Raw genomic sequence first — 528,219 nt, 5'->3', positions numbered from 1 at the left:
AGACTATGCCCCCACCGTTTGCTCAATGGTACCTAGTGAGAAACGGTTGCTCTCTTGCAGCCCCAAGCTACAACACCCAAGCCCGCCTGCAGCAACTATCCGACAACCAAATCCAATTTGTTGCTGGCAGTTTTTGCTTAGGTACTATCTTAGTAAAATGTTAATGTTATGGAACCTGGCATTTAGTTATGTCTATCTAACTCCCCCTCATTCTCAAACTTGCCATGCTCTACAATTTTTCACTTCTCATCGTCGTTGATAAAGTGTAACTTTTGGTGACGTTATGTCATGTATGTCTCATACATTGGTATGCGGCATTCAAGTTGTGTTGAAACCTAAGCCCTTCTCTGTAGGGATTACCCGTAGTTTGTCTGCCCTACACTTACAACTTACGAGCGCTCACATGGCCAAATAAAATCCCCCACTCCCCTTCATCTTAACGTCTGCTCTACGTTATTCTGATTGTGGTAAGATTTGCAATCCCTGATTCTCACCTGGCATTTCGACAAGACACTAACGGGGAAACCAGCAAGTACTAAGCAAAGCTGCATGCAAAACGTTCCCCAGCTCCACTAAAAGGAGGGTAGGTCTGACCATGTTGCTTACTAATTGGAGTGTGCGCTAATTCTAGGACACTCGGAAACTCACGAACATGCCCAGTCAACTCGGCCCAACACCCATTGTTATCTGAGCTTCAGGTATTACACAGTGGTAAAGGAATCTGCTCACCCGGTATGCATGAGAAGACACTCCACGGACTTCAGGACTTGTGGCCCGCCGCCGGTTGTCAAAGTAACGCCGTGGTCCGGTCACGCCCGATTCCGGTGGAACGGTGAGCACGCCGTTTGTCTCGGGTTCCCGTGCTCGGCCGGGGAGGGGAAAGCACACTGCACTGCAGGAAGACTCGATGTCGTGATGTCTGAGTCCAGTACCTTGACCCACTCTGTCGGCGTTGCTAGCCCATGCTCGCTCGTCTAGCCCCTACGCAATATCGTTCCAGACCGGATCATCATCATGTCAAGCTTTCGGAATCGTCGCCTCGGCCAAAACGTTTCGATACGTATGGGACTCCACCTCCTCCTAGCCCTGGTGGACTCCCTTTCCTCCCTACGTTTCGTATTGCAATGAAGACTTCGTCCAACCTGGGCTACACCTCCTCCCAGTTGGGCGGTCGCCTAAGTGGGGCGATCTGCTTCAAGTCGGGCAAATTCTCGTTCCATGTTATTGCTGTTGTCATTCCGATTTCAGTTGAAGAGTAGCAATTAAATAAGTCGATTTTCTGAACACTAAAATCCTGAAAAACATAGCGTGAACGAGAGCCCCGACAATCATTGACTGTATCAAGCGAAAACCAAACCGAAAGTGAGCGGTCTTTGTGCCAGTGCTCTGGCATTGCGCGCGCTCTGACAACCTGAGCAATGAACTCATGACCGCCTGACAACCGATGCAGACCAGACATCCACTAGCTGACTCCCAGCGCGCGCTCAAGTTACTTCGCCCCTCTCGACACTCAATGTGTGACCGCGGTGTGACCTTTCACAAAGGGGCCTGCGCTCGATGAGAGCGCAAGCCGTGTTCTTTTTAATAATATATATATGTCCCTAAATCGAGTCGGAATGCGTTCCAGGGTCCCTTAGGAGTCCTTCCAGGAAGTTTGGAGCAATTTCATATTTTGACGAAAATTGACAAAAATTGAAAAGGTGAGCCTTACATTTCATAAATATTGGCTAAAATATAAATTTCTTTTTAATGATATATCTGTCCCTAAATCGAGTTGGAATGGGTTCGAGGGTTCTTTAACAGTCTTTCCAGCAAGTTCGGAGCATTTTCATTTTTGGACCAAAATAGACAAAAATTGCAAGGGGTTAGCCTTACATTTTTCATAAAATTAGGCTAAAATATGAATTTCTTTTTTAATGATATATCTGTCCCTGAATCGAGTCGGAATTTGTTCCAGGGTCCCTTAAGGAGTCCTTCCAGGAAGTTTGGAACAATTTCATTTTGGAAAAAAATTGACAAAAATTGCAAGCGGTTAGCCTTACATTTTTCATAAAAATTGGCTTAAAGATGAATTTCTTTTTAATAATATATATTTGTCCCTAAATCGAGTCGGAATGCGTTCCAGGGTCCCTTAGGAGTCCTTCCAGGAAGTTTGGAGCAATTTCATATTTTGACGAAAATTGACATAAATTGCAAGGGGTTAGCCTTACATTTTTCATAAAATTTGGCTAAAATATGAATTTCTTTTTAATGATATATCTGTCCCTAAATCGAGTGGGAATGTGTTCCAGAGGACCTTACGAGTTTTTCTAGGAGATTTGGAACATCTTCATTTTTTGACAAAAATTGAAATGGTTAGCCTTACATTTCATAAAAATTGGCTAAAATATAAATTTCTTTTTAATGATATATATTTCCCTAAATCGAGTTGGAATGGGTTCGAGGGTTCTTTAACAGTCTTTCCAGCAAGTTCGAAGCATTTTCATTTTTGAACCAAAATAGACAAAATTGCGAGGGGTTAGCCTTACATTTTTCATAAAATTAGGCTAAAATATGAATTTCTTTTTAATGATATATCTGTCCCTGAATCGAGTCGGAATTTGTTCCAGGGTCCCTTAGGAGTCCTTCCAGGAAGTTTGGAACAATTTCATTTTTGGACCAAAATTGACAAAAATTGCAAGCGGTTAGCCTTACATTTTTCATAAAAATTGGCTAAAATATGAATTTCTTTTTAATAATATATATATATGTCCCTAAATCGAGTCGGAATGCGTTCCTTGGTCCCTTAGGAGTCCTTCCAGGAAGTTTGGAGCAATTTCATATTTTGACGAAAATTGACAAAAATTGAAAAGGTTAGCCTTACATTTCATAAAAATTGGCCAAAATATATATTTCTTTTTAATGATATATATTTCCCTAAATCGAGTTGGAATGGGTTCGAGGGTTCTTTAACAGTCTTTCCAGCAAGTTCGGAGCATTTTCATTTTTGGACCAAAATAGACAAAAATTGCAAGGGGGTTAGCCTTACATTTTTCATAAAATTAGGCTAAAATATGAATTTCTTTTTCAATGATATATCTGTCCCTGAATCGAGTCGGAATTTGTTCCAGGGTCCCTTAAGGAGTCCTTCCAGGAAGTTTGGAACAATTTCATATTTGGACCAAAATTGACAAAAATTGCAAGCGGTTAGCCTTACATTTTTCATAAAAAATGGCTAAAATATGAATTTCTTTTTAATAATATATATATGTCCCTAAATCGAGTCGGAATGCGTTCCAGGGTCCTTTAGGAGTCCTTCCAGGAAGTTTGGAGCAATTTCATATTTTGACGAAAATTGACATAAATTGCAAGGGGTTAGCCTTACATTTTTCATAAAATTTGGCTAAAATATGAATTTCTTGTTAATGATATATCTGTCCCTAAATCGAGTGGGAATGTGTTCCAGACGACCTTATGAGTTTTTCCAGGAGATTTGGAACATCTTCATTTTTTGACAAAAATTGACAAAAATTGAATAGGTTAGCCTTACATTTCATAAAAATTGGCTAAAATATAAATTTCTTTTTAATGATATATATTTCCCTAAATCGAGTTCGAATGGGTTCGAGGTTTCTTTAACAGTCTTTACAGCAAGTTCGGAGCATTTTCATTTTTGGACCAAAATAGACAAAATTGCGAGGGGTTAGCCTTACATTTTTCATAAAATTAGGCTAAAATATGAATTTCTTTTTAATGATATATCTGTCCCTGAATCGAGTCGGAATTTGTTCCAGGGTCCCTTAGGAGTCCTTCCAGGAAGTTTGGAACAATTTCATTTTTGGACCAAAATTGACAAAAATTGCAAGCGGTTAGCCTTACTTTTTTCATAAAAAATAACTAAAATATGAATTTCTTTTTAATAATATATATATGTCCCTAAATCGAGTCGGAATGCGTTCCAGGGTCCCTTAGGAGTCCTTCCAGGAAGTTTGGAGCAGTTTCATATTTTGACGAAAATTGACAAAAATTGAAAAGGTGAGCCTTACATTTCATAAATATTGGCTAAAATATAAATTTCTTTTTAATGATATATCTGTCCCTAAATCGAGTTGGAATGGGTTCGAGGGTTCTTTAACAGTCTTTCCAGCAAGTTCGGAGCATTTTCATTTTTGGACCAAAATAGACAAAAATTGCAAGGGGTTAGCCTTACATTTTTCATAAAATTAGGCTAAAATATGAATTTCTTTTTTAATGATATATCTGTCCCTGAATCGAGTCGGAATTTGTTCCAGGGTCCCTTAAGGAGTCCTTCCAGGAAGTTTGGAACAATTTCATTTTTGGAAAAAAATTGACAAAAATTGCAAGCGGTTAGCCTTACATTTTTCATAAAAATTGGCTTAAAGATTAATTTCTTTTTAATAATATATATTTGTCCCTAAATCGAGTCGGAATGCGTTCCAGGGTCCCTTAGGAGTCCTTCCAGGAAGTTTGGAGCAATTTCATATTTTGACGAAAATTGACATAAATTGCAAGGGGTTAGCCTTACATTTTTCATAAAATTTGGCTAAAATATGAATTTCTTTTTAATGATATATCTGTCCCTAAATCGAGTGGGAATGTGTTCCAGACGACCTTATGAGTTTTTCCAGGAGATTTGGAACATCTTCATTTTTTGACAAAAATTGACAATTTGAATAGGTTAGCCTTACATTTCATAAAAATTGGCTAAAATATAAATTTCTTTTTAATGATATATATTTCCCTAAATCGAGTTGGAATGGGTTCGAGGGTTCTTTAACAGTCTTTTCAGCAAGTTCGGAGCATTTTCATTTTTGGACCAAAATAGACAAAATTGTGAGGGGTTAGCCTTACATTTTTCATAAAATTAGGCTAAAATATGAATTTCTTTTTAATGATATATCTGTCCCTGAATCGAGTCGGAATTTGTTCCAGGGTCCCTTAGGAGTCCTTCCAGGAAGTTTGGAACAATTTCATTTTTGGACCAAAATTGACAAAAATTGCAAGCGGTTAGCCTTACATTTTTCATAAAAAATGGCTAAAATATGAATTTCTTTTTAATAATATATATATATGTCACTAAATCGAGTCGGAATGCGTTCCAGGGTCCCTTAGGAGTCCTTCCAGGAAGTTTGGAGCAATTTCATTTTTTGACAAAAATTGACAAAAATTGAAAAGGTTAGCCTTACATTTCATAAAAATTGGCTCAAATATAAATTTCTTTTTAATGATATATATTTCCCTCAATCGAATTGGAATGGGTTCGAGGGTTCTTTAACAGTCTTTCCAGCAAGTTCGGAGCATTTTCATTTTTGGACCAAAATAGACAAAAATTGCAAGGGGTTAGCCTTACATTTTTCATAAAATTAGGCTAAAATATGAATTTCTTTTTAATGATATATCTGTCCCTGAATCGAGTTGGAATTTGTTCAAGGGTCCCTTAGGAGTCTTTCTAGGAAGTTCGGAGCAAGTTCATTTTTTGACCAAAATTGACCAAAATTGGAAGGGGTTAGCCCTGCAGGAGACGGCAGCGGAAGGCTTGTGCTGCTGCCGAAAGCTTCTGAAGAAATGCAGGGTTATCCCCAATGTCATTGCACACTACTCGATCATGTGTTGCGCAAAACGATCGAAGAGGTGCAGGTGCGGATCTGAGGGAGGGGGTTCCCCCACCTCCATTGGCGTCGCCAGGACTTTTTGTAGAGGGGGGCCAAAAAACATTTCCCCAAAAATTCTTGTATTTCTCAACAAATTCTCGATTTATCAGTTAAAGAGGGTGGCAGGGACATTTTGCACCCCCCCCCCAACTTATTAAATTTACACCACTATGACTTCGCGCCTCTTTTTTTTTTTTTTTGCTTGTCTATTTTTTGCTTTTCTTGGGGGGGGGGGGGGGGAAAGCGCCCCCCCCCCCCTCCTTGCACCCCTTGCGATGCCCATGCCCAGAGCTGTCCCCCAAAAAATCATAGAATTCCGTGAAAAAAACTGCAAAACACCCCCCCCCCCTTCTGACACGCTTAAACTGTTTACTGGTAATAATGTCCACTTTGCACAAAAATACGGACATCGGCAGCTTTGTTAGGGGGCATATTCATATTCTGTGATATAGGCCTAGTGTTAATAACCGCTGTAGAATAGGTTTACTTTTTGTGTCAGACCAGGGGAGGGGTTCAAACCCCACCCCCCCCCAAAAAAAAAAATTGCTTAGGATCCGCTCCTGCATGTTACTGACTGTAAAAAAGCAAGTCCGTAAAAGCCCCATGCAATGGATTTTTTACCAATTCAACCCTTAATGTACATTCTTGTATTCCACTTGACTTTGTTTTTCATTTTGAATTTCCAGTTTTAAGGGGGATGGACTTTGTTATCTCGCGTTTTTCCCCCCTATTTTGCAAATTAATATATTTGTTGGGAATGTTCAATGATGATTCATTGATTCATGACATAGACGTCTGCTTCGTTTTCAAAACTACCGTACATCTGCCGAGCAGATGCAAATATCAAACTAAACCAAAGTATAAAAGATAGAGGATAAAAAAAAATTCTAAAAGTTATGTGCTAGTCAAGCTTTCAGGGATCGGTCTGAGCCATAACAATGCCCCAGCCGATCCCTTAGTTCTCTTCCGGGGTCTCGGCGTCCCCGACCAATACACACTTCCTTCCCTGTCCATCCATATAACCCCGGAGGGCCAGGCACCATGTAAAAGCAAAGAGCTAAGGGAGGAACAGGGCGGCCCCTAAACCTGATCCTCCGAGTGGACCAATGCCCTGAACCTGTACGAAGGCGCCAACCTGGAACTCGCGGACAGTACCAGCAGCAGTGCTTACCGGTTAAGCTAAGGTACTGTTGGTAATTTACGACGGGAAATTAAACATCTTATATAATGACTGAACGAGTGCGATTAAAACCAAAACTACACCGACGGGATTCGAACCCGTGCCCCGCGCGATTCGTGGACGGCGAATCTAACCACTAGGCCATTCGGCTTTCTTAGAGTTCTTCTCAAAAATAATATAATTGTGATAGATGTACATTTTTTGTGTGCGTCAGAACATGGGTGGGGGGGGGGGTCAAACCTCCCTTAGGGGTTCCGCGCCTGACTTCTACTCTTTGTATTTGGACAGACACAGATTCTCAACTCCCCTACTACTATTTTAAAATCGTACGGACGTCTTTAAAAAGAAAATGATTTTTTTTTACGGATTTGTTTGTTAACACTGTTTATCAGGCCTATATGCATATTCCATTCGCTGTTCCAAACAGTCCTTCGTCAGCCTGTTATCAAACATTATTTTCGTAAAAAATAATATGAACTAGTTTTATAATCCTTAATTTCGAAAAAAAAAAAAAACACCGACTATTAAAATGTACACCAGGACATGCACCGCATTATACTAGGGGCGCTGTTCATGACAACGATGTGCATAGCGCTTCGCTCGTACCCCCGCCCTGCAGCTAGGGCCCAGGACGCTGGGCCGGGAAGGGCTGGCGAGCTTCACAGGATCTTGTAAAGGACGGTGGGGATGGTATTCTGGGTAACTTATCATGGCCTATATCTAAAGACATAATTAAAGCTTCTGTATAGCTGTTTAAAAGGGTGCAGGCTAGTCAGGATCCCCAGACCCCATTGTCCTTTGGACTTCAAAAAATATATTTAGGTGCATCATGGGCCGGGAAAGGTGCAGCAGGCCAGTAAATCGGTCCGAAATTGCTGAGTCCATCCAAATCACGATTTGCATGCCCTCAAATTGTTCAGTATTTGAGCAAATTGTAGGCCATGAAGTTGAGGGTTCGTGAACAATAAGGTTGGAAGCCGTACACAGGACAGAGAGTTTGTATTATTTTCTGTGCAACTTTTTGGATGAAATTGGGGCCCTAATAGCGCTCTTTTTTGCAATGGAATGTAGGCACCGTTTTTCCAAAATGGCGATGGACTTCAGGACTATTTCAAGGGGTGATCATATTCGGATGAAAGTTTCTCCCAAAAGTCATCAGAATACTCCCAAAAAGTGAAAAGAAAAAGGAAGGTGATAAAATAAGCTTTAGTTTTGATGTGTGTCTCGAACACCTTGGAAAGTAAATTGTGAGTATTTTCCCTAACTTTCTGAAGGGGGGGGGGGGGGGTATTTATCATTGGGGTCTATGGCAGTTTATTGCAGGCCCTATAGGGGTGCAGACCAGTAAATCGGTCCTAAATTGCCTACGCCGGTGTAGCGTGAATTTAGGTTGCTATGAAAATCGGACTCATTGGTAATACTGCGCATGCGTAAGTATGATAATTAGGAAAGTGACCGGTCACGTGAGAGGGATTAACCAATAAAAGGGAAAAGGGGTCCGATTTTCATAGGAGTCGGATTTTCATGTGACACCGGCCAAATCACGATTTGCATGCCCTCAAAATCTTCAGTATTTGAGCATGCTGTGGGCCATGAACTTGAGGGTTTGTAAAAAAATATGGGTGGAAGCCGTGCACAGGACTGGGAGCTTGCAGTTCTGTGTAATTTGGATGTAATTTGGACCCTAACAGCGATCTATTTTGCAATGGAGTGTAGGCATCGTTTTTCAAAATGGCGACGGGCTTCAGGACTATCTCAGGGGTGATCATCTTCAGATGGAAATTTCTCCTAAAAGTCATCAGTTGACCCCCCGAAAATTGAAGAGAAAATGAAAGATGATGAAATAAGCTTTAATTTGATGTGTGTCTCGAACACGTTGGAGAGTTGCGAGTATTTTTCCCGAATTTTTGAAGTGGGAGTATTTACCATTGGGGTCTATGGAAGTTTATTTACTGGTCTGCTACCCTAAACCTTTCTTTGCTGCGCCAACCAGTGGTTGGCACATTGTGGATGGTCAATGATGCAAATGTCAAGAAAGTTTGTTAATGTTCCCCAGCACATTATTGAAAATAAAACATGACCAACAAACGCTACCAATGTCATAATATAACTGCCTCTGTTTACAGTCATAAGGGGGGTGTTAATGCGCACATTTGGGCTAACTCTGTGTTGCCGTCCACGGTTTTAATTTATGCCATTGTGACAGCCCATACAAAATTTATGACGCTCAATGTTTAAAAACAAAATAAAGGTCTATAAGAGACCGTGGGGACTCATGGGAGGTGTTTTCTGTCCCCACATCTCTGCGTAGTCCGAGGATCGGACGTTCACGTGGTATGCAAAGCCACACTGCGCGAACGTCTGGCAAATAGAAATCGATAAAGATGTCGAGTAAGCAATTGTCTTGAAATTACATGTAGTTTCAACTACATTTGCCAATTCAAATTAGCGGCCGTTTATTGCATGTCTCGATTTGGACTGCCATTTAGCACATTTCAGATTTTTTTTTGTCGCAAAGGAACTCGAGCGATCTACTAGTTTATAGTATTTCTTTATTTCTTTCAAAGTGACAGTAAAAATTGGGTGGGTTTTTTTAAGGACCATAGAATAATATTAATTGTTGAAACTTCTCAAATTGATACTTTGACACATTGGTGATTTTTCTCACCCAAAGTTTTTTTTAATTAAAGTGAAAAAGAAATAATTCAAACATTACCAAAAAATAACGCGTTCTTTTTTATAAACAGCTTTATTTTTTATACATCTCTGTTTAAAAATAAATGTAACAAAGTTTGAATGTTATATATCTGTTAAAATCAATTAAAAAAAGAGTAGATTTGGCAAACAAGATTGAATGCGGAATACACGATTGCAAGAAAGGAGACAGGCCGAATATTTCAATCAAATAAAAAAAAAGATAGTAAGGCCAAAAACAAAAATAAGTCGGTCTCTGGTCAGCGCGCGCGTCGATTTTAATCATGCGCTTCAAGCTTCTTTTTTTTCCAAAATGTTCCGCGGTAGCTCCAACAGCGCCCTCTATTTCCGCACCTCCTCATTTTTTTTTTAACCAAAGAGCACCAAGGAATGGGAAATTGTACCAAGGCAAATGATCGAAAGCACCAAGGCAAATTATGGAGGACACCAATGTATATGAGGACACCAAAAAATCAAAATAGTACCCACCTGTACAATCCAAGCTTGAAGCAAAAAAAAAACGCGTGGCCGCGTCAATTCAGGAACTTTGGTCTGACCAGAGACCGAATTTTTTTTGGGGGGGGGGCCTAATGCTAGAAAAAAAAACATGTAAAAACACTGTATTCTAGCTGCATATGCGCTTCTAATTACAGCTCAACATTTTACATGCAATGATTAGTACAGACATGTCAGGTACTTAATAAACACAAGATGTGTCTGCAAGACGACTTTGAATAGAAACAAAAATTGTATGAGACATTATTATTTCATGGTCCATTTACAGGCATGTATTGTTTTATATACAGACATGATTAAGAAAAAAAAAGCAACTTTGTTCAAGGCAGTATACATAAAAATCCTTCGACATGAAGTACATGATTTTAAAAAAAATGGAAGATATTTTATTAATATCATTATGAATGAGAAAATGAACATGCCCCTCATCCTAAAAATGAAAGTGTGAGTGGAAAATTGAAATAGCGGTATACTTTTGAATTCCTGGCATTATCTTAGGTACAAATTTATCAAAAGAAACATTCTGGTCTTATTTACAGGCAGCAATCAGCGGATATTTTTACAAAGCACCTCGGACGGTTTTAGGCTTGGCATCTTCTTAAGAAAAGATACTCAGAGTTTTGGTTACAAATGTGCCAAAATATCCTTGAAGAGGTTGTGGAATGCTCGAAGACATTTCCGTCATTTTTCGGGTATATGTAGCCTAAGGTGTGATGAAATAAAAACCACTATTGTTTCTGTCATGAAATGAGTACAAAAGGTACTTTTGAGAGCTGTTTTTCAGGTCCAGTTTCGACCCGAACGTGCAACTGTGTAAAAGTCGTCGTTGCGGGCAGCAAACAAAACACAGTAAATCGTGACGTAATAAACAGGACTCGGGTATGCTACTTTGCTGCCCACAACGACGACTTTTACACAGTTGCACGTTCGGGTCGAAACTGGACCTGAAAAACAGCTCTCAAAAGTACCTTTTGTACTCATTTCATGACAGAAACAATAGTCGTTTTTATTTCATCACACCTTAGGCTACATATACCCGAAAAATGACAGAAATGTCTTCGAGCATTCCACAACCTCTTTAAAACTTAACACATACACAAGTTGCATGGAGACGCATAGGCCTATAGGATCGTTTGCATTTATCCCTACAAAAGCAATCCCCCAAATTATAATCAAAATTTTTAATCGGATCAAAGACTGTACAGCTACTAATCAACCTGTGTAATTGTTAAATCTAGCTTCCTGTGATTTAGAAGAGTCAGAAAATGGAAGTGATTTCAAACGATCTGTCAATTGACTGATTTTTGAAAAATAAAGAATGATACGGACAAAATCGTGTTTTGTGATCAAAAGGTTGTGCACGTTTTTTTATTCACTGTTTTCCCAAAAACAATTAGACAAGTTAGGTTTTTAAAGATTTCTTCTTTGGATTTGAGCGGAGTTATTATTGGAAGCGAACAAAATGAATGACATGCAAACGATCCGATATGCTTTGAAGTGCCCATCAAACCCCAAACAAAGAAAGACCTGCCGGTTATTAAGAATTTCTCAAAGCTAAAACCTTGCATTATTTCCTTTAATGACCAGATTCAAATACCAGTCAAGTTACACCACTCTGTTAGTAGTCCAAAACTTTAACTAATCACAAATGTAGAATTTTTTTTTTGTCTTTGGCATATTTCCTCAGGTGCTTTCTTTGTTTCACTGTCCCAGCGCTATATCTGCAGGTCGGATCTGTCGTTCCCCCTCCACGAGGAAGATCTGGCAAGCTTTCTTGAGGAGGAACACACCCATCTGTCTCCTCTTGCGAGCAGGCAGCGCGGTAGACGGGCCGTAGAAGTCCCCCTTCTTAATGTTTGTGAGCCGAGATAGACCTAGGAGAGGTAAACAAGTGACAAATTATATACAGTGGAACGCCGCTACAACGAACATCGTGGGATCCACAGAAAGTGTTCGTAATAACGATCGTTCGGTATAGCGATTTTGAACCGCCGGTACCCTCTTTAGACCGATAGTGAAGTCACTGAACTGGTATTTCTCACATCCCGCCGCCACACGAGGAGTTGTCACAAAACTTTAGCAATGGATGGTTTTCCCTTTTTATTCCTTGGGGAAATAATAGCCATCTATCACTCTTCAACATTCCAACATGATGTAACCATGGTTGGTTTGATGTTCGGGAATTAAAAGTGGCCCAAACAGTGTGTAATACATGCACCACCAGAAGGTATTTTTGTTAATCTGTTGACTTTTTCAACAACAACGTTTGGAAGCCGAAGACCGGGAGCCAAAGATGATGTTCGATATAGCCGAATGTTCTGTATAGCGATGTTCGGTATAGCGGCTTTCCACTGTATGAGTAATGCCCAAGTGAATGAAATTTATATTTTATTAATTTTTGCTTCATTCTTCTTGCTGACAATGAAAACCAAAGGCTTCTTCAAAAATGCAAATGCAGTTATATTCAAAACATTCAAATTCAACCTTAATAATTTAAGCCTTCCAATTTTTTTCGGGACACAACCTAAAGGAAAAAATTGGAACATCCCTCAATCTTCTCCATGGTCTCTAATTGTGACAAGATGCTTGCGTGTCTGACAGTGATACGCATCTGGAAATCTGTGTTATGGGCTCCGTGCACAAGTACGCCTTCAACGGCCAGAGAAGGAGAGTTGGAGGAGACCTAGACCGGTTCCCGGTCCATCCACTGCGTATTTTGAATGATCCAAAGTTATTGGGGACGGGGATTAGTCTCGGAGACCATCGCAAGATGAATGCGAATGCATTCGAGCGCCGACGACGCTAACACGATATTGTACAATATGCTGTGGCTAATAGCTTTTGCACATTCACGAAGTCGTGCGTACTTCGAGTGCGAACCAGTGCAGAACAGTACGCACACGCTGTGTGTACCGTCCAAGGGCCTCTCAAAAGTGGTAAAAAGTGCCCTCTTTTGTTGGTGCACTGAGCCCATAGGCAAGGCTTCAAGTCCATCACAAGACATCCAGTCCGAAGTCACAGCAACAAGCTATTCAACTGAACTGTAGCAGCTGCATTCATTTGACATGGTTCACTTTCTATTACTAGTGATTATTCTTGTGGCTGACTTATGATTGAGTTATGATTGACTTGCGATTGACATGATGGCCAACATGCTACTTATTCGTCTTTTCTGTCCAACTCTGAGGGGAGCGCACTGTAAATTTAATTTGGTTGTACCCTTTTCAATTATTTGTAATGAAAATTTGTCATAAAAAGCCTTATCCTGTCTTATAGTGATCCCTGTTGCCATATTTCCCAGGTTTGCAACATTCTTAGTGTTGATAGCATCGTGACTTTGGACTTTTGGCTTCCGACTTGTGCCCAGTGAACAAAGACACTGACAAATTGGGGAACCTCCAACATAGGGCTGGATAGCTCAGTTGGTAGAGCACCAGCGGCAACCTGATGGTCACAGGTTCAAACCCTGCTCAAGTTAATTTCTTTGTTTAACTCTTAAAAAGCTATATATGATGTGAAGCTTTGCATGGCGGATGAGATAAATTATAAAGTTTGCGGGTAACTCCATGTGGAAAGATATCTCTTCTTGGAAGTAGAGTGGTTCTGCAAAGAACCAGTTGGTTGCGTGTAGAACACGATGTTTCTTTTTAAAAAGCTACCAACTGTACATTGAATGAACTTTTTCCTTGGGTGACGGAAGATATTACATGTACCTGTGATATGAGACTTACCCATAGCGTCCACCATACAAGCTTCTCTAGTGTACGCCTCCACAGGGATGACACTCTGGAAACAGTGAAGTGATACCACACCAAGACCTGCTGCCCATATGTCTAGGATGTGACGAACCTTAGCACTCGGCTGAAAACAGGAAGTCATTTCATTTGAATTCAGTTCCATTCTATTAATGGTTTATTCATTGAAGGTACCGGAACAGTCCAACATTTGCAGCTATCCAAAAAGTGACAGACGTAATTATTGTTGAAAAGCTTACTTGTTTCAAGATACATGTAGTAATGGGACTAAACGCCCTGTGAAATTTTTCTTTCTGGCAAGCTGTCATTTTGAAGATATCAACGAAAGAGGACCTTTCCAGCGATCCCTTATAATTTTTTTTTTATTTTTTTCATTTTTTTTGGCAAAGCGCGCCAGCATTGACACGACGCATACGCACGCTATAATTCGTTGGTTCAGTGCGCGACATCGGGTAGCTGAAAAAAGTGGACCCCTAATTTATATACATGACCCAAATACGCCTCTTTTTTTCAATAAAAGGTTTCTGACTTTCTTTGTAGCAACAGCCATGGGTGGCTTATGTGGTTGGCCAATACCCTAAAAGCCACTGGCATCATGTGGCTGTGTCAAACCTACCTGTTTCTTGGCTGCTTTCCTCGGCGTTTGGCCCTTGACCTCATCAACCGGCTTCGTTGAGGACAGAGCTTCGTAAAAGTGAGCATAGGGACGACCTCGCTTCCCCTTCCCAATGTAAAATATGGCAGCCACAAACATCTGGAAACAAGACAGACAGGTGTTGGTTCATGAAATCAATTATCAGGGAGTGTCAACACTACAGGTACGAAGAGATACAGGGAAGTGCAGTTGAATTCTTGATTGGGAATTTCCCAATTTTTTTTCCCAAAAGGCTTTTTGCTCATCTCGTAATCAGCGATTCATGCCGTATAGTTTTGAATATTTAAAATGAACTTATGTATATATAGCTATATTTTGTGTAAATATCTCAAAAGTATTTGTTCGTAGTCTGTTCCACCAAGGCGCTTTTTCCTTTTGAACTTTACTTTCAAATTGCGGCAGTGTATGCAGGGCCCAACAGAAACCAGTTTAAAACTGTTTCAAGGCATATTTATAAATTAATGAATCACATGTAGCTGATTGAGAATATTCAATCTTTAAGTCCAGGTTTGGAGCATTTTAAGAAAACAGACAAACATATGCAACATTTTCAAGGCCAGTCCCGTGACTGGATTGAGGATTCCGTTGCTAACACACGTAGCAAAGTGTGTTTGCGGGCACCCTATTTTCAAACCACATTCAATGTTCGTTTTTTCCTGAATCATGCCATTTCAGGAGGAATGATTTCAAAGAATATTTCATACCATCCTCATCTTCACTTTGACCAAGGTTTCTGTCATTAAATTAGTAGATACTTTTCCTTGTCATTGCAAATGATCCTACGGGACATTAAAAAGCTTGTGACTTGACTTGGATGACTATCGATGGACTTGTGAGGACTTTGAGGGAATTTCTGAAGCCCAAAGTCATACTACAAAAGCTTCTGGCAAATTCCCAACTCCTAGATCTGTTGACAATTACCCGAAATGCCTCCAGGTGGGTGAGTTGTGTGTACCGGCCTGGCAAGTCTTTGGTGACTCGTGGGTCTAGTAACAAGTAATTGAAGGATGACTTGAGCGTTCCTTCCCGCCACTTGCGTGAGGGGTCGGGCGTCTGGAAGGGCGCCACCATCAGCTTCTCCTGCTGCGCCATCTGGTGCTCGGGTTCTGGTAGGCTGCCGGAGTTCAGATACTCCGCAAGCTCCCAACGGAATCCTTCCCAAAAATAATGAATTAATAAACAGTCACTTTATAAATATTTGTTCAGTTTGATATTCACAGTAATGTGTAGCATATTCGCTCGTACCCCCCGCCCTGCAAACAGGACGCTGGGATACTCTGATGAATTCACGCTCTGATTGGTTGGATTTTGCGTGACCAGTGACCTGCGCGTCATCAAGGTCATGACTCTGCAAGGTTTGAAACGGTCGTTTAAGACTGATTCATTACTCTTTTATTCCAGTTTAGAGATGGTTTTTTCTCGTTGAAAAGCGTAATAATGTAGGAAATTCTGTAAAACTTCTTCGTTGTAAATTTACAATTCCCGTCACTCGCTCAGGCTCCGTTTCGAATCACGAACGGTCTGATTGCAATATGCGATACTCAAAATTTTGTCCACATGGTCCGCAATGAAACAGAAAACACATCCGGTATGGAATGTGCGCAATTCTATGGGAAGTTTTCGGATAGCATTTGCGCACATTGTCTAACTACGGTCTTGAACAGCTGCAGCCAGATTCTTTAGGTCATAGGCCACTTCCTTCACAAGATTCTGTGAAGCTCATCAGAGTATCCCAGCGCCCTGTTTGCAGGGCGGGGGGTACGAGCGAATGTAGCATATTGCTTACGGGGTAAAAGAATGTACACATGTATGTGAGCAATTCCAGCGTTGTGTAATATCTGTGACGGAGCTTTTCAGAGCTCAGCGAATACACATGAAAATACCGGTACATTTCACAAATCTTATACATCCATTATTTAGCAATGGTCAAGGAGATTACAATGGTCAAGGATAATTTTCTGAAGCATTTTGATATCATGGTTAATTGGCTCTGTCACGGGTATTACACTTTCTTTCAGAATGCTGGAATTGCACAGTTGATCAAACGCTACCAAATTTTACAACTGTATACAAATGTCATGCATTATTTACATATGTACATGTTCATGCATGGGAATTGTCACTGTTGGGCTATACAGTGCACAAATGTACTTATGAAATTTCTGTCCTTTCTGTAATTTCAGTTGGTGTCTGAAGCTGAAGACATGTAAAATTTTGACAATGCTGAAAATGCAAAGATCTACTTGTTCGTGAAGGTACTGATGTTCTGTAAGACCTCTAGACAAGAACGATTTGTGTATCTCACCTTGAAATGTCTGTTGTCTACTCGCAGCCCTCCTAGCAAAATCTGGATCTTTCTGGAGTTTGTTCAAATGATGCAAGTACACCATACGTGTGGTGGCCGTGATGGGACCTGCCTCCTCCCCGTACTTTCGCATCATCTCACGGATCCCTTTGTTGGTCAATTCAAGCAGCTCCTTGGGCGGCGGTGCCGGTGGAGACGAGTCACACTCCTCATCTGTTTGGTAGTCTCGCCAGTCATACAGGACGGTATCGTCAATCGTTGAAATGTGACTGTAGTTTAGGCAAGATAGGTCCTGGCAGCTGCTGCTTGTACCCAGAGCTGATGGGCACTGCCGCTCAATTAGCATGGCTCCGGTGTTTTCGTCGTGGTACAGGTACTCAACCGAGTCATGTTCAGTGTCAGAGTCGGCCTCACTGCAATCTGTAAAGTGCGATTCATGTGTTGTGGAATGATCCTCCGTTAATCTTGAAGGTGGACGACCGGATGAGAACCGCCAAGTTGCCAAAGCCTTAGCTTCTGGTCTCTCGAACCCTTCGGCGCAAACGGTGTTATGAGCTGACTGTTTATATCCATTTAGGAGATTGCTTGTTTTTGGTCCGTTGCAAGGAGGAAAGAGGGAACTTTCATCAGATGTCAGCAGATCACTCTCAGTATTGTCTGATGTCAGTAAGTCACTCAACTCACCAGTATGGGCTAATGACTCGTCAAAGTCCGCAGTGGATTCAGTGGTTCTGCATGGATCGTGAGAGACATGTCTGGCATGAGCAAAGCCAAATTCTTCTGATGACTGTTGGAACAAGTTACTGGAATCTCCTTGCTCATCACTAAACGTGACCCTTCTAGGATTCCTCTTGGTTGTTGATGGCTGGGCGTTTACACCAGACATGTCATGACTTTGACAGGTCACATATGCTGAACTCTCCTCGCTCGCAATGGAAACTTCTGTTTGCCTAAGCACCGCAGCAGAACGCCTGATTGATCGTCGATCCGACAAGAAGGCGATTGTTTTATCAAGGGGTGGCGTATCACCATTATGGGAGCCTTTCATGAACACAGATATGTGGTCAGGAGATGTCACGTCCAAGCCAGTGCAGTTGTCACACATGAGTACCTCCTCTAAGTACGTGTTGGAGAGAGTTCTGTCATGATCATGTTCCTCATCTTGCTCACTTCCAACTCCATCTTCATCTGCTACCGAAGGGCCGTCCATTGGATCAAGATGAGTTGACCCTCTGTCATGGCATCTCTTGAAGTTGCTGCCATTACCACCCAACCCCTGCTTCTGCACCGGCGATGTTGCTTCTTCGCACTTGTGTCCATGACTGTCAAAGCTTCCCCTAGACTTCCCCTCTAAGGACAGTCGCTTCTGTCTCTCCGGTTCACTGACGCAGCTACAAGATTCCTCAGAAAGGTCCTGTCCCCGTGTTTCCGTTCGTGAGACCAAATCTGGGAAGAAAGATCTTGAAGGCCGCGGCTTGTCCTCAGTGAAACTAGAGATCGAGAAAGACGAGACATCTGGGAGGTAGGACAACAAACCGGTAGAATCTAAGGACGCGTGAGCGGAGTTGTGATTGAAGTCTGTCGAGTCATGGCTGTCCAGGCTGCATTCAGGATGCACATCACAACTGCTCCTTGTCTGGTTCAGATACCCTGACAAAACAAAATTTGTATCCAAGAAAGTTCTCAAGTTAAGCATAATTTGACCAAATGAATCAAAATAGGGAAACTGACATAATTCAAGGGAACCCTTGAGGGTTAGGATTAAAATGATTTAATGAGGAACTTGACCGGAGTAGGATTCGAACCTTCCACCTCCATAACACTATGAGCTCCATGCACAAGTACCCTCCTTAACGGTAAGAAAGGGAGAGTTGGGGTGGCGACTTAGGAGAGACATTCGAACGCATTGCCAACGACGCCAGACACTCATACAGAGATGCTATGGCACAGAGATGCTATACGGGCACAAACCAGCATGAACATGGGATTGTGTCACATCCACTTGGCTCTTCAAAGTGGTAGAAAAGCACCTTCTCTTGTTCACACACGGAGCCCATACCATGCATACCTGCACTCTACCACAAGTCCATGCATCCAGGATCCAGGAATTTTTGTGAGGGGAGGGGAGGGGGGGGGGGTGGGGTCAGGCCCGTCAGAATTTTTTTTTTTAATTGTTGCAGACAGGCAGAATGTGATTTTTTAAATTATTGCTATAATTGTTAGAATTTGGTATTTTTTTGGGGTCAGAGCGGCGGGCGGGGGGAGGGGGGGGGGTTTGACTCTCAAACCCCCCCCCCCCCCCCATTTGGATCAGGGCCTGTCTTGAAAAATTGGAAAACAACCAACATAGGGCAAACTGTACATACATGTAGCTGATCTAGTACAGCACCGTTGATGTGTTGGGAGATCTGAGGTTCGAATCCTGCTTTACCTAGTTTCTTTCTGCCTAAGGCCACGTACAAATAACTTGGCTACAGCAGGCAGTACCACACTTAATAAGTATGATTTGGGAGGCTTATCATCCTTGCTCGCAGCTGAGAAGCTGAATTGGGAAGGACGCGACTACAACGTGGTCGAGCGGCTGGCATGTAAAACCATTGGCAGCCAGCCGCACGACCTATATATGACCACGGAGCGCAGCCTGAGGTTGAAAGTGTTTGATTTTTCCAGAGGGAGGAAAACCGGTGGGCTTGGAGAAAAAAACCCTTGGGGCACAGGAGAGAACCAACGCACAATTCTACTATGGTCTGCAGCCGGGGATCGAACCAGGACCACAGTGGTGAGAGGCGAGCACCTTACGCACAAGCCACCCATGCCACCTGACAATCAGGCGCTATCATAGCGGCATGTGTAAAAGCAAGCCGCAGCCAATTGATTCAGACGTGGCCTAATATACAGCATAATGTGACAACAAATCAAGGTCAGTTTACTTGTCACAGATGTGTCCAGTTGAGAATCCTCCTCATCCTCCTCTGTCTGGTATGAAGTCAAGAGATTCAGGCAGTCCCAGTTTTCGTTCTCTTTGGCCAAGTCCGTGGCGTTGGCTCCATCTTCATCACACAACTCGGGGTCGCCTCCGTTCAGCAGGAGGAGTTGCAAAGCCAGAAAGCGTCCCCAAGTAGCAGCCACATGGACCGGTGTCATGCCATCAGCAGACCTTTGGATTACAAATGAAGACCATAACATTTTTTTTATGCATGACACAAGAGGGATATTGAAATGCGTTAGACTTGGTCAACTTTTGTGAAAATAGAGTACACTCTACAAGGGGGAAAATGTTTGAAGCAGAGACGTAATCTAGTCAATCACAAGTCAATGACAAGTATCACGGGATGAAAGGAACGTCTGCTGCAACTCATTCGTATCGCTTGTGACTGACTTGGGCTTATGACTTGTGATTTACCTGCGATGGACTTGTGATTGATTTGTGATTAACTTGTGACTGACTCGATCACAACTCTAGTTCTGAGTAGCCAGAGGTTTAACTTCGTTTTTCAGTAGGTACAGTATGTTCTAACACTCTTCAATTTGAAGTCTCAACCCTTGAGGTCACACCTAAGTCACAAAATAACCAGCTTTGTTCTGGGACTATGAACATATTCAAGCAGTTTATATCAAACACAGCACAAATTTTCACAATCCATATTTACGTATCTAAACATTTGAGTTGCCATTAAGACCTACATATTGTACGTACCAAAACATTTGGGCTGTCATTAAGACCAACAAACTTGTACGTACCTGACGTTTGGGTTGCCATCATACTGTAGTAGAAGCTTGATGAGTGGCAGAGCATTCAAGGAGTCTGTTCCTATGGCTAGATGGAAGGGACTTATGCCGGACGGTAGGACCAGGTTGGGATTGGCACCTTGCTCCAATAAAGACTTGGCCGAGCTGTAAAATAAGCAAAGTACTAGCTTGATGAGTGGCAGAGCATTCAGTGAGTCTGTTCATATGGCTAGATGGAAAGGACTTATGCCAGACTGAAGTGCTAGTTTGGAATTGGCACCTTGCTCCAGTTTGGCTGAACTGTAAAATAAGACAATTAGTAATGCTTGAGGAGTGGCAGAGCATTCAGTGAGTCTGTTCATATGGCTAGATGGAAAGGACTTATGCAAAACTGAAGTACTAGTTTGGGATTGGCACCTTGCTCCAATAAAGACTTGGCTGAGCTGTAAAATACCATAAGCATATTAGAAACTTGATGAGTGGCAGAGCATTCAGTGAGTCTGTTCCTATGGCTAGATGGAAAGGACTTATGCCGGACTGAAGTACTAGTTTGGGATTGGCACCTTGCTCCAATAAAGACTTGGCTGAGCTGTAAAATACCATAAGCATATTAGTAACTTGATGAGTGGCAGAGCATTCAGTGAGTCTGTTCCTATGGCTAGATGGAAGGGACTTATGCCAGACTGAAGTGCTAGTTTGGGATTGGCACCTTGCTCCAGTTTGGCTTAACTGTAAAATAAGACAATTAGTAATGCTTGAGGAGTGGCAGAGCATTCAGTGAGTCTGTTCCTATGGCTAGATGGAAAGGACTTACAATTATGTATGCCAGACGGTAGTACTAGCTTGGGATTGGAACCTTTCTCCAATAAAGACTTGGCTGAGCTGTAAACTAAGCCAATTAGTTGCTTGATGAGTGGCAGAGCTGCCAGAGCAATCAGTGAGTATTTTCCTATGGCTAGGTGGAAAGGACTTTAATGCACACCTGACCATAGGATTAGGTTGGGATTAGAAGCTTGCTACGTAAAGACCTGTCCGAGCTGTACGAACAGTCAAAGTTAGTACCGTAACTCGATGAGTGGCAGAGCATTCAATGAGTCTGTTCCTATTGCTAGATGGGAAGGACTTACTTCCAGACGGTAGCATCAGGTTGGATTAGCACCCAAGGGCAGATCGAGAAAGCAGAAGGTCATGGGTTCGAGTCCCACCCGAGTGATTTTTTTTCCAACTTTCCCTCAGAAGGTAACACACTGAGTATATACCGGGGTACTATACAGTGTTTATACGTCGGTGAAGGGCATTAAACCTAATATTGATTTACATCACCCTAGCAAATTCATCTTATGAATAGTGTAAAGTAGGCCTACTTTCCATTACAAAGATGCAACATATTGTGCAATGTGCATAGGTATTTATTGATGATTCTTAAAACATGAAAAACCTCAATTGCACAGGTTAGCGATCTGCACATAAAAATGTATTCAGTGATATACTGTATTCCCATCCATGTGAAAACACTGTTGAATTGTGTTTTATAGTGAAAGACAAACTGAATGCTTTGTCACGCATGTATACTCCTGTTCTGAACTATGTACCGGTGCTGTACCTAATTCTGAACATGACTCATCCATCGTTTTACTTGTCAAACGATGGCTTGTTTAGTCTGGAAGATACATTGTCTTTTGGCAGACACCCAAAGCTACAAAGGATATTTCTTTTTCTAGTTTTCCAGATAAAGGTCAGTAGAGATCTGTGAGTTATGGAAGGACCAAAGGTGGAAGTCCACTTACATTGTAATCCTCCAAAACTGTTATTTATCATGTTAACAGGGGTACTTATCGGAATAATTGATTTGGTTTATTGACATTCTAGTGTGTACCCTGCACAAACTAAACTTACATTGTAATCAGAATAGATTAAGGGAATGTACATCATTGGCTTTTGCTGTAATTTTCAGAAATGAATTATTTGAGGGGTTAGTATAATAGATCAAATATTGTTACACTGACATGTTGGAAGTTTTGTGTTCAAAAATGCTGGAAAAACCAAGAAAAACAACAAAATTAAAGTAGTTTGGTTCCCTGACTCCACTAAAGATGAAATGGATCAATTTATAGATGCTGGAAAATTGCAAGGTAAGGGAACCGGTCTAGCTGGCCTGCACCCGTTCATGATTATGTAACCAATAGCAAAAAAAATGGACTGAAAATAAAAGGTAAATTTGGAGCAGTAGTTGAAAAATAGTTAGGTTTTTCCAACGGTGGTCGGCCGACCACCGTTGGAAATGTATACAAAAATACCATTTTCTTGAAAATGACTTCACAACAGGAGCCAATATTTTACAGGATGCTTTAGACTGTCGTTTACCAACGTCCTAGTAAGGTATTTCATAAAAACTTGGTACTTTTATTTTTTGATTTTTGCAAATGTTGTATATTCCCTTTAACAGGGGTACTCATCAAAATGAATGATTTGGTTTATTGACATTCTAGTGTGTACCCTGCACAAACTAAACATAATCAGAACAGGGATTAGGACCTTATCTTTATTGGAAAACATTGCAATTGTAAATGTCAAATTACATTTGAGGACAAAAATGTACATTGTACTTTATCTTTAAGCAGCAAACTTGAAGCCTCGACTGTGATTGGTCAATTCATGGGAACAATAGTGCAATATAAGTATGGTACCATACTTATTTGCACAGTCCGCACTGCATTCCGCACACAGTAAATTAATATTCTATTGATGGGTGCGCAATTTCTGCTGCACGCACATGAATAGGATAACCCTTGAAAAATTGTGTGTACCGTGTTCTATTTTTGCTGTACGTCAAGTTTGCTGGAAGATAAATTTGTAATTATCGCACCCATCGTGCCACTCGGCCTTCCTGTGTGGCATACATATTTATATTGGACACAGTATGCACAAGAATTTATTGAGTTCCACTCACCCTCATGGGTGGAACAGCAATGTACAGCAAATGCTCCTAGAAACTAGGAATGAATTTTATGCCAACAAGAAAGCATCTTGAAAAGTGACCAAACTAATCATTGTGAGTGAGGACACAACTCCTGTCTTCTGAGCTAAGAATTTGGATAAAATACAGAAAGACAATACCGGTAATTGAGAAAACATTAAGACTAGGCAAATCTATTACAGCTGGTGGTACAAGAGCACACAAAGTTCTATTCCATTGATTACATAACTTGCTATTCACTAGAAGTCTGGTTATGCAACTGGTCTACACAGTGGGCTGGATTTAGCCCATTCATTGGCATTACAGGGTAATCCTTTATGATAGCACTGCCCGACTCACTAGGCAAATCTAGTACAGCTGGTACAAGAGCGCACAAAGTTCTATTCCATTGATTACATAACTTGCTATTCACTAGAAGTCTGGTAATGCAACTGGTCTACACAGTGGGCTGGATTTAGCCCATTCATTGGCATTAGGGTAATCCTATATGATAGCACTGCCCGACTCACTAGGCAAATCTACATGTAGTACAGCTGGTACAAGAGCGCACAAAGTTCTATTCCATTGATTACATAACTTGCTATTCACTAGAAGTCTGGTTATGTAACTGGTCTACACAGTGGGCTGGATTTAGCCCATTCATTGGCATTAGGGTAATCCAATATGATAGCACTGCCCGACTCACAAGGCAAATCTAGTACAGCTGGTGGTACAAGAGCGCACAAAGTTCTATTCCATTGATTACATACATGTAACTTGCTATTCACTAGAAGTCTGGTTAAGCAACTGGTCTACACAGTGGGCTGGATTTAGCCCATTCATTGGCATTACAGGGTAATCCTATGTGATAGCACTGCCCGACTCACTAGGCAAATCTACGTAGTACAGCTGGTACAAGAGCGCACAAAGTTCTATTCCATTGATTACATAACTTGCTATTCACTAGAAGTCTGGTTATGCAACTGGTCTACACAGTGGGCTGGATTTAGCCCATTCATTGGCATTACAGGGTAATCCTATATGATAGCACTGCCCGACTCACTAGGCAAATCTAGTACAGCTGGTGGTACAAGGGCGCACAAAGTTCTATTCCATTGATTACATAACTTGCTATTCACTAGAAGTCTGGTTATGCAACTGGTCTACACAGTGGGCTGGATTTAGCCCATTCATTGGCATTACAGGGTAATCCTATATGATAGCACTGCCCGACTCACAAGTAGCAGTCAGTGAGTCAGTCAGTGAGATACATGTAGGTAGAAAGAGGACACTAGGCTGGCTCTCTAGGACCAGCAAAAACAGCTCAATATCGTTATCATACATGTACCGGTAACTTACAAATCTATTGAGTGCCCCCTCTACATATAATGGACATATCCCCTCCCTGCCTGGTACTGCAATTTGGACCCTTGTTACTTCACTGATCAGGAAACAAATACAACTCCTCACATGAAGCTGATCTTCATCAGTGATAACAGTTGAAGTTATTAAAAATTAAAAAGATACAGGCCATGTTTGTATAATTGCCATCACCTGATCACGCACTCAATTGGAGATAACATTCTTGGCAGCTTGGCAACAATTCATCCACTGGAGTAGCAACCTAAAAATATGCATATCGTTCGATACAGGCCAGCTCTAATGCTCGCTCATTCAGCAGAGCAGCCCCTTTGCATAATGTTGAGAGTTCTGTAACTGTAACAACATTTACTAGAAAAGGGAAATGATAAATTTTGCAACTAAAGTTTCTGTCACAATGAAGGTTGTCGCCCTTGCTTTATTAGTTCTCCAACTGCCCTGGTGCATTGCAGGTAAGTTTTTGCTGGTCACAGAGGGTGTTCTACAATGTATTTGTGACCAGTTCCCACGAAATGAGTCTTAAAGTCATATTTGTTTGAATAAGTTTTTGCATGCAGTATGAAGCACATAAATTGCTTTTCGTTTAATTTTTCACTCCTTTTGACATCTTTAATAATGCAGATGTTATGTGGGTTTAGAAAGGTTGACTGTTCCAATGTTGATTTTCATTGTGTAGGATTCTGTTAATGTACGGTAGGTTCATTACTCAAAACTAGCTCTGGCGACTTGTGACTCATTTTTTTGGGTTGTATCACATATTTGTACCTACATGTACATGTACACTAACTTACGAGGTGTTTGAGTAATCACTGGAACCAGTCAGTTTACTACGCCAAGTGCGAGATAACCACTTACATGTAGGAGGTGTTTACACAGTAATCACCAGAACCACTGACTGTCACTCATGATTATAATAATAATATTATTATAATAACGGAGTCTTATATAGCGCACGTATCTACCAACAATTAGGTACTCAAGGCGCTGGAAATTATGTCTATTGTTAAAGGGAAGATACAACATTTGCAAACTTCAAAAAACGAAATAATCAAATTATCACAAAATATCTTACTGGATTGTTACGGAATGACAGTCTAAAGCATCCTGTAAAGTTGGGGCTCCTGGTGTGCTGATACATGTATATTCAAGAAAACCTGCATTTTTTCAACACTAGTCGGCCGACCAGCGTTGGAGAAAACTGGCTTTTTTTCAAAAACTGTTCCTACTTTTTCATATTTAGTTATTCTGACTTTTCCTTGCAATTGATTACACACCTGTGAAGGGGTTCAAGCTTGCTAGACTTATTCTCTGACCTTAAAATTCCCCAAAGTGTATTAATTGCTCCGTTTCATCTTAAGTGGGGTCAGGGAACCAGACTATAAGATGATAGATTTTCTTGGTTTTTCCAGCATCTACAAGCCCAAAACGTGAATTAAGTCAGTTTAACAATATTTTCTATAACATACTTATCCTCCAAATCCATTTATTTCTGAAAATTGCAGCAAAAGCAAATGTTGTACATTCCCTTTAAAGACAGGTAAATAAAGTATATGACAAATATGAGACCCATTACAGCACCTTATAAGGGTGTACAAGGTGCTGCGGCGCATATTGCAGCCACTGCCAGAAACACCGGGGCAAACCCCTTCTCTTAGAGATAAGTGTTACTGGGTTCTTTAACGTGTGCAAACACAACACACGGGATCTACGGCTTTACGTCCCATCCGACGGACGAAGCAATAATGGTAAAGTGCCTTGCTTAAGAGCACAAGCACCATGTTCCCACGGTCAGGATTCGAACTCATGTACCACGGCACACAAATCGAACACCGTAACCATTGGACCACAGCGCCCCACAATGGTACATTGCACATGTACTGTACATGTAGACTGGTGAGGAGAGCCAGGTAGTGCTGTTGTATAGGATTACCCCCAAAATCAAGCCCAGAGTGTGGGCCACATGCATGAACAGACTTCCGGTGAAAATTAGCCATCCTAAACCGAACCTCCCTCTCTCAATGACAGTCTGTAGAGAGTAATCCTACATGTACATTGTACATGTATGTAATGTCAAAATCTATGTTTTTAACAGGTCCATAAACTGGCCTCATGTTGGATAGGTTAACATGGCTGCTGCACAAGCAGTATACCAGCAGTAATGGTCAACCTACATGTATGTACTGTACATCAAACACCTTCAACAGGCTTTGCAAATAACAGAGCATTCTGTAGAGGTTTCTGATAGTTGGTGACCATCAGCCTGTACAAAAGCTATTTGCATACATGTACATTAGGGGATACATGTAGGTTTTTGGACAGTTTGTGATGGTTACGTACAGATGTATAGTAACAGTATAAGTACAATGAAGTATGGGCTCCGAGCACAAGTGCTCCTTCAACGGCCAGAAAAGGAGAGTTAGCGGAGACTGGTTCTCGGTTCATCCACTGCATATTTCGAATGATTCAAAGTTATTGGGGGAATAAGTCTGCTCTGGGATACCATCGTAAGTTAAATTTGAACGTATTTGCGCGCTGACGACGCATGACACCCACATGAAGATGCTGTGGCTAAGGCACCCTCAGGAAGTTGTTCGCTCTTCGCGCGCAAACCAGTACAGTAGCGGTACGCGCATGCGGATGTCCTGTCCACGGAGCTCTAAAGGTGGTAAAAACGCGCCCTCGTTTGTTGGCGCACAAAAGCCCAAAGGAGGGTTAAATGAAATTTTGTGATGCTGGGGTCACTCAGTTTTACAAGGCTTGCCATGTCTTATATTTTTTTAGGGGGTTCGAGTTCATCCAGAGATATTTTTTTTTCAAAACCTCGTTTTCTGACTTGAATATCAATGTTCTCTTATTCTATACAATTCTCTTGTTTTTGGTAGACGCAGAGGATAAACCCTGCAAGAAAAAGTATTTTGATGGCAACAGTTCGTTTGTATGCGAATGCTCTGCTAACTACTGTGACACGGTGGAGAGACATGCTGAATTGAAACCAGATGAGGTCATCGAGTACAGCTCCAGCAAAGATGGTGACCGCTTCACAAAGACGATCCTCGCCATGGATAACAACACAGCAGGTAAGAGTTAAAAAAAGAAGGGTTTCCACGACAGTATTAAATCATATGAGAGTCATGTTCAAGTCGCATCCCAAGTCAGTCACAATTCAAATCATAATGTACATGTACATGTACATGTAGCCATGGTAATGGGATGAACAGCGACAAAAGAATGCCTTGATCACAATTCATTTGACTGTAGCTTGTCAGTTGACTAAGACTGGATGACTTGTGATATTACATGTATTATTATTATTAATCATTTCTGGTAATGAAACCAAGGATTCCTCAAAAGCGCCCTAGGCACTGTAGCTTGAGAAAACCTGTGGAGAGGAGACAATGAGAAGAAGTTACATTGTACAGTTTTAGAGGTGGGAGGAAACGCCCAGAAGAATATTCTGCGAAACCCCACGGAATCAGGCAGGGACTGAAAACCCAATCCACATATTGGCCCAGGCGGGATTCGAACCCGGGTCACAGCGGTGGAAGGCGAGGAAAGTACCGCTGTGCCAATCTGACTCCCGATATATGACACATGGATGAGGAAGAGGGTCCAATTTTATCGCGCTGTCAGTGTCAGTCAAAATCAATCAAGTGACCGAGTAACAGTTAAGAATTCCCAGCCTATACCTGAGGATGGACTGGCTGGGACTATGTGTAAGTAACTTGATACACAGTTATGCTTTGACTCCTGGTGAGTGATAAAACAGCTGTACTAACTTGCCTGCTTTGTCTGTTGATCCAGTTTGACTAGTCACAGTGCTTGCTTGGTTTACATGATCTGACTGTGACTAGCCTTTTTTAAAAGTATACACAATGTAATATGTAAAGCAGTGAATTTGGACTGTAGTCTGTGTGACTGTTTAAAGTAGCAGGAGGGTATACAGTGGTACATCGTATAGCAGAATAGTTACTACGGTATGTTTAACAGAAAATTGTGCCAACCCGCATCACTAATTTATCATGTTTATGGCTTGGATGTGTTAATGGTTGCGCATGCATGGAGATAGTATATATAATAATAATAATAATACATGTAATATGTAGTGCTTGTATAGCACTTTATACCAAAGGTCTCAAAGTACTTCACAATTATTACCCCTGTTCATCAGGCCATGAGACCAGTTTCTGCAGCAGCTCGAGATCAGCGCATTCTGGTCTCTACCTTCACAGGTACCCATTTATACTCCTGGGTGGAGAGAGGCAATTGTAGTAAAGCGTCTTGCCCAAGAACACAAGCACCTTGTTTCCCGTCAGGGTTTGAACCCATGTACCACGGCCGCACGTGAGTCGAACACCGTAACCACTGGACCACAGTGCTCTATGTATACATGTATAAACATGTACATTGTACATGTACATACGTAACTTATTTAAGGAACTTCTTGCTTACTGTCTCAATGAAATATAAATAGACAAATGTTCTATAGCAGAAAATCATGTGTTTAGTAGCGCCATGAAATTTGGCCCAGGACTTGATCTGCAGAAATATGAGTATATAGTAATGCATTCCAAATTAAACCAAATGGTTTTAACAGTTTAAGGAATATTTCAAAAAGCCCCAACCAATTGAACAGACTTACTTACTGAAAGGGATTCGTAGAAAAACAAATTCAGTAGCTTATCTCACAATACATGTAGGCCTATGTTTTGAAATATTCTTATATTCCATTTTGCCAAATGAAATAATTAACAATCCTTTAAATTTCTTATAAGATTAAAAAACAATTATTTTTTTGTGGTAGAAGTTAATCAATGTTCTCTTGTGTTTCATTTCAGACATGTCAGAGGGTGCAGAACTGTTCACGGTGAATTCCTCTGTAGTATATCAGACCATCTTAGGGTTTGGAGGAGCCTTCACAGACTCAGCGGCTATGAACATCTTGAATGTATCAAGCAAGGTTCAGGATCACCTACTCAGGTCTTACTTCTCCATTCAAGGTACAGTACTGTGAACACATCAGTGCACAAGGCTGGGAACCGACTATCAAAAACTTAAGTAACTGATGAACCAATTTAGTTTTCAAGTGATATTCCCCTAAATCTCTAAATAGTCTATGGGCTGCGCAAACAGGAGAGGGTGCCTTTTTACAAGTTTTGACAGCGCAGTGGACAGGACAAACTGCATTCGCTTACGCACCGGTTCATGTATGTATAACACTTTTGTGATAAGAGTTCTAAATTACACAATCTTACCAAACTTTGGTGAGGACAAGAAAATTAATTTAGCCTGCAACTGTCGAGGCTTGAAGAAATTCTGTTAAGGCTTGAAAAAATGTTGCCTGCTACTGCAGAGGCTCGAAGAAATTTTAAACTAATAAATATTAAACTAAAAAAAGTAAAAAACAGAACACCACCAAACCAGTATCCGAGCCCACAATTCAACAGTAAACTAAGAAAAATACGGCTGATGGACGCCAGTGAGACCGAAGCCTTTGAGGAGAAGACCGGTGTCAAGAAGGGATGTGTCATCGCTCTTACATGTACCTGTTTCTCCATTTTCACTGCTGCTTTCACCCATCTTGTGAAGAACAAGCTCCCCAGCACAGTTGATATTGTCTACCAGACAGATGGAAAGCTGTTCAACCTCAGCCTACTAAAGTCCAAGAGAAAACGGTGACAACTTCCCTCATGGAACTCCAGTATGCAGATGACAATGCTGTTATGGCCACCTCCACGGAGAAGCTTCAGGCTATCCTGAACGTCTTTGCAGAAGGATGCCAAAGGCTTGGTCGGAGCCTCAATCTCAAGAAGACCAAGATCTTCCAGCAACCTGCTCCCAATGATGTGCCTGATGCTCCTTCCATCCAAATCAACAGAGAACTCCTTGACAACGTGGAGCATTTCTCATACCTGGGAAGCCACCTTTCATTGAAAGCAGACATGGTGGAAATCCAACACCGCCTCCAGTCTGATGGCAGTGCCTTCGGTTGGCTGAGGAAAACAGCCTTAAGTTTGATGAATGAGACCTCTGCACGAAAACTGAGATCCTTGTCTACAAGGCAGTATAGAGTCCACCCAACACTACTCTATGGCTCGGAGACCTGGACTATGTACAGACGCCATCTGAAGGTTTTGGAGAGGTACATGTGTATCATAAAATAGGAAGAGAGATGCACCAACATCAGCGTTCTGGAGGAAGCCAACAGCACGAGCATCAAAGCCATGGTTACCCGTAACCAACTGAGATGGAAGGGCCACATACTCAGGATGTTAGACTTTCGCCTCCCAAAACAAGTGCTCTTTCGTCAGCTTCGAGAGGGGCTCCGTTCAAGGAGGACAGAGGAAACGCTTCAAGGACACCATGAAAGCTAGCCTCAACAAATGTTACATTGATGTCAACACTTCGGAGATACTTGCACTGGAGCGACTTTCCTGGAGGAAGTTACTGTATGAAGGGATAGAACACTTTGAACAGGCACAACAGCAGGAGGAAAAAGCGGTCCCTCAGAAAAGAGCAAAAAGAACCCAGCTCCAAAGACATCCTGTTACCTCAGGACTTCCTGCCGTGTACATGTACATGTACAATGTACGCAGCCGCAGATGTGGTTCAAAGATAAGACTTATCAGCCACTCAAAGGTCCGCAGGGACCCAAATTGAAGCCTGCTTGGTAGATGACCATGCTCGTTCACGAGTGATCGACTTGTTCACGTAACCCAGTGTCATTGACAATTGTCCTATGTGCATCTGTCCTATGTGCAATTGTCCTATGTGTCATTGACAATTGTGCATCTGTCCTATGTCCAATTGTCCTATGTGTTATTGACAATTGTCCTATGTGCATGCGTTTGAATGTCTCTCCCACTGGTCTCCCAAACTCTTCCTAACTCTCCCTTACCGGGGTGGGGGGTGGGGGGGGGTGGGGGATGGGGGGGTGGGGGGGGGGGGGGGGGGGGGGGGGGATGGGGCTGGGGGGGGAGGGTGGGGGTGTACTTGTTCACGTAACCCATAGTGTCATTGACAATTGTCCTATGTGCATCTTGTTTCATTTGCACAGGCATTGAATACAACATGGGTCGTGTGCCCATCCACAGCTGTGATTTCTCCCTGTCCGAATACAGCTACGATGATTACGATGGTGACTTTGGTCTTGTCAACTTTACACTGGTATCTGAAGATTTTGATTTGAAGGTAATGTCTTCCCATGCACACTTCATACATGTACAGGTACAAACAGCAAGACCAATAAAGCACAGTAAATGTCACATACATGTATGGCATCAATGACTCTCTATAAATTTCAAAATCTGTAGGGCTGTTTTCAAGGGCACGGTAACCCTGAAGCAAACTTTAGTCAAACCAAATTCACAACTTGTGACAAAATTGTGTTTCCTCTATGGGTAATAACACCTCCCTAACTTGTGTGTCATGCGTAACTTGTGCACATCACACTGAACTTTGGTTGTACATTTGGTTGCAAACTCACAATGCACCAATAAATAAAAGACCAACTGTGATAGCTGTAAGTTTCTGCTGGATTCCACAGGCTTCACAAGCTTGGCTGTGATTGGTCCAAGTTTAATTCAGTATAAAAGCTGCAATGTGAGAGAAAACTTGACATACATGTGTACCTCTGTTAATAAACCACTCATGAACATAAAACTGTTGTTGAATGCTTGTTGAATGTAATAACATGAAGAATGGCCAGACACGAGAAACAAAGGATAATTGTTGAATTTCTTTGCCTTGAAGATCCCAGTGATCAAGCGAGCCAAAGCCATGAGTGAGTGGGACATCCGTCTGTTTGCCAGCCCTTGGTCTGCCCCGGCCTGGATGAAGACCAACGGCATGATGCACAATGGGTTCAATCAAGGCTTTCTTATCGGCAAACCTGGCCAAAAGTACTACAAGACATGGGCCAACTATTTCATCAGGTATGTAGGCCTATTTTGCAGATTTGTTCATGGCTGAGGGACTCCTTGCAAAGTACGCCTTACAATGTATATACAATGTACCTGGTTACAGGCCATGTCTGAATGACTCGGTTGTGGCAGGAAATTACACACGCCCCAATAGAAGCGGCTGCAGCCACTTCCCGTAGACCCGTGTGGTCTTTCCAGCCTTAGGAGGCATGGTTCAAAATTGCTGTAAGCCTATCTGGCTCCGTGCACAAATACCCCATCAACACCCAGAAAAGGAGAGTTGACCTTCCCGATCCATCCACTGCATATTTCGAATGATCCAAACTTATTGGTGCAGGGTTTAGTCCGGGAGACCATCGCAAGTTAAATTCATATATATAAATTTGAACGTACATGTATTCGCACGCTGACAATGCCTGACACTCATGCGGAGACGGGGTGCATGGCTGTAGCTTTTGCACATTCAGGAAGTTGTGCGTACTTCGTGCGCAAACCAGTACAGTACAGTACAGTGTGCACATGCTGTGTGTTCCATCCACGGAGCTCTCAAAAGAGATGTACATGTTTGTATGTAAAAACGCGCCCTCTTTTGTTGGCACACAGAGCCCATAGACCAAAACTGGATTTAGATTGTACAAAATGTATTGCCCTAATGCAGTGGCGATGAGTTTGCTATCATCAACATGAATAAAATCACATCTTGGGAACTTCGGTGTTGCAACCCAGAAAAATTCCTGGCACGCACAGATCTCATGCAAGTGCACCTGCTGGAAAACAGCGTAAGAGAGGTATGCTTGTTATCCTGGGAAGTGCTCCCGAAGTCGCGTCCTACGCCAATATGTATTTTGACACAGTTTGTGAGACAGGATTGTGTTTTACATGTAAGTTCACTTTGAGCATTTTTGTGTCTACCTTTTACGCGAAAATACTTATATTGCTCATCACTCGAGCCTGCTGGAACAATGTACCGGTATGTGAACGTACAGTATTCCATTTAATTTTCAAATGATCTTAACAGATTTCTCAAAGCTTACGACAAGCTAAATATACCGATGTGGGGCCTGACTGTACAGAACGAGCCCACGGCCGGTCTGATTCCCTTCTACAGTTGGCAGTGCATGGCCATGCAGCCACCTAGAATGAGGGACTTCATCAAGATGGATCTGGGACCTGCCCTGCATGAGAACGGCTATGGACACATCAAGCTCATGTCGCATGACGACAACCTACCTGGGATATTTGAAGACACTGAAACGGTAGGTTACAAGATGTTCCCCAGTCCCTACCGGTATCCCCCCCCCCCCAGTGCTTATGTCATGTAAGTTCCCCAGTCCTTATGTTCCCCAGTCCCTATTTCCTATGTTCCCAGTGTTCCCCTAGGGTATAGGGTTAGGGTTACATATGAATGGGGTCGCTGAACATACGGTACATGTAGGGACTGGCCCTTACAGAAAATTTAGCTTGCGGCAAGCTTTTCATGCATACACCTGGCAAAAAGGGAAAAGTGAATCAGGTTAGCTTGTAAATCAGGTTAGCTGCAGGTTAGCTTGCCGCAGGTTAGCAGGCAAGCTTGCGACAAGCATTGTACAATCATCGGTTCCTTGCAAGCTTGCAGTCACCGAAAGCCTACTGCAAGCTTGCCGCAAAGCTTGCAGACAAGCTTGCCTAATTTGCATTTTTGGTACCTTGCAAGCTTGCTGCAAGCTTGTTGGTGCAAGCTTGTCCGAAATCTTGTCGGCAATCTTGTCGGCCAGCTTGTCGGCCAGCTTGTCGGCCAGCTTGTCGGCCAGCTTGTCGGCCAGCTTGTCGGCCAGCTTGTCGGCCAGCTTGTCGGCCAGCTTGTCGGCCAGCTTGTCGGCCAGCTTGTCGGCCAGCTTGTCGGCCAGCTTGTCGGCCAGCTTGTCGGCCAGCTTGTCGGCCAGCTTGTCGGCCAGCTTGTCGGCCAGCTTGTCGGCCAGCTTGTCGGCCAGCTTGTCGGCCAGCTTGTCGGCCAGCTTGTCGGCCAGCTTGTCGGCCAGCTTGTCGGCCAGCTTGTCGGCCAGCTTGTCGGCCAGCTTGTCGGCCAGCTTGTTGGCCAGCTTGTCCGCCAGCTTGTCGGCCAGCTTGTCCGCCAGCTTGTCCGCCAGCTTGTCCGCCAGCTTGTCCGCCAGCCTGTCCGCAAGCCTGTCCGCAAGCCTGTCCGAAAGCCTGTCCGAAAGCCTGTCCGAAAGCCTGTCCGAAAGCCTGTCCGCAAGCCTGTCCACAAGCCTGTCCGCAAGCCTGTCCGCAAGCTTGTCTGTAAGCTTGTCTGCAAGCAGAAATATAGACTGAAATCTTAACTGTTACAGTGAATGAACACTCAAGCTAATACAACACGGTACATGTATCGGTACATGTACTGGTACATGTAGGTTTTAAAGATGTTTGATAGAACCCCAAACATCTTAGATGTAATTAACGAAAGGTATAACAGGACTCACAGATAGCTTTTTTACTTTACATAATTACAGGTTTTGAATGATACAGAGACTAAGGCATACACATCCGGTATAGCACTACATTGGTATCAGGATAACTGGCCAGGGGCCGACTACGACCAGCTGGATAAAATCATTGAACATTACCCAGACCAGTTTATATTGGCCACCGAGGCTTGCGAGGGATACCAGGCCAATGCTGAGCCGGTTATCCTTGGAAGCTGGGAGCGAGGAGAGGCCTACAGCTATGACATTATCCAGGTAAAGTCTTTACAACTCTAGTTTCCTTCTGACATTCACCGCATTGCAGCAACGAAATCACTTTGCACTGAATTAGTAACGCATTTGCATTTAATTTTGTAAATGCTTTAAATGGGTAAGCGTTCAGACATTCAAGAAGGCTGACCCATGATCATTATGTCTGCAGACATATTTCCTAGCACTTTTACCATGACTACATGTAGGTTAAGGAAAAGGGGCAACAAATCTGTTGATGTCATTTACTCTAATTTCAGGCTAAATTGTGGGTACATTTTGTACATGTACAATGACCATGTAGCCATATTCATTCAATTGTAAGTGAATAAACAAGACACAGGAAATGTGATTTTGACCATCAGGACTTGAACCACTTTGTATCTGGTTGGGTCGACTGGAATATAGCTCTGAACATGCAAGGTGGACCCAACTGGGCCAAGAATGAAGTGGACTGCCCCATCATAGTGGATGCTGAGAATGACGCATTCTACAAACAGCCAATGTTCTACCACATGGGCCATTTCAGGTACAACTTCAGTAGGACAAATCTCTGCTAAATCCATCAATAGAAGGCATTTTCGTGCATTTTGTTTGTTTCCAATAATAATAATTTAATAACGTTTGGATCTCTTGGTTGTTCTCATAATAATTTAATAAAGGTGGAGAACAGGAATCAGGCTTTGCACTTTTAATATGTCTCAATCTAAATTTGTATTGAAAAATGTTTGAAATAAGACTATTGTAACGTCGACCGGATCCTGGGTTGTCACATGCCAGACGAAGGAAACCACAGACACTATTCTTCAGGGTTTCGGGGCTCGAGGCCATTTATTCTTTCCACTTTCTTACACGAGGCTCTCTTTTTATGCTTCACAACCAAGACACGATACAAAAACACCACACTACTGAGTCAGCGAAGACCGCCAATGGGTCTCCCTGGCCAAGCAGCAGGGGTCCTGATGCTACAGTTGCACCGTGACTCTGCACTGGCGCCCTCTGCTGGCGGCCTGGCACCGATGTTACACCGCCCCCTCCGAGGACCTTTGTTCATCCCCGAACAGGGCGGCCCCTCTGCTGGGGTCACCTCTTGGGTTTCCTCTAGGTTCTCCTTTGGGGTCTCCTCTGGGGTCTCCTCTGGGTTCTCCTTTGGTGTCTCCTCTGGATTCTCCTCTGGGTTCTCCTTTGGAGTCTCCTCTTGGGTCTCCTCTTGAGTCTCTTTTGGGGTCCCTTCTGGAGTCTCCTCTGGGTTCTCCTTTGGGGTTTCCTCTATTCACTCGTGTGCAGAGCAACTGCGCCTACTCCACAGGTTCCCGCGCGGAGCAGCTCTGTTGGCTCCACTGACTCCACTCCATAGACTCTTGTGCAGATCAACACCATCGGCTCTGCTCCATTGACTCCATGCATGCAAAGCAACTCCATCGGCTCCACCGGATCTGTTCCATAGACTCCCGTGCTGAGCAACTGCGCCAGCTCCGCTCCATTGACTTCCATGCGGAGCAACTCCATGCAACGGCTTTGCTCCATTGACTTGTGCACTGAGGAGCCGATCCACAGGGGACCACACATCAGGCACATGCGCAGGACCACACATCAGGCACATCAGGCACATGCGCAGACGTGCGCAGAACGGAGCCGTTCCGAAAGGAAAGTGCGTCATATGAATGCTTGTGTTAAGGGGCTGTTCCCGTCGTTGGCCCTGGTACTTGTGTTGGTGCAGAAGAAGCGGGGTTTCTCCGAACGATCAAGCCCGGTAACCCCTGCTGCATCAACAGGTGCAACTCGGCAGTATTCCAAATGAAACAGAGTGTCTGTTGCGCCACTGTGCATAGTCATAGTGCGGGGCAATACCCCGTGGGACTTTGCACTGGGCTTACTGGTAAAACCATCCCGTAGCATCCCAAAACAAAGCCCCGCCCTTGCTGCATCAACATCACAGCCCGACAACATTCTGAGTGGAACGGAGTGTTTACGCCGCTGTGTACAGCGTGGGGCAATTCCCTATGGGACCTAGCATGTAGGCCTAACTGGCTCCCCAAAACTCTGGAAAATTCCAACTTCGAGTCATCCAACATGGTTCCGACGCTACCGCTGCACCATGATACTGTGCTGGTGCCCTCTGCCAACCGTCCGGCACAGGCCTTACACCGCCTCCTCCGAGGACCCATGTTCATCCCTGAACAAGGCGGCGCCTCCACCGGGGTCACCTCTGGGGTAACCTCTGGTGTCTCCTCTGGGGTCTCCTTTGGGGTTTCCTCTGGGGTAACCTCTGGGTTCTCCTCTAGGGTCTCCTTTGGGGTCTCCTCTGGGGTCACCTCTGGGTTCTCCTCTGGGGTCTCCTTTGGGGTCTCCTCTTGGGTCCCCTCTGGGGTCTCCTTTTGGGTCTCCTCTGGGGTTTCCTTTGGAGTCTCCTTTGGGGTCTCCTAGTCTGGGGTCTCCTAGTCTGGGGTCTCCTCTGGGGTCTCCTCTGGGGTCTTCTTTTGGGGTCCCCTCTGGAGTCTAGGGTTTCCTCAATGGAGGGGGCCGCCAACGGGTGATCCTGGCCAAGCAGCAGGGATCCCGACAATACGGTTGCATCGCGAGTCCGTGCTGGCACCCTCTGCCCGTGGCCCGGCATTGACGTTATACTATTACAGATCAAGGAATGCTTAAAGCAAACGTGATTGTGCTGTAACTAAAATTCTGAATTTAAAAGAAAACTTTTAAATTCAGATCTTGACCTTAATCAAAACAATGATTTTGTGTAATTTACAAAACCGACGATGAGCCGATGCTGATGACTCACATGTAGGGGTGTTTGAATACGATGACCCTCAATCAATTAATTTTGCCAAAAATAAGATTTTTACAAAAAAAAATTATTTAAATTAGTGATTAAATATAAATTCATTTGATTTACATGTAAATTGCAATTTAAATGATGTTTATCAATCAACGTCACGAACATATTTGAATCAGCCAAATCTGCATGTTTTTGCCCACAGTAAATTTGTTCCGGCAGGATCAGTGCGTATTGGGCTGCACAGCTCCGCTAATAATGCCAGCCAGCTGAACTCGATTGCATTCAAACGTCCAGATGGCACACTGGTAACTGTACTCCTCAACAGGTATGAGACACGATGTACACTTTTTTAACCCTACATGTAACCCTGCTGAATCCAACAGGATCCAACGATACCATTTACCAGATGGAGCCTGTTGGATTGAGCAGTAAACCCCTTACAAGTGTACATTCTTGATGCAAAATGTTGGATTCAGCAGGCAGCTGAACCGCATTATAATGCCAAGTTGGATACCGTTGGATTCAGCAGACAACTGAAAATAAGGCACAGTGGATTGAACCCGAAACTCTGGTACGACTCTGTTGGACTTAGCAGGGTAGTCCTGGCGCAATTCTCTAAATAGACCCTTTCGTAAAATTTGTCACTGCTCCATGTGCTCAGTCAACTGTGAATGTAAGGACATGATCAGGGTGTCATTTTAAAGAGGAGATCCAACCCTACCAGAGGATATCTCCTTGTTTTTATCCACCATGTACACCAGTATATCATGTTGTATGTACTTCGTTTTTTATCAGGGGAGATAGTGAGGTACCATTCAGCATGCATGAAGCCACCCAAGACGGCTACTTTAACTCATCGGTTCCAGCGCGCACCATCAAAACCTACTTGTGGAAGATGGCTGATCCCTCAGAATCCTTCACAGAGTCTTCTGTAACTTCAGAACACCCGAAAGTCACAAGCGACGGCAGGAGAGTGAGGAGTGGGTTGGCATGGGTGCTGGTCATGGCTTGGATCAGTGCATTCTTTTCTTTGGGTTGACTTTAAAACAAAACAGGCCTTATTCACGAGTTGGCTATATTTGTCCAGTTCCCTGAATGTATTTCATTAATTGCTAAAGTGTTGAATGGGATGACTATTTATGCAGGCACAATGCAGTCTTATTTTACTGTCATTTTTTTTTAATATATATGTGGCTTTAAACATTAGGCAATGTTTAATTATTTACAAATTTTTAATTAAAGTTACTTTCATTTCTCTTCCCAAGTTCCAAAAATTAAGATTTTACCTAACTTTCAATTCAATTTGGCCGACTCGTGAATAAGGACCATGTTGCAATCAGCACTGATCAAATTCAAGGAGGTTTTTATTTAAAGACAACTCATCTTTACAAAAGGTATACTTTTTAAGTACATAAGGAACATTTGCCCAGAAAGGTATATGCACCAGTTGGTCTCATTCAAAGAGAGAATCCTTGCTAAAAGTGAAGATAGGCCTGGTATTAAATACCCTGTGGAGTTAGTCAGCCTGCAATGGTATCATTCAGAAGAAAACACTCATTGCAGGTGGTTTAAGAAAATGTGCCCATGGGCACATTTTTTTTACGTGCATTAGCAACGGAATCTAGTTACAAGATCCAAAAAACTTTGCATACATTTTCTGAGCTCAAACTTAAACGAGTTAGAAATGCACCCTTTTCATTAATTCATTCAAACAAACATTTATTTCAATATTGCTGACAAAAAATGCCCAGTGAGTCTATTTAAAATAGGCCTAACATTAATGAGAAACTGAGAAAGGAACAGGAAATGTTTATATAACCAAAAAATAATGTAAATAATCCACAAAAACTACGACTTCTAATTCTTAAAAATTTGAGCTATTTTGTTGCTCAAAAACAAAAATTCACAAAAGCAAATGATCCTGTGTACCTTTGGTATGCATTTTCTGCAATTTTCAGAATTGGACGGATTCTGCGACTAGAATTTTAGGCGTGCGTACATTGTAGCAAAATATTGTTTAACACTGACCTGGAACTTAAAGTTTTGTGTTCATTGATGCATGAAAAACCAAGAAAAAATGCTGTTCTTGTCTGGTTTCCTGACCCCACTTCAGATAAAACGTAGCAATAATTAAACAGCGGGGAATTGTCAGGGCAGTAAACCAGACTAGCTGGTTTGCATCCGCAAACAAAATGTGTAAAGCTAACTTAATTTGGTAAATTGGAAGTAGTATTTGAAAAAAGGTAATTTTATTTTTCCAACGATACAAAATTCTACTTTGACAGCACAGCACAAAATGACAGAAATGACAGCATAGCAGGTGCCATAATTTTTCAGGATGCTTGAGACTATCATTTACTGACAGTCCAGTAAGATGTAAATATTAATTTAGTAGATGTTTGCAAATATCGTACCTTTAAATGCATAACTTGCAGTTTTGTAAATTCACTTTTAATTAATCAACTGTTTTGAAAACATTTGACGAAAATGACTGTGCACAATTAATGTTAACATACATGTAGCTGTCACAAAAATAAGACACTCACAAAACAGTTTTTTTTACTAATGTATTAATTGGTGCAGTTAATTGTCCAATATGTCCGAATGTCATTTCATCATGGACTTTTTGTTTTTTCTAATTTTTTTAAAGTTGATATAAAAAAACATAGTTAGGCCGAATAAAAAAAAAACATGTTTCTCGTCCGGGGTTTTTTAAAAAAGGGAGGAAGCGGGGCTTTTTATTTTTAATTTTTTTTCAAGATGGCCGCCATTTTAAAATTTCATGCAACCGTTGGTGTTCCACTGTTCGAAGACACTTTTAAAAATGAAAGACAAGTTGGACAAGAGAACTGAACATATTTACAGTGTCATTATAGTTGTATTGGTATTGGTATTTATTTTCCGATGAAAATTGAAAGTGTGGACTTTTTCTGTGTTTTTTACTACATTTAAAAAAAAAAATAAAAATTCAAATCCAGGCGGCCTCCAAAAAGGAAGCGGGCAGGGACGAGAAACATGTTTTTTTTTTTTACTTTGCCTTATGAAGAGGTTTTTACTACAAAAAGTGTGTATGATACATGTACATGTACATTGTGTAGGCCTACTGTTGGCAAAGAACACAATAAGAAATTTTAAAATTGTTTTTAAAAAACCCTACATTTTCATGGATCCCTTGTTTCTTTCCAAATTTCAGTAACTACTCATTGTTTCATATAAAATGTATTGTTTGTCAGTGTATCACACATGATGTATCCGGTAGGGTATGTTTTGGCATATTTAGTAGACTAACGTTTCTTAAAAACTTTCACTAGTGGTTGAGAGATCGTACCGGTACAAGAAACAGCCGTCGCATCGCAACTGGAGCGCCTGTTGAGCGACGAGATCGATTTGCATGTAAGCGCGACGTCACAGCTTTGGGGTCATCGCTTCGTACATTAAAAATGACCCTCCAGGGTTTTGTTGTTGGGGTGCCTTCAGCAAGGTGATTAAAATATAGCGCACGGCGGTGTCACAATGGCCGCCTATTTCTTCCTCCATGCTTTATGCATGCATGAAGCAATAATCATTAATATTATAATGCTGTGATTACTGGGGTAAATTTTGGTGGATTGCTTTATTGGGGAAATTGACAGTATAAAAATATGCAATTCTGCTAAAAATATTAATATAGTAATCTTTCAACTGTTTCTGAATATTTTCCAACCTTGAACTAAATTTGCATTAAACATATTAAAATTAGCTTATTTTGTTTTTGCTATTTTGCCCTAGACTTCTAGTTCCTGAATATGTCTAGTCCAGAGTCTAACCATGGTTTGAGTATAATTAAGAACAAGATTTGATGGGTTTTTTGGTATTATTTTTGAATATCCATCTCTGCATAAGGCCAAACAAAGGGGACAAAATAAAGTTAGTTCCCACTGGAACCTACATGTACATATTGGAGAAAAGTTGTCTGTCATCAAATACATGTACTTCCATACTTTAAAGATATACTTTTGCTAAAAGTTAAAAACCCTTTTTGGGGGGCCGTATAATACTTTCAACACACAGTTGGGTGAATGTTAATGCAAGGTTTCCATGCATTTCTATTTACGGTCCCTGGATTGCCATCCTGCTTCAACCTCAAATATGACAGCTCCGAGGAAATTTACACATGTATACCAGCTATTAACCCTAACCCCCTAGGCCCTTGTTGCTTACAACCATCCTTAATTAACCCTAACTCCCTAGGCCTTTTTGCTAGGATGTAGCCTCAATCCTGCAAAATTCTCCAATTGGCCTCATGGAAAAATAGCAAATAGCCTCAATCCTGCAATTTCCTCTGCTATTTCTTGAATATGGTCCATGGAGGGGTGACCACTGCCTGAATCCTGCAAAATCCTCCGGCTATGACTGTCAATAGGTTGAGGCAGAGGCAGTGACATCCTGGAGCAGTGCGGAGGATGTCAAGTATAATCAAGGGCTAAATTTATGCACGGCTGAGCATAAACAACACAAGGTCCGGCCCAAGACCTTGACACAGTGCGTACTCCGAAATCAGCAACCCACTTTTGCCATGTAACCTCAATCCTGCAAATTCCTCCAATTTGCAAAAAGGATTTTGAAGGATTCAGGGCGGTTAGGGTTAATCCTCCAAAATCCTCCAAAATTTTTCAACTTTGTCAGACAGTCCTGCCTCAAAATGCATTCATCCTCAATCCTCCAAAATCCTCCTCATCCCAAAACTTTGCACTCGTGTTTAAATGAAGGATAACCAATGCCAAATCCTTCAAAATCATCAGACAGTCCTGCCTCAAAATGCATTCATCCTCAATCCTCCAAAATCCTCTTGTGCTTCATTCACCATTCATCCTCAATCCTCCAAAATCCTCATGTGCTTCAATCACCATTCATCCTCAATCCTCCAGAATCCTCATTTGATTCAATCACCATTCATCCTCAATCCTCTAGAATCCTCCAAAACCGCCAGGAGGATTTTGGAGGAGTGAGGTGGGTTAGGGTTAATTAAAGGACTACCATAAAGGGGACCTGAGAATACTAATTTAAGAATATGATCTCATCTAAATGAACTTGAAAATGTTTTCCAAGCCTTTCTCAAATATTTTTGATCTCATCTAAATGAACTTGAAAATGTTTTCCAAGCCTTTCTCAAATATTTTGAGGTGAAGCGTAACACCCAATGACTGTTTCATGCACAATCGGTTGCGGTTCCAGTACCAAAGCTGTGATGCGAGTGGTAAACCTCATATTAGTGCATGAAACAGTCATCGGGTGTTACGCTTCCGCGTGACGTCATGCGCCAACAGCCAGCGCAGCCGGCAAAAACGAGTAGTTGACAGCGCTCTGTGCCTGATAATCGACCGCCATTCATTGTACACAATTTTTTTTGTGCACAAACCAATTGCGGTCCTGGCCATGCCAGCAAGGTTGTCAGGTTAGCGGTTATTCCTCCTGTTTTCACTGCAATTGTAGGCTGAATCTTCATCGTGGATCGTTTTTTACTTCAAGGACCTGTGTAATGGTTATTCCAGGCAAGTTTGGGGTGAGTTGCAGTTGCAATTAGTGTGTAACGGGGACAAAATTGAACATTTTCCAATTTTTTTTTCCTATACTATCGTTTACGAGAAAAACTAGCTCCAGCCCTAATAGACAACCCAATGATAAAACTCAGGGCTGGGTAACTCCAGCTAGGCCTAGATTAGACCCGTGAACGTGGCTTGTAAACTACGCCACGTTCTTATGTCATTTCGAACCTGGCGAACGTGTCCCTCTGACTCCCTCCGTTACACACACTGGACGTTATTTTGCCCATGTAATAAGTACTCACATATGAAGCTGTCTTGAATTCTATTTGTACGTCAAAACTTGCATTTGACGAAAATTGAGGAAAATTCTGGCCCCGGTTCATGAAGTCCGTCCGCTACTGCATGCTAGCTGCCATTTTCTCCCAACTGACGCATGCGCATTGCGTTTTATTTTCGTATGATTCGACGGCTGTTTACTGTCGCAGCTAAAACAGACATCGTTTTAGACAAGTTTCAAGTCCTTTCCTCTCTCACCGCACCGCACGCGGTCGCACGTGCGCCCGCGTGTGTGTGCACACACGTACTGTACACGAGATGAGCCGAGCAGCCAATCGTCTGCGGGGTTTTTTTTTTCGGGTTGCGACATGAAACAGCCGTCAATCTGTCCAAGCGACTCAGACGCGTCCGGGGTCAGGTTAAAATCTAATTTCTACACGTTCGTATGGGTCTTTACTGATGGGCAAATTTCGTCGAAATTACACAGCCGAAACAATCGGACGGGCAAATTTAGATTTCTAGGTGAGTACTCAACACCCATACGGAATTATGTATGTCGGATCGATTTCGCCAGGTTCGAAATGAAACAAGAACGTGGCGTTGTATACAACATTGTACAACGCCAGTTCACTGCTCTAGGCCGAATGTCGGTCGTTTCGTACCCAAGTCGTTTCGTACCCAGGTCGTTTCGTACCCAGGTCGTTTCGTACCCAGGTCGTTTCGTACCCAGGTCGTTTCGTACCCAGGTCGTTTCGCACCCAGGATTCATTGCACACGTGACAAAGGGTTCCAAATCCTTTCTATGGAACAACAATGCAACAGATTTCTTACAGAAGAGGCAAGGATACTTGATAGGCATCTTGAGCTTGAAAATTCTTGAATCTTGACTGGAGTGGAATCTCGTCTTGAAACAGAATGACTCGATTCTGTTCGATGATGCTTTTTATAGACTTCAGAAGGATCCTGAGTATAATTCTATCAACCAATCAGACACGCGGTTGAAGATGTTTTAACCAATGACCACCCTATCTCTTATCAAAGATACCGCTGTATCAATGAGGGGCACCGCGGTGCATGACTGGAGCGGACAGTATTGAAATTGGATCAATGGGTTACCAAGATTGTATTGGTATAGTTGGGGATTAGGGGTAATGCAGAACCCTTCCCTCACACAAAAGGTTTAGCTTCAGTTTCTATCATATCTGAATATTGGAACGCCATAACTGTAACGGAATCAAAATGACAAGCAAATTTGAAACCTTAAAAAAAAAAAACTTTTAAAAAACACAAGTCCGGGAGGTTCATACGCCAATGCACTTAGCCGTGGGGAATTGCCGGCCGACCGCGCTAATTGCCGGTCAATGTTCTGGGACTAACAGGCTCTACTTAATGAGTTTGAATTTATTCCCCCACCCCCTAAAAATGAATACTTACTTCAAACTTCATCGGAGAAAAAAAATAAAAGGGACAAAATATGTATCTATTAATGTATATATTCTCCAGTTACCCGGGTTTTCAAGGGGATACGGCTTTTCCTTTGAAATAAAAACAAAAATAATGTAGATCCCCATACGATAGATTTTAAATTGGTTTATTGTGTTATTCCAGTGTTATATTCTTTCAATATGAGTTTTAAAAATTCATAAAGGGAAAACAATCTTCATAAAAACGGGAACCAAAATGTGTTTTCCAAAGGATTTTTCGCCGCTAGAGGGCCCACATTCGATAGCTACTGTGCGTGAATATCGAATGCACGCCACCGCATTGGTCGAGACTTCATCAGCCAGTGTAGGACGCAATCTTAATCCCTAGTGGGAACTTGATACATCTCTATGATGATGCCGCGCGTCGGTCACTAACAGGAGCGGGTTTGCATGACTGGCTTAATCTCCTTTGTGCATCATAATTGACTGGGTACGAAACGACTTGGGTACGAAACGACTTGGGTACGAAACGACTTGGGTACGAAACGACTTGGGTACGAAACGACTTGGGTACGAAACGACCTGCTTCGTTTTTTGGGAGAGGCCATTTTTTTAGGGGTTCTTGCTACCACATGGAAACGAACAGGCCTTCCTCCAGCGTTACATGTTTTATTTCTCCATGATGTGAATGAATATGGAGCATGTCAGCTGGAGTTACTCAAGCTAGTCTGTGTCAATAAACTGATAAATGCATGAGAAAAGACTGTCTGTGTGACACATACGAACTTGGCCTATGCATCGTGCGGGAATTTGCACGCCTGCGCACTTGCAGTCATTTTTAGAAAAATATGTCGGTGACTTGCCTACGTCACAGACAACCCGAACGTTTGCGGGTCAATCCAGGTCAATTCCCGCGCGGACCATCTATTTTTGAACCGATCGATATTGCGGTCGGCCGATATGTAATCTGATACGTTCCCACGCCACGGCCAGGCACTATGCATACATCCTGCATACAAATACGTATACGTGTATGTACATGTATTGGATGATCCAGGGGATCGGCGAGCTTCAAGTCAATTTTTTTCAAATCGGAGTTCGACTCGAAGCTTGCTTCATTTTATTTTTGACCAAAATGCAATTTGGGATTACATGTATATTCAAAGTTACATAATAATACAGCAAATATGAAGGACCGTTTAGATCTCTACATCATTTGTTGTGAATTAGCCACTGGAAAACACAGTACAAAATAACTTTATTTAAGTTTAATAACTATTCAAAATCTGCACCTGTGGTTTTTAGTATTTTACGACGATGGAAAAAAAAACATTTTTAAAGTTCTTTATCCTTTTTTCCCCGGCATATTTTTAAAGTTATATTTCATTGTCATAGTGCTAGCCCAGGGGGGATAGGCATCGTGTCTTTTTGCTATCAGTCTTTATGTTATCATTTTAAAAATTATTGTGTTTTACAGGCATGTTTTATTCATAGGTTAATTTAAGTGTAAGTTTTACTATTGTCAGTTCTTGCATGCTGTTTTTACTGTTTTTACTCTTTGATTTACACCAGGACAAGAATGTGTTTGTTTTTAACTTAGATGACTAATACAAGTACGAATATGAATGTTCACCACTTGTCAATAATGTCGAGAAGTTATAACAACAAAGGCATGAAAATAAAAGGAAATACACTTGATGCCAACTTCACGAAAGGGGTAGATCATGGGGGCAATTCCGAAGAGTCGTCAAAGAACAGACGCAAAACAAACAATCCAGATTATAATCTCCCCCAGGCTAATACATAGTCAAAAACTCGTTCTTTAAAAATCGAATCAGAGTAAGTAAGCAGTAAGCAGTAAGCATGACAAGTCTTTTAAAAAATAGTTTTGAAATTTTTGAATCAAATTGCAAAAGGTTTTCAGCGTTTTTACGGAGGGACTAAATTATCAATCCAAAAATCATACCTTTTTTCAAAATTCTTGTTCCGGCTGAAATTGCACGCAACGAACATTTTTGGGAAAGAAGTCTGGGTCAAAATCAGATAAAATCAACGAAATCATAACAATCAAATCAATGTTGAGAAAACTTCACCTGAATGTCTTTTGATTTTTTACGAAGAGACAAATTCGTGCAAAGGGTGGGGAATGGGTATCGGCAATTTGCCAAAACAACAAGTGTGTGGGATTTAGTTTTCACGACCAGACAAACATCTATGGGGATTAGTTACGATACCGGTACCTCGCAATTGTTGTTCCATTATTCTGTAATTGGTACATCTTTGAAGTTTCATCTGTGTTTCAAAAGTTAGTCAGTAGTATGCGAAATGTTTATTCCAAATCGTGACCAACTTAAAACCTCTTTTCTGACAACCACTGCAAGTTCAACGGGTGCATTATGTTATACCTGTTCCCCAAACCTAACCCTAACCGTTAAACCCCAACACCTATTGCGGCAAATTCACCCCTTCGTGAAAACGCTGACAAATTGGAATAAGCGAAATCTGGATAAAGTCAACACTGATAACTCAAAACCTGAAAGTCAAACCATCCCTCCATGGTCAAAGAAAACTGCATAGTACTACGAAATAAAACAATATATATACCCTGATTAACCAAATTTCGAGTTGTTCCGTAGCTGCATGGGAGGCTATACTATCAAGGTTGGGGCCTTAGGCCTATATATCGCAAGTCCGACTCCTCCGATGATAAACCTGGACCCCCGCCACGCCTCGGAAGTCCGAAATTTCCAAATTATTAGGCGTCGGACTGATGAGGTGTCGGACCTAGGCGTCGGAATTTTATAACAGTTATGGGCCTTATATTAGATTTTGCCGGACTTGGGGCCTATATGCGTCTGACATAATTATATGAGGCTTAGCGGAGCCCTTAAGATTTCCCTTTAAGTCCAATGTTATTGAAAGGTCAGAAACGATGGAAAATGATGAATACTCCGAATACAAAATACTCTAAATAATTATGGAGAACTAGTGATCAAAGGCATCTTGTGAGCGAATAGTTCGACAGTACTGATTGTTATTCTCCTCTGATGTCATTGTGTATCGTCTAAACATGAGAATGCAGTTTCTATTTTCTTGGTTTCTGACAAAGGAAGGCATTTCAAATACATGTATTTTGCTCCAATTTTTAGAGAAAATATTCTGAACTTGCGGAAAAAGGACCCACCAAGTCAGAACGTCGGCCAAAGAGGCGGAAAAAATATTTTTTTTTTGCATGCGGGAGGTGCTTGGTACGCCCACGGGGGTACGGACGTGCGGATCCAGATAATCCACCCTAAGAATTAGCCATGCTAGAGTAAACTTTTAAATAATAAAACATGAATCAATGAAGTTGGAGGCTCACTCGGATGGCAGGTAAGGGAGCCGCTGGTACGTTCAAGTTTGACACCACCGAGGAGAAAGAGAAGGCTGCCGGCCAAGGCTAATGCAGCTAAGGAGAAGGAGAGAATCAAGGCCAAGAAGGAACGGGAAATGAAAGCCAAGATTGCAGAAAAGCCAAGAAAGCCAAAATGGTGAATAAAGTCAAGAAACCCGCGCCGAAGAAGTCACCCAAGAAAGCTGCCAAGAAAACGCCATCCAAGTCAAATATACATCTGTCAGCCAAGCCGGCCAAGAAGCCAGCCAAGAAGCCAGCCAGCAAGAACACATCGAGCAAGCAGAAGAAAGTGTCGGCCAAGCCTTCGAAGAAATCATCGAATCAACAAACTAAAACCAAAACGGCTCTTTTCAGAGCCACAACATTTTCACAAAATAGATATGAGATATTCGTTTCTGCAATTTGCATTTTTATTAAATTTTATATTTTTCATGATTACTGTTTTTAAGTTTTCGTATAAAGCCCCCCCCCCCCCCAAAAAAAATACCCCAAAAACATCATTGCATGAAAATAAGATATTTTCACCCCATATTCCATTCCGCGCCAGGGGACAGCGCAAAGGGTGAATAAAAAAAACCATGATATTCCAACCTCCTGATTCAGAGTACTCTAAACTCCCCCCCCCCCCCCCACACACACACACACGCACACCCACGCTTAATTGCACAGGCGTAGAAGTGGGGACGCGGCCCCATCCCCCATTTGCCCCCATCCCCCATTCGCCCCTCCCCCCGTCCCTAACGCCCCCTTCCCCGGGGTCTGGATAATGGTGCACGGAAAAAAGGAAAAATTAGGAACAAAGGAAATGTTATCCCCGCCCCGCCCCAAGGGGTCGGGATAATTGGCAAGGCCAAAAGGGTCAATAAAAAATGTGCATGGAGTGTTCCCGGTGCACCGCCCCCTATCTCCCCACCCTTCCAACCTGCACTCCAACCCGCGGGCCTCCCTCACCCCACCCACTCAACCCCGTCCCGTCGCTTTGGGATAGTAAGGGACGAAAAAAAAGGCCATCAACAAACGGAATCCTTGCTTTGTAACGCTTCTTCCATAGCTCCTGCACGGGTGCATGTCTATGTTCCCCAATTCCGATGTTCCCTAATACCGATGTTCCTCGAAATCCTTACCAATATAACCCTAACCCTAACCCTAACCCTAATCCTATGGATTTGGGGGAACATCGGTATTGGGGAACATCGGGTAGATCCCCTTGCTCTGCTGCACGTACGTACGTGTATACTGTATACAGACTAACTGATCATTCGCAATTTTTGGCATTTCCTTCGAAAAATGTCCATGCATATTGCTCGCGACCATCGCACAATCAAACCGACCACCCACATGTGGCACACCATTCGACAGCTAAAATCCTCAACTATTCGAAATAAATTCATTTGAATTTGAACCAAATACTGGAAAGAAGACAAACGGGATTGAAGGGATGGACTCCTACTCCTAGCGAGAGTGGCCGAAATTGATCGACGACGATGTCATGCGCGTATTTTAAAGCAAGAATTTGACGATTGCGTCATAAAATTCGGCGCTGTTCACCTAATTTGCATACGAAGGTTTCTGTGAATAGTTTGTCGTGGCCCCCACCCTCTGCCCCAAGGATCGGGATTATAATGCAAGGACCAAATCAAAAGAAGATTGAGAAATTCCAGGCCCTCCCAATCTGCGGCTCTCCCGGGGATATTCAACCCTCCTGGTTCGGAGTACTATAACCCCTCCACCTCTCTCTCCCCCTCTCTCTCCCAGGAATGATATTCCATCCTCTTTGTTTTGGGAAATCCAACCCGTCCCCCCCCCTCCACCCACGGGCAAGCAAGTCTGAATAAAATCACTTGAAGAATATGCAATCCTTTGTTTGGTAAATCCACCAGCCCTGCCCGCTCCCACACCCACCCACTGGGCATGCAGATTTGGAACTTAGAATCACTGGAAGAAAATCCCCCGACCCCCAACAACCCCTACCCGGCCTCAACCCCCACCCCAACCCAGTCTCGCAGTAAAAAAGAAAGTCTGGCCGGGAACGTAATTGCACCACCACCGTAAAAAGACAAAAATCACTGATGGAAAAGAAAATAATTTCAGCTTTCTTGGCATGGCTTGAACCGCACACCCCGCCCCCGCCACACCCGGGGGTCTGAATATGATATCCAGGACAGGGGAAATGAAATGAAAGGGGTAGGCCTACTCCCAATAATGTAATGAAGGTGCATCATTCATCAGAAAACAAAACATCTTGCTTTTTAGATTAATTTTGTTTTTTTATTAGAACGCAAGCGGTGATGGCGTGATCAATTATTGAAAATCATTTGCAATTTTTGGCTGTTCCATCGAAAAATGCCAATGCATATTGCTCGCGACCATCGCACTATCAAATCGACCACCCACATGTGGCACACCATTCGACAGCTGGAAACCTCAACTATTCAGAATAAATTCATTTGAATTCGAACCAAATGTTGGAAAGAAGAAAAATAGGATTGAAGAGATGGACTCCCAGTGAGATTGGCCGAAGACGATGTCATGCGCGTAATGAAACAAGAACTTGACAATGACGTCATCATGAGCGGAGCTGTTCGCCTAGTTGCATACGAAGGTTTCTGTGAATAGTTTGTCGGAGCCCCCACCCTCTGTCTCCAAGGGTCGGGATATAATGCAATGACCAAACTCCGCTGGATCGACGGCCTCACCAGATGGAGCGGTCTCAGCGTGGATAAACTAACTGCGGCGACCCTTCAGCGAAGGAAATCACCCCTTCACCAGTCACACAACCCAGAAGAAGTGGACGGTTGTTGCGTCAACGGGCAGTAGCCTACGACGTCTGATGATGATGATGATGATGATGATGATGATGAAAACAAAAGAAGATTGGGAAATTCCAGGCCCTCCCCTTCTGATGCTCCCCGGGATATTCAACCCTCCTGGTTTGGAGTACCTTAACCCCCCCCCCCCCACCCCCACCCCCGACTCATGCGGCCCCACCACCTCTCTCCCCCCAAGAGCAGCACGTCTTAAGATTAATAACTAAAAGAACATAAAGGACATTCCACCCTCTTTGTTTTGGGAAATCCCCCCCCCCCCCCGCCCCCACAACCCCTACCCGGCCTCAACGGGGTCCGCTCATAAGTCCGACGCCTCATAAATCCGACAAAATCACATCCCCTAACCAAATAAAGGCCCATAAGTCCGACGCCTCATAGGTCCGACGCCTAATAAATCTGACGCCTCATAGGTCGACGCCTCATAGCTCCGACGCCTCGTAAGTCCGACACTCGTTTTTCCGTTGTCGGACTTTTGAGGCGTTGGACTTATGAGGCGTCGGATCTATGAGGCGGAATAAATAAAGTCCGACGCCTCATAAGTCCGAAATTTCGGACTTATGAGGCGTCGGACCTATGAGGCGTCGGACTTATGATACGGTCCCGCCTCAACCCCGGCCCGGTCCATGATATCGCAGTAAAAGAAAGTCTGGTCGGGAACGTCATTGCACCAAATTAAAAGACAAACTTCACTTGTTGGAAAAAACAATTTCAGCCCTCTTGGCGTGGTTTGAACACCACGCTCCGCCCCCCCCCCCCCCCCCCCCCCCACCGCCCCATCCCCAGGGTCGGAATATGGTATCCAGGGCAGGGGAAAGGAAAAAAAGAAAGTGGTATTCCCAATAATAAAGTCACATCATTTATCAGAAAACAAAACATCTTGATTATTTGGTGACTGCTCTATGTTCCGACACCCCTATGTTCCGACAACCTAGATTGTGTTACTCCCGGTTAGGGTTAGGAATAGGAATATGTGCAGTCGGAACATAGGGGTGTCGGAACATAGAGGTGTAACCGATTATTTTATTAATCTTGGGTTTTTATTAGAACGCGCGCGGTGCCGGCGGGCCGGATATAACCGGCGTAATCATTTGAAAATCATTCGCAATTTTTGGCAGTTCCAGTGATGAATTTCCATGCATTTTGCTCGCGACCATCGCACTATTAAACCGACCACCCACTTAGGCCACACCATTCGCCAGCTAAAAAACTCAACTACTCGGAATTAATTCATTTGATCTCAAACAAAATGTTGGAAGGAAGAAAAACATGATTGAAAGATGGACTCCCTTGGACAATACGAAGTTTGAGTTACAAAAAGGAAAACGCTAAAACAATATTTTAATCGTCAAAACTCACCCTTTCATTTAACAATTTTGACTCTGTCTTCGGCAAAAGGAAGCGGACATGATTCTGTTGCTTTCAGCATGTAAATTTCTGGCAGGTGCATCCTCCGATGTAGGCCTACAGTGATATTATTCATAAAACTGAAGGAGTCTGGCCGAAAATTGGCCGAAGTAGATGGCATGCGCGTAAGCAAGAATTTCATGATGATGCTATAATGAGCGGCGCTGTTTACCTAATTTGCATATCAAGATTTCTGTGTTGGTGGGGGCCCCCACCACCCATCGCCCACTAGGGTCGGGATATGTTGCAAGGACCGAAAAAAGAAAAGGAAATATGAAATTCCACCCTCCTCCTTTTGAGCCCCCCCCCCCCCCCCCCCCGGATTTTAAGCTTCCTGGTTTTGAGTACTCTAACCCCGGCCCCCCTCTACACTCACGAGGCATCCTCCCCCACGCCCCCCCCCCCCCTCCACCGGGAACCCCTTATGTGCACTCCCCTTCCATGGGGTCCTGATATGGTGCAGGTGTAAGAAATGAAAGACAGAAATTATTCCATTATCCTGGTTCTCAGTACCCCCCTCCCGTTCCTTTCCCCCCACCCAGGGGACCCCACCCCGCCCCTCAAGGTGTTGGGATATGTGCAATGGCCATTCAACCAAAGAATGTGCATATTCCACCCACTGTGTCTTTGTTCCCCCGCCCCCCCCCCATCCCCTCCCCCTCCCCCCCATCCCCTCCCCCTCCCCCACCCCACCTGCAGGCCTCCCCCACCCAACCGCGGGCCATCCCCACCCCAACCCACCGCCCAACTCCGTTGCATCGGGATACAGGGTAAAAGGGACAGAAAAAAAAGAGACACACACACATTTCATCAAACGGGATCCCTTTAATCAAACGGGATCCCTTTAATCTTCGTAACCGCCTTTCACTGAGCTATATATATCTCCTGCACGTTGCACGTGTTTATATCACGTGATTACTTCACTATCATTCGCAATTTTGGGCAGTTTTAGCGAGCAATTTTTATGCATATTGCTCGCGGCCATCGCCGTATCAGACCGGCCACCCACATGTGCCACACCATATCAAAGCTGAAAACCTGTTCTATATGGAACTAATTCCGGTTTTCCCGAACCAAATTCGAGAAGAGAGAAATTTAGGATTAAAAAGATGGACTCCCTCGAAAAATAAGAAGTTTTGGTTCCTAAAAAAAAAACCGCTAAAAAATGTTTCAACTGTCAAAACTCAAGCAATAGGTCATCGATTTTGATGCTTTCTTCGGCAAAAGAAAGCAGATATCATGAGCTTTTCTACTGTAAATTTCTGGCATGTGCACTCTCCGATGCATAATGATTTCATTCATAAAACTGAAGCGAGTCGGGCTGAAATTGATGGCATGAGCGCAAGCACGAACTCAACGTTGACGTCATAATGAGGGGCGTGTTGACCCCAATTTGCATAGGTGAATTTCCGCGATAAGTTTGTATGTGTGTGAGTGTGTCGGACAACTTACCCGAACATGTCCTGCTGAATGGCTTGAACCAGCGTTTCCGTCAGAGCCAACTTCTTGTCCATTTTGATGTGTTAACCCAGTTTCGCAGTTTCGTACTACTGCAAAATACATTCTCGTTAAAAATTAACAGTAACACGAAGAATCTTGATATGATAAACAAGTACAGTTAAGCTTCGCACACACGCAACACATCCATTTTGACTTTTCCGCGGCCGAAGCCTAGGCAAATAGTCTGTCACCGTTCACATTTAACTATTGTAGTGTAATGAAAACGCGCAGGGGCCCACACTGTTACTCTCAAACAAAATTTTGATTGGCTGTTGCAATGAGAGTATTTCCAAATCTCGGCTCCGTCTACTTCGGCTTTATCTGTAGATCCAGAATAATTGTTGGAGTTCTTAGCGCCAAAATCAAATAAAAGTACCGTAAATTTTGACCTCACTTTATACTATTCACTGACAAGTGACATAAAGGACTTAATTTGAAATAAAGCCCCAAGATGGGGGCAAACACAAGTGAGCTCATAAGCTTGAAGAAAATCTAGTTTTCATTTACATCAAAGGACACATGACGTGCACGTGACTCACAACTGGATCACGCCACTAGACTGCTGCTGCGCCACCACACTTGCATGCACCCGTACCACATACATGACATAGCACATGTAGGTCCTAGCGCATTGTCATCGTTATTGCATACCGATCGAGTATGTCATGTTATGATCGTACGACTCGAGTACTACTAAAAGTACTATATACTGGATAAATACTAATACCGTAATACCACGGGAAGGAAGGCTCATTGTAAGTTGTAACAGATCGACAGAGGTAAGTTGCAAAAAAAGTAATAAAGCTCAAGTCAGACGTAAAAAAACCATTGTTTACACAGTTTACATAATTATCATGATTATGGAGGAAGGAACTCCATGATACAACCAGAACAGCCGACTCTGTTGATACCTTCAACATGTTCAAATCCCTCATCAGCCGCGGACCTCTCTCTCAATAAGTTACTGTACAGTGAACACCCTCTCTCTCCCAGAATTGGTTTCTTGCAACGTACAGATACAGAGATACAGAGAAATAATGGACCCCCACTCGGTATCCGCGTAGCTGGCATGGAAGTTGAATTGTTTCTTTTCCAGTGATTCCCACCGCGTAGCCAGAGATTTTAGGGGTGTATTTCCGAGTGGCGGGGTATTCTGCAATTACTCCCACAGCGATTTAGACTTGGTCAATCATCATGATCATGTCAATGTTTGGGCAATCGTGAAGTCCGGAAGTGTAGTGCCCCTGTTTTGTTTTGAGCAAATTAGAGTCAAAAATGGTTTTTTATTGCTCAAAAATCACCTTTACAATCAAAAGCAGACTTTTCTCAATTCTAATGACACCCGTTTTGCAATTTTGAACAGATTCTTGGTGTAGAAATCACGATTTTCCTGCGCGGTTTGTGCCTTGCGCTGTCATCGTCATTTTACCCCCAAATTTCCCTCAAAAAATCAAAACCCTGCCCTCTATCTATGACATACCTGTTTATTGAGAATGTCGCCAACTAGTTTTGGTAGGTCCAATAATTTTAAAGTGGATTTTGTTCCCTATAGGAACCGGGCCCTTAGCTACACTTCACGATCGCCAATGTTTGTGTACAGAAAAAAAAAACGCCTCTCTCCATCACGTGCACGTAATATTAAATGTGCGCTACATGATAGTACATCCATGGTACATCCAATCAATGGAAACACCTCCTAATTAATTAGGCCTAGGGCCTACTACTACTAGTATAAATCCTAACAATAACCACGCAAAAGTAGCAATCTTCAAACGATGATAATTACATTAGTATTTGAACATGTTCCAAAACAATAATTGAAAGAAAAAAGAAGTCTATCTTATCACTGTAATGTAAATATCATCTATTCACACACAATGTAATTCACAACTTACAAATTACAGTCATTACAGTGATGATTTTGAGATAAAATTCAAAAATTAATAAGTAAATATTTCTCAGAATGAAATCTGAACAAAAGGGGGTACAGAACTAGTACTAACTAAGCACTAGTAGTACTAGTAGTAGTACATTCATACATAAACCTTAAGCTTTCTTAACACACTTATCCAGCACGTTTGAAGCGCTCGCAGTCGCCCCGCTTACCTAACAGACACCGACTCCCAAGATTTACCCCTTTAAGCTAGTGGCATTACTCCGAAACAAAAGCACCTACGTACGCCTACGGAGCTAATTTTAATGCCATTAAATTTGTCTTGCAATTCTCTTTCGATTGATAGCAAAGTTATGACAGGTAACACAGTAAAACAACACCCAGAAATATACAAGAAGAAATATACGGCGAAGTAAAAAAAAAAAAAAGTTTCTCGTCCTCGCCCGCTTCCTTTTTGGAGGCCGCCTGGATTTTTTTATTATTTTTTATTTTTGAAAAATGTAGTAGAAACACACCGAAAAAGTCTACAAATTCATCGGAAAATAAATACCAATACCAATACAACTCTAATTGACACTGTAAATATGTTCAGTTCTCTTGTCCAACTTGTCTTTCATCTTTAAAAGTGTCTTTGAACAGTGGAACTACAACGGTTGCAGGAAATTTTGAAAAGGCGGTCATCTTGAAAAAAATTAAAAATAAAAAGCCACGCTTCCTCCCTTTTTTCAAAAACCCCGGACGAGAAACTATTTTTTTTTTACTCGGCCTAATAAGACTTATTTTGAAAATAGACGAACTGATCATAATTACTATATGTGTTTCATTTGCAGCATTTTTAATAGTTTGAAGAGGCAGTGAATGAATTGAGGATGGCCGGCAGGTTGATTTGGTTGACGTGGATGTCTTTTTGGACCCATCTCATATTCCAACTGACGTGTCCAGCACTCTCTCATCAAATGCAAGGTATGGCTCAGACAGGGCTCTGGAGTGCTCTGAAACATGCAAAACTAATTCAGGCCCACTTTACTCACAGTTTAGCAAGCAAATTTCTCCAAAAATTCCACTGGGGCAAAGAAAATGTCCTCAGTATTTCACCAACCAAGTCCAAATGATTTCCTTGAAAAAAATGATATCAATAACCGACCTTTTGTGCTGACATGCGTATGGCACAGAGCCCAGAGTTTACTCCATTGCCGGGCCATAGTGTAGGGCTATAACTAGCTCAACTGAGTACTCCCTTTTTAGACAACAAAACTCTCTAAAATTACACAACAACAAACAACAAGGCAACAACATTTGTCAATATTCGCAATGCTTCTTCGGCATGGATGACAAACCAACCAGGCAATTTGTGCACAAACTTATGGGGCTATGAACCAGTTAAACTTTCATTTGATTCCTCTTCATTGTATCAAGAATTCAGTGATAATACTTTGGTACATGCAGGTCTAATTTGAAATATAATTATTGTAAAAATCTCCTTTTTTTTTAGCTTATCAGAATGAAGAAAGTTTTGGGGATCTATTTTTCCAAATACAAGTTTCATGTCTAACAAATGTGAATATGATCACCCTGCCAATATTAGCCAATCGGAATCAAGATTTCAAGCTTACGCCTCCAACACTGACCAATCACAGTTGGTTGTTCCTCTGGGCCTGACAGTGTTGAAACGGAAAATCAGTAGCCTATCGAATATGAGCCGAGTTCTGCCTTCTTTAACCCTAAAACATGTAAAAGGGGCGGGTTATTTCGACCTTCTCTCAGCCTAAGAATTTTGAAACTCAGAACATGCATAGAACAACTCTTCATGAACATACCCAAGAAATGTCATGACTATAGGTCAAAGGGTTTTGGAATATGGCTAATTAATTATTCATATGCACTAATGGTGATTCTGCTCTGTGTACATTATGTATGGGAAAATTCAGTTTTCACGGCGCGTAGCCCCGGAAAACTTTTCGCTGCACAGCAGCCCATGGTCCGAATTTTATGTTTTTTGTATCAAAAGATGTGCAAGGCTCGAGGCTAAAAAGTCAGAACAGCTCGGGTCGCGACAAAAAATGTTCGAGGCTATCGCGGAAAAAGTTAAGGGGGGGGGGAGGCGGATTCTGCCCCTTTAGGGTTAATCAAAAACAAATTAACAATTGAGATGTCAAATTTTGTTGCAGCTGTGGAATGCAAAAGAAAATCCTTCCCTTTGGCGACTTCCTACGTCTGCGTGTGTAATGCTACGTATTGTGACACCGTCCAGGGAATTAGCAACACCGAATCCGGGATGTTTGTGTCCGTTACCAGTGACAAAGATCAGCACCGGTTCAGCAAGGATCAGCAAGTCATTGCAGTGCATTCCAACATCACAAGTATTATTGTCTAACCTTCCCTAATTCTCCAAAATCCTCTTTGCAAAATGGAGGATTTTGCAGGACTGAGGCTATATGGCAAAAATGTGTGGCTGATTTTGGAGGATGCACTGTGTCAAGGTCTTGGGCCGGACCTTGAGTTGTTTATGCTCAGTCGGGCATAAATTTAGGCCTAGATTATTCTTGCACACATTTTAAATTATTTGTGGCCCGACAATATTTCAGGTGAGTCCTTATTTTTTTGCGAAAAAGGCAAAACTTTATTTTTGAGGGGGGGGGGGGAGTGGTATTTTTTTTGTGACGTGAAAACATACCAATTTAATCTTTGTTTGTAGATGAAATCATGTATTAATTAACATAAGACATAGCAAAGGTTTTATTGAGGATATTTAAGAAAGAATGTACCTGTAAATTATTTAAACAAACTTGTAGGTGTTTGACAAAAAAAACTTTATGAACATTTTCTTCATTTGCAGACAAGAACATGTTGATAACTGTGAATTCCTCTGAAGTCTATCAAACCATCTTGGGGTTTGGAGGAGCCTTCACAGACTCGGCGACGATGAACATCTTGAACGTATCAAGCAAGGTTCAGGATCACCTACTCAGGTCATACTTCTCCATTGATGGTAAGAGAGAGATTTTAACTACGCAAATTGCAATGTTGGTTTTTTTGTTTGTCTAATTTTTGCATTTTTTTTTTTTTTTGGACCATCCTGTCTTGTCTTTTTATTTGTTTCCAACAAAATTATATAACTGTGTAGAAAGGGTAACCTTGGACACAATTTTGAATCACCAAAACAGCCAAGAAAATAGAAGGATCCATTCGCCATCTTGGAAACTTTGGGGCGGGGGGGCTGGCACCTTCATTTTTCAAAAAGGCCCAGTTAGTATTGTGTATTAGGCTGTGGTTCATGATCATGTGGTACGCTATTTACACTGTTATTTTAAGTTTTGCCTTAACGGTTTCCATACATTTTTTAAACGAATGTCTCTCATTTCTTTCGTTTTGTCACAGGAATTGAGTACACAACTGGTCGCATTCCTATGGCTAGTACTGATTTCTCACTTGGTGAATACTCCTATGACGATGTGCCCAACGATTTCGCTCTGCAGAACTTCTCCTTAGCAAAGGAAGACATCAAATACAAGGTAATCTATAACGTCTGTCACCCGGACCTTTGAGATTGGGCTTGTGATTGGCTTGTGACTTGACTCTTGATTGACTTGTGATTGACTTGTGATTGACTTGTGATGGACTTGGGATTGACTTGTGATCGACTTGTGATTGACATGTGATAGACTTGTATTTTGACTTGTGGTCGACTTGTGACTAACTTGTGATTTGACTTGTGATTGGCATGTCAATGGCTTGTGATTTGACTTCTGATTGACTTATGATTGACTTGTGACTGACTTATGATTTGACTTGTATCAACTTGTAATACACTTGTGACCAACTTGTGATTTGACTTGTGATTGACTTGTGATTGACTTACAATCGACTTGTGATACACTTGTGACTAACTTGTGATTTGACTTGTGATTGACCTGTCAGTGGCTTGTGTTTGACTTGTGATTGACTTGCAATTGACTTGTAATTGACTTGCAGTTGACTTGTGATTGACTTGCAATTGACTTGTGATTGACTTGCGATTGACTTACAATTGACTTGTGATTGACTTGAGATTGACATGCCATTGACTTGAGATTGACTTGCCATTGACTTGAGATTGACTTGCCATTGACTTGTGATTGACTTGCGATTGGCTTGTGATTGGCTTGTGATTGACTTGCAATTGACTTGTGATTGACTTGATCACCAGATCCCCATCATCCAACGATCCCTAGCCATGTCCAAGAAGCCGATCCGACTATTTGCTGCACCCTGGTCTGCACCAGCTTGGATGAAGACAAACGGACAGATGAGCGGTAAAGGACAGCTGAAAGGCCAAGCTGGCGACAAGTACCACAAAACATGGGCTAACTACTTTATCAAGTAAGAACATTGTAAAGTTCATTCCAAATGTCTGTCCGTCCTGAAGAAATATTTCAAAGCAAAGTTGTTTTGATGAAATGTCTTAAATTCACACAATAGTTTGTAGAAATTCAGACCTGCAAATGAATGGGCACACATTAGCAATTTGCAAGAGAAATCAGAAATTCAGGGTAAATCTGTATTGGATAATAGCAAATTTCACCATGAATCGATTGTTGACATCACAAATTTCACTTTCTTAACTTTTGCGTATATGAATCAACACTAAAGTTTAAGTCTTGATAATTTTTTTCTCTCGTAAAAACATGTGTCATGTCAGCTGTAGCTAATATAAACAGCATTTGGTCAATTTTCAAGATGGCGCTTGTTCCAAACTAATTCTCCAGAGTGTAAATTTAATTATTTGCTAAATAAATTGTGGCCAAGATTAAGATAAGTTTGAAACAATTGGGAGGGACTACAAGCGAAAGATTATCTCCAGGGTACAGTTTATTGGAAGTTATTTTTTTAAATTTCACCTGTCTGAAATGGAACTCTAGTTGGGTCAACTTGAAATGTGTGTAAAAACATATGAACTCGAAACTCAACACCGATAGCAGGCATCTCAGAAAAAAATGCGCACATGTTATTATTGTTATTATTTATTTGACTCCAACAAACAAATACAGAAACTAAAACAAAATAATTTACAAAAAAAAAATTATATTTATTTTTTTATTATTATTTTTTTATTATTATTTTTTTATTATTATTATTATTCTATGGCCTACAGTACATTATTAATCACAGCAAGAAGGGTATGTTCATGTATGTGTTCATGTAAACCATGATGTTGATAAAGCTGGTACATACACTGTTAATGTCCGCGCAGTTGAAAATGACCGCGCGGGTTGATTACTAATTTGGATTTTGAAAAGTTGGCAGCTTTGATACTTGTCTCGTACTTGAGTACATTTTGGTACTGGTACTCGTGCTCATGGAAAAAATATTGCCTTGTACTCATTTTCTCATAATCACGACAAAGTACTCGAACTCATACTTGTACTCAAGACAAAGAACTTGCACACATTGACATGCACTTTGCCTCCCTGCAATGGTACTCACTCAGCATTTTCCTCCGTGCAGGTTTCTTGATGAGTACAAGAAGAACAATCTGACCATGTGGGGCATATCGGTGGAGAACGAGCCGTCGGCCGGCGGCACCGACAACAAATGGCAGGCCCAGTACTACACCGCAGAGATGGAGGGAGATTTCGTCAAGACGGACCTAGGACCCGCCCTAAACCAGGCCGGCTACGGAGACGTCAACTTGATGATACTTGATGACCAACGACTCTTTCTTCCAGATTATGTTAAAGGGGTATGTTACCCTTGACTCGCTGTGCATGGCGAGCCTATGCACCTTTTGCATTCAGAAACTATCTTTGAGGTGTATTTTGGCATTAGAGGTGGGGTAGATCATTTGTAGCTATTGAAAAAGTAACTGACAAAATTATTGTTCTGAAACTTACTTGGGTTAAAGAAAGTATTGGCACTAAACTCCCTGTGAAATTGTTCTGTGTGACATGCTGTCATTTTGAAGAAAACAGTAAAAGAAGGCCATTTCTAACGATGCGTCAAGTGACGCATTTTTTGGAATTTGTGTTAGTACTTGCTTTGCAATTTGGCAATCCATGAATAGGTGCGCGCAAGCGTTGACACGGCGTACACACGCATGCGGTTGCTGTTATTCTTCAGTTCGGTGCGTGACATTGCGTAGCTGCAATCGGCTGAATGAGACCGTGTTCCAGATGCTGATTTCCGGTGCAATTCAAAACATTACTCGGAAATTAATAATTGAATTGAAGCAAAGATCCTAGAATACTGCTTTCTTGGAACATACAGCATTCACAGAGCTCACCCTAACCCCAAAATGCCTCGATTACCTTGTGAGGACCTGGCTTAGTCCACGGAAGGGTCACACAACCTGCATCGTGTGGACCTGCTTTGTTTTAAGGTCCACACAAAGATGGCAAGGTTGGCACGCACACATACCTGTATGCATCAATTTTCAGGCAAAAATCTCAGAGTCCGCTTACATCCCTACATATAGACAGCAAAATCATCCAAGTGATCCATTAATTTCATATTTGTGACCTACTGTGGCAAAATGAGGAATGTCCCCCGTAAACAATATTTTGAGTAATTAACGCCTGAAGTTGGATACACTCACAAAATCATGTCAAAATCAATATTTTTTATTTTTTTCTTCATGTTTTTGAGTAGCCAAGGTATCCAAGATTCACACTGTGGCTTTTTTTTAGGGAAATAACATCCCCAAATGTTGGAAACTGAAGAACGTTTTCCACTGCCTTTGGCGGCGCAACGCGTATTTCTTTCTTCAAAGCCGTTTTTCTCGAAATGAGGTTGGCGAAGTTTGGCGGGACACTGTTACAGTTCCAGCGGCATATCTTTGGAATAAATTAAGCTACAGAAATAAATTTGGTATCATTGGAAAGCTAATGATTTGCTCTTGAACACAATATACGTAACTTGAAAAGTCAAAAGGTGGGGGTTATTCCTCATTCATTCATTTCATTTCATTTCAGAAACATTTATTTCCACATGAATAAGCACTTAAGAAAACAAAACAATTGTTACATGAAAACTAAGTGGAGGCATTACACAAGAAGCCGAAGCTTATAAACGGAATGCCTTAAACACACAAAAAAAATATATATAAACGATACTGAAAAAGGAAGACTAAATTCAAAAGATAAAACACAACAAAACAAAACAATGAAACAGAAACAGACAAACAAACGGAGTGGACGTAAACTTAATAAACTTTACAGACGGACATACGAAACATACTAGTGATACAACGACACAGTTTATAAAATGGATGATGCAAGCAAAAGAAAGCACAATTAAAGCAAACGGTATGAATGTAGAAAAACCAACAAAAGACAAAGCAAACTATGCTATATACTGGGAGATAAGATGGTTCTTGAAAGTGGTTTTAAATTATTATTTAAATCATTATGATATGGCAGGTCACATTTTTCTTCTTCATTTAAAATAGGTGTTATCAGATGCGGACGCAGCCAAATACGTCTCAGGAATAGCTGTCCACTGGTACTTTGATTTCTTCTTCGACCTAGCGTCGCGTTTGACGGCAACCCACAACATGTTTCCAAACATGTTTCTGCTTGCCACTGAAGCCTGCAACGGGTACCTACCGGACTCCCCTGCGGTGGTGCTAGGCAGTTGGGAGAGAGGCGAGTCATATAGTCATGACATCATTCAGGTACCAAATTATTCATGACTGCTAAGCTAATATTTTCTAAGATAAGCACCCAAAATATGCCGGTTTTGGTATTCCAGCTGGTCGGATATTCACGCTTTTCAAGCACACCAGCACAAACCTATAGGTCCCATGGTATGACGCCTAAAGCCCGGTTCATACTCGGCGCAAAAGCGAACACGAATTTGTGACGTCCTGTCAAGTATTCGCGCTGCGAATTCGTAAGAGTTGAGCACATTTGAACTCGGCGAATTTCGCAGCGAACGTTACATGACGTCAAATTCGATTCGCATTCGCATTCGCATTTGCGTGGAGTATGAACCGGGCTTAAGTACAGCGCCACCATCCGGTTCTCCCGTGATCGGTCACCGTTGCAGTAGGCAAGCACTTTAACCCATTCAAATCAACAGAACAGCTACTTCCTAACTTCAACATTAAAAGAGATACCTGGTTGATACAATGCAGGGTGAGTAAAAAAAAAACAACGAAACCCAAATGTCGGGACTATTGTTTTATTGAAATTCTGCATTTAGCACTTTCAAAATCTAGGAAATGAAAGCCCAATTCGTAAGCTTTCTTTTAGTACAAATATCATTCAAATCACTTATGTACTTTTCAAGTTACTGAATCTTAAACACAACCACCATTATAAAGTTCAATCCACGGATCACAAAAACGGTGTGCGTTCTTTCAGCAAAGCAAAATCAAAATGCAAAATCAATTTATACACATCCGTATGTGAATTGTTTTCTTTTTTCCGAAAGAACACTGAATTTGTTGTGATCCGTGGACGGAACTTCAAAAAGGTTGTTGTGTTTAAAATTCAGTAACTTGAAAAGTACATAAGTGATTTGAATGATTCTTGTACTAAAAGAAAGCATATGAGTTGGGCTTTCATATCCTAGATTTAGAAAGTGCTACATGCAGAACTTCACTAAAACAATAGTCCCAACATTTGGGTTTCGTTTTTTTTACTCGCCCTGTAGTTTTATAATATTCCATTACTGCAGTGTTCAGTGAAGAGACTGCCAAACTTCTTCTTGTACAGGATTTGAGCAACTGGGTGGCTGGTTGGACGGACTGGAACCTAGCACTGAACATGGACGGAGGGCCCAACTGGGCTAAGAACAATGTAGACAGCCCCATCATAGTGGACGCAAAGAACGATGTCTTCTACAAACAGCCTATGTTTTATCACCTTGGTCATTTTAGGTGAGTTTAAGTTTACAGATCTTTTGTCTGTGCACGTTTCCAGTTTTCACCCCCAAAACAGTTTTGATTTAGTAAAAGGTAAAAGTAAAGTCTGTCGCGAGCCAATGTGGCTCATCAGGTCGGCGTTTATCTCCGGTTTCAGTAGCATGAAACGGCTGAAAATAATTTTACTCCCCTGGATAGGATGCTAGTCCATCGCAGGTTACTCCCCAGCTAATGCTGGTACCCATTTATACTCCTGGGTGGAGAGGGGCAAGCGGGGGTTATTTGGCTTGCCCAAGAACACAACATATGGCCAGCAGCTGGCTTCGAACCCCTGACCCTCTGATCATGAGTCACGAACCCTAACCACTAGGCCACACACTCCCCCTGAAAACAGTTTTGTTTTATCATAACCATTAATTGCTGGACAAAATTAAGTTTCCTTTTTCATTCAGCGTCCAATGAATAAAATTGTCACACAGTATTATGATTGTTCCCGTACAATAATGGGCGGTAAAACGAAAGAATTGTCTTTTATTCCTTCTATTTCAGTAAGTTCATTCTGCCAGGCTCTGTGCACATTGGACTGACCACGTCTAAGGATAATGAACTTGAGAGTATAGCCTTCAAACTCCCTGATGGTAAAACACTTGCGGTAGTTGTTTTAAACAGGTAAGTTATTCTCATAACCACACTATCCCCCCCCCCCCCCCCCCCCCCCCCCCCCCCCCCCCCCCCGCTGAAAAAAAAAAAATATTTTGTGCAGAGATTAAATGTCATTATGGAGGACACCAATGTACATGAGGACACCAAAAAAAGCAAAATAGTACCCCACCTTGTCTGTACAATCCAAGCTTGAAGAAAAAAAAAAAAGCCGTGTCGCCGCCTCAAAAACAGAACTTTGGTCTGACAAGAGACCAAAATTTTTTATTTTTTTGCCTTAATTTGAATTTTTTTCTTCCAATAAGAACTTACATGTTAATATGCCCCATCTTGTTCATGGGCCAAAAGAACATTAGTTGCTGTGTATGCATGTCAATCTAACACTTTTGAACTTCCAAGTTGTTGGGCTAACAAAAAAAAAACACAAACGTACATACATTTTTCTCATTGCAAAATTTCAACACACAATGCACTTTCTTTTGGGGCACTTACTCTCTATTATTTTTGTTATTTTACTGACTTTTTTCATCTTATGAATAATTAATGCGGTACCCACTGCTATGTACATCAGATTCGAACCAGCCAACCGATCCCGTTAGCTCGGTGGTCGAGTGGTAAGACAACTGCACTAGAAAGCAGGGGGTCGTGGGTTCGAGTCCCACCCGAGTGATTTTTTCCAACTTTCACTCGGGAGGTAACACACTGAGTGTACAGTGTTTGTACGTCGGTGAAGGGCAAAACCTAATTTGACTTACATCACCGCGACGCAAAAATTCCATCTTATGGATTACTGACTTTTGATTTTTTTTTTTTTACAAACAGGTTTGATGAAGCTAAATACCTAAGCATCCATGATCCATCCGCTGGTTACATCAATGCCAAAGTGCCTGCACGGTCCATCCAGACGTACTTATGGACATCAGGACAGTCGCAACAGTAGTTGCTCACGGTTTCATACGTGTAGTGTGGAACGTGGACAATCTGTCACTGAGGGGATTTTCAAAACTTTGGCTTTAGAAACATTGAGAAGAATTGAACCCATGTGTTTAATACTGTAGTATCCCTATTACCCTAAACATTCCCATAGACTTGTGCACAACAGTTTTCAAACTTTAATGTCACACAAATCCAACTTTAATAAAGCAAATACAGTAAACTCCAGCTAAGTCGGCACTCTCGGGACCCGAGAATTTGTGACGACTTACGTGAATGCCGACATCTGCTGTTAGACGTCATTTTGCCGACTTACATGAATGGCCTTTTGCACATGATTCATTGCACTAATTGGCTTCGATTTACCCTAGTTTATCTCCTTAATGCTTGAGTTGAATCCAGCAAATTAATCCTCGAATTGTATCATCAAGTTTGGGGTATTGATAGTGGAGACCACGATACATATGTATGTGCATAGTAACGAATTAAATGCGTGCGTGGTCCGGTATATACCACGCATGCATTGACTGCAGCACTAGTCATTCAATAAGATGACCCCCGAAATGGACAGAGCGCATGCGTACAGACGAGAGGGGGTACTGGTATTGATATGCTCACGATGCAAATGCGATGTATGCATGCAGCAAGAAATCCTTTTGCGACACCGATGCATACTGCGATCACGGGCCGTGCCAAACCACTTTTCACTCGATGCTTTTTGCCAACCGCAGTACAGGAAGTCGATGCCAATGCATGATTGTTTTAATGCCGACTTACACAAAGGATTTTGTAATGCTTTTTATGGTAAGGGGACCGAGAGTAGTATGACAACTTGAGCGAAATTGCGACTTATAAAAGCCGACTTAGAAATAAAAAATTCAATGGAAATGCATTACGGACAATGGGGACTTTAGTCAGATGGCCGACTTGAGCAATTTGACGAGTTGTACGATGTCGATTTAGCCGGAGTTTACTGTAGTCAGAAGCTGATATCAGTAGCCTAAGCTTCACTTTTTTTTTCTTTTGTTTCCCAAAACAGCATTAGAACCCTCATTCCCCAAAAATGTGGCCTATTGCCCATGAACCTTTGGCTGAAATATAGGGGCAAGTGCGATCAAGGACCATAGTTAACCATAGTTGGACTAACTCTGATCGAATGCACGCTAGTCGATGGTTGGACTAGTCTAGTCAACTATTAGGACCAGCCTACCACAGCTGGTCACGCCAGAATTTAAAGCTGGTTATCAATAGCAGTTGTTCATGGCATAGTGCAAAGGGGACCGACTTTAAACAAAAAAATAGCAGGAAAACGAAAAACTGTGAGTGCTAAATTTCATTTTCATTGCATAGTTTTTCTATGTTAGTTTACAAGTCTGTCACTTTTGTCACCATTGTACAATAATATTGATTATGTCAGGTGTCCTAAACTATACAATCGCTATTATTCGTGTAAAGAACAGAAACATCAAGTGTTGAAAAATTGTTTAGCGGATGTGCGACCGCCACTCTGTCATGGTCGTTGACATGACAATAGTTCGACAAGAGTCGTTCCCACTTCAACTACAGCGCGCATGTGCCAGGTACGTCGCGAACCAACCACTAGTAATTAATATAACCATTAGTCCTTGATCGAACTTGCCCTAGATTGTTGGTGAGAAATGGAGGATCACTTCTGATGTTTCTTTTGATAACAATGCGTAGATTTAGATAAATTGCCATTTCGGTAACAGTATTTCCTTCCACGCAAGAATATACATGTATCTTATAATTTGCAGCTGCACCCTTATAAAAATGTTATTTATCCATCCAAATTCTTTTAAAGCTACAGTCCATCATTTGCAGCTATCTGAAAAGTAACTGGCGTAATTATCGTTGAAAAGAACCACATGCACAAATTACAAATGATGGACTTACATCTTTAAATTTTGAAAATGGTGATAACCATGATGTTGCTTGTTTCGGTTTGATTAAATCAGAAACCAATGTGTGAATATGAAGGCTCCTTTTGGGGTGCTTGATCACACGACAAAGGAATTTCAATCATAAAGTCCACGGAATTTCCTCGGAAATTCCATGAATGAATTGAGCCGATCACAAAGACAGACAATACAGGGCGAGTAAAAAAAAACGAAACCCAAATATCGGGACTATTGTTTTAGTGAAGTTCTTCATGTAGCACTTTGAAAACTTTGGTTGTGTTTAAAATTCCGTAACTTAGAAAGTACATGAGTGATTTGAATGATTCTTGTACTACTATAAAGTTTATGAATTTGGGCTTTCATATCCTAGATTTTGAAAGTGCTACGTGCAGAACTTCACTAAAACAATAGTCCCGACATTTGGGTTTCGTTTTCTTTTACTCACCCTGTACTCGGTGACAAAAAATGTTTTAGGGAATCGGTTCTGAAAAGCGAGTGAATTCCATTGTCATCATCAATTGACACATATAAATCAGCTGCTCTAATGATGGAAACCGACCGGAATGGGGATGATTTATAATCAATTGAAAAAAATTCCAAGTTTTGTTCATTGTGAAACTTCTTAAGTACCATGTTAAGTGTGATGTACGATGTTACATACCGCATTAACATAGGTATTCATTCCAATGCATAACAGCCCATGTGACGAAAGGATGTAAGGTAACTTTTCAAATAAGAAAAATAAAATATTGTATTACAAGCCATTTTTCGAGTTTTGACTTGTTATGCTACTTCAGAAAAACAAGAAACTTACATGCAATTGCTGAATAGAATTATCCGTATTGGATTGCATTGTAAACTATGCAAAACAAGATTAATAAAAAATAATAATAATAATAACGCCAATGCAGTATTATATACCGGTAAATCTGATTGTTATCTCTGTGTTATTGTAATCACAGCTCTTGTGAATTAAGCTTGAAACAAATTTATATTGAACAAAATGTGAAGTGTACGTAATACTGTAGATAGAGTATGAACTAGCAAAAGGTGAACAAGTTTTTGTAAATTTTGACCAACAAAATTTAATGATGTACGTTTAACATGTTTGTGCTCTAGACATGTACATAGCTGCTTATCATTTCAGCCCGGTTTTTTTTTTTTAATTTAAGATCATTATTAATGTACAAATTGTTATCTTGGCACGTTTAATTTATGCTTATTAACCCTCCTATTTAAACAGTCACAGACAGTCAAATTGTCCATCCTCTTCCCCTGCTATACTTTGAACACAGGCTATAGACGCCAACAGTCGGATCATATGTCAAGCAAGCACTGTCCATGAACAGACAAAGCAGGCAAGTTGTGGGCACAGCTGGCTTATCAATCACCAATAGTCAAAGCATAGCTGTATCAAGTTACATAAACAGTCAAAGCCAGTCAGTCCTGCTTTAAGTAGGCCGGGAATTCTTTACTGTTAAAAATTAGGCTTGAGCGGTTCTTCCTGGAAAAGAGCCGGTTCTGAATCGGCTCCCGGAAAATGAGTGAAAACATAAGCTCTAAATTACATGTAAACAATAACTGTGTCGCCTTGTGAGGCCGTGCTGATAAAAACAGTCACTTGATTGATTTCTGAAAGGACAAGTTTGCACAAAAAGTATGTTTGTGTAGGGGGTCAGTATGGAAAGCAGAATGCTTGTGAACTGTTATTTAACTTATTTTTTTAAGTTGTTACATTTTGATCGGGCACGATTGGTGCTAAAAGTTATAGGAATATGAATTTAAATACAATTACTTTCAGGTAGCAATATCTGCTACGTTGAATTTATTTTATTTTACCATTTTTTTGTGATTTACCATAGAAACACCCCTTTACCATTGTTAAATGTTGGGTCATGGAAATTACATAATATGCATCAATTTAACAAGATGGTATGTTTTATGATGCAATTTGGGGCCTTTAAAGAAATGTAAAGTCAGTATTGGGTTTTGCTCGCATAAAATATACTGTGTAAAATTGTTGAGGTACAGTTTGTATTGGTACGAAGTATTAAGCATGTTTTGCATTTTCATAGAGTTTTGAATTGTGTACATAGTTCCAATTGAAAATGTGATAATGAAAGCATGGTGAAATATATGCATACACCCCGAATAATTTCCTTTCATCATGAACTGTGTAATATGTATACATGTATTTCAATATCCGCACAAAGTTGCAAAGATTTCACGTTCAAAGCTTTAATGAAATGGAGCTTATCGCAAATAATTGTAGAAATATTATCAACGATGTAAAAGCGGGTACATTATATATGAAAAGAAATGGAAGAATAAAGAGATTTCAGATATTTTGGGTTTATAGAATATTTTGTTCACAGCATCTGTAAGGTCCTAACCCAATTCCTGAGATTGAGTGAAGTTTTTCTTTTTCAATAAATTGCAGTTAAATTAACCCTAACTCCCTAGCATGATTGACTGGGAACCATACGTATCCTTGCAATTCCAACACCATATGGGAAACTGCATACATATATTTCTGACTTTGATTCTGGAGGTGTGCTAAACCAATGTAAAAGACTGTCAGTTTAGGGGTACTGTACCCATCCTGACAGATTCCAACAGAACATGCCGTTGGGTTTTGATGGGTCGAGTTCTGATAGGGTTAAGGTAGAGCGGGCCCGTGGGCAATTTTAACTTGACCTAAGTTAAAGTCAAGTTAAAGTCAAACTGTCAAATAGATTTTATACAAAACACGTATTTCATTTTCAACAAATTTAACACTCATCTTTCTGTTAATCTTTCCACATCAACAGATTTACAACTATTGTTTTTTTATTCGCCAGCCAACCAGATTTCAACAATAACATCAACCAAGCAAATCATCAGTCGCCACGTCCAGATGTGATTACAGTTTTACAACTGTTGAAAAGGATAACACAAGTAATTATGTAATAATTCCCTACAACTGAAGTACAACCGATTCAGAGTCTGGGGAAAGAATGTATAGTACCCAGACGCCACCTCAGCAGTTGTGTACAAAGTCTACGGATCCGGAGAGTAAACATTTTTCAAAGTATTTTCTAACAAAATTGCAAATGTTTCTCAGTCCCAGTTTCATGTCTCTCCCACATTTTTGCAATGACTAACCTAGTATACAAGAACAGCAATTTTCCTTGGTTTGTCCAGCATCTATGAACACGCAACAGGTCAGTGTAACAATATTTGCTGTAAAATACTAACCCCGAAATCCATCCATTTTTGAAACTTTCATCAAAAGCAAATTGTGTACATTGTATATTAATACATTTAACACTCCATCTCGAAATTATGCAGAGTATATCCGCTCTTTTCTACCATACAAATCCAAACACGGCCCAATTTTTGTTTTATTCAGCCCACAAAGTCCTACAGTGATTGTTAATATATCCATAGCCCTATCAATAAACCCACAATTACTACAGTGCAATCATTTTCCATTTTGAACATTTTGTGTACGATATTCTTGTCCGTTTCCGAGAGCAGTTAGAACCCTTAATTTGGACAGCCACACATATCTGTAAATACAATCACAACAATCCTACATGTACACATACAGTTCTTTTTTCCCTTTTTTTTTTTTTTTTGGCAAATTTGAATTAAGTGCAAAAACCAAGAATATTTACATTTACAAAAAAATGTACCAGGTCAAAAACATTTTGAAGCCAAAAATATACCATTTGTTTAAGAGTGAATTTTTGTTTGGCAAAAGTGGCATAAAAAAGCCGAGCGTAGAATTTATCGTGTTTCTAATCCCATTTCCCACCAAACCTCATCCTTGACTGCTTTCAAAAGCTTCCAAACTGGACTTCAAAGATCTTAGTTATCCAGCAAACATCATTGAACCTTTACCGAGGAAATGTACAGTAATATTTCTTACATTTGCAGATTTGCTTCATATCTGTTATTGCTGTTTCCTGAGGAAAACAAATCTTAATTTTGACTTCTGTGCTTTGCAGGCTATGTTTTGGTCAGGTGTAGTGAGGTTTGTGAAGAAACTACATTATAACAACAGTCAACCATTTTTGTGACAGTTACTGTACAGTGAGAGTTGTACAATATGCAACTCAAAAATACTTTTTAAAATACAATAAACCAAAATAATAAAGGTATAAGCTCTGGAACCGTTAAATATAATCAAATAATATGGAGAGCAAAATGTAAAATAAAAAAGTTGATACTATTTAACAGATATAAGGTCACAGTCTCAAAATTTGCCCAATTTGATGTCTTTTCCCAACCTAACATGTATGCGAACTTGAAAGTAACCTAGTCAGCTTCCAAACGGATCCCAGCGAACAAAATAAAAACCTGTAAAAGTTATCAAACACTGAGCACACTGAATATTGCACAGCATCAGTTTTTTGCTTTCATATTTGAGTTAAACAACTCGGCCAATATGGATGTTGTTTGGTGGTGTCTTTTTTTGTGAAGATTTTCTGACTGTTTCCAAAAATTGTTTTCGAAAATCTGAACAAGAAAATGTACTTGCCAACCAAAATTCAAGTGTTTTGGCCCAGGAGAACTAAACCTGCTGGTGGCAAGTACTTGTCCAAATTATAAAATATCAACTCAATAACAAATTCAAATGAATATTATGCTACAAAATACTGAATCATTTAAACTTGATAATTATCAGCAAAGATGGTTGGCCTAATTGAAAATTTAGTGACAAGCATTTTCTTCTCTTGAGCTAGCCCTTAGTTGTGGTACCTTGTTAGTTACTGTTTACTGCAAAACCTGGTCAGCGTGATTATACATGAAAAGTAAGACGTTTTCCTTCAAGCAATTTTCAGCTTTTAAGAGTTAACACAATCATGTGACTAGATTACTGGGAAAAACACTGTGGCACACTGACAAAAGGTCCCAACTTGAAGACTTGGTCTTGATTTTCCTAATAACAATCCTGCTCACTATATACGCAGTCACTTCTACAGCACACTGCCACTGCACACTGCCACATGTACCATCACACAATGCTCACATGAGGGCTGTTACAAATACCTATTGCATATAATTATCACTGCTTGTATAACCGTAAAGCAGATTTGGGGGGGGGGGGGTTCATTACGGTGGTTAGCAAGTTGGTAAGCACATTTAAGTTACCTTATTTATTTGGTATACCTTATTTATTTGGTAAGCACATATTTACTGTACGGTTGCCGATTTCATCACAACATGAAATTTTGACCTGTAACTGCAGTTGTGTTAATAATTTTGTTTACGGTGCTAATTTGTTATCAAGTGCTTTGCAACATTTTAATACACTAGGCTGGGCGGAATGGTTGAGGTAAACTCTCACGAGAAATGTGCATTCATATATTAGATATACTCACAATTACGTGTATGCTCACTATTAGAATGTTAAAGATCAACAAAACATGGAAAATGAATCTAGGTGAATTGTATCTGATACGATACGAAACATAAAAAGAATTGAATAAAACTAAAAAGACATTACCATTTTTACTTGCTACATGTGTACCTGTACATGTCCTGCGCTTCAAAAACTGAACTGAGAACTGATGAGTAAATTACATTAAATGGGGAAAAAGTATCAATTCCAACAATTGTGACACGGCATTTTCATTAACTATGTACAGTAGAGTCCATCTGAACATACTAAGAGCAACATCATGAATAAGTCTTCAAAAATCCTTCAAACAAACGAAGAGCAATTTTGAATAACAACTTTAATTTGTCTTCATAAACTAGGCTTGTGCGTTGTATTGTTAAATAATTCACAGTATTAATTTTAAAGATTCAATTTGCCAGTCGCGGCTAAAATGTATACCTGCTTTTAATATTGGGCGTAATCAGATTTTGGTCACATTGGAAAGCTACCATGACAAGACCCCTGTAATAATACTGTATATAACAGGCTACACTGCACATGTACTGACGTCACTAATTCACTTATTATATAGGGATGTAGGCGGATTCGAACATTTTTTTTGCAGGAAATTTGAAGGTCTCCCTGCTGTCTGCATGCAGGAATGGGCCTTTAGACTTTCAGATTCACAATTATTACAGAAGGCAAGTTTACAAGGGGCAATGCATGTAGGTTACTGCTGGGCGAGTAACTTGATTACTTAAGTACTCGCGAGTTGTTTATACTACTTATTGTTCTACTAGTGGTTTTTCATCTACTCGAGTACTCGTCCTGGCGCGAGGAGCAGGCACTCATGAGTAGCAATTTAGGGTTTAGGGTTCACGGCTTAATACATCCCCTGCAAACAGGAAATCACTCCCTCCAGCTCTCTCTCCCTAGGATTCTATTCGTCAAAACAAGTTTCAAGTACATGTACACATGTAAATGTCGCACAGTATAACTCGGGATAACTCAGTGCTGAAGAGTGTGATGCGACTTGCAGGCTATTTGCTTGTAGTTATTTCCCGTCATACTAACGTATATTTCATTTTCTGCTTTTATGGGAATTCAGTTAACTACTCACCAGTACTCGACTACTCGCAAGAAATTTCTTTGCAAGTACTCGAGTAGAAATATCCACTACTCGCCCAGGCCTAATGTATATACTACTGATACATGACCCGTCAACCCACTAAAACACAGTTAAGTATGCATAGAGTGTTTTTCTTATCCATTTATTCTACTGGGCATTCTGCTTGTTTTTTTAGTTTTTAATTTTGTGTACAAGTTGCCAAGTGCTGTAGTTGTGTTTCATTTTGCATCAATTTGTAGCACCAACACAAACTTAAGAGATATACAACTGTATTCGTTCAATTCCCCGAACATTTTATTTTTAAAGTACACTACTAATTTAATTTTGTTGGACCGAAAATCTACATCTGCATCCCCCAACAACAAAATCATTAAGTATAATAAAGTTGGTGATATATTTTTAATTAACTTTTCTTTCAGTTATAAACTGAATACTGTGGAACCTCAGAACAGTTGTATTTACAGGGTTTAAAACCAGGGCCCAATTTCATGGCTCTGCTAACCAAAGAATGCCGTGCTTATGATCACCATTTTGTGCTTACCGCGCTAGCATAAATATTCTGTGCTAACCCTGTAAGCACAGAATCCTTAGTTACGGGATGCGCGTCCAGCAACAATTCCATGCTAACCCGTGAAATACGTTTACCGTAAGCACAGAATTTTCTGAAATAGTAAGCAGGGATTTTTCGTTAACAGTAATCGGAGCCATGCATTTGGGCCCTGATCTCAATACAAACCTTTTTGTGTAAACTTGCAAGAAACTTTGATATAGGCCTACCTAATATTGCATCAACTATTCGAGCACACATCCTGTACTGGCATTCCTTTTTGTTTGTGTTGCACTATTAATATCTATTAAAGAAAATCAATATAGCTTATGTTAAAAGACTTGATAGGTTGAATAGTTGTATATATAATGGTCCTCTCTGAAGTAAAGTTACCCTGTGAGATAGGAAAACGTTAGTTTAGGCTACACTTTACTTAATACACCGGTTAGTTCTGTTAAATTGTATCCTAGCTAGCCACGGTACAGAAAATTTAGTAGCCTTACTCTCGTACGTCGCAACACGGTACCTTAGCAAACCAAGTCCATAATGTTTACTATTTTTGACCTCGTGAGATTAAGTATTCATGAGACCTCCTGGATTGACACAATTGTTACAAAAGTTATCACCAACATGAACTCATCTATGGTACGGTCGGCCATCAACCGTACCTACATGTACCTCGCGCTACATGGCTGCCACTGGGTAGGCCATGTAGCACAGCCTCTTGCCCCTACCAATCCTCACGCCAACAAAGACATCTCTGCCATTTAAGAGGCATTGAATGGAAAGTCTTTGGTGATCATGCAGGCTTACTGTAGCGAGGTCAGGGGTCGCAGCGAGACAAAAAAAAACTCAGAGATGGAATGGATATTTCATAGGCTACAAGTAAATTTCTTTATTTAGAAAAATTCGATCCGCCAACTTATTCTTATCACTTCGTTTTAAATCTGGGGGCAATGTAGGGCTACGATATAAGCTAATGAAAATAATGTATAAAGGAATTTGTTGTAAAAGTGAATGCAAGTACAACCATGCAGGAAATTACGAGGGCGGGGCTCGGTGATGGTTACAGAGAGTGTGTTAGCTTATGGTAAAAGCACCATAACTCTACTCCCAACCCGAGGGGGGGGGGGGATTTAACTAAGCTGTCCTGCACCACAACTTACTTGGTACATGACAGCAAGGCTTTCTCCGGCCACGCCCAGGCAAAACCAGCACAGCCCTCCACTGTCCACAGACAACCTATCCCTAGCACAGCACCCAGCAGACTGAAGCACACATGGCCATTCAAATCCATGCACATTGGGCTAACAATAGCAAATATGTATCTTCATGCCTGGCTGGACAGATACACACTCAGTTCAGGGGGTGTGATGGATGAGAGGGGAGGGGCTAAACCAAAAGTAGAAGGCGGGGAGGAAGGTATTGATGAGGGGCTATTTTTATTACGATATTAAGTGTGTGCAGGGAAATGTCGCCAAGTCTACGCAGACAATCGCATTGGCTGACAACGAGTTTTAAAACAGTAAATATGTGGACTTGGTTTGGCAGGGTACCGTCTTACGACATAAAAGAGTAGGACTATGCAGGCTAGTGAGAATGGTTAATGGTAGGTATCTAAAATTAAAAATCAACAAAACTGAGAAATCAACAATTTCAATCATTGCTTGAAATTTATGTGTCACATGTACTATATTGTCTTACATTATATTCATGTACTGGATATATGCTAGATTTTATCCAGAAAGTCGTAATATTTGAACCTAAAATCACTGCAGGAATTTACAAACACAACTGTAACACAGAAAATTACTTTAAGTTTCACATACAATTTGTTGATATTTGCCTACAACACAATGCACTTCAATTTACAAGCAAACAAAAATTACTAAGAATCAGATTGATTTTGTACATCTCATAGTGGCAAATCTTTTCAGATGAGTCGTAACGCTAAAAACGACTACATCAAATCGTCACCAACACCACGAACTGACACTCACGTGCTATGGTGGATGTCAGTTCGTAAAAACCGCGTAATTAACAATTTCGGTTTCACGAATTGACACCCGGGTGTGCACGCGCACATCTGACATTGAAGCGTAATAGAAATGTTCGTTTTCACGAACTGACACGCAAGCATGTTGCGGCAATACTATGCAGAGAAAAACGCTCTGAAAGGTTTGACACGAATTTAATCCATCCGCAAACTTGTGTTTAATCCATCCGTATTGTTGTGTTATCCCATTACACAAATATTTAATTAAAAACCTTTTAACTGGTGAAATTAAGTTCAGTGTCAGTTTCTGAAAACGAAAATGCACAGTGCTCACTACAAGCGTCAATGTATAAGGTGTCAGTTCGTGAAAACGCGGTTCTGTAAATATGTGCACGTGCAAGGCACCCACGCGCAACTGAGTGTCAGTTCGTGGTGTCGGTGACAAAATAATAACACTCTTAATAGAAATTCCAAATTGTCTATTCAACTTTTATTTTCAAGTCCGTTGTGCCTGATCAACATCAAATCCTGTTTCTCATGCAAACATTTTTTTCAGCCACCGCGTGAATATACGGATCCACTAAGTTCCGCCCAGGATGTTCTGATCAATCAAAGCCGCAATTTGATGTCTACCATACGCGTGCAGATGTCCAACATGTGTGCACTTGCCCAGGATGTACGCGCATGGAACGTGCAGTTTGGCATTGTAGAGGCGCACATGTTGTTGCCCATGTGTGGGGTGGGCTGGGCTTAATGGATCAGTGTACTAGGGAGTAACTTGCGATATACATTGTAGTCTATAATACCGGCAAAAACACACGGAGCGATTTTTATTCGTATATCGAGTCTATCAACTCGGCGTATTGCTTTGTGACAACTGGCCGTTTCAGCTTCAGTGTTGGACCTGGGAAAAGAAAATCGGAGAAAAAATTATGCTATTAAAAAGTGTAACCCTCCACAGCAAAGTTTTGGGTTTTTTTTCATTTAATTATTCACGCTATGAAACAAACAGCTTTTGATTTTGTCAGGATTTTTTTTTCTTTCTTTCTTTTTCACACTCTTGTCCATAACATTAGTACACGTTTTCTTTCTAATAGACACTTAGAGCATTTTTATCAATCTTTGAGTATTTTTATCAATCAATTTAAATTTGGCAGAGGCATTCATTTGTAGCTCAGCTATTGTAGATGTGTTGCAAACTTTGGCTTCATGATGATGTCATCAGGTGTCAAGTTATGTCACATTCACATTATCTTTTTGTGTGCACATTAAGAACGAAATTAGTAATGCGCACTTTGCACTATACGCACTCTAACCTGTACATGTACACAGTGTGTCCTGACACCTGGGCTCTCCAAACTGGTAAAAAAGAACCCTCTCTTTTTCACGCACGGAGCACATAGGCCGGAAACATTCCCCATACTTTCAACGGGTATCAGTCCCCAAGTACAAGTTCCTACGTCTTCCTTCCTCGATCCTGCCAAAATCCTCCCCAAATCCCCCTGGAAGTGCCTAGGATTCAACTTACCAAGCTCGCCTCCTGCGACAGTAAAGTCTTTCTCGACAACCTTAAATTTCTGCACCATCTGCGCCCGTGAGGAGGCCTGCTTGTTGTAGGCATCTATTCCTTTCTGTATGCTCTGTTGTACCTTCTCGTCTTCCATGGCTTCGCTGACCGTCTTGGCCTGGCTGCCCAGCTTGGCGCAGATGGACAGGGCCTCGGCGTTCAGTGCCTCCGTTGGCTCCTGAGTTTCTTCATCGATCATGACCTGCGAGGATCAGGAACTCTAAATGAAACTTGACTCAATTGGCAGTTTTTGTATTTTCACCTAATACATATTCATGAACCAAACACGCTCCTTTCATTGGTCGATGTTCCAATGTGCCAGCCAAGTAAGACTGGCTAACCCGACTGGCTAACGTGGTGCACCTCATACATGTACACAAACCTCATGCAATTTATTGGCCAATGTTCCAATGCATTTTTTAAGTACAAGTGTAGGGACTCAAGATCAGCTTTTACTCCCTGGGCAGTTTTTGTAATTTCACCTAATACATATTCATGAGCCAAACACGCTCCTTTCATTGGTCGATGTTCCAATGTGCCAGCCAAGTAAGACTGGCTAACCCGACTGGCTAACGTGGTGCACCTCATACATGTACACAAACCTCGTACCGGTACAATGTATTGGCCAATGTTCCAATTATGCATTTTAGAAGTATACTGTACAAGTGTAGGGACTCAAGATCAGCCTTTAGTCGATGGGCAGTTTTTTGTAATTTCACCTCATACATATTCATGAGGCAAACACGCTTCTTCATTGGTTGATGTTCCAATGCCAAGTAAGACTGGCCAACCCGACTGGCTAACGTGGTGTACCTCATGTGTACACAAAACTCGTACAATTTATTGGCCAATGTTCTAACGCATATTGGAAGTACAATTGAGTATCCTGCAGGCGTGTTGCCCAATAGACCCCTCTCATAGGCAGCCAACTACATGTACGTAGGAATATTACAACATTATTACATGACGTATGGTTAAGTAGGTTTCTTCCAATCGAAGGGGTAAATATCTAATCAAATAAGGTGCATTAAATGGACATACAGGGGTGTGTGAAGAAAAAAGTGTCCCTTAAAATGTTCATGTTGCAACACAGAATGGAACAAACTGGGGTATGATTATTCATTGTGTTCAGGTCACACTGTTATCATGATGATGCTTCAATATGGCTGCCTCCGTGATGGATCATCTGTCTGATATGTGTACTCAAAATATGGCCTAAAAAACACCTTTTCCACTGAGGATTTCAATTTCCCCAAGCATAATGGAGTTGTCTTCCATGAAAACACAAGGTGAGGTGAATTTTTAAAGTTTGGTGGCAAATGCATGATGTTCGGATATGAAATTCTTCCCATGGAGTCAAACTTCAGACCCAAAGGCCAGGGTGTACCGGTATATAAGTGAACGACCTACCTTGAATGTGACAATAATGGACAGGAATTTGCGTCGGTCCCCGATCAGCATGCAGTTATTAAGTATGGGTGTCTCATTTAGGATGGTGTCCTCAATGGGTACCGGTGGGACGTTCTCCCCGCCGGCCGTAATGATCAGCTCTGATGGAAAAAAAACCACACAATTTTTAAGTTTTAGTGGATCGAGGACTACTGGTTTATTTGTGACGAATATCTGATCCCTTCAATTTTCATTAAAAGTCCACTTCTCCGTGAAAAGAATCTTTAAGAGATGTTTCACCGACATTTACATGGGGCTCATATAGGACTAATCCTCTAAGGGTATTTTCACGGTTTTTTTAATGACCCTGGCCACTGAGGATTATCATTGGTTATACATAACGGTACACTGGGTCTATCTCCATGGGTAAACAAAGGACTTTCTTAACAGTGTTTTCACGGACTCCTAATCTGACTTAATATGTTGAAAAATCCATGAAAATTTAGTTCACTGTAATTCAAGGGAAAATGGCTCTTTAACGAATTTTTAAGGGATGAAGATGTTCATATGTGCACTAATAGAAAACTCTCTAATGATTTTCTCTAATTTGACATACGCAAATACAGATGAGATTATTAATCACAACTGGGCCGTGGACACTCATCTTTTGACATGGATAGACAGCGGGATGTGTGGCTACATTCTCCCACAAGTTTGCAGTCCCCAGACCAAATATACCTAGATATAAATACAGCAACAAAATTAAGAAAAAGCTAAGCCAAGGCCCAAAAAAAAAGTCTCCGGTTTCTGGTATGCGCGCGCGTCGCCGTAGCCATGCGCGTCGGCAAAATGAAAAAGTTTTTTTTTCAATGAAAGATGATGTCTCAAAACCGCCAAACTCACTGGTTTGACTGGAATCCTGCTGCTGCACAATTTTAACGTGTTTTTAGATGGGGTTATGATCGAGAATAAGCTTTATGTGGCATCTCTGGACTCCCATATATTTTCACTAAGTTTAGTCGGGCACCATTTGCAGTCATCAGCCGACATTTGAAGCAAAAAGTTAGGTAAAAATAAACAAAAAGCCGCGTCGCCGCACCACTTTTTGGACAAGCTCCATACCAGAAACCGGAGACTTTTTTGGGGGGGCCCAATGCGAACCGTTGTCCCAAGGCGTTCGTTCTATCCTAGCTGATTTGCATATTGCATGTAGCCACGTGCGGTCACTGTTCACGTTTCGTACAATGCATGGTGCACTGCTAGTAGTGCTAACAGTAGCGGCCAGATACCATCAAGAACACGTTCGACGTACGCCTTGACCAAGGATTCCCGACCGACTGACAGACAGCCAACAGGCCGACGGACAGACAAACAAAAATAGTTGGATCTACTCTCTGACATACCTTTAATTCTTCCAGTGATGTACAAGAATCCCTTGTCGTCCACGTACCCCAGATCACCAGAGTGAAGCCAGCCTTCTTCATCTATAGTTTCTCTAGTCTTCTCTTCCATGTTCAGGTAGCCCATGAACACATGACGTCCATTGTAGCACACCTACAGTTTAAAAGGACCATCATTTCTCGCGTAAAGGATGACTGGTAAACTAATGGTCAATTTGCAATGTACTTGAAATGGTAATAGTCATTTTGCCAAGGAATTGGGGGGGAAGCAGACTTTCAGTGCTGAACGTTAGCCAGGATTTTTTTAATCTGGTCAGCCGGCCGTCGCAAAAACCAAAACTTGGGGTAGGGGTTGAGCATCATCTGACTATAGAAGGCGCTATTCAAAGCAGATGATATTGGACACCATCGGACAATAGGTGGCGTTCTTTGTTGCAGAAAGTAAAACAAATCTGTGAAACCCTATTTATTACAAAATTACGCGCTTACAGTAACCATTCTGTGCTTTAATACAACGTTAGCTGTACGACGACGATAACCACTGTGTGCTTACCCTGAAAGCACAGAATCCTTAGATACGGGATGTGTATAAATAAAGAATTCATCACTAACCCGTGAGATATCCTTACCATAAGCTCAGAATATTTTAGCTAAGCGGGATTTTTTTGCTGACAGTAAGCTTAGCCATGAAATTGGACCCTGCATGTACAAAGCTAACAAGGTCCCACGCTTGGCAAGTTTCTTTCTTCATGTTTAGCAGTACTTACCTCTCCGATGCCCTCCTGATCAGGCTCATGTATCTTAGTCTCAGCTCCTTTCAGACACTGACCAGCACTTCCCATCTTGTAGCAGTCAGGGACGGATATCGTATGCGGCCCTAAAAAAAACATCAAATGGTAGAACAAAACCATTGGGAAGTTTGCAACCTTACCAACTATTTGTGGTGTTGGACCGAAAAGGTCAGTGAGGGCCATTATCGGCTGCCAGGCCCTAACAAGATTTTAACATCATTTTTTCCAAATTACACTGTCATCCCCGTATTTCAGAAAACTATGGGATCCGTGCACCAACAAAAGAGGGCGTTTTTTACCACTTTTGACAGCCCCTTGGATGGGACACACAGCCTGTGCAGACAGTACTGTACTGGTTCGTGCGGATAATGCACGACATCCTGAATGTGCTAAAGCTATTAGCCACAGTGTCTTCGCGTGAGCGTCAGGCGTCGTCGGCGCGCGAATACTTTCAAATTTATCTTGCGATGGTCTCCCAGACTAATCCCGGCCCCCAATAACTTTGGATCATTCGAAATATGCAGTGGATTGTTCGGGAACCGGTCTAGGTTTCCCCCAACTCTCCTGTTCTGGCTGTTGAAGGGGTACTTGTGCATGGAGCCCATACCCAATAAGGCATCAAACAAAAAGTTGAACATGACAAACAGTATACCTGAGCTTTCACTCATTCCGTAGATGTCATAGATGGGTATATTAAGACTCAGAAAGTAGTTGAGAGTGTCGGTAGCGATCGGGGCACCAGCTGAGAAGGTTAAGAAGCAACGATCCAATCCCAGAGCCTGACGAACCTACAAGTAGAGATGGACAATTAATTAATTATGATAAATGATTCAGTAAAGATAAGGACTGGAGCGGGATTCAAACTTGAGACCTCTGGAACATTGCACCGGTGCTCTACTCTTGAACTAAACAAACATGCAAGTACAGTTGGACAAATCAATTCATTTCAAGTCTGAATATTCGGTGTAGCAAAGACATTGATTGGTACTAGACTCGAATCTGGGACCGCCGGAACACTGCTCCGGTGCTCTACCAATTAAGCTAACAGACCAGCCAGTGAGTAAATGTGGACAAAGCAACTTACTTATTTCAATCATGATTCACAGTTGAAGTTGATTTCATCAAAAAAAAAATTACAAATTGCTTCACTCAACTTTACATGTACAGCACATTTATGCATGACAAGTTTCATGCACGTCCACAAATTATGCAACAAAACATGGCTTAAGTTATGGTCTACTTCAAATGCTACAAACCTTCAGAATGTCTGACACTTACTTTTTTGAAGACAATCATATTGGCCAACGTCCATCCCCACGGCACTGGTTGACTGTTACAAACATAAAGAATAAATTTTAGATCCATTTCATTGTTATGACAGTTTGAAACATGTGGTATGTCTATCACAAGTGAGTCCAAGTCGATAGCAAGACAATCGCAAGTCAATTGTAACTCAATCTCAAGTCAACCGCAAGTCAATCGCAAGTCAACTGCAAGTCAACTGCAAGTCAACTGCAAGTCAATCGCAAGTCAACTGCAAGTCAACTGCAAGTCAATCGCAAGTCAACTGCAAGTCAACTGCTAGTCAATCGCAAGTCAATCGCAAGTCAATCGCAAGTCAATCGCAAGTCAATCCCAAGTCAATCCCAAGTCAACTGCAAGTCAACTGCAAGTCAATCGCAAGTCAATCGCAAGTCAATCGCAAGTCAATCGCAAGTCAACTGCAAGTCAACTGCAAGTCAATCGCAAGTCAATCGCAAGTCAATCGCAAGTCAGGTCACAAGTAACAGTAATGAGCTATGACAAAGGAATGCAGTGATAGGTGGGCCATGCAATGATCTTCATCACAAAACAGTTGAAAACACAATTATGTTGAGCAGCAAAACCACACCCAGTGGTGCACCACTTAAATCTTTGTTCTAATGTTACTTTTATAAACATGAATTCAGCAGAACTTGAATACTTTTGTTACTCACTCAATGGGCATGCTCTCTGTTACAGTGAAAGCAGGTTGTTTCTTTTCTCAACGATAACATGTCAGATGGGCCAATTTTACACTTTCACGTGGATAGTAAAACACCGATGCATTCAAATAATACACAAGTTGAAAGATGATGAAATTACATCTCCACATGATTCAGACTAAAGAGTCGTGCCAGACCAAATAGAACCAAATAGAATACAGAACCAAACGGAACCAAACGGAACCACATAGAACCAAACAGAACCAAACGGAACCAAACAGAACCAAACAGAACCAAACAGAACCAAATGGAACCAAACAGAACCAAACAGAACCAAACGGAACAAAACGGAACAGAACGGAACCAAATGGAACCACATAGAACCAAACAGAACCAAATGGAACCAAATAGCTGGAAGGCCGACTCCTGTCAATCCAAGAAGACACTTTAAGGCCAAACTTTGAAGGCACTAATTTTCAATTATATCAACCAGACACTGAAACAATTCAGAGTGACTGCAAAAGTTGATCTTTCGTTTTGACGCACGTAGTCCCTCCAAAACTTTTTTCAAACATCAAACTAAATTCAAATCTAAGGGAATAATTTAGTTTGGCACGACTCTAAAACAGAAGTCTGAAAGAGGTGATAGACACAAAAACTCTTCAGCCAAAATGAACCCCCCCCCCCCAAAACAAAAATGAATTAAGCATTTGTATGCAATGTCAAATTCCACAATTACAATGCACTTACAGTACAACATTTAATAACTGAAAATACCATTCTTGTTCACACAAATATGATAAACAATCATAAAGGGCAAAATGTCCCAACATAAACTCATCCTCAGAAAGACTGAAAACTCTGACATGTATGTGAACATGTATACATACACACGTAGCATCATGCCAACACAAGAAAAACTTCGCCAAAAGTTCAACAAAAAATAACTGAAAATTAGGTCACAAATGAATGACTTAAAAAAAAAAACACCACAAAAAACAGAGCTTCGTTCAGACCATAAAAATGTATGTGTACAGCCTTAATAGAACACCAAATGGGAAGAAATCTACCTGATAGCACCCCAGATATATTGCCACCAGCTCATCTGATTGTACTCCAATGCGCTAATGTTTGCGTGTTTAATAAGACATCATGAGAGAAACATATCGGTAAGTAGGGATTCACATAAAAAGTATCCTGTACTTGTTGAATATGTTCATACGGTACGTTAACCCTAACTGCCTTGAATCCTTTAATATCCTCTTTGCCAAAGTGGAGGAATTTGGAGGATTGAGGTTAAATGGCAAAAGTGCATTACTGATTTTGTAGGATGCACTTTTGTCAAGGTCTTGGGCCGGACCTTGTATTGTTTTTGCTCAGCCATGCATCAATATAGGCCTGGATTATGCTTGAAATCCTCCGTACTGCTCTAGGATGTCACTGGCCAAGCCTCAACATATTGACAGTCACTGCTGCAGGATTTTGCAGGATTCAGGCAGCGATCACCCTGTACGGACCACATTCAAGTAACAATGGAGGAATTTGCAGGATTGAGGCTGCATGCTATTTTTCCATGAGGCCAATTGGAGGATTTTGCAGGATTGAGGCTACATCCTAACAAAAAGGCCTAGGGAATTTTAATGCTGAATCCAACAGGATCCAACTATATCACAAACCCGTTGGAGCCTGCAGTAAACCCCTGGTACAAATGTACATGGACATACATGTATACAGAGTCGGATTCTGATCTGTTGGGTACTGGTAACGTTAAGTTGGACTCTGTTGGATGCAGCAGACAACAAAAAATTAGGCACAGTTGGATTCTGTTGGATCGAACAGGAAGTAACCGTTGGACTCTGTTGGATTTAGCAGGGTAGCCCTGAGGAACCCTTAGGGGGTTATGGATTTCTTATTTTCTTCTGATTATTCATTGCTTTGGCAACCATCTGAAACACTTTGAGAGTTGCACAGACAAATCGGCCTTTGTAAGTTATTCAAAATGGACTTATTGACATGTTATTCAAAATGTTGGGCAGATTTTTTTGTTTGACGTCTCATTCAAAAGAACCACACAAACAAACTCTGTTTTAAATAAGGGAATAAATGTGTGCTCCGGAGGTTTTTATCACTCGTTTAATACCGCTTAGAGTCTGGGTGCTGATAATTACCCGAGCCGGAGGCGAGGGTAATTATCAGCACCCAGACTCTAAGCGGTATTAAACAGAGTGATAAATACCGACCGAGCACATATTTATTCCCATTCATAAATACCTTATCCGTAAAAAAATATCAAATAATTCGTTCAAAAAATCCCGATTTTGTTCAACAAGTTCACTTCATGCTTTCTGAAACATCCCTCTAGCAAAATAATGGAGTGTTCAGCTGGCGAGTAAGATGTAAACAACCCTTTTATGGAGATTGACGCGCGCGTAACATGTTCTGCGCGATGTCACGCAGAACGCACCTGGGGCGTTGCGTTTTGAATTTAGAACTATAAAATTCTGACTCGCTTGTAGTGTTGCGCATGCCTACGTGAGGATTGTGAACGTTCAACCAATGAAACGGTAAGAGGCACTGGATTTTTAGGAGTCCACATTTTATTGTGACACTGGAAAAGTGTTTAAGACCAGCTAGCCATGTCTTTATCATCCGTTTAAGACCGGCCACGTGACGGGCTCTCGACCAATAGGAATAGCTAAACTGTCTGAGGTATTTATGAATATATATTAAAAATGTAGCAAGGGAATAAAAAGAAAAAAAATAGTTTGTCCAGATATCTCCCCCCAAAAAACATTTTATTGTCAAAAAGTGTCGCTGATAACTTTCGTATATTGGCGACGTGACCATGCAAACCTTCCAATCTGATTATTCAGACTTCGGTGTTAATTAACCTACTGTACGGCAGTAGAATCGCGTCAACGCAGCTTGTGAAATATTGTCCAATTACATGATATACAAATGGACGCGGAATGCGCAAAATCTGAGACAAACTAAACTGAACGCACAAAATTCCACAGGGCTGTCTAAGGGGTAACTTGCCAAACGAGGATATTTTATTATCATTTCCCGTCCCCCTGCAGATGATCTTGATCCAGTGACTCACCGTTTCTCCAGAGCGATGTTTCCTCTCAGCCCTATGTCCTTGGCCCAGTCCGCGATCTTCTTCCTGAAGTTGGAATTGTTGGCGCTGACGGCTTTGAGCTTTTCCTGAATCTTCTCCCAGACTCTGGGCACACCGATGAACCCTGTGGGGCGGACTTCTTTGAGTGTGTTGACTAACGTTCCCTAGGGGTACAAAGACAAATTATGTGAAGGCTTTCTGGCAACATGAGATGGAACTTGGCACAGGTTTCAGTGGAGACAAAAATGCAAAAACTTAATTTGTTTTTCTTCAAATTTTCAGATTTAGTGATATTTGTAATCTTTGATATGTCTACTACATATTTTAAAGAAATAGCATAAAAATCATGGGATTAAAGTCTTCCCACCCAAGGGTCACTGCATCCAAGTTTCCTCAAAATCCATGAAAGCATGTAGAAGTAACACATCTTTTGCAAAAACTTAACCTTAACTTTAACATATATACGGGGCTACGGACGCTATCAGGGGAAGCTCTGTGGGGTAGGAGCATTGTAGTCCTTTTGTCCCTTTTTCGGCGATAGGTCAATTACCTTGAGTGCATCAGGCTGGGCAAAGTAGACGGCTCCGCTTGTAACCAGAGGTATGTAGATGTCAAAGAGTTGAGCCGCGACGTGGCTGAGGGGTAGATAACTGACGACAATCTCACAACCTTGCTTCAGATGGGCGGCCTTTGCACACCCCTTAGCTTGCCATAGAAACTGTATGGATAAAATTATTCAGCATCAATATGAAAGTGCTTGGATAACCTTAACCCTAACAATCCCCATCCAGTCAAACTCCAACACTAGGGTTTGTTGGAATATGTTAGAGTGAGCACTGCACTAGTAAACTGATTGTGCTTTACATGGGGTTAGGCTTGACACCAATAATCAGAGTCCAACAGTGTTTGTGCACAGTTTACCATATGGTGTTGGAATTTGCAGGAGTCAGGAAGGTTCCTAGTAAATCACTCTAGGGGGTTACAGTTAAATATATGTTGTCTCGAAGTTCAATTTTAAAGTTGAAAACAGAAATTGACTAGAGCCATGTTTAAACTAGTCTGAGTATCACCTGTTATCCACGGAGCCCAGACTCCTGTCTAACGTCTGATATATCAAAGCATGCAGACTTATGCAATCTCGTGCCTCAGCCAATCAGAGTCGATTTTACTAAATTGTGACGCCATTTCATTCCCAAACATGCCAAATCAGGACTTGATTGGTCAATTCGAATGCAGAGTTTTGTAATACAACAACAGCCGGGTGCGTATCACATAACATAATACAGAGAGCGTGAAACAGCCTTTGTTGTTGTTTTTTTATCCATGTATATGACGCGACAACAGGTTAATGACCAAAGACCTGCTATAGAAAGCGCCTGCTGATTGGTCTAAATCCAGATGCAGTTTTCTTGCATAATTAATCAGCGAATTTGCTCAATTGTAATAATACAGACTAGGTTTGAATCTGCGACCTTCGGATTGCCGTTCTGGTGCTCTACCAATGAAACGGCAGAATGGGGAACCGCAAACATAGGGCTGGATAGCTCAGTTGGTAGAGCACCGGAACACAATCCAGAGGTCAAAGGTTCAAACCCCGCTCCAGTCAATTTCTATGTTCAACTGTAAAATTATTCTAATGCACCTAGTCAGTTTCCTGTTGTGGTTAGTTTGAAAATCAGCTTTATCAGCGCGAACAGGATAAATGTGAAGGAAGTTGACATTTCACTTGAACCGAAAAAAAAATGTTTTAAATCTTTAGTTGTCCTAATTTAAATTTCTATGAATTGTCAAATTAAGCAGCCAGAAATTGCAACATGGTGAATTGCTTTGGAAAAAGAGAAGTGATATTAATTTGTCTGGAAGTAATTTTATTTGAAATTATTTCTTCTGACAGATGTACAATGAAAGGGCAAACCAGCCGCAGCAGATATTAAAAAGTGATGTTTAAATGTTTGGACCAAAAGGTTCCAAAATGTCACTAAATATGAAATGTTTTTAAAGTTTCTAAAAAAAACTGTAGTTTTCTTTAAATTAGTGGTTTGCATTTATGGGTAGTACGGTAACCCAGGTACCCTATTGAAGTAAAACGTTGGTTACGGGTACACGATCCCATAATCTGGAACCGGTACCTGACATCAGCGGTCGGGCACTCAGGTACCTGGTTCCAATGCATGACAAACTGTCAAGCTAGTCCAAAATGAGTCCAATAAGACTACCGTAAGATTGGAATACAATTCACCTAAAACGACAATTATATGTCGACCGCAAAATCCTGCAAAACAGGATTTTGAAAGGTCAAGGATCGAGGGTTAGGGTTGAGGAGTTTCAATGGCACTGACCCCGTCATGGCTAATCATAACCCCTTTAGGGTTACCGGTGGTCCCCGAGGTGTAGATGAGTGAACAGCAGTGATTGGGGGCCTGGGAGTTGATGATGTCATCCAGATCCGAGTCCGGTACATCCTTGCCGATCTCCATGAACTCTGACCACTGCAAGAAGAAATATGCAACAAGAATTGGATTCCACCAAGTCAAAAAAAAACTTTCTCATTCTGTTTTTTTTTTAAAGGAAGCGGGCACTTGTTTTTCTTCTTTTTTTTCCCGAGATGGTACATTTTTCAAGATGGCGGATGGATTCTCCCATTTTTTCAAACCTTTTGCCGACACAAAATTGTGTCCAAAGGAGCCGTAACCCTTTCTACATAGCTACCATTTTGTTGGAAACAAATAAAAAGACAACACAGTGACAATATAGTTGCAAAATATATTTCAAATGTATTAACCCTAACGTACCTGAACCCATCAAACTCCACACCCCCGTTTTGGAGGATTTCGGCAGATTCAGGATACCTTCATATTGAAAAAGTTGGGAGATTTTGATGGATTCAGGACAGCAAGCTTTTAGCGATACTGCAGGATTTTGATGGATTCAGGGATCTCCATATTCATGATATTGAGCAGTTGGGAGACTTCGATGGATTCAGGATCTCAACAGATTTACTCTCGGTTAACCATGCTAACTGGTGGAGTCTGATGGACTCACTGGCCACCACATTTTTTTTGCATGGCAAAATTGATGGATTTTGGCGGTTTCAGGATACTTTCTAGCAGAAATACCCAATGGGTAAGGGTTAAAAAAAACAAAAAGGGGGTGGGTGGACAAGAGGACAGGTACGAGAAACTGGTTATGTTTTAACTTGGCCTTACATGTATATGCTTGTCACAATGAAGTATGTAAAATGTACTATTAGAAATAACAGTACTTGATTTGTATCAAATCTTGTACATGTACATCTGGTGAACAATTTGCACAAATTGAAGTTGACAGTATCATACCTGAGCGTAGAAAAACCAAATCAAAGCAGACAATTTTTTTGTCATGCATTACAAAAAGGAAACATTTTCCATTCATGTTTAAACACTTTTCAAACGACAAAATCAATTATGTTTTGATCTTTTTTCCTCAATTAATTTTCAACAATTTCAAGTTCCTGTTTCGGCAATGAATGTTGATTCTCTGAAAGGGGCCAACTATAAAAAAAAAAATCTAGCTTCGGGGACATCAAGCAGCTGTCAGTGTCCATGTTGTGCTGGATGAAAAAGTGTTCCGTACAGCAAGGCAGGACCATTCGTCCACATTCACATTCATCCATGTTACTATATTTAGCAACATGCATGCACACAATAAATAATTTCCTCTATTTAATAAAAAAAACATAATTGTGATCATTTGAATGGCATTGTTGCATTGAGTTTTTTTTTTCATTTGAAGCAACAAAATTACTCAAAACGGGAAGAAGGGTGCCTGAAAACTAACCTGTAGAATTTTTGCTTTGGGAAAACAGAGGTACATACAATACATTGGTATGTACATCACAAGTCTAAACACTGAATTCAATTGCCAAGAATAGAGCCTTCATTTGAACTTTGCATCCATATCAATCAAAACTCAATAAACATTTTGTCGGGTGCCTGGATCGAAAGGGTCAAAAGGTCAAATTCAGGATTTGGGGTAATCGATAGAGCTTAGGAAATATCTTTCATTTGACAAAAAATGTTCCAAGCGCCCTAACGTCCCACTTAAATGGGTACGAAAAGCCAAGTTTGTTCCCGGCAAAAGGGCGTTAGGATTTAACATGCCGCTTAAACGCACGTTTAATGCAGGGCGAGTTCACGTTTAAGACAGATGGAGTTCCCGGTAAATGGTCAAAAATGTAAATAACTTCAAAATAAATACATGTATTTTGAAATAAAATGCACTACATGTATATGATTTTAAATGTTAACGACTTTCATGAGCCCAAATTTCAACCTGATGTGATTTCTTCACTGCTTACGTCCTTTTCCTTGACACACAACGATTTATAATAACCCATACAAATTTACACACTGGGATACATGTTTTAAAGCACTTACGGTGTAAACATTGTCAGTTTTCTCTTCCAGTTGGCCGGTGTACTGCACCACAGCCTTGAGGTGGGGGAGCTTGTCCCAGACTTTCAAGATCTTGTTGAGATGGGTCTTGTTCTCAACCACTATGATGTTAGCTTGGCAGTTGTCAGCTACATACTGGCATGCCTCAGCAGAATTGGTCGTGTAGATGCCGGTACCGAAGCCACTGTAAACAAGTGGGGAAAAATTATGTCTTTCTGCTACGGCAAATAAACTGATATCAAGCTACATAAACTTACCAAAAATTAAGATAATTTGGTTTCACTTGCATTCCGCCAACATAAATTGTAATCAACCAAACAATTAAAGTGTGCATATTGTTATGCACACATTTACACCTGTACACATGGGCAATTCCACAGTATTACAAATCTCAATTAAAAAAAAAAATCCAAAGGCCAAAAATGAAACGTCATTTTTGTTCAGCTTATTACACATGTACATTTAAATCTGGATTTTATTGAAATAGAGTTTATTTCTAACAATGTTCAATCCTCAGCTGTTGCTTTTTAACTGAAAAAATAATTAGCTCCGCTGTTACTTTTTAATTGAAAAAATAATTGATACTGTACACCCCAACAAAAAATTTGTCTGAGTACGTTGACAACATGTTGTTTTCGAGTTGATGTCTACTACAGTAAAAAAGTTGGATTCGTGAACAATTTCTTTTTTAAATCATTGTAGTAACTGCTAACTGATTATTTTTATCAGATTAAAAATCCACTTTTTTGATTTTTACATTTTTCATGCACACTGTTGAATTGTCCAAAATGTACATCTGACTCCGTGGTGCAATTCATTGATTAATTTTTTTAATCATGTGTCAATGAATGAGTTTTTAAGGACATACAGGTACCGGACCTGTAATTCTGTATGTCCTCAAAAACTCATCCATTGACACATCATTGATTAAAAATATTAATCAATGATTTACTCGTTTATATTACGTGTCATGGGATATTTCCGAGAAGTCGTACAAAAAAAAAGTCAAAGAATCAACAACATTCTAAAGTATTGATGATTATGCCGGATACTTCATTTTATCAGTAATCTAGTGTACATGTAGTATTACATACATATGTAGACAGCGCAATAGGTGCCGGGGCAAAACATCCATCATTTCAAACAACACGAACTCAATAAAATGTGAAATATCTTTTTGTCAAAAAGACTTTAAAGGTACAGTCCATCATTTGCAGCTATCCAAAAAGTAACCGACGTAATTATTGTTGAAAAGCATACTTGGTTTAAAGACTGAAATGAGACTAAACTCCCTTTGAAATTATTCTTCTTTCTGGTAAAGTTAAATATTTTGCAGTTCGTTTTTAATTCAGCGAAGCACGTGCAAGCGTTGACATGACGCACATGCACGCACGGTTGCTATAATTCGTCAGTTCAGTGCGCGGCATCGCATAGCTGCAATCGGCTCAGTGAGAACGTGTCTCGGACACTGAAATCAGGCCCGGTTCAAAACATGACTCAGCAACTTTTGATTTGAAATCGAGATCCCTAGAATATTGTTTTCGCGGAATATACAGCATTCACTGAGCTGAAACTTCATCAGGTTTATAAGCACCCTTCTTTAGATTCATCATCATCATCAAGTCGACTATCGTCGGACTGCAACAAAAGCACGCCACACATCACAGTCTCCCATGGCCGTCCTGATCTCGGCTGCGGAGGTTAGCCCAGTATCACGACACAGCTAGTCCACATAGCTTAGCACGTTTAGATTTTGAACACTCTTATTGCTTCAAATGAACATAATGCACAAATTGCAAATGATGGACACTACATGTACCTTTAATTTACACATCAATTGATGCCCGTTCATTGGTAGTCTTAAATTCCCCCCCCCCAAAAAAAAAAATTAATAATAATTTGCACTTGTTAGTGAGAAATTTGGGAATTGTTCTAAAATCTGGGCCAGCTTTGAGGCTGAGGTTGTTTGCAGAGTAAACTTCAAGCCACCTTGGGTTCCTTTCATGGTAAAAAGTTAAACATGCCAACTTCAATAACTCCTTTTTTCCACAGTCAAGTTTTGAGTAAATATCACTCACTCACCCTGCAAACATTGCACCAATGTCACTGATGTACCACTCTGGCGAATTGAAGCCAATGATACCAACTCCATGGTAACGCTCCAAACCAAGCTGGTGAAGAAGAAATATCAAGCGTGAAATAATCAACTTAATTCCGTCGGTATTTCTTTCAACTAGAATCCTGAATCCTCCAAAATCCTCCACAAATGGCACATTCGAAATGATTTTTAATTTCACTTGGCATTAAAGGCTTCTAGAATCGTTTGCATTTATCCCAAAAGTAACCTCCCAAAAATATTTAAAAAGCTTAGGCCAAAAAACAATAATGGTTCTGCTTCCGGTTACCCTACCGTACCTACCCTATTTGACAGCCCTTACCCTAAATTTCTTTTGGGGGGGGGGGGGACATGAGGAAAAAACCCTGAAAATCATCAATTACTACCTTTTACTCTTGACTACCGTACATGCAGACACTTCCATGTGATCGTAAATTGCCCACCAAAAAAAGAAATTCCATACCTACAGTACAATGCACCTACCCTAGTTTCAAATGCCTTGTATGTGATCAGAAGCAAAATTTTTTTTTTGCCCTTACCGGTATGTTATGTGGATTACAGATCATACTGGTAGAAAAACACCCCTGTGAAAATTATTCCTTCTGGCTTGCTGTCATTTAGAAGAAAAGAAATGCAGCTGATTCCCAACATTCAGTTAATTCGGGCAATTCACAATGCAGTGCGCCACCAAGAGTTTGCCACGGAGAGTCCATTTTTCAAGTTTACGGTCGACAAAACATGGCCCATTTGAATGAGTGTCAGTAGCCAACTTGAGCTAATATGTCATAGATTGGGGTATAGCGTTCTGCCGCCTTACAAAAAACACCATATTGATAACAAGAAAAGAAATGGGCAAACAGATCCTCGAATCATACGCTTACGAAACCACTGACTGAAAAAAACTAACACTTTCAAATGTCCCGCGCTGCGAATTTGTCGACCATCTCCCACAATGCACTGGGAAAAATGACCTCTCCGTGGCAAACTTTGGTGGCGCAAAGCATTGTGAATCGCCCGAATTGACTGATTTGACAAAATCTGTTTCGAGATCAAAAGATTGTGCATAGTTTTTAATTGTTCTCTTAAAACCTTGTACATGTAGATGTAATATTCACTGAGCTGAAACCTGAACGGGTTCAGTATACACTTTGAAAATTCTTCTCTGGATTTTGAGTGGTGTTCTATTATAGGAAATGATCCTGCCTGTAAGTACCAGTACTAACGGCAATGCTTTTTAAATTCTGCAAAATCCTTTTAACAAAAGTACCAGTACATTTTGAAGGTCTCTGGAAACTTACGTTTATTAATTTGATTTCTTATGCAATTCAATTCAATTGATTGGTTCCTCTAACAAAATAAAGTTGGCTTTTCGTGTACTTTTTCCGTACAAATACCAGTACCATTAAAAGAAATAACTCTGCCATACAATGGTCACTGCTAACGTATGCTTATTCACCCTTTCACACTATAATAAACATGATAAAAGTGAATATTTGAACTGTGTACAAAACAAACGCTCCAACTGGTTCTAGTGAAAATATACACGAAGCAAGTATCACTTCGTAATTTCAGTGAACATATCTATTAAAGCAGTTCCAGTGTTATGTGAGGAAGTGTAATGTCCGTGACAGAGCCAGTTAACCATGATATCTACATTGTAATAAACCCTAACCCCCTAGGCCCTTTTTGCTAAGAACCATCCTCAATCCTCCAAAATCCTCCAAAATTTTGGAATAGCACCTAAATTCTTCAAAATTGTCAGACAGTCCTGCCTCAAAATGCATTCATCGTCAATCCTCCAAAATCCTCCTCATCCCAAAATGTTGCACTCGTGTTTAAATGAAGGATAACCAACGCCCAAATCCTTCAAAATCTTCAAAATCATCAGACAGTCCTGCCTCAAAATGCATTCATCCTCAATCCTCCAAAATCATCCAAACACTATTCATCCTCAATCCTCCAAAATCCTCATGTGATTCAATCACCATTCATCCTCAATCCTCTAGAATCCTCCAAAACGGCCAGGAGGATTTTGGAGGAGTGAGGAGGGTTAGGTATTAGCCTATTCGAAGAAATGATCCAAAACTACTTGTCTATAATCTCCTTGACTGAGTATTACCAGATGATGGCTCTAAAACTTTTGAAAACTACATTTTCAGGTTTATTCACCATGTTCACTGAGCTCTCTAAAAGCTCTGTCACGGACATTATTTTACGGTATGTAATGCTAGAATTGCCCACTTATTAAACCCATGCAATTAGTCCCTGTACCGCCCAGAAACGCCCTGCTTGTTACACCTGTGATTGCAAACTTATACAAGATCTTGTGCTTATGGGTTCAGAAATATTTCAATCCTTTTTCATGTGTCAATGTGGTACATGTGTATCACCTTCAGCAAATGTAACACTGATATGGACATTGTACAGGTAAGGCAAAAAAAAAAATAGTCGGTCTCTGGTCAGACCGTAGTTCCGGAATTGATGCGGCGACGCGTTTTTTTTTTTTTTGGTGGCTTTTTTTTTTTTCAAGCTTGTATTGTACAGACAAGGTGGGTACTATTTTGCTTTTTTGTGTCCTCATTATACATTGGTGTCCTCCATAATTTGCCTTGATGCCCCTTATCATTTGCCTTGGTGCATTTTCCCCATTCCTTGGTGCTCCTTGGTATAAAAATTTGAGGTGTGGCAATAGAGGGCGCTGTTGTAGCTTCCGTGTTAATTTGAGGGAAAAAAAAAGGTTGACGCGCATGATTAAAATCGACACGCGCGCTGACCAGAGACCCGAGTATTATTTTTTTTGGCCTAAACATGCTTGTAGTTTTAAATAGCAAAACAAAAAAGTCAAACAATAGCTGCTTACATGTACGTGTACACCCTGCCATGCCTACCCAGTAGTTGTAGTGTATTGTGCAGCATCGTACAGAGCCCCGTAATCTCAGGTCGCGACCAGATTACTTCCAATACCTTTCATGCTATTCAGAATGTGATCTAATAGGCACTCAAAGGCCACAGATAACAATCAGTAATTCACTGATAATAAGAGGTTGTGATTAGGTGACCTTCTGCTATCAGGCAATGTACATACATGTACCAGCTAAATGTACCCTGCTAGTGCTATGGACCATCGCAGCTATGGCTATTCCCCGTTTCAAATCCTAACACTGCATATCATAAACATACCGGTATTCTACTGCAGTTTTTTTCTTGCACCATCTTCTGGTATGATCCCAGTTTGTCACAAATAATTCTCATTCACGGATATATACATGTACCGATTGCAAGCTATGAAACTAAAATCGGTCAATTTTTCTATTTGAAACAAAGTCGATGATGGTTCCGTCCTAACCATCAAGAGGAAACCATGGTCATTCCTCTTTTCTTGAAAATGACAGCAAAGTGCGCAATGATTTCACAGGATGCTTGATCCTAACCAACAATTTTCTCTTCGGATATTTCTTAATATTTTGGCAATTTTGTTTCTGAATATTTGCAAATGTTGTTCTTTACCTTTAAGAAATTACATGCAGGGAGATTTTAAAGCCAGAGTCCATCATTTGCAGCTATCCAAAAGAAGCACCGTAGGAAAATTAAAATTAGTTGTTCGTTTTGTTATTCGGCGCAGCGCGCGCAAGCATTGGAACGACGCACAGGTGCGCGCGGTTGCTATAATTCGTTGGATCAGTGTGCAACATCGCGTAAAGCTGCAATTCAAAACAATTCGAAACATGATTAAGCAACTTTTGATTTGAAATTGAGATCCTAGAATGCTGTCTAGGAATATGAAGCTGAAGCTGAGCTGAAACTTCATCAAGTAAGTTGTTCAGTATCCTTCATTAGATTTTGAACACTTTTGTTGCTTCAAACGAACAAAATGCACTAATTACAAATGATGGACTATAGCTTTAAGATAGACAGGTATATCCAAAAGTTCGTCCCATTGAAGATTGTACCTACGTTTCATATAATTTTTGATACTTTTTTTAAACTCATACAGGATCCCTCCAAAATCATCCACTCTCCTGGTACTTTCAAGGGACATCAGACACATGTACATTGTCAAGTAATAGTGGCTGATCTTTACCTTCCTGAATCCTACAAAATCGTCCACTGTGAAGGAATCCAATGGCACTCTCTGTACAGGTCTACCATGTTTCAAGGGGCATCAAACCCATGTAAAGTGATAATGCCAGAGCTCTACCTTCCTAAATCCTACAAATTCCTACAAAACCTCCTCATAGATTGTGTAGGATCTCGGCAGGTCAGAACACATGCATTTGCTAAAATGAGTGATTATTGCCTACCTTAAGAAACGACTTGGCAACACTTCGTACATCCCTGTAGTACTCAGAGTAGGACCACTTCACCCATTCCCCGTTTCGTTTGATCGCCAGCGCAGTGCAATTTGGATAGTTCTTGACAGCCCTCATCAACGCGACATGAATGGTCTCCACGGGTATGTCTTTGTTCTTGTCACTGACGCGTGTTTTGATGGCGCCATCGGCTTTACACGTCCACACATTGTCGGCCGGTGCCAGCTCACCTGCCAAAAAAACAAGGAAAAGTTAACTGACTGACTGTCACTTGTGATTCAAATTAGGTTTCGGGAGGTAACACACCGAGTATACAAAACCTAATTTGATTTACATCACCCCGACTCAAAATTCCATCTTATGAATAGTTAATGCGGTACCCGCTGCTATGTACATCAGATTCTAACCAGCTAACCGATCCCGTTAGCTCGGTGGTCGAGTGGTAAGACGTTTGCACTAGAAAGCAGGAGGTCGTGGGTTTGAGTCCCACCCGATGATTTTTTCCCAACTTTCACTCGGGAGGTAACACTCTGAGTATACAGTGTTTATACGTCGGTGAAGGGCAAAACCTACATGTAATTTGATTTACATCACCCCGACGCAAAATTCCACCTTATGAATAGTTAATGCGGTACCCGCTGCTATGTACATCAGATTCAAACCAGCTAATTGTTAGCTTGTTAGCTCGGTGGTCGAGTGGTAAGACGTCTGCACTAGAAAGCAGGAGGTCGTGGGTTCGAGTCCCACCCGAGTGATTTTTTCCCAACTTTCACTCGAGAGGTAACACTCTGAGTGTTTATGCATCGGTGAAGGGCAAAACCTAATTTGATTTACATCACCCCGACGCAAAATTCCATCTTATGAATTGTCACTTGTGAATTAGACTTGCAGTACTTAGCCTCAACTTGGCTTATAATTTGAGTTTACCGGTCCCTATCTCAATGAATCAACTGCAGGACTGTCACTTGTGTGAAATACATGCGGACTTGTTTAAGCGTCGACCTTGGACAACGAATAATTATTATTCATAAACACCTAAGACAGTTTACCCGTTCCTATTGGTTGAGAGCCCGTCACGTGGCCGGTCTCAAATGGATGATAAAGACATGGCTAGCTGGTCTTAAAAACTTTTCCAGTGTCACATGAAATTTGGACTCCTATGAAATCCGGTGCCTTTTAACGTTTCATTGGTTGAATTTCACATTCCTCACGTACATGTAGGCATGCGCAATCACCCGCCCAGCTGCGTTTTGCACGACATCGCGCAATACGTGCGACGTGCACGTCAATGTCCTTATAACTTAAGGTAAGGAATTGTAGAGGGAAATTCCATATTGTAGTCAGAGGGGTGTTTGATACAATATGAAGTAAAATTGTTGAACAAAATGGATATAGCAATGTCTAGTTTTGACTTATTTTGATTTTTGGACGGAAAAGATTTTTTTTTTTGACTGAAAACGTATGCATGGGAATAAATATGTGTTCGGTCGGTACTAACACTCTGTTTAAGACCGGTTGGAGTCAGGATGGGTGCATCACCCTCGGCTTTGCATCTGGTAATTATCACCCATCCAGACCCAAATCGGTCTTAAACAGAGTGTTATAATACCTCCCGAACACACATTTATTTCCTTAATATTGGATGGCTTTGGGGGGGGGGGGGTACAAGAATGTATTGCACATGCTATGCATATTGCACAAGTCAAAGATAAGTCCATTATAGCGAGTGCAATATATTTTTGAATTCCCCCAAAAAATATAGCCATGTGTCCTTGTTAAAGTACAGCGTAAAATACAAATGCCCAGTCATTATTAGTAGCAGATGTACATGTATCAAAACAGGAAAGGGACCAAAATTGCGCAGGGCATGTACCACTGGTGAGTCAAAAAGATCGTGATCTGGATTAGGCCCCCCCAAAAAAAGTCTCCGGTTTCTGGTATGCGCACGCGACGCCGTAGCCATGCACGTCGGCGATATGAAAAAGTGTTTTTTTCAATGAAAGATGATGTCTCAAAACCGCCAAACTCACTGGTTTGACTGGAATCCTGCTGCTGCACAATTTTAACGTGTTTTTAGATGGGGTTATGATCGAGAATAAGCTTTATGTGGCCTCTCTGGACTCCCATATACCGGTATTTGCACTAAGTTAGTCGGGCACCATTTGCAGTCATCAGCCGACATTTGAGGCCAAAAAAATCAGGTTAAAAACAAGCCGCGTCGCCGCACCACTTTTGGGGCAAGCTCCATACCAGAAACCAGAGACATTTTTGGGGGGCCTTAATGATTTTCCCCCGAAATTGAATTAAATTTGACGCACCAACAAAGCATATACATTGTAAACCAGCATGGTCTATCACTCGTTTGAAACTGAAATTGATCCATGGATGCTATGAGAATTTATGCATATTTTACTAAAAGAATCTACATCCATGTCCGTGGAATGCCATTTGAAGCCATCGACATGATTGAGCTGAGTGAGAACCAGAGATTATACACACAGGCATTCAGATATAAATGAGATTTCGATAACATTTGTCAAAACTGAAACATTGTTTTTACAGTCAGATTTTGTTACTGAATTATAAAGAAATTTATTCTGAAATAACAATGGTGATTTCTGTTTGTTTTCTGTGCAAATATCCCTTCACTTGTGAAGGCAGGAAAACGCCCTTGTTACATTGTATTTGAATGGTAAAATGATCATTTGTGGACTAATGAATTTTGTGATCTTTTCATTAAAATAAACACAACTTAGGAACATACTGGTACCGATACATAAATACATTTATGTACATGTACCGGTAGAAAGCAAATTACAATAATGTACAATTTCATACATGTACATGTACCAGTCAATAACGAGTACTTTATCCCTGTGTTATTTTTATTAAGTGGAGCGAGCCACATGTTTTTAAAAATAGTTTTTCTCAATTCTACATGTACTGGTACGTCACTTCCTTTTTGACACACCCTGTACTGGTACATGCACATGTGCATGCATGTTTGTGCATTTACATGTACACCCACACATGTGTAATGAAGCTGGTAATTACAAATGTATATACATTGTATTAACAAGTATTTACAATGTACCAATACATACTTGCACACTGTACCGTACTTACCCGTATACGAAGTCTGGCTAAATTCATCCGGCGCCACTGCTCCACCGTTACGATCATTTCGTTTTCCCTTCCGACCGTGTTTTTTGGTCATGATGCCAGTGTTTAAAACATGCAAATATAACTGATCTTTTCCAGAACCAAACTTTCCTGAAACTGTATTCAAAGCACTGATTGTTGTTCAGGTTGAACTTTTGGACAATGATATCAAACACTTACAAATGTTATCTCAGACTTTTTGGGGCAACAAATTGCAACAAACTGTTCAAGTCAAACTTTAAACACACTTCATGTATTTCTCCCAGTAGTAGCCTGGTAATTACAACTTTGTTCGCTTCACCTAAGTCATCCAATGGTCAGTGTGGCTGTAATGAAAACTATAGGTACACAACTGGGCTGCATATATAGCCCACGCTATAGGTGCAGCGAACCAACGCCCGCCCCAAATACAACAATAGGCCACAATTCAGTCAATAAAAGCACAGAGAAACTTCAGAAAGGGGAGCATCCTGAATACATGTACATGGGTGAGAGCTCAGGCCATTATGAACTTTGACAATTGGCTTCCAGGTGTCCCAAGGCCACCCAACTATGTACATTGCATGGGAAAACAAACCGTGACCTGGTCATGGGAAATGAGGCACATATGGCAACTCCAACTCAATCATTTGGTGCAGGTTTTGCTGGATCTGAATGGGTAGCCTAAGCCATTGACTGGCTCCCCTGATTGACTGACTGACTTGATTGACTAACTCACTGACTGACTGATGGAGTATATAAATATAAGGGCCAAATAACTGTCAAGCCTTATCATACATGTACAGAAGAGAACATTCAGGGGCCCCCCCCCCCTGAAAATTGATGTCAATAAGAGGAAGTTAAGAAAATTTAGGATGGCATGAAAGAGACATGTGTGATATTACTATACCTCATACATATTCATGATCGAGAGCCGAACTCTCACTGGTCAATTCAACATCACGTGCCAGATGTTATTCTTGCTGTTTACCAAACGCGCGCGCGAGGATTCACGCACATTGTAAATACGCATGCGTAGTAGACTGTCGCATGGGTTACCCGTGCGACAGTCTACTACGCATGCGCTTTACAGAGCAATCGAGGAACTGTTGCACGGGTGCAGTACGCATGCGCGAACATCGCCTAGGAGGGAGTGATGCATGGTTGCGCGGTTCGCGTAAATGTTAATTTCCAGAGCTCAATGATGCTGTACTGGAGAAAATGTATAGACCGTGTAAAGATGTCTCCTGTACTAAAGAAAGTTGTACACATTGCAACAACTGTATTTACAACTGTAGTAACTGTATTATATTGCAAACGAACCGAACTAGTAATTGAAGTTGAGCAACAATATTCTTTTGGTGAGCTGTACAAGTTTTCCCGAATTTTGTTTTAGGTGCATATATATATAGAAAAAAAATCAGCAACTGAATATGTGAGGTATAGTAAAACAAATATAACATGGTTTATTTCGGGTGGACAGTCGATATTAGCTCCCCTCGGTATTGGAAGTTGACAAACTAGTTCCTGAGGCGAACTTCCAATACCTCGGGGAGCCAATATCGACTGTCCACCCTCAAACCATGTTTTATTTGTATACTACCTTGTAAATCTGACTAATTGTCTTGACCAGATGCAGGGTTCGACCTTTACTTTTTTTTCACTGACCAGCCGGGGTACTGAATGTCTTAATTAGCCCGCTGGTATTTTAACTAGCCCACATGTTATACTTTTATATAGCGTCTCATACACAACGATGTGCATACATGTAAAACGTGTATCCTTAGGCAATCATCTTAGTGTTTTTAATAAACAGATCCAATCATTTAAGCCTTAACAGTGAATAACATTAGAAACAAATTAATACAGGTTGCTTTCTGAAGGTTGCTTTCTGCTGGAGATTGCCTTGCCTCAACTACGTTGACACTGTATGCAATGATGTGAGCCAGCACGTTGATGACAGCACCACGGCCATGGCGGACAAGAGAGTCTGGAAGAGTTTGGTTGCATCCACCTCGGCTGCGGTTGCCCAACGATGATGATGCTTTCTGATTTATTTCTTCCTAGTTTTCCATCTTTGCCGTAGCCCAATTTTTGACTTGCCGGCAGGGCTACTTAAGGAATAGTTTGACTAACCCGCTGCTGTTTTGACTAGCATTTGGCTAGCGGGCTAATTGCTAAATTTGAACCCCGAGATGTGAATTGTTTCTCTTCATCAGGTCACACACCATCATATTTGCTTGGGTAGAACCTGTGCATACATTCTCCTAATCTTGTGTATTACCAAATTAATGCATGAAGTGTACCGAAATGATTTGTCATTCCTATAGGTACAGAGAGCATGACTATATTTTCTGAGCCAATGCAGTGGTACATGCAGGCCAGAGTTTAACCACAACTCCATTGTCTGAATGGTCAATATTGACAGTCAAGGCTCTATCACCTCCTAAGAGGTCACTTTGTCAAACGAAATAATCAATTACACAAATTACAATGCATGTTGAAAAATGTGTACACATTGAACATAAAGTTAGTGTCAACAATGCAGTACAAGTACCATGCACTCAATTGTCACACAGAAACGGCTACTTCAAACACAATTACTATCTCTTCCATCAGAGGTATGTACAGTACATGAACTTGTGCGTTTGTTTATCATGTTTATGGTGTAAATTGAAGACATACACGTGCAACATCATCAACGAATCAAGAACGGGAACCAAATTGAGGACTCTTTGGTTGGAAAACGTGTACAAAACCAACGAGAGCTGTTGAAAAAAGTTAGTATAAAAAAGGAAAAGGGAAGTGGAACAGTTGAGAATTCTGGATTTACACCAAAAACAAACGTACAAGTACCCAGTTTACTCCTTGGTGGGGAGAAGCAAGAGATAAAGTGTCTTGCCCAAGGACACACTCCACAACCCCACGGACTGGAATCGAACCCACAACCTGCAGAACTACCTACAGATTTTGCATCCAAAGTTCTTGGCCACAGCACTCCACAAATAAGAACAGTGTACATGTAACTTTGTACACTACCGGTATGTACCTTCTTTGTAGATTGTTTTTGGCAGAAGTGGTTGGACGTCTTCCACATCAGCTACGTCGTTAGTTGCTGCTTCGTCACCCTGCTCTGTTTCAGATGCTTCCGCTGCTTCCTCCCCAACGGTAGACACATCACCATTGGCTAGAACACTTCAAAAATAGAATTTGAAGTGATTTACTAAAAGATTACAAACCTTAAATTAAATATTGAAGTTGCCCTTCCCTGATGCACAGTAAATTTATAAGCACTGCTGCCCCTTGCCACCCAAGGATTGCAAGAAAAGTTCCGTCAATTGTTTTTAATGTAAAGACATGAATGCTGGTAGTCCCCTTATCATGTTTTGAATAATTTCTAGGGTTTACATGTGTATGCCTAGATGTTTGTACTGCAAATGCATATCAAGCTAGCCTTAGATAGATCGACCTTGCGATGACATAGAACAGTCAGCGGCTCAGTGACCTTTCAGGATCAAGCTGGATCAATTTTTCGCGACCTGAGTGTAACTGTGGTGATACAAAGACGATCGGCATCAGTCGGTGCTAAAAAAAATAAAGTTGCAAGAGTAAACAAACTTCTACTTCTGTGCTGCAACAGAACATGTTCCTGACAGGCGGGAATCAATCGCAGTCGATCTGTGTAAAATTACATTGTGCGCGCATCCAGATCATCTAATTTAATTGTGACACGTCGTCATGTCGTGGGTGACGTGAGCATGGTTGCAATTACTCTGTGTCGAGATGCTGCATGATTCACGATAATCACACAATTTCTCAGTTTTGTGGACCAAGCTTGACTTTTGTGCTGGATGCCAATGGTTCAATCGCGGCGAAAGCAAATCGCAGGTCAACCTCAGGCCTGCCTTAACCCCTTAGCTCCTGCACTACATTGTATTACATTGTATTTATTCCCTGATAAATCTATACAAACCATACAGTACTCTGGCAATTTGGAGCGGTACAGGGAGCGACAGGTTCAGAATGATTGTCTTCAAGCAAACTTGTATCCTCCATTCTGATTGGACAATCCATGGCAACAACAGTGTGATACAAACATGTACTGTATCGCACGGTCCATATTGCACCATGTGTATTGTGCTATTCCAAGATGCGAGCGACATTCCAGCTGCATGTTGAACCGCTAAAAGGTTCCCATAAAGCGTGCTAGTCCCAATTTTACTGTGCGTCAAGTTTGCTTGAAGATAAATTAATTATCGGGCTCATGCTTATGAAAATGTAGTGTGTCTGTGTCCCACACACCACGAGGCCAAATATGTGGGATAACTACATGTATACATCTGGATAACACGTCTCACCTGTTGTCTGGGGAGAGTACCTCGCCATCATCAGGCAATGCTACATCTCCAGACACCACAGATGAATTCACCGTGTCGTTGGGATCATACGGCAACTCCCCGCTAACCTCAGTGCTTGCCATGCTGAATGGGACTCGCCTTCTGAAATAAATGACACAGTACAATATAAATCACTGACAAACATGAACAGTGGTCCCGATAAAAAAACAACAGATTATTATCCTTGATGCAAACATGATAAAAGTTAGGAAGGGGCAAGATATCGTGTTTACGGTTAGGCTTGACTAGCAAATTTACAAACATACTTGTTCCATGGTGGGACAGGCATCCCAATGCACAGCAAGGGTCTTTATTACATGTATGTGAGCAGATTCGGCAATTAATTATGCAACTAGACTGCCTCTTGATCTCCGCATTCTGACCATTCAGAATATCTATACATACATGTATGTCTATCTAGCCTTCTATATCAGGTCTTCGATAACCTGTTTTCATGGACTTCCAATAAGACCTTGACACGACATCTATTAGGCCTATGCTTTACGTTGTGATCAAGTTAACAACAACATTATTGTTAGCAACATTTAAGCCTATGTTATGCGATGCGCGAATGTCCAGTGGCTTCGAATGATCATCACATAATATTTTAAATAACACGCGTAATGCAACTGCCGTCTTGTGCATTTACTTCACGCCCACGATGAGCGTTCTCGTATTTGCGCAGCATTTTGCGAACAGTTTTGAAAGCCAATGTCAGGGTTTTATTAGGTCTCTATGCCCATTGTTGTATTGTAAAAACATGGCATCAAAATTGACCAATAACAGCTTAGAGTCAACCCTGGGTGAACCCAGTGATTTTTCAACCCTGTGTTCAACTTGTTTCACACTTGATTTTTGCAAATTTAAACCGAGCTTATTTCACGCGGTATACTACTGTTTTGAACACTGGGGAGAGTTTCAACCCAGGTTGGAAATCTCAACCCTGGTCTGGAGCAGGGTTGAGTTCAGACAGGGCTCTGGAGTGCTCTGAAACGTGCAAAACTAAATCAGGCCCACTTTTCTCACGGTTTAGCCAGCAAATTTCTCCCAAAATTCCAGTATTTCACCAACCAAGTTTGCAGACTCAATTCAATTTTTAAAGGAGACTTTTCTTCAATATTTTGCACATGAGAGGGAAGTAAAGTGATTTCATAATGGGGCTAAATACTAGACTGGTACATGTCCAACCATGGTCCAACTATTTAAAAAGACTGACCTCTTCATTCAGTGTCAATAGTCTGGTGGCTTGACTATGGACAAATGTGTGGTACATTGAGACTAGTTCCCGCTTCATGCCACATGTTTCTTAAATTCTTTTGGCATGGCTGATTGATGCAGTACTGAAGCTGTGTTGGACTGGTTGTTTTAGGTGCCAGTCTATTCTCTTGTTTTGCATGTTTTCAATACCTTAAGTTTTGGGACTCTCATACACAGTATTGAGAGTCCCAAATTTTCGGACTAGGTTGACGCAGGAGTGGCGCAGGGTTAAAAATGTTCAAGTGTGAAACGTCGCAAGTTTTCAACCCTGCATCAACCCTGTGTCAACCCCGAAATTTGTTTAGTGTGAAAAGGCCTACAGTGGATAGCAGTGTCGGTGAGCACACCACTAACGTTAGAGTCTAAGTCCCAGCCTTGCCGTTATTTTAGAAATTTTATTTTTGGTGTCCCAAAATAAACTTTCACGGTAATATGCGCCATGTTGTTCACGGGGCAAAAAGAACACACGTTGCTAAACTGGACGTAGACGCAGGCGCGCATTTTGGATTGGCGGCATGATGACTTGGAAACACCAAAGTTTTCCATTGACAATGCATATGCACCATAGCGCAGCCGCAGCGTTACAACTGCCCCGGCCCCGTCGGCAAGATGGCGCAGGTCTGATTCCCATCTTGTGAATACAAAGTCACGATGACAAAGGCAAAGCATGATTGCCATTAGCCCCATAAATGTGGCCTATTTACTGGACTGCCTCCGTAAACATAGGCCACACATCCACATGTACAAAAATCGTGTCGACGGAGCCAAATTTTGATTTTCACATTTAGGCTTAGTTTGTAGGTTTTTTTTGCTTTAGAAGCATACTCACCCTCTTTACAGGCTAATCAGAAAGTGCTGCCTTTTTCAGATGTCTAATTTTTGTGAAATTTCATGTTGAAATTTTGATACGCAAACGTGTAAAAATGAATCTGGAAATTTCACGAAAAATATACATCTGAAGAAGGCAGCACTTTCTGATTAGCCTATAAAGAGGGTGAGTATGCTTCTAAAGCAAAAAAACCCTACAAACTAAGCCTAAATGTGAAAATCAAAATTTGGCTCCGTCGACACGATTTTTGTACATGTGGATGTGTGGCCTATGTTTACGGAGGCAGTCCAGTAAATAGGCCACATTTATGGGGCTAGATTGCCATGAAAGAAGTGATAAACCAGACAAACATGGCGAGCATTTGTCACGTTAAAATTCTAATGAGTCCCAAAAACACTCACACTGTGCTGTTCAGTGTCGGTCACATCATGGAGCTATAAACACACATACACTGCCAAAATTGCAAAACTAAACATGAACTTAGAACTGAGAGTGAGAGAGACTGTACTGGGAAACATTTCCTAATTGAGTTAGAATATATTTCCTGGTTCAGGAATCCCCATAATGATATCGCATCCACATGATACACGTGTGATTGTGATGCACATCACAAGGGTCACGGCCACGGCGGGGATAATTGTATTCGTCAAATCTGTTTAGGCCTACTGTGTTCAGGTCTATGCAGTTTCGACTAGTCCGACTGCGTCTGGCCGTACAGTACTATCGCAAGCTCTGTAGTACGGCCAGACGCTGAATGCTTCCAAAAAGACTGTATTTTTTTGGCCGCTGATGTAGCGATTTTGCTACATCTTTCGATCGCGATTATCTTTTCATCCAGGACACAAATTTCCAAAGTTAAGGTTCGTAGTCGTAGAGCAACTCATACCTTTTCGAAAAAACGTTCTTTGGTCTCAATATTTTCATCCATCTGGCCACAAGACGAATTTCAGTCATCAGATTCCACAAATATCGTCCCCCATGCGATCCCCCATGCGATTTCAAAATGGCGGCCGCGCTGTAATGTATGCATTATGCAGGCGCGCCCGCGCAAATCATGAATATGCATAAACAGTCTGTGACGTATGACCTCGTGTTTTTGGACGTGCGTGCTGCATGCAGGGCCGTACGTCCAAAAACACGAGGTCATACGTCACAGACTTTTAATGCATATTCATGAGTTTGCGCGGCCGCGCCTGCATATTGCATACATTACAGCGCGGCCGCCATTTTGAAATCGCATGGGGGATCGCATGGGGACGATATTTGTGGAATCTGATGACTGAAATTCGTCATGTGGCCAGATGGATGAAAATATTGAGACCAAAGAACGTTTTTTTCGAAAAGGTATGAGTTGCTCTACGACTACGAACCTTAACTTTGGAAATTTGTGTCCTGGATGAAAAGATAATCGCGATCGAAAGATGTAGCAAAATCGCTACATCAGCGGCCAAAAAAATTCAGTCTTTTTGGAAGCATTCAGCGTCTGGCCGTACTACAGAGCTTGCGATAGTACTGTACGGCCAGACGCAGTCGGGCTAAGTTTCGACATGTTGTTACTAAATGTTAGAATAGAATTTGTAATTTCTATCTTCACAAATTCACTCCAAACTTCTCCACATCGCGGCACCGCAGTTTGTCTGCACGACTCATTTATTGGCTCATTTATTCAAATACGCATTTCGCAATATGGTTTGTGTGGGGAGGTTTTCAAAAGCGGCGCATTTCTCTGTTTTCTGGGGGAGTGTTGGGGGTGTGGACAACACGCGATGTCGATTGAACAGGAGCATGTGACATGTGAGTCATGCAATTATGGCCAAGTTGGCATTAATCCAATGTCACTCAGAAAGCACAGAATAATTCTCAACTGCAAGGTCAAAATACAACTGTTATTAATATACATATCGTATACATGTATTGTTGCCGATACAAAAGGTGGACTTACCGGCAGATTGCGACAAAAGTGTCGAGACACGTGTGGTTTACACGAGTCTACGTCGACTAGGCGTACTTTGTTGTTGTCGTTGTGCACGCGCGTAATGGCCATACAGCGCGCGCCTCACTAGTGACGTCTTTCTCTTGAAAGCACGTGACCCAAAAAAAAAATTATGAATCGCGCGCACGCACTTCACCTACGGTTATTTTGACCTTGACCTACGGTTATTTTTACTTGTGGCTAGGATACGATCACGCGACAGCTATCGACTGGTAAACTGCCCCTTGCACTTTCTTATAAGCTCCCCGTCGCCAAAATGATGGAGGGGTTTTAACTTGAAACATATTTGCTAAAAAGTAAAACAATTACCTCGCATTTTAATTAGCTCTGGCAGGACACTACTTGGTGGTCGGTTGGTCGGTCTGGGTGTCCGATGTCTGTCTGTCTGTCCCCGAAAATTGACCAAAATCAGCCCCTTAGCTAGGTTGACCAAAAATAATTGACCAAAAACAACTGACAAATTGACCAAACGCATGGGCGTCCAAGGGCGGATCCAGGGGGGGGGGGGACCAAAGGGGGCCATGCCCCCCCCCCCCCCCCCTGGGGTCAGAAATTGCCTCAGATCGCACCACAGAGCATCTAGAATCCAAAAAAATTTCGGGGCCCTTAAGCGGGCCCCGAACCCCACGCCGTAATTTTTTTTACCCACTTTTGGGGGGACCAACATTTTTGTTGGCCCCCCCCCCAAAAAAATTGTGTTCTGGATCCGCCCTTGTGGGCGTTGCGAGGGGGGGGGCAAGGGGGGCATTTGCCCCCCCCCCCTCTCCGAAAAGCAAAAAAAAAGAGGAAGAAGAAGAAAGAAAAAAAAGAGAAAAAACTTTAGAAAAGAGAAAGAGGCGCGAAGTCATAGTGGTGTAAATTTAATGGGTGGGGGGGGGGGGGCAAAATGTCCCTGCCCCCCTCTAAAACTGATAAATCGAGAATGTGTTGAGAAATACAGGAATTTTTGGGCAAAAAAATATGTTTTGCCCCCCTCTAGATAAACTCCTGGCGACGCCCACGACCAAACGCAGTGCTGTCGTCATACACAGCGCTCTTACTCACGGTTTTCAGAACACCGATTTTGTTTCAATCGATGCGCATGCTTATTGAGTGGTCGGGCACAACCCGACCACTCTTTGGATCTGTTACGATTAATCTTTCTTTCTTTCTTTCTTTCTTTCTTTCTTTCTTTTTTTTTCCGGACAATACTTCTCCGCGGGTTTTCTCTTAAACGGTATATGGTATGAACTTGTAACTTTCAATATATATCGACCCTCATCCGAAGTGGTGCATATTACTATGACGTCATGATTACGTCATCGGGTGTCAAATTACAAGTGATTTTATCTGAAAAAGTGACCAATTACTTTCACCTATAACTCTTGAACTAAACAATCAATGATGTTTGTATTCTGTAATCAGATAGACCATTAATCGCTTAACAGTTTTTGTAGTGTACGTGAACTCGCTTGACCTTTACTTCCGGGTCTACCGGAAGGTCAAAGTTAGGTGAATTCAAAATGAAGACGTTAGCCTGACATCAAAACAAAGCAGCAAAACCTTGTGTGAACTTGTACCATGTTACGAAGATGTTATAAATTTTGTTACGTCATCATGACGTAATCAGGTATCAAATTACAAGCGATTTATGGGCAAACTTTGACAAAATAGTTTGCGTTATATCTTTTGAACTAAATAGAGTATCGTGTTCGTTTTTTCGTGAGGTTGTAGACTATGCCGTGAGAAACATTTCATGTTCCCGAACGCAAAACCGCTTGACCTTTACTTCCGGTGTTACCGGAAGTGCAATAAAAACTGAATATAACTCCAAAGCGGAAGCATTTCACTACAGACATATATATTATGAAAGTGTATAGTGAGGAATGCAAGACGCAAAAAACAGTGTGATGACGTCATCATCCGAAAGGGCGCCCCCTATCGGCACATAAAATATAGTTTCCCTTCTGTAATTGTAAAACTATCTGTCCAAATTTTACCAAATCGCCCCTTGACATTCTCTGATTAATCACAGATAAGGTGACAAGGTTTCAAATTCATGACGTCACCAGACCGGAAGTTACTTTAAGGAGAATTCGAAAATGATCAAAGTTTAAATTTATTTCTATCATTTGATCCCTGTCATATCTTCGAAGTCCAAATAATGATATCCATTACAATGTTCACCTTTGGATCTCTAAAGCTGTGACGTCATCAAACCGGAAGTTAGGTGTTATAAATACGTCGTCAAACCGGAAGTTATGTGATATTAATACAAACAATTATATTTCCCATATTTTCATACGTTATTTAATTTTAAAATGACAAATTATCCTCTCCGAACTTTATCAGTATTCACTAACCATTTTTGACTGATGACGTCATCAAACTAGAAATAACTTTTTGTGCACATAGAATGTTTACTGAAGTTTATCACACCGTTAAAGATACCTTTTTGAAACATTGATTGTACTTAAAGGGATTTAATTTCGTGATCCTTTTTTCTACATATATTCCTAACTTAGCTGGGCAGTGTATAATGAGAAGGCTGTCCGCCCGACCACTCTGCGTTTGTAACTCAACAAACGCAAAACTCTAGTTTATATTATTGTCTGTCCCCGAAAATTGAGCAAAATTATCCCTTTAGTTTCCCATCATAAATAACCTTCATCTTATTATTTGTTTGTATAAAGCAAACAAAACAAATTAAATACTGAACAAAACTGTTTGTAACAATTCGGAGAGATGTTTATGAAAAGGTAGTGAAAAGGAGCCAAAATAATGTGCAGTAACGTATAGTTACGAATCGCAACATTTAACTATAAATCTTAAGTATGGTGTTCCATGAGTGCCATCGGCGTCGCATTGTTGGGCGTCGTATTTTTAAGCGCTGCAAGACGGCCAGATCTATATATTGTGCACTCGCACTTGTTTGTTTTCTTTCTTTCTTTTTTAAATCATCCAAACTGAAGATGGCTTGGTGGTGAACCCGCTCACCTTGACTTTTTGAAGGGGTTCTTGTCGTTCACTAATTAGTGTAATCAATATAAAAACAATCAGGGGGATGACGTGCATTTTTATGGGGAAAAAGGAAGAGAACTATTCCTCCGTGAAAAGTGGGCGGGGTGGGGGTGGGGGTTGCCACAAGGTGGCGCTATTCGTATAAGGGAAACCTAGTGTACTCCATATAACTGCGCTTAATGATTCCGTAAATGTGAGATTTACAGGAAATTGTAGAACAAATTTAAGTTCATTTTGGCTAATAAGGTATCTTCCTTTCTTTATTGTCAATTAATTTTGTGAATGTTTTGAGTACTCTTTACGTTGTATTGCATGAGAATACACTCTAAATTGTTAGATTTGACTGAAACCAGTTAAATTTGACTACGGCTAGTATGTTCAGGATCAACTGGGTGCAACTGAAAATCAGTCATTTTTTTTCCAGTCAGTATTATTGAAACAGGAAAAAATAGTTATGCAAATACCTAGCTACCTACCATTGGAGTTAAATCCAACTATCTTTTTTTTTCCACTCATAGTACTCAATGTTTAAATTTCTATAGTCAATACTAAACTTAGAAAAACATGTCAATATTTTGACTAAGTCGTTTTTAGTGTGATATTCGATCGGCAAATTGAGGGCGTCGCGGAGGGGAAAGCGGCCACAAAATAACCTCAAGATGTTCAAGCAATTTTTGCAACCTCGGAATTTCCGCGATAAACAAGAACAAAAAGAGGGGGTGATGGTGATGGTTAATCTACAATGAATACAGTGAGTCCAAAAATCGGAGAAAACGTTTGACGTATTATTTAATTCATACAGCCGAGTACAAAGTCTAGTACGTTTATGTTTATCATTTGGGAGGGGACAAATAAGAAACTTATATTATCCAATAATAACAGGGCTCATCCCAGATGGTAAAATGGGAGACATAATGACTGGGAATGGGAAACCTCTTATTGCCAAATTGAACTTTAAGATTCAATATATGTGGGAGATACTTCTCTATTAAATCCATGGCTTCATCATCAGCTAAGGGTGTTTAATTTAATGTCCTGGTCAAAAAAGAAGTCAGCTCCATTAGCTTTACTTTCTTCAAATAGTGGAAAATCAATGAGAATTCAATGGGTTGTTTGGGGTGTTTTTTTTTTTGGGGGGGGGGGTTGTTTTGGTTGAAGTGGTTCCATAATTTTGTAGGCCAAAAAACTAACACTTTACACACAAAAATGTTTCTGGGCCCCGGGTACCATGAAGCCAACAAAATCGGACGACGAAGCTGTCATTTGGAAAATGGATGTGTCTCTGGCAAGACAACCTAATATAAATTTGAGGTTAGAATTCATCATTATAATTATGACATCAAATAAGTCACATACATCAAATCAAATATGGAAATCAATTACGATTCAGGTGATTTCTTTCTGTGATTTAACTTGCAAGGTCATAACAGACTGTCGAACTATTGTCCCCGTATTTGCTGCTGCTGTTTAGAGACATCGTAGTCAGCATGTTGTTAACTTCGTTTGCAAACTAAACATGGTTGGAGCTGAACATTACCGGCGAAGTAATTACACTAGAAATTGTATACGCTGAAAATGTTCGGTAACCAGGCAAATATTTTAAAGAAAAAAAACAAGTAAAGGTGTAATACAGGAAATCAAATATATTAACAATTAAAAACCGTTAACCAAGACTTTGCTAATGAACTGAAACGGGTAAATATCGACTTGTAAATGCAGTGTCATTAATTTAATTCATAATATTTTGGGACAATAGGTCTATCTTTTTATAATAAACATGTTGAGGTTGAACAAATCATAAAACTAACCCGGAGGCCGGGTAAAAGGTTTGTGCTGATACTTTTTTTCAAAGTTAATGTTTGTACTGCATTTGCCTGTACAGAAAAAGTGACCTATAAAGGGTAATTCAGCTAACAAAAAGATATATTCTCTTTGGTCAACTAACCTATAACTTCTTTTGGTCAGATCCTATGAATATCTCATAATAAAAAGGCACTCAATTCAGTTTCTGTGTCACTGATTAAGAAAAGAAAGTTTCAGCACACACAGGTATATATTTGTTAAATTAAATATTCTATACACTATGCGTTTTGTACAGCTATCCACTTAAAACTATGCATACACTGCAAAAACTACAGTGTTAAATTTACACCATTGGTATCTATATAGGACCATTTGGTGTAAAATTTTACTGGTGTATATATAGATACCGAATGGTGTTAAATTAACAGTACAGTTTTTTGCAGTGTATCGTTATTTTACAAAAACAAAAATTAACTTATAACCATAATTTTAATCATTTTGTGAAGCGGTTGACTCACTCAATTATATCATTGCACAAACCAGACAGCATCCACAAAAAATCTTCCACCGCCTCACGTACTTGAATTAATTCAGTTACAATAAAATGATCTGGTACTGCAGGCCTATAACATTAAATTTTGTTGACAAAATAAAAACAAAACTATTAGGCCTAAACCTGTTTATCGCAAACTTTTAACATGCCGTATGTTTTGCACAGTGTGTCCAATTTAGAAGTAAAGCCTCAGTAACGAATTGAAAACCTGAACACTCATTTCATTGTTACAAGGTCATCCCACAAAAAAACCTAACAGTCGAATCGGGCATGTTTTCAGAAAAGTGGGGTATTATGTCTCATGTATTGCTGAGTAGAATAATTTGTCTTTCAAATGCTTTTTAGTTGGTTTCAGGATGTTTTGTTCAAAACATACAGCAATCACCATACGGGACTTGAAAAACCACTTGGGCCACTTTTTTTACATAACATCATCCTGGTCTTCCAAAAAAACTTTGTCCAAGTGATAAACAGATAAGCTGCACTACCACTTTTGACCCATGTGTATTTCTCTAACTGCGCTTTCTCACTTTCAAGGAAAGCGACCCAAGACGATTTTCAACCCTTGAGTTCGATGAAGCAGAGCGTTTGTTCCAATGCATCGATTTGAATGAAATTAAATTTGTGTGGTAGATTGGTTATCTGACTTTAAGAGGTAATTGGAAAATATTAAAAAAATCACATGCAATATTAATTGGTTTTCGACTGTTATGTTCTTTGTGGGACAAAGCTGTACATGAAACTGGTTTTAGCTTTGTCTTAGTCATAGTTTTCTTTTCGTGAGACATGGATGTATAACCTCGATTCCATGGCTATTTTTTAACTAAGGTACATACGGTATGGCTATAGGCACTAGCGGAACAAAGTCTTTGTTTGAGATTCGAAATTCGTATGTTAATTTATAGTGGAACTTCTCGCAAAAGCAAAGGTCATGAAGATGTTTAATTCAACCACCAAGAAGACAAGAATAGCAAGTTTCCAAACAAAACGTTCAACAAGGAAACGTTTCAAAATTCCTATTTCGGCAAGTTCACGGAAACTAAGAAAGCTCTTGTCTTTTGTCAATTAACACAATGTATGTGTGTTTATAACTATTCATTTAAGGCTTGACAGTATGACTTGGAATTAGAAACAAACAAACGACCCAACAGAATTTGTTTGGTGTCAAAACACTGCGACGTCAACATTGTAATTTCGAACCCCAAAACAAAGATTTTTAGGATGCTGGTGAAACTAGAACTACTATAGTGCAGCTTGCAAATGTACATATCTTTCATTAAATCGGCAACTGTCTTGAAGACTCGAAATTGATATCTTACATAAATATGGAAAAGAAACAACAAACCGTTAGTGTTCAAAAAAATTAAATAGGCCTCAGCTGTTATGGCAGTTTAAAAAAAAAACGTGGAAAGACTTTCATTGACGGCTACATCCGGGATGCAACGCGCCATGCCATAAAATCCACGTCAAAACGATAATTGGGACGCCATTTTGTTTTCAAAAGTCCTCTCCCTGTATATGCTATATACACATGACTGATTCATCCACTGTTGACCCCTTGTGCGTTGAAGCCTCGCCCTCTAAACTCTGCCGGGATCTCTTCTGCAAAGGGACAATACAAATATGTTAAATATCGAAGAATCATCTTTTTTTTATTTGAGACTTTCGAGTAAAATTTGGGTCAAGTTTGTGGTTACACAGTGTGTTGTTATCAACTCTAAAAAGGGAAGTAAGTGGTGAGTCCGAGAAGAACCATACGTGAAGAAACCGACGTTTCGGCCAATATGCTCTGACCGTCATCAGGAAGAAACAAACTCTAATGATGAGGGTCAGAGTTTACACTGATGGTTTTTTTTTCTATATCTTTGTGTATTTTTATATCCTAGTTTATTTTTAATGTTCGTGTGTTTAATGTTTGTTTTAATGAATGGGTTCGTTTTTTTTACTGTCTTGGGACTGAATGCCTGTGGACAATAGTGATTAGTTCAAGTCGTCATGTTTTGTATTGTGTTTTTCTGTTGCGATGACAAATAAAAAATAATAATAATTACCGAAAATGGGACCATAGGGAGACATTCCCATAGACTTGTGCACAAATTTTTCAAACTTAAATGTGCCCTAACCCAATATTCCCTTGTCCTTTTTCCACGTATTTCGGTATGTTTACTAATTAGACCACGAGCAACAAATATAACCCACTTGCGACTGTAACATTTTGCCTCTAAAGGGAGGCTGTGGAATTAGGGAGACATGAAAATGTCTCCCTAATGACCAGTGTCTCCCAATTGTCGAAGAAATTACGATAACGTGTCTCCCTAATGCTACATTTGTGGGAATAATAGTAATTATTATTATGAATGAGTGGAACAACATGCTCTTTTAAGATATTCTTCATTGGTGTATCATTGGGTGTACTCTGAAAACAAACAAAAAATTGTCACGCTGAAGAAAGTCAACAGAATGTCTTAAGTGACAGGCTTTAATTTGTCATCCCGATAAGTGAAAAGATGACGTCTTGTCACACTCATAAAAGACAGCATGTCTCATCTTTAAATCCTTCCACTTCAAACACCCTGTACATGTTGTCAGCATGACAAGCTCTTGTCTAATATGTATATACAGCAAAATATGATTTTATTCAATACTAAATTGTGTAATTGAGTTTTATTTGCAGTACTTACTGTTGCATTTGTATGACAATCTAGCCCATATGATGCTTTCTTGTGAGAAGCAGAACAGACCAAGTCGCCCCCCACGCAGCGTGGTATCAATCAGATAGCCCGAGTCCGCTACCATTAAGTCGCCTTCATAAAGTTGCACCCTATAAAAAAAAAAAATCAAAAAAATAAAGTAACAAGAGGATTATTTGGTGGAAGTATATAGGGAAGATGTTACCATCCTGCAGGGCAGTCAGACGTGTGATTGTTCTTATTTATTATATTAACGTGGTTGCGAAGGTACAAACAGACTGTATTTAAATTGATACGATTAAACTTACTTTTGTATTCGAACAGCTCATGCCTAAATCAAACCAATGCGCCACTTCAAAGTGGCATAGCGACGCTCCTGATGGCCACACAACCAAACTTTGTATACCAATGAAATGAATGGCAAATATCTGTACAAATAATTTACTTTATGTTGTGCACTATTTCATACCCTCCACTTGTAGTGCGAACTTCTTCTATATTTTTTTGTTTCCAGCATGAAAAGTAAAACGGGCTGCAGATTACCTTTTTTCCAATGCGTTTACATTCCTAAATGCTGCGTTTATCCCAAATTCCCAAAATAAGAAGCGTCGATTCTTCATATTCAGATGTCGTTTGGATCGTGCAGTGGCTTAACGGCAAAACGGTCTGAATAGAAGACTACAATCATACCTTATAAGGCCAATCGCGGGTCTGTGCTGCACAAACCAGCGATACGCCTGGTTGTCTTTCCAGCCGTCTTTCAGGGGATCCTGCCACAGGAGTTTTACCTGCATAATAATTATAGGGTTATTATAATCATTCTAGGCATGAATAGAAAATGAGACGACCATAGGTTAACAAATCCACGAGTCAAGACAAACATATTAGGTATTTTACATCCATCTCCTAACGTACCTGGTTGGTCGTGTTCCCTGTATGCCACAGTGCATTTCGCATCATCTCGCCAGGACCGGTCTCAGACTTGACCACCTGTAAATAATAAGATATTGTAAAATGTTAGAAACTAAGTTTATTTAGTTTTAGTCAAATCCAAATAAGGGTCCTCAACAACTAGTATGTATTAACTTTAAAATAAATTAAGTTTTCTCTAATTTTCCTGCATGATTGTAATGTTTTCTTTGTAAATATGAGAATTGAAATCATCTCTCCCCATACGAAATTAAAGCATTTTGTGGAAATTTGTTTTTTTTGGCATGGCGTCCTACGTATATGAATGCTCTTATTTTCAAATAGTAATGTCATTTCACCTAAAATACATCAGTATATCACAATTCAAATGTCCCACGGTTTTCATAGTCAAGTTGGCGCAGTGGTTGCTTTCCTCGCCTTCCACCGCTGGGAACCAGGTTCGATTCCTGCCCTGGCCACATGTGGATTAGGTTTTCAGTCCCTGCTTGATTCCATGGGCTTTACCATATCTTTCTGGGTTTTTCCTCCCACCTCTGAAACCTCTTCTCATTATCTTCTCTCTACATGTTTCTCAGACGTTCGAGCTATAGGCCTACAGTGCTTAGGGCACTTTTGAGGAATCCTTGTTTCATTACCCAAAAGAAATATAAAAAAAAAACCAACATATTGTGTAGGATATTGACGAGGAAATTTGAAAATACATGACCCCAAAACAATTTTTAATTAACAGTGAGAGTTTGTGGAATCACCATGCGCAGAATCTCTTTTGAGAAGATGTGTGAGTCTGAAAATAACCGGTTGGTTGTAAAACTCGACATTCCGATCGGATGTTCTGATCGTCTTTAGGATGCTCTGATCGTATTCAGGGTGTTCTGATCGTGTTTAGGATTTTCTGATCGTCTTCAGGATGCTCTGATCGTCTTCCGGATGCTCTGATCGTCTTCAGTGGACGAAGACGATTCTCAAAAGAGATTCTGCACATGGTGTTACCGCAACCTCTCACTAGGTTATACACTACCGCCAGGCCATGCAGAGTTTCAAATCTTATCACGACTTATCTACTGAAATAGGCATATAGCAAACCTTGAGTTGAAAGCCGGGTTCGGCTACGGCTCTGAAGGGCGTGGCCTCCCAGTACGTCTGCAGGCCTTGCTTCCACATCAGCGTGTAGAAGCTGGCCGAGTCCTGGTAGCCAAAGACGAAGCCAGCGTAATCGTCGTCGGTGTTCGTGTTGACGAAAAAGGTTCCTTCGAAGTCCACTCCGTCGAAGGCTTGGTACGAGACCGCCAGGCCCGGGTCACTGTTAATGGTCTGCATGATTTGTTTACCCTGAAAAAACAAAACAATGGCGTTTACATTGGGAGTCTGTTTAGCAAACCACGACTTTGTAAAGGATTCGGCTCCATAGGCTACAGATTGGCCAGAGGACTCGGAATTGAATGAGTCCCGTGCCAACTCTAACTCAATCTGAGGTTCTGAAAATATGTTTCAAGTTTCCACGATTATTTTCCTGAAAACTGATGCCTGTACAATAGGCCCTACATATTGGCAAAGTTAGGCTTATACCGATTGTTCATATAATATTTGGCTTAAAATAATGATTTAAAAGACCACTGTGGCTTAACTCCGTGTTAGCCGCTGCTAAGCACACTTTATGCCAACAGAGGCTCCGTCTATTTCATGGAGACCATAAGCATAAGCACAGCAAAAAGCACGCATACTTCAGAGGAAAAAAGTGCTTAACTTAAACTTGGTGATATAACAATATAAATCTCTCGCTATTCGACCGTTAGCCCATCCACGCCAAGAAATAGTTCTTAAGGTCAGCAAATGTTTCTGCTATGCTAAGCACAATTTTTCTGCTGACTGTTAAGCAGCACCTTGAAATTGGGCCCTGGTAACAGCTATCCCTTAACTGCGTCGAAATGATAAATATTTTACTTAATTTCAAACTTTCGACTCGTTCCTAATCGTCGTTCATAACTGTTCCTAATCTTCGAAATATAAATTTGCTTCGGCGCGCAGCTCTAGAACTCAAACCTGGAAGGGATGCCTGAAACGGGGTAAGGCCTTTAATATAGACTTCTCACCTCATCAAACACAACCCACTTGGGATCGACTTGCGAGTCGCCTTCGGGATCGAGCACGATGGTTTGGAAGGACCTGAAGTCCGTACGCTGAATGGCGGCGTCCTCTGGACACGAGTCCTCGTTATCAGGCACGCCATCAATGTCAAAGTCGTCGTCGCACTCGTCCCCAAAACCGTCCCCTGAAATGTCACATGTTTTATTGAATTTCAATTTTTCCAATATTGGTTTCGCCTTCTTATTGCAATACTGACACATACAAGTATATGACAGGATACAAAATGGTGGAAAAAAAACTTAAGAATACATTGTATTATAGGAATTGATTTAAATATACGATACCACTAAAGTGCAATAATAGGCCAAATAAGCGTGTAAGACAATATTTACTTTTACCAAAAAAGATGAGCAAATTGGGTTGGTATACTGAGGTAGTTTCATATAATCCTGTTTTTTAAGAAACAGCTATACCGGACCAGTGAAAATGTCATTGAGGCTAAAACCCTCCCTCTTTTGCTGGCAAATTCAGCTTTGCCATCAACTGACTGTTTTAACACAGGTACGAATTCCCTTGTTCACTGAAAAATTGCCTGGGTTAATTTTACCAAAGAAAGGGTGAAAACTGGAATTACCCAAACTTGGGTTGTTCTTTAACCAATTGTTTGGTTTAGAATTTCTGCTCAATTCAACCAAAACTTGTCGTCATTCAAGACCAAATTTAATTTGGTCTGGTATGACTACAACTTTTGGTTGAATTTAACATAAATTATAACCCAAACAATTGGTTATAGAACAACCCAAGTTTAGGTAGTTCCAGTTTTCACCCTCTCTTTGGTAAAATTAACCCGGCAGGCCATTTTTCAGTGTTGATTTGATATAGCCATGCGTTGACTGGAGGTGATTGATAGCCCAGCTGTACCTACAAGTCACCTCATTTGTCTGTTGGTGGAACTTGACTGGTCACAGTGTCTACGAGTGTGATCTGACTGTTTTATTTTATTTATCCTTTATAGTCTATATATAAATGTGTGGCAGAGCAAGTGGAAGAAATGTTTGACTGCCTGTGACTGATCAGACAATTATAGTGTCTTTTTGCTTGTAACAGGTTTTTCATAATTCGCTAAAAATGATGAATATGAATATTTTGTATTGGATGCAATTTGGTCTGGTCACCCACCATTAGAATCTGCTTGATCCGGGTTGAACACCAGACGACAATTATCTGTGTCATCGGGAACACGGTCGTTGTCATCGTCGTCATCACACTCATCCCCTTTGGGAGAAAAAAAAACCACAAAGATGAGGAACTGATATCATGTTTCCGGTTTTTTAGTTCCCTATCACAATGTGTCACCAAAAACAGTGCATGTATTCTAAAGGTATACCGTTGGTTCTTGCCAGTACAGGCATCAGAAACGTCTCGTGTGAATTTGTTGGGGAATAGCTTGTTGAAGCTGGAAGCTTGTTGGGGAATATAGGTCGTCAACACACACTCATTTAGTTGAGGACTGTACAAGGTGAGTCGAGAAAAAGAAACCCAAATGTAGGGACCACTGTTTTGGTGAAGTTCCGCATGAAGCACTTTCAAAATCTAGGATATGAAAGCCCAATTCGTAAGCTCTGTTTTAGTACAGGAATCATTCAAATCACTCATATGTACTTGGAAAGTTACGGAATTTTAAACACATCCACCGTTGTAAAGGTCTGTTCCACGGATCACAAAAAGGTAAGTGTTCTTTCAGCAAAACGAAAGCAAATCACATAGGGATGTGTGTGAATTGTTTTCGTTTTGCTGAAAGAACGCACACTTTTTTTGTGATCCGTGGACAGAACTTTAAAACGGTGGTTGTTTTTAATAAAACTCTGTAACTTAAAAAGTACATGAGTGATTTGAATGATTCTTGTACTAAAAGAAAGCTTATGAGTTGGGCTTTCATATCCTAGATGTTAAGAGTGCTACATGCAGGACTTCACTAACACAATAGACCGGACATTTGGTTTCGGTTTTTTTTCTTATTCACCCTGTACAGGATACAGGGTTATTGTAAGAAATGCAGTCAATGGGATATTTACCGAGTCCATCTTGATCCGAGTCGAGTTGCGGGTTGTTGGCCACGTATGGGCAATTATCCTCGTTATCCTGAATTCCATCGTTATCACTGTGAACAAATTATTCTCAAGTTTCAAATGTCGGCACAAATAGTTCCGTTGTAAGATTTGGTGATCATAATGACCTCCTGATACATGTACATTGTATGAGCGTAAATAAGCCAGTGACATCTTCAGACAAAATTATACTTTTTGTTTACTCTTACTCTTTCAGCTTGCTTTTTAAAACAAACTAATGTCTGAATCCATTTGTTTTTCCCCAACAATATCTAAACATGGCTCTTTTCTTCGGGACTCCAAGCTATTTTATAGCACATTATGGGAAAGCCTTGATTGCGTTACCAGAATGAATTAAAATAGCAAATAAATTCTTACGTGTCGATGTTCGTGTCGCACTCATCTCCCAGTAAATCATCGTCCTTATCACTCTGAGGTAAAAACAAAACTACAAATTGAATTTGGTTTAAATTCGGAAATGCCAATTAACCGTGTATTACTGTTTGAAGCAAAACTCTAAGAAACACAATCATTAGTCATTGTCCCAAGTCAACTCACAAGCTCTTATAATGAACAGTCACAAATTCATTCCTTGATTACGGTCATCTTATTACAGACTTGCGATTGACTTGTGATTGACTTGTGACCGAATTTTGATTGACTTGTGATTGACTTATTATTATTATTATTTATTCGACCAAAACAATACACAATGAACAAACACAGTATGAATTATGAAAAACAAAAACTAAACAAAAATGTATGAAAGATACGAAATACAAAATAAAACAAAATAAACACAAAAGACGACACTGTATAAGTGTAAGTGTAAGTGTAAGTGTAGGGGCCACAAAAACAACGCATAATATGACTTGTGACCGAATTGTGATTGACTTGTGATTTGATACGGAAATGACTTGTGGTGGACTTGTGATTGGCTTGTGGTTGACATTTGGTTGACATTTGGTTGACTTGTGATTGATTTGTGATATGACTTGTGATCGGCTTATGATTTTTCTGTGATTGGCTTTGTGAATGGCTCGTGATATGGTTTGTTTTGATTTGTGATTGATTGACTTGTGATATATTTATGATTGACTTGGACTGACTTGTGATTTGATTTGTAAAATGACTTGTGGTGGATTTGTGATTGACTTTCGGTTGACATGTTGTTGACTTGTGAGATTATTTGTAATCAGCTTGTGATTTCCTTGTGATATCCTTGTGATTCTTTGTGATTTCCTTGTGTTTTGATTGACCTGTGATTGACTTATGGTTGACATGTGGTTAACTTGTAATTGATTATGATTGACTTATGATGTACTTGTGATTGATGATGACTTGTATTTAAATGGAATATACATCATTTGCTTTGGCTGTAATTTTCAGAAATGGATGGAATTGGGGGGTTGGAAATATATAGCAAATATAGTTACACTGACTTTTTTGAAGTTTTGGGTTCGAAAAATGCTATAAAAACCAAGAAAAACAATCATTTTCCTGTAGTCTGGTTCCCTGACTCCATTTAAGAAGAAACAGAGCAGTTTACATATATTGGGGAATTGTAAGGTCAGGGAACCAGTCTAGCTGGCTTGTACCCGTTCATAGGTGTGTAATCGATTGCAAACAAGTGCGATGGTCAACTGGGGCCAGTATTTGGAAAAAAAACCAGTTTTTTTCCAACGCTGATCGGCCGATCAGCGTTGGAAATTGATACAAAAATACCACTTTTCTTGAAAATGACAGTATACCAGGTGCCATGATTTTATAGGATGCTTTACACTGTCATTCACTAACAGTCCAGCAAGGTATTTCAAAATGATTTGGTAGTTTTATTTTTTGATGTTTGCAAATGTTGTATTTTCCCTTTAAACGGACTTGTGATATGATCTGTGATTGACTTATGATAGACTTGACATCAAAACTGATATATTTTACTGCACATCCCTGTACTTACCTGGCTTGGATTGAAGATGTATCTGCAATTGTCGCATTCATCTCCCCAGCCATCATCGTCGGTATCCCACTGATAGGGATTCTGCTTGAACACACAGTTATCTGCCGCATTAGGTATACCTGTACGCAATCCAATCAAACATGTTACTACAATCATCCAAGCAAATTACCCTAAACGGAATACATTGTCATTAAATCTTCACAATACTATATTAATATAGATTTTCATTCGAACGAAATATCCGCCTACGTTTGGTCATGGCATAATTGTTTTTTACAACTTTCAAATTAGTGGAGTTTGACAATGATACAGGCGGATCTATTTTTGCGTTAATTAGAGGCAAAAAGGCAACCGCAAATAAACAGCTGTTGCGAGGGTTGAGAAAGTCCAAAACGAAAAAAGGATATTTTTTTCGCAAAAATAAAAACGTTTTTCGTTTTATATGTTTTGTTATAGAAGAGCACATTGCTGAAAAAAAGCATAAAATTTCTTTGGAGCGGTTGCTTCGTTTATTTGCATCGCCCGACGAAATTGGTTTCATGACACAAAACATTTAGGTTTTTTTTCTCATTTTGTGTTCAGCTTCCTTGAAATTCATTTAAACCTATATCCGTAGTATAGATTTACGTAAAACACAGCAAGTTTCATGACATAAATTTCGGAAGGTGACCTGCATACATCCAAGATTAGAAGTTGAATTGTTTCGAGTTCAACAAGACCAGTATTCGTAGGTAACTGGTGATTTAACCATTCAATATAATGGTATCTTGTCATGGATACACACCGTCATTGTCGATGTCGTCGTCGCAAGCGTCGCCAGTGCCATCCCTGTCCGTGTCGATCTGTTTGGGGTTGAACACCCTCGGGCAGTTGTCGCACTGAGTGCCAATCTTATCCATGTCCGTTTCCTCTTCTTGTTTCGGATTGCCGACCAACGGGCAGTTGTCCTGTCGATCAAACCACAATTTAATTCATGCATCGTGTTTTTTTTGGTACAGTAAAAAACTTCGTTCGTCTCTCACAACGTCCCATCAAGCGAGCTAGTTGCCGCTAATGCCCTTCACAACATTAAAGGAAACGGGGACACCGCAACGCATTATGGGTTAACCAAAATCCATCAGAATGAAGGCTAGTTAAGAAAAAAAGTGCCATGCAGTGCACAATAACCTCTGGAGAAAAAGGCGACGCCGATGGCACATATGGAACACCAATTTATTTGGTAAATTTTTCTTTCCTCCTTCTGGCTTCCGTCCAACCACAACAAGAAATACCACGTGACTATAACATTACTGAACATATCTGGCCTCCGTTTACATAATTTTTTATGTACGCCGCATTTTACTGTTTACTATTTTTAGTGTTTTCTGTAATTGTAATTTTTAATGAACTGTTCTGTGTAATTGCTGGCCACCTCTGGAAAACAGTGTACCACTGAGAGGTTTCCCCAGGGTAAATAATAAATAAATAATAAATAAATAAACAACTATTAACGAATTATTACAAACAATTTTTAGAGTGCATTTACTGACGACGCTGCATGGCATTTGCCCAATTTTGGTCAAATATTTTTGGTCAATTTCCGGAGACAGACAGACAGACAGACCGACCGACCACCAAGCGACATGTAGAAGCTCCTCCCAGAGCTTAAAAATAGTGGTCACCATGCAGCGCCTTTTATAATCATTACGGTGGTTGATGACGAATTAAATGATAGGTTATTTCAAACTCGTCTGTCTTCAAACGCGTTTTCAAACAACAAATTGATGCAATAGCTGTGATAGTGAAATAGCATACCCCAGAGGAAATTTATCATGGCCGTCGCAAGTTTTGAAATTTGATCATTCTGGACTGTTAACGCGGTTGTTCTGCTCGTTTTGCAGTAGCATGTAGAAAAAACTTTCCGATTTGTTTTCCTTCGTTTTGGCATACCTCACGCGCATCTATTAGTTTTAATTCACCGCGCGTGAGGCATGCTCGAAATTTCCTTGGGTAGCGCTGCCAATATTGCCAAGACTGGATTTGATTCATCTTGTTGCCAGAAGAGACCTCCACCGCCGCGGAAACTTAGCGCGTTTTTCCCGGGACTGGCTGCACATAGGTAAATGCAAATTCAAACCCTTGGACCAGGACTAGTAACTACTTGACATTGGGACTTACGGGTGTGTTGAGCACGCCATCACCGTCAGCATCCGGGTCACATATATCGCCGACACTGTCCCCATCTACGTCTTCTTGGCCGCTGTTCGGGATCCGCACGCAGTTATCCTGTTGGTGGCAAACAGACGATCATAACAGCCATTAATATGAAGCATGCACTGTCAAACTGAGTTGAGAGTTTAAATAAGATTTGAAATTTGCATGGTAAAGATAGCAATAAGGTAAAGGTTTACAGTAGTTATTAGAGCATTTTGTGGGCCATGAACATGAAGGTTTGTAAAAAAAATTAAAAAAATAAAATAAAAAACCCACCAAGATGGGTGGAGGCCGTGCACAAATATTGTGAGCTCGTATTACTGTGAAATTCGCATAAAATTAGGCCCCAAATCGCTCTATTTTGCACTGGAGCGCAGGCATCATTTTTTTCAAAATTGGCCACAGGACTACTTTGGATGGAATTTTCTTCAAAAATCCATTGGATAATTGAACAAACATTGAACGAAAAATAAAAGATTAGGAAAACAGTTTTAACATGATGGGTGTCTCAAACACCTTAGAGAGTTGTGAGTGTTTCAATTGTTTTTTTTTTAAAGTAGCGTAATTATCACTGAGCACTATTGGAGTCGATCTACAGGTCTGAAACCATAAGATGTATGACATTTCTATTGGTTGTAAGCGCCATTTTGTATGGGCTGCCGCAAGCGCATAAATTGAAGCCGTGGTTGGCACCATATTGGTCAAAAAAGTCCTCATAACGCCCGATTACATAAGAGAAAGGCATGTTTAGGAAGCATTTTGTTGCGTTTGTTGATTATTTTGTATTTTCAACATAATATTTGTGTAATCATTAATTTTTGCAGTGTTGGGCCTTCTATAGTTTAGCAACCCTCGTGTGGGCTAACGCATGGGCGTCGCCAGGATTTTTCTAGAGGGGGGCAACACATATTTTTCCCCCAAAAAATCTTGTATTTCTCAACATATCAGTTTTAGAGGGGGCACGGACATTTTGCCCCCTCCCCCCTCCTTAAATTTACACCACTATGACTTCGCGCCTCTATTTTTCTTTCTTTTTTGTCTTCCTTTTTTCTTCCCTTTTTTTTTTGCTTTTCCAGGGAGGGGGAAAGCGCCCCCCCCCCCTTGTTTCCCCCTCGCGACGCCCATGCGCGTTAGAAAGGTCTATAATTATATACCTCCAATCGAATTGAGTATGTTTGATAGATTTTAATGCATACCTTCATGCAGTGTTTATCCATGCAAGGTTGTTTGACGTCAGGGTATCCGTCCAGATCTGTGTCGAGTCCGCAGATGTATCCATTGCCAGCCCACCCTACGTCACACTGTCGTTCAGATGGTATCGAAAAGTGCAAGGAGAGAAAAACAGTATTCAATGAAAGGAGATTTTACACAATCTTGACCGACTGTAATACGAATTAGTATTCTGAAGTCGCTGACTGACAACTTTCAAAACGCGGATATTTTGACCAACGCTTAATCCACATTGTTATGTTACTGCACGATTTTGTTTTGTTTTTATGACAATTTGAGACAGTAGAACATCCTACCCAGATGAATGTAATGTATTTATAAAATTAAAATTATATCAATGCATGAGAACAATTAAGCTGCAGTAAATAGCTCCGTGGGTAGTAAAGCATAGTGTTCAAGTTGCCGTCCGATTCTCTTCACCTAAAAAAAACCATGTTTTTTTTTCATATTTGTATGTTTCATTTTGACGGAAAAACAAGCTTTGTCGCTATTTCTTCCCCAAGTTGCTTTTACGCCTTCGACGCAACCAATATTCAAAAATTGTTTTGTTATATCTCTGTTTTGGATTCTTTGGATTTTGATGTAAAAAACACGAAAACAGCAGTAAACACAACAAACATTTCAATCGAACGCCAACTCACATGCATGTCGCATGCTCGAAACAGCTGATCGTCTGCTAGTTCACTGCTCCCACTGATGTGTGAAAACATGGTGAAAATAGCGTGGCTACCAACGATAGAAGCGTTTCAAACCGTACGTACCGCACGTACAAACTCCCTTTGGGATATCACGTACGTGATATCCCACAGGGAGTGTGCCATGAGTTTTTATAAACTTAACACGTGATCGTTGTAGGCCAGTGAAAATACAGTATTCAAGACAGAGGTATAACAATCTGAAATAGCCGGGCCGCAAAAAATGTCATTCAACATTTGTGAAGGTATTACTCCATTACTAAACGAGTGTCGACTTTTGCGATCGATGTCTCATTCAGACGTGCATATAATTACAGGCATACTATTTATGTAATGATGCATATACTGTTGTATTGCTAGTGAAACTCGTAATTAGCAAGGAAAGTACATTCGTTGAAGTATATAGTCCTCTCAATAATATCATTATGTTTACCTACCTCGCAATATTTCTGGCCATTTCGTTGTATCTTGCATTCCGCGCGATCGTGACACGAGAAGGTCGTGCCATCGGGGCACAGTCGTTTCCTCGCGCATCCCACCGTCTGGTTGCCACGGAAACCATTCAAACACTCACCACAGAAATACGATCCCTAATCATGGAAGAAATGAAAGCATATCACAAAATCATTTTAAAAAATTAAAATTTTGAAAATGTACGTATAAAGTTCCCATAATCGAAATGTATTTTTGGTTCAAAATGTTAAAAACAACGATCGTGGTGGATTAAAAAATAAATAAATAAATATGCGTGCATACTTACACGAGTGTTAATGCATCGGGAATTGGCGACACACTGACCGTTATTGATGTTGCATTCATTGATATCTCGGCAAAACTAGGAGTAATACAGAAAATAACACGTAAAAGCATGGGCGTCGCCAGGATTTTTTTCTAGAGGAGTACTAAAGCACAATATTTTCTGTACTTTCTCTAGTACAATTCGCAATTCATCAATTTGTCGAGGGTGGGCGGGGGACATCTGCTCACTCCTACCCCACGGACACCACAGACACACGTGTTTACGTTACATACGTAGTGCGGACATTGCTTTGTTTACGTGTAGTAATGAAAAACCTGTGAAAAAAAAACTCATTTTACTCACACTGTGAAAGCTCTTTCAACCCAAATTGTTTTTCTATGATTCCATATAGTGTTGCTCTTCATTTTGCTTCACTGATAAACCTAACCCCAAAATGTCTCTAACCCTGTTTTCAAGAGGGGGGAAACACTGTGTGGACGTGGGCAAGTCCACACAACGTCACCTCTACCTGGTTTATGAGGACATCTTTTGTTCGGAAGTCCACACAGTGAATGTAATGCTTGTACACCCATATTGTTAATTTATGTGCATCAAATTAACAGCAATATGACTTCTTCTCTTTCTCCCCCCCCCCCCCATTTTTGTTCTTTCTGTATTCTGGGGCCCCCTTGCCCCCGCCCTTGCGTAAAAGTTCATTTAGTCTATACAGACATTACAACAGGCCTACCGTGAATAAGAAAAGTTAAGCTTAATAAAGCTGGACCCAGAGAGCACAGGATTCTATTCAATCAATTCCAGATGGTTATTCATCGGAAGTCTGTCATGTATTTTGGTCCACGTACACAATGGGCTGGATGAGTGGATTTAGGCTATTCATTGGCGTTACGGGGTATTCCTATACGATAGCACTGCCCAACTCACAAGTGACAGTGAGCCAGTCAGTCAGTCAGTGAGATAGTTACACAGAGAATACTAGGCGGGCCCTCTTGGACCAGCGAAAATGGCAGGAGTACCGAAAATCATTGTTGTAATCTAAATTGCCTGCAACTTTATACAGGTGTGGCCTAGTGGTTAGGGTTCGTGACTCATGATCAGAGGATCTGGGGTTCGAATCCAGCTATGTCCTTGGGCAAGCCACTTTACCCCCACATGCCCCTCTTCACCCAGGAGTATAAATGGGTACTGGCATTAGCTGGGGGAGTAACCTGCGATGGAGTAGCATCACATCCGGGGGGGGGGGGTAGAAATATTCTCAGTCGTTTCATGCTACATAAATTGGGGATAAACGCCGGCCTGATGGGCAACATTGGCTCGTTACAGACTTTACTTCTTTCTTTTTTATATACCACAAATACATGTTTTTCTATAATATTGCTCCTTGAAACATAGCATTTTGAGTGGAATTAAGTTGATGGTTGGGCTGGATCGAATTGCGAATTGAGTTGTTCTCATTGTACCTTGATAAGTGGCTATAAGTCACAATGGGTATTTCAATTTAGAGTCCTTCAAATATAGCGTGTCCTTCAAATACAGGTATGGTTTACATTTGTATCGATGAGGGCGTGCGTATATGCATCAAGTTTACAGTGGCTTATAGTTTGTCCTTTAATTGTACCTGTCTGGTTCGCCTAGCAGCCTCTAGGCCGACTCCTTCAACTCCTACTCCGGTGAAACCAGTCGGGCACGGTGTGCATCGAAACCCGGGAACGAGGTTGACGCACTGGGCCACCGGTGAGCAGGGACTGGCCAGCACACACTGTAAAAGGCAGTAACAAAATGTCAGGATACTGTCAATTTGTATTTATATTATTATTTTGTATATTTCCCAAGGAAACATTTCTCAAAATTTCGCACTTCTTCGAGGAAAGGCAATTATCAAGGATTATTCGCGTCACATCTCGTTCAATATGAAAGCACGGATATTTCATTTATTTATTTGTTTAGGGGTAAACATTTTAGGGTAAATATATTAAAGTTTCATTTGACTGCGTTAGATGGGTGTAATACCAAATACTAAAAATGTTTATTAAAGTCCACGTTTTCTTCAAACAGATCACACAATTACTGGGAATGTTTTTTTTTTTTTCAAACCACAAAGTATAACAACAAATAATCCAAATAAGACGTGGGAATAAATATAAATAAGTTTTAAACCATGCCACAGCTTCACCATTTGTGAAGGAAATTCAGTTTTTAATTTGGATCAAAGTGAAAATCCCGTTCATCTACTTGACGGTTTACCCCAAAGTAGTTTTTTCTACATTGTCTTTTGTTTGCCACAAGAATATATTATTTTGACAGAGTATAGCTGAGAGTACTATTTAATGAACACCGTTTGCAAATGAAATGTGTTTGGGAGCAATTCAAGGAACAACAATACAATAAATCTGAAGCAGCCTCTAAAAAAAAATAATAACCTGTCGAAATTTCAGCTCAGAAAATTATATCAAACTTTTGGAGAAAACTGGAAAAATGCATCTTCATTTTTCTCGTAGCAAAGTTCCGTTGAGAGCGCGATGGTTTCTCTCTAAATTCCAAAGAGTGAAATTAGGGATTAGACGTATTAAGAGTGAAAATCACTCTCATTTTCAATTGACATAGTCTGAAAAATGAACCATTTCAGTCGAAGCTCGAGTGAAACCTCGATCTTTACGATTGAAGAAATTTCACTCTAAAACGTCTATAGTCCCTAGTTTCCGACTGTAGGAAGTGAATCTTCACTCGAATGGAGTGAATTTTCACTCTTTGGAATTTAGAGAGTTAGTCCTAACCATGGCGATGCTAATGATGTTAATTCCTCTTTTCTCGATAATGACAGCACAACAATTAAGTATGACATTTCATGATATTTCGACACTATTTTTTTTGGGAGGGGATGTCTTCAAATGTTGTGCATTTCCTTTAAGTCCCCACAAGTCAGTCACAATTTACCCAGTCTCAGCGGAAGTCTAATAAATTGTGACAAAAGCACTCTTCATTGTTTGATCTCCCTGGCATGATCCCAATTGTGATTGACTATCCGATCTGACTTGTGATGGACTTGACAATATATCTGTATTATCCTAACCTCGTTTATGTCCGTACAGTGCGTTCCGTTCCCTTGGAAGCCGTTGGGGCATGATCCGCAGGTGTAGCCGGTGGGGGTATCGGTGCATCGCACGGTAGGGAAGCAGGGGCCAGTCCCGCAACTCTCAATTTTCTGGGGAGGACCTGTAATTTCCCCAAAACAGAAAGGTTCATTCACTGACAAGCTAGTGAGAATTAGAAACATTAATTAGGCATAGGATCATTTGTGATGCGATAAAGCTAAATGAGTCGTTTGTCGTGAACTTTCATTTGGAGATTCAGGCTAAAATAGGGCCACTTCATCACATTACTTCATCACATCTCTTAGGTGTTCTGAGTTCCATAATTTTTAAACTAAAGATGGTACCGGCATGCGGTTTTCACAGCAGTAATGCTGAGACATGTGCTCTTTTCAAATCTTTAAAACAAACAAAATGACCCCAGGGTCGTCAAACAACTCATTCAGCTTGATCGCATCACATTAATTATTTTGCTCTTCACGTATATTTCGTTTAACAATAACACCACCCGAAGTCTTTAGAAATCAATCTACCCCAAAAGGTTTGGTCATACCTATGTCGTCATTACGACACATGGCGCAGTTTTGCATTATCCCACGCAGACGAGCGATTTCCTTTGTCTGTGCAAAATAAAAACAATTACAAGTTTAAAACGTCACAAATACGATACGTTTTTGTCTATTACTAAATGTTTATTTCACCTCGTCGTTTTTAATCCCTTCGTCCATTGGACTGAGACAGTTGTCTTTTCTCTGAAACATGTTCTTGTTGCTATTAGTCTCTCGTTCAGAGGGATCAAAGTTGCTTACCTGTTCGCTGAGCTCATTTTGCAGAATGTAGATGGCGTCAACGAGGGAACTCAACGAGTCCATTAGGACCAACGTTCCTGAAGCTGAAGACGAAAATAGTCAACTGTAAGTTATACTTATCAAATCCTTATACCACTTTCACACAAAAGTAACTTACTTAATTGCTTGTTTGTAAAGTATCTCTCCGCACAGGGCATTTGTGTTATCAGGGCAGACGTTGATAACTTTTGGACGTAGGGGGCAAATGTTCCAACAACTGCACTGGAATTTGGTATTTGAAAGCTTGTAAACAAACTGTAACAAACAAATATATATGTATATAGGTTTGAGTCCCACCCGAGTGATTTTTTTTCTCACACTCACTCGGGACATCACTGAGTATACAGTGTATATATATATTTTTTAAACACCTCGGTGAAGGGCAAAAAACAAATATTGAATAAATTATACCGTTTTCACACGACTGGCGTAGATATAAAACTAGCTTATAATAAGCAAAAGATTCAAGTATCAAACTTTCCCACAAACGATACAAATGATAGAATATATACGAAAAGCTTCATACATTGTAAAAGGTTTCTGTTCTTTTTCCTCTTCCTTTTCGTTTGACCCTCTTTGGTGATGGAGCCTCATAACTTCATCACAAGTCACCCAGCCCTACTTCAAGTCAAAAGCTATTCAAATGAACTGTGACACAGGCATTCCTTTATTGGTCATCCCGTGTTACTTGTGACTGGACTTGTGTACTGACTTGTGTGATGTACTTGTAACTGGACGTCTGATAAACTCTCACTGTAAGACCACATTGTACTTACCAACGCCGTCCCGTTCACGCTCGTCCAGCGGTTGGCAGCCCATGGATCCCAACGCTTCCTCCAGACTACCACCAAACAATATCTTCAGGCCTTGCACTTTACCCTAATGACAAAAGGCAACAACTTAGGACGACTGTTTCCATAAAAGTACAACAAACGACCAAAACACACTTCTTAAAGTTGGTGATTACGTGATTTTTTAATGTGGCACCTTGAAAAATAGATTTTTAAATTCATTACATTAGTTATGAACATTCCAATGAGACATCGCACGAACAAATCGGCCCATGACAAGTAATCAATTTCAACTTTTGAATTTAGAGCGGGACGCTCGTAATTCGTTCTGAATAGTGTGCGCAATTTCTGCTTTAACATTCGTTAATTTCTGCTTTAACATGTCAGCCTTGTTTAGATTCCAATATGGCGATGTAGCGCAAGAAGGTTATGAGTCAGATATTGCAGGCTGTGTCTCATGGCTACGGCCGGGGATAACACACGAGTCATGGGAAGTGGCAGCAACCGCTAGCCAGAGGCTTCCATAGGTGCGCATGTTTGTTTTTTCCCGGCCGTAGCCATGTGATTCAGACACGGCCTAAGTTTGTTGAGGTCTTACCATAAGAGGTTTCGGTGAGGTGATGAGCCCACTTTGGCCGACCCTCATCTGCGCCAGATTCAAGGCCTTCTTGTTGAACGTCCTGCCCAGCCGGCTGGTGATGACCTGCGGTTTGCCGATGGGGTCACAGTTGACGTAAAGAGCGACCTCATTGTTGGACTCTTGAAGCTTGCCCAGGTGCAAGATGAAGGTGTGCCAATTGCCGTCCATTATTTTGACACCTGGGAACTCCATTGTGTGACTTTCGTCTGATGCCATGTAACTGAACGTCACTGAGAAAATGAACACACACAAAAATCCAGACTTATACATTGAGACAAACTTTTTCAAAGTACAAGTATATACAGACTTATGCTACAATGAACTCTATCCAAGACAACATTTTGGAAGTGCAGTGCTTTTGCTCCACAAGAATACGCATCAGTAGAATTTTGGGTACATGTATTCATGTGCTGAATTGAGAATAAAACCCCCCTCAAGGATGGGTGCTTTATGCAAAGGACAGCCGTTTTTGTTTCATGTAATGTAACAAAATTCATGTAATGTGGGCCATTGTCTCTGTGTTGAAGTCAAAGAATGTATTTCCGAAACCCGCAATCTAGCCTTTTGGAAGATTGTCAAATTTAATTTGGGGCGGAAAATGTTTGGATCCACTTTTTCCCCGCCAAACAAAAGTGTGCTCTGGATTTTTATTATGTGGGATTTTTTTTTAGACAGGGACACTTTCCGGTTCTTATTACTTGATTTTCCAAGTGTATCCAACTTCAGGCGTTGATTACTCATAACATGGTTTGAGATGAAAATTGTTTCTAGTGCATTGTGGGAGATGGTCGACAAATTCGCAGCGCGGGACTTTTGAAATTGTCAGTTTTTTTCCGGTCAGTAGTTTCGTAAGCGTATGATTCGAGTATAAATTTGCTTTTTTCTTTTCTTTGTATCAATATGGTGGGGTTTTTTTTGGTAAGGCGGCAGAACCCTATACCCAAATTCATAACCAAATTAGCTAAGGACACTTATTCAAACTGGACCTTGTTTTGTCGACCGTAAATTTGAAAAACTGACACTGCATTGTGAATCGCCCGAATTTATGATTTTGGTCATCCCTCATCCCCCCCCCCCCCCCCCCCCCCCACCCACTACTCGCCGGCACTGTGATTTACGCCACTGGCCGTCATTGCATTCGCGTGGTCACGATTTTAATCATGCCACCGGCTGACGTTACTGTGACATTGTATTACATTGGCATCATTCCCTAGACTTAGCGTAAGGACAAGAAAAGATAAATTTTCCCAAGCTACAATCCTGGCCAAATCTCGCTGGGCCTCCAACCCCCCGGCCGCCATTTCACATTTTGGAAACAAAACTCAAGAAAACAGCCCCTGAAACGGCATATCATGCACATTTGAAACTATGAAGAAATTCAGACAATCCTGGCCAAATCCCGCTGTGCCTCCAACCTCCCGGGCCCCGTTCAATGTTGTCTCTCATTGCGCAGTGTGTGCTCCATCAGCTGGAGAGAACAACATTGACCGGGGGAGCGGGGGAGTGGGTGACCGTGGAAGGCTCAGGAAGTGTCCCAACCATTTTGTCCGGAATTGTAGCTTAGGGAGCTGAATTAGAATCAGACAAACAAATTTCCCTCGTAAATATTTGTAAACGGGTCAGTAGTTTGATATAAATATAATGAGGTAAGGGGAACTTGCTAGAATTTCACTCAATCAGCGCGATATGTCCGTGCCGGCCGAAAGACGTGCGACGCGAAACAATTGATGAGACAGAATAAGGACGAGCTTGGCGAGGTTAATTGCTCGTATTGACTCCGAATAGTCAACTGCTCCGACGGTACATAAGAATGATAAGAAAAGAGTTACGTAACATCATTGTGTGTATAGCGCGATGCTGAAGCGTCTTTCGTGAAGCTATGAAACACAAAGTAACTCTCCTACTGCGGAAATAAGTATTATGCTTTTAACGCAAAGAGAAAAGCACCTACTGAAACAGCCTAGTTGTTAAGCTGTCTGACAGCGGACCCAGGGGTTAGGGGTTCGAACCCACTTGTTGTCAATTTTTGGTTTTCGATTCCCGCGGTTCTGTCATTTAAGAGTATTAAATTCCCGTCGTCATTTACCAACAGCAGTTAGCTCGGTCGGTCGGTAAGCTGACTCACAAGTTGGGACTGTCTGCGAAGTCCAGGTTGGCGTCTGCGTATAGGTACGGGGTTCTTTTGCTGACTCGGCAGCAAGGCTTAGGGTGCCACCTCGTTTCCTCCCTTTATGGTGCCTGACTTTCGAGTTACATGGATGGACAGGGAAGGAGGTGTGGTGGGCCGGGTACCGAGACCCAGAAGAGTTCTATATGGAAGTCGGTAAGGGGCTCATTGAGTTAGGGTCATAAGTCCGACTCCTGAAGACTTGGCCATCGCCACATAACTTTTTGTTTTATTTTCTTTCTTTTCTATAGGAGGGCAATTGCAAGAATGATTAATTTGTTATATTGAGAGCTTGTACTGTAATCCTTCGAAATTAATTTTTAAAATTGCTAAAAAATACAGAATTGTATCCAGCTATAAAAGAATGTTTTTATTTCATTGTCGCAAAACTGCATGTACATGCTAAGTACCTTTGCGCATACCTTGTTCGCTGTTCCCTGATCCCAGACTGCAGGGGGGGGGGGGGTCTTTAAATCCCATATAGTGGATTTTTTTTTATATGCGAGCGTGAAGCCCTTAAGGCGTGGGGTAAGGGGGCGCTTAAGAGCCCCGGGGAATTTCTGGATTGCAGATGCTCTGTGGCGCAAATATCAAAATTGTAGCTTGACTCTCTATCGAGATATACCCTCGTTATTTTAAGTAGTCACTAATAATTAAGAGTCAGCTCAAATTGTAAAACAGTGCCTGCGAGCGAGCACGTGCTTGTGTTTTGCATGGCTGTAGCTGTCAACCCCCGTATATGAAGCGACTTCGCGCGGCAGCTTGCGCCGACATGACAGAATGTACAATCTTTTGCTATGGGTTGCAGAACCTGATTTTAGCTATGCGGAGTTTTGAGCAGCGGTGTTTATTATTTTCATTCTCCACTTTGTTCTTATTCCCTCTTCCTTTCCCCTTCCTTCTCCATTCTTCGGAACACTGGTGCCTCGGGCCTTCGACACTCAATCCGAGCCTGATCTGTCACATTCATTCGAATTGGCTATTCAGTGGGCTTGTTACATGCATGCATCAGTCGACACACTGGTCGGATTTATCGCATTCATTGGCGTAACCGGGTAATCATATGCGATAGCACTGCCCGGCTCACAGGTGACAGTCAGTGAGTCAGTCGGGTACAAAGAGGATGGCCTGGCCCTCTGGGACCAGCACAAATCGCCGACGAAGGGCAAAAGCCGATACTAACAAGTACAGGGGTAGCATATTTATAGAGGCATCCGGTTCGTTAGTGTGTCGTCACTTTAGTTTAAACCACGCCCACTAGCATTGGAACCATTGTAACCTTTACCGGAAGATAGCGCAACTTGTGTGTTTATCCAATGGGCGCTAGTATAATCAGTGCTGCGCGCGCGTGTATGACTTTTTTACTAACGAACCGGATTCTGTCAATCAAAGTCATAGACCGTTTCACTTTGTGATCACGTGGTTTTCTGGGGGGCGTTTCATTCAAAAGACGTCCCATGATGCATCGGGTGCACTGGCATGATGATAAGTATTTTCAAGGAAATTTCCCCAAAGACCACCACCTGATCACAAAGATGGCGCTGTCCGTGAAACGGTTTATATATTGGGGAAAATATAATCACGACAATGTATCAACTTACCCTTGCCACCGGCCTCGCTCGTGCCGTCAAACAAGATCTCAATGCAAGGCAGTACGCTGTTGACTGAGTACACGCCGGTCAGCACGCTCTGCACGCCAGCCGTGAGCTTCACCCGAGCCACAAAGAACACATCGTCCCGGTGCCTGAGCTCTTGCGCCAGGGTCTTGAGATGCACTTCGTCCGCGATGAGCGCGCTGTATCGCAGGCGACCGTCGAACTCGTAGGTTTCGCCGAATAGGCTGGAGCCGTCTTCTTGCACCACAGCCACCCCGGGAACTCCGGTCGTCTTGATTGGGAACAGATCCAGGAGGTTTAGCTCGGATACTGAAACGAGGCAAACACAAACTATCTGTCAAGTACATCCAACAAGACTAGGATTGCCAGTCACTCTGCAAAAGTCTCCGTTTAGGTAACTATTTATACTCAGTGACTCAGTCACTCGGGGAGTTACTCAGTCACTCAGCCAGTCAGTCATTATGCACCTAACAATAATTGTTTTCCCTCAAGTCCCCAACCCTCCCTCCCCCTGCCCTAGGTCCTATGTCGGAATTTGCTCACTTTTCAATCCCCAGGGTGGGAAGTTTGGTCACTTAAAAAGTGACAATCCCTACGTCTTGGGTGGAGCAGCCCGGGCCGGGGGGGGGGGACTGAGAGGTGCATAAGTCAGTGACTCAAGCTAGTTGGTGTGTCGTTCGTCGATCGGTCGATGGTTTGGTGGGTGGGTGGGTGGGTCGGTCAGTCAGTCAGTGCCTCAGTCAGTCAGAGGACGACAGGCTTGTATTTCGGGTCCTCCAACAACTCAGGAGTTGTAATGAAGTCACTTCTACCATCACGAGTCAAGCACAATTTCATCAGCTCTCAAGTCAAGTAGGCCTATCAAGTATTTCAACGAAAACGTTACAAATTAAACGCATGTGATTGACATGCGAGTGGATTACAGCTCTGCAAGAAGTCGACAGCATAACAGACTCCCGTGTATAACACCCTTAATTTCGGTGGGTGAGCCCCAGAAATTTTGACAATAGTTCCCCTGGATAATTCGAATCACGGGGATTTCAGAGACGCCTTTCACACTAGCAAGAATCCAACACGGCTTCTACAAGGGTCCGGCGCTCTATATACACACGGGTACAATCCAACCCCCTTGTCGGGACCAGGATTGAGATTTGCATGGTGGAGATACTAAATAAATGTAGACGATTGTTCGTGTTTTCAATTATTCACTTGTTGGCAGGACTGTATGCACGGGGTGTCGCCCGACCGGTTTGTATGTGGGTGTGACAACATAACTGTCGACACAAAATACATCGACGTTAATTTGTCATAAATTAAATTTGTAAATTCTCGAACACCATTCCTTCAGCGGCGCTCCTGTTTTTGAAGGCTTACTTTTCGGGGCGGATGCAGGTTTAGCTTGGGGTGCCAAAAGGGGTTTAACCAGCGTCTCGTATTGTTTTCATGTTATTTGCCATTTTTGGGGCGGCCTAAGTGGAGGGGGGGGGGCTTAAACTCCCTAAATACTCCTCGTAGAGCAGCAATTGCTTTTGAGTTTACATATCGGCAGAATCGCTCGTATTATAACATTCTGGACCATTTTGCCCGAACAATATCAATGTGGTTTTATGACTCACTGTAATTTTGCTCAGGTAACTTAAAGGGGTCATAAAATGGGAATTTTTCACAAAATATGTTTAGTGAAAATATCATGGAGTCAATATTATGGAGTCAATTTAAAATATTGCCAATGTGCCAATGTCGGTTCCTACAACAGAGGCCGCCATTTCTGTGAAGTCATTAAGCACACACTGTGCAATTACACACGTTTCTGTAATGTTACTAAGTTCAACTCTATACAATTAAATATCTTTTATTACAGAGCCCAAAGTAACTCGTTTATTCCGACAGTCTTGAATTCTCCAGCACTCCGTAACCGCTCTTCAACAAAAATAATAGGGAGTTGCGGCTGATGCGTTTAGCTCATTGAGTAATCTAAAGGCACGTACTAGGAACATAATAACCCGGAAACGGACCTACCGAGTTAACAAAAAAAATCCTTGCTGAAAGTGAAGAGAGGACTGGTACCAAATACCCTGTGAAATTATTGCACCTTAAAGGGTATCATTCGGTGGAAAACAATCGTTGAAGGTAGTTTTCTATGTTTTCTTGAAATATACACGGTGAGTAAAAAAAACCGAAACCCAAATGTCAGGACTATTGTTTAAGTGTATTAAAGTTCTGCATGTATAAATCTGGGATATGAAAGCCCAATTCATAAGCTTTCTTTCAGCAAAAGGAAACACACATCCCTATGTGATTTGTTTTCATTTTGCTGAAAGAACGCACACCTTTTTTGTGATCCGTGGACAGAACTTTAAAACGGTGGTTGTGTTTAAAATTCCGTAACTTAAAAATTACATGAGTGATTTGAATGCTTCTTGTACTAAACAAGAGCTTATGAATTGGGCTTTCCTATTCTAGATTTTGAAAGTGCTACATGCAGAACTTCACTAAAATAATGGTTCCGACATTTGGGTTTCGTGATTTGTTTAACTCATCCTGTATAGTATTCACTGAGCTGAAACTTAAAACAAGTTTGTTGTTATGTATCCCTCTTAAGATTTTGAGCATTATTGTCACTTCAAACGACAAAAATACACACACAAAAGTAAAGTTCCCATCACCTTTAATAAAAAAGTGAAAATTTATACCACAGTAAAAGCCAAGAATTCTGGTAACGTTTGATACTGAGAAGCACAAGACCCAGAACAATCTGAACAATGATATTAATTCTAGGACTGATTCTAACAAATCGCGAACCACACTCAGGCAAACGATCAGAACGAAATTGAATCATTCTTTCTGACATATTTGTGCATAGCTTTCAATCTACGAAGGCTTCTTCTATAATAACACCAGGCAATAATGTAGAATCACATAGACTAACAAACATATTGAGATTGGAGCCTTACATCCTAGACTTATATCCGATCTATTTCAGTCGAAAGCCATCCATCCCGCCCCCAATGTTCGCAGGAATGTTTTCATCCAGCAATTCGATTATGGCCCAGCGGACGAATCATTTGCGATGCTCCCGTGTCTATGATGCTAGCTTAGAGTGAGTGAAGGAGCCAGGTTTGTCTTAGAAGACAGCAACTTACAGTGCATCCATCTAAGAAGATTGGGAGCAATTGCAAGTGATGCGCTCCGCGATCCGAGGGATGCGAGCGGCATCGACCGCTGAGTGAACAAAATGCGCCTGGAATGGCGACTAACACGGCAGAAGCTCCCGGCACCCCGCTGACATCCGATTGGTCCGACTATTTCTAGCTCTGTCGAATTCCGCAAATATCTGACCCATAAAAAACGTAATTCATGTTCCGAGCAACAATTTGATTGGAACACAGAACATATAACATTCTTTATTTTTCCAAGTACATGATTTCTGTGATTCAGCGACACGGCCTATGCACAGTTTCACAGAGTTTTCTCATTAAAACACTTTTGCAAGTTCTGAACGTGAAACAAGTAAATCTCAAGTTGAGTTCTAAGGAACACATCTTCCCTGTTTATACACCAAGGTCGTGCGTTGACGATAGTTGTAGATTGTTTTCAAATAATTTTTTTTCCGAGAACAAAAAACAAGAGCATGCTATTTGGTATAGAGCGAAAACACTAAAATCTTCCTCATTTTATACTGCATGCGGCTGTCGACTTAAAACATTACAGCAATAAAAAGGTCTTAGAAAAACTTACATCCGTTTCTTGCCTGGATTAACAGAAGGTTGCAAAGACAAGTCAACGGCAGAATCCAAACCCATCTCAACAAACGCCCCATCTGAAAGGAGAATTGGCAAAGGTAATTGTTAGTTTTAACGTTAACATTCATGTATATGGAAAACGTTAATGTATAACGTTAAACGTTTGATGTCAAAAGTTGAACGTCAAGCGTTAAACTTTTTCTACGTTAAACAAGTAATAACAGCTTTTCAGAGAGTTGGTGTTATCCCGATCCGGGTTAAATACATTCTATTTGAAGGTTTGTTTGGCTTACACAGTAAAGATTTAAACTAAAACAGGACCTAATGCCAACATCTTAAATTTAACACAAGCTATCGAGCTAAGTTCTTTAAAACAAATAGGGGCATCAGGTTGGCGTAGCGGTACCTTCCTCGCCTTCCACTGCTGTGACCGGGTTCGAATCCCACCTGGGCCAATAGGTTGATTGGGTTTTCAGTCCCTACCTGATTCCGTGGGTTTTCCCCCAGAACATCATTCTGGGGTTTTCCTCCCACCACGTAAACTGTACTGTCCACGTCTTCTATACCAAGTCTTATCCATCCTGTTCTGGCGCTTGCGCTGTTGGATGTTTTCGAAATAAAAATAAAATTAAAATTTAAAATAAATAAAACAATCAATACCTTGAAATGGATGGTGAACTACGAAGACCCTTGATGGTCACAGAAACTCTTGGAAGTCCACGCCGAAGTCGTAAAATGATGTTTTATAAGATATCCGAAGTAAAACAAAAAAAGCAAGAACGCACGTTGGTCCAAAAGAAACTAGCCAAGAAATCAGTCTCGAAACTGCAAGTGAGAGAGCTGTCAAGAAGATGTGAAGCCTTTGACGTTCCTCGACAAACTGACTGATCGGCAGTCTTCCTGCCAGCTAAATATATATCAAGTCGTCGGGGTCAGAGAGCGAGGGGCAAGCTGAGATGCTACCCACGGGGTGGATGTAATCGGGTTGGGGCTGAAGACGCAACGGGACTCGGGGCCTGCGTATCCTGGCATCCGAAGGCATACCAGCGCGGCAGGGCGCCCCTGAAGGGCTGAAGGCGAAGATAAACGATACTGCTACTTAGCATGGGTCGTCAACAACCAAAAAAAAAACTTCCAGCAAAACTATTCGGGAAAAATACTACAATTTGCCAAACAGCCAATTTAGGAGCAATTTGCGGAATGGAAAGTATTCCCCGCCACGTCTGTCTGTTTTCGGATGTCTAGTGTCTAGAGACGGTCGTGATGTGGCGAGAACAAAATATGTCTTACCTTTGCTGTGTCGCACAGCGAATCGAGACTTCATCGGAATCAATTTCAGACAGTACTCCATGCAATTTTTATTTCAAGTTTACCGGAGTGATTGGAATTTGTAATAAGAGCAACTTGAGCTTCCGCCCTGTTTGCAAAACACATCCAACAAGTGTAATGTGCAGTAATTACATAATTGCATTATGTGCAGGGGAAACAGGTTACACATTATTTCTGTATCGTTTCGGTTTGCTGTAACAGCATGCAAATAATAACTGCTCAGTAGATATTTAGTTCTGAAAAGAACTTGTCCTGCTTATTATCAACTTCGCTAAGTAGTTTTCTGATTTACAGTACGTCCTGCTTTAAGTGCTAACTTGTCTTTGGTCTCGACGTTTCGACTAGCCTGCTCTATAGTCATCGCCAGGAAATTATTTCTGATGACCCAATAAATGATGGTTTTGTTTGTTTGTGTCATTTGGTTCATCAGGTTATACCTCTAAAAGAATGTGGGCGAACTGAAATCGCAAATAGTGCAAATAAAGTGCTGACACGTAGCAACACCAGAGGGCGTAGACTTAATATAGACGGGAGGTTAGCGAGTCGAACAATTTTAACTCATCGGAATTTGCCCAACAGAAAAAGAGAAAACGGTGTGAATGCATTCACAACTGGCACGAGCACATACAGGACAGCTGTTTAATGGGTAATATATATTCCATGACCTATGGGACATACAAGAAGAGTGTCGCGGAACACAGAAACCCACATTTTAGTCACGTACACGGAATAATAGCACAGAAATGTCATGTAAAGGGGCTGACAGGTCTACGTTGTGACAATGTAAGGTAACCAGATTAGGGAAGGAATCTCTCAAACCTGTGAGAGAATATATGAAGCCCATTTCAGAACTTTCCTTATTTTTTTGGACTCGAACAACTAGTAAAGTAGAAAAAAAATGCGCTTTTAAGTGGATGGAGAATATTTGAAGAAACTTGTACAGTATAAAATCTGTCACGAGCCAATATAGCCCATCAGGCCGGCGTTTATCTCCCGTTTCGTTAATATGAAACAACTGAGAATATTTTCTGAACGACTGATCATGAGTCAAGAACTGTAATTTAATTGGCCATCCTCTCCCAGGTGACTGTATAGACCTATCTCTGAAGTAACTATATGGTTTGTTCTGCGATGCCAGACTTCCAGTGCATTGCACGTTACTCCCCAGATAACGCCGGTACCCATTAATACTCATGACTTTGTGTCGAAACAGGCAAGTGGATAAGAAATGGCTTTATAATACTATCTCTAAACGAGATTGTTGGTTCAGGGCTGCTATCGCAGGTTACTCCCAATCAGCTATTGCCGCTGCCCATTATACTCCTAGGTGGAGAGGGGCAAGTGGGGTGAAATGGTTGCCCAAGGACACAACATATGGCCAACGACAGGGTTCGAACCCCTGACTGTCCAATCATGAGTCACGACCCTACCCACTTGGCCACACTCCCCCCCCCCCCCCCCCCAATTTACTGTATAGGCCTCTCAAAACTAGAGAGTTGGTTCTGTGTCTTCAGTAAACCATGACCTCTTCCTCAGAGATTGTCAAAAGGTGAAATAGCAAGGACCCATGTGGAGGTGGGCGGGCCAGGTGTCCAGATTGAATGACAACGGATGGACAAGCAGCTGACTGAATGGCAGCCAAGCTTAGAAACAGCAAATTCAAAAGAGGACAACCAAGAGACGAGCTGGAAGACTTTAAGAAAGATTGGATGCATCAGGCCAGTGACACGAACATGTGCAAGAGTCTGGAAGAGGGATAGGCCTATGTCTTGTAGTGGCCTGCTTCAGTTGCATAAACAGAAATTTAATACTTAATTCCATTTCTACCCCAGCATAAAGGCATATTGGGTCATTTCTTTTGCATTCATCCCAAAAGTATCTATGCACCGAATTATTATCAAAAAGCTTATACTTTGATTAAAGATCGTACTGGACTACTGCATGGTACTAAATACCCCATGGAATTAATCGGTCTGGCTTGCTGTCATTAAGAAGAAATCATGCAATGTCGGTGATGTCCAACGATCAGTCAATTGACAAGAGTGCTATCGACGAAATCGTGTTTCGTCATCAAAAGGTTGTGCATGGTTTTTCACTTTGGATTGCGCATGGTTTATGAGCTGAAGCTTCTACAGGTTAGGTTTTGAACATTCTTCTTTGGATTTTGAGTGATGTCATTATTGGAAAAGAACGAAATGCACGAAAAGCAAATGATCCTCTATGCCTTTAATTTTCGTATCCTGCCCCAGCTCAAAGATAAACTGATAACTTAGACCTAGTTTGAATGGGCGCATACACGGGAATTGAATATATAATACCAAGTTCTTTGATAGCTGTCAAAACTCATTCCGAAGTAAACCTGTGGAATCCTGGTGTATTGCCGTTGGCTAGGGACGGTGCTACCTATCATTACACCATTATGCGAGGTTTATATATACTCTTACCAAATTCTTCCTAATCATTCGTAATCGATGGTGGTCGGGGGTATGTCCAGAAATAGGCCTCAGTGGGTCCGGGGTTTCAAAACTTCTGCTTCGGCCTTCACTCCTATAGCTAGTACCATGAGCCTTTAGCATGCAAATAGAATGGAAATACTCCATGCGAATTTGGCCTCGTGTCTTAGGACTTTACACGTTCCCCTAGCAGAACATGTGGACCCATGTTTAGCTGGAGTCCGAAATCGAAGCAAAAGACGGAACAAAGTTTTCGAAAACGATTTTCAAAGTTCAATATCAATTAACCCACATGTAAATGTCCCGAAGTACTGACAATACGTTACAAGTAAAAGGTATAAGCCATGTGATTTATAGGTACCAAGATCAGTGACAAGATCAGGGCAAGGAGACTAAGATTTGCAGGGCACTGTCACAGGCACCCTGAGCTTGCTGTCAGCAGCCTGTTGCTCGGGACTTCCTCCCATGGTAGACGATCCACAGGAAGACCCAATACAATCTATGTGGACAGCATTTGCCAAGATACGGGCTTCCTAAAAGAAGAACTACCGGCTGCTATGGGGGACAGGGAACAGTGGAGAGCCATTTTCCGGGAGTTATCGCCGAATAATTAAGCAGGTATCAAACACCTTGGTCCCAGCTGTCATGCTTCCATCAAGAAAAACAAATGAGCCCGATGTCCAAAAAAGCGCCGATTCGCGGCTTTTGTAAAAGGAGGGGCTGCACCAAAGAATACAATTTATTATCTTCTGGTGTAACCACTCACAAAGTTGATCACTCCCAAACGGGCGGCAAATACTTTTTCTGCAACCAAGTGTAGTCAATAACCGTAATATGCACGCGTGAAACATATCAGGTGAATGAATAAAACAAGTCACATGATTTTGACATAACTCCCTTTAGTTTATATTCCACGGCGGATTGTTTGGCTTCGCTGTGGCGTGCTTCGCTAATCCTGTGGTGTAAGTGCTGCAGGTTGCGAGCTCGAATCCCCTAATTTTACATCAGTTCATTTTCCCCCAAATTTTCATTCATAAATATTGTGTTGAATCAAGTCCAACTGATCGATACAATATAAGCAACCTTTTGTTCTCATTCATGGCTTTGAAGATTTTTTAAAGGAAAACAGTTAAGTCCGAGATCTATTCCGTTACCAATTGACGCATCAGCACATTATGGCCATTGACTATACTTGGTTGCAAAAAACTTGTGTACTTGTGTACCGCCTCTGGTTTCAGACCAGTCTCCTGTCTGTCTGGCTGGCAGGTATCCAAATTGGGAACGACTTGTTCTCTTGACTTCTACAATAATACGTAAAACGGGGTTGTGTGACGTCACATGACGTCACGATCACTAGGTGGCGTGTTATTGAGTGTGCACGTTAGGCATATACAGACGTGGTATTTGGAGCATGCGGGAGTACCAATCATAAAATAGTTGAAACTCTATAATAGACATTTTGCATTGAAGGTGGAGTCAGTGGGCAATGAATTAGTGATGAACCTTTGGTGCATTCATTGTTACTAAAGTAAAATTATAGACAGCACCCTCTGACACACCTGCAACGCAAAATGTCTATACACTAGGGTGTTTATCCTTGCGAAATTTTGTGGGCTGTGCCTCCGAAAAGCTCGATTTCAAATCTTAAAAGAAGGAAAATTGAAGTTCCAAAAAGTACATTTTGTTGCCAACTTGTATTTGCCCGTTGCGCCCGATCCCACATTGGCTGTGTGGTATGAGTAAATAGAAATTACACAAAACTCTTTATTTCCATTAAAAAAGAGGGGGTTTTTTTTGGTGAACTGGTGTCTTTGTTAATATTGGTATAACATGCGATGGGTTAAAAACGTCCCTTTGGCATCGGAAAACACATGCTGCGTGCGGGTAAGTTTCTACGAAAACTCTAAATCAAATTTTCGTTTTCACGAAAACGAAGAGAGCCGGAAACAGCAATTAATTCGGCTGAATAATTTTTTTCTGTTACTTCAAGCGATTTCTGGCTTTAAAATTAAGTTGCAGATCATTGTATAAACGCAATATCAGAGAAAAATCGAAGATAAAAGGTGTGTTTTGTCACCTCGTGAAAAAAAAAACAGTGACGACATAATGCCGGTGGAATTCCGACATTCCTTAAGTTCGTATTTGGGCGTTTTTAAATTAAGGTCCTAACCTTATACCGACAGAAATACTATCTGAATCGGAAACCAATGACATCAAGCTTTTCTTCTGATGACGTCAAGTGGTAATGCCTTGTACCCGTCATGATAATATAGAGCAACCACCTGGTCTCCAGCAATGAAAACATCCAGACACAACCACCTCGGCTGATCAAATTTACTTGTCGACGCAGCTAGCATGCCGAGGAATTTAGACGTGACCTCCGGGGCGAAACCCGAAGGCCCAGATAGCATGGAATGTGTATGCTGTTCGTGCGTACCAGGTAGTTTCACAGACTTATCATTGTAACGGTGAAAGTTTTTCATTTCAATTTTATGGGAGAGCCATAATACGGTAAGCAAAAGCAGATTGTTTAAGTCCAAATGCATGTGCCTAAATTACCAACATCGTTTGTTAGATACCAGTTAGATAAGCAAATACTTCTGGACAATTTCTATACGCCCGAGGACAATGCTTTGTATTTCCTCTTGTCCCTGTAATATAACACTCTCCCACCGTGACAGACTAAGGATATGCGACCGAGAACCGTTTCAAACAAAAGACACAATGCTCGAGGACTGAGAGGATCTTATTTGTTCTTCCTTTGTGTGTCTGTCATAAAGCCATACATCTACACGAGTTTGTTAGAGACCACTTTTAAGCACCCTTCTGGACACTTCGTGAAGTTCTATACGCCCGAGGACAATGCTTTGTGTTTCCTTTTGTCCCTGTAATATAACACTCTCCCATAGACAAAGCACACAAACTTACTACAGAGGACCGTTTCCAACAAACGACCCAACTCTGAAAGGATCATTTGTTCTTCCTTTGTGTGTCTGTCCTCTATCGTAAAGCCACCTTTTTTTTTAAACCAACAATTTAGTGAAGGCATCATACAAATAGTAATTACTTGTAAAAGTTGCTAAGCATTTAGAGTGTTTGTTAAAAATGTCCATCAAATGTGTACAAGAAATATCAGTAATTTACTTAACCCTGCCGTACAAATTTCGTTCACACCCTTTTAAAGTAAATGTCGTAAAAGTGAACTTGTGGTTGTGAAAGCGAATTTTCGACATAAGCACAGTCACCGTGTCTGACAACATAGAAAAGCTGCTGGAAAAACCTCGCAGTATCCGCAATATGTAATGGGAAACATCGACATTGAAACGTACTCTTCGAGACAAACGTTTGGTGGTACCTTGCACTGCGAATTAACACCCGCTGTTGTGTCCCCATACGTCTGCAGTAGCCTACACTTCCTAACCTCAACTTTGCGTAGGCGTATTTTGGCGCGAGCCGCGAAGTCGCACAGCGTGCATTTCGGACGATGGTTTTTGTTCCTTTCGTGGCGACGCGAAATTTCTCGAAAACGAAACGTCTGTGTCTCCGTTTCAGAATGAGTCATATTTCCTAGGAATGAGTGATGTTCTTCCAATTGTAAAACGTTACATTAGTAAAAACTACACCAATCGGCAAACAAGCATCTTGAAACAGCCTTCATCAATACAAATTATATTTTTGTAATTAAGTTTTGTTCGTGTTTCCTTTCATCTGGAAATCATTGTTATAAGAAATAGCAACTTATTGTTCAGTCATATCCATATTTTGATGTATGATTTTCTTTTGATATTTTGTTTGTACCTTAATCGACGTATTTATAGACATATCCCAGCGGTTTGTGTTTCGAAACGATCAACAACCAGTTATTCATCCAAACCGCAGAAAGAATTATCCACCGCAAAACAATGCCAAACCGCAGACATCTCGGAAATGAATTTATTTTGATACTTGATGACACGCGTATTTTGTTGATCCCCAAACGGTTCAACCTAGTACCAGGCTATGCCCTGGACGATAGAATTTGCAAACAATATGAGCAAACAATATCCCCACCCGGGGGTAAACTCTCACGGTGAGCGTTTCTTTTTTCAGTTCATGTGTCCACCAGCCGACACGGCGGAAACGCCCAATTTGGACACAAAATACACTTTCAAGAATTTGCGTGCTACGTGATATTCAAGAAATGGTATAGCGGTACCCCCAGGTCTGCGTGTCTTCGTCCAGAAGTAGGCCTACCCCACGGGCTCCAGACCTGTCGATCTGATACAGGGCCAAAATGCCAACGGGAATGCTGTCAAATTTCTAAAACTGGACTGGTATGGCTTTTGGCCGACTATCCACAGAGTGCAATTGCTACCAACATACACTTCGACGTGAGCCCTTTTCATATCGTTGCGTAGAAAGAAAGGCTTTTACGTATGGGCTAATGTTGTCCTACACGTTACAACTTAGGAGACAACAAGGTAACAGCGCGAAATATATTCTTTGCAAGCGAATGCTCGTTTTCATTCTTTATTTTAATTTCGTAGAGAGATTTAATCGGCCGGCACATAACGACTGCCTCATAACGCATAATGTTTGCGTGTGGTGATAGTCGAAGACATCCCGTTGTTCGTCCTCTTTTGTTCGTATTTATACTTTTTGTTTGCAGCACTTCTCAAATGTCTTGTACACGTTTTCCAATCGAGGACTGTCCTCAGTGGTTACAGGTCCCCAATCAGAAGAGAAGTTTCCTCGTTTATTACATCTCATTGGTTCTGCACGCCTTTTCCAATAGAGCACTGTCCTCACATGGCTCAAGGGCCTTAGTCAGGAAGGAAGTTTCCTCATGCGTCGATCACCTCTCATTGATTTTATACGCGTTTCCCAATCCAGGATTGTCCTCACATGGCCACAGGTTCTCAATTAGAAAAAAAACGAGTTTGCTCATGTGTTACATCTCATTGGCTTGTACACGTTTTCCAATTGAGGACTGTTCTCACTTGGGTGCATGACCTCAATCAGAAAAGGAGTTTTCTCATGTGTTACCCTCTCATTAGTTTTTCACACTTTTTTTCAAGAGGCCTGTCCACAATTGGGTGCATGTCCTCAATCAGAAAAGATGTTTACTAATTTGTACATCTCATTGATTTTCTACACCTTTTCCAATCAAGGACTGTCCTCACTTGGGTGCGTGTCCTCAATCAGAAAAGGAGCTTTCTCATGTGACACCGCTCATTGGTTATCTATACCTCTTCCAATAGAGGACTGTCCTCACTTGGGTACATGACATGTCCTCAATTGGAAAAGGAGTTTCCCTCACGTGTGTCTGATTTACACCATAAACGTAATGCAGCATCCCAACCAAACTTCATCACCATTAGCCCAGAAAAGTCAAACTGTCCTCTCAGGAAATTAAACCAAAGTTATAGATATAAAGTATTGGAGTAAAACGCAACCAATATGCAACATATCATTGCTTAGGACAACAAAACAAAATGCTATACTAAACGCTACCAACGACTTTGAATACCTGCCTTTTACTCCATGTAGCGCCCGAAACCACCCGAGCACTCTATGTTTTTTTGTATTAATTAATTCAGTAAATGTACATAATATAATATATTGTAGCACATGTGCTAATGGGGTTTAACAAGAACCACTTTTGCAAATCAGAAATACATTCCTGACCACCCTTTTACAAAGAAAAAAAAATATCAGCCAAATGTCACTCAAAACTTAGGACTAATCTCCTCGCATGCCAAATAGTCCATGGTGACGTTCGATAACAAAAAAAAATCTACTCAAATTTGGACGAAAAAACAATCGGTTTCCTTCAGTGAATAAACACAATGTGATTATATCACACCTAGGTGCTAATTGGTTGAACAAGATCCACTTGCTTGAAGTGCAAATCAGAAATGCATTCCTGACCACATTTTTTACAAACAAACGAAATGTCAGCCAAATGTCACTTCAATTATTCAAAATCAGGACAAATCTCCCCGCATGCCAAAGTGTCTCTGGTGACGCTGTCTGTAAAAAACAATCTACTCAAAATTTGGATCAAACATACATTGGTTTCCTTCTGTGAATAAACACAATGTAATACATTGTAGGACAGGTGCTAATGGGTTGGGTTTAAACATGAACCACTTGTTTGTAGTGCAAATCAGAAATACATTCCTGAGCTTATTTTTACAAACGAACAAAATGTCAGCCAAATGTCACTTCAAAATTAGGAATTAGGACACATCTCCTCCCATGCCAAAGAGTCTCTCTGGTGACATACGGTCTGTTAAAATGAAGTCTACACAAATTTGGACGAAATAAAAGATAGGTTTTCTTCAGTGAACAAATACAATGTAATACATTGTGTTACAGATTTGTTATTTGGTTTACTTTAGAACCACTTGCTTGAAGTGCAAATCAGAAAAACATTCCTGACCACATTTGTACAAACAAACAAAGTGTCAGCCAAATGTCACTTCACAATTAGGACAAATCTCCCCGCATGCCAAAGTGTCTCTGATGCCATACGGTCTGTTAAAATGAAGTCTACACAAATTTGGACGAAATAAAAAATAGGTTTCCTTCAGTGAATAAACACATTGTAGAACATTGTGTTACAGATTTGTTAATTGGTTCACTTGGAACCACTTGCTTGTATCAGAAATACATTCCTGACCACATTTTTACGAACAAACAAAATATCAGCCAAAATGTCACTTCAAAATTAGGACAGATCTCCCCGCATGCCAAAGTGTCTCTGGTGACGTTGTCTGTTAACCAAAACAATTCTACTCAAAAATTCGACGAAAAAAAACCTCCCAATGACGAAATGCACCTGGTACGAACAGTTGGTCCTAGCGGGATCCGATTCGATGGGAAGTATTTGGGCGAGTTCATTGAACAACAGATGTCACTTCTCATTATGTTTGATGGACTCAGATGGGCCAGTGGGCACGGTAGAGATTAATTTACCTTTAAAAAAACCTGTATTCGTGACAAAACATACAATATAGTTGTATATATACACCCAATAACGCGCAAAAACGTGTGTTCCGTCGATCGTGGACGTATTGTCCCTCTTTTGCTTGTACTCTAACTTTTTAGGAAGACTCCCATTTGGTTTTGTACACGACCCCAATCGTGGACGTATGCTTGGAATCGTGGACGATATTCTTCTCTTTTGTTTTCTGGTATTTTTCGTCCACGGTTTAAAAAGATGAACACGTATACACAAGTGTGTATTTGCCTGCAATCAGGGACCCCATACTGTCCCTCGTTCGTTTGTACACTAACTTTTTAGGAAAACCTCCCATATGTTTTGTACACGATCGCCAAATTGGGGACCTTCGGGAATTGGGGACCCTATTGTCCTCTATTGTTCAACGTCCTCTATTGAAGGCAGAACAAACTAAGGCTGTTTTGTTTTATGTAGATGTATATATGTGGGCTTCCTTACAGGTGGTAGAGTATGTCAGTAGGCAAAGTAATTGTCTTTAAATACTGACAGAGCTTTTGTCTTGCTCTTTTGTTTTGCAATCGACTCCGTTTGCAAAATTTATTGCGGGGGCGTAAACTTTATATTCTACAAAGGGCAGCTAAGACTGACGTCATGATGACGTCATCTTGCGCTTACAAAAATCATATTAGTTTTTTCTTTCAAAAGAGCAGTGAGCAAAACTGTTTTAAACGTGCAAACAGTCAATTCAAAATTACAAACTCAGCACGAAAATTGGTAAAATTACGACACAAACAACGCTGAAGATTTGTTTGCTTTATCGGTGGTTTTTAATAAATATCACCGTAAATAACAAAACTGGAAGATATAATATACGACTAAATTTGTTTAATGATCACACCAACTTTTAAAATTATTGCAAAGGTATTGAAGATTTCAGATATATTAACTACACATACATAGCCGCGTTGCCCTATATAGCCTTACTATAAAAAGCTGTGTGTAATTATCACACGAGCTTGCCACAGCTATTCGATCCGAAATTGGCTTGTCTATCTAGCGGGGCAGATAGGGGAAATATTTGGGAGGATTGTTTACTATGAAATTTGGCACACAGTCAGAGAATGTCTTAAGAAAGGTATTTGACCATAGGGCCATTACAGATTTGTCCTTTGAACAAAATAGAGGTGAAATAAACCAATCAATTTTCAAAATTTTCAAAATGGCCGCCATTGCTTGTCATTATACCTATATTATTTCAAAGGACAAATCTGCGATGGACCTATGGCCACATATCTTTCTCATGGCATTCTCATGACATGCTTTTATCATCGAATGAATAATCCCATCACCAATCTGTCGTACTAATCGCCTTGATCCGAAGTTTGGCGGTGAACACATGGGCTATCCGACGCGCATATAGGTTTTCTTGGGTAAGCGTGCTTATGTACTTCGTGCGGATTGAAGTTAACGGTCCAGACATGCTCGCGTTCAAAAGTTTTGATAAATAGCTGAACAGCGGCGAGCACTCGAATCGAAATACCCACTGATCGAGGGGGTATAGGGGTGTGTTGTAGTCTACCTCATCCTGCTTCCATCCAGAAGTTCGTGAAATATTGAACAGAAAATAGAAAGAGGAAAAGAGCGCCCCTAGAGTCAAATTGGGCTCCGTGCACGAACAAGAGAGGGCGCGTTTTGCTACTTTCGACAAGTAGTCCGGTAGATTGGACGGGACAAACCGCGGAACATGCACAGGCCGTCGAACTTGCTCGACTGAGGAATTAATACTGCTGCCGCATGAGGTCGCTATTTACCCATATGGACCGGAGACCCGAATTCTTAAACGCAGGTGTATACGAGGCCGGGCAAAGACCTTGGCAGTATGCGTCGATTGGCTGTGCCACCTCCCCTGTATTTTGAATGGCTCACTTCTCCAGCACACTCGTGCGTCGCGCTTAACGAAGCACCCTATTGGTACGCGCGTACATAATTAGGTTACGTATATTAGGTTGACCCCTAGCCCTACCGTTCGTCGTATTCTGACAATCGACGTGCTGGCCGTTATCAGACTTTAAAATGGCCCGCCCGCCATTTTGAATCTGTGATCCGAAGATTTACCCAAACGGCTAGAGGCGTGCTGCGGCTCTTTCGCTGCGAACATAAACGGCATATTTCGCTCGTTCCCTACTTAACATTCAGAGACTCTGGTCACCTCTAAATTTCTTTGAGCTCCCATTCGATAGATCTGGTTGAACTGGTGACCCGGTCAATTATTTGGCATGTGCAATGTACGTCAGTGTGGGCGGGAGCCAGTGAAAATATTTATTCATTTGCACACCAGTTTTCACCGGTTGCGACGAGTTGCCGTTCAGCACACCAGACACAAGAACCGTTGAGTTTCAAGACAATGGGTCTGGGAGCTAGATAAGCCAATGTTAAAAAACAATCCCGGATGTCCGCTCTACCCTTTACTGATCATGCGCACGGAATGGACGTGTTGTTATCGTGGTGATCTACCCACAACGCCTCGCGTTTCCTCCAAAGAAACTTCATAAGAGATTACACGTCATAAGCGAATTTTAAGGCTGGTGGGTTTGAGTGAACAAACTGTCAGACTGGTCCAAGCTCAAGGGCGGATCCAGGGGGGCCAAAGGGGGCCATGCCCCCCCCCCCAAAAAAAAAAACGAAACCAATTTTTTTTTTTTTATGTGACATCGCAATAAAGGCAGGCAATGAGTACACCACCATCTTTTCCTCAAAAAAACATTGGTTAAAGTGGTCAGAAATTGCCTCAGATCGCACCACAGAGCATCTAGAATCCAAAAAATTTGCCGTAATTTTGTTGACCCACTGTTTTGGGGGACCAAAAATTTTTTGGGCCCCCCAAAAAATTGTGTTCTGGATCCGCCCTTGTCCAAGCTAATAACCTAATGAGTATAACACAGCACCAATTAGAGGCAGAATACTGCTTAGAGACACTGGAGACTAAAGAATAAGTCCACGGTGGGCCTGGTGACTAACTTCAGGACAAAGCACAACAGTCCAACTTATCCCCTTGAAGGCCTACAAAGGTATGCGAAAACTCTACATTGCATTAATTTCGTTATATGAGTTCTCACTACAGCTAAAGAACTTCACGAGATATTACACACGGTACCCTGACCAAATGAAAGTATTTTCACGACCTTAAGCCTAGGCGCTCCGTCGGCGAGCAAAACTTTAAGGAGAGTGTGATAGTTACACTTCGCTGGTTAACACGCAGTGTATGAATAATACATTACACCAGCCACCATGGATTAAGAGAGCGCCCAAACGGACCTCAATAATATATAATCATTTTTATCTTGTCCACACTGCAATCCCTAAGAATTCAAAAATTCGGAAATTTTGTTCTTTTTTCATGAAAATACCTTCACACTTAAAAAAGTCTACTTGTTCACTTTGATCCTACAATCCCGGCCAAAACTCGCTGGGCCCGCCCCCGCCCCCGGCCAATGTTGTCTCTCATTGCGCGTTCTGTGCTCAAGCGCGAGGTGACAACATTGACCGGGGGAGCGGGGGACCTCATTGTGTGGACGTGTCCCACCCATTTTAGCCGGGATTGTAGTCCCATAATGTCGAGGAAATATCCTCGCCGACATTCTCTTATAAAACATCAGGTATTTCGCATTCAATATTGCTCCCATAAAAGACTGTAGAATTTGGATCAAATCTAAAATAGTTCGGGACAATTTACAAAAGGGCTAAATTCTATAACTAAAAAAAAGGAAGATATACGTCAAGGTGCCATCGAATTGATATTTGAATGTTTTCGAAACAAAGTTTATACGCGAATTATATTCTTTTCATTAGTCAGAAAAAAATTGCACCTGAGGAATTTTACTGAAAATGTTAATATAATTCAGATAGGTGGATAATTTCATACGTTAAATATATTTTCTAAGGGAACATAATGTACACCCCTCCCCATTTTCTACTGCATATTGTCATGTTTAGCGCTAGAGCAATGCAAACTGACTAACTGGCCCGTTCACTGAGAGTCAGACCCCTATTTGTTTTATACAGTGGTAGACTTTTCTATTGCTGACTGGTGCCCGCCTTCGACGTTATGATAGCGGTAAAACATATAAAACGGCGTGTACACCAGCTTCCCAAAGACATATTCATTGTCGTGTTCATCGCGTATCTCTCGTTGCCCGCCAATGGCCGCCTCGTACGTAGGAGGAGGACCTGGAAAAAGGTAAAGTGGTGGAATGAAAGTTGACTTCTTCGAACGGATCGGGAATGCGATTTTTCTTTTGTGGACCGAAATTGCCATTACATTGTGGGCCAGATTTCAGCCATCAATCACACGTCGTGCAGAGCGTTTCTAAGAATACCTGGCTGGAATGCCTTAGCAAAAGGACTTTATTACCCTTTTACAAATAAATCCTCCGGGGCCACGAATTAAAAAACTAAATACAAGTAGGTTGTATTTTTCCCATCAGACCACGTGCTTCTAAACTTTACAACAACCAATCATAATTGGCGGACGTCATTACACAATGCTGCTATAAAGGCCATTTTTCCCCCAGCAAAATGAGGGCGATGTTACGACGCCATTTTGAAGGAAACAAACAGACATGAATCCCATGTTATTGATGTTGGTTTATACATTGCATAATATTTAAAAAAAAAAAAAAAAAAAAAAAAATTACTATGTAAGAATCTAAGAGTACATTTTGGATGGATCAAAGGTTCTAAATTGCTTCAATAAACGCATTTCCATTGTAGCCTATCAAGATCGAAAATGGTGTCGTATACAGCGCCCTCCTACGCCCTGGAAATGTCTGATTTTTGGCACATGGCAAACGATATACTAATCGTGAATAATTTACATCAAATACTTCTTTTTTTCATACCTGAGGAAGAACCTGGCTGGTTGGCGGACAGACTTCCATAGCAGTGGCCGGCTAATGGTATCGTGCCAACCACAATCTCCAGCATTAAATCCACGTCAAATGGTGTGCTAGCAACATCGGCGGTGAACTGAAAACAGACAGTAACACATCCAATAGACTGTGTGCGTGAGTCGTGTTTAAATATACTTACATGTATATTAGTTTTAGACTCGCGTTTCGTATACGTAGTCCATATCGTAGAGTAGAACTAGTTCGATTTCTGCAACAGTGTAATGAAAACACAGTTGTGTTGCAAAATTTTAAGTACATGCAATATTGCCCATCAGGCCGGCGTTTATCTCCGGTTTTTGTGGCATAAAACAACTGAGAACATTTCTATTCCCCTGTGGATGGGATGCCAGTCCATCGCAGGTACTCCCCAGCTAAAGTTGGTACCCATTTCAATATGCCCCTGCATGGGTGGAGATCGAGAGGCAAGGGGGGGGGTCAATGGCTATCAGCTTGTCGAACCCTTGACCCTCTGATCATGTAGTTCGGTCATGTCGTTCGTTCGTTCGTTCGTTCTTTGCCGAAAATGTAAATTCTTCAGAAATGTAAATTTCTTCAGATAATACATATTTTTCAGAGCTATGTTCCTACTGTGTTATGGCTGTACCATTATCAAGGTGCTGAATCGATGTGTGCATCCTTTAACAAAGCCATACAATACAACGCACCCAACGTGGGCCTGTTTTTGCATTCCACAGGGGCCACAACACAATCCAGTATTTATCCAATTGTCAGAAATGTTTGTATTGTATAAAACATCTGGTAGGAACAAAAGAACAGTCGCCCAAACAGTAACATGCTCATACAATTATCATTGTAGTTCTGTTATTATAGTGCCGTGAATTAAAGTTGGATCGCAGAGCGAGTATTACCTTAACATAATACCGTATGTCAATGAAGTTGCAGCCTTCCAGATTACATGGTGGCAGCGGTGGGATGATCATGGGTTTTCTGTCCCAGTGTGCGGAGGCGTAGGCCCCGCAGGCCTCAGACACTACGCTGGTGACAACATGAGAGGTTGTCCGGTAACTGGGCGAGCCCACGCCATCTCGCCTTGCATAGTAATTGACAGACTGCAAAAGAATTGAATGAATCGAGAGATACATCAATTTGGGGTTTATTTTATTTACAACGTAAGGGCCAACAAATCTTTGCCAACCCTTGGTAGGCGCTTTTTGCCAAACACGGGTTGGCAAACTATGGAAAGCCAACGTCGCAAAAATATAAAGATAGCTATTCATGTTTCCGAATATAACTCCCTGCATTTTTGCTAGGATGCAACCTCAATCCTGCAAAATCCTCCAATTGCCTCCATGTAAAAATTGCTTACTTACAGCCTCAATCCCCCAAAATCCTCCGTTATTTCTTAAATGTGGCCCTTGGAGGGATGACCACTGCCTCAATCCTGCAAAATCCTCCAGAAATCACTGTCAATATGTTGAGGCAGAGCCAGTGACATCATGGAACAGTGCGGAGGATTTCAATTATAATGTACGCCTAAATGTACGCACGGTTGAACATAAACAACACAAGGTCCGGCCTACGACCTTGACAAGCACAGTACATCCTCCAAAATCAACCACACATTTTTTCCCATATAGCCTCAAAACTGAAAAGACAAAATAACCAACAAACTCTACCAAAGGCCTAATACAACTGTCTTCTTCTTACATATTGTTTGTGTTAATATGCAAATGGCAAATCAGTTGCCAACCACGTCTTAAATGGATGCCCTTGTGGCAGCCCATAGGGTTGCAGACCAGTAAATAAACTTCCATAGACCCCAATGGTAAATGCTCCCACTTCAGAAATTCGGGAAAAATACTCACAACTCTCCAAGGTGTTCGAGACAAACATCAAATTAAAGCTTATTTCATCATCTTCATTTTCTTTTCAATTTTTGGGGGGTCGACTGATGACTTTTAGGAGAAATTTCCATCCGAAGATGATCACCCCTGAAAATAGTCCTGAAGCCCATCGCCATTTTGAAAAACGATGCCTACACTCCATTGCAAAATAGAGCGCTTTAAGGGCCCCAATTTCATCCAAATTGAACGGACCTACAAGCTCACAGTCCTGTGCACGGCTTCTATCCAATTTTTTTACAAACCCTCAAGTTCATGGCCCACAGCATGCTCATATACTGAAGATTTTGAGGCCATGCAAATCGTGATTTGGCCGGCGTAGGCAATTTCGGACCGATTTACTGGTCTGCAACCTATAAAGAAGCGAGGTTTTGAAAAAAATTCCCCAGACCACTTGTACGGCACGAGCAAGGATGGCTGACTCATATTTCAACAAAAAATTGCGAGAAAAAAAATCTCTGACTGCGATTTCTGGCCTGAAAACAAGCCCCCTGTTTGCGACTGCCTTGCTGTAGGGCGCCCCCAACGGGGAGTTAATTGAGTTTTTGCTCCTTTCAACCCCAAATTACACCCCCCCCCCTTGTTCGCTCGAAATTGCTGTGATCGGACGACGGTCCATCGGCCCCATTCAGATTTGGGCGCATTTGTTGCGGAACCGCCATTGGTGACCCCTTTTGAAACGCTGCCCCCCCCCCAGGTCCCGCCCCCTGAAAAAACAACTGTCATGGAATGTAAGGCGCGGGCGCACACATTTGACAACAAACGATGGAAGGCGCCATTTTGAAATTATATATAGGTTGCAGACCAGTAAATAAACTTCCATAGACCCCAATGGTAAATGCCCCCACTTCAAAATTCGGGGAAAATACTCACAACTCTCCAAGGTAATCGAGACACACACCAAATTAAAGTTTATTTCAAAATCTTTCATTTTCTTTTCAATTTTGGGGGGTCAACTGATGACTTTTAGGAGAAATTTCCATCTGAAGATGATTACCCCTGAATACAGTCCTGAAGCCCATCGCCATTTTGAAAAACGATGGCTACACTCCATTGCAAAATAGAGCGCTTTAAGGGCCCCAATTTTATTCAAATTGAACGGAACTACAAGCTCACAGTCCTGTGCACGGCTTCCACCCATATTTTTTACAAACCCTCAAGTTCATGGCCCACAGCATGCTCATATACTGAAGATTTTGAGGCCATGCAAATCGTGATTTGGCCGGCGTAGGCAATTTCGGATCGATTTACTGGTCTGCCACCTATAAAGAAGCGAGGTTTTGAAAAATTCCCCCAAACCACTTGTACAACAAAAAATTGCGAGAAAAAAAAATCTCTGACTGCAATTTCTGGCCTAAAAACAAGCCCTCTGTTTGCGGCTGCCTTGCTGTAGGGCGCCCCCAACGGGAGTTAATTGAGTTTTTGCTCCTTTCAACCCCAAATTACACCCCCCCCCCCCCCTGTTCGCTCCAAATTGCTGTGATCGGACGACGGTCCATCGGCCCCATTCAGATTTTGGGCGCATTTGTTGCGGAACCGCCATTGGTGACCCCTTTTGAAACGCTGCCCCCCCCCCCCCAGGTCCCGCCCCCTAAAAAAACACTGTCGTGGAATGTAAAGCGCAGGCGCACACATTTGACATCAAACGATGGAAGGCGCCATTTTGAAATTATAGGTTGCAGACCAGTAAATAAACTTCCATAGACCCCAATGGTAAATGCTCCCACTTCAAAATTCGGGAAAAATACTCACAACTCTCCAAGGTGTTCGAGACACACCAAATTAAAGCTTATTTCATCATCTTTCATTTTCTTTTCAATTTTTGGGGGGTCAACTGATGACTTTTAGGAGAAATTTCCATCCGAAGATGATCACCTCTGAAAATAGTCCTGAAGCCCATCACCATTTTGAAAAACGATGCCTACACTCCATTGCAAAACAGAGCGCTTTAAGGGCCCCAATTTCATTCAAATTGAACGGAACTACAAGCTCACAGTCCTTTGCACGGCTTCCACCCATATTTTTTACAAACCCTCAAGTTCATGGCCCACAGCATGCTCGAATACTGAAGATTTTGAGGCCATGCAAATCGTGATTTGGCCGGCGTAGGCAATTTCGGACCGATTTACTGGTCTGCAACTATAGACCTTATTCATGAGGAAGCCATTTTTGATTTAGTTTCATGAATGTATTTTTTAAATTGTAAACTGTTGAATGGGATGGTGCCAGACTATTTATGCATTCCAAGCCTCACTTTCATTTGTGTAGCTTGTAAACATTATGGTATGTTTAAAACATTAGGGTATGTTTAATCACAAATTTTAAAATTATTCATCACAGCAGACTGGTATTAATAAACTTTATTTCATTGCTTTCATATCTGTTCGCAAGTTCCAAAAATGAAGAGTTTACCTCGCTTTCAATTTAATATGGCCGACTCGTGCATAAATCCTATACAAATGGCGCTGAACGTGTACAAACGAAAGTAATAGGTCTAGGGTATAAAAAGACAGCGATGACACCGTAGCCAAGACCTCATTGAAATATTCTTTTTCGTCTGCCAGTCGTTTTGGAAAAAAAAGATGTTTTCTTCGAAACTTCCAGCACATTATCGTCGAAAGCAAGTCTCAATCTAAAACGTAATTGCTTGGCCTACCTCCTCGACACAAACGCCCCCACACACACCTGTTTGAGTTAAATGCCAAGTGAAGATGTGTATCCCGTTTACGTTAATAATACCGCTCGAATATACTAAGATCAGTTTTACATTCAGACAGCCCCTAGACCCAAACCGCAAGTGTTGTGTGTTGAAGGATGCGGCCACCGCTGAATCGAATAGCAATTTGTGGATTGACGAATCCAATAATGTTTGTTTTGGTTATATAGCCGAGTACTAAAAAAGTAGTTTCTCGTCCGGCCTTTTAGAAACAATGAAAGAGGCGGGCATTTTGTCCCCTTTTATCCCCAAAATGAAGGGTTTCCACAATATGGCGGATGGACTCTTCAATTTTCTCGACTATATTTTGCTGACACAGAATTGTGTCCAAAGGAGACATAACCCTTTCTACATATTGCAATTTTGTTAAAAACAAATAAAATGACAATTATATTGACAAAATAATATTTTGCAAAATATACTGCAAATGTATGAATTTTAAAAAGAAAAGAAAAAAATAAATAGCCAACTACATATTCCTATTTAAAAGTAAGGATAGGACAAGTGCACATACACTCAAATTATTCTGTATTAGAGAGTTCTGATCGAGAGCCATGGAATTGGGGAATTGAAGAGATATGGCACTGCACCTCTGGCCTGGACTTGGGGCTTCCACTTCCGAGCATTTTGGATGCAATTGGCCGGGTCCGAAAGTGGCGCTATTTAGCCATATTGTGGAGGGATCCTTTTTCAACATGACTACTTTTCCAGTTTGGGAAACATCATCGGCTGTAGGGTTGGTCTTCTTTCGGTGATAATTTCTCGAAAAGTCGATGGTCCACCCATCAAAAAATGAAAAGAAAATGAAAGGCGACGTTTTGATCATCATTTTTCTGTACAGCCCGAACACCTGTGAGAGTTTTGAGTATTTTTAAAAAGAATTTTGAAGTATAGGAAATTATCACTGGTGTGCACCCCAGTATAAAATGTTTAATGTATAACAATTATTCATGAGCTCGGAAGACGGATGTTTGGCCTATTTACTTCGTTGCACCCATAAGGCCCATAGATTGTTTGCATTGCAGCAATGTTTTTAAACGGGCAAGCAAGCAGTAGACCTAGTATACGGTGCATTTACTGTTACTTTCTTGTTGAATTATAAATTAAAAAAAAAACCCTCATTTTGTTGGAGAGGCTGTTTGATTCTTGCGGTAAAAGTGGAAGCGCTTTTACCTGAATTAGTTCGGCTTCAAGCGAGTGGACGCTTCGATTGCTCCTGTTTTCCAACGTCGCAGAAATGTAGACGGTTTCGCCGGGGAGATAGGCGCGTTTGTCGGTACTTGCACTGACGGAGATTGGTCCAGTTGCACAACACAGGCAACATACAGTCTTTTCGTCTTCATTATATATCGGTGCCTTTAAAAGATCAATATTACAATAGTTCATCGTAGTACATTGACTTGATAAGAATTGGTTATAGTAAGGGAATAAATAATATGTGCTTGGCCGGTTTTAAACAATATTAAGTCCTTTGTTGGCTGGGGGAATGGACGCTGATTATACCCCGAGCCGAAGGCGAGGGATATTTGGCAACCTGGCCCCATCCAGTCCTAAACGGACTTGTTTAATACCGGCCTAGCACATATTTATTCCCATTCATAAATACATTTTCGGTCAAAAAGTCAAAACAAGACTCAAAAGGTACACTATTGGCAACGATTCTGTGCAACAATTTTATTTCGTGTTATTTAGAAACACCTCTCTCCCAAAAAGTCGTATAGCAACTCTTTATATGGAGATTGGCGCGCATGTGGTGCATGCAGCTGAGAAGTCACAAAAAGAGAGGAAATTCAAATAACTCCACGACTTTGTACAGTTGCTGTATTTTTCTATTTTCAATGACACACATAGGGAAGTAAAAAAAAAAAAAAAAAAAAAAAAAAAAGAGGTCGAAAACTTGCATGCCTGGAATTTAGGACTATGAAGTATGGACGCATAGGTAGTATTGCGCATGCCTATTAAGTGAGGACTGTGAACTTCAGGCAATAGAAGGGCAAAAAATACCAGATTTCATAGCAGTCCATTTCATGTGATATACTGGGAAAGGTGTTTAAGACCAGCCAGCCGGTGTTTAATCAACCTTTCAAGACCGGCCACGTGACGGGCTCAACCAATAGGAATTAACTGTCTTAGGTATTCATTAATGGTGTATATCATCATGTTTGATAAAATTTAATGTTATGTACATGTAACAAAAATGTATTACACATTTTGATCTTGTTTGATTTCTTTGTTGCATCTGATACATTCAGTCTTTCTGAGCAATTCACATTCACAGATAGTTTGGAGATTTTCGGATCGTAACAGTATTTAATAAGAATTTTAACTAACGTAATAATTTGGAAGGCAGTTCAAACCATTAAGGAAAAGAGCAATTGCCACCCAATTACAATACCAAAAACGAAACTGCCTAAAAATTTGAATAAATAGCATTAATTACTGACAAACCTGCAGAAAATGCACACATTAAGATTGTTCCATCTAATTGATTACAAAGAATTGTTGCGAGAAATTAAAATGCCCATAAAACGTTCCCTTTCAAACTTGTGCCCTCTTGAAAAAAAAAATCAGAAAGTCCTTTGACATGATGGAAAGGCCTGACAGCATATTCTTTCAACAGAGAGGCTTTTCTTGTCCTTAACTTTGTTTATAAAACGTAAGCTCCATTATTTTCCACACAATCAACTTACTACATTGAAAATTAAATATAGTTTGGCCCAATGTAAATAAAATATAGTATAGTAACTGGGTTTTTTTCTCCGAAATTATCTGGATGCATTCAAGGGCGGAACCAGAACACAATAGTGTATCCAAAAATACGTCGTGGGGTTCGGGGCCCGCTCAAGGGCCCCGACAAATTTTTGGGATTCTCGATGGTCTGTGGTGCGATCTGAGGCAATTTCCGACCACTTTAACCAAATTTTGTTGAGAAAAAGAGGCTGGTGTACGCACTGCCTGCCTTTATTGCAACGTCACTTAAAAATAAATAAATAAATTACGTTCGGGTTTTTTTTTTTTGGGGGGGGGGCAAATTCTTGTTTACTTTATATAATTATAAGCCTTACCAGAGGGTTCTGTACTTTGTTCAGGTCATAAGGTATTCCGGAGATCGTGAAAGCTCTCTTGGTCACGTGATCGAACGTCCAGGGTCGGTCGATGACAGCGCGCGTGAAGAACCGCACGTATCCCAGGGTTCCCTCGAACGAACATGGCAGCGGCCTGTTGGGTAGCTTGAACTTGAAGGGGAGACAATGCGTGCCGGCTGGTAACTCCAACCGATGGTCGTCATTATCTGTTCTGTCTGAGAAAATAAAATTGGGAATTTAAAATGGGCCTCGCGCACGAGTCGGCCATATTGAATTGAAAGCGAGGTAAACTCTTCATTTTTGGAAGAACTTGCGAAGAGAAAAGAAAGCAAGTAAATTACTAATTAATTCAAGTCTGCTTCAAATGAAGAATTTAAAATTTGTAATTAAAATGACAGTAAAACAAGGCTGCATAATTTAGTCTGGTGCCATCCCATTCAACAGTTAACAATTTATGAAATGCATTCAAGGAACTCGACAAAAATGGCTAAATGGCTAACTCGTGCACTAGGCCCATATAAAAGTATTTTATGAAATTGACAATTTTTCAGCGGATGAGGACGCAATTCTGTGAATATTTTTGACAGCTTAGGATTTTGAGATCATATTATACAGCTGATAAAATCTGCATAAGTCAAACAGAAGATAAAAATAAAAGTGCGCACTTGCCGAAGCTGCAGCAGTCTAAAAGTTTAAACCTATAATTCTCTGATTCACTCATAAACTTTAAGCATAAAGGGTGGCTTGGAAACATAAACCCGCTTAAAATTAGGCATAGTCCTCAATTTGGCGGGAACAAAAAAGCCAAATTAAAAATAGGAATTATCAAAATTACGGCATCACAAGTTACAAACAGCCAGAACACACCGTGGATACTGAATTTAAAAACAAATCTACAAGACGGCTGCTCAATACAAGTTGTATATAATTAGATAATAATTATGACCACAATAGGGCGACACTTCCATAGACATGTGCACAAAATTTACCCTAGCCCTTACCCTAGCCCTAACCCTATCCCCCATCCCTTAACACTAGCCCCTAGCCCTAACCCTTGTCAAAATGGGTCAAAATGGCGGTTTTCATAATAGGGCGACACATTATGTGTTGCCCTAATAAGGTATGTCGCCCTATTAGAGCACATTTAATAACAAACCGTCGCCCTATTAGACCTGTTAGTAATTATAACACCACAAATTTACGAACAGTGAAGTCAGGCAATTAAAGAAGCAAGTCTCTAAGAAAAACCCCTCCCCTTCTTTTTGTGTACCTTTCCCCATGATTGTGATGTACTGGTCGAAGTAATCTTCCCCTGCCACATACAGGACGGTGACTTTTGATTTGCCTCTGGACTCGATCTCAGTCCACGTCACGACGGCTCGGCCTTTCCAGTGCATGTATATCCCTGCAGGACGTCAACAAGAAATTATTATTATTATTATTTTTATCATTTATCATTTCTGGTAATGAAACCAAGGATTCCTCAAAAGCGCCCTAGGCACTGTAGCTCGCAAGCCCGAAGAAACCTGTGGAGAGGAGACAGTGAGAAGAAGTTACAGTTTTAGAGGTGGGAAGAAAAGCCCAGAAGAATATTCTGGGGAAAACCTACAGAATCAGGCAGGGATTGAAAACCTAATCCCGTCATATTGTCCCAGGCGGGATTCGAACCCGGGTCACATGCGGTGGAAGCGAGGAAAGTCACGCTACGCCAACCTGACTCCCCTATTTATATTTATTTTAGGATTACTTTATTTCCACCTTTTAGAATATTAGAGGGCAGAAACGGGGGGGGGGGGGGGAGGAGGGGCGCCTTCTGCCATTAAAAGGCCCCCCTTATTTTTCGAAACTACAACGGCCGCCAGTTGTAAATTGTAATTTAGACCTAGTTCCCTAAGAGTTTGGTTAAGGATCCGCCGTTGACTGCTGTGAACAATAACACTATCAACATTTTTTTCATATGCTAAGGTTTTTCGAAATAAAGTGATTTACGGGTGGGGTTGGATGGGTGGACGCCCTTCAATTGGACTACTTGAAAAAAGTCCTTCCCCCGGACTTTAACGCTTACGTTTTGCTGGAGTGACGTAGCTTAATATTAAAGACCATTATCATGTTGCGGCCATCTTGATTTTTTCCCCCATTCAAATCAACGTAACCAAAGCGAAGGTGGAAGGAAAGACTGAGCCTGGTTCCTTTTTGCACAAAAACATTATCATTCAGAAGTATACAGGGAACATGACTGAAATGGTGGCAGCATGAAAAAGGTCTATAGCTTCGTGGTCTGGAGCGTGGAATTAAAAATCTGTGGGTAATTGTGAAGGTATGGGCTTCGAGTCCAACATGATAGGTCGCCATGCGTGTGTCCTTACGCAAGACACTTAGTCCCTATAAAACTGGTTCTCCATATATACCCAGGAGTAAATGGTAGTCTATGGAATAGCCGCGTATGATATTCGCGCAGATTCGGCGATTAATTGTGAAAAACAAGACTGACCTCCAGATAAAAACATATAGCGGCCAAATTGACTAACCAACAGCTTAGTCCACATTTCTGATCGAACTGACGTCACAACTTCTAAAGTCGACTCCGATTGGCTGGTGCGCGGAATCGCATACAATTTGCATGCTCGGATATATCAGGCGTTCGTGGTGTGGCTCTGCACGTCAATGTCTCATCCTAAGACTAAATAAAATGGTTGCCGTTGAGGAAAGTTTACTGTGACTGAGGTTAGCTTCTTTGCGCCACAATGGCAGTCGAGCTGTAATCCATAGGGAGCTCAGATGGTTTCTGGAATATTTTATGGGCCCATTGAGCAGGGTAATAATGAGTAGCGCCTTCAGCAGCATTATTTATTTATATCTGTTACAATGTTGGTTTATATTGCAAAATTCCTTTCACTTCTCAATGCCGTTCGTCTCTGTACGTGTCGACCGCGACGCCCTTATCCCCCCGACCTTGAAAATAATGGACTTGAACATCTGGGGCCAATTTCATAGAGCTGCTTAAGCACAAAACTTGCTTAAGCACAAAAACGTCTTGCTTAATAAAATCAGGTTACCGGCCAAAACTCCATGCGATTGTTATGCTAAGTAAACAACAGCTAAATACCAGTCACAAGCAATGTACATCACATGGAGTTTTGGCCGGTAACCTAATATTACTAAGCAATGTTTTTTTCGTGCTTAAGCAAATTTTCTGCTTAAGCAGCTCTATGAAATTGGGCCCTGAGCCCATTGGGCTATTCGCAACCGTCATTTCTACAGTGTAAGTCAAAACGAAAGCGACGGGAATTACTTATGTTTCCCCTTAAAATACATTAAATTTGATACACCAATGAGGCACGTATTCAACGAGCGTGTTCTCCCACTCATCTGCTACAATACTGAAATTGATCCTTGATATCACAACTTATGCACGTTTTACTAATAGAACCAATTTTGACATTTAATTTGAGTCATGGCTGAAACACTACTATTTTTTTTACTGTCAGTTTTTGTAATTTGTATATATGAGGAATAAATTATGTCTTTTTCCTGAAATGAGTATTCTCTTTTGCGAGTTTTCGTTCATTGTATTTAAAGGGCATTCCTCAATGCGTACCGGTAAATGATCAGCGGTTGGCACCTGAATCTTATGATTTTTCTGTTAAAATAGAAACAACTTGTGAATTAGGCCGACGTGAAACCTTCACACTTTTGGTTAAAACCATGTACTTTATTCCTATGTTATTCTTACTAAATGGAGCGAGCCACAGATCATTTAACCTTAACCCTGCTGAATCCAACAGGACCCAAGTATATCATATACCCGCTGGAGCCTGTTGGATTGAGCAGTAAACCCCTGGTGTAAACATTCCCGATTGCAAAATGTTGGATTCAGCAGGCAACTGAACCGCATTATAACGCCCAGTTGGACTCCGTTGGATCCAGCAGACAACTGAAAATAAGGCACAGTGGATTGAACAGGAAACTTCGGTTGGACTCTGTTAGATTTAGCAGGGTAGTCCTGAAGAACTACCAGGGGGAATATTTTTTCTAATTTGGTCACTTTCGTTGTGACTCACACCGTATACAACTTCATGATTATACAGCAAGATGGTATATGATGTACAGCACAGAATACAGCTCCGCGTTCAACAGTCACGCCACATAATGTTTTTTTAATCTTCTGTTTGTACCACAACTCTTTGGCCCAACGAAAAAAAACCAATTATCGAACCTCCGGTTGGAAAATCACGATCATAGAATGTCAAACACGCATGCATATCATTATTCTTTCGGTCCATCTCGATTCAACAATAAAATGTAGCCAGTATACATACAGGTCAAATCAATGTTCAATCTAGTGTTTATTGTTTCTAAATTCCACTGCTAGCTGCGCCATGATAAAAGACATGATAGTGCACATCTGCAATGCCTACAAAAGCTATGTGGCAAAGCCAATGTAGCAGTATGTATAGTCTGTGAAAATGTTGCTGAAACAAATTACTTTTCCAAAATGTATCTCAAAAAAGAGAACATTTTCATAAATACAATGCTCATTTACTTCTAGGTGTGTTGTTTTATAGGGCATTCGATTATTTGTATCTTCCGATGTTTAACACATTATATCGTAGCCGAGCTATACTTGTACATGTACATTATACATAACATATATACCATGCATGCTGCATACTCAAGATGCCTGAATGAAAGGGACATGTCTACTTTCGTTTTAGGGAAGTCGCTACACGAAGAGTAGTTGCGTTTCTTATTTTCATTTCAAGCAAATATTGAGTATTATTTTGTTACTGATCTTTTTATTTTATGTCTTGGATGGAAAAGACATGTCAATTAATGACATTTATGTGTATTCTTCAACCATTTCTTTATATTGATGTCGATACTGATTTTCGAAAATACCATGTACTAAATGAGATAAAATTATGGAACTGAAAGGTCTTTTCGACTTTTCGACAACGGTCGTTTCTACTTGTGTGTGCGTCACCTGGAGACAATTACTTTTAGATATAATTTTTACAAAATTTACTCGGTAATTCCAAAGGCAATTTAGAGCGAAAATAATGTAATTTTAGATCGAAATACTTTTAAAAAAAAATCACTTCAGTGGAAACTCGAAGTGAAAACTCGATCAATTCGACGGAATAGAATAATGAATTGAATAATTGCAACTCGAAATCAGTTTTTCCACAGTTTCAGTCGGATCATAGTAAATTTTCACTCGAATCGAGTAAAGTTTATTTGAGGACTGTATAAGGCAATTACTATCAATTACACCACAAAAGTTACAAGCTTGCGATGCGGATCACGAGCTAGACGTTGACCATTTTAGCTCGGATACATTTGAAGTAAACCTTATATCAAACTCCAACGTGAAGCTTAAAAGCTTCGCAATTAATGGACCGCTATTATTATCAGTGTTGTTGCGAGTAAACGCTTTCCGTGTCACCCATAAGATGTGATGATATCATTAAAAGGTATCAGGCTGGAATGTGTACGGGGATCACCGCGTAATGCAAGATGCACTTTTGGCGTGTGTCTTCTCACTCTCGAGCAATTAAAGCCGTGACAAGTGTTGTTTTTGCCGAGGCATCATCATCCATGGCATTCCATTTGCCGTTCATAAACTAGAGATAAAACAAAATGGCATACCGACGTTAATCGCCGTTACGATACAGATCGAGATTATCGGTCACTTTTTACCCAAATAAAAAAAACCTGCTGGGATGTTTCAGTTGCCGGTGTACTTTCGGATGCTTTTTTTAATGCAGTCGAATTATAGCTGAGATGTTCAGAACAGATGTAGAACTTTTGAAAGGAATTATGGAGGATTGTTGTTCTTGTAAAAATGTCATGTACAAAGAGAAAGTGACCTGGATTCATGTTTTTTCTTCTTCAAAAGCAGTCAAATTTAATACACCAATGAAGAACAAGTATGTTCTCCTACTCACCTAAAAAACCTTACCTACTTACCTGAAATTGATCCATTCTATCAGAAGTTATGCATGTTTTACTAAATTGACCAATTTTTATAGCTGTCCTTGGAATGTCATAGGAAGCTATTAAGCTGAGTGGGAATTACAGATTACACACGGGCATTCAAATACAAATGAGATATTAATCATTTGAGCCAAGACTGAAACTTTGTTATTCTTGTCATATTTTGTGTTTTGAATATAAGGAACAAGACGGTCAACTCTTGTTTTTTGAAATACTGGTGGTGAGTGTTGTCTGCTTTCCTTTGCAAGTTCTTGTTTATTCATGGAGGTGGCAAAACGTCCATGTTTCATTGTGTAATTTATGGGTATTCATCAGTTTGTAGAACGGTAAATGATCAGTGTTGGACAGCTGAATATTGTGATCGTTTTTAGTAAAATCGACATAACTTGGGAATAGAGTATGCAAATTACGCGTAATGTTCAGAGTTACACTATTGTCAATAACATGTACGTTATAGGGCCTATGTTGTTTTTATGTAAAGGAGCGAGCCACATATTTTTTTAAGTATTATTTTTTTTATAATTCGGTCACTCACTTTTTGACTCACCCTGTGCATTTAGAAGTTGATATCGATTCCATGACAGGACTATATATCGTGGTACCAAAAAGATAACCAAGAGCTGTTTGCAGTATACGTTTCCACGATTTGTTTGCATTTCATTTCGCTTGTACGTCAATCGGTAATCTTTCGGAGCGTGTCAATATTGACATTAAAATTGTCTAAACGTGCTAATAAGAAGCTATTCAACCAATTTCACTATAGGCTCTGATTGCTGAAATAAGGAATTAAATTTTGTCTACTTTGTTTTAGTTACAGATTCGTCATGCAAGACTTTTAATGTCGTGGTGAAATTTCGTATGAAAAAACATGATGAAAATGCTCTCAAAAATAACTTCTAACGAATTTGTTTTTTTAATGTAATTTCTTCTCTTTCTAGGCCTATGTATTATTTTCTGTTACAAAGCAGTCATGATTTCATATAACTGCAAGTATTTGTTTACTACACTACCAATCTATGTCCTGCAGTCAAATCCAGTCTGCCTCAATATTTTCGAGCCGACTACGTGCATAATTTGACCATAAATTAAAAAACAGACGACGTCGTAAAATTTCAATTTAGACTGAATAACGACCATGCATATCCGTCTCGCACGCCGCATTCAATGGCTTATTTCAGCGCCGTTGACATTTCAACCTTGGACTATTTGCCTCGCTCGGATCGTTAAATAGCACAAATTGCTTTGACGTATTAGTCCGTATGTCCGTGGATACAAAACAAATGCAGGCTTTGTCTAGAATGTAAATATATACTCCGCTACACTTTATGTGTGCCGTGCAGAAATTGATGCTGCATAATTAAGAGTGTAGACACTGTACAGGGTGAGTAAAACAAAAAAGTAAACCCAAATATCAGGACCATTTTTTCTATGAAGATCTGCATGTATCACTTTTAAAATCTTGGATATGAAAGCCCAATTAATATGTTTTCTTGTAGTGCAAAGACTCATTCAAACCACTCGTGTACTTTTCAAGTTACGGAATTGTTAACACAAACACCGTTTTAAACTTCTGTCCACGGAACACAAAATAGGTAAGTGTTCTTCAGCAAAACGAGAAAAAAATTAACATAGGGATGTGTGTGAATTGTTTTCGTTTTGCTGAAAACAAAACACTTACCTTTTTGTGTTTAAGACTGATTCCGAAACTTGAAAAGTACGTGATTTGAATGATTCTTGTACTAAAAGAAAGCTTATTAATTGGGCTTTCATATCCAAGATTTCGAAAGTGATATATGCAAAACTTCATTAACTTCAATAATTGGTCCTGCCATTTGGGCTTCCTTATTTCACTCGTCCTGTAGAACGGCTTTATCCCGTGTTGCCCTTTTTAATGGTGTGCTGGCTTTTATACCTCTCTTACACTTTAACATAATTCCACCACAATCTCCACAAAATCCCCCGTCTCTTAGGACGATGGCTTAGGACCACTGAAAATAACTGACGGTGCACTGTGAAATTTGGGCATATGGAATACGAAATCTTTGGTTGTATTGCGCATGTCTAAGTTAAGATAATGAAGACATAGACATGTCATGTGTGACGGTTGGTTAGAATTCATATATAAGGTGAAAGAGACCATATTTTATGAGTCAAAATTTCATATGACAATGACAGGGCATGCGTTTCATAAAAGAACGATTGAGATGGCAACGATTAATTCGACGGATAATTTCTAAATACATGTACATGACTTTCCAAATAAAGAGAGAAATGTTGCAATCAGGGAAGTTGTCATCTGAAATCCTTTCAGCTACACCATTCACGGTATTGCTGCATCGCGAATGCAGTCAATGTGACGCATCGACCAACCCAACTTGGTCATGATTTCCAAGTCAGGTGTAAAGAGGTCTGCAGTCAATATGTCACGACCTTTTCCCGCGGTTTTTTTTTGTATTATTATTATGGCGACCGTGTCGGCACGGTCACTGGAGCATCCAAAGTCGCAGCTAACTTGTCGTTAAATTATATAGTGTATATCGACTTGCTAAAGCGAATACTCCGCCGCTTTATCTTCGTGCATTGCATATTTAAGAGCGTTGATGCTCCTAGGCTCATATAACTCTCTCGTAATCTTGGGGAAGGGGGGATTGTAGGCCTTGGACGTCTGTGACCCGTGAAGGCTTTGGATATTAAGAAGGTATTTAGTTGCTGACAATTAAAAACAAAAGAATTCGGAAATATGACAAGGACGGATCAAATAAATTAGACAAGCTTAGGGCGGACATTAAAACCGTTATGGTAGCCTAAATTTGCTCTCGCCATACATTGTTTTAACACAAATTCGAATTATTTTTCTCTCCTTACGAATGTCAAGTTGAATGTATGATCTAAACGGAAAAAAGGAACCTTTTTGCAGATTGAGCGTCTGCAACCCGTTTCCAGAGGGTCACGTGAAACCCTCTCAAAAAGGCTCGTAAAGTGTGGTTGCTTTTGAACCTCTTACGCAAAACAGATCCGACTGAATTATTTCCGGCAGTGAATTTCCTAAATTCAATATGTGTACAAGTAGTATTATTCCGTGACTGAACGTGTTTTCGTTAGATGACGTGTTGCAGTCAAAAATATCTTTCGGAATAAAGGTCGACAACTAAAACGAAGAGACAAACATCAATCAATGATCAAGCCAAGTCTGGAATTAGGGGCTAATTAATCAGGAGCTACGAAGGGCTTTCAATATCACGGTTTACCCCTCCATGGATGTATTAATTATCTTCATTTGTAGTTCTATACATAATATAGGCCTACTGCAAATAAAATATTAGTCTCTTTATTAATGTGAAGATCTTAACTTGAAAACACACGTGAAAATTTTGCTGGTCATCAATCTTCATATCAATCGCTGGCACCTAATCAAGGTCTGCGAAAACAGCGCGACATGAGTATTATTTTTGTTGTAAATTGACCGTGAAACGCGCCGTGAAGACCCACAAGGGCCTCGGGGTCAGTTGCACGTCAACCCAGGAGCCAGGGCCTCCAGTTTGTTTTAATTTAAAAAGAAGAAGAAGAGGGCTTCAGATGGACGGAAGCTTTTCAAAATATATTTACAAACGCATCACGAAAGGTCATTTCTGAATCTCTTGTACATTGTGCTGGTTGGTCTATGACAACTATTAATCGGTTTTTTTCTTTAGAATTTAGACGGTGTTGACTATAGACGAATATCATAGCTCTGTTAGACTGTTACGGACGAAGTCCAAACATTGTGATGTCCCCGTGCATAACACGGCGAAAAGCTTCCTGTCATAACATCCTGTGACCTAGATTAAATTTAGGGTGTGGTGGGGTGGGGTGCCTTATCAAGCCCCTTCAATTTGCCAGTCTTGTTTGTCTACATTATTATTTCTGTAAAAAACAAGATCAATTCCGTTCTTGGTATATTGTATTTAAAGAAATTGAACTATAGGAAATTGCCACACTTTCAAGAATATTCCTATGGTAAATGTATAACATTTTCATTGAGTTGTGTCTAAGATTCATGTTTACTCCCTTTACAAATTAACATTCAGATTATTCCTTTAATAAAATCCGAGAAATCAAATAATACTATGTCACAACACTGTATATACCGGTGTATAACAAGAAAATTGGACTCAATGAAACACGGACATGACGGACTAATTGCGCATAAATAGGTGACGATAATTATAGGACAAGTGATTAGTATTATAGCATCCATAGATGGGCAATGGACCAGACATTTGTTTGGGGGGGACATCAGAATATAGCATGGTGGGGGGCACATATCGCAAACGCATATCGATTGACATAAGAACAGAAATTGTAAACAGTTAAGCCTTTGGCTAACTGAAAATAAAGTCGAACACCTTTATAACAAGGTCCTTGGGACTTTACAAATTACTTTGTTATTAACAGTGGTGTAAAACTAACGAATACAAACACTTCGGACCTAAAATTTTGCTTGTTATAAACATGACGCTGTATTAACAGTGCTCTTCTTATCAGGGTTCGACAGTTTACAACTGATCAATATTTTGGTGGGGGCACGTGGGGGAACGGAACATTTGGGGGGGGGGGGGCATGTGCCCAAGGCCCCCCGTGGCTACGCCACTGATCTGCTTCTCCAGCAAGTAGTATAAGCCTGCCATCTGATCTGATACCCTATAGCTGGCATATAATTATATAGGCATATAATCAGATAATTATAGGCCTACATATCTCCTTATACCCGGACACACGAGTATAGAATCGCCATAGCATTAGTGCAATATTAATGTGTATGAAATTTGAAAATAGACACCCGTATAATGTTTTATGTCATTCTACCTTCATGGTCATACCCAGACCACAGAGCTGTTCCTTGCTCTATGACCAGACTATTCACTTAATCTTGAGAGGATAAAAATTAAATACCACATACCTCTAAACTGCTTGGTTGCATCCAGTTCCAGCCGCACATGTCCCTGAATGATGTCCCCGCCATTGAACACTTCCCGCTCATTATCGGCAAAGACGATCTGAAATCCGCTGATTTTCCCCATATCACAGCTGCCCAAACGCTCACATTAACAACACAACCGTTCATCCGAAACTCCTTCACTCGAAACTGCCCCCAGCTACCTCCGCAGGCTCCGGTGTGATGGTCTCAAGTCAGTTCTTGCTCTTCGGCAGTTTTCGATGCAGACAGATCGTTACGATTAGTTACCACGACGCTATTATTATTCATATATTTTTCATTTTCATCTTTTCAGCAGATACCATGTTGCGTGGTACGGTTGCTGAACAGTACACAATGTATGCGCCGCGGAGGTCTAGTTCCAATCCATTTAACACAGTGCTTGTCGCAATCCACGCGTACTCTTCGCATTATGCACACACCCTCGCACACACTGCATCTGTCCTCATCACACTACACAGCATTACCGGGTCACGGACAATCCTCAACACACGTATCATCAGTTTGCAACGTGGAGAGATACACACTTAGGCCTATGGGCCTATACATACAGTCAAGTTATTACTATTATCATGGAGCCATTATGGAGCCCTCTGTACGTGATGAGCATATGGTAATTAGACAAGGATGAGCCCAAGGCCGTATATTCACGTCGTTGAGCAGCCATCGGAATCCTGCACTCGATGTGCAAATTCCACAGGAATGCAAATGCGATGCATGAATGTATGCATGGACGTGAGGATATCACATGTCGTTAACTGAAGTACTATTGATCATGATGTGTCCATTAACGTCTCTGATGCATACGCTTAACATGTCGGGGTTGGGCAATCGTTTGCAATTAACGGCAACTATAGATAATACCTACAAAATACCTACCAAACAAGCAAAAACAAACGAAACACACCCCAAAACACCCCAAAACAACAAACAAACAAAACCAAACAAAAACAAACAAACAAACAACCCAATAAACAAAACCAACTTAACATCAACAAACACACAACCTAACTCATTTACAAAAGAAGCAAACAAACAACCCCTACACCCCCAACAAACAAACAAACACCCCCAACACCCCATAACAAACCAACAAACAATCAATAACCTGATTGACAAAAAGATCTGCTGACCACACGAAGCCTACCTTAATGAACTTTGCTCTTTTGGGGCATCTTGTACAATATTCAGAATTTTAAAAAGTGTGTCAAGAGACTTTTTCCCCTTAGTTGCACTGTCGCCGAACTTACCCAAAAATGTATGCCCAATTTAACTTAAGTACGGCACCCCTAGCCTAGCTCTGCGCGTATCTGATTTTGCTGCGACATATGGGCATACGTTTTCAATTGGGCACACTCGGCTTGTATAAGAAATAAGGACTGATTTTTAACAGAGAGAGGAATACATGGATTTTCAATGCAACTAATTGAAACGCTTCCTATGATTTTTTGTTACTTCCATATTTGTGTTGGGTCTATTTCCTGTGGTTCATAGTACAAAAAAAAAACCCATGTGCCTTAAATATATAGTCTGTAGTCGATGTCCCAAAAACAGTACGTAACTTTAACATATTGAAATACGCTTCAATAAGTATGGCCACTGGGTTTTCAGTTTCCCATCCGTCTCATTAAAGACAATCACGAAGCCAGGTAAACTATCGTGTCTCATTTCATTTAAATTACTGGTAATCAAAAAGTGATTGACGAAAACAGAGCATTCGATTTCACAGTGCTCAGTCTTATAGGCCACCTTTCTTCGGCATTATGTTTCCCTTTTCCGATCGCATTGTGCTTTTAAAGAAAATCATTATCGTAAAGGAAAAGCAGGCGCTGAAAATTAAAAGAATGTATATGTTTGTTTGCAGGTACTTGTAAACAAATAAATTGGTTTTGTACAGGATGCATTTTGTGTGCACTGAACACTGTATAGAAGCAATGGCACGACCAACTTTGAACATGTTGCACTCAATGAAATTATACCTGATGTATAGTCACGTAGGCTTACATACACGTGTACGTGTATGGGCAGTCGTAACATTATTCAGTCAACGCCCGTTACATACAGCGCCTGATCGACTGAAAAAAAAAACGCAAAAAAAAACGCAAAAGAAAAAACACTGTGGATTTTTTCCTGAAAACGTCGGTCTTTTTTTTTTTTTAATAATAATTTCCCCAAAGTGCACTCTCATGTATATTTCGCCAATTAGTCTGCGGCTACTTGCGCAATTAAACATGTATGTCATTAAATGTCACAGTGCACTGTGAAAGCGAGAAGGTTAATTAGTCAACATCAACATGCCAATTAAGTTTGACTGGCCTATCATCAGAGCTCGGCTGTACCGCGCGGCGCGGCGCTGACAGGGGTTGCTTCGGGGTTTACTTTGTGGGTACTAATACTACTACTACATGTACTGCATTTTCTTTTTCAGCATTTCATTGGGTAATTTTGTTTTAAAAAAAATTTCTGGGTGTGTGTGATGCTTTTATCTTTTTTCCTCTTTATTTTTTTCCGTTAACGTGGTTTATAATGGATTTTTAAAATCTTATTATAGTTATTTATACGGTACAATTTCTTTTGGTCTCACGTCACTGGTGACAGTTTTTTTACGAACTTTTGTCAAGACCAGGACAACTTTTTTTTTAATACCTTTTTAAATTATTGTCCAAAGATATAAAATCAAAAAAATACAATACTGCACGTAAGAGAAACCTTAGTGAACATTGACTACATCTGAAAGTTGCTCCATAACTCTTGGTCTGGAGACGCGGGACTTTTTGCTGCCCATCTATCCAGCTTTCCAACAAGCATTCCTCCTTTTCAGTTCATTAACCCTCAAGTCGGAGGTGGCTGGTGTTTGCACTGCTTCCGGCCACATTATTATATTGAATTGTTTCATCCTATTTATAAAAAAAACACTGCCTATAAAGACACATCAATTCGCTATGACCGTGTATGCATGATCTCTGGTTTCTGTTAACCCATTTGAAAACATATGTGTTGATAAATCCTCATTTTCATGAAAGATGGCATCAATGACAAATAGATGTGATTAATTATATGCTTTAGGGTCCAAATTGTGGCTTTTAAATTTCTTGTCCGTGTTACCTTTGTAATTTACCATTCAATAATTAAGAATGATTTCAAATAATTTGTATTCGTTGGGCAGGTAGTTTGCCATTCATAATCACTCTTGGAGGACGACAGCACTAAAGTATGGGAAAGAGTGTTGCAACCCGACACTAGTTCAGCGAAGTCTTTGAAGAGTCAACACAAAGTTCTGAGTATTTCCTTACAAAATTGGAAATGTTTCACAGTCCCAGCATCATGTCTTATCATTTTTGCAATGACTGACCTTCATTGAGATGATATATGAAGAAAAGTTGTATTCTACAGTCGCGTTATGAATTCAGACCACACAAACAATTTTGAGTGACCTCCATTTTCCTTGTTTTAGTATTGGCAGACTCGTCATGATGCGATTGGAATAGAAACCTGCGGGACTGTTTTGCAATGTAATATGTACAAATGTCAAGCAGTATTCACTCTTGGTTACTTATTGAATTCTGTTGTATTCAGATGGATTTGGGTAACCATGTTTTTAACCTTTTTACCATGCGCAGAGGTGCACTGTTAGAGACCGATGCTTGTCCGATGTGCCTCTTATATTCTGTTGCGCCTGCGTCTGCCCTTAAAAAGGGAAATGAACATTTTGGGTCTGAATTCACGTCATGCTGTAGAATAATTGCTAAAATCACTTCTTTATATTATTTTCGGGAAATTAATATGCGTAAAACATATGTATGTTTCTCAAAACGGCTGACATGTTCGTATACGAATATTTAAAGCGATAACAAAAATATTGCTGGTATTGCCAAAGAACTTCGATCTTCTCTTTCAAAAAGCGTGAAAGACAAAGTGGATCTGCCCAAAGCTTAAAGTAATGCAAACCGCCAAAACATTGTTTCTATATGCAAATTCTAGAAAAAGTATGATTCTTCAAATCTTCCCCTCCACCCAAAAGCAAAATGCATATGTGTGAAGGCCATGGTTTTGGTTTGGGGGTTTATTTTATCATCCACCCACTATAAACAGTACGGAAGAAATCCAGTTATTTACATGGTAAGCTGGCTTTGTGGATGATTCCCATTAATTGCTATACATTACGAACGGTGGAAAAAAAAAGTTCCATAAAATATACATGTGTGACAAATTCATTAGATCATTTAAATACTTTTTTTGCCAATCTCAGTAGAAACAGATTGGAAGCAATTAGGGTCACAACAATTACAAGATATAGTGATTGCTTTTCAACCACAAAAAGGGTCGATTCAAATACTCAGACAAAAGACTCCTTCTGCCAAATTAAGTAGCATCGCTTCCTTTCATCATCTTCTCTGCTGGCGGATCTTCATTTCTTCTCTTAGTTTTCAACTTAGTCTTCATAGTCACAACATTAAGTTGTGTCCAGTCTTGACCGTCGTTTGTAAATTGGCCTCAGTGTTCGTCTTTGTGTATTATCTGTAGGCTGTACTCCACAGTCTCTTCTTATTCAAACGGAACCATGCACATTTGGTTTAACTCCTTAATACATAAACTATAATATTATGCACATAATATTCTTTATTCAGATTTTGTGTCCAATGTAATCTTCTTGATTGTTAAATGTGCTGCAGTGCTTTCATATGAGGTATGTCAATATATGTTACATTTAACTGAATTAATAAATACCTTCGGCTCGGTCCATTAACAGCGGCCATTTTTCAAATGAAGATATGCAAATAGACGTACAAAATACATACAAAATTTCTAGTTCTCCATAGGTTTATGTACAAACATTGATGCGCCCATCAGGCATTACTTTGTACATCGAGTTAGCACTCTAGTAATTTAATATAGCTCTTATGTCTCTATAAGATGAAGATAAACACGCGTGATGTCAATCGTATTCCAAGTATCACTTAAAGACACACACGTGATGGTCTTAAAATTTATTAAGCTCAATTTTCACGCAAATCCTGATCATTGGTTCATTTAATTCCGATCAATGCTTGCAAACATTAGCAAAGGCATGCGCCTGACTGCCACAAGCAATATTTGACTGACACATGCAGTTTAGCCTGGCATGTGTGTTCCAAATATTCGAATGAAACTAAGTTTCAATAATCGAATAATACATTATTCGATTATGCACAGCCCTAATACAAACTTGATCAATCATTTAAAATTGCACGCAATTTCTGGTATTGTTTGCTTTAACATACAGTAATATACAAACATGATAATAGAACAAGTACAGTGATGTACACAAGTACTAAAACTAAAGTTGCGGGCACTTACGGTACAGATAAGGTATTTGCTCCGTGCGCTACCACATGTGGGCTTTTATTACCACTTTCGTTCATGTACTGGTTTGTGTGCATATGGTGCGAAGTATGCACGACTTAATTCCTTCGCCAAGGAGGTTTATGGGGTTGTTTTTGGTTTTGGTTAGTTTGTTGGTTGGTTGGTTTGTCTGTAAACAAGATAACTCGAAAAGTTACGGATGTTTTTCATGAAAAATATTTTAGAGGTGGTCCTTGGTACAAGTACAAATCGATTAGATTTTGGAAGTGATCTGGGTTTGGATCCAGGATTTTATTAAGGATGCTTCACCATTTATGCGAGTATTTCTTTTGCTTGTACTGACAATATGGTGGGGAATTGTTAAGCCTTGGCAGAGGTTTGCGCTCTCTGAGTACTTTCTAGTTTTAATCTGAATTCACTCAACCAATGACGTCTTCACGTGAACATCAGCTGTGCTCCATTCGTGCAGAATTATGTCGAGGAAAACCAAAATTGTGACGCCACAGGAGGGTGCTAACTTTCATTCAATGGGAAACAATGTCAGCATGTCTCTCATCCAAATGGGCTTTCCTTAAATTTCATAAATTTGTTTTTCATTATTAGGGCACGGCAGGAACCAGTTGACCAGAACTACCGACAAGATTTTTATTGTTTGATGTTTGAATGCAGTTGCGAGGCGTTCTCGGTGACACAAAATTGAAAATATGAATGCATTTTCCAAAGAATTCAGTAATGTTCAATATAACTGGGAAACTTTTTGAAAAGAATCAAGAGACATAAATACAGTTTTGTGCAAGCTAATTACGTCGGAATATGTGTTTACAAAAAGGAATATTTCCCGAATACTAATGTTGAAGAGCTTAGATTTGCAAACATCATGTTGTACCTCACGTGAAGAACTTGAAAGATTATGAGGAAGAACTGCAAACAGTTACAGCCAACTGTAGGAATTATCGCCTCCAATACTGAAAAACAAATAGAAATTTGGCTTTATCAGACTTTTTTAATAAAGCAAACGAATTGGAAATTGATTACGAGAAAACCAAATTTAATTTGTTGACGAGCGCGGGGAAAACAAGTTTAATATGGTCTGCTACAATAGCTCATCATATTTTCCCTCATGATACCGATACATACATCAAAATAAAACGCCTTTAAAGTCACCTGTGCAAATTTGTGGATCTGTTCGACAACCGCAGCAAAGACGGCCCCCACACTAACGTCGATCAGGTTCTGCATGTACTGGACTGCCTCCTCGTCGGTCAAGTCAAGCCGGAATTTATCCTGAAGCTGTGAACAAAATTTATCAAACACACTCTCTTAAGTCGCGATCGCACTGGACATCATTTTGCAGACGCTACCACAAGTGAATGCTAACATTCCGCTGTGGTTATACTGTGCATCTGCACATTCATTCATTCATTGTCTAAACTTAATCGTACCTTTATCTCTCAGAATCTTATGAGGGCACCCTAATAATGACATTTAAACATAACACTGGATGTGATTGTAGAAAAAAAAACGCACCAAATAATATCATTACTGGACCGAGCCCAGTCTAATGTGGCTTTCCTAGATGTAGGTAGCTCTAGCCTCCAGCACTTAACTGGTTTGTCACTCATCACTCAAATTCTCTTGTGGCTCTGGACAGCGAGACACATACACTGGAGATAGCCTGACTGTATGATCATGGAGCTATAAAAAAAAAGGCTCCAAGGTATGATCAAGGACAAACCATGCACTGCCGCCGTATGTGCGAACATATTTATGGTCGTTAACTGATTGAGAAGCCATTATCTCAGTAGGGTGCTCATGAATACGAACCCGGGAATCCCGGCTTGGCGAAAGCCGCATTAGACTGGGCTCGGTCCAGTAATGATTGCAGAACACAGCAGAAATATGATAGAGTGCCATGTACCGGGGTACATGTACAGTATGTCATGCAGTGAGGTAATCGAGACCATCACAAGACCAGACACAAGACCAGTTGCAAAGCAAGCACAAGACCATACACAAGGCCAGCCACAAGTAACCAGGCACTATAAATGACAAAGGGAATGCCTTTTGATGCAGTTCATTTGAATAGCTTGTATTTGAATTAAGACTGGAGGTCTTGTGTGGGTCTTGTGATGGTCTTGTGAAGGTCTTGTGACGGTCTTGCAGGGTCTCGACTACAACACTGATGTCATGTATGTAGGCTTACGCATGTGAATAACAGAGGTCAATGTAGGTGACTCACATGGAAGTCACACTATCATTAACATTACTTTTACATAGCACAGGACTTTTCAATGATGTAAAATTAATTACTTAATTCTTCTGCGACCCAGTTGGCCCTGTAAAAGTTATCGCCGCACTGTGGACCCTAAATCTTTCAGTAGACACTGAGACACTCAACACTTGACAATTTGGGTAGTTTACTGGCAGTCTGCACTGGACTGAATTGGTTACAATTTCAGTAAAGTTGAAATTAGTCTGCGTTACTTTAACCAAAAAAGTCTGATGTGAACATGGCTTTAGATAAACCACCAATGTTTCAGGCCGTGTTTGATGTGATAGGGTACTGAATACAAGATTTGTTCAAGAGAGCGTGGAAATTGGACGCCTACCTTTTTGACTGTTTTGTCAGGCTCCAGAGCAATATCTGGCACATTGGCATCGACCATCAACGAAAACAGGTTCAGTATCAAGTTGGAATGTCTGCAATTAAACATGAAATTGTCAAATTTTCACCATTTTTTCAACTTTTTAAAGATGAACAAAGAAATTTAACTGAAGCAGGGTTTGAAGCTGTGACCTCCAAATTACCGTTCTGGCACTCTAAATGGGAGACCACCAACATAGTGCTGGATAGCTCAGTTGGTAGAGCACCATCAGAACGGCAATCTGCAGACACAAAGCTTTCATCGGAGGCTGCCATTTCGGATTACTGCTTTTATTGGCAACGGATTCAGCAAGATGACTGATAACAGTTACAGATGGCAAAATGTATGCGTACGTATATCAATTTGCATGCGAGAGCACTACATAATCTCATGCCCGGCCTACATCCAGGTACTTGAAAGTCAGTGTTGCCATTGTAGTAGGCAAAGATTGCATAGCGCCGTGTGTAGCGATAGTATAGGCAAACCTTCATATGGCAAACACTAAGAAAAAACGCAGAGCCCACACCCAGTGCTGGGTTGGCACGATTATTGACAAGCATACATTACACAGGCAGTAACCATTATGCCATTTGATAAAGAAATCAGGTTTATTTAAGTGAAAATAAGCCCTACTGACCAGTTTACAACACAAACGCGTGCCTACTAACCAAACGCGTGCCTACTAACCAAACGCTTGCCTACTAACCAAATGCTTGCCTACTGCAATATCATGAGGAAACCAGATGGTCAAGTGGTACTTTGACGTTAAACGATCGCACCCTATGACTGCACACTACGATTGCACCCTAAGATCGCAACCTAAAATCGCACCCTGCACAAGAAACCAACCTGCGCAAGTGAAGGAACGCCGTGTAGCAGAGTTTCCGGAAGTCCTGATACGGTTCACTGGATGCTCCCCCCATCCCCTCAACCATCTCTTTACTCAGTTTCATTGGCGGGGGCAGGGGCTTGGGATCCCTCCCCAGGATGTAGCCAAAGTCCACGTGGAACAGCTTGCCGTTTTTGGACAGGAGAAGGTTGTCCAGATGGCGGTCGCCGACGCCCAGGAGGTAGGTGATGACGCAGTATCCGGCGCAACTCTTCACGTAGGTGTCCATGACGTCTTGGCTGATGCCGTACAAGGCGGTCTCGTTTGGGCTGTGCTTCCGGAAGAAATTCTGCACCAAATTTTTTTTTTCAAAGAAGTCGGTTACAAAGAAGAATTCAGAGGTGGAGTTTTTACGCTTGAAGGGAAACTGTATAAATTAGTATTTGTGCACGCTAATGGCAAAGCCTTGTCATTCTAATTCTATTGTGTTAACCATAATGACCATGACCTTTGATATATGGGATCCAAAACCAATAGGCTTCTGGAGGACACCAAGACCAATACACATACCAAGTTTAAAGTTGATGTGCCAAGTACTTCTTGAGTTATCCTGTTGAAACCAACACACACGTCTGAGGACAGGGCAATGTGTTTTCCTTTGTTCCTATAATATAACAATCTCCCATAGACTAAGCACACAGACTCGCGTTCGAGGACCGATCTAACGTGTACATTAAAAGGCAACAGAGAATCTAGGCGGGCCGTCACCGTGTTTTCGTAAAGTTTTTTATTGTTAGGCAAATTAAGACTGAGTTATGCGGACTTTCTGCTGTCCCCACAGCGTCTTCGGTCCCCATAGTACCATTGGACAACTCGTGTGTAGTACCCACAACTACGGAACAAGTATGCGTGTACGCACTAGTTTGTATATATGTATGATTCGAAGTACACACCACTCACTTTCATCTCAATGTGCACAACCCCACAATTATATTCACACGGGAAACCGGCGCACAGTAGCAATGGCACAGTGTTTGTCATCTTTCTCAGTCACCATTCCTGTACACCATACATGTATACGTGGCCCGCATGATCATTTTTATCTACAGACAAAAAAAATATTGAAAGAAGAAACAGACCTGTATGTTGCCCTCATTTGACAGGACATCAGCCACGGGTATTGACTCAACGAACTGGATCATGCCACTTTTGCTGCTCGTGGCCAAGACTCTGTATGGCGTCAACTTCAAGTCCAGGTTTTCTTGCCTGAGAAGCTGAAAAGGGCAACATTGAAAAAAATCAATCACACACAAATAGCTATGGTTGTGGAACTCACCGCTACATCAGATTTGGTTCTTGGTTGGTTCTTCTCCTAAATACTCCGCGTGGGAGTGAATACAGGAGACCAGAAACACCGGGGCAAACCCCTTCTCTTAGTGATAAGCATCACTGGGTTCTTTTACGTGCATTGCATTACACAACACACAGGACCTACGGCTTTACCTCCCATCCGAAGGACGAAGCAATAATGGTTAAGTGCCTTGCTTAAGGGCACAAGTGTGGTAACCGAATCTGCATTCTGTGCAATTTTTTGTGCATTAGAAAAGAGATGGAAACCTTCGTTTGCACACAAGTTTGGACACACATTACACCTAAAAACACTTCGCTGTCCGAATGTTTTTTGCAAAATGTGACTTCAAAACACGATGATCTATTCAATTTTGCTGGTACCCCGCCATGCTTTTGCACGCACACGATGAAATGTTTATCCCGAAAGAAAAATGGTTAAGTCTCAATGTGCACATGCGCAGTTGGGAGACCGAACTGGCTTATTCTACCCGATCTGCTGAAAATGACCTGGGAGTTCAACGGATGGGTCTTTTCCGCACAGAACACCTTTAGCCAGCAAGCTTTTTCATCAATATAATTAAGTTCTTTAACCTTGAGGCCAATTAATTGGTAAAAATTATCACAAAGAAACCATTTCAACCTTATCCATGAGGGTGATCATCTGCAGTATGAGCTGATCTTGCCTCAGATCGTCACCACTCTTGCAGATCATCGTATACTCCTCCGCCCCGTCGACCGTCTTGAAGGTCAGCTTGCTGGGCGTGAGGGCGCTCTTGAATATGGACGCTTTGCGCGCAACGATTCCGTTGACTTTGATCTCTGGGTGCAAAGGCAACGGCAGAGGGTCAAAGGCGACGAAGTTGAAGCTGGTGCTCTCGGGATCGCTGAGGAGAAACTGCAAACGCTCAATCTAGAGGGGGAAAATCAACATGATTATCCTGACCGTCTGTCAGTGATGTGTAGTTATTACACAGTTTCAGGATAAGCCCTTTTGGTGCCCATCAAGATTTTAACCCTAACCACCCCAATTCCATCAAAATCCATACCCCTCATTTTGGGGGACTTGGTCCAGAAGGTCTGGCATGACTAAATATTGATGGTGTATGATAGACTTGGGCCTAATGGCCTGACGCAGTGGTAGGGGTATCCGATTGATCTTGCCTAGCTTCCTGTACTGCTATTGTGATGAAAGTCCATGAATGCCAACCAGTGCGTCAGTGGTGGATTCCATTATGTCATGTACAGTTTTGTATTGGATGCACAGTGTTGAACTTGATGGATTTTGATGGACTTGGTCCAGTTACTAGGAAAAGACCCTAGGGAGTTAGGGTAATAAATAGGTGCTTGGCTGGTTTTTAAAAAAGCCATTTAAGACTGGCTTGGGGAGTGGATGCCGATAATGGCCCGAGCTGAAGGCGAGGGACATTATCGGCGACCAAGTCCCCAGCTGGTCTTAAACGGACTTGTTTAATATCAGCCAAGCACATATTTATTCCCATTCATAAATACCTTTTCGATCAAAAAGTAAAACAAGCCCAAATATATAAATCTATAAAATTCTAGCAATTTTGTTGGATTTTATTCAGTGATCAACTCAAGATATTCTCATTACAAAAACAAAATTAGAGAGAGTACGCAATTGGCATCATTTTGATATTTAAGGCATCAGTTGCAAATGTGTTTCTCAACTGACCGACCCTACTTAGAGGCAAAATCATATGAGAAAAAACAAATATAAAGGGACGCTCTTGAAACTTGAAAGAAACATCCTCATTCCTGACTAACCTTCTTCTTTCTGTTACTACTCTCTCTTGATACTTGCTTCATGAGCTTCAGTATTTGATTGGTCAATCCGTGCTGTCTGATCAGTAGTGTCCGGTACTTCAGACCGTCATTCCCTTCCTTATGGTGTCAGAGTACACAAGATTAATACTCAGGGTATCATGTGTCAAAAAAGCCCGGCACACACCTTTTCGATTTTACCGGTTCACCGGATCACCGCATCACCGATATGTTTTTTTCACCGTTACGGTTCAACGTTAACCGCACACATGCCCGATTCCCTTTTATAATCGGTCACATGATGACCAGTCACATGATGACAAAATGGCAGCCGTCAATTCCTTCATGAATCTGATTGGTTAACATAAATATGGCGTCTGTTGAAATCAGAGTGCTGCCCGCACACCTTTCCAGTGACATCGGATCCGGTGTAATCGGATGCGAAAAAAAAATCAAACATGTTTGATTTCATGCAGTCGCCCGGTGTACGGTCACATCGGTCCGCATTTTCAGCGCACACCTCTGTATGATGGCCCGATGAACCAGTAAAATCAGAAAGGTGTGTGGCGGGCTTTAGGAAGAATCACAATGCAGAAACTTGGCCATTTTGAATGGAAAAGTTGCATGCCTGATTATAATTACAAATATTAAGTACGTCAACTTGTTTTACCTTTATCAGAGACGCATTGAATCGCTTCAGCACCACCTGATACATCTGGGTAACTCTTGCATCCACAGTCTCTTGATCGTCTGACTCCACCAGCAAGTACCAGTACAGGTAGTTGGCGAGCGAGTAGTTGTGGCACGCTCGATCAATAAGAAACGTTGCGAGATCCATCTGTAAAACGAAAGAAAGTTCATTCATCTCGTACAATGCCATGGTCCAGTGGTTATGATGTTTGACTCATGTATGATGGTACGTGGGTTCGAATCCACTGGGCTCTTGAAAGAAAAGCGCCCTCTCTTGTTCAGGCATGGAGCCCATTGAGTCTTGTAACAATAATAACTTACTTCTTCCTCTTTGTTTCTAGAAGGTACGTCAGGAGACAACGTCGCCGGTTGCACGGTGACAGAGCTGGGGATGTCTGGGATTTCGGCAAGAGGATGTGGTAGCATGCTTTTCAAACTGCAAAAGAATGAAACATAATAAAATGGGTTCAACAAACGAGTTCACATCAACTGCGTGAGACATTTGTGGATATATCTTCCATCGCCTTCCATCTCTGCGACCCAGGTTCGAATGTTAATCAGGCCCACATGTGGATTGGGTTTTCAGTCCCTACACGATTCCGTTGTTTAAAACGGAACCTTTCTTTATTGCCTCATTCTCTATGTTTTTTCTGGGTGGCTTGCGTGGTACACTGCCCATCTACTTTGGACGAATCTTCGGTTTCATATAGGCTTGGATTATTTGTCAATAATACCATACAGTTTCAATGTTTGATACCAAAGAGTACCAAATGATGTTGTCAAAATACCCAACCACCAACGAGCTCGGTATTGAATTACTGCATTTTTCCTCTTACATCTAAATGTGGCCAGATGTGTGCAAAAGCCCTTTTAAAAAATGGTGACTTGGCCAGACCTTCACTATATGGATAATTGGCTAAATTCCTTGTGGTCACAGTGTCTAAGGTGAAAATTGTGCTTACAAGTCATCTAGCAGAGAGTCTTTGAAGTTCTGCCCATGCTGCCTGTTTCCAGTTTCCCTATCACCACGTGTCTTATTGTACTTTGGTAACATAATTGTTGGCCCAGAAAAGTACCCTATACTACCCAGTACAGCAATATTTTTGTGGTGGTATACCATGGACTCTCAAAATCCAATTACCAACAAGCCTAGACTCATTGCAAGAAAGAATACCATAAGAATTTGTTACAAATAACTCAAAATACATGTACCTTTCTCTTTGGACAGCTGTCTCCGTGTATCCAGTATGTGTAGTCTGGCTTGTGCTCGGTGCCTGGCTATTTTTAATGTCCTCAAAGTTCTCGTATTTCAAGGCTTGTACTAGTTGTAGAAGATACAGCAACAGCTCCTTAAGTTTTGAAAGGGCAAAAATAAGAGAAAGTTAATTTTAGGTAAACTTTTGGGGCCAAGATGAGGTTTATGTAAGCACCGTCGATATCAGAATTTTCACAAATTGATATATTGGAAATCCAATATCGAGAATATTTGATATATTGATTATACTATGTAAAAGTTAAAACCCATACAGATGACATTTTGATAAAAAACAAAAACAAAAAAATATAAAATCCCAATTTTCCACAGCTTTCTCTGGAGCATATTGCTCAAACTTTTTAAAACAAATCTCAGCACTGACAGTTTGTCCAGAACGGGCTGTTTCTTTTGAGGTTTCACATTGGGGGAGACCGCGAATTCCATTGAAGGCAGAGCACAAAGAAACCCCGCTAGGCATTTCACGATGTTTTTTTCAGTCACAAGCACATGTGCCAAGTTTTATTTCATTAGGCCGTTTTTTTTTAATTACTTGGATTACGGAATTTTTGGGTCCCCATTTCCGGCGGCGAGCGGGAAATGAAAAAAAAAAAAAAAAAAAAATGGGGGCGCCCTATCATCCAACATGGCGGCGCCCATAGAGACATGAAGAAACAAAAACGGGCACTGACAGCGCGCGGCCTGGCCATGCACAATATACCATACATGGCTGCGCGCGGCCCGCACGGCACAGTCTGTAGTCGTCGCCAGTCTAAGTCATGTCGTTCGATCAAACCAGTACTAATACTATGGTTTACAGGCCTGGACAGCGCGCAATATAGAGTTTTTTGTACAAAAGGCACATTTTTTTTTTTAATTTTTTTTTTTGGGGGTAGTCAGAATCGACAATTTCCGGCGGCGATTTTTTAAATTTTTTTCAAAATTCCGATTTTTTCCGGCGGCGATTCCGTAATCCAAGTAATTAAAAAAAAACGGCCTTATACAGCAAATGTTAAACACAAAGTAAAAGCACAAACTGGAGATTATTTTGACGATAATCTGACACATTTTTGATATTTTCGATATCATTCCTCAATATCAAAAATTTTGATATTTCTATATGATTAAAAACTGACTGTCGGCGATACCGATATCAAAATAATATCGAATAATCAAGAAATATATAGATATAGCGACAGTGCTTAGGCTTATGCAAGTCTTGTGTCAGTCAGTCAGTCAGTTAGGTACAAAGAGCATTATAGGTCGGCCCCTCTAGGAAAAGCAGAAAACAGAAAGAGATTTAGAGAGCAACATCCAAAATACCTCATCGTCAGCTTGTTTGAGTCGGCTTACGGCGTATTTCCTGACGGTTGGGTTCTTAAACTGCGGCGAGAGTAGCTCCAACGCATCAGCAACGTCGATCGGGTTCCATTTCCTCAGGAGTTCGATGGCTTGCCTGGCCTCGTGGGGAACGTCCCAGTTCACGCACTTCAGAAACTTTGTCAACGCTGGCTTCTGATTGGTCAGGTAGAATCTGAATTTCCAAACGAGGTCGGCCTCTTCGGATGACAATACCTTGGTTGGGTTGTAGGCAACTATGCTCTGATGTACCGAACAAAACCAATTTACAATCAATTTTAGTTCGTATCGTTCTGTCAAACTGGTGAACCGTACTTAGCCGCTAAGTATACATGTAGATTCCAAGAGTTGAATCATGTTAACGATTTCCTCTCTTAAGGGCATCCCTTTTTATTTCTTTGGTTCTTTCTCTGGCTCTGATTTCTGACCGACCCTATTTTGGGCTCCCAACCCCACCTGTATAGAACCCCATTAAAAAACAAAAATAAATAAAAGGCTCTGTGTTTTTTGAAAATGTATTGTAAATTAATACCAGATATTTGCGCGAAGTACAGCGTATAGCAACCAGTGGGATACCAGAAGATGAAATATTAGGTGTATACCTTCACTGGTATGTCATAGCTGCCACTACAGCCATGGTGCAGATATAATGTAAGTCAACTACATCGTTATTATTTTTCTTTGGCAAACAGGCGTAATCAAATATCATTATCCTTTTTCAACAAAACCCTTAAACACACTGATCTTTTTCGTGAATTCTTTCCGCCTCAACATACTAGAATGCTGTGGAATAAACCATTCATCCCTGAAATCCGTTGCTGAACAAAACGTTATTATACCAGTGCGCTTCCTACCTTAATCAGATTGCATAACCAATAATAATAATTTTAATTTTTCGATATGTAAATTGCAATGGACATGTTTTTAACAGTATGCTTTGTACACGTGAACTGTAAAAGTCATTGTTCGTCTTTTAATGGTTTTTTGTTTGTGTGTGTAAATTGTAATGGTGATTGTTGTCAAATAATTTGTTGATTTGGTGTTAAATAATTTATTATTTTGTTAAATCCATTGCAATTCAGTTTTTAACTGCGATAATGGATTGAAATAAACCAATATGAATAAATGAATGAATGAATGAATTCTGTGATACCTACTCATGATAAATTCATTGCAATGAGACTATATAAGAGACAGTATGCACTTGGCATCATTTAACTTAGTGTTCTATGCGGGTACAACTTTGCTCTTTCCTTCAGATTTTTATTTCCCTCCCTACTGACCCTGCTTTAGAGGCAATAAAATATGAGAACTGGAGAAATAAAAGGGACGCCTAGTTCACATCTCATGATATGATGAATATCTAGGCAAACAACATGATGTGGTCACAACTGTAATAATTATTCATAAGATGGAATTTTAATATTTAATTGTAATAATTCTCTCAAATGTAACACTTAACAGAAGAAATAAGAGGACAAGTGGGAATTTTATTTAAATAACACTGACAAACGAAAATAATTGACTCACATTAAGCTGATCTCTGGTCGAAGCATTCGGCTTGAGATCTTTGTCGGTTAAACAGCTTCTCTCGCTTCTTGCAAGAGTGTGGTGTTTGGCCTCGACAAGATTTTCCTGCAACCAAAAAGACAGGAGTTCTGAATGTTCACATGTTCTTGTGTAAAGAAACACAATTTTAAATCCTGAAAACTCAAAACGGACCCTTCCTGCATGTATATCAAATGGAGCCCACTGTCCAATTAAATCACCAGTTTTGGTCAGATGACCATGGTAGCTTGGTCGAACTCATTCATAAATACTGTGGGGGATGTTTGCAAATCAAAGGTGGGCGGGGCTTATGGCCAATAAATCAAACAGAGCTCAATGTCCAATTAAATCACCAGTTTTGGTCAGGTGACCACAGTAGCTTGGTCGTACTCATTCATAAATACTGTGAGGTATGTTCACAAGTCAAAGAAGGGCGGGCCTTACTTATGGTCAAATCCATCAATAAAGGTGCATTCAATAAAAATACAAAATGAAATAGTCTTCTTTTTTTTACAATTTTAATAATGACACAAGTTTTCTCAATTTCTTATTCACCATTAACATTTCTGGATCAGGAACCGTAACAATGTCGGCGTAATTCTTTATTGTCACCTTTTCCTCAGCATCCTACAAAAAAAAAAAGCACACATAAATAATGTTTTTTTCTTAAAGCCTGTATAAAGGTACATGCCCTTTTTGCGCATCTCTTTTTTTTTCGTTTGAAGCAACAAATTACTCGAAATCCTAAGAAGGGTTTATAACACCTAACATGTTAAAGTTTGAAGTTGATACCATATATTTTGTAAAACCAGAGTAAATGAATGCACTGGTTTCCATTGCTGACACACGTAAAAAGATGTGCCCGCGGGTACATTTTTTCAAATGATGATTTTCTTCTGAATGATACCATTTCAGGTGGAATAATTTCACAGGGTGTTTGGTACCAGTCCTATCTTCACTTTGAGCAAGGATTTTCTTGGAAAACAGTACGTACGTTTCCTGGTAATTGCGAATGTCCCTACGTGCCTTTAACTTTAAGTGACCTCAAATACAAATTTTTAACATCCTGCAAATTTTCAAAAGTTGAACACATTTCTTGTCGTTCAAATTTTCAATGCAAATGTTTTGTGACTTCAAATTTGCACTGCTTCTGCATACCAGTGAAATGTGAATTGGCGTTTGGCAAAATTATAAAAAAAAAATCATGGTGGTGATAATGAACTCTAATCAGGCATGCAACTGGGAATATGGAAAAAACGGGGAAAACTCCAAACCACACAAGATTTTCTACAGTGTTTTTCAATTTGTAATAGCATTCATGAGAAGTAAAAAACAAGGAAATCAGCAGATCCGAGGAAAAGTTGCATGCCTGTCTAATGATTCTAGAAACAATAAACTGCAAGTACAGGGTGACTAAAAAAGAAAATGAAACCCAAATGTTGTTGCATGTAGTTCTGCATGTAGCCCTTTCAAAATCTAGGACATGAAAGCTCAATTCATAAGCTTTCTTTTAGTACAAGAATCGTTCAATTTACTCATGTACTTGTCAAGTTGAGGAATTTTAAACACAACTCATGGCAAAACGAAAACCATTCACACACATCCCTATGTGATTTGTTTTGGTTTTGCTGAAAGAACACTTCCCTTTTTGTGATCGTGGACAGAACTTTAAAACGGTGGTTGCATTTAAAATTCCGTAACTTGAAAAGTACATTTTTAAGTGATTCAAATGATTCTTGTACTGAAAGAAAGCTTATGAATTGGGCTCTCGTATCTGAGATTTTGAAAGTGCTACATGCAGAACGTCACTAAAACAATAGTCCCGACATTTGAATTTTGTGGTTTTTTTAATGACCCTGTAGTGCTACATCGGAAGCAAGAACCTCACCTTATCATAGTGGACAATGGAGAAGTCATGCGTGCCATTGTAGTGCACCTTGGGGAACTCAATCATCAAGTACATGAAATTGGAGTCCCTCTTTTCTCTCTGTTTTCAAAAGAAACAAATAAACTGCTTAATAGGGGAATAAAAACTTTGGGCTCAATTGGACAAAGCATGTTGTATTTATGATTATTTATACTCCATACTTCCATCTATGAATGAATAATACAATACTGGAGTCTTATATAGCGCACGTGTCTACCAACAATTAGGTACTCAAGGCATTGAAATTATGTCTATTATTCAAGACAGGTAAATGAAGATTATGAGAAATATGAGACCCATTATGTAACACCTTATTAAGGTTTACAAGGTGCTGTGGCACATATTGCAGCCACTTCCAGTACCACCGGGGCAAGTCCCTTCTCTTAGTGACGTGTTACTGGGTTCTTTAACATGCATTACACATCACACGGGACCTACGGCTTTAAGTCCCATCCGAAGGACGAAGCAATAATGGTAAAGTGCCTTGCTCAAGAGCACAAGCACCATGTTCCCACGGTCAGGATTCGAACCCATGTACCATGGCACACGAGTTGAACAGCCTAACCTCTGGACCACAGCACGCTGTACCGGTACCAACATGTGAATTTTCCTCATACATGGTCACTGGACAACACAAGATTTTTCTGCAACCAGCTACAACAATTTGCAATTTTGCATGAATGCTAAATCCAATTTTTATGAAGTCGGTGCCAAAACATACACAGTTTATCAGTTTCCAAGATGTCATCAAACGCCCATCACAAACAAATCATGTGGCAATGATATCAGAAAAGACTTTACAGGGAGGGGTAGCTTAGCCCCCCCCCCCCCCCCCCCCCCCCCCCCCCCGCCCTTTAATAGTGCTAACCTTCCCAGATCCTCCAATTTTTTGAGGATTTTGCAGGATTGAGGACATATGGCCAAAATGTGTGGCTGGTTTTGGAGGATGCACTGTGTCAAGGTCTAGTGCCGGACCTTGTGTTGTTCATGCTTATAGCCGTGCATAAATTCAGGCCTAGATTATAAATCCTCCGCACTGCTCCAGGATATCACTGGCAGTGCCTCAACAGCTTGACAGTGATTGCTGGAGGATTTTGCAGGATGGAGGCAGTGGTCATCCCTCCAAGGACCGCATTCAAGAAATAATGGAGGATTTTGGAAGACTGAGGCTGTATGCAATTTTCACATGGAGGCAGTTGGAGGATTTTGTAGGATTGAAGTTGCATCCTAGCAAAAATGCCTAGAGAGTTACGGTAGAGTTACATGTAAGCGTAAAGTGTATTTCATGGTAGACTTCCATACATGCATATGCTTAGATGCACATTTCTCCTGTTGTGTTACGTAGGTATTTTTAGAAAATTCTGGCTCTGCAGATAGCATGCTGTTATGAATGGAACAAGGCTTAATTTGTTAATTGCAAATACATCTAGAGTGCATTCGAATACTTCCCCCAGCTTACTCGCGCCTGGCTTCTCGCGTGATGAAACACTTGTGCAGTGGACTAAATAAAAGTTTCGTGCAAGAGCTGGAAAGTTGAACTTTGACATGACACTGAGGCTGCATCCAAATCAACTGTCTAGAGCTGGGTCTAGGTACGCGCCCATTGAAAATACGCGGGGACGCGCTGACAATAGATGTAGCCATTGCTCTGGAAGCCGGCTTTGGACACGGCCTGAGGCGCCCGCCAGACGTCACGTTGGCAGCCATGTTTATTGCATGGCCTTATGGGATACTTACCCAAGTAACTGGCTCGGCGAGTCGGTTACTTGGGCCAGGCTCGGGAAGTCACGTTAGAGGTAAATCGAACGCTATCGCGCTTGCAGGAGTAAGTGCGGGGGAAGTAATCGAACGCACTCGTAGTGTGCTAGCAGCGCCATGACATGTGGCCTTGCTTCTGCTCAGCTGTTTACGCTCTCTCACCTCGTTGATCATTTCAATCTCTCTGAACGTCAAACGGTCCAGCCAGTCCACTTTCAGCATGTGGCCCTTGTGGTGTTTCTTGGTCAGCTTGCTCAGGGAGGACATCTGTTCTCGTCCGTCGTCGCTCTTTCCCGGCGTGCTGGTGCTGACGCTACCGTCCCCCTCCACGCCGGGCCAGACTTTGAGGTCGTGCATCCCTTGACGAAACGTTCTGCCCATGATTGAGAGTGAATTAACCCTAACTCCCCAGCATAATTTACAAGGAACCATACCCATCCAGGCAAATTCCAACACCCACCATGGGAATTTGTACACACACACTGTTGGACTTAGTTTCTGGAGGTATACCAAACCCAATGTAAAAGACCATCAGTTTAGGGGTACTGTACCTATCCCAACAGATTTCAACAACACCTGCTGTAGGGCTTTGATGGGTTGAGTTCGGTAAGGGTTAATGAAACCACAGCGTCGGGGTTGTGGCACTTGCGATGGATCTTAAGTCATCACAAGGCCATCACGTTCACGAGTCATCCAGTTCCATCTCAAGTCACAAGCTGTTCAAACGACTTGCAACACAGGCATTCCTTGACAATGTGCGATCTTAAATGTGTATCTTAACAAAACTAGCAAAAAAATTAACAGCAAAATTGGGGTAAGGGTCAGGGCCAGGGTTAGTGTTAGGGTTGGAGGTGAGGGTCAGGCTAGGGTCAGGGTAAGGATTAGATTGGTAGACATGTTTATGCATAAATATCTAGCCCAACATCACAGGGAAAAATCACACTCAGACAATGAACAGGTCCTGACCACGTACAGTTGTGTACCATAGGTTTCTAGATGATGGTAAAGCTCAATATTTATTGCGCTTGGTCTTGTTTTGAGCAAGCATTTTTGTGTCTGATTTCCACCTTCGTACATTTATACTGAATTCATAGAGATACAGTTTTCACATGCATACAGGCAATTCCAGCAATATGTAATGTCCATGACAGAGCCTCAGTAAATAAACCTGAAAATGCATTTTTGAACTCTTATGCAACCATCATCTAGTAATGGTCAAGGAGATTACAGATTAGGAGTTCTGGAACATTTTTCAGAGTCATTAATGAGATATATATTTATAAAACTTCCTTTCAAAACCCTGGCAGTGCCCAAACATGAATTTCAGTAAAAATTAGGAACCTCCATATACATGTACCACCTGTAAAATGGTGTTAACAGGATAAGCAACAGAAACAAATACTTACCCATGCTTTCCAAACAGTGAAACTGCAGTGCCGCCCACTTTCAAGGCTTTTCTTGGCCCATACACATCCCAAATGGTGAACACAAACTGTCATGTACAGAAAAGGGCATTGGACAAACAGTCATCAAAATGTATGCTACATGCCATCTAAAATGATGTCCTTAAACATATGCATACATTCCTTCAATGTAATGTGCGGTTCGAATAGCTCACCCGGATCGACTTGGATAAAGGCAGATGGGTTAGCCAAGAGAGCCAGGCTAACAATCGCTCAACCGTGGGCCATCACGATCCTCACGCGACGTCTGTAGCCCCGGCCTGAGCCATTGACAAAACGCCCTTTTTGGACTGAGTCTTAGTTTGAGATTTACTGCTTTTCTGTCAAAGTCGGGCTGGAATAACAGCCTCTAAGGTCACAATAAGATCAATAAAAAACTATGTTTAGATTTCAATTAAAGTGGATTTTGATCCACTTCAGTTTTTCCGCTGTCCAGCCGCCATATTTGTCCGTTTCTTGGAATGAACAGCGCATGCGTGTGACGTACTGCCATCGCTGACTCTGCACCAGGACCACGAGCAGGGTCAGTGGTGGCTGACCCCGGTGAGCCCCAAGTACGACTTCAGAGCTACATCAACCTCGTCCCCAGTGCTTACTTTATTTCCAACCGCGTTTCCAATAGTAAACCCTGGATAGGAAACTTTCTTCCTGTATCCTGATTGGATACCGCAATTGGCTAGTAATGGATTTTTATCGTGTACTTGGTGCTATTATTCACAACGTGCAGTACGTGTTTTCGCGATCATTCGTCCACACCTTCTCGAAAATACTAATTTCCTTTCCAATTTGCTCATATTAATATGAAATATGATACTGCATGTTGTCTCGATAAGATCGTAACAGTTTGATTTCAAAAATCGTGTTTTCGTAACTCACGCCGTGCTCGCGCTGCTACGAATTGACTCTGTTTTACCCCAGACACCGCATATAAAAACAAACGCTAATGTGTAACGCATATCCAGGCACCAGACTGTTCCTCATTTGCATATGTGTTCAAAAATCTTGCACATGCAAATGATCCAATACCAAGGTGAGAGAGCAGGTAGTGGTGGGCGCGTACTGCTCGACACCCTGGGGACGAGGTTGGAGCTACATGTACTCAAACAGCAAAGAGCTGACCCGAGTCAACCCAGGTGAGCTAATCGAACACACCCTAAGATTGACACTTTTATAAATGCTCACTCACCATAGCTGTTCGTGGTAAATCATTGTATTTCACTGGTAGTGTTAGCCATTCATTCCAGCTATTACAGAAATTAAAAATAGAATGAAAACAGAACAATTTTAATTGTACAAATATTTGCCAAAATGTATTATTATTTTTAATCAACATGATGAAACAAGGGTTGCAATGTTATGAAATTTGTTAGATGTTGCTGAATATGAATTCCCGGTACAGATTGAATTGTTCCCAGGACTATTTTGAACTAAATTTCTAACAAGCCTCTGAATATTTTAGGGGGTGCACCTGTTCTCTGTCTTATAAAAGCTAGAATTTGTGACTGGGAAGTCAAGCTAAAATATTAGTTTAGGACTTGAATGATCTTATTCAAAAATCTTGATGTGTTTAACTTGATAGTTACATAGTGACATACACATACCAAACTCCATGTGTTGAGGGTGCATCATGTCCTTTATTGTATGACTCGTCGGAGGGGGGGGGGGGAGAAGGGGGGAAGTTTGAAAGTGTGGGTTCAAACCATTTGCTGAACAGTGACAAAGTATGCGTTCGATGCATCATTTCCTGAAGATGGGGTATGTGTGCATTGTACATGTACATATCATAGGTTGCACCACGAACTGACGGATCGTCTATGGAATTTGAGTACAAGATATGTCACTTCGTGGTGTAACCGACGATATAGACTCCACATAAAGGAGACTTGCTATTGGACAATGATGCACCGTTTCCGGGGGTCACAAGGTCCTTCTTACCATAGACTGATGCATTAAAGGCTTCCTACCGGTACATGCTCTAGCCGCACACGCCATTTACGAGTGCACGCATGTCTGACTTTCCCACACGAATGTTGGACACAAATCACAACTTTTATTGCTCAAAACACCATGGGGCAGAGGTTAATGGGTCGGTCTATTCATTGGTACACAACATGTACATAACGTACTTCCATCTGGTACTAAAAGCTTTGTATGATGTGCTTGTAGGCAGGGTTAGGGGTTTCCCATCGGCAAATATCTGGCAGGTCACATAGAGATCCGAACACCTGTCCTCGTAGAGTCCTGAAAACCGCAGATGGGGATCATCAATCAGGGACTTGTAGGACAGCCTGTCCCGTTTGCCTTCAAGTGTTCCACTGCACAATAACAAAAAAGACGAAACAATGAGATGAAGTTGTAGAGCTGTAGGTGAATCAATCATAAGTGTCGTAGGCAACTGGGGACGAACAATGACAACAATATTGCCTTTTGTTTCACACAATGTACTTGCAATATTTGGGTCATTCTATACATTGAGGGTCCCAAGTGTGGCATTTTTCCTGTCCCTGTTACCTCTGAACTTTCTAATTTGCCATTCCAGTATCATTAAGAATGACTGCAAAACAATCAGTGTTGTAGTCAAGTACTTTTTTCCAAGTACCGAGTACTGCCGAGTTCTTAGGTTACCGAGTACAAGTACAAATACGAGTACTTGTTTAAGATTCCGAGTACAAGTTCAGGTCAACGAGTATGAGTACTTGTACTTCTGAGTACTAGTATGAGTACTTGCCAAGTACGAGTACGAGTACGAGTACGGGTACTTCTATTTCCGAATACGGCCACACGGCAAATGGTTCATTGTGCGTAATTGGCCTGCAGGCCCAGTCATACCGATATACAGACCCACTCACGGCTAGCTGTTACATGTATTGGTCCTGACGTGCACAGAGAAAAATCAGGAAACTTTGATTTCTCTGCAAACAATCAACCATTTCCAACTGAAAGTATTGATAATAAAATAAGGCCTTGGTAAGTCAAGCTATACCTTTTTTTTTTCGAGTACTGTTATTCGAGTAATCGAGTATGAGTACTTTGATGATCGAGTACAATTTTGATATGTCGAGTACGAGAACTTTGCTGTCCGAGTACGAGTACCGTCGTTTTGAGTACGAGTACTTTGACATACAAGTACGAGTATGAGTACTCTAAAAAAAAGTACTCGAGTAGTACTCGAGTACGAGTACCGAGTTTGAATACTACAACACTGAAAACAATTTTCCACACAGCAATTCATGCTAAATTTCCTGAAGAGCTGTGTTCCCGAATTTGAAAATCTAAACGACGGACTGTGTTTTTTCTTTAATTTAAGTCCTTTTTATAGCTCCACAGTCTAAATAAGCCTATGGAAGCTACGAAGTCTTACCGGGTTAATATAAAATATGTAGTGGTTATCGTTGTGACAGCCGTAACGCAATTTTCAATGTTATCTTCAAGCAAACTTGTTTCCTCCATCCTGATTGGTCAATCCATGGCAACAACAGTGTGATATGAGGCTGTATTGCACGGTCCATATTGCACCCTGTGTATTGCGCTATTCCAACATTTGTCCAAAAGATGCGAGCGACATTCCAGCTGCATGCGCTAAATCGCTGAAAGATTCGTGTATAAAATAGATGGTCCAACTTTATTGCGCGTCAAGTTTGCTTGAAGATAAATTCGTTATCACGCTTGCGCTCATGGGACTCGGAAAATGTAGTGGTGTGTGGGACACAGCCGGGACATTATTCCGTGTTCCACTCGCGCTCGCGGGATAAATAATACTATCGTTACGGCATTGTAAAAACACAATGTGAATCAGATTTACAACTGCCCATCCAACCAGAGCGCTTTGGTAGCTCAATTGGTGCAGACGCTAGCTGAATGAGCTGGGGACCTTGCTTTACCGTACTACTCAAATAAAAAAAAAAAAATTAACATAGATTTCTTAAGTTTAAGGTTTTTCAATCAAATTGTTCTTTTCATTTAAGTCAGTAGTAGATGTCATTTTCTTGCCTTTGAAATCAGTGGTTTGGGAGAATTTCTTCAAAAGGGAAATAAAGTCCGAGAACCATTTGGTTGATAGTCTGGTTCCAACAGCCAAAGATCGTGACGTTGAACCAGACAGTTGCCTCATTTGCCTGCAACTTTAAATATCCCTTCGAGGGGTATGTTGCAGTAAAAACCAGAAGCAGAAGAAACGATAGCGGTTGAAAGTCATGTTACGGCTACCGTAACAGTAGCCACGGGGTATAAAATAATAACCCGGTAGGCCCAGCCTAAAATCAATTTCCGTATCTCTCTCGAAGTCCAGTAGTTATCCTGTAATCTTCAGGGGAAATTGGGAAACAGTTTGTCCGTGTCCGAAAGCAGGAATTTTCTCTAGGTCATTTGGAAACACATATTTTCTGGAAATTTAACAAAATAGATCAATGTGGGGCTCTAAATACTCCGGATGTCCAATATTTAATCCCAAAATTAAACTAGATCATGCATCAAACTTCCTACATTATACATAATTTAATACATCATCAATAAATCATGTTTATTGTTAACAATGGTTTGGCCGAAATTCGTTGCTAATGTAATTGTCAATGCAATCAGTTAGCTCCAGCTCTAATGCTCATCAGGAATTCAACATTTAAATTTCGAATTCCTGATGAGCACTGGACTAAAATTTGGAGCTGGAGTATCAACTATCATCAAGCTAGCATTGAGCAATCAGTCATGTCAGTGGCAATTTGAGATCATGATCATAACAAAATAATGCCCAATTTCCATGGCATGCACAGCATACATGCTCAACTTACACTTTAATTTGTACACTGACACTTAAATCGCAGCTGTACACATAGTAGAATCTATCCAACTCGTCCGCCATGTCGAAAAAGTCTTAATTTTACGATAACATTTAATTTAAAGGTAGACCACCGAGTTGTGCTGCAGCCTGCAGTATTCATCAACGGACATGACGGACAGCAGCTGTTTACGCGCATATTATGGCGCCCTCTAGCGCAACTCAGTGGCGACTTGACATGGGATCGGACATCACGGGGGTCGTGAAAAGATTCCCCGTACCCCGTACCTGCGGTGCAGCCCAGCCCCACGCGGGTCCTTGACCTGCCTTCCGCGCCAGTTTCAGTTTCGTGATTGAATGTTCATAGGGCCCAGATATACTGGACTACATGACATTTGTGTGGGCCCCACAGTTGGCAAAATGCCTAAAAAAATATGCGTTTCCATCGGTGAAAAAGTCCTATACGGTGTGTCTGTTCTGTTTGGCCTTTTGGATGTACAGTGTATTGGGGGAATCTGGGCAGGCCTTGGCTATAGCGCATTCCTAGAGAAAATTTTGAGATCAAAACTTCTCAAACGTAGAAAATCTTCAAAATAGACATCCGGCTGGGAATGTCCAGATTTTCCCCTAGGTTACGCGTAAATAATGCATCCATACCAGAGTACATGTAGATGCCAGACAATTACTGTCAAGTAGGGGCATACTAGCTAGGCACTGCATGCAGGAGCGGAACTTTCGACACAGCAACTTTTCAGGCATAAATGGCCATCTCATGATGGGCCGCGGCATAAGGCAGTCTCTTTTGTCTGGGACCATTACTGCCACTGAAACTCAAGCCATGAAAGTTATTTTTTTACTTAGTCAGGAGAGGAATCCACCGCAGCAGAGGGCACGCTGCCTGATTGAGTTAGCCAGCTGACAGTGAGACTCAATCCATTCTGAACCCGATCCATTGAGGGCCGCGCCGGGCGGGGACCGGGAAACCCTTCGCCTGGGCCCCGATCTCGATTTCCATCAGCAGACACGGTTGCCGTACGTTGTAAGGGGAATGGAAGTCCAGCATTCAATCCCACTGACCTCAGGCTGAATTCAAGGGATTTGTAAAAAAAAAAAAAAGCTAAAAAAAAAAAAAAAAAAATCGCTGCAGCTTAACTTTTGCTTCAACAGATATACTTTTTCTAAAGCCCTTAAGAAGCCTGGAATTTGGGAGACAGTTTTAAAAGAACACTCCAAATTTGTCCGGCCCTCAGGGTGAACCTACTGATTTTCTACCGAATTCACAAAAAGAAGAAAATAAACTTTTCACTTGGCTTAAATATTTCCAAAAAGTGTGCGGGGGCCTTGTTGTATAAACCCGCTTAATTTAAAGCCCCCAACAATTCAAGAGATCAATGGGGCAATTATAACGTTGCCGTTCAGCCCCCATCACGGATCATACACGATGCATCACCTATGTTCCGCTTTCTGTAATCGGAGGGAAATGAAACGAAATAACAATGAAGGGTACAGCAGGCTCCGTATTCTCTTTCGAGGAATACAAAAGAAAAGATCAGTCTTTTGTCATTCAGTGACTTATTAGTAAGAGTCTCGGCTTGCCAGTTGCGGCTCCTTATAATTTGATCGTCCATGAAAGTACGTGTGTATCTTTAATTTGATTGGAAATGTGGATATCATTTCGGTTGTCTAAGTAATTAGATAAGGCCTATTGATACACGAGGACCCCATTCTAAGGTGTTTCTTGAGAACATTTCCATTTTGTTGTGTTGGTCTGGGTGCTTATAGTGGCTGTACTGTATTCTGTAAGATCTCCTGAGGGCAAATGCCGTGTAATATTATTTGTGGGGTGCGGCATTCCTCCATGGGTGGGGTATCCACACCAGGCGTCCCCTCTGTAGCTGCATGGTAGCTGCGAGGAGCATGTTTTCCGACCCCAGGATTCGTCGCGCCCATCATCATGCATGCTCTGCTGAACAGTAGGCCTACTAGTTGTAGTGTACATCCGACTCTGCTTCCCATCCGTACCGTACGGTACATGTATTTAGAGTGCAGTGTTGTCGCTGTCATCATAGAGCTAGAGTTGCGCATGCAGACCAGTAAGAGGCTTACGCCGACCAAATCACAATACATGTATTGCATATCACTGTGATCATTTCTCTCCAAATAAGCCTATGCCGACAGTTTTGTGGCCCTTACTTGAGCAATGAACTATCCAAGCTCTGAACCGAACGTTGAGCTTGTATTTCTGAGAAACGTGGATGATAGATTAGACCCAAAGGTCGCTCTATTTTGCAAGCAGTGGAAGGATCATTTTCTAAAATGGCGATGCGATGATGGGCTTCATGACTACAAAAAGGGGTGATCCTATCTATGGAGGGAAAAATCACCCAAAAAATACGTCAGCTTAATCCCCCAAAATTGGTTAGAAATTAGAAGATGGTTAATCACTGAAGCTTTGATGTGATGTATGTCTTCAGCACCTTTTGGAAGTTGTCAGTATATTTCCCAATTGTTGGAAGTGAGGGTATTCATCATTGACACAGAGAGCTTATAGCTGTGCATTATGGGAAAGATCTAGAGTGCATTCAGCACCTGCGCATGTCGAAAGAGACTATAGGCACCAAATGAATGCAGCATAGCAGGCTCCGCCTTTCTGGCTTGGCGAATCAAATACGACCTCGCGTCGCGCTAGGCACGCTCGACAGCTCCGATGCCATTTGCATCGTGTACTCTGTGCGCCATTGAGAACTGAGCTGAGGGACTCATACGGAATCAAGCTGAGCTGGCTTTGGATGTATGTACAACAAGAGCGGTCGTCTGAATGTGTGCAGCGCTAGGCGTCAGGTCTTTGTCTGTTGACCAGGGTGTGCGTGAAATTCTCCACTTTCCTTCGGCAAAGACTCGGTTGCTTTCCACCAATTTTACATCTTGATGGTGAGTAGTTTATTACTTTCGTTCATACCACCTTGGAGAAGAACAATTCGCGGTTACTTTGGTGCATTTTGGAAGGATGATTTGTAAACGTCCTTCGAATGGTTTCGTGTCATTTGGGAGGCGGTTTAAATGGAATGTGTCCCCGCAGAGGCTTCGTTTCAGAGGCTGACTCGCGCACAGCCACGAGCATGCTTTCAGCTCACGCAGACGTCTTTGTGTTGAGGCCTAGCGCTTTTCATGCGGCCTCGTGTAGCGTGTTTGCATGGTTTCTGCAGTTTCAGTGCTGGGCGTCTTGTCTTCCTGTTCATGGAGGGGTAGTCTTCTCCTGTGTGTTTTGACTCTGAAATAACATGGGCTTTCTGGTGGGTCCTGAATGAATCCTTCCCAAATGGGAAGACCTCAGATCGGACTGTTCTTAAGACATGTAAGATGAGGAAATCAAATGTTCATGGTTTGTCAATGTCCGCCTAGGTTTGTTACTTTTGGAAAGAATGTACATGTACTATGTATGTAGTATCCAAATGCTACTTCAGTGGTTGTGTATACTGTAACGTCTATAGTACTTTAGTAGGCCTACATGGAGAGTAAAGAACATTTTCAAAGTATTTCCTAACAAAATTGAGAATGTTGCTCCGTCCCAAATTAATGTTTGTTCAACATTTTGCAATGACTGACCTTCATTGATTGAGATGATACATACTATTATTAAAATTTATAATATGATAAAGGTGGTGTCAGGATGCAACATTGTTTCTGTATTATTTAGTATGAACGGAAACTCTTCAAATGGATGCCAATTTGGAAAGAATGTTGTCAAACTCAAGCATGTCAAGAGGGTAGAATGTAGTAGCCCGACGCCCCTTTTTATAGTGCATCAATTCCCCCCCCCCCCTTCCTTGGGCTGCCACACCCAAGATGTGGGGATTGTGACCTTTGAAGTGACTAAATCCCTGCCCATGTGGCAAAATTGGAAAGAATGTACATGTAGTATCCAGACGCCACGGTTGTGTATAAAGTGTACAGAGAATATCTAGAGTGCATTTTCAAATTATTTTCAAAATAACAAAATTGGAAGTGTTTCTCAGTCCCACACCCAGATTTGTATGTCTTTTCAACACTTTTGCAATGACTGACCTTCATTGAAAGTGGCGTTTGGATGCGACATTCTTTCTGCAAAATTTAAGTGACAATGTCAAACCATGGAGCTATAGCTCCATGGCCCAACATACCGGTACATGTACATTGTTTGGGGCATCTGAAATTGGTTGCCTGTCAATCTACCGCAGTACCGGAAGTGCACCAATTTTAAAAGCATTAGTGAGTGGCTGAAATCCCCACGCTGTGGCTTGAAAAACGTGACCAAACCAGACATAAGACTTCAGGCAGCACTTGGGGGTGGGGGGGGGGGGGGAATTGATACATTACATACATGTGTGCATTACTGAACAAATACATGTATCTCAGTGGTACTAGTCAGTCATACACAAGTGGATTTCTGGGAAAGAAAACATGAATTTTGGGCTACCAGGTACATAATACCGGTGTTTTGAATATTTTCATGACTTTTCCCATTGACTTTGTACTCAACCATGTCCATGGCATCCTGATACTACATTCTTTCCCCTTCCGCCATGGGTAAACTACAGTTCATTGCCAAGATGAGGAAATCAAACATATTAATTGTTTTGGATTTAGAGACTACATGTAGGCCTTCATAAATACCGACGGTAGCCTACCTAGTGTTTTCAATCCTGGCCATGACACAGCAGCCCAAGTTATCAGGAACCCATCATTTCAGAGAAAAAAATGTAATCCAATTTGGAAGGAATGTTGCATTCAGGGTAATGTGCAGTACATCCTGAGGCCACTTTTTGTCACTGTCTTGTGTTAGTCCAAGACTGGATTGGGTGCTCCCCTCAGCCCTAATACAGCCGGTCCCTAGGGCATGACAAAGCCGCCGCACTTGTGAAGTAGCACTGCTGAAGTTCCCTAAACTGGATTTGATTGAACTTGTAAATACTAGAAAAGGTAGAGCTACCGTTGCGGCTGTTTGACTGTGCTTGTAAGGGACCAGCTACATGAGGAAACTCAAATCCAAATCTAAGAACACTTTTGGGTCTGTTGAATATTTCATACAGTAATTTCTTTGAACTTGTTCATGACTCCTCATAGACTTTGTACACAAGCAGCTATTAAAGCGATGTAATTTGGGACACTGGATCATGTCCATTATGCATGCTACAGCACTGTACTGTGTCATGTGAAATTTTCTTAACTGTATTAACCATCTGGGTGCTACATGTGCATTCGGCCTTGAACTGAGATCGGGCAGTGCATTTCTATCCCGAGTTAAAATTTTCATGCAGTCCAAGTAACACACTTCACAATAATTGTAATAATAGGTCTATTGCATGGTGAAGCTGCTTGTAGTGCTCCGATGCATTGGAAGGTTGGCTATTGAAAGAAGCGCATTCATAAATGTGTTATGAGGTGTGAGACACATGTACTGTACTACATGCCTGTCCAAATTAAATACCACAACCACACTGTACAGGCGTAGCCTGGTTCCCACCACTCCTCAACAGGATGTCTGTCATGTAGGAACCAATCAAGCTCTAGGAGGAAAATGGCAAGGATGATGTCACTTGTGGTTTTCCAGGTTGTTCCCCAAGACTGCCACATGTGTGTCTTTTGCTGAACTTTAACCAGATGGCTGAATCCACTTGGCAAATATGCACTTTTGGCAGATTTGAAGGATCATGACTCATAACATGGGAATGAGAGGGAACTTAGGACCTTAGGTACACTTCAGTTGAGGATACCTACATGTATACATGCAATGTAGTAGGACAATGTAAACATACCGGTACATGTACATTCAAGTTCAACCTTGCAGTGATGGAAAAAGCTGTTAATTTGTTGCACAGTATTTTGGCATCAAACCTGCTATTTTTTAATGCTTGCACTTTATTTTTGTGGTTTGCCTAATTGCCTTGGAGAACAAAATTAATGTACCCAGTAACCTCAGGTACACGTACCGGTAGTTCACAATAAATACTGTAGTGGTGGGATTTAAATTCAGATTTTTAAAAATTCGTTTTGAATTCATTTATTCGGGTTTGAGTTAGGAAACTGGATATTCAAAACTAACCTTTAAAAATATTGAGCCTTCCTTTTTTGTGTGACACAGGCTAAAGAAAGCAACTGGAACATCCCCCAATTTGTTCATTGGTTTCAGATTGTAATTCACTTGCTACAAGTAGCACCTTCTTTGTACATGTATAGCATGTATAGTTCACATCCATTTTTTTTCAACATTACAGCTTTGGAGTGGTTTTGTAAAGGCCCAGTGGTCATTGAATCCTGCAAACTATAGTGCATTTCATGTGGCACCTCATGATCACTCATCCCTTTTTGTTGGCATGACTTTGAGCTGGATGAGAACTTCCTGTTATGGTTTAATAAAAATAGCATAATTGGATTTTGAAATCTCCCCTTTTCCCATCACAACTTGTACACTGGACAAAATACTTCCTTTTTTAATGTTATAAAAGCATATTTTGTTGCTGCATGGAGGAAGAAAATAGTGAGTGTGTCAGTGTTGTGTTAACTTGCAACAATTTAAAATGTGGAGGAATGCATTCTGGCATTTTAAAGCACCAATATGCTTCGCAGGTTAATTTACATTTCTTAATAATAGTCACATTTGAAAATCACATTTGAGTTAAGAATTCTGTGAGTAGGGTACTCTGGTTTCTGGTATGTGTCGCCGTAGCCATGCGCGTCGGCAAAATGGGAAAGAGTTTTTTTCAATGTAAGATGATGTCTCAAAACTGCCAGACTCACTGGTTTGACTGGAATCCTGCTGCTGCACAATTTTAACGTGTTTTTAAAGATGGGGTTACGATCGAGTATAAGCTTTATTTAGTCGGGCACCATTTACAGTCATCAGCCGACATTTGAAGAAGAAAAAAATTTTAAAAGAAGAAAATGCCACTTCGCCGCACCACTTTTGGGGCAAGCTCCATACCAGAAACTGGGGACTTTTTTTTTGGCCTTAGGGTAAAGTTTGTTGGGCAACTCCAAAATCTGTATGTATGTAAGTCCCATCCCAGAGAATCATGAGAATCAAACGCGACAATCAAAATCATTTGAAAACAACATAATTAAATTTCCATGAAAAAAAATTCGTAATTTAGTGGAATGCTGCAATCTTGGTGCTTTTAAACCTGTACAGTTGTGAATTCAAACATCTTAGAATACCAGTGACTGGGAATATTATCATGGATATGAAATGAATAAGAGCAGAAATACTTTTTTCCAGAAATGCATTTGTTAAATTTTTGTTAAGTAATTTTGTGTGCATCAAGTTGTACAGTAGCTCACACATAGCAACAGAAAAACACAGCATTGACCATGACCAACTATGTAAAAGGAGTAATTAAACAAAAACATAAACACCCAGAATTTCAGCATCCCAACCCCTGCATAGTTTCTGTTTTCAAGGGCTGAGCAAAAGATGATTTGACCATTGTACTCGCAGTACTAGCATGCGGTGTATGTATCTCATCTTCAACTCTCTGTGTAATTTGTGTGTACAATGTACACTGCTGGTGTAAAGTGAACAATGCATGCAGAATTATACGCTGTCCACAGCCATGTTATATTTCGGTCCAGTGTGTAAAAAAAATAATTGGTTGTCAACAATACATCACTGGACGCCTGTATGCAGGAACAAATTTGATAAATTGGTATTTTATTGAGTGGGCACTGCAATTATATGAAGTACTGTACATTGTACGTACCGGTATCTAGTGCATAGTGCATCTAGGGAAAAATAGAGGAAGATTTTCACCTTACTTTGCATTTTTTTAATTTGCATTACTTATCTACAGCAAAGATGTCTTATAGACAATTGCTGGGTTTTTTTTTAAGTGTGTGTAGTGGGCATGTTGTAACCATAAGAGGGCAGGATTAAATGTAATTTTTTTTTAAAATGCAATCCTTGAAAATGTAAATGTGTGCGTGTCCCTTATAACCTTATTTTAAATTTTTGATTTGCCATTTTCGAGGGAACAATGTTTTTGGTGCCTGTTTGGCATGTTTGGTTTTAATGCTTATAATGCAGATTTCCTTATTCATGAGCAAAAGTGTGATGACATTTTAGGCAGAAATTACAGCACCAAAAGTTGCCAGAATTTTTGATATTTTGCTGCTGTAAATTTTTTTTTTCTTTGGTAATTCGTTGTCGTGTCTGATGGCAATAAATAAATGAGCAAACTTTTCTCACAAATGTTTTCGATGAGCAAATTTTTGGTTTTGGGTGCACAATTTGAACATAAACCCCTAAACTGAATGGGATCTTCCTGAAATGACATCACAGCAACAGCGCCCTCAGTTGTACTGAAAAGTATGGACAATTCTAATTGTTTAAAGAAGTGCACTTTTCAATCAAATAAACCGAAAAGGATGTCAAATAGTTTCATACATTTACATATAGTAGGAGTAGAAAGTTGCTTAAAATGTGTTTCTTTGAACTCAGGAACCCTCAGATGTCCCGAAAAGCACGGAATTTTTGTTAATGTTTAAAGGGAAAATACAAGATTTGCAAACATCAAAAAATAAAACTACCAAGTTGTTACGAAATAATACTAGGATGTTGGTAAATGACAGTCTAAAGCATCCTGTAGAATTAGGGCACCTGGTGTGAAGTCATTTTCAAGAAAAATGGTACTTTTGTATATACATTGTATTTCCAACGGTGTTCGGCCGACCACCATTGGAAAAACTGTTTTTCAACTACTGATCCAAATGTACCGGTTTTTTTTTCAGTACAAATTTTGTTTGCTATTGGTTCCATGTTCAACGAACAGGTGCAGGCCAGCTAGACTGGTTCCCTTACCTTACAATTTTCCGGCATTTTTAATCCATCTCATCTTTAGTGGAGTCAGGGAACCAGACTACTTGAACTTTTTTGTTTTTCTTGGTTTTCCAGCATTTTCGAACACAAAACTTCAACATGTCAGTGTAACAATATTTGATCTAATAGGCCTACCCCCCAAATAGTTTATTTCTGAAAATTACAGCGAAAGCCAATAATGTACATTCCCTTTAAAGAAGTGCACTTTTCATAAAAAACAAACAAAAAAAGGGATGTCAAAACACATTTCAAAACCTGATTAGAAAGTTGCACAAATCGTGTTCCTAAGAAAAATTCAGCTGATGAACCTTTTTTTACGCAGTAGAGTTTTGCAATTTACATGCATTGTAACAATTGACATTATGGTGTTTATGTATGTTTGGCATTTGGCGATTCCGCTCTGGAATCGATTAGAATTAATTTGAAAATCTGCATCAAAATTGAGATTTCACCTTCGCAAGAATGAAAGATGACATGGTTGATGGAATCTTTTATAAAAGTTGTAAACAAAAGTTAAACGTTCTGCAATTGGAATGCTCCATGGATCACAGAGGGGAGCTATACCGGTAGTTTGCTCTACACCACAAGTTAAAGCAATCTACCCGGTATGCATCATGTTTGTAGTTGTACTGGTCTGAACACCTCACCCACAGATTCTTGCTTGATTTTGAGAGGTATCTGGTTAATTTGTGATAAATATACCGGTAGGCCTACTGTTTTCAGATTCTTTTTACCCAGTGTACATGTAGGCATATGGCAGCAAGTTGGCAAGATAATTTTAGCAAATGCCATGTGACTCACTCCTGGCCAGTCAGGAGACAGAATTTATTCATGAGTGAATGCCTTACATGTGTTTATTTATTTTTTATTCATCCTTTTTTTTCTCTCTTTGTGTTTCATTTAACAATACAGGACACTGTCGCCCTCTTGAGATCTTCATAGCTGCATACACGTGTGAGCTACATAACTCATCTGTCTTGAGTAAAATATCTACCAGTAAGTTACATTTGACTTGCAATCTGTGTGGTTCTCCTACCCCCCCACCAAAAAAAAAATTAATAGATTAAAATTCAAAACACCCCCCACCAAAACAAGGGGATGGGGGAGGAAAAAGACAATGCCCCAAATTTCTATATTATTTCAAGGCAGAGGGCCTCCCCACCCCCTCTAGAAATAAATCCTGGCAATGTCATTGCATATCACAAATGCAGCTGTGTGATCAACTCATTTTCATAAACTAACTGGGCATAATAATCCCAGCACACATGATGGCCAGGTCTCAGATCAGTTTCCACAAGGCTTGAATCTCCGCGAAGACAAGCGTCCGTTGGACCACAGGGGTTGACATGTAATACGCTCCAGACGACATCAAGCCCAGAAGGGATTTTTCAGGACCGACATACATTGAGCATGAATATTCGAATGAGGAACAATCCACCTTTTTTTTTCTCCAGTGGCCGCGTGTACATTTGGGTCTTACTCAATGTACACATTTAAAAAATGGTTTAAAAATTGAATCCAAATTGTTAGTTCATCTGATTCTTTTCAATAATTAAATAAGATGAAAAATTTGCACTTTTTTCCTTCAGTTTTGAACAAAGTATTTTTTAAATGTTTACATGAAAAGGACTCTTTGATTTTTTGCTATTGCTCTAGCAAAGTGCTAAATTTGTAAAGTTGAAATAGTTTTTTTTTTCTTATTGAAAAATTAAAGTACTCTTGTTTCTAGCAGAATTTATGTGCTAGATTTTTCAAGTTGAAAGGGGGGGGGGTGTCTTAACTGGCCCCATCAGTGTCAATGTACATGGTCCAGGGGCCAGTCTACTCACAGGGTTGCAGAGGTAAAAATTGAGAGGGGGGGGAGTCATTTCTTTTAATTGTCTTTTCTCTAAGTTGGCGAAATGTTTCCCCTGGAATGCTTTGCTGACTTTTATAATGCAGATACACATGTTGACTGTTTTGTGGTCAAAACACCACCCCTGCCAAACAAAATTGATCTGGTGACAGTTGTGACACCCACGATCCCAAGTCTGCATGCCTGAGAAGGCGAATTGTCCATAAATTATCGACAATGATCTGAATTTCTGTGGTAAATTATATGTAAGCATGCTGTTTTACGCTTTTTTTAATTATTATTATTCCCTGCAGGTGTATGAAGCCCTCTCATCAATGACAAGCCGATTTCTGCAGTGAGACCCTCACTCATTATGAGTGGAGGTGATGCTATGCTTAGTTGTCACCTTTGTGGATACTCGGCTACATCTCCTGTCTATCTCGCCCAGCACCAGAAACGCCACGGTGTAGAGTACGAAGGACCCTGGCGCACTTGTGATCACTGTAATTTTGCGACTAGATCCGTGCAAGATTTCCGGGCGCACTCTAAACAGCACCCTCGTGAACTGCCCCGGGATTTCAGGTGCAGGGATTGCGGACGGACCTACCAGACATTGAAAAACTTTGAGAAGCACTGTATTCAGGTCCACAATAAGGAGCTATCAATGATGGAAGAGGGGCGACACGTTGAAGGCAGTAGTGGTAATGAATCCACTGGAAATACATTTCAGTGCAGTGAGTGCGAATTCACTTGCAAAAGCCATGGCAGCATGTGGTACCACCAAAAGAAGGTGCACCCAACCGAGGAAGACAAGCAGAAAGAGTGGCACTGTTGCCAGCTATGTGGCCTGACGTTTGTCTATAAGCAGAGGTACTATGCCCACATGGAGCAGTACCACGCTCTTTCCATGGATGAACCTGTAGATGGTGAGGAGATGCCTGTAGATGACGGCTCCCCATCCCATGAAGGAGGTCAGTCCCCTTCCCCAGAGAAGCATGATTTGACACCGGGACAACTTATCATCAAGTCAGAGGCGTTATCAGATGGGGAACCGGAGGGGGATTTAGAGCCAGAGGAAGGCACGTGGGTGGATCATGACGATGAAAATATCATGCTGTCTCACGGCGAGATGGGATCGGGTAGTAGACCCAGCAGTGAAGGTGATGTCGACATTGAGAACAGAGGCTCTGCAAATGGCAATGACGAATCACCGCCGAGCCTGAGACAGATGCTTGAGAGAGGCCCGAGCCCTGGCAGGCTTGGGGGTGGTGACGGTTCCTATGAAGTTAGACCAGGTGGTGTTGGATTCCCTTGCGACGACTGTGACTTTGTTGGGGCCTCTTCAAGTGGACTGTGGTACCATCGCCGTAAAGTACATGAGCCAAACAAAATGGCCACTTGTCCACACTGCGATTATACGGCAGTGAGTAGTAGAGATGTTCAAAAGCACTTGCGCAAACATACCAATGAACGGCCTTTTGATTGTAAGTACTGTGAACGCAATTTCATTCAGAAAAACCATCTGTTTAATCACATCATTACAATCCACAAGGGGGAAAAGCTTCCCACAGAAGTCTCTGAAAGTAGCGGAAGTAATGCGAGAGTGAGTCCCTCCCAGTCACCGTCCCAAGAGAGTAACCGGCCTTTTACATGCAATCAGTGCGGTAGGGCCTTTGCTAGAAAAAACCTGTTGCAATTGCACAAGATGACACATGGTGTGGTTCAGGACCAAAAAGAGGAGGACGTCACTGTTGATGAGCAAGATTTAGAGGAAAGCGCTGCTGAGGGAATGGAACATGATTCAGACGTTGCCGGCCCAAGTGGTATTCAGAAACAAGTGAAGCTTGTTGCTGAGCAATGCCAGTGTACCATTTGTCAGAAATCGGGGCCCAATATGGTCGGGTACAATTATCTGAAAGAAGGCACTGCGCCCAGTGGGAAAAAAAGATTTGAGTGCTCCTTGTGCAGAAAAATATTCTCGGCCCTTTGTAAGTGCTTGGGCCACATCAAACTGCTTCATGCAAACGCCAGTGGGAACCCCTACAAGTGCAGGAATTGCGGGAAGTGTTTTCTGGCAGTGACCTCCCTCTGTGGTCACATGAGAGCCCACCGCGAACGCAAGAAGTTCAGCTTTCAGTGCGGCATCTGTGAGAAGGTGTTTCAGATCGGGGAAGCCCTCAAAAGGCACGTGGTCGCCTTTCACAGCAAGGCTATCTCCAAAGAGGCTCTGGCAGCCGCGGCTAAACAGAGTAACAGACTCAAGCTAAAAATCAGATTGCCAAAGCTTGCGGACAAACTGTTAGCGGACAAATTAGCAGGTGGTAGAGGGAAGGGACAGCAAGAAGGCCTGCAGGAGGACAAAACCACTGGACAGTCAATGGCAGCCAAGAAACGTGCACTGCCCAAAACAATGACTTGTAACAAGTGTGGCCAGAGCTTTACTCAAGGTAACTCGTACGTTCGGCACATGTGCAAGCACCTGAACATTGTTCCCTTTGACTGTAAGAAGTGCGGGAAGCTTTTCTCTTCACAAGCTGTCCTGAAGGCCCACATGCAGCATCATAACAATGCCCAGATGTACCAGTGCATCAGATGCCCATTCAGAGCCAAATACCTCACTCAACTCTACACGCACATGGAGAAGCACTTCGGTAAAGGTGTGCATGGTTGTGTGTACTGTACTACCCGGTTCACCAAGAAGTCCAACATCAAGAAGCACATCCTAACCAAGCATCGGGGGAAGCGTCTGGCTTTTGAGGACTACACTGCAACTGTACAAGCCGATGACGAAGACATCGTCAACGAGGAAGGCGATTCACAGGAGGATGTTCCCAATGAGCCAGATGTCATGGATACCACCCCTCCGCCACATCCAGTGAATGTGTATCCAGCACCAGCTGCAGCCAGTCCGAACAGACCTACTCCTTCTAAACAGCCGGTTGTTGGTAACATGCGGGTGGAAATCTCTCAGCCAGACAGCAGTCAGATTGCAGAAGACCGTCCTCCGAGCACTCTCAGCTCGGAAGGGTCCGTTCACACCAGCGTATCGGCCTCTCACAACCCAAGCAAGACCCCCACGCATCAAGCCAAAGAGGGCAAAGGGCAAACTATGCCTTCCCCGGCTTCTAAGAAAGAAATGGCATCTGACCAGAAGTGTGCTGATTGCCTGTCCAAAACCTCGAGCAATCTGAAATGCACCCATTGCGGTATAATATTCCTGGATATGGTCATGCATACTATTCACATGGGCTGGCACGGTCGTAACGATCCATTTGAATGCCATACCTGTGGTCGTAACTGTGGCGATAAGTATGGATTCATTACTCATATCTTTAGAGAACCTCACAATTGATCATGTCCAGGGGAATAAACCTGGCTGAAAAAGAATGCAATGACTTAAGTAATCATGCACTTTCTATGTTACATTGTATATCTTTTTGTAAGTGTTGTGTCAAGTAGTGTTTTTCTTATCCTGTTCAATCCTTTTAACTACATTGTAATTAATTTGTGACAGCTTTACTGTACTGGTGTTGAGGGTTGAAAAGTTGATGTGATGCATACTGTATTATAGCTGTTTGTGTCTTGAACTGTATGTTAGATATTATTGAGAATACATGTAGACCTGAGTTTGCTTCGGAGACTAATTCTGCTTGCGATCGCCATCGAAGTACTGTAAAATATTACATATATTGTATCAAAAAAGAAGAAAAAAACTTCTGCATTTTCTAGCAGTATTGCATATGCCAGAAGTAGATGTTCATTGTACGTGTTGTGAAAGACTAGATTTTTTTAATGGTTTGTTTCATGTTTGCACTTGTGTTTTTTTAGTATGTACTTTTGATTTTAGAATAACGTGTATGGTTATGTGAGCACTTGTACAGCATATGTGGACATTCCCAATGACAATTGGTTACCAGTTAGAAATCAAGCAATGGTATTGCTTTCGACTGGTTGTCCCCTGATTTTTGTTCAGCACAAAACTTTGCTAAACATTACATTTGCTTAGAAAATTCGGCAGAAAAGTAGACGAGTTGTCACATTTTTGTATTTCAGATATGTTTCAAATCTATAGTTGCAAATGTTGACGTGCGTTAACAAACATGTACATGTACAGCAGAATTTCATGTAGCAAGTAGCCTGGAAAAAAACAGGGGCAGAGTTCGTGGCACTGCTTCATGAATAATAGAAATATTTTGCAAAGTATAGCAACACTGTTTAGCTTATACTCTTTGGCTCGAGAAACAGAGACAGTTTTGGGATACATGAAGTTGAAGATGTTATGTCCGTGCTATTTTTGTTTTTGTTTTTTTAAATTGCCGATTTTTTAGTCAATACAAAAGTACGTCACTTTTGTATGAGACAACAACAAAAATAAGCCCACTTATGTGAAACACTTCTGTGTAAAATTTAGAATTATTTGTGGCCTGACAATAATTCAGTTCTCGCAGGGTAGACTGGTTCCCGACCCACTATCAGAATCGATAATGTAGGGATTGGGGGCAAGGCCTTTCACAGGGCAGATCTGCAGGGCCCTATTTTATGGCTACGCTCACCGTGTGCAAAAAATTCCTGCTTACCATGGCATAAAACTCTGTGCTTACGGTAAGCGTATACCGGGTTAGCAAGGATTTTTGGCTTATGTGCATGCGCACATTCCGTACCGAAGGATTATATGCTTACAGTTACAAGGTTAGACAGGGTTTTTTCTGCTAGCGCTGTTAGCACAAAATGGTGATCGTAAGCACTGAATTCTGTGGTTAAGCAGAGCCATGAAATTTGGCCCAGTTTTGCACAAAAGCAACCCAAACTGAGGGTTGGAGAAGCCCAAACTAGAAAAAAATGTATGTTTTCCTTTTAAAATAAGAAACACTAGTTTAAAAAAGATGTTATGCAAGAAAAATATTTATTGAAGAGCATGGACAGTACATCTTCAAAGTATCTGTGTTTTGTGCACTGCTTACAGTCTTTTTTTAAAGAAGGACTCTGTTAGTAGAATTTAGCGCAGAGACGTTTGGCTTAGCAACAAGGTGTTAGCAGCCTAAACTGCATGAGTTGCATATTGCTTATGGCTGGTCCAATCCCCACCTGATTTTTGCTTGCCACAAAAATATGCTCAGCTATATACATGTGTATTCTCCTAATTTGAAGCGCCTTGAATTTGGTCTTTAAATACGTTGTGAAGTGTTAACTGAAAAGAAAACCTTTTAATTGTGCACACAGGCAAACTATTGTAGTACTTTGTTTTTAAGGTTGAGTGAAAAATGAAAGTTTAGAAAGACTTGAGGTTTCAGAAGTTGCTCTTTTTGTAGAGTTTTGTTGTCAGGTCTTGTGATAAGTCAAGTGTCAACTGTTATACAGTTGACTGACAACATATCACTCAGCTAGTTATAGACATATTTGGTTAAACCCAGTTTGGGTATTGTGCAAACAAATTGTTTTGAATACATATACAATGTACATGTATATATTGCAGATGTAATTTGAAGAATTGTCCCCGATAATTTTACATTTTTTAGTAAAACTAGAGAGTAATTCATTGTTTTATTTATTTTTTGTACAATGTATATATATTAGGCTGGGTTGTGGTATTTCTTTGATTACTGGACTCTACATGTATAATGCCTGGGTCATTAAGCATCTTAAATGTATCAATGCACATTAATATGTCCATGTAATGGAGTTTCTTTGCTGGAGACCTTGACGTGCACTAATTTAACACATCTTCATATTGCTGCGTCAAATTTCAATAACTGTTTTACTAATTTGTTTAAGATGTTTTTCTTCTAGACTAAACGACACTGTTGCTATATCGTGATATGGACTAGATCTTGCACAGTTATTTGGAAATACGTGCAGCATGTATGCATGGTACTCATGTGCAGGTACAATGTACAATGTATATAGGAACAGTGTATTTAATCTCGATATTTAGATTTCAATTCACAGTCAGAAATATTTAAGAAAAAAAAATTGAGACATTGTTCATATTTAACTCACCAATTATTTATTTGCAATAAATTTAAATGTTGTTTATTGTAATATAAAAGAGGTAATTACGACGTAATTGTTGGCAATTCGCAAGAACAGGAAAGAGACCGATCATTAAGCCCTGCCCCATTTGTGTTGTGACCAATCACAGCTGTGATTTATGTCCCACATATTCGTGCGCTAAAGTTATTAATTGCCCACGTGCGCAGTGGGCGGGGCTTACTGGATCGGTCAGAGCCAATCACAAGTCGAATGACGGGCACGTGACAAGTCACCACAAACAGGCGGTGAACAGTGACAAAGGAATGCTACTGTCAAAGTTCATTCGAACAACTTTTCACTTGACTTGAAACTTGGATGACTTGTGATTGACTTGATAATAACTACGTACGTGGTAAAGCAACCGTCCATTGTTAACTGCAAAATAACCTTGCCTGTTTTTTTTCTCGTATTTCTCATGTGTGTTTCAACTTTCGTTGGTTGTATTTTGCCATTAAGGACTCGAGTTAAAACATGGACGAAAGGAATAGACCCTCCATGTGTCCAAAAAAATAAGGAATTCAGTTACATTTTTTTAAATCCTTGTTTGTCTTTCAAGCTGTGTTCGTAACTCCCGATATCATCCCTCTTATAACAATGCATAAATGAATACATTTGTAATTGCAAAACTTGTTGAAAAATGGCAAACATTCTGTTAAGAAATAAATCTTTAATAGTAAGAGTTACAACCGTTAAAAGTTGCGTGCTGTGCTGTGTGGTACTGTCCTTGCCATAGGCCTGAAAAAGATTCAGTTGACAGTCGGTTTCTGAAGACGTTAGTTTCACCCCATGGAAGTCCCCTTCTACTACATGTACGAGTATTGGGAAAATAACCATGTGTTAGGCGGCCCGCCCATTAAGTATTAATTTTGAAAACGGGCCGCCACCAACAGGGCCCGAACCAATTTGTAGCCTGCTAGCTGTCCATGTTGTCGTGCTCAACAAAATAATGCGCATCCTCGCTCGGATAAGTCCGGGCAGTCTATCTCAGTACTTCGAACCATGGAGCTATATAACGAGGTAGGCCTTCGCGACTACCAGGCTAGCGAGGATGCAATTTCTGTTTTTTTTTTCCTCAAAGAAGTTTTAACTTGAATGTACATGTATGTTTTTTTTTTAATGAAAAACTACATGTTCAACAGTGGAACACCTAAAAGGAACAAAAAGGATCTTGGGACCGCTTTCTTGTCGGGGTTCGACTGTTTCTTATGGGCGCCTGCTATACTCTCTGAAAGAAGGCCTTCTGGAAGAATCCTTCTGGAAGTGGGGGAGCGGAGGGATGGGGTGGGTGGGTTCTCTGCAAGTAGACTGGAGTTCTTGGTCCTGCATCATCTATCCCGATTGTTGGAGGGGAAGGAGGGTGGGGTGGAACATGGAGCTATTTTATAGCTCCATGGGTGGAAATAGTCTACCCTGGCGAACTGAACTGCTTTGTCTTGCCGCACTAGTCGAAATCATTAAAAAAAAAACACATTCGCTCACTGTGACCCCCATGTGTCCCCGCAGTCAGAATTTGGGGAAGGCAAAAATGAAGGTTTTTTTTTTTATAATTATAAAGTATATGAGGAGCTAATCAACTGGCATTATGTCCCCTCCTTAACATAAAATTAGGCCCCGGTGCCGGTGTCACATGAAAATCCGACTCCTATGAAAATCGGACCCCTATTTCCCTATAGACCGCTTGCAGACGCGTTCGATAATTGACGCGCTAAGGTGAGCGACGCCATGTTATGGGACAAAATGTGCGTGGATAGATATACGCCTGTCCCACAACATGGCGTCGCGCGCCTTCGCGCGTCGATTATCAAACGCGTCTGCAAGAGGTCTATTATTGGTTGATCCCTCGCACGTGACAGGTCACTCTCCCGAAACGATCCTAAAAATAGCATAGTATCGTACTCACGCGTGCGCAGTATACCAATGACCTGTCCGTACCAGTACCACGTACATACTACATAGGCAAACAGGTCAACTCGTACGCCAACCAACTCGTACGCGAGACAACTCGTACGCGGATTGGTCAACTCGTACGCGAGACAACTCGTACGCGAACCAACTCGTACGCATGCCAACTCGTACGCGAGCCAACTCGTACGCGAGACAACTCGTACGCGAACCAACTCGTACGCGGGACGTTTTAGGAGTGGTTTCGAGGATTGGGTTGGCATGGTTGGGAAGAATTTGGGAATAGTGTGACGGGTAGTCCGTAGTTCAATGTGTGACCGTTGTGTGTGATTGGGAGTGAACCCGTGAATGATGATAATAAAGTAACTGATTTTTGTTGTTAGACGAGTGTTGTATCGTTTTGTGCATACATGTAGCCTTGTCACGTCAAATTTAATTCCATATATTAATGCAACGATGCAATTAATTTTCGGACCCAAGAAAAAAAAATATTTTCAGGGCAACCTCGCATTTCCGGTGAAAATAAATAAAATTCTGATTTAACAATAAATAAAAATCAACTCCCCATTTTTTTTTTTTTTACAAAATATTATTTGGATATATAATAATTAGGACTAAAAAACTATCTGACCCAAGCAAAACATTAACCATTAAAAACGCTTTTAAACACGAATAAGAAACTAATGTAAAAATATTTACGGTCGATAATTCGAAAAATAATGGAAATATATGGTCGGGCACACCAGATGCACAACGCTATCAGGACGGGAAACTGGCGGACACTGTCCGTACAACTGTATAAGCATGCGTGATGCTATATTCCTTTTTATATAGTAGCTCCTTTTTATACAATAGACCTCGCAAATATCGGTGTTTTCTTGTCATTTTACTTGTCTAACCAACCAGCAATTGTACCGCGGCCATGCCCGTGCATACACAGGTTACAGCGATTCAATCATGCATTCTTTATACAGTGCGAGGTGCGGCGGGAACCAATCATACTGGTTATCGCGAAGACAACTTCCCAATCAATCAAGCGAACTTGTAAAAAAAAAAACCGCAGAATTCTTCTCTAAAAAATCGCGAATGTAAGTAGCACTGGCGGATTCAAAAATCAACTACATTTAATTTGAAAATCTCAACCTTTCAGAAAAGGTAAAATTATGCCGACCTACCGTACCGAACCTAATTTCGTCTGTCCATGTGAGCTAAACCAATAGTCTAAACTCACGCGTACGAGTTGGTCCGCGTACGAGTTGGTCCGCGTACGAGTCGGTCCGCGTACGAGTTGGTCCGCGTACGAGTCGGTTCGCGTACGAATTGTCCCGCGTACGAGTTGGTCGCGTACGAGTTGGTTCGCGTACGAGTTGACCTGTATTCCTACATAGTACATGTACATGTACATGTACTGTACGTGCACGCCGCATACACCCGGCCCCATGTGCACATCGTAAAATGAAGTAGAACTTGAACTTGAAGGAACAATCATTATCCCACGTTGGTGAGCACTTTCATCGGCAAACATATCGTTCTTGTTCTCAAACCACAGTTTCTTGGCGATGGTGTTAATATTCCCGCGTTTTGTTCTTCGGCATGGTACTTCGTGTGTGGTACTGGTAGGTTATTTTCCGGTAAATTATTAATTAAAACGTTCGTGTGCACGGTCTACATAGTACATGGTCTAGTTTCCGGACAAGCGCAGCTAGAGAAGTAGCCTATAGTAAAAAAAAATAGTAAAAACGCAATCGTCATCAGAAATTTCTTTTCCTTTGATGTGAAAATGAATACAAGCAGATTATTATGCCTAGTTTACTTGTTTGTCTTCATTTGTTTGAATTTATACTTTGTTTAAAAATTCACTCTTTGTTGTTGTAGGCCTACTTGTAACTTGTAGGACTAGGAATGTCATGAATGTAGGCCTACATTTACAATTACAATGTAGGGCCTAGGCCTAGGCCCTACGCCGGGTTTTCAGATGGTCATGATGGTTGAACTAATGTCATGAATGTGAAAAATCATTTGTTTATTTGTTTGTTTGTTAAATAAAGATAGGTCCTTTTTGAAGTTTCGGCAACCATGCCAGCAGGCTTATGGCCGTAATCAAAACTATCAACTTGGTTGGCACCACTTCATCCACAACAGTTACTAGGCAGCATTTCAAGAATTGTAATCGTTGGAGAAGAAATGACTACCGAGTAAGTATTCATCAATGTACTGTCTTGGACAGATCTTATGTTGCTTGATTTAAAATGAGTCATAGTCAAGCTTTTAATCATAAGAAGTACATGTTACTACAATTACTATGATTTTTTTTTTATCCACAAGTATAGGGGCGTGCGTCAGCCCGGGTACCCGAGTACCCGACCACTGTTGTAAGGAACCGGTTACAGATTATGGGATCGGGTACCTGTAACCAACTTTACAAATTACTTAATTACTTCTATTTCTATAAAGCCCTTTGGACAACTTCCGGGATTTGAATTTTGGGGTTTGGCTTTCTTTTTACTGGTACCCGGGTTATGCCGGGTACCCGTGTTTTGCTCGGATCCGACTGCCAAGTTTTTTTATTCATATTGTTGGTAGTGTCAAATTTACTGCCGATGTGGATTGACCGGCTGCATTATGCTGGCCTCGGGTCGACCCGCGACTTGCTTGCGCCGCGACGGAACCGACAGTATCAAGCACATTAGTCATGCTGTGGTCACAAAAATTGAGAAATCGTGATGGAACAAGAGGCACCGCGATACAGAATAATCGCAAATGTGCTCATGTCGCCCACGATGCGACGACGATTCACAATCAAATTAGGTGATTCAGATGCACCTGCACGACGTAGTAACTTGGCACAGGTCGATTGCAATTGCTTCCCACCTGTCGGAAACACGTTCCGTCACAGCGCAGAAGTTGAAATTCTACTCTTGCGACTTTTGATTTCGATTTTTTTTTTAAGAACGGACCGATGCCAATTGTCTTAACATCGTCGCAGTTGCACTCGGGTCGCCAGAAAAAAAAAAATCGGCTACTGAAAAGTTCCTGACTGAAAAGTAGCTCAGGTGCAGCTTTATCCTGAAAAGTCAGCCACTGCCTGTTCTGTGCCGTCGCAAGGTCAACCTGAGGGCGGCTTTAGAGGAACAAAATCCTAGTCCAATCTTGGATCATGACTACATCTGGTTCAGAATACATGTATAACAAAATTGTCCATACTGTACATGTATGTCCACAGAATGAAACGCAAATCCAAGTGGGACTTGCCCAAAACGGAGGAGGAAGAGCCGGGGGATCAAGGGTCCAGCCTGGAGGCTGCGTCTGCCGCAGCGGCCAAGATCAACGCCATGTTGATTGCTAAGGGAAAGCTGAAGTTGCCACCGGCTGTGGTGTCATCCGCTCAACAAGCTCCCAAACAAAAGGTACGCATCTGATTCCACTGGCGACATAAATGCAGTAAGGCCCCATGAATTAATTTCGATTTGCGTGCGCCCCCGTACACCCCCAGGCGCAAGCGTGCGCATGCGGGCAAACTCGAACAAAGGAGATTTGGAACCCACTGGCCTGCATCTGCCCGCATCGGCACGGGCTTGCACGCAGTGGCACGCAATTGGACTCATTGCCAGGCGGTATACTATTACAAAAAACCCGCAGAAATGTACAGTATGGCTGATATTCGACCAATTTTAAAGGAGATATTTGAGCCAATGTTCCTCATAGAAGCTCTCAGATCATGCGCAAAGGTTGCTTTCAATAAAAGCATGGCATTTGAAAAAACACCAAAACCAGGCAACTTATATGATTATAATTACCGGTATATTGTTGACATTTTTCCTTATCTCACCGATCACGTTTTTCTAATATTTGAATCGAAAGAAAATGTGCTATCAAGATATTTGGTTGATGATTGAATATATCCAAAATGCTTGACACAGCTCTAAATTTCTGGTCAGTAACTGCACCTTGACTGAAACGAATGCCAACAGCCTTGGTTTGCCTCATATGGACAAGGAACCTATGAATGAAATCATATTATACTGTGTCGACCCTCTTCAGGTACCAAAGACAAAAGAAGAGCCAATCATAGCGGAGGTAGAGATCAACGATGTTCCCTTGCAATGCAGGAATCTGCTGACTCGAGGCTCCACCCAAGAAGAGGCAAGTTTGTCCAAAATTCTTGGCACCAGTTGGGCCATTGTCCACAGTCCTCCCAGCACCTGATTTCACGAAACGCTGCGGCACGTCGTGTTTTTGGAATAAGTTGGTTGCAGCGACCCTTTTTTAACCATTCAGGGAGTACTTGTGCACGGAGACCATTACTTTTATTTGTGTATTTTGTGCGTTACACAGATCAGTAAAATGAGTGGTGCTGCAGTATCTACTAGAGGACGGTTCATGTCGTATGCCGACAGAGCGAAAAACAATATGGGGTGAGTAGGCACAGTATGCATTGGCATTTCTTAAAGTTTCATTCTAATAGGTGATGAAATCCAAGCACTTTTGAATTTGTGGTCTGCGGGTAATTCTGCAGGTTGTGGGTTGGAGTCCAGCTCTGGGTTATGGTGCGTGTGCCTTTGAGCAAGGCGCTCATTGCTTCTCTCCACCCAGAAGTAAATGGGTACCTGTGAGGGCAGTGTTGGTGACTGTGAGAGGTTGATTACAGCCAAGAGCGCCCAAATGGCTGCCTACCGGCCATGTATGCTCCCTAGGTAGTTGAGAAGGTTTTAAGAGTGTTTGCCCGTTGAAACAGGGAAAAGAATAATTGTAAACCGCTTTGATACCCCGTTGCAGCGTAAAAGCGCTATATAAATGCCTGCTATTATTAATTTTATTATTATTACAGTTTACCACCGATGATTTGTTTTGTGTTAAATGTAAATTTCAATATTGTGCTGTAAAATTTCAATCTTGTGTTCCAACGGTAAAGATTTGTGCCGCCTTAGAGATTCAGGGGTGTTGGTTGTCAGGATTTTTCCTGATTTTAGGATTTTTTTGTCAGGTTTGTTTTGCTGTTTTCAGGGTTTTAAGGAATCCCTTTTGATATCTGGAATTTAAAATCTGGAATCTGAAATCTGGATGTTTTGAAGGGCAAAATCCCCCCCCCCCCACAGAAGTGTGGTTGGGGTCTACGAACGAATACTTACCTGTAGAGCAATACTACTTATGCATATTCCCCCTACCGGCAGGTATTTTCCGCTAAGAGTTATATACAATAGCGCCCTCTGGCGCCCTACCCATAATACCCCGCGGCATGCGTGCCTCGTGAGCGTCCTCTTTTCTTGAGCGCTAAGTCGGAATACAAAAAGTACCCAAGGCATCGAGAAGAGTGGGGTAGGGGGGAGGGATGCTCTACAGGTACGAAGTATTCGTTCGTAGACCCCAACCACACTTCTGTGGGGGGGGGGGGGGGGGGTGAGTCTACTTCACTCTACTTACCTGTAGAGCAATACTACTTATGCATAGACTAGCACCGTCAAGGAGGTGGGTCATGCGAGATGCTATTGCTTACTCACAGGGGCACGAAACATGGAAATGTAACCCGAGATAGCTCCCACTGTTCCGTCCAAAGGCGGACAGGGGAAAACCAAGAAATCTGCATGTAAAGGATATTAATTACCCTCACATGTTAACCGAGACGTCAGCCCATGTTAGGGGGAACGCCTCATAAGACCGAATCCCACCAGCGCCTAATGTATACATGTGTCCCGGTGGCACAAAAAAACAATGACATGTAAAGTATTATGATATAATACAGTTGAATCCTGCAAAGAAGAGTACCGTTAATACAAGACACTTCTTAAAGCAAGTTCTAAAACACTTCAAACCAAGCCCATGTACAAGGTAACTGTTACAAAAAGGTAATTTGCAAAGACCAATGACCTTGATACAAAAGTGTTTGGCTATACATTTATACACAATACAATGTAATGTATAAAGGTAAATAGTCAGGATGAGGGGACTCACCTATTCTAGGGAAGTCCCGGGTAGGAGAGGATCCTTTGGACACGATGATGCTCGGCTCGCCGCCCTCAGCACCACTCTCCCGGCTCTGCTTTTCGTCTGGAGGACATCCTTCAAATAGCACTCCGTGAAGGTGTTGGGGGTCTTCCAACACGCTGCCTAAGTGATATCTTTAACAGTAACACCCTTAAAAAAGGCCCAGGAAGTAGAAGTCGCCCTGACCTCATGTGCATGGACTGACCCAACGGACTTTGTTGTTGGTGAGTCCACCGCTGATTTGATGGCCGTAACCAACCAGCGGGAAATCGTATCACGCGAGGCCGGTCGGTATGGTGGAGTCGTTGTTATACGTTGCTTGGGAGCGTTTTAGTTCTATCAACGTACCATTTCAGGGCCCTGACCGGACACCAAAGTTTGTCACGAGAGACAGTCGAAAAGGATTTGATGTCCGGCACAAAAACGTCAAGAGGTGAAAATGATTCCGACTGATTTTTAGTCAGAAAACTTGTTTTAGGAACTAGGCGTACACCCCCTGGTTCCCATCGGATATGACCTGCCTCCACCGTAAGCGAATGCAGCTTGCTACGTCTTCTAGCATGTCTAGACGTAGCCACTGCTAAAACAAATGACACTTTAACCGACCGCTGTAACAAGGTTGAGCTGCCCATTGGTTCAAATGGGGGTCTCGATAAGGTTGATAAAACGGTAAAGAGATCCCATGATGGTAATAGCCTACGTGTCGGGGGGCGCGACACAAACATCCCCCTGATAAGTTGGCTAAGACTCTGATTATCTGACACCGAGGAACCGTCAGAGAAGCCTCCATGAATAGCCGCTATAGCCGAACGATAATTTTTAACTGTGGCTGTAGCAAGGTCACTTTCAAAGAGGCCTACCAAAAAGTCTGCAACCTCTCCTATAGAAGTATCGGAGGGATGCAGAGACCTGGCTCTACACCATTTGTAAAAATGGTGTAATCTACTGTTATAAATTTTCCTGGTAGATTCCCGCCGGCTACAGGCTGCAATGGCCGCAGCTCGTTCAGAAAGGCCCGCCCCGCGGAGGGATTGCTTGATAATACCCAGCACGTCAGGTGGAGATCCTCCGGGGCCGGGTGAAGAAAACCCGAGTTGGGCTGGAACAGTATGTCCGCCCTCTGCGGAAGAATCACCGGGCGGTGAACCAAGAGCTTGATGAGTCTCGGGAACCAAGGCTGGCGCGGCCAAAAAGGAGCTATGAGGAGGATCTTGCAGTCCTCCTGTTCCACTTTGGCCAGTACTCGAGGTATGAGCGAGAACGGGGGAAAGGCGTATGCAAGTAGTCTGTCCCACCGTATCGCCAGTGCATCTGTCTGCCATGCGCAGGGGTCGTTGTTTCTTGCGCAATATACCGGTAACGGGTGGTTGTTTTGAGAGGCAAACAGGCCGACATGAGGCCGATCGATCAGTAGGAAGAGTGACTGGACAACCTGCGGACGCAGTGTCCATTCCGTCGGAACGACCCACCCCCTGGAGAGAGTGTCGGCTGTGACGTTCTCCTCGCCTGGGAGATGACTTGTCAAGAGTGTTATTCTGTGGCTCATACACCAATGGAAGAGATTCCACGTGAGCGCGCATAGCTGGGCGGATCGCGTGCCTCCTTGTCGATTGCTGTAGGCCACTACTGTGGCATTGTCGCATCGAATGTTGACTACCTGGTTTGTCACTGATGCTTGAAAACGTTGGAGAGCATTGATGACTGCCAACATCTCCAGCACGTTTATGTGTTTTGAGCAATCTTCGGGACCCCACCGACCCGCTACTTGTGGAGGGTGGCCCCCCAGCCAAAAAGTGACGCGTCTGTCGTGATGGTCACTGACGGTTTGGGATTGTGAAACGCGCGTCCCTCCGTGAGGTTGGCACTGTCGAGCCACCAACGGAGGTGTGGTACCAGCCAAGGTGTGGTCGGCACCAGATGACGTATGTGGTGACGACTGGGACGATAGAAGGACAGCAGATGTAATTGGATGGGGCGCATCCTGAGTCTGCAAAAGTTGACTACATCCACCATACTGGCCATGAGACCGAGCAACCTTAGCCAGGCTTGTGCTGGGGCCATGGTCGTTGGGATAAACAGAGACACACACTGTTGGAGATTTACAATTCATTCCTCCGTAGGCCGAACCAATCCCTTCTGGAGATCGAGAGACGCTCCCAGAAAGATTGGGGATTGGGATGGATGTGGATGGGATTTCTCGGCGTTGATGATAAACCCGAGGTCCGCCGCTAGACGCCATGTCAGATTGAGTGCCACCGCCGCGGCCGCCTGAGATTGAGCATTAATGATCCAATCGTCCAGGTACATGAAAATCATCACACCTTGTTTTCTTATTGCGGCCCCGATTGTCTTCACCACACGTGTGAAGACTCGGGGTGAGGTGGCTAGACCAAATGGAAGAACCATGAACTCGTACTGGATGTTCTCGTACTGAAAACGAAGAAACTTCCAGTGGTCTGGTCTGACAGGAATGTGTAGATACGCGTCTTTCAGATCTAGACTGGCTCCCCACGCAGGTGTATGGATCGATTGGCGTATGATGTTGAGCGTATCCATGCGAAAACGTCTTGGCCGAATAAATTTGTTGAGGGGTTTTAGATTTAAAATCGGGCGCCACATGCCGGCCTCCTTCTTGGGTACCAAGAAGAAGGTCGACATGAAGCCCGACCGCGTCTCCCCCGGAGGGAGCGGGCGAGTTGCCTGTTTCCCGAGGAGGGAATTGATCTCTCCTTCGAGGGAGAGGCGTTTGGTAGGATCGGACGGAACTACCATCGGTCAAACGATCATGTCCGACGGGGGGGTGCTCGAGAACTCGAGTGCGTAGCCGCACCCGATCATGTCGAGCACCCACTGGTCGGACGTAATTAAACCCCAGGATCCCGCAAAGTCTCGGAGACGGCCTCCCACGGGTCCGACGGCGGGAGGCCGCCACGAGTCTACTAAGTCACTTGCGCCAGCCCCCAGGATAGCGGGGGGCCGGTGCCCGGAAACCACGGCCGGATTGGGGCCGTTGTTGTCCAGAGAACGTGCGGGCCTGCGTGGCGCGCGCACCGGAAGTATTGTCTGCGGCCACGAAAACCAACGCAACAGATTTCAGAGGTTTGCGGCGGGGAATGACAAATGTTTTGCCCCTACCCTGCTGTTGTTGTGTACGGTATGTCCCTCTGTTCCCGGGCCATCCAAGCGTGACCGGTGACTGAAGACTGAGAGGCGGGACCAACGACCGATGGTTGTGGGGCGTAGTCCACCGCTTCAGGGGGGCCGCCAATAGGGCCCGTCAGACGGCCTGCAGACATAGCCGATAGCGTATCGGAAATCGACTGAAAAGCCTGCAGGAAATCTGCTCTAGAAACCGTGTCCTCCCCCCGGGAGCGTTTGCCCCGGTGGGACTGGTCAGAGGAGTCGTCAGAACCCGAAGAAGAACGGCGAGATCGACATTCAGCCTTCTTCTTCTTGCTCTTCTTCTTAGAAGTAAATATCGGAAGACACCTTGGACACCGGGACCCCCGAACAACGGAAAAAATCCGATGATGAGAGTCGTCCCTCTGAGCGAGATAGCACGGGGGCCGTCGGTCTGGGATCCCCCCGGGCGACCGGCTCCGCATCGCTCATAATGTACCCGGCTGACAGCGCCTCAGGCCCAGTGGGCTGAGTGAGCGCTGGACGTACCGGTAGCCCGTGTAATAGCCCATCCTGGCAACCAGTGGTGTTCGGCACTGTGTCGGGAGGACACGGGTGACTAGAGCCCACCAAAGCGTGGCGGCTAGTCCCCTCGGGCTGCCCCGTGATCGGGGGAGGGCCAGGTGACACAGCGGCGCTCGTACCCGAGCCAGGCTTGCCCTGACGGCCCTTTTTAGGCTTTGCTCCAGCACAGGAGATATGTTTTGGAGGAACCTTGCCGGAGCGTGCCCTTTGTTTGGGTGTTCCGCTTGAGTTGACCGGAGAAGGCGACCGAGGTCCCCTTAACTGATCAGCGGAACTGCCAACGCCCCCAGCCGGCAGTGGCTGAGGGTGCTGGACGAGAGACTGCTGCTGCGGTAACGACGTAGCGTTAACGGCAGAGTCCCCTGAGAACTTGGTCCGTCCCGTGGGAGAGGAATTCCCCCCCGGTTTGTGACAGATCGGTCCTCCCCAAACGCTTCATATATATCAAATAAATACAACCAAGAAGATGATGAAAACTCTACAAACTGATGATTTATTAACTCTTTTATTATAAACTTCTCTTAAGCGCAAAAAAGGGTAGTAAATGACGAGGAAAAACAGCTAAGAGAAAAGAGGACGCTCACGAGGCACGCATGCCGTGGGGTATTATGGGTAGGGCGCCAGAGGGCGCTATTGTATATAACTCTTAGCGGAAAATACCTGCCGGTAGGGGGAATATGCATAAGTAGTATTGCTCTACAGGTAAGTAGAGTGAAGTAGACCCTAATATTGAAATCCGGAATTCGTGAATTTTTACAGTAAAGGTATTTTACCTACATGTACAAAATTTTTTATGGAATGAAAGAAATGGTATTTTAAATCTTGGTTGCCTTTGGCTTTGAGCAAATGCAAACTATACACCCTACGTTCCTCTGGGCCCCTGTGTAACCCTCAAACCCCTGTGCCGAATATGTTGTGGATTTTTCATTTATCCCCAATCTCATCCCTGAAGCTTGCAAGAAAGATTGCCATGCCTGCTTGAGCAAGACTCAAACCCATGACTTGCTAACTAATGCAAACATCCTAGCCACTCAGCAAACCTTGGCTGGGATTGGCTGACCATAGAACTTGCGTCCGTGAAGGGCAAAACCAAATATTAAAATGAATGTCTGTTCTAAAAACTTAGTAAAATTACGACATAGATGTACAGTAACTCGTATAAAAAGTCTATCACAGCTAATTAAACATTGTTTCCCCTTTTCGACTTCTTTTTTTGACTGCAGTGAGAGGCCATTGTATTTATGTGTGCAGGGGCTGACAAAGGATTGTGTAGATAGTAAGTACTTTTTTGGTGTTTTAATTAAGAACCCTAATTAAGAACCCTAACCCTTACATAAAATACTAATAGTAATATTAAAAGTTTCCAGTACTACATGTATACAAGGCAGGGTTACAGCTACTTAGTTTGCAAGGGAGTAAGTGTTACCTTTCAAGCACCCCCCCCCTCCCACACTCCCCCCTGATGCACCCCAACACACCCCCTACAGCATCCCTTCCCTGAATTTACCCGTGTGTGTGGTAATTAGTTTAGAATGGGCATAAACATGGAACACTCACAAAACTATAAATGCCTTCAACTATTGCATTAACCCTCCTAGTGGGAAATCAATATTATTCAGAACAGTATGTAAAAACTTTTTAAGTTCTGCAGATCAGTTTCAGGTGAAGATATTATACCTGTGTCACACAGAGAATCACTGCACACAAAAAAATCCGCTATGGAGAGCAGTGAAGCGTGATCGGATCTGTCTGCTTGCTCTATCTTAACCACACCAAAGTATTGTGCAGGGAAGTGTTATCCATACTCCACAGTAGATTACCTTAAAGGAATTTGAAGTGTGGGTGCTAACTTTGCGGGCAAAAGTGGTTCAGCAAAAGTTGAAGGGTTGTGAAGTGCAGAAGACTAGGAGAGTTAAGAGAGACTAATCCAGTATAATCTTTGTATAACTTCCTGCAGAAGCCGTTCAAAGAATCCGCAACATTATCGACGAGAGCATCAGTAAGTCGAAGGGGAGGAGTAAAGGCAAGAGTCGACTCTTTGGGCAGATGGAGCCCCCGTCAGCTGTCACTACAACGCAACCACTCCTCAGTGGATCCTTTGTTCCGCAGCAAGCGCCGCTGATATCTGTTCCACCAACTCCGACACCCCCAATGCAAACCGCGGTAATTACTTAAAATAAAAGAATTTCAAGTTGAACGAAAATAAATTGTCTGGAGTGAAGTTTGAACCTGCGACCTCTGGATTGCCATTCTGGTGCTCTACCAACCAAGCTATCCAGACCTATGTTGGCAGTTCCCCATTATTGTCAGTGTCTTTGTTCAAGGGGCGCTATTCTGAAGCTGTAAACTTAAAACAAAAACAAAAAAGAATCAGATGAGATTTGAAGGTTTGCATGGTGGAAAGATACTAAGACAAGATATGTTTGCGGTAGCACCATGTGAATAAATCTCTTTGTGCATATGAGTATGTGTGGTTCTGAAAAAAGAATCAAACAGCTATTATGAATGACGGTATTTTTGCTTTGAGGATATGTAGATTCAATATTTAGTTTTGCCTCTCACATCTCCTTGAAGCGAACAATTCCATCGTGCATAATAGTAATTGATTGCGGTACCCGCTGCTATATCAGATTCAAACCGGCCAGCCGACACTGGCAAGCTCGGTTGTTCAGTGGTAAGACGTTCTGCACTAGTAAGCAGGAGGTCTCGGGCTCGAGTCCCACCCGAGTAAGCTTGTGGACTTTTCTCGTAAGCCCTTGGACAACACTGTGCTCACTGAATTACATCGATGGACAAAAACTCAGTATTGAGACGAAAAGCTTCTGGACTTATTTCAAACAATACATCCAGAAACAAATAATTCTACTTCTTCTTTTAGTAAGGAAAGAATTGCATTCTCGAATGCTTTCACATGATTTAAAATTAAATGCTGTAGACATTTGTGGCTTTTAGCTGCGTAGTAATGATAAAAATAACTTATTAAACTTCTATTATTGCACTCTGTCCAGGACTAGCCTGTTCAAGGGTGCATTACATACCTAATTAGCATAACATTTAAATATAAAACACCAAAGTACATAAAAATTTCATCAGCATTGCTGAATCAAAATGATACCTGCAAGTTATCCTTAAAATTAATCCTCAAACACCAAAATGCATAACAGATACCAAGAAATAAAAAAACAATAAAAGAAATACACAACAACAAAAATATGTGCGACATTAAAAGTACACAGGGAAACATTTACTTTAAAAACCACATCACTCGTAGCCAAATGCTTTCTTGGTTTATCTGTATTCATCTTTTTCTTAATAACTTTGATTTTGCTCTCGTTAAATATCAATTTTTATTGCATTCCCAGTCTTACATTCAAGAAAAAGTGTTTGTCGGCCTGGAGCACGTACCACCTTCATTCGGTGTCCGTGAGAAAATTTTAGGACCAGGGGTAAGTAGACTTGTTTTTGGTTTGTCAAGCGTGCATTCATTGTCTTCAAATAACACATGAGTGACAGTTAACAATTTTGGCCCATCAGGATAATGTAACATTCAGTGTTCTCCAACTTTGAAAATTAAAGGTTGGTGCTGGGGTGCGGGGACTCTTGCGAGCGCGGAGCGCGAAGCCCTTACGGCGTGGGGTCCGGGGCCCGCTTAAGGGCCCCGGGAAAATGTTGGATTCTAGATGCTCTGTGGTGCAATCTGAGGCGATTCCAGGCCAGTTACCCTGATTTTTTTAGCAGAAGTTTGAAAGATTTTAAGGAGAATTCCATTTCATTGGTTTACTATTGCTCTTATCAAGTTTATTATTTTCTCAAAGTTAACAACCACGGTATGGGGGTGCTATTTATTACTGGACATAATAGTTTTAGCCTGAACTACTTCCATTGCACTACGAAAGCTATACACAAAATGGCCACAAAAAGTGAATTAAACCTACCTTAATTATTGTCAATATATTTACGTTCGATAATTCTTAAAAAAAATAATAAAAAATAAAAATAAAGATGGGCGCTGAACAACTAACCTGATTAAGTTTCAGCTCAGCTTCAGCTGTATATTTCGAGAAAAACAACATTCTAGGATCTCGATTTCAAATCAAAAGTTGCTGCAGCATGTTTTGAATCGGGCCTGAAGTTAGCGTTCGAGACACGTTCTCCCTGAGCCAATTGCAGCTACGTGATGTCGCGCACTGATCCGACGAATGATAGCAACCCCGCGTGCGTGTGCGTTGTGTCAACGCTTGTGCGCGCTTCGCCGAATAAAAAAACGAACTACCAACGGAAATTTCCAAAGGCCTTCTTTCTTTGATATCTTCAACACGACAGCATGCCAGAAAGAACAATTTCAAAGAGAGTTTAGTTCCCTTACTATCTTTCAACTAAGTATGTTTTTTTTAACAAGAATTACGTCAGTTACTTTTGGATAGCTGCAAATGATGGACTGAAGCTTTAATGAAAAATTATTTGTTAATTTTTTCTTTACAGGGAGCATTTATCCAGCACATCCGCTCAGAGACGACTGCTAGTGTGTCCTTGCGAGGCCGGGGGTCGGGATATTTAGAGCCGTCGTCGGGACGCGAGGCTTTCGAGAACCTGCACATCTACATCACCCATCACAAATTAGAGGGAGTGCTGGCCGCCAAAAAGCTCTGTGAAAATCTCATACAGACCGTGAGTAGAAATTGTTGGGCTTTTTTTGAGACCTCGGCTTCACCTACAGCTTTGGGGAGGCTTTGGCTCCGTATGGACTCCATGCGCAAACAATAGATGGCGCTGTGTGACCACATTACGCATGTGCGTGCATGTCAGAACTTTGCTCACAGGCAGTAACGCAACGGATGTATTAGGATAAGATATTATATTAGGATAAGGCCAAAAAAAAAAATATTCGGTCTCTGGTCAGACCAAAGTTCCGGAATTGACGCGGCCACGCGGCTTTTTTTTTTTTTTTTCTTTTTTTTCTTTTTTTCTTCAGCTTGGATTGTACAGACAAGGTGGGTACTATTTTGCTTTTTTGGTGTCCTCATGTACATTGGTGGCCTCCATAATTTGCCTTGGTGCTTTCGATCATTTGCCTTGGTGCAATTTGCCATTCCTTGGTGCTCTTTGGTAAAAAAAATTGAGGAGGTGCGGAAATAGAGGGCGCTGTTGGAGCTACCGCGGAACATTTTGGAAAAAAAAAAGATCGACGCGCATGCTTAAAATCGACGCGCGCGCTGACCAGAGACCGACTTATTTTTTTTTTTGGCCTAATGTGGTTTATTTTAATGGCTGGGTTTATAACGTATTTATTAATGTATTGATCTATCATGTCTATACCTTTTTAATTAAGCATGGTTTTTAATGACTGGGTTTATAATGTTTGTAAAAAAAATTGTTTTTACTGGCTAAATACTAAGAAAAAAAGAATTGTTTTTAATAGCTAATTTTTCCTCACTGGACATATTGTGTACATATTATGAATTTCGGGCGCTATATGAACATGATGAATGCTATTTATTATTATTATTAATATTATTATTGCCTGTGCTATTTTGAGGTTCACTCTGAGAAATAGATTCCCTTTTTAAATCAATAGTTTTCTATCAATACAAAAGTTATTCACTTTTGAATGAGACACTGACCGAAACAATGTGACCCTTGTTAATTAAAGGTATTGAATTTTTACTTTACCGATTTTGAATCGCTACCGGCCTCACAACAATTCCCATTCTTGTGGGGTAGGCTGGTTCCTGCCCCACAATCAGTATCGATAATGTATGACCTGGGAGCCAGTCTGCTCGCAAGGCGGATCTGTTTGTTCCCAAAATGAAAATCTTATTATAAGAGGGTTGCAGACGTCAAAAAAAAAAAGAAATAAAAGAGTTTTTGGTTTGGGATAAAACGTACAACTTAAAAATTGATTGAGAGGGGAAAAAATGAATTTGTTGAAGAGCATAGAGAACCCAACTTGAACCCTCCTATGGAAACATGCATTGCCAGCCTGGTTTTTACTTCGGTCAAAATTGGTCAAGACCCCCATTGGTATGTACACAGTATGCCAGGAGGTGAGGTACAAACATTTTGACCGTTGGTGACCTCATAAATAGTAGGAGGGTTAATCACCACTGGGTTCAATAGATGTACAGTCAAACTCTGATAAGAAGAGAACTATTAATACAAGATCCTGCTTAGAACGAGCAAAGCTTTAGGTCCCAAGTCTTTGTTATTCTTCGTTTTCCTTTGTTTTCCGTTACTGTTAATACATGGTACCTAATTCGTAAAGTCCCAAGGACCTTGTTATCAAGGTGTTTGACCGTACATGTATAACTTACTTTATATTGTCTTTGTTGGGTAGATACATGCCGAGTACAATAAGCATCAGAGTCAGCCTATCGCCCCTGCCAATCCGGTCATCCGTATGGTTGTCCCACCAAGTGCTGCTCAACAAAGTGAGTCTGAATAGTGCATTGAAAAAAAAAAAAATTGAGTTCGAAAATGATCTGAGGCTTTAATCAACAACAACAAAAGAAAGAAGAAAACCATTCTGTGACCATGGAATTTTTTTTTTTTTTGCACTCCTTGCCACATGTTCTAGCCACAGCCTAGCACAGACATGTACACACACATGAGATCTGATACACTGTGCCCTCTGGAGACATGCACACAATAGGGAACAAAAGATTGTACAAGTCTCCACAGGGCAATTTCTATAGATGAATACGTCTCCACAAGGATTTCATGTAATAGATATATGGATTTTACTCAAAAACTAGGAATTTCCAAGGTGGGTTGATCCGTCGCAAATGGAAGAGTTTCTGAAAAGGGATATTAAGTTCGAATTTCAGCCAAGGAAACTAATTCTGGTTAAAATAAGAACGTTTTGAAACTACACTTTCAAACTCGAAAACTTTACTACATGAGAACAAAGAAATGTCTCCACAAGGATATAAATTTCAGTATGTGTGTACCACTGATCTGATACCCATGTTGAGTACACCGCGAATTGGCCTAGAATTGGTCCGAATATGGATAGCAGTAAGCCTAAAACAAGAAATGGTCAAGTCTTATAATTTTCTTGATAGTTTTGACTGAAATGGTATTTATGAATGGGGACAATAGTGTGATCGAGTGGCAATGAATGTGATATCACACACGTTTTAATTTGTGATAAGTTTAATGATTGTGTTGTTGCCTCGTACCTGGTAGGTGTTCAACATGTACCGGCTAGCCAGCCCAGCCAGATAGTCTACACTGTCCCTTCATCAGTAGGGGTGATGTACCCACACCTACAGCAAGTAGCAGCTCAGCCAGTTGCAGATCAGCAACAGGTCCAAAAGGTAAAACAACCTCTCTGTGTCCTAAGATCATCTTGAACCTGTGACGATTGTCACAGGTTATGGAGTGCCGTGGTCCAATGGTTAATACGGTGTTCAACGCATGTTCCATGGTACATGTACGTGGGTTCAAACCATGACGGGGAACATGGTGCTTGTGTCCTTGGGCAAGACAATTTACTACAATTGCCTCTCTTTACCCAGTAGTATGAATTGGTACCTGTGAAGGTGGAGACTAGATCGCGCTGATCTCGAGCTGCTGCAGAAATTGCTTTTTTTATCATGGCCTGATGAACAGGGGTGTAATTGTGAAGCGCTTTGAGATCTTTGGTATATAATCCACAACGGGAAACTGATCAAGCGCATATTGCTGATTAGTCAAAGACTACGTGTCGTTATCCTCTCTGAGTGATCCACGTTTGCTATTTCCCAGGTTTGCAGCATTTGCTAATGCTGCTAGCATCGTGACTGTGTGCGTGATCCCTCGTAACATGGCATGTGCAGGTTTATGGCTTCTGACTAGTGCCCAGTGAACAAAGATATTGACAAACTGGGGAACCGCCAACATAGGGCTGGATAGCTCAGTTGGTAGAGCACCGGAACGGCAAACCGGAGGTTGCAGGTTCAAACCCCGCTCTAGTTATTTTCTTGTTCAACTTTTCCAAACTTGTTACAGTACACCTTGTCAGTTTCCCTTCGTGGTTCATTTGTAAATGTGTAATAAAAAACGTATCCTCTCTGAGTGATCCCTGTTTGCTAATGCTGCATCGTGACTTTGGGTGTGACCCCTTGCTACATGGCATATGGTTTATGGCTTCTAACAGCCCTTGAACACAGACATTGACATGGAGACCAACAAAACAGGATGCTGTAGTTGGTAGAACACCGGTCCGGTGTTCCGGAGGTTCATTGTTCAAATCCCGTTTTGCGATAACCACTTATCACATACAGGCATAGAGTTAAAAGAATAAAAAGAGGTATTTTGCCCGTCTACCCATTGCAGACATTAATGGTGCGGCAAGTTGCCATTCCGAGGCCTGTACCCCCACCGGTCCCGCTAGCTACGCCAGAATCCATACAACAGCAGGTTCATCAACAGCAACAACGGATACAGCAACAGGAGCAACAACAAATATTAAACGCACAGGTACCTGACCATCTCCATATCAAGTAAATCGGAATCTATTGCTGAAAGACATGTTGCTAATTACTGTTGTCCTGAATAACTGTAGTCTGGACCGCCGTCCTTGTGTCATACATGTTAGTCAAAACGAGCCAACACATTTTCTTGAAATTCTTTCAGTTGTCCGCTGCTCAGACCGTGGGCCTTATACGAGTGCCGGGTGAAACCCCGCCACACTCCATCATTCAGGGAACGCCGGCCGTGCTGGTGCAACACCCGCCCCCGACACACCCACAGATTCTGCCCAACCCCCAGCAACAGATCCAGCAACAGATCCAGCACGAAATTCAACAAAAGAACATGCAGGGGCAGCATATACAACAGCAAGTACATCACATGAAGCACCCGCAGCAGTTGCCGCAGAGGCCACCGCTGCTACCGGGCTCGCATCTTCCTCAGGCCGTACCCAGCCAAGTGGGACAACCACCAAAGCGACATTTTCGGGAAGAGGTGCCAGAAGTGGCTGCGGAAGATGCGCTTCTTGGCTATCAGGTAAGGCCATCCTCACCAACTTGGAGTTGCTCATAATGTTGTCCCTTTCTCTGTTGTTTGAATTTTTGCCAGTCAGCCACACATACCAATCATGGGTGTGCATGGGAACACCCATAGCCGACAAGATCCACAGTTACGTTACATTTTTGATGTACTTTTGAGATTCCTTGGGCCGTAATTACCTTACTGAAAAGGTTTAATAACTGTTATCCCCATGGTAGATAGAGTAGACCTAGACCTACCTAAGTACCGAAGATGACATCCAGAAAAACGTGTTATGTATGACAAACAAGATGCACAAAATCGGTAACCATGGAATTGCCCAGATGCAGATTTCGCAAAACTTATCGTAACTTGCGATCCATCGACAGACCTGTGATGCGTTGCAGGACTATGATCAATCGTAGTTGCAAAGGATTTCACTAAATTCAACAAAAGTGTGATGTAGTGACTGTTTTATGTACTTACAAGTACTCTGCGAACAGGGAAAAAAGGGTCGTATTTCAGTAAAGAGTTGTAGTATTTCATCATCCTTCCTCCATCCCACCAAACCCTCCAAAATCCTCCTGATGGGTTTCGAAAGATGTGGGAGAATTAGGACTAAGGGATGCTTTAGTAGCAGTTGAAGTGGGTCTTAAATATTGAAGGCATTGATTATCAGCATTGTTACACTCTTGACCAATGTCAAGATTTTGCATCCAAATTAAAAAAGTGTCAAGATGGACATTGGCAAAATAAATGAACTTGTGGAAGCCTGGTCAGCCGGTCTCCAATGGGCTCCGTGCGCCAACAAGAGAGGGCGCTTTTTGACCACTTTCCAGAGCCCCGTGGACGGGGCACACCACTTGAGCGTAGTGGTTTGCGCGCGCATAAGTAATAATAATAATAATAATAATAATCATAGTGGATATTTATAAAGTGCATGTATCCACCAGGACTGGTGCTCAAGGCACTACGTCATTATTACCCCTGCTCATTGGGCCTAAGGAACATTCCAAACTCCATCTCAGCTCCCTGGGGAGTATACAGCTCGATGCTGCCATTTCGGCGCAAAGCAGCTAAAATCAACCACACTAACCATCTCTGCCCTCACAGGTACCCATTTTACTCCTGGGTGGAGAGAAGCAATGAGTGACAAAGTGCCTTGCCCAAGGGCACAGGCACCATGACCCCAGGCTGGACTCGAACCCACAACCCGCAGCTTTACCCGCAGACCACGATTCCAATGCCTTTAACCACGAGGCCACAGCAGTGTGAAGTACGCACTACTAATTTTATTCTGAATGTGCAAATGACAAAGCCATAACGTCTTCGCGTGAGCGTCAGGCGTGGTCGGCAGTGCATGCGAGTGTCTCTTCCAGTGGTCTCCCCCAACTCTCCCTTTGTTACTGTTGAGGGTGTACTTGCGCACGGAGTCCATAGGACCAAAAAACCCCCAAATGTTAAGGCTGTGTCCGAATCTCATGTCTAGGGCTATTGGCTAGGTCTTCGCCCATTACAACTGTGTGGGAGCAAGCTGACAGTAGGCCTAGCCGTAGCTCTGGAAGCCCGTTGCGGACACAGCCTTAGCATCTTTATCACCCACCTGTTGTTGGTAACTGTGTACAATTTTCTAACGCCTGTTTACTTTCTCACTGTTTTGCATAGCATGGTCCTCCTCATTTAACTAATCTAGGTCCGGGCAGGCAGCTTGTATCTGTAGCACAGGCCATTGCGGGACCGGGCGAGCCTCCGGCGCCGGCGCCACTTCAGAAGGGGCCAGTGGGTCCTCTAGTACCCCCGCAGAGGATGCCTATGCCTGGTCTACCGTCCGATGCACGGATGTGAGTCACTTGTTTCTCAAAAGTGGTGTAGTCAAGTCCATCATAAGTCCATCACAAGTTCATTCACCATTCATATGTAACAGGGAATGAGCAGTATATAGCAATGGAATGCGTTTGCCACGGATTGTTCAAATAACTTGTGCTTTGGCTTGAAACTAGATGGCTTATGATGGACTTGCGACAGACTTGTGAAGACTTAGTGATCATCGTTGCTTGAGCCACAAGTCAAGTCATCCTGTTTTTCGAGTGTCAAGTCGGACATTGTGATCATGCCAAGTCCAGTCGAGTTTAAAACAAACCATTTTGTCTATTGACGACCTTGTGATTATAATCATTTCAATTCCCATACAAACCATTAAGAAGCTGTATTTTTTGAGGCAAAGAATTTGCTTATGGGCAATTCCACGGTGTCGGACATTCATTTAGGACAGTCCAGTGTGCACTCGTACATCTGATGAAAAAGTATGAAATAATTTTGCGTTGGTCATTTTGTGAAAAATTTAAGTTTAATGGAAGACCAAAATGTCTTTTAAGGATTACATTTTTTGGAATAAATTTAAAGGACTCACTTGCATTTACAAAAAAAAATCTAAAGTGACCACTGCTAAGGACTGCAGTCAAGCCAGCCCGACTAAATCTAGAACCCATCGGCTGTAGGTTGGTACATATCTTCGCATCGTTATACATTCTCGTTCTCTTGCAAGTACGCAATGTGAAAACAAACGTTAACGAGGAAGGAGACCTACATGTAGGAATGAAAAGGCTGGATGTGAAAGGTCATAAATAGTCCATGTGATTTTTCATCAATTTTTTTTTAAGAATGCCAAGATAAAATTCCAACATGAATGTTTTATCAGGGTGGTTACGGTTAGAAATCATTCTGCCAGCAATTACAGCAAGAGAAAGGGCAACCCAGTATTAAATTCCCATAGGTGGGCCGCGCGAGGGTTCCGGAAGAGGAGCCACGTGACCTTTTACTATCATCATTTAAGAGTTAATGTAAACATTAATTATTTTTTGTTTCAGTTTAATGCCACCACCACCGCTTCCGATGATGGGTCCCCCTTCAGCTCCAGGCGACATCGACAAACATCTCATGCCCCCGCCTTCTCTCCCACCTGGTTGGTATTATCTCCAAGTGATTTGTAGCCAGATTTCTAAATATTATAACACCTCACCCACAGATTCTGTTTCTTGATTGGACAAGAGCGCGTCACATGGATACACTGTTTTTTTACTATTTCACCATGCACAGCTTAAATACTAAACCACGGCAGCCTTGCTTTGAAGGGTACTATCTGCATAGCAACCTACCGGTACTTAGCAACCCACTGATTTTGTCTCTTGATTGGCCGAGAGCATTTTGCATGGTATACGCCATTTTTACCATTTCACCATGCACAGCAAAAATACTATACCACGGCAGCCTCGCTTTGAAGAGTACTATCTGCATAGCAACCTACTTAGCAACCCACAGATTTTGTTCCTTTGTTGGCTTAGAGCATGTCACAGGGTGTACACTATTGTTTACTATTTTGCCATGCACAGCAAAATACTATATCACAGCAGCCTCGCTTTGAAGAGTACTATCTGCATAGCAACTTTCTTAGCAACCAGAGAACTGCGTGCACAGTTGCATGTGTTGACATGTTGTTTGAGTTTCTGCAGAGTTGAGTGCAAACAGGGGTGGGGGTGGTTTATAAAAATGCAGGTAAATTTTGGACTACTTTCATACTGAAAAAAAGAAGTAGTTTGGTATTGGATGTTGGGTAAATTAATCAGAATACTCTAAAAGAAAGAAAGAAATAGTAAGCAGAATCTGTGAAAGAGGTGTTCTAAAACAAATATTGACTGCTGAAATCTTGGTGTAGTAAAACTAGCTTTGCTCGGTGACCCATGGAGCGTTTTGTTTTCACTTGGCTTCGCAAACAAAACACCATGGATCACCTCAGGTGCCTAGTTTTACTACACCATCCAAAAGCAGTCAGTATTTGTATACTATGACAATGCTCCACCTTCATCCTGGAATTTGGAAGAGGAGGATAAAAAGTGTCTGCAGGAATCACCTGTGTATCTGCACATGGTAAAACTAGGTGATCCATTGAGCAATCTTTTTTCCCGTGGTGTAGCCGACGGAAGTGGAACACTTTTTTTGTCACATGGGGCTTGATCCCGCCCTGCCCATTACTCACTGTAACACCCGAAACCTGCCCCAGCACTCTATGGTTTTATTGATTCTCCAGAGAATAAATACATTGTAATACAATGTAGCACAGGAGCTGGTGGGTTAAGCACAAAGGATCTGCCATAATGTTCCTGCACTTTCGTGGAATTTTACAGGATTCAAAAGGATTCTTATCCTAAAATTCCAAGGGAGTTTTGGTTAAAAGAAATACATTCATAGCTGAAACACAAAAATGATCACCGTTTTAAACTGAGCCACTTTTGTGCCACGTTTAGGGGAGTGACTGAAGTTGCTTCAATACGGTAAGTGTACGCATGCAGGATGTTAATGAATGCTGTATGAAAAATGTATTGTCTTTATAGAACCAATTACTTCAATTTACCATAATTTGTCGAGTGCCTGGCAGAATGGCATATGAGCATTCTGCACGAAAAATCACTTCAAGAAAATTGCACCGAAAGGCTCCAATGTTCCACCACGCGTTTCATGAATCCAATGTTCTCCCACACGTATTTTAAATCGTAGGGAATGTTTAATTTGTCGCACGTATGAATAATAATTTTTGGAACAACTTTTGTTAATTTCTGATGAAAATGTTTAAATTTCATTGAAATAGAGGCAGTTTTCAGCATATGCCCTTTTGCTGGACAGATTTTGGTGATTACGCATTCATTCATATCCGCCCTCTGCCAGGCACACGACAGATATTGTTCTTTCCATAAAAGTACTAATATCCCTGTACTTTTTGACATTTTGTATGTAACATCTCGAGATCGAGATCCAGTTTGTTAACCCTAACTCCCTAGCGTCTTTTACTACCAACTAGACCAAGTCCAAAATATAAGGACCAAAATCCATCAATGACTGTGCGTCCAATACACAACTGTACATGACATAATGGAATCCACCACTGACGCACTGGTTGACATTCGTGGACATGCTACACATGGCTTTCATCACAATAGCAGTACAGGAAGCTAGGCAATATCAATCGGATACTACGAGCACTGCTTCAGGCCATTAGGCCCAAGTCCATCATACTCCATCAGTATTTAGTCATGCCAGGCCTTCTGGACCAAGTTCCCCAAAATCCACCAAAATGGGGGGATGGATTTAGATGGAGTTGGGGTGGTTAGGGTTAAGGATTGTGCATGCTTGCATTGGTTTGCACTCGTATTACATGTGCATAAACTTCAGGACATCGTATTAACAAGAGTTTGAATTTTCTGTTCAGGAGGATTAAACTAATGCATTGTTTTTTGTGTGTTTTTCTTTTTCTTTTATCTCTTTCTCTTCCATGTCTGGTGGTTGCTGATTCCTGCGATTGTTCGTTGTAACCCTTCGGCCTACCTTCATTGGTATGGAAATTAACCGTATACATTTTTTTCTTGTTGGATTAATATAATCCCAGCCAAGGGTGGTAGACTAGCCCTTATGGACGAACCTCCGCAAAAACGCAGCAAGGGGCTCGTATCGTACGATGGCGGTGATTCCGATGACGATGAAGACATTATTCGATCTCCACAGGCGCACAGCCACTTCCAGCCTAATACAGGATAGCTTCCCTCAGTTTTTGTTTTTTAGTTAGAGGCCTTGGTTGAGACGTTCTCGAGATGTACCATTCGACAGGCCCAGCTGTAGAGATTTATTGGAATAAACTTGGATGATGTGTGACCATTCGCGAGAGCACCAGTGTGAAGGACAAACGTAATAGTACTCTCGCATTGACCCATGTGACCTGGCCTGCATCCGGAAAGCCATCATCGGCATTGTAGTAGGCAAAGATCGTATAGAGCTTTTCACCACGTGTAGTAGGTAATAGGCAAGCCTTCAAAGCTGTGATGGATGCCAAAAACTGTGAAAAAAAAACACGTAGCCAACACCCAGTGCTGGGTCGGTACGATTATTAACAACCGTACATGGCACATGTAGTGACCATGTGAATGAAAGATATCTCGTAATGAGTTGTGCGGTTCTTAGAAGAACCAGTTGGTTTAACTTGACGTTTCGAACAGTATGCTCTGCTTCTCATCAGGAGACACAACTGGTTCTTGTCAGAACCACACAACTCACTACACGCAATCAACTGGTTCTCAAAACCACGCAACCCACTAAGAGATATCTTTCATTCACATGGTGTTACCGCAAACCTCCCATTCATTGATCATGTCCACCATGCAAATCTTTTAAGTTTTATTGTGCCATTTGATAACAAATTCATGGTTATTTTAAGTAAAAGTAAGCCCTTCTGCCTAGTTTACAACGTGACGTGGTTGCGAACCAAACACTTGCCTACTGCAATGATGGCTGATCACAGGGAAACCAGACGGTCACCAGGTACCTTGACGTCATACGATCGGACGCTATTGAGGGAAACGTACAGGGAAAGTGCATGATTGGCACGGTTTTGTGGGGACAGTGAATGTTGTTGGGACAGTCCAAAGACCCTACAAGCTTGCCAAGCTTTTTGTTTGTAACAGAAAACGACTTTCCCATAATGCGGGCCCAGTTCAGGCAGTAGCTCATGTGTGTTTGGCACAAAGTAGGCCCGGCCAATTTTCATCTGAAGGTGCAAAATACAGTACTACCGTCTTTGTGTGTGCGTATATGGGCAGTTGCATTGAAGTGCTTTGTGTTATGTCTCTAATGACAATGAATTAGCAAAACTTATGCATGAGGACTACTGATGAGTTTCAAAGACATTGACAAAACGGGGAACTGCCAACAACATAAGGCTGGATAGGATAGTTCAGTTAGTACAGCTTCGGAATGGCAATCCAGAGGCCGCAGGTTCAAACCCGGCTCCAGTCGATTTCTTTGTTCAACTTTAAACTTAGTTTCAAAATAGCATCAAATCAGCCATTGTTGGACATTTTGGAACTTTTGTGATATTTTTTTAAATGTCGATATTTGGACGGGTCCTTTGTTACAGAGAATGGTTTCACAACTTTCAAGGTAGGCTGCTATAGAAGATAGGCTACTATAGAAGAAAGGTGGACCCCTAACGGTGAACAATTTCCAAAAATTATATGATTCTTTCACGCAAGGCGTAGCAATGTCGTGGACTGACAGGGCTCTCGTCAAGTCCATTGCAAGTTCATCCCAGGTCCGATGACAGGTCCAGTCACAAGTAACAGTGGATGAACTCGGGCCCGTCACCAAGGGGGGCCTGGTGGGGCCGGGCCCCCCTTGGCGAGCACTTGCCCCCCCCCCCCCCCACGGCAAAAGCCATACATATGTATTTTGTATTTGTTATGGTAGTGGGCCCCCTAGTTGATACTATGGCCCCTCCTGATGCTCGGGGCTGGTGACGGGCCTGGATGAACAGTAGCAAAGGAAGGCCCTTGTCACAGTTCATTTGTAAAGTTTGATACTTGATAGCCTTGGTCAAGGCAGTCGACGATAGTGTCCGATGATCGATGGTTGGCCGCTAAAATAAACAGTAGCCGCGCGCATGCTATGCACTCACACTGTGCGAAGCGCAAACAGCGACCTCACGCAAGTAGGGTACAATATGCAAATCGGGTGGTGCTGAACAAACGCCTTGGAACAACTGTGTGCCCAAGGGTGGATCCAGAACACAATTTGGGGGGGGGGGGGGGCAAAACAAATTTTGGCCTCCCAAAAAGTGGGTCAAAAAAATAACGGCGTGGGGTTCGGGTTTGATTCTAAATGCTCTGTGATGTGATCTCAGGCAATTTCTGACCACTTTGACCAATTTTTTTGAGGAAAAGATGGTGGTGTACGTAGTGCCTGCCTTTATTGACGTCACTAAGAAGGTTGCTGGATTTCCAGCGACGACCTCGTTTGCAAATAAAGATGAGATTATTATTCAGTACTTGGTCATGGAGGCTCATAGTTTACCTGGATAGAGAGCTGGATGGTGTGGTTACGTTCTCCAACAAGTTTGGAGTCCACAGACCAAATATAACTCTATATGAATGCAGCGACAAAATGACGAACATTGCCCAAAAAAGACAGTTGTTCCAAGGTGTTCAACCAGCACCAACTGATTTGCATATTGTAGGCTAGCCACGTGAGGTCACTGTTCGTACTTTGCACAGTAAGTGTGTGATTGCATAGCATAAGGCTATTGTTTATTTAAGGGACCAACCATCGATCATCAGACACTATCGGCGAAAGCCTTGACCGAGGCTAGGTACTTAACTAAGAATTAGGTAACTTGTGATTGACTTGTGAGGACTTGTGATGGACTCGAATACAACACTGTCGACTGGCATTTTAAGTACATGTAGACATGTTTTGTGAAAGCATTAAATATGACTAAATACCTTTTTGCCCTGTCTTTGATGGAACTTAAGAGAAGTTTGTACAAAGTTTGGGAGACCTTACAAATATAGTGGAAATGACTGCTGATTGAATGTTTTTGTTTATTTATTTTTTTGGATGTACGCTGGACTGTCAATTAATTAATGTTTTTATTTGTGTTCCAAACAAAATATGAAAATCAGCAGTCAATCTGTGGGAAAATTATGTGAGCTGTACATCTAGATATGGTCTTGGTCCACTGGTCGTACAACACTAGGGTATTATGTCATTGGCATACAAGACCAATAGCAGGGAAAAAAAGAGAAACTTTTCAATTAAGGCTGTTGACATCTTCGTCACAAATATGTCCAAACCAGTAATTAATTCTTTAAAAATAGTCAATAAACCTTGTTTTTGTTTTGTTTTTTATTGTGGTGTTTTTAGACACCTCTTGCTGCAGTGCTATACATGTACATAATAATGTGAATCAATCCAAAAATAAAATTATGACTTTATATATGATGGAAATATTTCATTGTCTTCTTTGTTGTTGTGTTGTGTTTTTTTTTTTATATATATATATTTTTTTAATTCAAACCAGCTATCGTGGAAGAAACTGTACACTTTATCTTTTGCGTCGGTTCTTGACGTTGTAGTGCATATATATTTTAAATAGTCCTAAAATGAAACCATTATTTGGCAACTCATGCCCGTATGCATGATTTAAGTGTGTACGTACGTTTGAACAAGACACCGGACCATCAGACAAGCTTGGAAAATTGTATGATTAAAAAAAAAAAGTTTTGATATTTAATTTACTTTGCAATATAGATGAGCGCTGTGTCTAGCTTCCACCAGACCAAACTATTTTGGGGCACGTTTGTGACATGATAGGTTGGCTAAGTTACGAGTGGACCTTTTCTATTTTTTATGGGGGGGGGGCTGCAAGTATGTTGTTACCCCTGAAACCGTGGACCCTGGTTACATTGTTATTATTGGTTGTATCTTCGTGTTTGGTCGCCGCAAGTCAGTTGGTTTACCTTGGGTACGAGCAAACATTGCTACTACGCGTCCCCACAGCCGTTATCCGCGGCCGCTGGTAACGGCTAACTTATTTTTACAAAAAAACCCGAAGAAACAAGCATTGTGGGTAGCGAACAGCCAACGGTAAATGCAAACACGCGGACGCATCACGCGCATCCGGAAGTGCCGACCTGGGTCACTGGTTCGCTAAAATCTATTCAATGAGGAGGCAAAACAAATTGCCGTTACCAGCACCCTCGAATAGTGCGGTACGGTGGGTACGAGCGAACAAACCCACGTTTTACTATGCAACCAGTGGGGTCGTACTGCACGCTAATAATGTTTGTGATTAATATGCAAATAAATGGCCGCTGGGGTAGTGAGCGATCGACGACAAAATTGCGAAGATGATGGTCACTGTTGTCAAGGATTTATCATTAAAATACACACGTACGTACAGATTTTATGAGAATTTGATTTTTACGTGACATCGTTGCTGCATTTGTGCCAATAAAAACTGTGGTTTTCTCTTGTTCTTGGCATGGAATTCTCCCTCAAAAATTAGGTGAGTAACTGCGTGTGGTCGATTACGGTTGGAAAATGTAGGCTAACTCACGCGCAGCGTTAAAAATGAATAAGATGCTGGAAAAGATGCCTTATTACACTTGAAGATTGAATTGCTGTCGTGTCGTCTTTTTTTTCTAAATAAAACCTGTACAAAGGCTCTCAGTAACTTGCAAAGAATGTGGGAGTTATGAATGTAATGGATTTAGACTAGGACAGTGTACAGTTGATGTATAAATTAATCATATTTTTCGTGGCTTTTTTGTTGACACTTGACTAGCAATGACAAAGTGCTGCATGCTGCAATGCTAGCCATAGGCCTACATTCCAGACCGTTTATTTATGTACCCTGTTTTGTTGAGTGCTGAGTATTCCCAATTCCCAAATCTATGCCCATGGTAGGCCACCTACTTCCGACTACCTAAAAGGTAGGTTTAAAATTGCACAACGATTGTTTGATTTCATTTTCAAATTTCAACCCTCCATCATACTAGAAGTAGAAGCACAGCTGCATGCCATCATGTTGACAAATGCTTGAATGATTTCGCATTCTTTGTACATGTTGCATTGTCAATTGTCAAAGGCAAAGGCAAAGCCCATCAGGCACATTGTTGTTAATATACGCCTTGCCATGGCCATCATGTGGCCATGGTGCTTTGTAAAAAGTGCAAACGGTCACCTGCATGTTCAATTCTAAAGCAGAGGTCTAGTTATGTGACAATGCGAATATGGTGAATGTACTGGTAGTTGAAAACAAAAACCTACACTAAAGTACGGTGGGATGTCAAAGTGATTGAAATATAAAGGGAAGAATTCCATACATGGACATCACTAATTTTTTTCCTGCAGTGACCTACATGTACAATGTATATCAGTCATCAGAAAGCGATAACATGTCCTTAAAAGTTCAATTTAAGCAGGGAAAATATTGAAGCATTTACTGAGAAAACATTTGGAATTCTCAGACCAGACTCGTCAAAGGGTATGTCATGTATTTGCACAGGGTGTAAAGTGATGTCCAGACTAAATGGATCACAAACAAGCAATGTAATATGCACAAACCGATGGGGCAGTGAGCCAGTCCAACTTGAAACCTTTTTCCCCCCTTGTTTACAATGTATTTTCCCAATAACTGAATTAATTCACCTGTTAATTAATGCACATGATATATAAGTTGCAAACAAATTTCAGTTTTGAAATGTGTCAAATATACAAGTTTATTCTGTTGATTTTCAACAGCCCGTTGACTGTTGTTTACCTTACCGCAACCAAATTAGTATTGCCTCGGGTACACGTACCGGGTATGGTTGGACATTCCCAATCCCATCTCAAGTCCAGACAATCCCTGCTTGAGTGGGACCATTGCTGTAGTTTGGGCCCATTACATTGCTGTAGTTTGGGCCCATTACCATGATTACTGTAGTTTGGGCATAACAACTTTATTAAAGTGGAATTGGTGTTTACAAATATTTGCTGGTCCCAGAGGGCCAGCCTATTGTCCTCTTTGTACCTATCTCACTGACTGACTGACTGTTTCTTGGAAGCTGGGCAGTGCTATCACAGAGGATTACCTTGTAATGCCAATGAATGGGCTAAATCTAGCCCATTGTGGAACCTTTAGGCCAAAAAAACTTTGCACAGATGACAAATGATCTACCCTACCTTTAAATGCAATAATACATGTAGGCCAACCTGTACATGTATTTATTTTCATTAATTACTGTTTGTTTGCCTTGTTTTCTCTTGTGTGATGACAGGTTGAGCAAGTCATTCAGAATGTCATCGGATTGAAGCTACCGTCAGCTCCTGTCTGTGCTGTCCATGCTGCATGGACTAAGGATTTCTTCTGGAAAAATCTCTTAATTTTTTAATTTTTATTTTTTAATCAAGTTGCAAACATAGAATTGAGTCACCTACATGCATGACATGTATGTAAGTGAATGAGATAACGTTGGATTTGTTGGAAGGCGTGCGAGATTGGAGTTCTTGTGATGGAAAGTTGTGAAGAAATTTCGTAAGGAAACCAGCCGCTGCAAATGTCAGGGTGCCGCCCAGTTCTGCGAGCCTACCCCTTTAATGTCGGGCCCGTCCCAGGTAGTAGAAGCCCTTCGCGCGTCCCTTCGTGCAGCCCCTTAAAGTTATGGGCTGTGCACCAAGTATAACTGTCTCTCAAAGTGGAGTTGTATACTGCCGAGATTCGGATGAATCCAATTCGCCCAAACCGTCCACCTTCAGCCAGCAACAGATAGTGCACATAAGGACGGGTAATACAGCCGAACTCTCTGACACGGGACTGTCCACGACCGGCACAGCCGTCACGGTGTTCCACAAGACGGAACGCCGGGGAACAATTAGCATTGAAGCGGAGACGCAGACGAGCAAATCAACAGTAAGCATGAAGGTAAGAGATACCATGTACAAAATTGCATACTTTTTCAAATTAAAATCAAATATTTTGAAATGGCTCTGGATACCGAAGTGTGGCAACACAACCTCCCCAGTTCAGACTAAATTCCTAGACGATAGTTTGCATTGCTTTCCTAATGATGACGTATATTTAATGTTTAACCCTAACCGTGCTCATTCCAACAGGATCCAACAATTTTTACATCCGTTGGGTCCTGTTGGATTGAGCAGTACACCCCTTGAAGATATTCCCGTTGAAATCTGTTGGATTCAGCAGGCAAATGGAAACATTCTGAGTCAGATTCTGTTGGGTACTGGTAAATAACGCCAAGTTGGACTCTGTTGGAATGGATCGAGCAGCAAACAGAAAAATAAGGCACAGTTGGATTCTGTTGGATCGGGCATGCCAGTCATTTTATATGTTCACGTACCCAACAACTTGGCAAAGTTGGATTGTGTGGGAATGTGTTGGATTGAGCAGGAACCTCATTTGAGTAACTGTCGGACTCTGTTGGATTTACAATAGTCCTGGGGAACTACCGGTACAATACGTACCAAATAAAACGAAGTACCAAATAAATTGCTAAACCTTCGTAATAATAGGAAAATTAAATAAGGGCAAAAATAGTGGGTTTAAAGGGAAGATACAACATTTGCAAACATCATAAAACGAAATGATCAAATTATCACAAAATACCTTACTCATTGTTAGGGAATGACAGTCTAAAGCATCCTGTAAGATCGTGGCTCCTGGTATGCTGACATTTTCAAGAAAAATGGTATTTTTCCAACGCTGGTCAGCCGACCAGCGTTGGAGAAAACTGGCTTTTTTTTTCAAAAACTGCTTGCAAACTCTTTGCTGCAAAAAGTCTTTGCAATTGATTACACACCTGTGAAGGGGTACAAGCCTGCTAGACTGATTCTCTGACCTGAAAATTCCCCAAAGTCTATAAATTCTCCGTTTCATCTTAAGAGGGGTCAGGGAACCGGACTACAAGAACATAAATGGTTTTCTTGGTTTTTCCAGCATCTACAAGCCCAAATCGTGAAACAAGTCATTATAACAATATTTGCTATAACATACTAATCCTCCAAATTCATTTATTTCTGAAAATTGGAGCAAAAGCAAATGTTGTACATTCCCTTTAACACCAAACAAATACATAATGAAAAATGCACTAAAATTAATTAACTAGTTAACTTTATTGAAAGGAAAACAAATTACAAAATAAATCAAAACATTGTTTAACTGAAAATGCTAAAACCCCCTGTACATGCACCGGTACCTCTATCATTAATAGAAATCAGTGCAAAAGAGTGGGTTTGTTCATGTAGTGTGTGTTGATTCAATTCCATGTCTTGAAAGTCATAAAACGTGTACACACGTACATTAGGTATAGGACAGGGTTCCTATTCATTTGTACTGCACAAGCCCTTGGATGGGAATTTTGGACAAATTGTTGAAATGAATGAATTGCATTTTATAAGTGGCTGGATAATTAAATAACTCTCCAAGCCATGTAAATACAGTTATTTAATTATAGACATTGTACATGTGTGTAATAATAGAGAAATCTTCATCGCTGAAGTTCATTATCATAAATAGACAATGTGCTGTACATATATATGGTGAAAATTTACAAATAGGCCCCCACCCCCTGTACACGTAGATGTCTTGTTTTCCTACACTCATGGACTTCCATACAGTCCTACATGTACACTATATTTTTGTACATGTACATGTATGGTGACAGTGTCGTATGGCCCTTTACCATTGTTTACAGTTTCATATGGCCCTTTTACAAAAAATTACAGAAGGTCATGTTTATGTACTTGGTAGGGCCTACATGTAGATTTATAATATTTGACAAATCATTTCATCAGTTTTCTTAAATTCTAAACATCAGAAAAACACACTGATGCACATGTACATCATACATTTGTACATGTCGCATGAACATAAAGTAATCCTCATTCTCATGACTTACATGTAAATCTTAGAGTACAAAAACAATTTCCTTAATTAAATGGAATTAAAACAATGTGCTTTGTTACATGTATATCATGTCTTGGATACTGTAATTTCATTGACCAGTTTATAACGGCAATGTGTCCAGTTTATGATTGTTTACTTCATACTGCGTTGCATGGTTACAATGTGGCTGTGCATAAAAAATATCTGCGTTACAAATATTGTGCGCTCGTGAAGGGGGCCTGTGTCTTGTGTAGGACCCGCGCGCCTCGCAACACAGAACTGCAACCACTCAGTCTCATGTAGGGAGGAGTGAGTTAAAACCTTTTAGGCCCCCCCCCCCCTAAAAAAATATTCTGCTTCCGATTACATGCCTTTAAAAAATAGGGTCGGTAGGTCAATAAAGAAAACGTTTTGCCCGATTTTTTTATGCGCTGATTGAATGGGGTATTCAATGCGAATTTGGCGAATTTATAAATACTCGAGACTCTTCAACTTTTTTTGACTGTATCCAACAGTTAATATGACTGTAGAGAAGAAAAAAAAAATTGGAATCGCAAGTTCTGAGTGACGTACCGAGGAGAAAAAATATCGTGGGTTCGCGGCTCCCGTGATTTTTTACAAGCCGTCCAAACATGTCAAAGAGTGAAAAGATGTCATGTAATAGGCCTATCGAAAAGAAAGTACTTTCAAGAAGCTTACACGTACATGTACAATGTTCATTTTGCTTTTCAAAACGCACCTTGTCAAGAATTATTGTATTAGAGACCATTCCAAAAGCGGTCAGGTAAGTTTCATTTGAAGTTTTGAACCGATCAGGTGTACAAATGGTGTAGCGTGAATTTAGGTTTCTTTGACAGACGGACTCAGTGGTAGTATTACGCATGCACAAGTGAAGATCATTAGGCATTAGGAGGTGACCGGTCACGTGAGAGGGTTTAACCAATTAAAGATAAATCCGGAACTACATGTACATACAAAATGTAGGACATGTAGTAAAACGACTGTATCCCACATCACAGCAGTCAACAATTGTACGTGTGCACGTCTCATCATGAACATAATGTAATTCCCGTGTCCATGGTGTCCATGGTTCGACTCTTCTGAGTACAGAATCACTTTCCTTAATTGGATGGAATCATATTGGCTCATTGTCTCCGTGATCAGTGAGTGGCATTTCATGCTGAAATCTCAGCTCGCTGTTTGCGAAGGGTTGTGCACGAAGTGACTGCATAATTTGCTTTCCAATATTACATTCTGTACATTTTAATCAAGAGGGTACGGTAGTCGGCAGATTTTCCCCAGGAATTGTGCTGTCACGGTTGGCATGAAAATGATGTGCTGTACTGGTACAGTGTACATGAACTGTTGAACATGCACACATTTACAGGTCAAATTTCCTTCTGCAAAGGTTAAGATGAATTTAATACATAGGTCCAGTAATAAATTACTACATACAATGTACATAGGTTGAATGGTCCATACGTACACGTTGAATGGATGAGGACTTTTTTTGGCCTTAAAAAAAAATCCAATTTACATAGTATACGTATGTCACGAGCGCTGCAAGTGAAAACTTGACATTTTGCCAGAAACTTGTGTCCAATTTTTGTGTATCCAATTAAACTGGTTAATTAACTCTCCTGCTGTTAAACAGCACAGACAGTCAAAAAATCAATGTTCTCCTGCCATGCCATTTTACACAGGTCTACATGTAGCTATAGTCACAAGGAGTCAGATCGTATTTGTATTTCAAGCAAGCACAGTGACCATGGTGACTAACCAAATTCAGTCAACGGACAAAAGCAGGCAAGAAGTATACGTACATGTACATGTACATGTAGACCTGTACAGCTGGCTTATCAATCAAAGTTTCATGTACATGTATACGTGTACATGTTTATAAAGTCAAAGCATACGAACATAAACAGTCACAGCCAGTTAATCCTGCTTTTATGTACAGTGTAGGCTGGGAGCTCATAACGGTTAAAAACAGTCACTTGATTGATTTTGACTGAAAGGACAACTTTGTACAGAATGTATACATTAAATCTTATAGGGGGGTTTAACAGAATATAAACAACGTGAGTATAAAACGCCGACAGACAGGCATAAAAAAGTTACAAATGAAAATTATTTTTTTACCTACTTAACTGGATGATTTTTGGGGTGACTGTCACCATAAACATGATCAACGCAATTTTTTATTGTAGCCGGACGCTGCTGCATTAATACCTGTGCATATTGTAGGTCCCTTATGCAGCAGATATTCTTAACCAGTTTGCACCGATTTTCGAAAAAGGCAAAATATAGCAGCCACCTTCTGATAACAGCCAAACGCCACAAATACTGATTAGCAATCTCAACAGTATGATATTTCTTGCCAAAACCTCATATTTTCAACACTCCAGGGTGTGCAATGGAGCTTAAATTGTTGAACAATAGGCTGTGCACAGCGGCCAATTTAAGATCACCAGTCCGCCTCCACAGACCACTTCACGGACTTTGTGTACATGTACGGGAACTACATGTATAGCCTCCACAGACCACTTCATGGACTTTGTGTACATGTACGGGAACTACATGTATATACACCCCGAGGACAGACAGACAAAGGGAGAACAACAGATTCTTTGTTGTCCTCGAGAGTTCATCTTTTGTCATGTTTGTTGAAATCGGTCCTCTGTCGTGCGTTTGTGTGCTTAGTCTATGGGAGAGTGTTATATTACAGGGACAAAGGAAAAGACAAAGCATTGTCCTCAAGAGTATAGTAAAACACGACTGTGTGTGTGTGTGTGTGTACAAAAGACACGAGGGATGAGCGTTTTTAGACGTCACCCGGAGGCAGGTCGGAGCACGCTTGACATTGTAACCCATCAGCCGTGCCTGGGCACATAAAAACAGCCAGTGCATGTAAACACGGCCTCGAACGCCAACTGCTGAAATCGTGGCATCAACAGTTTGTTGTAATAGATCATTTACTGACAGAACATTTGCTCAAGTTGGTATGTAAATGTTGAAAAAAATTTGAACGAGTTTTGGATGATTTTTTTTATTTTTTCAGGGAATGACAAATGAAGTCACATTTGGCCCCATGAAGGTGTGTCAGCGAACAATGCAGGTAAGGGAAACCATTCATTGTTGTTTTAAGAGCTGAGACATAGAAGCGATTCCCTACCTTTGAACCAGACTCATAACTCCATTTTTTAATTAAAGGAATCCGTTCCCTGCAGTTCAGTTATAATTTTATCAAGTTTCATTGTAGTTGTACGGTAAAATTTGGCAGAATGTCAATTTATGCACAAACGTAACTTTGTATTGAACCAAGGCAGGGCTTATGTTTTTCCCTTTTCCTTTCCATGAGATTGGTTTTTTAAGATTAGATTTCATTGTGTTGCATTTTGTTCACATTACACGGTTTCTAAGGCCAAGTAAAAAAAAATTGTTTCTCGTCCGTGATATTTGGAAATAGGGACGAGGAGGATGGAGGCCCTCTTTTTTCTTCAAGATGGCAGATTTTCCAAGATGGATTCTTCCATTTTCTTGACGCTTTTGCTTATACTTTTGTATCCAGATGAGCCTTAAGTTAACTCCTTAAAACATATTCTAAACTTGCATGTACAGAGCTTCAATTTTGCTGGAAGAACATAAAAAACTAAATATATTGCAAATGATTGATTTAAAAGAAAAAATGAGGAGGCGGCTGGGGGAAAAAAGGGGGGCTGGGACGAGAAACTTATTATTTTTTTTTACATGTACATACATTGTAGCCTTAGATAGCTTTTTGTCCTCCCCTGCAAATTGAATCAAGGAGGAAGGAATAGACTCATTCTATTTCCAGTTTTTGTCAGTGTAATTTCAGTTTCTTCGAAAGTGCCATTCAGGTTGGAAGCCTGAATGTACATGTACGTTGTACAAGATCTATGGGTTGCTGTGTAGTTTGGCAAGCCATTTTGCCAGTAATTGTTCTTTGCTGCAATCAGGAGTAAATGGAAACCTGTGTAGGCAGAGTTGATTGATATGAATGAGTGGGTTGCCGAACAACTGGCAGTATTGTGTTGCATTATATGCTAGACTCCCCGGGGAGCTGAGATGGGTAAAATATTTAAAAGGCCAAGCATGATCAACAAGGACGGTAATAGGGTCTGATCCCAGTGGACTGAGGATCCCCAACCAGCCCAACTCCAACACAAGGGTGAGTTGGAGTCCAGCTGTTTAGTGCACAGTTTACAGTGTAATATAGCACAGGGTGTAGGAATTTGCAGGGATGAGGAAGGTTCCTAGTAAACAAACCAAGGGAGTTAGGGTTAAAGGGTCCATGAGAGGAATTTTTCTTAGGAACACATTTTGTGCAACTTTCTACTCCTTTTAAATGTATGAAAACTATTTGACATCCCGTTTTGGTAAATTTTATTGAAAAGTGCACTTCGTTAACCATTTAACCGGACGACTGAGGGTGCTGTTGCTGCGATATCATTTCAGGAAGATGCTGTTCAGTTTAGTGGTACATGTATTCTGTTCAAATTGTGCACTCAAACATGTCAAAAATTTGCTTGTTGACAGCAATTGTGAGAAAAGTTTGCTCATTGGATTACTGCCATACATGTACTGACACAACGAATCACCAAAGAAAAGAAGTACAGTATGTACATGTACATGTATGCATGACTAATTTTATTCTGAATGTGCACAAAGCCATTGTGTCTTCCTTTGAGCATCATACACCATCGGCAATTCATTCGAGTGTTTCTTCCAGAGGTCTCCCCCAACTCTCCCTTTCTCACCATTGAGGGGGTACTTACCGGTACATGTTGAACATGTACATGTACCGGGGGCACGCTGTTCAACCTTACCTGATTTACGCTTTACCCATGCAAGCTAGCATCATTATCGTACAGTACATTCACTTGTACGGCTGCCCGTCAGCATTACACAGCGCAACTTCAGCACAGTCAGGACCAGCACGTGAGGGCTATTCACGTGATCGCGCAGAGGAGTTCTGTCATGGACAGCAGACAGTAAGGTCGTGTATTTGCTTGTGCTCTGTGTTTTGGGTAATGCGCGCACTGTAAGTAATACACGCTGTTCAGCCTTAACCTGATTTACGCTTTACCCTGGATGCAAGCTAGCGTCAGTAGAAGTATAAGTACGGAGCCCATAGTACACAGCCCATAGTACTGGAATAGTTTAGATGATTCTCTTAAATCGTTACCTTCACTATCTGTCTTTGTCAAAAATTTAAAAACTCATTTTCTCGAATCATATTCATAAATTGAAATTCCATTATTTTGTGTATTAATATTTCGGCCTTGTCTCACGCTTGTCCTGTCTGTCTCACGTATTGTTTTGTTTGTCCCTTGGTCGTATGTTTGTCCATAGGTAAGGGCACAAAAGCGTTCTGCTTAACCTTATACCTAAATGTTGTCATTTAATTTCACACTTTATAATTAATCACTGTGTACATACATTTTTGTAACTATCAAATATTATACTAGTGACTTTTTCTAATGTATACATGTTTGTACATAATTGTAATGAATGACATCATTGAAATAAATGTTACTATACAATACTACTACTATACTAGATAAAATAAAGTGGATGGACCCTCATCTTTCAATTTCTTTGTCTGTTTCTCTCTTTGTTTTTGGAACCAACTGCAGGTTCTGCTGGTTTTCTCCAAGGAGGACGCATTGAGCGACAGCTACTGGTGGGCCGCAGATAAGGGGGGATACAAATGTAACATTGTGCGTAATCCCACCGACGCGCTGGAGTGCTTCGTAGAGAAGCAACACGACGTCATCATCATCGATCACAGACATTCCAAAAACTTTGATGCGCTAGGACTGTGCAGGTGAGGCCCGAACTGTTTCTGTTTATTTCGGTTCATTTCGGGTTTTTCCAAAATGGCTTAACCGACCGGACCCGACCCGACCCAGAAAATTGCAAACGCAAAATCGACCGACCCGACCCGACCCGAAGTCGGTTTAGGGTCGGGTCGGTTTCGGTTTTGGGTCGGGTTTGCACAAAACTAGTCGCACAGTCAAAGAAAACTCTTGCACAGTCAAAGAAAACTGTATCAAGGTACATGTACATAAATAGTCACAGCCAGTCAATCCTGCTTTATCCCTAACCCCACCTACATAAGCTAGTAAATTGTAGTATGCAGTACTTCAGCATGTAAGTGGGCACAGCACTCATAGAATTGTTTGGTATTTGGTACATGTCTGCATGTACATAATTTTTGTAGTAATACCGGTATGTAGTATGTGGTACTTTACCCCAAATGAAGTTAGGGTTAAGTGAGAAGGGAGCACTCAACTGTTAAAACAGTCACTTAATTGATTGATTTTGACTGTGATGATGGCATTGTTTAATTTGCTGGCCAGATATTGTAACAGAGATGTAACTACATGCCACTAAACATGCTAAATAGGCTCTTGAGTCATTTTAAGAATGACTGTAACAATCGATTTTCTATTTTATGTACCTGTAGTCACTCCTAATTCTTTCAAATGTTTTCACATGATTAATTCAAATCCTTGTGAAGAAACGCACTTCACTGTGCTACATGCGGTCATGTAGATATATTAAACATTTTGGCTGAACCATTGATTTTTGAGTGAAATTTACTATTCAGCTTGATACGCCAATAGACATTATGCTCTTTGTTACCAGTATTTTAATTCAGTAACAATGAATGCACAAAAGGCTTACTGACTTTACTCATGTCTATCCACAGGATACAAAGCCATTGACCTCTGATTCTGCCTTAACCCTTAATGTCTCTACCCTAAGCATGGAGTACGCAATTACCACAAACAAAGACAACAAATGAGGGATTTAAGGGTTGCTAATATGCTTATCAGAGGATTAGCATGGCCTTCCTGAGATTATTATGTACTCACTGCTGTAGAAATGTCATTGCAGTAAACACTAAAGGTATTATGAAAGCAAATATTGAAGTGTTTATAGAGTTTGCACGTACATGTAGTAGACCAAAAGTATTTTGACTACATAAAACTGTTTGCACATTTGTAAGTCATACATGTGTATGGTATCTCCATATATATGTCAATCTTGTATGGTTGGCAAAGCATTCTAACAGGAAGTTTTATTTTTGTTAATAGCACGATTTTTTGAAATAGTGCCAATTAAATGTATTTATAACATTGATAGTTGTTTTTGCATATATATGTGTGGTGTAAACTTTTCAACTTCCATATATTTTATGGTCTGTTGTTTATCTTTTTTTTTTTTTTTTGCAGATCAATCAGGGCCACCAAATATAGTGACTATGTTACCATCATAGCTGTTACAAGAAAAAGGTTTGTACTCCATTTGTGCCTTAGTATTGAATTTTTCGTCAGGGAGGACACGAAGATGTGAATGTTAATATTCCGTTTTGCCATCCTCCGATGTAATTTATTTACAAGCACCAAATACTCAGTGCCGCTCAAAGGGGAAAAGTTTGCAAGTTTTGTAGGATGGACTCGAACCCACAACCTCCTGCTTACTAGTCAGTGCAGAGAACCACTTGACCACCGAGCTTGCCAGGTTTGGTTCCTGTTCCAATTGTGTGCAGTACATGCCTATTTGGTGGCAACAGATCAAGATCAAAATTAGCATAAAGGGCAATTCCACGGTAACGGAAGGACGTTTTCACTCATTAAACAAAATTTCAAATGTGTGTATCACAGACACTGTTCATAGTTACAGCAAACAAATGTCACAATTGTATTGCTATAATGCTACTTTCATTTTCCACACTTTTGGGGGGCATGAATGCCTCCCGTTTATGAATTATGAATATTAATGAGGTTGGTAACGGAAGGACGGTAAAACGGACAAGGGTTTTCCAACTTACTCGCGTTTTGCGTAAACTCTGTGAATTTTATGGGGCAATTATATTTTAAAGGTAGGAAATGGAATCCCTGGAGCTTTATCTATACTATACCGCCTTTCATTTGACTTTAAGTGTTTCGGTAATATAATTACAACGTTTTAAGCAGATTATAATTTGGTAACGGAAGGACAAAAGGTTTACTCAATTATAGCATGAACAAAATGTGAATTTACACTAATTATACAAGTGAAACAAATTGCTGAAATGTGTAACTGAATGTGAAATCAACAATATGCAGACCTGGCATAAATAATGATAACCAAGAAACTATTGAGATAAAGATAGAAGCCTGCTAATTAATGATAACAAAAGAAAAACGAAAACAACCCAAAACACATAATTCACGAACACAGGACTACTACAGAAATAGACTTCAAACCCATCACCTCAATCCTTAAAAGTTTAAATACACAGTATTTGAACTCTTGAGTATATTGGTTACATGTTCACCAACAACTTTTAATAATAATACCGGTAGGTTCAAAGGTTCACCTAGAGGGTGGGGGGGGGGGGGGGGGGCGACCAGCCTACATGTACATTTAACATGTTTAAGGTAAAAACATCTACCGGTAGAACTGATGGCTTCAGTTAGGTGTTGCTTTTAATTGAACTCTAAAATCAATGTTTGAAATCAAATTACAATGATTTAGAGTAGTAACAATTAATTTATAAACATCCAAACTGAAATTGTTAACTTGGGCATAATTTGTCAAAGATTGCACCTCACATGTCTTACACATGTAAATTGAATGAAAGTGCCCCAAAGTACCGGTACTTTCTGCCATCTCATTTTTGACTTAATTTGCTTCTGGAATGGCTTCACAGAATTGGTATCTTTCTCTATTGTCCATGAATGCTGATGGCAGCAACTTTATGATTTAATTTTCTGCAACAACTCCATACATGTACAAGTACTGGTACATCGGCATATATGTACATGTACATTGTACATGTTGTACATGCCTGTGCCTTCCTTTGTAATAAACACCTTGCCCTGCTTATCCCGCTTTTGTGAAGGTGGGTCACATGAATGTCCTTTCAATGCTCATTACACATGCATGTATTTGCAGTGATTTTCATTTTTCAAACATGAGCGCAAATGTCGTAACATTTGATAAAAATACGATTTGTCCTTCCGTTACCGTCCTTCCGTTACCAATTTGGTAACGGAAGGACGTGATTTAATTAATTGTAATTAAAAAACAAGAAGTACAGCAGTGTCAGTTATAATGTCATATTGAAGGCCTACCTAAACTTGCTTTGCACAATAACTTTCAATGCATTCATACTGCAAGTTTTTAAAAAAAAATAAAAATATGTATTTTTCGGTAACGGAAGGACATTTTCGAAGGCTGAAATATTAGAAGTCACTGAAGCGAAACAAGTTACGCAAAATGTTAAAAACAAGTTTTAGTCAGTTTTTTCAAGACCAATACTTTCTCATGACGGAAACTGATGGCATTAGTACATATTTTTGTGTGTCTATTGGTAGAATACTTTCATATCACTATTAATCACATTTTTAGGATTAAAACAGGATTATTACATAATCCTATTTTTTGGTACCGAAATGTATAAAAAATAAAATTCCGACTTCAAATCTTGAAAATATAGACTTTTAGCTTTCATTTGATGCCAAATTTGTTTAAGTCACTTGTATTTGAATTTTTTGGTGTCATGTCCACTTTGGTGTGGAATTGCCCTAAAGTAGCTATGGCATGTATGGTGATGTTTAATAATGAACGGTACCACAGAACCTGATAGAGAAATTGAAAGTTGATGTTCAAAGGGTGATCTCAAGTCATAGGAATAGGCCATACATTTGAAAGAATAGGCCTACATCACAATGAATTAGTGGAAATTATGGAAATGTAACAAAATAGGTTTTTGAATTATAATCAAAAGTAAAATTGAATACCAGTGTCGTGAGGTATTTATGTTCAATGCTATATATCCCTTTTTAAAAAAATTTCCAATCTGTAGTTCTGCAGATAGAGATGAGGCGTCAATCATACCGCTTCTGAACGCCGGCTTCAACCGTCGCATTCTGGAGAATTCCAACGCTGCGACTTGTCTGAACGAACTCCTTCAGCTGGAGTATGTCGATGTAAGGTCACAACTTAAACTCAGGTAAGGTCAGATTGGCATTAGTAAGTCAAGAAAACCAGATCGACTTGTGGGTGATCTGTCACGTAACTTTTATCTGCGCACAGATAGCAGCATGAGAAGAAGACTTCTTGGTCCGAGCTCTGTGCTGTGCAGGACTCTGTAGGACCATGACACAATTTACAAATATACACATACAGGCCACTTTTTCTAGGCAGTCTGTGTGAAGAAATGAACTAGGCATGTTACTTCCATGTAATGTTGTAATGTTCTGAGGAATTTCCAAAAACTGTTGGGAAATTGTCATTTGTCCTTAACTTTGATTGCCTCCAAGTTGCCAGTGAAAATCACCTCGTGCTACCTGACCCCTATGATGCCCGCAGCTAATTTGTAACCAGTGATGCGATTGACATTGGTACATGTAGACTCGTCCTGAATAGTCGAATAGACTAGTCCAACTAATTAAGGCTGTGCATTTATGCATAATTTGGTATTCCATTATTCTGACTTGGATTTGATTGAATAATTTTGCTCCCTTGCTTGGATGTAACCTCAATCCTGCGAAATACTCCAACTGCCTCCATTTGTAAAAATTGCATACAGCCTCAATCCTGCAAAACCCTCCGTTATTTCTTGAGTGTGGTCCTCAGAGGGGTGACCACTGCCTGAATCCTGCAAAATCCTCTGGCAGTCACTGTTAGTGTGTTGAGGCAGAGCCAGGGACATCATGGAGCAGTGGGGAGGATTTCAAGTATGATCTAGGACTAAATTTGTTTTGTTTTTTTAAACGGCTGAGCATAACCAACACAAGGTCCGGCCCAAAACCTTGACGAGGTGCATCCTCCAAAATCAGCCACCATGCTCCTGGTATACAATAAAACTGGACCAGGTACATGACCATTTGTGGATTTACTGAAGAAATGTACATTTAAATAATTTTTTTGGGTAAATTCCAGGGCAGCGAATGCGTTGTTTGGGGCTCTGGAGGCCAGCGCAGACTCGGTCGAGATCACCAGCGAGAATCACGTCGTTCAGTACATCAACTCGGCCTACGAGCAGCTGACGGGTTACTCCAGCGAGGAGTTACTGGGAAGGGAAGTGGAAGACTTCCACCGAGATAAGAACAAAGCGGAGCTGATGGATCCCATCTACGCTCAACTCAAAAAGGCAAAGGTAAGACGTTCCTTTTTGGTCAGCTCAAAGTGTTTACACCTGCTTCAGACTGGCATTCCAGACTCCTGCAGAACCAAAGATTTGAATAAAGTTTGCCATGTGAAACAATTAGGAACACCTTTTGTCAAAAGATTTTTTTTGCAATTTTTTGAACTGACTTTAGAGTCCTGTCCATCGGAAATTAAAGTATATAGTTTGCCTGTTTGTAACTACAATCTATTGGCATTGGGGCCAACCTGAGTCGCTCTAAATCATTTGTAAATACATTTTGGTTTCGTCCTGACTCTAGAATGCCAATCTGTAAAGTGTGTGAGTTCCTAATTAAAGGGTTCAGAAAAAGAATTAATCACGAACACTTCTTTTCGTATTTTGACTCTTAATTTATGCAATTGTTACATTTTTTATTTTATTTTTTATGTTTTTAATGTTTTAAAGAACTTATTAAAGTATATATTTCGAAAAGGTGACAAGTGTTTTAGATGACAAAACCTTCAACTATCGGTATATTCAATGTAACTATTGTGCAGTTACATGTAATAGCGGTTTACCTGTATTAATCTCTGTGCTTGTAAAAACCTACATGTAGATCTAATCTAAGAATTTAATGAATGCATGTGGTTTTACACCCACAGCCTTGGGAAGGGTTGCTTTATTCCAAGAAGAAGAACGGCGAGAGCATGCCTCAGTTTGTACACATCAGTCCCATCACTGGACAAGGAGGGTAAGAAAGTCAATATCTTGGTGCATTAACACTCCCAAATCCTACAAAGTCTATCAACCGAGAATATCTGTGGAGATTGTTGGATTCACTTATGAATGAGCCCTCCAAAAAGAAATATATCCACAGACCGGTAGTTTTATTTATAGAATAATTACTTTACAAATAAAGAAAATTATTCAGCAAGGCAGATTCTCTTTGTGTTATGTTGGACTAGCAAGTGCAAAATAAATGTACATTAAAAATAGGGGGGGGGGAATTACTAAAACTGACAAATTAAAAATTTGTAAGAAAAAATCCACTCGTTGAAGGACACAATGTCTTCATTGACTTCCAATTTTGTTAATTGTTTGTTTGGTTTTTTTTGTTTAAGTGCAAGTACATTTTTGAAGTACTGAAATCCAGTTTGTGTTAACTGTAATGAAAGTTGAATGAAGATTTGTACATGTATAATGCCTTGAATTCCGTGTATATTATTACTTGGCAAAAATACACTTGTTTGCCATTGATACCAAGTTTTTTATAACCCGATCGGAGCACATTTATCAACTCTGTCAGATCTTTGTCAAAGTACTTCGAAAATATTGACAATTTTTTCTTAAAAAACAACAAAATAAAATTGTTCAATGTTTGCCAGAAGAGTGCGTCATCATGTATTCAACATCAAGAGCCCCGTGGGTATGATCAGCCAGAGCGTCTTCAGTCAAGAGCTGCAACACATCGACAAAATCACCTCCGAATTCTCAAATGGTAAGGAAAGACACAGCGTTTTATTACGATCTCTTGAATTAACCCTAACCACCATGACCACCCCAAATCCATCAAAATCCATCCCCCCATTTTGGTGGATTTTGGGGGACTTGGTCCAGAAGGCCTGGCGTGACTAAATATTGATGGAGTATGATGGACTTGGGCATGGCCTGAAGCAGTGCTAGGGGTATACAATTGATTTTGCCTAGGTTCCTGTACTGCTTTTGTGATAAAAGCCATGTGTAGCAAGTCCATGAATGTCAACCAGTGCGCCAGTTGTAGATTCTATTATGTCATGTACAGTTTTGTATTGGACGCACAGTGATTGATAGATTTTGATGGAATTGGTCCAGTTCCTAGTAAAAGACGCTACGGAGTTGGGGTTTTAAAGAAAAATAAAAGGATTATAATTACTCAAGTTTAAATGAATTGATGTTCATTGGATAATTCTAAGGTGCAACTGGTAACAAAAACCGTTAGCGCTGTTCTCTTTGTATCTAACTGACTTACCGACTCAACTCACCGATTGACTTCCGACTTAGCCTGGTTGTTGGCTGGTGGAGAGAGCCAGGCAGTGCTATAAATGTAGCATTACTCCTTACCAGGCTAAATCCAGCACATTGTGTACACCAGATGCATGAACAGACTTCCAGTTAATAGGCAGTTTGAAGCAACTGAAAAGAACTTTGTGGACTCTTGAACCAGCTTTCACAAGCCTGCCTTGTGTTTTTTAAATTGAAGGGTAAGAACTAACTTTATATATTGCAATTGTACATGTGTATTGGGTTAAACTGCACAAATATACTGTTTTTATGTTTTATTCTCTAATTGTTTTCATTGCAGGTACGTCTGTACGTCGCCAATCCATGGCCAGAATACATTCAATGACCATAGAGGCACCTATTACAAAGGTATATTGCTGTTAAAGAGTATTACTAAAATAGAAAAAATTAAAAAAATAACTAGAAAATCAGAAACATATAGAAAACTCTTTTTTTATTAAATTAATGCAACCTGACGTTGAGAACTTCAGAGGCAAAATGAGGGAGGTACAAGAAACAAACATGTAGGGACTCACAAGCATGCAGGGTTGGGAGGAGAAACACAAAAGGGATTAATTGGATGGGGGGACACCAGTGTAGGAACTGCTTCACAGAGGTAGAAGTAGAGGAAAGTAAATCAATAGAAAATTCTCCTACCCTACCTGAAGAAATTGATTGGAGCGGGGTTTGGACCTGTAACCACCGGATTGCTGTTCCGGTGCTCTACCAACAGCGCTATTCCAGCCCTATTTTGGCGGTTCCTCATTTTGTCAATGTCTTTGCTCAAGGGGCGCTGGTCGGAAGCCATAAACCTGTTTACATGGTTTATGCCATGTAGCCAGGGATCACGCCCAAAGTCACGATGCTAGCAACATTAGCAATGCTGTAAATATTGGAAATAGCAAATGGAGATCACTCAGGAAACGGTGTTTTTTTTATTAATAATAAACTTGACTCCTAATTGTTTCCAACAGGTGATAAACATTATAAATGCTGCGCAGGAAAATAGCCCCGGAACGGTCGCTCAGGCTTTGGACCGTGTCTTGGAAATTTTACGCACGTCGGAGTTATACAATCCTCAGCTGTCCGCACAGCAGGTCAAAGAAGACGATCAGATGACTTCAGATCTTGTGGGAGGGTTGATGACGGTAAGTTAAGTGTTTCAATCCTTAGGTTAAAGAACTTAGGGAGGTGCACAATGACCCCCTCAACCGTTACAAAAAGAGAGTTGGGAGAGACCATCGGGGGGATATTTGAATGTTTGTGGACGACGCCTAATGCTCACGCCAAGACACTGGAGGATTGTGCATATTCAGACAAAAGTAGTCGAGCGTACTTGGTACCATACATGCGCAAACCATTACACATGTACAGGGTTCCTTATGGAGTAGAAAACACAATGGAACATTAGACCCCATAAGGAAGTCTTTAGAAACCAATACACCCCATAAGGGAATCGCTATGGAGTTGGATATTTCAATAGGAACAAAGGAAATCAATAAAAGGGAAACAAAAGTCTTCCCCGGTCCTGGATCGTTCCGTCGTTCTTAGTCTATGGGCATGATGGCAGAATGTTATATTACAGGGACAAAGGGAAACGCAAAACATTGTCCTCGAGAGTATAGAAATTCACGAACTCTGTGTGCGCACACAGTGTGTTCGTCCCACTGGGGCTTCCTGAAAGTGTTCACAAAGTGCCCCATCTACTCTTCGTACGAAGAGTCCATAGTGTCCAGTCTAGAGGCAATTTAAATGATTGAATATTCAAATCTCAAATGTTCATTGAAAAAACATATTTTAGGTAAGGGTAGGACGTTGGGTTTAACAAAGCAATAACAAATACTATGGAAATTACATTTTAGAATTTAAGTGATTGTTTCCCAAAATGAATGGTGGTAATTCTTTTTATCCCCCTGGATGTTAAGCCAGACAGGGGGATATTGTGATCGCGTATTCCTTTGGTGTGCTCTTACATATTGGCACTTATGTGGTACCGGGAACAAAGGGCAACAATAGGGACAATGGTACCCGCAAGTCTGTCTTTAGAAATTGAAGTACCCCATAGCCATAATGCTATGGGTTTTGAGAATTCTATGGGGACAGAGGAGAACAAAAGAAAGGGATTAGGGTCGAACAAAAGCGGTACCCCATAAACCCCATATACTAAGTGTCTGTGTGTATGTGTGTATGATCTGATACACCGTGCCCTCTGGAGACGTGTGTACAATAGGGAACAAAAGATTGTATACGTCTCCACAGGGCAATTTCTATAGATGAATACGTCTCCACAAGATTTTCACGAAATAGATGTACGGATTTTACTCAAAAACTAGGAATTTCCAAGGTGGGTTGATCAGTCGCAAATGGAAGAGTTTTAGAAAAGGGATATTAAGTCGGAATTTCAGCCAAGGAAATTAATTTTGGATGAAATAAGGGCTTTTTGAAACTTCACTTTCAAACTCGAAAACTTTACTACAGGAGAACATAGAAATGTCTCCACAAGAATACAAATTTCAGTATGTGTGTGTGTATGTGCCATTTTGGTTAGGTTCACTGTATTAAGTTCAGTCATCAATCTCAACTAATCTTGATCTGTGGTTAGTGTTCATGGTACATGTATCTGATAAAGTCATTAGACTCGGGCAACAGGTCATGACCTCCAGGGTTACTCTACAGGCCGTGATTTATGTCCACTTCTTCCTCTAGTTCAGTCATGAATCTCAACCAAACTTAAAAATTGTCCTTACTAACTGCCTGTACATCATGTACATGTATACAATCTGCCAGCATGCCAGGGGGATCGCGCAAGTTTTACTTGCAGTATTTTCGGATAATTTTTTTGGAAAAGTTTTGGATAACTTTGACAATTTTCTCTGTAGCTTTGACAATGTCATTGTTTCTCCAGCAGGGTGGGTACAGTACCCGGAGAAGAATGTCTGGATCTGAGGTTGCATTGTCCAAAACCACCAGTAAGTTTAGCCTAACCACAACTACATGTACTTTCATTTTTCAGTTGTACCGGTATTGCCTCAATCCCTATCTGTTACTCCCTGTACCGCCTGAAACCACCCCAGCATTTTATGGCTTACAAATCAATCAAAGAATGCAAAGTAATATTATTACAAATATTGTCATCGTTTTCACAAAGTGACGAATCTGCCCCCACTTCAGCAAAAACCAATATCGACAGGCCACATTTTTCTTTTGTATTAACTTGCTGTATGTAAGAAGACACTGCCTGGTCCCAACATGTACTTACCTGTTCCATTTTCTGCGGCAGCATTCACCAATTATTCAACTTTTACTTGCGAAATTCAATATTTCACTATTTTGATTTTTGTTTTTAAATAAAAGGCTCAGCGCGTTATTCCCCAACTAGTCCGTCCTCACATATGACTCAGGTACCAGCGGAAGTCCAGAAGATTCTGGAAAGGGAGGCGGCGTGGGATTTCAACATCGAAGAACTGGAAAGAATAACACTGCACAGGTAATGCCCATGTCCGAGGAGCATTTCAGAGTTGCGCTAAACTACTATCGTAGGCACAGAGGAACAGTTGCAATTACCTTGAAACATGCCTTGATTTATCAAGAAAATCCTTGCTCAAAGTTTTTTTAATGTGTGTAAATTTTCCTCCTCTAGGCCTCTGATCTATCTGGGCTTGAAGGTCTTCAATCGTTTCAAGGTGTGTAGTTTCCTGGGCATCTCGGAGACGGTACTGCGCAACTGGCTGCAGGTGGTGGAGGCCAACTATCACAGTTCCAATCCGTACCACAACTCCACCCATGCGGCCGATGTCATGCAGGCCACCGCTTACTTCATCGGCAAAGAGAAACTCAAGGTACGAGGTTCAGTCTTCTCCATGGAGTAACGATTTATCAAGTGCCGATGGCTCTTTGCCTATAAAGTTAAAGGCATATTGCATTGATCCAAGAGTGACCTACTGGTGCTGAATCATTATCAAAAACCTTACTTGGATTAAAGATCTTACTGGTACTAAACACTCTGTGTAATTATTCCATTTGGCTTGCTGTCATTAAGAAGAAATCAAGAAATGTAAGTGATTTCCAACTATCAGTCAGTCGACTGATTTTTGGAAATAAAGAGCGCTATTGAGGAAATCGTGTTTCGTGATGAAAAGGTTGTGCATAGGTTTTCACCGTTTTCTCGAAAAGCGTAATATCCAGAAACTTCAATAGGTTAGGTGTTGAACATTCATCTTTGGATAATTGAATGGTGTTATTATCGGAAAGGATCTGAACGCATGAAAAGCAAGTGATCATAATGCCTTTAAAGGTACATAGGATCATGTGCTCTTTGTGCATTTTTTTTCATTTGACAAAATGTTTGAAGCAACAAAATTGCTGAAATTTAAGTACAGTGCATCACAACTATTGAAGTTTAGCTCAGTGGATACTAAACATTTGGAGAAAAGGAGAAAACATGTGCGTAATTTTTGAGTGTCCTAAATGGGTTCAGTTGGCAACGCACGTAAACAAGTGTGCCGCTTATAGTGCCTGCTGCGCATGCGTGGTTTGCTCAACATCTCATTCTCATATGGAGATCATATCAGTGGTTCTCAAGCAGCTGGTTGTAGTAGGTACGCACTGCGCGTGCTGTGCGTGCTGCGCACCTGTGGCACAGAGTCAAGCATCTCGCAACTGGTCTTAAACATTGCTGAGTGGTGTTTAAAAAGCGGCTTAAGACCACCCTTATGACGGGCTCTCAACCATTAGGAATGGGTGAAGTGTGTCAAGAAATTGATGAATTTAGCTCACAAATATGGCTAATTGTATTAATGTACATATTTGTTTTCCTTCAGAGTTGTTTTGAGCCTGCTGATGAGATAGCAGCATTAATCGCAGCTACATTACACGACATCGATCATCCGGGAAGAACCAACTCATTCCTCTGCAATGCTGCTAGTGATCTGGCGATACTCTACAATGACATGTAAGCATCATTGTAGTTAAAGTCCATTATAAGTCCTCACAAGCCATCACAAGCCAATCAAAAGTCCTCACAGGTCCATCACAAGTCCTCACTAGTCCATCACAAGTCCTCACACGTCCCTCATAAGTCCTTCACGAGTCCATCACAAGTCCATCACAAGTCCATCACAAGTCCATCACAGGTCCATCACATGTCCTTCACAAGTCCTCATGAGTCCTCCACAAGTCCATCACAAATCCATTACATCTCCATCACAAGTCCATCCCAAGTCCTCACAAGTCCATCCCAAGTTCATACCATGTCCATCCCAGGTTCTCACAAATCCATCACAAGTCCATCATAAAAAAAATATGGTCATGGTAGTTTGTCTTGTATATTTGTTGATAATTGCCATTTCTCACATTCCAGCGCTGTCCTGGAGAGTCATCATGCGGCTCTGGGGTTCCAACTCACGACCAGAGAAGATCGGTGTAACATCTTCAAGGAGTTGGATAGGTCGGTTTAGTTGCCTTGCCATTAAAGTTGTTGAGCCCTATCTTAGTTTTTATCTTGCTAGAAGCCTTTCATTAAAATAATAAGTGAAGTTGTTAATTAAAATAATAAATAAAATCAGCTTCTTCTGTTCGGTACACCAGTTCTCTGTTAATTGATCAGTTGTGCCGTTCATTCCAACACAGGGAGGATTACCGCGCTATGAGACACACCATCATCGACATGATTCTGGCTACAGAGATGACCAAACACTTTGAGCACCTGTCCAAGTTTGTCAACTGCTTCAACAAGCCAGCGTTGAGAGACGGCGAAGACACTCTGTCAATGGTAAGGACGACCATATAGACCTCTTGCAAAGGCAAATCTCGCATGAGGATCAGTCTCTGTTCCTCTGCGATGTGCATGAGGAGATAATTTCATTGTTACTGGATATGAATAACGAAATCAAGTCCTCACAAGTCCTTGCAAGTCCCCACAAGTCCTCACAAATCCCAACAAGTCTTCACATGTCCCCACAAGTCGTCACAGATCCCCACAAGTCTATACATGTCCCCACAAGTCCTCACACAAGTCCTCGCAAGTCCCCACAAGTCTTCACAAGTCCACACAAGCCCCCACAAGTCCCCACAAGCCCCCACAAGTCCTCACAAGTCCCCACAAGTATTCACATGTCCCCACAAGTCCTCACAGATCCCCACAAGTCTTCACATGTCCCCACAAGTCCTCACACAAGTCCTCGTAAGTCCCCACAAGTCTTCACAAGTCCCCAAAAGCCCCCACAAGTCCCCACAAGCCCCCACAAGTCCATCACAAGTCCCCACAAGTCCATGCAATTTAACTTACAATTGACACTATTACAATTCTGCTGCCAACTTAGAGAGTTCATCGAATCCTTCATAAGTTCATTCATTTTGAACAATGTAACCACTGGCTTTAAGTTGAGAAGCATTTGGGAAGGGGGGGGGGATTTCATTTATACACCATATCCATAAGTAATGTTGTTCTTGGATTTCACTATGTTCACAAAAATGAAAGGAGCAAAAGACACTTCTGAATTTATAAATTTCCATTGACACTGGAAAATTGGGGGATTCATAGCATCTCACCCTAAGTGTCGTATAATTATTTATTACGTCATTGTTTTAAAGAGAATAATTTCCCCACCCCATTTTAAAAGTCCTAGATCCCACTATGGACCAAATTTGTCTTCTGTTTTTGTAATTCGAAACCACAACAGCAAAGCACTGGCAGGAGTACTCCCGATTCGTCCAGTTTGGCCAACCCGGAGAATCGTGCCTTGATTCGACGGATGCTGATCAAGTGTGCCGACGTGTCCAACCCTACCAGGCCCCTCAACATGTGCATGGTCTGGGCACGCAGGATATCAGAGGAGTACTTTGCACAGGTAATAACCTTGTTTTGGATTATTCCAATACGAAGTAAAGAAAAAATGAAACAAAACAAAATACTACTAAAGTCAGTGGTTGGGGTTCACAATTTGGAATTCATCCTGCCAGCTAACTCTGTTGTTAAGACCTCTGTACTAGTAAGCAGGAGGTCATGGGTTCGAGTCCTACTTTAGTAACCCGGTTTAGGTTTTCTCACAATCTCTCTTGAGACAGTTCTGTGTATGTAATTCTTATGAAAATGTGTTGGAGAATAGAAAAATCTAATATCAAAAAAATATAATATACTTCATGTTTTCAATTGTGTGGCGTCGTAGCAGTTTCGGTCATGTGGTTTCTTTTAACTGGCCATGTGAGATTTGGTTAAAGCCTTTAAACATGTTAAAGGGAATGTACATCATTGGTTTTTGATGTAATTTTCAGAAATGAACTATTTGAGGGGTTAGTATATATAGATCAAATATTGTTACACAGACATTTTTGAAGTTTTGTGTTCGAAAAGGTTGGAAAAACCAAGAAAAACAAAAATGTTTAAGTAGTCTGGTTCCCTGACTCCACAAAAGATAAAATGGATCAATTTATAGATGATGGAAAATTGTAAGGCACGGGAACCAGTCTAGCTGGCCTGCACCCGTTCATGAAACATGTAACTAATAGCAAACAAAATTTGGACTGAAAAAATGGTTAATTTGGAGCAGTAGTTGAAAAATAGTTAGGTTTTTCCAACGCTGGTCGGCCGACCACCGTTGGAAATGTATACAAAAATACCATTTTCTTGAAAATGACTTCACACCAGGTGCCATAATTTTACAAAATGCTTGAGACTATCATTTACCAACATCCTAGTAAGGTATTTCGTAAAAACTTTAAAGTCTGCAGTAATTAAAATTTTTTTAATGGTTTATCCTTTTGCTTTGCAATCATCTAAAGCTTATCCAGATTGATCTCAAGTTTAGAATGTTCATTCATACAGTTATCTGAAAGTACCATTTCTGAAGTATATCCTGAAATGAAAAGTATGACATTACTATGTCCACAATAACCTATAACAACCCTTACCCTCCAGGGTATTCTGGCTAGACACCCTGCTAAACGCAGCAACACTTGTCAAAATGACAAGCCTGCTCAGAGTTCGTAACATCTATCAGGTCACAGATCTCCAGGCCAAAGTGCCTCAGAGTCTGATCACCGAATGCAGCAGGATGCACCTGTGGCATTGTTCAATAGGACTAGCTTTCGTTCTGTCAGAAATTGGCCGTTTATGCACTGGTGTTGATGGCTCAGTGCAGCAAGGTCGCACAAAGTTTTGCACCTGATGCTCTGTGTTGCATCTGTTAGAGTTAATGTTCTGACTTCTGAATTTCTATTTCAAATACAGTAGAACACCACTATAACCAACACGATGGGGTCCATAAAAAAAAATGTTTATAGTCATCAATCGTTATAGTGATTGTGCATTATATTAAAACCTACTATTTCGGAAGCCAAAGGGGATGTTCCCTATAGCCAACTGTTCCTTTTAGCGGTGTTTGTTATAGCGGCATTTCACTGTTTCCTCCTTTTCAACTGTTTTTTTTCTACTATCTAGACTGATGAAGAGAAGAAACGAAGTCTGCCAGTGGTCATGCCGGTCTTCGATAGGTTGAGTTGTAGCATTCCCAAGTCACAGATATCCTTCACTGAGTATTTCATCATGGACATGTTTGATGCATGGGATGGTAAGGAAATGATAATATTTGCTTGAATATATTTGAAAACACTCAACACACTTGTTTGTATGATTCTAAGATGTGATTTCGTATAGTTGATAGAATACAGACTGAGTCCGGACAGAGATGCCAATTTGGAAGGCTGAAAGGGAGTGGTGTCCCTTGCCTGTAGAGCAATAGGCTCCTAAGTTGGCGAAACAGCATAGGAATTGGTCATGGAAAGCCCTAGTTTTGTCCTGGAAAAGCCATGAAATGTCATTTTAAGGGTTTTGGCTCATTGCTTATGCCTTCAAAGGTCATCAATTCCTATTGACCCTAACTCCCTAGCGTCTTTTACTAGGAACTGGACCAAGTCCATCAAAATCCATCAATCACTGTGCGTCCAATACAAAACTGTACATGACATAACGTAATCCACCACTGACACACTGGTTGACATTCATGGACTTGCTACACATGGCTTTTATCACAATAGCAGTACAGGAAGCTAGGCAATTCGATCGGATACCCCTTGCACTGCTTCAGGCCATTAAACCAAATCCATCATACTCCATTAATATTTAGTCATGCCAGGCCTTCTGGACCAAGTCCCCCAAAATCCACCAAAATGGGGGATGGATTTAGATGGAGTTGGCGTAGTTAGGGTTATTAGAAGTTGTGGACTTAAGAGGATTTTGATGAATGAGGGAGTTTGGAGTTGAAAGTAATATACAACATTTGCTTTTGCTGCAACTTTCGGAAATTGATGGACTTGGGGGTTAGTATTTTATAGCAAATATTGTTTCACTGACCTGGTTAAAGCTTTGTGTTCGTGGATGCCGGGAAAAAAACGTGAGAAAACGCTGTTCGTATAGTCTGGTTCCCTAACCTGATGCTTCAGACGAAACGGAAGAATTCAGGGAATTGTTGGTCAGGTAACCAGACTAGCTGGCTTGCGCCCATTCACGAATATGTAACCGATTGCAAACAGAATGCGGAGTAAATTCTGGCAATTGGATGCAGTATTTGACCATCGTTGGAAAATGATACAAAATTCCGCTTTTCTTGAAAATGACAGCATACCAGGCGCAACAATTTCACAATATGTGATGCGATCAAGCTAAATGAGTCGTTTGTCGCGAATTTTTATGTGGAGATACAGGCCAAAATAGGGCCACTTCATCACATCACTTCATCACATCTCTTGGTGTAACGACTTCCATAATTTATGAACTAAAGATGGTATCAGCATGCGGTTTTCACAGCAGTAATGCTGAGATTGTGCTCTTTTGAAATCTGTAATAACTTTTTTTTTACCAGGGTCGACAGACAACTCATGTAGCTTGATCGCATCACATATGCTTGAGACTATCATTCAATACAGTCGAGTAAGATATTTCATAATAATTTGGTAGATTTGTTTTTTAATGTTTGCAAATGCACATTACCTTTCAATCCACTGGTTCTCAAATGGGAATGTGTTTTTTCTTCTGCAGCGTTCATTGACTGTCCAGAGGTGATGGAGAACCTCCGCACCAACTACAAATATTGGACAAACGAAGAAGAAAAAGAGCGAAGGTTAAAAGACGGCAGGGATTGAGGGAAAGTATTTATGGCGTAGGCTTCGGCGACGCCAACGTTTTTTGGGAATCGATTTTGATTCAGTCATGATTCTATTCAGAATCTCCGCCTCATTTCCCCAGAAACAATGGGGAAAAGCTCTATACATTCCACTATTATTAATTAGTTCTTGTGAACTGGATGCTAAGAGATGTTATTGCTCTTTTAAAACATACAATTTTTACTGCCTAAAATATTCAGCGAAGTTACCTTTTTCACAGATGAAACTAGTACTCTGTGATGAAACATTCGAGATATTTAAAAGCTCTACTACTTTCACCCTGTGTGGGACAGGTTTTTCAACCCATTAGTAACTTGCATTACATTTTATCTTCAAGTAAACTTGAATCCTCGATCCTGATTGGTCGATCAATGGCAACAAACCGTGCACATTATCCCGTGTAGCATGGTCCATACTGCACCCCGCATATCACACTATACCAAGATGCACGCGCCATTCCTGCTGCACGCACGTGCAATAGGATAAGCGCTGAAAACTTCATTAGGGTGTGCGTGTTCCACCTTTAGTGTGCGTCAAGTTTGCTTGAAGATAAATTTGTTATCCCACTCGCGCTCGGTGAACACGAACAATTTAGTGTGTCTTGCATCCCATTTGCGGGACACAGACGCACTACATTATCCTGTGCTCCACTCGTGCTCACGGGAAAACCATATAGTGGCTTCTGGGTGCTACAGGAAGTAATAGGCAGGGCGGTTTCGGGTGTTACAGTGACTAAAGGGTTAATAAGAATGGCTACTACCAAAAATGGCGCAACGGGGTCTGAGTTTTTGGGTCCAACAAGGATCAAACAAGTATTATTACATCAAAGCAAAGTGTATTGTATTAACTGAAACGTGCAGCGTAGTCGCTTCATATGGAATTTAAGACAGAAAAGTCTTATAAGCACTGGGCGATTCATGATGTTTGAGTGGAGAGGGGGGGGGGGGGGATGGGGGAGTTTGGAAAATTATAAAATACTGCACCAGTACTTAAATTGTGGGGCATTAAAGAGCTTCACTTTTGTGTTAGTTCAGAGGTAGGACACGTGTATCTACATGTATATATGCACACCACGAACAAAGGTAATGCACAGATGTAACTCTTGTAAAATGTTATTTAAAAAAATGTACAAAAAATGAATAATTTTAAATTCACAACAACTCATGGATGAGGGTAGGGGGAATAAATCTCCCTCTTAAATTATCGGCCACTGTATTCCCAGGGCGAAAACTTTTGCTGTGATGTCGTAACTTTGCGTTTACGTTCGCATTTGCTTTCGCGCCGAGTATGAACCGGGCCTTATATCACAACTTTTTTCCTCAGCTGCCTTTGCAGCAAACATGCCAACAAACAGTGACTAGCTTCACTTTCTTCATCGATATGGGCTCCGAGCGCTAACAAGAGAGGGCATTTGACCACTTTGGAGAGCCCTGTGGACGGGACACACTGTGCGTGCGTACTGGTTCGCGCGCATATAGCGGGACGTACGTGCGACTAATGTTATTCTGAATGTGCACAAAGCAATCCGGATCGTAAGTATGACGTCATTTCAGGTTAACCATGCTTAATGCACACGGTGTAGCATGGAACCAACGGAACCAGAAGTAGTGCGAAGTGGTGTGTCTAGCCAATGTGCACTTGTAATCAGTGATGCGTGCACGTGTACGACGCAGTCACTAAGGGCCCTGTCACACTTCTGCGTATCCTAATTCCTTATGAGTTGCACATTGACATTTTTTTCATACGCAGTCGTACGCACAATACGCACCTCATATGCATCTCTATCGTTTTGTGTAGGTTTTATGTACGCAGATATACGCATGGTACGGCCCAGTACGCAGGATAGTTTTGGGCATGCACAAAACTACGCTGCGTACGCTGTTGCGCAGGTCATAAGTTATAAATACGCAGCGCATCGGTCCCGCATCGGTCGAGTGCGTTACGAGTACGCTATGTGTTCGTGACGCACCCCATCAGCATATGAGCCGCCTGTATGGGACGTATACATAGCGCACTTGCAGTGCAGATGCAACGCACGCTGAACGGCGAGCGGCAGAAATGCGGCGGGAATACGCTCAGAAGTGCGTCAAGCATGCGGTCGGCATAAGTCAGGTGCGTCCGGAATACGCTCGGCATGCGCACTGCATACTGACCTATTCGCAGCCCAAAAAATAATGTTGTGCACTGCATACGCAACTCATACTCATCTCATACGCAATGGATGCGCTGAATTCGTTACTTGTACGCTAGATGTGCGTCGCACATAAGTCAAAGTGATCAAAACATTTCGACGTTAATTGAGCGTACGGCTGCGTATGCAAAATTTTTGATAAGGAACTCATAAGGAATTAGGATACGCAAAGGTGTGACAGGGGCTTTACGAACCGGATAGGGAACAGGCATTGCAGTCACTGTGTGGACCTCTTAACAAAAGATGTCCACACAGTGCAGGTACTGAAGATGTTGTCTGGACTTGCCCACGTCCACACAAGGTTTCCCCCTCTCTGACGAATAGTGTTAGAGGAATTTTCGGGTTAGGGTTATCTGTCTCAAAATGAAGAGGAACACATGAGGAAATCATGATCAAAAACTCAGGTCGAAAGTGTGTTCATCATGGTGCGAGTAAAACAATTTTTTCTCTGGTTTTCCTAAACTAAACGAAAACAAAGGCATGTCCTCACTAGGTACGTGTATGTAACGTAAACATGAGTGTCATCGGCAATGCGTTCTAATGTCGCTCCCAGTGGTCTCCCCAACTCTCCCAATTTTACCGTTGAGATGGGATACTTGTGCACGCGGAGCCCCCATTATGAACGAAACACCGAAAAATAAAAGCAAATAAGGGCACATGTACATGTACATATTGTAAAAAAGAAAAACCTAAAAATTGTTGGTTTTTTTTGGTGGTAAATGTGCTGTCCAATTTTACGTCTGTGTCCAATTCGATGTGTTAAATTATTTGCATAATTTTAAATTGTGTGTAAGGAAATACCTGATGTTTAAAAGAAGCAGTGGAGATGTTCCTTTTTTTTCAGTAGTTATATACGTCATAACAATTCTGCCGTAAAATTTTTGATCATTTTCTTGTAATTCATTACCATTCTGGTGGTATTTTTCTTGTGACACAATTTTTGTCAACATTTTCTTGTGGTGTTGTTCCTGAAGTAATCTTTCTGTTGAATAATTATGTGGTAATTTTGCCGACTTTATTGAAGTACTGCGACTATATGCAGATATTCCTGCACTTAGGTAGTACTTTTGTCACAATCTTTTTGATGCATATTCATGATTGAAAAATTGTTGTGGTCGTAGCAGGAATCGTATTAAACTTTTTTACAACATGAACAATGTATTGAAAATAAAAACAACATTCCAAAATTTTTCAGAGAGGCGCATATTTTTTTAAAATATAGTCTAAGGCCTGAGAAAATTATTGTATTTATTTAAATTTGTCTATTTTAGGATAGCATTCATCCGGCACAAGTTTATAACATGAACAACTCTTTTGTTTTAATTTCTCCGCAAATTGTAGCCGATTCGTCTATTTTTGTATGATTGTAATTGTTGGAAGTGAATACTGTTTTGTGTATTCCTTTTTCTTATTTCTTGGATGTAGATTTCCCGTTTTTGTTTCACTTGGCACTCCATACTTGGTGCTTTATGAGTGTCTGTTGTGAAAAGTGAATCAAACTTTTGGCTGATCAACAGAAATTTAATTCTGGAGTATAAAAGTGGTATTAGTTTTTGCTAATATTATTGCAGTCTAAAATGGATATCACTACAGTTTGAGGCAATACACTTTGTTTGAAAACTAAAGGTGTGTAGAAAGTTCTTAATCCAGAAAAAAATGAATCAGTTGCTATGGTTTCTTATTTAAAAAATACATACGGTTCCCCCACCCCCTCCTTTTTTGAAGGTATTTTCCAAAGTAGAAAACAAGTTTTTATTGAAAATATAGCAGGATATTTTTGTTACTTTAAATGGAATTTTTAACCAGCATTTTTTTTTCACTTAGGCTTCCAAAATAAATGAACAAATGTTTGTCGTTAATTGTATGAATGCAGGAGTAGTTTTGGAGGTGGTAAAGTGTTTCATATAAAGCCTGTGGCTTTTACCGATTGCCAGTATTAGTGTCAAGTGGCAGATCAATGACATGGCACTGCTTAGCAGTTAGCAGAAAAGTTGCTTACTATAGCAAGAAATTGTGCAACCTATTTCATGGCGTGGATGCGCTGACGGTGGCGCGCGCATGGAGATTTCTATTGTTTCATCACAGATTTAAGAAATTTTTTCCGCTTAAGGTAAGCGTGCCAATATGTGCACACTGCTTGCGGTCCTCATGAAAAAGACAGAGGCTGGGTTAGCAGAAAATCGTGTGCTTAGCAGCGCCGTGAAATTGGGCCCAGTGCAGAATTTTTGAGTATTGTTAATTGTAAGAGTTTACTGCACATCGCTGCAACAAAAACAAAACTGCTTGCAGCCTATGGTTTTAGGGAGCAGAAGTTGTAACTCAAGAGTAGAATCGGGGATGTTTGTTTTTGCAGACACTTACTAGCAAGTGAAACCTGCAGTCACGAAATATATTAATAACTGTAAAGTTTATTATGGGTACTACCTGTTGTTACTATTCATTGTTTAAAGAATAGCTGGATTGGTACATACATGTGGTAGAAGTAAGTAAACTGCGGTAAGTAAGTTAATGACTCCTTTTTGGGGAAAACTGTTGCAACCTGGCGCCACTTTTTTCTTCATATATCATCTCAATGAAGGTCAGTCATTGCAAAAATGATAAGACATGAATCTGGGACTGAGAAACATTTCCAATTTTGTTAGGAAATACTTGAAAACATTTCTTGACTCTCCATGGACTTTGCACACAACCGCTGAATTGGCGTCAGGTTGCAACATTCTTTCCCCTTTTGGAACTTTTTTTCATTCAGGGATCTTAGTTGACCCTACTAGTCACTTTAAAAATTAACTGATAGTTATTACTTATAGAATCTCATTTAGAAAACACCCTCACTGTTGTATTTTGAATTACAGTTTGTCACATTAACATATATTCAACTTAAACTTTATTTTTCCAGTGACTGTTAAAAGTGTGCATATTTTGTTAATTAGACTAGAGATGTGTGATTTCTGAAATAACTTAACGAACAAACTCTCCCGAGCAGATCAGTGAGTATTACGAACAAGCCAGTGTTTTGTGTTCGTTTGGTTAACGCTGGCACAGTTGTGTAATGCAGTTGTAAATTCTGAGTTTAATTGTGTATGTCGTTGTTTTCCGCGCCATTTAGTGTGCTTTTTAAAATTTACATAAATTTGCATAAATTGCATGACGTAATTTAGATATCAAAAAAGAAAATTGCATAAATTACATGATGTCATTTAGATATCAAGAAAAAAAGACACGATAACTTCCACGAACAGATAACCCCCTCCCCAACTCCCACATGCAACTCTACCTCTCACTCAGGCCCACCCAATATTATCCTGAAACGAAAAGGAAAACCAGCAAAATGCTCAAATTGGTTGATTTATTAATGGGAGTTGTGAGATTAACTTTGAATTTTTGAAGAAAAAAAATGTTCGCCGAAGTTGTTTCTTTTAACATTCGATCAATTCCACAGCTGACACTTAAATAAGATCAAATTCAATGTTGAAATATGCTAAAGTTATTATCATTCAGATACCAAAGTCATAATGTAATTTTATATTTGTATAGTATTACGTGTAACATGTAAAAAAAAATGTTGTGTATGTTAGATTATATTACACTTAATTTGTTTGTTTCATTGTTAAATAAGATATTAAAATTATAATTATATAAATTACTGTCAGTGAATGTTTAATCTATATGTATTTTTAAAATATATGAAAGAAAGACCTAGTTTTTGATATTCAAACTTTCCATGAAGATTACCCAACGTTCTTTGCCAAACCTCAAGCTGGTTTTGAGTCACGGGCTCATACAAAAAAAAATATAAATATTCACGAAATTTATGTTGCAGACTTAATTTGTGGTAGCGTATCGGAATGGAAAGTTGAACGAATTCAGTCTTTTTAAAAAAATGCTGCTTTAGAGAGGATAAAAACCAAGAAAATCAGTAAAATGTAATACTGTCAACCAGGACTGCCACAAGTTTCTAGTATTCGGTTTTTAAAGTTATGTCTAGATATAAAACCCGTAAAATGTAAACACATTTATTGTGCAACTTCTGATCATGGAGGTGACCAAAACAGTGTTGTGATCAAACAGTGAAATGAAATAAAAATCAGCTTCTGTATTATTATTGGATTCTGTCTTGTCTAAAACCTTTACTTTGAACTGGTTTTCCACCGTGTTTTAATTTATTATTATTTTTTTTAATTAACTTTCACTGACAAAGAGTTATGCAAGATTTGTTCCACTGAAAAGTGTCAAAAATTAAGATCTAATATAGCTATGAAAACAAAAGGCAAAAAATATAGTTCTGGCGTACATGTACTACGTGTAAAAAAAATGTCCTTACATTTGAGCCTTAATAACTCTGTTGTTAAATGGAGTTAAATCAAAATTTCAGATCACGTAAACAAAACATTGCAAATTCTATGGAGCGAGTTTCATCAGCTTTGTGCAAGAGGGTGATATTAAAACGCCATACGAAAAAATGCTCATCTTCAGAATCTGTCACTTTCGACTTGGCGCCCTCCAATGTCGATACAGCGCTGAAAACGGTGGCGGAATGGATGGAAGAGGCGTGCTGCGCGGCCGAATGCTTCTGAAGGAATACAGGATCACCCCTGATGTCATTGCACACCTCAGGCTTACTATACGGTTTGGCGCAATACACGATCGAGGAGTGAGTGCAATGACATGATGAGGGGGTGGTCCTGCATACCTTTGGAAGCTTTTGGTCCGATCCGCAGCACGCGCCTTCCTCCACCGTCTCCAGCGCTGTATCGACATTCTGAAAGTGAAATTTTGGTTTAATTCCATTGGTACATTTGTAAACAACAGAGTTATTAAGGATCAAAAGTAGGACATTGGGTTTTTGAAGTTCTTCAATTCAATTTTATCAGCCAAATGAGTTACTAACTTTGCCGTCACAGTGCTTTTATATTTATCAATATCAAAGTATTAGCTACAACAACAAACATTCTAAGGTAAAAATCGAGTTCCTTGTGAAAAGCGAAAGATTTTTTTTTATTATGCGATGGAATTTTTCAGTATAAAAGTGATAACATATAAGAAGCCCGCTTATTCACGTTGTCCGCCGTTTTTCATTTTCCATTTTGTAAGCTCTGACACAGAGCTTCGATCTACATTCACTTTGGTGTCGGTCGGTCGATCGGTCCCCCCCCCCAAAAAAAAATTACCGCTTGAAACGAACTTCCTAAGTTACCATAAAACTGTCAGTACAAAATTGTATTTGACCCCCCCCCCAAAAAAAAGCAAACGAAATAGTTGACAGTAATCGTTGTAACAATTCACGTGCAACTTTATATGGCGTGTCAAACGTTTCAATATTCAGTATTTTGCAATATATATGTTAGATGTTCAATATGTGTTTGTTATCTTTTACATTTATGTGCGATGTTCAATATAAGTGTGCGATGTTTTTCATTATTTACGCGATGTTTAATATATTTGTGCGATGTTTTACAATATATGTGCGATGTTCAATATATGTGTGCGATGTTTTACATTTATATGCGATTTTCAATTTATATGTGCGATGTTTTTGACGATATATATGTGCGATGTTTTCACTTATGTTCGATTTTTTGCATTAAATGTGCGATGTTTTTCGATACAATTGTGTGTGTTGTTTTACAATATATTTGCGATATTCTCAAATATGTGAGCAATGTTTCACACATATGTTTGACATTTCGAGCTATTTGTATTCGATGTTTCATCGGTATGTTTGCATTCGATCTTTTGCAATATGCATTTGATATTTCCCTTTTCATTCAATGTTTTTTAAGAGTCAAAGTCTGGTTACTAGACCGCGAAAGTCTGACTATTTTGCCTAAAGTCAGTGTATGAGACGTCAGGGGATCGCGTAAAGTGATTAGAGCCAGACCTAAACGGTAAAAACCGGAATTGTGGGTAATTCTTTAAGCATACGCAATGCGTTCATCATTGTTTGGGCAGTACCCCCAGCTGTGCCTGTACTACCCATAGTGTTATGTGCATCATCTATGCATTGAGGAGTGCATGACACATGGTCTGAGCTCCAAGGCCGATGTGCACCTGTCCCGTTTAATGATCCAGTTACCTGATAATTTGTTAGCATAAGCTGATGTAAAATCGGGCAAAATTAGATGTTCATGAAAAAAATTCAAATTGTAAGGGGTTAACCTTGCATTTTTTAAGCAAAATAGGACACGATCAGATGATTCTGGAAAATTGCAGATTGTTAGGGCTTAACCTTGTATTTCTAGCAAAATTGGGCAAAAAGAAATGTTGATGAAAAATTTTAAATTGTAAGAGGTGTACCTTGTATATTTAGTAAAATTTGGCAAAATCAGATTTGTATGAAGAATCCAAAATGGTAAGGGGTTAACCTTGCTTTTTTAGCAAAATTTGGAGCATATTTTACTAAAATTGGGCAAAATCAGATGCTTCTAAAAAAATCCAGATGTAAACTTTCCGCAAAACCAGCTGTTGAAAAAGAGACCAATGTTGAACTTTACTTAGTCTGAGGTCTATCGAGGGGACGATCCTTATTTCAACTCCCGGAGATTCGCTGACGGTCTCTATTTTTCTTTTTAAGATAGTCGAAATAGCTGAAGAGGGAGGTGAAAATATATATGTGCCCAGATACAAAGTGTGGAAATCTACGCGTCTGCCTTTTGAAAATACACAATTGCGGTGTTCATTGTTGCGTAATGATCCGCCTAGCACACGACTGTTTTGCATATTAGGCTGTGTTATGCAGCTTCCTAACAAACCAAACACACTGGGCTCATTATATCGACTTGTTTTTACCCATTAAGGTAAAGCAAATGGACCCAGTAATCTTCCTGGCGCGTTTGCTCACCTATAAAGACAACTTTTCTCAGTTTAAGGAAAATTCTAAGGTAACGAAATGGCCGAGTGGTTACGATTCGTCGTCCACGGTTAGCGGGGTCCCGGGTTCGAATCCCGCTGGTGTCTTTTTGGTTTTTAACGAATGAGTTCAATTATTCACTATAAGAGATTTAATTTCCCGTCTTAGAGTACCAACAGTACCTTAGCTTAATCGGTAAGCACTGCTGCTGGTACTGTCCGCGAGTTCCAGGTTGGCGCCTTCGTATAGGTTCAGGGCATGTGGTCCACTCGGAGGATCAGGGCTTAGGGGCCGCCCTGTTCCTCCCTTAGCTCTTTGCTTTTACATGGTGCCTGGCCCTCCGGGGTTATATGGATGGATAGGGAAGGAAGTGTGTATTGGTCGGGGACGCCGAGACCCCGGAAGAGAACTAAGGGATCGGCTGGGGCATTGTTATGGCTCAGACCGATCCCTGAAAGCTTGACTAGCACATAACTTTTTGATTTTTTTTTACCCTCTATCTTTTATTGGTTTAGTTTGATATCTACAGCTGCTCGGCAGGTCTACGGGTAGTATCAAAATTGAAACAAAGGTGTATGTCATAAATCAATGAATATTTCATAATTGACTATAATCAAAACGGAGTTTCGTTTGATCAATTTGACTATCATTATATAATGACGCGATTGCCAATTGACGTAAGAAACGCCATAAATTATACCGGGAAAGAATACAGATGTACATTGTAATATAAATATTATTTATACATCTTTCAAATAACGTGTCTTTAATTGTGAGCATTCCAAACAATACAGTAATTCGCAATGGTATTAGAATGGTATATGATAGCACGATCAATGCGTCTCTATTAAATTTAAAAATATATAATTTAGGCCCCTATGTGTGAAATATGTGTGAAATTGGGAAAAATCAGATGTTTCTGGAAAATTGCAGCTTGTAAGGGGTTAACCTTGCATTTTTAGTAAAATTTAGATGTTTATGAAACATTTCAAATTGTAAGGGGTGCCCCTTGCATTTTTTTTTTTGCGAAATTGGGCAAAATCAGATCTTTCTGGAAAATTTCAGATTGTAAGGGGTTAACCTTTCTTTTTTAGTAAAATTGGGAAAATTTAAATGTTTATGAAAAATTTCAAATTGTCAGTGGTTAACCTTGCATTTTTTAGCAAAATAGGGCAAAATCAGGTGTTTATGGAAAATTTCAGATGGTAAGGGGTTTACTTTGCATTTTTAGCAAAATTGGGCAAAATCAGATTTGTATGAAAAATCAAAAATTGTAAGGGGTTAACCTTGCCAAATTAGGGCAAAATCAGATGTTTCTGGAAAATTGCAGATTGAAAGGGGTTGATCTTGCTTTTTTTAAGCGAAATTGGGAAAAATCAGATGTTTCTTAAAAAATGCAGATTGTAAGGGGTTAACTTGGCATTTTTAGCATAACTGGGCAATATCAGATTTATATGAAAAATCTAAAATTGTAAGGGGTGAACCTTGTATTTTTAGCGAAATAGGGCAAAATCAGATCTTTCTGGACAATTTCAGATTGTAAGGGGTTAACCTTGCTTTTTTAGTGATATTTGGCAAAATAAGATGTTATGAAAAATTTCAAATTGTAAGGGGTTAACCTTGCTTTTTTAGTAAAATTGGGCAAATTTAAATGTTTATGAAAAATCTCAAATTGTTAGGGGTGAACCTTGCATTTTTTAGCAAAATAGGGCAACATCAGGTGTTTATGAAAAATGTCAGATTGTAAGAGGTTAACCTTGCATTTTTAGCAAAATTGGGAAAAATCAGATTTGTATGAAAAATCAAAAATTGTAAGAGGTTAACCTTTTGCCCAATTAGATTGTAAGGGGTTAACCTTGCTTTGTTAGTGATATTTGGCAAAATAAGATGTTATGAAAAATTTTAAATTGTAAGGGGTTAACCTTGCTTTTTTAGTAAAATTGGGCAAATTTAAATGTTTATGAAAAATCTCAAATTGTTAGGGGTTAACCTTCCTTTTTTAGTAAAATTGGGCAAATTTAAATGTTTATGAAAAATCTCAAATTGTTAGGGGTGAACCTTGCATTTTTTAGCAAAATAGGGCAAAATCAGGTGTTTATGAAAAATGTCAGATTGTAAGGGGTTAACCTTGCATTTTAGCAAAATTGGGAAAAATCTTATTTGTATGAAAAATCAAATATTGTAAGAGGTTAACCTTTTGCTCAATTAGGGCAAAATCAGATGTTTCTGGAAAATTGCAGATTGAAAGGGGTTAACTTTGCATTTTTAGCAAAACTGGGCAATATCAGATTTTTATGAAAAATCTCAAATTGTAAGGGGGTTAACCTTGCATTTTTAGCAAAATTGGGCAATATCAGATGTTTCTGAAAAATGTCGGATGTAAGGGGGTTAACCTTGCTTTTTTAGCGAAATTGGGGAAAATCAAAAATTTGATTTGTATGAAAAATCAAAAATTGTAAGGGGTTAAAAAAGCAAGGTTAACCCCCTTACATCTGACAATTTCAAATTGTTAGGGGTTAACTTTGCATTTTTTAGCAAAATAAGGCAAAACCAGGTGTTCATGAAAAATTTCAGATTGTACAGGGTTCACCTTGCATTTTTAGCAAAATTGGGAAAAATCAGATTTGTATGAAAAATCAAATATTGTAAGGGGTTAACCTTTGCCAAATTAGGGCAAAATTAGATGTTTCTTGAAAATTGCAGATTGAAAGGGGTTAACCTTGCATTTTAAGCACAATTGGGCAAAATCAGATGTTTCTGAAAAATTGCAGATTGTAAGGGGTTAACTTGGCATTTTTAGCATAACTGGGCAATATCAGATTTATATGAAAAATCTCAAATTGTAAGGGGTGAACCTGGTATTTTTAGCGGAAACTTTACATCTGGATTCATAGAAGCATCTGATTCTGCTCAATTTTAGTAAAATATGCTCCAAATTTTGCTAAAAAAGCAAGGTTAACCCCTTACTTATTTAGATTTTTCATACAAATCTGATTTTGCCAAAGTTTACTTAATATAGGCCTTCAAGGTACACCTCTTACAGTTTAAAATTTTTCATAAACATTTCTTTTTGCCCAATTTTGCTAGAAATACAAGGTTAAGCCCTAACAATCTGCAATTTTCCAGAATCATCTGATTGTGTCCTATTTTGCTAAGAAAATGCAAGGTTAACCCCTTACAATTTGAATTTTTTTCATGAACATCTAATTTTTCCCAATCTTATTCAAAAAGCAAGGTTAACCCCTTACAATCTGCAATTTTCCAGAAACATCAGATTTTTTTCCCAATTTCGCTTAAAAAATGCAAGGTTAACCCTTTATAATTTGAATTTTTTCATAAACATCTAACTTTGCCAAATTTCACTAAAAAAGCAAGGATAATCCCTTACATCTGAAATTTTCCAGAAACATCTGATTTTGCCCAATTTTGCTAAAATGCAAGGTTAACCCCTTACAATTTGAAATTTTCCATAAACATCTGATTTTTACCAAATTTCACCAAAAAAAAAGCAAGGTTAATTCCTTGCATCGGAATTTTTTTCAGAAACATCTGATTTTGCCGCATTTTGCTAATATATGCAAGGTTCACCCCTTACAATTTGAGATTTTTCATAAAAATCTCATTTTGCCCAATTTTGCTTAAAATGCAAGGTTAACCCCTTTCAATCTGCAATTTTCCAGAAACATCTGATTTTGCCCAATTTTGCTAAAATGCAAGGTTAACCCCTTACAATTTGAAATTTTCCATAAACATCTGATTTTTACCAAATTTCACTAAAAAAAAAAGCAAGGTTAATTCCTTGCATCGGAATTTGTTTCAGAAACATCTGATTTTGCCGCATTTTGCTAATATATGCAAGGTTCACCCCTTACAATTTGAGATTTTTCATAAAAATCTCATTTTGCCCAATTTTGCTTAAAATGCAAGGTTAACCCCTTTCAATCTGCAATTTTCCAGAAACATCTGATTTTGCTCTAATTTGGCAAAGGATATAACCCCTTACAATTTTTGATTTTTCATACCAATCTGATTTTTCCCAATTTTGCTAAAAATGTAGGGTGAACCCTTTACAATCTGATTTTTTTCATGAACACCTGGTTTGGCCGTAGTTTGCTAAAAAAAAATGCAAGGTTAACCGCTAACAGTTTCGAATTTTTCATGCACATTAAAATTTGCCCAATTTTACTTAAAAAGCAAGGTTAACTCCCCTTACATCTGAAAATTTCAGATGTAAGGGGGTTAAGGCCACAAAAAATAATAAGTCGGTCTCTGGTCAGCGCGCGCGTCGATTTTAATCATGCGCGTCGATCTTTTTTTTCCCCAAAATGTTCCTTGGTAGCTCCAACAGCGCCCTCTATTTCCACACCTCCTCAATTTTTTTTACCAAAGAGCACCAAGGTTTGGGAAATTGCACCAAGGCAAATGATCATAAGCACCAAGGCAAATTATGGAGGACACCAATGTACATGAGGACACCAAAAAAGCAAAATAGTACCCACCTTGTCTGTACAATCCAAGCTTGAAGAAAAAAAAAAAAAAAGCCGCGTGGCCGCGTCAATTCCGGAACTTTGGTCTGACCAGAGACCGAATATTTTTTTTTTGGCCTAACCTTGTTTTTTTAGTGCCCTAATTTGGCAAAGGTTTACCCCTTACAATTTTTGATTTTTCATACAAATCTGATTTTGCCCAATTTTGCTAAAAAAGCAAGGTTAATCTCCTTACATCTGAAATTTTTCAGAAACATCTGATTTTGCCCAATTTTGCTAAAAATGCTAGGTTCACCACTTACAATTTGAGATTTTTCATGAAAATCTGATATTGCCCAGTTTTTCTAAAAATGCAAGGTTAACCACTTTCAATCTGCAATTTTCCAGAAACATCTGATTTTGCCCTAATTGGGCAAAGGTTAACCCCTTACAATTTTTAATTTTTCATACCAATCTGATTTTTCCCAATTTTGCTAAAATGCAAGGTCAACCCTTTACAATCTGAAATGTTTCATTAACACCTGGTTTTGCCGTATTTTGCAAAAAAATGCAAGGTTAACCCCTAACAATTTGAAATTTTTCATGCACATTAAAATTTGCCCAATTTTACTAAAAAAGCAAGGTTAACCCCCTTACATCTGACATTTTTCAGAAACATCTGATTTTGCCCAATTTTGCTAAAAATGCAAGGTTAACCCCTTTCAATCTGCAATTTTCCAGAAACATCTGATTTTGCCCTAATTGGGCAAAGGTTAACCTCTTACAATTTTTGATTTTTCATACAAATCTGATTTTTCCCAATTTTGCTAAAAATGCAAGGTTAACCCCTTACAATCTAAAATTTTTCATAAACACCTGGTTTTGCCCTATTTTGCTAAAAAAATGCAAGGTTCACCCCTTACAATTTGAGATTTTTCATAAACATTTAAATTTGCCCAATTTTACTACAAAAAGCAAGGTTAACCCCTAACAATTTGAAATTTTTCATACACATTAAAATTTGCCCAATTTTACTAAAAAAGCAAGGTTAACCCCCTTACATCTGACATTTTTCAGAAACATCTGATTTTGCCCAATTTTGCAAAAAAATGCAAGGTTCACCCCTTACAATTTGAGATTTTTCAGAAAAATCTGATATAGCCCAGTTTTGCCAAAAATGCAAGGTTAACCCCTTTCAATCTGCAATTTTCCAGAAACATCTGATTTTGCCCTAATTGGGCAAAGGTTAACCTCTTACAATTTTTGATTTTTCATACCAATCTGATTTTTCCAAATTTTGCTAAAAATGCAAGGTTAACCCCTTACAATCTAACATTTTTCATAAACACCTGATTTTGCCCTATTTTGCTAAAAAAAATGCAAGGTTCACTCCTTACAATTTGAGATTTTTCATTCACATCGTATTTTGCCAAATATCACTAACAATGCAAGGTTAACCCCTTACAATCTGAAATTGTCCTGAAAGATCTGTTTTGCCCAATTTCGCTAAAAATACAAGGTTCACCCCTTACAATTTGAGATTTTTCATATAAATCTGATATTGCCCAGTTATGCTAAAACTGCCAAGTTAACCCCTTACAATCTTCAATTTTCAAGAAACATCTGATTTTTCCCAATTTCGCTTAAAAAAGCAAGGTTAACCCCTTTCAATCTGCAATTTTCCAGAAACATCTGATTTTGCCATAATTTGGTAAGGTTAACCTCTTACAATTTTTGATTTTTCATACCAATCTGATTTTGCCCAATTTTGCTAAAAAATGCAAAGTTTACCCCTTACAATCTGAAATTTTCCATAAACACCTGATTTTGCCCTATTTTGCTAAAAAATGCAAGGTTAACCACTGACAATTTGAAATTTTTCATAAACATTTAAATTTTCCCAATTTTACTACAAAAGCAAGGTTAACCCCTTACAATCTGAAATTTTCCAGAAAGATCTGATTTTGCCCAATTTTGCAAAAAAATGCAAGGTTCACCCCTTTCTATTTGAAATGTTTCATAAACATCTAAATTTTACTAAAAATGCAAGGTTAACCCCTTACAAGCTGCAATTTTCCAGAAACATCTGATTTTCCCAATTTTGCTAAAATGTAAGGCCTACTCCTTGCAACCTGTTAAATCAATACATGAAGTGTCCCATTTGAATTTTTTAAAACAAATTATTTTTCCAGCTTTTAGGGTAAAGCAATGTTCTCTTTTTCCTTTCTCTTTTGTTGTTGCTATATTTTGCGAATTAACTCATTCGTATGGAATGCTCATAGTCAATCAAAGAATATTTCACACATAGGGGCCTAAATTATATATTTTTAAATTTAATAGAGACGCATTGATCGTGCTATCATATACCATTCTAATACCATTGCGAATTACTGTATTGTTTGGAATGCTCACAATTAAAGACACGTTATTTGAAAGATGTATAAATAATATTTATATTACAATGTACATCTTTATTCTTTCCCGGTATAATTTATGGCGTTTCTTACGTCAATTAGCAATCGCGTCATTATATAATGATAGTCAAATTGATCAGACGAAACTCCGTTTTGATTATAGTCAATTATGAAATATTCATTGATTTATGACATACACCTTTGTTTCAATTTTGATACTACCCGTAGACCTGCCGAGCAGCTGTAGATATCAAACTAAACCAATAAAAGATAGAGGGTAAAAAAAAATCAAAAAGTTATGTGCTAGTCAAGCTTTCAGGGATCGGTCTGAGCCATAACAATGCCCCAGCCGATCCCTTAGTTCTCTTCCGGGGTCTCGGCGTCCCCGACCAATACACACTTCCTTCCCTATCCATCCATATAACCCCGGAGGGCCAGGCACCATGTAAAAGCAAAGAGCTAAGGGAGGAACAGGGCGGCCCCTAAGCCCTGATCCTCCGAGTGGACCACATGCCCTGAACCTGTACGAAGGCGCCAACCTGGAACTCGCGGACAGTACCAGCAGCAGTGCTTACCGATTAAGCTAAGGTACTGTTGGTACTCTACGACGGGAAATTAAATCTCTTATAGTGAATAATTGAACTCATTCGTTAAAAACCAAAAAGACACCAGCGGGATTCGAACCCGGGACCCCGCTAACCGTGGACGACGAATCGTAACCACTCGGCCATTTCGTTACCTTAGAATTTTCCTTCAACTGAGAAAAGTTGTCTTTATAGGTGAGCAAACGCGCCAGGAAGATTACTGGGTCCATTTGCTTTACCTTAATGGGTAAAAACAAGTCGATATAATGAGCCCAGTGTGTTTGGTTTGTTAAGAAGCTGCACTGATAACACAGCCTAATGTGCAAAACAGTCCTGTGCTATGCGGATCATTACGCAACAATGAACACCGCAATTGTGTATTTTCAAAAGGCAGACGCGTAGATATTTACTCTTTGTATCTGGGCACATGTAGATTTTCACCTCCCTCTTCAGCTATTTCGACTTTCTTAAAAAGAAAAATAGAGACTGTCCGCGAATCTCCGGGAGTTGAAATAAGGATCGTCCCCTCGATAGACCTCAGACTCAGTAAAGTTCAACATTGGGCTCTTTTTCAACAGCTGTTTTTGTGGAAACTTTACATCTGGATTTTTTAGAAGCATCTGATTTTTTCCCAATTTTAGTAAAATATGCTCCAAATTTTGCTAAAAAAGCAAGGTTAACCCCTTACCATTTTAGATTTTTCATACAAATCTGATTTTGCCAAATTTTACTAAATATACAAGGTACACCTTTTACAATTTAAAATTTTTCATCAACATTTCTTTTTGCCCAATTTTGCTAGAAATACAAGGTTAAGCCCTAACAATCTGCAATTTTCCAGAATCATCTGATTGTGTCCTATTTTGCTTTAAAAAAATGCAAGGTTATACCCCTTACAATTTGAATTTTTTTCATGAACATCTAATTTTTCCCAATGGTATTTAAAAAGCAAGGTTAACCCCTTACAATCTGCAATTTTCCAGAAACATCAGATTTTTTTTCCCAATTTCGCTTAAAAAATGCAAGGTTAACCCCTTATAATTTGAAATTTTTCATAAACATCTAACTTTGCCAAATTTAGGCACAGCTGGGGGTACTGCCCAAACAATGATGAACGCATTGCGTATGCTTAAAGCTATAGTCCATCATTTGTAATTAGTGCATTTTGTTCGTTTGAAGCAACAAAAGTGTTCAAAATCCAATGAAGGATACTGAGCAACTAACCTGATGAAGTTTCAGCTAAGCTACAGCTGTACATTCCGAGAAAAGCAGCATTCTAAGATCTTAATTTCAAATCAAAAGTTATTGAATCATGTTTTGAATTGTTTTGAATTGCAGCTATACGCGGCGTCGCGCACTGATCCGACGAATTATAACAACCGCGCGCGCGTGTACGTCGTTCCAATACTTGTGCGCGCTAAATGAATAACAAAACGAACTACTAATTTAAATTTTCCTACGGTGCTTCTTAAGAATCACCGTTGGAAATGCCTTCTTTCGTTGATTACTACAAAATGACAGCTTCCCAGAAAGAATAATTTCACAGGGAGTTTAGTTCCCTTTTTCAACCAAGTTTGTTTTTCAGTCAACAGTAATTACGCCAGTTACTTTTCGGATGGCTGCAAATGATGGACTATAGCTTTAAAGAATTACCCACAATTCCGGTTTTTACCGTTTAGGTCTGGCTCTTATCACTTTACGCGATCCCCTGACGTCTCATACACTGACTTTAGGCAAAATAGTCAGATTTTCGCGGTCTAGTAACCAGACTTTGACTCTTAACGAAACATTCAATGAAAAGGGAAACATCAAATGCATATTGCTATGCAAAAGATCGAATGCAAACATACCGATGAAACATCGAATACAAATAGCTCGAAATGTCAAACATATGTGTAAACATTGCTCACATATTTGAGAATATCGCAAATATATTGTAAAACAACACACACAATTGTATCGAAAAACATCGCACATTTAATGCAAAAAATCGAACATAATATTGAAAACATCGCACATATAAGTTGAAAATCGCATATAAATGTAAAACATCGCACACATATATTGAACATCGCACATATATTGTAAAACATCGCACAAATATATTAAACATCGCGCAAATAATGAAAAACATCGCACACTTATATTGAACATCGCACATAAATGTAAAAGATAACAAACACATATTGAACACTGTGATCCAACATATATATTGCAAAATATTGAATATTGCAACGTTTAACACGCCATAACTTTATGCCATTTTTTTGAGCAGAGGAAATAATGTGATAATGTAATAGTCACGTGGTGTAAAATGGACCTTGGAAAGCATTCAGATTCTTCGCACTATGAATCGCCTTGGCTTAGTGCCTCGGGGCCTGTGTCATTTTAATGGGTCTCAAAGGGAGGCGGGGGGGGAGATTGACCAAATAGTATGGTGTTCCATATGTGCCATCGGCGTTGCATTTTCAGCTCTGACAGGGATCGTTTTGATCGATTTCATGCAAGACTTTCAGATATGCAACTTGAACTCGTAATCACGGTCAGAGATAGTTCATATTGTGCACTTGTTTTATGGCAAAACAACAACGTCCCGTATGAGGGCGCTGTTGTAAGTTTTATTGGACTGGTTTCCGCCGAGACGTTTGCCCTCGCGCCACAATATTTGACTAGACCGCGAACCAGGCTAGCTGGCTAACAGACGGTGTACATGTACGTTCCGCCGCGCCGCACGGCGATGTAAACAAGGCGGAATCGGGGGCAAATTCCAAGTCAAGCGGCGGGACGATTCGAACGGATAGTCAAATCATGGTCAAACTAAAGCAAAACATTTAGAAATTAAATGGGTAAGTCTGGTTGTAGTTTAATCCATTTCCAGTTTCTGCTGAATGTTGACACTGAAACTGCTTAGTTTCACTTTCACCACCTCATTGCTTGTCAATTGAACAAAATACTCAGCAACTCAAGCATGTCAACCTAATTTGTTGCCAGGCGACTTTAACGTTGCAGTGAGGCCTATTTCTCTACTACTGCCTACAAGTGTCCATTAGTATTAGTGACTAGTTTATTATGAGATGTACATGTACTAGTGCCAGCCTAATTTTTCAGTAGCCGGACTCTTAGTAGGCCTACTACATGTACTATACATGTACATGTAGTAGTCGTTATAAAATATAACAACTGCAGCATTTTCTTTTTTTCAGCGTCCGTAGTAGCCCTTGTTAAAATACTAGTTTTACTACACCAGCAAGAGTTCGGCAGTCTCCTGATGATGATGACGTTAAACCGTCAAGTTAAACGTCAAGTTAAACCATGGAGGAGTAAGAACACATATATGTTTTCATCGGATGACGTCACTCCGCTCCGATCTATAATCATGATGTTTAACTACATTATACTGGGGGCACATCTCTTACTTCAACAACTTGTACCTGTTGTACTTGTAGGCTGAATTTACATGACACACATTCAGGCCCAACATGTCAAAGTTAAATTATTGGGTGTTCCCAAAGGGTGCTTGGCTGCTTGCGATGTGCGGAGTTTGTCAATGTCAATGTCATACATGTAGTAAAAATATTCATTGTTGATAGCACAACTGCAGTCACCAAATACAAAATTAGCCCAGGTTGGCTGATTTCTTTAATCATTGCATTACGACTGACGACCGGGTCGTGAACTTCTGCTGCCCTAGCAAAAACAATTACAACAAATATTTTTTTTTCATATTCATACCTGATGGAGGAAGCTGAAATTTTGTTTGCATGTACATGTATATATTCGTTCTGTCCAGAATTACAAAAATGCTTAATTTAGAAAAAGTATACATGTTTGTCCATGGGCGACGTGTTTACAGAAAGTAAATCGCAGACCCAGGCTTTCGTCGTAAGCACTGTACGAACATGTGTGAATACTTAACGCGTGTTGCATCCGCGCGGGTAAGTCTTCACATGACATGTTCGTACCCTCATTCCATGACATTCCTGTTGCTTTTCAACATCGCCAGGTATTTCAATTTAACATAAAAAGTGGATTTTTGTCTTACAAGAAAGGAGTCCAAAGTGAACTCTCATTTATTTATTGAATTATCATTTTATTTTACCAGGGCAGCCCCATCAGTTGTTCAATAACTGTTCTCCCTGGGGGCCCTGGATTAAAACACTAAAACAATACACACACAAAATACAGACATTAAAAACTGGTTAGTTATTAAAACATACATTGATTTTAGAGGAATTTGCTTGCATGTTTTCTTTTAAAAATATAAGCAAGCTATCAATCTCTGTGTGGTAGGTCCTGTGTAGGAAATTGCTCATCACCGACTGACCAAGTTGGGAATACTACGTGTAATTTGTTAATAATGGCGTCCTGTCTGACACAAAACCTAACTCCTACATACTAGGAACCTTCCTCTGAATCCTCACTCAGGCAAATTCCAACATGTATGGTAAACTGTACACAGACACTGTTGGACTCTGATCATTGGTGGTATGCCTAACCCATAGAGGTATATTAAATTACTAGAGCGCTAACTCGTGTACAAAGTGATGCCTGCTGGACGCATCCATGCTTGTACACAAATGGAGAACTAGAAATTTTGCACGTATTTTGTACGTCAATTTGCATCTGCGATTGTATTCCATACGGATGCGTCATCGAAGCTGATACGCCCAAAACCGAAATGCACGATCAGCAAATGAGCGTTTCATTTTGCTCTACGCAAACATCGCAACCTGTGAGCCACCCTCTGCTGCAGATGCTTTTCACCGTGGCATTTTTTTAACCGTCATGACGCGCTTAAATTGTTTGCGTATCTTCTACTTGCACATTGCATTTAGAGTACACTTTTAAAATTCAATCCATTAATTTTGATTGTGTTCTACAAACACGCAGATAACTTCAAAATATGTGCGCCCAGAGCGGCTTCAAAGCTTCTCCGTGCGGATGAATAAAGAGTTAGCGCTCTAGTAATTTAATATGGCCTAACCCAATCAGCTACTAGTACTAGTGCAGTACATGTACTCGCTCAGATTACAACAAACCCTGGTGTTGGAGTTTGACTGGATGGGGATTGTTAGGGATAATATACACTTGGCTGTCCAAGTGACCCTGACAGTACGGTACAATTTCTCTGAAAAGTTATAGCCCAACCCAACAAAATAATCCAGAAACGTCACTTGTATTTTTCTTCAGCCACTGAAAGTTTCAACTAAAACCATACAGTTCACCATATTAATCAGGATTTCAAACTGGGTACGGTACCAACAAGGAGAAACATGTATGATCTTCTACAGAGGATGGATCTTTCTTACATGTATTTGGAAAAATTTAATTTACAAAATGTAATAACTAAAAAATGGAAAGAAAATCCTATTAAAGATTTTTTAAACTATGCTTTATAGTCACTTTAAAGTGACCAAGCATGTTTCTGATAATTTTTGAGATTTTGCCTTAAAGAAATTAATGATAAAAAAAATAATAATTTTGGAAGATGTCTTATTATATTATGAATGGAATTTCTTGTAACTTTCCATCATTCCAGGATAATTTAATAATTTATGAAAACCCAGAAACGTGAACAATGTTTAAGCTTCCTGTAGCCTGTATGAAACTGGTGAAAATGCTCTTACTTTTTTATCACAGGGCTTAATCCTGAACCACAATGGCTCTAATAAGCCCTAGACCACCTGCTAATACCCTCTGAATAATGCCTAAAGAAAATGTGAGCTTAGCTCCCAACCTCCCATTCATTCCAGCTCAATCCTGCTTCTGTCCTGGGATAGTTTCTTCATGAGAGATCCTCATCTGCAAGGACACTTTGTTTATGGCCAAGCTTTGACACCAGCGATCAATATCAATTCACCATGACAAAATTTGGCAGGCCGCAGGCTATTAGCAGATACTGGTACCAGTAGATGATGATGAACATAGCACTGAATTGAAGAATTAATGGTGATTAGTGATGAAATGTCTTCAATTGAGTCAGTCAGTCCTGTTGAAAGTACTGGTACCTGTACTTCATGTACATTTGTACATATACAGGTACAGTGTAATGTATCTTTGTGAACATTGATAAAGTGTAAATTGTACCATGTACAAAATAGACCTTATTCATGCGGAAACCATTTTTGATTGTCTTCCCTGAATGTATTTTATAAATTGCAAACTGTTGAATGGGATGCTGCCATGCAGAGACTACCAGTATTTATGTGTTCCAAGCCTCACCTGCAATTTTATTTTTAAATGTTGCTTAACTCATTTGGACACACATACTGGAATTTGTATCCTTGTGGAGACATTCCTTTGTTCTCATACATGTACTAAGGTTTTCGAGTTTGAAAGTGCTCTTTAACCAGAATTAATTTCCTTGGCTGAAATTTGGACTTAATATCCCTTCAAAACTCTTCCGTTTGCGACAGATCAACATAGCTTGGAAATTCCTACTTTTTGAGTAAAATCCGTATATATCTATTTCGTGAAAACCTTGTGGAGACGTAGCCTATTTATCTAGAAATTGCCCTGTGGAGACGTACACAATCTTTTGTTCCCTATTGTACACACGTCTCCAGAGGGTACGGTGTATCAGATCATGTAATCACAAATTTTATATCATTAAGGATCGGAGCCGACTGGTATTAATTTGTAATTAACTTTATTTCATTGCGTTCCATTTATTTGCGATTGACTCGTGATGGACTGAATTGTGATTGACTTGATTGTGATTGACTTGATTTGACTTGCGATGGACTTGTGAGGAGAACTTATAAACGTGATTACAACATTTCTCTCTGGACAATCAGTTGTCACAGTTGTATTCAGTAATTTCAACCTCATTTCAATGTTTTTTTCTCCTATTGGCAGGTGATATGCAAACGTCCACCAATGATCTAGCCGGTTTTAAGGGATTGTCAGTGAGGTTGAAGAGTTTGAGCCACTAGTGTTAAGGCTGGTTTTGGCTCTACAACTTCATTGAGTGACTGAGACTTCCACAGGTAGACATCATGGTGAACGGACTATCAGACTGTCTACAGGAAGCCAACCTGGCCCAGTATACGGACAACTTTCTCCAGCTTGGCGTCTGCAGCGTGGACACGCTGAGCAGCCTGACCATCCAGGAGTATCCCCGCTTCGGCATCACGGACCTGGCCGACAAGAAACGCCTCTTCCGATTGGTTCACATCGTCAAGAGGGTCAAGGCGGACAAGGGAAGGGCTCCAGATGTGGACAGTCAAAAGAGGAAGACTTCACATCTGAAGCAGTTATTGCCGTGTGATAATGACCATCAGTATACCCAGCAAAGAGATGACATGCAGACAGACCTTGTGCCTCCACAAAGTGCCTTAAAAAACCTGGAAAAATCTCCCACACCAAAGGGTCCCGGAGTGAGTTCCAAAGACAACTCTCAGGGTTTGAAGGGACAACGGAGCTCTTCCCAGCTCAAAGGAACAGACAGCCTTCTTTCAGTAGCCAGGCAGGAGCTGAAAGCAGGGGTGCTGTCACCCAGCACTGTCCGTAAGCTGGAGACAACGGGTGGTATCTTATTTGTCAAACCTACCTCCGCCTCTCCGAAGGTACACCCAAACAATCGCCTGAAACACAGCAGCGCCAGGAAAAGGTTGGTCTTGCAGGAGTCGCTCTCGGACTCCGAAATCAGTTATTCGGATTCCCCAGATGGCTCTTCTGTCGCTGTCGACAGGACAAATTTCGGAGCTCCCCAGATACTGAAGAAGAGTTTCATCGAGGTGATCGACCACGGGGACAATTCTGTGTACAATTACGGGGTTCCGGGACAACCTATCAAGCAGCATGGGACACCGCAGAGCTCTGGCCAAAACGAGGCGGAGAGGATTAAAGTTTGCGTCAGGAAGCGGCCGTTGAGCAAGAAGGAAGAAAGAGACAAGGAGAAAGACGTCATCCAAATGGAGGGACGGGGGACTTTGGTCATTAACGAGGCTAAAGTGGCAGTAGATCTCACAAAGTTCATGCAAGTGGTAAGCCATCATGTTTTTTGTCTAGTTTATTTCACTCCCGTAATTTCTTGAAAACAGATAAAAATCCACAAAAGAGCAAGTACATGTACATGTACGGTTTACGCACACTACAACAGCCCAGTGAAGACTGGTTTTGCTATGGCTGTTGTGAATGCGTTTCATAATTGCCTTGATTCTCCTCTTTGAAGCAAAAATAAGCACAAAGTCTGTGGTAGTATTCGGTAAGGTGACATCCTGCTGAAAGACAGTGAAGCCCGGTTCATACTTCACGCGAAAGCAAGTGCGAAGCGAAATTCATGTCGTCAACAATGGTGGATGCGCTTCGAATGTATTGTTGACGTCACGAATTTCGCTTCGCTTCAGCTTTCGCGTGAAGTATAAACCGGGCTTTAATCATTTTCAGGTACTGATTTTGTGAAAACTTTTAAAGTACAATGTAGGATGTAAAATTGCTGTGCGTGTTAAACGTACCAGTAGGCCTATACATGGGAAATTGTTATGGAATGGACAAACAGGGTGAGTTAAAAAAAAAAGCAAAACCCACATGTCGGGCCCATTGTTTTAGTGAAGTTCTGCATATGATAGGATAGGATATGAAAGCCCAATTTATAAGCTTTCTTTTAGTGCAAGAACTATTCAAATCACTCATGCACTTTTAACGTTACGGAATTTTAAACACATCCACCGTTTTAAAGTTCTGTCCACGGATCACAAATAAAGTGTGCGTTCTTTAAGCAAAACGAAAACAATTCACACACATCCGAATGTGATTTTGTTTCATTTTGCTGAAAGAACACTTACCTTCTTGTAATCCGTGGACATACTTTAAAACGGTGGTTGTGTTTAAAATTCCAAAAACTTGAAAAGTACATGATTGATTTGAATGATTCTTGTACTAAAAGAAAGCTTATTAATTGGGCTTTCATATCCTGGATTTTGAAAGTGCTACATGCAGAACTCATTAATTAACAAAAGTCCCAACATTTGGGTTTCACTTTTTTTGACTCACCCTGTAGCCTGTACACATGTAAACCGTTGATATTGAGGAAGTGACTCTGGGGAGGAGGCGATGTCACACTGTTGCAAAATGCACATCAGAAAAAAAGAAGCTTTATTTGAGAGATCGTAAATATCAAATAAAATTGCCTCTCAACCCAGTTCTACGCATATTTTGCAGTTTGGCATTTTCTAAAAACCATTTTGAGAGTCATGATTTGGATTAACAATATTTGTCTTTTTGCAGCACAAGTATCATTTTGATGAAACCTTTGGAGAGTCTTGCAGCAACCAAGAGGTCTATGCTAAGACTGCCAAACCTCTCATCGCGACCATGTTCAACAGGTGAGACATCTACATTACATATCTATACAACACCCTGTGCTCTTCCGGAAAACGATTTTTGTTTCTTGTAACGAAAACAAATAGTTTAGTCCAATTTTGGGCATCTGCAACCCGCAGACAGCAACGAAGACAGCTTTCACTCACGCACGGCCGGCTGGCAGGCCGCCGCACTTTTGGTACATTTTTGGGACGCGCTTCCACTGTTTGTTAATGACTTTCTGGTACCTCAAGTCCGGTAACGATTGATAATTCATTTCAGCAACAGATTTTTTCTTATATTACTAGTACATTAATTAAATGCACATTTAAATCTCAGTTTCATTCTTCAAGGCTTGACGTATAAGCCGCCCTGTGTATACGCCGCAGTAAATATTTTCATGGGCAAATTCAACGTATAAGCCGCGGCTTATATTCCAAAAATTACGGTAATCAGAGTTCAAGTACTAAAACTTAAAGTGTACAAATGAAGCTTGTAAACAAGGGAATAGTGATTTCAATTACATTTTGAACCATGTAGCATGTGCTGTTCATGTACAGCTACCTACACGTACCGGTACATGATGGGTATTTAGTTGTTTATTAATATTGATTTTGTAAAAAAATTGTCACCAGCAAAGCCCAAGGCCATTCAGGTATTTTAGTGATTTATTTTTAGAAATTGATTGATGTCATTGAGTGATCAGGGTTGAAAAAAATTGTGATTTTAATTTTTTTGGGGGGAGGGGACAATTGTTGGCATTGCATGTTCAACACGTTTTATTTCAAACATGGTTTTAATTTGTTTTGACAGATGATCACAATGACAATGTTTTTTGGGGGGTAAAAAAAAAAGTTAGTAAAAATAAAACCACTTTTATTTTGGCATTGCATGATCAACTGTGGTCACTTCAAAACATAATACTTCGACAGATAATCACAATGAATTATTAAAAAAAAAAAAGAAATCAAATCACTTTTTATTAAACACCATTATTTTGGCACTGCATAATTATTTTGGGACGGATGATTACAGTGGATCATCATAATTTAATATATATTAGACTCATTAATTAAAGCACTCCGTTTATCCATTGACACATCGCTAGGATTTCCTCTATTTTCTCGTAAACAGTTTTCTCTCATTCTCTCTTAATAACCTTACTCATTTATTCCTATTGTCTCCATCCATCCGCTGCAGGGGTAAAGCCACCTGTTTTGCCTATGGCCAGACCGGCGCTGGCAAGACCCACACGATGCTAGGCAACCACGGCGTCAAAGGCCTCTATCTACTAGCCGCCGAGGATATATTCAATACGCTCAACGCGTCCGGGCAGAGCGGCAAGGAGTTGGCAGTGTGGGCCAGCTATTTTGAGATTTACTGCGGGCAACTCTTTGATCTGTTGAATGAACGCCAAAGGTACAGATACTTGACGTGGTTTTATTTTGCCTTTATGTAATATAAGTTTTACTTTTATGTACTAAAGATGAATAGCGATTGTACCGGTATGTTATTTAATTTGCAACATGTTTGAATTTTGAAGTTTGAATATTTAAAAAACTAATAGGTGTTGAGCCAGATTATTTTTTTTCTTGGGAAATAATTGAAATTTGAGATGCGAGTTGGAAGATCCAAATGGGTTAAATGGTGAATTTTAATTTTTGTTTGGTGGAATACCGAATGTGACATCTTTACAGCTTAACCTTACATACATGATTCAGTTGGGAAGATAAAACAACTTTTAGATAGTACTTTGTTTTATTAGAGGGGCAATGTAACATTTTTAATTTCCTTGAAATTGCACCTTTGTGTCCCATTTTACCTTATTTTCAATTTTCGTTTTGCCATTTCCAAAGGGTATTTTGGTTCCCTTTTTTGTTTTTATGCTCAATTCGAATTTCCATATTCATGAGCAAAACTGTGATGTCATTCCGGACAGAAACCTCAGTGTTCAATACAGCTACACGAACAATGTATTTCAGCAAAAACAGTTGCTAGAATTTTGGATATTTTGCTGTTGTAAATTTCTCTATCATGTCTATGGTGATTTGTTGTGTCAGTACATCGCAATAAGCCAATGAGTGAACCTTTCTCACTTGTAAATGAATAAATTTTGGGTTCAACATTTGACCAAAAAGCACTTTAACTAAACAGTGTCTTCCTGAAATTACATCACATTAATAGCCATGTTACCATGGTTACAACTGATAATGTAGTAACCAACGAATAATGTATCACCAACTGATAATGTCACACAAATTGACCGATGTTGTATCACTAACAAATTGACCGATAGTCATGATAGTGTAGTAAAAATGTACTACACTATCAGTCGATTGTTGTTACATTATCGGTCTTAACCGATAATGTAACAAATATTGACCGATAGTGTAGTGACATTTACTACACTATTGGTCAATATCTGTTACATTATCGGTTAGTGATACAGTATCGGTCAATTTGTGTGACATTACAGTTGGTGATACGTTATCCGTTGGTTACTACATTATCAGTTGTAACAAGCCCCCTCAGTTGCCTGGAAAAGCATGGAAAAACTGTAAATATTTTTGTAAAGAATTGCACTTTTCAGTAAACATAGTAAAATTAACCATAAAGGGGTGTCAAATTGTTTTCATACTTTAGTGCAGAAAGTTGCACAAAAAGTGTTCCTCCTAAGAAAAAATCATCACATTGGCTTTTTACTTGTTACTTGCAGGCCTACTATACACAACATATTACCTGGGTACCACACCGTTATGCGTATAATTTATAAAGCGCATGTATCCACCTAATATTGGTGCTCAAGGCACTAATTCATTATTACCACTGCTCATTTGGGCCAATGAAACACTCCAAACACCATCTCAAATCCCAAGGGAGAATACAGCTGGATGCTGCCATTTCGGTGCAATGTACGGTAGCTATAAAATCAATCACAATAACCATCTCTGTCCTCACGTAACCTTACATGCCCAAATAAACAAGAACATCATCAGTAACATTTATAACAACAAAGTTGCCAACACGAAAAATCTAAAAATGCCAAATAACATTAATGTTCTCCCTGTCTTTTCCTTGCAGGGTACATGCCAGGGAAGACGCCCAGCACCGTGTGTGCATAGCTGGCATCAAAGAGGTGCACATCAGTGGCCCACAAACTCTCATGCAGGTACATGTATATCACTTTACAAAAAAACACACCCTAAAGCAACTTATTTTCATAAGAGTGGGCAGGTACAAATACATGTATAACCAGGGGTGAGATTGGGGGTAATGAAAATCCATGAAATGTAGTAATCGACAGAGGGATTGAGGGTGATTGAGGCCCCAGAGCAACGTACATGCAGGGTCTATGAAATTAAAAAGGTCCTGAAATTAAGAAAACTACCGTTACTGACAAATCTCACCACTGTATAACACATGTTTTCATTACATACATGTACTGGTACTGTAGTTTGTAATACAATCATTTCAGGAGAAAAAAAATCATTTTTGGTGTGAAAAATTTTACCATAAAAAATTTCTTCACACTTCGTGAGTTCAAATGTAAAATTAGACTTATTCAGCCAGTTCTGAGAGCAAGTTACCGGTACATTCATATAAATGTAATTTTATAATTCTAAGGGGTATCTAGGCTCGTGCCCCTTCCATAAAAAGGAATTTATTACTAGTGCTCACCCGCTCCCTTAAAATTGATATGATATTACCCAATCCCCCCCCCCCAATTTTTTTTTTAAATAGGTGTGTCACTGCTCTCAAGCAAAATAAAGACATTATTATGCTAACATATATTCTGTGCCAAGTGTACGTAGTCCTTTCAGTCAAAATCAAACAAGTGACTGTTTTCAACAGTTAAGAATTCCCAGCTGGCATTAAGCAGGATTGACTGGCGGGTACTGTTTAAATAATGTGTTACAGAGCTCTATGCTTTGACTCTAGGTGAGCGATAAAACAGCTGTGACCACAACTTGCCAGCTTTGTCTGTTGACCCAGTTTGACTAGTTACAGTGCTTACTGGACATAATATGATTTGACTGCTGGTGACTAACCTTTGTTTAAAGTATACAAGGGGAACTGGAAGTGAATTTTGATTGTCTGTGACTGATGAGCAGGAGGGTTAAGGCTCAATTTTGATGAATTTTCTGATGAAATCGGATGGTTAAACCTTGTAATAATAGTTTTAGTTTGTACAGTGTGTCCCTAGTGTCAACATGAGTGCAGTATTTTATAGCCATGCATTGACATGATTGAGAGAATAGTGACACTGGGACTTTAAAGAAAAGATACAACATTTGCAAACATCAAAAAACGAAATGATCAAATTATCACGAAATGCCTTACTAAATTGTTAGGGACCGACAGTCTAAAGCATCCTTTAAAATCGTGGCTGCTGGTGTGCAGACTTTTTCAAGAAAAAGTGTATTTTCCCAACGCTGGTCGGCCGACCGGCGTTGGAAGAAAACTTGCTTTTTTTTCAATTCAAAAACTGTTCCTAATTTTTCATATTTAGTTATTCTAACTTTTCTTTGCAATTGATTACACACCTGTGAATGGGTACAAGCCTGCTAGACTGATTCTCTGACCTTACAATTCCCCAAAGTGTATTAATTGCTCCGTTTCATCTTAAGTGGGGTCAGGGAACCAGACTACAAGAACATGATAAGTGTTCTTGGTTTTTCCAGCATCTACAAGCCCAAAACGTGAAACAAGTCAGTTTAACAATATTTTCTATAACACAGTAATCCTCCAAATCCATTTATTTCTGAAAATTGCAGCAAAAGCAAATTTTGTACATTCCCTTTAAAACCAAACTGTCCTGGTGTGAGAGGATCAAAGTTCCTACTCCAATCACAATAACTCATATCTCAATCCTGGAGTGGAGGGGTCCCTCAACGACACTCCAGCCATCAACTCTGACATCCCCACCACCTCCCCAGTGCAGGATCTGGCGTGAGATGAATGACATGTGACACTTAAGTTACATGTATCCCACACTTTCCAACTCAAGGGGATACATATTGAACCAGGGACCACAGTTCAATAAACAGAACTGCAGTATGCTGGTATATGTGTAAGCAGCTCACTCTGGGAGGATGCGTGTACGTGTACACTGAGCCCAGTAGGATTTGGGTATCAAGCTGAAGTACGGTACAGCTGTCTATTTTGTTTCTTTTCTCAATGTATTGCATCAACATTTGCACAGGTTTCCATGCAGATTTGTCAGTGCAAATTGTTAACTTTCTCTGTTTTTGTGTCTGCTACATTAGTTGTCATGCGTACATGTACCGGGTATAGTGCTTTTCAGAGCGAGGCGTGGTATAGTCACCATTGCATGTTAAAATAATTAAAATGTCATGAATGGCAAATCCCATGTAACCGCTCTTTACCCAATCAAGAAAGTGAATCTGTGGATGCGTTGTTATAATGTGAAATATAACCAGCTTTTTTGTAAGTCCTTTTTTGTTTGTTTCTGTCTTTCGATTGGTGCAGGTTGTTGAGCAGGGTAATAAACAAAGGAGTAAGGGTGTGTCAGGGGTGAATGCTGATTCCTCTCGATCACATGCCATACTACAGCTGCAACTACAGGATGGAGGCAGGCGCAAACTAGGAAGGTAAGCCATGCAGTAGCAGGGGGTGAAATTGAGACACAAAACTGCTCAGATACAAACGACTAGGCAAAATCAATTTTTATAGCTGTCATAATCACTAGAGTGCACTCACAGCACCAAAAAAAAAACCCAAAAAACTTGTTTTTAATGTTCAGTGGCCTCCCATAATTTCAACCAGATGGGGCATTACAATATAAACCTATTTGCAGACATAACATTCATTTAGAATAAATTCTTAGAAAACTGATTATTAGGGGTGGGGCTGGGGGGGGGGGCATGACAGAAAAAGTACTATTTTATTGGGTGGGGGAGTATTAACTTAATAAGTAATTATTAATAATGAGTAAGTAACATGGGCGTCGCAAGGGCCCCCCTGGAAAAGCAACAAAAAAAAAAGAAGAAAAGTGGTGTAAATTTAATGAGGGGGGGGGGGGGGAATGTCCCTGCCCCCCTCTAAAACTGAGAAATCAAGAATATGTTGAGAAATGCAGGAATTTTTTGGGGAAAATATGTTTGCCCCCCTCTAGAAAAAATCCTGGCGACGCCCATGGTAAGTAATTGTAAGTATTAAATTTTGATCATCAATTAAAAGCTTTAAGCTGATCCTCTTTAAATTTCTCGAAAACAGATAGAATTGGTTCAACCACATGCCAATTTTGGACTAACGCTACCTGTTAATAATCTGATCCCGCTGTCTTGTATATTTTTATGTGGCGTTTAGGTTATATTTTTCACTTTTTGTCTAAGCTTGCAAAATGGTTAACAATGTTCACGCATGGTACACTGTTTTAGAGTCCACTTTCATACATGTCATGCATGTACAGTTTGTCAAACTCCAAATGCAAAGTTTGTAGGGGAAAAAACACTCACAGCAACAGTTAAACAAACAATAGAAATTGCATATTTCAGCTGCTACCTTGAGTGGCCTTTGGCCTTGGGGTTGGCAAATTCCATTTTTAAAAAAAAATCAATCAATTTTTGTTTACCCCAGAAAGGAATGATGAATTATTCCGTCTGTCAATCTTTGCCCCTTGTAGGTTCTCCTTCATTGATCTTGCTGGCAGTGAGAGGGCATGCGACACCGCGGATCCTGACAAAGTCACACGCTATGAAGGTGCAGAGATCAACACAAGCCTACTAGCGGTGAGTAGTTTTGTCCCCGATTTTCCATGTTTTTTGTTCATTGTAAATTCAAAGAATGTGTAGGACTTTTTACCATTTGGTCATGCACGTACATCATGGGCAAGATTTGTCAATATTTTACCTGATTTCAGTAATTAAAATAAAAATCCTGTTGAACTCTGGAGTTCTGAGGTTTTATAATGTTACAAGAAGGTGGTTTTACTTTTAAAAGATTATAGAACCAAAAATTGTGTAAAAGGGTAAAATCTGTCACAAGCCAATTATGGCCCATAAGACTGGTGTTTTATCTCTGATTTCTTTGGCATGGAACAACTGAGAATATTTCTTTCCCACCCATGGAATGTCAGTCCATCGCAGTTTACTCCCCAGTTAATGCTGGTACCCATTTGTACTCCTGGGTAGAGAGAGGCAAGTAGGGTGATGTGGCTTGCCCAAGGACACATGTGGCCAGCAGCTGGATTCGAACCTCTGATCATGATCATTTAAAGGGTACCTTTAGGTAAACAATGGTAAATGCAAACATACCGTACAAAATGTACACTATAGACCCTACATGTACATTGCTCTGGGGCCCTCAGTGACCTGTAAACCCTCTGCCAATAACTGTAGGGATTTTTTTTTCATTTTCCCCAATCTATACCAAACATATATGCCTTGTGTGTTTTATTTGTAGTCACAATTAGGAATGTATAAAACATCAAGCATATGTGTCAAGTGAAGGTATTTTCTGGGGAATTTTGGTGCTTGTCATTTGTCATTTTTTATTCAAAAAGCAGTCATGCACATCCTGAATACACACATTACACATGTGCACTACCATGACTACCCAGTAAATTGTAAAGTTTGTAACAATAGGCAAACAAACAGAGCTTCACCTTGCAAGTACCAGAACGTGTTCTTGAAGGGGTATTGTTATTCAAATGATCTTGTTTTGCATGGAGGATTTCTGGTTAAAAGTATTTATCAAAATAGCAAAGGTGTTTTTTTGTTATGCTTTGAAGATATGCATTGCATGGTCATGTATTATTTTTTGGGAATTTGTATAGGATTTGGAGTAATATTGAAGGTTCTACATATTCCATCAGCATACTTTGTTCCTGAGGCGTCACCATTTTGGAGTGGTTAATTTTGTTACACACTTTGTGAAGATTTTGATAACTTGTGTTAGGAGGTAATTGATTGGATATGGCTTGCTGACAAGCTCTGGATTGGCCAGGCTACACATTAAGAGGTATTGTGCTTAAATTGAACAACTAAGATGTATGTACATTGTACATGTACATGTACTACAGTATGACAGTCGATCAATACATTTTACGGGACATGCGGGATGTTATGAGTTGGACTACCGGTATATAGAGCAAGGACCCATGGCACTGCTACCGTAAGCGAAAACATTTGGTGAGCATCAAATGTTCTAAAAATTGGTTACTCTGCCCTGTCCCCAAAAAATTATATTTGAAAATAAAATACTAATTTAACCAGATAGGGAGTAAAGATGACTGCTTTTTAAATTGAAGATTTAGTTTACTCCTCCCCTTGGAGTGTCCAATCATCCTTTATACTCTACCAATATGACTCCATGGAAGATACATGTACATGCATGTATTTATGCTTAGCAAAAACAGATTACCAGCGAAAAGGTCATGTGATCAACATTGCTGCTAACTGGTACTCTTCCCATTTTTCATACAGAAGTGTTCCACTTAAGAATCGTGCATTTTCACTTAATTTAGTATTTGATTGTTCCAAGCTGGGCTTGAGAGAATATTCAATTTCAAAATTGCACCGATTGAGTTGAACATGCACCAGCCTAAACTTGCCGCTGATCAGGATTTGCATGCACTTGCAAATTTGTAAAGGTGTTTTTACTAAAAGTATGGATTTTAGGTAGTTCAATATTTTGGCACCTTTTTTTTATTTGCAAAATGACGGTGTTATTGTGTGTGTTTGTTTCAGGGGTGTGAAATCTCAGCTTTAAAGCTGATTTCAGCTTTTTTGTGTGTTGGATTTCAGCTTTTTTCAGCTTTTTCCCTCACTTGCTGTGTAGAAAAGTATAGGAGATTTCCAAAGTTCATTGTTTTTAAACCTTTTTCAGCTATTTTTATCAGTGGTCACTCACACCCCTGTTGTTTGAAGGCAGAGGGAAAGGTTCATATTTTATGACAAAAGACGTACCGGGGTATTTTTAGGATTATTAGTTTCTTAACTTGTAACAGAGATGGCGGGAAAACTGTAATGTGAATTTGGCCACAAAAAAAAAAATAGTTCTGCTTTGGATTACATGGCATTCGCAAATAGGGTAGGTAGGTAGGGATTTTTTTTTTGCATTTTTTGTGTGTGTACTATCACATGGAAGCGTCTGCGTGCAGTCAAGGGTAAAAGGTGGAAATTGATGCTTTAGGGTGTTTTTTCCTCATTTTTCCAATAAAACAATTAGGGTAGGGGCTGTCAGAATAGGGTACATGTAGGTAGGGAAACCGGAAGCAGAACTACATGTATTTTTTTTGGTCTTACCATAACGTGAGTTACCAAAATATAACTCTCCAGACATTGCTAGAGATTTTAGAAGTTTATTTTGTTGGCCTATGTTTGTAGTTTAGTCACTTGATTTCAAAGGATCTTCTGTGAAAAAGAAAGTCCACCCTCAATGCTTTGACTTTATAGAATAACAGCACAGAGTCAACAGAAGACCCTCCTTTAAGTGTAACGTACGTTACCATGGAATTGCCCATAACATGCATAAAGTCATTCTCGGTTGGGAGTGTTCACATGTACCAAGATGTATCAACATGACCAAACACCAAAGCCACATCCTGTCATGAATGAGTTCAAATCGAATTGGATGACTGTAGTTGGGAAAGCCTGCTGTTAAATAGAGAAACACCTCAGGAAGTCACTAAATAGGGTCCCATTGAATACGCAATCGATAGTTTCCTGTAGGATTCACACCGGCAAACTGGAGAGTTTCCTTTCCGTGACGTGGGTTGTTGTGGAATTCCTCATCATATGAATTTGTCACCATGAATTCACAAAATGAAAACATGATACATGTATATAACAAGAGGATATTGAAGCTTATATTTTTCAGTCTCATATTTTTCAATCTGATATTGTTGCATGTTTATCATACCACCAACAGAGGTGTTATCGGTAAGTTCATGTTGTGGGATTATTGGCGCCTTGCTAACAATGTTGTAGAATTCCATATAAAGCCCGCCGCACACCTTTCCGAATTTACCAGTTTACGGGATAACCGGTACAACTTTTTTCACCATTGCAGAGACCGCAAAGTTAACTGCACGTATGCCCGATTCTGTCGGTGACATATTGATCAGTCACGTGATGACAAAATGGAAGCCGTCAATGATTCAAAATTGATGTGAAAAAATCAAACATGTTTGATTTCATCTGGCTGCCCGGTCAGTGGTCTCCCAGTGTACGATCAGATAAGGCATGCAACTGGGAATTTAGAAAAAAATGAGGAAACTCCGAACCACACAAGACTTTCAGTTTGCAATGGCTTTCATGAGAAGTAAAAAAAAAACGAGGAAATCAGCGGATCCGGAAAAATTTGCATGCCTGTCAGATTGGTCCAATTTTTCAGCCCACACCTCTGTACAATGGGGCAATTATTCGGTGAACTGGTAAAATTGGAAAGGTGACGTGCGGCGCAGGCTTAAGTTGGTGATCAGGTTGTGCCTGATCATGTTTTTACAGTTATTCACATCATTGTCTTATTAGATGTTTGAGCTCTGAACTAAATTACGGTACCTACTGATGTGATGGACTGATTCTTGCTCTGTGCCCGATAACCAAAATGTATTTCATTTAGGCCTATAGCCAGGATACAATGTTTTGTATGCAAAATATGTGCGGCGGTTTCTTTTCATCGCCATTTCACAGTGACAGTAAGCATTAGTAAGCATGCAGCCAAAAGCATGGTACATGTAACTTAAGTGTAGGCAGAGTTTCCAGAAAATAGTGACCGAACTCTACATGTAGATATCTCCTTGCACATACATGTACATGTACCGGTACAACCACTCTTGTTTTACTACACTCTCGAGGACAATGCTTTGTGTTTCCCTTTGTCCCTGTAATATAACACTCTCCCATAGACTAAGCACACAAACCTACTACAGAGGACCGTTTCAAACAAAAGTCCTAACACCCGAGGACTGAAGGGATTTGTTGTTCTCCTTTGTGTGTCGGTCCTCAGGGGTTATGTAGAACACGTACATTAAATGCAAACTCACCAAGGTAAAGAAATGTGTGCTTAATGTTGGTGCAATTTTTCTGTAATACCTGTATACAATTTGCGAAACATATCCCCTGAATGTTTCCACTGGCTTTTGATGAAAATGTACTGATTTTGTTATGTGTTGATAGTTTTTCTTTAATTTTACTGTTGTTCATCAGCTGAAAGAATGCATCAGGGCCTTGGACCAAGAGCAGCGCCACACACCGTTTCGTCAGAGCAAGTTGACACAAGTGTTGCGGGATTCGTTCCTGGGTCACTCCAAGACTTGTATGATTGCTAACATTGCCCCCAACAGCAGTGCCGTTGAACACACACTGAACACGTTGAGATATGCTGATAGGTAAGACGGTATTTCCTGAGAGTACTTTGGTAACGAGGTTTCAAGTGTTTTATTAGCTAGCTGCATGTACATGTAACACCGCGTTCCCACTTGAATTGGAAAAAGGTGGATCAAGATCCGGCATTTTGGTGTGATCATTATCTTACCGCAACGAAACCGCAAGTCGCGTTCCCACTTATGCTTGATCCACCTTTTCGTACGGAAATGTTGGGTCCGAAAGGTCACTGAGTTCGGAATTACGCGCGCTCTGTGGGAGTGCCACTGTTGCATGGTTGCATGCTAGGCCAGGATGGGTCAGTTTTCAAACAGCACTATCAGAATTCACAGACAAAAATTACGCGAATTCACCAACATAAATCACGGATCCGTAGAGGATCCGTGCGTGCATAAATTAACAGGTGAAATCCAACAGAGCCGCTCATTGTGTGACATCACGGCAGAAACCAATGCATCGATAAGGGATTCCCTGGTTCTGAAGCTTCTCATTGGAAACGGTCACATGATGTACTACGACATCATTTTCCAATTTTCTATAATCAATACTTCAGATTTGTCACCTCCGTACGTACCGCGTTATCGGCACTATTCTCATCGCATACTCGTAAGCTTTTCCATGATTCTGTGCCAAAGTGAAGTCTTTTGGTGAGTGCGGACTCAGAGTCATTTATGGATGGAAAAATAAGTAAAATTTCAGGAATGAAAAAGGTTTAGTAATGGACGAACATGCAACAAAAATAAGGCCTTTAGTGTAGTTTTAGGATACCACGTGCGCTTTTGCATGCGCGGTGCTAGCCCGTAGTTCAGCGGTTGTTTATTGTGCATATTGTATACGCTGGAAATGTTCACATGAGCTACACGCCTGAAAACGTGTTTCTTCGTTCATGAGACCGCAACATTTTCGCGCCACTAAGCACCGGGCGGATGTTAACAGGTCAAATTGCCGGATCAGATCCACCTTTTGCGTTCCCATCTGATCGTGATCCGGCAATTGCCGGATCTGATCCACCAATTGGGGGATCTGTATCCTGGTCCAGAGGTGGATCAGAAAAGGTGGATCTGATCCTGATCCACCTTATAACGGTTAGCGTTCCCACTACACACAATTGCCGGATCTGATCCACCAATTGGGGGATCTGATCCGGCAATTTGGCAAAAGGTGGATCAGATCCACCAATTGGTGGATCAAGTGGGAACGGGGTCTAAGTGTCAGTTGTCGTTTTATTACTGTAATGCTTTTGGGTATTATATAAGAGAGAGTTTTGGTTGACTTGACTAGTTACATAAAAATTGGGAAGTCGGTGCTACTTACAAAAGCTTTGTCTAGGAAAACATGTTCTTTAAAAAAAGAAAAATAATACTAATTTTTAGGATGTTTTGCAGGTCCCAGAGGGCCAGCATTCATTTCTCTTGGTACACACTTACTAACTGTCACTTGTGAATTAGAATTGCTTAATTCTCACCTTGGCCAAAGACAAACAATGCCTTAGATGACTACGAATAGCTAGCCGTACACCTCATAGACCAAATGTAGGGACCAGCTTTACTGGGCTTGCATAAATTGATAGGAAATATGAAATTAACTTTTTTGTACTAATCAATTTTTGTAAATTTTGTTTTCTTAGAGTGAAAGAACTGAAAAAGGAGACTTCATCTCAGCAGCCGGTGTCTCCCTATCCATCAACCCCGAACACATTTAGTCCAGGCACCACATCAACACCAGTCAAGATGCTGAAAAAGCAGTTGCCATCCCCCAAAGTGGCCCATCAAAGTCCTTCCGTCAGGAAGGTTACCCCTGTCAAGACTGTAAGCTTTGAGAAGTCAGCTGACAAATCTGGCTGCCAACAGAAGGACCCTAGGAGTATGAGAAAACTTGATGAGAACCAGAATGGGGTGTTCAACTCCAGAAGGAATATCGGCCACGGAGACAGGAAGAACACTGAGACACCGGCTCGCAAACCGATGCCAAGAATAAACGATGCAGTGAATCAGAGCCAGAACTCATCCAGGAGATCTTCGACTGGAAAGAAGGGTCCGAGTGTTTCCCCGGACAGTCTCAAGAACAACAGCGAGATGCAGTCAAAAAGAAGTGAGGAGGCCAAAGTGCACACCAAAGAGGCATTCCTTCACGGTCAGTCCCTGCCTGTTTGGTATCCTCCCGAGGAACCCGAGAAGGCGAAGGTTCAGACTAAGACTGTTGGAGAAGCTTGGGAGGTAGAAAATCCAAGGTATGCTCATAGCCCCAAGATGCAGAAGGCTGATCTAGGAGCCAGGACCTCTCTGAGAGATACCACAGAAGGTGCTCTTGGATGTGTGTCATCTGCTGAAAGCAAATCTGCAATTTCTACCCAGAAGTTTGACCAACAGGTCGGCTATATCAGCGCAAGTGAAGCATATGCAGCTGACCAGGAATCCGGGTTTTCAGCAGATGATGAGATGACCAGGACCAGGTCTAGGAGGAACGATTCGAGTGCCGTGAAGCACAGCCTGCAGTCCAGGCTTAGCGAGACCAGCTGCAGCACAGATACGGACAGCACCATGGAACTCTTGGCCGAGATCGATCATGCCCTCAGGAACTCCCTCGTTTCTCCTGTGGATGATAACAAACTGGCTGGGGGTTACCCATCCCATGGATTGTCCCACGGCAAGTATGATGAAAAAGCCAGGAGCAGTCAGAGAAGCAGGACACGGTCTGCACCCACACCGGAGCAGTTTCCAAAACACCAAAATGTGCCTATTACAACAAATAACGAAACCTCCCCAGTTAACCATCCAGAAGTTTGCATTAAGAGACAAGACCCAAAAACTGACACGCCCATAAACAATCAGTTGTACAAAGCCAGCAAAGCTGATACTACCTCACCCAACCATGCTCAAACTAGAAGCGTTGTAAATCGAAGAGACCCTGTGGCAAGCCAGAGCCCTAGTGGTTCTTTCAGGAGTAAACTCACTGTGAAAGGTATTGAGAGCCTTCCCTCACCAAGGGATGTCCAAAGAACCACATCTCAATCTGTCGGTGGGCCCAATCAAGAAGTAACCGATGCTAATGAAGCTGTGGATTCTTCACAGTGGCTAGAGCAGCCTGCGAAAAATATTGAGAATCAGAGTGGCGTTATCGTGTCAACAAGTTTTCATGATTACGTGTCATCGACTGGGTCTTACCAACCTTCCCAGTCAGAGCCATCTGCCATTCAGACGCCTGAACACCTGAAGATTAGAGGCTATAGAGGATTGTCCTCTAATCCCAGAAATGTGCTCCAGTCTCCAGTTACTGTGGAGGTCCTGCGGTCAGAATCCAGACCGTCGGCCTTCCATCCTGTTTCAGATTTTGCGGGGGGTAACACCTCTTCATCTGTGTCGAGCAAACCTGTACCAGCTAAGGCCTTCACCAAGGAATCTCTAAGTAGCAGTGTTCATCAAGAGCTAATCAGATCTGAGGCGGATTTCCAGCAGTCGCCAATTGCCAAAGAAAAGGTTCTTGTCCGGCATAATCATGATGACTGGCTGAGCTCTAATCTCCCTAGCAACAGCAGTAGTCAGGGGAGAGGATTTACTGTCAGAGAGGGAGTTATTGAAGGTCTGGTGCCAAGACTTCAACTGCCCAACATGATGACCAGCAGCACTGACGATGTGAGCCAGGATTTGCTGTTACCAAGACAGAACTCGGCCATGGAGAAAGCCACGTATGTGCAATTGGTTTTAAACAATTTAAATTGTAAGGTTAACTGTTAGGCCAAAAAAAAAATAAGTCGGTCTCTGGTCAGCGCGCGCGTCGATTTTAATCATGCGCGTCAATTGTTTTTTCAAAAATGTTCTGCTGTAGCTCCAACAGTGCCCTCTATTGCTGCACCTCCTCAATTTTTTGTATCAAAGAGCACCAAGGAATGGGAAATTGCACCAAGGCAAATGATCGAGAGCACCAAGGCAAATTATGGAGGACGCCAATGTACATGACACTAAAAAAGCAAAATAGTACCCCACCTTGTCTGTACAATCCAAGCTTGAAGAAAAAGAAAAAAAAGCCACGTCCCCGCGTCAATTCCAGAACTTTGGTCTGACCAGAGACCGAATATTTTTTTGGGGGGGGGCCTTACAATGGAAACCTCCAGAAAATGAGACAGATCTGATGCAATGTCAGCTTGATTAATAACTTTTCCATAAAGCAAGTGGCACTAAATGCTGCTACCATTATTAGAAATCATAATTGAGTTCATGGTTCCATGCTTGCATGCACGTTGTGACATGCATATTGGTGAGGTAAAAAAAAAGTAATGTCCGTCAAGAGCCAATATGGCCCATCAGGCCGGTGTTCATCTCAGGTTTCCTTAGTATAAAATGACTGAGAACATTCTTTTCCCCCTGGATTGGATGCAAGTCCATCACACGTTACTCCCAGCTATTGTCGGTACGCATTCATACTCTGGGTGGAGAGAGGCAAGTTGGGGGGAAGTGGCTTGCCCAAGGACACAACATATGACTAGCAGTTGGATTCAAACTCTTGAACTCTCTGATCACGAGTCACGAACCCCCACTTAGAATTCATAAATGAGTTGGTTCCATGCTTGCATGCACGTTGCACTCGTGAACTCATGTGTCGCGTCTGCGACGACATGCACATTAGTGAGGTACCACCTCATTAATATCTTTAAAATGTCACTGCCAGATAGACTGTAGCCAGAGGTATCAATCGTGTCTCTGTATTAGTGGCCTCTGTGTCGGGTCGCCTGATATGAGTGTATGCCTTTATATATGCGTTTCAGGCAAGATGGGTATTTAGCCAACCATGGTCTTACCATGAAAAACACCGTTTTCCAGTTGTATAAGTGTATTTAGAAATTGACAAAAAAAAGTGTAATGCGTTGGTAGCTGGGTGTCCAGTGTTGATGGACTGTGCCTTTAGCTCTGTCAGTGGCTATTCTGGTCTTTATGATGAAGAGCAGTTGACATCACTGTACACGAAATATTTTAATTGTAAACTTCCCTGTCAGTTATGTTGCATGACTTGTTTCAAATGATCCTCCTCCAGGGAGCTGTTGGTGTCGGCTCATGCCGAGCAGATTGATGAACTACAGCGACTGTGTGAGAGGGAATGGAGGCTGATCAAGCAACTACACAACGGGGAAAAGGTAGGAGCAAGTAGAGAATCATCCATGCTCAGAGATTGGTGTTGTGTGAAGGAGTTTGCCTTATAGTAAAAAAAACAAAAAACAACAACAACCAAAAAAAACAAGTTAAGTCTGTCACAAGCCAATGTGGCCCATCAGACCGGTGTTTATCTCCGGTTTCAGTAGCATGAAACGACAAATATTTGGACGGAATGCTAGTCCATCGCAGGTTACATTGTTATATTTGTTTATTGTAGCACGTACATGTTGACACTTAGAGTCTCCACTCTCTAGTATAAAGCAATGTACAAAAGGACACAGTTTTTGAGATAGTTCAAATCTCAGTTAGAAGTTGAATAAGTGAAGGCGCATAATTCACACAATTAACTGTGCACACTAATTCATCTGCTGGGACAGCTAGTATCAATGACCAGCTGACAGCAAGTACAAGGAGCATGCATTGCACATTCAGGAGTTGCTCGATGCCACTTCTGTGACTCCTTTGAACATTGATCAATGAAAGAGATATATTTTGCTCGTAAAAAGAGTTTTGTTGAGACCACAAGAACACAAATGGAGCACTGGCATGTTAACACATGTAATGCTAACTTTTGTTCTTCAGGGTTTATCCGAGTACCTAAGCTATGCCAGAGACTTGATGTCAAGCAAGCTGCGATGTATTGACACCTTTCAAGATCAGCTCAGCACGTTCCGTTGCTCAACCCCGAATGTATCACCGAGGTCAGGGTCCCCATTGCAGGTATAGGGGAGGAACGAACTGCTACACCATACGCTGCAACTACCTTGGCACATTGTACTGAACTCACAAGTCATTACCAAGTTATCCAGTGTTAAGTCAAGTGACAAAGTTTTTCAGTTGAATTATAACAAAGGCATTCCTTCATCACTGTTCATTCTCTTTTACTTGTTCCTGATGAAAGATTTCAGTGGTGATGGACATATGATCTAACTTTTGATGGACTTGACCAGACAATCATTATGTGTTATGACTGACGGAAGGAGTGGTTTTCTATGTCAAAAATAAAAACGTCACAAGCCAATATGGCCCATCATGCTGGCATAATTCTCCAGTTTCGTTTCCGTTCCCCTGGAGTGGATGTCAGTCCATGACATGGTTACTCCCCAGCTAATGCTGGTATCCATTTATACTCCTTGGTAGAGAGGGGCAAGTCGGATGAAGTGGCTTGCCCAAGGACATGGCCTACTTGGCCAGACTCGCCCCTATTAAGTCCACAAGGACCATCTTACTGTACATTCCATTGTATAAATAAATACCGAGTTTTGAAATAAAAGAGTGTGTGAAAACTTTCAACTTACCTGTTTCACTTCGAAAACTGCTTTTGAACTGCTGTACATTGAGACCATTAATGATTTCAGTAGATTGGATGTCTTAAAGAGTTGTTTATTTGATAAAAAGTTTCCTTGCAAAAAAAAAGGTGATGTTGAATTTTCAATTTCTGAAGATGACATAATTTTGTTAAATCTTGATCTTGCTTTCAATGGTACAGTGATCACCGCACAAAACATGGCGTCTGTAAATTCTATGACACCAGTGAAATACTTTGTTAATTAGGGGTGCAGGCCAGTAAATAGGCCCAAAACTGCCTACGCCGGTCAAATGACAATTTGCATGCGCTCAAATTCTCTGCAGTTAGAGTAGTTTGTGGGTCATGAACTTGAGGGTTTGTAGAAAAAGGATGGAAGCCGTGACCAGGACTGTGAGCTTGTATTTAAGTGAAATTGGGATGAAATTGTGCCCTAAATTTGGTCTATTTTGTAATGAGCTTTAAGGCATCATTTCCCAAAATGGTCATGGGCTTCAGAACTACTACTTTTAGAGGTGATCATCTTTGGATGGAAATTTATCCCAAAAGTCATTGGATTACCCAACAAAAATTTAAAATAAAATAAAAGATGATGAAATAAGCTTTAATGTGATGTGTGTTTCAAACACCTTGGAGAGTTGTATTTTCCTCCACTTCTTGGAAGTGGGTGATTTATCATCACAGGGGGTCTATGGCAGTGTATTTACTGGACAGCAACCTATATATTACGAGTGTCTTACAAAATAATGTGCAACCAAATATATGTACAACAGTGCATGGATGTACTCCCTTTTTACTTCGACTAATTTACTTTCTCTATTGTTTGTATTTGTAATTGCACTGTTTAAAAAAAAGGGTTTTCCTGTGGTGTATTCAATAAGAATATATATTTTGCAGCTATAATTTCGTGACTTTAGTTTCTGTTCGTTTTTTTTTTTACGAGTGCAACTTGTAAAAGGGCTAACTTGTACATATTCTTTATAAGTGTTCATAATTCATGAACTGTTTGCGTCTTGAAATCGCGTATCGCATTCTTGAATTAACTTTTAAAAGAATAATGGGGCGATTCCTTTGCTAGAAAGCTGTTATACATTAAATACAGTAACGTTTGCGATAGTTCCGAAATTAATCCTGTCTGTGTCTTTGTATAGTAGTTTGTGGTACAAGTTTACATAATTTGCTTTTTATTAGGTGGGGCTACATGTATATCCTAGCATCAGGAAGCGCTCGCCATCGAGTGAAAATCGTGCGGGGGCGTTATTTAACGGTACAGATTTTGGTTCAAGATAAGATAACGGTACAGGGCACTATCAACAAGAAGAATCGAATCCAGTTCTCGAAACTTTGGCAACGCTACCCCAGAAATTCCGAGCACACCTACACGCGCGTGCGCGTGTGCGTGAATACGGCGCGCGTGAGGTAGGTATACTTGGAAATGTTCGGGGAGCACTGCTGAAGTTCCAAATTCCCAAGACTGCATTTGATTCGTCTTGTTGGTATGGGACCTCTACCACTCTGGCGGCTTTGTACTGCGAATGTCGGGGAATTCAATCCAAATCCAATATTGGGTCAAGAATATAGTACCTTCGGTGTCAGTCTCCGATAATCTACTTTAAAAAGTGTGCTTCGGTACCCTTTTGATGCCTCGGCCGGCAACGCTACGCCGCTTGTGCATAGGTGGGGGGGGGGGGGGGGGGGGGGGATTTGTTTTTAAGCTCGGGCAGGAGCTTCTACATGATTGGTGACCGGTCGGTCGGGTCTGTCTTTCTCCGGAAAATTTACCAAAAGTATGGTGTTCCATGTGTACCATCGGCGTCGCGCATTTTTCAGCTCCGGCAGGGATCATTTTGGTCGATTTCATGCAAGACTCGACTTTTTGCAACGGCCAGAGCTTATTGTGCATCGCTCGCACATGTTACTAAAAGTTCAAAACAAAACAAGTTTCGTACAAATGCGGCACTGCTATGGATAGGTTTGCGGACAAGGAGTTAAAAAATATGAAACAGTGAAAATACTTGAATATTTCATTTTCAAAGTTACAATTACATGAATAGGCCTACACCTACAATTTCAAGTATTTGATCCATCAGTGTCGAATTTGGGATCGAGCATCGAGGGGGGCCTTTCGACCCTTTTCCTGAAATACTTTCTTAATTGGGTGCAATTTTACAGAGGTGAAAAAAAAATACACGAATTCAGAAGACTTTTGAGTTTTAAAGGCGGGAAAGCGAGGACCGGCGTACCGTAAGCCACACGTGTGAAACAACACCACTACACCATTGCAGCGCCCTCGCTCGCTCGCGAACGATCAGGTACTTTTTGCGATAGTGCCAACATTAGAGGGCGTACTTCATGATGGCGTCCGTGGACATTATTAAAGCTGGAGGATTGCTTGTTTTCCGCAAGTTTAAGCAGGAAGTACAGTATCTGATGCTTCAGAAATCGAGTAATCACACGAGCTGGGCACCGCCGAAAGGTCAGTTATAATTTCAAGCTACATTCGCATCCACTAGCTTGAGTGACTCCAGCTGACATGCTCATATTCATTCACATGTAGCGCTGGAGGAAGGCCTGTGCGTTTCCATGTGGTAGCAAGAGACCCTAAAAAAATGGCCTCTCCAAAAATTGTTCATTTTCACCTCTAATATCCCACCCCAGAGTTCACCCACATACCTCATAATTTCAGCAGTCATTTACGAAGCCTAATGATCGATTTGAAACAAGACCAACAAAAAAAAAGTGAAAAATCTTGACGATTTCGGTGGCTTGTCCGTAAAAATACGCCTGTTCCAACGGCTGTATTCCATTTTGTTTTGCTAATTATATTAATGTATGCATCACGTGATGATGACATCAAAAAATCGGCGCGCGCGATGTATGTGGGTACCACACCGCTTTCAGGCGCCGCAAGTGAGTTCAATTTTCGTCTGGTGCGTTGTCGCGGAAAGCAAGACGAGAATGCTCTCCACGGCAACGCACCAGACGAAAATTGAACTCACTTGCGGCGCCTGAAAGCGGTGTGGTACCCAAATACATCGTGCGCGCCGATTTTTTTTATGTCATCACGTGATGCATACATTAATATAATTAGCAAAACAAAATGGAAGACAGACGTTGGAACAGGCGTATTTTACGGACAAGCCACCAAAATCGTCAAGATTTTTCACTTTTTTTTGTTGGTCTTGTTTCAAATCGATCATTAGGCTTCGTAAATAACTGCTGAATGTATGAGGTATGTGTGTGAACTCTGGGGTGGGATATTAGAGGTGAAAATGAACAATTTTTGGGAGAGGCCATTTTTTTAGGGTCTCTTGCTACCACATGGAAACGCACAGGCCTTCCTCCAGCGCTACATGTGAATGAATATGAGCATGTCAGCTGGAGTCACTCAAGCTACGCATCCACATGCTATTTGTTTAACCCACTCAAACTTCGACCACTTCGGTCGTACGTTTTTGCATGTAACGCGTAAATCAGGTAGGCCTACATACATGGCCTAGGCCGAATTCGGTTCAGCATGTTCATGCGATGAAAAATACAATGTAGGCCTACGTTGCAACTACTTTCAACCAGTGCATGATCTATCCGTCCATGTCATGCATGTTGACGACGCTACGTAAAGCACATGTACCATGTCTACGTGACAGTTGCGTTTACAGAGTCCACTGGCACTACACTGCAGCCCCAAAAAAAATTCAGTCATGCATTTCAGCCCCGTTTTTAGAGGATTGTGGTGTGGATGGACTGTTAAGATGCTACTTAACTTAAGCTCCTTCAAGTTACACTAATTTCGTTTAAAGTGCATTATGTAGCCCAATCGGCTGCATTCCAGGCCGTAATATCCCTTTAAGCCCAAAACTTCCAACAGAAAACAACACCGATTCCTAATCCTCTTGACCATTTTTTTTCCTTTCCTTCAATTTTCAACCCCCAATTTAAAGGTCACGTTGATCCCGGCGAAACCGTCTACGAGACTGCCCTCCGAGAAACAGCAGAGGAGGCGGGGCTTCTGCCAGAGCACCTGAATATTCATAAGGATATCTGCTGGACAATCCGGTACCAGACCAAGAAAGCCAAACCCAAGGAGGTTGTCTTTTGGCTGGCCCAGATGAAGGACTGTGGCACCCCAGTGGTTTTATCCAATGAGCACCAAGCTTACAAGTGGCTGGGCGTGGCGAAAGCCAGAGCGATTGCTAAGTACAGGGACACCAAAGGCATGTTGGAGGAGGCGGAAAAGTACATCAACCAATGACATCAGTCAGCGAGTAAACGCCAAGATAGATAACCTCCTACCAATACTACTTCCTGATTTTACCATTTTTTTATCAGTCTTAGTGTGTGAGTGTGTGATTTGAAGATACATTTAGAAAGTTGTTTTAAACTTTTTCATGTCATTGTGAATTACCTCCCACCGAAAATAAGTTTTGAAAATCCTTTAAATCGGAGTTGGGAAACACGAACATACTTTTCTTGGAGCAGGTGCAATTACTTAACTACTGTTTAATTTGAAAGATATTCGTAACAAATACTTAAAGGTGTACTGTCCTTGGTATTTTAAAGTTTCATCCTGAAAAAAAAAAGGTTTTTCTTCTAGCAATAAACAAGAAACATGTAGGCCTATTCACTTTTGAATGAGACATGGACTGAATAAAAACAAATCATCCCACATTGTAGTTTACCATTGAGTAATTTCCTTAACACGGGGAGTACATCTTTTAAAAAAAATTGATTTGGGAGTTTTTGTTTTTACCCAACATGTTAATGTCAGTGGTAATTCATGGATCATGCTTCCAACTAAATCACGTATTGATTTAAATACATGTACCTAAATATTTAATTTAATAATTCTTTGTGCCAACCTTTTTTAAAGACTAAATTATCTAAATAATTTATTGAAAAACATATATTAAATGGTTTAAGCTTAATTTTTGGTCTGATACAGTCATATTATCAGGATTCCCAGAATCCAAAAAAAATGTAAACTTAATTTCTGCTGAATGGCTTTTTTTTTCTTCAAGTTACACGGATGAAAAAATGATAAATTTCAAAATTCTCCATAAGTACACCCAGTTTTTAGATGTTGTTACTTTGAAATAGTACTTTAGAATTTGTACCAAATTTTGCAAAATTCAGCTTCAGGCTATTCTCAAAAGTAAGTTTGAAGTTCTTAGATTTTCTGGAGAATATTACAGTACAAATGAACAACGCAATGACGAATGTTACTGTATGAAATACAATAAACCTTTGTTGTTTTTACCAGATAAAGTCATTACGATGTCATTATGACATCATAAACCCCAAGCACAATTGTGTGCTACTGTCAGACTGACTCACTAAACTACAAGAGTTGAACGATATGAAACAGTGATTTTTTTTCCTTCTTTGGTTCATGTCTTGTCAAACAAATAATGCTGCTTGATAAAAGTATACTCTAGGCTATGTACACTGCTTTTGCCACAGTTACAATTTTACTGATTTCCCTTCTATCATGTCTATATGTAGTGGTTTTGCATCATGTATATTTCATTTTCCTGATTTAAGAAAAGTGCAATGAAATTTGATAGAATAAATTTGTGTATTTCATGAAGCAGGCATGTAACTTTTCCTCGGATCAGCTGATTTCCTCTTTTTGTACTTCCCAAGTGTGCCATTGAAAATAGAAAAACACTGTACAAAGTCTTCAAAAAATTTGAATTTCCTCTTTTTTTGTGACTTCACAGTTGCATGCCTGATGAAGAGAATCTCACAAAGTTCAGTATCAAATCTAACTATAGATCAGCAACCATTGTGAAGGTTTTATTTCTTTATCACATCTGTATACCTACAAATCCTGGTTACTTTTTAGTTGGAACACCCATCTCGCCATTGTGGCATATCAGTGTTTTTTTTTAAATCAGCATGCAATGACGGATTAGGAAATTGATCTTTACTACGTTTTATCTAATAGTGGTGACCAAGATCAATGCTCAAGATTAGTTAAAAGAATACAGGAACACGAAAGAGTAAAAACGCAGCTGTTAAAGATATCGTATTTTTAAGGAGCTTACTTGTATTTCTCCATATAGTTTCCTTATGGAAAACACATTTCGAGAAGAAACATTTTTTTTGATACTCGGTTTTGCCCATTACCAAAATATTTTACACTCGCTGTATAGATGGATTGCATTCAGATGCCATATTGGAGGTGTGATTTGTTACGTCAATTCATTAACAATGAATGAACACTGGGTCTCCTCATGTGTAATCCCTGTTGAACAAAAGATGCACACTTCAAAGATGGCTGCAGTGCAAACAAACTATATGTAGTCCGTGAGAGGATGCATACAATATTCACTTGGTTTCTTCAAGAGATGTTCTAATTTCTAGAATATGTAACACATTCATTGTGTATGTGTATTCTTCCATTTTATATACATGTAATATCTAAAGGATTTGTCATTTCTCTTCGATCATTAGTCATGTTCTTACTACATATTGGTGTGGCTTTCACAGATTTATAACGACCTAGATTAATGTCAAACAGTATATTCAAAGTCTGATATATGCAAATTCTTAACAGTTTTGTGTTCTATTAAAACAAAAAGTGTGCTATGTAGATATTAACATAATGTATACAAACAATGTGGCCATTGTCACCTTTTGAAGGGTAGGCCTAGGAATGGTAATGGAAAATAAGTGTAGAGGGGTTTCACGATACAGCAGCTGCACAAGGCCCGAAATTCTGAAATTTGCTAAGCTGCCACAAATTTGCCGGAATTATCAGCCAATTATGTCATGCCTATACCATTGCCCATCACTGGCATCAAATTAAAATTTGAAAAATGACAGCATACTAGGGGCAATGATTGCAGGCACAGGATGCTTGGTACTATTATTTACTTCTGTTGAGTTGGCTGTTTCAGAATATTTTGGCTGTGTTTCGAATGTTTGCACGAAATTAATCGCAACAGTAGAACACACAAAAAGAAAGGTACAAGGTATTAAATGGGTGCTCATGAGTTTCAATAGCCCATGTTAGGTTTTGACGATTTTAACTTTAAAATGTGTTTCAAATCATCTTGCATTGCGGAGTAGCTTATCTCTCACTGGAGAAAAAAACATGAAAATATTGGCTGAATTAAAGATTAAAAAAATGCAACAAGGCATCCTAGGATTGAAGTGTACGTATAATAATGTAGATGGTTATAAAGTTAAGAAATAAATGCATTTGGGAAAACATGTCTGTTCACCGAATTCTGCATTTTGTAGATTTGTGGTAATGTGTGTGTTTTTTGTTAAGGGGGGGGGGGGAGTTTTTGTTAAGGGGGGTGTTGCGGTGTGAGGAGGTTGTTACTGTTCTCGTGATGTAGCACTTGGGTGAGCTGTCCAAAAGCTAAACAGAATAGTAAAATTATCGGAATATTTTTCGCGCGAAGCACTTTTTAATGTCATGGCCCCGCCCATAAAAGGGGTCAGAAAAAATGGCATCAAGTGGTTTTGAACTTGTGGAGGTATTAAATGCCCTGGCCGGTTTCGATATTTTTTCTTGAGCGCCATCAATTATCTTTGACAAGGAGAAGTTTTGTTTTCTGAAAGAGAGTAAATTTAAACCCCTTTATATAGACCACCGTCACTTTCGTTTGTCCACGGAAAGGATATTGTTGCGACGAATTAGTCTGTTGAAAATGAAAAACTTGAGGAGGACTTTCCAGCAAATGTAAAGATTACATTTCTTGCAACTAGGCTTATATACTTCATGCTTGATGGGGAAGAGACATTATTGTCTTCAAGGAGAAACTGGAGTCATTTTAAAAATATCGTTGTCCCGATTTTTCTTGTGACGAGGGTGAAATACAGTGAATGAGTGCTTGGCTACATGTTACACTTGACTTGGTTCAAGAGATGCAAGCTTTTGTCTTGAATTTTGTTCTCAATCTCCAGTTTCATATAAAAACATTAGACTTGAAGGCGACTTGTCAACTTTGACAAGCGCGTGGAGAATCTGTCAATTACGTGTACCCAGGCCGGGCACAATGCAGAGGAATATTTCAGAGATATAGCGCGTGCCAGCTGCCACATAACTTCACCCAGAAGAACAATGGACCTGTACGCGCATCAATCAGCGGCACGTGCCGACTTGGGGGTTAGAGGTCATACAACTTTTTTTTATATATGGCTCGGGCCACAGACGACTTATAAGGAATTCACAGGTGTTAATCTCTTACATCTACTCCATACAATACCACAGGGAGAAAAATCAATACCTTGCGTCAAGCCGACCACAAACATTGACTTGGCTATAGAAAATAGGTTCTTACCTGGGAGTCAATTAATATTGGAATGTAAAAGAGGGACAAACTTCGGGTGAAATACCTCTATTCAATTAGACAAGCACATTAAATTTTGGATGCGGAGGAAATTATTTGATGCTCAGAGCCAACTAAATCTAGCCTGCATCAGAGGTTTTTAAAGCTCGGAGGCTATTAATTTTAGAATGGAATTTAGGAGCAAACTCGGGTTAATACGTTGAGTCATGTCGACTGAAACAAAAACTACCACATAACATTTTTTTTAAATCTCGGAACCTAATAATTTTAAATTGCATAATAGCCTAGGACAGACTCGGAGTACGTTTTCCAATCATAACCTTTTCATTCTTTTTTGAAGGAAAAAGTACAGGAACAAACTCGAAATATGGACAAACATTTTGTAAATAAAGGGGAAAATTGTACAGGGAGAAAGTAGGAAAAACATGCGCATTTGTCCTGTCAACAATAACATTACTTTAATTTACAAGGGATCACAGAAAATTTGTTTTGAAACATGGAGGCTAGCCCAGTTTCTTAGCCTAGACCTAGATCAATTTGAACGTGAAAAATTGGGCAGACTCGGAGTACACTTTCCACCAATAGGGGGCCTTAGCCCCATACATACCAGTACATTTTGTAACATTTCACAAAATATTGCAAGTAGACACTAGAAAAATACAAATAGAACGGCAACTTTGAAAAGGATACCCAGCTATTCCTAAAATGTGTATTTGTAAGTGAGAGGGGGCAGACTCGGAGTAAATTTTTCAACTATGACCCGTTATTTTTTATGGAATTTGCAACGGTTACAAGTAAAGAGAGACACTATAAATCTGGACATAACAATTTCATACATGGGAGGGGGGGGTCTTTTTACAAATAGAACAAGCAAGTATGAAACTGATACACAATAATTTTCTGGAATAAGTTTTCACTTACCTCAGAAATTGTCTTTGACTTACCAAATGACGAATTCTCTACTTGTCCACATGATAAATTCCACTGTGACACAAAAAATCCAGGACACTGGAGTGTGAACTGTTTCACAGTTTTAGTTCACAGTTCAACTAATGTAAGCCTATTTATCTCAGTTTCTTGATTCAAATCTTGTATAAAGGGTTCGTCGCTTTTTAGACAAGACTGTGCCATGTCATGTACGGTACATTGAGTATGCCCCGGACAAAACAACTACAATTTTAGAGTTAATGACGGTTTAGGTTCGTTTCCTCAAAGTCCGTGGTAAGTTTAAGTTAAAGTTTAGTTAGTATTGCGCTCACGACAATTCCATGGACAGAAGTCAGAGAACTGAGTAGTGTAACTTGGAGTAGGCCTACTGCGAATTTCAAGAAAACAGCGACAGGGTGGAACCCCGGCCGGGGTTCATTTTCCACAAAGTTCACTGGAAAACTCAGTTAAAGTTTCTGTTCCATATACAGTTAAACTCACGGCCATGCAGGGTAAGAAGTCTGAGACGTCAGTGCAGAAATTGGAGTGCATAAATTCCAAAGAGCAGCGGCAACGCCATCTTGGAAATATCCGACTGCAGCTTGATCCATCGTTAGCCGTCCGCACAGCCGACTCTCTCGCGGCCGGCCGTAGGCACACCGTTGAAGCTCGCCTAGTTTCCCAACGAAATACTCTACCGAAAACCACACTCCACGTGGAAGTTTTTCTCACATTGTTTCCATCGAGGTAGTGAGATATATTCATTCGAACAATCCGCTGAAAATTGTTATTTTATGTGTGGGCAAAAGAAGAGTGCAGTCTATTCCGTATTCGTTCTGAATTTTGAGCACCACAGCAAACTTGCTCGCGCTTAATCACATTCACAGAAAGTAGCCAGTGATAAGGCTATAGATATTCGTTTTACACGGCGATGATGAGACCTGCAGATAATGTTCATACGCGGCTGGAAATTCTTACCAAATCAACCGAAACTAAATTATTTCAACACAGTTTCAACTCATCTTAAACCTTTATGCTGTGTTCGCAAAAACTATTAGACAAATTTATATTTGACCAAATAAAATTATCACATTCTGATAAAACAGTCCGGCCTATTTTCTTTAAACGAGGAGAGATACCGAAATGAAACCGGCTGACTAGGTCACGCACTCAGCGTCGAGATTGATTCCTATTGGTCGGAAGTGAGACAGTAAAGCTTTTGATTGGCAGGTGGGGACTGCTCTTGTTTACGTGGTGTTTTCAAAACCTCGACTTCGCTCCAGCTTCGGTTTCATCGATATCAGAATTCAGTATCCAATACAATTTTACAGGAATACACTGATTTATGGGTTTTTTTGGTGACCTCATTTTATAATGTTTGATTATTTAAGCAGAACGAGCTCGAAGATGCATAAAGTCTGGGTTTTCCAAGTCAGGGACCTCAATTCTTCCGACGCCGCATTCGGAGATCGATCCTACGTTTCGAAAAAGCCCCAATTATGATGTATGCTGAACTCCATCATTTTTTTCAAATACACCCGTTTATTTATAGCAATGCAAACACAAACATTAAGATAACATGTTCCAAATAAAAACATCTATTTTTGGCTCTTGTATTTTACAATGCTTAACAAGGTAACTTTTGCAAATAGTGGGGCAGATAGGGGAACATTTGGGAGAATATGGTGTCTTTGATGTCTTTTGTTTGGCTTTTTCGGGGGGGGGGGGGCAAGCGCCCCCTCCCAGTCTCGACGCCCATGCATGCGGGTCTTTACTAAGAGGGATGGGTTGTTGGGGCAAAAATCAACACCGTCCGATACTGCTAACCTAAAAATAGTGAACCGGTACTCCATGCCCATGAACTTCAGCTGTTATCGCTCCTCGCACTGAAAAATAACTGACAAATGTGATATTTGTAAACAGATCACTGCACGTTGATATGTGTACCTTACTTGATCACATCGATAAATCACAGCCATTAGTACTCGTTGCCGTTCAAACTTTAAATTATCCTTTTGTTGAACCAATCAACCGCAAGGCCAAAGACCGTTCAAGGACAACACGGAAAGAAACAGCAGGGCTGCGTTACGCCGTACACGGGGGCTTCGCTCAAGTTGTACTTTATCACAGACCTGTTTTTCCCCTAGCTCTAGCTCCCTTGAGACTTTCTCATGGCAACTATTAGCGTCAGTCCGAGTTCCAGCCTGATGGACGAGCGAGTGGTCATCTCAGTGGCCGGGCTAGCGTCGCATTGTCCCGTCACCGTCCGCTCACACGTGACGGAGATCACCAAGAGATTCCAGGGCTGGGCTCACCTCATAGCCGACGAGGACGGCCGTGTTTCACTCGACAAGGATCCCTCGATCGGAGGCACATACAGTGGTGAGAGTTTTAAAAATCAGGGGTGGGGTCAAGGGACGGGTGGGAGATAATACTAGTTTGGAAGTGCATGTGCATTCGCCCCCCCCCCCAGGGGGGATCGTTCGCATTATTTTAAAGGATTTTTTTTATGAAACAAATACATTTTTGACAGAGCAGGGGGAGGGGGTGGTGTAGCAAAGTGTTTTTTTTTGGCTCCAATTAAGATGCAGATGAATGGTAATTATGGCTGTATAAATTAGCTGAATCATCTTGATAAACTATTTATTAAGCCAAGCCCACTTTAATTTGAAGATCCTCTCTACAGGTGTTGAGCCCATGGGCCTGTTCTGGAGCCTCCAGCCCTGCCCAGGTCAACAGCTTGGTATCCGTTTCGCCAAGAAGCACCCTGACAAGCCCGTAGTGGTTATACTGTCCCTACATCGCGGCCATCTTGACGAGACCCAGCTAGCCACGGACGAGCCCATCCACGTAGCCGTGGCTCACAAGTGGTACATGCGAGAGACTGATGTCGACCGTATCAAGCTGACCGGCCATGATTTCATACGAGGGGTTGTTTACAAACCGAAAGGTCGGTTTCCTGATCGACTTGTGCATTGTCCATCATTTCTGGCCTTTATGGCTACATGGTGAACCCATACTGAAAAGTTTTCTGATCGAGGACGGCTACAGGTACTCAGATAGAAAGGGGTTTCCTCATGTGTCAGCTCTCATTGGTTTCATACGCCTCTCTCAATCAAGGACTGTCCTCGCGTGGCTACAGGTCCTAAGTTAGAAAAAAAGACGTTTCTCATAGGTCACCTCATTGGTTTTGCACACGTACCTCTTCCATTCAATGAGTGTGCTCACTAGGTCACTCGTCCTCAATTTGTTGAGGCCCTCATTGGTACGTTTTGTATACCTTTTTAAATCATCAGGACTGTCCTCACTCGGATACAAGTCCTTAATCGGAGAAAGGGTTTATACTCATGTGTTACATCTCATTGGTCTTGTATACCTTTTCCAATCGAGGACTGTCCTCACATGACAACAGGTCCTTAAATAACAAAGGTCTTTTCTCAGTCATGTGTTTCCTCTCAATGGTTTTGTACGTTTTTCAATCGAGGACTGTCCTCAATACGTAAATGTCCCCAAGGGAGTTTCCTCGTTTTTGTCCTCGATTTCCACTATTAATACAAATACATTTCCTTTCCATTTAAAACACTGATCTCTGTTTTTTTTTGTCTATCTTGTCAAGGGCCAGGACCATTTCCCGCCGTTCTGGACATGTTCGGTACGGCTGGGGGATTGATGGAGTTCCGTGCTGCTTTGCTAGCCTCCCGTGGCTACGCGAGCTACGCTCTGCCCATCTTCGCCTACGAAGACTTATCGGAGACTATGCTCAATGTCGACTTTGAATATTTCGAGGTGACCATTCACATCAACATTTTGTTGAAGCCACGATTTAACCTCGTTCCCAAGCAAAGCGCAAGTTGAACTGAGGACGACTTAAAAATACTAAGCCTACTTTAAAAAGAAACACGTGTTAAAGTTCACATTTAAAGTGAAATAAAAAAAATGTGTTTTTTCTTTTCAATTTAAAAGTATTTACTTTGATTGTGCGAGTACTTTGTTTCAATATGAAATCAATTAAAAACACACATAAAGCTGGAATATGGCTTTGTACTTTGATGGCACTACTTATATTGTCAATTGCTGCTCATGTTCGTGCCGAATGTTTGCTACAAAAAACACAACTGCGAGCAAAATGTTCCCAAAAGTTTAGAAAAAAAAATGTTAATCGAATTTACCAACACTTGAGCCGTGGGAAGTTTTTCAAAGAATTTACCAATTATCGGGCAACAGTACTGATCGACTTTTCACGAAAGTTTTTACAATTTTTCAGAAATATAAAAATAACACGAGCATGATTTTTCCCCGGAGGCTGATTGTGAATTTGTTTTCTATGCTGTGATTGTTTCTCACAGGAGGCGTTAAAGTGGTTCGCAGCCCAATCGTATGTCCAGCCTGGAGGTATAGGGATTGTAGCATCGTCGATGGGAGGGTCCATAGGACTTCATTTAGCTATCAAATACCCGCAGGTAGGGATCACTGATCTCTATTATACTAACTGGATGGCGCTTCGACCATATGCGTGTGCACAAGACCGTGACGCCCTCGCTCACACGCGCCGGCCATTTTGTAGCTCCCTCAAAAGCCCCACAACGCACGAATCCGCATATAAAAAGCGCGGAATTATAACAGTTTAGGAAGCGATTTTGGATTTTGATTGTGTTTATTCATTTTGCCCACAGTATTTATGACTTTGCATATACTTTTACGTTGCCGAAGGGAGTGTGAAAATGGCGTCCAGTGACTTCACCCCCACGGCCAGAAGCGCTATCCATAACAGAGATCAGTGGTAGGGATACATTTTGCCAAACGAGACGTCAATGTGAATTGATTTGGTCTCCCTGCCATTGTAGATTGTTTGCACTGCCGCCATCTTTGAGGTGTCTGCTTTTGTTCAACAGGGATAAGCACACGCAGACTTCATGCATTCATTGTGAATGGATTAACATAACAGAACGCCTCAAAGATGGCAGGTAAATGCAACTCTGTCAATATGAATGTGAAGTGCATCAGGTAGTTAACTTTGAAAACGCTATCCACCCCCCCCCCCCCGAAACAAAAATCGCTCATAAAACCCATAGGCTATCAGCCTGGGGGTTTGGTCGGTATCAAATGAGGGGAATAATGCTCATTGTGATTTTTGGCAAGGTATGCACCCCTGTAGTTGGAAAATGTGATAGCATTGCAGCTGTGGCAGCTTTTTGGGTGCTATCACTTAAAAAAAAAATGGCGGCCAAAACATGCTTGTTACCACATATAATTAATCCGGTAACAAGCATATTGGCGGCCATTTTGAAAAAAAATTAATAAAGTGATGACACCCAAAAAAACTGCCACCGCTCACACTGCAAAGATATAACACATTTTCCAACTCTAGATGTGCATACCTTGCCAAAAATCACTATGAACATTGCTCCTTTCAATCACTTGATACCGGTGGCCCAATTTTTGGACTGAAGCTGATAGCCTACCACTACCAATTTTACCGTTATTAATATTTCAAACATAATGATGCCTTGTCCATAGATATCATGAAGGTCAATACACATTTCCTATGATAAAATGAGCATAACTTTATAGTTTCTATGTTTAATAGTACACTGAGCATTTTTTCTTCCATCGGCGGCCAAACAAATTATAGAAAATTCCACCATAGTTTGCAACAGCCGTTTTGCCTGGAACGGTACACCCCTTGGAATACCAAGGGAGGAATCCTCATCCGTCTTGGGCAACATATATTGGCTACGTGGACCTCTTCGGTCAGCACTTGTAAACAGGAGGTCGTTGGTTCGGGTCCCACCCGAGACAGCTCGTGGGTTTCTCCTCTTGCCTGATCTCGGCCACCTCTTGAGTATGACCAGCAGTGGCGCACCCAGGATTTGGGGGTTTTTTTTTGGGGGGGGGGGGCTAACATTTTTTTTTTCAAAAAAAGTTGCCCAACATTTTGGGCCGCTGAAAAAAATGGAGGTTTTTTTCGGGGGGGGGGGGGACTATTTTGACGTTGGTGGCGCCACTTACACCCCTATTATACTACTCGAAAATAGGCCACATACATCACCAAGGTAAAATCATGGGACTAAAAAAATTACCCCCAAAAATATATATATTTTTTCTACACCTCTTGGGGGGGGGGGCGGGGGGCTCAAGCCCCCCCCCCCCCGAGGCCGCCCCCTGGGTGCGCCACTGATGACCAGTGCGTATACGTACGTCGGTGAAGAGCAAGACTCAATACTAACATTCACTCTTGGTGCTTGTTTTGTTCTCCCCACAGCTTATTAAGGCTACGGCGTTCGTGTCTTGCCCGCCATTCATGCCGAATGTCACACTCAACTACAGAGGGAAGGCACTACCCTTCGTATGGTAAGATGCTCCCTTGGTGACATTTTACCTTTTACCTTAAAATAAAAAAAAAGCTTTGCTGCTGCAGGTGAGTGAGAAGAAATGTATTTACCAAAGATGATATGTTCTGTAAAAACAGACTCTTCTGGGCAACTTTTCTGAAGCATAGAATTTTTTTTAAACGTGCATGCAAGTCTTCCCCTTACAACGACGATGTAATTTTTGAAACGGATCGGCCCCGGGCGAACGGTGAAACTTTTAAGTTTTGGGTTATAATCTCTCTAGCACATCTACAAATCATCGATCCACAAATCGCCTTCAGAGGCAAAATGACGGTCTAAAACTTTTACTAGTGTATTCTTGACATACATGTAATGTAACAAATATCAAGTCTTTAAACCTCACTTTCATAATCTCTCACATCGTTTGACTGTGATATTGCTTCATTCCAGGTAACATTCACCAATTAACCCCTTTACAATTCTCAAAAATGTCACAAACGCATCTGAAGATATGATTGCACAGTAGTAATGCACACGTGAAATGTTGTGTCTAATAATTCTTTCATGGTCTATCAATGGAGGTCAATGTCTGTCGTTATGTCAGGTTTGATACTGAGGCTACTACATTTGACGATGAGGGCGTTCTTCACCCGTTGACAGGATGGCCCGCGGCCCGAGACATCAAAGACAAAGAATTCATTGAGGTACGAACAACAAATTTCATTGAGGCCCAACTAATATTGTCGCCAGTAGATAGACAAGGTCAATGTATGAGGTTAACAAAACATTTAAGATCCAATTTCAATAAGCCTCATATTTGGTCAAGATTTCCAATTACTGCCTCTTTTTCTGAGTGACCATATAAAATTCTTAACATGCCAACAAACAGTTTAACTTGACACTGGATGACTTGCGATTGACTTATGTTTGATTTGTGATTTATTGCATGATGGCTTGGTTGCAGCTGTTCCTTTAAGCACTCGACTTTGGTCCGCTTTCTCTTAAAAATACAACACCCCAATGTCATTCCAGACAGATGAATGTATCACGATGTTTTAATTTTTTTTACGGTTTGAAAATTCCCCATCAAAAGTCCTTCAGGACCTAAACAGCAATTTCTTCATTTGCTCGAACAGATAGAAAACATTACATGTCCGGTCCTCTTTATGGGTGGTTCTGCCGACGAGTGTGTTCCAATCCTAGAGTACCTATCAGAAGCCTTCAGAAGACGAGGAGTGACTGGTCGAGACAATTACGAGATCATCATCTATGAAGGCGCGGGGCACATCTTGGAGCCGCCCTATGGTCCAGTTTGCACGTTCGCCTACGTCAATGTCATGGGTGAGTTATTCCTTGTAATCCGGATAAAATTGCAGACAAGTTCATCGGAAGTCATTTCACCATTTTAGATCACAAGTCTAATAGCGTCACAACTTCGGCTCGGTAACATTACCGTTACAAGTAACAGCAGATAAACCAACCAAAAAAGTACCCTTCGTGACTTTCATTTCAGTAGCTTGTTGCTTAACTTCAAACTGGAAGACTTTAATTAATTGATCGCGTGTTGACTTGTCAGGATTTGACAACACTGAACGTCTCCACTGTCTCTCTTACGCTACTAAAATATCATACTCGAACAGCACTTCGGTCATTAAAGGTTAACTAGACTCCAAAAGATGATTGCACCTGTAATGATTTGAGACTGAACACCAGGACAATAAAACACAGAACTAATATTTTACCAGTTACCATAGACCTAGTCTGCTACAAGAGACCTGGTTCCACACAAAGTTTCCACTTGTATACACACATGTTCCAGGTATACCTCGGGAAAAGGTACAAGAGGTAATACAGATGTCGGCCTTTGTTACGGAGGTTGGGGCTCTATCTCTTTGGTCTACGTCTATAACGAAGTTTTGCTGAACTTGCCGGTTGATGTACAACCTTGACTAGACAAATTTGAAACACTTTTGCTGGGAACCGGCTTCCCAACCATTCTAAAATCGTCCACAACCCCCCCCCCAACAAAACAAACAACAAAACGATTCAATAAGCATCAAACTCAAAGCTTTGAAGTAATAGTACATGTAGTTGAGCTCCACCGTCTTCAATCCAACACATCTTCCAGAACCTCCAGATGGACCTTTGAATGATTTTTCTTTAAGAGTTGACATTCTTAATTCTGTTCCTCTTCTGTTGGCAACCCAGATATTGTGATGGCTCTAGGAGGCCGGCTGAAGGAGCACGCAAAGGCACAGGAGGCTGCATGGGGACGGATACTGACATTCCTCAAGAAACACATTGGCAGAGATGTCAACCAAGGAAGCCGCAGACAGTCTGACCAACCGACAAAATCTAAACCAGAGACCACGAGATCAAAACTCTGACCGGAATGCACACACTCTAAAGTTTGTAAACTTTCTTTAATCGGTATAATCACCACCGGGGTTGGAACGTGGATCTTTGGAAAGCCGAGGTCCAATCTTCAAGCTTCCAACATTATATTAGAGAAGTACATTGGTTTAGGGAAGTAAAAATGAGCCTTATTCTGTTTCTTGAATGCGTGAGGCACTGTCCAGATTGCACATTATGTATGTGAAGGTACTTTCCATAAAATAAAAATCGGTGGGGGAAAGAGGGGAGAGATTCGCTCTTTTCACACTTCCGCCATGGGCATGCAGAGCCTCGATCTGGCAACTTTACACAATAAATATAGCCGGTTCAGTGATTCCCGTGTCGGGGTTCAGATCACTGAACCGTCCATTTTTATTGTGTAAAGTTGCCAGATCGAGGCTGTGCATGCCCAATGGCGGAGTGTGAAAAGAGCGAATTTGGGTGGTGTTGTTTCTGAGGAGCCTTGAAACCCCCACCCCCTAACAAACCCTGATGTGAACCCAATTTCAACACTCTGCCTTCTGTAAGCACAGAATCTCTACCGACAACAGCAAATACAAAACTAACATCGCTTAGCACATTATCAGATTAGCTTAGGCTTAATTTTGCACATGCATGTATTTTCAAACATAGCAAAGGATAGTTTGCTTATAATAGGGTTAGCATACAAACCCTGTGCTAGGTTAGCAGTTAGCAGATTGGCGATCAAGGCATAACATTCTGTGGTTAGAAACTGATAAGAGGCACTCGTAAGATGGAATTTTGCGTCGGGGTGATGTAAATCAAATTAGGTTTTGCCCTTCACCGACGTATAAACACTGTATACTCAGTGGTCGAGTGGTAAGACATCTGCACTAGAAAGCAGGTGGTCATGGGCTTGAGTCCCACCCGAGTGATTTTTTCCAACTTTTACTCGGGAGGTAAAACACCGAGTATACAGTGTTTATACGTCGGTGAAGGGCAAAACCTAATTTGATAGAGGCATGTTATGGGAGAATTTTGAGATACTTGGTGGCAGCCAACACACCAGTCCTTTTCTCATCGTTTGCATCGTTTTGAACATGTGCACATTAACTTAAACATGTCGCAAACAATTCAAAAAGACTGGTGTGTTGCTGTCACCAAACCATCTCAAAAGTCTTCCATTGGGCTCCAAAACACTCAAGGTCATATCAATCAACAAAACATCTGACAATGAAAGCCATCATTTTGTTCACTCTTTAATTATTATACATTTCATACACACAGGTATTGATACAAATGAGAAGATGATACAATGTTATTGTACATGCATATTGCATTTATATCAAACCACCGGTCAAATGTCCACAGGTAAAACAGCTACCCAAGCGTTACTTTAATATTTGTCACCATAGCACAAAGTAAAAGTCTGTCAAGAGCCAATGTGGCCCATCAGGCCGGCGTTTATCTCCGGTTTCAGTAGCAAAAACGACTGCGAATATTTCTATTCCCCTTGGACAGGATTCCAATCCATCGCAGGTTACTCCCCATCAGCTAATGCAGGTACCCATTTATACTCCTGGGTGGAGAGAAGCAAGTGGGCATGAAGTGGCTTGCCCAAGGACACAACATATGGCCAGCGGCAGGATTCGAACCCCTGACCCTCAGATCATGAGTCACGAACCCTAACCACTAGGTCACACTTTCCCATTTGTCACTATATTGTACTGTTAAAAGTCAACATTTTTAACACACCAATCAAGCAGTTTGGCCTTTCCCATCGAAAGTCAGTGTCAAGTGACCGCAGCACTCATTTTGCAAACGTAGAGTGAGCCAGTCTATAGACGTTATGCATTGCAGGTAGGTTGGTTTAGTTATTTTAATTTAGTAACAATGCATATACATAAGGCTACTCACGGCCATTCAAGCTGTACAAAACCATTTCCCTATATCTCTGCCTTTAATACATAAGGTCTATAACACAGCGTTTTTAACAAATAAACAACTTATTTCAAGCCATCAAGCCCGTAGTGAGGGGATTTTGATAAACAGAAACAAACTTAACTCATTTTTGGGGGTCTGACTTGCACTTCCTATCTCTAGCAAGTTTCAGGAGCACAACCACTTAATTTTTTTTCTACAAATGTATTTGGTCCCACTTTGCAGTATATAGCCAGCTGTATTTTCATGACCCAGGCAATTTATCCCATACTTTTTCAACATTATGTTTTATGCGTTGTAAATTTTTAAATGCAACAATTACATATTTGCGCTGGCCCTTAATGGTCACTATACAAGACCATGACCCTTACATACATGTACATGTAATTGCAGGTCCACTGTTGGGTCAAATCACGTTGGATCTCTGAGAGTTGCTGCCAAGCCCTGTAATAGAAAAAACAAATTGCACATTTCATATAGAAATGATCAAATGGGGTCGAACTTATGCCAATTACATTAACAGCCTATCATTTTAGTTTACATGTTAATTATAGAAAGAAAATATAAATATAGAAGGGTTTCTTATCTTTGATTGGATGCTAAAAATACAGAGGACTTTGGTAAATTAAATAAAATAAATTAAAAATAAGTTGTCCGGTCTGATATGGTCACATCCCCCCCCCCCCCCGGCAAACAAGGTCAAAGTTCAAGACACTAGAATGGAATGTGACAATGTCTGTACCTAAAAAGTTTGGTCTTGTTTGCTCTGATCAGTTGAAAGAGAAAAGAGAATCACAACAGCGCATCACATTTAATTCATTAATCATAATGCACAACGGCTTCTTTTAGTATTGTTTGGAAGTGTTTTTTTTTGGTTATAAAATGATTTAATTCCTGTTCCAGAAATGTTAATCCTGGTTTCACAAACAGAGACCTTGTGTTAGTTATTTTCCAACGATGGTCGCATCGTTGAAAATTGAAACAAAAATTTCACATCTCTTGAAAATGACAGCACACCAGGTGCCATGATTACACAGGATGCTTGAAACTATTATTCACTTACAGTCAAGTATATTTCATAACAATTTGGTTGTTGTTTTTTGATGTTTGCAAATGTTGTGTATTACCTTTAAGCTCTCATATCTTTTCTGATATTTTTTTTAAAAGTTTGACGTGAAGGATGAAATTGCTGTAAAATCAGATTGGATCACAAGGCCTAGGAGGCACAAGAAATAACTTACTTTAAGTTCTTCAAGCTGATTGAGGTTGCTTAGAGATAATGGACCAGTTGGTTTCGACTTTTCAAGACGTGACGAAAGGCTGTGGAAAAAATAGAACATTTAAAGGTGTTGAAAACAAAACTTATCATAAAGCGTTAGGCTTTAGCACATTTTCTAACCATCCAATTTCAAATTTATCCAATTATGTATGACAACAAAGATGGTAGATCTTGTTATTGTGTACTAAGAATTAAAAAAAAAGGCCAACCGTCTGGTAGATATCTTTTTGTCTTCAGAGATTCAGTTTTTCAGAATTGTATAGGGCATTATTTTTTAGTTAATAATAGTTTTGGAAACACTATTTGCACCAGCACCAAAATTCACTGAGGGCAAGACAGGCAGAATTGTTTGACTTGAGTCAAGTGCTCGGATTTAGTCCATCTCAATTTGAGTCACAACTCCAGTCACAACTCAATCTCCACTCAAGTCAAAAGACTTGGACTCGGAATTGACAATCACAACTCAGACTCGACACTCGTGACTCGTGACTCAAGTCGATGGTTTCCAGAATGCTGCATGCATCAGAGCTGCCTTATTTGCATCATGCAATCAGGGAGATTCTGTACAACTACCAGGGACATATTTATAATAACATTCAACATAATAGGGCAAAAGTTCCCATAATCAGGGAGATTTACACATTTAATCATCAGAACATGGAAAGATTGGTTTATTTTCAGAAGATTTTCTGCAGAATCGGGGAGAGTTGGCAGCTCTGCATGTATGCGTAGCCAAGCAATCACAAGTTACTTGTTACTTGAACTCGAACTTGAGCTAAGTGACCCGCTACTGAGAATAAAAAAACTCAACCCAAACAACTTGGTACTCGGACTTGGACTCAACCGAAAGACTCAAGTGTGCCAAGAGAGATTTAATTATCAAATCTTGTGAGACTCAACTCTTGAGACTCAAGACTTGGACTAAAAATACTCAACTACAACTTGATAAAAAAGACCTACTGAAATGTATAATTCTTACCTGTGAATGGCTTCCTCAAGAGTGCCTATTTCCTGTCTTGTGGCTTTCAGTTCCTGCATTCAGCAGGACAAAAACAGGACAAAACAAATCTGAAGACTAAGTCTTTACATACCTGAAGCAAACTAAGTCTTTGACAATTTACATAAACAAGGTCATGAATAAAAAATGTTGAGACATCGCACAAAAAAGGATGTTAGTTGTAGTTTTGCTTCCTTCACAGGGTTCCCAGCACTTTATGAAAACAAAATTCTCTAAGTTTCCCCCGATATTTCCCTGAGAAACTTCCAAAATTCCATGACAAATATTTTCACCATATGAAGTTGCTGGGACATCAAGAGGTGGTTGCAGCAAGGCAACTTCATTTTGTAAGATACTGATATGTAATATGTACACTGCATTAAAACACTAACATGACTAACAAGCCATCAAAGCAGTTGATGAAAACAATTGACCTATTGCGTTAGAATCGCGTTGACACAGCCTGTGAAATATTGTCCAATTACATGTAAATACAAATGGACAAACAAATGGACAAACAAAACTCAATGGTACAAAAACTCCATAGGGTTGTCTAAGGGGCATGGCTAACTCGCAAACGGCGACTGGCCAATTTGGAAACAACTTGGAAAAAACTGGGACACATGGCACAACACACACACGCCAAACTGGTGAAAACCTTTCCCTTCTGGGTCACTGTCAAATTCCCTGAGTGTTTCCCTGATTTTTGGTGTTTCTCCAAAAATCCCTGAGTTTTTCCTGACTGGAAAATTGGAAACTCATTTTCAAGGTTTCCCTAATTTCCGAGTGGCTGGGAAGCCAGCTTCAGTGACAGCAATCAGAAAACTCAGAAAACTCAGAAAATCAGAAAACATTCTGACTAAATTGCTGTCTCAATTCAATGGCCATTTTCTTATTTTACATTCGGTCCAAGCTTTGTTTTATGCACATTCTTGCAAGTTCATCATTGATCCACATTACACAGAGACTCACAAAATTAATTATTTATCATTATCTAAGTTTTTCCAATACTTTTTCTTTCAATTGTTTAATTTTGTGACCAAAAACTTGATGAAAGGCACCTGCCATATCAACTAGAATTACAAAGGTGACTAATGAAACAGAAATATTGGTTTTGTTATTTTGCCGTGTCCACACTCACAAGTTGAACTTGAATTTCATGTACAAACCTCTTCTACTTCAGCTTGTTTGTCTTCCAAGAAATGAACCGTTTCTTCTAAAGACTGATTCTCTGTAGTCCTACTACCCTGCATGCTCATACTGCCCTGTAAGGAAAGGTAAAAGTTATAGAAATATTAATTTCACTAATTCAAGCGATTCACAATGCAGAGCGCCACCAATAGTTTGCCACGGAGAGTTCATTTTTCCCAGTGCATTGTGGGAGATGGTCGACAAATTCGCAGCGCGAGACATTTGAAATTGTTTGTTTTTTTCGGTCAGTAGTTTCGTAAATGAATGATTCGAGTATATGTTTGCCCTTTTCTTTTCTTTGTATCAATATGGTGATTTTTGGTAAGGCGGCAGAATGCTCTGCCCCAATCTATAACAAATTAGCTCATGTGTCTACTGACACTCATTCAAATGGGCCATATTTTGTCGACGTAAACTTGGAAAGTTGACTCTCCATGGCAAACTCTTGGTGGCGCACTGCATTGTGAATCGCCCGAATTGTCAAAATACTGGGTATGACAACAAAAATGGCTTCCATGCTTTATGGAAAACAAAGGTACATGTACCGGTAGGATCTGAACACATTTACATTCTGTCATTAAATTCTGGTCAACAGTGCACACATGCAGGCGCACACAGACCGATGATTACTTAATGGCAGTAAAAAGCCACCAATGCACGTTGGTAAAGTTACGTACGCACAGTGGAAACCACTGTCATGACCTATGACCTCAAGCAGACTACCAGGACGCTACATGCTTCTATAGTGCCCAAAAGCCGTCTGACTTTTGCCCGAAACTACAGGATAACTACACTGTTGAAGGTACGGAATTCAAAGTTTGGTTTGCTAATATGCAGTTCAGTACATGTATTGGGTTTTGTGATTATAAAGTGACAAAATAGTTCTGATTTTTATTTGATTTTCTGCTACCCTAGCAACGGACCTTTCCACACATGTTGGTATACCGGTTGTGTGGCTTACTATATAAGGAGGAAGTCCAGTATTTAAGCCACATTCATGGGACTAAGCGAGGGGGGTACACCGAGTCAATTGCAACAACGCTAAAAATGTCATGTCCGAGGAAACCTGTATCTGCTCCGTTCACAAGCAGGACAAGTACCTACCACTTCATTAGCAAAGAAAGTACGGTAATCCTTACTTTCAGGACCCCATTCCTATATAAGGTTAAAAGACTCACCAAAACAGCTGAATATGACACTCAAAAGTGAAATTCTGATATAAGTTATTGACACATTTGAACATTTGGCAATGACACCTCTTGAATATCAGCAGGTTTAATTTTGTAGAAAGAGCTGGCAGGGCTTTGATTTATGAGGGGTTAAAGACGACGATGACAAACAGAAAATAAATTTTAAAAGCAACTGCAAAAAACTGCAAAAAAAGGTAGGAAAGTCACATTTTCTTTGAAAGTGCTTTCAAAATTATAACTAACATGAGTTTGTCTGAAGAATAAAGACTTCTTTAGCCTGCAAAAGTCACTTTGGTACTGGACAGTCATCTGCAAAAGTCAGTTTTGAACAGAACTCGTACAAAATAGAGGTGTCCAAAAAGTAAGGATTACCGAAAGTACAGTTGGGGGTGACTGAACGATGCCATCTTGCCTGACTACGCCCCCTGGTGTATGTGCGTCACACACAAGGAACTGTGTGCGCGTCAACCAGCGAACTGTGTACGTGTGTCCTGCCAATGGGACGTCGTTGTAAGGCAAAAGGGCGCCCTCTTTTGTTGGCACACGGTGCCCATAGTACTCACATGCAGACCTTGTTTGTACCGTCGTTGGATATCCTTGGCAACCTTTTCACGCACAATTCTACGCTGTCTCTGGAACGCTCTGTACAAGAGACGGGCGTCTGGATGGTCCCTACATGAACAAAGATTTGTTATTACAATCTTGACAGTTGTGTTAATTCAATTACTCCATTGCACACAACACACTTGAACCACATTTACTTGAAAATTGGCATTTATTTCACATACATGACATAGCCCAGAATCATCCACAGGGCTAAGCCCTGATTCAAATTTTAAGTTTGTGACCAAATTTAAAGAGCACAAAAAAGGCTAAAACTGTAAATTACATGAAAACCTATATGTTGAGGTGTTTTTTTCCCCTCAAATTTCTTGGCAATGCAAGATCCTATGCTCGCGTGCATTCACAGAAAGCTAAACATCTTTAAGTGGAAAGATTTCCATATACGAAGTTCACTCAACACCCTGTGTACAAACCCTCTAAGAAAATGCTTGTATTTTCTCACTGCTCAAATTGACTTTGATGACATGAAATTGCTATCTGAGGGCTTGTTAGTCAATACAGAGGAAAATTAGTGAACTTCGCATATGGTAATCTTGCCCTTTAAGTACTTATGAGATGAAAACACACAAATTTGAGTTTTAATTCTCTTCACTTAAGTTTAATACTAGGAAGGGGTCCTTAATGTAATTGATGCCCATGAAAAATTAAGATGATGTTGTGTAGAACATATTTGTAACTTATGAACAGATGAGCATGATGTGGCTGCTCACCCCCCCCCCCCCCCTCCTCAATCTGCTCCTCAATCTGCTCCCCCCCGGGAGGCGCACCCCCCCCCCCCCTCCCTCTGAATTTGGAGTAGCAATCTGAGTGTTAAATTGTACGCTACCGGACTTTAATACTGACCTATACTTGGGTGGAAACAATTCTTGAAATTGCGGGAAAGTGTCGAACGGTCCCAAAGTGACAGCGGGGTCCAACAGCAGTTCCGCCAGCAAGTTGACGGCCGCCATTTATTTTCAGATCGCATACGATTTTGGTTGGCGTGCAGTCTGAACGGCGTTTCCACTCAATGGAATAAGTGATTAAGTCTCTCCGTTTTAGGAAGCTCAGAAGTCAGAGCCGCTTCATCTCCATTTAACTTGGTAGTTGGTTACGCTTTATAATCAGATGTTTTCAATTTATGCGCGCGAGTGATGACTGACGATGAGTCGAATGTGGGAACGGAATCTGCGAGTGAGTTTACAAATGACAGCGCCCTCAGCCGGTGGCAACTAAGACGCTAAAACTGGTAAAAGTGCGATGCGAGTCCATCAAAATATCAAAATGATCCCTGCCAAAGCTTAAAATTTCGATGCCTAAAAAGTGAGACGCCGATGGCACATATGAACACCGTTGTTTAGATTTATACCAAGATTTATAGCGATTTGTGATAAATAGCACGTGACTTATAGTATAACATATAACTGCACATCGAGATCCGCAAGCATGCACAATGCACAGTTCCGCAAGACATCGGGCTTCACCACAGCAACAACTGGCTCCCACTCCAGACTAATAGGTCTCCTATACCCTAGGTCCTTAGCTACACCTTAGACAGTTAGGTCTCCTATCCCCTAGGTCCTTCCTCTACTGAGACTGCAACCCTACTGTTCCACTTTAGTGGGCACACCAACTATTTTGCTCTAGATCCCACCTACTTGGCATCCACACAGGATGCAACTTCACACTTCACCGATTTCGCTTTTCCACTTACGTGCTTACTTTCTTAGAGTTTAGGCACTCTCCTGAAGACGGTCAGAGCATACTGACCGGAACATCGATTTTATACCTCTGGTTCTTTTCAGAACCCGCGTTCTCTTAGTTTGGAAATTATTCGCGCATGGTGTTTCCGCAAACCTTTCATTATTTAGTATCTACACCATGCAAAGCCTCAAATCTTACTTAATTTTTGGATAGTTATATCATATGGGAAAATTAGAGGCTTATTTTGGTTAATTTTCAGGGGACAGACCGACCGACCGTACCCATGGGCGTCGCGAGGGGGGGGGGGGGCAAGGGGGGGGCACTTGCCCCCCCGGAAAAGCCCCCCCCCCAAAAAAAAAGACGCGAAAAAAAAAGAAAAAAAAAAGAAAAAAAAAAGAGGCGCGAAGACAAAGTGGTGTAAATTTAATGAGTTGGGGGGGGGGGGGGGGAAATGTCCCTGCCCCCTCTAAAACTGATAATTCGAAAATGTGTTGAAAAATACAAGCATTTTTAGTCAAAATTTTTTTTGCCCCCCTCTAGAAAAAATCCTGGCGACGCCCATGACCGTACCACGTACCAACTGACATGCAGAAGCCCCTGCCAGAGCTTAAAAATAGGATAGAAAATTCTTGCTCAGTAAAATAAAATAACTTACCCTCCAAAATGTACCGTACATTGTGATGTGTGAGAGATTTTATTGATTTATCAAGAAAACAAGCGTGTTTTTTATATTTATATTCCAATTGTTTGTACTTTTTATGTTTGCTCTCAGGCCAATATTTCTCAATTGTGGCTCATTGCTTGTAGTATTGTCGGCATGGGGGAATACAAATAAATGTACATTTTCTGTAGCTGATGTAGAATGAAATATTTTAAACAATGATTGTTGGAGGCCCCAGAGTGTTTGAAGATGCGGGGCCACGACCCAGCAGCAGGGCAGCGTGATATCAGCCGATGGCTCGTCCGTTTGTAAGTAGCACTTTGACACCTTGAAAAAACTTCCGATATAAACGACCCGCCAAAAGCGTGGAACACAACAGGCAACAGGCCTGGGCGGAACCAGGCATTTTAGCAGGGGGGGGGGAGGGTTCATCTGCCAAACAATTCTGAAATGTAGACAGGTTTTTTTCTGCGGACATTTTTTTTCCTCTGAAAATCAAATGGGGGAGGGGGCGGGCGCGCACCATACTTTCAACTGGGGCCCGGCGCCGTTCAAATCCTACAATTATTAACACTATATTACAGAATAGCGTAGTGTACAAATACCCCCTGACCAAGCTGCCTTTGTCCGTATTTTGTGCAAAAGCGGACGTTATTACCAGTATAGATTTTTTGGGGTGTGGAGCAGGGGGGGGGGGTCGCATTATAGGTAAATTCTATGAAAAAAAATTGTTTGACAGAGCTCGGGGTTGACCACCCCCCCCCCCCCCCCCCCCTCATGGATCCGCGCCTGCATGGGTTACTCTTGTACAGTGCTAGTGTGCTGGCGCGACGTCATACCATATTATACGTCGTGTCAAAAAATGTATTACTTATCATCCTGAATAGGTTGTTGTTTACAATTACAAATGGAATTAAACCAAAAAAAATTGCTCGATGAGCTTTCAAATGAGACATCGCACGAAAACAAAAATCGGCCCATATCAGCAATCAATTAATAAATTTCAACTTTCGAATTAAGAGTGGGACACTCCTAGCCTAATGCGTTCTGATAGTGCGCGCAATTTCAGAACTGGAGCGCGTCATTTAAAACCAACTAGTATATTAAAACTGTGTAAAGGCCTGCAAAAACAAACAAGCAAATTTATTTGTTACAGGACATAATAGTTCATTACAAATTCGCTCGGAAAAGAAAATAATTTTTTTTTTTAAAAGCACGTTGGCCCTATATGTATACGAACTTTTAAAAATGTCATGAAAATTTGTGCGTGACGATGCAGTATTTCAATGATCTCTAAAAAAAAAAAAAATAGATGCTGCGTTGCTTGATGTTTTTTGTTCTTTCTTTTACCGATATTCTTAGCGCCGATTTTACCCACCTCAGGGCAGTGGCGTAACGGGTGGGGGGGGGGGGGGGGGGGGGGGTGCACAGTCAGGGGTGGATCCAGGAATTTTCGCAGGGGGGGGGGTTATCGTCAAAAAAACCCTGAAATGTAGACCGGGTTGTTTCTTTGGACCAGTTTTCAACTCCAAAAATCAATAGGTAGGGGGGTGGGGGTGGGGGCTCGTTCCATACTTTCAATGGGCGCGCTGTTCAAATCTGTCGATTATTAACATTAGATCACAGAACAGTGTACATATAGGCCTACCCCCTAACAAAGCTGGCTCTGGCAAAAGGCGGACATTATTACCACGGTACAATTTTTTTGGGTGTCAGAGCAGGGGGGACTTTCACATGTTTTATCATGAATTTCTATATATTTTGTTTTTGTTTTTAAAAGAGCTGGGGGACCCCCCCCCCCCCGGATCCGCGCCTGACAGTGGCAAATTGCAACCGGCTACAGATCTTAATAGCGAGCCAGGCGGGTACGTGCGAAGCAAAACGGGGCCGGCGACATCGGCTGACGGAAAAAGCGTGACACGTCAGTAGGCGGCGATAAAGAGCGCCACATACTGTCCGAGAATGATCATAAGTGTCCGCTTTTGACAGTGTCTTTATGGGTGCAATAAACTGCCACAGACCCCAAGACAAATCCCCCCACTTCAGAAAGTCAGAAAAAAAATACCCACAATTTACCCTCCAAGGTGTTCAAACACACATCAAAATTAAAGCTTATTTTTATCATCTTCAAGGCTTTTCAATTTTTGGGGGTAATCTAATGATTTTTGGGAGAAAATGTCCATCCGAATAATGATAGCCCCTTAAAATATAGGCCTAGTTCTGAAGCCCATCGCCATTTTGAAAAACGTTGCCTACACTCCATTGCTAAATAGAGCGCTTTTAAGGCCCCAATTTAATACAAATTGTACAGAACTACAAGCTCACGTTTCAGTGCACGACTTCCACCTTTTTTGTACGAACCCTCAAGTTCATGGCCCACAATATGCTCAAATACTGAAGAATTTGAGAGCATGCAAATCGTGATTCGGCCGGCGTAGGCAATCTCGGACCGATTTACCGGCCTGCACCTAGACTGTTTCCCGGCCCCATCTCAAGATATTTTTGAAGACCAAAGGACAATGGGGTCAGGGAACCAGACTAGCCCGCACCCTTTAAACAGTTGCAGCAGCTTTAATTATGTCTTTATGTATATAGGCCATGATAAGTTATCCAGGATGCCATCCCTACTTTCTTCGCAAGATTCTGTGAAGCTCATCAGCCCTTAATCCCGGCCCAGCGCCCTATATAGACCCTGTTTGCAGGGTGGGGGTACGAGCGAAGCGCTATCTAAAGGATGTACATCGGCATCGTGAACAGCGCCCCTATGTGATGTCCTGGTGTAATGTTGTTTTCGTCTACATTTAAATATTCGTTTTTTTGAAATTTAATGATGCAACTTGTTGTTCACATTATTTTTCACGAAAACAATGTTTGATAACAGGCTGATAAAGGACTGTTGGGAACAGCGAACGGAATATAGGCCTGATTTGCAGTGTTAACAAACAAATCGGTAAAATAATTATCGTTTCCTTTTTTTATCTAACGGGACTGACACCTCCCCGCCAAAATTCCTGGACCCGCCCCTGAACGCACCTGATGCCTGTTTCAAAAAAGCCTACATAATAATAGTGTTGATTGTTGCGTAACGATAAGTATGTTTAGCATACGTATAGACCTACGACTAACGAGACTGCCGTATACAATTTTCCAAACAAAATTTGTTTGTAAAATTCATTTAATGAAAACAGATGACTCATTATTGCCCGAAATACCGACTTCTGTTCGTCCATGGAGCCAAAACAGATGCACACAGCAATGTTCCTCGTTTCTCCGCCTATAGTTAAGACAAATTGTTTTTGAGGAGAATTCTAAGAAAGCCTGATGGCCGAGTGGTTAGATTTGTCGCCCACGAATCGCGGAGTTCGGGATCGAAACCTGTCTGTGTCTCTTTTTGCTTTTCAACGCACGCATTCTATTCAGTCATTATAATAAGATGTTTAATTTCCCGTCGTAAAATACCAACAGTACCTTAGCTTAATCGGTGAGCACTGCGGCTGGTACTGTCCGTGAGTTCCAGGTTGGCGCCTTCGTACAGGTTCAGGGCATGTGGTCCACTCGGAGGATCAGGGCTTAGGGAGCCGCCCTGTTCCTCCCTTAGCTCTTTGCTTCTACATGGTGCCTGGCCCTCCGGGGTTACATGGATGGACAGGGAAGGAAGTGTGTATTGGCCGGGAACGCCGAGATCCCGAAAGAGTCCTAAGGGATTGCATGGGGCATTGTTATGGCCCATCGCGATCCCTGAATGCTTGGCTAGCACATAACTTTTTGATTTTTTTATCCTATCTTTTATACTTTGGTTTAGTTTGATATCTACAGCTGCTCGGCAGGTCTACGGGTAGTATTAAAATTGAAACAAAATTGTCTATGTCATAAATCAATGAATATTTAATAATTGACTATAATCAAAACGAAAGTTCGCTCGATCAATATGACTATACCATTATTAATGACGCATTTAAAAAAGTTGACGTAAGAAACGCCGTATACAATATTATAAAGGGAAAAAATAAAGATGTACACTGTTATAAAAGGCCTAATAATGAACATTTATATACCGCCAAAATCCGCCTAAAAAGACGCTCAAGGCGAAGTAAATAACCATTATTATAATATTAAATTAAAGAAAAATAATTGTAATTGTAAACGTGAAAAGGTGTGAAAATATCAATACAAAGAATTAATGTCAAAGATAAAAATAGTAAAACAAGAAAAGCTGAATAAACACAAAACCCAAATAAAGGGAACAAAACATGAACATAAACAAGAACAAATAAAAATACGCCCCTTTAAAAAATAAAAAACCTGCAATTTTTACATACAGGAATCATATATGAAAAAATGTAAAAGTATCCAAATTAAATACATACATTATATACACACACAAACATTATACAAACACACATATACATTACCAATAAAAGCCATAGATACATTGAAAGAAATAATTGATGATATAACAGAAACAAGCAAATTAATGATGATGAATATAAACGACCCGTTATATTACATCTTGAAAGTAATGTTTCTTTAATTGTGAACATTCCCAAAACAATATAGTAATTCGCTTAAAACTAGAAATATAAAATTGAAAAACAAAGTCGTGGAACACCCGAATGTACATTAGGGATTGAATTAAAAAATTCCATTACATGGGGCTTTTGCTTTTTACTGTCATTGACATGCAGGCGCGGATCCAGAGGGGGCTTTGAGGAGGTCGAACTCCCCTACCCTGTTCTGACACAATTAAAGTCAAGCTATTCTGCAGTGGTTATTATGTATCTGACGGGCCTGAAGTCTGATGGGCCTGAACCACCCCCTCCTCCCAACCCCACCCGATATCTTAGACTAGTGCGTACATCATTTTCTTCTAAACTTTCAATCAATCATTCAATAAATAAAAACTAAAAAATAGCAAAATATGGAAGGTATGACGTTGAGTTTCGATGAATTTTTTTTACGACTTTTCTTTGAGCTAATTCTTCGAGTAAAATGTTGGCAGCACGGTAATTCGGTTAAGTGAAGAAAACAACTTGGGCGCCGTCAGACAGCGTTTCACTTGTGTGGGCGTTGACGAAAACCACGGGCTATTGACAGGAGTCGGCGTCACCAGCTACTCCAAACGCGGGGCCAGCGTCGGCTCGTAGCCCGCTATGATGCCGGTCCGAGTTCCGCCGCGCCACGCGGACGTGACTTATTTGCATCGCGAAGGACCGTCTAAAATGCCACTTTCGCTTTGTTTTTAACGCTCAAGAAAGGGATGTTCAACCCATGCACCCACGCTTAAACTCTCATCCTCAGTTCTTTTTTGTGTGTGTGTGTGTGTGTGAACAATAATCGATGTCATTTTTTTTTAAAGTTTCTATCGATTGCGCCTCTCCTCAATACAATCAAAATTGATGGCATTAAATAAAAAAAATGATCGCATTTTCTTAGAATGTTTTGAGCTTCGCTACCTGTGGCCTTTTGTGCCGGAGCCTACGTACCGTGTGGGCGCGGCTCCGTTCTCAACATTAAGCCTGTAATCTGTCTTGGTGAATAGATTGGTTTAGTTAGAAGTCAGGTTGAAGAATATTGTAGTGGATAAAAAAAAAATGTTTGGGAAACCTCACGCGAAAACAAGGCCCTGGTTTCATTAATCTATATTAATTTTTTTTTCTGACGGTATATGAAAAACAAAAATTCTTCGTAAAGAAGAAAATGTGTAGGCACACTGATAGCTCCAAAGGCTGGAGGATTAGGAACCTATATTGGGAGACGCAAGGGCGTAAATCCCGGGGGACCCGGAGATTTACCTGTCGTCGACTCGGATTAAAGTCACTGAGGAGAAGAAGCAGAAGATCAATGCTCCGTTTTAAACATGGGAGAAATATCCTGGGGAACATCAGCGGATCTGGGGCGGGACTAAGCCCGGCCCCATGAACCGGGGCTGGAGTCGAACCCGGGCCACCAAGAGGAAGTCGAGGAGAGAACCACTGCGCCAACTTGACTCCCCCAAGTTTTGAGGGCCTTTTCAGGAAATTTGTCTGCGCTCTTAATTCACCTTAATTGCGGTGTTTGTCGGCGTCTTGACGAGCAGGGGGTGCATTATCATCTCCAGCTCACCGTGAAATGTAAGAGACGGATTTATGTCACAACAAAATTGTTATGAACGTTCCAGTGAGTCGCACACGCGCTCGCCACGAGTGCGTTTTTTTCCTAATTCGGTTCCGGTCGAAAGCCAAATCCGGTTTACGGCCGCAGGTGGACCGGATCCTACCGGCATTTCCCTGCTACCCCTCCGGGACCCATCCCTGTGTTATTGTAGCTGATCATGTCATGATGAGGGTGCCATTTTTATCATCCAACCGAGTCGAGGTGTAAATTACAGTACCTTCTTGGTATACAGAGCCATGGTCTTTAGTTGTTTACGAGTACATTCCTTGCAAATTAAATAACATCCGTGGACGGAAGGCCACCGAGCGCTCTCAGCGAAATTGCACATAAAGCTGCTCTACCTTTGCTCTTCAAAATCTTCGCTCTTTTCCTCTAACAAGAATTCTTTAGTACTCTGGCGAAACAAAGCTACGTTTTTATATTTTGGAACTTTTCAACTCTCTGCAAATACGCTTTTATTTTTGGGGGTTGGTTGGCATGCGACCACGCGCCAATAAACGCCTTAACTATTGTCGGACCCCATTACAGTTGTATGCATTTTGCCTTTATCGAATTTTTCAATTTGTGTGTTTCATTTTAACGAAAAAAAAATGCTTTTTGTTTAGGTGTTTGCAACACTGGAACAGAAGTGGGTTTGTTTTTATTGGTGGTTGTTTTTCGCCTCTAAAGTACCAAAACGATCGATCCCTGAGTTATTGTCATGATGGCTGCAAACAACTATTCCACATAGGCCTAGGCCTAATTCGTAAATTAATGAACCTCAAAAAATGAATTTGTCTCATTCAAAAAAATTAAACTTGCTTGAGTTTATCTTTAATAAAGACATTCCTCCGCCATTGTTTATGCTCCGTTACCTTTGACATTAGGTGTGTATTATGTAAAGGTGTGTTTTGATTTGCTATCGGCGCGTGTTCGACTGACCCATGTCTCCCCGTTTTTGCAAACAACGTCAAGAACCATTACAATGTCCTCCGGCCCACGTACACTTTGTGCATGCCGCACTTGTGTGAAGTCAAAATCAAACAAACATTTTTCAAGTACCAATCGACCTATCCTTTGAGGCAAGCAATGAAACCGGAGCAAGTCGCTGCGTCATCAGGCCCGTTTTACCCCGCCCCCTTCTACCAAAACAAAACCAACATCTCGGACATCAACATTCTTAACACTAGTTTGGAGTAAAAAATAAATAAAATATCGGCAGTAAACCAAATGCAGCATTCACATTTTTGTTTAAGATTCGCTGTTGGTCCGTGTAGGCTATACGCTTTGTTTTACGCATAACTGAATCGCATATTAAAACATCCCACGCTGTCTTTCTGTCAGTGTGTCAGGTTTTATTGGTAGTGTGCGGAAGCACACAGTGCAAGGGTTAATGGAGAGGTATCCAGTGTGCGCCGGTCCTATGCTCCGATTTCACTGTCCTCTGAAGTCACGGTTGGTAAGTTAAAAAAATTCCAAAACATAAAGCTATCACACAAATCATAACGTTGCTGATGACAAATAAAAATTGCTTCACCAAGGTTTACGACGCCCACTTGGGGTCAACATGCAAATTGAGGTGTTATTATATGACTCCACCCAGCTAGCGGGTGCCGCGCAAAGCGCGGCATCCCGCTAGTTTATCAAAAGAATAATAATTGAAAAGAAAAATTGGTCACACTTATTTTCAGATTTCTTATGATGTTTGACGCGGGGTTCTTGTCTGAGCCTTTTTATACTGATGTAAATTAAATTGGTATACATGTATTCATGGGCAAACATTGATGTTATCTTTAGGTAAAAGCATCCCTAACTTATTAATAACAGTTACTAAAGTACCGTATCAAACACTGTCATGTCTGCATCTCGCGTTTCTACGTCTTTGAAGCCATCAGTCGACAATGTCAGATTCTTGAACTGGAAATCTTTAAACTACAAAATGACTACACAACAGCCCCCTCACGTGTCAAGAAATGAACACATTGTGTTTAGTGGACACTAAAAAGAGTGTCCACTTTTCAAGAGATTTCAGTGGAACCGGGTGTCCCAATATTTTTAGACGGATCAGAGGACAGTTCTCTGAGTCAACGGTGCCCCTCTGCGGGTCATTTCGACTCAGAAGCCTTGGCAAAAAGGTGTCATTTTGACCCGGAAAAGTGTCATTGTTGACCCAGAAAATGGCTATGCCAAACAAAACACAGATTCCGGATCAATGTGACCAGGGAGTTTCAGAGCGTATATAGATATATGCACAATTATCTTCCGACAATTTATTTCATTGTTGGAAGGTTGAGACGTAGCTTGTCGGATTTGGTATTGTCTTGTTTTGTCATATTTTGTCATCATCAAAAAGGCTGATGATTTAACTTTTACCACAAACTCTAACTCTTAAAAAATGTTATCAAACAAAGATAAACAAATAGCATATCAGATTGTATTTTCTCCGTCGGTCATTGCTCGGGGAAGATCCGTTAAACACGTTCTCTCTTGCGGAAACATGCCAGTTCCAACCCACGTCTTTTCTCGCAGCGCGCGCGAGAGCAAGCCCGAGTCAGATCAACACGGTAGTGTGGATTTCATGCTTGCTCCATCATCTATTCTCCCCACGTTCTGGACGAGGCAGCAAGCGGCATCTTCCTCACGATGACGGCGGATGGAGACGGTCACACTGTAGCCATACCACGACCTTTTTTCTTTCTCCTTCAGGGGCGAATGACTACTTTGACGTCACGAGTCCTTGATTGCTCAAGTGCTTAAGAGTCCCTCTTCACATGAGATACCCCCTAACGGCGATTTTTTTCCCTTCCCCTTCACACGCTAAATTGTGTTTTACATGCACGCGATGCCTGATTTGTTGCCTTCGGCAAAACCTGTTTGTATATACCTATTCACAAATTCCTTTTCTAGTCCAAAAATACAAAATAGTATTAAGTGAGTGTAAACTGGATAATACAGCCTCTGGATAACAGAGAATATCGTAAGGCCTGGGCTTCTAGAAAGTCCCATTCGTAGAAGGTACTGTTGGGCAGAGGGGACGTTTATCTTCCACAACCGGATGTAGTCACTGTATCTCAGCGCGCACGCGTAGAACATACCACGTGATTGAAGTAATATTTCACGTGATGGGGCGGGGGGGGGGTTACAAAATTCAAATCGAAACAAATTAAATGCCTCGGTTGCACAGACGATTTGGTATAAATTGTGGTGGCGTGCAGCCCGCGCATCCGAAGAAAGATTTTAATCGATTCCGAAACATTATTATTTTTCTGTCCGCGGTCTCCAACTTTTCACTGGAGCAGAAATTATCTCTCGTTTGTGACTCACGGTTGGTGGGAGATTATACGAGAAACGTCCCTTTGGACAACTGACGCATGTGCCTTGTAGTCAGTGATTGTACATGGTTTAAAAAAAAAATCGGAAAGGGAGCTGGCCTTTGACTTGTTGCGACGTTCATTTAAAAAAATCATTTCGCTTGGTTTCACGACCGATCGGCCTCTTTTGGACAACCTTATTCTATGTCCGCTCCAGCACTACCTGAACTTTACAACCGATCGTGTGGCAATCGCATGCAGTCACTTACACCGCTATATAACTCGTGGCGATACCAAAATGCGTAAAAGAGAAAATGTTGTGACGTCATCGAATCAATGTTTAGCATAGCTTGCTTGAGGATTTGATCATATTAAGGTTATGTGTCGAACGTGTATTGTTGGTTCTAACTTTTGTTTGCCATTCGATATTTTGTTTAAAACAGCACCTGAATAAATCTCCGTCAACTGATTGGTGGGTCATTGATCACGTGTCCAGTAGACATCGGGGTTTCAAAAAGCTTTTATGTCTTTAGGTTACTCCTTATCCACAAATTCTTGAATTTCTGCTACGCTTTCTTCCCAAGTGACCACAAAAATGAAATGTAGCAACTAAAGGTATTCACACTGACCTTTATATAACGACCGGAAGGCACACGAAAGCGCTCCCATTATCGTGCACAAAGAGGTGAAACTTCACTAAGTCTTGGCTGCCATTTTCATTGATCACCAATAATAATATTGTTGTGTTGATTAGTAACAATGGATGCAAAGAGGACTTCGTCTCACGTGGCGATGGGGGTATTTTGTGTCGATGGTTCTAGCTTATAATTGTCGTGGGTTTGAGTCCTCCCCGAGCAAGCTGATGTTTCTCTTCCCTCGTATGGTATTGGATTGTATACTGAGTATAACAAATCCAATCCTGCGTATCCCAATGAAACAAAAGCACTTACCTCAAAGATGGCTGCAGTGCAAAAGATCCATACAGCGAGCTGTTATTTCCAAAATTATCAAACCGCGCATAGTACATGTATATGATTTAACTAATGAACCACATACAGGCCCGGATTACCCAATAGGCACAGTAGGCACTGTGCCTAGGGCCTACGAAAAATTTGGGGGCCTACGAAAAATTTGGGGGCTTACAAAAACTTTGGGGGGGGGGGGGCCTACGAATATACCGCAGTGTGCCATAAAAAACATAGGCCTACCCATCCAAACACCCAAGCGCAGAGAACAGTTTTTACAAAAGTTTTAGGGTCTCAGAATTTTCGAGTTCACCAACTGACGCTGTACAGCATGTATGCATAGGCCCTACGTATAAAATGTACGTGTAAAGTCTGTCATTCCGAAGCACGGTGCCAACAATGGGCGTCGATCGGTGGGGAACGGGGGACATGTCCTTCCCCAACGATTTTTGTCCCTGAATAAAAAAATGTAGCCTACATTTAATTTTATAGCTCAGAACAGCTGATTTTATGACTCCAAACTCAAAAAAGACGCTTAAATGATGATCTTGTGCTAAAACTTTGGCAGTCGTCAGAAATTGCCTCAGATCGCACCACAGCGCTACTATAGAATCAAATTTTCTTCAGGGGCCCTGAAGCGGGCCCCGAACCCCACGCCGTTTAGGCTTCGCAATCACATAATTGGTACTGAACAAGATATACATGTATGTACCACCCTCTCTTTTGAGAAGATTTTTGAACGTCCACGGCCGGGCTTTGGGCACCCCCCCCCACTAGTTCGCCGGTACAGATTTACGCCGCTGGCCGTCATTGCACTCACATCTTCACGATTCTAATCATGCTACCGGCTGACGTTAAATTGACATTGTATTATAATGGCATCATTCCCTAGACTTAGCTTAAGTACAAGAAAAGATGAATTTTCCCAAGTACGCTGAGGGAGCTGTATTAGAATCAGACAAACACAATTCCCTCGTAAATATTTGTAAACGGGTCAGTAGTTTGATATAAATATAATGAGGTTAGGGAAACTTGCTAGAATTTCACTCAATCAGCGCAATATGGCATTGCCGGCCTTAAGTAGCGCGACGCGAAACGATAAGACAGAATGAGGACGAGCTTGGTAAGGTTAATTGCTCGCAGTGACTCTGAATAGTCAACTGCTCGGTACTTAAGAATGATAAGAAAAGACTTACGTAACAGCATTCATGCGTATATAGCGCGATGCTGATGCATCTTTCGTGCAGCAATGAAACACAAAGTAACTCTCCCACTGCGGAAACAAGTATTATGTTCTAAACGCAAAGAGTAAAGCACCTACTGAAACAGCCTAGTTGTTAAGCTGTCTGACAGCGGACCCAGGGGTTAGGGGTTCGAACCCGCATGGTGTCATTTTTTGGTTTTCGATGCCCGCGCTTCTGTCATTTAAGAGTGTTAATTTCCCGTCGTCATTTACCAACAGCAGTTAGCTCGGTCGGTCGGTAAGCTGACTCACAAGTTGGGACTGTCTGCGAAGTCCAGGTTGGCGTCTGCGTACAGGTACGGGGTTCTTTTGCTGACTCGGCAGCAAGGCTTAGGGTGCCACCTCGTTTCCTCCCTTTATGGTGCCTGACTTTCGAGTTACATGGATGGACAGGGAAGGAGGTGTGGTGGGCCGGGTACCGAGACCCAGAAGAGTTCTATATGGAAGTCGGTAAGGGGCTCATTGAGTTAGGGTCATAAGTCCGACTCCTGAAGACTTGGCTATCGCCACATAACTTTTTGTTTTATTTTCTTTCTTTTCTATTGGAGGACGATTGCAAGAAGATTAATTTGTTATATTGAGATCTTGCAATTGTACTGTAATCGTTCGAAATTAATTTTTAGAATTGCTCGAAAATACAAAATCCAATCCAGCTATGATGTTTTTATTTCATTGTCGCAAAACTGCATGTACATGCTCAGTACCTTTGCGCATACCTTATTCAGGCCTGTTCCCTAATCCCAGACTGCGGGGGGGGGGGGGGGGGGTCTTCAAATCCTATAGAGTGGAATTGTTTTATATGCGAGCGCGAAGCCCTGAAGTTGTGGGGTCTGGGGACGCTTAAGAGCCCCGGGAATTTTTTTTGGATTGCACATGCTCTGTTACGCAAATATCAAAATTGTAGCTTAAATCCCTATCGAAAAATGCCCTCGTTATATTGAGACGTCACTAATAAGAATCAGCTTAATTCGTAACTGCCTGCGAGCGAGCACGTGCTTGTGTTTTGCACGGCTGTAGCTGTCAACCCCCGTATATGAAGCGACTTCGCGCGGCAGCTTGCGCCGACATGGCAGAATGTACAATCTTTTTGCCATGGGTTGCAGAACCTAATTTTAGCTATGCGGAGTTTTGAGCAGCGGTGTTTATTATTTACATTCTCCACTTTGTTCTTATTCCCTCTTCCTTTCCCCTTTCTTCTCCATTCTTCGGAACACTGTTGCCTATAGGGCCTACGAAACACTTAATCCGGGCCTGGCCACATAATGTATTGAAAAGAATCAAGTACTAAAATGCCTCTTTTTAGTTGGGTGTGTTCAAAGTCTGTATAGGAGTTTGTAACATTTTAAAAAATTTTCTAATAAATTGAAATATCGGTTTTCAGTTTCCATTTCACTATTCTACTCATTTTGATCAATTGACTTCGGTAGCAGCACAATCCAGAATAATGCGGCCCCGTAATAACGATTTAATCAGTAATTTTCACGATAGGGACGTGTGCAATTTTGTTCTGCAATACGCGGTCAATGAAATGAAATTGTTTTCTTCACGGCACAGTCTGCCTGCGTCGAAAACTTTGACATTTCGCGAGAACGATGGGTCGGATTGTTTAATTGGTTTGGAAACATGCGTAAGAGGAAAAGAACGTGCGGCGTGAGATCGGAAACGGATGCAGACTCCGGAGAGGGGGTGGGGATGAAGGGGGGGGGGGAAGGGTCGAAGGAATTCCTTCTCTGGATCTTCTCAAGACATGGTGCACAATGGCAGCGGTGTATATACCGTACGATTAGGAGAGGATGGGGCGACATTTTACCAGTTTTGTTAGCTGTTTTTTTTTTATTATTGTGAACGATTAAGAAACATTTGGAAGTATTCGCACTTTTAAACATCGCCATCTGGTTAGAATCTAAGCTGACGTTTGGCATGGACGAAAATACATCTTAAAGAAAGCATGTGGTCCCAGACCCCAGTAGCTAGAAATGACAGTATATCACAAACAAGGGCAGATCGGGGGAAGGGGGGGGGGGGGGGCAAGGGGGCCATGTCCCCCAAGAAACGAGCCCAGTTGTTTGTTTTTAAGTGACGTGGCACAACAAGGCGGCCCGTGACTGCGAACACCACCATCTTTTGCTCGAAAAATTGGTTAAAGTGGTCAAAAATTGCCTCAGAGCGCACCACAGAGCATCTGAAATCCAAAGAAAATGGGGGCCCTTAAGCGGGCCGTCAACCCCACGCCGTAAAATTGTGGGAACCCCTTTTTGGGGGGGAAATTGTTTTTTTGGGGCCCCCATAAAGTGTGTTCTGGATCCGCCCTTGATCACAAAGAGCTATTAAATACACAAAGAATGATGGCGGGGTAAACCATACTAATTTATTTACCCATTTTCCACAGGGTTAAGAAATCCTACACCCTACTCTAAAACAAGGAACACAAGGAAATTAAAACCATTGATCAGAAAGCTTAGTAAGAATAGGAGTCCGACACGAACCGTTTCTTCATCAATGGCTTCACGCATGCGCAGACTCCCGTCCATTCATTGAGTGGATATCATCGGGGGTCTGAGTTAATGATCCTCCTTTCGCTCACATCCGCAGTAAAATGTCAGGGAAAAGTCCATTCTCGTCCAGAGGTCTTATACAAACACACACACGCCCCAGACTGCGGATTCCTGCCCGGTGATAATCGAGGAGATAATAAATCAAGAATAATTTAATCGGAACCATTACTTATTAACGACCCCAATTACTGTTAACTTACGGACGTCAGAGAAACAAACGGAAGATTCATTCATTTCGTTTAACCAATCGTTTCCCGGCAATTTCTAAAAAGGACATGTGTATTGATTCTGACGTCTCCTTTCAACCAGCCTTCATCCCATCATATATACCAGAACGAAAAAAGGTCCACCTCTCATGAAAAATGGATTTTCCTCCCGTGGCCGCGTTGCTAGGCAATCCCTATGACGACACCGGGCTCTGCTCCACAATTGTAATTTGCCCGCGTTTTTTCCCCCGCATCTCCGTGATGCCAGTCCGTTGGCCACGCATGATGCACAGCCAGTACACAGAGGTGGACGGCTCGTTTATGCATAATTCATGTGCGCCAAGACGGAAAAACCATTGACAAGCGAACCGCGTAAGGAAAATCATGGCCGAAACGATGGTTGCATAGTCAAGGAGAATGCGTTTTTCTTTTTCTCTCGGCTCGCTGGAAGATCTGGCCGCATCATCCCTGCTTCTCCTATAGGAGAAGGAGCAATTCATCATCCAATTCATTCTCGCTCCAAAAAAAGATATTAAAGAAACCCTGAAATAAGGGATTGGTATTTTCACAAGGTGTGGTTATTTTTTGTTAGTTTCTGAGATCGGCAGTTCGAGAAATCATCTGTTGGTTATTTCTCAGGGACGACAGATCAGAGACGTATAGCACCACTCGTGTTGTTTGCGTAGCGGTTCGGACTCTAGATACAGTCGTGTATACACAAACACACGCGACGAAAGCTAAGGTGGCAACAAGATGGCGAAGCGGCATCTCCTGTCCGCCGACATTCCGTGCCTTACGACCGTCGCCGTCTTGGCCGCCGTCCTGCTCCTTGCTGCTCTCCAATCCACGGCCGACGGGATCTCGGATGAACTGATCGCCAGATGGAAGGAAGAGGCTAGGAGGCAGCAGCAGCAGCAGGAACAAAACGGCAAGTTTGACGAGCGAGACTTGGGCATCATGACCATGAATATGGAGGTAGAATACTCCCCAACATCAAAAGAGGTACAGTGATCAATTTTGTTTTAAATCTTACCCAAGGAGAATTAATTTTTGTTTGCATCCGTCTTGTTTCCAAAAAGCAAGGCTGAAACTAGTAGCCAGACAGTTCAGAGTGAAAATTACTTTAATTCTAATTTGAAATACTTTAGAAAAGAATACTTCAAGTTATCTATTCGGTTAGGGTGAGTCAAAAACAAAGGGACCAAATTAGAATTTGTTTTTAATATGGCTGGCTCTATTTCATAAAAGTAACATAGAGATGAAGAACATGTTATTGACCAGTAACTGTGAACATTTCACTAAATGTGCATACTCTATTCCCATGTTTTGACTATTTTAATAACACTATCACAAAATTTAGCTGTCCACCCCTAATTTGCCGTTCTACGAAAGGACAAATACCCATTAAATACAATGAAACATCAACGTTTTCCCGTCTTCATGAAGGAACCCCCCCCCCCCCAAGGAAAACAGACAAAAATCACCTTCAATATTTCAGAAATAAAAGAATGGAATTGTTCCTCAAATGCAAAACACAAACTCTGACAGTAAAAATAATGTATCAGTCTTGGCTCAAATGACACAAACGTGTTCCCACCTCCATGAATGAACGAAAACTTGAATAGGAAAACAGATAAAAGTCGCCATCAATATTTCAGGGAAAACAAAAGAGTGGACTTGTTCCTCAAATGCAAAACACAAACTCTGACAGTGAAAAGAATGTTTCATCTTGACTCAGAATGATTAAAATCCCTTTTGTAGTTGACTGCGTATGTCTAATCTGTAATTCTCACTCAGCCCAATCACTTGCAATGGCATTCCATTGACAACTATAAAAAAAAGTTCTTTTAGTAAGACATAGGCCTACGTAATCTCCGATAGGATGGATCAATTTAAGTAAATTCTTTTTTTTCCAGACAAGTGGAAGAACATGCTCTTTTAAGACATGCTTCATTCGTACATTACATTTTAAAGAAAAAAAAATAATCCAGGTCACATTCTTTTTGACTCACCGTGTAGAAAGCTGGATTAATAGTCTCGTCCCTATTTTCAGTTGGATGGAGTGAATCTTTACACTCTAAAAACTGTTTAAACCGTGTTTAGTAATTCAACACAATCTTGCTATCACTTTGTAAACATTAAATGTTCAGTTCCTACACATCAATGTTCAATTGCTTAACACTACAGGCATCCTTACTCTAAACATGTTTAGTATTTAAACATGTTTACAAACTGATAGCAAGTGTGCAAGTGTTTAGAAATGTGTTTAATTGCTAAACCTAGTTTTTGCAGTGCTCTCTTTGGAAATAACAGAGAAATTTTTTTTCTAACTGAAAAGATTAACTGAATCCACAAATAATCAATATAAATGTCGATGCTGTAATAGAAAATAAAAGATTACCGATGATAGGAAACTAAAGTCGTTGTTACATCTTACGAAACGAAAGTAGGAATAACGAGAGAAAATGTAGTAACTGCCGTATTTATGGCATTACGAAACAGATATGTTTTTTTAACGGATAAACCCAAATATTGGGCCCAAATACAATCCAAGATACACAAATATAGAAAAAAAACCCACAGTAACCAAATAGATAATACAAAGATATACACAGATATTTTGTAATATGTACCGCCCTTGCAAAGCAATTTTTCAAATATCTATATCAACATGGTTGAAACCAGTTTGATAAAAGATGGCATCTGCCCAGAGGGCCAGTCTGACTGACTGGCCGACTGACTGACTGTCATCTGCTCCAGGATAAATGAAGTTCTCCTACATATTTTCCTTTAAATCGGGTTTTTCATTCTTTTGCTAAAATACCCGATAATGTTATCCATGATACTTCTGATATTTGTAGGGTGGATGTTGTCTCCTCCAATTATCGTAAACAACTACCTATAACTGTTAACTCCCTTCCTGAAAGTCTGAGAAATGAATTTGAATCCAAGAAGCTTTTGCTTAGTCATCTTAAAGAGTTTTTTTTGGACAAGTATTCTTTGCACTAACGTAACATGTTATTCATGTTTTAATGCAGCAGGGCATTAATGTCTTCTTTTTCGTTAAAAATTTATTAGTCGACTTAGGGATAGCATATTATTTATTATTATGCATTTTCACATGCAATAGTTCTGTTTAATACTATGTATTAACTGGATGTTACCAGTTTGGTTACAGGATGTTACACCCATTTGTACCTTATTACAACAATGTATTAATTTTACTTTGGTCTTTATATCTACTAGTATATAGTACAGATGGAAATATAACAAACCAACAAACAAACACCCCAATAAACAAACAAACAAAACAAACAGACAAATTTGTGAGCCGGGCAGTGCTACCGTATAGGATTACCCCGTAACGCCGGTGAATGGCCTAAGTCCGACACCGATGTGTAGATCCGACGCTTGAAAAGACTTCCAGTGAATAGTCATTCTGAATCAATGTAATAGAATTCTGTGTACTCTAGGAGTTTTACTTGCTTTAGCTTTGGAGTTATTACGTTGAGTTATGAAATAATATATTTAAAAATTTCCAATTAATTACTGATCCGTTAACTGCAAAACGACCCCAATCAAATCCTGCATGTATTCAAAGGGATACAGACGCCCAGATATAGGGGGAAAATCCATTTTTTTTGTTCGAGGCAAATTTCAAAGGTCGGGCATGAAGTGTAGAACAATTTAAGACAGAAACGAGACAAAACACGGAACCGTTACAAAATAACGATGGAAACAAGGAATAAAATCAGACTCAGAACAAATCAGATTCAGACTCAGAGTCATAACTAGGCCTACATGAACAATGTGTATCTTAGGCCTTGCAATGACGATCAAAGATTTCCAATTACTCCAGGTAGTGACCCTAATCAAATGTCACATCTTAATTACTTTCAAAATGGCATTTACACAATCGGTTGATTTTCAAAAGATGAGTTCCCTTGAAAACAGTTTTTAATCCGCACCAGGACAGGCCTTCACAAAATATAATGCCATTCATATTATGATATCATGTTTGCTGTCATTTCGAAATTTCTGAAACTGTTGTTCATAATTTTCTGCTCAGAGAAGGCTCACATTCGTGTAAGCACGGAAGATGAAACTACTTATACTCGCTGTACAAATGTTCGTGAATATTGAATGACCACTATAAAACTATAACACCCCATTTACTGCACAAACGCATGTGAATATCAAATAACATCGAACTAACAACACTTCTCTTTTCTGAACAAAGGTGTACGTCTGAATATCAGATATACGGTATCAAACTAATTGGTTATTTGCTGCTGACCCACTATACATACAATACATACAGTTGTTTCCAGTAACAGTCGACATAGGCCTATTGATAACCCAATTCAATAAATATTTTAGTTGTTTTTTGTTGTGGGGGGGGGGGGGGGTCGTCATGCACGATCCAGTATAGCAAAATATTCTTATGAAAATATATTATATATTAATTGTGTGTAGTGCACAGCCAAACAAAACATTGTTTGACCCCAGTGAACAGAAAAAAAACTCAACAACAAAATAACAACAACAACAACAACAACAGAATAACAACAACAACTAAGTAAAACCCAATTAAAATGCTCCTAAATCCCTTTCAAATGTGTACACACTAATATGTTTAAAATATATCAAATGAATACACGAGACTACCTTATAAAACAATAAGAAAACAGAGCATACTGTTTGCAACGCTGAGTTAACACAACTGGTTCTTCTCGGAATCACACAGCTCAAAAGAAATATCATTCACATGGTGTGACCGCAAACCTCCCATTCACTGATCATGTCCACCATGCAAACCTTTACGTATCAAACAAGGAATCTATTTATTCCGCAGCGATTAAATTATTACAAGATGCCATCATCAAATAATAAACACTCGGGGAGTCCCCTTGCTCTGAATTAACTTGTCATCATCCAGCTTGCTAGCTGTCAGCGACGATCCTTCATGTCTTGCAGTAAATGTAGTTCGAAATATAAATATTGAATTATTTGCCCTCCATCAGGAGCCTTCAGTGGGAATTTACGGTGCGTGTGTTGAGGTATCGTGCATCACCCACGGCTATACATAATGTACGCTTTACTGCCCATTCCACAACACGGTGTCGTGCGCATTGCGTGCGTCAAGACTTCAGTGATGTTTTCATCATAAGGGCATCCCTTTTTAATTATTAGTCTCCCGTTTTCGACCGTCCCTATTTGGGCTCCCGACCCCAGGAAAAAAAAGATCTAAAAACAATCAAATCCAGGCAATAAGACCTAGTGTTATTTGAAAAGCTATGGGAAAAAATCGCGGTGTATAATAGCATGCAGTGCATTCTCCGAAGATGCGAGGGTGTTGCCTCTCATCAATATCAAGGGTTTATAGTTTCCTTTTACTGTTTTGTCATGGCTGCCACTATAGGCAAAATGTTAGTTAACTTCAGTCGTTTCCAATAATAACACCACTCAAATTCCAAAGAAGAATGTTAAAAACCTAACCTGTTAAAGTTTCACTTAGAGCTCAGTGGATATTACACTTTTGAGGAAACAGGGACAAACCGTGCAAAACCGTGCACAACCATTAGATTACATTTCGTCGATAGCACTCCGTATAACCAAGTCAACTACATTTGCCAAAGATGGGTTACTTTCTTTGTTCAGTGATATCGACTCATGATAATCTCAATGCAATAAACAAAACAAGAGACAAGGCATCATATAATTTAGCCATCGATGCGGGCGCAAGTGAATTTTTTTCCTCTTCAGATGTTTCTTTTTCGCCCACCGACCGATCCTACTGCAACGACAAACCACGAGAACCATAGAAATAAAAAGGGACGCCTTACTCTTCAGTACACCTTGAATTGTTTATATTGAAAATAACGCCATTACTCCGGACGTGGAATCTTTATTATAGGCCTAATAATTTATTTTAAGCTTTTCTTTCCCTGAATCTTTAACGATGGGATGGATTGGAATAAACCGTGAGTTTTGAAATCTGACGTGAATGGGAATGACTAACTCTCAGTACTTTAAGAGTATGAACGTTTTGAGGTAAAACATCGATTATAACGAACCACTAGCACGGCCTCGTGTGCGCACGTAATCACGGAGCTTCCCTTTGTTCTCAATGGCCGGTCACGCAGATCGTTTTCGTGCTCACGGATGTTTAAACGTACATGCATAATTTCCCTGGTAATAGCTTTATAAGGTGAATATCTTTATATCAAAATAAAATATAAACCTCTGTTTTTTTCTTCTTCTAAATGTGGCTACAAAGGGCGGCGGAGCAGACTTGATAGTGGGATCCTGTTTTTCTCTTTTATTCTGTACACGAACCCGTTGAGAGAAAGGGATGAACACACTACAGCATCCATGTAAAAACAGTCAGTAATTTTTTTCACTACTCGTGTTCTTATTCAAGTAATTGCAAAAGAATTTGACATCTTCCAGAGACAAGGCCTCCACAGCTGAATTCGCCCCTGCAATAACGATTACGTGTTTTATAGCTGGAAGAAATAATAACCGACTTATTATCCATTACATTCCTTTAGTATAATAAAAGTGAAACTGCAAAAATTACTTGGGTTAATTCTACCAAAGAAAGGGTGAAAACTGCAACTACCCAAAATTTGGTTGTTCTATGTCTAATTGTTTGGGTTATAATTTCTGTAATTTCAACCAAAAGTTGTAGTCGTACAAAACCAAATTAAATTTGGTCTTGTATAACCACAGGTTTTGGTTGAATTTAACAGAAATCATAAACCAAACAATTAGGTAAAGAACAACCCAATTTTAGGTAGCTGCAGTTTTCCTTCGGTAAAATTAACCCGGGCATTTTTTCAGTATAAAACCCATAGTTTAATTGTTCCACGTTCCATGTGTGTGGATTGCAGATACATATTGAACAAAGAGAGAAATTTGCAAGCGCATTATTATATTCCAACTATTTATATAACTACTGGATTGTCCATACTGTTCGTTTTTATAATTATTATAAAGTAAGATGTTATCACCACGATAGTTGGTAGTTTCTCGGGAGCCGAGAAGACAAGACATTAATGACATTGAAGACATTTTACGTCAATGGTTTTATTCTCTTCTTAGCCGTGTTAGGAACACGACAAATCTCCCAGCAATGGTGAAACGACTATAGGCCTACTTTACATGTAAACTAGGAATGGACGGTGTAACAAATTTGATTGCTTTTTAGGAACACAATTATCAATGCAGGTCACTTACTTTTGACTCGCCCTGTATTCTTTGAAGAGATAGGATTTCACCGACAGAATCACATCAACGGGAGTCTTATGCGTGTAGTCTGTGCCTGTAAGACATATCATAGAGTAAGCCTACGCGCACTGTCATAACACGGTCTCACAAAAGATTATGAAACCGAAGCACAGAATAAAGGCCTTTCAGATGATCATCTTCGAAGTTCTTTATCCCTACACGAGTCGACGCCGCCATTCACAAATTACGGCCCGAAGGCACGTACAGTTCGGTGCACTTTGTGCTTGCCAGCGTCCACGAGGCCTATATCATTTGCATTTTCATGCAAACATGCAATTCGTTCGTTTCCAATGACACAACCAGTCAATATCCAAAGAAGAATGTTCAAAACCTAACCTAACCAGTTATTTTAACACTCACACATAAAACATAGTCGTATGTATGCATGAGACGCAATTGGGTCGCATTAGAATGCTACAAATTTGAACTACACAGCACCTTCAATTATACCATCGGTGGTTTTATTTTTGATATTGAAATTGAGAATTGAGCTCGACGATGTTCTGGAACGAAAATTAAAGTGGCATTCCACGGAATTTGTGTGATATAAGTGTTACAAATAACTGGGAAAACCTATAAGCTGCATCGGTGAGCGGTATATATCAGCCCTGGACCTTAAAAGCATATAGGATCATTTGCATCTACCCCTTTAAGTAACCTTCCGAACTATCATCCAAAAGTATTACTTGGATTTAAAAAATTGGACGTGTACACTAAACATTCCGCAAAATTATTCCGTCCAGCTTGCTGTTCATTTAGAAGAACTCAAAAAATGTTTAGATGATTTCCAATGATCAGTCAGTATTGGCGGATTTTTGGAAATAAAGAGTGCTTGTGACGAGATCGTGTTTCGTTATCAAAGGTTGTGCATGGTATTTAGCTGTTTTTCTCAAAAACTCATTACTAATCCATTACATTGATGAGAACAAAATGTATGTTGGTCTTCCAAAATCCTTGTTTTTCGTTATGTCTCCAAAAATAGGAGCGTAGGAGTTACTTATTGTGAACTTCTTTTGATGTCATCCCGCATAATTAGTGGTATTAAACGGACCCGCTCAGCTTGCTTAATTCGCTGACCGTACTCGGATCTGACGACCATTATAATGTGCTCTGCAATTTTTATCTCGGGGGAGTCGGATGTGTTTTTGCGCGGCTTGCCGGCCGCAATGGTAGACGCTGTGGGAAAACGAACAAAGACGACACGAACAGAAGACGTTGTTGATCCGTTGCAAATTGCACTTGTGCGCCGACTCACATGGCACGGCGATCATCATGAGCGTCCATTTGGGTAAAGACTGGAACATTAAAATTGCTTCAGTTTACAGAAACTGCAAGGTTTCATCAGAATGTTTTAACTAAACTAAAATTATAACCATTAATATGCAAACACCAATGGATCGGTGGGGACATTAAATTGTCTTGCTTTAACAACCAGCGTATGCTGGTCTTCCGTCTGAAAAAAAAAATACAATAAAGAAACGCAATTTAACCCCAACACTATTCCTTTCTCCATTTCCGGATCTGTGGTTGGTCAAAAACACCAATTCTTTTTTTTGTTTTGTCTCCAGTTAAACCTCTTTTATTCTTAGCCTATATATTAACAAAGAAACGCCGGTCTTCGTGGCACATACAGACACAACCTTTATTTATAAGGTCTAAGTCTCGTGAAATGGTAAATTTCACAGGGATTTCTGTTTTTAGGTTTTGGACAAGATTTTTTGGTGGTCCGCTCATAAGTCCGACGCCTCATAGGTCCGACGCCTCATAAATCTGACAAAATCGCGTCCCCTAACCAAATGAAGGCCCATAATTTCGACGCCTCATAGGTCCGACAAAATCGCATCCCCTAACCAAATAAAGGCCCATAAGTCCGACGCCTCATAGGTCCGACGCCTCATAAGTCCGACGCCTTATAGGTCCGGCCGCCTCATAGCTCCGACGCCTCGTAGGTCTTGCCGCCCCATAGCTCCGACGCCATGTAGGTCCGACACATTAAACGCCTTGTTTTTCCGACGTTGGACTTATGAGGCGTCGGGTCTATGAGGAGTCGGACCTATCGGGCGGAATAAATAAATTTTATGCCTCATAAGTCCGACGCCGCATTAAGTCCGAAATTTCGGACTTATGAGGCGTCGGACCTACTGAGGCGTCGGACTTATGATACGGCCGCGATTTTTTTGTCAGCTGTAATAGTCGTAAATCTGAATAGAGACGATATAAATTTAGTATGGCAATATTTTTACAAAAAAATGTTCAAGAGGCTCAGAGAATCCTTAGCACGTTTAGGGTGAACTTACTCCATGCACAAAATCAAATCAACGGTTTCAAAGAGAAAGTTGGAAGGGAAAACTAAAAGGGACCTTGAACGCATTGCAGTCGGTGCCTGAATCTCACTTAAAGCTACAGTCCATCATTTGCAGCTATCCATAAAGGCTGACGTAATTATTGTTGAAAAACATACTTGGTTGAAAGATAGTAAGGGGACTAAACTCCCTGTGAAAGTATAAAGGTAATGGACCCCATTGCAAACATCCAAAAGGGAATTGCCAAAATATTATAAAAATATCCTACTTAATTGTACATAAATATAAACATGTAAGCACAGATTTGAATTTAGTTATACTTGCAATCGGTTGCATACCTGTGAATTAGACTTATTTTCCCGAGCGGCAAGCTGGGGATCATACCACAAGAGGTTGCAAGTCTAAACGTGTTAATGAACAGTTTATAGAGGAAATGGTTATAGCTTTACGTCGCGAAAAATGAAGACGCGTTTTTACAGCATGATGTATTTACTGATCTAAAGTTTCGATAACCTGCTTATTTATTGTATTGTCGTTACTCAAATCAGCAAACCAAAAACACCATATTTTTGAATGGTGTATATTACCTTAAGACATGGACCTCGAGTTTTTAGACGCAGCGCTAGAATAAGGAAATCTGTTGTCCATGGAATTTTGGTGGAACAGTTTCTGACTCCAACGCGTATACTCTCTCCCTGTGTGATAGTGTGATAAACAGGTCTTTTTAAAATTCACATGGAAGACAACTCTTTTCCAGTGGCTTTTCACTCTTTTCGAGTGACTTTTGCATCTTTTTGAGCGTTTTTTTCCCACTATGGCCCATAGTAAGACACCACTCTAAAGGACTTAATTAACTTCCACTCTTATTAAAGAGTCATATATTGGGGACGACTTGGAGTGGTTATTCATTCTTTTACATTTAGAGAGTGAGAATGAGTTTTGAGAGCCAGGCTGAAATTTAATTAAGACTTATGGTGGACATGATCAATGAATGGGAGGTTTGCGGTAACACCGTGCGAATAATATCTCGTGTGAGTTGAGTGGGTCTGAGAAGTCGATGAGTTGTGAAGTAATGTACACGCCGATGACATCTCCTGATGACGAGCAAGGCATTATGTTCGAAACTTTGAGTTAAACGAACTGGTCCTTCTCAGAACCGCACAACTCACTAGAGATATCATTCACATGGTGTTAACGCGAAGGCTGAAATGTTATAGCGCTGCTACAAGCAAACGATTTTCTATTAAAAAGCCTCCGTCCAAATCATGGACACCATAGCAGAAAGCAAGCACAGCAAAACGCACGCTTACCTCAGAGGGTAGCACAACTTTCTGGAAAAGTTACCACAACTTTTCTGATTCCAAAACTTTTCTGATTGCTGTTGGTAGCGCCATGAAATTGGGCCCTAGGTCAGCATATCTTAAATATTAATTTCTGGTAAATCTCTAGATGATCCCATGTTTGCTCGAGCTCATATTTACCGGAGTCGTTCTCTGTTTGGAGAAGACGGATTTTGAATGCTATCCCCTGGGACCGTGGATCTTCGTCAGGCCTGAATATCATGACAACTTCTACGCCCACTTGCGCCTTTGCTGATTAGGCCTTGGGTACCGTTTCTAAAAAGATAAGTCTCGATACTTCGACCACAGACTGCATGCTGTTTTCATAAGTTTTATGCATGCCAAGTTCCCGCGGGAAAAAAAGTTTCCAAATGTCAACCGGGGGACCGTGGACGGATTTCAAGGGCCCTGATCGGGCTAAACACGGCATGTCTTAACACCTCGTGGATCTGGAGGGCGGTTATATTTTTTAACCGCCGATCGGTGCCAAACTAACTACACCGGTAATTACAATTCAATCGCTAAAGCTCAAGGAGAAAAGTGCAAGAAAACGGTTTTAAATGTCAGCCACCGGCCCACCGTGTGGCGCGCTTCCCTTTGAGATCAGCAACCACAGTGTCAGTTTGACGAAAGCTGGATTATTCCCGCTGCATTATCCATGGAAATACACGCAAAACAAAACTCTTGGCCCTTGTTTTCGGAGCGTGCCGTTGGTGTCATCTTTCAGGGATCTCCGCGTGTCGCTGGCCGGGGCCAAATCGCGGTACGGGCCGGGGACGGTGACGGTCGGAAAGGGGCAGGATGGATTTCAATCGTGGGCGTGAAGGGTGGCGTGTTTGTCACGGAAACAGCTGTCAGACTCGCTGCTTAATTGTCCAATACATCGTTGTTTTTGCTTGTCCTCGAGGGGCTAGCCTGATATAGACCTTTATCATGCTGCCACCATTTAAGTCGTGTTCCCTGTGTCCAATAACAGTACTGAATGATATTGTTTGTTGTTTAATGCAAGAGGAACCAGACTATTTTCCCTTCAAGCCTCGCTTTGGTTACGGTGATTTGAAAGGGGAAAACATTATCGCAACATGATAATGGTCTATAGTCCTCCTTATAATGCCTGATTGACTATCTCACTGACTACTTGACTAACTCACTCACTGGCGGTCACTTGTTTATTAGACTTGCGTAAGTCTTACCAAGGCCCGAACATTTGAAAAAAAAGTTTACCCACCTTAGAGCAAATTTACTTCGATGAGTGTAGGTGGAAAGTTTTACGATTCATCCTTTTTTGTGACCCCCCCCCAGTATGTGCGGTGGCATAACACGGTACGATACACCTATAACTTATTTGGATAAGTAATCCATTTGTTTTTATTGGAATAAATTTGAACATATCAAACGGTTTTCTTTTTTCTCTCGTTCCTTTTTATTAGGGTGACGCAGCGGAAGGCAGTATAGTTTCTTGTTTAAACCGACGCCTTTCTGATGACGATGGAGAAATTCACGTCGGTGGGTATAAATGTTGATCAAAAATGACGACTTCCTTCTAATGGGGGGGGGGGGATGTTGGCAGTTACCTTTAAACCCCTCTGCATGTGGTAACTTTGTACAATGACGTGTCACATAGAATAATCGTGAGACGTATTGAGGCCACGCAACCTCGTTCCTATGAAGTAGAACAGTGCGCTACTACTTGCCGCTCTCTCATTTGGGTATTAAAATTAAGTCTTCTCTTGATTGTTTGTGTTTAGTTGTGGTTCTAGACAAGATTGATTTCTTGTGAGTTCAACTGAAGAAAAAAACCCACATATGTGATTAGTCGCACTTTATCCTAAATGGCATGCAGCCGAATTTGAAAAGGGAGAAAAATATATACGGACAGTTAATGAAAACACAATATTGAATATGAAAATGGAAACGCATCACTTGCATTGAAAACGTATTATTGCATAATCGGGATCTTTATTGAAAAGGGTGCATACCACTGATCTCTATATAGAGATCAGTGGTGCATACCTATGTTCCCCAATACCGATGTTCCCCAATACCGATGTTCCCCGAAATCCCTACCCTATAACCCTAACCCTTACCCTCACGGGAACATCGGTATTGTGGAACATCGGGTAGACCCCATTGAAAACATAGGCTTCACTATGAGCCTCTTGGACAAAAGTTGTGAAAATCCGGGTTGCCCTTTCGTCCAAGAGGCGCACAGTGAAGCCTTTGGTTTTAATAAACTTCTTGATATGTAAGTGATGCGTTTTTATTGTCTGCTAGTAGAGTTCTGAGGAAGTTGTGCCATGATATTGTTTACGTCAAAATATGTATAGGCCTAACACGTTAAAGATTAAGAACGCCAAGTACAGGATACAATACTTGTTATTGCGACAACAAATTAATAATTGGTACAAATAAAAACTGAAACGAGGTTAGATGGTACGGCTTGATTACACGTGTGCTTTCCTACGGGAGCTAGGTGGGATTGAGGTGAAGTCGTCCACACCTGGCTCCCTTAATTAAGTACTCGTGTACACAAGCTGTGATGTCACGACGTCTCGGGCGTATTAGAAGCGACGAGGTGAAACGCTCTGACGTCATTATCCGGAGTGTCATCTGATGAAGTATCACAGTATCCACACGAGCAAGTCACGCCTCGTGAACCATGTTGTTCCTTATGGTACAATACCACAGAATTGTTTATGCGACAAACAATTAAAGGGGTAGCTCTTCATTAGGCTGTCCTTACTTTGGACATCTGATCAATAGAGCGGCGAAATCGCATAGCGAACTGAGGGGGAGACTACGCCGAGTTCAGACGAAAGCCCGTTCCGCGTAGGCTCCGCTTCATTCGCCTCGCGACTTCGCTTCTAAATATGAATCATGCGTTGGCCTTGTAAAATGGTTACCAAAAAGAGACTGCACAGGGCTTATTAACGGAGGGCGCAAATTCATGACATCATGACTGAAACTATGGGCCTTTTCGAAATCCTTCCCTCCTCTTCGTCTTCGGCATCAGGAGATTTTAGGCCTTCGATAAGGGACGCTGGCGAAATGTTGATGCATGTTCTGCTTTAGAAACATTCAATTGTTTGGTATGAGATCAAATGTAAAAATATATCAGTTTGGTTTGCTTCTCAGTGATTAAAAAATTAGTGATAAACCCGAAGCCGAAAAGAAGCAATGGTCTCGAAAATGTCGCTATTTCAATTTTCTAGTGCCACTGGGAAACATTAATCGATACCTGGGAAGTAATAACGTACGTCCGTTTGTCTTTCTTTTGCCAGTTGGCTTCAAGCCCGAATCAAGTGACGCTAATGTGGATAAGATCGTTCTGTACGGCTGTCCGCAACTGGCCCCCGGACTTACTGACAAGTATGCAGAAATCTCGTTTTTCATCTTCTTGAATTGCTCACAGAGCCTTTTTGTGATTGTGTACTTACTTTTAAACACACAGCAAGTGCACATGATATGATTTAGAATTCCTTATTAATTCGACTAATTGGCCCTATTAATAGTATGGTCGACACAATGGGATGGCGCTGTTTGATTAGGATACATGAACTCTATTGCGTATAACAATATTCATTGCGCCCTCTCATTGTGTCCATCATCTAAAAAAAGGTCATGGCTAAGTCTTTGCTACGTCCACGCAATATTTTGTATTGAAATCATCTTATCACGTTTTCAAAAATTGCCTTTACAACAAACTTGTTGTTGCACATATAGTCCGTTGAAATTTTATATTATTCATAGAAAAAAAATACAGGGCAAGCAATGGTTAGGTAATCGCCGCCCACTGATCTAAAGCCCTTTGTTCTTCCAGAAGAAAAATGTAAGGGATACCTGTCCAGAGAAGTTATAATCTTCTACTTATAATATACGACTTTCATCAATTCCCCATTAACAGAACTTGCATAGACGGGTGCCTGGGCCCCTCCATCATTTTGTATGAGTGGGAGCGGGACGGGTGTCCAGACTTCCCGTCCAAGGGAGAGGTTATCTCGGTTGGCGGACCGTTGCTCATCCACGAAATAGTCTTGGAGGTGCAGCACAGGAAAGGTAACCATGGCAACCAATTTTTCTTCGAATAGGCCAATTGTTAGCGAAAGAGGTCGCTGTAATTGAGTCTGCTTAAGGGCCCCGATTTTTTGGGGATTCTAGATGCTCTGTGGTGCGATCTGAAGCAATTTCTGACCACTTTAACCAATTTGTTTTAAGCAAAAGATGGTGGTGTACGCAAATGCTGCCTATTTTTGCGACGACACTTAAAAAAGAAAGAAAAAAGGGTTCGTTTTTTTATTGGAGTGGCGTGGGGTGGGGGAGGGGTGGGGGCATGGCCCCCGTTGGCCCCCTGGATCCGTCGTTGCCCTCATTCGGGGGAGATCTCGTTTGTCGACTTATTGTCTTAATTCTATTGAGAAATCATTTGGTACCATCCAACCTCACACTGTATTCCGATTGTAGTTTGTTTCACAAAAAGTTGGATGGTTTTTACCTAGGATGATTATTCTTCAGAGTTTCCTTCCATTTCCGAAGCTAAAGAGTCTTTATCGTTCAGAATAAAATCGCAAAAAAAGATGATATCAACCAGAATACCCATTTTGGGCCTCTCTACCGCTTTTTTTCTCTTCAAGGTGCCGATGTCTCCTCTGGACTTACTATGAAGATTATCCCTGATTCATATGTGCGGTAAGCATTTCTAATGTGACTTTTCCCTTGAATCAATGAGTGCTCACTCTACGGTGTTCATTGGTACATGTTTTTGGATTTACTTGCTATTCCTCTGAGTACAGTTTGAGCCATATGAAAATACCAAACATGTCACTTACAGGAATCTGACATGGAGCGTTTTGGGGCGATTTCATCTGTGCTCTGACGCGTTTGTGCGATTGTGACGAAGTGGTTCGGGTTAACCTATTATTAATATGGTCGGGCGTTTTGGTGACTTTGGTTTTGACGTATTTTGCCTGATTATGACCGAACCAAAGTCTTAGAACCCTCACGCATTTTGGTATACAACCCGGTGAGATTTTGGATAAGATCGCTAAAAACACGCCGCATGCTTTACAGTGTTGGTTAAAACTGCTATGCAAAAATCATCGCCCTGAACATTTCTTGGAAATGTCTGTAAAAAAATTGAAACCGAATGGACTGAAAAGTCAGATTGTAATTTGAATAGATAAAAATGGAAACATGCGACTCACGCAGCATTGTCTTTGGAATGTTAAGTGTTATCAAACAATAAAAAAATAAAGGATTTATTACATTTCTTTAGCCAGGGTATGCCCAAACAGTTTAAAACTGGTTTCCATTTGGGCCCTACATACATTACGAATTATTAAATGCAGAAAAGTGTATTAGTGAAACAGTTAGTGAAACAGACTACGAGCATTAATACATTGAGTACTTTAGACATAGGCTCCTAATTTACACACATAAAGCTATAACAGGGTGAGTAAAAAAAATCCCGAAAATCCAAGTGGCGGGACCAATTTTTGAATGAAGTTTTGTCTGTAGCACTTTCAATATCTATGACATAAAATCCCTGTCAATGAGCTTTCTTTTAGTAAAAGAATTATACAAATCACTCATGTACTTTTCAAGTTACGGAATTTTGAACACAAACACCGTTTTAAAGTTTTTTTCCACGTCTCACAAAAAAAGGTACGTTTTCTTCAGCAAAACGAAAACAATTCATATGCATCTGAATGATAACAATTTGTTTCCGTTTTGCTGAAAGAACACTTAATTCTTAAGTTCTTTGTGATCCTTTGAACTTTAACACGGTGTTTGTTCTCAAAATTCCGTAACTTGACAAGTACATGAGTGATTTGAATGATTCGTGTGCTAAAAGAAAGCTTAATAACTAGGCTTTCATATCCAATATTTTGAAAGTGTTGGTCCTGCTATTTAAGATTCGTATTTCGTTTTACTCTGTATACACAAGTTAGTCTTAAACAGTCAAGTATAAGGCATGAGTTGCATGAGTTGATGATCAAACAAGCGCAAGAGTGCTTACAATTTGTTGGAAATGCTTTTTGAAACGATTGCAGCTCGGATAAGACAGTGGAGAAGCTGATCGCCTACTACGAGACTCAGCCGGGGTACGAACCGTGCGATGAGGACATCAAGGAGGAGATACCGGCTGATGATGTTGGGCCTGAGAATGCTATCATCCCCGAGGAAGTAAGGAGAAACGTTGAAGGCCGGCACGTGGTTGAGGTGGCTCGACACTCCCCCCCCCCGTCGGACCACTTTTCATTATTTCGTCATCGGCACCACGAACTGACACTCACGCGCAAATGGGTGTTAGTTCGTGAAAACCACGTAATCAACAATTTCGGTTTCACGAACTGACACCCGGTTGTGCGCGCGCACATCGACACTGACGCAAAATAGACGATTTTCGTTTTCACGAACTGACACCCAAGCATGATGCGGCAATGCAGAACGGAGAAAAACGGTTTGACACGAACTTACTCAATCCGTATACTTGTGTGATTACTCAAAAATGTATTTAAAAAGCGTCTTAATTGGTGAAATTAAGGTCAGTGTCAGTTCGTCAAACCGAAAATGTATGGGGTGCGCTCTAAAAGTGTGGCACTGTGGAGGATGTCAGTTCGTGCAGCGCAGCCACGCGTATACATGTGTCAGTTCGTGGCGCCGATGACGATTTGTGCATAACTAGAAAAACCTAGTGTTACCTTTCAATAAATGATAAAAAGGCATCCGGCTACTACTTACTACTGAAAGCCCAAAACCTAAGGCTTACGTAACATGGGAAACATTTTAAAAGCAATCTTGATACGAAGGCCGAACGTTGCTCATTGGCGCACTACATGGCAAAGACAACAAGTTTTGGGTGCCCCACTCCTGTATGTCGGGAATTGTCACTTAAGTTTTGCCCCAGGGGTTGGGATTTTGTCACCTCAAAAGTGACAATCCTCAAACCGTGGGTGGGGCAGCCTGGGGGACGTGTGAGGGAACGATTAATAGACGCATTACATGAACATTAGGGTGCATTTTTCCCCCAGAAAAAATCTTTCCAAAGAGTGCTGTTCTAAGATTTGCAATTTTTTGTCTTCATTCGACAGGCATATGAGGGCGACTACAGATACGCAAGGGCCTACCCCGGGCCGGCTGAGGGGGCCTTCGACACCAACGCCTTGGAGCCCGAAGAATGGTGGCCGAGGGAGGCACTTCGCATGGGCCAGGTTGCTGGCGTCGCTACCGACCAGCATGGCTTGGTCTACGCCTTCCAGCGCGGCGAAAGACGCTGGCTGCAAAGGTATAAGACTTGATACAAAAATGTTAGCAGTGAAGGGAAAAATGAGGCTTAATCTTTGCAACGTGGGTGCCTCACCTAAGTAGGCCTATAAGGGACAAGTCATGCGGACAACATTGGACCTATGGTATTGGGATCAATATTTGAAGGAGTATAACGTGAATCGACAATAAATCAAGGCCAAAAAAGAACGAATTACACTGATCAGTTAAGTTGAATGAAACCATAATTGGATGTCATATAAAGCAGGAAAAAAAAGAAACTCAGCAATGAAAAGTATCAGCTTAATCCAGGTTGGTAGCAAAGGGGGATGTTTGTTCGCGTCCGTTATTTCGATCCTGACCAGAGTTCGGAAGAGTGATTTCGATTCGATGTTTGTTGTCACTATGGTTTTCATTCCTCCAACTGAACGTCGCAGTCAGTTACGTTCGGTCTGTCTTCGTGAGATTCTCTGCAATACATCGACATAGGTGGGGAATAATTATCAACAAAATAATACTCCCTCCCTCTAAACTATGGAGTACAGATCATAAAGAAAGTAAGTGGGGGATAGACTGCACATTGTGTATATATTTATTCTTTGACTGAATCGTTTCTTTTGTCTACAGTGATTTCGACAACAACCACGTGTTCAAGAAACGTAAGCGGGCTATTCAACACGACGTGGTTCTCATGATGGATCCGCATAGCGGATACGTGCTGGATTCGTGGGGAGCAGGGAGGTAGGCACACTCACAAAGGATTAGAGACATTGATGTGACTGGATAACAAACAATGAGCATTCAAAAGAGCATACTTGGCTCTTTGTGGTTATACACTGTAAAACATAACTATGAACACACTATAAACGTTTTTTTTGCAACAGTATATGAACGTTTTAACGCGTTTAAGGGGAGAGACGTAAAAGGCTTACAGGCTGAATTTGGATTCATGATGCAGATATACCAAAAACAAAGCCTCTAGCAGCCGGTTGAAGTTTTGCAGCTGCTTGTAACTAAAATCTGACTTTCAGGAAAACAAATTATAAACATTCTGTTTATATTTGAATAAACGCCTCGTGAACGCTTGTTTCGAAACACTAAACAGTGTTTAAAAGTTAAATGTATTGTGACAAAATTGAGCCTAGCCCCTTTACTGCATCTCTCCCCTTAAATGCGATTAATTGTTTATAGACCGTTACCAAAAGCTGTTTTTATATAATGTGTTCAAATGTTAAACGCTGGGTTCTGACGTTTACAGGCCTGTAATTGTACTTGACATCCAATATGAATTTGGTCATAACGTGATTTAAGGCGTCGAGGGCTCCTTGATTAATTTTCTATTGTGCAAAAATTGCTGTAAAGGCCAGCAACTTATAATTTCGGCTACTTCCGACATAGGGGGTCGTGTCACAAATGCTTTATGAGTATTTTGAGTATTTTGCCTGAACAGAATTTGAGTATTGGGGGAGATCAAATGGGAATATCTCTGAAAAACAGTGGCCTCAAGTATTAGGTTGTAAAATTGGTAAAAGTGGGTGAGTTGGGAGTTATTACTACTGGTACTAGGTTGGGTGGTGCTGCTGCTATTGTTTTTTTTTCGACATATGTCAAAATGTTTGGGGGTTTCCCTGTCCCAACTGTGCAAAATACACCACTGCAGGCATCTTCAATTTTTGAACCCTTTTTCTTTTCAAATTCTCGAAATGTAGATTCTTCATGCCGCACGGTATCACCATAGACCATGAGGGTAACATGTGGCTGACCGACGTGGCTTTGCATCAGGTGTTTAAGTTCCCCGCCGACATACGGGAGAGAATGAAGCCCAGTCTGGTGCTGGGCAAACGGTTCCAGCCCGGCTCGGACTGGAAGCATTTCTGCCAGCCCACCGACGTGGCCGTGGACAGCAAGACCGGGAACTTCTTCGTTGCTGACGGGTAAAGGCAAACTTGTGTGACTCGTGACTCGAACTCGGACTCAATTCCGCTTCGAGTCCCATTTTACATTGACTCGGACGCGGACTTGAGTCACGCAGACTCGGACTCGGACTTGGACTCGACCCAGCAGGCTCGGACTTGGACTCGGGCTCGACCTGCCCGAGTCGCGGGACTCGAGCAAAATCACCACAAATCACTTACATTTTTTTAGGGTGGAACAGCCAACCATATCAATTTCAGTGGTCGATTAGTTGAAGACCCCGGCACTTGTAAGCAGGAGGTTGTTGTTGTTGTTGGTTGGGCTCCAAGCCAAACAAGCTTGTGATTTGACTTGTGATGAGTTTCTGATAGCACTGAGTGTACAGTGCTGCCAAACTTATGCCGATATAAGGCTGGCAGGTTGAAGTGCGCAATTTGGACTACATAACATACGTGAAATTTGGACAACATAAAATACGTGCTCCTTAGGTTGTTTTGGGCATGCCTTAGTTAAGATAGCCTGATTCGGACTGCAGGTCACGAATTAGGCTATAATCCATAAAGGTGAAAGATACCATATCTCAAAATAGAAGTCAAAATTTCATATGACACCGGGCAAAACCAAGTATTAAAAGCAGGAAAGTGTTTTCCCAGTAATTATAATTATCAATGCATAAGCATATGCCTACTTTACCTTTTACTTTGTTTTCAACTTAACAGGTATTGCAACAGCCGCGTCTTGAAGTTCGCTCCGAATGGATCTGTGCTCATGGAAATAACTGCACCTTCCAGTGAGTCATTAAGTTAATGAGTGACATTCTCTTAGATTTTGTCTTTAATTGCAAAGCTGACAAGTGTTCATAACACAAAACTCCGAGTTTTGGGCACAGTGTGGCGTGATTTGAAGCCTTGAGAATTTAAAGTGACTTCTTCTTTTACTCCGTATCATGTTTGCTAACAATTGCTCGATGATTCCGTTTAATTCGAATACAAAAATCAAATAAAATGACATAATCGTTTTAGAATGTAGGCAGGGCTTGCCTTTGCTCTCCACAAAATAATACTTATTAAAGTCTGACTTTTGCTGCAATATCTGACGAATGTTTTACTAAAGTTTTCTGAATCATTCAATCAGACGAGAAGGAAGTGATACCAAAAAGAACCCTGCTTAATAAAGTAGGCTACACATTGAAAACAATAACATGGCGAAAGGCCTCTGGTCAAACTCGCCAAGAATGCGGATCTGAACGCAATTTTATGACATCCCAGCAAGTTAGCGAATTTTGCCATGAATGTTTGATGACAAAGTTGCTTCACATGTATCGTGAACACAAGGTTATACATTTTGCAAGTCCCGTCCCTCCTTGTGCTCCCCGCTTACAATTTGTAGAAGTCGAATGTGAGCAATTACTAAACGCATATTGAGTGCTCCCCCAAGCAAAATGAGGACCCCACATTTCGCCCTGCCAACTTGACTCAAGTTACACCACTAAGTTCAAACCGGCCTTAACCATGCAAACTTCTGCACGGTCTCGGGAGTTCAAGATTTTCTTTTTGTTTTCTCACCAGACCCAGACCAACCGGATGAACTGAGGACGTTCGATATCCCCCACAGCCTGGCCCTGGCGGAAAAACGCCAGTTGCTGTGCGTGGCGGATCGTGAACACGGCCGCATCCTGTGCTTCAACAGCACGACGGGGGAGTACGACCGGCAAATTGCAAGCGAGGACTTCGGCGGTAGGGTGTTCGCTATCGCTTACGATGATGAAGAAGGTGAGTCCATACACCAAGCCTTCAACGCTTTCTCCAAGAAAAAGATACCTGATTTCCTGACAAAATTGCTTTGTTGAATTTCTCTTTTCACGTCGAGATAAAGCAAAACATGTTCAATTATCTCCAAGTGTGAAAAGGAAGCATATCTCGACTCACAACTCCTTGGATCTGTAACAGATTACGACATGTTTGATTTTGAAATAATCGCTGAATTGTTTTCTCTTCAAAATAAACGTCAATTGGATGCTTCGAAGCAAAGTCAGGGTAACATGAACGAGGCATGATGCCTTATTGTTAGTTGACTTGTGACTGTGATTTGTATGTGTCAGACGTGATTCATTCTCTTGATCATGGACTGTTTTAAACATTATTGTAAAATAAGAACTCTTGTACCTTGCAGATGTACTGTATGCAGTGAACGGTCCTACAGACGATGAGTACTACCCAACTCAGGGCTTCACTATCGATTTGGATAGTGGAAGAATACTGTCTACCTGGAATCGTCCAGCCAGCGATCAAGAGGTACACGGATTTCATTGCAGTTTGCTATCCATGCATGCTCGTATCATAAATGCTGCGTTCGGGCGAGTCACTAAAGCCACCATTGTGTAGGTTATGTTTTACAACCAGTACCGGGTTAAATGTTCCGTATAGGCCCTAGGCACAAATATTCCGTAGGCCCTCCTCCGCCCTAGAAACCGGCACCAATTTCATGTTTATTCTAAGCTGTACTCAGCAAGCCAGGCCAAACTGGTAGCTCTAAAAGGCTGTTGGCACCGTGCTTCAGAACGACAAATTTGTACACGTACATGTATATGCAGCTAACTACACCGTCAGCGTCAGTTGGTGAAACCGAAAAATCTGAGAGAGACGCTAAAACTGTTAAAAAGTTTTTGTGTGTGAGCGTGCCATGAGTTTGTATCTGCATTCAATAGCGGGTCCCCAATTCCCGATGGTCTCCAATTTGGCGATCGTGTACTAAACATAATGGGAGGTCTTCCTAAAAAGTACAAACACAAGAGAGACAATAGGGGGTCCCCGATTGTAGGCAAATACACACTTGGGTATTTGTGTGTTTGTTTCATGGCACACTGCGGTCTTTTCGTAGGCCCTCAAACTTTTCGTAGGCCTCCAAGTTTTTCGTAGGCCTAGGCCCAAGGAACAGTGCCTAATGTGCCTATTAGTAACGACCGGTTTACGACCGATGATTTTAACATAGTCATTGACTATAATGCGGATGCGCCAGTCGCTAACTGCAAATTTCAATATTGCCTTCAAAACTTCTTCATCTATTCCACAAAGTTTTAAATTTTGTTTGCCATTCTGGATTCGTTCTTAGCAATTCGTGGAGCCCCACGACCTCGCTGTCTATTCAGGAGCCGTCTACGTGGCCGACGTTGGGGCGAATCGGGTCTGGAAGTTCTGGGACGAGGCTACACCTAGCAACGAAGTCTGGCAGAACACGCCGTGGAAAAATTAAACAGATCGCAAACGGGACACTCACTAGAATCTCATTAGGTTGTGGTTGTTGTTAATATTGTTTCATGAATTGCAAACCTTTTAATAATGTACGAGTCTCGGTCTGTTTGTATTACAAAGCTAAATGTTTTTGAATAAGTAGTATAGTACGAGCAAAATACACCCCAATTGGTGGAGTGTGATAGTTTTGACTATTATTTCAAGACAGCACAATATCCGGGATTGTCGGGTCAAGCTTATGGTCGTCTACGGTTTGTTGCCGAGTTAAAAAACATACAATACGTAGTGTCCAGAGTCATATTATAGGCTAAATTAAACCAAATAATAGAGTCACTATGCGGGGCCCAAATGAGGCAAATGCATAAAGAAGTCATTCTCGGCTTCCTAGAACAAATGATGAAAGCAATTCCTAAAACTGAAGACGCAGATAGAAAAATCTACCTTCAACGGTACCATAAGACTTTGAATGAGTAAATACCGAATATTGTAATAAAGAAGCCACAAAGATAATTTGTTTCTAAATCGCAGACATTGTGAAAAGTGGTTTGGAGAGATATAATGAAATGTATGTTATGTAATAATAATAGAATAAACACTGCAGAAATTACTTTAAAATTATCTTTTTGGTTGGGATGAAAAGCAAAATCAAATATGGATTATTTGTTCTATAATTAGCAGAGGGGAAAATTAAGAGAAAGGAATAAATTAAATGCATGTTATGTAAAATATGAATTAGTTAAATATAATTTTGTGTAAAAGGAGAGTGAGATAACCATTGGAAGAGAAGAAAAGAAAGTAAAAAATATATAATAAAAACAAGTAGAAAGTGTGTTCTTACAAAGCTAGCACCTTGAGTTAGATACATTTTTTAGTAAAGTCTTATGAAATTGTCCATTCTTATTTTCCAAAGTATTATGACTGTGTTTTGGTAACGAGAGATAAAAACGAATATTAATCCATATTGGTTTCAAAACGTCATATTCAGGGATTGGCTTGGCTTTAAATACCGAGTCGCTATACGTGGTTTTCTTGATCATAAAATCAAAATAGTTAGACAGCAAAGTTTTATTTTTGTGTGTTTATGTATAGTTAATTGCAAAAACAAAATCCCATCTTATGTACAGAAAGATGATGTCTTAGCAAAAATGTATTTGAAGTACACGGCTAAATGAAATTATAATGTGTCATGTATATTGGTGTACATACCAGATGAAATTTGAGACGAATTATGATGTACGTACTTCAAAGAGAAAATAAAAATACTCCGTTGAAGCAAATAGAACCTAATGACTTATTTCAAGCTGTATGTTTTGTTTTTAAATGTGTGTCCTACAAATATTTGTCTGCGACAATTGTGTATAAACCAGAGAAAACTAAGTAATGCAACTTAATTTTGGGACCAATGTATCAAGGGGGCGTAGTTCAAACATTTATCATACACGACTGTAACGTACATTTTACGGCCATTGCATCTTGAAAAGGCTGACATTCGAGCAATATTTCACATTTATTACTCATTTGAAAGAAATAGTACAGAGATTGGGGTAATTTAAAAGGTAATTAACTAGGCACTGGGATAAAATATTCGGGGGGGGGGCATGGCCACTAACATCCTATGGGAATATGTCGGATTGTGTGCATGATCGTCCGATGTGAACAGCTCTCCTTTGGAAGATGGTACCAGCCCCCCCCCCCCCCCCCCCCCACACACACACACACACACAGACACACGCACACTTAAAACGATTTTACGGTCGATTGCCGGGAGGGGAAAAAAACCTGTCTACATTTCAGCACTAATTTTCGAGTGCCCTTTTCACGAACCCTGTGTAGAAGCCAGAGAAATTTAAGTCTTGCAAATTCGTTCTGAAACCAGGGGGCGCTGTTCAAAGATGCATCATACACAGGTATGATGTGCATTTTTACGGCCATTATATATACAATTGCTTTTACTTGAAAAGGGTGGCGGTTAATCAATATCTCACAGTCAAGTACATCATTTGAAACAAATAGAGCAGAGATTTGGGTAAATTGTGTTATTCATAAGCAACGGGATTATTAATGAGGGAGGGGGAATCGCCAATAACGTCCTCCTGGAATATGCAAGTGATGTGCTGTCTCGGGGAAACAGAGACTGGCGCATTTAATAGCCAACATTTATATATCTTAGGGAAGGTGTGGCTACTGTATGGACCACCGGGGCAAGTGGACCGCTCTTAAGCTTTTTGTTGTTTTGTATGCTGCACTGCCCTCCATTGGTGAAACAAAGCCATGTGGCCTTTGACCTAGTAGTGTTCTTTCTTAAACCACAGAGTTTACATGTGTGGACAAATGATGATGTATTACCTGTGTCTTTATGAACGGGATTCAGGGTGTTGCACTACATGCAATGAGCGCGGTCGCCTTAACACCGCCAATTTCTTCAACTACAAAATGTGATGTCGTCCCCGGAGCATTTAGACATTTAGTTTATTACTATATTGTTTAATTAGATGTTTTCTAATAACTAAAATTTCCTAATCTTGAGGTCCAGAGAGATTGAGTACATTTGTAGAAAAAGTAAAACTTGATGACAAACAGTCAAAGGTTCCTGGTACTTTCAGTTTAAAGATTTTAGGAAGATTTTGAAAAGAAAACCTGGGAATTGAAAGGGAAAATGCCACATACACGAACCCATCGAATCGATGAAAGATAAAATGACTACTGTTGGTTACGGTGATAGAGAGCTGCTTGTTATTAGGCCAAAAAAAAAATATTCGGTCTCTGGTCAGTCCGAAGTTCCGGAATTGACGCGGGGGCGCGGTTTTTTTTTTCTTCTAGCTTTGATTGTACAGACAAGGTGGGTACTATTTTGCGTTTTTGGTGTCCTCATGTACATTGGTGTCCTCCCATTCCTTGGTGCTCTTTGTTAAAAAAAAATGAGGAGATGCGGAAATAGAGGGCGCTGTTGGAGCTACCGCGGAACATTTTGGAAAAAAAAAGATCGACGCGGATGATTAAAATCGACGCGCGCGCTGACCAGAGACCGACTGATTTTTTTTTTTGGGCCTTATCGGATTTTTTGTGCTTTCCGCCTTTCCGACAAAAACTGACATGGATATTGAGTCGGGAGGATTGGACTACTTTCAGGAAAAGCTCATGAAGTTTATTATAGACTCTCAACAGATGAAGCAGGCGATTACAAAATCCTCAAATCAGCACTACTGAAGCGGTTCAGCTTACTGCAGATGGATTTAGACTGAAGCTCCGAACAGCCAGACCAGCTGGATGTAGTGTTCAGTTGTTTTTTCTTTTTAAGAAAGACAACCAAAATGTTGATACCACGGCCACGATTGCTGAGCATATCTTAAAGCTCGTGGTGGCATGTTTGGTAACCCATTCATTTCCAGAAAACCCCCAAACCAGAAAAGTTTTAGTCAACCTAGGAAGTTGGGGTTTCTTATGCGGCATCTCCTACAACATCTCGAAATCCACACAAACCATTGGTAACTTGTTACATTTGTCATAAACAACGTCAGTAGCCAAACGGTGTACATTTGCAACACTCGGCTCAATTGCACTCTGTCGGTGGTATGCCTGTCACAAAGTTGGCCATATTACCAAGAAAATGTTATAAGAACAGAAATTCAGTTGCCTCTATGCTCACAGAAGGTGAAACTCATAACACCGACACACCGTCACCACTTCCTGATCCTTCTGAAAGCACAGTTTCCTCTCGTTCTCGTTGTCAGTGTTACACTCGTGTCTGTAAGAACTCACCAGAAAACTCTGAGAAGATTGCCTGTATGGTAAAGCAAGTTATCTTGTCTAGGTGCATGTTGTTTTGGAAACAATCATGATCATGCAACTCTTAAATGTGGTAATTTTACCAATTATAAGTGTTGCATGTGGTGCTAACATCGCAAAGAAGATGCCTGTAACTTCTGGTAGAGTGGTTCAACATTATAAGTGTCTGTACTCAGGGACGGTGGATGTAGCGGCGTTGTGATTAGGTGTGACCTAGTTTCTGATGATAACTTACTGCTGATCGATGAGGTCAAGACTTGCATCATTATTGATGGGACGGCTCGACAAGTTTCTGCTGCTGTGGAACCAGTAAGTAGTCCTTGCGTCACTGGAAAGACAGAGGTTTGTGTATGACCTCATTTTAGATAACGCCTTTGGTGTTCCAGCTCCAGACAATCCAGATGAGCCAAAGGCCTGCAGTCTCCAGACGAGATCTCAGACGAAGCCTCAAGATACGAAGCCATTTCGCCCCCTTAAATTTCAGAAGCCAATGAATGACATCGTTACCGCTGAGTGATTGAAGAAGGCCCAACAGGAGGATCCTGTATAGATCCTGTCGAAATAGAGGTTGGACAATTCTTGTCTGATGGCCCAAGAGCGCTTCAAAAATCTAGTGCTAGGTACAAACACCATTATGATACAGAAATGAAGTTCTCCTTCAGTGAAAAGGTTCCTTTCTATCCTTGAAAAGATCGGCTCCGTGAATTGACTTAATGGAAATCCAAAGTGTTCCATGCTAATCTACTAAAGAAGACTGTGAAAGACCCGAAGAGCTGGCCACACATTGCAGCAGCCTAGAAATTCCTAGTACAGATTTTCAGTGTATCTTTGAGATAGTAGGTACTGCTGTCATTGAGTCTGAATATGAAGATACCTCTAAATCTCACAACGCTCTTTCGATGTCTAATAAGAATTTTTTTCCAGATCCATCCCTTTGTTTGTTTTGTTTTGTGTATCCAATGTTTATATGTTGCAGTATCTTGGTTGTATTTTTGTCTGACCAAAGGAAAGTGCACAAAGCGTTTTGCTCAACCTTATACCTAAATGTTATCATTTAATTTGCTACTTTATTATTAATCACTGTTTACATATCAAATATCATATTATTGTACTCCGTATGCAATTTATATACATGTTTGTACATAATTATTGTAAACAATGGCATCATTGTAATAAATGTCACAGAATTGAATTAAAATTTTACATGCAGCCAAGGAGACGTTCAAGAATGTCAACAACAAACCGGCTCTCCATCCATATCAACAAAGTGAAATCAACGGACTCTTCGGGAACTACCAAGAAACTCTAACCGATCTGCCTGGGAGGACCACCTTGGGAAACACAAAATCACCCTTCACAATAATGAGCCTATACGAAGTAAGCCATAACGTTACTGCGTAATTTAAAATTTTGATCGGAAATTGTTTACGAAATTTGACTTGGAAGGCAACTTTGAATAGACATATTGTAAAATTTGAAATTTTAGAATTATTGAAAGTGTGTTTGGTAAATTGCAGATTTTTGGAATTTGGAAAAAAATCTAAGATTTTGAATGTTTAGGAATTGGAAATACTCTCAATATAATTTGAAAGAGAAATTTGATTGTGGAATTTGAGGTACAATAAATAGAATTTCGAGGTAAATTTGGTACATAGTAAATTACTATAAGTTTCAGAAAAGCCAAATTTTGAGAACTAATTTATTTTGAAATGATTGGAGTTTGTGAAAGCCTTTTACACCTGAATTTTGAAGGAACTTGAACCAAATTTGCAGGAGTGGATTTCTGAAAATGTAACATTTACATTCGATTAACGTTTCCAAAACAAAACTTGTAGTTATTGTCATTGTGGATTTGTATATATGTGATTTTTTTTGGAATTTGTAAGATTTTGTAGTAGATACACGTATTGTACCCGTATTGTATATAACACACTGAGAATTGCGTGTTTTTTAAAAACTTATTTCATGGGGGTGTATGCCATGTTTCCAAAATCTTTTTTTTTTCTCGTCCGACGGAGTCACCAATAGTGACTTTGTGACAGAGACACTAGATGAGTAGACAACAACTAAAAACAATTTATTTGGGGGAGGGACTTTGGCATGCCCCTCCCTCTCTAAACACAAACCTATCCTCAACCCTTACCCTACGTCCACTGACCCGAAACACCAACCTCGAAACCACCGTCCTCGAAACCCCATATCCATCAACCTCCAACCCCTTCATCGTCAACCCCCACCCACCCTCAACCCCCATCCCGACCGTGAAACCCACTCATCTCAACCACTCTACACTCGACCTTTGAACCCCAGCCCTAAATTTGATCATCCAGACTTGCAAGAAAAAAACAAAAAACAAACATGCAACAGCAATTCAAAGTATATCATTGACTTTGTCTGGCATAATTTTAATATCATATTAGAGCAATTATAATTTTAATCAATTAAAGATTAAAGTTCACAAAAGTCAAATTGTTTATCGTTCATAACAACGACAAATTATTTCAAATTCAAGTAAAACAGTCAACCAGGCGTCGTGCTGTTACTTTCCTGTGAATTCGATTGACTTTGTCCAAACACAGAGTGTTTTACAACCCTTGTTGAACCATAAATGAATTCTAGCCAAAGGCGTTTTAAAAGCGGCATGTAGTTTAATTTCCACATTATCAAATGTTGAAGTTTTCATTTCTTAATTACATTTTCTGAGTAGTTATATTCCATACTTATCACATGATTCGTGTTGTATGTTACTTACCTGTTAAACAAGCGATATAATCAAAATGTACCATAAATTAAGCAACACTTTTCTTACAATCAATTATAAGCTGTTAAATGTATTGTAACTGGCAAACGTGAGACAAAAACAATGCTTTTTTTCTATGATAGTGTCATATTAACAACCAACAATTAAATTGCATTGAATCATAAACAACACTTAATTTTTATCAAAATTAAACTCTCAAAGTCAATTAGCTGCAATTAGAAACAATCAAATTAAAACATGTGAAATTCTCATTCACATGGAAACAAAAAATAAGGTTAGCTATGAAGGTTGTGAATGTTCTTAGTCATGTGGTGCAATTCAAATGCAACTGCTTAAATTAAGTAATTAATTGATTAATTAATTAAAATAGCTTATAAACAACTGATGCTCGGGCGTGTCTCCACCTACATAAGAAAATGAGTAAAGCCCTTAATCCATAAATACACTTTGTTTTTAATTAATTGAAGTTGGATGTGAGAAATGTATTTGGAAATCAGGGTTAAACCGGTGTCTGTGGACATGCTTCCGAGGGCATGAACCAAGAACAAATAATCAGAAACCTAATTTATACAACGAATGCAATCCGCACCAATCCGCACCGATCCGGGCACTTTCAGCGCATCTTAACAAAAGCGCAACCGATACGTTTGTGTGAATATGTGGATGACGTATCGACATTGCAGTTATTATATTTAGTTCCAATTTGACCTTTTCTAAACTACTCGTCGGCCGACTAGTCTAGTTTACAATCATTTTAATGTAAGAAATACTATGATCTGAATGTATATGCATTCAAAAAAGTATCTCTGAATTGCTGTGTGTTTGACGGTCAATGTAATCATTTGTCATAGTCAACAAAAAATGACAATTCACAGGTTTTTAAATTAAATGGCGTTTCGTCTATTTCTACATTATTAGGTGTATGTACTAAAGTTCCAAACATGATAACGATTTCAGAACATTAAGTAAGTATGTTATTAGATTCTTTTTAAATGATGCTTATACACAGTGCTACAATTTAGCACGCAGAACCATTCGTGAATACAATGCCGTACTAAACGCGCGAACAACAGTTCCAAGTAACTTTTTGATAACGAAATATTTTAAATTTTACACTGTTTCGGGTAAACGGAGAAGCGATTGAAAATTTGGCAAACGTCTTCACGTGTATATTCGCCTGATTAATTTTGTTTACTCGGGCCAAAGGAGGACGCCACTGAATGAGGAGAAATGTTCTGTGGAAGTACCATGGACCCTACCGTATATAGTTAGATACACCGTGTCTCCATTCTGCAGAGCCAGCACCACGCTAGCAGACACCTGACCATGTTGACTTGATGCTTCATGGGTAGTAATTACCCTGTAGTTGTTTTTAACAAGATGTACATACAGGTTATCGCTGCTGATAAACTTAAGAACAGAAAACGTAAATGCGTAGGTGCCCGGCGCATTACAAGTGAATGTACCGGTATCGAGATCGAAGATGGTACCCGGCATAAGCGTCTCGGTCTCCTGGAAGGGCAAACGGGTGTCGTGACTGCTAGAGGTACCCGAGGGGCTCGTCCTCACCACGGTGAATGCCACCCGCTGGTTGGAGTCGTCTGCTGTCTCCCCTGGCTCACCCTTTTGACCTTTGACACCGGTTTCCCCGGTTGCTCCATCTAAACCTGGTGGCCCTCTCGGACCTTTCTTGCCGGGCAGACCCATCCCGTCGTCACCTTTAGGCCCATGCTTCCCAGGTGCTCCCTGCTCACCCATAGGTCCAATCTGACCAATCTCACCTTTTTGACCTTGCTGACCTGCATCGCCCTTTGACCCCGGCTGACCATACGGCCCCATCGGTCCTGCTGGCCCAGGCAGACCTGGTATGCCGGGTATTGCAGCAGGTCCCTGGCAGCACTGCTGACACACCGGAGGCGTACCATCACCGCCCGAAGGAACCTGCCTAGTAACTGAAGCTCGGAGCTTGACAGATTTACCCAGAATGAAGGCGATTGAAAGCATAGTTGCCACACAAATCTTCATCTGTAAAGAAAAAAATAAGGGAGAGGGGTCGAAAAATAATGCGAACAAAAGGGGAAGAGAAGATAAACTATTGGGGTCAGAAAACCTGGGAAATAACATCAGGGTAAGACTTTTGAAACTCTTAAAAGAGTAACATATTGTTGATGTCTTGAGAAAAAAACCAGTATTTTGTCATAATTAGCTGTTGCAGCAAGTCCGCCGAAACAGCTCTTTGTTTTCCTTCAGATTCTTTTTTATTTTAAGCTCTTTCGGCAAGTGTGCCGAAACAACTCTTGTTTTCCTTCAGATTTTTTTAGGCTATTGTTTTCATGAAAGTTTTAGCTGCTTCGGCAGAAGCCGAAACCCTTTTTTGTTTGCTTTACAGTTTTAAAGCTATATATAGAGTCCATCATTTGCAGCTATCTAAAAAGTAACTGGCGTAACTATTGTTGAAAAGCATACTTGGTTGAAAGATAGTAAGAGAACTAAACTCCCTGTGAAAGTTTTCTTTCTGGCAAGCTGTCATTTTGAAGAAATCAACGAAAGAAGGCCTTCCAAAAAATGTCTGTTAGTAGTTCGTTGTTTCTATTCGGCGAAGTGCACGCAAGCTTTGGCACGACGCACATGCGCGCGGGGTTGCTATAATTCGTCGGATCGGTGCTCGACATCGCGTAGCTGCAATCGGCTCAGTGAGAACGTTTTTTTGGACGCTGAATTCAGGCCCAATTCAACACATGATTCAGCAACGTTTTTCTCAGAATATACAGCTGAAGATGAGCTGAAATTTCATCGGGTTAGTTGTGCAGCTGCACCCTTCGTCATTTTTTGAGCACTTTTGTTGCTTCAAACGAACAAAATGCAGAAATTACAAATGATGGACTATACCTTTAAGCGGAAAAGCCTTTGTTTTTGTTAAAACTTTTGTTCTTTCTCGTTTTTTTTGTGTGGTTTCGCCTCAAATCCCGGGGACTTTGTACATGTTTTATCCCACCCTGTACTTTTGACATAAACAAGTCACATCCCCAAGAAACTTAACATAGGTAAAGACCCAATTGTGAACTCCTGTATCGAAGATGGACGTCATGATGACGTCACCACATGTCATGTGACTTGATATTAAAGGAGTACTTTTATAAGTCCTATATCTAATGTACTAGGTTCGATTTGGTTGTACCTTGATGTGTATATAAACCGAGATGTGTTATATATTACATTTTAAGTGACGTCATTATGACGTCATCACATGTCATGTGACGTAACATTAAAGGGGCATTTTTCTAAGGCTAAGTATCGATAGAACAATAGGTCTGATTTGGTCATAACTTGGTGAATCGGTAGGTATACAGACCGGGATGTGTTTCAGATGAAAATTGAAGTGACGCCACATTAAAGAGGCATGTTCAAATCACTACATCTACAGATTTGCATGTTCAGCTTGTTAAAGCTTCGTAAGTACCTAGACCGGGGTGGGTTATGGATGAAAATTAAGTGACGTCATTGTTACGCCATGACATGTCATGTACATCACATGTGATATCGATACAATTTTAAGTACAGTACGTCATCAGGTGTCAAGGAACGTTAAATTTAAGATGCATTTTTCAAAGCCTTCAGAAGCACAAGTTCGATTGGGTTGAATCTTTGTAGATACAAAGAGAGTGGGTGTGTTTTAGAAAATTGAAATGCGTCAAGATGATGTCATCACATGTCATGTGACGTCACGCTAAAGGGGCTTTTTTCTGAGGCCTATACGTAAAGAACCAAAGGCTGTATTTGGTTGTGACTTGATGTTTCTATACCGGGATGTGTTATAGATGAAAATTTAAGTGACATTATGCTGACGTCCTCACATGTCATGTGACGTCAAATTAAAGCGATATTTTTTGCTAAGGCCTATATTTAAAGAACTGTATGTCCACTTTGGTTATAACTTGATATGAACCTAAACCGGGATTTGCTAAAGATCGGAATTCAAATGACTCATAATGACGTCATCACATGTCATGCAAGGTCACATTAAAGGTTATACTGAATTGTGTGTTCAATTTGGTTGTTCCTGGATAGATACCTTAACCAGGATGTGTTATACGTGAACATTCGAGTGCCGTCATGTTGAAGTCATGACATGTCATGTGTCGTCACCTTAAATAGGCATTTGTAATACATTGAATTAATACATGAAATTGTGTGACATCATGACGGTGTCATCACAAGACCTGAGTCATTTCAAACAGTTGAAATAGCTGTGTTTGTCTACGTGACAGATACATTTCTAGTTTCTATATATTTTTAAAAATTCAAATACCTTCATATTTCGCACAAACTATTGATAGAACTTTATCGATCAAACAATTAAAAAATGTTATCAAAATTCATCGCTAGAGGGTGCTATATTACTTTGTATGTGATTTCGCCCCGAATTTGAATTCCCCCGCCAAATTGACACTGATGAAGCACGTATGGTGATTAAATAATATAATATCAAAATTCATCGCTAGCCAGGGTGATATATTAATGTTTTAATGTGATTTTGCCCCGAATTTGATTTCCCCACAAACTGGCACTGATGAAGCAAGTATGGTAATTTTAAAAATACTTTGCTTTTTTCCCCTGCAGGAATTATAAAAAAAATACCCCAAACAAAGAAACTTTTGTAGCGGGTGAAAGATAAACACGGCATTTTTCGCAAATGGAGGCCAAATTGGGGAGTCAGCATGCACTGTAGTTGGTCACATGACCAAGTATTTTGTCTAAAATGGATACTTGATAGGTTTAAACAAAGGAAACATGGTTTTGACCGTTACAATTTCATATTTCCATGCTTTACACAAACGTGTCCAAATTGTATTATTATTTGTGTTTTTTGATTGGTTTTCATTGTAACGGACATTCCACCGAATTTCTTTGGTACCATATTAACCGCTGTAAAAGCTAGGAAGAGAACATTCAAGAACTATTATATAAGACGTTTCATATTTGCATATTGTATCCCCGCTCCTGATAGGGTTAAATGTTCTGTTTCAGTTCAAATATTACCCAAGGCGTTAGGCACATTTATATTTGTTTTAACAAGCGTCGATTCTGTCATAAATTAAAAAAAAATGCTTTATACAATCAGACCTCTAATCTTGAGCGAATTAGGGCGCTGTAATGACTCCATTCGGGTTAGCAATTTAAGTCGTTTTTTCATAATTTGGGTATAGCTCAAATCACATTGCAACGGATGTTTTTTTTTTGAAATTAAGTAAACTTAAAAGACCGCTTGAATGAACGGAATTTTCCTAGTGTTTTACCCCCAAAATGGCGTCATTATAGCGTCTTTATTCACTCATATAGCGTGGTCTCCTGTTAAATGAAATTAAATTCGTTGCAGACATTTCCATGAAGGAGCCGTCCGCAAAGTATAAATGCACGAAATGCCAACTTTTTTAGAACCCCTCCCCCTGTAAGCATGGCATACGCAGTGGTCGCCATCGTACGCATACGCATTCCGGTGTACAATGCATGTGCTGCACATGAACTGTATTTGTGTATGAACATGTTAAAGTATTTCAAGTGCGCTATGCTTGTCGGCTATCAAATAATAATCTTTTTTAGATTGTGTAGTTAGGTTAATAAACTTACCAAAGTAGTTAACGACGTTTAAAACAACAAGAGTGTCGTGAATAGAGGGCAGGGTTTTGATCGTTTTGTGGGAAAAATTGGGGTAAAACGATAACGAAGACGACAAAATGCAACGCGAAAATCATGATGGCGATCACCGAGACGCACCCGTGAATGCGCAAAACCGCGTTGATTCACATTGTTGTAAAATGTGTACAAAATCGAATTTTCTGCCAAAATATACTGTTCAAAGTAATATAAAAACAATATATAAAGATTTATAGATTGAACAGAAACCAGCTGTATAGGTTGCAGAAGTTGTTTGGGAATGAAAAACAAATCATGACACTAGCTGCATGTATTTGACCAAAAATAAAACTAGGGCCCGTGCTCACAATCGCCTTTTTATTAGGGCCCTGTCACACTTCTGCGTATCCTAATTATTATGAGTTGCGCATTGACTTTTTTTCATACGCAGTCGTACGCACACTACGCACCTCATATGCATCTCTATCGTTTTATGTAAGTTTTATGTACGCAGGCATACGCATGGTACGGCCCAGTACCCTGGATAGTTTTGGGCATGCACAAAACTACGCTGCGTACGCTGTTACGCAGTTCATAAGTTATAAATACGCAGCGCATTGGTCCCGCATCGGTCGAGCGCAGTACGAGTACGCTATGTGTTCGTGGGGGATAAGCCGTTCATACGCGGCAATACGCTGACCTCCTATATTGGACGTATAAATAGCGACGTATTGCACGAATAAGTACCGCTCGTCCTGCGAGCGGGCAGCGCTCATTCAAACAATTTCGACGTTTTGAGCGTACGGCTGCGTATTGAAATTTTTTGATAAGGAACTCATAAGGAATTAGGATACGCGAAAGTGTGACAGGGGCTTTATGTCGCGGTCTCTGGCGTTTGAGGACCGCTAAATTATTTGAATACTTTGACTTATGTGCGACGCACATCTAGCGTACAAGTAACGAATTCAGCGCATCCATTGCGTATGAGATGCGTATGAGTTGCGTATGCAGTGCACAACATTATTTTTCGGGCTGCGAATAGGTCAGTATGCAGTGCATACGACTTATGCCGACCGCATGCTTGACGCACTTCTGAGCGTATTCCCGCCGCATTTCCGCCGCTCGCCTTTCAGCGTGCGTTGCATCTGCGCTGCAAGTACGCTATGTATACGTCCAATACAGGCGGCTCATTATGCTGACGGGGTGCGTCACGAACACATAGCGTACTCGTAACGCACACGACCGATGCGGGACCGATGTGCTGCGTATTTATAACTTATGACCTGCGTAACAGCGTACGCAGCGTAGTTTTGTGCATGCCCAAAACTATCCTGCGTACTGGGCCGTACCATGCGTATATCTTCGTACATAAAACCTACACAAAACGATAGAGATGCATATGAGGTGCGTATTGTGCGTACGACTGCGTATGAAAAAAATGTCAATGCGCAACTCATAAGGAATTAGGATACGCAGAAGTGTGACATTGCCCTAAAGGTGTTTGCTTGCAGTGGCACTGGGAAGATAAATTTAAAATAGTGGGGATGCAGGGTACTGTGTTATAATGATGTTGATGCAAAAAAGATGGTACTGGAAGGTATTGAATATGAGAAAGTACATTGATTTCATGACAAGTTGTTAAAAGCAAATGATCGCTCTGCGTACGTATACGCATCGACTTGGTGTCCTTCCCCGTACGCATAGTGCACACAATGTTAACAACCCGCTTTGTTGGGGATGGTCCCTGACAGAAACTCACCTTGATTTGACGTTCTTGACTTATATCGCGAAAGGAATCTGCAACAGTGGATCAGATTGGTAGCTGAAAATAATACCAACAAAAATAAGAAAAACAGTTCATGTGATTTCTCAGGTTTTGTGCATTGGTGGGGGAGGCATAGCTGTACTGCACTTGTTAAACACCGATAATATAGATAATTATGTTTGATTCCTGCAAGGTGAAGCGCGACTCTGACTGAACTCACGCCCCAGCAACAGTCAGCCCTTAATTTATTTGAAGGATTTGCAAAGACAACGGATTAATCACCAACTGAGATGTGTTTATTTTCAAACGTACAGATTCTCTCCCCGTGCTGTTTCAATTTAAAAAAATATTGTATTTTTTTTTTAGGTATCTACAACCCTCTGAAAAGGTTTTTATTTTGGGTTGTCTTTGCGCCTCTAATGCAACACAAAAGAGAAAATACATATACCAGAATTATTATCGGGATGAAAATACAAGTACTTATTCACTGTAGAGGGCTTTCGAAAATTTCAAACCAAATCGGCTTTTTGGGGTGAAACTCGAAAATAACACGGGGAAGGACATTTAGATTATCCAAACTGCTTATATTTGAGGAGTATAGGATTCACATTTCAATAAACATAGCTATTCTGCATTTATAAGCAAAAACGATCTCTACGAAGGGTTTAGTATCAGTTACTTATTACAGATAGATTATAACGCAGTGAAGTTACGTTAGTTCCAACAAGAATTATTTTCCGGATTGGAAATAGAGCCTGAAAGTAAAGGTCACGCAGAGAGAGCTTCCAGAACCATTGCGGCACCTGTCAATGGGCATGTTACATAATTTCCATTTTAATTAGAAGTTTTGGCAGAATGTGTCTAAACGTAACCACCCAAGAAACACTCATGTTGGAGGTTTATCTTGATATTCTTCAAGTAGGCACACCTAGAAACAATCAAACACGAAGTCAAACACAACCATCGCTGTTTCGAAAAACAAATGAATCTAAGTGGCATGCTGGTTGCGGAGTAGACAATGCATGCAAAAATCAAACTTCATCTGAGAGCTTGCGCTTCAAGCCTCTAAGGCGGACAACGGAAGGAGGGCTGAACGATTTGTACAATGATACATTCTTCGCATGATTTCTGCAAAAAGAGATTGCCGAATTTCCTGTATACGTTCTTCCATGACCAGCTTCCGCATAACTTTTTCATGCTGAATTTGTTTGAGTGATGTGATTACCACAAAACAAAAGGGCATAAGTCGCACAAGAAATTTTTATTGAAACGTAAATTATGATAAAACTAAATTTTCCAAACTATAAAAACACGAAGTTTGAATGTCAAATTAAAACAAATGCATGAACTTGAATGTGCGAAGGAATCACAGTAAATTTAGAAAGGAACCCGATGTAAGAAATCATACTGAAAAAAAATCACGCAACATGAAGGAACAATATGCTATTTATAACGACAAGAAATAAAATGAGCTCTCCAGAACTAGGAAAGCAGTACTTTGTTTTGTTGACAATCTAATTTGTTAGTTGGTTTGGTTGGTTGGTTTGTCTTTGAACAAGATAACTCAAAAAGTTATAAACAGATTTTCATGAATTTGTTTTTAAGGGTGGTCCTTGGTACAAATACATATCTGTTTTATTTTGGAAGTGATCCGGATCTGGGTCTGGATGCAGAATTTTTAAAAGAATTCTTCACCATTTTGTATGTGCGGATATGCTCTGTTTAGAGACCATGAACCTCTGTGTACAACTGAGCAGCTTCGTGTACGTGCACTGACCCAGTGACCCTGTATGCCTTATCACCCACCTAATCTTATCATACAGGTCAATGGACTCGACCATTTTATACAATGGGGGGGGGGGGGTAAAAGAGGTACACCGACACAGGCATATACAATGTATACTGCACAATTTTTGGGTTGAAGGATTTGTTTCATTGAATTATTGAATAAGTAACACTGTCTTACACGATAGAAAGCGGCCAACATTGCTGTTTTCAATAAATTCAGAATATGAGCAATCCTGTTTACATTTTAAATGAGCAATAAATATGGAAGTCGAGTGAATTATGGAGTATTTCTTTTGGATGTATAATGACAATATGGCGGGGAATTGTTCAGCCTTGGCATAGGTTTGGGCTCTCTGAGTTCTTTCTGGTTCCGCTATGTCATGCACAACATAATGCCCGTCTGATCTGGTTGATTTTTTTTTTAAACACTAACACATAGGGCCTAAGTCATCAAATATTCCAGTTTAGCTCGAAACTGGCCGTTCGGTAAAAGCAGCATTTCTGGATTGGAAAGTAGCGCGCCGTTTCGACTGTTAGCCATCGTGTATTAGCATCAAAGTCACGCAAGACGAATTTCAATTAAATTTCGTTCATACTGTTTTTTTCAGTCATCAAGCAACTACATTTTCACAGGAAAAACCAAGGAAAAACATCAAGACTTCTAACGTTCTTCTTGTTTGGAAAATAATTGTCAGCAATTATTTTCTGAATCTAAATCGCAGGTTGATTCAGACACTAGGCTGTGTGCCAAAAAACAAATAAGTTCTTAGGAAAGCAATGATTGTTTTAAACACTCACCGACGAAAAGTCGTTCTTGCAAATAGTTTTCTTGGAATGTCGTCTGAAGGTGAAGAGCAGCTGCGGTCGAGTGAGGAGTGAAACGACCACTCCTGCCTTAAATAAAAAAACTTGCCATCGATATCCCGAGCAGTGACTAAGCCCGGTTTGCGATTAGCCCATAGGCACTCTTGTCAATCACAAATAACTGATTATCTTCAAATTGACAGGCTGGAAGCTAAGTTAATGTGACACATTGATTGATGGATATTGTAGATGACAATGATACGTGGCCTGTGATTGACACACACAGCCTGTCAATCACAGACTACTTATAGAGAAATGACGTACACATACCGGCCGTTATTCATTACATGTTCATTTTGCGCTGTGTGGTATTGAATTGAAAATGTCGGGTGAGTATTTGGTAGTCGGGCAATATCGCACAAAGCAGACTGAATCAAGCCGAAGGAAGCAAAATGAACTTAAACTGTGTATCAAAACTGGTCGCTGAAGGTAATCAGCCTAAGATACTTGTGGTCAGAATTGTTTGAACAAAGCAAAGTGAAAAAAGGTTTGATATTTCCAAACTGTAAAGAACAGAAATAAGCCCGACAGTTTGAGAAGTGCAAGTTTCCTGAACAGGTCTTTTTAAAGAACAACTTCCTCATAAATCAAAACAAAAAAATCAAGGAAGTTGGGATCTCAATTTCAAGTTACTAAATCAAAATCACCAAACTGCTCGTGAGTGGCAGAAGGCGACGCTATTTTTGTTCGACTAAACCGTTGTTACTTATTGTCCTTTTAGTGGAGAGAATGCCTTTTTTGGAGAAAATATATTTTTTGATTATTTAACCTTCATATCTCTACGCGCTTATTAGGCTAAGTAAAATACTAAACATGTTTTTCGTCCCCTCCTGCATTTTTGTGACGCCGCATCGATTATTTATTACTTATTTTTTGGAAAGAAAATGTAAAACATAATATAAAAATGATAAAATTGTATATTTTCGCTGAACTCTAATACCTATTTTTAATTGTTTTCTTCATATTTACATGGTGCAATCATTATCCCCCAGCCCCCCCAACCCTCCCCCCCCCAAAAAAAAAGTAAGTAAAATACTACTGCTTTCGGTTTACCAACTGATCCTATTTTTACGACCGGATCCTAGATTTTTTGTCGGAAAGTTCTTATCAGCAAGTAAATGTATAGACATTAGAACGTCCACTTACATCCTCCATTCTTGTGGTCCATTTTTCGGCAGAACATGGAAATAACTTCAGGAATTAAAGAATGCTATGTAGCTTATCCTGCGAAAATAGACTGCACAGTTTATCTAAAAATTAGCCCAACAAATATAATTGCTGAATGTTTGTTCTTTCGGCAAATCAGATGTCACATAAGTGAAAGCATTCGGCAGCGCTTTCCGATTCAGCCAATAACGCCCTGTCATATCAGTCTTCGGAATTGGTCACGTTTTGCTGGACTGGTTTCCTTGTTTTTTTTCTTACCTATACACATATTTTAACACCCATAATAATCGCAATTGAGCATTTGTAAAAGTCTTCCCTTTCAAAATTCACATAGTGCACTGTAGATGCAAACGAATTGTACTAAGCAGGGCCGTTGAAGGGGGTTTGAATAAAAACAACAGTTTCATGGTTAAAGGGAAAATACAACATTTGCAAACATCGAAAAATAAAACTACCAAGTTGTTACGAAAAACCTTACAAGGATGTTGGTAAATGAAAGTCTAAAGCATCTTGTAAAATTATGGCACCTGGTGTGAAGTCATTTTCAAGAAAATTGTATTTTTATATACATTTCCAGCGATGGTCGGCCGACCACCGTTGGAAAAACCTAACTATTTTTCAACTACTGCTCCAAAATACCCTTTTTTCAGTCAAAATTTTGTTTGCTATTGGTTACATGCTCATGAACGGTTGCAGGCCAGCTAGACTAGTTGCCTTACCTTACAATTTTCCGGCATCTATAAATTGATCCGTTTCATCTTTAGTGGAGTCAGGGAACCAGATTACTTAAACATGTTTGCCTTTCTTGATTTTTCCAGCATTCCCGAACACAAAACTTCAAACATGTCTGTGTAACAATATTTGATCTATTATACTAACCCATCCAATAGTTCATTTCTGAAAATTACAGCAAAAGCCAATGGTGAACATTCCCTTTAATGTATTACAGAGAATAGATCGCGTATGTTTGGGAGTTTGCTGCCATTCTGGTATTTGTATAAATATACCTAATTACTTATAATCATTGTGAAGTTTTGCATGGTTCAAAGTATTTTACATTTATCTATAAAGTTCAGGTCAAATATACCTTTGAAACATATTTTTCATACAAATAGTCCTAAAATTCTGAAAATTGTGTTACCTTTAACATAATCTTATAATACAAGAGCACAGTCACGTAATCTGTCGTTTTGTGAATCAAAAATGTTGCTTACATTACAACCATGTATGTTACTTCTATCGTTTTTTCTTGAAAATCATTACTCTGTGAAAGCGATATGAAGGAGAATTGGTCGCTCCCACCCCGCCCCAAGCCTGCGTTGGGGGTGAACTAAACGCGCGACATGTGCGTGACTGTGCTACTTCAGGATGTGGAATAAGCCTTGAATTGTATGGATATGTTTAATATTCACTCTAAACAACATGTCATCTTCTGCCCAACGGCGGATCTGGCCCCCTCCCGCCCCCCCCAAAAAAAATCCAATTTTGTTTTTACTTGTAACGTCGCCAAAAAGGCAGCCACTGCGTACACCGCCGTCTTTTCCTAAAAGAAAATTGTTTAAAGTGGTCAGAAATTACCTCAGATCGCACCACAGAGCATCTAGAATCCAAAAAAATCCAGGCCCCTAAAACGGGCCCCGAAACCCGACGCTGTTAATTTTTGGACCCACTTTTTTTTTGGGGGGGGGACCCAAATTTTGTTGCTCCCCCCAAAAAGATTGTGTTCTGGATCCGCCTTTGCTTCTGCCCGTAAGTGAACCCCTTTTTTTTTTCTTTGGGAACACGGCATTGCCTAAAGTCTGTTTACACCTCTGCTGACGTTTTGTGGTTTGCTTACTTACATTTGCTATATTTTTTTCCCTAGAGCGACCAGAGCTCTCATCGCAGTTGTGAATGTACATGTGTCATGCGAACAGTGATGGTAGACTGATTCCCGCCGCGCTATAAAGATAATAGCCAAAGTGATGAGGGAAGCACCGGGAGTGGTATATCACTGGACGTAGTGTAAACGGTGAATTTTAACAGTGTACAATGTCATACTTTTGCGCTTTTTTGTACTATTATATTTTGAGGTCTTAACGCTCGTACTCAACGCACTTAACACTGCGTAGCATGTTTACCGATTTGTCCACCCCCTAATTACCGGAACAAATGGTAGTCCACACGCTGATATTATGCGGTACGTGTTGGACAGTTTACTTAAGACGGTAGTATTTAGCGCTTTCGTGGTGTAAATGAAAATGATTCGGCTGAATACGCGCAACTGGAGTGAAATACATGCACTTTTAGAACTAGAATGCACACGAGCCGTCTGCACTCGATCGGTGCCTGCGAGTTTTTGAAGAAAAATGCATGTACCTGTAATGCATGTACCTGTAACAAATGGGTAAACAAATATGACGTACCTACCTTTCCCATTTTATAAACTTTCCATTAATTTCCTGAGCAGTGACCCGAGTAATTTGGTCCGGTTGGTGATTGTTTCATGCGCTCTTGTCAATCACACATAACAAACTATCTTCAAATTGGTAGGCCGAAAGTTAAGTTGTGACACTGGCACGCATGAGGCTTTATGAACCACATGACTTGTATCAACGATATTGTGAAATGCTACCGTCTGATTGATGGATATTGTAGATGTCAATGATACGTGGTCTGTGATTGACACACACAGCCCGTCAATCACAGACTTCTCACTTGTGATCACTGAACTTGTTAGGGAGAATAACTCCGATGGGCGCATAGAAATAATATGTACACCGGCCTTGATTGATTCGGATGTTCATTTCGCGCTGTTTGGTATCGAATTAAACATCCTACTCATGTCGGATTAGTATTTGGTAGTCAGACCATGCTAAGTCTGAATTTGAGAGAAAACACCCACAAAAACAAAATGAATCGAGCTGAAGTATGCAAAATGAACTGAAACTGTATGTATCAAAACCGGTCGCTGAAAGTATTACACCTTAGATACCTGTGCAACTTAACTATTAATGCGGAAAAAAAGCAAAGGGCTAAATGGTTTGGGATTTTCAAACTGTAAATGAAAGAAATAAGACCGTAAGTTTCAGTTGTCCGGGTTTCCTATTAGGCCAATTAGAAAAAAAAAATGTCGTCCCTTCCTGTTTCAGTTTTTTTGACGCCGCATCAAATTTTCATGTTATTTATTATATTGCGACAAAAATGTAAAAACCAAATCTTTAATACCTATTTTTATTGACTTCTTCCTTTTTGTAAGCTGATTTCGTTCTTCCGCTTTCGGTTACCCGACCTACCCTATTTTTACAACCTGACTCTTATTGACCTTTTTATCAGCAAGTAAAAAGGAATTCATGTTGTCTCTTTTGCTTCTCAACACCAATTGTGATTTTAAAACACTCTATTAAACACTTATATTTTCCGCATTTTTTGTTTGCTCACTTTTAATACAAGTTACTTTCAATATATTTGGCAATTCCAGTGTTTTTATTCTAGCATTGCAACCCTCTTCGCGGTGTGATGATTCATGCATGCAGTAATACGATAGACTAATTTCTGCCGCGTGCAAACGTAATAGTCAAAGTGATGAGGGAAGTACCAGGGGTAGTCTACAGCACTGGACATGACCTACATAGTGTAAATGCTGGAATTTGATAGCGTAAAGATTTCTGGGAGTTCAGCCACATGTTACTTGTTTTCTCCTTTCTTTAAATATATTTTCCTTTTCTTGGCGTTTTTTTCCACCAATTGTATTTTGAGGTCTTAACACTCGTACCTGTAGAAATTCTGCGTATCATGTTCTTCCAATTTTCTGCCCCTGGTTCCAGGTACAGATAAAAGTCCACGCATGCTAAAACCGCGCGACATTTTTTGGGATATAAATGGAAACAGTTCCGTCGGAAAATATACATTTGGTGTAAAAAACAAACAAACCATGCACGTCTAGAACTAGAAGGCACCCGGGCCGTGTGCACTCGGGTGCTTTCGAGTTCTAGGAGTAAAATACATGTACATGTAACCTTGTTAGGCCTAGGCCTACAATATGACTACATCTTTTCAGCATAAAAAAAGCAAACAATCAAATGCCTGACCTACCTACCCCATTTTGTAATCGGAAGCAGATGTATTTTCCCCAGGATTTATCTTACTGCAATGGACCACATAGTTCACTAATTGATGGGATAAGGTGAGTGACAAGCCGTCAGTAAGATATTTTCCAGCCAGTCATTATCATAACGATTTTCATACGCTTAAATGCTGATTCAACAGTTCCATAAATGTGGCTGGAAAGTACTGTTTGTGTAATTAGCAACTGCCTTGATACGTGGGTCATAATGATATCAATCAATTGGTTGTTCTACATTCCACAATATACATGTAAATGGCTCCATAAACCATCTTGAAATATGCCACAGCGGCTGACTGAATCTTCGACGTGGCAAGCAAAATATTACAGATATTGAAAATAATTAAGGACCTCCCTCGCCGATTTCGTTGTAATAAAAGCTGCACAAGAACCCCGCCATATGTTTTACGTGGCCTTATTAAACAAGGGCTTAAACGCAAGTTTTGGACCGAGGGGATGGGCCTTACAGTTGCGTATTTAGAACGGGGGCATGGTGCCATTTCATGTTCAACTCATGATGATTTTGTTCTCCTAATTTAAGCTGGTATTATAAGCAATGATACCTTTCCAGATCGTTTTTTTTTTAGGGCACGCGTCGCAATTCGTGTTGCAACGTGTAGCAGCGCATCGTGAAATTGGCTGCCAATGCAACTGAAAGAATAACTTTCTGATGAAAGACCAGCTCTTCATCAGAGCCCAACACATCTTCAGCCGAGTCTGACAACAGTAGGGATTTATCAGTAGGAACCGAATCCACAGTCATAACAAGTGACGATATTGGTTCTTGCACACGCTGCAAAACCCAGCATTTCTCTTGCTAGGGCTTCTTTTTTTTCAGTTCCACATATATTTCTGGTGTTTTGTTTCCTTATTTTATGTGGTCCAACTAATGGCATCCTGGTCGGTCACTTTTGGCTACAGTTCCTGACACATTTAACATGGGTTCCTGACACATTTTACATGGGTACCTGGCCGGGCCAGGGTTCGATCTCAATGTCACCACCTAACAAGAGCAAAAGAACTCAGCGGCAAAAGCTATGGGGAAGGGGCGGGAAAAAGTCGTGTCCCCCCCCCCCCAATTCGCTCCAAAGGATATTTGACAACGGGTAGAAAAACACAGTCTCATCTATACTTATACGATAGACTGTTTATTTTAACTTCCAGTGGAAAGCAAAAAGCGCCACCTATTGTCTGACATTGACTATGATTTCGCTTTTGAACAGCGCCTCCGTGGGAAAATGATGTCCAGGCCCCCCCCCCCCAACACACATCAAACTGTTCATTAGTTTTTTTTCTAGTGACTGTATATGTGAATTGACTTGTGATTTACTTATGACTGGACTTGTGATGGACTTGACTATATCCCTGGATAAAACAGCTTTCTGTGATTTGTTCTACTTCCGGGAATAGTGTCTGAAAGTTTACCCCTGGTGGCGCGCTTTTGGAATCTTGAATAGCAAAATTAAAGTGTCATGATTCCTGAATTTGAAATTACTTTTGGTTTAGTGAACACATGGAAACTTATAAATCGCCTAAAATGAAAGAGCAATATCGTGACAAAACAATATTGACCTCTCGAGGCCTCCCTAAAACCTAAAACACATGCAGACTAGTCCAACTGATGGATGCGTACTCCTGTATCTGTGAAGATATATGAGAATTTATGAAATTTGTTGTGGTTATTAGGTAAAAACTAAAAAAAAAAGACCAAGGTGTCTTTTGGAGTTTTAAACTTGTGTGAATAAACGTTAAGGACTCAAAAGTATTTATGAAAAAAATATATCTAAAATGTACTGTTTAGAGGACTGTACCATCGGCTACAAGGAAGTAAATCTTTGCAACATTTTACATTCTCGTAATAAACAAAAATATATAAAAACAAACGAACACAAACAAGAGACCTGAGAACAACTATTCCGGATGTGAAAGGTTGTAACTGACATTAAGTTGTTACCCCTCTCCAAGTGATATTTTCTAAATTGTACTTTGCAAAAATAAGTAGAACAAATTTGATCTTGAGTGTTTCTTGGCGTGGTAAAATGACCAGAGGCGGGGTCCGACTCCGGCGTTGTTTTACTTAATAAACATACCAGCGATATATGCCCCCCCCCCTGCAAATACCCCCCTCCAAAAAAAAAGGAAACGATTGCTCTTGCCCACGTGTAGACGGCAGACAACTCATAAATTATTTGCCCCAGTCCCTATTCCCATTCGGACGCATATGCATCCCTTCAATCTGAATACATGCAGTACTTAGCACTTATCATTAGTACGTATACTAAACTGTAGCGCTTACCTACGGCATTTCCAATTATTTGCCTGGGCAAACAAGCAAATATACTCCATACGAATTATTGGTTGTCCGTCAACTCCACCAGTTCGATTAATCAGCATTTCCTTCAACGTCGCCCCTCAACTCTGTCATGTTGTAAGCTTTTCATGTTTATTTCACCCTCTGAACACCAAACTGTCGCATCTGGTGGGTAAAACCTCTGACATACATACTGCCCTCTATCGGCTCAACAGCACGCATAGTGGACGGGGGATGGCGCAGTGCCATTATAGGGGCTTAAATTTCAGCATACCCTTCTTTTTTTCGTTGTGCAAGATGTGAATTTGTATTTTATGTCGTTCATCAGAGATTTAAACAAAAATGCCGAGGGGGATTGAGCGGAGGAGGGGGGGGGGGGGAGGAGCGGCATGGGAACAGTGGAAGCCGTCAAAGATTGTGAGCACTGTTCAATTTAGATACAAAATGGACACCATCCTACATCATTGGTGGAGCTGTTGAAGTAACCTGTATTGCCGACGAAAGGGGGCGCTGTTGAAGAAAAACGGGACTGGATACCCTCTAACCTGAATAGAAGTGCAGTTCATGTCTTTGCCGTTTTGCTGACAAGTAAGATCATTTTTGGGACAAGCACGACAAATGGGGAGTGGCTACACCCTTCTTCTCATTGAAGCGACGCCCCTGCCCTGACAGGTATGAGGACTGAAGGTTCCGTTTGCTGAATTAATGGACTCCGGTACAACTCTCAACGTATCCAGTCTCACTCTCGCACCCATCGTCAACCATTTGTTATTATAAGTTGTTGCATGCCTTCTTTTAAAAAATGCAAACGTTATAAAAATACTATTTCGGTCAGGTGTCAAGCGACATTGCATTAAAATTTCATAAACAGTGATTCGATAAAAATTAAAAACTCAAAGTCAATTTGCTGCATGTCAAATAGTTGAAATTAAAAGTTAAAATAGAGTAAATTGTTAAATTCGATAAGATAAAAGTTCATTTTGTGCAATTCAAATGCTTTTTTTTTTCGTTGTTAAATAAAATACACACCCCTTAAGGATAAGTAAATGATTTCGAGGACGTGCGTCCGCCTTACAGAGAAAACACCTGAAACTCCTTATCCGGAAACGCACATTTTCACTTAATTTAAGTTTGAAAGATAAATATTTGGGGAACCAATTTTAAGCGGTTGTATGTGGGCCTTACCTAACTGAACGTCTGCGATCTGCATCGATCCGTGCACTCTCAGAGCATCTTAACTTGCAACCAAAATGAATATAATCGTGCAGTTAACATTCGCACCCTGCATTATTTGGTTGATACATTTGACTAAAATCTAGCCTTTCTGAAGTTGTCAAATTGACTTATCAAGTTTTGAATCCATTTTATGCTAAGAACCAAAAAAGAAAAGTACTTCCAAATATATCTCAATAAGCACTTTATTTTTGTTCAATTCAAACGGAAAAATGTCAACACAAAATCTGTTTAAATGACAGTTCTTGTATTTCTGAATATGTATATATATCATCGTTTTAATATACTTTATCAGTATGCTGCAAGTTTTTTTTATATGACACATACAATGCGCTCAAATTAAGAACTAACAACCACTTGCCGAAAAACCGATCCGCGTATGCAAACTATTTGAGTAAATTATTTATACACTTATATTGCTGTTTGTTCCTGGTAAACGGAGGAGCTTTGGCATATTCGGCATCGTGTGTAAAAATCGTGTATATGTTTTGCGTTGCTAACGTTTGTTTATTCGGGGTAAAGGAGGAAGCCACTAAATGATGTGTAGTGATAGGAACTATTAGCCGTTGTACTCAGCACGGTTAGATACACCAAGTCTCTTCGCTGTAGAACCAGCACGGCGCTCCCAGACGCCTGATCTTGAGTACTGGGATGAAGGCTATAGCCACTCACGACCACGTCGTTGTTTTTCTTTCAATGGATGTATAGCTTGGTGTAGGTAGTATGTTCGAGCACTGAAAACATAAATACGTAGGTGCCTGGCACATTACCGGTAAACGTACCAGTCTCTAGATCAAAGCTGGTACCCGGCAGAAGTTTCTCAGTCTCCTGGAAGGGCAAACTGGTGCCGTTACTCGAAGAGGTATCCAAGCCACTCGTCATTACCGTGGTGAATGCTAACCTCTGGTTAAAGTCGTCTGGAGTCTAACAATGGCTCACCTTTTTGATCTTTGACACCACTTTCCTCGGTTGCTCCAACTAAACCTCGTTCTCCCATCTCACCCATAGGATCAATCGGTCTAATCTCACCCGTTTGACTTGGCGAACCTGCATCGCCCTCCAAGCCTTGTAAAATTGGCATTCCTACACAGCAGCTGATCCCTGGTAGCACACCTGACACACCTGAGACCTGACCACAACCGTCCGTTAAAACCGACCCAGTAACGGAAACCCAGAAGGAGGGCGATTAAAAGAACGGCTGCCTCAGAGATCTTCATTCTCTTCGGAAAAAAAATAACGAAACAAAGTAGAGAAAAATATTGAGTTAAGACAGGAGACTTAGTCTTCACTCATAAATACACGCCATCATTCGAAAAGCATGCATTACTATATACTTGTAAAATCATTCTTGAGTTCTTGGTTCTTGGTTGGTTCTTCTCCTAAATACTCCACGTGGGAGTTTATACAGGAGGCCAGAAACACCGGGGCAAACCCCTTCTCTTAGCGATAAGTGTTTACTGGGTTCTTTTACGTGCATTTATACAATACGCGGGACCTACTGCTTAACGTCCCATCCGAAGGACGAAGCAATAATGGTTACGTGCCTTGCTTAAGAGCACAAGTGTCCGCCGGCGGGCTCGAACCCACGTCAATGTTGCCTCTGAAACACCAGAACGTGAGTCCGGTGTTCTTAACCGCTAGGCCATCACACTCCACTACCATGGCAGCTATGGGCAATTCATCAGACCGGTTTTGTCATTAGTTTGCCCGCCAATAAAAGATACATAAGGTCACGATCCGGCCAAAAGTTCCGTAAGTATACTGAACAAGTTTTTATTAAATCAAGGCGGTGGGTATGATTTGGGCACTTTGCAGCTCCCCCTTCCCGGTCCTGATAGAATCGATGGATTGCTCCAGATACATGCGTATACCTTTTCCAATCTTGGTTAAGTTTGACATGGTATATGTTCATATATTTATCTTTCTAAAAATGCCTTGAATCGTCATGGAAACCGTCTACAGAGCCTGACTCTATAACCCAGATAAATATAAGATTTTAATATCAGTGTGATTATTATTTTAATCAATAGGATATTAAACGTAAGTACTTTTTCTTTCCTGTGAAATCGATTAACTTGTTTCATACAGAGAGTGTTCTAAAAAAGTGTTTGAATCATAAATAAAGACCATCCCATTATGTTTTAAAAGCTGCATGTAGTTTAAATTCCACATTTCACCAAAAGGTAAAGTTTTCATTGATTAGTTACTTGTTCTGAGTAGTTATATTCGATACGTTAACAATAATGATTACTTCGTGTTGTAGGTTATTAAAGCTTTTAAACAGAGTGATTCAATCAAAATGTACCAGAAATTAAATAAGGAACATTTTTTTTTAGAGTCAATTATAAACTGTTACTGTATTATAGCTGACAAATGTTAGCAAAAAAGGTATTTTCCCGGTGATACTTTGTTATTTATTAACCAGCATTGTATTAGATCATAACTAATTATTTTAGAAGAATTATACACTCAATTAGCAACTACCCAATTAGCTCATATAAAGTCAATTAGCTCAAATAAAAATAATTTAATTAACATATGTGAAATTCTTATTAACATGGCAGGAAAAAAGATTATGAAATTTGAGAATGTTCTGGGCCATGTGGTGAAGTTCCAGTACGTGTATGCGGACATGCTTCCGAGGACAAATGCTGACATTGGGATTATGGATCCAGAGGACATGATCATACAACAAAACGTAGAAACCTAAGTGAACGTAAGCAATCCGCAACAATCCGCACTGATCCGCACCGATCCGTGCAGATCAGCGCATCTGTTAACGCGCAATCGAAATGATTGTACTTATTTAAATAAAGTTTACACTCTTATGTTAATATTGATTTGTTTATTTAATTACAATTTGACCTTTTTTAAATGCCGTCTGTCTTGTAAGATTTTGCTTCATTTTTATGTAAATTTTTTTTTAAAATGGACAGCATATATATAAGTGCCAAATATTTCTCAGCATGGTGTGTTGGACAGTCGATGTAATATTTGTCTTATTCAAACAAACACATGACAACACACATTTTTTTTTGCAACGACATTTCTTAAATCTCTACATTATTAGATGTAAATACCAACGTTTAAAACAGAATCACAATTTTACTACTTGTAATAAGTATGCTGTAACAGTTCGTAATGATGCTTAGACACAACGCTACAATTAAGCACTCAAAACAATTCCTGAAATCAATGCATTAACCCTAAGGAGCCGGGGTTTAATATTAGTTTGACCATCTCACAGCTGGGGACGGGGGGGGGGTTGATTCCGCCCCCCCCCCGAGATCTTGGCCATTTATCTACGAAAAATTATAAAACTTAGTGCATGCATATAACAACTTAATAGAAACACATCAAAGAATGTCATGACTATAGGTGAAAGAGTTTTGGAATTATCGGCTAATTATAGCGGGGTTCTAGAGCCAATATTTTTTTTTTTGGGGGGGGGGGCTAGCAGGGTGGATCCAGACTATTTTCAGGTATAGGCGTGCTGAAATGTAGACCTTTTCTCCGGACACTTAGGCCTCCGAAAATCAATAAGTGTGTGTGTGTGTGTGTGCTGGAATGTATTACCTTACGGAGACATGAACACAATAGGGAACAAAAGATTGTATACGTCTCCAGAAGAACATTTCTATAGATGAATACGTCTCCACAAGAATTTCACGAAATAGATATATGGATTTTACTCAAAAACTAGGAATTTCCAAGGTAGGTTGATTTGTCGCAAATGGAAGAGTTTTAGAAAAGGGATATTTAGTCCAAATTTCAGCCCAGGAAATTAATTCTGGTTAAAATAAGAGCATTTTGAAACTTCAATTTCAAACTCGAAAACTTTACTACACGAGAACAAAGAAATGTCTCCACAGGAATACAAATTCCAGAATGTGTGGGTGTGTGTGTGTGTGTGGGGAGGGGGGGGGGGCGGGCTCGTGCCATATTTTCAATGGGGAGCGCTGATCAAATCCTACAATCAGGCACACTATATTAACTAAAAGTGTACAAAAGAACCCTTCTCACGACTATTTCTCTAGGGGGAGACCGTTGGCATGTATGTCACATTCTTACATTTTGCTTGTGCAATTTTTTCTATGGAATTTTTTTATGGGGGGGGGTTAGCCAAAATTTTGGGGGGCTCAATCCCCCCCCCCCCTCTAGAACCCCCACTGATTATTCATATGTACCAATGGTAATGCTGCTTTCTGTACAATACATATGGGAAAATTAAATTTTCAAGGTGCGTAACGCTGAAGTTTTGTTTCGCTGCGCGGTTACCCATGGTCCAATTTTATGTTTTTGGTTACAAAATATGCACAAGACTCAAAGCTAAAAAAACAGGAAAGCTCGGGTTGAGAATTTTTTTTTTGGGCAAGGGTATCGCGGAAAAACTCAGGGGGGGGGGGTTGGATTCCGCCATGACCCTTTAAGGGTTAAAACAGATTAACAAATGCGTTAATAACAAAAGATAAACAGAGTCAAGTAAACAATTATGTTTTATGGCTTTTGGGAGAGACCATTATTTGTAAGGCTCGGCCCCCCTTTGAACGAACTCTAAGGTGAAAACAGTTCAGCCATTCTTTTTTAGCAAGGGTCAATGATAGATGACAACAATAAATCAGCTCCATTGACTAAAAGATGTTGACGTAATTAAACAAAGTAGTAATTTAAGCCCTATGGGTGTGCCCCTTTGTTAAGCCGAGGGTTATATGTTTCGAGTAAACGTAAGAGTGATTGCAAATTCGGCCAAAGCGTGTGTTTGTGTTTATATTAAGCGTGGTTTATGTTTGTTTATTCGGCATAAAGAAGGAAGCCACTAAATGACGTTTCGTGATCATCATCACTAATCGCCCTACCGGTCACCATTAGATTCACCGAGTCTCCTCGCTGCAGAACCAGCACCGCGCTCCCAGACACCTGTACCATGGCACTGGAATCACTGCTATAGCCAGAGACAACCTTGTGGTTGTTTTTGCATAGACGAACGTAAAACCCGGAAACATAGAGAACACGAACACGTAGGTGCCCGGCACACTACATGTGAATGTACCGGTCTCGAGATCAAAGCTGGTACCCGGCAGAAGCGTTTCAGTCTCCTGGAAGGGCAAATGGGTGCCGCTAAGCGTATCCGAACTGCTCGTCCTCACCGCGGTGAACGCTACCTGCTGGTTGGAGTCGTCTGGTGTCTCCCCTGGCTCACCCTTTTGACCTTTGACACCAGCTTGACCGGTTGCTCCAACTAAAGCTGGTGGACCTCTTGGACCTATCTTGCCAGGCAGACCAATCCCATCGTCACCTTTAGGCCCAGCTTTTCCAGGTGCTCCCCGCTCACCAACAGGGCCAAATGGTCCAATCTCACCTGCATCGCCCTTTGACCCCGGAGGACCATAGGGACCCATCGGTCCTACTGGCCCAGGCAAACCTGGTATGCCGGGTATTGCAGCAGGTCCCTGGCAGCACTGCTGACACACCTGAGACGCAGGACCATCGCCATCCAAGGGAACCGGCCCAGTAACGGAAGCTAAGAGCTGGATAGAGTTACCCAGAAGAAGGGCGAGTGACAAAATGGCTGCCACGCAGATCTTCATCTGTAAAGGGAAAATGAAAATGAAACACATAATATGATAACTAAAGTGGAAGAGAAAAATAGTGACGTCAGAGAAACTAGGCAATCACTTCAGAATAGCACTTCTGCAAGGTTGCTAAGTTTGAAAAAAAAAGCTCATTAACGTGCTAAGTTGTGAACATTTTATGTTTGTTAATGTTTTTGATGGTGATATTTTTGCGTTCAACAAATGCCTGACTGACTGACGCATGTAAACAAAATACATACATTTATGGAATGATTATTCCCCCCCCCCCCGAATCCAACGATGTGATCGACAAAAAAGACTCTTGAGAAATGTAAACGTTTGTCTGCAGACATTTGTAAAAAAAAATGTATTAGGGGTTGCTATGGCGCAACTGCGTGCACGCAATCTCTGCCTGAATTATTGTCTGCCGCAAATAATTCATTTTTTAAAATAATTGTTTGTATTCAATAATTAGAATGTGGCTTGATTATTGTGTTCGATGTCTAATCAAAAGCGCGAAAAAACTCAAAAATTTTGAGAAACTTGCATACTAGGAGAGACACTGTCAGGCAACGGAATATTAATTTATTCAACAGTTATTTAATTTGAATTGGTACTAGTCACAATGTGCAAAACTATTCTGCCGATTTAAGGGTAACCGGTGTAATATCAGGTAGGTGCATGGCGCAAAGTTACAGGGGGTTAAACATACTACATGCATTAGTTGTTACAAGAAAGGATTTTTTTTTTGGATCTAAAATCAGCAAACTGGTTCGGCTATTAGCATCAGCCACCACCTCTTTCAAACAGAGTGAGTCTCCGAAAATGCGTAGGATATGACGTCATTCGGACTTTGCTTAATTATATTATGTAGCTTCACACCAAGTTTCATGACGATAGGAGCTTTTCTATGCATTTTTGATGACGTTATCATGACATCACACACTTGTCATATTTTTGCGCAAATGTCTATTATCTTTAACAAACCTTTTACAAAAAATGTCAGTTTAGCATGTTCTGTTGAGATATGGCCTACGGGCTGTACCATTAAGAAGCCATACAAACATCATAGATGTCGTCATCACGACGTGACCTGTGAAAGTACTGACCACATAGCGCGGATCTTAAGATGCTGCAGTACTTTTTTCGTGCGATTGGTACTGGCCATTTGCCAATATTCAGCCAATGTTTCGCTGATATTGCCAATATAGGACCAATTTTGTGCCAATGAGCAAAACGTAGGATGGGCCAATATTCGGTAAGATTGGCTTTTACGATTGGCCCCATATTCTTGCCACGTTTGGCCCAATATTGGCCCAATGTGTTCGTGCTGGCTAGGATGCTTTGTGCCAAAAGAGCTGTTAAGAAAAATGTGTACAAAATGTATGGAATATGGGATAGAAGATCAAAAAGAAAACGAAAAAAAATCACAACAAGAACCAAGTCATCTCCGTAACTTTGTGGAAAAGCCAATCAGCACGTTTTCCCTTTTTACCTACAAAAAAGAGGGGGGGGGGGGGTGATCCGTGGCCCACTCACTAGAACACAAGTGCGGGAATACAGTTATATCAATAAATTCGACCTATTTTATTTTAACTCTAAGCTGGCATTTAATAAAAGCACAATTTCTGGATCGGAATTAGCCCGGTGGTTTGGCTGTCAGCAAACGTGTATAAGTATCACAGCCAAGAACAGTTTGAGGGTAATATTTTATCATGGGCTACGTGCGTCAAAAAAGAGGGCGCTTGTTTACAACTTTTAGAGTCCCGTTGACTACATCTCACAAACACATACACAAACGGGGAAACATCAAGGCTACTACCGTGCTTGTTGTTAAACAAATAATTATGTCGGCAATAATTTTCAGTATCTAAAACGCATGTTAATTCAAGACTATGAACTAAAAAAATGTCAGCGTTCAGACAGGTAAACTTAGCAACGATTGGCGAAAATGTCAGGCATCGCTCTATACGGTGGGTGTGCAGTGGAGGGGAACCCCTAACTTCATTAAAATATAACCTTCGTACTTTTTCATTGACCACATTTTCTGATACAATCTCCGAACAAATCAGCATTCTATTATGATGCTTGATTGAGGCTAATGTCGAATGAAAGACACTCACCTTGAACTAACGCAGTTCTTGAATATTATCGCAAAAGGAATCCTCAACACTTGAGCAGATTGCTGAAAAAATATTAATGAGTTAACAAAACTCCGTTCAGAAATAACATGGAGGTTGGTATTAAGGGCGAATTGTGATATGGGGCCATTTTATAGAGCTGCTTAGGCACAAAATTTGGATAAGCCTTCCAAAAATCTTGCTTAATAAAATCAGGTTATCAGCCAACACTCCATGCGATTGAAAGCTAAATACCAGTCACAAGCAGTGTAAATCGCATGTAGTTTTGGCGGGTAACCTGATATTACTAAGCAATGTTTTTTTGTGCCGAAGCAAATTGTATGCTTAAAGCAGCTCTATGTAATTGGGCCCTTGATTAATTATTTATTTTAAGCGGAATGCGGCCCTGACAGGGCTTACGCGGAAGTAACATCTACGTCTTTTTTTTCTAAGGGTTTACTATTTTCGAAAGAAACGAAGCAATCAGCAAAAAGGGATTTTCGTAGGACTTAAAGTTAAGCTAAATCATCTTAGATATTTTGTAATTGCCCGAAACTAACACTATGGGTTGGGGGGGTGGCAAAATGTCCCTGCCCCCCTCTAAAACTGATAAATCGAGAATATGTCGAGAAATACAAGAATTTTTTGGGAAAAATATGTTTTGCCCCCCTCTAGAAAAAATCCTGGCGACGCTCATGACTATGCAATGCTCAAAGCGAAGATAGGACTGTTTTTCAAATACCATGTTTTTTTTCGAAACCTTGGGCACACTTTCTAACCTGTGTTTTCAACGGAATCCACTTGCAAGAACAATATACTTACTTTTTTCTGGGCTGAAACTTCTGTAGGTCAGTTACACACCTTATATAGAAATGCCGACAATTTTGGCGAAAGCAAAAACCAAAAAACAAATAATTCTGTATTCCTCTATAATGTCTTCAAAATTGCTTGAATGTTTAATTTCGGGAATCACATCCTGCGTTAATGAATCAATATCATTCCAAGAATAACAGGCGGAAATATGACGGGTAGACTACCGCAGTCAAGACACAGTTGTTACAAAAAAGTGTTAATTATCCGGATCGAAATCAGCGAGCCGATTTGTTTATAAAAACTGTGGTGTTAATTTAACACCATTCGGTATTTATATATAGGACAACACCAGTAACATGTAACACCAGATGGTCCTATATAGATACTAATGGGGTAAATATAACACCGACTTTGGCAAGTGTATTAGCCGTTGGCCACCACCGATTTGTCAACCAAACGTGTCCCTGAAATATTTAGCGATTGGCAAACTTTGTACCAACTGATGAGCGACCGAAATCATTCAAAACATTCATCCAATCAGCAGCGTATCCAGCTTTTGATATGGGGGGGGGGGGGGGGGCAACCGCACATCCGCGCCGAAATGTAGACCTTTTTTTTTTCTTCGGACACTTGCCCTCAGTAAAATCCAAAAGCAAGGGGGGGGGGGGGGCTGGTACCCATTTTCCAAATGGGGGCGCCCCCGCCCCCCGCTGGATACGCTACTGATCCAAATGCCACTATTGCTGCTTAAAAGATATTCAACAGAATCTAGATGCATGCTGCGTGGAACCCTACATGCACAAGACTAAATTCATGCACTTGTGCTTCAAACTTTCAAAGCGCACAGTAGAGCAGAAGGACCGAATGATTAGTACAAATATCAACTCTGTACATGACTTCTACAAATGAATCCAGCAAGATAAAACAATTTGGACTCTGTGCATGATCATCCGTGATTATTACTAAATGATAAAGGCAAAAGTGGCGCGGAATAGCGGGCTGGTTTGGCAGTAGGCAATCGTGTTTTAGTAATATAGTCAAACAAGATCAGTTGGAATTGATTTGTATTGTCAATCCTCAGATAGCCTAAGCACATTTCACAAGCATAAAAGGACAGAAAAATATCCGGTATGTCGCATTCGTTGTTCGAAAAATAACTGTGCCAGCAGCAATATTCTCCAAATCTAAATCCCACGTTGATTCAAACACAACGTGCTTTTTCTTCAGGTACAGAAATTGTTTCAAACACTCACCGAATCTCGTTCTTGCACTCAGTTCTCTTGGATTGTCGTCTCAAGTTAAGGATAAGCTGCGGTTGCTGTGAGGAGTGGAACGGCAGATTCTGCCTTAAAACATTCCATCAATTTCCTGAGCAGTGACTGAGGAACTTGCAAGCCCGGTTTGTGATTGGCCCCTGCGCGCTGTCAATCACACACCACTGACCCGCTTCATATTAATGAGACGAAAGTTATGTTACTGTGGTACAGCTATATAAAATCTGTATCACCGACACTGAAATCGCCGCGTCTTATTGGGGGATATGGTATGGATGTCGGGACACATCCAAAACACGTGATTGGTAATTGACACACACAACCTGTCAGTCACAGACCACTCACTTGTTGTCATCGACTTGTTGGGTGCCTAACTCTCATTGGTGGATAAAAATGTGACGAACAACGACCGTGATTCATTCAATGTGCAGTTGGCTCTTCAGTCTGTTAAATTGTGAGGATATATTCGGGATTTTAAGAGGGTTAAATCGTAGTCAGGGCTAGCGGCGAAACTAGAGTTTAAATTCGGAGATTCCGGGGGGGGGGGGGTCGGAGGGGGGAGGATGGGGAGGGGGTACCCGGGATGCGTATGTTATTTTCAAATGTGAAACTCATTATTACAACAGTGCATTTTTCAATAAACGAACCGGCTTCCACTGAGGGGGGGGGGGGGGGGGGTCAGGAAGGGAGAACATGTCCCCGGTGTTCCACGTAATTGTGCCTTAAGTTAGAATTTGCTATTTAATTGGGACTTTAAGGAAATAAAATAAATACAAGGGCAAGAAACTAGCAAAACGAACTTCGATAACCTTTGCGCATCATATCAGGTTCGTATATTTAATGCTGCCCTCTAACGCTGGAAGTGCGTCCGAAAAAATCATATCCAAGAAATATTCGAATGTAAACTGGTGATAATGGACCTGAAAAATACCCATTAATAATTAAATAAATGACATAACAACGGCATGTAAAATATAACAAGACCAACCCACCCCCATATAACAAAAATAAATGAATGTATGGTATGACCAGATTTCCTGTGTTTGTTATTTGATGACTTCCGCATAACGATTTATCCTGAACTAGCTCAGGTGATATCCTGACAAATGAATAATACCAGGGTGTGCTATTCTGTATTTCTAACCCCCTCAACTTATAAAAAAAACTTAATTAATTAAGTAACGACGATGGGGTGGGTAGGGTGGTTGAACGAGCTCATGCCCCCTTCCCCTCCCAAACTTTGTAGAAAGACGAAAATGACAAAGCCACTGATCTGATAAGTGGCCTAAAACTAATGGGCATGTTCCAAAGCCGAGACGAAGCCTAAGTTTTTAAAACGCCCACGGTCACAAGACCTAAAAAGATGTTTCCTAAACCCCGGTGTCGTTCTGTTTCCGGTTCCGAGCATGCGGTTTTGCAATGGAGCTGGATCCGGAGCTACATTGGAGCCGGGATGTGGGAAAACCTCGCAAGTCACTCTCTCGGCGTTTTAATAACTCCGTTCAAAATGCCTGGCTGTCAGGCCCGGATTACCCAATAGGCACAGAAGGCACTGTGCCTAGGGCTCACGAAAAATTTGGTCATGATAAAGGTCAAGATTTTCAAGTACACAACAAAAGATATTTATCAAGACAAGGTCTATCTGCACAAGTTTAAAATTGATTGTTTATTTTGTTCATGAATTATGATTGAAATAAAGCATTCTCTTTTCAACCAAAAAGCAGATTTCAAATCTCTGTATTAAACTTCAGATTCGTAAGGGGAGATGTGAGATGCGAGATGGCAGATTATAACACCATACAAATAACCGTGCGTAGGCAAACAACGCAACATTATCTGCGAAGAAATCTGCAATAAAATGTGCGACATCACAGAAATCTGCGCAGAAATGTGTGATCAAATTTGCGACATCACAGACATCTGCGCAGAAATGTGCGCTAAAATGTGCGACATCGCAGAAATCTGCACAGAAATCTGAGCAGAAATCTGCACAGAATGTGCAGAAATTTCGAGGTGTGATGTCCCTTTAGGGCCACCATAGGAAAAAAACCGCTCGGCCAAAAAAAAAAAAAATATGCGCAGGCCCCCGCCCCCCAACAAATGCGGAGCCAAAAAAAAAAAAAAAATGCGCCTCCAAAAAAATTAATTATATATATATGCGACGCCGGTGGCACATATTGAACACCATACCACAGGGTACCTAGAATCCATTTTTTTCAGGGGCCCTTAAGCGGGCCACGAACCCCACGCCGTTTAGGCTTCGCACTCACATAATTAGTACTAATCAAGATACACATGTATGTACCACCCCTCTTTTGATGATTTTTTCCAAGCTAGACAACGGAGCTTAATTAGAATCAGACAAACAAAATTCCGTCGTAAATATTTGTAAACGGGTCAGTAGTTTGATATAAATATAATGAGGTAAGGGAAACTTGCTAGAATTTCACTTAATCAGCGCGATATGTCATTGCCGGCCGAAAGTAGCGAAACGCGAAACAATAAGACAGAAAAAGGACGAGCTTGGTAAAAGGTAATTGCTCGTAGTGTCTCTGAAAAGTCAACTGCTCGGTACATAAGAACAATTGTAGAAAAAAGTTACGTAACAGCATTCATGTGTATAGCAGGATGCTGATGCACCTTTCATGCAGCTATGAAACACAAAGTGACTCTCCCACGGCGGAAATAAGGATTATGTTTTAAACGCAAAGAGAAAAGAACCTACTGAAACAACCTAGTAGTTTTAGCTGTCTGACAGCGAACCCAGGGTTAGGGGTTCGAACCCGCTTGGTGTCATTTTTTTTGTTTTCGATGCCCGCGCTTCTGTCATTTAAGAGTATTAATTTCCCGTCGTCATTTACCAACAGCAGTTAGCTCGGTCGGTCGGTAAGCTGACTCACAAGTTGAGACTGTCTGCGAAGTCCAGGTTCTTTTGCTGACTCGGCAGCAAGGCTTAGGGTGCCACCTCGTTTCCTCCCTTTATGGTGCCTGACTTTCGAGTTACATGGATGGACAGGGAAGGAGGTGTGGTGGGCCGGGTACCGAGACCCAGAAGAGTTCTATATGGAAGTCGGTAAGGGGCTCATTGAGTTAGGGTCATAAGTCCGACTCCTGAAGACTTGGCCTTCGCCACATAACTTTTTCTTTTATTTTTTTCTTTTTTATCGGAGGACAATTGCAAGAACGAATGATTTGTTATATTGAGAGCTTGCAAATATACTGTAATCGTTCGAAATTAATTTTTAAAATTGGTCGAAAATACAACTTTCAATCCAGCTATAATATTTACATTTTATTTCATTGTCGCAAAACTGCATGTACATGCTCAGTACCTTTACACATACCTTGTGCGGGCCTTGTTACAACTGATAAAGTAACCAACGGATAACGTATCACCAACCGACAATGTATCACAAATTGACCGATATTGTATCACTAACCGATAATGTAGCAAAATTTGATTGATAGTGTAGTAAACATTTTTATCCGATAATGTATCACGTGTCGGCGGATAATGTAGTTTAAAAAAAATGTATCCGATAATGTATCACCAGCAAACGAATACTGTATCGACCGATAATGTATCAAAAATCAACCGATAAGGCCCCCCAAAAAAGTCTCCGGTTTCTGGTATGCGCGCGCGTCGCCGTAGCCATGCGCGTCGGCAAAATGAAAAAGGTTTTTTTTTTAATGAAAGATGTCTCAAAGATGTCTCAAAAACGCCAAACTCACTGGTTTGACTGGAATTCTGCTGCTGCGCAATTTCAACGTGTTTTTAGAGGGGGTTGTGATCGAGAATAAGCTTTATGTGGCCTCTCTGGACTCCCATATATTTGCTCTAAGTTCGGGCACCATTTGCAGTCATCAGCCGACATTTGAAGCAAAAAAGTCGGGTAAAGAAAAAAAAAAAGCCGCGTCGCCGCACCACTTTTTGGACAAGCTCCATACCAGAAGCCAGAGACTTTTTTTTTGGCATAATGTATCAGTATGGTAAAGGGTATATAAAAATGTCTGTTTATGTTTTATTGTTTGCACGGGCTAAGTCATCGTTGCTCTAACAAAATTCAAACAAATCTCAAATGGAAAATAACAATACGTTATTTACTCTCTCCAGGATCCAGGAAAGTTTGCGGGGGGGGGGTTCAGGTTCGCCAGGTTTCAGGTTTGCCACTCCGTAAAATCCAAAAGTATAGGGGGCTGGCACTATTCTTTCAATAGGTCGTTGTTTAAATCCGACGATCGTGAACTCCCGCTGGCTACGCCTCTAGATTGTTGCGGACAGGCGGGCATAGAGGTAATTATTATTAGTATCATCAAGCGCAGATCGGGAGGGGGGAGGGGATGGTCCCCCCCCCGCCCAGCTCCGACTCAATTGTTTTCCCATAGAAATACATAAAAAAATAATGTGAAATTCCTCCTGCTCTGACACCCCAAAATAATAATACTGGTAATAATGTTCGGCTTTGCAAAATTACGGGGGGAATTTTTACTGTATAATGTTATATATAGTGTTAATGATGGTCGGATTTGAACAGCGTCCCCACTGAAACTAGGGTACGACCCCCTCCACCTATTAATTTTGCGGAGGCCAAGTGACCGGAATGAAAAATTGCTGATGAAATCCCCCTCCGCAAAAATTCCTGGATCTGCCCCTGAATCGATTCATTGTTATAGATTTTGTTTATGTCAGAGTGGGGCGGGGGTGGGGGTGACCCCCCCCCCCCCAAACCACCCCTCTGTGTCGACATCTGTTTATCGCAAATAAATATTTGAGAAAAAGCCTGAGCTTGAAGTTCTCACCGTGGCGAAAGTCACCTCATTAGCAAGTTGAGAGGGATCATGCCTTGGATCATACATTGGTCTGCACAAATCAGCTTGTATTAATTTCCCAGCCTAAGAAAAGGTGCGAATATAATACATTTCTATTCTAACAAAGTGTAACATAAGGATAATGACTGTTTGATCAAGAAAGAATGTAAACACGACTGTAAAATACCACAGAATAAAGCATGAATTGTTACAAAGTGCAAAAGTTTTCTGGACTCTGTTACAGCAAAGTGGTTAAACAGTTTGTAAAAAAGGATAAAGTTAAAAAACCAGGTGTTTTTGTGTGTCTTAACAATTAAAATTAACGTTATTGTAGATTAGGAGGTTATTGCCAATTTATGATCAGCGATGAAATGGGACTGCTGCGTTGGCGAACTGTGGAATCACATTTTGAAATGCTTACAAATCATATTTCATCAGCAGTTTTGCTCATTACTGAAAACCAACACACGTACTGGTCCCGCTCAACCTGGATTTGGGGAAAACAATGAGATATGGCATTTAATGCCGGGTTATGGTTATGCAAATTGTGTGCCAGGTCATAATTTTAAAATATCTATCTCTTATTCATAACTGTATCGGAAACAAATTTTACTACACTATCAGTCAAGCTTTGTTACACTATCGGGTGGTGATACGTTATCCGTTGGGTACTACATTATCAGTTGTAACAAATGTATATTGTATTTACCCAAAACGATAGCGCCCTACAATTGTGTCCGCCATAATGTCCAATAGGCTAATTGATTAATAATGTCGCCTGCTAATACAACTAATCGAACATAGAGGGAGCTTGACTTTGATGCAGACATTGCAGAGCCATTTATCAAATCTCGGCGGAGATAAATTGCAAGAAGAGTTCTGATTGATTGCGAGAGAGCTCGAAAAAATATCGAGCTTAAGCAGAACATTAGAACAAAGACGAGCACAAAGCTTCAAAAAATTTAAAACGATTCAGACTTTGAAAAAGAAGTCAAAAAAACGGATAGGCAAACAGCTGATGAAAGAAAAAAATCTCAGTTCGAATTCTCTGTAAATAAACATTATAAGGCAGACCTACCCACTTACAGCGCGATGCCCTCCGCCCCACCTTTATGGTAGTGATCGTCGTATCTTTCTAAAGCTTTATCAAATTGATTTTGAGTCACTTTAAATAAAACTCTTACTGGTTCTTTGTCTGATCCAAAAACGTGATAATAACACACCGCTATTAAAGATCTTTTGACACATCCGTTTCCCCTCAATGTTTTGTAATTAACGAGCTCGTTATATTTATTTATCGTTTCTTGGACGTCTTCTGAGTCTTGCTCTGGAGACACGTCTAATCAATGTATTGAGACTTGTCTCTTGTTTTTTTAAACTTGTCTAATTGATATATTGTCCTTGCGCATTTTCTGCCGAAAAATCTAAGTAACGTGAAATTATAAGACTACAAGTTTCAAAAATTAGGAATCTATTCTCGATGATAATCGGATGATCGCATCGATCTGTTTCTGTCGTCGGTGTTTTAAAAAGATTCATTTATTAGAAATGATTTATTTTTTCATATACAATTTTCAATAATAAAAAAACCTCTCTATCCTTCATAAAGATATAGACACTGAGATATTGTGAGATATTTGGGGTTTTGGTCTGGTGCCGGCCCCTCCAAGACAGAGACATTTTGTCTAGTACCCCCACTTATAATAAAACTCAGAGACAGAGAGGGATCTTCAAGACGAGAGATATTGGGGATTTGTTCTAGTGCCGGCCGAGTCCCTGTAATGTCTAGAACTCTCACTTATAATATAACAACTCAGATACAGAGAAATATTGGGGGTTTTGGCTCAGTACCCTCCACCCTTGCGGGTCAAAAAAGGGGTATATATTTTAAGCTATTGGTCCTGTACCCCACCCATGTCTATGGAAAAGTCTAGTACCCTCCACCTTTCGCTACTCATGCAGTGACGGGATCCACCTCCTGAACGCTCGGAGAATTTCGGGGAACTTGTGGAAAATTTGATTTGAGGAATTTTAGGAACATTCGAAGTTTCACTTCATGTAATTAAGTGTGGAATAGCTAAGTGAAGAAAATTAAGAGTATTTAAAAAGAGATTGTACCGTCTTGTTCTGAAATTGTAACTCAATCAATTTAATTAAATCTTAGTGAATCAGTGTGAGATCTTTGTACTGGTTTCTATCCTCTATTTAATTAGTGTTTTATCCGTGTGCATGATCCAACTTAAGTACAGGATAGACCTACCACACACACAGTGTCAACACTGCCCAGAAGTGGGATCCTTACAAAGTGCCGCCGTAGACAGGATAGGGTACACAATGTTTACCTATCAAATCTACTATTACTAGGCCTGATGTATTTCTTTAATGTCTAATACTCCAATCCGTACATTTACAACAATTTCAAGTGAAAAGAAATTAGTTTAATTGATGGTAAAATAGAAAAAAAGAAGGCCTTCAACTTTAAAACTGATTTTTTTTTCTCAAAATGCATTTTCCCCTTCAAGTTACACCCTTTCACCGCAATAAGGCGTAAGGTACAGTGCTAATTTGGTTTGGCAATCCATTTACAAATTATAAATGTTCTATCGGCATAATAAGGACATACCCCCTTGAGACTAATGTTCGTCAGAAACCACCTGTTCGATGCATCGGCAGGATTCCCCTCCATTTCGCACACGTCTCTGTCATACCGTAACCTTACACGTATCTGAAACTAGGTTTACTAATTTACTTCTTTTCAGGCAACAAGTAAAAGAGCACAGATTTGGACACCAGGAACAGTACAAGTTCACTCGACCCCAACGACCTCTTTCGGAGGGAACACCTCCTTTGGCGAGGGCGCCCTTCTTTGAAGACGGCGGTGGAGACTAGCAAGCAGTTCAAGTTAATTGTCACTAGCAAACAAGGGGCGCTATTCAAAGGAAACAAGACTTAACACCGTCCGACGCAATATGTAGTTGTTACAGTTCACCTTTTACTGACAAACCGGTCTGCTGACCATTTGGCAGACAAGAGCGACAAACTGGGTGCCAGCACACCACATCTCCCCCACGTCTGGTGAAGCCCCTGCCCCTAACATACCTTTCAACAGGCTGAGATGGAAAGGCATTCTAGGACTACTGTCACCCTATTTAGCCTCACTCTTTCACCATCTTCTTAAAACCCATCAATCAAGAACGCACCCGCGAACGCACCCGCCTCAGCCTCTATTAACTCTCAAACCCAATCCAACCTGACCCCCATCCCTGCCCCTAACAGTCGCATCAAGAACTACAATTGGTGGGGGAGGGAATTTGTGTAAATTACAAGTGCCTGACCTCTGGCAAGCTGGCCGTTGCAAATTCGAGAAAAAAACAAAGGGATGGGGCGAGCTCATTTGACACCGGGCGTACCTTTTTTCTGTCTAATACAATTTTAATAATGAGTGGAACGAACGATATTAAGAGTAGACAGCATGGTTTTGAAAGAGAGGTAGGCCTATTTACTTGTTCTCTTGTTTGATTAAAAACTCATATATAATTTGAAGTTTTTTAAAGGGGAAGGGGTGGGGGTGAGGAGCATGCCCCCTTCATCTCTCAACACCAACCTACCCAGGCCTCAACCCTTTCCTACCCCACTTACTCGAAACCCATATCCTCAAAACCCTCAACCATCAATCTCCAACACCCTTCATCTACAAACCCCATCCATCCTCAACTACCAAACCCGACCCTCAAACACCCACATAATAAAACGTTGAAAGACCCCTTTCTAGAAACACACATTTTCCAATTGATTCAATTTGGGATGTGAGCCATTTATTGGTAAATCAGTTTATGAGCTGGGGTCTGAAGACATTTTTTTCAATTACAAATGCTGACATTGTGAGCATGAGTGGATTCAGTGGGCATGATCCTACAACATAACTTAGAAACCTAAAAGAACGTACACAATCCGCACCGATCCGCACGGATTATATGTTTTCAGTATATTTATCAGTATGCTGCAAGATTTTGTTTATGATGCTTATACACAGTGCTAAAACGAAGCAATCCAAATTATTCGTTATTCCAATGCTGTAAAACACATCTGTGAATGGGCTGATGAAAATATCAAATATAGTATTTATTATTTTGATAACATTGAAAATTAATTTTACTAGACTTACTCATTGGTTATATCTTTCTGGTAGACGGAGGATCATGCAAAAGCAATCAGATGTGTGATTGTGCATATTATGCGTGGTTATATGTCTATTCGGGGTAAAGGAGGAAGCCACTGAATGAGGTGTAGTAGTGCATAGAAAAACTACCCGCCTTTCCGGTAAAGGTAAGATACACCGTGTCTTCTCGCTGCAGAGCCAGCACCGCGCTCCCAGACACTTGCTCCGCATAATTCGGATCACCGCTATGGCCAGAGACAACCCAGTCGTCGTTCTTCCTCAGATGAATCCACATGCCGCCGCTGGAATCATGTTTCAGCACAGAAAACATAAACACGTAGCTGCCCGGGACACTACACGTGAATGTGCCGGTATCTAGATCGAAGCTGGTACCCGACAAAAGCGTCTTGGTCGCCTGGAAGGGCAAACGGGCGTCTGGAGTCGTAGAGGTATCCGAAGGGCTCGTCCTCACCACGGTGAAAGCTACCTGCTGGTTAGAGTCGTCCGGTGACACCCCCGGCTCACCCTTTTGACCTTTGACACCAGTTTCCCCAGTCGATCCGGCTGAACCTGGTGGACCTATCTTGCCGGGAAGGCCTATCCCATCGTCTCCTTTATGGCCAATCCCTCCAATCTCACCTTTTGGACCTACATTGCCCCTTGACCCCGGACAGCCCGGCGCACCTGGAATTCCGGGTATTCCAACCGCACCTGGAATTCCGGGTATTCCAGCCGGTCCCTGGAAACACATTTGACACACCTCATCATACGCAGGACAATCCCCGTCCGAGGAAGCCGGCCCAGTAACGGAAGCTCGAGGCTTGACAGAGTTATCCATAATGAGGGCGATTGAAAGAATGGTTGCCATGCAGATCTTCATTATTCTGTAAAGAAAAAAAATGAAATACGTAAATATGGGGAAAATGAAGTGAGGGATGATGGCATAAAAATGCTGAGGTCATAGAAACTGGGGAATTACATCGAAGTAACACTTATGAAAGGTTACCGTCGTTTGAAAAAAACTCATATTTGCACGTTACTTACGCCTTTGAGGACTTATTTATGAATGTATCATTAATTGAAACTGTTGCATTTCCAATAACATTTCTTTATACTCGTAATTGAAAGAATTTCACAGACAAAAAATGAAGGCAAAACTTAAGAGTGAACCAGTCGTCCAGATTCTTTTGCGACGAATCCGCTATTTTTTGGGAACACCAAGCGTACCATTGATGGCGTTTCTAAATAAACGTTATTCGTCCATCCATTATGTGATGTTGTCAATCTATTATGTGCTGTTGTCAATACATTTTGTTGTGTCGTCAATCTGTTATGTGATGTAGTCAATCTATTCTGTGATGTTGTGAATCTATTATGTGTTGTAGTCAATACATTCTGTGATGTCGTCAATCCACTTTCTGATGCCGTCATTCAATTAATGCATTACGTGGTGTGATCAAGGCAATATGTCAAGTAGTCGACATGAATATATAGCTCCTGCCGTGTATCTATTATGCGGTGTTATAAATGCATTACGCTGTCGCTCCATTTGTGGAGCTATCCCTGCACGTAGCACATATATGGCGTGCACCATTAGTAGTTTTCAGTTGGTGCAGATGAGCCCTTTGTTAGCTAGCTGTCCGTTTTTCACCCATCCCGTAATCAGCAATAGCCTTACCCTGGAATGTTTAGAATCATTCAAATCACTCTTGTACATTTCAAGTTACGGAATTTTAAACAAAACGAACGTTTTAAAGTTCACGGATCACAAAAAGGAGTGCGTTCTTTCAGCAAAACGAAAACAATTCACACGCATCCCTATGCAATTTGTTTTCATTTGCTGAAAGAACACTTATGTGCTAGATTTTGTGTGTCATTTTGTAATGTAACAATATAGCGCCATTATATGCCACACGGCATATTCCCTAACATACCTGGGAGTTTATCCTCATTATAAACATAAAAGTATAACAAATAGCCCGTGACATTCCACACGGACTATACCGGCCGCATGTTCCAGCGGTTTGAACAATTGACGGTATTTTACTTTTCTAAGAAAGTTTTCTTGAATAACTAATTTATTGACCTTTATTGTCTATGGGTTTACTAAAGTGATTCCAATTGAGTAGCTAACATTTTCAGTGTTGCTTCTTTGTTGAGTGGTCATTGGTATCACTATCTACAATCACTGCTCATTGTTGAGTTATTACGGTAGTCAGGGGTTTTGCCATAATATGTGTCTGGTTTGCCCTACTTTTATGGTATTCCCGTAAACTTGTAATACAACAACGGCAGTTGGAGGTTTGTGGTCATGGGTATCACTATGGGTATCCATGGGGGTCGGTGTTCCCATAGGAAAAGTCCCATATAGTCAGCGTCTCTTACAGCCTCTCCTAATCAAACTCCTACTTCCCGGCTTCTAGTACCGACCCCTGTCTTTGAACAGAGGGCAGAGTTGTGCAAGGCGAGTTTCCGGCGCCTTAAAACCAGATTGCTCCGTGCAGGTGGGGCTCGTTAGCCATGGTAGGTAGTTCACCTAGGAGAAGGAAAACTCTGATTTCAAACCCGGGCAGGTAGGGCTCGTTAGCCATGGTTTGCAGTCTACCTATGAGAAAGAACATTCCGATTCTAACACCCTTCACTAGGCAACAGTGGTGACAGTACCGTTTCACAGGCAGACGAGCTTCTTAAAACGTCAATGGCAGGTCCGGATTTTATCTGCGGCAGAAAAATTTTCCCAGATACTGCGGGACCGTTGCTACATTCTCCAACCGCTTAATGTTTATCTCCTTGAATCACTCAGGAATACATCAACAACACATTAGTCATATAGAGTAGACAAAACAGTAGCAATGTAGAGGTCCGCTGGCGAACTCTCCAGTAATCAATCTATGATGCAGCATCATCATCACTCGGGCACCCTACCCGCACAAATGCGGACTGGTACGATGAGAATGACAGTAACATTCAAGACCGCTCAAAATGTATATGCTTCCCTGACAACCATAATGGTGGCTCATCATCCTGTCCTGTGCTATCGTTTGATGAAACCACCCTACTAACAAAGCAGTCAGATATTCTTAGCCGCTTGAAGGATCACTTTAAGGTTCTCCTCAACAGGCCTTCTACGGTGAGAGACCACTTTCTGCAATTTGTGGACCAACACCCCACTCTGGAATATCTCTGCAGCCCACCTACTTCAAAAGAATGTGCAGACGCTGTTAAGGCTATGGCAAATGGCAGGGCACCATCCCAGCGGAAATATACAAACATGGACGGGATTCCTTGCTCCACGCTATACTTGGCCTGTTTACAGACTGTTAAAAGGTCGAGGACATCCAACATTCCTTTAGAGATACTAAGATTGTTCCAATCTTCAAACGCAAAGGAAACCGTCAAGATTGTAACAGTTACAGAGGCATCTCACTGCAATGTTTCGCAGTGAAAATCCTGGGGAAGATGCTTCACAAGCGACAGCAGGTCATCAGTGAATCAATCCTACCAGACACACAAAGCGGCTTCCGCAGCGGTCGCAGCACAACAGACATGATATTCACCCTTCAGCAGATCTAGGAGAAGGCAATTGAACAAGATTGCCTTTATTCATCGTCTTTGCATATTTCACCAAGGCATTCAATTCGATCTGTCGAAAAGCTCTATGTAAGATCCTAGCAAAGAATGGATAACCACTTAAAACTGATCACGTTGTTTTGACAGTTTCACGATGGCACATGTGGCAACATCAGGCTCAACATCTCAGCTATTTACAGCATCCAACGGCGTCAAACAGCGTTGTTTTGGCTCCAATGCTGTTTACTATGTTCATTGCAGATTCTGGAGATTTTTTTCCAATGAAGTCGATGGGGGAGTTTTCATCTACACTAAATCTGACGGACAGCTGTTTAATCTCCAACGGCTGCGTGCCAAATAAAATACATCACAACTATGTGTGCGTGAGTTCTTGTACGCCAACGACACTTCATTTGTAGCACACTCCATGCCTGCCATCCAGCACCTCATCACTAAAATATGCCGATACGCGATATTACAGGTTTCGGCCTCGCAATTAAAATAAACACAGAGGTAATGTACCGACCATCTCCCGGGGAGACCTACAAGAAACCAGAGGTATACATCAACGAAACACTCCTGAACGCCGTCAACAAATATACTTACCTTGATAGCACAGTGACCAACGACAACAGCCTTGACATGGAGCTAGCAGCAAGAATCTCCTCGGCATCAGGCACTTTTGGCCGTCTCAGGAAGAGGCTTTGGTCTCAACGGGGCTTCAAACCTGCCACCAAATGCAGTGTGTACAGAGCCATAGTATTGCCTTGCCTCTATAGAAAACACATTAACAAACTTTCTAATATCCAGCTGCGCCATGTTTGGTCGATCCTTGGAATCAAATGGCAAGATCATGTAACAAATGCAGAGGTCCTCGAACGTGCCGACATGCCGAGTAAAGAATCAATCCTGATGACAAAACAACTCTTGGGCTTGGCACACCGTCAGAATGGACGACAAACGTACACCACAGGCATTACTCTACGGAGAGTTTTTCCAAGGATACTGCAAACATCGAGGTCAGCCAAAACTGCTCTTCAAAGACTGCCTAAAAGACAAATTAAGGCTGCAAATAATTATACCCATAGGTTCATGGGAGACCATAGCCAAGTCCAGGCAAGACTGGCGCCATGCTGGTAGGCAAGGCACGTAGGATGCAGAATCCCAACGCAACCAGCAAGCAGAGACCAGGCTTATAAGAAGGCACCGGTAACTTCAACCAGACTTCAGCCACACCCCTCCTTCCAATGTGTCTGGAAAATTTCCAGCCGCATAGGTCTGTAACAGCGCAGTTGCAACTTCAGTGCACTCACCTGACTTCAAGATGCCGAAGTCATTCTCGATATCGAGTGACAGCTGGTGATGATGATACAGTGGTCATGGGTACCTCCTAATGTTTCCAGTTTGCCCTACATTTTTGTATTCCGGTTCAGTTTCTTGAATTAAACTTGAAGCTGTGGCACACACACAGATTTCTTTGTAAACACCGGCAATCGTGGACCCCATTGTCTCTAATCCTCATTCCTTTGTTTGTACTATAACTTTTTAGCAACAGCTCTCATTGGTTTTGTACACGAATTTCAATCGTGGAATATCGGTCAATCGTGGATCCTTTGTTTGCCCCTAACCCTTTTGTCCCTAGCCCACGAGTGCCGGTGTTTACATACTCTCACACACCCAGGTGTTTGTATACTCATGAGGACCGGCCATTGTTCCCTTTTGTTTGTACTAACGTTTTCTCGACAGCTCCCATAATGTTTGTACACGAAATTCTCCCGAGGACTGGGCCCAGGTCCTCGGGGTTATTGTTATTGCACACACCCCATTGTCCCAAGTCCTCAGTCGTATAGGATGACATGTGCACGTATACATTTCTTTCAAATTCCAGATAACTACATTCAATTTCCGACATTATTTTGTTTTATATAGAAGTGTATGTGGTAAGAAAAACAATGTAAAATATGACATCTTTGATTACCTGCGTATGCATTATATACATGTATACAGAATGGACAACTATTATTTGGATACAAAAATATAGCATTGCCAGGTATAATATCCCTAATATCTCTGACTCTCCCTCTTTTCTTTAATGAATATAAAAATCAAATGTGTTGAATAGATCAAATCCTCCGATTTTTTTATCCCAACTATCAGATCATTAAAAATTTGGTTACGTGCAGTCACAGGGAATGAGTTGGCTTCCATTTGTAAGACTCATGTACTTGGTACTTAGCCATTGGGCTCAAAAGTATTCAACATGTTCCATGTTCTAGGTTACAATGTATCCATAAAAAAAATCATAACCAAAACATCATTAAAACAGACATGATAATGCGTGTCTGATAATGAGGAAAGTCGCATACGGCTGATAGTAAGGAAAGTCACACATGCACAACTTTAACTCAGTACACACCTGCATGTTGTGCTTCCACGCGAGTATACCTCACCACACCAACAGGCACGGAGCTAGCTTTGTACAGAGATAGCTCCACAAATGGAGTGATTGCGTAATGGATGGAGAACACCGCATAATATATTTATGACGCGGCATAATTCGGCAGGAGCTATGTAAAGGGATACCTCACAACGTAATGCATTGTCCACTCGATAGAATACCTTGACTACACCACGTAATGCATTGACAACACATATTAGGTTGACGACATCACATCATAGATTGACAACATCACATAATAGATTGATAACATCACATAATAGATTGGCAAGACTACATCATGAACTAACTTAACATCACATAATGAATTGACAGCAGTACGTAATAGATTGACAACATAGCATAATGGATTGATGACATCATCAACACTACCAACCCTTTTCAATATCCGAGTCTCACAATTGATGCTAAACTCAGCTGGACGACACACACTGACTCAATAGCATCTACAGCCAATCGTCTCTTATCAGAACAGTTGACCAGGGCTCCTCCCACAACGCAATGTTCACTTTGTATAAGGATGTTAGTTCTCCCAATCCTTGAGCATGGCATACTTACACCTCAGCTCAACAACAAAAGCTGGAGAGGCTCCAACGGACAACTACTTATCTTGCTCTTGGCCAAAGACGAGGAGAAATGTCGTACGAGGACAGATTGCAGCGGCTTAACTGGCACCCCCAAACCCATAGACGTAACTATTTGTTATCTTTATTTGTTTTCAATGTCTTACACGGCATCACAGATTGCGAATCCATTAGAAGCAACACTTTCATCAACCCTCGTCATCTTGACTCCCTTACATTCTGCCATCTTCCCGTTCGCACAGATCTACTACTTCACTCTCCTTTCCGTCGAGTCCCAAGGATGTGGGACACTCTTCCACCACACATCTGGGATGCTGCTGTAATCTGTCCAATGCCAGCATTTCTCCGCCTCTTTAAAGATATCTGCGCTATATCCTGTCTTATTTTGTTTTACTTTAGTCTACCCGGATTGACCCAGGGAGCATGCAAATGTGAATTTGATTATGGTAGTCTTCCTCTCCCTCCTATTTCGTGTCCTGTTTTTTTCTTCAGCTTTCCTGTCTTACCATGTGTTGGATAACATGCTTCCCAGCAACAGTAATTGGCTTTTCTGCATAGTTGCTGTTTTGTGTTTTTAACTGAGTTTTTTTTGTACTTCCACTGATTGACTTCTCATACTTGCATGTTCCCCTCATATATCACTCATACACTCATTAATCATGTTTTTTACCCATTTTTAAAACCAAATTTCATTGTATGTTATAAATATATATATATATATTGGTCTGTATTTTGTCCTTTTTTGAATTTTTAGCTTTTGGATTTGTCGTGTTCATGTATATATATTTTAGCGTTCTTGTTTTTGTGCTGTTGATGAGGTTGAATAAATAATAATAATAATACATAAAGTTTATTTATTGTCATCATCAATTGGTACGTATGACGTTCCATGCCACTTCTAATATACGTTTCTGAAATGAATCAGGCGAAGCCTCAATTCAGAGTGATGCCACCTAACTTTGCAAGTCTGAAAAACAAGTTCGAGCGCCTGAATCTGAAAACGAACCGCTGGGGAAACTGGACTATAAAATGCCTCCCATATGATCATGATTTTACACGAACGCAGGAAAATGATATTTAATATCACTTTGGCTAATACTTTGGCTAATATCCTAATTTTCCTATTCAATCGCCAATGTTCATAAAGTTTGTAAGGAATATGGTTTCACATGGAGCACGTTGTGTCCACGGTCCTGATAGGGTTCAAAATTAATGTTCCGTTTTAGATCCAGAATGTACCAGTGTAAGGCCCTGTAATGGGTCAAGGCCAGAGGGGGCCCTCACTTCTGTACATGATACCTTCACACTTCTTTTTACCTTCACGGAAACTCACCTTGATGTAACGTTCTTGAATTCTATGGCAAAAGGAATCGTCAACACTCGAGCAGAATTCTGGCTGAAAGTAATACAAAAAAATAAGCAAAACAATTATTGGGATTTCTTTGGACTTTCGTGCATGGGTGGGGAGGCATAGCTACATTGCACTTGTTAAACACATACAATATTGATAATTATGTTTGATTCTCTGAAAGGTGAAATGTGACCCTGACTGGACTCAGGCACAAGCAACATTCATCCCTTAATTTATTGAAGGATTTGCATTTTGGATGACAACGGAATAATCACTATGACTTTACTTTCAGAAAACGCGAAGAGGCTCTCCCCGTGCTGTTCAACATATCTGATTTTTGTTTTGAATTTTCAATACAAATACAAATGTTTTTCTTGTTTAAATGTCTACAACCCTCTGAAAAGGTGTTATTTTCGCGCATCTAACGCAACAAACAATATACATATCAGCATTTTTATTGGAATGTAATTAAAATATCTTATTTCATACCTAAAAAAGTATTTGATATTTCACTCACAAGTGATTTACATTATTAGATAAGGAAAAATAGAAAACAAATTAAAAGCAAGTCGGCTGTTTAGGGTGAAACTTGAAAATGACACGGGAAAGGAAGCTTGAAAGGAAATTTAAATTATTTGAACTGCTCGAATTTGAAAGGTACGATTATAGTTAAATCGTTAAATCAACACAGCTTTTCTGCATGCATCGAAAAGCAAAACTTATCTCATGTGAAGGATGCAAGTATCAGTTAATTGTTACAGATGTATAATACCGCAGGAAGTTACAGTCGTTCCAAAAATAATTACTTTTCGGTTTGGAAATAGAGACTGAAAGTGAAATGATACGCGACGAGCTTCTGGGATTCTTACATTGGTTTGGCCCTTTAACATTCTAAAATTTTTGGCAGAATGAATGGAATTTTACCACATTATTTTTCAAGTAAGGTTGACAAACAAAATCCCTTAGAGATAGGTATACACGAGTTTTCATTTACGACCATTTGCATTCGGCGTTGTTCCTACAATCCTGGCCAATACTCGCTGGGCCCCAACCCCCCAGCCCCCGTTCAATGTTGTCTCTCATTGCACGGTGTGTGCTCCATCCGAGTTGGTGACCCTTGGAGGCTAAGGCTATTTCCAAGTGTCCCAACCATTTTTGCCGGGATTGTAGGTCTCCTTGCTCTGTGCACGTACGTTTTCATATCGCCTACTTGCGTGAGAACGACAATATATAACATTGCCAATATTTAGCTACCTACAGCTGATGGATTTTATATTTAGTGGGGTTGGCTGGAACAGATCCCGGGTGCAAGTCTACAAACGGTCGAGTTTAAATTTTTTTCTTAAATGTTAATGAGTCCTTCAAGATTATTCAGACAACTTAAAAAAATTAGAAGACATCTTGGTCTAATGACCACCACAAATTTAAGAAATTCTCATCTGCGTACACTAACTTATGGGTACGCATCTGTAAGTTGCAATAGTCCACATGTACTTGTGGACTATTGGCCCTGTCCGTTTGTATTTGCGCCTTCTTAGAGTATAAGAGTGAGTACAATGTCTATTCCGACTAGTGGCAATTGTATTCAGAAATGCTTGAATGCAACTTAAGTAACTTAATGAAGGGCCATGAATTGCGTGCCGTGAACTAGCAAAATGACACAGTGTAGATTGGTTAATTCACATTTATCAGAATCAGGATTGTTTGAGTTGTCCAGATTTCCTGTATAAGTTCTTCAATTACCAAATTCCGCATAACATTTTATCTTAAATTTGTTTGAGTGATTGCCAGAAAACAAATGTGAATACTTCGCACCAGAAGTTTACTACTGAAACGTAAAATGCTAAAACTACTTTAAACCTAAATAAAAAACACACCAGATTTTGCGTCTGAAATATTATAAGTACATGCATTTGAAAATTTATTGCAATCAAAGTGTTTGATAAACTGATATAATACACTTTTGAAAACAGAAAACACTCAATGTGAATGTACGATGTGCTGTCGATAGTGACAGAAAATATATTGTTTTTTTTTTCAAGAACAAGAGAAACAAGTAAGGTTTTATTTGACTACTTTGTTTAATAGTTGTACAATGGAAGCTTGTTTGTTGTAGGCAGAGAGAAATTCCGTTTTGCAAAAAAAAAAAATAAAATGATATATTTACTGTAAAGCTTTTATTGCCTAAAATAAAACTAAATGTTGTCATGGATCCGAAGCAACTGTTCAGACCAAGAGATGCAATTTATCTATATCCTGCACAACATACCGTACATGGCCATGTAGTCAGGCGGCTTAGACCAGCTTTTGGAATGGATGTGGACATTCCGGACAAAAGCGCCAAATTTTCCATACATGCTCCTGTTTGCCTTAGCTTTAAATTTTTGATAGAAACCAACTTATTTAATAACAATATGGCGGCCATCTAGGATTTTAAAGATGGCTGCCATTGAAAACCTTTTTTTTTTACCCATATTTCATCTTCTAAGCCGCTTAAGATTAAAATTTTGGTGTCTAAACATACATTTTCAGGGGCCAGGAATGCAACTGCACCATTTGGGACAGTGTCAAATGGTTTGTTTGTCTAGATACAGTATTGTTGCCATCTTATTTTTGAAGATGGCAGCCGACATTGAAACCTACATGTATTGCATCTTTAAGCCACTTAACATTGAAATGTTAGTGTCTAACATATGTTTTCAGGGTCAAAGAACGCAACTGAACCAGTTGGGTTAGTGCTAAATGGTTAATTTGTCCAGATACATTGCGGTGGCCATCTTGGATTTTAAAGATGACCGCCATTGAAAACCTAAATCTACCAATATCTGTTCTTCTAAGCCACTTAGAATTAAAATGTTGGCGTCCAAACATACATTCTCAGGGTCAAGGAATGCAACTATGACATTTAAGATAGTGTCAAATGGTTAGTTTGTATACTATTGTGGCCATTTTCGATTTTAAAGATGGCCACCAGATTATAATTGCATTTACCGAAATCTCAGCTACTACCCCATATCAAATCACAGTCTAGGTGTCAAAACATATATTTTCAGGGTCAGGATATACAATACTTTTATTAAGAAGAGACCAAAATGATTTTAGTCATACACATGCACAAAATAGTCAAACTGAAGGTAAGATCTCTAACAGAATACCGTTGATGTACACTGCAGTCACCGAAATTACTGTAGGCCCTATGAAGTATAAGTAAAACAACATTATGTGAAAATAAATGTCATCACTCACACAAATTTACAGTTTAAAAGTGCTCGCCCTAATTCCCACAGTTACAGCCGCATAGTTTATTGCACTTAGCAAGGTGCTGCATGCACGTCTTGCACCGCATAGACTTTGATTCTTGAAGCCACATTAATTAGTTCACTGCAGGCTTTGGAGGCCACATGTAACATGGTCCAGACAGGAACCCATTACTGTTTTTGTTCATGTTCGAGTGCTTGATCCTAAACAGGCTTGTCCCTCGCTTGTCCCTCACTAACCTGGATTGCGACATTGCAAGTCAACAAGAAGCCAACTCTTAATCTGGCACAGCAAGCTGAGGATGGGTTTCAAAACGACAAAAAGTGGAGCTATTTTTGTGGATCTTTCGGTCAAGATACTGTAAACCACTGCTGCCTCCTGAAAAAGATCTTGTAGTTATGACCCAATACCTCGCATGTACGGATCATATCGGAGCCCTTCTCAAAGACAGATGCTGCTTTGTTGTTCAGAATAAAAAAAAAAAAACGCTGTCGACGACAAGAAAACGTTCTACCTCAAATCACAATTTAATAGACCAGAAAACTGAGCGTTTCATCTGCGCAGACGATCTTTGTGTTACATCTCAAAAGATTCCGTTCGAAGCCACAGAAGCAAAACCTACCTCAGCACTTACCCGTTTCTATACTATGAGCGCAATCTCCTCCGTGCCAATCTCGTTAAGACCCAAGTCTGCTCGTTCCATCTCAAAAACGTTCACCGCGAAGCCAAACGACCCCATAACATCAAATGGTCTGGAACATCATTGGCCCCTTGTAGCCATCCTGTCTACCTAGGGTGACCCTCCATCGTATCCTGTCATTTAAGTCAACCAAATTTAGTTCCCCGTAACAACATCATAAAGAAATTGAACAACCTCCGAAAGGGGAGCCAAACCACACACCCTAAGATGAACTGTTTTGGCCCCGTGCCATTCTTCAGCAGAGTATGCGTGCCCCGTCTGGGAGAGATCAGCCCATACCATGAAACCTGACCCAGCCTTAATATGCAGTTTGATCACTGGATGCTTGAAACCCACCAACACAAGTAATTTGCACCTCCTTGCTGGCATTTCCTCTCCGGATTTCTGAAGGGAAGATGACAGCCGAGCTGAGATGTCCAAATATTGATAAATATCTCCTCCAGGGACGGCAAGCTTCGGCACAAAAGGCTGAAGTCAAGAAAAGCTTCCTTGGCCATGTCCACTCCTTCAAAACCTCCAGGGAAGTGGCAAGACTCCAACACTGGAGGGAACCACTGGAAGTAGGTTTAAAGATGGCATTGACCCAGTAAACAGGACGGTACTTGGACCGATAGCAGCTAATTATGGGTTTGTTGTGACAGTACCATACAGTTTAAACGGTACAAGACCAGGAACGGGCTAATGCTGGCTCGATTGCGCCAAAACGGTTCCGTGTTGACAGTACAGATACCACAGAGTCGGAATTGGTCCAGTGCTCGCCTTATTAATTGGCAAACGGTAATGGGACACCGTTCAGAGCCTGCATCGGACCAGTGCTGGTCTTTTTAAGGCAAACCATAACAGCAAGACGGCGCACAACCTGAACCGGGACATTGCAGGTCCTCTTACGATAAACCATGATGAAAAGGTCTGAATCAGGCCAGTGTTGGTCCCTTTATAGGAAACCATAACGGCAAGACGGTTCACAACCTGCATAGGACTGGTGCCGGCCCTTTCAAGTCAATCCAAAATGGCAAAAAGGTACAAAGCCTGAATTGGGCCAGTTTTGGTCCTTTTACGGCAAACCGAAGGCCGCCGTATCTGGACAAACTGAACATCCCAAATACATGTAGTACTAACCCAAATGGTTAAGTTGCGTTCCATGACCCTGAAAATATATGTTAAGACACCAAGATTTAGATCCTTAGTGGCTTAAAGATGCAATACACGTATTCGGAGATTTAGGTTTTAAATGGCGGCCATGTTTCAAATACAAGAGAGCCACTATACTGTATTTGGAAAATAACCATTTGACACTATTCCAAATGGTACAGTTGCATTCCTTGACCCTGAAAATGTATGTTTAGACCTCAATACTTTAATTCTTAGTAGCTTAGAAAATGAGATATTGGTAGATACAGGTTTTTAACCCTAAAGGGGCCGGGGGGTGGAATCCGCCCTACCCTCTACATTTTCCGTGATAGCCTCTAAATTGTTTTTTTTCGCGATCCGCGCTGTTATGACTTTTTAGCCTCGAGCTTTGCGCATCTTTTGATACCAAAAACATAAAAATTGGACCACGGGTATCGAAATTTTTTCCGGCGCTACGCGCCGTGAAAACTGAATTTTCGCATACGTCGTGTACACAGAGCAGAATTGCCATTCGTACATATGAATAATTAAATAGCCATAATTCCAAACCCCTTTGACCTATAGTCATGGAATTTCTCGGGTATGTTTAGAAAGAGTTGCTCTATGCATGTATCGAGTTTCAAAATGTTTCGTCACTCGATGGCCGAGATCTTGGGGGGGGGGGCGGAATCCGCCCCCCCCCGGCTGAGAGATGGTCAAAATAACCCGGCCCCTTTAGGGTTAATGGCCGCCATCTTTAAAATTCAAGATGGCCGCCATAATGTCGTTGGATAAGTTGGTTCCTATCAAAAATTGAAAGCTAAGGCATTGAGGAGCATGTATGGAAAATTTGGCGCTTTTGTCCGGAATGTCCACATCCATTCACTATTAAAGCTGCCTGACTAATGTGGCCAATGCCATGGCCGGTCAATTTAAAACACTAAACATAAATCAACAGATATTTCATTTCAACAACTAACCGTTTGGTACCAAAACAGCATTTCTTGATTGGAAATTAGAGCACTGGCTTGCTTGTTAGCAACTGTGTATCAATATAATAGTCACGAAAGATTAGTTTCAATGTACATTTCGTTCATAAAATCTGTTTTTTTTTTTAATCGCGAAGCAACTACATTTTCGTAATAAAAACAAAGAGAGAAAATAAAAAGCCCTTTATTGTTTAAGAAGCCTACGACCGCGCTCGTTGTTTGAAAAAAAATTGCCAGCAATAATCTTCGGAATCTACGTTGCATGATAATTTAAACCTTATGTGCGAAAAAGCAACTTTTAAGTTGCTTTTCCGAAGATTTAAAAATCTTCGGAAAGCCTTTATTGTTTCAAACACTCACCGAGGGAATCTCGTTCTTGCAATCAGTTCTCTCGGGCTGTCGTCCGAAGGTGAAGAGGAGCTGCGGTCTAGTGAGGAGTGAAGCGACCGAATCGTGCCTTAAAAACCTATCATCGATTTCCTGAGAAGTGACTGTGCAACTTGCCCGGTTTGCTACTAGCCCATGGGCAATGTCAATCACACGTCACTGACTGTTTTCACGTTGGTCTGGTCTGTTAATATGACACTAGCACGCATGATGTTTTATGAACCATATAAGTTGTATCAACGACACTGTGAAGTGCTCCCTCTGATTGACGGATATTGTAGATGTCAATGATACGTTGTCTATGACTGACACACATGAGCCTGTCAATCACAGAGTACTCACATGTGATCACCGATTTGTTGGGGGACCAACTCCGATGGTTGCATAGACCGGTCGTGATTCATTCGGATGTTCATTTTGTGTTGTGTGCTTTTGAATTGAAAATACACATGTCGGTTAATTATTGCGTAGTCAGGTCATACTCAGTTTGAAAACCCCTTAAAAGGCATAATAAATCCAGCTGAAGTAAGCAAAATGAACTTAAACCGGTCGTTGGAAAGTATACAGCCTCAGAATTGTTTCAACGCAACAGTTGGTCGTCATGTGACCGTGGGGGCATCCATGTTGTCTTGCGCTTGTTATGCTGCTGGAAAGTTGGATTGGTAATTACGAGCTTGCGTTGAAAACAAAGATCAAGTAAGAGACTACCATTGACCTTCTCTTTACCCACACCATGACGACCAATTACCCGTTTCCAAGCACCAAAATTCCTTCCAACACGGGCATTGAAGTCCCCCATGAGGACGATTTTTTTTTTTGGGGGGGGGGGTCCGACTTGATGATGTTGTTCAGATCGTCATAGAAGAGTTCCTTGGTCTCGTCTAAAGAAGGCAAGGTTGGCGCATACGCATTGATGAGTGTGACATGCTGGTCGTTAACCAGGGCAAAACGTGCTGTCATGAGTCTGACATTGATACCCTTGGTCTGAGATGTAAGTTTTGGCACAAGCAAGGATCTTATTGCAAAGCCAACCCCCGCTTGTCTGTGTTGTTCTGTTTGTCCGATCCAGAAAAAAAAGTTTACCCTGCAACAACTTCCTCAAAATGAGATTCACCAGCTAGTCGGGTCTCACTAAGGGCTGCAATGTCGATCTTGTGACGAGCAGTTCCCTGGCGATAATGGCTGTTCGGAGCTCATGTCTTGAGCTGTGATAAAGAAGCGTGCGAACATTCCATGAAGAAAATGTCAAGTTAACCTTAATTCTGTTTGGACTATTTCGACCGCAGAAGTGGATACCCATCCGACCGCAGTAAGCCAGCAGGGTGCCTGCGAGTTTTGGAAGTAACTTTGGAAGTAACTTTTGGAAGTAACTTTGTTAGGCAAAGTCCTAAACAAATCTTATCTTATCAGTATAAAACAAATGGGTAAACAAATATGACCTACCTACCTACTCCATTTTATAAACTTATCAATTTCCTGAGCAGTCACTGAAGAACTTGGTCCGGTTGGTGATTGTTCCGTGTGCCTTTGTCATCACACATAACTATATCTAAATTGGCAGGCTGGAAGTTAAGTCATGTGACACTGGCACGCATGAGGCTTTATGAACCACACTTGTATCAACGACATTGTGAAATGCTACCGTCTGATTGATGGATATTGTAGATGTCAATGATACGTGGTCTGTGATTGACACACACACACACACACACCCAGACTTGTTTCACATACCTAGTGTGGACTTTCCTTTCTTTTCGTGTAGTTAAGGAACACCAGTGGAAAAACTCATTTTTCTCAAACTGTGAAAACTCTTACAACCCAATTTTTTTTCAAGGATTCCATTTAGTGTTTCTCTTCATTCTGCTACAGATAAACCTAACCCAAAAATGCCTCTAAACCTGTTTTCCAGAAATGGGGAAACACTGTGTGGACGTGGGCAAGTCCACACTTCGTCGCTGCTACCTACATTATGTGGACGTCTTTTGTTCGGAAGTCCACACTGCGTATGTAAGACAAGCTCACCCACACACACACACAGCCCGTCAATCACAGACTACTCACTTGTGATCACTGAACTTGTTAGGGAGAATAACTACGATGGGCGCATAGAAATAATATGTACACCAGCCTTGATTGATTCGGATGTTCATTTCGCGCTGTTTGGTAGTCAGACCATGCTAAGTCTGAATTTGAGAGAAAACACCCACAAAAACAAAATGAATCGAGCTGAAGTATGCAAAATGAACTGAAACTGTATGTATCAAAACCGGTCGCTGAAAGTATTACGCCTTAGATACCTGTGCAACTTAATTATTAATGCGGAAAAAAAGCAAAGGGCTAAATGGTTTGGGACTTTCAAACTGTAAATGAAAGAAATAAGACCGTAAGTTTCAGTTGTCCGGGTTTCCTATTAGGCCAATTAGAAGAAAAAAAATCTCGTCCCTTCCTGTTTCAGTTTTTTTGACGCCGCATCAAATTTTTATGTTATTTATTATATTGCGACAAAAATGTAAAAACCAAATCTCTAATACCTATTTTTATTGACTTCTTCCTTTTTGTAAGCTGATTTCGTTCTTCCGCTTTCGGTTACCCGACCTACCCTATTTTTACAACCTGACTCTTATTGACCTTTTTATCAGCAAGTAAAAAGGAATTCATGTTGTCTCTTTTGCTTCTCAACACCAATTGTGATTTTAAAACACTCTATTAAACACTTACATTGTCCGCATTTTTTGTTTGCTCACTTTTAATACAAGTTACTTTCAAAATATTTGGCAATTCCAGTGTTTTTATTCTAGCATTGCAACCCTCTTCGCGGTGTGATGATTCATGCATGCAGTAATATGATAGACTAATTTCTGCCGCGTGCAAACGTAATAGTCAAAGTGATGAGGGAAGTACCAGGGGTAGTCTACAGCACTGGACATGACCTACATAGTGTAAATGGTGGAATTTAATAGCGTAGAAAGAAATAAAGATTTCCGGGAGTTCAGCCACATGATACTTGTTTTCTCCTTTCTTTGAATGTATTTTCCTTTTCTTGGCGTTTTTTTCACCAATTGTATTTTGAGGTCTTAATACTCGTACCTGTAGAAATTCTGCGTAGCATGTTCTTCCAATTTTCTGCCCCTGGTTCCAGGTACAGATAAAAGTCCACGCATGCTAATACCGCGCGAAATTTTTTGGGATGTAAATGGAAACAGTTCAGTCGGAATATAAACATTTGGTGTAAAAAACAAACCCCATGCACGTCTAGAACTAGAAGGCACCCGGGCCGTGTGCACTCGGGTGCTTTCGAGTTCTAGAAGTGAAATACATGTACATGTAACCTTGTTATGCCTAGGCCTACAATATGACTACATCTTTTCAGCATGAAAAAAAAAAAGCAAACAATCAAATGCCTGACCTACCTACCCCATTTTGTAATCGGAAGCGGATGTATTTTCCCCGGGATTTATCTTACTGCAATGGACCATATAGTTCACTAATTGATGCGATAAGGTGAGTGACAAGCCCTCAGTAAGATATTTTCCAGCCGGTCATTATCAAAACGATTTTCATACGCTTAAATGCTGATTCAACAGTATCATAAATGTGGCTGGAAAGTACTGTTTGTGTAATTAGCAACTGCCTTGATAAGTGGGTCATAATGATATCAATCAATTGGTTGTTTTACATTCCACAATATAAATGTAAATGGCTCCATAAACCATCTTGAAATATGCCACAGCGGCCGTCTGAATCTTAGACGTGGCAAGCAAAATATTACAGATATAGAAAATAATTAAGGACCTCCCTCGCCGATTTTGTTTTAATAAAAGCTGCACAAGAACCCCGCCTTATGTTTTACGTGGCCTTATTAAACAAGGGCTTAAACGCAAGTTTTGGACCAATGGGATTGGCCTTACAGTTGCGTATTTAGAACGGGGGCATGGTGCCATTTCATGTTCAACTCATGATGATTTTGTTCTCCTAATTTAAGCTGGTATTATAAGCAATGATACCTTTCCAGATCGCTTTTTTGAGGGCACGCGTCGCAATTCGTGTTGGGACGTGTAGCAGCGCATCGTGAAATTGGCTGCCAATGCAACTGAAAGAATAACTTTCTGATGAAAGGCCAGCTCTTCATCAGAGCCCAACACGTCTTCAGCCGAGTCTGACAACAGTAGGGATTTATCAGTAGGAACCGAATCCATAGTCATAACAAGTGACGATATTGGTTCTCGCACACGCTGCAAAACCCAGCAGTTCTCTTGCTAGGGCTTTTTTTCCAGTTCCACATATATTTCTGGTGTTTTGTTTCCACATTTTATGTGGCCCAACTAATGGCATCCTGGTCGGTCACTTTTGGCTACAGTTCCTGACACATTTAACATGGGTTCCTGACACATTTTACATGGGTACCTGACCGGGCCAGGGTTCGATCTCAATCCCCCCCCCCCCCCTAATTCGCCCCAAAAGGATATTTGACAACGGGTAGAAAAACACAGTCTTATCTATACTTATGACATAAATCCACTTATAATACATATTTTATATTTGGCGAAAGCAGAGCACTTTAAGCGCCGCCTGTTCCCGTCGTTTTTGTGCTGATGGCAAAGACTGTTTGCCCTCTGATAACACGATTATACATAAACAATAAAATTAACGATTGACAAAATTGGTAAAGCCTGTTTGCCCTTGAAATGACGAGATCCATTTGGGCAATAATAACGAAATGAAATTGAAAGTTTGGTCACATTAAACTCATTAACAAGACTTTTAGAATGCCAAGTCTCACATCTTAAATATACCATGTTGTATTATGCAAGATTAAGATAACACATCATCGGAGAACGCGACGTCCAGGAAAAAACCGCGATTAAACTGTTAAAATGCTCTGAAAACCTGTGCCCAATAACATTCAACGCTCTCCTCCGTGAAGGTGTTGGACTTTACCTTGTAATATAACATATCGTCACCGACATCACGAACTGACACCCGGTGGTCAGCGTTGCAGAAATACAAATCGGAGAAAAACGCTTTTAAAGGTTTGACACGAATTTACTCAGTAAAATATTCCATTTCTCTTAGAGGTTTAAGTATCACTCAATGTAAAAATGCTTTCACTACTCAATTATAAACGTTATATTGTAAAAATCTGCTTAGTTAATTAGCAATTAAAATGATTAAGATGGGTGTCAGTTCGTGAAAACCAAAATTTACGTGTTTTCGGAGAGTGCGCGCATGCAATAGCGTTAGTGAGTGTCAGTTCGTGAAAACCAAAATTGACCCGTTTTGGGAGAGTGCGCGCACACACTGCGCATGCGTGCGCGCACTCACCCAAAACGCGTCAATTTTGGTTTTCACGAACTGACACTCACTAACGCTATTGCATGCGCGCACTCTCCGAAAACACGTAAATTTTGGTTTTCATGAACTGACACCCTGTGCAGTGTCACTTCGTGGTAACCAAAAATACCAGAATTGACAAATTTCTTGAAAATTCATTAGTAAAATTCGCTTATTTTAGATGATTTCAGCAATTTTAACCTCGTCATGTTAAACTTCATGATACAAACTGCTAATATGTGCAAAAAAAGAAAATTTGAATTTTTATTTTTTTTTGTACACATGTGATGCAGAGGGTGTCAGTTCGTGGTGTCGGTGACGATATGTTGCCACAAATAATCTTTTTTCCAAATAGGCCTATGTTTCTACAAACGTTATTTCGAAAAAAGTGTTGTCACTGTAGAGTGCTCGCTAGAACTGACTTCATTGTCACAATACCTCTCTATTAAACCTTACTACCAACGCCCTATTATATAATACCACCTGGCTTCATAATGCACACTATGCATTGTCCGAAACTCTAAGACAAGTATTTCCCGCTATACTGCGAACCGCGGAAAATGAATAGTCCTATAAGCAAAATACCAGGAATAGCGGGTTTAACCAAAAAATGTTTTTTTTTTCAAAAACACTTTTGTTTTGTTTTGTCCATCTAAAACCTCTTGTCACGATTGGCTGCAACTTCCAGTGGAAAGCAAAAAGCGCCACCTATTGTTTGACATTGACTATGGATTCGCTTTTGAACAGCGCCTCCTTGCGAAAAATGATGTCCAGCCCCCTTCCCCCCCCTCCCCCCACACACACACATTAAACTGTTCATCAGTTTTTTTCTTGTGACTGTATTTGTGAATGGACTTGTGATTTACTTGTGACTGGACTTGTGATGGACTTGACTATATCCCTGGATCAAACAGCTTTATGTGATTTGTTCTACTTCCGGGAATAGGGTCTGAAAGTTTACCCCTGGTGGCGCGCTTTTGGAATCTTGAATAGCAAAATTAATGTGTCATGATTCCTGAATTTGAAATTACTTTTAGTTCAGTGAACACATGGAAACTTATAAATCGCCTAAAATGAAAGAGAAATATCGTGAAAAAAACAATATTGACCTCTCCCTTCCGAAAATCTAAAACACATGCAGACTAGTCCAACTGATGGATGCGTACTCCTGTATCTGTGAAGATATATAAGAATTTATGACATTTGTTGAGTTAAACTTGTGTGAATAAACGTAAGGACTCAAAAGTATTTATGAAAAAAATATATCTAAAATGTACTGTTGAGGAGACTGCACCCGCAATCTGCTCCAGCCAGCCCCACTAAGTCTAGAACCATCGGCTACAATGAAGTAAATCTTCGCAACATTTTACATTCTCGTAATAAAAAAATAATATATATGAAAACAAACGAACACAAACAAGAGACCTGAGAACAACTATTCCGGATGTGAAAGGTTGTAACTGACATTGAGATGTTACCCCTCTCCAAGTGATATTTTCTAAATTGTACTTGCAAAAATAAGTAGAACAAATTTGATCTGGAGTGTTTCTTGGCGTGGTAAAATGACCAGAGGTGGGGGCGGACTCCGGCGTTGTTTTACTTAATAAACATACCAGCGATATATGCCCCCCCTGCAAATCCCCCCCCCCCCCCCAAAGGAAACGATTGCTCTTGTCCACGTGTAGACGGCAGACAACTCATAAATTGTTTGCTCCAGTCCCTATTCCCAGTCCCTATTCCCATTCGGATGCATATGCATCCCTTCAATCTGAATACATGCGGTACTGAGCACTTATCATGAGTACGTGTACAAAACTGTAGTGCTTACCTACGGCATTTCCAATTATTTGCCTTGGCAAACAAGCAAATATACTCCATACGAATTATTGGTTGTCCGTCAAGTCCACCAGTTCGATTAATCAGCATTTCCTTCAACGTCGCCCCTCAACTCTGTCATGTGGTAAGCTTTTCATGTTTATTTCACCCTCTGAACACATAAAACTGTCGCATCTGGTGGGTAAAACCTCTGACATACATACTGCCCTCTATCGGTTCAACAGCACGCATAGTGGACGGGGGATGGCGCAGTGCACTTATAGGGGCTTAAACTTCAGCATACCCTTCCTTTTTCGTTGTGCAAGATGTGAATTTGTATTTCAGGAAAATAAGTCGTTCACCGGAGATTTACACAAAAATGCCGAGGGGGATTGAGCGGAGGGGGGGGGGGGAGAGCGGCATCGGAACGGTGGAAGTCGTCAAAGATTGTGAGCACTGTTCAACTTAGACAACAAAATTGACACCATCCTACATCATTGGTGGAGCTGTTGAAATAACCTGTATTGCCGACGAAAGGGGGCGCTGTTGAAGAAAAACGGGACTGGATACCCTCTAGCCTGAATAGAAGTGCAGTTCATGTCTTTGCCGTTTTGCTGACAAGTAAGATCATTTTTGGGACAAGTACGACAAATGGGGAGTGGCTACACCCTTCTTCTCATTGAAGCGACGCCCCTGCCCTGACAGGTACGAGGTCTAAGCTCCGTAAGCTGAATTAAGGGACTCCGGTACAACTCTCAACATATCCAGTCTCACTCTCGCACCCATCGTCAACCATTTGTTATTATAAGTTGTTGCATGCCTTTTAAAAAATGCAAACGTAAAAAAAATACTATTTCGGTCAGGTGTCAAGCGACATTGCATTTAAATTTCATAAACAGTGATTCGATAAAAATTTAAAACTGAAAGTCAATTTGCTGCAACTCAAAAAGTGGAAATTAAAAGTTAAAATAGAGTAAATTGTTAAATTCGATAAGATAAAAGTTCATGTTGCGCAATTCAAATGCTTTTTTTTTTCGTTGTTAAATAAAAAACACACCCCTTAGGCAAAAAAAGGTCTCCGGCTTCTGGTATGGAGCTTGCCCAAAAAGTGGTGCAGCGACGCGGCTTTTTTTTTTTTTACCTGATTTGTTTTGCTTCAAATGTCGGCTGATGACTACAAATGGTGCCCGACTAAACTTAGTGCAAATATATGGGAGTCCAGAGAGGCCACATTAAGCTTATTCTCGACCATAACCCAATCTAAAAACACGTTAAAATTGTGCAGCAGCAGGATTCCAGTCAAACCAGTGAGTTTGGCGGTTTTGAGACATCATCTTTCATTAATTTTTTTTTTTCATTTTGCCGACGCGCATGGCTACGGCGACGCGCGCGCATACCAGAAACCGGAGACTTTTTTTTTGGCCTTTAGGAGAAGTAAATGATTTCGAGGACGTGCGTCCGCCTTACAAAAAAAAAACACCTGAAACTCCTTATCCGGAAATGCACATTTTCACTTAATATAAGTTTGAAAGATAACTATTTGAGGAACCAATTTAAGCCGTTGTATGTGGGCCTTACCTAACTGAACGTCTGCGATCTGCATCGATCCGTGCACTCTCAGAGCATCTTAACGTGCAACCAAAATGAATATACTCGTGCAGTTAACATTCGCACTCTACATTTTTTGGTTGATACATTTAACTAAAATCTAGCCTTTCTGAAGTTGTCAAATTGACTTATCAAGTTTTGAATCCATTTTATGCTAAGAACCAAAAAAAAAAAAAAAAACAAGATCGCATATGCACTTCCAAATATATCTCGATAAGCAATGTATTTTTGTTCAATTCAAACGGAAAAATTTCAACACTAAATCTGTTTAAATGACAGTTCTTATATTTCTGAATATGTATATGTATCATAGTTTTAATATACTTTATCAGTATGCTGCAAGTTTGTTTTATGATACACATACAATGCGCTCAAATTAAGAACTAACAGCCACTTGTAAATGCAATGCCGAAAAACCGATCCGCGTATGCAAACTATTTGAGTAAATTATTTTGAAAGCATTGAAATAATTTTAGTTATACACTCATATTGCTGTTTGTTCCTGGTGAACGGCGGAGCTTTGGCATATTCGGCATCGTGTGTAAAAAAAAGCCACTAAATGAGGTGTAGTGATAGGGACTAATAGCCGTTGTACTCAGCACGGTTAGATCCACCAAGTCTCCTCGCTGTAGAACCAGCACGACGCTCCCAGACGCCTGATCTTGAGTACTGAAATGAAGGCTATAGCCACTCACAAGCACGTTGTTGTTTTTCTTTAAATGGGTGTAGAGCTTGGTGTATATAGTATGTTCGAGCACTGAAAACGTAAATACGTAGGTGCCTGGCAAATGACCGGTAAACGTACCAGTCTCTAGATCAAAGCTGGTACCCGGCAGAAGTGTCTCAGTCTCCTGGAAGGGCAAACGGGTGACTCGAAGGGTATCCAAGCCACTCGTCCTTACCGCGGTGAATGCTAACCTATGGTTAAAGTCGTCTGGAGTCTTAACAATGGCTCACCTTTTTGACCTTTGACACCACTTTCCTTGGTTGCTCCAACTAAACCTCTTTCTCCCATCTCACCCATAGGAGCAATCGGTCTAATCTCACCCGTTTGACTTGGCGAACCTGCATTGCCCTCCAAGCCTTGTAAAATTGGAATTCCTACACTGCAGCTGATCCCTGTTAGCACACCTGACACACCTGAGACCTGACCACAACCGTCCGTTGAAACCGGCCCAGTAATGGAACCCAGAAGGAGGGCGATTAAAAGAACGGTTGTCGATGTCTCAGAGATCTTCATTTTCTTCGGAAAAAAATAACGAAACAAATAAAAAAAAACCTAGAGAAAAAAAGCAAAAGGAGTGACGAAACAGGGAAAGTAGAGAAAACTATTGAGTTAAAACAGGAGACTTAATCTTCACTCATAAATACACGCCATCATTCGAAAAGCATGCATTACTATATATTTGAAAAATCATTCTTGAGTTCTTGGTTCTTAGTTGGTTCTTTTCCTAAATACTCCACGTGGGAGTTTATACAGGAGGCCAGAAACACCGGGGCAAACCCCTTCTCTTAGCGATAAGTGTTTACTGGGTTCGTTTACGTGCATTTATACAATACACGGGACCTACGGCTTAACTTCCAATCCGAAGGACGAAGCAATAATGGTTAAGTGCCTTGCTTAAGAGCACAAGTGTCCGCCGGCGGGCTCGAACCCACGTCACTGTTGCCTCTGAAACATCAGAACGTGAGTCAGGTGTTCTTAACCGCTAGGCCATCACACTCCACTACCATGGCAGCTATGGGCAATTCATCAGACCGGTTTTGTCATTAGTTTTCCCACCAATAAAAGTTACGTACGGTCACGATCCGACCAAAAGTTCCGTAAGTATACTGAAGAGTTTTCATTAAATCATGGCGGTGGGTAGGATTTGAGCACTTTGCAGCTCCCCCTCCCCGGTCCTGATAGAATCGATGGATTGTTCTTGAAGATCGGGTCAAGACGAAATCGCAATTAGTCAGTGTATGCTGAAAATAAATTGAATTCCAGATACATGCATACACCTTTTCCAATCTTGGTTAAGCTTGACATGGTATATGTTCATATATTTATCTTTCTAAAAATGCCTTGAATCGTCATTGAAACCGTCTAAAGAGCCTGACTCTATACCCAGATAAATATAACATTTTAATATCAGTGTGACTTTTATTTTAATCAATAGGACATTAAACGTAAGTACTTTTCTTTCCTGTGAAATCGATTTACTTGTTTCATACAGAGAGTGTTCTAAAAAAGTGTTTGAACCATAAATAAAGACCACCCCATTATGTTTTAAAAGCTGCATGTAGTTTAAATTCCACATTTCACCAAAAGGTAAAGTTTTCATTGATTAGTAACTTGTTCTGAGTAGTTATATTCGATACGTTAACAATAACGATTACTTCGTGTTGTAGGTTATTAAAGCTTTTAAACAGAGTGATTCAATCAAAATGTTCCAGAAATTAAATAAGGAACAATTTTCTTAGAGTCAATTATAAACTGTTACTGTATTCTAGTTGACAAGTGTTAGCAAAAAAGGTATTTTTCCCTTTGATACTTTGTTATTTAACAACCAGCATTGTATTAGATCATAAATAATTATTTTAGAATGATTATACACTCAATTAGCAATTACCCAATTAGCTCATATAAAGTCAATTAGCTCAAATAAAAAATAATCTAATTAAAATGTGTGAAATTCTTATTAACATGGCAGTGAAAAAGATTATGAAATTTGAGAATGTTCTGGGCCATGTGGTGAAGTTCAAGTACGAGTATGCGGACATACTTCCGAGGACAAATGCTGAAATTGGGATAATGGATCCAGAGGACATGATCATATAACAAAAAGTAGAAACCTAAGTGAACGTACGCAATCCGCAACAATCCGCACTGATCCGCACCAATCCGTGCAGATCAGCGCATCTGTTAACGCGCAATCAAAATGATTGTACTCATTTAAATAAAGTTTACACTTTTATGTTAATATTGATTTGTTTATTTAATTACAATTTGACCTTTTTTAAATGCCGCCTGTCTTGTAAGATTTTGGTTCTTTTTTATGTAAAAAAATTAAAATGGACAGCATATATATAAGTTTGTGTTGGACAGTCGATGTAATATTTGTCATATTCAATCAAAAACATGACGCCCCCCCTTTTTTTTGCAACGACATTTCTTAAATGTCTACATTATTAGATGTAAATACCAACGTTTCAAACAGAATCACAATTTCACTACTCGTAATAAGTATGCTGTAACAGTTGGTAATGATGCTTAGACACAAAGCTACAATTAAGCACTCAAAACAATTCCTGAAATCAATGCATTAACCCTAAAGGAGCCGGGGCTTAATATTTTGACCATCTCACAGCCGGGGATGGGGGGGGGGGGGGTAGATTCCACCCCCCCCTCGGATCTTGGCCATTTATTGACGAAAAATTATGAAACTTAGTGCATGCAAATAACAAATTAATAGAAACGTATCCAAGAATGTCATGACTATAGGTGAAAGAGTTTTGGAATTATCGGCTAATTAAAGCGGGGTTCTAGTGCCAATATTTTTTTTTTGGGGGGGGAGGGGGCTAGCAGGGTGGATCCAGAATTTTTTCAGGTAGGCGTGCTGAAATGTAGACCTTTCTGCGGACACTTAGGCCTCCGAAAATCAATAAGTGTGGGTGTGTGTGGGGTGTGTGTGTGTGTGTGGGGGGGGGGGGGGGGGGGGAGGGGGGGGGGGGCTCGTGCCATATTTTCAATGGGGATCGCTGATCAAATCCTACAATCAGGCACACTATATTAACTAAAAGTGTACAAAAGAACCCTTCTCACGACTATTTCTCTAGGGGGAGACCGTTGGCATGTATGTCACATTCTTACATTTTGCTTGTGCAATTTTTTTTATGGAATTTTTTTATTGCGGGGGGGGGGGGTAGCCAGAATTTTGGGGGGCTCAAGCCCCCCCCAGAACCCCCAGTGATTATTAATATGTACCAATGGTAATTCTGCTTTCTGTACAATACATATGGGAAAATTCAGTTTTCACGGTGCGTAACGCTGAAGTTTTGTTTCGCTGTGCGGTTACCCATGGTCCAATTTTATGTTTTTGGTTACAAAAGATGCACAAGACTCAAAGCTAAAAAACAGGAAAGCTCGGGTTGAGAATTTTTTTTTTTTTGCAAGGGTATCGCGGAAAAACTGGGGGGGGGGGGGGGGTTGGATTCCGCCACGGCCCCTTTAGGGTTAAAACAGATTAACACATGCGCTAATAACAAAAGATAAACATATTCAAGTAAAAAAATATGTTTTATGGCTTTTGGGAGAGACCATTATTTGTAAGGCTCGGCCCCCCTTTGAATGAATTCTAGGGTGAAAACAGTTCAGCCACTCTTTTTAGCAAGGGTCAATGATAGATGACAACAATAAATCAGCTCCATTGACTAAAAGATGTTGACGTCATTAAACAAAGTAGTAATTTATGCCCTATGGGTGTGCCCCTTTGTTAAGCCGAGGGTTAAGCCGATGTTTCGAGTAAACGTAAGAGCGATTGCTTATTTGGCCAAAGCGTGTGTTTGTGTTTATATTAGCGTGGTTTATGTTTGTTTATTCGGCATAAAGAAGGAAGCCACTAAAAGACGTTTCGTGATCAGAATCACTATACGCCGTACCGGTCACCATTAGATTCACCGAGTCTCCTTGCTGCAGAACCAGCACCGCGCTCCCAGACACCTGTACCATGGGACTGGAATCATCGCTATAGCCAGAGACAACCTTGTGGCTGTTTTTGCATAGACGAACATAAAACGTGGAAACAGATGTATATTTTAACACAGAGAACATGAACACGTAGGTACCCGGCACACTACATGTGAATGTACCGGTCTCGAGATCAAAGCTGGTACCCGGCAGAAGCGTTTCAGTCTCCTGGAAGGGCAATTGGGTGCCGCTAAGCTTATCCGAATTGCTCGTCCTCACCGCGGTGAACGCTACCTGCTGGTTGGAGTCGTCTGGTGTCTCCCCTGGCTCACCCTTTTGACCTTTGACTCCAGCTTGACCGGTTGCTCCAACTAAAGCTGGTGGACCTCTTGGACCTGTCTTTCCAGGCAGACCAATCCCATCGTCACCTTTTGACCCAGTTTTCCCAGGTGCTCCCCGCTCACCAACAGGGCCAAATGGTCCAATCTCACCTGCATCGCCTTTTGAACCCGGAGGACCATAGGGACCCATCGGTCCTACTGTTCCAGGCAAACCTGGTATGCCGGGTATGGCAGCAGGTCCCTGGCAGCTGCACTGCTGACACACCTGAGACGCAGGACCATCACCGTCCGAGGGAACCGGCCCAGTAACGGAAGCTCGGAGCTGGATAGAGTTACCCAGAAGAAGGGCGAGTGACAAAATGGCTGCCACGCAGATCTTCATCTGTAAAGGGAAAATGAAAATGAAACACATAATATGATAACTAAAGTGGATGAGAAAAATAGTGATGTTAGAGAAACTAGGCAATTTCTTCAGAATAGCACTTCTGCAAGGTTGCTAAGTTTGAAAAAAAATATGTTCATTAACGTGTTAAGTTGTGAACATTTTATGTTTGTAAATGTTTTTGATGGTGTTTTTTTTTGCGTTCAACAAATGCCCTGACTGGCTGACGCATGTGAACAAAATACATACATTTATGGAATGATTATTTCCCCCCCCCCCAATCCAACGATGTGATCAACAAAAAAGACTCTTGCGAAGTGCAAACGTTTGTCTGCAGACATTTGTAAAAAAAGAAATTATTAGGGGTTGCTATAGCGCAACTGCGTGCACACAATCTCTGCCTGAATTATTGTCTGCCGCAACCAATTCATTTTTTTAAAACTAATTGTTTGCATTCAATAATTCAAATGTTGCTTGATTATTGTGTTCGATGTCTAATCAAAAGCGCGAAAAACCTCAAAAATTAGACTCACTAGTCTAAATGTGCAAAACATTCTGCCATTATAAGGGTAATTCGTCTAATACCGGGTAAGTGCATGTCTGATGCATTTCCCGTACTACATGCACAAGTTGTTACACCAAAGGATATTTTTTTAATTTGAAATCAGCACACCGGTTTAGCTATTAGCTTTAGCCACCATCTGTTTTAAACAGAGTCAATCTCCGAAAATGAGTAGGATATGTGAAATCTATTCCAACTGTAAAATGAGTGTCACGTGGCCTGTTCCCTAGATATAGGACTTTGATAAATTCACAGTTATGATAATGTCTGAAAGAAAGTCTATTAAGACTTACAGAACGGTGAAATAACATCTACAATACGTGCCGTATCCCAGAAGACTTCAGACAATCAATTGTTGTGACAATCCCGAAGAAAATGAAAGCCATGGATTGCACAGACTTCAGAACCATCAGTCTGATGAGTCACGTGGTCAAACTGTTACTCCGTATTGTCTTGGAGCGTATTAAAAACAAGATCAACAGAGAAGTTGGGAAGGAGTAATGTGGATTTAGACCTTCTAGCGGAACAAGGAAAGCAATCATCAATATGAGATCAATAAGCGAAAGACACATAAAACTAGACACTGAGGTACATGTATGGGGGGCTTCATTAACTATGCAAAAGCATTTGACAAAGTTCACCACAAAGCAACGATCGACTGCTTGCAAGCAATCGGTTTAGACGGCAAAGACGTCCAACTGATTGAAAACCTGTACTGGGATCAAGTAGCAGCAATACAGATTGACAACACACTCTCTCCCACTGTTGAAATCAAGAACGGCGTCAGACAGGGATGTGTACTTTCACCCAGCTTATTCAATATCTACACAGAAGTGATCTTCAGAGAAATTGAAGATTACAGAGGGGTTATGTGGGAGGATTCAATGTGAATAACCTACAATATGCAGATGACACAGTTCTCATGGCAAAAACAGAAAAGGATCTACAAAACATTGTGGACAAAATCAAAGAAGAAAGCGAAAAAAACACGGGCTTAAAATGAACGTCAAGAAGACAAAAACAATGGTCATCAGTAAGAGGAAGTCTAAAACCAGCATCCAGGTTGACAGGAAAGAACTGGAACAGGTCGACCCCTTCATCTACTTAGGACAAATGATAACGGAAGATGAGCGATGCCAAGATGAAATCAAACGAAGGATAGCTATTGGCAAATCTGTCTTCAATAAAAGGAAACACATCTTCATATCAAGAAATATCAACATCAAAACACGGCTAAGACTAATCAAATGCTACATCTGGTCAACAGTACTATATGGAGCAGAAACATGGACATTGACAAAAGATTCAATCAACCGACTCGAAACATTCGAAATGTTGACATACAGAAGAATGCGGAGTATCCCCTGGATAGTTAAAATGACCAACAAACAAGTCCTTCAAATAGCACTGACAAAGAAATCCCTCATAAAAACAGTAAAATACAGGAAGACAAACTACTTTGGACACATGATGAGAAACCAAATGCTGCAGAAGACTCTTTTGGAAGGCAAAATAGAGGGGAAAAGACCAAGAGGAAGAAGAAGAACATCGTGGTTTGATAATTTGAGAGACTGGCCTTAGCTACATGGAATGTGCGAGGGCATCTCAGAACAGAGACAGATGAAAATCCATTGCAGCCAACCCTCCGCGAGAAGACGGCACCTGATTGATTGATGATGTCACAGTTTTTCAATGTGATCTTAATCTGTGTTAGATTTGGAGTCGATCTGAGAAACAAGAGTATCAAATGTTGAGAGTTGAATGACATATTTTTGTTATAGAAAATTCTTTAAAAAAATCAACCAATGACGTTATTCGGATTTTGCCTAATTATATTTCCTGGCTTCAGACGATGACGGTAAGAGCTCCCCCCCCAAAAAAAAAATATCGAAATTTTGATTACGTCATCATGACATCACCCATTTGTCATATTTATGGGTAAATATCTATTATCTTTAACAAACCTTTTACAAAATTGTGAGTTTAGCATGTTCTGTTGAGATATGGCCTACGGGCTGAACAATAAAGAAGCTATACAAACATCATAGATGTCGTCATCACGACGTGACCAGTGAATGTACTGACCACATTTCGCGGATCTTGAGCTGCTGCAGTATTTTTTTTCCGTGCGATTGGTATACCATTTGCCAATATTCAGCCAATGTTTCGCCGATATTGCCACTAAGCAATTTTGTTCCAATGAGCAAAACGGACGATTGGCCAATGTTGGGTAAGATTGGCCCAATATTGTTGCCACGTTTGGCCTGCTATTGTCCCAATGTGTTCGTGCTGGCTGGGATGCTTTATGTCAAAAGAGCTTTTAAGAAAAACGTGTACAAAGTATATGGAATATGAGATAGACGATCAAAAAGAAAAAACAAACAAATAATAGCAATTCATCTCCGTAACTTTGTGGAAAAGTCAATCAGCACGTTTTTCTTTTTTACCTAAAGGGGGGGGGGGGGAAATGATCCATTGCCCATGCACTCACCAGATCACAACTGCGGGGATACGGTATATCAATACAATAAATTAGATCTATTTTATTCAACTCTAAACTGGCAGTTAATCAAAGCACAATTTTTTGGATCGTAATTAGCGCGGCAGTTCGGCTGTCAGCAAACGTGTATAAGTATCACAGCCAAGAACAATTTTTGGGTAAAATATTATCATGGGCTACGTGCGTCAACAAGAGAGGGCGCTTGTTTACAACTTTTAGAGTCTCGTTGACTACATCTCACAAACACATACACAAATGGGGAAACATCAAGGCTACTACCGCGCTTGTTGTTAAACAAATAATTATGTCGGCAATAATGTTCAGTATCTAAAACGCATGTTAATTCAAGACTATGAACTAAAAACATGTCAGCGTTCAGACAGGTAAACTTAGCAACGATTGGCGAAAATGTCAGGCATCGCTCTATACGGTTGGTGTACAGTGGAGGGGGGGGGGACCCCTGACTTCATTAAATATAACCTTTACACTTTTCATTGACCACATTTTCTGATACAATCTCCGAACAAATCAGCATTCTATTATGATGCTTGATTGAGGCTAATGCCAAATGAAAGACACTCACCTTGAACTAACGCGGTTCTTGAATATTATCGCGAAAGGAATCCTCAACACTTGAGCAGATTGCTGAAAAAAAATATTGATGAGTCAACAAAACTCCGTTTAGAAATAACATGGAGGCTGGTATTAAGGGGGGTATTGTGATATGGGGCCCATTTCATAGAGCTGCTTAAGCAAACAAATCGGATAAGCCCTCCAAAATTCGTACTTAATAAAATCAGGTTATCGGCCAAAACTCCATGCGATTGAAAGCTAAATACCAGTCACAAGCAATGTAAATCGCATGGAGTTTTGGCGGGTAACCTGATTTTACTAAGCAATGTTTTTTTTGCCCAAAACTATCACTATGCAATGCTCAAAGCGACGATAGGACTGTTTTCCAAATACCATGTATTTTCCAAAACATCGGGCACACTTTTTAACCTGTGTTGTCAACGGGATCCCCTTGCGAGAACAATGTGCTTACTTTTTCTGGGCTGAAACTTCTGCAGGTCAGTTACACACCTTATATAGAAATGTCGGCAATTTTGGCGAAATCAAAAACCAAAAACAAATTATTTCTGTATTCTTCTATTATTTGCTCCAAATTGCTTGAATTTTTAATTGTGGGAATCACACCCTGCATTAATTAATCAATATCATTCCAAGAAGAACTGGCGGAAATATGACGGGTAGACTACCGCAGCCAAGACACGGTTGTTACAAAAAAGTGTTAATTATCCGGATCGAAATCATCGAGCCGATTTGGTTATAAAAACTGTGGTGTTAATTTAATACCATTCGGTATCTATATATAGGACAACACCAGTAAAATGTAACACTAGATGGTCCTATATAGATACTAATGGTGTAAATTAAACACCGACTTTTTCGCCGTTGGCAAGTGTATTAGCCGTTGGCCACAACCGATTTGTCAACCAATGTGTCCCTGAAATATTTAGCGATTGGCAAACTTTGTACCAACTGATGAACGACCGAAATCATTCAAAACATTAATCCAATGAGCAGCGTATCCAGCTTTTTATATCGGGGGGGGGGGGGGGAGGGGGCAACCGCACATCCGTGCCGAAATGTAGACATTTTTTTTTCTCCGGAAAAATGCCCTCCGTAAAATCAAAAAGCAAAGGGGGGGGGGGGGGGGCTGGTACCCGTTTTCGAAATGGGGGCGCTCTTCAAGACTGACCGTTATTATGCATACTACATATCATATGGACATGTTCACGGCACATTGTTTTGGTTATTGAGCGGATTTTATTTGCTGGGATTGATGTCAGAAGAACTCTACACTGTAAAAAGGTTAGATAAAACACTGTTGTGCACTGCAATTTATTCAGCATTGGTATGAAATTACCTCATATTGGGTTGAATTAGGTAACAAATGTCAAACTATTGGGAAGAATTTGCACAAAAGTGTAGGCAGTTGATTATTCGGCCATCATTGGTAGAATTATCAACCCATTTTGCCCAACTTTTTACAGTGTAAAAACATTTATTTCAATCATTGCTGACAAAAAAATTGCCAAAAAAAAGTGCCCCCTGCCCCCCGCTGGATACGTCACTGATTCAAATGCCACCATTGCTGGTTAAAATATATTCAACAGAATCCTAGATGCATGCCGAGTGGAACCCTACATGCGCAAGACTACATTCATCCACTTGTGCTTCAAACTTTTAAGGCGGTCAGTAAAGCAGAAGGGCCGAATGATTAGTACAAATATCAACTCTATACATGGCTTCTACTACGGAAGCGTAGAAGGGCGTAAAGATATTAGGAAAAAAATAGCTCCTATCTCGCCGCGGCGAATTACTATCTCTCCGCGGCGAGTTACTATCTCGCCGCGGTGAGTTACTATCTCGCCGCTGCGAGTTACTATCTCGCCGCGGCGAGTTACTATCTCGCCGCGGCGAGTTACTATCTCGCCGCGGCGACTTACTATCTCGCCGCGGCGAGTTACTATGTCGCCGCGGCAAATTACTATTTTGTATCGGTGAGCGTCGGGCACAACAATGGCGATCCCGCCGGGTCCTATGGAACGCCAACGAGGCATCGGCGTAGCCAGGGTTTTCATCCTAGGGGACTTGGAGTGGGGGGGGGGGGGGGCTTGAGGTTACAATGGAGGGGCGCCCCAAAATTTCATCCGAGCTCAAAGGCCGTGAGACAGGGTTCCTTCACCGGATATCCGCCCAATACCCGCCCTAGTCTAGTGTCCCACATACCACTCGGCCGGGCCACTATAGATGCACTACATTAATCCGTGTTCCACTCGCGCTCGCGGGATAACTAACTACCACTATTTAATGTCCAAGGGACCGTAATAAACAGCCACTCGCGAAAAAAATCGCAGAAAATCGCCGGAAAAACTCGACTTAGGCCTATATTCTTCCAGGTAGTCATGGTAACTCATATTGAGGTGTTTTTCTGCGGATGCCAAATTTTCAGTGGGGGGGCGACTGGGCGTGCGAACTTTTTATGGGGCGGGGCGTGATAGACTTTTGAAATCGCTGTTCAAATATCGCTATCGGTCATGGATTTTCGCAATTGGTGATGAACTTTGCAATCGTTGATGAACTTTCACGATGCAGAAACGTCAATACTGGTCACCGATTAAGCTGACCTAAAAAGCGCACGTGGGGAAAATCGTTCTAAAGGTAATTCCCTAATCTTTTTTTTTTAGGAATCCTCACAAGTTGTTATTTTACGAGTAGTTGAACACTTATACTATTCCGAATTTAAGCTTAATATGTTGCAGACGCTTTTGTTACATCTCCTATCACCGAGGTCAAGCTCAGATTTTGCCGAGCAAAACAAGCATGGTCAGTGGCCGGTTTTGCCGCAACGTTGACGTATATAATATGACATGCGCGTTATTAGCATATTAAGTATCGTGACTCTGCGTGACTTCGCGTGGGCCTCTGTATATACCAATGTAAACCAACCAAAACAGGTGATATTGTATTTGTAGAGAACTCGTGAAGGAGGGAGTCGTAAACATTGTAACTGCATTCCATATGGATAGAACCGTATTAATATTCGTGACGATTACAAATATTAAAAAATGACGAACTCAAAGCCTATTTTTCTATTGTGATGAAAAATACTGAATTGTAGGATCATGATAGGGAAAGAAACTCCAAAAGTGTCTCTGAGATACGGCCTTCAAAACGGGAGAAATATGATGTTAAAAGATTTTAGCCCGCGAACATCAAAATGTCTGTGTAACGGTAATTTGAGCTTGTTTCATTCAAAATCGGTCGTAACAATCGCAAGGCGGAACATTACAGTTATTACTTTTCTGCCCTCTGAGAGATGCAATTATAATGTTAAATAGTTGGCTGGGTCATCCTCATCCCGTGCGCTAATGGACCTGGCATTGCAAGTGGATAAATCACCTGTTGCCGCCCACTGAACTTCGTTTTCTTTCTTAATTTATTTATAAGATAGTAAGTCGCCGCGGCGAGATAGTAAGTCGCCGCGGCGAGATAATAACTCGCTGCGGCGAGATAATAACTCGCTGTGGCGAGATAGTCACTCGCCGCGGCGAGATAGTAAATACATTTTTCTTACTTTTTCTTGGCCCTTCTACGCTTCCGTACTTCTACAAATGAATACAGCAAGATAAAACAATTTGAACAGTGTGCATGATCGTCCGGTTCCTTTATATTTGCGCCCTCTAACAGTGAAACTAAAGAGTGTTAATTCCAACTAGGCACACTTTTACATAACTATGTTTGAATATTACTATATGAACGCAAAAGTGGCGCGAAATCGCGGGCTGGTTTGGCAGTAGGCAATCGTGTTTAGTGTTATAGTTCAGTGTCATAGTCAAACAAGATCAGTTTGAATTGTTTTGTATTCTTTTTCAATCCTCATGTAGCCTAAGCACATTTCACAAGCATACAAAGACGGGGAAATATCAAGACTGCCGCGCTGGTTGTTCGAAAAATAATTGTGCCAGCAATATTCTTCAAATCTAAATCCGACGTTGATTCAAACACATTCTTCGGCTAAATAATAGTTTCAAACACTCACCGAATCTCGTTCTTGCAATCAGTTCTCTTGGGTTGTCGTCTCAAGTTAAAGATAAGCTGCGGTCGCTGTGAAGAGGGTAAGGACGGCCGATTCTGCCTTAAAAACATTCCATCGATTTCCTGAGCAGTTACTGAGGAGCTTGGCCCGGTTTGTGATTGGCCCCTACGCGCTGTCAATCACACACCACTGCCCCGCTTCATATCAATGAGACGAAAGTTATGTTACTGTGGTACAGGCTATGTAGTCGCTATATAAAATCTGTATCACCGACACTGAAATCGCCGCGTCTTATTGGTGGATATGGTATGGATGTCGGGACACATCCAAAACACGTGATTTGTGATTGACACACACAACCCGACAGTCACAGACCACTCACTTGTGATCACTGATTTGTTGGGTGCCTAACTTTCATTGGTGGATAGAAATGTGACGAACAACGACCGTGATTCATTCAATGTGCAGTTGGCTATTCAGTCTGTTAAATTGTGAGGATATATTCGGGATTTTAAGAGGGTTAAATCGTAGTCAGGGCTAGCGGCGAAACTAGAGTTTCAATTCGGAGATTCCTGGGGGGGGGGGGGGTCGGAGGGGGGGTCGGAGGGGGAGGGGGAGGGGGTACCTAGGATGCGTATGTTATTTTCAAATATGAAACACATTATTACAACAGTGCATTTTTCAATAAAGGAACCGGCTTCCACGGGGGGGGGGGGGTCAGGAAGGGAGAACATGTCCCCGGTGTTCCACGTACTTGTGCCCTAAGTTAGAATTTGCTATTTAGTTGGGACTTAAAGGAAATAAAATAAATACAAAGGGCAAGAAACTAGCAAAATGAACTTCGATATTGTTTGTGCATCATATCAGGCTCGTATATTTACTGCTGCCCTCTAACGCTGGAAGTGCGTCCGAAAAATCATATCCAAGAAATGTTTGAATGTAAACTGGTGATAATGGACCTGAAAAATACCCATTAATAATTAAATAAATGACATAACAACGGCATGTAAAATATAACAAGACCAATCCACCCCCATATAACACAAGTAAATGAATGTATGGTATGACCAGATTTCCTGTGTTTGTTATTTGATGACTTCCGCATAACGATTTATCCTGAACTAGCTTAGGTGATATCCTGACAAATGATTAATACCAGGGTGTGCTATTCTGTATTTCTAACCACCTAAACTTATATAAAAAATCTTAAGTAATTAAGTAACGACGATGGGGTGGGTAGGGTGGTTGAACGAGCTCATGCCCCTTCCCCTCCCAAACCTTGTAGAAAGACGAAAATGACAAAGCCACTGATCTGATTAGTGGCCTAAAACTAATGGCCATGTCCAAAGCCGAGACGAAGCCTAAGTTTATAAAACGCCCGCAGTCACAAGACCTAAAAAGATGTTTCCTAAACCCTGGCGTCGTTCTGTTTCCGGTTTCGAGCATGCGGTTTTGCATTGGAGCTGGATCCGGAGCTGCATTGGAGCCGGGATGTGGGAAAACCTCGCAAGTCACTCTCTCGGCGTTTTAATGACTCCATTCAAAATGCCTGGCTGTCAGGCCCGGATTACCCAATAGGCACAGAAGGCACTGTGCCTAGGGCCCACGAAAAATTTGGTGGCGTACGAAAAATTTGGTCCAGATAAAGTTCAAGATTTTCAAGTACACAACAAAAGATATTTATCAAGACAAAGTCTATCTGCACAAGTTTAAAATTGATTGTTTATTTTGTTCATGAGTTATGATTGAAATAAATCATTCTCTTTTCAACCAAAAAGCAGACCTCAAATCTCTGTATTAAACATCAGATTCGTAAGGGGAGATGCGAGATGCGAGATGGCAGATTATAACACAATACAAATAACCGTGCGTAGGCAAACAACGCAACATTATCTGCGAAGAAATCTGCAATAAAATGTGCGACATCACAGAAATCTACGCAGAAATGTGTGATCAAATTTGCGACATCACAGACATCTGCGCAGAAATGTGCGCTAAAATGTGCAACATAGCAGAAATCTGCACAGAAATCTGAGCTGAAATCTGCCCAAAATATGCAGAAATCTCGAGGTGTGATGTCCCTTCAGGGCCACCATAGGAAAAAAACCGCGCGGCCAAAAAAAAAATTAAAAAATGCGCAGCCCCCCGCCCCCAAAAAAATCCGCAGCCAAAACAAAAAAATGCGCCGCCAAAAAAATAATAATTATATATATATATGCGACGCCGGTGGCACATATTGAACACCATACCACAGGGCACCTAGAATCCATTTTTCAGGGGCCCTTAGGCGGGCCACGAACCCCTCGCCGTTTAGGCATCGCACTCGCATAATAAGTACTAATCAAGATACACATGTATGTACCACCCCCTCTTTTGATGAATTTTTCCAAGCTAGCCAAGGGAGCTTAATTAGAATCAGGCAAACAAAATTCCGTCGTAAATATTTGTAAACGAGTCAGTAGTTTGATATAAATATAATGAGGTAAGGGAAACTTGCTAGAATTTCACTCCATCAGCGCGATATGTCCGTGCCGGCCGAAAGTAGCGCGACGCGAAAAAATAAGACAGAATAAGGACGAGCTTGGTAAGGTAAATTGCGCGTTGTGTCTCTGAATAGTCAACTGCTCGGTACATAATAATGATTGTAGAAAAGAGTTACGTAGCAGCATTCTTGTGTATAGCGGGATGCTGATGCACCTTTCGTGCAGCTATGGAACACAAAGTAACTCTCCCACTACGGAATAAGGATTATGTTTTAAACGCAAAGAGAAAAGCTCCTACTGAAACAACCTAGTTGTTCAGCTGTCTGACAGCGGACCCAGAGTTAGGGGTTCGAACCCGCTTTGTGTCATTTTTTTGGTTTTTGATGCCCGCCCTTCTGTCATTTAAGAGTATTAATTTCTCGTCGTCATTTACAAAGAGCAGTTAGCTCGGTTGGTAAGCTGACTCACAAGTTGGGACTGTCTGCGAAGTCCAGGTTGGCATCTGCGTATAGGTACGGGGTTCTTTTGCTGACTCGGCAGCAAGGCTTAGGGTGCCACCTCGTTTCCTCCCTTTATGGTGCCTGACTTTCGAGTTACATGGATGGACAGGGAAGGAGGTGTGGTGTACCGAGTCCCGGAAGAGTTCTATATTGGAAGTCGGTAAGGGGCTCATTAGGTTAGGGTCATAAGTCCGACTCCTGAAGACTTGGCCATCGCCACATAACTTTTCCTTTTATTTTCTTTCTTTTCTATCGGAGGACAATTGCAAGAATTAATAATTTGTTATATATTGAGAGCTTGCAAATGTACTGTAATCGTTCGAAATTAATTTTTAAAATTGCTCGAAAATACAAAATCCAATCCAGCTATAATATTTACATTTTATTTCATTGTCGCAAAATTACATGTAAATGCTCAGTACCTTTGCACATACCTTGTGCAGGCCTTGTTACAACTGATAATGTAGTAATCAACGGATAACGTATCACAAATATACTGATATTGTATCACTAACCGATAATGTAGCAAAATTTGTTTGATAGTGTAGTAAAAAAAATTATCCGATAATGTATCACGTGTCGGCGGATAATGAAGTTACTAAAAATGTATCCGACAATGTATCACAAGCAAACGGATACTGTATCAACCGATAATGTATCAAAAATCAACCGATAATGTATCAGTATGTGAAAGGGTATATGAAACTGTCTGTTTATGTTTTAGTGTTTGCACGGGCTAAATCACCGTTGCGCTAACAAAATTCAAACAAATCTCAAATGGAAAATAACAATACGTTGTTTACTCTCTTGTTTTCAGGTGCGCCCGGTTTCAGGTTTGCCTCTCCGTAAAATCCAAAAGTATAGGGGGCTTGTACCATTCTTTCAATGGGGTCATCGTTTAAATCCGACGATCCTGAACACTATAATAACATAATAGTGTATAAATACCCCCCTACTCCCGCTGGCGACGCCTCTGTGTCAGATTGTTGCGGACAGGCTGGCATAGAGGTAATTATTATTAGTATCATCAGGCGCGGATCCGGGGGGGGGGGATGGTCCAACCCCCCCCCCCCCCCCCCGCCCCCCCCCCCCCAGCTCCGACTCAATTTTCTTTCCCATAGAAATACATAAAACATAATGTGAAACTCCCCCTGCTCTGACACCCCAAAAAATTATACTGGTAATAATGTCCGGCTGTGCAAAATGACGGGGGTGTTTGTACTGTATAATGTAATATAGTGTTAATGATGGTAGGATTTGAACAGCGTCCCCATTGAAACTAGGCCAAGTGACCGGAATGAAAAAATTGCTGATGAAATGCCCCCTCTGCAAAAATTCCTGGATCCGCCCCTGAATCGATTTATTGTTATAAACACAATCTTGTTTATGTCAGAGTGGGGCAGGGTTGGGGGTGACCGCCCCAAACCACCCCTCTGTGTCGACACCTGTTTATCGCAAATAGATATTTGGGAAAAAGCCTGAGCTTGAAGTTCTCACTGTGACAAAAGTCACCTCAATAGCAAGGCGAGAATGATCATGCCTTGGATCATACATCGGTCTGCACAAATCAGCTTGTATTAATTTCCCAGCGTGAGAAAAGGTGCGAATATAATACATTTATGCGAAGTGTAAAATAACGTTAATGGCCGTTTGATTAAGAAAAAATGTAAACACGACTGTAAAATACCAAAGAGTAATGCATGAGTTGTTACAAAGTGCAAAAGTTTTCTGAACTCTGTTGCAGCAAAGTGGTTAAACAGTTTGTAAAAAAAGATAAACTTTAAAAACCAGGTGTTTTTTTTTTGGGTGTCTTTTCAAAATTAACTTTACTCAAGATTAGGAGGTTATTGCCACTTCGTAATCAGCGATGAAATGGGACTGCTGCGTTGGCGAACTGTGGAATCACATTTTGAAATGCTTACACATCATATTTCCCAAAATTAATATTCAATGTCATCAGCAGTTTTGTTCATTACTGAAAACCAACACACGTACTGGTCTGCTCAACTTGGGTTTGGGGAAAACAATGAGATATGGCATTTAATGGCGGGTTAATGTTATGCAAATTGTGTGCCAAGTCATAATTTCTAATGTGCTGTGGTATTTGCTTATTTTAAAATGTTTATTTTATGAATCTCTTATTCATAACCGTATCGGATACCAATTTTACTACACTATCAGTCAAGTTTTGTTACATGATCGGTTGGTGATACGTTATCTGTTGGTTACTACATTACCCAAACCGATAGCGCCCTCCAATTGTGTCCGCCATATCTCCAATAGGATAATTGTTTAATCATGTCGCACGCTAATACAACTAATCGAACATAGAGGGAGCTTGACTTTGATGCAGACATTGCAGAGCCATTTCTCAAATCTCGGCAAATTTTCGATCTCGGTTTCTCAAACTTCACCCGACCTTTGAACCGAGCTATCTTTCCAACTGAGCTATCCAGCCCTATGTTGATGGTTTCCCAACTGGTCAATATCTTTGTTCAAGCGGCGCTAGTCAGAAGCCATATGAACCGGTTTATGCCATTCAGTCAGGGATCACGCCCAAAGTCACGATACAGACCGGGGAAATGGCAAAAGGGGATCACTCAGAGAGGATACGGCTTTTTATTAAAAATGTTCAAATGAACCACAAAAGAAACCTGACTCGGTGAATTTTTAATATTTAATTAGTTAGAGGTTACATATTATTACTTATAAATGTGTGCTTGGCTGGTTTTAAACACTATGTTTAAAACCGGTTGGATAGTTAGCCGAGCCGAAGGCGATATAATTAAATGTATTAGAATTTAAGCAACACGTTTCTCAGATACTTAAATTGTTACTACGGGAATAAATGTGTGCTTTGCCGGTTTTAAACACACTGTTTAAGAGCGGTTGGAGTTGCTGATAATTGCCCGAGCCGAATCAATTCATAAATTACTTCCGGTCAAAAAAGAAATCAAACGTTTTCGGTCTAACAAGTCAAAAATATTACATTTCCAAAACTTTTTTAATTCATTTTTTTTCTCGAATCACCCTTTTAGCTATATTATGGTAGTGTCCATTTTGTAAACAACTCCTTATATGGAGATTTGCACCTGCGTTGCGCGTAATGCACGATGTCGCGCAGAACGCAGCTGTGCCGGTGTTGTGTGAATTAAGGACTATGCAATACTGAGTCACAAGTAGTATTTCGGATGTGTTTGCATTTTGAACGTTCAACCAATACAACGGGAACTAAAACGCACCGGATTTCAAAGGAGTCAAAATTTCATGTGACACAGGAAAAGTGTTAAAGACCAGCCAGCTGATCTTAATCAACCATTTAAATCGGCCACGTGACGGGCTCTCAACCAATAGGAAGGGGTTAACTGCCTTAGGTAGGTATGAATGTATTAAAACTGACAAGTGTTACAAAACAATCTCTTCTAAGTGATAATGTCACATTTACTAACCAACATCGCATTACTTCAGTAAACAATTATTTTACAAGAACTAAGCTCTCAAATTCAATTAAATGCAATTCAAAACCCTAAAATAAAATGTGCTAATTCTTTTTAACATTTGAGCCCGTGTACTCTCGAGGAAAAATGTTGACATTGTTAGCATAGGTGTATCCAGAGGGCATGGTCCAACAACACAATTTATAACCCCAAGAAAACGTACGCAATCCGCACCGATCCGCACCAAAACGTGCCTATTTGTCCCATTGTGCATGGTGACATTCCTAAACATCATTCCAACATTACATTGTTAATTTCCCTTTTTAATTTTTTTGTTGATCATCTGTAACTCGCCAGATTGTAGGAGTGAATTTGAGCTCAATTTATATAATAGCCTTACGAATCAAAACTAGAGGTTTGCGTTTATTGAGTTACAAACGCAAGGTGAACTAGCAGGCAAGTTTTATTGGATATTGCCCAGTAATTAGGGCCCTGTCACACTTCTGCGTATCCTAATTCCTTATGAGTTGCGCATTGCCATTTTTTTCATACGCAGTCGTACGTTCAATACGCACCTCATATGCATCTCTATCGTTTTGTGTAAGTTTTATGTACGCGAGCATACGCATGGTACGGCCCAGTACGCTGGATAGTTTTGGGCATGCACAAAACTACGCTGCGTACGCTGTTACGCAGGTCATAATAAGTTATAAATACGCAGCGCATCGGTCCCGCATCGGTCGAGTGCGTTACGAGTACGCTATGTGTTCATGACGCACCCCGTCAGCATATGATCCACCTGTATTGGATGTATACATAGCGTACTTGCAGCGCCGATGCAACGCACGCTGACTGGCGAGCGGCGAGAATGCGGCGGGAATACGCTCAGAAGTGCGTTAAGCATGCGGTCGGCATAAGTCGGGTGCGTCCGGAATACGCTCGGCATGCGCACTGCATACTGACCTATTCGCAGCCCGAAAAAATAATGTTGTGCACTGCATACGCAACTCATACGCATCTCATACGCAATGGATGCGCTGAATTCGTTACTTGTACGCTAGATGTGCGTCGCACATAATTCAAAGTAATCAAAACATTTCGACGTTAATTGAGCGTACGGCTGCGTATTGAAATTTTTTGATAAGGAACCCATAAGGAATTAGGATACGCAAAGGTGTGACAGGGGCTTTAAGCCCCTGTCACACTTTCGCGTATCCTAATTCCTTACGAGTTCCTTATCAAAATGTTTCATTGTACAAACTGTTTCAAATTACAAAATCCAGCCCTTTCTAGTGAAACCATTTGTATTAATTTGAAGAAAAATGAAAAAAAAATCTGGGATTAATAAATTCCACGTTACATAACCAGAATGCATATGCATCGATCGTAATTATCTCCGACCGCCAGTAACATTGTCCGTTTGACTGTCCGATTATGTTTGCCTTGTTCATATAAAAAGGGATACAATTGAAATATTGTAGACTTTTGCATTAAAAACATTTCATTCCACTCTGGATACAGAATCCGTGGTCAACAACCAATCATCTTATGTATCATATTTAAAAATTTTTTTTTATCAATACTCATATCAATTACTGTATACAAAATAAGCGTATGCGTATTACAAGGAAAACAATTCTTGAGACATTCAAAAATTATTTCTTTTAATTCAGCGCTTAATATTGTTTCGGCAAAATGGAATTCGATTTTATGAATTCAGCAACACGATGTCGTATATCTTTATGAGAGGCGATTAGTTTGTTTATTCGGGGTACAGGAGGAAGCCACTAAATGAGGTGTCGTGACTGGAAGCATTACCCACCTTACCGTACATGGTAAGATGCACTGTGTCTCCTCGTTGCAGAACCAGCACCGCGCTCCCAGAAACCGGCTCATACTGACTTGAACTACCGTTGTAGGCAGAAACAATCACAACGTCATCGTTCTTCCGGAGCTGAACCCAAAGTGTGTTGCCGGGATGTTTGCATACAGAAAACATGAACACGTAGGTGCCTGGCTCACTACAGGTGAATGTGCCAGTCTCGAGATCGAAGCTGGTCCCCGACAGAAGCGTCACGGTCTGCTGGAAGGGCAAATGGGCGTCAATGTTCGTAGACACATCTGATGAGCCCGACCTCTTCACGGTGAATGCTACCCGCTGATTGGAGTCGTCTGGTGTCTCTCCTGGCTCACCCTTCTGACCTTTGACACCAGTTTCCCCAGTTCCTCCAACAAAACCAGGTAGGCCTCTCGGACCTATCTTGCCGGGCAGACCAATCCCATCATCACCTTTAGACCCAGTGTTCCCAGGTGCTCCCCGATCACCCATAGGTCCAAAAGGGCCAATTTCACCTTTGTGACCTTGCTGACCTGCATCGCCCTTTGACCCCTGAGGACCATAAGGTCCCATTTGGCCTACCGGGCCAGGCAGACCTGGTATGCCGGGTATGGCAGCAGGTCCCTGGCAGCACTGCTGACACACCTGAGACGCAGGACCATCACCGTCCGAAGCAACCGGCCCAGTAACGGAAGCTCGGACCTTGACAGAGTTAATAACAAAAAGGAGGGCGATCAACACAATTACTGCCACGCTGATCTTCATCTGTAAAGAAAAAATTATAAAATACATAAATATGAGAACAAATTAAACGCGGGGAAAATGAGAGAATAAACAGTTAAGTCAGAGAAACTGGAGAATCACACCAAAACAAGAGTTATTAAAAATTGCCGTCATTTGAAAAAAGAAAGAAGAATAATTCAGGATGTGAACATTTCATGTCCTTAATCAAAACTGATCTATCTCCTATTTAACATTCTCATTGACCGACAATCATTGCCTGTGTATGAAAGTAAAGGTAACACTTTAGAGTGAATTAGCCGTCCTGGTTCTTTTGAAACGAATTTGACCTTTGACAAATTTGAACGACGGATCTGCCTTTCTCAAACGAATGACGTGGAGACTTAAATGAGAGTGTTACCACCACATTTTGCCAGATTAAAAAGGAATTTGAGTGTCTTACTCTAAAAAGCGAACTACTGAGAAAACGTAACTAGCAACATTTTCCATGGCCATATGATCATGATATTATGAATCAAGCAAATTTACTTTTGTTATCATTTTGATGAATTTGGGAGGAAATTATCCCTATCGGTGGATTTCTATCAGTAGTATCAGGACCGTGGTGTTTTGCGTCTTCTCAGAAACAGGAGGCAAATTGTGTCATGAAAAAAATCGCTCGTGGATAACATAGGGGCTAATAAGGTGAGGCAGGCAAAGCTGCAATTAACTTATAAAACACCAAGAAAATAAATGAATCAGATTCTCTGTCGGGGGAAATGCGATTTGGACGGATTAGCATCGGACTCACGCAAGAGTAACATTATGGTTTTATTGAATGATGATTTGCTTTTTTTTAAGTCAACAAAGTGATTACCAAAAAGGAAGTCATAGAGAAATTTGATTTTATCATTTCCTCGCCCCACAAATTCAACTTTTAACTCTAGACAAAGTGTTAGTCCGTAATTTTTATTTTAACAAAATACAACATCCTGTCCGTCTTGTCAAAAAGGAGATTTTCGTAAATAGGTTCTATTAGGGATTGCTTTGGCGTAATCAAAGCACAAAGCAAGTTATTCAACATTTGTAAGCTGATTATTCAATAACTTTATGTAATAGGTAACATGTTTTGTTCGATGTCTCATACAAAAGTGAAAAAAAAAGCAAGTTGGGAGAAACTTCAAAATTTAATGATAAACGAAATATGGAACATTAATGGGATTCCAAAGTGTTTGAATTTCAATTTGTAGGAGTGACAATGCAACAGTGTTGTAGTGAAGTACTTTTTGCCAAGTACCGAGTACTGCCGAGTACCTAGGTTGCCGAGTACGAGTACGATTACGAGCACTTGTGCTTCCGAGTACAAGAACAGGTCTCCGAGTACGAGTACATCCGAGTACGAGTAGGCCTACGAGTACGAGTTCTTGTATTCAGAGTACGAGTACGAGTACTTGTATTTCCGAATACGGCACTGGGTACATTGTGCTTGAAGCCTAAATTATGTGTTCTGATAATCACTTGCGATACAACTAAGGGTTCGTCTTTGTAAGCTTTTTCAATTATCTGAAATTATGTTGTTTTTTAAAAAACAGCAGTCTCAAATCAATGCAAATGTATTTTTTTAAGGAAATGCTACACAGCAAACTGAGGTACAGGCGTGAAAGTTTAGGTCAGCTGTCATTTAATAAAAATATTCTAGCCTAAAGTGTTGTGCATTTGATTTTTATTATTATTATGCATGTATTTCCTGGTCCTTGAATTATTCAGACTGAAAAAAAAGAAGAAAGTACAACAAGCATTCAAATGGCTGCGAAAAGATTTCTTCACAGGGTGTTTCTTCCGCATATGCGTGATGAAGTTCGGAGTTGTCCCATATGTTTCTGATATGCGAACGGCACAAACCATGCACGCTGCACTGTTGATACCGTTGTGGACAAATTCCATGTGATCCTTGAACCCAAACTTTACAACAGTGGACACAGACGACATGATACATGTATTTTGTTGTATACTTGAGTACGAGTACCGAGTACGAGTACTACAACACTGAAATGCGCATAACTATTCTGAGATTATAAGGGAAACTTATCTAACAGCAGAGACGTATGACGGAAATAGACATTTAAAGTACCGCTGTCAATTTACAGTCGCTTCAAAAATGATTAGGCATATTTCTGGATAAGAAATCAGCGCACTGGTTTGGCCACTAGCACCAGCCACCATCTGTTTCAGAACAGAGTAGGTCTCAGAAAATCAGTAGGGTTTGTGGAAATCCGTTAAACTAAAACTCAACAACTAAAACTGCCCAACTGAAAACAATTCACAATACCAACACACAAACAACTATGGCTGTTTTGATCCACGTGAATCTAAGGGGCATGCTGGGTGAAACCCTACATGCAAAAATGACTGAATTCGTCGGAGACCTCGTACTTTTAAGTCGGACAGCGGAGCAAAAGGACTGAGTAATCTTCGCAATATTGACAATAAAAATACCGTGAAGGTGGATGTGCTATCCATTGCAACAAGAAATCAATTGCGTATTAGTGGTCTACAAAGGAACCAGTCAGCATTTGCTGAAAACATATTTAAAGAGTGTACAATAGAAGTAGTGGCGGAAATATTGTAGAAAACATAACTCCTTTAGGCTAAATGAAAACAAACTGATGTTTAGCGATGGGGCTGATCCCTCATCACCCGTTCGTTCGCAGCAATTTATTCTAAACAATTCTTGGGATTTGTTTTAAGTACGATAATTCAACGCGAGTTTTCTCGTCAACGGTATACGGCATGAGTTTGAAATTTGAACCAACATCAACCTTGAACCTGAGGTTTGCATTATTACTCTGACAAAATGATGACTTTCGGCGTTACCGTAAGTGCAATGAGAAGTGAATACAGCATGAAAACAGAAGCATTTTTTTTATCATGCAATTTAAGCAAATGTTCATTGAGCGATGTCACAAAAAAATGATGACGTCATCACTCAAATGGACGTCAAAGAATTTTTTTTTTCCGTCATTAAAAAATTGCTCACAAACATCCGCAGATCGGAATATATTGTAGGTTGCCATCCCTTAATAGAGACACCGGATACGACCTGCCAGCCTTCTACGATGACCTGCTGGTTTGCGATCGCCCAAAAGGTGGTCACATGACCGGTTTAATTCACTACGCTGAATGAAGATGTCGCGATGACATCGAAAGATACGTCGCTGCAATATTTCTGATTCCAAAAAAGGTATCTAAATAGTTCTATTCAGCTACATTTAAAAAAAAATATGTTTTGCATTCGAAGATGCATGGCCGTCATCACACCAAAAAAACCCGAACAATTATAATCAATGTATCCACGTTCGAATTTTCCCATCATGTCTGAGGAAAAGCCAAAATATAACCCTCTTCCGTAGACTGAGCACACACACGTTCAAGGACCGTTTCCAACAACAGACGAACGTTCGAGGACTAGAAAGAATATGTTGTTCTATCCTTGTGTGTCTGCCATTGGCAGACACGAAACGTGACGCGGACTCGAGTCACGTGACGCGGACTCGAGTCACGTGACGCGGACTTGGACTGAGTCACGATGACAACTGACTCGGTCTCGGACTCGACCCTAGCCCTGCGGACCCAGACTTGGACTCGACCTGTGTGACTTTTTTTTTTGTTTTATTGTAGAGTAGACCCATATATATCATAATGACAAACTCCCATTCTTTTGTAGTGTGCGTTTATACGTTTATAAAACTGAAATTCATCGAGTAATTTGTTGGTCGGCGAGCGCATAGTTGAAATCAACAGTCGCCGGGTTCTTCGTAAAATCAGAAAAATCGTGACGTGATAAACAGGACTCGTTTATACTACGCTGCATAGGGAGTCCTGTTTATTACGTCCAGATTTACTATGTTTTGTTTGCTGCCCCCAACGACGACTTTTACACAAATTGCACGTTCGGGTCAAAACCGGACCTGAAAAACAGCTCTCAAAAGTACCTTTTGTATTCATTTCATGACGGAAACAACGGTCGTTTTTATTTCTTCACACCTTAGGCTACACAATACCCGAAAAATGACGGAAATGTCTTCGAGCATTCCACAACCTCTTTAAGTAGGCTGTGTTAGGATTGGGAATGCTTGTATTGGTGGATTCTGATTGGTTGTCTGTTGGGCATTGTGTTAGAGTGAGATGCCCTGCTCACTCCAGTGTGTCAGTTGGCTGTGAGCCGCCTGGGCATTGTGTTGAGGGATGCCCACTGAGTGTCCTGCTTGCTCAGGTGTGTCAGTTGGCTGTGAGCCATGAGTGTTGCAACTTGGTATTATTGAATGCCATATGTTGCTTATGAAATAGCCGATATCGTGTGGTATAGTGTCATGTTTGTGGATCTCAAAAGCTTCTCTGATATGACGAGTGTATCAGTGTTTCTCTGGAGCTATGATTTCCGCTTGTTCCCAGTCAACGACATGATCCAAATCAGCAGAGTGTTTAACAAAAGCAGATTTGTCAAGTTCCCCTCGTGAGCGCCCGTGAGCTATGTGTTCTTTAAGCCTGGTAGTGAGGTCCCTGCTGGTCTCGCCAATATACACTTGCCACATGAGCAAGGAATTCGGTACACTGCTGCTTGACTGCTCGGGTTGTGCTTGTCTTTGTGGGTGTACAATTTCATTTCTAGTTTATTGCGGGTTCGGTAGTAGACCTTAATATCCCCTTCACGGAGGATACGCTGGATCGTGTGTGATGCATGGCCAATGTACGGAAGGATGGCAACCGGCATGTCGGGTGTGCTCAGGGTGTTCCCAATCCCAAACAGCCTACTTAAGGAGTAGCATCTCCAATTCTCTTCAGTCTCCTGACGATGACTGGAGCAGGCTAGTCGAAACGTTGAGACCAAAGACAAGTTCTTTTCGAACTTAAAGCAAGACTGTTCTTATCAGAACAAAAAACTACTTAGCGAAAGTTGATAATAAGCAGGACAAGTTCTTTTCAGAACTAAATATCTTTTAAGCAGTAGTTATTACCACATGGTGTTACCGCAAACCGAAACGATACCGATACCATGTAAAGCCTCAAATCTTATAAGCTTGATAATGTTTGATACCAGATTATCTTTTCAAGACAATATGTGCCTTGCCTTATGGTTATACACGGATTTCCAGTTCATTAAATCAGTGAAAAGCCGTGAAAATGAAAACATTTACACTGTCAGGTTGTAACAGTACCTCAAAATTGATTTCTAATATACATTAAGGGTGACTTGTGACTCGGACTCGGACTTGACCTTTGTGATTCCTGACTCGGACTCGGGATTCGGACTCGGGATGGGAGAGGTGACTCTGACACGCACTCGAAGTTTGGTGACCCGAATACAAGTCTAGTCCTTGGGATGTAAAGACTGCCTTTTCCATTCAAATGCCCTTTTTTGTCGGGCTTACCCCCCCCCCCAATTTTTTTTCAAAGGGTGCCCTTTTTTAAGAAGTGCTCTTTTTTACTCGTAAAAAGTGCTCTTTTTGGAAAAGAAGTGGTGATTTTTTGTGGCATCTGCCGTTTTGGGTGCCTTTTTCAAAATTCCGCACATGTACCGCCCTGAAAAGCACCATATATTGGCCGTTTGTGTGCATAATCGTCGTTTTTGAACAGCGCCCCCATCGACAGATGGTACCAGCCCTCCCCCCCCCCTCGCTTTTTGATTTAACGGAGGCCAACTGTCCGGAGAAAATAATCTGTCTACATTTCACCACAGATGTGCAAGTGCCCTTTTTTTACCCCCTCTCAATAAAAATGACTGTGCTACGCCACTTGGATGTTATATATCGTGTGATTGTTGTTTTCGATATCAGAAATGTCTCCTTGTTCAACATTATAATGAGAAATATGTTTCTATTTCACAATTTCTGCAGCTTTTCATGACTTATTCATTAGTGAGCCGACACAATGTGCAACGAAAATACTATCCCGACCCATAACCCTGCGTTTGTCACAAAACAAAATTCAAAACCTTTAGTTGCTGTTCGTTGTGTTATTGTCTGAATATTTGGCCTAACAAAATGTCTGGATCCACGAGCTGTAGTTCAGCTATATCTTTTACAGATTAAATGTCCATTTAACCTGGTAATTTCAAACACAAATTTCACTAACGTATCGAACTATTTTATTGTTAACTCCATCCAAACTGGTCGTTGAGAAAAGGCACAAGTCTTGGATTGGAGGTTAGCGTGCTGGTTTTGTTGCTAGCAATAATGAATCATTATCATGGTCAACGAAGATCAGTTTCAATTGACATTGTGTTCATAAGTTTAAAAAAGCATAATAAACAAATAAAGTCTCCAACAAAATAAGGTACATTTTAAATAAAAGACCCTCACCTTGAAGTTACGTTATGGAATTCTATTGCAAAAGAAATCCTCAATTCTCGAGCAGATCTCTGGCTGAAAATAAAACCAACAGAAATGAGACATTCACAATTCGCTCTGAGACAAGTTATGGGCTGGTCGGGGAATGCGGCATAGCTGAATTTCACAAGTAAAACATATCTGTCTGCAAAAATATCTGTCAGCGAAGTGTGACTTGGATTGATTTTATTTATTTCAAGCGGAGTACCTACTCCAACCGCCCTGCCTGGACTCACGCATAAGCACCAATCATTTTCGTTTTTACAATTTACTACTTTGGAATCGAACAAAGTAATCGCAAAAGGGATTTTGCGCAGAAATGTGTAAGCGAAAAAACCCAAGTTAAAGCCACGTAAAAGTCCAGTAACAATTGGCGAGGACCCTGTGATTTTAGTTAACAGGCAAACGTTGTTGGCAATGTGTTTATTAGGACTCCAGCCACCTCTCATAACAACTCAACCAAAATCAACTTTGGGAAAATATGTTAATAAATTAAAAACAAAACAGTTGTAACATTATTACGAAAACTATTACAAAATGGCAACTGCCCCGAAACTGTGATAGCCCTAGGCTAAAAGATAACAAAAAACTAATCACATTTCTTTTCTGACGAATACCATCAGAGTGCGCAAACGGGGGGGGGGGGGGGGGGGGGGGGTATTGGGTCACGCCCGAACCCCATTGACGCCTTACCTCCCCTTCACACATTTTTTTTCTCCACATCCCCACCCAAACCGCCCCAGAACTTAGGGAGACATGAATTAGTTTCTCTATCATTACAATAATATCTAATGAGTGTCCCTACTCACAATGAGGCCACCATAGTGCTCCCCATGCAAAAACTCACAAAAAACGCTAAGGCAACAAACAAAAGTCTCCAGTTTCTGGTATGGAGCTTGCTGAAAAAGTGGTGCGGCGACGCGGCTTTTTTTTTACCGGTTTGTTTTTGCTTCAAATGTCGGCTGATGACCGTAAATGGTGCCCGACTCAACTCCATTGACGCCTTACCTCCCCCTTCACACATTTTTTTTCTCCACATCCCCACCCAAACCGCCCCAGAACTTAGGGAGACATGAATTAGTTTCTCTATCATTACAATAATATCTAATGAGTGTCCCTACTCACAATGAGGCCACCATAGTGCTCCCCATGCAAAAACTCACAAAAAACGCTAAGGCAACAAACAAAAGTCTCCAGTTTCTGGTATGGAGCTTGCTGAAAAAGTGGTGCGGCGACGCGGCTTTTTTTTTACCGGTTTGTTTTTGCTTCAAATGTCGGCTGATGACCGTAAATGGTGCCCGACTCAACTCCATTGACGCCTTACCTCCCCTTCACACATTTTTTTTCTCCACATCCCCACCCAAACCGCCCCAGAACTTAGGGAGACATGAATTAGTTTTTCTATCATTACAATAATATCTAATGAGTGTCCCTACTAAAAATGAGACCACCATAGTGCTCCCCATGCAAAAACTCACAAAAAACGCTAAGGCAACAAAAAATAAGTCTCCAGTTTCTGGTATGGAGCTTGCTGAAAAAGTGGTGCGGCGACGCGGCTTTTTTTTTTACCGGTTTGTTTTTGCTTCAAATGTCGGCTGATGACCGTAAATGGTGCCCGACTCAACTTTGTGCAAATATATGGGAGTCCAGAGTGGCCACATAAAGCTTATTCTCGATCATAACCCCATCTAAAACCACGTTAAAATTGTGCAGAAGCAGGATTCCAGTCAAACCAGTGAGTTTGGCGGTTTGAGACATCATCTTTCATTGAAAAAAACCCAACTTTTTCATTTTGCCGACGCGCATGGCTACGGCGACGCGCGCGCATACCAGAAACCGAAGACTTTTTTGTGTGGCCTAAACCTTACAAAGACTAAAACCTCAACTGTTCTTCAATGACAAGGATGTGTTAGTTTTTTAGTGAAGTTTTCAATCGAACGTTTATCGGATGTTATCGAGTTGATTTGTTTTTATCGTAAATCGTCATCATTATTTTGTCCGTCTGAGGTTAAAATAATATTAAATGACTTAGTATCGCAATAGCTGAGTTTGTGGTTATTTATTTACAACGCAAAAACTTGCTACATAGGTTTCGCGTTTGTTTTGGAAGCAGGTGTTTTAAACTTTGAAAACTTAAATCGGAGCAGGACATTTAGCTCGCAGAAGGGCCAGAAAATGTATACAAACATCAACTCTATACATGATTTTTTTCAAATAAATCCAGTAATTTGAACTAATATTTGCGCCTTCTAACAATATAACCAAAGAGCGTTTATTCAGACTAGCCACACTTTTGTCAACACTGATTGAATGTCAGTAATACATGATGGACACAACATGGCGCGGATCGAACATCAGTGCGCTGGTTTGGCTCCTAACAGTTGCGTGTAAGTTGTCACGCTAGATCAGTTTCAATTGAAGTTTTGTTCGAAAACAATTGTTTTTCAGTCCCCAAGCAAGTACATTTCTAAAGCTTACAAAGAAGGGGAAATATCAAAGCAACTAACGCGCACGTTTTTGGAAAATAATAGACTATTAAGCAACTGTTTTTGAATCATAATCCCACGCTCAGTTGATATACTATGTGCAAAAAGGCAAGATAATTTTGCTTCTAGAAAAAAAAACCCGATTGTTTCAAACACTCACCGAGCAAATCTCGTTTTTGCAATCTGGTCTCACTCCGGTTGTCGTCTGAAGGTGAAGATGAAATGTGGTTGTTGTGAGGGGAACCCCTGCCTTAAAACTTGCCATCGATTTCCTGAGCAGTGACTGAGGAACTGGCCCGATTTGTCATTGGCCCCTGCGCGCTGTCAATCACACACCACTGACTCGCTTCACACGTCAGTTTGGTTGATGCTGTCGCAATCAAAACTTGTACCACCGACACTGAAATAGCCGCACCTCATTGGTGGATACTGTATGAATGTCGGTGACAAATCCAAACACGTTATTTGTGATTGACACACATAACCTGTCAGTCACAGACCACTTATTACCGACTTGTTGGGCGTCTAACTCTGATTGGTGAATAGAAATGTGACGTACACCGGCCGTGATTCATTCAATGTTCATTTTGCACTTCAGCCTATTAAAGTGAGTGTATATACTTGAGATTTTATGACGAATTAAATCGTAGGCAAGCCAGCGGAGACATTTGTGTTGACTTGGGGGGGATTTAATAAAAGCAAAAGAAAAGTATTATTACAACAGTGCATTTTTAAATTCATTGTTTCAAAATAGCACGGGGGGGGGGGGGGGGCTTCCACAGGGTGTGGGGTTATGTGCCCCATGTCCACCGTAGTTAGTTATGCCGCTGGGTTAGGCTTTGCTATTTTATTCTGACTTTATGGAAACAACAAAAATACGAGTTGGAAAAAATTGAAATGAACTGCGATAAACTTTGTTTGAGTATCTCCATTTCCGAATATTCATTCCCAAAAATGCAAGAATTTATGACTTGGTGAAGATGGACCTGAAAAACACCGATTAACTAGTTAAAATAATGCCCAACTTAAAAAATAACATGGAAAGTGTATCACGATAAATCCCCCCCCCCCCGATAGAAACAAGAAAGACATGTATGGGATGACCACATTTCCTGTGTTTGTTATTTGATGACTTCTGCATAGCGATAATCCTGAACTGGCCTTGGTGATATCCGGACAAATAAATCCACCTAAATGTGCCGTTCGGTATTTCTAACCAGGTGGACTTATATTAATGTCTTAAGCAATGGCGTAGCAACGATAGGGATGGGATAGGATTGTCGAACGATTACATGCCCCCCCCCCCCCGAACCCGGAGGAAAGTCCCCTCCCCCAACCCGGTGGAAAGCCCCTGATATTATGAGGGGCCTACAATGGCATTGTTCCGAAACCGGGGAGGAAGCCTAGGTTTATAAAACGCCTGAAGTTACGAAACTTAAAATGCGGTTTCCCAAATTACGGCTTCGTTCTGCATCGGGCTTCGGGCATGCTATAATGCAGTTGAGTTGGATCCGGTGTTAGAATATGAAGCCGAGATTTGGAAAACCTTGCAAGTCACTCTCTCGGCGTGTGTATAGTCTCGTTCAAAACGCCTAGCTGTTATGCAACTCGGTCAAATACCCGCCCGACATCAGAACAACTGTCGGAGAAACTTGGCAGAATTTAATATATGCTTTGCGACAATAGGAGCCAAAATGTGCAAGGAGAGGGGTTGCGGCCCCGCCCCCTCCGCGATGTTCGCGCCGCTCTTAAGTTAATTTGTCTGGGCAAAAGGGACTCTTAAGTTATTTTTCATGTTCCACAAGTGCCAAAGCATCAATAAAAATTGTTTCATTTTTCCAATTTCAATTTTGTAGTACATTGCACAGTTTCAATACGATCGGCTCAGTCATGCACGCTTTCATGTGCATGTACTTTTCAGTGGGAAAAGTTAACATTATAATAATGCCTACGTGTGTTGGAAAATGGCCATTTTGTGATAAAGTTATGCCCTATTTGCAAAACTTAAACAACTGTAAAAGAAACTTGGCAAAATTAAATAAACGTTTTGCAACGATAGGGGCCAATATGCACATGCAAGGAGTTGAGGCCTCGCCTCTCCGCGCTTTTCCCGCTCTAAAGTGATTAGTCTTACCTAAAACCCCTTTTAAGTTATATTTTTATATTCCATGCGTGTTAAGGCAGTATCGTTTCAATGCAATGTGTTTTTCTTTGGTTTTCGAAAGGACAGAAGAAAGCGAACGAGGTTCAGTGTATGTGCAGCACGGCCTCTTTCGGAACAAATTAATGACGATAAAATACGGAGTGTCATCGCACGGCAATTTCCTTAAATTATATTGCATTCCTTTTTCAACGGTTTCTGTCAATTTTCCAGATTCTTGTGTCAAACATCATGACAAAATATTGGACGCAATGACATTTCAATGCAATGTGATTTTTCTTGAGTTTTCGAGCTTACAATAAGTTTGAACAGAAGTCGGCGCGGGGGGAGCTGTGTTTATGTAGCGCGCCCTCTTTTGGAACAAATTGATGACGATACGATACGGAGTGTCGTTGCAATGCAATTTTAACTGCATTCATTATTGCACGGTTTCTGTCAGTTTTCAAGATTCTTGCGTTAAATATTAAGGCAAAATATTGTGTTTTTCCAGGAATTATTATTATTATTATTATTATTATTAATCATTTCTGGTAATGAAACCAAGGATTCCTCAAAAGCGCCCTAGGCACTGTAGCTCGCAAGCCTGAAGAAACCTGTGGAGAGAAGACAATGAGAAGAAGTTACAGTTTTAGAGGTAGGAGGAAAAGCCCAGACGAATATTCTGGGGAAAACCCACGGAATCAGGCAGGGACTGAAAACCCAATCCACAAAATATTCCACAGGAATATTCGAGCTGAGAATCACTGTGTGTACATCGCAAAGGAAGCAATATCATTTCAATGCAATTTGTTTTTCTTGAGTTTTCGAGCTTGCAATATGTTTGTTTACATCGCGAATGGACAGATGTAAGTTGCGCGGAGTGCAGCGTTTATGTAGCAATTTTCCAGATTCTTGAGTCAAACATCATGGCAAAATATTGGACGAAATGACATTTCAATGCAATGTGCTTTGCTTGAGTCTTCGAGCTCACACTAAGTTTGTTTACATCGCGAATGGACAGAAGTCGGCCCACAGAGAGCAGTGTTGATGTAGTGCGCCCTCTTTCGGAACAAATTGATGACGATAAGATACGGGGTGAAGTTGCACTGCATTTTCTTTAAATTATATTACAACCTTCATCGCAAGTACTGGGTTTTATATAAATAATTTACCGTAAGGATAAATTGTAAATAATGTAGTTCTATTCTTTTATTGTTTTGTATATGTATGTTACATTTTAATTTGAATATGTAACTCTGGTTTGTAACGTAATGTAATTATTTTTATGTAATTTTGTATGTTTCGTATTGCCAACGGGATAGATTTATGTTATCTGTATTTTTAAAATGCGGCCACAATAAAGAATCAGTTATTTAGCTAGGGGTAATCATCGCACATGACTTCTATTCCACTCGTGTGGCAAATAGGGCCAAACTTCTCCACACAATATCCGCCGAGTGAGTGATCAGATGCGAACAACTGTGTTTGTAATCTTTATCAGGAACAAAAAGACTTAGGTAAGTTTCCTTTTCATCAGACATATGCAATCTAAAGCATTTTGTTTAGCGACTTTGAGACTGTGTGTGCCTCTCAATTTAGTTTTTATATTTGACCGCCAATTTTTCTAAAACATGGCAAAATGTTAGTTGACAGGTAATAAATACAATATGACCCGATAGGGTGTCACTGCGGTGGCAAGAGAGCGGTTTACTATATTTGTCGCCATTTTTGTTCAATAACACTATTTGAGGCAAACATTTCATGTTCATTTCAAATGTTCTATTAGATTTGGTAACCACTTTTTCAGGCTCAATATCCACACATTTAAGTTGGGTTCCCCGTGCCAATTTCGAGTTTCATCCAGAAAAAAAACGCGTCTTTTCTAAAATTTTTTAAAGCAATAAAAAAGTTATTTGCTTTTGAATGAGATTCGATAATTTCGACTTTACAATTTTTAATTCAAAGGTGGGTTTTGCCCTTTACCAAGGTATTTTACAAACATTGTAAGTAGTAGGTGAGGCGTAAATGAACCCTTGTTTGCGGATCCTACGAGGAGGATCAGGGGGATCCGAGCCTTGTTTGTGGAGGAGGATCACAGGAGGAAGTAGCAGAAGACGATTTGTATAGCTTGAGGCAAGTCATGTAAAAACAGTACAAATAATAATGTTTCAGAGAAATTTTCATGTTGAAGGGCCAGGGACGCTTTGGCGGTTGTACCCATGGCGCATTGCGCATACACAAGGAGTTGGGGTTAGTAGGGGGTATGTTTTGGGGTATTGAAGGTTGAAAGAAATGAAGGCCTTTGAACCCCTATCGAAAATAATTATAATTATCAACGCTAACAAAACCTATTAGGACAGTTCATATGTTCTTCAACTAAAGCTACTCAATACAGAACACTGATTAGTTCAACCAAACAGTGTGAACAATGTACTAAACACAAACATATATATTGAAAGAGGAATCAAATAGGTCTGAGAGGTCACACATTAACTGTTTGATGAAACGTACCAGAATAAATAGACTTAAAGGGGCATCTTTAAAATTACGATTTGACAGATAAAGTTCACACAGTGTGGAATTTGAATATTCATTTTAGCTGAGACTGTATTTCGAATGTTTCATTGACCCCGTGATCAGTGGGTAATAATGATGAAGTCTAAAGCACTTTGATCTTGGTTAAAAGCACTATATAAGTGTCCGTTGATATTATTACTATTACCCGATATCATTACAGGGTTAAAAAGAAAATCACAGTATCACGGACAATTTTATGATGTCAAAATGAGGTGCCTTTTTTCATGTGAATCAATATTGCATTCATGTGCATGTGACAGGGTTAGCAAATTAAACATGTGAAAAGCTGCCTAAATATGGGAAGCTCTAGGCTCGCCCGGCCGGGAACGGTGGGCCCGTACTTTACTTTGCTTCTACCTGTGTAAAATATTCTCACATGGACAACAGTTCGCAGTCTACATGCACTTTGATTGTTGAAATGCGGACGTGATCTCACACGTTAAATTCTGCATTCCTTTTCATGTTTACAGGACTACATTCCACGGAATACTATTGCCTTAGATTCAGTACGGTGGTATTTTAAGTTTTATGCAAATTTCCTAATAAAACAGTGGCACATTTCAGTGAGATTTCCACACAAAAGTGTAAGGTTTTATAATCGCTTGCCAGTGCCCTTTGCACCGAAACACGGTACCAAAAAATACCACAAAAAACAACAACAACCCGATGTTAGATTTGATTTCCATCTTGCAAACACAGCTTTGAAATATCACTGTATCAAATGCTATTCATTAAAAAAGACGAGCAAGAACAATTGTTTTTGATTGGAAGAATTATTAAGTCTTACTGATTTGTTTTGAAACACCATCCAAGGTGGTCAGTGATCAGGCTTCTTTCAATTATATCCTGAAATGCCATCCCATTCTCCCTCTGTGAACTGGATCAGCCATAATTCATAAGCGCTCTATCTTCGAAAAATATATACATGATTTGTATACATTTCATTACACTCGATTCTTCTTAAGTGATGATTCACTTAACCACTTTACTAGGAGACACAATAGGAGACGAGAAAGAAATGATGGTACTCCTGAAAAAAATTAAAATGGCGATGCAGGGGGAAAAATGGGTCCAATTATTAACTGTTTGAATTGCCAACTATTTTGTATACTTTAAATCATGCATGCGTGTATAATACTTTTCGTGCTTTCTAATGATTCTCTTTTGCAGTAAGCGTAAACCATAAAGACAACTTCTGTATATCTCAGCTTGTCCTCATTGGCTGAACTTTAATGTTCTTCAAATCCGCATTGGAGTCCACAGTCAGTTTCACGTTTCCTGAAACAATGTCACCATTGGAAAACAAAGCCTTCCAAAGCACACCAGCAAAATGACAACCGGTGTATCCACTCCTAGATGCACAAGCCCTTTGCTGTTAAATATTTTGAAGACAGTGGTTTTCATCTTTATACAGATTATATCTTATCATCGGCATTATATTATTTTCATTATCTGATCCGTTTCGAACAGCATATAGACAACAACAGGCATAAATATTTCCTCGAGAAGCACACACGGAAAAAATGAACAGCTAAATTACAAACAGCACTACGGAAGCGTAGAAGGGTCGAGAGCAATTAAAAGAAAAATGTAATTGGTATCTCGCCGCGTCCACATATATTTTGTTAAATTGCATTTGGCCCTTCTATGCTTCTGTACAAAACAAATCTAGGGTTTCGAAATCCCTTTTCATGAGTCAGCGCGCTCACGCGTTAAAAAGTGGGACCGAGTAAAGCCTCCTCTCACTACAGGAGCGGACACGCTGACGACCGGATCCTTTTTAGGAGTAGGCCTACCGGGTCTGCTCGTACAAAGTGTATGATCGTGTTCTTGGATACCAACCCATCAGATCTGCCTCAGACTGGAAACGCTCTTGCTACGTTTTGGACAGTGGAAAACTCTTTTACTAGTGATTTACCCCGGTTTGTCGGAAGCTTTTACCTCCACCACACTGCGTTCCAGCGAAACAGGTAAGCAGTTCATTACCCGTTAATCATTCTTAAATTTGATTCTGAATTCGATGTTATTGGTTATCCTTAAACCAGGCTGTTGTATGCTCCAATCTTAACATGTTCAATGTTTCTACTTTGTCGTTCTCTTGCACGGGAGGAGGTGTTTCTAATGGAACCTTACTATGAAACTTGGACATAAAAATGATTTGTTGGTTTTTCCGTGGTGAAAAGTAGAAGTGAGTACAACTAAGTAACATTTTTGTTACAAAATGTGACGTAACTGTCCGTATAAAAACAGACATGTGGTGTTTAGGCGAAAAAAAAGGTCTCCGGTTTCTGGTATGCGCGAGCGTCGCCGTAGCCATGCGCGTCGGCAAAATGAAAACGTTTTTTTTTTTCAATGAAAGATGATGTCTAAAAACCGCCAAACTCACTGGTTTGACTGGAATCCTGCTGCAGCACAATTTTAACGTGTTTTTAGATGGGGTTATGATCAAGAATAAGCTTTATGTGGCCTCTCTGGTCTCCCACAATATTTGCACTAATTTCAGTCGGGCACCATTTGCAGTCATCAGCCGACATTTGAAGCAAAAAAACACGAGGTGTCCCTTCGTACAGACAGTCACTACACTGCAATTTTTTTACCCCCTAAAAACAACTGCTCTATAGTTCAAATGTATCTATTTTGTTTTGCAGGATAAACAATTAAGATAATTTAAGTAAAGATGTGCGTCTAGTTTGCTTCTATACGGCGTCTTTACAGGAGGAGTCTAAAAGAAAGTGACCGAATTAGAAAAAAAAAGAATTGAAAAATATCGGTCCCTCCATTTCATAAAAATAACGTAGGGATGAAGTACATGTTATTGACTAGTAACTGTGAACCTTCTACCTAATTTACCTTCTGTATGCCAAATGTATGTGTATTTCAATAAACATGATCACGAAATTCACTAATGTCCACCACTGATCAGTTACCATTCTACAAACTATACTATAATAGACATCAATATTTCAGAAAAAAAGTGACTTTACATCACCCTGACGCGAAAATCTATCTAATGGAAAGTTTCATTGCGGTACTCACTGCTACATCAGACTGGAACCAGCCAACTGATCACGCATGCTCGCAGCCACGCAGCACAAAATTAATACTTCTTTCCGCCTTCATTATCTTTTTGGGTTACCGAGTGAATTTTGCAGAATTCAGGCATTGTCAGCTGCCGCACCGTACGCTCAGATCGATTGTTGAGTACAGGTGAATACCGGTTCGTGAGGTCACTCGTGCTTAATAGTGGAGCTGCTAAGCGAAAAATCGTGCACTTTGTGGTAAAAGCATGAAATTTGGCTTTTACCGTACGCTCAGATCGATTGTTGAGTACAGGTGAATACCGGTTCGTGAGGTCAAGGCATGTTGAACATTACCGCGCAAGGCAAAAATGTTTTTTTTTTTCAGATCAATCATGAGTCCTATTCGAAGAAAGGCATACGGCAAATTGGATGCATAATAAAGGGCTTGTGGGGTCCTATACTTATAGGGACAATCTTTGAAACTCTCAGTAACTTGGTGCCATTTTGTTCTGGTTCTTTTAAGAGGGGCCTAGCGCGCAAAAAGATTTCGATATTATTACTTTTCTACTTCGTATTGTGATTAGAGTGACGCAAATGCTATAGCAAAAGTAAAATACTCTAAAACGTTGCCTCGTTTGTAAAGTGCTTTTGATTGTGCTTGGTTTAATCTATAATTTGAAGGGGGGGGGGGCGTTGGAAAATCAAAAAGTATTGATCTTATTAGGGGCCGGGGTGTTTCAAATTGTGTTAGTAAAAACTCGTCACATCTGGCATCTGAACAAGAGACCAACATTCTGACACCAAAGTTTGACTTTGAAGACATTAAATACACAAACAGAAAGCTCGTTAAGTTCATATTAAGTCTTAGCTGCTAACTCATTTTTTGTGTGTGATTTTTTTAAAAAGTAGGAAAATAGTTATTACATAATAAAAGCCAGTATGAAATCAGAGAAATCAAAGTATCTGGGCTCCTACACCAACACAGCTCATGACGGCGAGTGTAGGAAAGCTCGAGCTTGGTCTGCTCTGTTCTCACTGACAAAAGTCTGGAGATCCTCGATCTTCAAGACCACCAAACTTAAGATCTTCAAGACCTCAGCCTCCATCCTCCTCTACGGTTGCGAGTCCTGGACCCTGACCAAACAAATCTCTGCATCCATTGATGGCACCTATACACGGATGTTGCGGGCTGTTCAGAATGTTTCTTGGCAACAACATCTCCCTAACTCTGTTCTGTATGGTGCCCTTCCCCCATCTCCACCACCATCAAACAGCGTCGCTTTCGGCTAGCCGGTCACTTTTATCGAAATAATGAGCCAGCTAGTCAAGTTCTCCTCTGGAATCTTGAAGCCGCGCGACGAAAAGGTCGTCCCAACATGACCCTGCAAACATCCATCGAGCTAGAAATCGGTCTGAGTGGTCCATCTCTTTCTAACAGTATGTTCGAAAGGGACCGTTGGGCCCAACTCATCAAGTCATCATGAAAATGAAGGAATGGAGAAGAAGAAGAAATGTATCTGAAATTGCTTTTATAATGTCCATTCGATAGCTGGAATTGACACACAAAGTTTGATTTATGCATTACATTGAATTTAGTCTTTGTCTTTTTATCTGTTCTCGTTTCCCTGAAATATTTTAACACCTTTAATCAACACTACAGTATCCCATTCATGGGCGTCGCCAGGATTTTTTCTAGAGGGGGCAAAACATATTTTTTACCCCCAAAATCCTGTATTTCTCAACATTTTTTCGAATTATCAGTTTTAGAGGGGGGCAGGGACATTTCGCCCCCCCCTCCCAACCCATTACATTTACACCACTATGACTTCGCGCCTCTTTTTCTTTCTTTTTTTCTCTTTTTTTTTCTTCCGTTTTTTTTTTTTGGCTTTCAGGGGGGGGGGGGGTGAGCGCCCCCTTGCCCCCCTCGCGACGCCCATGATCCCATTCCAATTTATATGCTAGATTTGCTTCAAAGAATAAACCCCTTCTGTCCTGTTTTCATAATGAAAGTGAAATAACATGGAATGTAAGCACATGATTCTACTTTTTGAGCATTCATTTTAAGACTCTTTGTCTTGTGTTTCTTACTTTATTAAATCGAAATGCTATTTTAAATTTGCCTTTTAATATACCGCTTGGACTGCTTAGCCGAATTCAGAAAAAAACATGAGTGTGGTGAACGTTGTGTATCTTTGTAAGTTCTTTTAACCACCCCTAATTAATTCAATATGTCCCCGAACCCAAGAGAGAGAAAGAGAGAAAGAGTTTGTCCAGATTTTGCAACCGTTGCAAACTAGGAAGAAATTGTGTACACACAGTAAGTAAATTGAGTATCCCTTTAATATGTTGTTCAGTATTTTTGCAAGGTATCGTCGGTAACTAAAGGGTGGTGCAAAAAGGAGGAAACCCACTTTTGACAGGAATTTTAACATACTAACGTTTTTGACCTTTTTTGTAATGTAGTGAAGTATTGCTCTTCCATCATACATGGTGAAAACATCTGTCTCTTTATGTTTAAAGGTCAACATTTAAATACCATTAAAGGCAACATTTAAATACCATTAAATTGGATTTTTAAAATTATACTCAACGAGTAGCTGAAAATTGATGTAAAATGTAGGTTTCCTTCTTTTTGCACCAAAGAAAAGGGATGATTTCTTAGATAACAAATTCAATTTTCTATTAAAACTAAAATATTTAAGAAACTTCTCACTAGAGACATAGCCATGTAATAAGTTGCACACAAAAGTTTATTTCCTCCTTCGTTCTTTAGTTAATCATCTGAACTTTTAACACCTGGTGTAAAGTGCATGCTTTGTTGGCTGTCGCAGCGTACGTGCAGACTAATTGTTGAGTAAAAGGTTAGCACCATGGGTCACTAGTGCTGAATGCAGGTTGTAGTATATTACTGCACAACCCAACAGGTAAACAACAAGCAGGTTTTATTTACTCGCGGGATCTATGCTGCGAATAGACGTACTGCAACTAGATAAATACATTTTTGAAAATTGACAAAGTTCGCACATAAATTGGGCCGTTCCGTTGAGTATTTTTCTGTTTTCGAACATTATCGGCAACTTCTTTTACACAAGCACAAAGAAAACTGAGTATGGTTGGGAGTAATCCAAAGTCGCAAATAGTGAAAATAGATTCCTTCCAAATACACCAGAACCCTTGAAAAGGACGTCAAAACATAGAATTTTTTTTTCCTGGATAAGGTGTTTTTTTTAAATAGTTTGTGCCAATACATAACAAAACTAAACCAGTTTTATGACAAAGTACCTGCGATATCAATGAAAGATTTTTAATCGGAGCATTTAAACCCGATTCCGAGAAGCGGGCAACTGCGTGTATTATCCCAACGTAGTGACTTTTAAAATAATTTGAGAACTCTCTGAAGACTCACAGAATACGTGCATGGAAACATAACACGGTATTACTCAATGTAAACATATACTTATCACGGGATCATACGACAATAATTTGCAAATCCAATTCTTCTTCGCAAATACAAAAAAAAAACCTTCTAAGCAAACAGTACTGTGTCGGTCTCGCACCGACTGCAACCCATAGTCGTCCTCGGCCGACCTCAGCAAGCGGTCGAAACTGAAGCGGCTAAGGGAGCGGGTTCGTTTCTGGGCAGTATACCACCAGGCACCCGGGCCACTCACATTAGCCCCTTCACACTACACAACCTCTGACAGGCTCAGAGTGTGCATCGACGAAAGCAGACGGAGGTCAAAGGCATAACTGATTTGTTACAATCACCTATACAGGTGGGATTCTAAGGGGTTGTTCTCCTACAGGTGATAGGTGACCACCTAGGTGCTAAGATAATGTTGTGACTTTCCAGGTGCTACCCAACTAGTGAATGGTTACTTCCACCCGGCCCTCCAGCTTATATGGTATTTTCTACTTAAAGCACGTAGGTGTCCTCCTTAAATACTTGTCGGCATACTGCATACAACACCTGACAAGGTGTTACGGTGTCAGGCTCTTGCCTCATATTAGCCTCCACGGTCTTCGCACACGACAAGTAGGTACGCTACGTCGAACTCTCGAGACGTCTCACCTGTGATTACCTTGTCGTCGCTCTTGTACAGACACGTCTCATTCACCTCCCTCCATCGGACTGATTGTCAAGATAGCATCTTGTCGAAGGGTGTGGATGGCATGCGCACGCCCTCCGTCTCTCATGTTTCCACGTAGTCGGTGACGCAGACACCACTGTCCTCGGCACATTTTCCTCCTCGCCATCAGCTGCAGTAGCTGTAGGTATTTGAGATCTCCGTCGCCGCTTTTGCTACGTCTGCGGCCAGCACATCACCTCCTTGGGGGGGGGGGGGGGTAGAGGGGGGGGGGGAGTGATCCCTGCTGCTTTAGATGCCACCGGTGTAGGTGATCGACTCAATAGCCTCCTTTGCCTTTGCGGAACTGGAGAGGTTCAGCGGCTCGTTGTTGGGGCATAAGAAACGGTTGAAGGAGACTTCACCCTTCGCACCCTTGGGGCTGGTCGCTCCTTCACCACCTCATCCTTGCTCCTTTGTCACTTTAGCTCTTCCTGCCGATCCTTTTTCCTGGCAGGATTGTTCGGCGTCTTACCGCTTTTCTCAAAAGGTTCTGCCCGCTGATTATCGACTCTGCTGTCACGTCTGCGGCTGCCCTCTCTCTCCTCGCAGGTCTTGCCTCGATTGTCGTCAACATCTGAGACTCTGTCTGGGGGGCACTCTTTATAGTCGGGCTCTGAGGTCGTCCCGCCACTGTTTCTGTGCGAGCACTTCTGACACCAGTAGTGCAATCTGGGGCCGTGCTCGGTTGCCAGATGTCAGACAATGCTCCTTTTGTGCATGTTCAGATGACACTTCGGGCGTTCTGCCAATTTCGCCTTCCGCTGCTGTTGATCCAGTTTCCCTTTCTTGTCTCGGCCCATCCTCTCTCTTCTCTCGAGGTCGTTGCTAACTCCCTGTAGCTGACATTACGGCGCTGTTGCTCGAACTGGATGAAGAACTCCGTCACAAATTACGCCAAAATAGGGTTTTTATGGACCGTACCAACGCGTTAGAAAGATACAGTGATGATAAATAGTGACAAGTAAAGTATAGAAAGTTGATTGACCTCTCTAAGGGTATCACACATCAGATATGATGTCCCCGCATGTGAAAATTCTGTTCATGGCACAAAGAGTTTACATTAAGACTTATCACGAGAAAGTGATTTACAAGAGTAAATCTAATTAATATCCATAGGTAGGGTTTACAAAGGTCGTGGGGTCACCAAAGTACGGTGGCCCTGGAACGACATTTTAATATTGACCTTTTTAATATGAACCTTGTAACTTCTTAATATTGACGTTGTACCTTCGCAATATCCACGTTGCACGTAGCTTAATATCGCATTGTGGAAGTTGTTCTTTCTTAATGTGAATGTTCCAACTTGTTAATGTTCACGTTCGATCTTGTCAATGTACACCATTTATCATGTTTGATGTCAACGTTGCACCTTGCTTCTTCGCAATATGAACCATGTACCTTCGCATTGTGAACGTTTGACCTTGCATCTTGTTAATATCATTGTTGAACCGTCCTCCTTCGCAATGTGAATCATGCATTCTAAAAGTACCCTATAGTTAAACAACCAGTTATGATGGAGTTTCAATCTGACGGCTGTTTGATGTCACTTAACCTGGGTCTACCTTGTAGTGATTTTTATCATGAATCAAGGCTCTCTGATTCATTTCACATATCTTTTATAATTCATGTTCAGGCTAATGAGCGCTGTTTCACTAGAAAAGATGTGTTCAATTCATGAGACTAACTAATTTCTTGACGGTATACTCTCCGTCAATTACAATAATGCAAAACAGTGTTCTGTGATCACGTTAAGAAGGCTTTTATCATAATACTTTACATCCTTCAAGCCCTATTCAGATTTTTTTTTGTTTTTAATCATAGTTACGAGAGATTTCCGTCCAGATCCGCGTATTTAGTTAGTATAAGAGTATGATCTAAAGATGTAATTGAAAGGAACATCATTTATATGCGGTGGTACCGTTACGAAATAATATCCACGTCTTATAAAGCATGACAACAATAGTAAGGGCATACATTGATATTTATTATTTCGGGGAAATATCGGGGATTTCACCAACGGTCCCATTCCCGTCAATCATTGTAAAAGCGATAGCGCGCGGGGCACAGGTGGCTTCGGTCAATTATTTAATTGTTTATTCAGTGCATACACCCGCAACATACTCAAGGTTGTCTAGGGGCTAGACGTTTTGATGGTTGAATGCGCGATTACCCGCTGCAGCGATAACCCGCCACCGCGAGAGAGCGCCGCATCACGACCGCACTGTTGCGTTGAGCGCGAATCACGTGTTGCCGGGGCACCCTAAACGAAGTTGTATGCTTGGAGTTCATGCATACATGACTGGTCGTCAGCCAATTGCGAATATTCTTCATGTTGCGGTCAGGCGCGGATATCCCAGGAGGGGGGGGGGGTATGTAGGGTTCGACTTAGCAGTAGCCCGAAAACCAAATGCTCATCAAAACAGTGGGGATCTTCATACTATTTGGTAAGGAGCCCTGTTGGCGAGTCAAAAATTATTGGGATATGGCAAAGATGAAAGTACAGGAAGAAAGAAATCATTACATTCAGAAAGCAAACCGGTATAAATTTGTGTATAGTAAACGGTTGAAATGATTAGATCGGGTTATTTGAAACAATGACAAATTTGCTTCAGGATGCATGTTTTTACAAGTATGCCCAATTCAACCTTGGGTTATGGTTAGCCTGAACATGAATGATAAAAGATGAGTGAAATAAAACAGAGAGCCTTGAGTCATGATAAAAATCACTACAAGGTAGACGCCCAGGTTAAGTGACATTAAACAGCCGTCAGATTGAAACTCCATCATAACTGGTTGTCTAACTATAGGGCTTGGCAAGGACTTCGTACTTTTTAGAATGCATGATTCACATTGCGAAGGAGGACGGTTCAACAATGATATGAACAAGATGCAAGGTCAAACGTTCACAATGCAAAGGTATATGGTTCATATTGCAAAGAAGCAAGGTGCAACGTACAACGTTGACATCAAGCATGATCAATGGTGTACATTGACAAGATCGAACGTGAATATTAACAAGTTGGAACATTCACATTAAGAAGGAACAACTTCCAAAATTCGATATTAAGCCACGTGCAACGTGCATATTGCGAAGGTACAACGTTAATATTAAGAAGTTACAAGGTTCATATTAAAAAGGTCAATATTAAAATGTCGTTCCAGGGCCACCGTACCAAAGGGATAATAGGAAACGTCATATACATGTATATGGACAATTTTCTCCATAGCATCTCCATAGTGATAAAGTTGGGGTTTAAAGAGTAAATCTAAGAAATACTGCCATCTTGCCCGTCTTTGGCAGTGTAACCATGCACGTATACCTATTTGAATATGAGTAGAATCATTGATAGGCTGCTTAAAGATATCTAGTATTACATATCACATGGTTTGGCGTGTTCGCTGATGTATGATTAGACGTACAAATCGTGTATACTACGCATCGCTAAGCTAGCGATTTCGCTAGTAGTTCGCTAAGCTTTCGCTTCGCTATATATTTGCGAAGCCTTCGTGAATTTCGTGACACTTCAAAACAACTGACCAAAACGGTAGGGTAAATTTGTCAACAAAGATCAGCAAAACAGATCTAGCTGCTTACTCGGCGGCAGTCTCAGCAGCCTACAGACGATCCCGCTACCACAGGGCAGCAGACCTCGAAATAGCGGCGTAACCATTGATCTCCATATACATACATATTCATGTATATGGAGTTCAATGGGAGTAATCAACACACTCCGCACACGCTTTCAGTTTGCTCTTTACTCGACGCCGGCCACGAGCAGAAGACCCCGAAAAACATGTAACACGCGCTTTTATACTCGCGCGCATGTGGCTGCGGGTACCAATCAACGAGTGAAACGTCACGCGCACGGTGCCTAACGCACATAAAATCAACATTTCGCTACAGTTCTTTCAAAATTTGGGGAAAGAATTGGCAACTTTGTAAAAGTATGTCACAGGCAATCAGAAAAATAATAAACTACAATAAAAGACAACGTCTGAGATGAATCTTAGATTGTCTTTCACTAAAATTAACTCCAGGCCCCAATCATGGAAATATACCGAAAGCACATTAGTTCGAATAGTTGGCGAATTATAAATGATACCGAATCAATGTTTAATGTTTAATGTCAAATTCTTCGGATGTTTCGTCATTCTTGGTATTTTATATCCCCTTTCCTTTTCAGGATGTCAACCTTCAGAATGGTGTTGTTGATAATCTATTGCGTTGTCGCGTTTATTCCCAACGAGCTGCAAGCAGTGAAGCTGAAGAGAAACTGGAGAACCAAACCTCTAGACGGTGATAAAAAACATATTTTTCGAATATTTAATAATATTGAGTTCAGCAAATTTGTCATTTTGAATTTTCTTTATTATCTCACTTCCAACTCCAACAATTTTGTCTCATTTCTAAATACCAAAAGTTCATTGTACTTAAGTGAAATTACCCTCTATCCGACTGAAAGTTGGGACATTATTCATTTAATAAAACAGGTCGAGTTTGAATTCCAGCCTAGATTGAATTTTTTCTTTAAACTCATGTTTATTTATTTAAAATATGAGTAACTTCCACTCGAAATCATGTAGTTTCTGGTTCACTCTCTTGAAATTAGAAACTGTGAAATAAAGGCTTTGAACTTCGATAAAATGGAAACTAAAAGTGAATTTGTCGTTTCTAAACATAGAATAATCGTAAAGTTATGATGTGTTTTGTGATTCCCACATAATTAATGGACATTGTGAGACAGTCGGAGATGAGCCTTATTTAGAAGAAGATCGAAAAAGTGGTTGTGTGCAGTTATTTGTAATTAATGACATCAAACTAAAAGTCAAGATATTTCTTCTCCACCGAATATTTAGAGACATCTGTTAGTATCAATGTGAGTCAGCCTGGTCTGCCATTTTACCAGATTCTCAATAAGATCGGGAAGGATGTCTACATCGGAGGCAATGAAACACTCTTAAAACTTTCACTTGAAAACAACATAGTGACAACAACAAATGTAAGAAATTGCTGTGATTATAGAGTTTTACAGTTTCGTAGTTTCTCTCACTCAAATGAATTTCAATGGTATTGTATACTATATGTTTTATAGTAAGGCCAAGCCATGACAAAAGAACGACTCCAACAAGCAGCATTTTTTCCATGTAAGCGATCTTACAAAACCATATCTACTTTTTGCACAATGATTAGTGAGCTACATTTTACTGCTAAACTTAGAGCAGGCTAGTCGAAACGTTGAGACCACAGACAAGTTCTTTTAGAACTTAAAGCAGGACTGTTCTTATCACAACTAAATATCTCCTGAGCGACACTAGTTATTACCGCATGATGTTACCGCAATCCGAAACGATACTATTTTATTATTAAGGAATAGACGTTCCCTGCGCATAATTCTTTTTCATATATCGTTGGCTATTTTTTCAATGGAAAATATTTTTTTCTAGGTTTCCTCCTCAATCAAAACTTTTCCAAATACAGTTTATTTGCCCTTTACAGTCACCATAACCACGAGAAATTATGTCTTTGTTTCATAACTTGAAAAAAAAATACTATATACATATATTTTGTATATTGCACACTGCAATCCATGATTCAAGTTTATACAGAGTGGTGCAAAAAGAAGGAAACTCACTTTTGACAGGAATTTTAACAGACTTAGTTAACTTATTTAAACTGCTTTGTTTAATGTAGTAAATTATAAATCTTCAACCATAAATGGTGAAAAACATCTTTAAAAAAATTCAAGAATAGTGTGATTAAGCTAATTTGATTACAAGTGACCAACATCACAGTTGTCCACATGTAAATCTGGTGTAGTGTTTTGTTGTCTTCAAATCAAGCTCCGGAGCTCAGTCAAGCGGATGGAATAAAACCGTCTGTGGACAGACATTTTTTGCAAATGAATTTTTTAAACTATCATATCTCAGAAACAAGATATGCATTTGCACTTAGTTTTTCGTCACTTATGTTTAAGGATCAATATTTTAATAACATATATTGATTTTTTTAAAAATATGTTCAACCAGTAGGTGAAAATTGCTGCCAAAATTGGATTTCCTTCTTTTTGCACCACCTGTAGATTGAGTTGATAACATGAGCGTCGCCAGGATTTTTTTCTAGAGGGGAAAAAGCACATTTTCCCCGAAATCCCTGTACTTTTCCCAGCATATTCTCGATTTATAAATTTTCGAGGGTGGGCAGGGATATTTGCTGCCCTAACCCATTAAACTAACAGCAATATGACTTCGCGCCTCTTTTTCTTTCTTTTTTCCCCTTTATTTTCTTCTTGCCGCCCCTTTCGCGACGCTCATGGCTGATAATGATGTTTGCATCCATGTGAACAATCATTATATTGTGGTTTCTTTAGATTAAGTATTTGAATATTTGTTATTCATTTCTGCCAATTTTACCAGATTGTGTAAAACAATACATATAAGGTGTTAGAAATGTACTTTTTAGTGAATTGAATGATGATTTTACTTTTATTTAGATGTCATTTGAAACAATGGAGCCTGAGGGTCTGATTATAACATGTCCGATTTCACACCCTTTGGACAAAGAGGTGAGTCGTTTCGTATGTCAGTATTTCTGTCCACCAAACTTGAATCTTTCGGTATTATTAATGCTTTATCCTAACAATGCGCACTCTAATTTTGCATGGGAATGAAATAAAAGTTGTTTTCATCCGGAAGACAACAGTATTATTTAGTTAAACATATAGCTCAGGGCGTATTGAAGTATAAACCAGCTGTTTCTAGCATGTGGAAATCGGTTACGCTCGAGAACTTTTGTTTTTTAGAGTCCCGTCTAGGCGCCGGCCCACTTTTTGTATTTGTCAAACAGTCCTCGCTAGGGGTAGCAAGATGTTGGAATAGCAACAATTATTATTTTCCTCCCTATAACCGAATAGCAGGAATAAGTCACATATTTGAACAACACGTCTTCATACATACTGCATACTAGAAATCTTGTACTGCTTTGTATTACACGCAAGCTCACGCTATATCATGCATGCACATTGCATTATAGTCATTGAGTAATGTCATTATTGAACTAGTACGAAAGAATACGAAAGCCCATTAGCGCAAATGCAAGTTTATTTCAGTAATTCGTTTTTACGGATTATTTATTTCGTTATAACGAATTATTAGATTCGTTATTAAGGATTATTAATTCGTTATTACGAAATAAATCTGAAGCTCACATGCGGAGAACACGTGATCAGAATGCACTGAGAGCTCGGTAAGGTTTAATCAAAATTTCGGAAACAAATCCCCTGATTGTCTTAAATCATAGTATCATCGACCCTGATCACAGAATGGCCAGTCTTAAGTTTCGCTAGATCAGACCGAGCTTATTGGCGCCATGCCAAATGGGGCTAATTTTACGTTGGTCAACGGTTCAACGGTCGAGTTGGTAATATGGTCGTGTTGGGACGCCGGTCGAGTTGGTTCGAGTCGAATTGGCAAACGGTCGAGTTGACTGTAATCCGTTTATCCGTGACCATTGGGGGTGCTGTTCATACTACAACTGTACATTTCATGCACAGTTGCGTGCTTAAGTTCCACAACCTTACTCGTTTGGTGGGGATTATCCAATGCCCCATCTTGGCTGCGGCCAACTTTTCCAAGGAGCAATACATTCACAGGTGACACTTCCCTTGTCTTCATTAACGTTGCTATTCATACATTTTTTCTACTTTATCTAAAAATAGACTGTCTGTTGGAACTTCATACGAGTTGCAGAAAGAACGAGTTCTGGTGATTTGCTGGTGTGTGGCACAAATGCACTGAGCAGACTGTGTTATGAGGTAGGCAGATAGTCCATTTAGTCGGTCGGTCGGTAGTGTATCGGTGGGCTGTGGTCTGTTGATCGGTCGTTCAGTCTGTGGGTCTGTCGGTCTGTCGGGCGGTGGGTCGCTGGTCGATTCGTAAGATGGTTGGTATTAAAGTTGTTTGGTGGTTGGGTGGGATGGACGATCAAAGAACCATGCACGAAAGAGGTGAAACAAAATGAAACACCACTGATACAATTATATCTCGTTACTTTATTCAAGTAGTGCCGGTGAACAAACACTCAAAAAATGATATTTTTGCGTTTCACCTCGAAAACAATTGATATTTTTTTTTAAGGAATCATAGCTCGAACGAGAAAAAAATCACCGACTTTTAATTATTGAATTATTTCCTCACACAAATCAAATTATTTGATAATTCTGTCCTGGCAGGGCGGGTTCATTTGTGCGCAAAATGAATTTCGTTTTTAATATCTTATTATATCGTATTTTAATATCTGTGAGAAACATTTCTGTCGTTGGATGGAAGCAGTTTTTTTTTGTCATATAGCAACTTTAATAGTATTAAAGTTGCCATGTGACAAAAAAAAATACCCGTTGGGCAGATTTTGCAATGGGAAGGCCTATAGCTTCTTGTATGTATTTAAATTTAGAGGGGCTAGATTATGCATGTAATTCTCACACATGGTTGGATATATATCAATACTTTATAAATGTATGTTGGAATCTGGTAAGTGTACATGTTCCAATTAGGTGACATTTTCACTAAAACTTGAGGAGCCGAGGAGGGTTTGGACGATCAAATACAACCGTTGCCAACTGCCGAGATACAAAATATGAACATAATGGTTGCTAAATGATGTCAGTGCTTCTGTGGAATTCATTCGTGTCGTTGGCTATTTTTTTTCTGAATGCAAGACAGGCTGAGGTTTTAAAGATCCATCACAATTGTTGAGCATTATTTTTTTTTGTTAATTTGTGTGTGTGTGTTTTCCTTCACAGTGCACTATCAGTTTGTCATGCCATCCATTATATACATCTTATACTCACCTAGCTGTGGTTCCTCAACTACATGATGCTAATGCAGCGGCAGCTATTTTCAGTTAGTATCCCTATATTAGCAAAAGATACGGGTATCAATGACAAATAACCTAAACAAAAAAAAGCTTTAGTGAAATCTTGAAGGTTTACGTAATACGTATTGTATTGAACTTTACGTAGAGTGATTTAAACTAAATTGTTGCTGTCTTTCGAAGAAAACATATATCTGTAACTTAAAGCAGGGTTCGACCTTAACTTTTTTTTCACTAGCCAGCCGAGCTACTGAAACAGACTCTTGCCTAGCCCACTTGCATTTTCATTAGCTATCCTGCATGTTTTTCCTTTTATAGAGTGTCTCATAGACAACAATGTACATACATGTTAAACGTGTATAGAGCCTGAAAGTTGTCCCCTGGAGGCGCGCTTCAGGTCCCCTTGAAAAGGAAAATTAACGTGTAAAAGTCAGAGTTTTTGAAATTAGTTTTGGTACATTGATTTCTTATGTAAATCACCCTCGGAATTCATAAAACCTGGAAAATCGCATGACGTGAAAGAGAAATATCTGCCAAAAAATTGACCTCTCAGTTCCGCCAAAAATTCCATGTAGACTCGTGGAACTCGATCACTCGTTCAAGCATGAACATTTATGAAAGAATTTTGTGGCGGTCATCGGGTAAAAACTTAAACTGTAAACAGAAGACTCATATATCTTTTGGGACGGACATTTTTTTTGGAATAAACTTGAAGGATTTATTTTATTTACAAACAAATCTTAAATGACCGTTGATAAGAACTATATTAAAACGTGATCCAAACGAGCCTGAATAAATCTAGAATCCTTCGGATGTACGTAGGTATACTTTGCGTTGTTATTATTTTCGTTCTCACGCAAGTACACGATGTGAAAACAGACGTGATCCAACAAGGCGACCTTGCAACAAAAAATAGGTCGTAAGTAAAAATCGTGTTTTACACATTTCCAACTGATTTCTCATCTATTCTGAGGCAATTTTGTCAGTGTTTTTAATAAACAGATCTAATTATTCAACCCTTTAAAACAGTTGATAAAATTATACACACATTTTTGATACAGGTTTGCTTTCTGAATTTCATGATTTATTTCTTCCTGTCCTTGCCGTATCCCAATCATTTTTAACTCTCCAGCTGGGCTACTTAAGGAATAGTTTGACTAGCCCGCCGCTGTTTTGACTAGCATTTGGCTAGCGGGCTACCGCTAATTTCGAACCCCGTAGACTGTAAACTGTATTTCATATGAATGTGTAGCCATAGGCAACTATAAGTAAAAACTATTTGCATGGGTCTAAACCCATTTCTTGTTTTATTTCAGAGAGTGATCGTGGGGATATGCTCTATGGTGGGGATGCTGCGGTCAGCACCTTCAACAGATATTCTGTACAAGCAAATTTAAGCACTGCCAACCCCATCGATTTTGAGCTAGATACAGTTACTGTTGGAGAGGGTTTTATCAAGGGTGAGTCCGATATGCAGGACTTTGCTTACTAATCCAGTTCCTGTGCGCAAGATATTGGAACACTTCTCTTGGAAGTGTACGATATAGGATATGTAGTTACATGCAGACTGAGATATATGATTTCCCAGTTGAGCAACATTTAAATGGTCTTGTTGTTTAGTTTGTATAATAACAGAGGTATAGAGAGTCACTGAATTTTTGACTCGAGTCGAGTGGAGTCGAGTCGAGTTTTCTGACGAGTTACTCCAAGTTCCAAGCGACTCGAGTCGTGTCGAGTCTGTTACCTGTTGGGACTCGAGTTGACTTCGAGTCGCCAAAAATTGTGACTCGAGTCGGACTCGAGTATTTACAACTCTGCATAATAACTTATTTACATTGTCCACACAACTTTGATGGTGCAGTCATGATGTCTGTTAAAATGTAATTGCTTAAAAAAAATGAACATGAACTGACTGGATTGAATTGAAATTAATGTATGGAAAAAATGGAGGGCTAATATTTCGATCTGACGTAAGGCCTTCGCTTAAGATCTAATCGTTTTGTCCAGATAAATGTATTGACTTGCTTATGGGCGTCACGAGGGGGGAAGGGGCAAAGGTGGCGCATGCCCCCCCCCCTCGGAAAAGCACAAAAAAGGGAAAAAACAAAAACAAAAAAGAGGCGCGAAGACATATTGCTGTAAATTTAAAGGGTGGGTGGGGGGGGGGGGCAGGCGCGGTTCTAGAGCCAATATTTTTTTGGGGGGGATAGCAAGGTGAATCTAGAATTTTTTCCAGGGAAGCGTGCTGAAATGTAGACCGGCTATTTTCTCCGGACACTTAGGCCTCTGAAAATCAATACTTCGGGGGGGGGGGGGGAGCCTCGTGTCATATTTTCTATGGGGAGCGTTCGCTCGTAACCCCCGCCCTGCAAACAGGACGCTGGGAAGGGCTGACGAATCAACGCTCTGATTTGATAGTTTTTGCGTGACCTGTGACCGGCAAGGCGTCACGGCTACGACCCTGCAAGTTTTGAAACCGCCGTTAGGACTAAGTCATTCGTCACTCTTTTAATCTCATTCATAAATGCGGCGCCCCTTTTTTGGTTGAAAAGCATAATAATGTAGGAAAATCTGTAAAACTTATCTGTTTTGTTAATTTTCAACTCCCGCCAGTTGCTCAGGCGTTTCGAATTCAAGAAGGGTCGAAATGCATATCATTCAAAGCTCAAAATTTGTCCACATGGTCTGCAATGAAAAGAAATCACATCCGGTATGGTGTGTATGCATTTATATGGCAAACTTTTCGGATAGTATTTGCGCGCATTGGCTAACCGCGGTCTACAGCTGCAGCCAGATGCTTTATACAACGGTCATGAGAAATTACCCAGAATGCCATCACCACTTCCTTCACAAAATTCTGTGAAGCTCATTTGCCTTTCCCAGCGCCCTGTTTGCAGGGCGGGGGGTACGAGCGAATGGGGAGTGCGGATAAAATCCCACTATCGGGCACACTATATTAACTAAAAGTGTACAAAATGCATCCTTCTCATTTAGGGGGAGACCGTTCCCATGTACGTCAAATTCTTACATTTTGCGAGTGCATTCATTTTTTTTATATAGATTTTTTTTTGGGGGGGGGCTAGACAAAACATTTTTTTTTTGGGGGGGGGGGATAAAGCCCCCCTAGCCACCCGTAGAAACGCGCCGGGGGGGGGGGGGCAATGTCCCTGCCCACCCTTGAAAAATGATACATCGAGAATATCCTGGAAAAGTACAGGGATTTCGGGGAAAAATGTGCTTTGCCCCCTCTAGGGAAATCCTAGCGACGCCCATGAACGTTCGCAGTTCTTTTGATCAAATAGGATTTAGGGAGGAGTTGCGGGATAGCATTGTGGTTTGATAAGAGAGCAATTGGCACTTATTATTTTTTTCTATAACATAACAAACTGTGTGTTAACAATACCATGGATGATTTTGCGTATGTATTCGTAGAACCAACCTTCATAGGGAGACCGTTTGAGTACACACACGATGACGGTAACTAGTATGTGGTTTCTCTTCTACCGTGAAATCGCACTGGAGTACACTACAGGGGACAAAGTGTACTCACGCATAGCCAGAGTGTGCAATGTACGTACATTAAACGGGGATAAAAGTGAATTTTTTTTATCTCTTTCCAGGTACACCGATAAAACCAACATTCATAGGGAGACCGTTTGCGTACACTCACGCTGATGGTAACGAGTATGTGTTTCTGTTCTACCGTGAAACTGCACTTGAGTACACCGCTGGACCCAAAGTGTACTCGCGCATTGCCAGAGTGTGCAAGGTAAAGGGATATCTTCAAACTCACAAAAGCACTGGATTAGCAAATCAACATTTTGTTCTTCTGTTGAGCTGTGTAATAGCGTAAAGTAAAATCTTTTCCAATCTCATAGTCCGCATACTGGCATACACTGTCCCGGGACAGATTGACCCAAAATCCGGGTTCCATTTTTACCTGCATCTTTCGGGGTCAAACTTACCACCTTAGTTGGGTCCGAATAATCAAAGTGTCATTTTGACCCTGACAAGTGTCAGGCCAAATAGAATCCGGATTCTGGGTCGACCTGGCCCAGGACTTTTGAGAGTGTACCGTTCGTTTATTTACTCATCTAATATATTTTGTTCTCTCTGTGCTCTTTGACAAAATGTTACATTTTTTCAAACGAGTACATTTTTATTTAGAAAACTTTTTCTTAATATCAGGGGCGTCTGCATGCCTGTGAATTAAAATAAGAAGGTTGATGTGGTTGCTTTATCGCCTTCAATGCACGAAAGGATCCAAACATAATTTTGTTCTGCAGAAAATAAAATATATTGTTGTAGAGTGATTATTACATTAACTTAATTTTGGGCGGAGATTTTCTTTTCGTTCCATATCTTACGCGCCAATCAAAAACGTTTATTGCAACCCAAAAAAACCACACCACAAAATGTATTATTCGAGATGAATCTCGAAAACAGCACGGGAAGACCAACCTAAGTTATGGTAGATTAACGATTGACGTTTTTGGAATAAAATGGTGTTATTACTCCTGCCAAAAACATTTTGTAGAATTATATTGCGGCTGCAGAAGCAACTCGGACACAGTGAATGAATTAATAGAACTCATTGATGATTGTAATTTGATCTGCAAAGAAAATATAAAAAAAGTTTTAAAAACTTAAACCTGTCTACAGGCTGTTTTATTTCTTTCAAAAGTTGTTCTTTAGTCAAGTATATGGAACTACTGTAACACACCTGTAGTGAGTTATATAGATGTCTTCTTTCAGCCGATACATGTATTTATACTTGTGTCATCCATTTGTGTCAACATCTTTTCAGAATGATACAGGAGGCACTGTCAACACAAAGAAGTTCGTCACCTTCATCAAGGCTCGTTTGGAATGCTCAGTACCAAATGGCGATGAGCCGGCATTTGAATACAATTTTCTACGTAGGTGGATTTAATCTCAGCAAACAAAGTCTTTTTTGAACGCTTTTATTTTCAGTTGGATAATAGGAGAACAATATCGTCACCGTCACCACGAAGTGACACTAACATCAAAAAATCAATATTTTATGATTTCGATTTTTTTCCTGATTTGTGATTAATTACACGTAATCTATCACCTCATGAAGTTACTAAACACATAGTTAATTGGTTTTGTCAAAACATTAATTAATATTAATGAACGTTTGCAACTTAATAGGTCAAAACCGGAAAATTCTTTTGCATGTAAACTGCCTGCACACTACGCGTCAAAAACGGGTTTTGCGTTTTCACGAAGTAACACAAATGTCACGTGATACGCGCGACTCGCTTCTGGCGTCATCACGAAGTAGCGCTAACCCATTAGCTAATACACGTGGTTAGCGTCACTTCGTGAAAACTCGAACAGCGCGTATTCTGATTTTAGAGTTTTTACGAAGTGACCTTCAGGTTAATTAGTTGATAACTCATTAATATTATTTGTTTTCAATAAAAATCATACATAAACGTGACATTCAAAATCGCAGCTTTCAGACAATGTAAAAAAATAAGAATTTTGAGGCTAATACGATGTTCAGATCACCGTTTCAAAACATCACCAACTTAAATCGCTTGTATCTCGAAACACACATTTTCCACTTCGCGGGGGTTAAGGTCACTTCGTGGTGTCGGTGACGAATTATGTATACACATTGAGGTGATTATCTATTACAGCGGCTTTTTCACCAAAATATTTTTTTCAGCTAAACTTTTACAGTGAAATTGCGTTAGACTTGTTTTAAGCTGAACAAAGCTTTATTACCAAGTTGGCCGTATGATTTCAATGATATCTTGGTCTTTTTATATATTGTTTACAGAGGATGTGGTTTGGGACGAAAGAAATCTTACAGCATACGCGATTTTCACCTTGCAAGAGTGAGTAAAAAGTTCCTTTTAATGCAAGTTTGCTCAAGAGAACGAAATACGAGTTGAAACGAAAGACTAGGTTTCTGTCAGATAACCATTATGTTAATAGGCATTTGTAGTTGCATTTTTATATTCTTATCGGTTTGCGTATTTGACATATGCTAAAGGGACGGGTATATATAAACATCTGTCACTGCGATGTGAAATTTTATTTGCACAAGCTACCCCAATCCTTTACTAATTTAATACCAAACACAAGCTCATATTCTGAGTGTGGTCCACAGGCTGAGGGACACAGGCTTTGTACTGGGGTTCCGTGTCCTTCACCGCACCCCCCCCCAATAATTTCCCTACGTCTTGTTGGACATGGATGTCATGATGTAATGGCTGTTATCCCTTGAATTCAGAAATGGACCTCCGACGTCAGCTCTTTGCAGTTACAGGATGCAAGATATCATGCGTCTGTTTGATGAGGGTAATTTCCAGGAACAGCACCATGGTAATGTCGAAGCTCTATGGAATGAAATGACGTGGCCACTGAACCCAAGGCCTGGGACGGTATGGATGTCTCCAAATTATCAATGGTTCATCGAGTAACACAGAAATGACAGCACTTGCGGCTATACGCAATTTAGCCTTTGCCCTTTACATTGACTAAATCTATTTCGTACACTCTACTGCACGAAAGCAGTGAACGTGATCTTTCCTTAATCTGATTAACCTATAGCCTGTATCACGGTTTTTTTAAATTTGGATTGACACTGAGCACAGATTGCACATCAATGATAATGTGACACTCAAAGGTGAATGGAATAAAATTGAACGAAATTTGCACGCCTATTCATACTGCATGTTTTGACCTTAAACAAAAGAGGCTTTATTTATTCAATGTTGCTTAAGCTAGTTAACCAATGAAGATGTCTAAATTGTTCTCGTTTCCATTCTCTATTGCACATCAAGCTTTGTCTCAACACAAGAATTTGGGATGACAACCGGTTTTGTTTACTCTAATCGGTTGGTGTGGCAAGCTATTGATATGTTATCGTGTACTTTGAGCATTCAATTTTGAACGTGCATTACATTTGTTGCCGTTATGTGTAAGTACTAGGTCTATGCCCGGAAATTCCCGTCGGAAACAACTCTCTTCTTCCATTGTTTGTTTGCAGTAATGCAAAAACGCCATCGGAACGAGGTTGTGCCTTTACAGGTTGAGTAAAAAAGGTCCCTTTTGATAATTCCTTGTCTCCAACAGGAACGGGAAGGGTATAACAAATTTCTCTCTTCAGCCAGCATTCGATCTGGTATTGACCACATTAGGTACAAATTTCACTAATATGCAACCATGCATGCAAAGGATACAGGCTTTTCCTTGTGACTACCCCCAAAAAACAATGTTTCATTGTATTTTAAGGGAGTATTTAATGTTCTATGATGGTGCAATAAAGAACCTGAACAAGGAGCGCCAAAGTCTGAAGAGAAAAATTGTAACTTTTCCTGTTTTGTAGGAGACAAGGAATATCCAAAGGTACATTTTTTTGACCCTGTATTATGCTATTGTTATCTATGAACCAAAAGTTTTAAAATAGTTTATTCAACTTTTCCTTTAAGCATTTTATATTTGCAACCTAATTAGATTCATTTGTCGATGTCTGTATTTCGTTTGTTATGTTTTTGCCCTGCCAGTGTCATGAAAAACACACCACTGACTATCCTCCCCTACTACATAAGTCGGTGCCCAGCTACAATGTAAATGAACAAACTGGAGGAACTCAAAGAGCACCGCCACTAAATTTTCCTGAATCAGATCCACCCATTCTGCAGTTGGACGATGTTCTTTTCACCAGCCTGGCTGTCGATTTTGACTACGACTGTGTTTACTACTTCGGTACAAGTAAGTGGTGATGAAGTTATAAACCTTTTGTTCCAGTAAAGTGTAAAAGAAAGTTGCCATAATGCTAAATATATGTAGATTATAAATTACGCCGAGATGAGTACTGCTACGGGAAAATTCGGCAACTAATTATGTATCAGGTACAGGGAATCAAATATAACGTCGTTTACTTAGGATAGTCGATATTATCTCCCCTCGGTATAGGAAGTTAACAAACTTGTTCTCAAGGCGAATACTTTGTTAACTTGCAAATACCTCGAGGAGCTGATATCGACTATCCACCCCTAACCATTTAACATTGATATTCTGTCATCAGGAACCAAAATTGGTTTGCTTTTCTGCATAGTTGGGAAAAAAAAAACATTGTTTTTTTCTTAAAATATACTTTGTGCATACTTAACCTAGGTAAAGACACCGCAGAGCCTGCGTTCTGAAGAATGACATGTAGAAAACAGCTAAGAAGTAATGGAGCTTTGTTGATACATGAAATTAATATTTTACTGCTCATAGGCTCAAGAATGGTTTTATGTTCTGTTCATGGAACATAAATACATCTAGTTTGGTCGTCTTTTGGCTGCAAATCACCTTTAGGCCGTCAGCTGGACTGGAAAATTCGTTCGTTTCGTTCCAGCAATCGCGGGTCTAAAAAAATTTAACAGTTGTACCGAAATACACTACCAAAGAATGATACTACAAAAGTTCTCCACATTTCGTCCAGCAGTTTTTTGATAATTTGACTCGAAAAAGCGAACTATTTGTCCATTGTGGACGTTCAAAAACGTACCGCGCGTACGTTAAAAAAATCCGCCGCGTATGACGCATCGTACCACGTGACGTGAACTGTCCAATTAGACACCAGATATGAGGTCGCAGGTCAAGACATTTAACAAACATGGCGGCGTCCATTGGCAAATGTGCGTCAACGTAAACATCGACCGGTGCAAAAAAGAAGTGTTTGCACTCATAATCTGTCACGTTTGAGGGGGAAAATGCGAAGGATCTGATGTCCGGTGATAGTAAGTTCATTTCCTGTGCCAAAGAGTGGCTGAATTTCACAATGACACCGCCGAATATACCCACGATGTGTGGGCAGTGGATCTGCTATGTCTGTATCGTACTGTACAGTACATCATGCACTACCGGTACATCATGCACTACCGGCCGATCTCACCCGTGGCGGTTTTTATAGATAGTAAACGTCTCGGTGCTGCAAGAAAAGGTAAACCATACACTTCAGCTGAGACCCAGATTTCTTCACCGAAAAAGCTCCGGACAAAGTTCAAGTTTCTTTTAATTGTCTATCTACATAACTGTGTCATGCTGCACACAAACTCAACCAGGATTTTGATTTCGATGAAAACCTCAATTCAAGGACAAGCTGCAACAGTACAACAAGCAGAACTTCCGTTGGAGGTAGGCCTACATGTCATTATAATGAAGGCGATTGTGTATTTATGTGCCCCAAAAAAGAACCAAAAAATCCATGTTTGGGTTTAATTGTCTTGAATTGAGGGTAAGGTTAGGTTTTAATTTCTTTGAGGGAAACTGGGGTGACACAACGATAAAAACACAATGCGAAAACAAAGCTGGTGGTCACCACGATGCACCGTGAATGCACAGAACCGCATCGATTTGGATGGCGTTAACTGAAAATGCATAGGAAAAATTTCTTTTCTTGCAAAAGATACCATTCAAAATTATAACAGATTCCTGGTTATAAAAAAACACCTTTTCTTTCTCTACGGCATTGGACTGTTGGGTACGTCACTTGTTTACCGAGTGGTTTTTGGACTTTACTTTCCTTTTAGAACAATTCTCTTAAGTCGATGAAGAAAAATGTCTTCAATGACAAATCGATCTTATTTGAAAAACCCAGTAAAAAAGGGGTTTTTTTTTAGTTCCATGATTCAAACCGAGTACCTCTGGCACTGAAAATAAATGTCTAACGTTAAGATGCCAAAGGACAACGGGTACTGCACAAAATCCCATTATAAAATGTTGTGCAGTCTCCTTCTCCATTGTTGAAGGATACTTTTATGGAGGTGTGAGGGTAGTCTTTCCCTTTGTATAAAATAGCAAAATAGCTTTTTATAGAATTTACTATTTGATTCTATATATATAGGCCTAAGGGATGAACGTCAGGAAAAGGGAGATGTTCTGCGACTGACTGTTCAACCCCGATCAACAACTTAGTTTCATGAGAATGTCCCAGCTTGCTGAACTGTTGGAATTCTTGAAATGATTTAGAAGCCGAAGGAACTGGCCTTGGATCTCTTTATATCGGTAAGATGTTTTGATTGTTATTCAGAGTTCAAACAGAAATAAACTTTAATGGAATTTTCAAAATGAAAACTTCTTGATATTGCTTTGGAAGCTGAAAAGGTTGGTTCTCAATAGCTACCAATGTTTACATATTTACAGTGGAAGGCAAAACGATCGGGCACGTGATCTTTCTATAATTTAACTCTAGATTGAACAGGTTGTTTTCTTTCTTCTAAAGCACATCCACAGTAATCATTGTTTTTGATCATCAGATACTAAACCTGTGTATATTTTACTATTTATTTTTTTACAGAACTAATAAGTTGACATATCGGCTTAGAAGAGAATATCCACAGGTCTCTTTCCTTGATATATGCGACATCATCTACACCGCTACTTTATCTGCTGGATGTGTGGTTGAATCTCTGGGGACTTCAGAGGAGGATTCAAAACTGAAACTTTGGCTTTAGAAAGCAAGACATACGCTCCATCCTGTTGTTATGCCGTTACTGCACAAGATTTGATGAGAACTTTGATGTAGTGATAACATTTACTTGAAGTTGTATTAGCACGACTAGTTAGCATTTGACATTATAATGAAAATAATGAGTAACTCTAGATTTTTCAAAACTACATAATTGTATCCTTCTGTTCATTAGTGTTGGTTTTATTCATTTTAATTCTTTTTAATTATTAAAAATTAGTTTCAGTAGAAAGGCAAATTCTGTGAATTTTAACAGTGAGACTAGCCACATATGACAAGCCAAATCACTCTCTTTAATGTGTAAGCATACAAAATAGCATGAGTTATGGTTTTGTTTTCTTTTTATTGATATACATGCAAACATTTTTCGGTGCTAATCAATGTATCAATAAATAAAAAGCTGAAATTTTCTTTGACAAAAGACTGATCTTAAGGCTTTTCTCCAAACCAAGATGGCTGTTTTGATTAGATAGCAAATAAATGTACAATGGTTGATTTTTGAAATTATTAAACCAGACTCTGACTTCTATCTGATGGTCCTTTGATTTATAATTGTATTTAAAGCCTGTTTCATTCCAAAAAAGGTGGTCTTTCTTACAAGTAGAAGGTTCTTTAAGTGACGTACCTGGTTCACCACAGCAGATCCAGAGGGTTTGGGGGGCATAGCACCTTTTTTTTTTTTTTTTTATATGCGTTAGTTTGCTTTGTTTAAAGGGACATGTCTTGTCTGCTTTCCTGTTTCTTCTGCTGGTTACATGTACAGGTATTTATTTACTCTAAAGACACCTCCATTTTGGGCACCCCCTGTCTTTCATTAATGATGAGCTCGTTCCATCACTGCATTATAAACCTTCAAAATAATTGCATTGTTGTATGCTGCCAAATAAATTAGAGTGAAATATTTTTTGGAAGAGGGACTGTGGTGATGTCTACCAGATGAGAAAACAAAAGTTCATGTTCTGTGTGACCCAATTGCCAATGTACATAAAAGATATTTTTTAACTCTAAAATCTCCTGGGTCAGATTGACCCAGAATCTGAATCCAAATTTGCTCAGTCCTTTTCTGGGTAAAAAAAAATACACATTTCAGTCAAAATGACCGAGAAACATGTCTTTTTTTTACTCCAAAGTGGTCATTTATGACTCCAAAAGGGGTCAATTTTTGACCCGAAAAAGGACTGAGCAGACTGAGTCTGACCCAGGAGTTTCTAGAGTGTAGGATGTGACAAGCTATAGTGCTGTACGTGCGTAGTTTTGAAATTGGAAGTGCCAACGCAAGGTCTCAAACCGGAAATGTGGGTTTTTAGCATACATACATGTACATAACATTGGCAAACTTTGATGAAGTGTAAAAAAAAAACTGCAGCATATTTGCTGGAGAACTTTTGACATAGCGTTTGTGATGTACTGAACCCCACATATGTGCATTAAAAAAGTAGACCCAGTGTTGCTGGAACGAAACTCATTTTACAGCCGGTTTTTGAGTTTCAGCTGATGGCCTACTTAAAACCTCCTAAAATTACGAGTCTTTCTGTCTTTTTGTCTTTCTTGTTGAGTAGGTATTTATATTATCATGATACATCGATCATGATAAATGCCTGGCAATGTACGCAGAGACTTATCGAATGTACGCGCAAAAGAAAGTAATCCATCAATTAACCAACAAATGCGTAATATCATACTTTCATGTGTATCATTGACAGCGTTTGGAACCGTACTGAAAGTTGTAAAAGAAAATTGCAGTGACCCAGACGAGACATTTGCAGTGTGTGAAGTAAATCTGGTAAGAATATTGGGTTGTACAATGTGTGAGAGATAGGCCTATATGCAAACCAGGAACTAATAAAATGAGGTACACCAAATAGATGTATTTCTCATTGAAAAGAAAGCATGATGTTGTGCTTAACGGTGTGATGTAACAATGGGACTGCTACTAATTTTGGTTTCCCTTCTCATAATTCGATTCTTAGCCTCACACTCAGCCTGTAACTGTCCCAAATATCTTCATCTAGCTGCATGTGCAAAGCAACCAATACGTCCATATTTCATAGAGTCAACTTTTCACAATATCCCGGTTCCAAATACCTAATTAGACTGTTTAGAATTGCCACTGGGTTCAGTGGTGTTGTTTTTGTGATAATCCTTTGACCATTTGCGTATACAAAAAAAATATCTCAGCAATTATCGTATTATATTTCACTCAATTTCTCGTTATTTCGGGAATCCTAAGATTTCGTTCAGTTAAGGAAAAACTAACAGCAGGAGGTGAAATGACCCAGCAATAATGTTATGTAAATGAAAAATGAAACGTCTGTGGTTTACCCCTAGAGGGCTGGTTTTTTTAAAATTGATTTCTTTTCTAGCCGTAAAACTCGGACGTGAAGAGACGAAATTGAATTAAATTTTTAACACATTTAGAACTATTAAATCTTCACATATTTTGAGTTTAATTAGACAAGTAAATATATATGAATAATTGCTATCAGTTAGCTTAAGCATCGCTTCCACAGCAAGCTATACTGTACTGTGTGTACAGTATAATTTGGTTTAAAACGTGCCCATGCGTGAGCTACTAAGTCACCAAGGATTACGGCAAGAATCACGCGTTTAGTTAGAATATTGCTAAAATGTAGAGGATTCGGAATCAACCTCAGCCCGTTTATGGTTAAGAAAGGAATTATTCGTGTCACTTGAATACTTAGCACCTGACTTGAGATTTTATTCAATTCATGGCTAATTTATGAGGGCCATTTGATTACCCGTTCAGATGAGTCTTTTCAGTCTTCGTATTGATTATTTTCTAAGGGTACAAGTGATCCCATCACAGGGCTAGAGCTTCTGACAAAGGATTCCAGCAAACACCTCGTGGTGACAACGGAAGAGAATGTCATCACTTTGCCCCTTAACACAAGCTGCACGCTCGAGGAATGTCTGGCCACACACTCTCCGTTCAACCCCACAACATATATTCGGTAACTACCTCACTACAGAGTATTTCGAAAGAACCATGAACCCTCCCAGCCCTAAGCACCTTATTACATATCCAATAGGGATAAATTGAAAGCGTATCACGAGTATTTGTAGTCAAATGAAATTAAAGTATCAGATTTGATGAACCAGAAAATATGTACATGTATGTGACGACAAACAGTTCAACAGATGTTTTAACTGAATTGTAAGATATGTCCTTATCTTTAGGGTTAAACCTGTTACATTGGCATTGCCAAAACGTAACCGATTGAGAAAAAATTGAAAACGATTAAACATCCAAGCCTCAATTTAGCAGCATGTTGTATATAGTTTGAGCCTAAGCAGCGTTTCTAGCAAGCAAACGACATTGTTTTGATTTGGAAGGTTATCAATAACCAATGTTAACGATACTCCTATCATTTTTTTTCTCATTTCAAGTGAACCTTTTGGTCCCGTTTGTCTAGATGGTGAGCAAGCATACCCGTCTGCTGACGGTAAGCGAGAGTCGGTTTCCAAAATTCACCATGACATCACACTTGCGGTTGAGCTCTGGCTGCAGGAATGTTAGAAGACTCAACAGCTGAAATAAACAAACAACTATGATATTTTTGACATAGAAATTGGTTATTCTGGAAATGTGTTAGGCCTATAATTAAAATAGTTCATGGGTTTTACACAAATGGGACGCCCCCTCCCACTGTAGCATTTAGTGCCCCTCCCTCACCACTTTGGTGCGAACCCTGGCTACGCCGTTAATTCAAACTGATAGCGGTAGCTACTGTCTGAACGGACAGTGTGTGTCATCCTCAGTTAAAAAATACCACGTATTTTTCTAAAATGACAATCAAACAACTTAACTCATTTGAGACTTACTGGCCTGAATTTACAATGCATATTCGGCGTTTTCATTTCAGGGTGTCCTGTTGTCTCCGAATCCACTTGCATCCAAATGAGTGTTGATGCCAATCAGTTGAATTCCTCAATCCCACAAGCAGCTATTACTGCCTTCAACAACGACAGGAACAGATTTGCTTGTGCTGAGCACGTGTATTGTTTCGATTCTAATGATGGACTAAACTCAGTGATTTGCCTCGTCAACGATATGAGCCAGATTCTGCTCATAAGAAAGTTAATCTTCAATGTCGTAGGTACGTGAAATGATACTGCAGAGTTTTATCGAGTCACTGATTTTTGTAACTCGAGTCGAGTCGAGTCATTTTAAAGAAGTGACTCTGGTCGAGTCGAGTCATTAGTTCAAGAAGGTCGAGTCGTGTCGAGTCGAGTCAAGTATTAAGCTCGAGTCAATTTAAGTCACAAATATTTGAAGAAATCTGAAGAGAAAAAGTCATTTTTTTGGCTTTTTAAAATTTTACATTTGGGCTACAACATGTGGTGACAGCACATGTGACTTATTAATGAAAATAAAAAGGGGTGCCAGCTGATCGCTATTCAACTAATGGCGACACTGATCAAACCGCGTATGCATATGTATACATTATTGGCAAACATTTTAACGTGAGGAGAGCACAATCCGGCACCGGCGTAAGTCATTGCTTTTATTTTTGGGACTCAAGTCTTATTAGCCCTCCTCGAGTCGAGTCGAGTCATTCTGATTAGGGACTCGAGTCGAATCGAGTCGAGTCATTTGCTCGTAGTGACTCGAGTCGAGTGGAGTCATTTGTCCTTAGGGACTCGAGTCGAGTCGAGTCACCAAGAATTGTGACTCGAGTCGGACTCGAGTCGAGTCATTGTCTCGAGTTATGACAACTTTGTACTCCTTAATCATTTATACAAGCCCTCTTGCGATTAATAGGCATTATTTACAATGTAATAACGTTTTAGGGACGTATACCGAGTACCCCAAACCAGATAGTTGCAGCTGATGGTCTATCTCTCCCCTATATTGTCTGTGCATTTATGGGCCTTGCTACCGACAGCCACTTTACAGAACATGGTATTCTGCAGTGTTGATTAGATTTAACAAGTAAATAAGATTTTTTCAATACACAACTTGTAATTTAAACAATAATTTCAACACAGAAACTGTTGTAAAAATCACTGATAATATGGATCTGTATTAAGAATATATGAACATTTACAGGTGTTTTATACAGTGGAGTGACATATTTTAAAGCCAAGAATGACCCTTCTCATTCCAGATTTCGATCTGGCCTGTCGCAATGCTGTTGCAATGAGTAGAATCAAATTATTGTTGCAATTATGTCTGTTGGACTTCTGTATTCCGTTGGCAAGTTGTGGCTGTTAAAAGTTCATTTATCGACACAGCAAACACGTGAAACACTTATAGTCGCTTATAGAGTTCTATTGTCGCAGAAACGAAAAAATGATAGATTGTGTTCTCGTGAATCCAACTTTATTCGAAAAGTAATTTAAGTATTAAAATATTGACATATCTAGAAAAAAAAATTGACTGCTGCCTATGTCAAGTTCCGTCTCATTTGCCACAACGCCTTCAAATTAACTTTAAAAAAATAGGAAAACACGTGGCTTTGATTGTGATCCTTTTACAGAGGAAGTTGATTGGCAGAAAGAAACACACGTTACGAAAATCACAGATTTTGAAGTGTCCAAGGCCAAGGCCCTGTTAAAGATTTTGTAAAATTAGCAAGTCTTATCTAATGAAATATGCATATTTTGTTTTTGAAGACCTGACTGAAACAACTGTAACAACCATCAGTGGAGAACAGCCTGATACGACAGTTTCATCCACCACCAAAGAACCGCCTGCCACAACTATATCAACCACTACTGAAGAACCGCCATACACAAGTGTATCAACCACCACCGAAGAAGCTACTGATACGGTATCGATCTTCCCTCCAGTAACATCCAGCACCGCAGGATCAACTTCTCTTCCAACAACTTCCACCGAAAATGGACCTCTCTCAACAATACTAACCACCCCTCCAGGTACGATCATTTGAAACCCCATTAATCAAACGAACTTTGTTGCTAAAAGAAATTTCACTTCTTAACTTTTTCCAGTCCTTTTGAAAAAAAAAGGACAAACAAAACAATCCATGATCAACATCTTCTTAACAACAAACCTATCCCGTTCAGTAGTGTGTGCTTTTACACATGTAATTTTCCCGATGAAGAGTAGTGCTGTCAGACTAAAAGGTGAGTTCTCACTTATGGAGTTGGATTCCTTCCTATCGCTTGCACTCCAGTTACTTCCAACCATTCAAAAGATAGTGGCGAAAAGGCGGATAATTTAAAAGGTTATATAATTTTTAAATAAAAAAATGGCCATCTACGAAAATCGTAAAAGCAATGGTCGTATTGTTCAGAGAGTTGTTAGTATGTGAAATTAGTATGCAAGTGACCTATGAGAAAATATTTTTCGTTCTGAAAAGAACCTGTGGTGGGAATATATTTTGACGTTAAAATCATATATGCTCCGTTTGTCCTCTGGGGACAAAAGAAGCACCTTTTTTTCACACTGTTCCTATCAAATATTTACGTTCTCTAATCTCTCAATAATTGTTAACACAAAAGGCTAGTGCGCAAACACTGCATATAACTTGGTCAATTTTAGACATGATTCCAGGTCCGGTCCCTGTTAAAATGGAATTGCCTCTCTTTATACATAATTTGAAAACGTTTGATTTTTTTTGCAGTGCCACCATATGTGAATGTGCCGACTGTTGGCCCGCAGTGTGTACCTGTCGGTGCAGCTATACTGTTTCAGTATCTTGGACCGCCGTAACCGCCACACGTAGGATGCCTACCATTGTTGTAGTCGTGTTCTAGATACGACAATGAAAAGAAATTTTTGTTTGTTTTTGGTATCCACAGCATCCCCATCACTAACAGTACCGAATGTGTACGACCAGTGCACTGATTTCGGTGTAGATACTGCCACTGTGAGCTGGCCTCAAGTATATGCCACCAACCTGGGTGGAACAGCCATCTCATGTAGCGAAGGAGGAATTACAATTCCCCTCACTGGAGGTATCGCGTTTTCTGTTGGAGCTCACACCGTGACCTGTCAGGTCACTAACAACGGTTGCGATGACATGAAAAGCTTCTCCTTCACTGTTCGACGTAAGTAAGAATATAACTTTTGTGTGAGTTACAGTTCCATCTGGTAGAACTCACCCATCTTTCAAACCCTCTATGGAATCTTTGCATGAGTACTCCCGGCATATTCCTATGTGGGGAAGCTAAGGGTTACGAGCATCAAATAGAATTGGTTTCTCCTACTCTTTGTCCCAGAGCTGCACAATGCCAAGTGCTTTCTGTTGATATAGTTTATCATAGCCCCATTTGCCAATTCTTCTGTGTCCACTAATGATCTCTGTCATTGTCATCTTCTTTTTTCAAACACCCCTTTAGGTTACAAACAAATCTCAGTTGCAGAGTTGACAAAAACCCTTGTTATCCAAACGGTTTTCCTTTGTTTGCTTTATATATCAATGCACATGTTTGCATCTACCACGTCCATCACAATTAGTCTGGTAACCGGTACAAATCCAGTCCCAGTTAACAGGGGATGGAATTAACACACGAATGCGCTTGATAGGCTGTAAGTAGACTTTTGATTGGCTAAATTAGTTTGACCTCTCGTAGACTCAACTACAATGAGGCTTGATGATTCAAGAAACACTTTTTTGTTCTTTTTGGTGCTTTGTAAGTCTGCCTTAAATTGTTTAAACTGGTGGTTTTTTTTCTACATTTTCTGCCCACACAGAATCACCAGCCCTTAACCTTCCGACCGTTGCTGATCGTTGTGCAGCCCCAATGAAGGTGTATGCCGAGGTGTCATGGCCCGAAGTGACTGCCACCCACAGCGACAACAACCCCATTGTCTGTATAGCATGGGGAGTCTTGGTGCCTCTCACAGGCGGTCGACCGTACATGCAAGGCTCAATGAACATCCACACCTGCGTTGTCACCAATAATGCTGGTTGCACAGCAGTAGGAGCCTTTAACTTCAATGTGTTCGGTAAGAAATAGTCCGAGATTTAAGGATACAGTAAACACCTGTGAAGAGTTACCGATCATGTTGTAGTACATTTCCTGTCTATTTTTTTTACCTGTATAAATATTGGTAGTGTAGCTAGCACAATAGAAGAAAATTCCCAGATATTTATTGTCTTATAGTCTATCGCCAGGTCTTTGAATGGATTACTCCGAGACTGAAACGTTATCACGGTGTGTCACATTTAGAGAACTTCTATGTTCTTGATCCCAACAGCTTGCACGAGTTAACCTCAAGGAATCTGAATGGCACCCTTTAAATAACAATTTCGACAAATTAGTAGACCAACATCATACGGGACACAAGTTACCGTTTGAATTGTTTCATTATGCTGGGACGATGCAACGATGCATGCATGTCACTTATAACATTGTTGAATGTGTACATATTACCAGGCTACTATCAAGAAGAAATCAAATTCTTTACACTAGCTTTCCAGGCCAGCCACTCTATCGACTGTACCATGCTGAGGACCTCACGTTTGACTGAAATTTATTCATTGAAATTGAATCAAATTTGTTTCTTCCCGTGGGTTTACGTTGAAGGTAAATATACCGAAATTTACTTTCAATTAATACCCCGTTGGTCTCCATAGCAAATCCCCGCATTCAAGTACCCTCGGTCCCTAACCAGTGTGCACTGCCTGGACAGAATGATGTCACAGTCTCGTGGCCTGTAGTGACAGGCACATACTTGGATGAGCAATCCATCCACTGTACTGATGAGAATGGAAACAATGTACCCCTGAGTGGAGGAATCTCATTCGGTGTTGGAACTCACACAGTGACCTGCGGTGTTACTGTTGAAATCTGCAGTACTACAAGAAGCTTCTCATTCAGTGTGTATGGTAAGAATTGAATGATTGTTTATACATAATTAATGAGAAAAGTGGTCTCTTAAGCTATGAATTCATTATATTTTTTTAGTGTCTTAGTTCAGAGAGAAAAAAATGTTTAGCAGTATTTTCTTCGTAGCAGTTTGTGAATGTTAGCCACACACGAGCCAATGTTACGAAGCTTTTACATACAAACGTTTTTATTGGGGGGCATAATTTGATATAAGGATTGCAATTTGTTTATGATCTTGCGTTTTTGCAATCCAGATAGCAATTTTCTTCCTTTCGGAGTCGCAGTTGGAGATCGTTTACTCTCAGAAGAACCTCAACCAGTAAGTAACAGCTGAGTTTAAAGATATTTGATTTGTATCAAGTTGGTAACCTCATTCTGATTCTTCCACTTTATAAAACACGTGTCAGTATTGATTTTAGGAATCAGTCAATGTGTCTAGCTCCCCTACCTCTATACAGCGGCGGTGGAACGCTTTTCAAATAAAAGGGATCACCAAAAAGGGGTGCTTGCTCAGAATAGTCACCTTCCGTCGGTGTGGAACTATTTTCGTTCACATTGCTAGGAATACATGTTACCCGAAACAAAAACCACTAACAACATTGATAAACAGTTTTAATTAATCATGTTTGCAATAAAAAAAAATCTTTATTTCCTTATTAAAAAAATACAGTTTAGGCCTCTTTGAAATAATCTCAATATAGCTGTATTGTTCTCAAAAAAGGTAATTTGACACTTGGGAGAGCCCTTCGGCCTCCGGCACACCCCGGTGTAAACTCTTTGGTTTGCTCTTAAATAGTTAGGTCTATGCAAAGGGACCAATTGTTGTATCGTGAGTGGGGCACTGTTGCTTTTGATGGCCAATCAGTGACCATTTTTTGTTCGCACGAGGAGCACTATTTTCTTTAAAGGCCCGTTTTCCAGCTTGGGAGAGGCACAGTTGTAATATTGCGAGTGGGGCACTTATTGCGCTTTCGAGTGGCGGTTTCCATCCCGAGAGGAGCACTATTGGTTTTTGATGGCCAATTTCCTACCTCGAGAGGAGCACAATTATATAATTGCGCTTGAGCTTTCGATTGGTAGATCTTGTTAATGCGCTAGGGGTAATTGTGTTTTTGAGGAGCACTTCTGCATTACAAGAGAGAAGACAGTTTTTAAGCGCGATCATAATACTTACATGTGTGCGTTTGAGGGGCAGTTTTGTTTTTTCATTTCGAGGGGGCACATTTATGATCGCGAGATAGGGGCACTTTTCTTGGCCTGAGCAAATCTTGGGGGGGGGGGGGCGGTTCCGCCGCCCCTGCCCCTATAGCTCTACCTCTAACAATCTGTACGACCCAAAACCACGCCAGTCCGAAACTGTTGATCGAAGAATAAATACAATGCAATATAAATGCCGATGCCTTGACTGGCTTAGCTTCTGTCCCCATGAAAAAGGAGAAAGTGTTGAGATGGCGATTCATGAATTTCTGTGCAAAATTAAAGGCAAACTTTTCAGTAAAGAACATATATTTATAACTCTTGGATATACAGCGTCCTTGCACCATACTACTGAATTCTTGAATCGTATATACTTTTTAATATACATTGAAAAGTTAATGAAGACAAATATTGTTCTCTCTGAAAATAATTTCAAACGGTTAATGGTAACATTAATTATGTGC

The 528,219-nt window shown here is 40.7% G+C and overlaps 18 protein-coding genes, 1 long non-coding RNA gene and 1 pseudogene across 28 annotated transcripts; 11 read left to right on the top strand and 9 right to left on the bottom strand.

Annotated features, from left to right (window-relative positions):
* Positions 1-11,624: 11,624 nt before the first annotated feature.
* LOC119718911 lies at positions 11,625-54,783 on the bottom strand. 2 transcript variants are annotated; one of them, XM_038188342.1, is made up of 8 exons: positions 54,537-54,783; positions 20,498-20,650; positions 19,687-19,913; positions 16,757-18,406; positions 15,373-15,605; positions 14,413-14,550; positions 13,773-13,902; positions 11,625-11,915 (listed from the first exon to the last, which is right to left on the bottom strand). In XM_038188342.1, exons 1-8 carry the CDS (start codon positions 54,596-54,598, stop codon positions 11,743-11,745), a joined length of 2,766 nt encoding a protein of 921 aa, XP_038044270.1. In that variant the 5' UTR covers positions 54,599-54,783; the 3' UTR covers positions 11,625-11,742. The 2 variants fall into 2 exon arrangements, with proteins under 2 accessions (XP_038044270.1, XP_038044271.1); XM_038188343.1 differs by lacking the exon at positions 54,537-54,783 and adding an exon at positions 24,996-25,039.
* On the top strand, positions 25,109-39,327 carry LOC119718913 (lysosomal acid glucosylceramidase-like). The gene is made up of 10 exons (XM_038188344.1): positions 25,109-25,273; positions 27,704-27,898; positions 29,657-29,818; positions 31,876-32,009; positions 32,571-32,752; positions 33,759-33,996; positions 35,230-35,457; positions 35,817-35,980; positions 38,436-38,558; positions 39,029-39,327. Exons 1-10 carry the CDS (start codon positions 25,186-25,188, stop codon positions 39,270-39,272), a joined length of 1,758 nt encoding a protein of 585 aa, XP_038044272.1. The 5' UTR covers positions 25,109-25,185; the 3' UTR covers positions 39,273-39,327.
* Positions 54,784-55,157: 374 nt separating the features above from the next.
* LOC119718914 (lysosomal acid glucosylceramidase-like) lies at positions 55,158-67,202 on the top strand. 3 transcript variants are annotated; one of them, XM_038188347.1, is made up of 11 exons: positions 55,158-55,339; positions 57,309-57,441; positions 58,647-58,838; positions 59,315-59,467; positions 59,857-59,990; positions 60,665-60,837; positions 61,963-62,197; positions 63,902-64,126; positions 65,172-65,335; positions 65,870-65,989; positions 66,803-67,202. In XM_038188347.1, the coding sequence occupies exons 2-11, from the start codon at positions 57,348-57,350 to the stop codon at positions 66,918-66,920; spliced, it is 1,608 nt and encodes a 535-aa protein (XP_038044275.1). In that variant the 5' UTR covers positions 55,158-55,339; positions 57,309-57,347; the 3' UTR covers positions 66,921-67,202. The 3 variants fall into 3 exon arrangements, with proteins under 3 accessions (XP_038044275.1, XP_038044273.1, XP_038044274.1); XM_038188345.1 differs by having other exon boundaries at positions 55,158-55,353; positions 57,307-57,441; XM_038188346.1 differs by having other exon boundaries at positions 55,158-55,363.
* An 11,178-nt stretch (positions 67,203-78,380) lies between these two features.
* On the bottom strand, positions 78,381-110,630 carry LOC119746446 (long-chain-fatty-acid--CoA ligase ACSBG2-like). Its single transcript, XM_038223404.1, has 17 exons — positions 110,530-110,630; positions 106,463-106,603; positions 105,154-105,299; positions 98,955-99,193; positions 94,620-94,708; positions 92,520-92,721; positions 90,444-90,593; positions 88,655-88,822; positions 88,087-88,268; positions 86,054-86,107; positions 84,298-84,349; positions 83,672-83,807; positions 82,996-83,105; positions 82,232-82,382; positions 80,850-80,989; positions 79,401-79,641; positions 78,381-78,776 (listed from the first exon to the last, which is right to left on the bottom strand). The coding sequence occupies exons 2-17, from the start codon at positions 106,582-106,584 to the stop codon at positions 78,703-78,705; spliced, it is 2,256 nt and encodes a 751-aa protein (XP_038079332.1). The 5' UTR covers positions 106,585-106,603; positions 110,530-110,630; the 3' UTR covers positions 78,381-78,702.
* Positions 110,631-114,344: 3,714 nt separating this feature from the next.
* Positions 114,345-144,799, bottom strand: LOC119745079 (cartilage oligomeric matrix protein-like). The gene is made up of 24 exons (XM_038221300.1): positions 144,766-144,799; positions 143,484-143,552; positions 139,718-140,041; positions 135,908-136,179; positions 135,295-135,397; positions 134,480-134,562; positions 134,224-134,290; positions 133,652-133,794; positions 132,200-132,340; positions 130,585-130,659; positions 130,262-130,414; positions 129,096-129,200; positions 127,864-127,971; positions 126,491-126,653; positions 125,707-125,825; positions 124,128-124,180; positions 123,717-123,802; positions 122,821-122,916; positions 121,647-121,825; positions 120,640-120,885; positions 119,542-119,616; positions 119,317-119,414; positions 118,618-118,757; positions 114,345-117,538 (listed from the first exon to the last, which is right to left on the bottom strand). Exons 1-24 carry the CDS (start codon positions 144,797-144,799, stop codon positions 117,477-117,479), a joined length of 2,994 nt encoding a protein of 997 aa, XP_038077228.1. The 3' UTR covers positions 114,345-117,476.
* Positions 144,800-157,593: 12,794 nt separating this feature from the next.
* LOC119746071 (arrestin domain-containing protein 3-like) lies at positions 157,594-178,550 on the bottom strand. Its single transcript, XM_038222853.1, has 7 exons — positions 177,753-178,550; positions 168,087-168,221; positions 166,796-167,031; positions 164,904-165,086; positions 160,022-160,222; positions 159,102-159,228; positions 157,594-158,430 (listed from the first exon to the last, which is right to left on the bottom strand). The coding sequence occupies exons 1-7, from the start codon at positions 177,871-177,873 to the stop codon at positions 158,258-158,260; spliced, it is 1,176 nt and encodes a 391-aa protein (XP_038078781.1). The 5' UTR covers positions 177,874-178,550; the 3' UTR covers positions 157,594-158,257.
* A 3,286-nt stretch (positions 178,551-181,836) lies between these two features.
* On the bottom strand, positions 181,837-204,660 carry LOC119746229 (phosphatidylinositol 3-kinase catalytic subunit type 3-like). Its single transcript, XM_038223049.1, has 19 exons — positions 204,519-204,660; positions 201,861-202,049; positions 200,921-200,978; positions 199,678-199,763; positions 198,434-198,644; positions 196,475-196,573; positions 195,142-195,213; positions 194,569-194,673; positions 193,003-193,281; positions 191,640-191,776; positions 190,749-190,863; positions 190,408-190,575; positions 189,741-189,857; positions 188,596-188,865; positions 187,745-187,879; positions 186,626-186,954; positions 185,741-185,831; positions 184,296-184,421; positions 181,837-184,096 (listed from the first exon to the last, which is right to left on the bottom strand). Exons 1-19 carry the CDS (start codon positions 204,587-204,589, stop codon positions 184,082-184,084), a joined length of 2,673 nt encoding a protein of 890 aa, XP_038078977.1. The 5' UTR covers positions 204,590-204,660; the 3' UTR covers positions 181,837-184,081.
* Positions 204,661-206,573: 1,913 nt separating this feature from the next.
* Positions 206,574-221,915, top strand: LOC119746228 (zinc finger protein 594-like). Of its 2 annotated transcripts, none has more exons than XM_038223047.1 (3): positions 206,574-207,436; positions 214,269-214,352; positions 215,505-221,915. In XM_038223047.1, exon 3 carries the CDS (start codon positions 215,564-215,566, stop codon positions 218,540-218,542), a length of 2,979 nt encoding a protein of 992 aa, XP_038078975.1. In that variant the 5' UTR covers positions 206,574-207,436; positions 214,269-214,352; positions 215,505-215,563; the 3' UTR covers positions 218,543-221,915. The 2 variants fall into 2 exon arrangements, with proteins under 2 accessions (XP_038078975.1, XP_038078976.1); XM_038223048.1 differs by lacking the exon at positions 206,574-207,436 and adding an exon at positions 207,708-207,860.
* Positions 221,916-224,520: 2,605 nt separating this feature from the next.
* On the top strand, positions 224,521-249,019 carry LOC119746047 (KH homology domain-containing protein 4-like). 3 transcript variants are annotated; one of them, XM_038222812.1, is made up of 16 exons: positions 224,521-224,738; positions 225,175-225,317; positions 226,346-226,529; positions 227,164-227,265; positions 227,458-227,537; positions 234,033-234,085; positions 234,767-234,972; positions 236,172-236,255; positions 237,292-237,477; positions 239,144-239,237; positions 239,995-240,125; positions 241,126-241,269; positions 241,426-241,797; positions 243,445-243,620; positions 244,647-244,741; positions 247,217-249,019. In XM_038222812.1, the coding sequence occupies exons 2-16, from the start codon at positions 225,307-225,309 to the stop codon at positions 247,363-247,365; spliced, it is 2,067 nt and encodes a 688-aa protein (XP_038078740.1). In that variant the 5' UTR covers positions 224,521-224,738; positions 225,175-225,306; the 3' UTR covers positions 247,366-249,019. The 3 variants fall into 3 exon arrangements, 2 of the variants coding, with proteins under 2 accessions (XP_038078740.1, XP_038078739.1); XM_038222811.1 differs by having other exon boundaries at positions 225,171-225,317; XR_005273684.1 differs by lacking the exon at positions 247,217-249,019 and having other exon boundaries at positions 225,171-225,317; positions 243,473-243,620.
* Positions 249,020-251,413: 2,394 nt separating this feature from the next.
* On the top strand, positions 251,414-281,159 carry LOC119746046 (high affinity cAMP-specific and IBMX-insensitive 3',5'-cyclic phosphodiesterase 8B-like). 4 transcript variants are annotated; one of them, XM_038222810.1, is made up of 20 exons: positions 251,414-251,547; positions 253,419-254,062; positions 259,104-259,160; positions 261,703-261,893; positions 263,308-263,367; positions 265,929-266,075; positions 267,008-267,224; positions 267,857-267,945; positions 268,583-268,692; positions 269,536-269,603; positions 270,209-270,382; positions 272,140-272,203; positions 272,589-272,721; positions 272,875-273,073; positions 274,055-274,185; positions 274,594-274,680; positions 274,863-275,004; positions 275,915-276,082; positions 277,672-277,801; positions 279,268-281,159. In XM_038222810.1, exons 2-20 carry the CDS (start codon positions 253,802-253,804, stop codon positions 279,369-279,371), a joined length of 2,532 nt encoding a protein of 843 aa, XP_038078738.1. In that variant the 5' UTR covers positions 251,414-251,547; positions 253,419-253,801; the 3' UTR covers positions 279,372-281,159. The 4 variants fall into 4 exon arrangements, with proteins under 4 accessions (XP_038078738.1, XP_038078736.1, XP_038078734.1 ...); XM_038222808.1 differs by having other exon boundaries at positions 268,580-268,692; positions 272,143-272,203; XM_038222806.1 differs by having other exon boundaries at positions 268,580-268,692.
* A 17,385-nt stretch (positions 281,160-298,544) lies between these two features.
* Positions 298,545-324,129, top strand: LOC119744936. Its single transcript, XM_038221155.1, has 11 exons — positions 298,545-298,740; positions 302,753-303,882; positions 305,126-305,223; positions 306,401-306,619; positions 308,282-308,369; positions 310,691-310,812; positions 311,847-311,952; positions 316,375-316,556; positions 318,179-320,236; positions 321,580-321,679; positions 322,281-324,129. Exons 2-11 carry the CDS (start codon positions 302,893-302,895, stop codon positions 322,422-322,424), a joined length of 4,107 nt encoding a protein of 1,368 aa, XP_038077083.1. The 5' UTR covers positions 298,545-298,740; positions 302,753-302,892; the 3' UTR covers positions 322,425-324,129.
* A 1,185-nt stretch (positions 324,130-325,314) lies between these two features.
* LOC119745936 (bis(5'-nucleosyl)-tetraphosphatase [asymmetrical]-like) lies at positions 325,315-330,237 on the top strand. Its single transcript, XM_038222639.1, has 2 exons — positions 325,315-325,480; positions 326,946-330,237. The coding sequence occupies exons 1-2, from the start codon at positions 325,357-325,359 to the stop codon at positions 327,254-327,256; spliced, it is 435 nt and encodes a 144-aa protein (XP_038078567.1). The 5' UTR covers positions 325,315-325,356; the 3' UTR covers positions 327,257-330,237.
* A 4,153-nt stretch (positions 330,238-334,390) lies between these two features.
* LOC119745077 (bile acid-CoA:amino acid N-acyltransferase-like) lies at positions 334,391-339,545 on the top strand. The gene is made up of 7 exons (XM_038221299.1): positions 334,391-334,619; positions 334,924-335,187; positions 335,854-336,023; positions 336,584-336,697; positions 338,500-338,588; positions 339,174-339,273; positions 339,534-339,545. The coding sequence occupies exons 1-7, from the start codon at positions 334,409-334,411 to the stop codon at positions 339,543-339,545; spliced, it is 960 nt and encodes a 319-aa protein (XP_038077227.1). The 5' UTR covers positions 334,391-334,408.
* A 172-nt stretch (positions 339,546-339,717) lies between these two features.
* Positions 339,718-341,259, top strand: LOC119744451 (acyl-coenzyme A amino acid N-acyltransferase 2-like). The gene is made up of 2 exons (XM_038220381.1): positions 339,718-339,910; positions 340,778-341,259. The coding sequence occupies exons 1-2, from the start codon at positions 339,736-339,738 to the stop codon at positions 340,954-340,956; spliced, it is 354 nt and encodes a 117-aa protein (XP_038076309.1). The 5' UTR covers positions 339,718-339,735; the 3' UTR covers positions 340,957-341,259.
* Positions 341,260-342,911: 1,652 nt separating this feature from the next.
* Positions 342,912-349,340, bottom strand: LOC119746319. Its single transcript, XM_038223200.1, has 6 exons — positions 348,990-349,340; positions 348,086-348,194; positions 346,311-346,406; positions 345,124-345,176; positions 344,107-344,185; positions 342,912-343,309 (listed from the first exon to the last, which is right to left on the bottom strand). Exons 1-6 carry the CDS (start codon positions 349,094-349,096, stop codon positions 343,277-343,279), a joined length of 477 nt encoding a protein of 158 aa, XP_038079128.1. The 5' UTR covers positions 349,097-349,340; the 3' UTR covers positions 342,912-343,276.
* Positions 349,341-365,163: 15,823 nt separating this feature from the next.
* Positions 365,164-389,553, top strand: LOC119746390 (peptidyl-glycine alpha-amidating monooxygenase B-like). Its single transcript, XM_038223304.1, has 13 exons — positions 365,164-365,904; positions 377,269-377,344; positions 379,120-379,207; positions 379,743-379,894; positions 380,470-380,524; positions 381,889-382,021; positions 382,930-383,123; positions 383,729-383,842; positions 384,811-385,035; positions 385,735-385,805; positions 386,584-386,787; positions 387,188-387,309; positions 388,127-389,553. Exons 1-13 carry the CDS (start codon positions 365,656-365,658, stop codon positions 388,265-388,267), a joined length of 1,824 nt encoding a protein of 607 aa, XP_038079232.1. The 5' UTR covers positions 365,164-365,655; the 3' UTR covers positions 388,268-389,553.
* Positions 389,554-395,242: 5,689 nt separating this feature from the next.
* LOC119745076 (complement C1q tumor necrosis factor-related protein 2-like) lies at positions 395,243-412,696 on the bottom strand. Its single transcript, XM_038221298.1, has 4 exons — positions 412,589-412,696; positions 396,736-396,838; positions 396,428-396,612; positions 395,243-396,346 (listed from the first exon to the last, which is right to left on the bottom strand). Exons 1-4 carry the CDS (start codon positions 412,694-412,696, stop codon positions 396,005-396,007), a joined length of 738 nt encoding a protein of 245 aa, XP_038077226.1. The 3' UTR covers positions 395,243-396,004.
* A 1,491-nt stretch (positions 412,697-414,187) lies between these two features.
* Positions 414,188-419,268, bottom strand: LOC119745075 (annotated as a pseudogene).
* Positions 419,269-432,519: 13,251 nt separating this feature from the next.
* On the bottom strand, positions 432,520-433,308 carry LOC119745074 (collagen alpha-1(X) chain-like). Its single transcript, XM_038221297.1, has one exon. It carries the CDS (start codon positions 433,306-433,308, stop codon positions 432,520-432,522), a length of 789 nt encoding a protein of 262 aa, XP_038077225.1.
* Positions 433,309-516,152: 82,844 nt separating this feature from the next.
* On the top strand, positions 516,153-518,280 carry LOC119718924. The gene is made up of 3 exons (XR_005269863.1): positions 516,153-516,402; positions 517,112-517,272; positions 517,565-518,280. It is a non-coding gene; the product is annotated as an uncharacterized LOC119718924 (long non-coding RNA).
* Positions 518,281-528,219: the final 9,939 nt, after the last annotated feature.

The sequence above is a fragment of the Patiria miniata genome, unplaced genomic scaffold (genome assembly GCF_015706575.1).
Source record: "Patiria miniata isolate m_02_andy unplaced genomic scaffold, ASM1570657v1 HiC_scaffold_7, whole genome shotgun sequence".
NCBI classification, from domain to species: Eukaryota; Metazoa; Echinodermata; class Asteroidea; order Valvatida; family Asterinidae; genus Patiria; species Patiria miniata.
The sequence above is the reverse complement of the archived record's forward strand: the minus strand, read 5'-3'. Positions and strand labels throughout refer to the sequence as shown.

Bases quoted from the DNA above. Each gene is read 5' to 3' on its own strand.
- LOC119718913 (XM_038188344.1), top strand. From the start codon at position 25,186: ATGATAAATTTTGCAACTAAAGTTTCTGTCACAATGAAGGTTGTCGCC. The intron at 33,997-35,229 runs GTAGGTTACAAG...ACATAATTACAG, and splicing joins TATTTGAAGACACTGAAACG to GTTTTGAATGATACAGAGAC. The intron at 35,458-35,816 runs GTAAAGTCTTTA...TTTGACCATCAG, and splicing joins ACAGCTATGACATTATCCAG to GACTTGAACCACTTTGTATC.
- LOC119718911 (XM_038188342.1), bottom strand. From the start codon at position 54,598: ATGGACAAGAAGTTGGCTCTGACGGAAACGCTGGTTCAAGCCATTCAG. The intron at 20,651-54,536 runs GTAAGTTGTCCG...CTTATTTTACAG, and splicing joins ATTCAGCAGGACATGTTCGG to CTCGGCCAAGTCTTTATTGG. The intron at 18,407-19,686 runs GTAAACTGACCT...TTGTTTTGTCAG, and splicing joins ACTGGACACATCTGTGACAA to GGTATCTGAACCAGACAAGG.
- LOC119718914 (XM_038188347.1), top strand. From the start codon at position 57,348: ATGGCCGGCAGGTTGATTTGGTTGACGTGGATGTCTTTTTGGACCCAT. The intron at 58,839-59,314 runs GTATTATTGTCT...CTTCATTTGCAG, and splicing joins AGTGCATTCCAACATCACAA to ACAAGAACATGTTGATAACT. The intron at 59,991-60,664 runs GTAATCTATAAC...CTTGATCACCAG, and splicing joins AGGAAGACATCAAATACAAG to ATCCCCATCATCCAACGATC.
- LOC119746446 (XM_038223404.1), bottom strand. From the start codon at position 106,584: ATGGCAAGCACTGAGGTTAGCGGGGAGTTGCCGTATGATCCCAACGAC. The intron at 88,269-88,654 runs GTAATTGACCTA...TTGTACCCCTAG, and splicing joins CCCAGCCTGATGCACTCAAG to GGAACGTTAGTCAACACACT. The intron at 78,777-79,400 runs GTAAGTTGAATC...TTCTTTTCCCAG, and splicing joins TGTCGCAGGAGGCGAGCTTG to GTCCAACACTGAAGCTGAAA.
- LOC119745079 (XM_038221300.1), bottom strand. From the start codon at position 144,799: ATGAAGTCTCGATTCGCTGTGCGACACAGCAAAG. The intron at 124,181-125,706 runs GTAAGTACAGGG...TTTTTACCTCAG, and splicing joins ACATCTTCAATCCAAGCCAG to AGTGATAAGGACGATGATTT. The intron at 119,415-119,541 runs GTACGTTAGGAG...ATTATTATGCAG, and splicing joins CAGGGAACACGACCAACCAG to GTAAAACTCCTGTGGCAGGA.
- LOC119746071 (XM_038222853.1), bottom strand. From the start codon at position 177,873: ATGGGGAAAATCAGCGGATTTCAGATCGTCTTTGCCGATAATGAGCGG. The intron at 168,222-177,752 runs GTATGTGGTATT...GACGTCCTGCAG, and splicing joins TGCAACCAAGCAGTTTAGAG to GGATATACATGCACTGGAAA. The intron at 159,229-160,021 runs GTAATACTCGCT...GTCTGTTTTCAG, and splicing joins ACATACGGTATTATGTTAAG to TTCACCGCCGATGTTGCTAG.
- LOC119746229 (XM_038223049.1), bottom strand. From the start codon at position 204,589: ATGGCGGACGAGTTGGATAGATTCTACTATGTGTACAGCTGCGATTTA. The intron at 202,050-204,518 runs GTAAGTTGAGCA...GTTATTGTGCAG, and splicing joins GTCAGTGTACAAATTAAAGT to TGGAACACTTGAAGGCAAAC. The intron at 193,282-194,568 runs GTGAGTCAATTA...TCGGTACATCAG, and splicing joins CGACCAGAGATCAGCTTAAT to AGCATAGTTGCCTACAACCC.
- LOC119746228 (XM_038223047.1), top strand. From the start codon at position 215,564: ATGAGTGGAGGTGATGCTATGCTTAGTTGTCACCTTTGTGGATACTCG.
- LOC119746047 (XM_038222812.1), top strand. The intron at 226,530-227,163 runs GTACGCATCTGA...GACCCTCTTCAG, and splicing joins AACAAGCTCCCAAACAAAAG to GTACCAAAGACAAAAGAAGA. The intron at 241,798-243,444 runs GTAAGGCCATCC...TGTTTTGCATAG, and splicing joins ATGCGCTTCTTGGCTATCAG to CATGGTCCTCCTCATTTAAC.
- LOC119746046 (XM_038222806.1), top strand. From the start codon at position 253,802: ATGGGCTGTGCACCAAGTATAACTGTCTCTCAAAGTGGAGTTGTATAC. The intron at 270,383-272,139 runs GTAAGTTAAGTG...TTGTTTCTCCAG, and splicing joins TTGTGGGAGGGTTGATGACG to CAGGGTGGGTACAGTACCCG. The intron at 276,083-277,671 runs GTAATAACCTTG...TCTACTATCTAG, and splicing joins CAGAGGAGTACTTTGCACAG to ACTGATGAAGAGAAGAAACG.
- LOC119744936 (XM_038221155.1), top strand. From the start codon at position 302,893: ATGGTGAACGGACTATCAGACTGTCTACAGGAAGCCAACCTGGCCCAG. The intron at 310,813-311,846 runs GTAAGCCATGCA...TGCCCCTTGTAG, and splicing joins GGCAGGCGCAAACTAGGAAG to GTTCTCCTTCATTGATCTTG. The intron at 316,557-318,178 runs GTAAGACGGTAT...TTGTTTTCTTAG, and splicing joins ACGTTGAGATATGCTGATAG to AGTGAAAGAACTGAAAAAGG.
- LOC119745936 (XM_038222639.1), top strand. From the start codon at position 325,357: ATGATGGCGTCCGTGGACATTATTAAAGCTGGAGGATTGCTTGTTTTC. The intron at 325,481-326,945 runs GTCAGTTATAAT...CCCAATTTAAAG, and splicing joins GAGCTGGGCACCGCCGAAAG to GTCACGTTGATCCCGGCGAA.
- LOC119745077 (XM_038221299.1), top strand. From the start codon at position 334,409: ATGGCAACTATTAGCGTCAGTCCGAGTTCCAGCCTGATGGACGAGCGA. The intron at 336,698-338,499 runs GTAGGGATCACT...TTCTCCCCACAG, and splicing joins TAGCTATCAAATACCCGCAG to CTTATTAAGGCTACGGCGTT. The intron at 338,589-339,173 runs GTAAGATGCTCC...TCGTTATGTCAG, and splicing joins AAGGCACTACCCTTCGTATG to GTTTGATACTGAGGCTACTA.
- LOC119744451 (XM_038220381.1), top strand. From the start codon at position 339,736: ATGGGTGGTTCTGCCGACGAGTGTGTTCCAATCCTAGAGTACCTATCA. The intron at 339,911-340,777 runs GTGAGTTATTCC...TTGGCAACCCAG, and splicing joins CGCCTACGTCAATGTCATGG to ATATTGTGATGGCTCTAGGA.
- LOC119746319 (XM_038223200.1), bottom strand. From the start codon at position 349,096: ATGGCGGCCGTCAACTTGCTGGCGGAACTGCTGTTGGACCCCGCTGTC. The intron at 344,186-345,123 runs GTAAGAATTATA...TTTTTTCCACAG, and splicing joins CTTGAGGAAGCCATTCACAG to CCTTTCGTCACGTCTTGAAA. The intron at 343,310-344,106 runs GTAAGTTATTTC...TTTCTATTACAG, and splicing joins ATCAGCTTGAAGAACTTAAA to GGCTTGGCAGCAACTCTCAG.
- LOC119746390 (XM_038223304.1), top strand. From the start codon at position 365,656: ATGGCGAAGCGGCATCTCCTGTCCGCCGACATTCCGTGCCTTACGACC. The intron at 380,525-381,888 runs GTAAGCATTTCT...AAACGATTGCAG, and splicing joins ATCCCTGATTCATATGTGCG to CTCGGATAAGACAGTGGAGA. The intron at 382,022-382,929 runs GTAAGGAGAAAC...TTCATTCGACAG, and splicing joins ATGCTATCATCCCCGAGGAA to GCATATGAGGGCGACTACAG.
- LOC119745076 (XM_038221298.1), bottom strand. From the start codon at position 412,696: ATGGCACTGCGCCATCCCCCGTCCACTATGCGTGCTGTTGAGCCGATA. The intron at 396,839-412,588 runs GTGAAATAAACA...TTTTCTTTACAG, and splicing joins GACAGTTTGGTGTTCAGAGG to ATGAAGATTTGTGTGGCAAC. The intron at 396,613-396,735 runs GTACGCCTCCGG...AGGGCGATGCAG, and splicing joins GGTTCCTTCGGGCGGTGATG to GTCAGCAAGGTCAAAAAGGT.
- LOC119745074 (XM_038221297.1), bottom strand. From the start codon at position 433,308: ATGAAGATCTGCATGGCAACCATTCTTTCAATCGCCCTCATTATGGAT.